Source organism: Neovison vison, chromosome 11 (genome assembly GCF_020171115.1).
Source record: "Neovison vison isolate M4711 chromosome 11, ASM_NN_V1, whole genome shotgun sequence".
In the NCBI taxonomy this organism is placed as follows: Eukaryota; Metazoa; Chordata; class Mammalia; order Carnivora; family Mustelidae; genus Neogale; species Neogale vison.
Window position 1 is genome coordinate 133,450,479 of NC_058101.1, and position 576,716 is coordinate 134,027,194.

Consider the following 576,716-nt stretch of genomic DNA (forward strand, 5'->3'; position numbering starts at 1 on the left):
CAGAGGAAATCTCCAGGCAACTGCAGTCAGACATTACCCAGGAAGCTGCAGGTAGGACAGCATTACATAAAAGCTCAAACTTGCTTCAAAACCTGGCCTATTGAAGTATACAATTCATATTTTTTTTTTATTTACAAGGAACTTACACACATTTAAGAAACTTATCTCTATGTTGATTCCCAATCCAGTTATTTGTGCTCTTACAGAAAACTCTGTATTAGGTGGTTGTTGGTTGTTTTGTTATTTTGTTACTTAAAATGTTAAAATCTACTTTCATTAAAAAAATGAGAATGACAAAAAAAATGAGAATGACATCTGTATATAGGATGAAAGTTTAACAGAAAGGTAGTGGACTTGAAGTGCTGAATTAGGAATGAAAAAAGTGTTCAATGTCTCCTTTAAAAAAAAGCATAATGATATAGATATAAGTGATGGTTTAGTAACAACCATGAATGTAATAATATAAAGATGCCAGTGTTTTGGGATCAAAGACTGACAACAGACTAACTCTAAGAAATCAGCTATTTTAGTTCATTAAAGTATTTTTCACAGCTGCTATGATGTGTCTAGCACTGATTCCAAATTTATCCAGTAATTCACTAGGTTTCCCACATTGAGGCACTTCTGACACTGCCAGCTGATGAACCAGGATGTCAGGCTCTCTAGAGACAGCTGTACATACAGCTTCTCCAATGCCACCTTCCCGGTAGTGATCCTCCACTGTGATAACCTGGCCACCTGTAGCTTTTGCATTGGAGATGATGTTGGCAGCATCCAGGGGTTTAATGGTAAATGGGTCAATGACACGGATAGAGATACCTTGTTGAGAAAGACTGTCAGCAGCTGCTAAGGCTTCATGCAGAGTGACTCCAGCTCCAATAACTGTGACTTTGTCATTAACGCTCTGGCGGATGACCTTGGCCTGTCCAATCTCAAAGTTTTCTTGTGGGGTGTAAATAACTGTGGTTTCTGGTTGGCTGGTCCGAATGAAGCACATCCCTTTGGTATTGGCAGCCAGATAAACAGCATACTCTGTCGAGATAGCATCACTTGGATAGAAAACAGTACAATTGGGAATGCTTCGGAACATGGCTAGATCTTCCAGGGCCATCTGGGAGGGCCCATCTTCACCAGTGGATACCCCACAGTGGGAACCAATAAAATTTATATTGGTTTGAGATATGGCTCCCATTCGTATCTGATCAAATGCTCGGGTCAAAAAGGCAGCAAAGGTACTGACAAAAGCAATGGTTCGACCACGGGTGGCACAGCCTAGTGCCACACTCACCATGTTTTGTTCAGCGATAAAACACTCAATAAAACGCTCAGGGTGTTCTTCACTGAATATCTCGGAAAAGGTGGAGATTTTTGTGTCACCAGCCAAGACAATAACTCTTTCATTTGCGTGGCCCAGTTTCGCCAATGCCAAACCGCATGCTTTCCTAGTAGCTACCCTGTCTCCAGCCACATAATCAGGCAGACAGGTCATTTTCACATTCCTGACATTGACTGGAGGTGAGTCTTCCACGGGAGGTTTCGGCGTGAGATTCCTGTTGGTCTGTATCTGACTCTCAATTAGTTTGATGATCGCATCTACTCTCTCTTTTGGCACGGGCTTTCCATGCCAATCTTCTGCATTCTCGATAATCGGAATACCTCGGCCCTTGAAGGTCTTCGCTACTATGGCCGTGGGCTTGCTCTTCACCTGAGCTGCTCGCCAGAACGCTTGGCATAACGCCCCCACATCATGACCATCCACTAAGTACGTATTCCACCCAAAGGCTTCACAGCGATTCTGATAGACGTCTGTGCAGTGCTCAAGGGGCGTGACTCCACTTTGTCCCAAGCGGTTCACGTCGAAGACTGCCACCAGATTGTCCAAACTGTAGTGAGAAGCGAAGGCCAGAGCCTCCCAGACGGAGCCTTCCGAGGACTCGCCATCCCCCAGGAGGCAGAACACCCGGTAGCTGGCCTTGTCGAAGTACTTGCCAGTGTACGCCATGCCGCACGCGGCGCCTAATCCTTGCCCCAGGGATCCCGTCGCCACATCCACAAACGACAGCCTGGGGGTTGGATGTCCCTCCAAGTCACAGTGGATTTTCCTCAAGCTCAGCAAGTCCGATTCGCCGATGGTGCCCAACTCCGCCCAAGCCGCGTAGAGGATTGGGGCCGCATGGCCCTTGGAGAGGATGAATCGGTCGTTGTCGGGGTGCTCCGGGTCTGTGCGTTTATACTTCATGGTGTGGAAGAAGAGCACCGCCATGATCTCCGCGGCGCTGCAGCACGAAGTGGGGTGGCCGGAGCTGGACGCGCACGTGGCCCTGATGGAGTGGATCCGCAGGCGGTTGGCCACGTCCTGCAACACCTGCACGGTGCTCCCGTCGGGCTTGGAGTCGTCTGCCATGACTGCGCTCCCCTGCTTTCCTCAGAGCAAAAGCTGCCGCTGCACCCTTCACCGTTCTGTCGTGCGACCACCGCGCCCTGGTCCCTTCGCCTTCAGGAAACGAGCTCTTCCAACGGCCACTGCGCCTCGAGAGGCTTCGTTGTGTCCCTCGGGACCCAGCGCGACACCCGGGGGTCACGGTCCGCCTCCGCTCCTTCACGCACTGCCGTGTCCTTCCACACCCAATAGAATGGATTTTTTTTTTTAGATTAATTTTGTCACTTGCCTGTTTAACATTATTAAAAATAATTAAATTTCTTTACACCTTTCCTCATGTTGTAAGTTCAAAAGCGGTCTTTCTTACTTCCATGTGCTAGAGGAGGCTATTTGTGAGGTTGTGGTTTTCTTTTAAAGCATTCAGCATATATCCAAGAGTACAAACAAAATCTTTGCTGAGCGTTAGTAGAAATGATCCAAAGTCGCTTTCAATCTAACCAATATGGCAACACTAACGCTAACAAAGACTTTCTCAGAGCGACTGAGAATTCTAGCTCTGGCTCACAGGTGGAAGCACAATGCCTTATTTGACCAAAACTTGCAGGAAGAACAAATGTAAAACTACTCAATGTTAGAGTATCTATTACTGCAATTTTCCCAGTAGACCCTAAAATACTGTAACTCACTATGAGTAATTTTTAATACAAAGCTAATTTACCTACACTCGTTATAAAACTTAATTTGTGACATTGAACTCTCCTAGCAGTTAAGGGTCATTGCATGACATCGGAAAAATAAAAAAATCAACAGCATATTCCTTTTCATGTTGCGAAGGTCAACATCTTGATTCTTGAGCAATGGTACTTAATATTGACTTGACATCGAAATCACGACATAGAGAACCACAATGAAAGCAAAATTATGCTTGGGTTCCACCCTAAAATGAGTAGTTTGAATTTATGGGAGTAGAGTCTGGGAAGCTGTATATTTCCAATGCGCCTGTTGAGTCTAATATTTAGTTGAAGTTAAGAAATTGCAGATAGACTTAAGGCTGGTTGTTCTTTTTATTTTATTTTATTTTATTTTATTTAAGATTTTATTTATTTATTTGACAGAGAGACAGCAAGAGAGGGAATACAAGTAGGAGGAGTAGGAGAGGAAGAAGCAGGCCTCCAGCTGAGCAATGAGTCCCATGCGGGGCTGGATCCCATGACCTTGGGATCATAACGGAGCTGAAGGCAGATGCCTAACAACTGAGCCACTCAGGTGCCCCAAGACTGGTGGTTCTTAATATTGGCTGTAGTTTAGAATCATCTGGGGATTTTTAAAATCCCATGTCCACGCTGCATTTCAAACAAATTAAATTAGAATTTCTCAGTGATGGGTACAGGTATCACTAATTTTAAAAGCTTCCTAAACCATTTTGATGTTCAGTCAGGCTATACACAACTAACTCAGTGTGGTCTTGCTACTTTTCATATTCTCTTACATTCTATCTCAGAAAAACATTCTAAATATTATTTGTTACTTGAACTAATTCTACCATTCTAATTTTTAAGGATACATAGTAGAGTAAACCATCATGGTATGATAGGGTCATCTTGGATTCATTGCTCCTCATGCTCGTTGCAAATTAATGTTTGTTTATCTTTTTTAGACAAATAAAGGAAGAGAAAATAAAAACATTTGATTAGGACTGAGAGTAAATATGGGAATTGGAGAAAAAAGTATTCACAGCATCATGTTAGCATGCTGCTAGGGCCGGACAGGAAAACAGTTATAACAAAAACAAAGGTAGCTCGCCATTATTTTGCCTGAGGAGAGCTCTAATAAATCCAAATAATTGGTAAATAACATATCATAAAAATGATCTATGAAGCAGTGTTCACATGAAAAAAGCATGGGAAATTTAGGAACTTCTTAACATTTCAAGTTACCCAGTTTTTCCATTCATTTAAAGTATTGCACAACTGTTTCCCAAAGTATTAAACAGAAAGTTATTAACACAAGTATAGGTCAATTTTGTTAAGAAAAGAATGTCATCTTGGAGATTTAATACCCTAAATAGGGAATTTCCCTTTGTCATTCAATGAGATTGTGTGGGTTTTTTATACTACAAAGAAAATAATATTTTATGAATTACTTGTAAAACATTTAAAAATGTTCTGTGATTTTTTAAGAGGAAGTTTAGACAGTTATATATAAATTATTAATACTTTCTTTAAGCATGTAATCCTTTAAAATATATTTTAATATAGACAGTTGAAAATAACCATGTAAACAGGAAGTATACAAAATTCGGTTATGCAAAATCACCCAATGTGGCTATGAATACAATTAAGTCAAATAAATCAAAGAAATGATACCATGTTCTATTTTCTCCATTTAGAAGAGGCTATTACTGACAAAAGTCCTGCCAAAAAAATTTAAAACAACATGTTAAAAATTTAGTTGTCTTGGAAAAAGTTTATCACTCATTTTAGAGGTCATTTTGGAAGTTTTCTGCAAAATAGGAAGAAACTATGTATTTATTTTGGCTTATTAAACTGATAAGAACATATTCATGCGAAGTAGGGATTGGCAAACTCAAGTGCCTAATGTGGTAGGAGGTACCATAAATAGGAGATGAATGTCGGATATAAAATAAGAGGATAAGAGTGGTTTATGACAAACTGGAGAATACAAGCCTACTTAAAGACACTGAAAATTGAAAAAAATTGTGAACACTTTTTGGACAAAAAAAACCCCACAGAAACCAAAAAAACCTATCTTGAGTCTGCTGGGTTTGACCCCTGATTTAAAGTCTGTTAAAAATAAATTAAATGTATTGTTTTGTCTTTGTTTAAATTTTCCACTATAACCTTTTTTTCATGGTATTTGTAATAGTGTGTATTCATAAACCTTTTTTTTTTCAAGTATTTGTAGTAGTGTGTATTTCAAATGAAAATAAAACCTAGCAGGATCACTTGTACAAAGAGCTGTGGAGGGAAAATGTAAATAGCAGGAACTGCTATTCTAGTCTGATTTCTACTGGACTGCAGTAGAGAAAATGAAACATACATACAGATTACTGATTACTTAGGAGGTCTACACTGATTTGTGAAAATATATATTTGTGCTACGTGAGAGTGAGTTATTATTTAGAGGTTAGAAACATTGAAGTTTCACTTACATCCTACCTGTACTGTTAAATTTTGTTAAAGTGGAATTACGTAAAGACACACTTCCTGACTTCATCTTTTTTCTTTCATTCTTTGAATTTGGTTAATTTAGTAGGTTGACTATGGAGCAAGTGAGGGTAAGATTCTTATGTTAAGGCAGGAAGATTCTTGGTGCTCTACTTACTTGAATTATTGCTTTGAAAATTATGACAGATACTATTATTGTCTGTGATACTTTTCCCATAATTTCCCATAGTTTAATGAGTTCTTTTATTTTGGGGAGAAAGGAGGCAGGCAGTAACATCTTTAGGAAAGTAAATACGAAGTACTTCTTAGATGAATAAATTCTGGGACTATATCAACTGTGTTTTGGAACACCTGGGTGGCTCAGTTGGTTAAGCGTCTGCCTTTGGCTCCATTTATGATCCCAGGGTCCTGGGACCAAGTTCTGCATTGGACTCCTTTCTCAACCTGGAGCTTGCTTCTCCCTCTGCCTGCTGCTCTCCCTGCTTGTACTCTTGCTCTCTTTCCTGCAAATAAATAAATAAAATCTTAAAAACAAAACAAAACAAAAAACACTGTGTTTTATACTGAAAGTTGCTAAGAAAGTATATTTTAAAAGCTTTCACCAAACAGAGAAATATAACTAGGTGCAGTGAAAGATGTGTTAACTAACCTTACTGTGCTAATCATTTCACATTATATACAGTGTATTAAATTATTACATCGTATACCTTAAACTTACACAGTTTTGTCAATTATATCTCAGAAATGTGCTTCTTGGCTAAGCCTATTATCTCTTAATCTGGTTTCACTGATTTTTTTTTTTGTTCTGCTTTTTGAAATAGCTAGTAATTTCATAGTAGTAGTAAATGGTGGACATTATTTTGCAGTGCTAGATTTTACTTTGTTAAAGTCTTTTAAAGAGTGTTGGATTTTGTTCTATCAGATAGCTTGGTGATCTTAAGAATTTTAAGTTTATTAAGGCAGACAGACATAAAGTAGGCTTCACTCTGATGTTAGTTTAGCTCACACAAAAGCATAGCTTCTCTGAGGTTTCTCCACTGAAGGCCCTGCTTGTCAACATGGATTCTCCATTCTTGCTGGTCAAGACTCAGATATGTCGCAGCCCTACGTGAGCTCGGGAAATGTTTTTATTACTCCCAATTTTCACTTGCCTGGCCTTGTAGAAGTCCACCTTATACAAGGACACCCCTTTGAAGATGTCTGGAGGATGCTTGCTTTGGCAGCAAATATACAGAAATTGACGATTTCTGGAGGTCTTTCTCCAGGCAATTTCCATCTTGTAAGCATTCTCCCTCCAAAATTCTAGCCAATTCAGCACTCTGGAGCTCCAGCCTCTCTTCCCTTACCTCACAAGTCTGTCTTACCCTGCGTAAGATAGTCTTCCCTGTAACGCTGTCTGGAAAGTGCCTCTCGGAAGATGATATGGCTCACCTCATTTGTGTTTCTTCTTCTGGATTTAAAGTCTTGTACTGTCTGTTTTCTAACATGTGAAGACTTATATAGTTTGCTGTGTATAATTTGTCTAGTTTTCTAGTTTTTTATAGCTAGAGGGTCTCATTCCAGTTACTCTGTCGTCACTTCAAATGGTATTTGAAAGTGTTTTGAATGTTAATAGCTTATATGGGGCAGATACTCTCCATTCTCTATTGTCTTTCACATAGTGATACTACCACTCTGACCCCAAAGACTTTGGAGTTTGGGATTCCTATCTGTACCAGTTATTAAACCATTTTGGTGTCATTTAAAAAATATGTCCCCCAAAGCTCAGTCTCATAAAATTTCCTTTGTTAAGAACTGTTAAAAAAAAAAAATCATTTTGTTACAGTCACTTGAATTTTCCAGAGAAACTTAGAACTGCTGTTAGACACACAAAACAGTTTCCATTTGAATGGTTTTAAATTAAACTCTCTAGAACACATCAACTATATCTACCTTTCTTCTTATAAAGGGTACATGAAGCATTAACCTTTTCTTTGATGACTAATGGTCATCATTATAAACACTGGCTATTATACTTTATTGAAATTCAGTCATATAAATCAAAATAACTATTGAGAATGATGTCTGAGGAAGGTTATTTCAGTGTCTTTGTTTAGAATAAATGTTCAATTTTTATTACTGTATTGTAGTATATTTTTCAAGTTATATGGCTATGGTAACAAAATAACCATACAAAAAAACTAAGTAGCTCCAGGAAGATTTAAGTTCATTTCTCCTACGTATAAATGTTCAGAAGATGGTGGAAGGTCACCCTTGTCAGGCAGCTCTGCGCAATGGGCCTTACAGAGTCCCATGTTCTTTCTTTCTCTCTAACCAATCATTCCTTCACATATTGCCTCATCTGCAAAGTGGAAGGTGGAGATTGTCTTGTCCACTTCCTCTCCCCATAGGAAAGAACAAACAAGCAAACAAAGAGAGAAGAAAGGTACTCAATTTCTTTTACAGGGAGTGATCAGAAATTATAAGTTTCACTTCTCATATTCCATTGGTGCAAACTTACTTGTTAGATACACCCAACATTAAGGAATATTGGGAAAAGTAGCTTTATAGCTATTGCTCTGTCAAAACTTAGGGTAGGGGGTTATAATACTAAGACAAAAAGGAAGAACCGATATTGGTAGATAATTCAAAATGTCCACCATATATTAATATTTAACTTTGGCTGTACTATATACACAATCTTGTAATAATGTTTATTTACATTGTTTTCAAGTTCAAAATAGTTCATCTTCAAAATAGTGCTTTCTATGCTTAAGAACCAAAACAGATTTTGTTCACTAAAAAGTACCAATTTATTTATCTCTTTATCGCATACCTGATAGATAATAGGCTTATGTAATCTCCGTAGGTGAATCAAAGATGGTTCTTGTCCTCCAGATACTGGACTTAAGAGAAGACAGGAAGGCACACACATACTTACAGTAGATGCTTATGGGTGCCAAGTGTAAAACCAGGGCAAAGGAATTCTCTCAGCTAGAGACCAGGAAAGGTGTCACCAGAGAAGTAATCCTTGGCCTATACTTTGTAGAATGGGTAGAATTTTGGTTAGCGTAAAGAAGAGAGTAAGTGAACAAAGTTATGAAAGCAGAAAAGAGAATTTATAATCAGACAGGAAGAAAAAATTCATGCTGAGAAACAGTGAGGGGGAAGGCAAGAAGCCTGCTTTTGAAAAGACCCTGAAGCAGAGCCCAGTGGACTATTTCTCAGTCTTCTTTTGTTCTCTTGCTTTTGGGTCATGGCTGGTACAATAGAAAGATTTTCATCATCTGGATGTCTTGGCCATTGCAGTACTTTAGAAAATTGCTTTGATAGGTTAGGAAAGATAGAATTGTAGAAAAAAATAAATGTAAGGAAGATGCAGCTATTGCAACACTACACAAGTCAGTTGATAGAGGACTTAAGTAGGGAGTTCTTTGTATTGTTAGCTCCATAAAATATACATATGGTCCTGAACATTACATTTAATGCAAGCAAATGGAATTATTTGACAAGACTGAGAACAAGAAGTGGAGAAAGCAGTGGATCTGCTTTGGCAAGTGTTTCATGAGTCTACTGAAGCAGAACAGCTTAAACAAAAAAATTACAGTCTTACAGTTCTGGAGGCTAGAAGTCCAAAATCAATGTGTGAGTCGGGTTGATTCCCCTGGGGGCAGTGAGGAAAGGATCTACTCCAGGCTTCTCTCCTTGGCTTGTAGATCGATGGTTGTCTCCTCCCTGTGGCTCTTCATATCCTGTTCCTTCTATACATGTCTGTGTCCAAATTTCTCCTTTTTATAAAGATACTTATTATATTGGACTAGGGCCCACCTTAATGATCTTGTTTTGACATGATTACTTCTGAAAAGACTATCTACAAATAAGATCACACTCTGAGGTAGGAGTTAGCACTCCAACATATCTTTTGGTGGGGGCACAATTCAACCCATACTGCTTTGTAACAGCATAATTCCCATATTCTCACGGCATCCTCCCTGTGTGCATGTCATATGCAAATTAATCTTTTTGTCAGGGATGAGTCATATTGAACGAGGGGCCCACCCTTCTCTGGTAGTGACCTCATCTTACCTAATTTCATCTGCAATGGCTCTATTTCCCAATGCGGTCACATTCTGAGGTACCAGGGGTTAGGACTCTCACACTTGCAGCCTAGACTTAATGACTAGCCCTTTTATTTCATTTGCATTAACACAATTCTAATGACACCACAATCTTTGATCACTTTAAGCATGCAATTCAGCTGTTTTCAATCATCAAAATTTACAAAATACACTCTTTTCAAAATTCAAACACTAGAATGGAGTAAAATTTTATTTTCTGAGCAACTTCAACCTCAATCTTTGTTTTTAAAGATTTTATTTATTTATTTGAGAGAGAATGAGAGAAAGAGAGAACACAAAAAGGGAAGGGTCAGAGGGAGAAACAGACTCCCTGCTGAGCAGAGAGCCTGATGCTGGACTCGATCCAAGGACTCCAGGAACATGACCTGAGCTGAAGGCAGTCCCTTAACCAACTGAGCCACCCAGGCACCCCTCCAACCTTAATCTTAATCTCATTAACTACCAGCAATTTATTGTGTATCCTTCTGGATATTTTCTATGCATGAATAACAATATACACACATTTTTCCACATAGGTTACACATAGACTGAAATCATTCTTTAAAACAGCAGCAAATAATTGTTCACAGATATGCACAGGAGATGATAATAGCACACAGAGAGCTTTATTTGGCAGCAGCTTTGAGAGATTTGCATTGGGAGAGGAGTCCTTCAGCTCATGACATCTTCTAAAGACAATGGTGAAGGTCACTACCCAAAGTAAGAAGAGGGGAATTAAAGAGAGGTTTTGGAGAGGGAGCTGTGTGTCTGGGAGATGTCAATCACCAGCTTGTGGGGAGACTCTAAGAACTCTGAAAGGCAAAAGTAGCTTGGGGTCTTTATAGCCCCAGAGTTCATCTTACTTATAGTCAACTGATTTCCGGTGATATTTGGATAAGCCAAGCAAGGGGGCTCTAAATGGTTAAAAAAAAAAAAAAAATCTCCTTTTCTGAACTGTGTTTCAAAGAATCGGATGCATAAAAGTTTGAGTTTGGCCCCACCTGGCTTTTGCGTTACCAGGTCCCAGCCTGCTATGAAGGTGAAACAAAAAAGGCCCATATACAGGGGCCGTCTTTAAATCATTTACATAACAACTCCCTATTGAAAGACATTTTGTAATCTCTCCCCAGAAAACATTGTTACAAACAGGTCAAGAGAAAAATTATATCATGTATAACAAAAGGCTAATTTTACTAATATAATCAGTATTTCTAAATATAAGTAGGTTAAAATGATAAAGTAGCGCAGGCTACTCCAAAACCAACCCCCGAAACAATCGAAAAACAGGAAGGGATTGGCGGCTGGAAGTAGAATCACAACTGTGAGAATCCCGAGGAGGATGGGAACTCGCAAATGATGGGGTGGGAGGCAGGCAAAGAACACAACAGTCGCCTGGGAGGAGGAATCTGTGGCAGCTGGAGGAGGATCTGGAGAGGGTGTAATTTTAGCTCCTGTCTCTCTTACTTCACCTTAGTAACGTGGAACATCAGTGGCCTTCCAGTATCGTGAGGCACTAGCAGAGAAGATAGAGCCCAGCTAAAGTAAGGTGCTGATGAGAACAGGTACTGGAATGTTGGTCGATTCCCTTGGACTTTTGTGCTTCTTCGCCACAAAGGTTCTGCTGTCCCTGGAGCTCTCTCCTCTGAGACTTGAGCCTCTTGTCTTCAAGTTTTCCCAAGAGGTCACAAGTTGAGAGTATTACTTTCAGCACTTCTCCAATACAAATTCTAGGACAAGAGAGCTGATTCCATCAGCGAAATGTGATGTCACAGGTTCAAGAAAGACACACCAAAGGAGTACAACTGCTTGAAAAAAATGTTAAAAAAATAATAATAATTAAATTGAACAACACATGCCACATAAAGTGCACTTATTGGAATGGATGAACCAATTTTTTAAAAAATATTATTTATTTATTTGACAGAGAGGAGTACAAGCAGGAAGAGCAAGCAGGCAGAGGGAGAGGGAGAAATGGACTCCTCGCTAAGCAGGGAGCCTGAGGCAGGGCTCCATCTCAGGCCCCTGTGATCATGACCTGAGCCAAAGGCAGAGGCTTAATGACTGAGCCACCTAGGCACCTGAAACCAATAATTTTAAATGAGCACAATTTCCTCAATGGGTTGAGAAAGATATGGTAACAAAGCAAAAGGTAAGAAATTACTTTAAAAACAAAATATATATGTATGTGTGTATATGATAAATATATAAGACATATGTTAAAAATAAAAGTTGAAATGAAAAGGACAATAGATGGAACATATAGCAGGATGATTATATCAAAGGATAAAGTAGTAAGTTGGAAGGTCAAAATAGGAACTCACCCAGGGACAGCAGAAATTAATAAAGAGATAGAAAATATAAAAGAAGGGCTAAACGGTCTGGAGAATAAAATTATCAATCCAGATAATACAAATTCCAAAAGGAAATTGAAAGAAACATGGAGTACCAATATATATAAGGAAATACCAATACCTTGAGACACTATAGTGAAACTGAAGAACAAAGGCAACAGACATCATTAGAAAATTCCATAAAGAAAAGTAATCCACTCACAAAGGAACAAAAATTATACCAACATGAGACTTCCTATTAGTAATACTGGATTCAAAAGACAATGCAATAATATATTTGCACTTAAAAAAGTTTTAATACCTTTTGCAGTGAAAGTATAGCTTACAGACAAAAGTATGCATAAAACATAATATAGTACATAAAGAAAAATTATAATGCAAACACCAAGATATCCACCACTGAGGTTATGAAACATCACTAGCCATTTATGAAAGTATCCATGAAAAATGTAGTGCAGCTCATTTGAACTTTTTATAAATGGAATTTTACTGTAGCCAACATTTTGTCTATATTTTTTACACCATGATTAGAAATTTATCCGTGTTTAACCATAGCTATAGTTTGCTCATTTCACTGCTCTATGGAATCTTCCACAGATTATTTTTCTATTTTGTTAAGGGACAACCAGATTTTTTCCTAATTTGGACTATTATGAGAAATACTGCTATAAATACTTTGTTTATAAATCCTGAGAAGCATGTGCCAGAATTCCTAAAGTATGTGTTTGGGAATGACAATGCTGGGTTAGAGCATTTCAGTGTTTTAGAGATTGTCAAAGTGGTTTTCCAAAATCCAAACAAAAGCTTTCTCTTGAGGTCAGGAATACGACAATCATGCCCACTATCACCACTAATAAATGCACATTTTTATCATATTAAGGAAGTGCTTGTTCTATCCCTGTTTGTATGTATTTATAAAATCTAAAAAAACTGAGCCTATAATTTTAATGTGGGAAGATATTTGAGTATCATTTTTAAAAATGATGATGGGACTATGAAGAGTTTTCTATTCCTCTGCATCCATTTTGATAGGTTATATATTTTTTTTCTAAGATTTTGCCCATCTTATTTAAGTTTATTTGGTCATAATTCCCTTTATGTGTACATAATATGAAGTAATGTCAGCATGCTTTAATTATGATATTGGTTAATTGTATCTGTTCTAATTTTTTAAGTGATCCTGTAGGAATGTATCAACTTTATTGTTCTTTAAAAGGAAACAAATTTTGAACTTCTTGGTCTCAATGTATATATAATATATACATACATATATATGTATATATATACTACTTCAATAATTTCTGCTCATTATTTTATTTTAATTTCTTCTTTGAATTTCTTTTGTTGGTTTTTTTTTTTTGCCTCTTGATATGAATTAGTTCATTAAATTTCAGCCTTCCTTCTTCTCTCATATTTCCATTAAATCTCCAGTAGTTACACTAAAAAGGGTAATTACAGGAATGCCTGGGTGGCTCAGTGGGTTAAGCCTCTGCCTTCAGCTCAGGTCATGATCCCAAGGTCCTGGGATTGAGTCCCGCATTGGGCTCTCTGCTCAGTGGGGAGCCTGCTTTCCCCTCTCTCTTTGCCTGACCCCCTTCCACTTGTAATCTCTCTGTGTCAAATGAATAAATAAATAAATAAATAGCTAATTACTGCTTCAGGTGTATCCCATAAACTCGAATATGCAGTATTTTGTTATTTTTTTCAGCCCCAAGGATTTTCTAATATCCATTATGATCTCTTTTTTAACATATGATTTATTTAGAAGTATAATCCTTAATTTCTAAGTATACAGAAATTGTGTAGGAAATTGTCTAGCTACCGTCTTGTTGATTTCTAGTTGAATTGCATGGTGGTTAGAGAACACATTCTGTTAGATTTCAGGCCTTTCAAATTTGTCTAGACTTGCTTTCTGGCCCAATGTATGGTAATTTTGATAGCTATTTAACATATGTTTGAAAACATACGTGTTCTTACAAGCATTGGAAGCAGTATTCTGAACAGATCCATTAGTTCAAATTATGTTGGGGTAAGGTCTTTCAAATCATTCTTAGTATTTTATCAGCTTGTTCAATTAATTATTGAACAAAAATAATTTCCCAACAAGGCAATTTGTTTTTCTACTACTCCTTGAAATTTTATCAGGTTTTCCATTATATATTTGGGACTATGGTACTAGGTAAATACAAATTTAAAATGGAAACTTTTTACTTTTTCTCATTACGAAGTGACCTCTACTTTTTTTGATTTTGTATAACATTCATAGATTTATACCAACATTCTTTCAGTTAGTATTTGCTTAGCATATGTTTTTCCATTTTTTATTTTTTCTGTTTCCTTATATTTTAGATGTATCTCTCAAAAACAGGATGCAGCTGTATGTTTTAAATCCAGTATGAAATGTTTATTTTTTAATTGGGAACAGTTAGTACATAATTATTGTTACATGGATTTAAATCTACCACCATATTTTTGTTTTCTACTTTTCCTAATGTATTCTGTTTCTTTTTTCCCTTATTTACTTGCTTTGAGTTGTCTTTTTTTTTTTAAGATTTTATTTATTTATTTGACAGAGAGAGATAACAAATAGGCAGAGGGGCAGGCAGAGAGAGAAGAGGGAAGCAGGCTCCCTGATAAGCAGAAAGCCCGACGCAGGGCTCAATCCTAGGACTCTGGGATCGTGACCTGAGCCAAATGAAAGATCCCCCGGGGCTCCAAGCACCCCGGAATGGACCCCTTCTCAGGAGGAGACCCCCGGACCCAAAAACCAAGCCGAGTCCACTGATCAGATGCAAACAGCACGAGGTTTATTGAGTTGACACAGGTACCTGCGGGCGATCAAGTCTTAGGAAGACTCGCGCGCCAGCCCTTTGTTCAGGGCCTTTTTATGGGGTTCGGGGAAGCGAGCGCATACGTACAGAAGCAGAAACATAGTTACAAGGTTCTTATTGGCTGGTTTGAATGTAAGGCATACTCCGTGTTTGTAGATTGGCTTTGAAGGACCCCGGCGCACGAAGAGAAAGGTGGGGAGGGGGAGTGAGGAGGGGGAGTGGACCTTATTACTCAGCAGAGAAACATCCTGCCTACGTGACTAGGTCCACATACTTAGGCGACCCCCCCCTTGCCTACATGACTATGCACATAAGGTATCCTGTTTAAACAGGAGACCAGTATCACCCCCTAAAAGCCAAGCGGTTACAGAAAGGCAAGAGAGCGGTTAAACAATTAACTGGGGGAAGGGTCTAACAGGGGAAGGGCGAAGCCAAACGATTACAGAAAAGCCAAGAAGCAGTTAGTTAATCAATGGCTGGGGGGGGGTGTCTATATGCGGAGTCTTTCATTCCCCCCTTTTTTTTTTATCATGGATAGAATCTTATATCCATTCGCTCTGGTCCTGTACCAGGTCAGTTTGGGATCTGGTCTGTCGAATTAGCTGATATTGCTGTGTCACCAGTGGTTTCGCAGCCCCAATAGCGACAATAAAAGTGGGATGTCCCACTACAGTAGGTCCACTCTCTGGGTCTGTGAAACCCGGGGCATACATAGAAGGTAAGTGTTCTTAACATACTTTGTTGACTTCAGTCCCCATAGCTTCCCCAAGGATTTAACCCGAGTCGCCCCTGGGGGGGATGGTTGTGAAGGCGGCTTTTGTAGGTCAAAGTAATTTTCTACGTCCTAATTGGCTGGAGTTCCCATTGCTAGCTTGCAGATGTTAGGGTGTACTAGCTGCAGGGCTTGCAGATGGGCTTGAGGAACTGAGTTATGTGTCTTTGGAAATTGGGCTATTGATAAGGTAACTTCTTTGTTGTAAATCTCAAGGACATTTGCAAACAAAGGGAGACTCCTGCCTTACAAGACTGTGATCTCTGCAATATAAACATTTGTTCTTTTTTCAGGGCAGTCAGGGGTGCCTGTGAAATGTCATACATATTATCAAGGGGAGTGGGTGGAGAGGGGGTGCAAGGCGCCAGCCCCTGCTCCCTCTTCAGCCAGCCTCCTGAATAATTTTGACCCTTAAATCTTTAAGGTGGTTGAAGGTGGAAGGTCTTATCTTCTGTAACTTCTTCCTGCTGAATAGGGGCGTAGAGCTGTCCCTACCTACTCAGGTCAACATTGATCAGTGGAGGAATGTATAGGGGAGTTATGAAAGGCGGAGGCAGCTGAATCCAGTGCTGACAGTGAAAAAGTATCTTTGCGCATGGTAAGGATCATCTGTCGTGGTGAAGTCATTGCAGCGATGGAGTCTCGGCACCAAGTAGAGAAACAGCGAACAAAGCAACATATTAAGGCTAATAAGGCGATAAGAATGAGAAGCCCGAAAAGGAGATTTGGCCACAGAACTTCTCCAAACCATTAAGCTAACCAATTACTGAGAGAGAGAGAAGGATATTGAAGAGCATCCTATCTTTTATTAGTCCTGTGACATTTTTGTGATAGTCTGGGATGTACATACAACATTCTGTCTTGATAATTACATATATGCCACATGACATCCTCTAGTCACAAAGATGGAACAAAAATGGATGCTAAGTGATTATACCATTTAAAAAATAGATCGCATCCATCTTTGTTTTAAGTTGGGGAGATTAGCTGGAGTTGTAATGGTTTTAGTAATGCGCCTATGAATCCAGGCAAATCCTAAGGTACAGCGACCTATTCACCCTGGAGGAAGCCAGGGTCACAGGTTTGTTTCACATATCCAGTGGGTTCTGTTTGGAGCTGGCCATCTAATGCCAGGTCGCCTTGCCCAGTCAGTAGCAAACCAGTCAGTAGCCTGGAGTACTGTTACTTGGGAACACATTTCTAGTGATAGCCATCCTAGATATCGTGCGTTCTTTGCCCAAGTATCACTCGTATGATTTCTTTGTTCCCAGCATAAAACTGCCTTCTGACTGAGCCGTCCAATCGTGGGTGTAAGCCACAGATATGCATCCCAGATTTGATATACACCATCCTTAGTAAGTTAAGGAGGGTTTTGTAACTTAGGCTCATATTTGATTGGGGAGTTATGGATTGACAGCAATCCCCTTTCCTTCCAAATAGCTCCATGGGCATGTAGTACCAGGAAGGCATATTTGGAGTCAGTATAAATATTAATTCTTAGGCTTTGGCAATTGGAAAGTGCTAGTGAGCACTACAGTATACCTAGCTTTTCTTATTCTTTTTTTTTTTCCTATGAAAACTATTGTCATCAGTAAACTGTCATTCATTTGGCATATCTGTAAGTATAGCCCAATATTTAATTAGTCGGCCTTTATCATTTTTTGGTGGCCTTTGAATTCTAAGAAAAATCTGGACCTGATGTGAACTCATTAGTTAGGGGCTGTTTTAGGTTTCGCTAAAGCATCTGTTTGCAATTGCACCTCAACAGAGGTGGCCTCTAGGATAAATATGACTAAGGGATGAAACCAATAAGAAGACCTTTTAGTGGTCCAGCCTTAACAATATCCTGATTACAGAGGATCGCTGGCAAGTGAGAAAACTTGTCAAGAGATAAGGGGAGGCCCCCATGCATCATCCGATCTAATTATAAAGAAAGTGGGGTCATCCATTATTTCTGTAAGTCCATAGTTAATCCTATGGAGTGCAATAGGCTGGCCTTTAGGCAATTTCATTATCCCAGCCACAAACAAGGTGTTAGTTAAGTTATACAATTATAGGGGAATCAATCCCATTTTCCAGTTGTTTAATCATGTGCCGTGGGGTCTTGTTAATATACCCACAAGATAATAAGATTGATTAAAGAAGCTATTGTGTAACTTCTCTGAAGTTTACCTCAAATTGTTTAGCTTAGGTAAACAAACATTTAAAGACAATCAAATCTAGAATTTAACATCCATAAAGGTGTGTTACTAAAACATAATTTCTCTCTAAAATAACCCTTATTTCCAGAGATAGCCAAATCAGGACTAATTCACTTGTGAAACAAGTCCAGTTTTAACAAACTTGGCCTAATTATTTACATAAGCTCAGCAAGAACAGTGAGTGTGATCAATAGATCTTTTAGAGTCTGCTTTGCTGGAACTTTTTATAAGGAATCTCTAGGTTGAACTTTTAGTAGCCCCTCCAGGCCAGAAGCCAAGCCCTGTACTTGCCATCAGGCATGCCTGCAATACCTTTGGGCGAATTCCTCTTCCTGAGACTGCACCTACCAAGGAGTGACATTCTTTACTCACCTGGTGAGGCTGCTGGGAACTCTGCAAGCAAGGTATGAGGCCAACGGTCCCAAGGGGCTTTATGGCTCCAGGTTTCATAAAGTCAACCTTAGTTCCTTTAAACTGTCTGGTCATATCTGAGTCTTTTCAAATATGACATCCCAGTCAAAGCCTTGGTAAAATAACCAGTTTCCAATGGTGTCCTGTTACAAGGAGAACAGATTCTTACTGAAGTTATGCAAATGACTGATTGCCATGGAAGGAAGAATACTTACTGAGACCTTTTGGTTTCAGAAGGTTCAGATAGAGGGAAAAGTTGAATGCTTTGAGCATTTTTACATCTCTATAAGTTACAGATAACTAAGAGGAAGTATCCCTAGTCTGGAAGAGCAAACATTAGAGAGAACCAGCAATGTTTAAAGTAAGACAAAACATTAAGAGACACAACACTATAGTCTTTTAGTTCATTTAGTTCCATGTTACTAATTCTGGTGAATGCGGCTTTAGTTAGTTTTGGAAATTCTAACCCATTTCAGTTTTAGGATTTTCAAGTATATCGAATATCTGTATTTGTCCTCAAAGTCCTTTATATGAATCTCCTTGAAGATAAAACTCATTTTACGAGAGAATTAAAACAATTATAAATGACAAAAACTCAGAATGGATATGGTTAGAGCTGATGAGACAAGAGTTTACAATTTAGCTGACAAGGAAATCAGGTTACTTCTGTGACACATAACATTTCTGTAATTATAATATCAAGCGATGATCTTTTAAAACATTTAAAACTTTAGGAAATGTATAGAATCTCTAGAATAATTATAGCATTTTCCCAAATGTAACCCAAGGTTTATCATTGGTTTAAATCTTGTCAACAATTGCTAAAATCTTAGAAAGTTTTAAAGCACATGCCTAAATATAATTAGGGATGTTAAACACGTGATAAAACAAAACATAGAGACTGGGTTTTCTGGGCTGGCAAAGAGAAAACCATTTACATTCTCTTATCTGATCAATTAATCTAAGAAAACTTTGTCCTTTTAAACAAAGAAAATCAGCTTTTTTTTTTTTTTTTTATACCAGTGTCTTTTCCCTTTTTAATTTTATTTCTAAGTGTGCAGTCTTAAGATAGGAGTTTTCTGGGTTTTTCTCCCATCATGAATGATGTCGCAGACAAGGGAGGGGGATCTTTCCCCTGCTGTCCTGCTCGCATTCCCCACAGGAACTTAGGAGCGTTTTAGCTAAGGCCTGTCCGAATAAACCCTAGACCAGGCTACTCCGTGGAGTAGATGACCGTTCTGCCATATGACGCCCTGCGAGACTCAGGGTGCAGCCCACTCAGACTCCGTAGCCGAAGCAGTGAAGCCGTACAGACAGATTTACACAGTCAGGCACTCTTCAGATTCAAACAGGTTGGATACCCTCCCTTTTGGGTATCTCTGGCTAATGGGAGGTGATCAATCTCCCTTTTTACTCTTTACAGATTAGAGTGAATTTCTATGGTTACAGGCAATGGAGGATGGCAACCGGGTGTTTTCGCAGTCTCTCAAGGTTGGGCTGCTTTCTTAATCTCTCAAGGCCAAATGGCCCTTATACTTGGAAGTATAATCTATGTGGAGGCAGGTCAGGAGAGTATTAAATCACCTTGGAGGCTGTTTTTCTTTTTTTTAGTCTGTCCTGACCATATCTAAAATTCCTTTTCTGAAGATTTCCCTTCACAAACCTTTTACATCTTTCCTTTGCATTCAGGTTTTGTCCCAAGCCATTTTCTTTCAAACAACCATTTTATTGAGGACAAAATTACCTTCCCTAACCTTCAACAAAATGTATTCCCATTCCTTAAATCTTTTTTTTACATATCACCTACTTTTTTATAGAGTTTTCCTTATTTTTATCAGTTTTAGTTACACTAAGCAGAATTTGATGGTCTTAGAAACTCCTTAATCTCTAGTTAAGACTAAGTATTAACCAATTGCGAACTGTTAGAACAGAAATCTTAAGATGTCAAATTTATGAAACAGTTAGGTGCAAAACACGTTTACCAACAGATTTAAATACTCTTAGCTTCTTTGCAGTTGAGAAATCAAAAGCACAAACCTACATCCAGTAATTAACGACTTAGCATTTTATCCTTTAAGACCTAGATGTCCATAATTTAATTCCATTTGTCATCCAACCAAAACTTTAAACTTTCAGGTTACCAAAGACTTTGAAAGCTACTTCAGCAATTACCCATTAGAACTTAGTTTAGTCATTTCTTTGCTAACAAATTTTAATAAATAACACAAGCTTATTTGACCTTCAATAAACTTTGATAGAATAAAAGCTTCACATTTACTGCTGTAACTTCAAAGACACATCTTATCTTAATTAAACCAACAAACTTAACTTAGTTCCAATAGTGATTTACATTTCACCTGGGCCCACTCCACTTTGAATGTTTACCTGAGACATGCATGGGAAGATCTGGAGTGGGGGTGCGTTAGGTCCAGGGGCTGCTCTTCTTGCTCCTTGACAGTGAAGAGAGAAGGAGCCATGGTGCATGATTGAGAGGCTAGTCATGCAGGCTGCACGCACATTGGTACAGAAATACGATAAGGGGGAAACAGAAGAAACAAAGTGCTGCCAGGAGGCAGAGAAAAGATTCCCGGTTTTAGAGCTCATAAGCCCCAACAGAGGAGCAGATGCCATGCTTTCCCACCAGCAAGGGGGGAGGGGGGTTAAGCAGTCCAAGTCGGGCCAGAGAACACAGGGAAACTTCCCCGAAACAAAGAGAGTTTCGGCAGCTGCTTGGGAATATTCCTTATGGTCTCTGTCTCGAGTTAGACCAACCCGTTGGTTCCAGTTATAGCCATTAACATGGGAAGTGAGTGAGGGAGAAACCCCCACATCTATTAGGAGAAACTCAGAATCTCTCCAGTGACCTAAAGTGAGACTTAAGGGGGTGGTAAGTGTTTGCCCCATTTTAGAGTCAAAGAAAACACCAAGGACAATAAGTAAGACACACAAAACAGTTAACAAGAAGGACGCTGCGCGATTTCGGTACAAAACCGAAAGCAAAAACTCAAGCGGAGATCCTGGGGGTCCGGATTCCCCCTCTCCAACCAAGGCCACGTATCTCTCTGATACAGGCTGAGCTCCAAATGCCCCGCTGCACCGGGGCCCAAATGTCCCGCCCGGGAGGACTACAAATGCCTCTGGAACGTCTTCCAGGGCTGCGAGGGAGAAGTCCGAGCCCGTCAGCTCCTTCTGGCCCCCGCCAAATACAAATGGATCCGATCGAACCCCAAACCAAACGCATGCGCAAATACTCAAATGTCCCGTCCGGCGGGACTACAAACGCCTCTGGAACGTCTTCCAGGGCTGCGAGGGAGAAGTCCGAGCCCGTCAGCTCCTTCTGGCCCTCGCCAAATACAAATGGATCCGATCGAACCCCAAACCAAACGCATGCGCAAATTCACAAGTAACAGGTTCAGACGCAGCCACAGACGCAACGAACAGACACAACGAATAGAGTGCTGGCCAGCTTACCTCCTGACAGTGGGTCGGTGGTCCTTGGGTGGGGGGTCTCGTATCCCGGACGAGCCCCCAAATGAAAGATCCCCCGGGGCTCCAAGCACCCCGGAATGGACCCCTTCTCAGGAGGAGACCCCCGGACCCAAAAACCAAGCCGAGTCCACTGATCAGATGCAAACAGCACGAGGTTTATTGAGTTGACACAGGTACCTGCGGGCGATCAAGTCTTAGGAAGACTCGCGCGCCAGCCCTTTGTTCAGGGCCTTTTTATGGGGTTCGGGGAAGCGAGCGCATACGTACAGAAGCAGAAACATAGTTACAAGGTTCTTATTGGCTGGTTTGAATGTAAGGCATACTCCGTGTTTGTAGATTGGCTTTGAAGGACCCCGGCGCACGAAGAGAAAGGTGGGGAGGGGGAGTGAGGAGGGGGAGTGGACCTTATTACTCAGCAGAGAAACATCCTGCCTACGTGACTAGGTCCACATACTTAGGCGACCCCCCCTTGCCTACATGACTATGCACATAAGGTATCCTGTTTAAACAGGAGACCAGTATCACCCCCTAAAAGCCAAGCGGTTACAGAAAGGCAAGAGAGCGGTTAAACAATTAACTGGGGGAAGGGTCTAACAGGGGAAGGGCGAAGCCAAACGATTACAGAAAAGCCAAGAAGCAGTTAGTTAATCAATGGCTGGGGGGGGGTGTCTATATGCGGAGTCTTTCACAAAGGCAGAGGCTTAACCCACTGAGCCACCCAGGCGCCCCAGAGTTGTCTATTTTTTTAATCATTCCATTTATAATCTCTATTTGTTTCTGTCCTATTCAAGGTTACATATCCTATTTCTATTATTTTAGTGGTTGCTCTATAAATAGTACAAGTGTTCTTATTGCATCAATATCTAATACTAATCCTTACTTAACCCCCCCATACACACACTCATACACACACACACAAGCACAAACACACACACACACACACACACACTCACTCAATGTATTTGTTAAAGCACAGGGATTTTCTCTAAAGATGTCTCTGAACTATTCACAGTGGTTATGGGGTCATGGGGACATTGTATTGGAGGAGAAGGGGGGAAATTCATTCTGTTTACCAGAGTGGTGTAAATCACATTAAATCATGACTGAATGTTAGTCATCATTGTTATTTGTAAGCTTTCTTTTTATAACTCACTTGTGCATTTGCTACAGAGTATTTTGAGCATGATGTCTTGCTCATAGGTAATATCATTTAGAGATTGAATGTAAATGGGGGAAAATTAAGTCTTTTGTTTTCAAAACCCAAATTAAAATGAAAAAAAAAAAAAACTCAGGATATATGGTTTGTTGAGTTGTTAGCAATTTGAAATTTAGGAATGGGGTAGGAGCAGGTATAGATTTTGTGACTAGCTAAACAATTAGCAATAGCTGAAACAACCAGAGTAAGAATTGAGTGCTTATTGGATTGCAGTAATATAGTCCTCAGGAAGCTGACTGGCACTGGGCTGGACTCAGGGAATAAGGTAGCGAGGGTATAAGTTGTACCATAAGAAATTGTTAGAGCATAGCAGTGAAGTATAAATGTTTTGGATTAATTGGAGTCCTCAATAGATTAATGTCTCCATAGTATATATTGCCAGGGTGAACTTCATAGTATAGATTCACATAGAATGCATTTTCACACACTTAAAAACCACATGAAAATGTCTTGCCCCTGGATTCTTGGATCGTCTGGTCACAAATTCTTGTTTACAATTTCAACTATTTTTTTGAATGGGTATACTTATTGATGAAATATATGTACCTGCACATATCTATCCAGGCACACTGAACTTTCATCCTGCCTGTGGCTTCTTCCCATGCCTACTTCTCTCTTTTCATTCAAGTGACAAGTTCTCTCCTCACCACACTCTACTCAGACTCTCCAAACTCTTTTTTCATCTAGGCCTGGAATTTTGGATTTCCTGTTCTTCTCTGTAGTGTTCAATTTCAGCAAGAAAGTCAGTCAAGCTAGAGTTCCCAATCCTCAACATCTGGTTGACCTCGATATCTTTATCTAATCTGGTTCCTGATCCTCCACCATCTTCCTGGTGATATTTGATCACTGTGGACTGTATCCCAAAAATCTTGCTAGGTTGGTTTAGCCAGAATGCCCCCTTACTCCTGATGTCTCCTCTTAGTAATTTTCCACCCACCACCCCTCATCCTGCTCCTTGGCTATAAATTCCCACCTGCCCAAGCTGTATCCCCCATTGCAAGTCCCCTTAGCAGTGATCCTTACTGCTATAAAAGCACCCCCCCCCATAAAGTCTGCCTCACCATCCTATAACAAGCCTCTTGAATAATTCTTTTCATTATTATCCGTCTCTGCTCCACTCTCATTTTCAAGAGGATTTCAGAGACAAACACGTGTAAAACAACTTTTCTGCCTATCCCACCCTCTTTATTTTCTTCAGAGTGATTTTAGACTATTTGAAATAATAATACTAGTTTTATTTATTTACTTATTTATTTACTAACCCTCGGAGTATCCCCAAAGTCTGGCACACAGTAAACAATCAAATATTTGTTTAATGCATATAGGGTCGGTGGAATCCTAACAAGCACAGGTAAAACGCAGACTCTTACACTGTGAGAAGAAAACAAACAAAAAAACCCTGGGTTGGAAGGAAGGGGCCTTGGGTATGTAGAAGGGCCCTTAACGGGTGAGGCAACTGAGACCCAGCAGGGGAAGAGCCTTGCTCAGGGTAACGGAGGTGAGCAGAGGGTCTTTTGCCACCCTAGGACGTGGGCCATCTCCTAACAGTCTAATGGCGAGGGGGCCAGCCTCTGCGAGGCAGGAACCTCCCAAAGGAGAGCCTCGTGGAAAGATGCTGTTCAGCTGGGGGTTGTGCATCAGGGTAGATGATGCGGGAGATCCTCGCCCGGGCCTGGGACTCCACTAGCCAAGAGCGTCTAGCGTCGGTAAGCCCAGATCAAATGCCAGGCCTCAATGTGGACACGGCCAGTTTCACCCTCACGTCCCAGGCGCCCTCCCATCGTGTTTGGCAAACCCGCAGGGAGGCCGCGGGTTGGTCTCGGGCTGAAAAGTTCTCTACGGGATAAAAAGACTCGGTGTCGGTTCCGGGGGACGTTTTAGAGAGACGTACTTCCCCCGCCCCTTCCGGCCCGGTCCGCCCGGTCTTCTCCCGCAGCCACGTGTGTTTAGGCTGCGCGCGTTTTATGAGTTGTGGCGGTTGGTGGTGGTTCCGTGGTCTAGGCTGCCGGGGTCCTGCAGGGCCGTGAGGACGTCACCATGGTGGGCTTGGCTCTCTGGAGGGAAGGGGGGTTCTTGGGATACTAGAAGAGGGGACCGGACTACGTGATTCTACCGGTTCGTACCCCGGGGTGAGGGATGCAGGGTAGGCCAGCCCCGAGGTGGCTGCCTGGCCCAGCGTCTGGATCTTAAAGTTGGACTTCCGGGTTCGGAAGCGTTCCCAGAGCGCCGTGCCCCTCGGGAGGAAGCCCTCCGCTTTTCCATTTTCTTGCCCCTCACCAGTGTGAGGGCGGCGCTTTTCCATTTTCTTGCCCCTCACCAGTGTGAGGGCGGCGGGAGGAATGGGGCGGGGGGGGGGGGGAAGGTCGGCAAAACTTGGGAAAGTGTCACCTCAGTATTGGTGTGCCACCTCTTGCCCGTCTAGGCTGCTTGGGCTCAGTCTCTTTCTTGGTGGCTTATCGCCGACCTCCGCTGACGCGCTCGCTCCCCATTTCCTGCCTCCGCACCCCCGCCCCACTCCTTTCAGGGCGCTCAAACTATTCTGTTGTTTTTATTAAAAATTGACTAGATGCAAAAGAGTGGTTACTCTTACTTAACGAAGTGAAGTATAAAGATTAGTGGTGTAGGAACTCTCGTTTATCCATTACCCCGTTTAAGAAGCAAAACTTTTCAAAGATGGTTTGTTTCCTTCCTTGGATCTGTAACGTTCAGGAGCCCGCAGGTAAACAGTATCTAAATTTTGTATTTATAGTTGCCTAGTTGTTCTTTATAGCTACCGCTTAACGTTGTATTTCAAAGACGGATATTTTCTCTTGCATTTTAAAAAATTGATTAAAATTCATTATAATGATTCTTGACTAGGAAAATTTTATATTCATTTTCAACCAATTTTTAATAAAAGCAACAATGTTAAAAAGTTTATAATTTGGTAAAAAGTTATGATACTCTGGCCACTAGGTCTTTTGTCCTCTTTGTTCCTTTTTCTCTTTCTTCTTTTTGTGTGCCTGACATTTTTGCCTTTCACATCCATACGGGTTTTGTTGTTGTTGTTTTGCTTTGGATCATACGTGTTTGTGTATGTATAAATTTAGTCTTTTTCACTTATTGCACTTGTGCTATTTCCAGCCCTTTATAAGATAATTCTTTTATAGCTTTTCCATTTCAGAGTGGAACATTGAAATATTAGATAAGATTGGGGGTTGGTTGGCATTTGAATGTAGTTGTCCTTGACTATGAGAATTTCAATTTATCAGGCTGTATGGTAGGGGATTGCCTTGCCATAAGAATCAAAGGAGTGGCATAAAAATTTGTTTTAATTGGCACATTTGCCAAAAAGGCTAAAAAGGCAGCAAATGTGTTTTCAGTTTTCTGGTACATCGCTAGTGGCTCTGCTGTGCCCTTTCTTGAATTTAAGCTCAGCTTGATACTGGAGGTTTTCCAGTTTTTTCTATCAGTTACTCTAAACTACTTTCAGTACAGTTTAGAATGTGGGTTATGGAATTTCAGAAAACTAAGTTTGACAACCGTCTTTGCTAAATTTTGATCTTGCTGAAATTACTTAACTCCTCTAAGTCTCAGTTGTCCACCCATTAAAGTGGGATAATCATAGTAACTGCCTCAGAGAATTGTTGTGAAAATTAAATGTAAGCCACTCAGCCTAATGTCTGGCACCTGGTAAATGTAATTTAATTGTTGAAATTAACTTTAGAATAGTTGTAAATTTATAGTAGAGCTTGTAGTTGTCTACTTTTGTTACTTTGCTCATTTATTTTTTTCTTATTTTGAACATCTCCTGGAGCTCTACAAATTCATACCTTTTTCTTTTTTTTTTTTTTTAAAGATTTTATTTATTTATTTGACAGAGAGAAATCACAAGTAGGCAGAGAGGCAGGCAGAGAGAGAGAGGGGGAAGCAGGCTCCCTGCTGAGCAGAGAGCCCGATGCAGGACTCGATCCCAGGACTCTGAGATCATGACCTGAGCCGAAGGCAGCGGCTTAACCCACTGAGCCACCCAGGTGCCCCATACCTTTTTCTTTGATCAGAAGTTAATTCAACCAACATGAACAGTCTTTTCATACTAATTCATCCCACCCAACACTTCTTTATTCTGAAATGTGAAGTTTTTAGGGTACTAAAAAGTATTAATTTGGTATGTACTATACCACAGACACTCTGCTATATTCCTTTTTGTAGAAGCCTATGATAAAGTTTAAGCATGCTTGTTTTTCTCCAAAGTTAGGTTATAAGACATTTTTTTTTTAAGATTTTATTTATTTATTTGACAGAGAGAGATCACAAGTAGGCAGAGAGGCAGGCAGAGAGAGAGAGAGAGAGAGAGAGATGAGGAAGCAGGCTCCCTGCTGAGCAGAGAGCCCGATGTGGGACTCGATCCCAGGACCCTGAGATCATGACCTGAGCTGAAGGCAGCGGCTTAACCCACTGAGCCACCCAGGCGCCCTAGATTATAAGACATTTATAAGACATAAAAATGCCATCATCCTCCCTTGATTTATCTTTGCATATTACTGTGGGCATTAACTATTACTGACTACCTACATATTCTTTAATGACAAGATTTTTGTGCTCTTGGACTCACCTATAAATGTAAGCTGAAACAACAAATCAACTTAACTAAATTTTGGTGGTGGTTTTTTTCCCCAGCTGCATTGAGATATAATTGACTTAGAACACAGTATAAGTTTAAGGTGTACAGTGTTATGATTTGATATACATATATATTTTAAAATAACTACCACAATAAGCTTAGTTAATAGATCACATCACATAGATACCAATTTTAAGATTTACTCTTAGCACCTTTCAAGTATACAATACAGTATGGTTAGATCTCAAGAACTTTACTCATCTTATAACTGGAAGTTTGTGCCCACTGACCAACTTGAAACATTTCTCAACCCCATCCCCTGGCAACCACCAGTCTGCTTCCTGTTTCTATAAGGTTTTTTCCTGTAAGTTTTTTTTAAATAGATTCCACATATATGTAAGATCATGCCATATTTGTCTTTTTCTGTGTGACTTACCTCTCAGCGTAATGCTTTTGGGTTTCATCCATATTATTGCAAATAGTGGGATTTCCTTTTTTATGACTGGATGATAATCCACTGTGTATATGTAACACATTTTCTTCATTTGTCAAAAGACACTTTAGGTTGTTCCCATGTCTTGGCTATGATAAAAAAGGCTTCGGTGAAGAGAGGTGCAGTTATAACTTCAAAATAGTGATTTTGTTTCCTTGGTTATATACTCAGAAGTAGGATTGCTGGATCATATGGTAGTTCTATTTTTAATTTTTTGAGGAACCTCTCTGTTGTTTTCCATAGTGGCTCTATCAGTTTTCATTCCCATCAGCAGTGCACAAGTGTTCCCTTTTCTCCATATCCTCTTCACCGCTTACTATCTGTCTTTTTGATAACAACCAAGAGCTTGTTAGATTTTTGAAGGAAAGATAAAATTCAAGCCTGCATTAGAAAATTAATTAAGGTATTCTTAAGGAGAGCATTGTTTATGAACAATTAAAATTATATGAGATAATTCACACTTTTAAAGACCATTTTTAATATTTTTAATTCACAGTGGGCACTCAGCAAATGTTGACTTGGGGCATCATCCTACTTCTTTTTTGCTTCTTTCAGAGTATTATTTTCAATCTAATAAGACATGTTTTAACGATATTTAAGGAGCCACTGTTGAGAATATAAAACACAAGTAAAAATGACTTGTAAATATTAGAAGGCTCATCAGTATAGTTTAATATTAGGTACTACGTGGCAAATGCTACCAAAAGAGAAAGGTTCTAAGGTCCAGAAATGTTCTTCTTGGCTATCTTCAATGAGGAGGTAAACTTGAATTTGAAATGGTTCTTGAGAATTGGGTGTGGTTTAGAAAGAAGTATGTATTGAACCATTAAGTTCCTTCTGGAAACTCTAGCTAATGATTGTCCTGGTGTCATTTATCTGTAAAGCAGGGAAAATGCACTGGATTTCTTCGTGGTAGACTCACTGCCCAGAAAAAAGAAAAATGCAGCTTCTCTTAAATAATCCATCTCATTTTTGTATTGTCATTAGTGACTTAGTGTATCATACTTTGATATTTATTTTGGCATTTAAAATATTACACTATAGCTTTCTCAGTTACAGGGATGATTAGTTTTATACTTTTTTTTTTTTTTAAAGTATTTGTGTACCTATATGTACCCTAAGTGCCTTTGATGGAATGATTATTTTTCTAGGTTTCTAGTTGCAGTGGGTAGTCTAAATGGCATTTTTGTCTCTAGTTGACCCTGGATTCTATGATGACCTTGATGGTCTTTTAGGAAAAGTTCCTTTTTATTATTTATGATTTTAGCAGGAATATTTGAACCATATTGCCCCTGAAATACCTCTTTCTGTTTCTGTGTTTTAATAAACTATTTATGTGTTTTCTTCTGTTACTCTCAATTATGAATCCAAAGAAGTTTAGAATGAATTTTCTGAAGTGATTGCTAAAGGTTGTAGGTTACTTATACTAATACTAATTTCTAACTGGAATATTTTTGTGGTACCAGAAACTTTTCAAAGTAAGCATAGTTACTTAAAACAATACCTTACTTATTACTTACGCTTATGGAAAGAAATCCTTAGTTAACGCTTATGAAAAGAAATGCTGTTTTTGCTTTCTTTCAAAGTTAAAATATAACTATTAATCTTCTGTAGCAAATACACCTTTTTTCCTCCATGCCCAGTTTTGTTTTATGTTTACATTCTGTACTATTCTATGAGTCATCAAATGCTCTGCAAGTAAATTTGGAGAATCCCTGACAGAGATTAATTGCTTTTCAGTTAAGAGATACTTAGCTTGACTAGACTGTTTAATACATTAACATTTTATTGATGGGATTTTACTTTAATTTTCCTTGTTGAAGTGTTTCTTTTTTATTTTAATATATTGAAAAAATATGAACATGTTTTAAAATTTAACAGGTTATATTGTACATATTTCTGTTCCTTATTATATATTCATATCCTGCCTTGAGGCAACCTTTTCATGAATAATACAAGGAATTACAAACTACAGCTGAGTCAGAATATAAATTCAATTTCTTTGTTTCTTCTTTTACCAAGTCTTGGAGGTTCTTTCCTGAGACTTCTTAAGCTATGAGGACATTTTCATACTCCAATGTTATCAAAATTTTTTTTGTTCTGAAGAAAATTCTTTTTAAATCTTTAAAGGAAATATTTTTATAGGCTTGGATATATTGCTGAAACAGTGTTACACCTCTATAACTTTAACTGTTTTTTAGCAGCCTCAGAGAGCATCTCTTTTTCTTGGGGTTCTTTGACCTTTACTTGTTTTTCTTTTCTTTTCTTTTTTTTTTTTTAAGCTTTTTATTTGTTAGGATTTATGGAATAAAGATATCTTTACAAAGGGTACACTTTGCTTTATTATTTTCTTCATTTTTGTCTTCGTCAGTTCTCTCTTTCTGTGTAACAAGTTGTCCCAAAGTTTAGTGGCTTAAAACAACAGCATTAATTACCTCACAGTTGCTGTGAATCAAGAATGAGGCATATGGCTTACCTGGATCCTGTGCTCCAAGATCTCTCACAAAGTTACAGTTAAGGTATAATCTGAGGCTGTGGTTTCATCCCAAGGCACAACTGGGAAGCATGCACTTCCCAGCTCACTCATGGTTCTTTGTAAGGTTTATCTCCTAGTAGACAACTGAACTCAGGACCTCAGTTCTTCACTGCCGCAGAATAGAGGCCTGTCACATTTCTTTGTTAGATAGGCCTCTTCATGGGACAGCTTACTGCATGGCAGTTGTGTTCTATCAGAGTGACCCTAGTGAGAGAGCAAAAGAGAATAGGCAAGGTGGGAAGCCAGAGTCCTTACAAAACCTAATCACAGGATTGGAGTTCCTTCATTTGCCATATGTTATTCATTAAAAATAAATCACACTCTAGGGGAGATTATACTTAAGACATGAATATCCAGAGATGGAATTCATTCTTAGACATCTTAGAGGCAACCTACCGTGGGTTCAGAAACATTTTTATTGATTCATGTTTGCTAGGTAAACTTCATGTACAAAAAATCCTTATATACCTTTTTTTCCTGCACCCCCCACCCCACATGTGCAGAGAATAATACAAAAGAATGCATATACAGACATATCTTAGAGATATTGTGGGTATAGTTCCAGACTTCCCCAATAAAACAAGTATCACAGTAAAGCAAATCGATGACATTTTTGGTTTGCCAATGCCTTGAAAAGTTATATTTATACTATATTGTGGACTGTTAAGTGTGCAGTAGCATCTGTCTAAAAAACAGTATAAATACTTCAATTAAAAAATAGTTTATTGCTAGGGCACCTGGGTGGCTCAATGCGCTAAGCCTCTGCCTTCGGCTCAGGTCACGATCTCAGGTCCTGGGATCGAGTCCCTCAGTGGGCTCTCTGCTCAGCAGGGAGCCTGCTTCCTCCTCTCTCCCTGCCTGCGTCTCTGCCTACTTGTGATCTCTCTCTGTGTGTCAAATAAATAAAATCTTAAAAAAAAAAAAAATTCTTTAAAAAAATCGTTTATTTCTGAAAAATGCTAACCATCATCTGAGTTTACAGCAAGTTGTACTCTTCTTGCAGGTAGGGGCTTTTGCCTCAATCAGGCTGCTGACTAATGAGGGTAGAAGTTGCTGAAGATTGGGGTGGCTGTGATAATTTCTTAAAATGAGACAATAATGAGGTTTGCCACATCAGTTGACTATTCCTTTCACAAACGATTTCTTTGTAGAATGCATTGCTGTTTGGTGGCATTTTATCCATGGTAGAACTTCTTTCAGAATTGGAATCCGTCATCTCAAACCCTGCCAGTGCTTTATCAACTATGCTGATTTAATATTCTGAATCCTGTGGTATCATTTTTAACATTCTTCACAGCATCTTCATCAAAAGTAGATTCCATCTCAAGAAACCACTTTTTTTGTTCATCTGTAAGAAGCAGCTCCTTACCCATTCAAGTTTCATCATGGGATTGCAGCAAAATCAGTCATATCTTGAGGCTCTTCCAGTTCTGTTCTCTTGCTCTGTCTACCACATCTGCAGTCCCTTCCTCCTTCCTAGGAGTTTTGAAACCCTTGAAGTCATTTATGAAGGTTGGAATCAACTTCTAAACTCCTGTTCTTACTGTATTTTGGCCTCTTCCCATGAATTGTGAATGTTCTTCATGGCATCTAGAATGGTAGATCGTATTCTGAAGGTTTTCAAGAATTTATTTTGCCCAGATTCGTTTGAGGAATCACTGTATATGGCAGCTATAGCCTTATCAAAATTTTTTTAAATAAGACTCTAATGTCGTCATCTCCTTGATCCATGAGCTACAAAATGGATATTGTGTTAGCAGGCATGAAAACAACATTAATCTCATTGTTTATGTCCATTGGAGCTCTTGGGTGACCAGGTGCATTGTCAAGGAACAGTCATATTTTAAAGTGAGTCTTTTTTTCTTAGCAATAGGTCTCAACCTTGGGCTTTAGATATTCAGAAAACTGTGTTACAAAAAGATGTGCTATCAACCAGACTTTGTGGTTCCATTTATAGAGCACAGGCTAGGTAGATCTCCCATAATTCTTAAGGGCCTTAGGATTTGAGGGATGGTAATTGAACATCGGTTTCAGCTTAAATTTACCAGCTGCATTAGCGCCTAACAAGAGAATCAGTGTATTTTTTGAAGTTTTGAAGCCAGGCATTGACTCATTTCTAGGTGTGAAAGTTCTAGATGGCATCTTCCAGTAGGAGGGTATATTGTGTACATTGAAAATCTTGTTTAGTGTAGTCACCTTCATTAATTATCTTAGCTAGATTTTTCTGGATAACTTCTGTATCAGCTTCTGTATCAGCACTTGCTGCTTTACTTTGCACTTTTATGTTATGGAGACTGCCTCTTTCCTTAAACTGCATGAACCAACCTCTGTTAGCTTCAGATTTTTTTCTGTAGCTTCCTCATCTCTCTTTTCCTTCATAGAATTGAAGAGAGGTGGGCCTTGTTCTAGCTTTGGCTCAAGGGAATGTTGTGGCTGATGTGATCTACCCAGACCACTCAAAACTATGAGCAGTAAGGATATTTTCCTTTCTTATCATTCCTGTGTTCACTGGAATAGCACTTTAAGTTTCCTTCAAGAACTTTTCCTTTGCCTTCACAGCTTGGCTAACTGGCACAAGAGAAAGGCCTAACTTTTTGGCCTATCTCAGCTTTGTACTTGTCATCCTTATCAAGCTTAATAATCTCTAGGTTTTTATTTAAAGTGGGTGAAGCATGACTCTCCCTTTCACTTGGACACATAGAAGCCATTGTAGGGTTATTAATTGGTGTAAGTTATATACTGTTTTGTTTCAGGAGATCGATCTGAGGAGAGGGAGATAGATGGGAGAATGGCTGGCTGGTCAGTTGGAGTAGTAGGGATACACAAAGCATTTATTGGTGAAGTTTGCTTATATGGATACAGTTCATGGCGGCCCCAAACAATTACAAGGATAACATTAAAGATCACTTATCACAGACCTCCATAACAAATACAGTGATTATAATGAAGTTTGAAATATTGCAAGATTACTAAAATGTGACATAGGGACATTAAGTAAGCAAATGCTGATGGAAAAGTGGCATTGATAGACTTGGTTAATGCAGGGTTGCCACAAACCTTGTTTGTAAACAAAACAAGACCTTCCCCCCTCCCCCCACAATATCTGCAATGCACAGTAAAACAAAGCATGCCTATACTGTTGTATGATGGTTTCACATTATTTTTCTGTCCCTATAACCACCTTCCAGTGCCTTTCTGGAGTTCAGAGTGGCAGTTACCTTGCCTAGGTGTATCAAGAAGAAAGCAATAAATATTTATTGGCATATTTCAGTAAATATTTGTTGAAGGAATGAATACATATGTGAATGAGGAATTGGTGGTCACTTTAATTAATTCTGCCAGAAGTTTTACAGAGGAAGTGACTTCGAGTTGTATTTTATGAAAAGACAAGGAAGGAAAGGATTTTTCAGATAGCGGTAACAACCTCAGTCTTCAGAAGTTATGAAACAGCATGGTGTGTTCTGGAATTGGGGAGAACTTCAGTAAGAATGGGATGAAGGATGTTTTGAAGAATGAGTAATGCTGGAGAAGTACGTTGGGGGTAGATTGTTTTCTGCCTTAAGGACTTGGGACCTCACTGTGAGCTCGTTAGCAAGGGAGAAGGACTTCACTAAATAAATGTTGTAGGAAAATAAACTGCAACTTCCATGAATGTGAGTGAGAATCTGAAGGCCATTCTAATCATGAAAAATCATGAGGCTGAATTAAGGCAATAACAGTAGTTTTGAAGAGAAGATTCTAGAAGCCTTTTTGAGGATTAGGTATGTTAGAGACCACCAGGTGTCCCCATAGAACCTTTTTTTTCTGTAATAATGTATTTATTTTTCTGTGAATAACAATTGTATTTTACTACTCTCCCTTATATAACCCAGTGATTAAATTTTGATGAATGGTATGTAAACGGAAGACTCCAGCTTCTGAAATTTTGCTCTTAAAGGAAAGGGGTATGCCTTTTGATTTTCTTTTCTACTTCTCAGTGGTTAGAGTTTAGACTTGGATTAAGTCATCTTGAACTATATAGATATATAGGAGGTTATACCCTTAGGATAGTAGGTAGAAGGAGTCTGGATCTCAGGACTTTGTGAAGCAGAGCCTCCAGCTCCTGTGTTTTACATCAGAGAATTAAACTTGATCAGATTACACCATTATTATTCTGGGCTTCTCTTATAGGAAGCCAAATTAATTCTAAAATAAAAACAGGTCTGATAAAATACAGAATTATGTAGGAATAAAGAGTTAACTGAAATGTCGAATTCAGTGGACTAAATGAATTGTGACCTTGTTAACTGGTATAAGGTTTGAAGGGGAAAATAATTTGTTCTTTTTGGGGTGTGCTAATTTGGAGATGGCTTGTATTCTTTCTTCTATTCCTGTTTTTCTGTGAAACCAACTTTGACTTTGTTTGATTCAGTGCTCACTCTGTTCCATGTCCAACTTCTACAGTGTCAAGCTCCCATGAACATCCTATGTTCCTTCTACCTCCCCACCTTTTTAAACTATAACACAATTTTTTAAATTAACATATAATGTATTACTTGTTTCAGGGTTACAAGTCTGTGATACATCAGTCTTACACAATTCACAGCACTCACCATAGCATATACTCTCCCCAATGTCCATCACTGAGCCACCCCATCCCTCCCACCGGCCTCCAGTCCAGCAACCCTCAGTTTGTTTCCTGAGATTAAAAGTCTTATGATTTGTCTCTCTCTCTGGTTTCGTCTTGTTTCATTTTTTCTTCTCTTTCCCTATGATCCTCTGTCTTGTTTCTCAAATTCCTCGTATCAGTGAGATCCTGTGATAATTGTCTTTGACTGATTAACTTATTTCTCCTAGCATAATAGCCTCCAGTTCCATCCATGTAGAACTGTAACACAATTTTAACTCTTGTCTTCTCACTAGATGCATTCTTTTACCTACTTTGAAGATAGAAAAGTTGAAGATCTGGGTTTATTGACCCATTCTGTGCCTTTCTTTATTATATCACTGAAGAGTAGTTTCGAATATATCATTTCTGTTACGACAATGGAAACAAATGCCATTCTAATCATTTAACAGGTCTGCGTTCTCTCCTAATTCCTAGAGTAGTGTTTCTGGCTTATAGTATTTCTTATACTACTGTTTTTTAAATTTATTTCTAAAGAAATTTTTTAACAGAAATCATTTATATATCTGACTGTGTATGTCATGTGTCTTCCTAATTTTAGCCTAAAGCCCTAAGGGGAAAAATTGTAGGACGGGAAAAAAAAGTCATCCATCCATATAGTAGAAGAGCAGCTCAAATTACAAGAGAAGCCCACAAACAAGAAAAAAAGGAAAAGTAAGTATCTTTTTATCATTTGTATTGCATTGGTGTAAAGCCCGTTAACACATTTATTTTTCATCAGTATTCCCTTCTCCCCTTAAGGAATGTTAAGTATGTTCGGTGCGCTGAAGATAAAACAGTGAACAAGGATTCAGCTCTTCTAGCGCTTATCTAAAGCAGAAACATACACTTCAGTAGGTTGTGATGAACATAATGAAGAAAAAGGAAAAAGAATTATGGGTTCTATTCTATATAGAATAATCATGTGTAGCTTATATGGAGAAGTTCATATTGGAGCAGAGAGCTAAAAGATGTGAAGGCAGGACCTATGTAGATATATGTTGGACATATAGGTTAAAGTACTTAGTTGTCTATTAGATATATAGAAAGAGATACAAAATGGGAAGTTGGATATGTTGGGTCTGGTGTTCAGAGGATTGATTAGGGATGCAACCCAGATTTGGGAGTTGCCAGTTTCTAGATGGGACGGTAAGTGATGAGACTAGAGAAGATCATCTAATGAGTAAATGTAGCTAGAAAAGAGAAAGGAGCCAAGGATTGATCCCAGAGGCCTCCATCATTTAGAGGCTGGAAAAAGGATCTAACAAGTGAGACTGAGGAAGAGGAGAAAGAAGATTGTGTTTCAAAGAGAAGGTGGTGATCAAGCTATGTCATTAGCTCTTGATTAACATGAAAGCTGAGAATTGATCTAGTAATTTGATTTAGTAATTTGGAAATAATTTAGTAAAGTAGAGATCACTATATTTTTTTGTTATTTTCTTAGTTGTTGCTCTGAAAATTACAACTAAATCTTAAAACAATCTTATTTCAGATTAATTTCAAGTAAATTTCAATAGTATACCAAAGATTTTCTTCCTTGTGGCTCCATTCTCCCTCCTTTGTACTATTATTGTTAAGAAATTACATCTTTATACGTTACAGTCCCACAAACACAATTTTACAGTGATTGTTTTTATACAGTTGTCTTATGAGAATATACACAAAAATACATTTATACTGTCTTTTATGTTTACCTGTACCTTTTTTTTTTTTTTTTTAACTGGTGCCCCTTATTTCTTCATGTGGGTTCAAATTGCTATTCACTGTACTTCCATTTTAGCCTGTAGGACTCCCTTTATTATTTCTTATAAGGTAGGTCTGAAAGTCAGAGATTTGCTAAGTTTTATCTGAGAATGCCTTCATTTTGCCTTTAGTTTTGAAGGAAACTTTAGAATATAGAATTCTTGCTTCAGTCTTTCTGTTCAGCACTTTAAATATGTCATCCCTTAGCCTTCTGGCCTGTGTGGTTTCTAAGGAGAATTCAGCTGTTAATCTTACTGAATGCAGTGAGTCACTTCTGACACTGTAAAGTTGTTCTTTGTCTTTGAATAGTTTGACAGGTACGTCTAGTAGGTGTGGATCTCTGAGTTTATCCTATATGGATTTCATCCTACATGGAGCTGGTTAAGCTTCTTGTGTGTGTAGCTCAATGTTTCTCTTAAAATTGGGAAGTTTTTAGCCATTATTTTTCCAAATATCTATCTTTTCTGTCCTTTCCTTTCCTTCTGTGACTCCCATTATAGTGTTCTTAGTAGAGTCCCATGGGTCTCTGAGACTCTTCATTTACCTTTCTTTCCTTTCCACTTTTTGTTGCTCAGATTGGATAATTTCAGCTAACTTGCTGTTATGTTTATGGGTTCTTTTTTCTGCCAGCAAAAAACTGCTGTTGAATCTTTCTAGTAAATTTTTCATTCTTGTTGTTACATCTTTAAACTCCAGAATTTCTACTTGACTCATCATTGTAATTTCTTTCTCTTTATTGATACTCTCTGTTTGGTGTAACATTGGTCTCATAATTTCCTTGAAATTTTTAGATAACGTTTTCTTTAATTCTTTGTATATGTTTATTATAGCTGAATTCAAGTCCTTGTCAAATAGGTCTAACTGTCTGGGCTTCCTTAGGAGGTTTTTGTTGACTGCTATTTTTAATCCCCGAATATGGACCGCACCTTTCCTTTTTTGTTGTATGTCTCATAATTTTTGGTTGAAAACTGGACATTTTCAATATTACAGTGTGACAACTCTGTTAAGTAGACATCTCCAGCCCCTAGACCCAATTAGGTTTGCTCTTGAGTTGTTTGCTTCATGACTTTCCTAGACTGATTTTGTAAAGTCTGTTTGTTGTGTGTGGCCATTGATGTTTTTGCTCAGTTGGTGGTCAGCTAATGTTGGAACAGAGAGTCCTTTAAATGCCTTTAGGTAATAAGTCTCTTGGCCTTTGCTGAGGGGCTCTTTGAATCTGTTGAGCATGACTTTGACACACCAGGATGCAGTTTACTTAAACTTCATTTCTTGTTTGCATAGAGCCTCAAGGTTAGCCAGAGGTGAGAGAATAGGGCCTGTTCAGGTCTCTCCTTAGCATGAACATAGTCATTAATGTATATACGGCATTCTAGATTCCCAGGAGTATGTTGGGGCTTGCTTTCAAGTCCACTGTGCACATTCCATTTCCCAGTTTTCCTTTAAATTTTTTTAGTCCACCTTTTGTTAGCCCCCAGCTGGTAATATCACTGAGGCAGCTGCTATGTTAGTTAATTGCTGCTGATTATTTTCAAGAAAAAACTTGAGGATAGAGCTCTTCCTACAGAGAGCTCTGTCTGAGTCAGATTATCTAAGGACAAAGTAACTTTAAGCTTCTCAGCATGCTGCCTGTCAGGTCAAATGGTAGCAATTTTCTGGGTGTGAAGGTTTTGGGGAACTCCAAATTTGATGTCTCTAGTGGCCGATAGGAAGATGGCTTTTACAACTGCCGAGATTTGCTAGTCCATTGGTGTTCAGCACTGTTGTGGAGTTGATGAAGGGGTGATGAATCGATTAGGCACATTCACAGGTTTGTTGTTCTTATGGAGATTGGGCTGTTTTTCTTGAGAATGCTCCTCAGATTCTTGCAAGGCTTTGTTTAATTTTCATACTTCTGGAAAAGTTGATTTTGACAAATTTTGTTAGTATTCTCTGTTTTTGTGGAAAAGTGGATTTTCATAGGTCCTTACGCCATTGTGGAAGTTGGTTTGTGTTCTTGATGTGAAGAATTCATAGCAAAATTTTCTTCTTAGGAATACAAAATGTGTATATAATGCCCTTTCTTGTCTTCTTCCTGTCCCTTAATGTCCCCTTTCTGGTCAGCAGCCCACACTATAATTTGCGTATTCTCCCCTCAATCTTTGGCCTGTGAGTGTTCCCAGTAGCTGCTGGAGTGACAAAGAATTACTTAAAATGAAGTTACAAAGGCAAAAATCATCATGTTAGCTATTTTAAAATAGACTTCCATTTTAATAAATAAATGGTAGATATATTTCTCTACTAACTGATTGAAACCAGCACGTTCATTGTTATATATTAATTATATAATATATAATAATAATTATATATAATATAATATATATATAATATAATATATATATAATAATATAAAGGCATATTTAGTAAAGATTTGCTGTTCCACAATGATTTGGCTAGAAGTTTTCTGGAAGAAAATAGACAAGTTCTATGATAGTAAAATCAAACTTTCTTTCTTTTTTTTTTTTTTTTTCCCGTAAAGGTTAATTAGGATGATAGCATCACTTTAAAACAGTAATTTTCAAACTTCAAGTAATTTATGTATCATTTTCATGAATTTTGCTTTTTGTCTATTGACAAGGTCCCTGCTTTTGCAGTTTTTGATTACTGTCTTTACTAGTATTTCACAAACTAGTATTTCACAAAAGTATTAGTTGTACACGAGATATACCTGTAGGGCATCTTAAAACAGGTTGTTCTTTCCCCTAAAATTTTCCATCAGAACATCTGGGACAGTGTCAAAATTTTGCTTTCTAATGAGTTTCAGATAATGTTAATGGTATTGGCTGTTAGTTCAGGGACCACACTATGAGAACCACTGACTGTGGTATTATTTACTTAATATTCTTTTAGAATCTATTTTCCTTATGTATCTTTTTTTTTTTTTTTTTTTAAAGGAGACATTTGATCTGTATTAAAAACAAACAAATACTGTTTCCTTACCTGTATGGTCTGAGCCTGAGGCATGCTTGCTTTATCCTTGCTGAAAAGATTTGGCAAAGGTTGGAAGACTTATTAAGTAAACATTAAACTAAGTATTCTTCTTAATGTAATTAGAGATGATCAAAAGAAAAGGGGAGGGAAGTAGCTTGTTTAAAGATGATTTAATTCTGTGTCTGTGAGATCTAAAAACTCAGCTTATATATAGTGCTAGTGTTATTCATGGCAATACTTTAGGAAATACTGCTTTAGAATTTGACTAAATTCTTTGGTTCACTCTTAAGTGCTTGTGTCAGTGAGCCTACAGTCTTTGTATGTTTTCAGGATTTTATGCAGATTTACAGAATCAACATTGTGAAAGAATTATGGAAGGATAAAACTGAACAACATGGTAATTCCTGTATAACTTATTCTCAGGAGGTCCCATTTTTGGCCAAGCCTCCATTTTTATCATACAGAGTTGAAAGGTATTACTTAATTTTTTCTACTTGAGTGATGTTCTAAACAAAATTTTCTCATTTATATTAAGGGAGTCATCACTGTAACCGTTATGCTCCAGAAGCAAACACAGTTTTAGTATGTCTAGTGTATTTTATGAACAGGCTTAGATGGCTGTCATAGATATCAGTTTTTTGAGTAGCAGCATCATTGACCATGAGTCATATTTCATTTAAATGGCATAAACACAAATAGCATCTTAAAATACTGCTGATCATTCTGCACTAGAATAGTACTTCCAGCAAGACAGAAATGCTGAGTTGCATATTTTGGAGAGATGGTTGGTGACAAGATACTGAGACTCTTGGGACAGCGATGAGCAAGATGATAGAAAAGATAACCAGCAGTATTTAACTTGAACTTGAATTTAACTTGTTTTATTTACCTATTGCTGCATAAGAAATTCTATGGCATCAGAGCAGTTTGAAAGTTTTTTGGTCAAGAATTCCAGTGCCACTTAACTGCTTCTGACTCAGAGTCTCTCACAAATCTGTGTTAAAATGTTGACTGGGCGTGCATTCATCTCAGAGCTTAATAGGGAGAGGTGCTTCCTAGCTTACTTATGTGGCTTTTGGCAGACCTCAAGTCATGGCTGCCTGGTGGGCTGGAGCATCAGTTCCTTGCTATATGAGCCTCTCCTTAGGCTACTCACAATATGGTAGCTTGGTTCCAACAGAGCAGAGGCTCTGAGATAGAACAAGAGAGGATGGCCAGGACAGAAGAAGTCTTTGAAACTTAATTGCAGAATGATATCTATCGCTGTTGTGATATTTTATTTGTTATAAGTCTCTAGGTCTAGCCAGCCACACTCAAGGATCACCAGGCCATGACTATTAAGACATAAGAATCAGTGAGGGGACCATTTTAGACACTATCACCTTTTGTGAACTATCTGCCTACCAAAAATATGTGGTTTTCTAAGGAACAAAGGTAGCCAGGTAGCTTAGAGTACCCAGTTTCTATACTTTTATATAGAACTGAGGACTCTACCACTTCCTAAGGTTCCTTTTTAGGGAGAAACACAGGTAGGTGGGGAGATCAGGGAGGATATTTATGTTGTAGTCCCTTTGACTAATGGTTGGGGATACAAAAGAAGACCCGGTAGGTTAATCAAATTGCCTCTTATTGTTAGGTTCTGATTACTTAAAGATACTGCAGGAGTGAATAGCAACAGAATGAGAGCACAAACGTGTTTTTCTTCAGTATTTGAATGCTCTGACTGAGGACTATATGGAATATTGCTTTTATTCATATTAAAAGAAACTAGTATGTTTTGGAGACTAGTGCATTTCAAGGGATGTGCAATTTACAGAGAGCACATGGCTTTTTTTTTTTTTTAAGTTTATTTATTTGAGAGAGAGTGCATGTGCGCATGAGCAGGAGGAGGAGCAGGAGGAGGAACAGGAGGAGGACAGGAGAAGCAGACTCCCTGATAAGCAGGAAGCCTGTTGAGGGGCTCTATCCCATGACCCTGATATCATGACCTGAGCCAAAAATCAAGAGTCAGATGCTCAACCATCTGAGCCACCCAGGTGCCCCAGCAAATGGCCGTTGTGTGTTATTTTTGTTTTATTTTATGATTTCTTAGCATAGCAATATTTTGTTGGTATGTACTGTCACACATACAGTATGTCCTACACGGTATACTACAAAGAACTCTGGATACCAAAAGAAAATGTCTTAATATGGAAAATTGACAGAGAGAAACTAAGCATAATGGGTAAAAATCTAAGAAACTACTTTACAGAATTAATCTCAAATCGCTTTGCTTTTCTGTATCCCAACTGATAACCATTCTAGTTCAGGCCCCATTGAGTTCATTCAGGATTATTGCAACCTGACTTCTAACTAGATTCTTAATTGAAACTAGGCTTAATTGAAAGGAATGAATTTTTTCTCCCTTATTATGAGCAGTTTCTGTTTTTTGAAGTCAACTTTGAGATATAAATAACATTCAGTAAAATGGTCATATTTTCACTGTACAGATTGGACTTTTCACAATACATTAGTCTAACCAACCACGATTAGCGTATAGTGCCATTTTCATCCTTCCAAAGGATTTCCTTGTGCATCTTTTCAGTCATTGCTCACCCTTTACTCCTAGCCTCAGGCAACCCCTGATTTTCTTTTTATTTTGATAGATGGGATTTATCTTTTCTGATTTATAAAAAAAAATTTAATTAAACATAATGTATTATTAGCCTCAGGGGTACAGGTCTGTGAATCGTCAGGCTTACACACTTCATAGCACTTACCATAGCACATACCCTTCCCAATGTCCATAACCCAACCACCCTCTCCCTACCCCCCTTCCCCCAGTAACCCTCAGTTTGTTTTGTGAGATTAAGGGTCTCATAGTTTGTCTCCCTCCTGATCCCCTTTTGTTTCATTTTTTTCTTTCCTGCTCCCCAGACCCCCCACTTTGCCTCTCAAATACCTCGTATCAAGGAGATCATATGATAATTGTCTTTCTCTGATTGACTTATTTGGCTCAGCATAATAACCCTCTAGTTTCATCCATGTTGTTGCAAATGGCAAGATTTCATTTCTTTTGATGGCTGCATAGTATTCCGGCGTGTGTGTGTGTGTGTGTGTGTGTGTGAGTGAATACACCACATCTTCTTTATCCATTCATCTGTTGACGGACATCTAGGTTCTTTTCATAGTTAGGCTACCGTGGACATTGCTGCTGTAAACATTTGGGTGCACGAGCCCCTTGGGATCATTACATTTGTATCTTTAGGGTAAATACCCAGTAGTTCGATTGCTGGGTCATAGGGTAGCTCTATTTTCAACTTTTTGAGGACCCTCCATGCTGTTTTCCAGAGTGGCTACACCAGCTTGCATTCCCACCAGTCAGCGTAAGAGGGTTCCCCCTTTTCCGCATCCTTGCTGGCATCTCTCGTTTCCTGACTTGTTAATTTGTTAATTTTAGCCATTCTGACTGGTGGGAGGTGGTATCTCATTGTGGTTTTGATTTGCATTTTCCTGATGCTGAGTGATGTGGAGCACTTTTTCATGTGTCTTTTGACCATCTGGATGTCTTCTTTGCAGAAATATCTGTTCATGTCCTCTGCCCATTTCCTGATTGGATTAATTTGTTCTTTGGGTGTTGGGTTTGGTAAGTTCATTACAAATTTTGGAGACTAGCCCTTTATCTGATATTTCATTTCTGAATCTCTTCCCATTCTGTCAGTTGTCATTTGGTTTTATTGACTGCTTCCTTCGCTGTGCAAAAGCTTTTGATCTTGATGAAGTCCCAGTAGTTCATTTTTACCCTTGCTTCCCTTGCCTTTGGTGATGTTTCTGGGAAGAAGTTGCTGCAGCTGAAGTCGAAGAGGTTGCTGCCTGAGTTCTCCTCAAGGATTTTGATGGATTCCTTTCTCACATTGAGGTCTTTCATCCATTTTGAATCTATTTTTGTGTGTGGTGTAAGGAAATGGTCCAGTTTCATTTTTCTGCATGTGGCTGTCCAATTTTCCCAATACCATTTGTTGAAGAGACTGTCTTTTTCCATTGGACATTCTTTCCTGCTTTGTCAAAGATTTGTTGACCATAGAGTTGAGGGTCTATTTCTGGGCTCTCTATTCTGTTCCATTGATCTATGTGTCTGTTTTTGTGCCAGTACCATACTGTCCTGATGATGACAACTTTGTAATAGAGCTCAAAGTCTGGAATTGTGATGCCACCAACTTTGGCTTTCTTTTTTAACATCACTCTGGCTATGTAAGGTCTTTTCTGGTTCCATATAAATTTTAGGATTATTTGTTCCATTTCTTTGAAAAAATTGATGGTATTTTGATAGGGATTACATTAAACGTGTAGATTGCTTTAGGTAGCATAGACATTTTCACAATATTTGTTCTTCCGATCCGTGAGCATGGAACATTGTTCCATTTCTTTGTGTCTTCCTCAGTTTCTTTCATGAGTACTTTATAGTTTTCTGAGTACAGATTCTTTGCCTCTTTGATTAGGTTTATTCCTAAGTATCTTGTGGTTTTGGGTGCAATTGTAAGTGGGACTGACTCCTTAATTTCTCTTTCTTCTGTCTTGTTGATGGTGTATAGAAATGCAACTGATTTCTATGCATTGATTTTATACTGACACTTTACTGAATTCCTATACAAGTTCTGGCAGATTTGGAGTAGAGTCTTTGGGTTTTCCATGTAAAGTATCATATCATCTGCAAAGAGTGAGAGTTTGACTTCTTCTTGTCCAATTTGGATGCCTTTAGTTTCTTTTTGTTGTCTGATTGCTGAGGCTAGGACTTCCACTATTATGTTGAAAAGCAGTGGTGATAATGGACATCCCTGCTGTGTTCCTGACCTTAGTGGAAAAGCTCTTAGTTTTTCTCCATTGAGAATGTTATTCGCTGTGGGTTTTTTTCATAGATGGCTTTGATGTTATTGATGTATGTACCCTCTATTGCTACACATTGAAGAGTTTTGATCAAGAAAGGATGCTGTACTTTGTCAAATGCTTTTTCAGCATCTACAGAGAGTATCATATGGTTCTTGTTCTTTCTTTTATTAATATATTGTATCACATTGATTTGCGGATGTTGAACCAACCTTGCAAACCTGGAATAAATCCCACTTGGTCGTGGTGAATAATCCTTTTAATGTACTGTTGCATTGGCTAGTATTTTGGTGAGAATTTTCACATCTTGTGTTCATCAAGAATATTGGTCTGTAATTCTCTTTTGATGGGGTCTTTGTCTGGTTTTGGGATCAAGGTCATGGGGGCCTCATAAAATGAGTTTGGAGGTTTTCCTGCCATTTCTGTTTTTTGGAAAAGTTTCAGGAGACTAGGTATTAATTCTTCTTTAAATGTTTGGTAGAACTCCCCTCGGAAGCCATCTGTCCCTGGGCTTTTGTTTATTGGGAGATTTTTGATGACTATTTCAATCCCCTTACTGGTTATGAGTCTGTTCAGGTTTTCTTTTTCTTCCTGGTTCAGTTTTGGTAGTTTATAGATCTCTAGGAATGCATCTATTTCTTCCAGATTGTCAAATTTGCTAGCATATTGTTGCTCATAATATGGTCTATAATTGTTTGTATTTTTTTCGTGTTGGTTGTGATCTCCCCTCTTTCATTCATGATTTTATTTATTTGGGTCCTTTCTCTTTTCTTTTTGGTAAGTGTGGCCAGGGGTTTATCAGTCTTATTAATTCTTTAAAAGAATCAGCTCCTAGTTTCATTGATTTGTTCTACTGTTTGTTTTTTGGTATTTTTGGTTTCTATTTCATTAATTTCTGCTCTGATATTTATTATTTCTCTTCTTCTACTGGGTTTAGGCTTTCTTTGCTGTTCTTCAGCTCCTTTAGATGTAGGGTTAGGTTGTGTATTTGAGACCGTTCTTGTTTCTTGAAAAAGGCTTGTATCACTATATATTTTCCTCTCAGGACTGCCTTTGCTGTGTCCCCCAGATTTTGAACAGTTGCGTTTTCATTATTGTTTGTTTCTGTGAATTTTTTTCAATTCTTCTTTAATTTCCTGGTTGATCCATTCATTCTTTAGTAGGATGCTCTTTAGCCTCCATGTGTTTGAGTTCTTTCCAACTTTCTTCCTGTGATTGAGTTCAAGCTTCAGAGCATTGTGGTCTGAAAATATGCGGGAAATGATCCCAGTCTTTTGGTACTGGTTGAGACCTGATTTGTGACCCAGGATGTGATCTATTCTGGAGAATGTTCCATGTGCACTAGAGAATAATGTGTATTCTGTTGCTTTGGGATGGAATGCTTTGAATATATCTGTGATGTCCATCGGTTCAGTGTGTCATATAAAGCCTTTATTTCCTTGTTGATCTTTTGCTTGGATGATCTATTTCAGTAAGGGAGGTGTTAAAGTCCCTTACCATTATTTTATAATTGTTGATGTGTTTCTTTGATTTTGTTATTAATTCATTTATATGGTAGGCTGCTCCCATGTTAGGGGCATAGATACTTAAAATTGTTCGATGTTCTTGTTGGACAGACCCTTTGAGTATGATATAGTGTCCTTCCTCATCTCTTATGATAGTCTTTGGCTTAAGATCTAATTGATCTGATAAAAAGATTGCCACCCCAGCTTTCTTTTGATGTCCATTAGCATAGTAAATTGTTTTCCACCACCTTACTTTAAATCTGGAGTTGTCTTTGAGTCTAAAATGAGTTTCTTATAGACAGCATATTGATGGGTTTTGTTTCTTTATCCATTCTGATACCCTGTGTCTTTTGATTTGGGCATTTAGCCCATTTACATTCAGGGTAATTATTGAAAGATATGAATTTAGTGCCATTGTATTGCCTGTAAGGTGATTGTTTCTGTATATTGTCTCTGTTCCTTTCGGATCTACTACTTTAAGGCTCTCTCTTTGCTTAGAAGACCCCTTTCAATATTCCTGTAGGGCTGGTTTGGTGTGTACAAATTCTTTTACTTTTTGTTTGTCCCGTAAGCTTTTGATCTCTCCTCCTATTTTCAGTGATAGCTTAGCTGGATATAGTATTCTTGGCTGCATGTTTTTCTCATCTCGTGTTCTGAATATATCATGCTAGTTCTTTCTGGCCTGCTAGGTCTCTGTGGAATAGTATGCTGCCAATAATATTTTTACCATTGTATGTTACAGACTTCTTGTCCCAGGCTGCCTTCAGGATTTTCTCTTTGTCACTAAGACTTATGAGTTTTACTCTTAGATGATGGGGTGTGGACCTATTTTTGTTGATTTTGAGGCAGGTTGTCTGTGCCTCCTGGATGTTGATGCTTGTTCCCTTTGCCATACTGGGGAAATTCTCTACAATAATTTGCTCCAATATACCTTCTGCCCCCCTCTCTCTTTCTTCTTCTTCTGGAATCCCAATTATTCTAATATTTTTTCATCTTATGGTATCATTTACCTCTCGAATTCTCCCCTTGTGGTCCAGTAGTTGTTTGTCTCTCTTTTGCTCAGCTACTTTATTCTCCATTATTTGGTCTTTTATATCACCAGTTCTCTCTTCTGCCTCATTTATCCTAGCAGTAAGAGCCTCCATTTTTGATTGCATCTTATTAACAGCTTTTTTAATTTCAACTTGGTTAGATTTTAGTTCTTTTATTTCTCCAGAAAGGGCTTTTATTTCTCCAGACAGGGTTCTCTAATATCTTCCATGCCTTTTTTGAGCCCAGCTAGCACCTTGAGAATCGTCATTCTGAACTGTAGATCTGACATTTTACCAATGTCCGTATTGATGAGGTCCCTAGCCTTTGATACTGCCTCTTGTTCTTTTTTTTTTTTTGTGGTGAGTTTTTCCGCCTTGTTATTTTATCCAGATTAAGAATATATGAACAAGAGAACAAAAAAGAATGGCAAAGACCCCAGAAAAATGTACATTAAGCAAATCAGAAGAGACCCTAAATTCGGGGCGAGAAAAAAGGAGGTAAAAAGAAGTTTAAGAAATAATACATGTTTTAGACTGGTGAATAGAACAGAGTTACCCATTTGATTTTGGGTGTATTTTGGTCTCCTGGAAGAAACTACCTTCCAAAATTTTAAAGAAAGAAAAGCTTAGATATATACTAAAATAGGGTAAACACGATGAAGGGATGAAATATGACTGTAAGGATGAAAATTTTAGAAAAATTCTAAAAAAAGAATTGATTAAGCTAAGTTGATTGGAAAAAGAAAGTGGAGGGAATTTGCTCAGGCTGGAGACGAGAACAAAGCCCTGTGCTAGATTTAGGGTATATTTTGATCTATTAGAAGAAATTGTATCCCAAAAATTTTTTAGACGAAAACACCCTATATGTATTCAAAAAATAAAGTTAGAGACAATGAAGGATAAAATATGACTATAATAATGAAGATTTAAAAAGTTTTTTTTTTTTTTTAAGGATGGTAGTGTTCAACTAGTTAATAAAACGTGGAAAGAGGAAAAGTAAAAATAATTAAAATAAGAAAAAAATTTTAAAAATTATCTAACTGCAAGACTAAAGAATCATGGGGAGAAAGCCATGAACTCCATGCTTTGCTTTCCCCTCCTCTGGAATTCCGCTGTTCTCCTTGATCAGTAAGCTTGGTCTTGGCTGGATGTTCTTGCTGATCTTCTGGGGGAGGGGCCTGTTACAGTGATTCTCAAACATCTTTGCCCAAGGCCGAAATCTCTGGCCTGGAAGAGTGGAGAGGTGGGGCCCCCTACTCAGTGCATCCTTGAAGAAAAGCACTCAATCACTCCTGTCTTCCTGGCTTCCAGCCCCACTCCAAGCTCACCCAACCTGTGACCGAGCTTCTCTCTTTCTGACACATAGCCCCATTTGGAATCTCCAAACCTAGCAGATTCCTGCCTCCAGAGAAGGAAGGTGGGTTTCCCCAGATCTGCCAGTTGTGGGGTCCCTGCTCAAAGAGTAGTGGCCTGATTGTGCCAGGGATCATAGTTTAAGGTAACCCAAACTGATAGCTCACTCCTTAGCTCTGACTCTGTAGCCAGCTTTCCTGCTCTGATACCTACGAACTCTGCTACACTCAGCCCTGATCTTCTGTGACCCTGCGGTACCTGAGACTGTATTGTCTCCCAAAGGGCTCCATCCCCGCTTCGCCTCTGGAGTGATGTCCCTCAGTGGAGCATACTTTTAAATATTCAAATTTTGTGCTCTATTGCTCCACCACTTGCCCGGGAGCTGACCCCTCCTCCACAGTCTTTCTTCCCTTTGCTTCAGATTGACTTCTCCACATGTTCTACCTTTTTAGAAAGTGGTCAATTTTCTGTTTCTAGAATTGCCGCTCTTATCTTTGATCTCCTGTTGGGTTTGTAGGGTTATGAATTGTTTTTCCTAATGTTTTATATAAATGAAGTGATTATATGTAATTTTTTGTGCCAACTTCTTAGCATAATGTTTATGAAATTTACACATATTCATATATTTCACGTATTAGTTGTCTTTCTTATTACTGAGTATTCAATTGTATGGATCTGCACTTTGTTTATTCATTTACCTATGATGTTCATTTGGATTATTTATAGTACTGGGCTGTTACTGGGGTCTGCAAACTAAGAGTCCAACCCCGGTTTTTATTAGAAAGTTTTAGTGGAAAGCAGCTAGCTGTGCCCATTCCTTTTGTATTGTGTGTTGGTGCTTTTAGGCTACGATGGCAGAAATCAGTAGTTGTGATAGAGACTGACCACATTTCTCTGGCCATTTAAGAAGAAATTTATCAGCCTCTGCTATTACGAATAAAGCTGCCATGAATGTTCATGTACAGTATTTGGACACTTGTTTTCATTTTTCAGTTCCTAGAACTGGAATTGCTGGGTCATATGGTGATTGTATGTTAAAACACATAAGAAAATTACGTTTATATGAAATTAAGTTTATAAGAATTGCTGGTCATATGATAGGTGTCATGTTTAAGTATGTAAAAAATTGCTTTATCCAAAGTGATAGTATCATTTAATATTTTCACCACCAGTGTATGAGAGTTATTTTCTCTCCATATCCTCTCAAACTTGCTGTATTATCAGTTTTTAAATTCTAGTGGTTGTATGATAGTATCTTAGTTTGATTTAATCTTTACATTTTGATAACTAATGATATTCAAGTATCTTTATATGCACTTACTAATTATTTCTATGTCTTTGATATGGTGAAAAATCTGTTAAAATCTTTTGCCCATTTTGGTATTAGGTAGTCTTTTTAAGTTGTAAGAAGTGTTTGTATAATCTGAATGCAAGTCTTCTGTTAGTTATTTGTATTGTGAATATCTTTCCCCATTCTGTACCTGAAATTTTTTATTAAAAAGGGCTTCATTTTATTTCTCCAGTTTTCTAGTTGGTTAAAGTGGGAGGGTAAATCTTGTCTGCTTTGTTAGTCAGGGACAGTAGATTTTCTTGTTCATTGCTGTATCTAGTGAGTAGCATAAAGTGCAGCAAAAACCAGCTGTCCAAAGTTGTCTTCTGAATTACTATTTAGAATGCCAATAATGGGAATCATGTATTACCTAGACTGTTTTCTGAGAATAAATGAGTTCTTTTTCCTTATTATCATTCTTTCAATTATGAAAAGTAAACATGCTGTTTTATTCCTGTTGAAGTTTAAAAGGTGATACTAGGGCATTTTGGTCTTGGTAGTTGCCCTCCATCTTCTAGAAGGTATTCATTACTCTTTTGTGCATAACTAATACCCACCTGAACATTCATAATCCAATCAAACTTTTTTGTGTTTTCAAAACTGATTTGTTCTATAGGTGTCTTTTAGTCTTTAGTCACTGAAAACCCAAAGAAAAGTTTATAGTAACATTTTGTTCCAGTTACTTAGAAGAAAAGCATGGTGTTCAGTGTTTCTGCACTAACAAAATTAATTTCATATGTAGAAAAGAGTGATCCTTGAATTAAAGTTTTGTGGGCAGTTTTTGTTTTGTTTTGTTTTTGATAGATTTAAAAATTATTTTTGGAAATTTTCTAACACATGCACCTTTTCTTTTAAGATTGAAGAATGAAAAGGCGTTGCGTCTCAATCTTATTGGTAAGCAGATTTACTCATTTGACACTCTGACTAAATTATAGTGAAGTTCTGTTCTGTGCCTATTTTTCTTTTGATTCTTTTAGGGAATTTTCTTTACTAAACTTAATTAAAACAAAGTAAAATCAATCATTAACTCTTAGAATCAATCATTAACTCTTAAAGTCAATCATTAACTCTTAATTAAAACAAAAATCAATCATTAACTCTTGTTAATAATATCTAGCTGTTTTTCAGAAACTAGTTTATATTGACCTACCTACATCTGTCTGTCTTTCTATCTATTTATCTATCTCTGAAGTTTAATTCTAGCTCCCTAACCTTTAGAATTAGGAAGGATTATGGCCTAAGTATTTTGGAACCAGAAATTTAGTGATGTGGATACATGCATCCTCAGTCTGTATCTCAGTGTCACAATTATTTTTGGGGGGTGGGAGGAGCAGGATTGTTAGTAAATTTTTACTTACAAGCCTGATTTCAAAATAGGGACTCTTAGGGGGTGCCTGGGTGGCTCAGTCCATTAAGCATTCGCCTTCAGCTCAAGTCCTGATCTTCAGGGTCCTGGGATTAAGCTCCATGTCAGGCTTTCTGCTCAGCGGGAAGGGGAAGTCTGCTTCTCCCTCTCCCTGGGTGCGTTCTCTCTTGCTCATTCGCTCTCAAATAAATAAATAAAATCTCTTAAAAAAAAAAAAAAAAGTGACTCTTAGGCTTTGTTTTTTTGTTTGTTTGTTTTGTTTAGTCTTCAGCTTTTCTTGAGCACTGATCTCTTATGCTTTCGCAGATAATAGAATAGTATTTCTAAGTAGGTCATCCATATCTAAGGTAGGGCCATTTCTTGATCTGTAATATTTGAGAAATCTAGCTGAAAGTGACCCTGATGGTCAGATTTACTCTTTGCACAGTATCTGACAGATCTTGCATCATTAACATATTTACTAATTTGAAGCCCTGGACAGGCCACTTAACCTTTCTTATGTGTGAATAGGAATAATAATGTTATAATCCTTGTAGGATTATAAAGCTCTTAATATATAGCCTGCTTTTTAAATACTTAGAACTTCATGTTCTGTTAAGTTTTCTTTCTTTCTTCCTTTCTTTCTTTCTTTCTTTCTACACATCCTTATTGGATAACAAATATATACTAAAAGGCATCTCTCCCACCCCTGACTCCCAAATTAAAATGTGACACTTTGCTTTCTGACAGACTGGTTTAATTAGATTTGAGCCCACATAAGCCTTTATATTTAACATTGACATAAATTTTGATGCTATTTTAAACACATTGATGTTGGAAAGTACAATGAATACTCATTGCTTAAGTGACGATTTATGGTGTTAACCTATCTTTGTACTTGGTATTATAGGTGAAAAACTGCAGTGGTTTCAAAGTCATCTTGATCCCCAAAAAGTAGGATATTCAAAGAAAGATGCTTGTGAATTAATTGAAAGGTAAACACTGGGCCCTTTATGAGCAAAGGGTCAGAAAGGGGAATTCTCCAACCTGGTTCTTCAAGCGACAGATTGTTGTTCTGGATTTATAGAGGAGTAAATGGGCTTTGTTATCAAAAAGGTTTTATAGTCACATCCTGGTTTAGCCACTCTAGTAGGTTTATAACATTTCTGAGCCTCAGAGTGTTACTTAACCCAGTTTCTTAGGATCAGGAAAGGCTTCTTATGGAAATATTACCTAAAATGACTTCTGAAGAGTAAAGGTTAGCAGATTGAGGTGAAGAGCCTTTAGGCAGAGAGAACAGCTTCAGAGTTGAGAGTGACATATTTAGTGATCTGCCAGACGTTAAATATCATCAAAATAATAGGTTCAAGGAGGGCATTGTGACAAGTATAGTTCACCAAGGACCTCAAGTATCACTGTAAGAGTTTGGACCTTTTCAAAGGACATTGGGAGCCATAGGCTTTTTATAGTAGGTTCCTGAGATGATCATATTTAAACCTTAGAAATGTCACAGTAGCGAGAATGGTGATGGCCTGAGGGTACATGGCTTTGACCAGGACACATTTTGGAGGCTGATGGAGCAATCTGGGCCAGAGATGATGCTGGCATATGCATGTTTTTTAGCAGTATGGTGAAAAGAAATGAAGATTCCAGAAATATTAAGAAGATAGAAAGTCTAAATCATTAGTGAAAACTTATGTATGGCATAAAAGGGAGAAAGTGGAATCAAGGAGGACATGAACGTTGTTCACTTGGGCGGATGGGGAGATGGTTGTACTATTTCCTGACGTAGAGAGCCAAAGAGATGGAACAGGTTTGGGGGAGGGGGGGGCAGTGGTAGGCACAAGCACTTTTGAGGGGTTAAGCTTCCATGGGACATCCAAATGGAGAGTTCCAGGAGGTGGTTGAATATGAGGATCTGGAATTCAGGAGATATTGAATAGCAGGCAGTGATCTGGTTGCTGAAATTTTGGACACAGGTTATCCAGGGACAGTCTGAAGTCTGAGGACATGAAGAACTTAGAAGTATACAAAAATTTCAAGGATAGGTGAAGGCTGGGGTTTGTTTTAAATGAAGTAATATAAGCCAAATGTATAGACCTGTAACTCAAATTGCATTCTTATTTCTCAGGTATTTAAATCGATTCAGCAGTGAACTAGAACAGATTGAATTACATAACAGCATCAAAGACAGGCAGGGAAGGAGGCACTATTCCCGGGAGATAGTCATCAAGCAGACAATGGAGCGTGAGCGACAACAGTATGAAGGATATGGCCTTGGTGTGTTCTCTGTGATTTTCTTTTATTCTTTCTAAATTCATAGCCATATTTGTAATTCTTTTCAAAGGTTTAATTTTATTTATTCTATTTAGTTTAGATTGAATTTCTTTTTGATTTCCTTTCTTTTGTGAGTATGTCAAATTTATTAATTTCTTTTTTCTCTTACATTCTCAGAACTGTCACTTGTGAAAATGACGTCATATCTTTCTACCTTGACAATAAAATTTTCATCTCCCTCTGGCACATTCCTGATTTGCTTTATTGTGGAGTTACCACTTGCCCATCTCTAACTACAGCTATGTTTCTTTAGAGTAGGTGCTCTGCCCTTCTTATCGTTCTAATTTTTTTTTTTAAGTTTATTTATTTATTTGACAGACAGAGATCACAAGTAGGCAGAGAGGCAGGCAGAGAGAGAGGGAAGCAGGTTCCCTGCTGAGCAGAGAGCCCAATGTGGGGCTCGATCCCAGGACTCTGGGATCATGACCTGAACTGAAGGCAGAGGCTTTAACCCACTGAGCCACCCAGGGGCCCCTCTTTCTGATTTTTGAAGGACCAAGCTATCCTTGTTGTAGTCATTCTTGAAGAACTAGGAATCGAACATTGATTCTTAGCACTGAAGCATTTCTTACCATTCTTAAAGATAAGTAGGTTGTTAGTTTGCCAACATTATCTTAAGAAAAAGCACTTAGGGTAGTTAAGACTTGCAAAACCCACAAACATGTGAGGACTCAGAGGCAACATGGCCTGCAAATGGTATTTGATTGGCTTGTTAATTGTCAGTCTAGGAAAATCTAGCAATTTCACATGAAACATGTAGATTTCTGGCTTTAAAAAAAAAATCAAATGGTCTGGTAACATAATCTGCTTCAGTGGAGTAACAGCTTTCCCTTTTAGACTTCATCATATATTCTCAAGTTTGCCATGACCCTGAACATTACTTCATTCACATTCCATTTCAGGTCCATGTTACAGCATTTGTAGTATGTGGATTTGCTTGATAAGTACAGTACAAATGAAATATTTAGTAGCAAATTAGGTTTTTAAATTCTGATGTTAACAACACTGAAGTATAGGACCGTAAAGGAAATATCCTGTAAGTAACTATTGTGTTGGTCCCAGCCTGTTGATAGCGATTCTGTCAGCTAGAAATGCCTGAGGCATTCACCTGGGCCATTAATATATGTGTTGAGTCCCCGTAGGTATTTCCCCAACCAGAGCCACTTTTCTGGCTAGCGCAGCCCTTGTGGTGGTTATGATTGCAGGATGTGCCTAATAACAACCATCAGGGGAATTTGAAGAAAACAAAAACAAAACAAAACCCAAGCTTCTTTACTCAAAAGGCCTGGAGGGTCCATAGCCTGCCTGGGGCCACACAGGGAAGTTGAGGGTGGAGAGGAAGAGTGTGTGTGGACCTGGGGCTCTACCTTTATCAGAGTGTGAAGGTAAAGTGCCTAGGGTTTCACAGGTTCATTCTTTATTGGTAAATTAAAAACATAACTGGGAGTTAGAGCATGAGAAGGGAAAAGTGGGGTCACTTGAGTGGCGATTTACTAGGTTACTAGGACTTTCTAAAAGGGGACTTTAATGGGTCAGGGTGGCCTGGTTTCTTATCTAATTTTGCTGGTAGTGTGTTACATAGCTGGCAATATTTTTATTTAAGAAGGGTGTCTTTGATACGAATGTCTAGACCATCTGAAGCTTGGTGTCAGCCACTTACACTATAGTAGTAACACTAGAAACTCTGAAATAGTTGGCAGTTTCTCTTCATCATTTCTAAGAAGTGAACTTCTTCACTGAAAAAAATAATGGAAAAGAGCTGTAGTATTAGGTAGATGTGATTTACACCCTTAGAGCTTACTGTATAACAGGACAAGTTATTTAACCCTCCCCGCTCCACCAGGTTTTGTTTTCTTCAATTTAAAAATTGAAATAAATAAATAAATAGTATACCTACATCCCCAGTTGTTTAAAAGTTACATGAGGTTTCATTTATCAAAGTGCCTGACACAACCTAACACGGGAAGTTTGGGGAAAGCTTGAAGCACTACTGTCTCTGTCCCTTTCACTGGGTAGTTACCTTGTAAGAACATAAAATTTGTTTATGTTCATAGCTCTCCCATCTCCTCCTGTTGTGTTTTCTCTGGAACATCGCCCAACAAGTAGTGGTCACTGATGACCTCTACATTGCTAAGGCGAACAGTTGCTATACTGGGCATTGATTCTCGGTCAGCTTTTCTATGGCATTTGATACAGATAATGACTTCATTTTCTTTTCTTTTTTTTTTTTTTAAAGATTTTATTTATTTATTTGACAGATCACAAGTAGGCAGAGAGTCAGGCAGAGAGGGGGGGGAAGCAGGCTCCCTGCTGAGCAGAGAACCCGATATGGGGCTTGATCCCAGGACCCTGGGATCATGACCTGAGCCAAAGGCAGAGGCTTTAACCCACCGAGCCACCCAGGCACACTGATGACTCCATTTTCTTATCACACTTTTCATTTGGTAAAGAATACCCAGCCCTTCCCTAGTTTTCTTTCTAGTTCATTTTCTTTAGTTGACTCCTCATCTTCACAAACTAAGTATTGGCCAAGGTCCCCATCCTTGGACTACTTCTTATTTTCTACATGTACCAATTCCTAGTTCATTTCACTCAGTCTGTGGTTTTAAATGCCACTTAAATGGTGAGAACTTTGAAATCTGTATCTGTCGACCCTAACGTGTCTCTAGAAATCCAGACTTACATTATCAAACTGGGGTTTATCAAAATCTATACTTGAATGTCTTCTAGGCATCTCAGACCTGACATTTCCCCAAGCAAAGTCCAGCTTTTCTCCTAAAACTTGCTCCCACACCATCTGTATGTCATACAGCAGTGTCACCATCTGCGCCGTTTCTTAGGCTAGAAACTTGTAGACTTTCACACTCTATCCAGCTCATCGATAAAATGTATTTTGCATCTGATAACTTAAACTGCTACCACTACCACCTCCCTAATCCAAGCCACCATTGTTTGATCTGTACATTGTAACGGCCTCCCAGTTGGTCTCTGTGCTACTGCTCTTTCCTCCTAGAGTGTTCACTACGTGGCAGGCAGATGAATTAACAGAACATGGTCAAGGTCGAGCAGGTACTTACTGGTGATTGAGCTGGCCAGCACAGAAACTCCAATCCAGCGTTCTTCAGCTGTGTCACAGTGTTTCTTTCAGAATCAGGGAGTGTGTCTGGTCAAAGAAAGGGTTGTGATCTCTGACAATTAACATAGGCCTCTTAACATAGGCAAATTGTTACTGAATTCTGCAGGTTTAGAGAAAACTGGATTCTGACACCTCCCCTTCCTCACCCCATTGTGGTAGAACTACTTCTGACTCATTTTATTAGGATTTTTTTTTTAATGGTGTTTCATTTACACCTTTTAAACATTGGACCCCCTCATACTCATATTTTCTGAAACTGTTGGCATAATCACCATATAGCTGTGTTAAGCCTTTTTATTTTATCTTTTTCATTCGTTGATTCTATGCCGCCTCCTGACGGCACAAGGGAGAAGAATGAGGCACAAACAAGTCAGCTGCAAGAGAATGGGAGCAGGGGGTGACAGTAGAAAAGACTGTCGCCCCAAACAACTCCTCAGTCTCATATTTATTAGAAAGTTGCTAACAACCAACAAAGAAGGCAGAGTAGATTACACATAGTAGTTGGTATGAGTCTTGCAGATACGTAAGAAGAAAGGCAAAATGTGTCTGGTCACGTAGTACATGACCTATAGTGAGCAAGCCCAAACTAAAGGATTGTCTGACTGACTGCTGATACTTTCTAGGCAAGGGGAAATAACGGAAAAATGAAGCAGGCGGCATTGCATCCCAAGCGATCTGGGCGTCCCCAGCTGCTCGGCCTCAAGGACGTCTATCGTCCTCTCCCCCAGAGGCCTGTTGCCAGTACATATTTTTCTTAAGGTTAGATCTAAGCATGCTTGGTAACTAGTATTTCTCATAGGTTATATTTTAAGCAAGTTGTTCTGAGGGATGGTTACAATTCTGGATTTTAATTACTATTTTACTGCATTGGCCATATTCTTTGCAGCAATGTTCCAGTTCTTTATACATGCCTTTTGTGTTTTACTGATAACTATGATCATGCATGTTGTTTTATGGTAAACTTCATAATCATGGTGAGGAACTGTTAAATACCCTTTTTTTTTTTTATTAAAGATGGTTTAAGTTTTATTGAGTTGCTTTGAGCATCTACTGATTATAGTTAAAATTTTCACGTTTTGAAAAATGTGATTTTTAAAAATAGTAAAGAATACTTCTCAGATAAACTCTGCCTTGCCAAAGTGAAGTATATGCTTGAAAAAAAAATTGTACTTTTCAGATGCCTGGGTGGCTCAATTAATTAAGCGACTGCCTTCGGCTCGGGTCATGATCCTGGAGTCCCGGGATCGAGTCCCAAATCGGGCTCCCAGCTCCTTGGGGAGTCTGCTTCTCCCTCTGACCTGCTTCCCTCTCATGTTCTCTCTCACTCACTCTCTCTCTCTCAAATAAATAAACTCTTTTTTAAAAGAAAATGTACTTTTCACCAAGAAAATATATTTAAAAATCTAGCATATTATTTCATGGGATTGATCATTAGAAATTGCCAGGTGCCTTTCATAGATCAAAAGGACAGGGTTTATCTCAGTAATAGGTTTATTTTATTTTACCGATTCTGTGCTAGAATTTATTATTTAATAGCATTTCTCTTAAATCACCTCTTAAACTAAGCCCTTTATACTTGTAAAACTTACTTTTCATATAGCATTATAGCAGTGCTTTGAGATTTTGTTTTGGCTTTGGATTTTCTTGCTCTCTGTCACTTATTCATTGTATCTGAGATAATAAATAAGGAAACTATAAAATGTTATGATTTAAAGAACACTGCTTAATGGATATGAATTATTTTCTTCCCCAGAGATTCCAGACATTATAAATGCTGGTAATCTGAGAACTTTTAGGTAAGTCTGTTTCTCTATAATTCCTTGTGGCTGCATGTGAAATACATGAGACATAAATTTTCTAACCTTTTGAACTTTGACATTAGAGCTAAAAAAAAAATCAGTGGTTTATTTTAACCTGAACTTCTCTTTTATCAAAGTAATAATTTTCCTAATTGTGTTTATTTGAAACACCTGATGTACACTAAAATGATAGTGACATGGTGCTTTTAAATACCTTAATATAATACTTAAAAGAACTTGGTCACACTCTTCCTCCCCAGTTTGTATTTTTTAAAAAGATTAACAGCAACAGGCTCAGTGGCTCAGAGTTCTATACCTAGACTGTTCATAGCACCCTCTTTTAGAAAATATGGTTCCTGGGAATTGATACCAGAGAAAAGCTTAAGTTGTCAAGAACTAGTTAGTTCAGAGGTGGAAAGATGATTTCTTTTGGAACAATAACATGTTTTTGGTTACTGAAACTTCGACTTCCTGCCAATTGTGAAAAGAAAAATAATTTCTGACTGCACTTTGGAGATTTGCGGGTATGATACAGTTACTGCTTTTGAGGTTCTTGATACTGTATGGCCCTCTGGAGTGTTCAGGTTGGGGAGAATAAATAATAGCATAGAGCCTCCTTGTCAATTCTGCCCAATACTCTTATATTAAATTGGAAGTTTGGAATATGTAGGAATCTCTGTGCAGTTATTGCTATTGTAGGTTAATGAGAAGATGCAATATGTGTGAACAAAGCAAGCCTTACTTCTTGAGACTTTTTTTTTCCTAAAGCATATATTGTTTGTTTGTAGGGCATTTGAATCTGTAATGAATTTATAAGCTTTGTTCTGCTGCTTTCAGAGTTTTAAATATTGACTGCTTCATCATCTTGCACCCCAGTCACCCTCTCTAAATACTGTCTCTTTTATTTATTTAGGGAATGGGATTTCGATCTGAAGAAATTGCCAAACATTAAAATGAGAAAAATTTGTGCTAATGATGCGGTCCCCAAGAAGTGCAAGAAGAAAACTGTTACAGCTGTAGATACAGATTTAGGGGAACTGGAACTAAAAGATGAATCAAGTGATTCAGATGAGGAGATGACAGCAGTGGCCTAATTGTCCTTTGTTTGAAGTAAAAGTAAATAATATGAGAGCCTCAAGTTATATTTGACCTGATTATGTTAAGTAACTGTAGGTACAAGAATTCACTATGTAGCTTCTTTGATCATGAGAATCCCATTTGCAGTTTCAAAAACAGTGTTATGATTATCAGTTAGAAATAATTGTTGCTTTTCATTCACATTAAGTTGCTTAAATAGATACAGTGAGATAAAAGCACAATCTTAGAACCATTTAATCAAATTTCATGGGCAGGGGGAGTGATACGAATAATGACAAAAATGTTTTCATCTTTTCCCTCATGTTTACCTTGGCTCCCCTGATCTCACATTCTGGGGCTTCTACAGCAGCATGTTTGCTGAAAGGGTCCTGTGGATACTTCTTGAGCAATGACGGTAGCAAAATTAACTTTGAGTAATAGTGTTTCACTAATCTTCCTCTTGAACATCACACCAATTTTCTTTCCTAGTAAAATAAAGAAAATAATAGATTGTATTTTTGGGAAATAGACCAGGGAATGTGATATATATTTCCTTGTATTTCCTTGTATACAATATACATATTGTATTTTTAGGAAATATACAAGGAAAAAGATAATTTTTATTATCTTTAAGCCAGTGTTAAACGATAAAGTAAAAAAATGGTGACTATTTTCATGATGTTGGCCTCCCACACTTAATCTGTTATCTTTTGATAAAGGGGATAAATAATTTCAAGTTAACTGGATTACTTTCTGTTTTCTCATGAAAGATGATGGATTTTAATTGTGGAAACAACTAATGATTAGAGAATCAATTATTGCAATTGTGTTATTTATTTGTGTTACTTATTCTTCTAAAAGGCTAAATGACATAATTTGGTATTTAAAGTATCATGAAAGACATGGATGTGTTAGAGTGTTCTTCATAGAACTTGTTAAATGCAGTTATCTTTTAGGCTGTTTTCTAAAGGATACAATGTAAATGTATTTGCATATTTTCAAGAAAATAAATATCAATCCTGAAAGAAGTTAACTAGATATCAATTAAGACTTATTAATAATTTATTTATAATGTTAATAGTTTTTTATTGTTGAAAATTAAAGATAAAATTTATTTTCATAATTTTACTTCTTAAAGTTCTGATTATTTCATTTTCAGTGTTTTAACTGATGCTGATTTGCTTTTCTTTAGTACTCTCAATAGAAGTATGGTTTAATGGTTACAGAAGTTTCTGTCTCTTTAGTCAGTGGAATGTGTCCTTTTTTTGTTTCAAAATGGCTATAAAAACTGAGTTTTAAATTACAGTAAGGAGAATAGGAACTGTTTTATCCTGTCTGATATTTAAAAAGGCACACTGTTAGAAAACTAACTTCTGAATATGGCAGATCATCCTCCCCCTCAGACATTTGTCCCTGGTTTTCCCTATGCCATAAAGCAAAAGAGACAACAAAACACACTGCTTGGAACCTGAGTAGGTAGATACTTGTTGAATGAATGACTTGACTTTACCATTTAGGATAATGTAGTTCATAATCATATTTTATTATATATCATTGTATATAATAATAATGTGGCAGTAACAGCCATTTTACTCCTGGCTGGACCAGAGTAGCCTAAGAGAATAATGCTTTTAAGTGGTATCCTTAATCATTTTCTGTAGAACATGTTTTTTCTGTAGTGATGGCTTTTGCTGCCTTATATAGATTGTTTTCCAGTCAGTAGTATGTTTTTGTAAGATAGCTTCTATAGGCCATGGGCATGGAACAGAGTAAAAGCAGCTCACTTTCCTGGCAGTTCTGTGTAAATTGGGGGCTGGTAAAGTTTTTTTTGAGAAGAGCCAAGATAGTAAATATTCTAGTCACCGCAGCCCAGATGAAATTTCTGTTGCGTATTTGTGTGTGTTTTACTACCCATTACAGATGTAAAGGTCGTTCTTGGTTCATGGCCATACACAGAGTGGGCCGCAGGCTGGACGTGGCCTGCTTGCCATAGTTTGCCGACCAGCCGAGCTCCATGCGTGTGGGTTAAGCTCAGAGCAGGTAACTCTGGGGTTGATAGTCTCTTTCCTAATATCTCAGTCACTTTTTTGCCTCACCGCCATAGGCATCTCTTTAGGACTCTGTTCACCTTAAAAAGAAGCTTTTTCTACTCCTGTATCCCTTGCGCCACCTACCAGAACGGGAGATAGAAAGGTGTCCTCTTTGACTACCCTTTCTCAGTTCTTTTAAGTTCTATCATTGTCTCCCTTTCCTTATTATCTTACCTCCCAGAGGAACCTTCTGCCCATTCCTCGACTTTAGCTCTTGGCTTAGTTTTCTTCTCTTCTATTTCAATCCTGTCACTGATTCCAGAAGCCTTATGGGTAACAAATCTAACACTGTGAGCTTTACCTTTCCGTGTCTTTTTCTCTGTCACATCAGAGGCCTCTCTGTGGTCACATCCAGATCCTTATCAGCTCCTGAAACTCCTATAAACTTGATGGGCCCTTCTGTTCTGGGTTCACTATCTCCCATCACCCTCCATTGCTGAAGTTCCACACTTTGACCTCATTCTTTCATTGTGCACCACTGATCTCCTGTTTTCAGCTTGTTTTGTTGAGGTTCTGATTTAATAGTTGCCTCCCTGCATCCTGCCCTGGGCTACATTGTATTCCTCTTTCAAAACTCCAACTGAATAACGCTCAGTTATCTGTCTTCTTCATACCTGTTGTTTCCAAGCAGCTCAGTTTGGCTGGAGAACATCAGACAGGTTTTTCTGTTCCTGTTTGCACGTCGCAAGTGGATTCTCAGTACGGATGAGCAATTTTACTGTTTCTGTAGTAAGTACCCTTTACAACTTTAAGATAATTCTTTCACTACCTTTTCCCATATGTTGTAGCTCAACTTTAATATTTACCTCTTCAACATTCAGCTCTTTATATACATCATTGAGAAAATACAAACTATCATTTTCTTTTGATTTCAGGGGTGTAGCAACTTTTCTCCTTTTAAAGGCAAATACTCCTACTTGGTTTTGGATCTTACTCCTTATGTCTCCTCAGGAACATTGAATCTCTCCCAAGTTCTTCACCTAATTTCTCAAGCCAGAAAACTGCCTGTAAATCATCCTTGATTCTTCTCTTTCTTTTTTACAAACCCTCCTCAATCTAATTTAGTTAATATTTCTGGTTCTGTTTCCAAAAAGAGAATCACATCAGCCCCTGTCCGGCCACCTCCCTGTCTTGGCCTGTGCTGTGTGCATTTGCTTCCTCACTGGCCCTCATGCCACCATCCTTGCACCTTTTAATCCATTCTTCAGAGCTGCTTGTGAATTTCTGGAAATGTAACACTAAAGTATGCTACTCCTTTGTTCATACTGTTACAGTATCATTCTGTCACTTTCTTCATGGTTTGTTTATTTGATGGGTATAACTGTTTCTAACCGCCCTTTTTGTGAGGTTTTAATTAGTGCAGGTTTAAGTTCGCTTCAAAATTGAGAAGGTGAAGAGATTCCACACCCTGCTCCTGCAAGCGTACAGCTTCACACATCATTGACATTTCCCCATGCAGAAGGGCAGATTCGTTAAAATTGCTGAACTTACCTTGATATCTGTCACACTTCAAATAAAATTCACGTTCCCTACCGTGGCAAAGAAACCTGAAATGATTTGATTCCTGACTGCTTCTCCAACCTCAGCTGGTTTCCACTTGCCCGTGTAGTGCACTTGAGATCACAGATCTTTGTCTGTTCCTAGAATTGCCGAGCTGGTTTCTACCGTGGAACAGCTCTGCTGACACCTGATGACCTTGTTTTTTATCTACTTTGGCCAAGTGTGATTCAGGCTGACCTGAGCTTTAGAATGAGTGCCCTGTGATCTTCCTGGAACTCAAGGGTATGGGGCGTGCAGGAGCTTCCATGGGCCGCTTCATGTTTGTCTCCCTATCTTTCAAGGAGGATGTGAGACAGTTTGTCATTGCCTCTGGATTTTAATGAATTATGAGACTTTCCACTGTGAGTCCCTTTAGGGAGTGGCTGCAGGCCACAGAGTTGCTTAGCTGCAATAGGGAATCAGCAGCTCAGCACCAGGATGTCCCACTCCTTATGTCACATTATTGTATCTTTTATCTATCCTGCCGCCTTTTTGTGTCTTCCCTTGGGACAAGACTTATGGCAATTTGCCTTTCCTTTGCTCTCTCTGTAAGTAATAAACTGTCAGACTCTAGCAAGGGCTTGCTGTTTCTTCAGTAGCTGAACCTTGCCACTTGCCATTAAAGACTGGTTACTGTTGACTCTGCCTGCCTTGTCCTTTCCCTGAGTTAAAGTATTCCCTTCTTAATGCATCTCTTTATTCCTTTCTATATCAGGGTTGGTCAGCCTATGTTGGCTTTAATGTAATAGTAATGTGTTCACACCCTGCTTAAAAACACAGACTATTATAAAATCTTAAGAACCCAAGTTTTTTTGAATGTTGCACATACATATCTGCAGAAATGCTGGTAAATTAGGCAAAGAGTATAGAAACCACAACAAAAGTTTAGGTCACTTGTTTAATATACAAAGTCTTTCACAGATAATTATTTTTCTTAATTTGTCTTAGTACACATTATTCACAAAACAGTAAATTGTTAATGCAAGAGAATTAGGTAAAACCAAAAAAGTACAAATGCTCAATCTCAAAAATTGCACACAGTTAAAATAATTTTTCCTTGTTTGTTTTAATGCAATTTCCAATTTCAAAATGGGCTTTTTTCAGATTTGGAGGAAACACTGCAGCCCAAAATAACAGTACTTCCTTTGAGCTGTATTGATATGTAAAATAGCACCTTTGGGCTGACTTAAGGAAAGAAAAAAGGTTTTTCATCTTTCTTAATTAAAGTCCTATACAATTATTACATAACAACTACAATAATGATAATAAGTGTAAAGAGCTCTACTTTGTTCCAAAATATTGATTGCCAAGGTAGGGAAAGGTAAACTGTCAGGAATCTTTCCCACCACACCCCCTTGACAATGAGAGTATCTTAATAATGTCATTGCTCTAATGAGCTAATTTTCCAGCCAAACCGATGTTTTAGGGGTACCTAAGGACTTTTTGCACAACAAGATAAATGCGGCTGTCTGGGACAGTAATCACGTAATAGCAGTTCAGAGTGAGATTTAATCCTGGGGCATTTTGAGAGACTCCTTCAGTATATACCTATCTTCAGTTTCTCCATTGCTGTATCCCATGTAGATTGGATCATTTTTGCTTTAATTTTTTTTTTAATTTTTCATTTTTGTTTTGCTTGTGTTAAGCTTAATTGCCTTTTGGACTTCATTAAAAAAATACTGGGATTTCACTTCTTTTCAGTTCGATCTTTGATACAATGAAAAAGTGAGAGTTCTTTTAAAAATTAACAGCATAAATGTCTGTGGTTTATGGTATTGATACTATCAGATGCATGACTATAAAAAGCCAGGGTTTTTAACAGAATTGCGTTGTTCATTCTTTGATTTCAGTCCTTTGATTCACTTCCATTTTACTTCTTACGTGAGCAGGTAAACATGCTTCAAAAAAATATTGTCCTTCTAGAGTGTAGTTTTTGGGTATGTCCAGTCCACAAAGTATTGTCACAAAGCCAAATCCTTTCATTGAAAGGGCAGTTGCCACACAGAATAGAAAAGGAAATCAATACTGGGTTTTAAATGCACATCGTTATTCCCGATTGTTTGAACCATAAACAACTATTGCAGGAAAACTTGTTAAAAGATTTAAATTCAGGAGTTCAGGGCTTATAAAATTCAGAAGAATAGCAGAATAAAAAGCTGACTTAACCTCTTAGGGAGCTATGTTATTTTCTCATTACAAGAAGGTCAAAGCCTGTACATGTTAATATTGAGAATTTAGGTATGGTATTAAAATACCATATCATATTTTAGGGTTAAGACAGTAATGCTTATCTTTACTTTTCATTCTAGAAATGTTTTCTTAATGTTAGTGCAGCCGTTAATAAACAAGCCTTCTTTAGCCAATCATCTTCCACTGAAAAATGAGCTATGCACTTACCTATCTTGCTTAGGTCTTAGAATTTAAACAGTATTTTTGGTGGTAATTAAGGTCAATAATTCTTTTCCTTCCAGAGCAAACAAAAGGGAAATCAAGATTTCATTGCTTGCTGGTGACAGATTACCCCTCCTTTCCTCTTCCCCCCAGAATATTGTAAACAACACACTTCTGTTGTTAAGCTCTGGGAAACATGGATTAGTAAAAAAAAGCTTAGGAAAATAAACAAAAATCGTACGTATCAAGGTTAATCTATTGGGTAAGGTGCCATGGTTAAATCACTCAAAGTTTAGTTATTCATGAGTATTTATCTTAAACTTTTAAAATGGAAATTTAAGAAGTTAATACAAAGTTTAGTTTGTTTAAGGTTCAAAGATATTTTATTATTACAAGATGTCCTTCTTATTTGTGCAGAAATTATTATGGTTCTCTTTAGTTACTTCAGCTTTGTTTTCCATGTGCATTTAGTCCATACCCTCCACAACAAGTTTTAAGAAAGATGAGTTTTAAACCTTTTGTTTCCTGACTGGCCAAAACCCTTAATGTTTTTCTCATGTACACATGTAAAATCACACACACACACACACACACACAGTTGACATTGTTTACCTTTTCTTTATTTCTAGGAATTGGGACTATTTGGACTCAGTGTCAGCCACTACTAATATTCATATCTTTCTCCTCATTAAAAGGTTATTTTCTTCTCCCTTTTTCTATGATAATCCGTGAGGAACAAGCACACTGATAATTACAAAGTGCATCAATGTGATACCCGGGTTTGTGCAATGCGATACCCATGCTTTGGTTCTTATGGCCATCGTGACTGCCTTTTCACAATAATAAATACGACAGCTAACAAAAATAAGTCACCTTTTTAAATGTGAGACATCTTTCTTTGATGGGTCACAAACTTTATAATCATTAATCTAGCTCACTACAATATCATTCACACTTCAGTTTTACATGAATATGCAAAGAACACAATAATCAACTGAACTGCCAAAGCTAAACAACTCAGTTTATTACTTATCACAGAATCTGTTGAATATCTTTACTTCCCAGCTGAGCAAGGGAAATACTGTCAGCTTTTTAAAATAGTCCAAATGCTTAGTCAAAACTACTCATCTATCAAATTGATACCACATGTGGATTTAAAAAAAAAAAAACCCTCCACATTCGACTTAACAAAAATATTTTTTGCTTCCTTATCTTATGTGCTTCATAGTAGCAAACAAGTTAATTTCAGAACTTTGCCACAGGTAGATCATTATATCTTTCTATACTTTCATTTTTTCACCCTCTAGAGAAATGGTAAGTTCAGCTCTCTAACCAACCAGGTTATTTCATTTGGTACATTTAGTGCTTTTAATTAATTAAAATTTTAATTAATTAATTTAGTGCTTTTAAAACTATAACATTTGTGAGCCTTTGAATAAAAGAATGAATTGAGCTGCTGTTTTGAAATATTCAACTGTTAAATGAAGCAGAGGCTGTGCTTCTAATTTTAGGGCTGTGCTAAACAATATGATTAATTCAAATTAAGATATACCATAAAGATAAAATAAATACTGGATTTTGAATTTTGGTTTATGAAAAAGGATGTGAAATATCTTAATTTTTACTATTCATGACATTGAAATAATTTGATATAAAGTGTTAAGTGAAATATAAAAATTAATTTCACTTACTTATTTTTACTTTTTCTAATGGTGCTACTGGATCATTTTAAATATATGCATGTGGCCTGCATTTGTGGGCTCACATTTCATTTCTGTTGGACAACACTGTTTTATGGGGACCAGATAAAATGCAGGACCTGACAGTTGATTTCAGCTTCTGTGGGTATTTAACAGCACTAATTACACCCCAAAACTGCAAATCTTCTATTCATGATTTGAACGTAATTCTAAGTATTAATACCTTCAAATGTGTATTGCATCTATTTTAAAAACATGCATCTGTTAAAACAACTGGACTCCACTATAGCCATAAAAATCTGTTAGCTGTCAAAGTATGAATATCAAAATATGCATCCTCCAAGTTTGCTTCAGATATGACTTAAGGACAATGCAGACAAATTCAAGCTTAAAACCAAGTATGTTTCTTATTTCCAGATGAGATAGTTAACATTACTAGGCCTTAGAAGAAATACACATTGCAATTCAAGTCTGTATTCTTAAACTTGATCCTGCTCCTATGAAGACGTGGGTCCATTTAGGCTTTCGTCACTGCCTAAGAGCATTCCTTGCTCCATTGGTTCTTAATTGTCTTAGAAATCACTCTCTAACAAACTTCATATTTCCGTATCACACTTTGGACTGCTTCATGGGATCCTGGTCATTTGGTGGTCTTTTGGTCCCCTTTTTGAGCCAAGTAAGGAAAAATGAGTCAGTTGGAGAAAGAAGATAAAGAGAGTGAATACTTCAGGATCACTTCTGTCATGTGTAGTGGCGAAGGGCTAGAAAGATATTCTTCAGTGAAGAAACTCCCCACTGGTCCTGTCACACTGGTATAACCTCCGGGGGGCTGCCCTCTGCAGATGGCAGTGAATTGGTACCCGTTTGTGATACAGGCACTACCACGGCATCCTTGATGTCCGTGTTTACGTTACATGAGAAGTTCTTCTCCTGCTTTTTGGCAGTGTCTGGGCAATTTTGCACAAAGATCACTCGGTTGTAAGCCTTCAGCCTGCGCCATAACTGAACGTAGACTTTACACTGTACATACATGAAGACAAGACCTCCCGTGAAGCCGATAGCCACCACAACGAGTTTTGTCCAAAATGGCCATTCAAGGACACCTTTGAAGTAAAAAAGAGAGAATGTTATCACCAAGTCATTATCAATGGGTTTGTTAATTGTTTTCTATGACTCCTTCAAAAGACCATGCCTGCCTGCTAACTTTTGTGGATAAGGGATGTATTGTTAACAGGCAGTAAAAATTATAACCCAACTTGCTTAATTGCTGTAAACCCTTAAACATACTGTTAAAATTGTACATGAAAAAAAAAAAAAGGAAAAGAATTGTGCATGAAGAAACTGTACCTATTACTATAATGAACTTTTTTTTTTTTTTTTTGGTAGCATCAAGTACCTACCATGGTTATCAGATGATATTGGACTTTTGATACATATTTTGACATTTATTCCTTAGAGCTAAATCTTTAAGGAAAGAGAGTGAACATACTAAGTGAAAGAAAGAGTTTAAAATCCTTTTAAGAAGGTAAAGTAATAGGTACTTCTGTAGGATTGTACATACAGATGCCCCTCCCCACCCTCATTCCCTTTAAAATTAAAAGGAAAGAAGCTGCCACATCTCACCAGAGAGAGAAGGAATTAATAAAGACATGCATAAAATGTAGTACTTTAGTCATTTTTGTTTCATAAGTCTTTTTGTCACTAAGAACCACCACTTTTTCGGATATCAATGTTTTTTTTTTTAATTTTACCATCATAACTAGAAATTGGCTCTCACAATTTTTAAAACTTGCACAGGAGTTTCTTAACTCTACAATATTTAGGCCACATATAGCTAGGAATGTTAAATACACGATTGTCAAGAGTCCATCTCTTGCCAACATCAAGATGGTGTGGAGGGTTGCTGTCTCCATTCCTGTGAAAGGCTCGGTTCAGTATGTTGGACCGGGAAGTGTTGGTTAGAAATCCCAATTTTTCAAAGTCTTATGATTCTACTTTGGGTTTTATTTACTTTTCCTTACAACAATGAATAGAGCTCTAGGAAATGTCCCACCTATATTTTGTAACAGCTGTATTTGCTTTAAGCTTCTGTAAGAAAAGAGATACTAGGGCTTGTTTAGCTCCTTCCTCAGTTCCACTTATGCAAGAACGATCATCTGACATACAGACTCAGGGTAGACTCGCGATTCCCAAGGGTCGTGGTTGTCAGATCACTGGTTCTTCCTCAGGGGACATGAGGTAATGTCTGGAGATATTGGTTATTGTTACACCTTGTGTTGGGCTAGGGTGCTACCGACTTCTAGCAAATAGATGCCAGAGATGCTGTGTAAACATCCTGCGGTATGTAGGACAGCACTCCCCAACAAAGAATTACCCAGTCCAAAATGTCAATAGTGCTGAGGTTGAGAATTCTTGGGGAAGATAGTCACTTAAGTTTCTTTATTAGGAAATTTTCAGGGAGGATTCAATATGCAAATTAGTTATCTTAGAGTTCTCCAAATTTAGAAGGATTTTTGTTCTTGGCTACTCTCTTGATCAGTAGTTTCTATGTATTTGGAATTTATTAACCACAGGCAAGCTGGAGAAAACATGTACTTTATCTCCCATTTTGGGGGGAGATGTATCCATGCATTACGGCTAACTTTCCCCCCGTCTGCTAAATCACACTACTGGCTGTTCTCAGTAAGTGCCTGGAGGTTTTCCATTTCTGTGGCTTTGTCCATGATATTTCTTCCCTGTGGTTTTGCTTCCTTGTTTCTGCAGATCTACCAGTCCCACAAAACCCAGCTCAGCAACATTTTCCAGCTGGAAATAAATTTTAGCACTTTTCCAGTTTCAAGTTAGTTCTTCTACCTATGGCATGAGTTAACTTTCTAATCAGTTATTTTTGCTTTGCTACCCCATAATCTTGAGAAGCACGGAATTTATGTCCAGTTGGTCTTTGTTTTCCACAGTGCCTCGCTCAGTAGCTATTTCAAGGCTGAAAGAAAGCTTTTGAAGTTCCAAGTTGGATTGCTTTGCCTCAGTCTTTTCAATATAACTGGAGGTGCCAGCCTTTCTTCACTTGTCCACGAAGCTATGTTTCATGGGTGTTATGATCTGAAGACTCGACCTTGCCTTACCTCTCCTTCCTGAAATCGTGACGAGAATCCAGAATATCCCTGAGAATCTGGGCCAGGAGTAACTAGCCATTTTCTCTGTCATTTCTGGAAGACAGTCTGGTTCTTCAGTCTGATCCTTCCACTTTCTTTCACAACGTTCTCTGAGTCGATTTCTTCTCCCCTAGTCATTCTTCCTTCATATGTTTGGGAAGTCAAAGCCCTCCATATATTCCCACATATATATTCTAAACAAAGTTTAGAGTATGGAGTATGTCCCCACCCCACATCCAGAAGTTATTTGGGTGCAAAGCCCTTTTCACATGACCATCTTCTCTCAGAGACAGTCTGATCTTTCTCTTTGCCTCTGACTAAGTGGGCAAGATTTTTGTTCTCTATAAAGATATTATTGAGCAGGTATAAGATTTTACCTTGGAAAACTCACTATAAGGATGCCATGAGAAGAGATGCTAACACATGGGGCTAAGTGGATTTCTGAGAATGTTTCCATTGGTAAGGTATGTTTACTTCCTTATTATTGAGAATCAGCAAACTGTCTTCATACTCAACCTTGTTGGACTAGTTCTATGCTGTCTTCTGTACAGAAGAAGGAATGTACACAATAAGGAAGGGTGGTAGGAAAGAGAAGGCACAAAATCTTGTTCCTTGTGGATCCTTTGTGTAAAGAAGGAGTTCTTTGTCCTCACTGATACATATTGGAAGTTGGAACCTGAACTTGGAAATGCCAAGAGCACAGAGGTGTTTATACTGGCCCAGGTTGGAAGAGGAATTTGGAAAATCCAACTTGAAGCCATTCTCCCATCTGTTCATTTCTCTGAAACCCAAGGACTGTATGTACTTCTTTCTTTGTGCTTGGGATCTTTCTTCAGGAGTTTCTGTAAGTTTAGGAATTAACTATTTACATCGCTTCCTCCTAAACGTTAACGGGAAAGCACTGCTTAGAAATTCTTGGGCGGGAATTGAAGGAGCTTAGAGGAGTAGATTTTCTGCCCACAACCATTTTTCTTCCTTCCTTCTCTCCTTCCAGATTTTATTTGTCAGAGAGAGAGAGAGAGCGCGCGCGCGAGAGAGAGAGAGAGAGAGAGAGAGAATAAGCAGGGGGAGTGGCAGGCAGAGGAAGAGCGAGAAACAGACTCCCCACTGAGCAGGAAGCCCAACACAGGGCTCGATCCCAAGACTCCCAGGACGCTGAGCTGAAGGCAGGTGCTTAACCAACTGAACCACCCAGGCATCCTTGTCCACAACAATTTTCTAAGGAAATGGAAGTCTTCTCTCGTCCCTCAGATAAATAGATAAATTTGACTCTATTAAATAGAGTCAAATATTAGATTTGACTAATAGATCTAGTAGATCTATTAGTCAAATAGGTAATAGATAAATTCTTTAAATAGAAAGATAGAAATTCTTTAAATAGAAAGAAAGATATTCTTTAAATAGAAAGATAAATTCTTTAAATAAATTCTTTAAATTCTTTAAATAGAAATTCTTCCAGGCCTCCTTTCTCTAATTGCGTGTATGTGATGCGGTCCTGGAGGGCTGCACTATCTTCCCTAGACAATCAGCATGCTAATAGGTTTTCTGTGAAAGGCTTAAGATGGGTCTGTAGATTTGACCTGTGATATGATATTGAAGACTTCATAAAGTAGAGTTAGATGAATCAAAATGCCACATTATATCTGCCTGAATGTGCACTGCTACCAGAGCCCCAGAAACCAGCCCTCAGTTTGTAGGGAAGTTTATTTAAAGAGCAAGTAAAACTCTGTCAGGCAAAGAAAAGCAAATGCAGCTTTCAGCTCATCATAGGTTCTTGGGATTCTGAGTCTGTGAAAGATTCTTCTAGGAAGCCAGAGAGAAAAACTTGGGGATACCAGATAAAGTAACTATTTCTAGAATTTGAATAAAAAATAAAAATGAATGAAAGTGCAATTTGTAAATTGTTTTTTCACATACAAAAATTCCTTCAGATATTCCTCATTGCATTTTCCATTGGGATCGGGTGAGGAGACATGGATTGGGACTACTTAAGGGCACTTCCCCCTCAGGAACCTGAGACTATAGCTTATTTATAAACTGTCTTTTATCTAATTTACAATCACTATTTCTTCATCTTCATTCCCAGAAGCCCCCTCCTTCCTAAGAAATACCTATATCCCAAATAATTGAAACTTTTACTCAATTTCTTTGCAGGCCAAACCCCAACAGGGTATCACTTATTACAGTTAATGGCTTCCCAAAGACTTTTCCTGTGTAAAATCACCACTCATTCCTGAGGATTATGGTCTTTGTTTGTTTGTTTTAGATAGCCCAACATGGGAGTCGAACTTAACCACAATTCTGAGAGCAAGACCTGAGCCGAGTTCAAGAGTCAGATGCTCAACAGACTGAGCCACCCCAGGGGCCCCAAGCATTATGGGTTTAACGCCTAACAATCAGCCACTTCAGTCTTTACATCTTCATCCTAATTCAGATCGTTGTTTTATTTCCTTGAGGTATTGAGAGCCTGTTATCTGGTATTCTCTTTGGTCTCAGTTTGCTCATCGTTGGTAGCTTGTTCAGAAATACTCCCATTTGGCTCTTTCCTCCCTGTAACTGGGTCCTTTGGTTCCCATCCCCTCTCTCCTTGACTCTGGCTGTGGCCACACATGACTTGTTTGGGCCAGTAGGACAATAGCAAATACAACACATCAGACACTTCCCAGTTGTTCCCCTTGTGTGTGTGGTTTCCTCTCTTGCTATTCTTTTAAACACTAAGAGCCATGTAAAGAAGGCAGGACCATCAAGTCTTATGTGATGAAAAACACAGCTCAGTTATTTGTATCATCTGGCCAACAGCGTGCCCACTGCGAGACAGGTAGAGGAGGCCCTGCTGATGATACAGCAGCCAGCCCATGTGCCAGCTCTTGGCAGACACAGAGGTGAACCCTCGGAGAGCAGCCAGGCAGGCCCTGGCCAGGAGAAACATTCAGCCAGTCTGCAGAATTCAGCCTGCAATACATGCGTGTGGTTTGAAGTCAGTAAGTTTGGGGATAGTTTGTGATACGGCAGAAGATAACTGATGAGTTAAAAATGAAGGTAGTGGTAGTATTTACCTCAGCAGGCTGTCAGTGTGGATTAAATGAATAGTTCTTGACGTAGAAGGTGCTGTGTAAATGCAGGTTATTGTTGCTGAGTGATTTAAATGCTACGTATCTTTGGCTGCTCTGAGTTGTAGATCAAGAGCAAAGCTTTCCCTGGTGCCTACAACTAAGACCTTTCTGACTTGGATGGGCTTCAAGCTTTGGATGTCCCATCTGGACTCCAGGCAATGAAAATCTCCAGAACGAGGGGAGAAGAAAGTCCAGTCAGCTGCCAGACAGGCCGCGGTATTTAGTCTGCACTCCAGCTCCTCACCCTGTGGCGCTGGGCATCCTTCCCAGCTGGTAATTCCCTTCACAGAGAAAAGCTCGGAAATCTCACTGAATATCAACGAAAAGGTCCTGAAATGTTGGTCCTGAAAAAGTGGAACTGTGTGTATTATTTGTTAGGGAATATTGATGCCACACTTTCAGACTACAAGAGCAATGGTTTGTAAACTGGGATGGATCTATTTTTGACTCAAACTCATTTACTGTCTAGCTATATTGTTTCTCATAAAATATATTTCCCAGCTCTCTCCACTGGAGGAACACATGCAGGGTCACCTGTAACATCTTCTTTCTTTCTTTTCTCTTTAAGGCAAATTGGGTAAACCATTAAGCTCCCAGGTGGGTGTTTATAGTAAAGCTGCAGATGAGGCAAATTACTTCCTCATCTTTAAAACAGTGATCTCTACACTCTCCTCCATCTTTTAAATTGAGACTCTCAGAGTATTCTGCCTATCTTATGTAGCACTTCATGTAAGTGGAGACACCGGGAGTGTGCTGTGTCTAAAAAGACTTAAGCAGCAGAAGAGAACCTGTCTCATTTATCAGCTGCAGGGACAATATATATTTAGAAAATGCATCTCATCGGTAAGTTGGGGTATTTTTGGCTGGGTGTTTAGGTTATGCAGAGTTATAAAATGTGTTTGTGTAAGGGTGTGTCTGAGTGGTAGGGCTGGGTGGGGGGTGGGTTTCTCCTTTTGTCCTGGTTGCTTCTCTTTGGTTGCATAAATTATTAAAAAAAAAAAAACTGTTTCACATATTTGTAACATGTTTCTTAGTTTGTTTTAATGGTAATATTCAACATGAGTAAAGATACGAATACACAAATATATACAAATATGAATATATATAACAAAAATACATAAATATATTTAAATTATGCAAATATATATGTGCAGTGTTTGTATAAACACAGTGTTTCAGTTTATTTGACGCAAGGTCAAGTTCTTGGTGTCTTTGAAAAATGACTCAGAAAGAACCTTTGAAGGGTATTCAGTCCAACTTAGGTTTACAAATGAGAAATTTGAGTGTCAGAGTGGTTATTTCATTCAAGGTAAGTGGTCCGTGACCAAGGCAGAACTAGACCCTGGCCTTCTAACAAGGAGCTCAAGTCAGTGTTTATCATATTTGGCTTAACAGTAACAGCACATATAATTACATATAAAAAGGAATGCTTAACCAGCAGGGCTCAAAGGAACACATTGTATGAATTGCTGGGAAGTGATTTTGAAGACCTCCTCGAAGCAGATGTTAACAGTGAAAGAATATAGCGCCAGCCATAGTCGTCATCTGCTGGGGTCCGCCAGAGCTGGCAGCAGTTCTCTGAACCTCTAGCAATACTAAATGCTCCCTGAATAACGAAGCAAGGCCCTTGCCCTGGAGATAACGCAGAGGCTCACAAGTGAGTCAGTTATATGAAAAAAAAAATTATGTCAGTCCCTTGCGGTATACGCATTTAAATAGTTCTGAGGCAAGGCTAAAATCTGCACCTGCCCTAGGATTTCAATTATATGTGAAATCTAAAAAACAAAACTAAACAAACAAAAGCCAGAAATAGACTGATGAATACAGAGCACAAACTGTGGTTGCCAGAGGGGAGGGGTGGGAGGAAAGCGGGAGCAGGTGAGGGGAGGCATCGAGTCCCACTTACAAGAAGTCACGGGGATGACAAGGGCAGCAGAGGGATTACTACAGGCCAGTGATAGCTTTGTGTGGTGACAGATGGTAACTGCCCTTAACTGTGCGAGCATTTGGAAATCACAGAGTTGTCTAATCACGCTGCTGTACATGTTAAACATATTCTGTCAGCTGTACTTCCACTGAAAACTGATCTGCACCTACAATCTCTCTACCAGTATAAACGGTTGTGTTTTCCTGGTCTGTGTTTCTGTCTCCCCCCCCACCCCCACCCCCAATGCACAAATAGTATACTGGAGCATTTTTTAGAGTATGTAAAGATAAGGCAGAGGGAGGATTGCTCTCCCAAATTAGTGCTGGCGATGGGTAATCCAGGGTGTTAAAATTTTAAATACCGAGACTATGGTTTTTTGTTTTTTGTTTTTGTTTTTTTTTTAAATTTCTTTTTCATTACAGGTGATAGAAAAGTAAAAGAGCAGGGTGGTGCCTGAGTGGCTCAGTGGGTTAAAGCCTCTGCCTTTGGCTCAGGTCATGATCTCAGGGTCCTGGGATGGAGCCCTGCATGGGGCTCTCTGCTCAGCAGGGAGCCTGCTTCTCTCTCTCTCTCTGCCTGCCTCTCTGCCTACTTGTGATCTGTCTGTCGAATAAATAAATAAATTCTTTAAAAAAATTTTTTTTAAAAAAGTGAAAGAGCTGTCGGCAGCAGACTTATTTAATTTAAAAGAACAACCATTAAAAACACATGAAGAATTTTTTTTCTCTCCACTATTGTTATTACAATACAAAAAATTTTGCTGTTTTATATTCAACCTCAATTTGGGTTAAAGGAGGACAATTTGTACCTCGTCAAGTGTTTTTGAAGGTTTTCAAGGCAGATTTAAAATATTTTGGCTTTTAAATTAAGCAGTTTTTTCAAATTTTAAAAGTAAATCCAGGCTTAGCCCTCACAGTCCCGAAGTGCCAAAGGGAATTGAACATAATCTCAACTGACAGAGATGCCCACATGACCCATGAAATGTGAACTTTGGGAAGTCACGTTTTAAATACAACTTGGACATAAGGACAGATAATTCCCTTTGCAGAAGTCACTATAGTTTCCATTGGAAATTACCCGAGTTAGGAGCTGTCCTCCTGGCCAGTGGCTCTGGAGGGGTAGTCATGGACACTGCTTCCTGATAAATACCTTCCTTCTTAATTCAAAAGCCCTGAAGAGCTTTTGAAGACAAAAGTTATCTCATTTTCACTTGCTGTTAAGAAACTGAAAATAACTTTGAAAAGTGTACAATAGAAAGCTGACCCTTGACTATATATAAAGCCGGCCTTTGGTTATCATTCAAGCTCTTCTTTTGGGAAATCTGACTGAGGGCCCCGAATGACAATTCTTTGGGAGACTCTGGTCTGAGATCCTGCATCCCCTCACGACTGAGAAAGGAAAAAGCAAAAACATTTTGAAGAAAAATCCTAAAAGAAAGATAAAAGATAGGAAAGTGTGGGTCTGAGGCATTCACACTTCATCATTCCTTCTACAAAGTTGACTGGTACCCTCGGTGCAGTGTTCACCAGATGTGCTGGTGATGAGCAAGACAGACACTGCGGGGCCTGCTCTGAGCTCTTTCTATTGGTGTCAGGAGAACTACAATTAAATGAGCAACTACAGTGGTGTGTGGTAAGTTCCCTGGTAGGGCAGAGCTTCGTAGCATGTCTGAAAAAGAATGACATAAGGGATAATTAAAGCTAAATCTCTGGGGATGAGACTCAGGCTTTGTAGGGTCTAGAAACTCCTGGTAATTCAAATATGCAGTCAAAAATTGAGTCATTGGGGTGGGGCAGGTTAAGTGTAGGATGCTAGGTGAGCACATGGTTCTCAACACTTAGAGGACATCAGAATCACCTCTTCACTTCTTTTTTTTTTTTTTTTTAAGATTTTATTTGTTTGACAGAAAGAGATCACAAGTAGAGAGAGAGAGGAAGGAACAGGCTCTCTGCCTAACAGAGAGCCCAATGCAGGACTTGATCCCGGGACCCTGAGATCATGACCTGAGCTGAAGGCAGAGGCTTAACCCACTGAGCCACCCAGGCAGCCCACCTCTTCCCTTCTTAAGCACAAATGCTGGGCTCCATCCTCAGAATTTCTGATCCATAAGACTGGGGTGTGGAGAGGCCAAGAATTTCCATTTCTAACAAGTGCCCAGTGATGTGGATTCCGTGGGTCCCGAGGACCACATTTTGAGAACCACTGTGGTAGTACCAATTATTCTAGCTGAGAGAGCCGAACCAGGTGTCCCAGAAGGGTGATATTTGAGGTAAACTGCAAACACTGATGGGGGTTAGGGAGGTGTGTGAGAACACAGAAACACTGTCTGAGTGTGTGGTGGGCAGAAGATGGAGAAAAGGTTTCATTCAGAGGGAAATATTGGGCAAGGGTCCAGAAATAGATCTGCAGGGCTGACGGAATGTTCACAATAAATGGCTACAACCAGATCATGGCGGGGTGGGGTGGGGACAGTACAGTCCCACTGAAGAATGTGGGATGTGTTTTAAGAGTAATGACTAGGTATAGGGTGTAATGAGATACATAAATTTTTTGTAAATTTGCAGTGAGTACATTATTGAGCTTGGGTTAAAGATGGACAGAAATGGAGAAAGTCCAGTAAAGAAGCTGTTGCAGTTTTCAAGTAAAAGAGGAGAGTTTGCAAAAGGATGAGAGCAGTGGGAAAGGAGAGCAGGACAGATTCCAGAGGCCCATGAGGTAGAATAATAGGATCTGGTTACTGAATGAGGGTGGAAGCAGGGGAGAGGGAGATGAGGAATGAAAACCTGACTGGATTTGGTAACAGGTGTTAGTAATGTCTCTCCACAGGTGTTAGGGTGGTCAGTGGCAGTAGAAGATGATCTTGGACCCACTAAGTTTGGGGTGCTTGGAAAAGCCTTATTTATTTAAAAAAAATTAAGATTTTATTTATTTTTTTGACAGAGAGAGACAGCAAGAGAGGGAACACAAGCAGGGGAAGTGGGAGAGGTAGAATAGGCTTCCCAAAGAGCAGAGAGCCCGATCCTAGACCCTGGGATCAGGACCTGAGTCAAAGACAGATGCTTAATGACTGAGCCACCCACGTATCGCTTGGAATACCTTTAAATGGAGAGGTTCAGGAGGTAGATGCATGATCTGGATGGAGTTCAGTATGAGCTGGAGATAAATGTGTGGCTTGGTTGCCAGCATGGAAATGGCAACGGAAGGCGTGGGTATCCAAGGGGACTAGAGAATGAGCAGGTAGAATGAGATAAATGGAAGGAAGATTGGGTTCATGGGTTTCTTGGGTTCTGGAGACTCTGATGGCTGAAACTGAGATAGTCCTGTTCACTGCAGGATGAATGATCCTACTCTGTCTCAGAGGTAGGGTTGAGTAATGTGAGAGAGAGAGGTTCGGAACTGTCTACATATGAAGGATTCGTGATTGCTCCTTGTTATGTCTAGGACAGGAGCCTTTAATCTTCCTCCCCTGCATGTGGCTAGAAGAGACCACGAGGAGCTCTGCAGGCTGGTACCGCCAGACCCCATCAGGGTGACCGCTGGGGGAAGGCAAGGCTACCCCGGGGCCGATTTAGGATTCTCAAACACTGAACTCTAAACCAGACCTCTAAAGATAGAAAGCCTCTGGCTGCCAGATCTGCCTTTGCCCTTGAGGAAAACACTTGAGGCCTAAGATCTACTCTGGGTGAGCTCGAGGTGGGGACGGTGGTGGGGCGCCTCTTTGTTTTCCCATACATACAGGACTGCTGTGTGTACGGCACACTTTCTGTTACTTAGTCTGGGGCCGTACCTGTAACTATAGGGACTTGGGTTAAATAAAAAGGGGAAGGGGGCCCTATCCTCAGGAAACTTATTAATAGGGATTTAACAGACATTTTTTAATCCAGTATGTCAGGAATAATGTAGAACGTAGTTATAAACGTTCTAAAATTGTAGATGTCAATGTAATAGTCAACTGAAAAACAACAAAACCTCCCGCACCTGTTTTCTAGCTTTTATTCTCATTCAGGAGAGAGCGAGAACTGCAGGTCCGTCACCCACCTCCCCACCCCTCCCGCCCACACTCACACTTAAACTACGAAAACCACGTCCCCGCGCATCCAACCAAACAGATCCTCACAGTCCCTTCATCCCGCGGGGCTTCTGCAGCGCCCCGGAGAGCGCTTGCCGCTGCTCACTGCTGCCACCATGCGGGCAAGCGTAAGCATGGAACGTCCGTCCCTTCCGTTACTGAATCCAGACAAAGAAATGCAGAATAACAACTTTCCCTATTGATATTCTTTTCCCTCTTTCATTCCCTCACTTCCTCTCCCCTTTTTCTTGTCTTTTTCTTTCTTTCGGTTTTTCTTTTCTTTTCTTTCTTTCTTTCTTTTTTTTTTTTTTTTGAGGGAGGCACACTTTAGAACACTATAAACTTACAGTATTAGCATCTGAACAATTTCTCTTTTTAAATTCACCAGTGGCCTAATATTGTGGGATTTTTTTTTCAGGGTGAACGGTGGGGGTGGTTCAGGTAATTTTCCTCACTTTTTTTACCAGCTTTGATTTAGGCCACACACAGAAGCGGATAGAGCCTGATGAGAAATGAGCTGAGTACCAAAAGTAAAGATAAACCACCTCTTTTCCCCTCTATTTCAAAGAACCTATCCATTTCAGATGTTGGAATCTGTCTTAAGGATTTTTAAATGTCTTTCTTTGCCGATTTGACATCATCCTTCACAATTTAACTCAGCATGGCTTAAATTTCAAACAATAGTGTTAATCTACTCAATCAAATTATATGGTACTAATTAATAAACTACAACACATTCTCTACCAGAGTATCACCTTACTCATGTTTTAAAAGAAGCAACAACTATGGTGAATTAAATAAAATGAAAAAAAAAAAAAAACCCTTCCACTTTCACAACTGTCTTTTTTTTTCTTTCTTTTTTTTTTTTTAAAGATTTTTATTTATTTATTTGATAGACAGAGATCACAAGCAGGCAGAGAGACAGGCAGAGAGAGACAGGGGAATGCAGGCTCCCCGCTGAGCGGAGAGCCCGATGCGGGGCTCGATCCCAGGACCCTGAGACCATGACCTGAGCCGAAGGCAGAGGCTTAACCCACTGAGCCACCCAGGTGCCCCTCAACTGTTAGTCTTTTCACATCAGGCAGAACAGGATCCTTAGCTCCTGGAAAGCCTGAAGTGATGGATGGTTTCTCTATATTTGTCCCTACTGATTTATTGGACTTGATAAATCTTGTATCTCAGCTGGGGAACCCTGGATATCTGATCCAAGTATTTATAACATAATTGGAGAAGACAATTGCTGGTACTGTTTTTTGCTGGTGTATCACACTTGAAGACCTAACAGGGAAATAGGATCCCCGCCCACCTCTGGTGTCACCAGAGAATCCAAGAGGAGAAAAAGGAAATGAGACGTGCTCTTACCATTATCGTTGCCTTGCTTGATTTCCTCTGCCGTCCGATCTATTAATACATACAAAGACCAAACCACACAGGTGATCGCAATTACGTGGAATGTGACTGAGCAGAATATTTTCCTCCTTTCGCTCGTGGTCATCTGTAGTTTCTCCCACTGTAATCATAAATGAATCACACAACACTGAGTTTCTTTTTTCTTTTTTTTTTTTTTAAATTTTATTTATTTATTTGACAGATCACAAGTAGGCAGAGAGACAGGCAGAGAGAGGGGGGGAAGCAGGCTCCCTGCTGAGAAGAGACCACCCCCCCCCATGTGGGGCTCAATCCCAGGACCCTGGGATCATGACCAGAGCTGAAAGCAGAGGCTTTAACCCACTGAGCCACCCAGGTGCCCCAACACTGAGTTTCTAGCTAGGGAATTTTGCTCTCCATTTATATCCCAGACATACACCACGAATAGAGGAAAAACATAAAATATCCACAATTTCACACAACATGACAACATTCAAATAAGTCTTATGTGGCAAAGATATGGAATCATAACCCCTGGAGTTATATATAACTTAAATATATATTAAAATGAAAACAAATATCTTCCTGTTCTCCGAACAAATTAAATCAAGTAATTTCTGTTTCACTAGCCTGTAGTCTCCTTATTTGTGACACAGATGAGGTAGTTTTACAGTTGGACAATTTTTAGAAAACATTTCCTTTCAGGTTTCTGTATATCACCTCCTTGTGGTACTAGATTATAAGTAGTAATAAATAGACTCTTCCTGGATGAATACTTAACTGAATACAGTGTTGCCTTCTTGAACATATACATTAACAAGTGTTTGAATGGCTGAATAATATCTATGAGAGAAAGTTACCATTTGCTAACAGCCCTTGTTCTAGAGAACACATTTTATCATCTAGGTAATGGGAGAAAAATCATCCTTTGAAGCATAGTCTGCTGCTACTATTACTCTCAAAATCACTGTCCCTTAGTCAAACACTCCTCAGAAAGTAGAGGGCTGCTCCCTCCAGGGACAGAAGAGGGCCACAATTTCTTTTTTTTAAGATTTTATTTATTTGACAGAGAGAGAGATCACAAGTAGGCAGAGAGGCAGGCAGAAAGAGAGATGGGGAAGCAGACTCCCTGCCCAGCAGAGAGCCCGTTGTGGGGCTCGATCCCAGGACCCTGAAATCATGACCTGAGCTGAAGGCAGAGAGGCTTTAACCCACTGAGCCACACAGGCACCCTGAGGGCCACAATTTTTACATTGTCAAGTTCAGGTTTATGAAGGAATGTGTCCATTATTTACTTTGGAGAAACACACTCTCAAAATCTGAATGCCTTGACACCTACTGTATCATTTCATTTCTGTGTTAGGAATTGTGTCTTTAGTTTTCTTTGCACTATTTCTTTCTTTTTTTTTATTACCATATAATGTATTATTTGTTTCAGGGGTACAGGTCTGTGATTCATCAGGCTTACACAATTCACAGCACTCACCATATAGCACATACCCTCCCTGATGTCGATAACCCAGCCACCTCATCCCTCCCCTACAACCCCCCAACAACCCTCAGTTTGTTTCCTGAGATTATGAGTCTCTTATGGTTTGTCTCCGTCTCTGGTTTCATCTTGTTCCATTTTTCCCTTCCTTCTCGTATGATCCTTTGTCTTGTTTCTCAAATTCTGAGATCATATGATAATTGCCTTTCTCTGATTAACTTATTTCACTTAGCATAATACCCTCTAGTTCCATCCATGCTGTTGCAAATGGCAAGATTTCAGGTTTTGTTTTGTTTTTTTGATGGCTTTTTGTACTAATTCTAAAGAAAAATCAAATCCCTGTGATCTTATTGGAGGTGAACTGATGGGTCAAACTTTTAAGAAATCATCATATTTTCCATTCTTATTATGCTCTCACTAAAGCAAAAGCTTTAGAACTTCAGAGGACCCTATTCCTTTACCAGGGCTCCCACATATAATTCCATGCCCAACTCAGCCAAAGGCAAGAGGGCATATGTTACTGCTCTGTAAGTCCTGGCCGTGTCACCCACTTGGAGACATGAGTGAAATTGCTTAACTTCTTTGGGCCAGTTTCCTCATCTCCACAAGTGGCAGATTGTGGCATAGGTTGTGATGGAGAGGTTTGGGAGGAGGATACATTCTTCCCTTTTTCCTTTCCCAACAGACTCATTCTGTGAGGGTTGGCATCTTGCCCAGCTAGAAGCTGCTTTTCAACCTTCCCCAGCAGAAGTGGGCAATGACTGGTTCCCACCAATGAGATGAGATGGCTATCTACTGGGGTATCGAGTTTTTGTCTTCCAGACACAGGAGCTGCCCCTTCTTCCTACTTTGTTACCTGGAATTCATAATTAATGATGGGAGTCCCAACAGCCACCTTGCAACCTCAAGGAAAAGTCGTGAGAACTGGGGAGACCTCAGTCCAATAAGCCATGTTTCATTTCTAGATGCCCACTTATATGGGAGGAAAATAAAGCTCTGCCTGATTGAGCCATTGCTTTTTAGGACTCAGCTAGAAGAAATGCAATTCACAATAAATGCAATTTATTGTGTCAAATGCAATTCCTGATAAAAGAATTAAATGAATACTTCCTAACTTCCCTTCCAGTCTGACAATTAAGATCCTATAATTTCATTAGTAAGAAAAGTACAGGACTTAGTGCCTGATCATCATGCTCCAGAAAGCTTGGGAAACACTTTAGAGAAATAAATGTTTCATTTCCAAACACCATCCATTCCCCTCCTGCTGGATCTTCGTCAACACGGTTTTCCTTGTAAGGGGCTCTTAGAGCGAAATAAAAAATTTACACTTCACCTTGTACTTTTTTTCCCTTAAACTATATTTTGTATATTATTCCAAATAAATAATGGAGAAATCTTGGTAATGCAGCTCTGGGAAAACCAGGTGCTTCAATCTAGGATCTGTTTTTAATTAATCAGCATTGAACTGAGAAGATTTTAGTATGTGTATTTTAGCTTTTATCCTAAGTTCGCTCCAATTTTGTGAAAGATTTATTTTTGGAATTCTTTTTTGTCACCCATCCATTGTCACGTTCATCTGAATAGCCTAATTATAAAATAGAATATTATCATTTGGCAATAGCATTTTGTGATTTAATAACTTTTGTGAATTACCTTCTAGTCAATAAAAAATGCAGGATGGTGCAGAAAAGTGGCTTTACATATTCAAATTTCCCAAATGTTCCAAGGGAATGAAAATACTTTCAGTACACAGAATATCCAGACCAAATCAACAGTCATTTGCAAAACTGGTTTGAAAAAGAACCTTAAGAATTGTGTCTTCTTTGATCTAAGGAGCGTCTTGACGGAGTGGCTGAAACACATTCTTCAAATGTAATGAGCCTCAGAGAAAGAAATATCCATGCGGCTGACAGGGCTGGACCACGCCATTTGTAAAGACTCCTTCTGCTTCCAGACACTAGACTCTCCTAAGCTGTCACTTCCTGAGCTTCCCAGTGAAGTGTAAAGGGACCATCAGACTCTCCTGCTTTCCCTTATAAATTCTTACAGGACTGCTCCGGAATTGGAGGCAGCACACAGGTAAGTGCAATGCCACAGCGCCCTCTGCCTAAAGACGACATCACTGCACGCAGTACTCAGCACAGAGCGCCAACAGCAATCCCTGTGTTTTGTAAAATGTTCAGCCATCTCCTCGTGTTTTCACGTTTGTAGCTGAAGTGTGAATACATTTTTCAAGGCTCCGCACTGAGGAATGGATCTAGAGGGCAAGGATAGAAATCTTACTTTAACAAAACTGCCGTGAAGGGGCTCTGATTTAATATTTGGGATGCTGAAATGTAAATACCACTTCACCCAAGGTTTTGTGACAGGACAGTGATAATCTGTCCTGATGCACACAGCCTTTGTGCCCCCTGTCCAGTTTTATGAAGCAGTGTGTGCCGAGGTCCACATGAGCCCAGGTGTGATGTCGACCTTTGGGATCTCTCTGAAGGGACGGACGAGAGCTTTCCCCGTGTCAGGTGGCCGGGTGGGTTAGCTCGGCAGCCGTGTCAGCCTGGCCTGGGCACTTGTTCCGGGTGCAAATTCTCATTTGGAGAGTTCTCCTAAGTCCACTTAGGAGAGGACTCTGTGTTGGCCTGGCGCACAGGCACGCAGAAAATGTTAGCACTTGTTCTGTCACAGATGACACACAGCTCTCTGTGCCTCATTTTTGCCTCCTGGCTGCAGGGCCGTGGGCCATTGTCTTTCTTCCTCAGGTTACTCAGGCTCCTGTCAAATATCCGTCCCCAAGTCCCTCAGTTTTAAGAGGACACATGTGTCGCCAGGCGTACTCAAGGAAGCTGGTGTAGCTGAGAAGCCAGCAGACCCCTTTCCTGCCCTGAGGGGCAAGGGACAGCCATGCACCACAACACACCACTCTGATTTCTTCAGCTCTTTATGCTGGCAACTGTCTTGCCTGGCCCCCATCTGTCGGCAGGTCCTCTTTAACTCGTTCAAAATGGGGGATAAGCTAAAGTGGGCCAAGCCAGTTTCACAAAATCTTAGCACCTCTGACACAGGTGATCTTGCACATTGCTGTAGGCTTTACAATCTTTAGGTCTTTGGTATTTATGTTATTGTTCTTGCCCTTTGGTTCCTTACTGAAACCCCTCAACAATAGAAAGAATTGAGCAGAGCTCTGTTATTCACTCAGAAATATATAACTAGATTTGTTCTGAGGACTTCCAAATTGGAGTACAAATTGATGCAAACATTGTTTCTGTGCAATTTTCCATTCATGCTCACTAAATCAAACTGTGCAGGTTTTCTGGTTATAATTACTTGTATTTGCATTCTGTCCTAAAATATAAAATAAAAAATACCATCCAATAAGAATGCTGTCAATCTTCGTATCAGTGGAGAATAAATGCAGTTCACTTGCACAATAGCAAGGTATAAGGGCTGGGGACTGCTTTACTCCTCCATTTCCTCTTCTTCCTTGACGTAGTTCCAACTACATTTTCTAACTTTTTAAAAAAATTTATTTTATTTTCAGTGTTCCCGAATTCATTGTTTATGCACCACACCCAGTGCTCCATGCAATACGTGCCCTCCTTAATACCCACCACCAGGCTCACCCAACCCCCACCCTTCTCCCCTCCAAAACCCTCAGTTTGTTTCTTAACAGCTTTAGCAATCAGAATTATCAGCAAGCCTATTGAATGATGGAGCAAATAGCAACCACTAGGTGGCGCCAGGTCCACATCATAAGAGTAACCAAGCCTTCTCCCTGCGGAGACTCAGGAGCTCCCAGCTCTTTCTGGTCATTTCAGCAACCCGGCATAAATGCAAAACCACACCTAACTGTCCCTCCTGGTCATAACACTTTAAAAATTCTGAACCTACTGATCATATGGTAGAGTTTTACTGTATGTGCGTGAAAATAATACCCGGGACAGCACATCTAAAGTTGATTACATTATCTGCAAGCTTTAGTAAGATGCACTCTACTGGAGGATAGCAAGTAAACCCTGCCAAAGTTCTGAAGCTTCCTTTACTGGTGAAGTTTCTAGAGGGCCCACTGGTGTGGGGCAGTGGTTCTCCCCCCCCCACCAAGATTTTATTTATTTGACAGAGCAAGAGAGCACAAGCAGGGGAAGTGAAGTGAGAGAGGGAGAAGCAGGTTCCCTGCTTCAGCAGGGAGCCGGATGAGGAGCTCCATCCCAGAACCCTGAGATCCTGACCTGAGCTGAAGGCAGAGGCTTAACTGACTGAGCCACCCAAGCACCCCTCTTTTTTTTTTTTTTTTTTTTGATGGAAGAATAGTTGACACGTTACATTAGTTCGAGGTGTACAATATAGTGAGTGATTCACAAGTCTATACATACCCTCTGCTCACCACAAGTGTAGCTACCATCTGTCACCATACACTATTATTAGGCCATTGACTATATTGTATCCTTATGCTGTACCTGCCGGTGACTTAGTCATTCCATAACTGAAAGCCCGTACATCCCACACTCCTGATCCGCCCGCCCTCCTTTCCGCAACCATCAGTCTGTTCTCTGTATGGAAGGTCTGTTTCCCAAGGCAGGGGTTCTTAAAAAGTGTTCACCGGAAGCATCAGCTTGGGTCTTGTTAGTGTTAAATTAATTGAAGAAGGAGGCCACCGGGCTCAGGTGGCTCTAATGGCACGGCAACCTGCCGAAGCCAACCCAAATCTAACCCTCTACATGCCGGAAGGCGCCGAAATGGAAACCTAAGGACAAGCAGTCACCAGCAGCCAACGAGACTATGAGCTTCCTCCAGACAGACGACTCCCTCTCCCGGCTCCTGCACCTTCTCTGTACGTCTCTCCCCTGGATCCCGTGGAGAAAGCTCTCCCAACACTTTCTGGTTCTGGCCTGCCTGACTCAAACTAGTTTTGTTCAGCTAAACTCTCAAATATTTTAATATGCCCGAGTTGATCTTTTTAACATTGGAAATGTAAAGTTTGGGGCCCGCACGGGACTTACTGAATCAGAAACTCTGAAGGCGGGGTCACGTGATTCCGATGCAAGGTGGACCTTGAGAAGCACCTGTCTCCTGACACTCGGCAGAGTTGAATGGCATCTAGGCTAGAAAGAGCACTTGCCACTCCCTGTCATAAACTAATTAGTAGCCCAGGAAAGGGAGCTCAGCAAACCAGTTTGGTTACCTGGCTGTGATACAAATATTTCAGGTTGAATAAAACAAAAAAATCAGTGAATTTGTTTGGAATAAAATAATTCGATGTTAGCTCATTAATCACTAAACGCTTTCATATTTTATTTATTTATTTAAAACTATTTCATTTTTAATTTTAATTTGCATATTAGTGTTACGGCACATGAGAACATATTAAAATCTGATTTTCTTAGTTATAATTCAAATACCGTGGGAGAGAACCAAACAACAGACTCTTCACATTTATGAGGCATAACTCCTGAGACCTTAATGAATCCTCAAGTTCACAGATATTCCTTGGTAAATCCATTTCTCTCTTAAAAATGGATTGAAAAACCCTGAAAGAAAATTGTGACCTCTTCAGGCTTTAGGTGATGTATCTTTTTAAGCACTTTATTTATTTATTTGTCAGAGAGATAGAGAGAGCGCACAAGCAGTGGGAGTGGCAGGGGCAGAGGGAGAAGCAGGCTCCCTGGTGAGCAAGGATCCTGATAGGAGACTCAATCCCAGGACCCTGGGATCATGACCGAGCCAGAGGCAGATGCCGAATCGACTGAGCCACCCAGGTGTCCCTCTTTTCGTGACATTTCTACAAACTTTATAAATGGGAAACAAGACAACCAGACTGAGATGTGGAGGGTGGATAGTTGGCTCAGCTCACTGATGAGTTAGGGTGCTCATTATCTGACACAAGTCAGAAAGCATCCACGACTCAAACTTGTCCCTCAAGAGAATTACAAATAACCATGCCCGTGGATCTCCTGGTTTTCCTACCAAGATCCCAAACTTCAAGTGCTATATCCATAAACGTCCTGTGTGACTACTCTAATCTCTTGAAATCATCCTCCCCCTCCCCTACAGTTCCCTCTTCCACTTTGGGTCCACCTCCGATACAGCTGATTTAACATCTTTCATGCATGGTTCCATGTGAAGGGGAATTCTCTATTTTTGGTTGAATGAAGCTCCTCTGTTTCTCCTGACAACAGGACAGGAGGAATGGTCTTGTACTGCAAGAGGGTTTAGGACCTATATCCCCAAAAATATGCAAGAGCAAAGAGTGAGGGGTGGGTCATGTGTCCAGATGAACCTTCCAAACCTCCAGTGAAATGCAAGTATAGGATTAACAGCTGCCATCTTGGGGATCAGGTGAGCACATGCTGATTTAGAGTTGGGGGAAACAATCATGGATACCCAGGTTGGGTAAAGATAATATAAGTAACTGGCAGTCTCTGAGAGAAATGGTTTATACATTTTTTCCACAAAGAGGAGGAACACCTGGGAATCCGAATCAATGGCTACATTTTACTACCACTCAGTTTGTCTCCCTTGGGATTTAGAGTTGCTGAATAATGGACATTACCTGAACATGGAGGGCAATAAAAATTATTCAGTTTAATAAAAAATATTCAGTTCTAGGAATCTTGTAGAAGTAGAAGTAGTTGTCAGACTTGGCTGTCTAACAGAATCCTCTGGGAGCTAATTCCCAATCTCTACACCAAGGCCTGGCTGAATCCAGCACTGAGAAATGAGCTATGCAGTTTCAAAGTTTACTATGTCTGATATTCGAGGGGCACTTGTTTAAAAAAAAAAAAAAAACAAAACAAAACGAGGGCTCTGGGTTCAAATTCTGACTCTACCGCTAAGTGCTGTATGATCTTGGGTGAGTTATTTTAATTCTGTTCTTCTATTTCCTTTCCTGTAAATCGTGATAAGAATAATACCTACTTTACAGGGTCAAGTTAAAGTGAATGAAGTACATGTAAGTGCAGATCAGTATCATGTACTTAACAAGAATTTAATAAATGTTAGTGACTATCATAACTTGGAACTTGCAGTGTCACATTCAATTAAATCTCAATTGTCTTTACCTTCTGGATTAATGCATCATGTTGATAACATAACCGAAGGATGAAGAATGGGTGAGCTGGGATTTGTTCACACAAAATTAAGGCAGTCAAAACCACCCATCCCCATCTATTTTCCAAGTACAAATAGATTTGTTTGTATTTCTGAATGATGAATCTCATAGCAGGGAAAAGCAGTCTGTTTTTGTTAACTATTTGTACAAAGAAGGGTAAGTGAATAATTTACTCTTCATAAACTAAGTAGAATCATTCAAAAGGCTGCACAATGATAGCTTCTTTTCTGTTAGGATTGAAAAAAAATACATCACACGTTGCAATATATGCCTGGTTAGTTTTCATTCTTTTTGTTTGAAAATTCAATTCAAAATGTTATGTTAAGACTTCCCCAAAAAATACTGTTCTGGAAGACGATTTTCATAAAAGGCTGAAGAGACTCAACCATTCCAGATAAATGGAAAGCATTAATGTGGGTGTGTGGATTATAATTATGTCTTTCCTGAGTAAAGGAGAAGACGAGAGCCAGCCTGATAGGAAACATCCAGAAACATGACCCTGGGTTGCTATTCTAGCTTCGTGATTGCACAACCCAGGAAATTACCTTCTTGGTAACATGAGAATTGATAAGTGAAAGAAATAGCTTATTCTCCTCAAAAGGTGATTAACTTGGGTTTCTACACACGATGGCTCTTAACATTTGCTTTTCAAAAACAAACTTTTTTTTTTTTTTTTTTTGGGGGGGGGCTGACTGATACAATAGTACTTGACTGAGAAGAGTTGGTATGACTTTACAGCATTTACAATAGTACTTGGAAACAGCCTGGTTAAGTAGAAAAGTAGAGGTGTTCTATCAGGGCAAATCCAAGTTATCACACACACAAAAAATCTAAACATCACCGAAACACCTTTGTAAAGCTCTAGAAGGTGCACTTATTTAAAGCAATAATAGTAAAAATAAACTGTATCAATATGACTGTCACATTAGTTTACAATGTGAGTAATACGTTATTAAGAATCATGCTGATGCAGACAGAAGTGTAAATTACCAGATGGGAAACTATCCAAATGCAAAGACACTAGTAGCATCAGAAGCCAGGCAAACACAGATGTTGTAAAGAAGCAGGGGAAACAGGGAGAGTCGGGGTAGGAGCAGGGGGATCCGAGTGGGAGGTGAGGAGCACGACGTGCCAGTCAGGTCAACCAGGCAAGAAGTCACATGCCCAGAGAGGCTCTGGAATGAAATTTCTGAGTCTGTTCCGAGACAGACTCTGGGGTCAGGTCCACCTGGATCAGAGCCATGGGCAGGAAGTCTCCGCTGTCTGATGTGGGGCAAGTGACCTATCTCCTTAAGCTCCAGTTTTCTCATGGGTAGAATTGGGATGATGAAATCATCTCTTATATAGGGTATTTGTTAGAATCATAGAAAAAAACATCCACACATAGTTAGCATTAGTAAACCCTCGAGTAAGCCAGGGGTCCCTAACTGGTTTATGAAACGAAGCTCCATATGCTTCTTAGGCCCATCGTAGTCTCAAAAATATTACTAGTTTTTGAATTCCTTGAAACATAACAAACTCAGTTTGCCTTCGTCCCCACAACTCTGTTTGGTTTGCAGCCCTCTTACTTGACTCATTTATATTACGGGCTTGCTGCCTGTGGGCTACTGAATTTGTGACCCTTGAAGTATTAGCATCAGTAACCAAAGATTTTTAGAGACAGAAGCCATAAGGTAAAAAAAACAGACATCCTGTGTTTTCTGAATCTTCAAGAGCTGTGGCTCTTAGGGGTGACTCAAGGAGTCTCAAGGACCACTGAGTACTAAAAGATGCTCAGAGGGAACAATCTAGAAGACCCAAGTTACTGTACTGATGTGTTGGTATGAAAACTGGTATGTGAGAATATCAATATTACAGGTATAAGTAGACTAAAAAATGTGGCCAGTAAATCCAAAGTCACTTAAATATTTCTATAAAGGATATTAGCTGTATTACATTCAAACTTATCAGAATTACAATGTTCTCTTTTCATTGAATGTATATTATATATTAAATGTATATCTACATATACAGGAATTTTATTTTATATGAAACATTTTTTTTCTTATAAACCTTTTCCTGATCTCTCACTGTTTCCTCTCAAGGAGTTCACGAGAGGTGAGGTTTCCTTTAAGTTTCGAGCAAGGTATTTGTAGTTTCAGGGGAAAAAAAAATAATTGCTGCTGTGTAAAATCGTCCACTAGAGGGTGCAATGATATCACATATGAAGATGACTTGGGCAGGGCCAAAAAAGAAAGAAAGAAAGAAAGAAACGGACAAGTTAAGTCTGTCTAGAGGGGAGAGGTGGTACTTCTCTCACACATGGGCATTGGAGTTGATATGGTAACAGTTAAAATGGCAAATTCTGAGGCTCTGTCCCAGATCCATATGGGGGGGGGGAGACTTAGGAATCTGCATTCTTTAATAATCACTCCAACTGATTTTTCTGTATGCTGAAGTTTGAGGATTACTTCTCTGAGGAAAGAAAAATTTAGGAAAACACTTTAGAGAGAAACTGTAGTTCCTAGTATCCTTTCACAAGAGTGAAAATATTTCCACCTCCCTATTATCCCCCCACCCTCAAATAACTCACCTAAATCTGGGTTGATTATTATGGTCACATAAGAAGACAAATTCCTTACAGACTTAATAGATGCACTTAAAATTTATTTAAAGTTATTCCACCAATACTCAGTTGTCTGTTTCCTCTTGAAGTTCATGGTGAAAATATCCTATCATACACCGTGGAAGAGATGGCAGTATATTACCGCTCCCAAGCACGCTGAGCTGACAGAGATCTATGGTGCTGGGTCAGTGGGGAGTGTTCATTATGGGCTGTGACTTCATACAGAAAACAAAGGGAATAACTGGAACACATTCCCTAAAAAAGCCTGGTTCTTTTCTACACTTTTAAGACCTAGCCTAGGACTCATTGAATTGCCACTGCCATCTATGAGGTTATTCCTCAGAAGAAATAAACACTCCCCCAAAATATGCATTTCTCATGTTTATTTCTTTTGTGTCTCCCTTCTTTCCTCCTCAGTGACTATCCATAGCTCACGTGGGTCTACATAGGCCACTGCTTACTCTTTGTAGCTAGGATGATCATAGCCTTGCAGTTTAGGAGAATGTACCTGTGCACGAAGCAGAACCATAGAGATAGGGAATGTTAGAAGACTTTTAAGAAGACTCAGCTTTAACCCCTCATTTTCTACATGGAGACACTGAGGCCCAGAGAACTGAGTTGATTTGCCCAGAGTAATACAGTAAGTTATATGTAGTTTATTTGTTTTCCAAGCTCTATTGAGTAGTGGATCTTTTCAATCAGGAACATCATAATGTATCAGATATTTTCTAGGTGTGAACAAGATAACCCAAATCCCTGCTTTTGTGAAGTTTACATTAGTGTCATAATTGTGGAGTTTATGTATTAGAACGGGCACTGTATGATTGTGATTTTGTGATTTCATGAATGCGTCTATCTTTCTCCCAACTGTCTTCGTGTGTGTGTGTGTGTGTGAGAGAGAGAGAGAGAATGAGAGAGAGAAAGACAATGAGAGAGAGGGAGAGGGAGTGTATGTAGTTATCTCTCTAAAATAGTCCTTAGGGTGGCAGTAAAGAAAAAGAGTTTTTTCCACAGAGTCTCGATGTACAATGTCAATTCTACTGACAGATCCTTGTCAATACTTATTCTGAGGCCCCTACTTCTATGCTGCTTTAACAGTAGGGTCACATCTGAACATTGTATATAATGTGATTGGGTTGAGTTTTTCTTGGTCATGGTGGTGTTTTACTCTCACATAAACTTTTGAAATAAATCTCATAAATAAATATATATTCTACTCCAGTTTAAATGGCAGACAATGAAGCTTTAATCTCTAACTACTGATTCCTATTTTAGATATAATGACACAAGGATAATACAAATAAAATCAGTTTTACCAGTACTTTGACATCAAGCACAATTCGTTTTTCCATACATTACCTTTAAACTTGTTTTGGCATTTTAGAGACAAAGCTTTTGCTGAGAGTTTTGTCCTAAAACTGAAGCCTTTTTATTAAATAATGGAGTTCTTTGGGGTTTCTAGGGGTATATAAATTTTCTTAAATTGATGTAAAATGTTGCATTTACTTTTTCTGGTGAGAGGTTCATACTTTTCATTGATTTCTCAGAGAGGTCTGAGACACCTTCCAGATTAAGAGCTCTTGCTTTAAACTGCTCTCTCTTTAACTGATTTAATAGTAACATATACACTTCTTACAAAATAAGGAAGCACAGTACCAGGAAGGGCGGGAAGTGCATATAATTAATCTCCACAGGCTAGAAATGAAACTTAGGGTTAGAGGATGTGACATGTTTGGAAAACCGCAACTGGCCAGTTTCCTCATTTGCAGCACTTAGAAGGGATTCCAACTCTCAAATGCTGTCTCTCAGCCTACTGGGGGTGGGAGACAATGTGAAAAGCTCATTACTGTTTACATGTGAATGTTCAACTGTGTTCCCCTATTTTGTCATATAGGAAGGCAACTGTGTCCCATCCTGCCATCCCTAAATCTCGTGTTCTTCCGTTTAAGAAGTTGCTTTCAATCAAGGAAAGCTTCTGGGTAGCCAAGCATTTTATGTCAGTTTAGAGGACACCAAAAACAAATTGTTCAGGACCTCCGGGACCCCTTGCCAAGAGATCTATTTTGAATAAGGATCCCTTATGTCTGGTTGCTCTCTGTGTGGAAGTTCTTGAGACACAAGTGATACTTGTTCACATTCTAGAACAGATTCCATTTTTTTTCCTAGAGTTTAAGAGTGAAAAGTGAATACGAGAGGAATTCTTATTCAAAAGTTCTTATTTAATAGCCTCTCATTCTCTCCCCTCGCTACCCCCAGCTATCTCTTTAGAAGTCTAATAAAAATGGGTTGGCCTTGTTTCTTTCTCCATGTCCTTCATTCCCAGTCATTAAAATTCTGATAACACACCTTTTTCCACAGCAGATTCAGTTGTCAATTTCAATAATGGCACTGAATCCCTGCAAAGGGATAGAAATCAAATAGTAAGCCAATCTAATAGTATTCTACTAATTTGTTCTCATAAAAAGCAAGAGGCGAAGGTCAGTTATCCTACATTGAAAATGGAGCAGGGATGTTGAATAATTCCTCCTTAAACATTCTCTCCCCCTTATTAAATATCCCCTTTCTATTAAAGATCATAAAATGCTTCCGACGCTTGAGCTGAGCATGACAAATGGGAAAGAGGGGAAGGTGAACTTCGGGTTATGTGAAAATTTACAGGGTTCTGTGGGATAAAGATTCATCTGAGGAAACTGCAAAGAGTCAGAGCAGGAAGAAGAGGTGAGAGGGGGGGAGGCGGGACGGGGGATGAAGAGCCTTGGGTATCGACCCAAAGCAGGGAGTTTGGAGCCCAAGATCGACACGGATTAATGGATGGGGACAAGTAGAAAATGTTCTTCCCAGATATCCTCCATGGAATTTGTTCAAAAGAAATTATGCCTGGTTGAAGTGAAAACCAAGACCACAGGAATGCAAGTGTGGGCTGATATCTTTGAGTGAGACGGCAGAGAGCTTGTCTGTCCTTCTGAGGAGATGGGGAGAAGGAGGGCTTACGTGTGTTGGGGGGTAGCTGAGAGGAAGTGGATGCCTCCGACTCCATGGCGGGATTGCTGTCCTGCTGCTGGACTCCCCAAATGGTGAACTAAGTGAATTGGGGACAAAATCCACTAAGTGACTGATCTTTGATTCACACAAACAGAGGTGGGACAGCCTGGATGGACAAAGTGTGTAGAAACAGAAAAGATGTTACAGGTGTTTGCAGAAAGCAGGTTCAAGACGTGGATGGGCATTAAGGAGGGCACGTGACGTGATGAGCACTGGGTGCTATAGGTAATTAATCAATCACTGAACACTACATCAAAAACTAATGATGTACTGTATATTGGCTAATTGAACCTAATAAAAAGATAAATAAATAAATTAAAAAAAAAAAAGATTGGATTGTCCCAGGCCATAGATATGAGGTATGGTCCAAGTTTAAGCAATCTCCAAGGAGAAAGAAAGGAGTTTAGGGTTTAAGGCTAAAGGCTTACCAGGGTTTTTAAAGGCTGTTCTCATAGCTGTATGGAGGATAAACTGGAGAGAGGGTGACTGACTAGTAGTTTCTGCTACTAGGTTTTCCCTCCAAGAGAGGGAAAGAACTGATGTCTTAACAATGGGTCTTATTATTATTATTTTTTAAAGATTTTATTCATTTGACAGAGAGAGACAAAGCAAGAGAGGGAACACAAGCAGAGGGAATGGGAGAAGGAGAAGCAGGCTTCCCATCGAGCAGGGAGCCTGACAGGGGATCCGAGGACCCTGGGATCGTGACCTGATTGAGCTGAAAACAGACGCTTAACGACTGAGCCACCCAGGCACCACAACAGTAGGTCTTCTCAAATATAGCTTCTACTTTGGAGAACACTGATACTCTCAAGTGTAAACTCCCTTAACTTCCTGTATTTAGACCAAAACCGTATTTATAACTGCATCACACCCTTTTTACTTCCTTCCCTCTTATTGAAGAGGACAAAATGTCCCTCTGCTGTCCAAATTAGTCATTCCCCATGACTCCGGACCCTTTGATTGTATCTTTTCATTTATTTTTAATTTCTCTGTCTATAATATGTAACCGCCTTCGCTTCCACATGAACACTTGCTTGCATGTTTCTCCCAGTTCTTTCTTTACAGTAGCTCATTGCTTTTATTAATTGCATGTTCATTATAGAAAATTGGTAAAACCCAGAAAAGTAAATCAAAATCACTGGTAATCTCATCTTCAATGTGTCTCTTTAATCTTTTCTTCTTTATGTGCAAGTGAAATATAGGAATATGTAAACATTCAGACCATTTTAAAATGGAAATTTAATTAATATATATTTTATTTCTTGGAAGCCCCAACAGAATGGAGGTGGACTGATGTCAGGAAAGTATGAAGGCAGGTTTCCTCTCTGCTAAGAAGAGGTCAAAGGATCGAGGGAGGAGGAAAAACATACCCAGGCTGGGAGCCTGATGACAACAGGTGTCATGTACACGCTGTTCTCACTCTCAGGGGGATCTTAGAGAATATGTCTAGAGAGGACAACTCTGGGAGACATTGCTGAGATGGAATCCATGCAGGGTCCGAGTCACCTCTCTACGACCCCCCATCTTTAACTTTAAAACCTCTGACTGTCTGCACTTGTACTCCGTCCCATCGGTGGAGCCCAGGAGGACAGGATTTTACCTCCATCCATTGCTTCACACAGTGACTACTAAAAAGGAGTGTCCCCTCCTGTGCCACAGCATTTCTCTGCATTTTCTCCCATCTGCAAAGCAGATGCAGACATTCCCTTTGTCAGGGTTCCAGAATATTTGCACATAGAGGATGGGGGGTGGTCAGCCTTGGACATCTAGTGGGGTGGTAATGGGGAGGCTTCTACCCTATAATTAGTTGGGAGAAGCAAGAATTAAACGACTGTGAGCCACCAAACCCCAACACTGTTTTGTTTACACAATTTTAAAAAGAGACTTCGAGATATAATGGAATATATGGATAATAAATGGATATATATGTATACTGCATATATTTAAAGTGTAAAATCTGGTAATTTTTGACATATATTACACATGTGGGGGACTATCACCACAGGTGATGTGAATATATGAGGATTATGAACATAAACAAAAATATGATTATAGCTGTCATTCCTCAAAGTTTCCTCTTATCCTTTTGTAATTTCTACCACCCACCTCTTCTCCTGCACCTTCTCCAGGCAACTAGTGATAGGCATTTTTGTCATTTTGTCATAGATTATATGCATTTTCTAGAGTTTTATATAAATGTAATTATAATAATATGTGATCTTTTTTGTCTGGCCTTTTTCATTCAGCTTATTATTATTTTTTTAGATTATTTATTTATTTATTTGACACAGAGAGAGAGAGACATCGAGAGAGGGTACACAAGCAGGGGTAGTGGGAAAGGGAAAGGCAGGCTTCCCCGCCAAGCAGGGAGCCTGATGTGGGGCTCAACCCCAGGACCCTGGGATCATGAACTGAGCAGAAGGCAGACGCTTAGTGACTGAGCCACCAGGTGCCCCAGCGTAACTATTTTGACATTCGCACCTATTGTATCATGTATCAATAGTCATTCCTTTTATTGCTGATAGTGTTCTATTGTATGCTACACTACAATTCGTTTATTTGTTCACTTGATGAACATCTGTGCTGTATCCAGTTTTGGGACTACTGAATGTTCAAGTCTTTGTAAAAACATACATTTTTATTTCTACCAGATGAATACCTGGGGGTGAAATTGCTAGATTATATTGTAGGTATATGTTTAATTATTTAAGATGCTGCCAGACTTCTGTCCTAAGTGGTTATATCATTTTATACTTCCGCCAGCAGTGAGTGAGGGTTCAAGTTCCTTTAGAGCCTTCCCAACTTTTGGTATGACCAGCCTGCTTAACTTCAACCATTCTAAGAGGTGTATAGTGATATCACTGGGGGTTTTAATTTGCATTTCTCTAATGACTAATGATGTTGAACATCTTTTATGTTTTCATTTGCCATCTGTGTAACTTTTTTGATGAAGTGTTTATTGAAATGTCCTGTCCATTTTAATTTGTTGGGTTGTTTGATTTTTTTACTGTTGAGATTTCAGAGTTCTTTATGTAAGTGAAACACAAGTCCCTTATCAGCTAAATTTTCCAGAAATATTTTTTCCCAAAATGTGGCTTGACATTTTATCGTCTTAACAATGACTTTGAATAATAGATGTTTTTAATTTTGACAAAGTCCATGATAGCAATTTGTTCATTTATGAATTTTTTTGTGTCATATCTAAATATCTTTGCCTAATCCAAAGGTTTGCTCCTGTGTCTTCTTCTAGAAGTGTTACTGTTTTAAGTTTCACATTTATAGGTTAAAGTTTAGTTAATTTTAAATATAGAGAGAGTTGTAGATCAGATTTTTTTTACATTTATTAAATAGGTCATCCTTTCCTTATTGAATTGCTTTTGCATCTTTGTTAAAACAATTATTTGAATATATATGTGTGGGTCTGTTTCTGGACTCTATTCTGGTCCATTGATTTGTCAGTCTTGATGAATATGACTACATATTTCTGCTGTTTTATAATATGTCTTTAAATAAGGCAGTGTTAGTCCTTCAAATATATCATTTAAAAATTTTTTTTTTTAATTTTTAGAAAGAGAGAGAGAACACATGCAGGGGAATAGCAGAAGGAGCAGCCTCCCTGCTGAATAGGGAGCCCGATGTGTGGTTAGATCCCAAGACCCTGGAATCATGACCTGAGACAAAGGCAGATGCTCAACCGACTGAGCCACCCAGGCCCCTAATTTTGTCCTTTTAAAAAGTTGATTTGGCTATCCTACTTTCTTTGCATTTCAATGTGAATTTTATATTTAGTTTGACAACTTATTTTTTAAAAGCCTGCTTGGATTATTTTTAAATTAGGATTGTGTTAAATCTATAAATCAATTTGGGGTGAGGGAGAATTGTCCCCAATACTGAGCCTCCCAATCCGTGAGTAAACTAGATCTCTCCATTTATGTTGGTCTTTAATTTCTCTCAGTAGTGTTTTGTTGGTTTCATTGTATGGTATTCTGTTTCTTTTATCAGATCTATCCCTAAGTATTTAACAATTTTAGTGCTATTGTAAATGATGTTTTTAACAATCTAATTTATTCTCTTTTATTTTTAAAAAATATTTTATTTATTTATTTGACAGAGAGATCACAAGTAGGCAGAGAGGCAGGCAGAGAGAGTGGGGGAAGCAGGCTCCCTGCTGAGCAGAGAGCCCGATGCGGGGCTCGATCCCAGGACCCTGAGATCATGACCTGAGCCGAAGGCAGAGGCTTAACCCACTGAGCCACCCAGGCACCCCTTAACAATCTAATTTAAAAGTTTGTTATTACTATATGGAAATAGAATTGATTTTTATATATTGATATTGTGCCCTGTAATCTTGCTAAATTCAGTTAGTAGTCTAAAAGGTTTTTGGAGATTCCATTTTATTTTCTACATAGATAAATAAAAATGTCACCTGTGGACAAATACAGTTTCCAATTTGAATTTTTTTCCTTGTTTTATTACCCTCGTTAGAGCCTTCAATACACTGTTGAATAAATTTTACTTTTCTTTTTCTGACTTATTTCACTTAGCTTGACACACTCTAGCTCCATACACATCATTGCAAATGGCAAGATTTCATTCTTTTTTATGGCTCAGTAATATTATATATATATATATATATATATATATATATATATATAATGGAATATTACTCTCAGGAAAAAAAAATGCCTATGATTTCCTTCATATGTGAAATTTAAGAAACAAAAAAAATGGGCAGTGGTGGGGGGGTAGCCAGAGAGAGACAAACCAAGAAATAGACTCAACTATGGAGAACAAATTGATGGTTACCAGAGGTTAGGGGGGTGGGGAGATAGTAAATGGATGGTGGGGACTGAGGAGGGCATTTGCTGTGATGAGCACCAGGTATTTTATGGAAGTGTCAGATCACTATATTGTACACTTGAAACTGATATTACACTGCATGAAACTAAGTGGAATTTAAGTTAAAGAATTTAAAAAAGTTTTCTTTTAAATTAAAAAGAGACACTACACTATTATACTTCAATGAAAAGTTTTTAAAATGAAACAATATACCATGAATGTCCCTGCATTTCATTTTTAATGGCTGCATATATGCTATCACATAGCTCAACTGAAGTCTCTGGAACCGGCTCACTATTAGAAATTTTGATTGTTTTGGGTGGAGTATCTAAATATTTCTACCTATCCCAAAGTCCTGCAGATTTTTTTCTTCTGGAAGTATTATTGTTTTAGGTTTTACATTTGTTTGTTCACTGTTATAGCTAATACTGTGCCAAGAATTCATGTAGCAAAATGTTGTGCATATCCATGATTACTTCGTGAAGGCCAATTTTTAGAAATAACGTTTGATGGAGACATTGTATGACATATTTAAGACTTCCGGTATGTGTCAAATTTGCCCTCTGGGGAAATTATCTCACTATGAGCATGTTTTAAATGCCAATTTAAGAGGATAAAATTAATATTAGTCTGTTCAAGTGTTCATATTTTGAATTGCATATAAGATGGAATTGTGTGTGTGTGTGTGTGTGTGTTTATGTGTGTGTGTGTGTTTATGGACCATTTGTATTTCTTTTTGTACTTCTTTTTCCCATATTTATTTTTTCTATTGGCTGTTTATATTTTTTACTTTATATGTTTATTTCCAGTGGAAAAACAACTTGTTCTTTGCTTCTCTGCTCCACCAAAGCTGGTGACTTGCTTACTGCTTCATGGGCAACATTTTAGAAAGCATATTCTACCTTTCTCTGAATGTCAACTCTTTTTCAACTTTTGTAAATTCTTCAACCCTCTGAAATACAGCTTTTGAAAATGTTACTCGGCTGAAATTTTTGGCTTTTGCCCAAATGAATGAGCACCTCCTAACTGTAGGTTGACTCTGAGTGTCGTCGGCGGCATCTGACACTGTCTGACTCTTCCAGCTTCCGTGAAGCCCTTGGTCTCAAGAGTGTCATCCTTAACTGGTCTTTTGGCTCTTTCTGGCAGCTGCTGTTCAGCATTCTCTGCCAGCTCCTCTTGACCACCTGCTCTACCTCTCGGTCCCCGGGGCTCCGTCATCATCCATGTTCTCATCACACCTTCTCACTCTTCACTGACTCATCTGAGTCGGAGGCTTCCACTAGCAGAGACATCCCGATGACGTCCACCCACACTTCTTCCCAGATTCAACCTCTCTCAGACTCACTCTTTTACTTGTGGCTGGTTCACAGGCATCTCAAGTTCATGTGTCCTGACTGGATTTCTTATGTTATTTCTCCAGATTTGTGCATCCGCATGTATACTCTTCCCTGGTTAATCATGAAGCCCTTCACCCAATCACTCAAGGCAGAAAGCTTCAGAGACATCACAGACTGTTTCCTACACCTTATCTCATAGCGTCAGCTCTAGTAGCTCCATAACCAAACCCTATCAAGTTCCTCCCTCTCCATCTCCTCAGTACTGCTTTACTTGAATCCATATTGTCTTCTAGCTTGCCTCTTGTGCCTGGCTCACCCACAGGGGCAATTCATTCTTCACACATCGCTGCAGAGAGATCTTTCAAAAGTACACAGATGTTAATTCATTATATAATACCCTTACATGGGAAATGCCCTTCTGGATAAAGTTGAAATTCTTTATCAAAGCATCTGATATAACCTAGCACTTGCTTTCTAAAGATTTTTTTTTTCATGTATTTGAGAGAGAGAAAGAGAGAGAGAGAGAGAGAGAGAGTGTGTGTGTGTGTGTGTGCAGGGGGAGAGGCAGAGGGAGAAAAAGAAACCTGCTGAGTCAGAAGCCCTACAGGACAGGGGCCTGGATCCCACAACCCCAAGATCACAACCCTGAACTGAAACTAAGAGGCAGAGATTCAGCCGACTGAACCTCCCAGGCCCCCCAACCTGGCACTTACTTTCTGTTTAACTTCATTTAATATCGTCTTAACAATAATATTAATACCTTTACATTGTTAATTTAATTCTCAAAACCTCTCTATGATGGACATTCAATTATTATTTCCACTGTAGATGAGGATGAGAGGTTGAGAAATTTACCAATGGTTTTCCTTTCTGGCAAAGCCAGCTATTCTCAATTTGTGTGAATTATTCATCTTGTGTGCATTTAACTGTACTGTTTTCTTGCATAGAATGTCCTCAACTATTAGTATCTCACAGTGAGATCTAGTCACCACTCATTACCAATTTCAGCTCCCTCCATACCTGGGAAACATTTCCTAACAATCCAGGCAGACGTGATCACTCTCTATTCTAAACCACAGAGGTACTGTAGGAAAATGCTTAAAACCCCTGACTTGGGCATAACATTGATTTAAAACTGAATCCCAGCTTTACTGAGTAAAATGGAAACTTTAGTTGATTTATCCTCTCAAAGCCCCAGTTTTCTCACCTGTGACATCATGATAAGAACACCTATTTCGGGTGCCTTGCTAGCTCAGTCAGTTAAGTTTCTGCCTTAGGCTTGGATCATGATCCCAGGGTCCCGGGATCGAGCCACATGCCGGACTCCCCACTCAGTGGGAAGCCTGTTTCTTCTTCTCCCTCTGCCTGCCACTCCCTCTGCTTGTGTTCTCTCTCTCTCTCTCTCTCTCTGTGTGTGTGTCAAATAAACAAATAAAATCTTAAAGAAAAAAAAAAGAACCCCTATTTCATGTTTCTTGGGGGGGTTAAATGAGGTTGGGTACAGCAAAGCACGTAGCACAATTCCTGGTACCAGTAAGCAACCAGGAAATTCTGGCTGATTATTGTGGTCATTAATGTAATGCATCTTAGGGTATAATTAATGTAAATGATGTGCACCTTTATCAAATTTACTTAATGGTAACCCAGGAGGAAAAATGTCCCTAGGGCCTCAGTAATCTGATAGTCTATGTATTTGTTAAAATATTTATATTTATATACTATAAATTATTTAATTTACCACAGTTCTCTCTCTGCTTTGGCTGCTAATCCTTTTGGAAACAAATGACTCTTCCCATCTAACTAGCATACAGGACCTATGGTTTGCATCTTCTTTATGTTTGCCTTGTGATTTTACTTCACTCACTTCTTTTTCCTACAACCTCCTTAACTGTTGGCTTTCTTTTTTGGCACGTATTTCTATAAGCAGGCTCAAATCCTTTGTGCATTGTGACGGAGTGCTAATAATTTCTGAGGGATAGAACAGAAGAGGGCTGAGCTAAGTAACCTAAAAGGCTTTGTAGATTGACGTTTGAATGCCTCATCTGTCAAATCACAATAATGGAAAGAAAATAAAGTCAATTCTTCAACATGGCTATGATAATTTGTACTATTTTATATGGATAAAATTCTTCAGTTTATTGAAATAAGAATGGCAGCTGAAAGAAGCGGAGGTATGTTTTATCTATTAAACGTGCAACATGAAAATGCTCTGAGCCATTAAAGCCCATAAAGAAACTTCATTTAAAGCCATATATTTGTGTTCTGAAACCTTTGGGAATCATGAAATGAAACACGGCTACCTTTTATGCAATAGACTTTTGAACAAAAGTGTAAGGAGCAGGAAGTCTTATAAATGTTTGAAAAACTAACCAGAAACCCAGACCAACAAGTACTGAGTGTTTAAGAATTACTTTCAACCACTGCGTAAGTTAAATGTAGCCTGTGAGTTGTATTGCCAAGATTGGGTTAAAAATGAAGTCTTTAAATTTTAAACCTCAGAAAGAATCCAATTTTCTTGTTAATAGTGAACTAGTAAAGGGAGTAAAATGATCCTTACTGTCCTTTCATTGGGATTTTCTTTTAAACCAACCAAACAGCTCAGATCTCTGGGGGGACACTTTCCCTCATGAGGTCAGTTTCTGAGTTCCTGGATGATGCTGGCTTAGCTTCTCAGAGTGTTGTGGAGTTATCCCAATCCCGTGGAAGAACTTTCAAAACTGGGCCTTGACTCAACAAGGGAGAAAATACACAACAGGTGGGTGATACTAACATCAGAAAATACTTTGTCTTTTAAGTGATTTAATTTCACAAACCATGAAAAAGCTGTTGATTGCAACCAATTTACATAGAAATTAGTCAAAATATGTCAACATTGTTAGTAGAGCTTCAAAAATCTAAATGCTTGTAGCAAAAAACCTCACATGTCCTGGAAATGCAGAGAGAGGACACAAATGCTATGAGATTATTTTAACTTTAATGCTTTAATACACACATTATCCCTCAAGTCAAATTCTTTGACTGTAATGATGTGATATCTTCTAAAAAGTAATAGCTTTGTGCATACAGGGGATGTGTTTGACCCTGTGTATTATAAAAGATGATTATGATTTAAGGTTTGCAACACTGGAAATGGTTTTCTAGTGGAGAGAAAACATGAAGTGGGTTGCCTTGACAACATGGGCTGGTTGCATCAAGAAATCCATGGCAATTCAGGACCTGGTATTTCAGGATTGCAAACCATCTACCAAATTATGTTAAAAGAAAACTAATCTACTACCTAAGGCAGTGTTACCTGACCTATGAAATACTGGTTCTCACTTTTATCATGAACCTTGTTAAAAAGCAGATGAAAAATCTAGGTGGGCAAGACATTCAGCCAGAAAAGCAGGAAAAAAGCAGCACGTGCAAGGGTTCTTTCTATTCAAGAGTCTGCCCTGTCTCCTCTAGACCACCCCGCCCCCAACAGAAGTCCAGGAGTTCCTGCGTGTTCTCTGAAAGTCTATTCTGCTAAGGAAAAAAAAAAAAAGTCTCTTGTCCTGTTTCTTTTGATTTCCGCACCGGTCTCCCACAGAGCTCCTCCAGAAGGGGGCATATAACCTGCCATATTGCATAGTCTTAAATAAAGAGCAAAATACATATAACTGCAACAAAGTTAGTTATTAGCTAATAGAAAACAAAACCTGTTAACATACGTGCCCTTTAGTCCAATTATCTTGGCAGACTGAGGAGAGATTTATCTGTAAATCATCAAGCCTCTAAGACAAAGCCTCTTTTAAAAACCTACACTATTGAACAAGCTTGTTTCCTTCCCCCCCAGCAAGCACCACTTTGTGGCACTGTTCTAATGACACAATTTGGATACTCTGCTTCTAAAAAATCAGCATAAGGTGATTTTGAAGGAGGAGTTTGGATTTTCCTTTAATAAATGAGTTTTTGTTTAGAGGTAAGCAGAGCTATGCTTTTCTTTGACTTCAACTGCAGTTTGGATTTTATTTTCAGTAGAGTCTCATTCATCTGATATTAGAGATGGGCCGTGAGTGAAGAAGACAGACTGTGTGGCTGGGCTGCTCTTTCTTTTTGTGTGTCCTGCCTCTAAGATCATGGAAGGGATTTGGGACCCAAGAGACATGTATTAGGAGCAGAGGAGCTGCCTCCGTAATAATTAAGCTGAGAAACACTAGCCCCAGCTCCCATGAGCTTGGATAGTATGAATGGGTAGACAGGGACAGCCCCAACATATGCAAGGCCAAGCACAGTGTGCCACTGAGCATGAAGGCTAAGAACAAACAAAGGTCTTGTCCAAATGGCACGTATTTTCTTTCTCCAGGGTAACAGACAGGAAACTTAACAGATAAGTCATCAGCTACATTAAAGTCCAAGGTTACTCGTGAGGCTCTGTGTCCCTGGGATGCAAAATCCAACATTCCAAACTAATGAATAAGGATGCCAAAAGATGCACAAACACATTGCTTTTTGCGTAAATCTCTAGAAGTGACAAATGTATAAGAATAGCGTCAGCCGTGGCTCACTGACTAGATTCCAGGTAGCAAGTTGGACATATTATTTGGGCAGTGTGCCAAAGACACAGTCATGGACAGCTTCTGATTCAACTGTAAACATTAGACTTTCTCAGTCAAGATCAGAGTATCAACAGATGGATGGATAACGAAGATGTGGTCCATACATACAATAGAATATTACTCAGCCATCAGAAAGGATGAACCCACCATTTGCATCAACATGGATGGAGCTGGAGGGGATTATGCTAAGTGAAATAAGTCAAGTAAAGAAAGACAATTATCATACGATCTCAGTCGGATGGGGAACATAAGGAATAGTGCAGAGGATCACAGGGGAAGCGAGGGAAAACTGAATGGAAAGAAATCAGAGAGGGAGACAAACCACGAGAGACTCTGGACTCTGGGAAACAAACTGAGGGCTGTGGAAGGGATGGCAGTGCGGGGACGGGGTAACTGGGTAATGGGTATTAAGGCGGGCACGTGTGGTGATGACCACTGGATGTTATAGGCAACTAGTGAATCATTGAACACTACATCAAAAACTAATGCTGTACCATATGTTGGCTAACTGAACAACATTGTCATCCTCATCACCATCATCATGAGAAAGAGATAAGAATATCAAAATCCAAGCAGTACGAAGCCATAACTTGCCTTCTTAAGCCAAGTCCTTTAACCTTTTAACCAGCTGACACGGTAATCTGCACACCTTCCATGCAAACACTTACAAGATCACAGGACAGCAGGAATTTTGTCCAAGAAGACAGAACTCATCTTTCTCCAATGACTTCAGTTCTCATAACAAGTGGGCCATCTGGCCTTTGATTTACTTGTGTGATCACACATAGGTCATTCTTACATGGAGGCTATTTGACTGACAGATGTGAGTCTATCTTGCGGTCACATTGAAGAAAACATCTCTTTTAGAGAAGACAGTAGACACATCTAAATAAAACCTGCATTTGGTGAAAAGCAACAAATATGACACAGAAGGAAATCTTCCATTCTGGTCCTTATTTTACACAGATGTGTATTTTTGAATAAGATGCCCAATAATCTTTGGGTCTTGTGTTTTTTTCCTTGTAAAACAAAATGTTATATTTGGTGGTTTCCAATCTTTCTTCTGTAGAGGCCAAAGATTTATTAGAGTTTCAGGAACTATCAGAGGTTAAAGGGGAATGAAGAGCAGGAAGGATTCTGGGTCTCCCTTTTATTCCTTTTCTCAGTGGTCTAATCAGAGTATTTTGGCTTTTACCTCTTTGTTATTTAGTCTTTATTTAACACTTTAAAACAAACTTTTAATTTTGGAATAATTACAGATTTATAGTTTCCCCTAATGTTCACATCTTATATTACCATGATATGTTTGTCAAACAAAGAAACCAACATTAGGTACATTAATTTTAACTCAGCTTCAGACTTTATTAGGATTTTACCAGCTTCCCCACAATTTCCTTTTAAATGTTAGTTAGATACTGTTCCCTGATTAAAGTTCCAAGACTATATTTCACAGAGTTTGGAAAATATGGAAGAGATGTAAAAGACAATCTAGTACCTACTTGAAGCTTTCTTTCTGATACTGTCAGAATGATTTAAAGTTCTGAGCTGGGAACAATTTTCTCCTTATGTGAGTAAATGCTGCAGGAAGCGTGGTTCTAACTGGCATCACCTGGGAGTTTGTGAAGGAAAAAATCTCATGCCTCACCCGAGGCCTAGTGAATCATCAAAACTTGATTCTTTTTTTTTTTTTTTTAATATTTTATTTATTTATTTGACAGGGAGAGATCACAAGTAGGTAGAGAGGTAGGCAGAGAGAGAAGGAAGCGGGCTCCCTACTGTGCAGAGAGCCTGATGCGGGACTCGATCCCAGGACCCTGAGATCATGACCTGAGCCGAAGGCAGCGGCTTAACCCACTGAGCCACCCAGGCGCCCTCAAAACTTGATTCTTATTTTCAGATTTATTTAAATAAATCTACGGGAAATGTTCATTTGAAAGAATACATAGAATTTCATTTTATGACAGCCTCCTGGTCTCCCCTGCTGCACCATTCTATACCATCATCTAGAGACAGTCATTTAAAATACACTGGGTGATGCTTCTGATGTTTACCTCCAACATTTTATGTGATATGCTTCTATTACGTAATCTATTTTATGTAATGTGCTGCTATTGACAACTCATTGATATTTGTTAATATCATTGTTGATTTAATGCTGGCCAGGGAACTCCTCCCTCACATTCATACTCCCAGGGTAACTGTATGGCTATTTTGGTTATATTACTATAAGAAATTATAGTATATCTATGTAAAATGGTATTCATTAGGAAGTCAAGTATGGGTCTAGGGGAGTGTTTTTCAAAGTGTCGTCTGGGGACCCTTTTGAGGGACCCTTTCAGGTGTCAAAGTTATTTAATAATAATTCTTTTTTTTAATAGTTTGCATTTTAAAGATTTTATGTATTTATTTGACAGAGAGAAATCACAAGTAGATGGAGAGGCAGGCAGAGAGAGAGAGGGAAGCAGGCTCCCTGCTGAGCAGAGAGCCTGATGCGGGGCTCTATCCCAGGACCCTGAGAACATGACCTGAGCCAAAGGCAGCGGCTTAACCCACTGAGCCACCCAGGCGCCCCTTTAATAATAATTCTTAAAGATTTGTGAATGGTGAGATATTCCAGAGGGTGCGTCATGTACGATCAACAGACAGAAGGCAGAAGCAGATACGGGATTTCAGTTGTCTTCTATTAGGCCAGGCGTGTAAGAGATCTGTGAAATGTAAACCAATGTAACTCTTCTCATTAAATATTTTTGTGCTTTGGAAAATATAATTTTTCATAAAAATAGATTTATCTTAACATGCAAATGTTTCTTGTTACTTTTAAATGATTTCATAAGTACATACGTGAATATTTCTAGGTTTCAGTTTCTAATATGGTAGATATTGATAGATATAACCCACATAAACCAAAGCTATTTAGTGTCTTCAATAATTAGTAAGAGTGTAAGAAAAGGCCACAAAGCTTGAGTAATCAATACATTTCTGTTGCATTTTGAAGATAATGTCCTTTCATCTCTTTGCTTAAGATGTACCTACCTTATTTTTTTATATCTTTCACTGCATCTATGCAAAGCCTTTTAATTTTATTTCTCAAGCAAATCGGATATCCTATCAAGCTGATTATTTTCCCCCCCAGGGATCTAACCCTGAGACTTCTACTTTATTGTCCATTCTGAGCTGGTCACTGTCTTGGTCTCTCTCTCTCTCTCTTTTTCTTTCTTTTTTTCTCTCCTGCTCTCCCCTTCTTCTCCCTTCCCAGGGGTGATTGTTTCCAAATAGTTTAGAAATGTTTAGTGCACAGCCTTTGCCCTGGAGGCTCCTCTGCTCCCGACCCCAGCTATGTTGCTTTCTTGTACTTCTCCAATCCTCCAGTTTTTCCTGTATCAAGCCCCTTATTTTGCTGAAACCCTCCCTTGAAAAGTTTCCTAAGAGGGCATGGGAAGTAAACTTTTAGAGTCTTTGCATTGCCTAAAAATCTTTATTCTATTCTTATGTTTTATAGGTATACCTGTTTAGTACTCAGGTTATGGTTGAATATTTCTTTAGAATATTCAAATTCTTACTGTGTAGTCTCCTAAGCATGTATCGTTGAGCAGACCGCCATAACTCTGATTACAATGGAATTCATCAGAAGCCCTTTGAAAGCTTCCAGAATTTACCATTATTTATTCTTTGTATCCTGAATTCTTATAATTTTTACCTTTAGCTAAGTCTTTATTCATTTGTGCCAGATAATCATGCCCTTCATTTTTCAGAAGCCTCCTATATTACTTCTTTGATAATTTTCTCTGCTTTGTTCTTTACTCTAAATATCTGGGAATTTTCTTTTTCTTTTCTTTTCTTTTTTTTTAAATTTTATTTGACAGACAGAGATCACAAGCAGGCAGAGAGAGAGGGGGAAGCAGGCTCCCTGCCGAGCAGAGAGCCCGATGCGGGGCTCAATCCCAGGACCCTGGGATCATGACCTGAGCCAAGGGCAGAGGCTTTAACCCAGTGAGCCACCCACATGCCCCGTATTTTTTTTTTTTTTTAATCTGGGAATTTTCTTAACTGAATTCTAGACTACTTTTATTAAGACCTTTAAAAAATTTCTTTACTGATTTTTTGCCCTTTTATTTTAGTTTCTGAAATATTTGCTCGACTTGCTTTTTCAAGTAGATCACTGAATGCTTTTTATTAGGTAATTCTAAGGTATTTCTTAAAATCTATGCTTTCATGTCTTCTAAATTGATGGGAACTTGAAATATAAATATGCAATTTAACCAATAAACTTTCTTTGTCAAGTTCTGATACGAATCCTATGGCAGTTTCCTGAAGAATCCTTAAGACATGCACTTTCTCTCCCAATGGAAATCTTTAAGTATCACTTGGGTTGTATGTTACAAGTTTTAAGCCTGACATCCTCTAATTCCCCCCCAAATCTAAATGTTTTATGAAGGAGATAAATGTTGGCCCATAAAGAGCAAGACTTGTTAATTTGTCATGACTTTGTTTGGGGTGTCTCGTTGTATGTACGTATGTATGTATGTACGTATGTATGTACGTATGTATGTATGTATAGCATGAGTTGGGGGAGGGGCAGAGGGAGAGAAAGAGAGAGGGATGATCTCACAGCCTAGATCATTATCTCTTCTGTGAGATGGCCTGGCTACAAAGGGCTGGCTGACATGATCCTTGGTCTTTCTGACTCAGAAACTCCTGAGGAAGTTCCGTGATCCAAGTCCTGATCATCAGGAAGATATTTCCAAACACCCGTAATGGGTAGACTCAGGTTAAAAGAGACCAAGCTGAGGGATTAATCTGCACACAAAATAATCATGGCCCGCATCTTCTGTCTCCCCGGGTGAGGCATACAATTGCACAAATTGGTCTAGGGATGTCCCAAGGAAGAGTGGTCTAAGGGAGACAGGGGCACTGAGTATCCTTTTACCTCTTTTATATTTTTGAATTCCAAATAAAATCGCATTAAAAAAAGAGGAGAGGTCTATCACTTTATACAACTTCAGAGACCAGTTGTCATCTCAAAAGATACTTTTAACTTGAAAATTCTGGGACCATTAAAAAATACTGAGAAGTTGAAATTAAAGTCATTTAAAATTTACATATAGAGGTAGTTAACCTGTCTTCTCATTATGTTCCAGAGACACTGCTAAATGCTTTACATGTACTATTTCATCAGGCCTCTGAACAGCCATACAAGGGGGTACATGCTTTTGTTATCTCCACTTAGCACAGGAGGAGACACAGGTATGCAGAAATTTAGTCACTTGCTACAATGACCACGATCAAGGACACATACCCTGGCAGACTGACTCCAGATCTCAAGTTCCAGATCATCACATTAGTCAGAGGAGGTAAATGAAAATAACCGGACTATTGGATAATTCTTCAAAAAAATATTTCAATGAATCTATTAAAAAATTAATTACTCTATCAGGTGTTCATATGCAAACAGCTGCCTGGTACACTGAACACAGCCCTTTAGAAGGTAAGTACAAAACAAATTTTGTTCAACTATGCCAGGCAAGGCTAATTGTTTTAACATGTTTTATGAACTCCTGAAAAGGTTTCAGGATGTTGATGTGTTTCCTGTCTTAATTCTGCTTATTTTATTAATTTGCTCAGCACATTCCCTATAAACTGGCAAACTTTTTTTTGTTTGTTTTTGTTTTTTTAGATTTATTTATTCATTTGAGAGACAGGGAGAGAGAGAGAGAGGGAGAGAGCACAAGCCGGGTGAAGGGCAGAGGAGAAGCAAACTCTTCTGAGCAGGGAGCATGATGTAGGAGTGTATCTCGGGACTCCTGGATCATGACCTAAGCCAAAGGCAGATGGCCAACCAACTGAGCCACTCAGATGCCCCTAAACTTGCAAACTTAAACCAGCATAACTCTTATCTGGATGACTATACATTAGAAATTACTGGACTACAAATTAATCAATGCTTGTACCCCTAAACTAATTCAGCGCAGGATAAATAGTTCATTGAAAATGTGCATGTTACTCTCTTGTTGGCCTTAAAGTAAATTCAATCCTAAATACTGATTGAGGAAGATTGGAAAAGTGAACTTGCTAATAACAGAGAGCTGCCAAAGAAAAAAACACTTAGTAGGAATTCACTGCTTACAAAGTACTTTCACATACATGATTTTATTCCCCCATAGAATCCTGAAAACTTGGCAAAGAAGGTATTATTGCCATCCTTCTACCTTCCATTTTTCCGATAGATCCCATTTCAGGACACAAGACTCACCGAAAGCCACAGAGCAACTTCACTGGGGGTGTGACTCCAGCTTTCCAGACACTCACTTCTATCCAGCAGAGATCATGAACTCTTGGTTTGTGGGCTGATTCTAGCCTTCAGATCTGTTTTGCTTTGCCTGAATGGTTTTCAAGTTTGAATTAGTTACTGTTATTTTTAAAAATCAGAAGAGATACATTAAATCTAGAATCTGGGCTTCATCTAACAAAGCAGTTGATTTGGCAACAGGCCATGAGAGATGAGTGGTTATGACTCTGTTTAGAAAAGGCACATCTATTCAAAAATGCCATAGTTTTCACGACACCTCATCATATCTCCAGGACTGAAGTATTTGTCATTTATCATCATAAAATCAGACTGCTTCATTTATTTATATAAACTGTTTCCTGATACAAAGTAAATTATCTGTGGGAATGAGAAGCTTTCCACAGACACTTGGTAATTTTTCTCAGCCAATGTGGACGGGGTTATCTGTGTGTGCCTTCCTAACTCTGGTTCCTGGCATTCGTGTGGTAACCTTTTCATCTTAATTTCTTTTTTGAATTGTTTCCCTGATGGAACAATGAAGTAGTTGAGAAATGAAGACTTTTTCCACCTAGAAATAATTATCTCCGGTACTATTTTTAAGTCTCTTTCAAAATATTACAACTAACTTGTTTTCAAACTTCCTGTCTTCATCTCTACCCCACAAGATTATAGCTTCCGTAAGATCCAAAAATTTCCCTTGTTCATCACTGTAATCTCAGCACCAGGGACAGTGACTGGCACTCAGGAAACACCTGGTAACTGACTGAATAAAGTTAGGAGTAGTGAATCCTAACTGAGCATTGCTGAAACCTCTCCGTGTGGTCCCTCAGACACAGCTGGCTGTTGGGATGGTCTTATATATAAAGAGCCCAGTAGGAGATTATCAGTGTCTTAAGAGATAAGTCACTACCCAGATGCTGAAAAGCACTGGCTCAAAAATTCCTTAGTGTCTTTTATTGATAAAAATACTCCGTTCAAATTTCAACTTCTGTATTAAACTAGCTTTGCATTTACAGAAACACTAGCTTTCAAGAAAATATAATTATCTTTCTTAGACTCAACTATGCTAATTTGCTTGGGCCTTCAATCAACCTGGTTTTTTTTACTGTGCCAAGGAGAAAATGGCTTACAGCCCAGCCCGCCTGCCTCTTTTCTTAGGGTCAGAAATCTTCCAAGTGTGTCTTGGGGCTGCAGAACAGCTTTGTTGTCAAGAACTGCTCGAATCTAATTTGCTTTAGCCTTTAACCACCTGCTTGCAACTCGTAAGAAAAAAATGAAGTGTGGTCTGGCCCTGACATCTAGCTTCTACTCACTTTTTGGCACCCCTCCTCCTCCTCAGCCATCCTCAAACTCTCCTCTCCTCTCTCTGCTTCTTTCCTCCTCTTTCTCTTCCTTCTCCCTCTCTTCTCTCCACGTCTTCCTTTAGTCATGCTTTTTAATGGTTTTCTTTTTAAAATATATAGTATATCGTGTTTTTCTCACCATGATCTGCTTTAAAGGGTAACAGGCAAGATGAAGAAAGCACATATGTTCCTTCTTTTAGGACTCGGACCTTGGACTTCGGTTTACTGGGCATCCTGAGCTGGGAAACTGTTTGAGTAGGCAGTTGGCCTGGAGGCTGGCCAAAGGGGAATCATGGTCTGCTGTGGGGAAAGTTAAAGAACTGTCCTGGGAGCATTCCAAAAAACGAAGCCAGCAGGAAGCTGGATCAAATGGGAGAGGCTCAAGACAAAGCAGGAGGCTCAGCAAGTAAGGGAGAAAAGGCATGAAACCCTGTTCCCCAAAGATCTCCTCCCAGGTTTATAAATATTCCACTCCCTCCTTAAACATGTCAATAAAAGACAGAGACCCAAACCCCGAGTGCAGCTCTCCCTTGAGCTCACCCACCCTCATATCTCCAAAGAATACACTCATTTGAGTAAACTTTCCTACCTGCACCACTCAACTGTTGTGTGTCTGGTCTCCCCGGGAATTCTTTCTTTCTTTCTTTCTTTCTTTCTTTTTTTTTTTTTTAAGATTTTATTTATTTATTTGAGAGAGAGAGAGACAGCAAGAGAGAGTGGCTTAGTGGGTAAATTTGCCTAATTCAGGGCGAAACATTCCTATGCAAGATAATAAAGAGCACAGTATGCTGAGGCAGTGGGTGGCATAACAATGTGGGAAACAAAAGAAGAGGAACTACTGGATGGTAGAGAAAGATAGAAAATTGGAAGGGAGCTGGTTCCTGAGAGATGAGGTCTCTATGGAGTGAAATCTTTCAGACACCTATCTTATTAAAATGTGGATAATATCACACAAGCATGTTGAGGCTTGACAGCAGGGCCAGACTCCATCATTCCAGACAGATGTCAATCAAGGTCTTCCTCATTTTCCTCCTCGTCAGTGAGAAAGGAAGCAACTTGATTTGGTTTAAAATATTTGCTTTGGAAAAACCGTGTTGATTTCTTTGTTCCTTAATTCAAAAAATTAAACCAAAAGTTTAGGAGAAAAATTTTCTTAGATTTTATGCCAAGATTTGAGGAACTGGATAAATGAATTAAGAAATAATCCCAGCTGAAAGAGAACAATCTTAAGTTGCAGGAAAATTTAAATATGGCAGTAATTTAAAACTCAATTGTTATGCCATCTTAAGAAAACCTAAAATGAAACACAAATATAACTTCTTTCTCATTAAAAAACACTCAGTCATAAGATGATGCTTTGGGGAAATCTTTATTTGTAACCGTGTGTGTGTGTGTGTGTGTGTGTATGCATATGCTTCTGCACGGTTTAACTGGAAGCTTTTATGCTTTCCATATGGATCACTGTAATACTGATTCCCTCCTCTTTTTTTTTGGTTGCGCTTTTGGAAATATCTTTTTTTATTTATATAAATTATTTTTATTGACATATAATGTATTATTTGCCTCAGGGGTACAGGTCTGTGTGATATGCTCCTTTCAACAATAGTTATGTTTCATATATCAAAATACAAAGTATATAAAAGAAGTTCCATCTCCTATGTCCCTGTCCTTGTCAAAATAAAAATGTATTTTTGCAAGGATGGAATTGTATCCTGTTAAAGACTTCAATAGCAAATCTAATGAAAATTAAGTGTTTCTTTTCATACCTAGAATAGTAACACAAGGTGACATTCTTACCAAGCAAAGTGAGGTTATATTCTTTAAGCAATAATTTTCAAAGAGAGAAACAGAACTGAAGTAATATATAATTGGATCTACTAAGGAAGTGCTGAAGAGAAATGCTCCAGCCAACAATGATTATTCAGGAATTGGTAAAATCTCTTCTGTGATGCCCTCTGACAAATCCTGTTCTATATTCCCAGTTCTCTTTACCTGTTGTGCTGGATATCCAGTTGCTAAGTAATATCTTCTTGATTTGCCTAGGTTATGTGAATCATGGATAACAAGAGGAAAGTCATTCTGCTATGTACTTGTAGTTACTGTACAAAAAGAAATCCTTTTATATGGACAGTCTCACAAGTAAAGACCAAACATAGGATGGCATGCCTTCTTTAAATTACCTTTACCATTCCCTCTGGAGTTACAGAAAATTCTCCATCCCCACACAGCCATCCACTGATTTACCATGCCTTTCAAATTTATGACAAACTATGGTAAGTAATTCAACTTTCCCCATCCCTCCTGCAGTGGATGCTGTCTGGGAGCTGGGTTTTTTCTATCTGGCTCACTACTGAACACAAGTGGCCCATAGCAGATAGTACAGTGAGTACAGTGAATGAGTGACCTGGACATGACTGGAACTTTCTCAGAACAATCATTCAGAACACAGTTTGCCACTGGTTGGAGTTCACATCTGCCTTGAGGGAGGACTGTGTTCATGGATGGAAACTTCACAAAGAAAGAAACTCTTCTGCTGCCTAGAGAAGAGTATTTCCATTTTGAACAGACTATTCTACAGTATGGATCCCAGCTGGCTACAGTCTTCTTGTTTTTGAAATTTTAAAGACTAATCAACTCCTAGTATTCTCTCAAAAGACAAAAGGATGAGGCCATATGATAAATCCTAAGTATTTATTAGAAAAAGCCCGAGACATTTATATTTTTCATCTCATAATCATTTCATGTTAGACATGCTGACATTACTCTCTACGCATATTTAATACTAATTTTAATTAAAATATCAATTGCCGTTCTGAGGACATGGTAGATACTGTTTTTAGGCAACAGGCTTGAGCAATAGAAACTTGAGCAAGGCAGAAGGGCCCACAGCGATGACTGAGCTGATGCAAATAGGCTTATGAAGCAATCCACCGTGAAACAGCCAGAGACCCTAACTGACCAGTGACAACCAGACGCAGCTCCTGAGATGACGACAAAAGAAAATCCCCTGCGTCCCCACACTCCCTCACTTGGCCCTGTAACTGCGGCCCTCGCCCCCACCTCCGTGGCGGACAGTCTCTCCTCTGCTGTCCTGCCCGCAGCTCCCCTGGGGTGGATTCAGTCTGCTTTTATCTCCTCTGTTCTGCCTATAATGGATTCTCCCACCACGTGCGCCACAGCGTCCATCCGGCCGGATGTCCCACAGGCACGAGTGTGTTACCCCAGGAAAACAAATATAAACAAAACAACCCAAAACAAAATAAAAAGATTTTAGTAGAAAAGATAATGCTCCAGTTGAATTGAAATGCTTTTGTTTTAATGATCTCTTTGCTGTTTTGTGGTGTCCTTATCTTTTCCCTTCCCGCAGCTATCCGCGGAGGAGCCCTTCGCACTCCTCCTTCTCCCTGGAAGAAGCCCTGAGAAGTCAGGGAAGTGTTGGCTGCAGACTGCACCACCGCGGGAGAGAGAAATTTGTTGTGAAAAGCTTACCTGGTTCATTAGGACAGTGTGATTTTGAAAACAAAACAATTTCTAAGAGTGTTCTTAATCACTTCAACTGCACTTGGGGCTCATGTTACCATGGAGGAGAAGATGACAGAGCCAACAGGGTGAGCCAAATGATGAGTGCGGATATTTTTGTGCAAGTATAAAGGAAATGTTATCAAGACTCATACTAGGGCAGAGATTTTCATGGCCTCCAAGCATATGTATTTCTGAAGAAATGAAACAGCAAATCTGCCCCCCCCCCCCGCCCCGCCCCGAACTGGGCTCTGATTCGAGTAAAACATCCGTATTTGCTGAGGGGCTTTTTTTTTTTTTTTTAAATCATGTTATTCCAAGTAAAACTGAGAATTAAAAAGGATGCCAAAGAGAGGCCCAGGAATTCTGGAACGATGCCAAAATATTTGTACTCACTAAAACTCTTGCCAATGATCAAAAGAGAACGTTGCAGAACTTCATCTAGACCTGGGCCTTTTATAAACCCAATTTTGTAACTCTTGATTTTTGCCCTTATTGTTTAAAGCAGAAAAGCAGTAGCTATGAGAAATGTTGAATAAGGGCTCCTGAAGGAACAGAGACCTGGCCCCAGATTCCGAGAGCAGGAGAGTGAAGACAACAAAAAACAGATGAAGGGTACAAGAAAGTGGACTCTGACTTCTCAAAATACGCCTCTTTGGCACATTGATTATTTTAACCTGGTTATTTTAAAAACAGCAGACATGGAAAAGATTTAAAAGTCCAATGAAAGTTACTGTTTTGTAAGAGACATTTATGCTTATAAGGAAAATCTCCGTTTTTAAGGGTGTCTTCCTTGCTGTACCTGGAAGAGGTGATTCTAGAACTCTTATCAGTTCAGATGACAACAACTTCAATCTACTTAAACTTACTCTTGCATACTGGTTTTCCTGGTAACCTCCCAGAGCTGCACTCTTTTCCCTAAGGTCTTCTTTTGTCTTCAGCTGAAGATGGTATCTAGGGTGATGACTTTGGCCATTTCAGTGAGTTACTTGGTTTTCCTGGTCTCTCCCACGTATAAATGTTATCAAAGTTTTGTTTGTTTTTCTGCTGTTAATCTATCTTTTATACTGATTTAATTATCAGACCAGCTGAAGGACCTAAAACGGAAGAAAGGAAAACTTTTCTGCCCCTATAAAGGGCTTTCAAAACATTCCAGGTTGGCAGATGCAGAATCAAGATGTGAAAAGTAATAAAAGAAAATCTTGATTGAAATGAAGTCAGGAGATCAGAAGAGGGTAGCTCTCACACGCTGTACTATAGTCATCAACTGCAGATCCCAACAGAAAAAAAGAACCTTGCAACTGATGCTACTATAGCTCTTTATATTTCAGCAGGACCCAGAAAGGGTTTTTCTTCTTTCTCTCCCCTCCCCCACTACCCGCAGGAGCTCAGCCAATGAGACAGTCACAAGTCCGCCAAAGAAAAGCCACTATACTTTGAACTCCAAGTTTAATCCAGTGGACTCTTCTTTATTATAACCCTCTGGACTTCCCCCTTTCATCTATAAAAGAGAATTCCTCCCTCTCCTTTGTTCTCTGGACTTGCTATGATTTTGCTGTAGATTGCTTGACCCAAACTGCAATTATCTGCTATTCCTGATTAAACCCATTTTTGCTGGTAAAATAACTGACAGTTTATTTTTAAAGTTAAAGATAAACAGCTTTCAATGCTATGGAGCCAGTTAAGGTTTTTCAACCTATAAAACAAGTGATGTATCCCTTGTGGTGTAACTAAGTACTAAGAAAATACATTGGATAAAATATCCATGTTTAAAAAGAAAGATTTTAGAAAAAAAATTTATTTCAGAAAGATTTCTTTTGGAAGATTTCCATTGGAAATGGTCTGGATAAAAACTGAGGTTTTGGTGCTTAAGGAGAGAGACTGTCAGCCACTTAAGGCAGCACGACACCATACATGGGCACAAGCTTTAGAATCGGGGAGCTCTGGGGTGTGTGATAATAAGTAAGGTTGATACTGTGTCTCCTTTTTCTCATGTGTAAAATAGGTTCCACGTGCCTACATGAAATGGGGTTGTAATGAAGATAAAAGTTAACTGATATATTCTAAATATCTGGCACAGAGTTGAAATTCAGTATGGAGCAGTTGTATTAGTAAAACAGCAAATTCTCCAGAATGGTAAGTAAATGCAGCATTTTTAATTTTCTTACATATGATGAGGTAGCATTATTCAGATGGCGTACTCAGAGGATCCTAGCTAGGAGTCTGACCTCATTCTCCATCCTATCTAATTTTAAGACTATGACCTGCAAGACCTCCAGGTTAGTGCAGAATCAATAATAACCTATGCGCTATTAGTCTGCTATGGTAACTTGCACTGGCTCTTCTGAAAGACAAATGTTATGTCAAATTAAGGGGAAAGGAAGGAATTAACATAGCATTTGTCAATTATAGTTCTTCATTTTTTAAAAAGTAGATATTTCAACTGAAACTTTGGAATTCATTATGGTGGAAGTGTATAAATACCAAAAATGATTACTCCTTTTTACTTGGCATAATAAATTCACCTAGAACTTAAATGTTATGAAGTTTCCAATATTCAACTGTTTTGATCTACAAAAATGACAAGTGCTTATGGTTTGATCTAATCATTACTAAAGCCAAGGTAATTGATTCACTGTCTCATTTAAAAATGAGACAAGGAGCAAAAGGATGCATAGAGGTGAATATTCTGTATTATGTATTTGTCAAATGGTTTGCATATGAGAAACTGTATAAAGAAATAATTTAGGGGGGAACATAAAGTTGTCGGTACCATTTGATGACCTCACAAGCTTAGCTTCATATCCAGTCACTGGTCTCTCCTAGTCAGACTCAAATCTGATGCAATCAAATGCAATTCTTCAGCTTTGGAACAGGGGAAGGTTTATGCTTCCTAGCTGATATTGCATGCATTTCCGAACTGTACTGCTTTGTGTATTTTTATCTTTTTGTCTTTCCTGGGCCCTTGGAATTATTTAGGATCCTTGGTTATTCGTGGGGCTTTTACTGAGTGTTATAAAAGTAGGTGAGCTGCTAACTTTAAGATGATGAAAACTGCTTTTTTTTCAAAGAAGTCCTTTGTTTCATTTAGATTTTAAAGATTTTTCTTCTGGAGACATTAGGATACCTTGATGAATTTACTAACTAAAGATTTTGGTGTAATAATAGTGGCAATTAGTGAAGTAAGGTTTTATGATCTCTTTAGGGATTATTAAGCCCCAAAATTCGTCAGACTATGATTTTAACTTTTCCACCTTAAGAAGCCATTTCATCTAAACAGAATCTCCTGCCTGTATTGAAGAATGGTAGACATTCAGAATCATTAGCTAAATTAACTGTTTCATGTAGTTGGTCTTTAGAATGTTATAAACTGTAATGGAATTACTGAGATGAGAGAAATTAATGGGATATACTTTGTGCATATTCTAAGCAATGCTATACCTGTCATTTGTGATTAAAATATATCAAAAGAAAACTGTTGATGAATCTTAGTGCCATCAAAATAAACCATCTAGAATAGTTTACAACTGCCTCATATCTATAGAGTTTATGTCATCTCAGAATCTGAAGTCATTTTAAATACTGCCATTTACATAGTATTATGCCAATGCCTCACCATTTTCAAGGAGAAAGTACAAGTTTGGAACACTTTTTTTAGGTTTTTAAAATCTATAGATCATAAAGGCAGGGACAGAATGCATGTTTCTCATGTACAGGACTCACATGTTAGACCAGGAGCTGAAAATTCAGAGTCTTAGTCTAGAGCGACAGATGAGTGGGAATGGCACAAGGTCTTGGGATCAGACACGGAGGGAGGGTTAGGAAATGTGGAACCCTTGAAAGCAAACAGCCTTTTAAAGGCACTAGCCTCACTCATCTCCACTTCGCTACCCCATAGATATTGTCCTAGGGGGATGTGGTTCCAGGAGAGTCAGGTTCTGTGATTTTTCAAGCACACAAATATGTGGAGTTTTACATGAAATACCCACACATCTAGATGTTGGTATCTGTTTCAAATGTTAAGCCCTGTGGGTCAAATGAAACACATCTGTGGTCTATCAGGAAGCAACCTCTGGATTAGATTCCAACATCCTCTGTAGATATAAAAATGCTATTAAAAATGATGGATGTTGAGATGTTGTCCTTCATCAATACTTATGACAAAGGACATGTTTTTTTAAAAAGAAAAGGTATATCATTAATTGATAGCCAGTAGGTGCCCACTAGACGTGTTCATTATTAAGAATATTAAAAAAGATGGATGTATTCACTGCCTTTCTCTGGTTCTCAACTAACCTATTTGAGAAAAAAATGGATTTTGTGGTAGGGTTGTAAATGATTGGGAATGGAATACCAAGAAAGGATCAAAGTTGTACATAAAGGATGATTCCACAAAATCTGAAGGTAGAATAAGAATTTTCAAGTTCCACACAGCATCATGTATTGTTTATTATGCAAAAAGGGGGGAGGGATAGATAGTATGAAGAAGAGAGAAATCTGAATATTTTATTATCCTAAATTGTTGCTTTCTAATTGAAATATTACATTTGACAAAGTTGAAATGAACATTTTATATAGCTAGAAGTTGGAAAAAAAAAAAACAACATGGTGAAATATACAGATACTCTGAAATGATTTGCAGGTCCCTGAGGGCCACGGAGAGAAATTTACAGAATCACAGAGCACAATATATTATTTAGCTACTCCAGACATCACACAGTATCTGTTCAATGGATGAAGCAAAGGGCAGAGAGTAAGGGTCCATTCTATTTCTGGCATTGATTGCTCTGGGACCTGGAGGAACAGAGCGTCACCTTTTGTCACTCAAGTTACCCCATATATTAAGAAAAGACAGTGCATAGCCAGCCAAAGGCATTCTGTATATCAGTTCTGACATCTATAAATCATTTGCAGACTTTTAAAATCAAGTCTGTGCGACAGCAAGGAATGCTTTTCTCCCTCCCCATGATTTTCAGAATTAATGAAGAATTGCAATGGCAACAGCCCATTGCATTCCTATTGGAATATTCTTGTTTGCTTTACATCTCTCCTCATCCTGGAGCTCATTGTGTTTATTTCTTTTCTTTCTTTTTTTTTTAAGATTTTATTTATTCATTTGATAGAGAGATAGAGAGAGAGCACAGTAAGCAGAGCGGCAGGCAGAGCGAGCGAGAGAAACAGGATCTCTGCTGAGCAGGGGCCCGACGCGGGGCTCGACGCGGGGCTCTATCCTAGGACCCTGGAATTATGACCTGAGCTGAAGGCAGCCACTTAACTAACTGAGCCACCCAGGCACCCCTCATTGTGTTTATTTCTAAGCAATGTTCTTTCCATCCACTTTTGCTTTACATTTAATTTAAATGAAAAAGCAGCTCTAGGTAGGATCATTATTTAAATTGCAGTATCCATACTCTCCTTTAGAAATTGAGGCATCCATATATGTGAGGATGTAACTTATCTTTTTACCTAAAAAGATAAAGTTAAAAAGGTAAAAAGATAAGTTACATCCTAAAATCCAGGGCCCTCGCTATAGGGCATGAATTACATAAAGTTCATTGTCTTCATTTGTATCCTTCACAAATTACCCTTTGCTCGCTTTGAGTGTGATGCTACCTATATTTGACCCATATTCTAACCTTCATTCTTTAGCAAAATAAAAGTGAGGAATTTGAAGATCAAGTTTGTAGATAAGAAAACTTACCTTTCTCTTCCAGCTTGATGCACAATATGGAAAATAATACTTTTTCTATCTACTCTAATTATACATGAACTATCACACCAAATTCCCAAATAAAGGCAAATGCAAAAAAGAGTTCACACCTTTTGGAAGAAAACATTCTTTTCTATTACCTAAAGCTTGATTTTCAGGAAATTAGATCAGTTGATATTGTTTACTGTAATCTATTATCCTACCTTCCAGGGAATCGACTGCAGTAAATACAATGTTCTCACAGTTCCATCAATTCAATTACATCAAAGTACAAGTATATTTATTTCATATGTGTGCATGCATATATATATATATACACATATATATATATATAAAATGATGCAAACACAAACATCATACACATACACTCACACACACGCGCGTGTTCTTTTTTTGATTTTGAAGAATGACCTAAAAATCAGAGGCCCTAGAACATAAAACAGAGACGAAGGATTATTTGCAAACATTTGGCTGTTTCATATATTGAGGCCAGCACAAAGCATGTACTCTTCATGGATATTAGCATGTTACCAAATTCTACTGGGGAAAGAAATGGATTTTTAAAACATGCCTGCAGTTGCCAGTGCTCCCTTTCAAACCATTTCCTGCACATACCATACCTTCCGGAGGGGTTTGAGCTTAGTCTCCATTATGAAGTCATACTTGCAGAGCTCACAGCAGCGCGTGTCTGAGCTCTTGATCCACTGGTGGAGGCAGGACTGGTGGACAAAGCGTAGGGTGCCTGTGCAGCGGCAGGGTGTGATGAGGGGGCTCTCTTCATCCCCTTCGCAGTGACAGATCCTGGGGAAGGACACAGCAGTCAGGATGAGATCTCCCAGAGGACCTTTCTCACCTATGGATTTCCTCCCTGGCTCATACCAGAGGGCATTAGAAATTGCAACCTAAGAATTAGAAAGCATGTACATTTCACTCCAGCGGGATCCAGAACCCAATGGAGGTTCAATCACTTGCTACTTACGTTCATGTGATTAGCCATTGGATACTTAGTATCTCAAAAATGTTTTATCATTTTGTTTCTATACTAATGCGATTTTAATAGCACAACTATTGATCCATCTCCCCAGCTTAATCTGTTTCCTAGGTCAGTGTCTGTAAGCATAAGCTTGATTTCATATATAAAAGTTGTGATTTATAGGCATTGTAAGGGATGTTTGAATCTGATAACTTTATTGTTTTAGTGTGATGACAGTTTTATAGAAGCACGGTATATAATTTAGTACCTATGCTATCCTACCAATGTGGAAGAATTATGAAAAATTTTAACATGTTACCAAAGAATAAAGTAAATATTGAAAATTTCAGGTTGAAAATACTGTATTTTCCTAGGTAGACACACACATACTTGGTCACAATGAATTGCCTAAATTGTCAATAATCATCATTGTTTAAAGTTACAGAAAAAAACTACATAAAATTGTTTCAGTATAGTAAATTCTATTGTTTTAAAGTTTTAATTGTTACATCTCCCAAGGAATTCAGAGTTCAACTACTTTACTGAATTACTAAAAATTAAGATGTCATAGATTCACAGTCTGTGAAATCTTCATTATTCTGATCTACAAATTTTAAGAATTTGCTTTCCTCATTAGATGAGATAAGCTTTTCATGTCTCAAGATCACGAATTCAAATCTTAGCACTTCAATAATTCTTGTGATTTACCCAGCTGTTAGAAGTTGTTAATAAATTTGATTGGAAATATTTTTTAAATATATTTAGAAAATATGAATGGCATATTTCAAAAAAAATCTGTAAAAACTACTTTTTTGAGTTGAGTTGTAGCAGCAGTCTTAAAGAATGTTTGAATTGCTGCTCTTTCCTTTTAGGTCTATATGCCCTATTCTCTAGAAGCTTGAGTTTTAATGAGTGGGTTTTTAAAGCATATTTATCTATCTTAGCTGTCTCCTCAGGGGAAATGAAATGCTCTAATTGTTACTGAAGTAAGACACAGGAATTGAAACCAACCTTTAGCCCTTCCCTAACCTCAAAATAAAGAAGTATGACACAGTACGTCAGTATTTTGAATCTCTTTTTCTTAAGTAAAAATAAAAAAAATAAAAAAGGAGCACTGACTTCTAAAGTCCTTAGGGTGGGTGTGATGAGATGAAGTTCAAAATCAGAGTCCTCCTCCTCCCCTTCCCCCCACTCCCACTAATACAGGAAGTAGTGGTGTTACATTAGCACCACATATAAAAGGCGTGGTGGGGAAACACTAAAAACTTCCTGAATTCTATTCTTCATATTCTACTCTATTTGTATTCCAGTATGAAAGTCTGGAATATCTCCTCTTGCCACAGGTATAGGTCCTAGGAATCCGGGCTTAGTGAACTTTTAATCACAATTGTTGCCGATAGAGTACTGGTCTCATGATAGATAGGTGTTCAGTAGATGTTTGTTGAGTAAAAGAACCATTTCATGAACAAACTATAGCTTTCTATAAGAGCAACCAGTGAAAACAAATCTGGGTTTCTATAGCACTTCATTTGGTTGTAATATTTATTTTTGGAGCCTTTCAAATAAATAAAATCTTTGAAACCTAATGAATTACACAGCGTAAGAGGTTGATATTTCTTATGTCTTTGAATCTCTCAAGTCTCTGCCTCTACACAAAGATACTCCTTCAGATCAGGAGTCAGCAAACTGTGGCCTAATTCTTACTGTGGCATGTGTTTGTAATTAACATTTTATTGAAACACACCCATGCAGATTTGTTTATGTATTGTTTAGAGCTGTGTTTGCACTGTAACTGCAGAATTAAGAGTTGATGCAAAGACCGTATGGTCACAGGGACTAACATATTTACTACCTGCTTCTTTATAGGAAACATTTGCTTGCTGTTGCCTTAAATATGGTGATTCTGGGGTGCCTGGGTGGCTGAGTTAGTTAAGTGTCTGACTCTTGTTTCAGGGTCATGATCTCAGGGTCATGAGGTCGGCCCCACCTCTGGCTCCGCCCATAAAGGGGAGTCTCTTTGTGATTCTTCCTCTTCCTCTGTCCCTTTTTCCCAGCCACTCCCCTGGAGTATGAGTACACCCTCTCTCTCTCTTTCAAATAAATAAAAAAGTCTTTTTAAAAAACATCAATTCTGAATTAAAGACAATATATGACTATTACCAATGATAATAAAACAAGGTTTATAAAATTCAACTTTGGCAAGTAACAAAAGTTGAAGTAAAGCTTACATAGAGAAGCGCACAATAAAAACAAAAGTCCTTCCCCGCCTGGCATTGAAACCTGCTGATCCATGAAGACTCTGCAGGGAGAGTGGCGACATTTCTCATTTGAAAAAGAAAAAAGTTGCAATTAATGCCATCTGATAATTTATTACTAAAAAAAGATCACATCAAATGCTGCACAGCTGCCAAGATGATTCCGAGGCTCTGATTTTTTTTTTTTAACTGACATGAATAAAGTAATTTATTCATAAGCCGATTTAAACAAAGACCTTGCTGATTACTGGGTTCAACCTGACCTGAGCAGTTTACTGATTGTAGTCCAACTTCCTATGTCTCACAGATTCATTTTAAAAAAAATTTCTGCTGAAACTGTTACCTGAAGCACCACCAGCAATTTCATTTCTTCATAAAATTAAGGTTGTTTCCCACAGGGAAAATCAAAAGCTTGATTCGTTTTCATTCCCGTTTCACAAGATTTATTTTTACATGATTTTAGCATTTTGTATTTTTTCTAAATTATCCAACTCGAGTTGGACCCCAAGAGTCTTTTTCAAATCATGCTGAGATTGTTCTAAATGAGCTTAAGAGCTAAATATCAACTTCAAATTTCTACCGGAAATAAAAAATAATGTGATGGTGCCATTATGAAAAGAATTAAAGAATTCCTAAGCTGATATATTTCACACTAACCAAAATTGCCAAATTATAAGTGAAAACACAGTAGTAAAAGCATACACTTGTTTTCTCCAACAGAATAATTGTGTAGAGAAAATGACTTTAATAATAAAATTGCATTGTAAAATATTTGTAATTTTAATGCATTTTTACATTAAGGGAAATTGAGGCTTGGGAACTGAGTGATTCTATAAAATTATTGGTGATTGACTTCAGTGTCTATCATATACTGACAAGAACAAGCTGAAATCACAAACTTTATTAGCATTTTGCTCTTTTAACTGGCTATTTATAGTCTAATCAGTGTATTAGTGGTGAAAGAGACTTTCACCACTTATGACTTGAATAAACTTCTACTTCCATATACCTTCTAGCTTTCTGTGAAAAGCAGACCGCAAAATAGTATTAGGCAAATTAAATTCTGGAAATTGTGTGTGTGTGTGTGTGTGTGTGTGTGTACATAAAATCCCTCCCTTAATGTTTGAGTTTTAAGAGAAATAGATTTTTGTTTGGTTTTGTTTGGTCTAATGTATCTTAAAATGATCTGCACTGCTCCCCATCCCCTCCATTGTCAAGGCTTCTTGGTTCTGGTAGAATTTTTTTTTTTTTACATAAGTTTTCTTTTTTTAATAATTTATCATTAAAAAGGAATCCTTTTGAGGGTCATAGTGATTATGTACTTTTGGGATTTTTTTTTTCATTCATTTATTCATTCATTCACATTTTCTTCATCTTTGCTACATGCAAAGAAAATCAGACAATAGCATCAGAGTGTAAGGTGAATCTAGAAGGAGACAACAGAATCTGGAAGCAGATATCCCATTTGTACAACTATTACAATCATCCAGATATTAAGAATCTGAAACAATATTGTAACACTGTGTAGAGTGGCAACAAAGCCCATTTACAGTATGTAACACCCAAAGGCAGTCATCCCTATAATTTTCAGATAGGCTCTTAACTCCATACCCCTCTCCAACTAAATAATCTTAAAGCACAATAATTATGGATACAGCTATGTTTGTAATGGCTTAATCTGGATATTAATCTTACCTCCAAACTAATTCTCATGCTGCAGAGTTTGGCATTCATTGTTAGAATTCACTTTCTTCAGCTAAAAATGATTAGAATCCATGTGGGTGGAAACCATATTGAAAGGTATTAAACATCGGATGAGAAGTTGATGCTCAAGTAAATGAATGAACAGATATAATTTCTCTTTCTTTTTGAGAAATAATAACATAGCAGTAAAAGAATAGCAGATTAGAGGCACTTTTATTTTTAATTTTCATTTCATTTATTTTAAACAGGGAAAAGGGGGACTTGTTCATACGCAGAGCTGAAGATGCCACAGAGAGAGAGAATGCTTCATGTTTGAATGAAGATTCTTGAGAAATCAAGAAAGTATGGGGAAAGGAGCTATAGCAGAGGAGTGTCTTTGGACAGGTGGAAAAATACATGGGAGGTAAACAGACACTTTTTTTCCTGTGAGCAAGATGTAGAGGGAAAAGTGTAAGAGAAGGAGATAGAAGAATTGCAGTTGCTGGATCTGGGGAGGGGCTTCCTGTCTCGTGGGATACAGGAGACCATGTGTCTGCTCCACAGAAGGCAGGAAGGCGTGGGGTTAAAGTATTAGAGAGGCTGTCAGTAATTAGCAAAAGGCACTTTGAGAATGTGATGGGAAATTATCCAAGCATGAATATTAAAACCATGGAGAGGCAGTGAGGTCCTTGGTGAGATTAGACAGCACAAATTTACAGTGGACACTGTTAACACTGCTAGGAGTCAGCGGCTTTTAGCGCTCAGAGAGCAAGTCTACAGCTGGTAGCACAATCCAAGTCGTCTTGATATCACTAAGTCAGAAATGGGAAGGACAAAGGCTCGAAGGATTCTGATGCATCAGCGAACACAGTGTGAAAATACTTGGTCATAAGGTCTAGACTCTGAGCCGGGAAGCGAGTAAAGCCATCTTGTGGTTAATGTATCATGGGGAGAGGATGGGTTTGAGAGATGGGAAATTGCAACAATCATGAAGAGTTGATGTTGAAAGTGGGAGGAAATGGGACAAATGTTGTCTATGTGTAGTGTAGTCATATCCCTCATGGATGAATTCATATCCTTTTTGTGGTCCTTTTTCCCCCACTGTCACAGGAAGAAATTTTAAAAATATGAAATTATTTGGTGTTTGAGACCCACGAAGAAACCAAATCCTGACTCACATGCTTGCTTCTGGCTCCAGAAAACAGGAGAGGTTCTCAGTTTACTCATGTGTGAAAGAGGTTAAAAATAACCTCTTAGGGTGTCATGCAGATTAAAGGTGATGAAAGAGTGCAGTACCTGGCACATTATAGGCAAATATTTGTTAATTTTGTCATAGAATGATGGGTCACTACTGCTAGTACTACTACTAATTTTGTTCACCTATGCCACGGCTTTTGCTGTATTGGGACTAATTGTTTTTAATGACTACTTTGGTAGTAGGTTAGAGCCAATGCTTGTAAGGCCAAGGTCATGAATTCTGACTCCATAAAGGGCAGTTAGCTACTGACACATTTGAATCCCTACATCAGTCAAGTCACAGACATGTCTCAAGGAAACCTAGGTACAGGAGTACATTTAGATCTGTATATTGGGTGGCCTCAGATAAGTTTTCGGATAGTTGGTTTTCTCATCTTTGAAATGTTACATGGCTATTGTAAGTCTCAAATAGGATCAAATAGGATATATGAGAAAATATTACACAATGTAAGTACTATCCCAGAGGTATTATTACCAGTATATATGTGATCAATAAAATCAACAAAAATTGCTGCTAGTTAATAAATGCAATGTATTGCATGTTTTTATAAAAGCAACTCAATTTTTCGTGTCTGCACTTCAGTTTGTAGGACTCTCATTTTTCACCTCAGAGAACAGTGATGTAAGAAAGGGAGATCTACCTCACTAATGAGATTATTTTTTTCCTAAGCTACAAAACCCTTCTAAGATTCAGGTCTGAAAACCTTTTCTTTATTTTTCCTGATTTTTTTTTTTTTTTTTTTTTTTTTTTTTTTTTTTTGTATTGTTGGCTAACCCCTCCTTCTTGAAACTTTTCCCTTTTGGCTTCTGTGACCACTAGCCCTAAAGTTGAGAAAAGTGTCATTAGAAGAATATATAAGAAGATTGTAGGGATAAAACAGTGATTAGTTATGGAGAACAGACCAAAGATGTTAGGATTCTGGAGACTGGGAAGGTAATAAATGATAGGTAAGATGGGAATATGACATGATTTGGTAGGTGAGATATCGTGGTGAGAGATGACAAGGAAATAATATAGAATTCAACAGATCTAAATTCATGGCTCTCTTCCATGAATTCAGAATTATAAGTCAAAGGGATACCTTTTAAAATATGAGTTTAGGATGTTAGCTAGACTTATTGTGATCATTTCACAATATATATAGATATCAAATCATTGTTGTACACTTGAAGTAATATAGTTAATATGTCAATTATAAAAGTAAAAAATAAAACATGAGTGCAGTAATTTTGAGACAAATACAGAGAACTAGTGACTATTATATTTCACATTTTGGAGGGGGAAAAAAAAAGCAAGAAAGGGGAAATTACATGATACCTGTCTTTAGATATATGAAAAACTTTTGTGTGAAATGGTAGCTAGTCTTTTCTGTCCCACAACTAGATCCAATGAGTAGAAGTTAAAGGAAACAAATTTCCCTAAAACACACACACACACACACACACACACACACACCCTCAGAGCTTTCAGAAGATGGAATGAGTTACCCCAAGACAGTGCAAACTTCTCACCATTGAAAGTACTCAGATATAAGTAGGGTATTTATATGACAGACATAGTGTAAAAGGAGCTCATGCAACAGTAATTAAATAACATGACCTCAAATTTCTTTTTTAATGTTGCAATTCTTTTATTTTTTTCTTTCCCACAGACTGATTTCTACTGGATCCTTCCTGCTACTATTTCTTTGTCAGCATTTCCTCTCTGCTTTTCTTGGGAGTTTTGTACTTCAACTTCCAGCATCACTCCTAGACTTGTGGTTTCAAAACACTTCTTATCTCCAAAACCAACCTCTGCCTTTCTGATAGCAAGAAACTTCAGCTAGTTCTCTAACTCCATTAAGGGGGTATCCCACTGAATGCTTCCTACATCTCACCATTTCTTAAACTAGCTTTTCTTCCCAAAAATGTCAGATAATAAGTATCCCATTCTAAGCTTGCCTTTATCGTGGAGCCTTCCATATACTTTAGACTCAGTTTTCCATATCTTCTTTCTTTTCTTCCTTACTACCATCTCCTAGTAGTTTTGGATAGTCAAAAGGTACATCAGCTGTCTTTAAGACTTTGCTCTTCTCAAATCATTCTCAAAACATAGTTATTCAGATCTTTTTCTAAAATACTGTCACTCTTCAAGAACTCTATCATCAATCAAATAGAATCCAAATGACCTTGCCTGCTTTTCGTATTGCCTTCCATAATTTGTATTTACCTTACCTGTCCTGCTATATTTCCTACTAATTCCTAACATAGAGGCATAGTACTATGATTAGCTACATGTACATGCAGTACATGGTTAGCATAATTATTACCCTGATTAGCTGTGGGTTTTGCCATAGATCAGTTCCCTCCATGCCAAGATCTTGATTTCTATAGGCCTAGTGGCTATATAAAGAGTCCTGGATGTACTGTCTATTAAGCCTCATTGATTCAGAAATGTCATCATGTGCTACACATGTCATGATGTGAAGAATGTTGGGGAACACTGGTGTGGTTGTTAAAAATACTATCAGCATTGGAATCATGGTTCTGCCTATCTATGTCTGTCAAATTACTTAATCTCTTGTGTTTTCAAGTTCTTAATCAATAAAGTAGGAAAATAGCAGTGTCTACAGTTCATAGGATTATTTGTTAAGATTAAATTAAGTGATCAATAAATGTTAAATGGTACTTTTTCAATCAATGTTGACATGGTTGTTTCCTTAGTCCATTGCATTCTGGGAATTTACTCAAATATGATCTTGTACCTGTGATTTCCTTCCTCGCTTGATAATACCTCATCTAAATTTAAGCTATTCTAAGACTCATACCCTTACAGGAACAGCCTCTAGATCTTCTTTCCCTCTAATGTTCCCTCCATTTCTTGAGGTTTCATTGCTCGTAAATCCTCTACTACACAGATCTGGTCTTTGTTTTTTAATTATTTCATCTATGCAAGCTCTGGTATTATGACCTAGCTAAATTCTTGTTTATTAATTTTGGAGGGCAAGATTTTCTTTGTATAGCACAATGCTAAGAGTAATTTAAATGAGAATACTGTTAAAAAAGTCAGGGTAAAGATGATTAATTACTGGACCAGAAATGGACTGGGAATGCTATTTAAACAAGTTTGAAGAAGAGATCAAAAGAGATAGCTTGGTGAGATGATTTGGCAATTCTCAGAACTTGTTACTCAGTACCAGTGTTTTGTTTATGTTTCGGGAAAATTCACTTATAATGAAAATGAGAAGTGTATGATCCTTACATATACTATGCACTCTTTAATTTGCATTTGAGGAACTAAACTGAGGGGAACCAATTTTATATCCCATCTGAACATGACAGGAAGTCAAGCAAGTAGAAAGGAGAAGTAACTCTTAATATGCAGAAAAGATGGACAGTATTTAATATTATTCTTACTAACAAATGTTTCAACCAACTCTTACTGATATGGAATCAGCATACATTTTTGGAATTAAAAAAAAAACCTTATAAGTCATATTTCTAAAATTCTCTTTACACAGATGAAGCAATAAGCTACCTACCATTCAGCTTGAGATGAAGACTATCTTGAAAACTCTAATTAAAAATAGTTGTGACATAAGAATAAAAATAGTCTATGGATGGCTAATACAATTTTTATAATCACAAGATTGGTCATTCTGAATCTGCCAGACAATCTTCTTGACATCTACAGATGAGTGGCAGTTCTTCACACACAAGTGATTTTTTAAAGTGTTTTGTATTCTGAAAAGAATATTTTCAACTCAGAAAAACTTGGTACATAACATGACTTCCTGAGTTCAATTTCACACCCTAATTTGTCATCACTGACTCGTTCAAAACCTCAGACCATCTTCACAGAGCTGTAGGGAATGATCAACAACAAAGACAGTGACATAGCAATGTCCCCAGCTCCTGACTTGATCCTGGAGCTGATACAAAGTTGTGGCTTATCAGCCACATCTTCTTCCAACCAGATATCACACTGATGGAAGAGAGTGGAGAAAGATAATGGTCACCTTGCTGCACCTATAATGGAAGCAGGGAGGCCAGTTCTTATTTGAGTTTATAGGTATTTTAGTTGTGTGAGCGGCAATGGATTGGGAAGTTTCCACCTGAATTTCTTTTCCTATGGCTGTCATCACCTCTGGTAATTGTTCGATCCTCTTGATAACAGGAGTTTAAACCCTGATTGGATTTAAGGATTCTCAACAGGGACTCATAGCCTAGGGATTTAGTCTCATAGTAGGGTAGGTCCTCTTAGAAGACTTTCTGCAAAGTTTCCATGGGTTCTTGGAATACATCACATTTCTTCCCCATGTGCTAGCAAGTATACTCCCAAGAGTCCCAGCCCCAAGTGTATCCAACAACAGAGTAGATTTTTGTCAGTAGTCTCAGAATAACCTCAAACCGTACAAATCCTCTAAGTCAGGAGAGACCTAAAGATGTATTCTGACATTTGGAAAAATTCTTCCCCTGTTAACCACCCTTTGCTGCCCTGTCCTTACTCTGTTGGTGAGCTCAGAGTACAATTTACTTCTGGGTAAAGGAACTGATTTCCCCCAGTAGTATTTATCTTTCCAGATCCTATCTTATAATTTTGGTGACATACAGATGAATAAATAGATAATAAATGTTGAATGAAGATAGCTATGTAACAATTTTCTCTACATTCTCACACATGTCACAGTCATTTTATGTCAGCTTTGCGGTCTTTTTGGGTTGTTTGTAAAATTGATAAAATTAAACTAAAGATACTTCTATACAGGTATTCTTAAAGTTATCAGCTTCATGCATTGACTGATGGGACAGGGGAAAAAAAAGGGCATACAATAATATTATTTGCTTTCTGTGTAGGTATAACCAAAGAAATCTATTTGGTCACAGACAGAGTAGGGCTTTTGTACATACATCATAACAGAACTAACAGAAAAATCATCATTACTTTTTAGTCTTTTTATTTTCTGCATGTGGCAGAGATTCTTAATTCACATTGATTTTAGGATAGGATAGCACTCTCTTGTGATTGCTAAGTCTCTGAAACTTCATAACCTCTCTCTCAACCATGACTTCCTTCCATTTGTTGTCCACTCATTAATCTTATCTGGCTGAGTCTTACATAAAGGAATTCTCAAGCTGCCATGGATAATTGCCAGAGCAGGTAATTTATTTACAGATAAGCGAGAATGCATTGAATGAATTAGAAATATGCTTCTGCTTATGAATTTTTATAAACAGGCAAGGGAGTGTGTTGGCACAATACTGTTGTTGCTTTTTAGCAGCTCCACTTTGAATGAAGAATGAATCAGGCTTTATTCATTTATTCACTTATTCATTCATGTCTTCATTTATTAATCATTATCTCAACAAATAGTTCCTTGTGTATGCACTATGTGTGAGGTTATTCAAGGTGCTGTGACAAAGATGAATGTCTCAGTCTTTACAGACTCTATTCTTTGACAGGATACACATTGGATAATGGCACAAATAGCTAGAATCCAAGTTAAAATGTGAGGTGTGGCATGTCAAGTGCTGTTGTATGTGAGAGAGGGAAAAATCATGTACAGATTAGGGGAGAGGGATGTGGTCAGAGTCTAATGGAAGATGGAGCATATGAGGTAGAATTGCAGTTTGGGTAGAATTTTGGCAGATGAAGATGGTAGTTGTTAGGCGACTCCAGACACAGGAGATATTTCCGGTGAAAGCTTAGAAGTAGAATTGAACAGGTAATGGAGTGAAAGATGTGACCAAGTTTGAAAGGAACATGAGAAGGATTGTAGTGAGATGTCATGCTGAAAAATAAAATAAGATTATGGAGACCCTAATGTACATTTCCTTCATCTATTGCCAACATCAACACCTACATATATATGTGCGCACACACATGCACATACACACACATAGAAAGCTTTAAGTGTATTCAGTTGGAGTGGGAAACCACTGCAAAAGTTGAGTAAGAAAATAAGATTATTAGTAAGGTTAATCTGGCTGTGTTATCTCAGAGATCTGAGAGAAAAAGAAGGGACTATTATAACAGTCAAAATCAATAGTAGTAAGAACGAGAACCAGAGAAATAGTTGGGAGAATGGAGAAAGAGAACAAGAGATATTATACAAGTAAAGCTGGTGAAACTTCATCAGTTTGGGTAAAGGAAGCGGGGATGACCTGTGGAACAATGGGAGTAAAAGACAGACTTACTGGCTTTAGAGTTTTAATTAAATCTTCTCGGGACAGACATTTAAGATTTATCGATCTACAAGTCCTCTGAGCATTTGTTTGTCATTGCGTGTACTGTTTAGAAACCATCATGTTTGTGATTTAATTTTTAGTGTAGTTACATTGTATGGGAAAGTCGTTTTGAAAAACAGAAAGAAGTAGTTTCACACTTTCTCATACATACTACTCTCTTGCATGTGAGATATTTCAATACATAATCGTATTTGAAGGATATCTTTCCAAATAGCACTAGAATTACTAATAACACATAATTATTTCAAATAGCAATTATATTTGCAATAGAGTTTTCTACCTAGTAGTAGAATGGCAAATATATCACTAATGATGTGGTTTATTACATCCTTTTTCTAATTCATATTTTCCTGGTGTGTAGTACGTCCAGAATGATTCTCCTACCACTTCATTGTTCCAACCATCTGTTTTTCGATCCTAGAACAGAAAGCATGATTTTGTGGACCCAAATTAAATTGCCTTATAAAAATAAAATCATAACAACCTTTATTCATTCAGAATCTTGACAGAATTTCCACTTAGACAAAAACAATTTTTTTGCTAAAAGTTATGTGTATGAACTCTATACCTTGTCATGAACAGAAATAACTGAAAACATATCCTACTAAAAATTATATGCATAAAAAGATTAGAAGGAAATGTATCAAAATCTAAATAATGATTATCTAGCCAGGTAATTAAGTTTAAATTAGAATAGTTTTCTCTATTTTCAATTTTCTTTACAATAGTCACAACTACTATAACAGCACTGAAAGAAATATTAAAATAAACCAAAAATATAAAGATCTAAGAATCATTTTCCAATTCTACTTTACTTGCTTTTTCTCATTCTCTAGTAAGTTAACAAATTCATGAATGCTTGATAGACATATATTTGAACAATTTTGAAAAGTGTTTTGTCTTATAAGTAAATGTCAATTGCTTTCTTGTTCCCTTCCTGTCCAGCTTCAGGAGCAGCACTCTCCCCCATTTTGTCTTAGAAAAAGCTTAAAAATCTCATTATTTTTTATTTTTTTCATTTTTTAAGTTTTTAAATTTTAGTGCTAGTGTAGTTAATATACACTGTTATATTAGTCTCAGTTGTATAATATAGCGATTCAACAATTCTATACATTACTCAGTGCTCATCACAGTAAGTCTGCTCTTAATCCCCTTTACCTATTTTACCCATTCCCACACCCAACCTCCCGTCTGGTAACCATCAGTTACTTCTCTATAGTTAGGAATCTGGTTCTTGGTTTGTCTCTTTCTAGGAGCAGCCCTTGTAACATTTTGGTTATGTAGTAACCAAAGGATTCCCCTTACTGTCATTTATTTTTTAACAGAAATACAAACTTGCAGGTGTTAACTCTGTCAGTGAACATCTGCAATCTGTACCCTATATACTTATTCATTGGAAGGACAGAAAGTATTAAGAAGTCTCTGTCTCCCACCTCTGCCCCGTATGTCTATACCAACACTGCAGATAACTGGTATTATTTAAATTCTAAGTGTACAAAACTTGATACTTCATACAACTACAGGATATATCTATGATCTATGCAAGGATGTGTATTCAAACATTCCATTTTGGTGTGTGATAATTCTGCTTCAGTTCCTTAGAACTGAAAGAAGTTTCTCCTACTGCATCATCAGCATTTTCACCTGCCTGGGTGTGGCTGTGTTCACCTGTGGATGTGTTTCAACTTTCTCAGTGTTCATCACTGTCCATTGGGTCTTTCTCAGTGCCTGGCCTTCATTTTGTATTCCTGAAATTTCATCACCTTTTGATCTCTTTTTTTTTTTTTTTGAGCAGAGTTTTTCACTATGAAATATTCTAACTGATAAATTGGTATCATTTTCCTCCACACTCAATACAAATGAATTTCATTAATTATGTACACCAGATGCAGTACTTTTGCATCTCCCTCCCCTCTTTGCCTTTTCAAAGATTTATTTATTTGAAAGTGAGAGGGAGCAAGAAAAAGCACATGCAAGAGGGAAAAGCAGCCCTCCCCCCACCGAACTGGTAGCCTGACATGCTGCTCAATGCCAGGACACTGGGATCATGACCTGAGTCGAAGGCAGGTGCTTAAGTGACTGAGCCACCCAGGCTCCTTCCCCTCTTTGCCTTTTCAAATGTCTCTGAAGCTGCTGTCATTTGAAGACAAAAACAATTTTAAAAAAGTGTGGAATGTATACCTTCAACATGGAGTTTGATGAAAGGTAAAGTAGAACTTTTCTCATGCACAAAATACAAAAGTGAAAAATGCAAATGCAAAAAAGCAAGTGCAAAAGTAAAACCTCAAGTATGGTGTTGCACTAAACATGATGTGAGAGAAATAAAATAGAGTAGATCGCTGTACTAACTCTCAGTTTTTTAGTGTTTGATGATTTATAGCTGATACATAACATAAAACAACAGTAATATTATTCTGCTTTCTTGATATTGATGGAAATTGGATCTTTTTTGATGCATGCTGCATGAAAGAAGATAAAATTCTGGGCTTAATATTTAAAAACCTCTTGATTGTTACTGCAAGGAAGGTTGCTTTTTATTTTCAAATTATATTTGAATTTTCAAATAGCATCTTAATGTGGTGCTTCTCTAAAGAAGTACATAGTGAAGGGGAGGCCTGTGTGGCTCACTCAGTTACGTGTCTGACTCTTGGTTTCAGCTCAGGTCATGATCTCAGGGTTTTGATATCAAGCCCCAGGTGGGGCTCCATGCTGGGTGTGGAGCCTGCTTAAGATTCTCTTTCTCCCCCCCCCCTGCACCTCCCCCACCTCTAAAAAAAGTACATGGTGAATTCAATCTGATAATATCTTCAGTTTCATTTCATAAAAATAGCATTTTACTTGAGTGTAATCACAACAGCTTTGACAGTCATAGGAGACTACGTATCTGCTACATATAGTCACAAATATACATATATGTTATAAACGTAAGTGTAGCTATTTCATATCATAATGAACATTCACATTATATTAGTGAGCCACAGAATTTGCTGATTTCTGTACTTGATTCCTCAATGACATTGACAAAAAAGTAAAGAAACGAAATAGTTCCAAATGGAGCCAAAGAAGTCCATCTCCATTACTCAGCATATCATTACGATAAATATATTCAAAGTTAATCTGCATGCAAACTCATCACTGGCAAAGGTGTGAAGAGGCCTCAAAACCTAAACACATTTGTGAGCCTTATTTTTTCACAGAGTAGAATTTGGGCAGAGATGACTTCCCACAGGATGCTGAAGGATGCGGCTGTGAGATCAAGTGAGGAATTGACACAAATGGTCTTTTAACTGGGTAGCATCAACCTATGGTTATACTTGGCCACATTAGTTCAGTGTTTCAGAAGGTGTGTGAAGGTGGTGAGAAAGAAGAAACATGTACTTTTTAATTTCTTCTTTCTATCCTTCTTGAGGCTCTTAAGAAAATTCCAGATCATTTTACCCCAAATTTTTATCTTCTACATACATACCTTGTATGTAGGTCATGCAAAATGATAAAAAATAGGAAGTCATGACTTTGATGATACACCTTTGTATTTCTTAGTCAATAGGCTCTTGTAAAAGCACATTTTATTTAAGACTAAAATGAAAATGTAACAGAACAAAATAAAACCAAGCATGATATAAGTTTAAAAAATCATCCTTGCAAGAATGTTCAAGTTATTGTATGTCATGGGAAATTAGGCAGTTACACAAGAATGAATTGATCTTGAGCTATTTATCAAGAAGAAGTGCAGGCTGCCAGTGGATACGGGTAATTTGCTTCTGTGACATTTCTTTTCCCAAATACTGAGTGTCTTAGAGTTTTGGAGTTGGAGAAGCCATCCTTTTAAGCACTTAACATAGCTCTCTAGTTTTATAATAGGACATTGACCTTGTCCTCTGTCAACCCTCAGTTGTTAAAGGAAAGGGACCTCTGTGAAGCATACTCATAACATGCTGGGACCCAGGGACATCATCTGCTATACTGAAATGTTCTCATTACAATGACTCATGAAAGAAATTTTGCTTAGTCATGCCTCATTACTAACAGAAGTTGTGTTTCATCTGAAACCCATTTCAGGTTTCATGTGAAACTTGTTCCTGGTTTCACATGAAACACGTTCCTTTGCTTTGGCCACTGTGCCTATGACAAGTTTGTAGGAATTCTCTACATAAGCATTTCTGCAGATTTAGTATTTTTCTACCCTTATTTTCATGTGTCTTAATTTTTCTCAATTTCCTAATTTATCCTTCTGGAGTGTGTGTGTGTGTGTGTGTATGCATACATGTGTGTAAATATGTATACACACATATATGTTTACATACACATATACCCACCTGTATCAATATATATACAGTATGTCAGTCATTGAAGACAGGAAATAGAAAATTATCAAACACAAACATATATCATCTCCTCTATTTGCTTTGTGTTTTGCTGTCCCTGATGTACCTACTTGCATCAGGCTCTGTTTTCTTATACTCCCAGACTCCCTATACTTATTCATTGCAACATGAACACCCTGCCCTGTTTTCTCATCTGATGCTTCCACATCAGTAGTTCTCAGACTTCAGTGTGCATCAGATTCTCACAGAGGTCCAGTTAAACTAGATAGCTGGGACTTACTCCCAGATTTTTTGATTCAACAGGTCTGGGTTGGGGTCTAATAATTTGCATTTTAGCAAGTTCCCATGTGATTCTGATGCTCTTGGTACAGGGATGATACTTTGAGAACCATGGATTTCATGGTTTGTTTGTTTGCTTCTTCTATAGTGTCATCTGAAAGTGAATTGCAGCTTGATGAGACATTTGAGGGTTGATCAAAATGAAAGTTATAAAAAGCATCTCATCTTCTATTTCCACCAATAAACATCAACTTTGAGAACCATTTTCCCTTATGGTTTTAAGAGCTGAAAGGAAAGAATCTGTACTAGCTGTTTACCCCCAGGCTCCATTCTAGTGTTTCCAGGTTGTAGAAGTACTTCCAAGTGGACCTCCTGCCCAGAGTGTGGTTATTGCAATATATGTATCTTCTGAGCATCTATTTGTTCACCCGAGGTTGGACTAAACAATCAGTGATTCTCAGCCCTGGCTGCTCATGAAAATAACCTGAGAGGCTTTTAAAAATGTACTATATTGAGTCATCCTTTCCAGGGGGATCTGGATGGGGTCATGGTGGGAATATCTTTTTTTTTTCTTTTTAAATTTACAAGGTGGGTCTAATATGCAGCCCAGATTGAGAATCACTGGGTGAAGTGATCTCTCTGGTCTTTCCTAGTTTGAGCTGGTAAATTTTGAGGCTTTCAAATGCTGATTGGAATCAAGACTCCTCTAATGCATGGGCCATTCTTTGTCTACAACTTCTATTTCATTCTAGTTATTTATTTTTCTTCTTTCATTCCACCTTTCTTTTTTCTAGTGTTACTATCATAGAGTGTGGCAAAACATTTTAATTTGATTATGCCCTCTGAGAGTTCTGAGCTAGCTCAGATCAAAATACTTTTAAAATAAAGACATCAGAATTTATTAAGGTGAGGCTCTGAGGGGCCAGATAAGAAGAACAGGGTACACGTTAAGCAGGAAATAGCAAGGTTTCATGATCACCTGTTAGATAACCATGAAATAAAGAAGAAGGTTTGCAGTATAATGTCTAAAGTAAAAGCCATCTCCAAGATGTATCCAAACACAGGCACTCCTGTGTTATGGCATCTTCAGTTCTGTATAAACCTGGGAGTGAGTGAAGGGGAGCTAATAGACTCTCCAGTCCTCCTTGTATCTGACAGAGGAGCCAAGTAGAATATCAGGCTGAGTTTAAGGCTGTCAGAGAACAAAAGAGAACTCAGCCAGGCTGTTCCAGTGGCATTTTAATTTCTGAACCCAGTTAGACACTGTTGTTTAAATTTGCTTATGTCTGAGGACACCTGCAGAAGATTTGAAATGAATGTGTAACCATGCTGCACTGGTTATAATGAAGATGAGAACCTAAACATGGTAATTAGAAAAGGAGGCAATGTTCATGCTATAAATAAATTCTCATATATAAATCATGATTTGGTAGCAACAAGCACTGTACCCAGTATTCACAGTTTATATACAGTGTTCATTTTCTGTTTGCATATATATGTTTAAAAATGAATTTGTATGAGAGAAGACACTGAGTGTTCTTTCTTTCTTTTCTTTTTTTTGGAGGCAGAGAAGAAATTGCCCAGTGCCAAACAGATACAAGTTTATGAAAGAAAGCAAACAGTTCAAAGTCACTATAATCCTGAATGCATATTGTTCTTAAATTAAGAAATAGATGAATCCTACCTAATTGGTATTTTTTTCTTATTCAGTATTTTACACTTTGGTATAATTGGTATTTAACAAATTAGAAATTAACAAACAAAAGATAAATGTAGTACAATTTAACCAACTTTTAATATGTGAATAGTGACTTATCTGTCTGAAGGAGCGCCATATTTCTATTTTTGCCTTAAGTTTCCTGAGGTTGGAAAATGTCTTCTTAATCTTCAAATTTACTTGAAGATGGTTTTATAGGTAGAGAAATGCCCATTTTTTTTTTTTCTTCTCTAAAAGCACAACTTTTAAAATAATTGGCCTACAGAATATATGCTATTTCCAAAAATCAAAGTCACCTATTTAACCAAATTAGAATAGTATTAATCAACTACTTGATATAGCATAATAAATATATAATATTATATATTTATATATAATTTATATAATTATATAATAATTATTATATAATTATTATATATTTAATATAAGATATGTCATTATACATAATATAATAATATATATTATATATAGTAATACTGGAGGATATAGTATTATATATATTAATATATAATATTAATATATATAATATTATATAATAGTATATAATATTATATAATAGTATTAATCAACTACTTATAATTTACTAGTCAAGGCTATTAGTATTATTGATGACATTGTCATTCCACTCCCAGACAGATGTACTCCCAAACTGAGAACAATCAGGACAAAAAACATTGCTAAGAACAAGGCATGTCTTTGAAGGATATATTTTTAAGAAAAGATATAAAATGCCATTTCTGTAAGCCTTTCAAGTTATTTTTCTCCTAAATTTCATGTGCATGTATAAATATCAGCACCTTAATTCATCGATTTTGTTCATTCAAAATATTAACTACTTGGATAAATGCTGAAAGACTATGTGAAATAACATGGTGCACTCATAGCATTAGAATGTGGTGCTAATTAAGTTTTTCTTTGTTGGAGAGCCCTTTGCTCCTTAGAATAAAGTAGCATAGTGTATATCTGAATTTTTGCTGAGGATTGCAATAAACATAATTATTCATTCAAAGAAAGAAATTAGTTTTACAATGTTATCTTACTAGTAATGCATACATTTGCAATACACAGTCATTTTTCTCAATTTTGATCACATATATAAGGAGAGAGCAATTTTACCTTTCCCAAGTTGGACCCCTCCCAGTAGAGAGAAATCAAGAGTTGAAAGTGAGACCTTGAGACTCTATGTTGAGTAATTCCAATGAACTGACCCGTGACAGGTTACTAATGGTGTTCACATCTGCATTTCCTACCAATTCAGCTGTTATTAAAATGAACAGGAGGAAGATTATTATTAACTCCTATAAGACTCAGAAAAATAAAGACAAAGCCTATGGAAAGTAATAAATTTATGAACTTTCTTAAGAGTCTGTTACCTCCTGGAAATAAATGATTCTCATTAGGTCACTTAGGAGACCTTTCTGACCTGAATACTGAAAACTGTCAACAGCTGATCTTTTACTCATAGAATGGACTTTGACAATAGAATGCCAGTCTCATCTTTGTACAGAAAAAGTAACAGAAAGAATAGGATACATTTACAAAATTTAAAAAATCTGTTACTGAGTGACTATAAATCTAGGACTAAGAAGGAGAAAATACAAGGACTCAGGCTGATTCAATATTAGAAAGAATGTTTTCACAATTAAGAGATTCTAAAAGGAAAGGGGTTGTCCCAAGAAATAGTATGTTCAAGGAAGAGAGAGATGATAATGTGTGCTGATATTCCAAGGGTCTTCAAAGATCAGACTGGAGAGCGACCTAGATGATCCATGAATCTATGAACCCACTTTTCCCAATGCTATAACAATTATCTGAAAAGTTAAGATAAAAAAGTAGGTTTTTTCTTTAAATAAATAGGGAGAGCACAACTACTAACTGAAATGTTATTTTACTTTAAAAATCATATTTGTAAAGTATATTTATCTCAGTTTTTAAATTTCAAATTTATCTGGAGATACATGGGGAAACACAGATCAAGTTGTGCTAAATGTGAAATCTAGATGTTTCATGACATCACTCCCGTAGGTCCAAGTGCAATTTTCTTCTTTGGTTGCATCTGAATGATGTACTGTAGAGGAAAGGTAGATTTCCTGCCATCTGTGGCCATATGAACTCATAGTTATGGGCCTCAACAGGACTTCCAACAATGCTTTTCTATCTTGCTATGCTTATCACTGCCACACTAAGCAAAAATATAACCCAGTTAAATTTGAATTTCAGATAAGTAATGAGTACTTTTTTAGTATGTGTATGTCCCATTAGAAAATTATTTGCTGTTATCTGAAATTCAGATTGCACTGTTGTATGACCCTGCAACCAACCCCCTTGCTCTATAAGGTCATCAAAAAGAAATAGTAGCTGTATCTGTACATAAAATATCTGTATCTGTATATATCATATCTGCTTATATAGTCTGTAGATCTACATTTGTCCCTGCATCTGTGATTTCCTCTTTTACTTCTATTGCAAAGAAAATCATACTTATTTTCCTTGCCATGGCAATCCTTTTACTTTGGTCTTTGGGTCCCATCCTTTCCTATTCCCTGTGGGACCTTAAGAAACAAACATTCTGATCAGTTTTCTTCATCGTCAACTACTCTCTCTCTCTGAGCTCAAAGATTCTCCAAATTAAAAACATCTGAATTCATCTCTTCCTCTATTTGTGACATTCTCTTTCCCCTTTATATAGTCCTGGGTTTTCATTTGTCTCTTTGGGCATTGTCTTCCTTCTCTCTGCTGGCTTTTTTTCTTCTTTCAGGACCATTAAATATTGCTATTTCCCAGGGTTCTTCATACCCTCATCTGCTCAGTTCATAGATTTTCCATTGGAGATTTTGACACTCACCACCTATTTGCTCAAGACTTCCTAATCTTCATGTAAACTTGCAAAAGCCTCTTCTGAACTCTTCTGGATGTCTCTCTGTGGATAATTGTCTTGTGCCTCAAACTGTTATTTATAAAACTGAACTCATCTCCTTTTAAATCTGTCTTTCAAGCAGTGTGTTCTCTCAATAGTAAAGGATCCTATAATCTACCATTTCCTAAATCGGAAACTTGAGATCAGATATCTATGTAAGTTATCATTGAATCCTGTTTGATTTGTTTGATTTACTTTCATAATACTTTAAAAATACATCTACTTTTTTAAAACTATTTTTTAAAAGATTTATGTATTTATTTGAGAAAGCAAAAGAGTTTGTGTATGTCCACAAGCCAGGGGAGGGGCAGTGGGAGGGAATCTCCAAGCAGACTCCCCGCTGTTGGGGGGTCAGTGCTCAGGACTTGATCCCATGACCCATGAAATCATGACCCAAGCTGAAACCAAGAGTCAGAAGCTTAACAGAGCAAGCTGCCCAGGTGCCCCTCCATCGACTCTTTTTACTCTCCAGCCACCATCAGCTCTTTGCTGGGACACAGCTGTCTCTCTCTCTCTCTTTTTAAAGATTTTATTTATTTGAGAGACAGAGAACACGAGAGAGTGGGGTGAGGGGCAAAAGTAGAAGCAGACTCCCCAGTGAGCAGGGAGCCTGATATGGGGCTCAATGTGGGGACTCCAGCATCATGATCTGAGCCAAAGGCAGATGCCTGACTGCCTGAGCCACTCAGGTGCCCCACAGCAGTGTCTCTCTAACTGGTTTCCTTTCCCTTCAGTCTTTCCCTCTCCAGTCTGTTTTTCAAAAGCAGCTTGAGTGGTCTTCCAGAACACTAAGCTAACAGCGTCATTCTTTTTCCTTAAAAGTCTATAAAAATTTACCCTTGTCATTAAAATACTGTCCAAACTCCTACCTATTGTTGATAAAGAATTCCATGGTTAACTACCATTCCCCTCCTCCAACTTGATACAAGGCCAGAGTGACATCATTTTATGCCTGATCTCACTCATCTCTGTGGTTTAATATATGCCATATCTTTTTCCTGGAACAGATTACCCCTTCTCTCTGCTTAACTTATTCTCCTTTGGATTTCTTCCTGATTATTAGTTTCCCAGGGAAACTTGTTTTGTTCTATTAGATGCAATATGTTCCTTTAGCTTCATTCATGTTTTTTTTTTAAATTTGTTCATTGTTTACATTTGCCTCTTTAATTATTTGTTTTACCAAATATATATACCATTATATACAATTATAAGTTAATGAGGGATGGGACCATTACCATATTTTCCATTGTATTTCCAACCCCTAGAACACTTGATACAGATTAAAATTCCCCCAAAATAGTTGTTCACTGTGATCTAAATCAATCTTACAATTGCACCATTTGTCAAAAACATCAAAACTACTCAGAAAATAGTTTTCTATTAGGAAAATTTTAAGTTTTAAAATATTCTCTTTCCATTTTCCCACACCTGGTATAAAGTTATTGCAACTTGTAAGAATTAAACAAATAAAAAAATAGATGATTTTTACCATTTTCTCATTTTCCTCAAAAAACTTAAAATGAGAATATGCATAATGAAGGCTTTAGCAAAACAATATAAAGTGTAACTTCAAACTCACCATCCAACCCAAGCTAGACTAGATCATTATCAGGAATTATTTTTGGGGTCTTCCTTTTTTAAATAAGCCATTGATGGAATTAAATATACTTTATTTGTTTTGCCATGTACCACTCAGTTTGCATTGTTCCCATGGCTTTTGTATCTCCTCTTTTGGCATCCTCTAATTTTGAAGCCATTTCAAGAATTCTTTTGGGGCAATTGCTACATGCTAGAATTATTCCGAGTACTGTAGAGAGCCCAAAAGAGGAAAAGACACAATTCCTACTTCAAGGAGCTTAGTCTGTAGGAAACAGAACTAACACACATGAAGACGTTAGAAAATAGGTGAATTCTAAGTAAATCAACTACAAGAGGTTATGGGAATCTGAAGAAAGGAAAGATCACTTTGGACCACGATAATTTGGGCAAGCTTTATGGAAAGGATAAAAATGAGATGAGTGTTTAAGTCTGTCTAAATGTGGGCATTTGGAGTGGAAGAGAAAGACACTGGGAAGGGGGAGAGCCACCTGGATGGTAGTTCAGTGTTGCTCTTTTGTTTATTTTTTCCTGCTTAGAATTCTTCTCCCACCTTTTCTGGTACTGATGCTATTATTTTTGTTACTGAAATGTCTTTTCTCCAATTCAAAAGGTCCTGGAGGGGTTGCCAATAGTCACATTTTAAATCCAACCTTCCCATCTAAGGGCATAGTCTGGGCATAATGCCCAAGGCCCCTGGTGACCGTGATCAGCCCAAGAATGTGACCTAGGGCAGGCTAATTCTATTCCATCCCTGGGAGTGAATGTGTAACTGCTTGAAGAGAACATTTCTCTTTTCTGTTAAGTCATGTCTGGTAAAATGTAAACCTAAAGCTATTTCTGCCCACACTGTCTCTTCCCTCTGCTGTACAGAGGAAGTTTGCCTGCAGCTGAAGAAAACGAGAACACACAGAGAAAGAGAACCACATTGTTTGAATCTCTGCAGCCTCTGAAGCCATCTGTATACCTGGATTTCCTATGTCTGTGGCTAATACATCCCTTTCTTGTTTAAGCTCATTTGAATTGGTTTCAGTCAATTTTAACCTGGTAGAAGAGTCCTGACCAAAAGAGGTAGTAGGCTGATGGGTGGATGTGGAGAAAGAACAGAAGTGTAAATAAAGAAGGATCAAACTGGGACATTAGCAATGAGGAAGAGGGCACAAACCAAAAGCAATATCTGGAGGGGAAAATGACGGGGTTTGGTTAGAGACTGGGTATAACCAATGCAGGAGGAAAATAGTCAAAAACTAGAAATTCCAGGTATTTGTGAACTCACTGATAAAAATGGGGGTAGTTGCAATGAGGAAGTGGGTTTGAAGAGACACAATAGGCAAACCATGACATCTGAGTTCCTGCTAAAGTTGGGGCTTTGTCAGTCTATGGTTTTAGTAAGATGACCAGCACTTACTGGTACAACAGCGTAAACTACAAGAAGGTAACCTAACTTTGCTTTGTGTCAGCCTTCAATAGAATATGACAAAGAACTATAATTATACTTCCCAAATTCATCTTTTCTTATTTATTTACTCATTTGTTTATTTTAGAGAGGGGGGGGGCAGTAGGAGAGGGGGAGGGGGTCTTAAGCAGACTTCACGTAGAGTGCAGAGCCCAACGTGGGGCACCATCTCACTACTCTGAGATCATGACCTGAGCCGAAATCAAGAATCGATGCTCAACTGACTGCGCCACTGAGGCGCCCCCAAACTCATCCTTGCAATTACTTGTTCTCTCTTCCCACTTAAGGCCAAGGAGAAATGTAGCATAGAGCAATGATTCTAAAAATGTGGACCCTTGGATCAGCAACACCTGTATCATTTGGGAACATTTTAGAAATGCAAATTCATGGACTCAACCCCAGAGAAGGAATCCGAAACTCTGGGGTGGGTCTAAAAATCTGTATTTTTTTAAAAGAGATTTTATTTATTTATTTATTTACATACTTACTTATCTATTTATTTATTTGAGAGTGAGAGAGAGAGAGAGAGCACACAAACTGGGGGAACAGCAGAGGTAGAGGGACAAGCAGACTCCCTGCTGAGCAGGGAGCCCGATGTGGGGCTTGATCCCAGAACCCTGGGATCATGACCTGAGCTGAAAGCAGATGCCCAACTGACTGAGCCACCCAGGCACCGCCAACAATCTACATTTTAACAAGTCTTGTGGTCTCTGCTAATGTCCACTAAAGTCTGAGCACGGCTGGTGTACAGTGTGCTTTGTATGCTGGTTCCGTACCAGATGAAGTAATCTACTTCTTAGTGCTATCATTTTACATTGTAAGAATAATTCCCTTGGAAAAACTCATTTTCCCTAATCTACTCATTCAAAAAGTGTATGTTGAATATATTCTAACTGTCAGGCACTGGTCCAGGAACGGTGGACACTGGAATAAATCTGAAACAGTTCATCACAAAAATGCCCACATATTAGCAATTAAAATAATGCTATGGAAATGATTCCCAGGAGATTTGAGTGTTGAGTGTCATGAAGGTATCCCTAAAGAAATTACATTTCAAGCAAAAAAGCATGACTAGGAGTTATTCTGGTGAAGGGCAGAGAGAGTAATGTGAAGGCATTCTAGGCCCTGAAAGGGATAGGCCTAGGCACTTTCAGGGAACTGAAGACAGACCAGTATGAACAGGTCTTCATTAATGGTGGGTGTTGAAGCTGGAGAGGTAGATCTGATAGACGGATCATGCATGGATTTGTAAATCATATTAAAGATTTTGAAGTTACCACTGAGGGCTATTAAGAAGCCACTGAAAAGCCTCAAACATGGGCTAATCCATATTTTAAACCCCCTTTTTTTCAAATGAAAAAGGCAAAGCCTTTCCCACCACACGCTATAGGTGTTAACAGCATGACTTAAATTCCCTGTAAGCTCTAATTGGCTAATAGAGAAACTTTCTCTGAATAAGGCTTTGATGAGGGTGGGAAGAGCATAGCGTGCCCTTGCAGGGACCGAATGCCAGGAACAGAAAAGGAGGAAGGGTCTGGGAGCTTCTTCTGCTTTGTGGTTCTGGCCGAGGCTGGTTCTGCCCGTGCATGTCTGAGGCAGCCGGAGTGCAAGTTCTTAGGCAATTGCCGCCTCTCTCCCTTGCACAGGGGACACTGGTGCTCAGACTGTGTCCATCTGGAGGCCTTTTTCCTATAAATGATTTCATTCAGAGATTTCACTCACATCCCAGGCATCACAATCACCTGACTGAGAATGATTCCCCCGTTTATATGTGCTCCCTGGCCTTCAGGAGATTTTCGTTATTAGCATCCTCATACTATTGCCCTGTGCTAATATGTCATGTTAATAACAACTGCAAATATGCAGTTGTTTCGTGGCAAACTGTGTATAGTTCAGGAATGCTTGAACAATTCTACAGAATTGTGACTGTGACTGCTCTCCTACCTCTCAGGGACCTGTCTCAGTGTGCTGGACAGCTGACCCCGCAATGTCACTGCAACCACAAACAGCCTGTCTATAATGGAACTCATCATGTCCTTCCCAAACCATCTCCCTCTGGCCTCTTCTGCCTTTGTCAGTAGCAGCAGCATTTCCTGTCTCCCAAGTTTCAAGGTTTGGAGTCACCCTGACTCCTTTGTCTTATGCTCTCACCAATTCCAAGCACCAGGATTGTTTCCCATCCCTGGGTGGAATGAGAGCATGCCATGTGTTCCTCCCTTTCATTACCCTTTATCATTCTAATCCTACTTACCACAAAGCAGGATACATTCTCCCTTGTTGCAACTTGTTCTCCTAAATCTAGATCTCTTTCCCAATACACCCCCAGACACACTGTGACTGTGACTGTATATGTTATTCTTCATTAGGTCTGTTTTATTGCACAAAGGCTAGTCTATATTATTTTTTGTAGTGAAATATTTTTTTAAAGAAATATTATGTAGAACCTCATTAAATACAGAGATAATCATGCAACTTCTCTGGCTGAAGGTGGGCGAAGAAGAACACAATCCCCTTGATCTGTTCTCAGTTTCTGAGGTGGCCTCTTCGGTACTCAAAGGCCCACTGAGGCAGTAGGAAAACAAACATGTAAAGGACACAGTCAAACTCTTTGGGAAGATATGTATGCTTTCTTTACAAGGTCTTTCATTTTTTTTTTTTTTTAGTTGATATCTATGTAAACTCTCCAACCTAGTCATATAAGGTCACACCAAAATTCTTCACTGCAGAGTGTCACTCCCTCATCTCTGTCTGGGCTCATGGTGTTTGCCCTGCTCTGGATGCCTGCAATGTCCGGCGTGCAGCTCTGCCAATCTAATTCTAATTTTCTTTGTCTCAATCCCACCTTTTAACAGGGTTTCCAGATTGTTCCAGCTCTCAGAAGTTTTTCTGTCTTCAAATTTCTTCAGTATTCCTTTTTTTTTTTTTAATTCACTCTGTACTATCTTGAATTTGTGTCTTTTCAGGTGTGTGTTCAATTTCTCCTACTAGATAACAGGCCACTTAAGGGAATAATCACCTCCTTTGTTGCTTTTTGCTCTCAGTGTCCAGTATAATACGCAGTCCCTGTATTTGCTTAGTGGGTATATTTTGATGATAACCTGCAGCAAGAAATAATAAGTATGGGCCCATCGATCACACTTCCATTAATAGAAGTCTAAGTTAAATATCCTGTCTTTGAAAATGTTCCTCCAGAGCAGTGCTTTTAAGTTAGGAGGATCAGCCACTATGACTTTAATTGCAAGCATTACTTTTTACTCCAATTACCATTAAGCCTACAACTAGCTTCTTTCATTAAATTATGCTGGAAATAGATTCGGGGAATGACAACAGATGGCTGTATGTGGGGAGTTCTTGGTTTAGACTGGAAATACTGTTTTATCCCATACCCCAATATTTTAGACAAGTCATACTTAAATCATATTCCAAAGATTACAAGAAACTTACATTAATATATAAATCCAATGGTGTCACTTCTTTGTGATGTCTGAGCATGTTGGACATGGCTCTCTTCTCTTCTCCCCTCTCAAACCACCACCCACTCCCCGCAACCATCACACCCAGGCCACAGTGGCTCACTTTCAGTTCCCTGGATTCCTAAACTCCTTCCCTTCTCCTGGTTTGGTGTAGTAGCCCCTTCTGCCTCAATGGTTCTCCCGTTTCTTTCCTTGATCAATTCTTGTCATTCTTTGAGCCTCAGTCAGCTTGTCACCTCTTTAAGAGAGTTCTCTGATCTCTCAGATTAGGTGAGGCTTCCTTTTTATGTGCTTTCATATTCCTCATCACGACCGTAATTATGTATCAACCGTGAAATAGTTTCTTTTGTTTCTCTGTTCCCCCTTAGACTGTAAACTCTAATCTCAGGCACTATAATATTTCCAATGCCAAGAACTGATGCATAACAGGTGCTTGAATGAACAAATCAATGAGCATTTTAAGAAAATCTTATAAAACTTTCTGAGAAACAAACTATTATTATTTACATCCAGACCTCAAATTTCCTTGTCCAGTCTTAAATAGACATGGGCAGCATTCTTGGGGTCACGTTATTGGCAGGGGTCGCATACATGTGTTATAAAGTAACTTTAACTGTCATAAAACAAGCCCAAACAACCAAGCATGATGTGACAAAACTTCACTTAACCAACTTAAATGACTAGGGGATAACATGAACGTGTAAAACTAGATGTTTTGTTTAAAATCATCTGACTTATGCACACTAGCATGGGTATTCCTATAGTTCTTATTCATTTAAGTTATTTTGAATATGTATATGGTTAAAAGAGCAAGAAAGGAGTCTCAGAGCTATGAAATATCTACATGTTGAAACATTTTAGTACATGATTATCACTAAAGTTAATGTGTTCTCCTTCCCTGAAGGCTCCGGCCACCCCACTGATACGTCCATGACCTGTTTCTGTGGCCTTTCAGTCTTGAATTACCCCGCTGAGTCAGACAATTGGAGAACAAATTTGCACCAACTGTAGAGATTTTTCTGATTAAAAAAAATCTGACCTTAAAAAACCCAACCGTTAAATATCTTTCTATCAGGATGCTAACAGTTTACTGAATTTGCATTAAAGGATCTAAGGTTTCATACACTCTCACTCATATTTCTTCCACTGGTCTTAACTTTTTTTTTTTTTTAAGATCTTATTTATTTATTTTTTCGACAGAGAGAAATCACAAGTAGGCAGAGAGGCAGGCAGAGAGAGAGGGAGAGAGAGAGAGAGAGAAGCAGGCTACCTGCCGAGCAAAGAGCCCAATGCGAGGCTCGATCCCATGACCCTGAGATCATGACCTGAGCTGAAGGCAGCAGCTTAACCTACTGAGCCACCCAGGCGCCCCCCCACTGGTCTTATCTTAACTAGAATGGGTACCAGATCCAACTGATTTGTCAGTCCATTTACCAAGATAAATCACTGTCCTATTAAGGGAAGGGTAAAGGGGAAATCTAATTCTATTCTGGAACAGCTTCCAAACCCATGGATGCTTCCCTATTATTTCTTCTCATTCCCACACCCGCCTTTTCTTGTTTTATCACCTTAGATCCAACCAGACAAATAACAGCATGAATACATGTTAGGTTGTGAGGGGCGAGGTTAAACACACCCCTAACTCACAGCGGGAAGAAATGCATGTGGCTGGCATCACGTCTTTCTCTATAGTGACTGACCTGCATATTTTTAAATTATCAGACTGGTCATGGTAGGTGGCAGAAGGCTTCTGCTTAGAGTTATTCACCCGGAATCCGGCAGTGTCCACATACTTGCCGTCTTCTGCTACTGCCAATATATCAGTGCTGGAATCTGCTTCTGAAGATCTTTTCTGGATTGTTTCATGTTGCCCAAGACGGGGCAAGAGCCACAGATCCCTGTGGTGGTATCTTCCTTTAATCTCCCTGTGCTCTCTTGAGGACCTCTTAATCTCAAAGGATCCCCGTGGGTGAGAAAGACTGCATTCTTGGTACCTTGTGCCTTTTCCTCTGCAGAGATTTAAAGAGCAACCCTCACAGTCATTCAGCTCTTTTTGCTTTTTACCTGTGGTTTCCACATCTACCAGATCCATTCCATGAGGAGCAGAAGGCCCAGCTGCGTTTCCACATGGCTTATTGCCATTTCTCCTTCTTCTTCGTGAGAGTCGGAATTTAACTTGGGCTCTTCTTTTCGCCTGAATCCAGTGAGTCTCATCTGTGGAAGATGAATCTGAAGAAGTAGCATAAAGCTCGCTCCATCTGGCACTTGTGATTTGGAGGGGAAAATCATTTCTTCTTCCTTTTGTTTGTTCTTCTGCAGCCTCGTATCTCTCAGAGGCCCTCCTCCTCCTCCTAGGCCTCTGTTTTACTGATTTCTTACCAGACTCCTTCCTAGCAGGGCTCAGCACCACGACAGGGGTGCATTGCTCAAACGCATCTTCTGACATGTCATGCAAGATGGCAGATCTAGACAAAGCAGCAGGCAAAGGATGGGAGATGGGAATGGAGAGGAGAGCCACAGGAAAACAGAGAGAGAGAATGATGAAAATGACAGCACGACCAGACGTTGGTAAATAAAGATCAAATGAAGAAAAGGCACTAAAGGGGAAAAATTAAGCCAGTATAAATTGTCCATGGACAATGTAAGGCAGAAACAAGGGCCACACAGTTTTGAAACATAAAAGAAGACTACAGAACATTGGTTTAAACGAGATTAAATAGGATCATTTGCTGAGCACTTACCTGCAGATGTCCTGAGTGGATGGACAGACAGACAATCTTGACTGGCTCCTGGGAGCTGTCCCTGTTGTTGGGCTGCTTGCCTGGAGAAACAAGTTAGATAATTTGGCATCTTGGTTAAGGTAATACATGGTCGAGATCTTGCTTTTTTTCCACATATTTAAAAAATTACAACAAACGTGGCTGCCGGTCATGTTGCTCACAACGCAGCTCACAACGTATAGGAAGTCAGAGGGTTCGTTTTGCAAAAGTAAAACTTATTTGAGGAACTTGGAACAGCTGAGATGCTCTGCCACTTTGCTGTTGCTTCATTTATGAGAGAGGAAGATGATTCCACAAGTTTCTGTTCTATTTACTGTAAACATTTGAGTGGAATGCTTCCATTTGCCTTGGAAACAGGGGTAACATCTGAATATTCTATAATAAAAAGGACATAAAGGCTATTACGGGATAAGGATGATAAAAATCTGGGAAGTCTAAATAGTCAAATAGCCATTAGACTGCTAGATACTGCCTGGGAATAAAGTGAAGTCACATCAAGGACCTTTCACATATATGAGATAATATATGTGAAAAAATTTTGTAATATGAATATATATATGTATATATATATATTTTAAAGATTTTATTTATTTGACAGACAGAAATCACAAGTAAGCAGAGAGGCAGGCCGGGGGTGGGGGGAAGCAGGCTCCCTATTGAGCAAAGAGCCTGATGCAGGGCTTGATCCCAGAACCCTGGGATCATGACCCGAGCTGAAAGCAGAGGCTTTAACCCACTGAGCCACCCAGGCCCCCCACATTTTGTAATATTTAGAAGCCTATGGTTATTACTATTATTATTTCATCACAGAAACGAATAAAATCCATCCATCACAACATTATTGACCTATCATATCTTTTAACCCTGTGACTGTATGGAGGCTGAGAAAAACAGAGCTTGAAATAATTCAGATTGTTAGCACAAAGCTGAGCACATTTCACCAAACTCCTGCCTTTGAAATGCATCTTCTTCACTGAATTTGACTTCTTTAACCTGTTATATTTAATACAGATGATGCTGATAAATCAAAGGCTAGAATGTGCGGAGAATTGGCTACTTGCCAGGCATCTTGCTGTGGCTTTGTCAACAATCTCCTAAATCCTTACAATAATCTCACCAGGGGGAAACTGTAACAACTAACAGTTTTGAATGAATAGGATGTGCCAATCACTGTCGGTGAATTTTCATTTGTCCACTCATTAATACACATGAGAAGCGAGTGTGTTGATTGCTGTGATTATTTCCATGTCAGCGATAAGGAAGCTGGGAAGTCAGTGCTGCTTCTCATGAGTAGGTGCTGGAACAGAGGTTTGGGATGAGGAATCTCGTCCTTTCATTTGTTCTCTTACCCACCTGGGAATATACTTCTGCTTTACACAGGAGGAAACTAAGGTGGTCCCTCACCAAGGACCAAGGCTTCTAGAAGATGGAAAAGGCTAGAAAATGGGATCCCCTCTAGACCCTTCAGAAGGAACGCAGCCTGGCTGACACCTCGATTTTGGTTCAGTGAGACCCATGTTTGATTTTGACCTCCAAAGCCATAAGATAATAAAGTGCTGTTTTAATTCAACAAGTTTATGGCAATTTGTCAAAGAGTCATAGGAAACTCTTATAGGAGATGAGACTTGAGCCAATCTAAAAGGCAAGTAGGAGTTATTATAGAAGGATTAAAAAATATTCTAGGCAGAGGACACGGGGGCCAAGGGGGAAGTATGGTGTTCTCAGCATGTTCCCACAGATTGATTTACATCGCACATTTCTGACTTGTAATTTTCAGAGGCTTCCCTATCAATCCATGAAGACTGCATTTTTAATATTTGTATGTCATCTTTGAACACCAGTCCATGTTTGATTATATCCTTCAATATTTCTATCAAAACTCAGTTTTTCAATTTTTTAAATCCAGATTAACTTCATTTCTGCATCCACTGAACAGGTATATAGACAATTTTTGTAAAAAAAAAAAGTATTTATGTACTCTATGCAGTAAACAGTAAGTTTTATTAGATTGCACACCACTTATCCCACACACAACCATTGATGTTAGTAGTGAGTTCTGCACGCAGCAGTCGCTGAATAAAGTGAAATTTACTACACGTTCTCTTTAGAAAAAAAAAAAAAGTAGTGAAGCCTAAAAGTGACCTCAGATCACTGATGATATAAAAGTGAACCAAAATACGTTGAGCATCATAATGGCTATCTAAGGCTACTTAATGACATGCTGAAGACCATTCTATGAAGGTGTACAAGGAAAGGAAGATGAAACAGACATAATCATAATAAAAACTGTCATCATCTCACAGGTCTGAGCAAATGTATGTTCCACAACTAGAAAGTAATTAGTCAATGAATAATAACACAGAATGTTAAAAAAACATGCAGCTTCCCTTTGGAGGGTTTTTTGGTCCACCATGAGAAGGAATCAAATAGCATTTATGTCTATAAACCTTAAGTATTTTGAAGGAAATAGAACTCATCCTTATGATGATTTCTTCAAGAATCATCAAGAATCTTCAAAAAACTCATAGCCAATATTAGTTGATATGTATTCAGTTTGGTGGTGGGGCAGATGCTGTAGTTTTGGCTATTGTGGCAGATGCTGTTAATGTCCACGCCATCCCCCAGGCTTTCTCTGAGTTCACCTGGGCACTGACTGATTCCCACCTGAGTGCTTGCACCTCTTGGGTTCAATGCCCTGGGTCTTTGGTACCATGTGTTCTCACTTGGCTACACACAGACACAACCTTAAAGTGTGGCATAAACTAAAACCTCTGGGGACAATTCTTGGACTGAAGTCAGTGGCTATAGTCCATGTCTAGATTTTCCATTCTCTCAAAGGATGGTTCAAAGTGACTTATAGTTTCTCAGAAGGTCCCAAGCTGGATTATGGCTCCATGGACCCTAGCTCACCAACACACCCCTTTATAGGCATTTCCCCCTTTCTCTCTGTCTTACTTTATCCAAGTCTGTGGTGCTTCCCTAGAAAAACTACCTGCACCCTAGTAAGACAGTGGGATCTATTTAACCACCTGATTGATGCAAAATTAACCCTAGCTTATGTCACTTTTTGATATATTTGTTTAGCAACATGAATTAAAGGTCCATTATGTAATAGATATTATGGTGATTTCTGGGAATAACGAAAAGATAGCATCCTGAAGGAGCTTCGTGGTTAGTGGAAAAGAGATTTAAATGAACAGGCAATTTTAATACAGTCTCATCTGTCCTGGTAATCTGGCATGGGAGTTCTGATGAAGGAAGGGCACCTCAGATGGCATGGAGCAGAGATTTAAAGTAAGTGTCCTACAGGAGATGATGCCAGAGCAAGAAAGAGTGAATGTGAACACAGTTTTATAATGACTGGGGGGGGGGTGTTGAGATAAGAAGTGATATAAAGTCAGTATGAAGGAGTAGACAGAGATCTTATATGTCACATTGACATTTTTGGATTGTATCCACAAATGAATAGAAAGTCATTGATAGATATTCAGTAGTAAATGGAAATGACTATATTTGGGCACTAGAAAACTCGCATTGGCAGCTGAGAACTGGAAAGTCCAAGAATGGGACTTGGAAAGAATTAGGGGAAAGAATTAATATTCAATATTTCCAGGATGCAGCTCAGATTGGGAAAAGGTATAGTTTAAACAATATAATCCCAGGGGCACCTGGGTGACTCAGTAGGTTAAGCGACTGCTTTTGGCTCAGGTAATGATCCCAGGGTCCTGGGATTGAGCCCCAAATCAGGATCCCTGTTCTGTGGGGAGCCTGCTTCTTCCTCTCCATCTGCTTAATGCTCCCCCTGCTTGCATGCTCTCTCTTTGTCAAATAAATAACATCTTAAAAAAAAGGATAAAGAATCCCAACTGGTTGTTTTATTACAAGTATGATAAAAATTATTTCAAAAATCAGTTGAAAAAAGTAACATGGGGAAATGTTTTTAATGTTCAATGAGAAAATTTTAATAAAGTAAAGTGGGATGAGGGGTTAGAGTACTTTCACCAAATATCAAAACATGGTATGGATCATCAGAAATTAGGAGAATATGTGTGTTGAAAACTATCTGTCTGTCTATCTATCTATCTATCTATCTATTAGCTTTCTATTCCTTATTTAACAAAGTTACATTTCAAATTAGTGAAAAAGGCCAGGTTATTAAATAAATAGCATGGGCAGAAATGACTAGTCATTCAGAAAAATGTAAAGACTTAAATGTAGTAAAATAAAAATAAAAATAAGAGAAGGAAACACAACTGAGTATGTTTATAATATCATGGAAGGGAATCCCTTTCTTAAGATGCCATGAAATAAAAAAATTAACAGAGGAAAAGACAGTTAAGCATGGTAATTAAAAAAATAAAAACTTCCAATTTATAAAAGAAACAGCACATATACTCACACACCAACATTACCCCAGATGAAACACAAAGCCATAAATTGTTGGGGCCAATTCCACGTTAAAACCTGTTAAACCCCTAGGGCCTGCCTGGGCCTGCTTAGCCATAGTGATTCCATGTTGCCTAGGTAGACATTTTGTTGTTCAGTAAATGCCTCAGCAGTTACTGGTGTCAGTTCCAGGTAACTGTTGCTAAAACCTGAAACAAGGCCATTTTGTTTAATAAACGCCTCAATGGTTGCTATTGGTTCCAGGTAACTGTTACTAAAACACAACACCTAAAACAAGACCAGACAGGTGGAAACATCCAATCAGCCAAAGCCACATACGTAGAGGTCTGAGGTTGTGCCCTATAAAACTAGCCTGTAAGACCGAGGGGTTGTCGCCCTCTTCGGAGGTGTCCCTGAACAGTCAGTCTGGTTCCTGATGCTTGGCATAAGAATAAAATTTTTGTTAAACCTTCATTCCATGTCAGTCTCGCTCTTTTGATAATGGACCCAACATAAATAATGCCATATTTCACAATATATATGATAACCAAATAGCTAATTTCTATAGTACTCATAGATTTTTTACAAATTAAAAAAAAATTGGTTGATCTTAGAAAAAAACAAGTGAGACACACAGATAGTTCACAGGGAGGAACTGCACATGGCTCTTGGCCATGTATAAAAAATGCTCAATCTCAATAAACAAACAAATGCAAATTTAGTTAACAATGGTTTACTTTCACTTAGTGGATAAGCACATGAAAAAGATTGATCAATACCTAGTGTAGCCAAGACTGGGGACACCAATAATTGCCATATATTGTTGAAATAACTGTAAACTGGCAGAACTTATTTGGAGGGCAATTTGATAAACTTTATTAACATATAAAACGTTTATGGTCTTCAAGTCAGAAATTCTCACAGGAATCATTTTATTGAAATATTTATTGAAACACTTTTATTAAAACTGCCCGAAGATATGTTCATCATAACAAGAGTGTTCACTATGGTTTTGTTTGTCATAGCAGTAAATTAGAAATGATCTAAATGTCTAGTTCTTACTATCGAAATACATAAGCCATTTTAAAAAATGAGATACACCACATATATGCACACACAAGCTTACACACACACATGTGTAGGATATATTTTTATGTGAAAAGTTAAGGTTCAAAACTATATATAGTATGATCTCATTTGGGTGAATAATGCTTTCACAATGAATGCTATCTTATGAATAGGACACATTTGCAGGAGTGTACATCCAACAATTAGCAGTGATTATTTTTGTGAGGTTGGATTAAGAGAACCTTTATTTTTTAGGTTATATATTTTTATAATACTTTAAATTTTAATTTTAATAAAAGGGAAAGTAATTTTTAAAATATTTATTTATTTAAGAGATAGAGAAAGAGAGTAGCAGGGAAGGGTAGAGGGAGAGGCAGAGAGAATCTCAAGCAGACTTTGTGCTGAGCGTGGAGCCCAGTGTAGGGTTTGATTTCATGAATCCAAGATCATGACCTGAGCTGAAACCAAGAGTCAGACACTCAACGACTGAGCCACTCAGGTGTCCCAAATTTTTAATCATGTTAATGATGATGTAATAAATGATAACTATTAATATTAAAAAAACAGGATTGGTATATTTTTTCCCCTACTACTTAAGTGATAAAATCTTTGCTTATTTAGTCTCTTTGAATTCCACTTTCATTCTTCAGTTACATGTACTCAACATGGTATGTACATAAAAGAATTATGATGATAACATGAAATCACTGATCAGATAGCTGCTTTGTGGAATGTACAAGAGTCCAATGACAATGTATAAGAGTCCGATGCTCTTCTTTTTATTCATTCCCAGAAAATCAAGTTTTCTCCCCACAGTGGACTTAATGGTATTCTCTCATTCAGAGAAGACACATAACAGTCTAAGTTCAGTGATTCTCAATCCTGGCTAAAAATTAGAATCACTGGAGAAGTTTTAACATAAATACCTCCAATTGGGCCTGATTCCAGAAGCTTTTGAATAATGGGCCCCAACGTACAAGACCTGACCATCAGTATTTTTTAAAGCTGTGACTCAATGTGACTTAATGTGCAGCCAAAGTTAAGAACCGCTGGCTTAGGTCAAAGAGGATACAATTCTGATTTTGTATTAGATATTTTTGTTCCTGAAACTCCAGGGATAATATTCTTGAAAGCTTGATTTTTCTTGAGAGAGAAAAGTGTTTTCTAAATGCTCAAATCTCCTATTTATCCATCTAGAAGAGATCTTGGACTTCTGAGCACAGTTTTACTACAACATATCGTGTAGGGAGATAGGAAGAATAATTACTCTCTCTTCACTACTACCTGCTGCTGAAGAACAGGAGAGGGAGAGAAGAACAAATAATGAAATTCCAGTATCTTCCCTCCTCATTTATCCACCCTGGGTTGAACATGGTTTGGGGAGAGAGGGTGGGGAAAGATAGTGTTTATAAGATTCACCAGGAGATGTTTGTGGGAAAACCAAGAGAATGATGTTTGTTCTTCCTTTCCCTGGAAAGACTGCAATGTCTTTCAGATTAGCTTTTCAGTGGACAAGGGACGTACTGTGGCTGGGTAGAGGTGACAGAGCCACCTGTGCTAGCTTTCTGTTCTTCCATACTGGGGTAGCGTGAAGAAATCCAGATGTCTTCTTGTGCTTTGGCAAGTGTGTAAAAGATAACTACGATTACTAGCCTGTGGAAGTAAGCTAGGGGTCAACAAGAGTACAAATCAATGTGACTTTGTAACAGAAGGCCACAGAAAAGACTACCAGGCAAAAGGCCTGGCAATGACAGTGAAAACTCAAATGGGTTGAAAGGTTAGAGCCCTTCTTGACTGCAACAAAGATCCAGTCACCAAGTCTTGGTGCCTTAGCAATAAGTTTGGTAAAAACCTGCAGTATAGAACTCTAAAGAGAGGTCCATGCCCTAGTGCATTCTGAAAATTGAAGGAATAATGGTAAGAAACTATGAAAGACTGGATGTGATGCAGTTTTAACCAGGAGAAATTGAGATCTTTTTGGAAAAAAAAAATCAAACATTTTCCATATCGGCCATCAAGCTAACTCAATAGGAAGAGACAGGGAATGAGATTACTTTTAGAAAGTCGTATGTTTTTTCCCCTTTATTGTGCAAAATTTACCACACTTCATCCTGGGGGCCATGTGGGATCCCTAAGAAACTGTGTAGCAAATATCTGTAGCATTGGCTGATTATAAAATCTAGATGGAGAAGAAAGCAATCTTGAGGTTGAATCTATAATCTTGTGGATTAGAAATGGTGCACTAAGAAAGATGCAGGCCAGACAAAAAGAAAAGCGTCATGACAAGTTGTCTTGATGCTCCTTTGGGTACACCAGATTTGGGGAGAAACTGAAAATCTTTTCAAAAGAGGAGAGTCAAGTCTACCTTTGGCAATTCACACTGTTCAGGATGAGGCTTCGGGAAAGGCAAGATGGAGATAGAGATAGAGAGGTCTAAAGGAGAAGCTAATGGTGCAGAATCTAGCTTGCCTTGAAAGGCCCTATTAGGCCAGCAAGTAGAGCCCAAGCTCTGGCCTCTTCAGAGGCCAAGCTATGCAAGCCTACATGTCCCGTTGGAATAGACAGATAAAAACAGAGATGGAACACTGATTGTCAGCAAAGAGGGCATAGGAGGGGATTTGTTCTGAACTATCAGCTCAAGTCACTTCCTCCTTTTTAAAAGCCATCCATTCCTATTGCTATAGATCAGCTCCAAGATAAGCTTGGCAGCAGTCAGGACTGAACCACTGGGAGCAGGAGACAATAAGGTTGATTCTGAGAAGAAGGAACATCTCTTGGGGGAGTAAACAGACACTATTCTGTGAAGGAGTTGAGAACTCATCATGGTACTCACTCTATCTCATAAAAGGTATACATCCTGGGAGATAGATAGAGAAGCAGATTCAGGCAGTTGCCTTTGGTACCCCATGTCACATCTCAGTCCACTTCTGAAAACTGCAGCCCTAGTGAACAATTCCTTTGTGAGTGCCAACTGACCTCCTGGTGAGAATGTCCCATCTCAACTGAATGCAACCTTGTTTCTACCATCAACTCCTAAAACCATGGAAGCCAACTTGGCTCTGCATAAATCAGAATGCAAGGGAAATAATACCTCTAGAGACAAACTTAAAAAAAAAAATGGGGTCAGAAGTTTCTGGAAAAATGATGCATACTCTCTGTCAGATACAAAATTCTGAAAGACACTTCGGATATCTCTCAGGAATCCCATTAGAATCAGAACTGACTTCAAAATGCACCCTTAAATTGACTTTTTACTCACTCTTGTCTCATGTTTCCTCATTCCTCATTTATGATTCCTGGGATGAGTTCTGAAATACACCACCTGCACTATAAGTCTTGTCAGCAGTACTGCTTGGAGGGGAACCCAGACTGAGATACAGCAGGTTGTAGAAATAGTACCATAATGCAGACCCACAAGATAGAAGTTAGGAGCTGGGTCACTCATGGTCAAACATCATAGGGGATCCTTTTCTGGTACTAAGTGGGTAGTGACAATGCCTAGTGAGCTGTAGCATCACAGTTAATGGGTTGGCTGAGGTACAGGTGACAGGGAAGCAAGCAGGAGCTCTGGAATTTGGATGGTAAGGGCCACTGGTAATTATGAGGCTATGCAGTTACCTAGCTTTGTTAACTTCTGGAAACTTCCAGGAAAGAGAAAGGCAGGTTCAGTTTGGCCAAGTACCAATGACCGTACTTTGTGAAGGCATGTGTCCAGGGACAGCCCAAAGGATAGAGTTGTTACCCCTAGGTAGCTCTTTGCCAAAAGGTAGCAGAAGCTGGATGGAACACCATACTGACTGGTGTTCCATCCTTGGACACATTCTTTACATTTCTCAAGGAGGTCCTGATGGAATAAAGCCCTGTTGCCACTTCAGGGCTGTGACCTCTTTACTATACCCTTCAGTCGGCTTTCCCTTTTTTCCCTGTCACTTTCCTTCTGCCTCACTCCTGTTGTCTAGTGGACACTTCCCAAACAAGCTACTGGTACTAGTCCTTGTGCAGGCCCTGCACCCATGGGAACTTAAACTCAGACACCGGAGGTTTAGGGTTGGCTCTATCAGCAGATAAACTGGTTGACGGCTGTCCCTGCATGTGCTGGGCTAGACTGTCTCCTATGCTCCTGAGCTGTCTCATGCTCAATCTGCAAGAAGATCAAGTTCCAGTCCTGGCCCTTCCCTCACCCTGTTGCAGTTAATTGTCTAGATAGTGGAAGAGATTCTCACAGCTTTTGCTGCCTCTCATTTTTCTATGTTTTTATCTGTATATCTACAGGGCTTCCTGCGGTGTAATTCCAGGCAAGGCTTCAATGGTTCCTGACTACCTAAATACAGAGAGGCCAGTTTGTGATTTGGGAGCCTTTGTGTTTTGACCCCCATTTACTTTTCTGGTATTTACCTTAGGCTTAACTCCTCGTAATTCTTGGATTCCACCAAACCTTGCTTATGTGTTTTTCAACATTATCATATCCATATTTATCATATTACCAAATATGTCCCATACTTTGCAAGAGAGAGCACAAGTAGGGGGAGCAGCAGACAGGCTCTGTGCAGCAGGGAGCCTGATGCGGGACTCATTCGGTCCCAGGACCCTGGGATCATGACCTGAGCTGAAGGCAGATGCTTAACTAACTGAGCCACCCAGGGTCCCTGTCCCCTACTTTTTTTTTTTTAAATGTTAAGTTAGCCATCATACAGTATATCATTAGTTATGTGTCCTGACAGTATATCCTTAGTCCTCTATTTTTAGTCCTATATTTTTATTTCTATGCCATTCTCTATAGAGAAAATAGCAAAAGCAAAGTCATGGAGTTTTCTGCTAGGACTGCCTCATTTTCTCAGCTTTATGAATAGCCACTCTCCTTTGAACTCCAACAGCCCTTCTAACTTCTCTTACGGTTTCACCCATGCTCTAAGTATTTATCATCTGTGTTCCCATCTAACCATTTCCAAACTGTCACAGTGTTCTACAGGTAATCTTTTTTGCTTCTTTTCCAGATTGAGAAAAGAGGACACGTCTTACTCATTTTGGAAATCTTCATAGTGCCTTGTACATAGCAGGTAGCTAATAAAGAGTAGTGGGGTTGAATTGAGCTTGGCAACAATTGAATTGAGCTGAACGGAGCTTGGTAATAGCTGGACCAAGTTGAATTGACCTTGGTAAATCCTGTCCTGATTGCAGTAGAGATAGAGATGACAATCCTATCACGGTCAACCAGGAAGAAAGGACTCCATTCTCCTCTGTAAAAGAGGCAATTCTGCTCTCCTACAAAATAAATGAACTGAGGCCAATGTTTGATATAATTTTTGAGGCCCTTTCCTTGGACTTTGGAATTAAAAAGCATTATCAAATAGAAGATGTCTTCTGTTTTCTTTCAAAGATAGGGATTTCTACTTAGGAAGTGATATAACTATATTGCTCAGAGAAGAGCATGGCTTTCAACAATTTTAAGCTGGCAGGGTCTGCTCAAAAAGAAAACTTGGTAATTGAGGATACATATGAATTAAAATCTTTTAAATGCATGGCCCTATTCAGCAGCAATGAATTGTTTTAATTCAGAAGTTGGTACATTATGAGAGCTTGGTAATTTGTTCATCCCTTTAATAGGTGCAAGATTGAAATGTGGCTGGGGAGGAAAAATAACAATTGGCGGGATGAGCAGAATAATATGTTCTTTGAAATGAAGTATTCTTTGTAATGGATGTTTATTTCAGATGATTACATTGTACAGTGCATTTAAGTGGGAAAAACAAACAAGAGGCCAGCTGCACTAATTTTATCAAAGTTATTTATATCAGCAGTATAATTAAAGGCAGTAATTTCAAATTAGGTTTTCTGAGAATCCATTCATAGGCAACATAAGACAACTTGCCTCTGTGGCATCCAGGCCACGATTATGCTCTGGGGGCAATGTTAACTACTGCCAATTGGCCTTGGCATTTCAAAAATTAATTATTGTTTTGAAAGATGCCAAAGCTGTTGCCTCCTGCTGCTCTGCCCAGTTTAGATCCACTCCACTAGGAGATCCCAGTATATAATTTGTGGAAGCGACAAAGAATAATCAAGCATAATCATTTACAAATAACTTCTCTTATTTAGTAATACATTAATAATACCTTATGAAGAATGATTCTAGAACTTCAGAAATGCTACTGCAGAAGCTTCTTTTCTTAAAAAAAAAAAAGCCTCACTCATTTCAGCAGTAGTTTGGTGAGTAACACAGTAAAGAACTAAGAATAAAATGAAATTTTAAACTGGACCTAGGGAACATAAAGGGGCCAAAAGCTCAAAGATGCATCTATATTGTGAAAATAATAGTTAATGACTAAAAAACGTAATAAATGTAGAGAATGTATTTATGTCATCACAAGGATGGGGGAGATTTGGTTTAACCCCCATCTGACACCACTTTTTCCATTTATAACTTTCTCAGTGGGTGATCATCCAGTCCGTGTTTGGCCAGTAACAGAATTCCCCATTTCCTGAGAACATCCCTTGCTTTTCTCTAACCATATCATCTAACCCTGTCATCACAGTATCACACTGAAGTAACTTTCTCTGCAGCTTCCAGCACGAATTCTAGGTTTACACTCCAAACCCACACAGAATGTGTTTAATCTCTGAGTCTTTCTTCTACATCAGGTTCCCTTGCCACTTACCAATCCACAGATAGACTGCATGCTTGCACATTATCCTTGATCTTTTTCTGCAAGCATACTTTTGGAGCAGTGAGTTATTAATTTTATTTGAAACCTAGGATGCCAATGATAAATCTGTAAAGGAAGATTTTAGACACGGATGGGACTTCAGTGTTAGGTTGAGTAGTGTTCTACATTATTTGATATGTAATCAGTGAAAGTTCTGATTAGGATGGGGACAAGGGTCCTTAAAAAAGATTAGTCCATTTTAAATTGAAATAAAAAAATCCATTTATAATAGCACCCAAACTATAAAATACATTCAAATTCATCAATGGGACAGAATAGAGAGTCTAGAAATAGACTCATAAATATGATCAATTGATTTATGACAGTGGTGCCAAGGTAATTCAATGAGGAAAGGAACACCTTTCAAAGAAACGGTGCTGGAACAAATGAATATCTGCAGGAAAAAAGTTAATCTTAATCCTTGCCCTACAAGATAATAAAAATCACTTAAAATGATTCATTCAAAACAAAAAGCTAAAACTGTACAACCACAAGAATAGAATACAGGAGAAATACTTTGTGACCTCAAACTAAGACAAGATTTTCTACACGAGACACAAAAAGGACAGATCATAAAATAAGTTGTTGGTAATTAGACTTGATAAAAAGTTTTTAAAAATATTTTTATTTATTCATTTGACACAGAGAGAGAGAGACAGCAAGAGAGGGCATACAAGCAGGGGGAGTGGGAGAGGGAGAAGCAGGCTTCCCCCTGAGCAGGGAGCCTGATGCGGGGCTCAGTCTCAAGACCCTGGGATCATGACCTCGGCCAAAGGCAGACACTTAGTGACTAAGACACCCAAGCACCTCTATACTTGATATAAATTCAAAACTTTGTTTTAGAAAGGAAGAGAAAATGGAAGGTACATAGTGGGTAAAATAGTTGTACATATAAAGAATTCTTAAACTTTTGTAATAATAATCACCCAACAAAAAATAAGCTAATGACTCGAGCAGCCACTTTAAAAAGGATAACTTCAAACATATTTTTGAAAAGATATACCAAATCATTAGTCATCCATGAAATGAAAAATTAAGTCATATCACCACATACCCATTGGAATGGTTACAATTAAAAATACTGACAATCCTAAGAACTGGCAAAGATTGCAAAACAACTGGAAGTTTTGTACATTTCTGGAGGAAATGTAAAAAGAAAAGTCACTCAGCAATTTCACATAAAGCTAAATACACCTACCATATGACCTAGCCATTTTATGTATTTACTCAAGAGAAATGAAATCATATGTTCCACCACACCAACACTTGCATACAAATGTTTATCACAGCTTTATCAACAATAGGCCTAGACTGTAAACAGTCCAAATTTTCATCAACAGGGGAATGGATAAACAAAATGTGGTATATACCTTAGGATACTACTTAACTTTAAAAAGGAACAAACTACTAATATATGCAACATCAGTGAATCTCAAAATAATTATGATAAGTGAAAGAATCCAGGTACATTATATAGTGCAATGTCACTTATAAAATGCAGACTGATCTATAGGGACATAAAGCAGATTAGCCACTGCTGAGGGTATTGATGGAAGAATTACATAGGAAGAAACCTAAAGAATCTTTGGGGAACTGGTAGCAGTATTCTGTATTTTGGCAGAGTTTTATGTCAAAACTCAGTGAACTGAATGATTTAAGGGGGATATAGTCTATTGTTCTACATGTTTGAGTTAAAATAATCTAAATTTGGTTTAATTTGACAATATTGTGGAAAAAAATTGTGGTGGGAAAAAAAAATTACAGACTGGAAGCCACAGAAACAAAGACTATTTCTATGTTCAAGGTATGGGGTTATTAATGCCTTTTATAAAATATGAAAAAAGGGAATGCAGTTAAAGGCAGGGAAGGCCAATAGAGGGAAAGAAAAAAGAAATGAAGAGAAAGTTAAAGATAAAGAAGGAGAAAAAAGTTGGGAATGAAGAAATAACTGGAAAGAAAAAAGCCAAGAGAAGGTCAGAAAAGGAGGTAAGAAAAAGGGAAAAAAAAAGAAATAAAATAGTAGAAAAGAGAGAAGGAAGAAATAAAAGCAAAGAGATAATTGTATTCATATATTCCGTATGTTGTGGAGAGACGTCTGGGTGTCTTTAGTGTCTAAAACTTTATGATCTCTAGCTATGATTTTACAGTTTTTTTAGAAAATCAAATTTGTTAACTTAACTACTTTGTTTAGTTACTGTCCTAAACTGAAACTTCTGAAATATGAAGCAGTTTAGGGAAGCCTGGGTGGCTCAGTGGGTTAAAGCCTTTGCCTTCGGCTCAGGTCATGATCCTAGGGTCCTGGGATTGAACCCCCGCATTGGGCTCTCTGCTCAGCAGGGAGCCTGCTTCCCTTCCTCTCTCTCTCAGCCTGCCTCTCTGCCTACTTGTGATCTCTGTCTGTCAAATAAGTAAATAAAATCTTTGATATATGAAGCAGTTTAGGCATATGGTAAATAGAATAAATAGATACACTTCAAGATTCAAGTACATAATGTGAAATCAGTTGCAGGACTTAAATATGCAACAAGGCTGATTATTGGTTTGGAGAGGCTTTAAGGAATTGTGACAAAAAAGTGTTGGTTAATAAAAACAAACCAACAAACTAACAAACCAACAAACAAACCTGTCTATATATCTCCTGACCTTGCTTTAGAATGAATTTAAGGTAACTTATACAATACATATAAATACTAACAGTACGCAGATAGACACAGTACAAGATATGTACAGGATATGATTGAAGTAAATGTGAGAAACTTTTAGAAAAAAAGGCAGAGGGAAAGGTTCATGACATTGGTTTTGATAATGATTTCTAGGATATGATATGAAAAATACAGAAAAGAAAAACAAAAATAAACAGATATATCAGACTACATCAAAATTTAAAAATTTGGGCATCCAAGCATACAATCAACAGGGTGAAAAGGCCAACTCCAGAATGGGACACAATATTTGCAAACCATATTTCATTAAGAGATTAATATCTAGAATATATAAAGAACTCCTGTAACTTAACAACATCAAAAGAACAAACAACCCATTTAAAAAATGGGCAAAAAACTTATGTAGACATTTCTCCAAAGAAGATACAAAATGATTAATAAGCCCACAAGTTCAACAACACCGATCACTGGGGAAATGTAAATCAAAATCACATTGAGATAATCATACCCACTAGGTTGACTACCAAAAAAAAACCCAGAAAAAATAAACAAGCATTAGCAAGGAATTGAAGTAGTCAGAACCTTTGTGCACTGTTGGTGGTGAGAATGTAAAATAGTATAGTCATTATGGAAAATAGTATGGCAGTTCTTTAATAAGTTAAAAATAGAATTACCATATGATCCAGCAATTCTACTTCTAGGTATATACACAAAATAACTGAAATCAGTTATATATTTGAGATCTATGTTCATAGCATCATTGTCACAATAGCCAAAAGGTAGGACCAACACCTGTATCCATTGATGGATGAATAGATAAACAAAATTCAGTATTTATAGGCAATGAGTAATTATTCAGCTTTGAAAAGGAAAGAAATTTTGACACACTCTACAACATGAATGAACCCAGAGGACATTTTGGGTTCTAGTCAAATAAGCCAGTCACAAAAAGACAAATACTGTATGATCCCACTTATGTAAGATACATACAGTAATCAAATTCATACAGATAAAAAGTAGAAAAGTGGTTTTCAGGGGCTGTGGGGAAGGGGTAATGGGGAGTTGTTTAATGGGCATGGAGATTCAGTTTTACAAGATGAAAAGAGTTCTGGAGGTTGACTGTAGAATGATGAAAATATACTTTATGCTACTGAACTTATACACTTAAAATTGGTTAAGATAGCCCATTTTATGTTATGTGTATTTTAACTACAACTTGAAAATTTCAAAAAATGTAAGACAATGGGATAAGAAAGAAGAGATCAAGTAAGATGAGATACATACCTTTCCACACACTGGCTAGAGCAATACCTCAAATGTGGTTCTAAAGTGTTTAGTTCTTGATATGAAGAATCATATGATTTTACTCTTTATAAGATAGAAAAAAACAGAATCATTACAAGCACAATGTCTGGTGCTGAGATCAAAATGAAATTTCATCTCTGGATGATCATTTAAGGGAAATAGTGTTGAATATTTATGGTCAACACAATTTTTAGAATGAATATAGTCATGAGTCAAACACACACCCATGATTATTTCCAATGGCACAATGTCAAAGTATGATTCTGTGTGACAGGAAAATTTTTACTTTGACATTATGCCATCAGAAAATAATAATGAACATGTCTTTGAAATTTGTTGCTGTGTTCATTATGATCCTTCCTTTATCCCTTCCTTATTAGATCCTTCCTTTACCCCTCCCTTTTAAAATCTTCACTGCTTGTCTGCCGTGTCTTTACCATGCCATTGGGATTAACAGTGATCCTTAAACCAGAAAGTGAGGTGGGATAGATTTCTCTACAAAAGAAAAGTTTTAAAAAGGAAATTAAAAAGATCTATGAAGAAGATGGAGTAAAAGCAGACTGATAAGGAGCAGACTTTAAGAATTTTGTGGATGTGACAAAGATGAATGGGTGTTTTAATGAATGAGCACTTAGGGGATGGAGATAGGGAAAGGATGTTTAGGAGTTCTTACTGTGTATTTTTTGCCCTGATTCCAACATTCATCTCCACTTCTACCTCCAATCCATAGACCACTCCAAGAAAACTTGTATGAAAGATTTCAGAATCAGGATATCATTTTTTTAAATAACATTTTGTGTTGACAACTTAAATTGGGAGCAAGAAGGCCTATCTTTATGTAGTTTGTGTCAATGAAAAGCAACCCCACAGAAGCATAAAATTCGGAGAACTAAAAATACTCTTTGCTGTCTGGCTAAATTCAAGAACTAACTTGGGATGCCTGAGTGGCTCAGTCAGTTAAGCATCTGCTTTTGGCTGAGGTCATGATCTCAGGGTCCTGGAATTGAGTCCTGCATCAGGCTAGTCTTTCTTAGTTTCTGTTTATTTTCTTCTTTTTTTCTTATTTTTCAGTTCTTCCTGTCCAGACTGGTGCAAGTGATTAGTAGGATTAGGAAAAAAGTGGTTTGTCTATGTTGGAATTAAATATCATCCAAATTTTCCTAATTTCTTTAGCTTGATTGTCCTTGTGTACAACTGTTCAGAAGCTGCTGAACTGAAAGTCAACATCAAACACATCTTGGAACTACCAATGGAGACATTGTGTTCCTTTTATTATTTTTTTATATTAGTTTCAGAGGTAGAATTTAGTGATTCATCAGTTGCATACAATGTGTGTTTTTCTTCTTATGAAAGTCTCCTACGACCTGTCCCACAATGCTACCATGACCTCTTTTTCCACCGCTCATATTGTCCAGGCAAAATTCCTGTTAGGTCATCATGAAGAGTTAGTAATTTGACTTTATATTGGATTGATTACTCAAAAATTCAACTGAGCTTAGGTTTACAGATTTTCATAGTTGAGTATGTGGCAGTGCTAGTGATTCCATTCATGTTTGCCTTTCTCTGGACGGTAGTTTTGAGAGTTGGCTTTAGAGAAGAAGAACTTTAGGGAAAAGGGCTTTAGGGTTTTAGGGAAAAAGAACAGATGGATTCATTGTTCCTTTTTTACAACAAACACAATAAAAAGTTGGTTCTTTTTATTTTTATTTTTTAATTTTATTTATTTATTTATTTGACAGAAGAGATCACAAGTAGGCAGAGAGGCAGGCAGAGAGAGAAGAGGAAGCAGGCTCCCTGCTGAGCAGAGAGCCCGATGTGGGGCTTGATCCCAGGACCCTGGGATCATGACCTGAGCCAAAGGCAGAGGCTTGAACCCACTGAGCCACCCAGGTGCCCCAAAGTTGGTTCTTTTTAATTAACATTTAATTGCAGGAATTCTCTCTTACCTTTTAATAAGGGGTGTTGAAATTTCCTATACTGTACTGGATTACCTGGATTTATTTTCCCACTGAAGGGTACAGTTGTTTCCATTTCCTTAAATGTCACTTCAATTCTGGATGAACTATTCTCACTGGATTTATAAATTGTTGCCTTGTATTTTGTTGCTTTCATTGTGTATTTATCTTTTGGTTCAGAAGACAAGTTTGCTAGATCTCTTTGTAGAGTTCTTTCCATAGCTAGTGTTACTAGAAAATTTTTTCATATGCTCTAACACAAAGGGATGGGGTAATTAATGGAAACTTACTGGATGTACTATTTATCTCTCTGGTTTGCTCCTCCAGAACTCCAGATTTACTAAATATTATTCTAGAGAGCTAATGTATTGTGTACTGTGGGTCTGTCAAAATTATCCTCCTAAAAACACCTCACTCTATAGAAAGCTACAATAAGTATTATTTGACTACAATGAATTGAATTATTTGATATCATTATTAAGCAATGAACTGAAAGCTTGTAGATTAAGAATAAGAAAAAGAAATCCCTGTAAAGTAGGCTAAGCACTAATTTAAATACCACATTTCTGTATTTTGTTTTTTGTATTTTTTTAAAAATACAGTTTACTGCTAATAATAGGGGTTTAACGGGTAAGGAAGAGGAACTACATTTATATAAATAAAGGATTCTCAAATGTTGATTTTGAAATGGTCAATTAAAGGGGAGGAGTACTACCATTTGTCTTCTTGTAATTCCCAAGGTGTGAAGGTTATTTTATGTGTTAACTTGATTGGGTGAAGAGGTGCCCAGATTGAACATTAGTTCTGGGTGTATTTGTGAGATTTTTTTCTTGACAAGATTAGTATCTAAAACAGTAGATTGTTTTCCTCAATTTAGGTGGGCATCATCCAATCTGCTGAGGGTCAGAACAGAACCAAAAAAGTGGAGGAAGGAGAAATTCACCTGATTTTGCTTTCTTCTTGCCTGCTGGACTTGGGACATTGTTCTTTTCCTGTGCTTGGACTGGATTTTTTACCATTATCTTCCCTGGTTCTCAGAAAGCTGGACTGGAATTAGATCACTGGCTTTCCTGGATCTCTAGCTCGCAGACGGCAGATGATTGGACTTTTCAGCCTTTCTAATCTCATGAGTCAATCTCTCATATAAATCTCTTTCTATTGGTTCTGTTTTTCGGGAGAACCAAGATTAATATACTAGGATTAGTCCTGAATAATTTGCAATAATTTCAATGATTTACATTTCTTTAGACATTCCTTTTTCTTGGGGGTGGGGGCTAGAAGGGGTAAGAAAATTTTTTTTTAATTAGCTTTTGGTTTTTGTTACTGTTTTGTTATAATGAATAAAAATGCCTAGAGGGAAATAATGTGGAAGAAAATTATATATATTTTTAATAAGGATGGGATGGAGATGGTACTAAAGAAGAGAAGAATATAAGAGTAAAAATGGCTATGTTATTGTACAGTGTTCCTCCTGTGATTTCAAAATTAAAAGAAGTCTTTCTTATAATATATATTTAATAGTGCTTTCATATGTGACACTACCCATGTTTCTTTAAAATGTTCTTCATTACCAAATCCCTAACATTTAGGTAAAGGCAGTATTTCCATATGCTCTTGCAGACCATGTTTTTTAAAACATGTTTTAAACATTTCAAGTAAAATATTTTTTCTAGAAATGTCCTTCAAATTTAGGTTCTCCACAAAAACTGAAGCACATTCCAAAGCTTGTTTGATAAGTTTTGGTCTATAAGAAAGAATATTATCTAGTAAAATTTTTCTATTAACATAAACTAAAACATAGGATTTTCTTTTTTTTTTCCTTTTTCTTTTTCTTTTCCTTTTCCTTTCTTCCTTCATTCCTACCCTCCTTCCCTCCTTCCTTCCTTGATCATTTGGTGAATAAAAATGTTTCCAAAGTGTATTTGAAGAAAAACTATTTTTCTGAGTCAAAACACAGAAAATTGAGGCTAACTAAATATTTACCTTGATATAAATCTTAGTTTATAGATATGGTGCTTGATTGTTAGGCAATTAGTGAACCACATTTCAGATACTGAATGTATTAACTACTGTGCAGAATACTGCCCCAAAATTGGGAGTACTGTGTTCAGCTTATTTATATTATGAACTTTGGTGAGTCAGCAGCATTAAGGCATATCTCCTATGTCCAAACATTTGGTGCATGAAACTAGACAGGTTTTTGCCTCTTTTCTAGTCATTTGTGAAGATTTCACTTATTTTGTAACCCTTCATCTATTTCAGGGGTCATCAAATCATGGCCTATGAGGTAAATCTATCCTGTTGCCTGTTTTTGTGAATAACATTTTATTAAAATAGGCCCATGTTCATTCATATACATATTGTTTATAGCTGCTTCCACATTACATGGCAGAGTTAAGTACTTGTGATATATTAAGGGGCCCGCAAAGTTGAAAATACTCATTATTTAGTCCTTTATAGAAAAAGTTTCCTGAACTTTATTCTATGGGGAAGGTAAAAATTCATGGGGAAAAGCCCAGATGACCACCTTCAATGGTACTTAAAAAAAAAAAAAAAGTGGACAGAAAAGAAAATATGCAATCTTGTAGGGAAAATGAAAATAATAAAAGCTGAAAATTTTTATGGAGAAGAAAGGAAGGAGGCATGTAAAATAAATGTATATTAAAGCTGCAACCCTGTTTTTAAATAGCAACTCAAAGAAGAATGCATGTGAGAAGAAAAAAAATAAATGGGTTCAGGTGACTGGACAAAATAAACACGCAAACACAATTCTAACAGCTTAAGAAAATTATCTCTGTCCTTTCCTGTTATGCTCTGTAGTACCGTTACAGATAACATCTTTGGGGAAAAAACATGTAAAAATCACAGGGAGTTGGTGGCAGCCTATTTTCCCAAGGTGACTATATTTTCGCTTTCTCTCAAATCATCATGGTTGTAGAAGGCAAACAGTGCTATTTAAGTTGAATGCACAGCACAAGATCCAAGCCTCATGTGATTCATTTTTCTAGAATATGCTGAACTTAACTTCATTTCTGGTAAATTATGTACCTGGTTCAGCACATTCCTGAGAATGAGTTTTTCTTTGAGCACAATATGCTCCATTAGATTGGATATTCCATTAAAACGAATGGATTCTCTGCGCTGAAATGGGCTACTAGAGCCCTCATACAGACTTATATCATACAAGAAGATCATTTTCCTGGAGTATTTTTGGATTTTAACTACTCTAAGCTTAATTTCCTTTAAACCCACAGGGATACCTAATTCTATAATGGAAGAGAAATTTATAGGCAGAGAGTTATAAATCAAGACATATTGTACAAAAGAAAAGACATTGGGGAAAATAATTGGTGATAATCCTTGTTTTTTTTGTTTCCAAGTCTTTCAGAGAGAATGATCTGCTGAAATTTTAAAGAGATATTTTTAGGACATAAATAGCATCTGTACATCGGGGCTAAGCTTTGCTGGTCCCCACTAGCTTGCACTGCAGAGTTCATCCACAGAAGAGCCTCAGAAGTAACTTATCACCTCTTAGCCTGATGTCAGTGTTAAAATGCATAATGATAAAACAACAGCAAAACAAAACAAAACCCAGCATCTTCCCTCAAACGTGGGTGACTGAAAGTCTTCCTATGACACACTGTGGAATCTTCCTTGTTTATGCCCGGTTCTGTCATTGTGTCCTTGATACAACTGCTTCATGACTATACTCATTTCCACCTCCAGAAAACAAAGAGAGGATATCTCTCTGAAGGTAAAGGCAAAACGAAGAGCTGAAAAAGTACAAGCTTCTTGCTGATTATTAGAGACAAAGGATGCATGCCTATTCACCTGCATGAGAAGGTTGGGACAAGAACTCAACAGCCCAGGAGGCTTTCTTAATAAAGAGAAATAAATAGTTCTTGGTAGATCTCTATGTGGAAGGTCTGATTAGTGGCAGATATAGCTTAAAGTTAGCACATAGAGTAAAAAGAATGAGTAAGTGTAGGAGATATTGTAAAAGGCCATGGTGTATGATTTTTACAAAAATATTGGTTATCATTTTTTTGAGGTCACTGAGAAGCATGAAGTTAGATTAAAAAAAAACTACTGAAAGCTCTTGACAACTAAACATAAGCAAACATCAAAATATTTTAAGAATAGCTGTTAATTAATAAAAGATTAAAAAAGGGAAAACAAAGCCACTTTCTAAGTTTCATGTTTGGAAAAAATACATGTTTATATAGCAGAAAAGAGTGAAATATCCAGAAAATATGAGTCTATGTGGCCAGGGCTTTGAAGTCAAACAAACTTGCATTTGAATCATAGCTCCACCACTCACTAATTTTATGGCTCCCTGAGCCTCCTGAAAGTTAGTGAATTTCACCAAGTCTTAGTTTCTTTGTCTGTAAAATGGGGATAATAACACTGCCTGTATTGTATGTGGTGATAAGGCTTACATTAAATCAGGTGTAAAGTGTCTAGTACACCCATTATGTTTGGTCCCATCTTCTTTTTTTTTTTTTTAAGGATTTTCTTCCTTCCTTCCTTCCTTCCTTCCTTCCTTCCTTCCTTCGGAGATAAAGAGGGTGTGAGAGAGTGCGATCAGGAGGGGAGAGGAGCAGAGGAAAAGGGACAAGCAGAATACATACTAAGTGGGGCTCCATCTCCAATCCCGAGACGATGATCTGAGCTTAAATCAAGATTCAGATGCTTACCCGACTGAGACACCCAGGCATCCCATGCTCCCTTCTTTCTTAAAGAAGGTTATGGAAGTTAAATTTCAATGCAGTGTCAATTAAAATCTTAGTTTACTTATTTATTTAATCTGGAAAACAGATAATTCTGCGGTGGACAATCCATCTTCTTCACCACATTTCCCAACCTCTTGAGATTACTTTGTGCATTTATTGGTTCTGAGGTAACCTGCTTACGTCTCACCCTAGAATGTCATGAGACTTTCTTTTGTCTTTTTCTTGACTCTAATCCTAATGTCTGGAATAGTTTGGACATGGTATAGTAACAGAAGAAGCAGCAAATACTTATATGCCATGAATTAAAAAAAATTATATGCCATTATATGCCATATAAAAAGACTTATATGCCATGAATTTTAAAAAAATTGATCTTTATATCAAACACATGAAATGGATACTTCTTTGGCCCTATTTTACACAAGAGAAACTGAAGCAAAGATAAGAGATACATCCTAGTTAAAGTCACATAGGTAACAAGTGTTAGAGGTGAGCTTTGAATCCAGGAAGTCTAGTTCCAGAATGAAGGATCTAATCATGTTATATTGCCTCAATACGTATTTCTTGAATAAATGGATAAATGAACAAATGGTTTGTTTGGGGTGCCACTTAGAACCAGCCAGGTGTGGCATTTTGTAGTTAATTGTTATATATTATGTTTTTGGATTTTGGTTTGCTAGGATGTGTGTTTAAGAAACCTCCTCTTGGTACATTTTCCATATTTGTTGAATTTTCTCCCAGTACATTAAAATACAATATAATCTGAAAGTTTAATTGCTTCTAAAACAGATTTTCAAACAGTACTAGTGCTTTCACCTCCACCTTTGTCCTCACCCCCAAAGGTTATCAGTTGACCTTTTGCAAATTCCTGGTTGTGACCTAAGTGCTTTCTTCATTTTTCCTATGGCAACCTTAGATCTTTGCTTTCTTGATTCTGCTTCTTCAGTTTCTACAGATCCATCAGTTTCCCAAATACTATAAGTTTCTTAAAAATGTAATATTTATTCCTATTTTTAATAGATTTATTCTTTTTTAAAAATATTTTATTTGGGAGCTTTTTGATCACCGCTTCAATCTCGTTACTAGATATTGGTCTATTCAGGTTGTCAGTTTCTTCCTGGTTCAATTTTGGGAGTTTATAGTTTTCCAGATGAATGGAATGCATCCATTTCATCTAGGTTGCTTAGCTTATTGGCATATAACTGTTGATAATAAATTCTGATGATTGTTTCTACTTCCTTGGTGTTAGTTGTGATCTCTCCCTTTTCATTCATAATTTTATGAATTTGGGCTTTCTCTCTTTTCTTTTAGATTAGTGTGGCCAATGGTTTATCGATCTTATTGATTCTTTCAAAAAACCAGCTTCTAGTTTCATTGATACATTCTACTGTATCTCTGGTTTCTACCTCATTGATCTCATCTCTAATCTTAATTATTTCCCTTCTTATGTGTGGAGTTGGTTTGATTTGTTGTTGATTCTCCAGTTCTTTAAGGTGTAGAGACCGCTGCTGTGTTCTGGATTTTTCAATTTTTTTGAGGGGGGCTTGGATGGCTATGTATTTTCCCCTTAGGACCACCTTTGCTGTATCACATAGGTTTTGGATCGAAGTGTCTTCATTCTCATTGGTTTCCACGAATTGTTTCAGTTCTTCTTTGATCTCCTGGTTGATCCAAGCATTGTTAAGCAAGGTGGTCTTTAGCTTCCAGGTGTTTGAGTTCCTTCTGAACTTTTCCTTGTGATTGAGCTCCAGTTTCAAAGCATTGTGATCTGATTATGTGCAGGGAATAATCTCAGTCTTTTGGTATCAGTTGAGTCCTGATTTGTGACCCAGTATATGGTCTATTCTGGAGAAAGTTCCAAGTACACTTGAGAAGAATGAGTATTCTGGCAGAAGATATGGACAGACACTTCTCCAATGAAGACATACAAATGGCTATCAGACTCATGAAAAAATGTTCATCATCACTAGCCCTCAGGGAGATTCTAATTAAAACTACATTAAGATATCACCTTACACCAGTTAGAATGGCCAAATTAGCAAGATAGGAAACAACATGTGTTGGAGGGGATGTGGAGAAAGGGGAACCCTCTTACACTGTTGGTGGGAATGCAAGTTGGTGCAGCCTCTTTGGAGAACAGTGTGGAGATTCCTCAAGAAATTAAAAATAGAACTTCCCTATGACCCTGCCATTGCACTACTGGGTATTTAACCCAAAGATACAGATGTAGTGAAAGGAAGGGCCATCTGTACCCCAATGTTTATAGCAGCAATGGCCACGGTCGCCAAACTATGGGAAGAACCAAGATGCCCTTCAACGGACGAATGGATAAGGAAGATGTGGTCCATATACACATGGAGTATGATGCCTCCATCAGAAAGGATGAATACCCAACTTTTGTGGCAACATGGATGGGACTGGAAGAGATGATGCTGAGTGAAATAAGTCAAGCAGAGAGAGTCAATTATCATATGGTTTCACTTATTTGTGGAGCATAACAAATAGCATGGAGGACATGGGGAGAAAAAGAGGAGAAGGGAGTTGGGAGAAATTGAAAGGGGAGGTGAACCATGAGAGACTATGGATTCTGAAAAACAATCTGAGGGTTTTGAAGGGGCAGGGGGTGGGAGGTCGGGATACCAGGTGGTGGGTATTATAGAAGGCACAGATTGCATGGAGCACTGGGTGTGGTACAAAAATAATGAATACTGTTAGGCTGAAAATAAAAAAAATAAATTAATTAATTTAAAAAAATATATTTTTTATTTATTTGATAGAGAGGGATCACAAACAGGCAGAGAGGCAGGCAGAGGCAGAGGGGGAAGCAGGCTCCCTGCCTAGCAGAGAGCCCAACGCTGGGCTCAATCCCAGGACCCTGAGACCATGACCTGAGCCGAAGGCAGAGGCTTAAACTACTGAGGCACTCAGGTGCCCCTAGATTTATTCTTCTAAAAAATTCCTTTAGATTTATTTTAGTAACACTCTAAAGAAAAGCAGAGGTAAGTAGATGGGGTCTGCCTTACCATCTTTAATAGAAAATCTAGGTTTCATCTTTAGTTCCTTTCTTTTTACACTATCCTCTACTTCTAAGCTATCACCGAGTTCTAGTTTTTCTTCCTTAATATTTCTAATCTATCCACATTTTTCCACTAACACTTTAAAAAAATGAGTTTAATTAATTAATTAATTAATTAAATTCATTAATTCACTAATTCTTAACTAAATGACATCAGCAGCCTCCTAATTGGATTTTCTTTCAGTGATACTCCATTTTCCTGAAAACAAATCCATAGCTTTTATTTGTAACTAATGAGGCTTTATGATCTAGTCCCTGGTTATCTTTATGGCCTCTTCCTTCCTTCCCTTACAATCTATGCCTCACTTTTCTGAATGACTTCTAAACTCGTGATTAATACCTTGGAAGCTTTCTCTTCCATTGGACTTTTCAGGATGCCTCTCAAGAAGTTCCCATAAGAGTCTGCACTTACTCCTAACAGTAGTTTTCATGCCAAACTGACATGATCTTTCCTAATTAAAGTGTCTCTGTGGCTTCCTAGTATACTTAGAATAATAGTCAAACTCCTTACCTTGGCTGAAGAACATCCCACATAAGGTTAAGTCTTTGACATCATCTCCTACAACATTTCCATTAAGTCCACATGCCAACCACACACTCTTCCCTTCTGTTCCTTCAACACACTGATTTTTTTTTTTTTTTTTTTTTTGAAGAGGGACTTTGTATTTTCTCATCCTTCCTACTGTGGTGTCTTTCTTCCAACTTTTGGTGGAGTGGATTCCTTCTACTAGTTACTCAGTTTCGCTCAAGTCCCTCCTTAATGGCTGTATCTAAAACAGTCCTCTTCTCCAGCTACTCTCTGACATGTAATTTTGCTTATTTGCTCTATAGAACTTACCACAAATTTCATCTATGAGGGAAGTAACCTTGCCTATATCACTCAAAATATCTTTTATTTCTTCTAAATATTCCAAAAGTGTCTAGAAATGTTTTACTCTCCAATTAAGGTAAAGGAACTAGGTAATGCCACATCTATATATGTACTTAAAACTAGCGTTTCCTTATTTTACTTTTAATGTGTCAGTAGCTAACCTGAATTCCAAATATGTTAATTCAGCTAACATTAAGCAAATACTTATTGAGCCCCAATTATGTTTCTGGTACTGCTCTAGGTGTTAGGGATAGAACAGTAAGTAAAACAAGCCCTTTCACTTATGGAGTTCATGTATTTTGGGGAGAAGGGAAGTTGGAGAAAGAACATTAAAGTAATGAAAACAAGAAATTTTATGATCATCAGGTAAGGATAAATACTCTTAAGGTAAGTTATTCAGGTCAATGGGATGGAGGGTTGTTGGTGAGAGGGTTGCAATTAAATAGCGTGGTTAGGGAAGGCCTGATTTAAGACTGACTGAAGTAAAAAGTATATCATAGATGAAGAACAGTCTAGACAAAGGGAGCAGCAAACACTGTTACAAATGGGCATGACCCAGCTAGGAGGGCACCATGACTGGAGCAGAGCAAGTAAGAAGCAAGTGGCAAGAAAATTGGTGAGAGAACTAGCTAGGGACTAGATTATATGTATCTGGTATGCTGTAGTAAAAAAAGTGGATTTTTTTTTTCTCTTCTGAGTTTGGCAGGAACTCATTGGAGCATTCTGAGTATGGAACTGATACAATCAGATTTATATTTGGAAGTTGAACACTGTGTTTGGAGAAGATGGCTTAGGAAGGTGGAAGGGGAAATAAGGAGATTAGTTATGAGATTATTGCAGTAGTTGCTAGAGATCCAGAAGCAGCACCTAAGATGGTAATGCAGTGATAGAGGAAGCAAAAAGAGGTTGAATTTAGGGTATATGTTAAAAGTGAAGCCTAGTCATATAATCATGTGACAAATTGATGATGGGGTAGTTTGTTGGGTAGGAGAAAAAGGAGAGAAGTTAGACATCAGGATTTTGGTCCCGAGGATTAGATGAATGAAGTGAATTTATTTTTTGTGTGTGGTTTTTTTTTTTTTTGTTTGTTTGTTTGTTTGTTTTTGTTTGTTTGTTTGTTTTGTTTTTGTTTTTAAGATAAGAAGCACTCTAAGAGAGTCATTCAGACTACAAAAGATGCTTCAAGTGCAACATCTAGAAATCTTCTTGACAGGCTGCCCTGTAGGTTTAGAACCCAGTTTAGGGTCTGCTCCAATCATCAACTTATTTTTCTTTTGACTCCATAAAAATGTTTCTTATTGAATACTTGATTTCTTCTTTTTTATTAGATTTTTTAAAAATTTATTTGAAAGAGAGAGAGAGAGAAAGATCACAAGAAGGCAGAGAGACAGATGGGGGAGGTGGGGGGGAGAAGGCTTCTTGCTGAGCAGAGAGCCCGGTGTGGGACTCGATCCCAGGACCCTAGGATCATGACCTGAACTGAAGGCAGAGGCTTAACCCACTGAGATACCCAGGTGCCCTGAATACCTGATTTCTAACATCATATAGGCCTAACCATGATGGAAGCCCACCTGCCACCCACCTCCTGAAATGAGACATAATTGTTAAACTGAACTGACCTATTCTCACAATAAAGACACTGGTTCAGTGGGATACAGAAAAATCTACCAATTTAGCTTCTGGACCATGAAACTTCTTGGAAAATTTCAAAGGTAGAGAAGGAAATGTAGCAGAATATGCCTTCCCAAAAGATGCCACTTTGGCATAAAGTTAATTTTGAACTGAAGACAATTGAGTAGAAGATACAATAAAAATGCTTCCCCTGATTTCCCTTAAATCCCAGGACATAAATTTACAAAAGTATCCCTCTTTCTTCCTCTTCCACTTCCCTGCAAAGGTTAATCCCCAGAGACAACTTTGTACCCTTACCAGTGGAGAAGTCATCCATTTAAATCTGCATAACAAATCTTATTCTTGCTTACTGTGCTTTATCTGGTAACATCTTTTTTTTTTAATATTTTATTTATTTATTTGACAGACAGAGATCACAAGTAGGCAGAGAGGCATGCAGAGAGAGAGGAAAGGAAGCAGGCTCCCTGCTGGGCAGAGAGCCTGATGTAAGACTCGATCCCAGGACCCTGGGATCATGACCTGAGCCAAAGGCAGAGGCTTCAACCCACTGAGCCACCTAGGCGCCCCTGGTAGCCTCTTTATAACTTCCCTTCTTCACAGGTTTTTTTTCCTTTTGTCTTTAGCTAAAGATGGTATTTAAGCTGAAGTTCTAAGATACTGCTTTGAGTTACTCATTTTCCCTGAGTATCTCCCATGTATATGTGAGGTATACATATTAATAAACATCTGTTTGCGTTTCTCTAAAAATAAATAAGTTGAGTATAGATAAAGATGAGAGGGTAAGCATACAACCCTGGAGCACTTTGATCTTTGATCTCAGAAAGATGAAGAAGAACTACTAAAGGAGATTTTGATAAAGTAACCAGCAGGGTGGAAGAAAAGCCAGCAGAGAAGGGGCCTCGTAAATCAAATGAAAAAGAGAAAGCACTTTGAGAGAGAGAAACATGCAACTGACAAGCTATGGTAAGGGCCTGACTAGAATATGTTCAAGAAAGAGTTGTAAATGTAAATCATGAAATCAGTAGCTATAGGGAATAATATCAAACACAAACAAAAAACGGGATGGAAAAATGCCAGAGAAAGGAAAAATTTGAGGCAGATGAAATTTGTGTGAGATGTTATTCCTGCCTTTTAAGGTAGATCAGTGATATAGTCCCTCCAATTGCATAATAATTTTGGCTATGTAAATGTTGAGTGATGTATTACATTAACTTTTTGCTACTAGTATGCAAGATTCCTTTCATGTATCTCCCATTTTGGAGATCCATTTTCCTGGATCCAATGTCTTCATTTTTCTAGTTGCATTTCTTTATTTGTAAAGAATAGAGTTCGGTAGGAACTAAAGAATGGGCTATAACTTTTTGAGACTTCTATTTTGGAAAATATTTTTATTCTACCTTGCTATTTAATTGATTGCTTAGCTAAATACAGAATTATAGATTAGAAATATTTTATTTCAAAAAATTGAAGTAATTGCTCTCCCCTTTCCCTTAATCCCAGTGTTATAATGGAGGGGTTAGAAGCCATTCTGGTTCTTGATTCTTTGAAAAAAATAATTTATTTTTCTTTTTGGAATGTGTTGGATATTGTCTTTTTCTCTAGTGTTGTAAATTTTTAAAAATCTAATTTGCTGGGCACTCAGTTGGACCATTCAATCTGGAAGCCTGTCTTTCAGTTTGAGGATGTTTTCTTGAATTATTACCTTGACAATTTCAACTCATTTGTTTTCTTTATACTCTCGCACTAGAATTATTAGTATCTGGATATTGAAGTTCCTGAAATAATTCTCAAGTTTTCCATTTTCTTTGTCTTTTTGTGGTACTTTCTGGAAATTTTCCTCAACATTTTCTTCCAGACTTAAATTGCTTTTTATTTCTCCCTCATTTTAGTAATATCCAATCACTCTTTCTTATTCATGGACTCTTCCTTTTTTAAAGTTACTTTTCTTGTTTTAAAAACTCTGTATCTTATCTCTCCATGAAGTACATTATTTAAAAAAAAAATTCTTCTCCTTCTTTCATGGTCTTTGTTTTCTTAGATCTTTGGATATTTGTTCATATTTAAATCACTAAAAAAGCTGATTAGAAATTCTATGCATGTGTTTCAGGCAGGTTAACAAATGACCTTCACTCTAGGGTGCCCAAGTTAGACTCTTTTGGGGGAAAATTTTCTCAAATTAGTATCTTCAGCTATTTTTTCTCCTCCCTTAGTTTCTTAAAAAATAAATCCTGCCAACTCTTGCCTTGGAGCATATAGCTGATGCTGGCATATTGGGACCAAGAGAGGAGAGAAGAGTCATCATCATTCATGATTCAGACTCTCACATAAATCATTTTTATACCCGTAACCCCATCCTTAGCTGAGTCTGATAATCCTAAAACCAGAATGTGTGTGAATCATTTTGCATTCTGCCACAGTTGGGAAGGGACAGTCATCCAGAAACTTGGGGGCCAGAGAAGATCTGCAGGACATTCTGTCTTCACATGCACTTTTAATCTATTTTTTTTTTTTTTATTCAGCTTAAACTGAATCCCATTTTTGTAGAACAATTGCCTTTGATTTCTGGAATTCTGTACCATGAAACAGCTGTCTTCTCGCTTCTTAGCACTTTTTTTTTTTTTGCCTCTTTGTATTTAAGCTTAAACAATTTTTTGACTATAATTTTAGTGAAATTTCAAAAGAAAACATGTGTAAATGTGTATAATCCATCTTCCTGGTTTTATCAGAATTCCAGTTCTCTTTTCAGCCATGTCAGTCTTTTGTTTAATTGCTTATGGAGTTTTTAAAAATACATTTGCTATATCCTTCATGTCTAGCATTTCTAATATTTTTTCTAAATTCCCTGTATTTTTTTCATGGTGTCCTGATACCTTCTTATCTTTGGATTATTCTTTTATGCCTTTAATCATTTTTTTTCCAATTTATTTATTTTCAGAAAAACAGTATTCATTATTTTTTTCACCACACCCAGTGCTCCATGCAAGCTGTGCCCTCTATAATACCCACCACCTGGTACTCCAACCTCCCACCCCCCCGCCACTTCAAACCCCTCAGATTGTTTTTCAGAGTCCATAGTCTCTCATGGTTCATCTTCCCTTCCAATTTACACAAAAGCACATACCCTCCCCAATGTCCATAACCCTACCCCCCTTCTCCCATCCCCCCTCACCCAGCAACCCACAGTTTGTTTCGTGAGATTAAGAGTCACTTATGGTTTGTCTCCCTCCCTATCCCATCGTGTTTCATGGATTCTTCTCCTACCCACTTAAGCCCCCATGTTGCATCACCACTTCCTCATATCAGGGAGATCATATGATAGTTGTCTTTCTCCGCTTGACTTATTTCGCTAAGCATGATACGCTCTAGTTCCATCCATGTTGTCGCAAATGGCAAGATTTCGTTTCTTTTGATGGCTGCATAGTATTCCATTGTGTATATATACCACATCTTCTTGATCCATTCATCTATTGATGGACATCTAGGTTCTTTCCATAGTTTGGCTATTGTGGACATTGCTGCTATAAACATTCGGGTGCACGTGCCCCTTTGGATCACTACATTTGTATCTTTAGGGTAAATACCCAGTAGTGCAATTGCTGGGTCATAGGGCAGTTCTATTTTCAACATTTTGAGGAACCTCCATACTGTTTTCCAGAGTGGTTGCACCAGCTTGCATTCCCACCAACAGTGTAGGAGGGTTCCCCTTTCTCCGCATCCTCGCCAGCATCTGTCATTTCCTGACCTGTTGATTTTAGCCATTCTGACTGGTGTGAGGTGATATCTCATTGTGGTTTTGATTTGTATTTCCCTGATGCCGAGTGATATGGAGCACTTTTTCATGTGTCTGTTGGCCATCTGGATGTCTTCTTTGCAGAAACGTCTGTTCATGTCCTCTGCCCATTTCTTGATGGGATTATTTGTTCTTTGGGTGTTGAGTTTGTTAAGTTCTTTATAGATTTTGGACACTAGTCCTTTATCTGATATGTCGTTTGCAAATATCTTCTCCCATTCTGTCAGTTGTCTTTTGGCTTTGTTAACTGTTTCCTTTGCTGTGCAAACCATAAGATACCTAGGAATAAACCTAACCAAAGAGGCTAAGAATCTATACTCAGAAAACTATAAAGTACTCATGAAAGAAATTGAGGAAGACACAAAGAAATGGAAAAATGTTCCATGCTCCTGGATTGGAAGAATAAATATTGTGAAAATGTCTATGCTACCTAAAGCAATCTACACATTTAATGCAATTCCTATCAAAGTACCATCCATCTTTTTCAAAGAAATGGAACAAATAATTTTAAAATTTATATGGAACCAGAAAAGACCTCGAATAGCCAAAGGGATATTGAAAAACAAAGCCAAAGTTGGTGGCATCACAATTCCGGACTTCAAGCTTTATTACAAAGCTGTCATCATCAAGACAGCATGGTACTGGCACAAAAACAGACACATAGACCAATGGAACAGAATAGAGAGCCCAGAAATAGACCCTCAACTCTATGGTCAACTAATCTTCGACAAAGCAGGAAAGAATGTCCAATGGAAAAAAGACAGCCTCTTCAATAAATGGTGTTGGGAAAATTGGACAGCCACGTGCAGAAAAATGAAATTGGACCATTTCCTTACACCACACACAAAAATAGATTCAAAATGGATTAAGGACCTCAATGTGAGAAAGGAATCCATCAAAATCCTTGAGGAGAACACAGGCAGCAACCTCTTCGACCTCAGCCGCAGCAACATCTTCCTAGGAACATCGCCAAAGGCAAGGGAAGCAAGGGCAAAAATGAACTTTTGGGATTTCATCAAAAGCCTTTAATCATTTTAAACATACTATTTTAAAAAATCTCTGATTTGTTTAATTACTTCAAGTTCTTGGGGATTTAATTCTCCTATTTGTTGGTGCTTCCTTATTCTTCCTCATGTAGATTTTTCCTTGTGCCTTTTAAAAGTCTGAGCTGGAATCTCACCTTCACCAGGCTACAGTGTGTGAAAATCTGTTCATCCTTCAGTGGGGGAATATTTTTTTAGAGGTGATTATATTTATTTGCTAGGGGTTATCATTAGCTTGGAAAAAAATATTTCTTAACTTGGAGGCTCTTAGCTCATGAAGATAATACAAATTAAAACCCCTGACTGGAGTGTATTACAAATCTGTGATTAAATTTTTCAGAGGAAGTTTTTTTTTCTTTCTTTTTTTTTTATCTTGTACACAAAAATTAAGGCCAAAAAAAAGAACAAGCACGTTCCTTTTTATCTCTCTATGTGGGTGGTTGGATTTCTTTTTTTTCCCCCATGTAGATATTTTTGCTGAAACAGTAGCATCTAAAGAGGTTTTCCTTTTTTTAAGGTAGGAGGTGGGGAATGTTTAATTCTACATCCCATGCAGGCCCATTGCCTTGTCTTCTGCTCTGCGTGGGCACTGACATCAACCAAATGATCACAAGCCACCTGCTGTCAACTCAGGCCAGTTTCTCTGGTTTATAGTTTCCTCTTCCTTTCTGATTCCTGGAGACTTCTCTGCCCTTAGCCACTCACACAGCTAAGTAATGGTCAGGATATTTGTAATATTTTAATCCAGTATTTCTAAGTTTCACTATTTGGAGTTACTTCAGACCATCTTGTCTGTGACATTACTAGTCTCTAACCACCTTATTTTCATCTTTGAAAGTACCGGATTTTGTAGGTGAGAAAGTAGAGGTTTGTGAAGCTAAATGACTAATTCAAAAGCAGATAGTAAGTGGCAGAGCCAGGGTCACCTCTTTCCTCATCCAGTGTTCTCTCCAGCATGCTGTGTCCTCAGAATTCTTCTATTTCTAGAACCTTCTGATTTTAATGTACACCAATATATTCAAGCTAAGGATTCTGGACGCAATTCCAGGGCATGCACGGATGTGTATTTGTGTTGAGAGAAAGGGGTTTCCTCACACCAAGAAGCAATTCTTCAACAGCAGCTGTGTGTCCGCTAATTCTATTCAGTTTTGATATTATCAGATTTCAGAGGCCAAGGGCTCAGTCTTGCATGACTGCCCCGGCTTCAGATGCCAGTCACAAGGCCAGCTTCTCAACTGTGTTTCTGATCAGAGGTTCCCACAACCTCTTCTTTGGGTTTGATTAATTTGCTACAGGGATTCTTCAGGAAACCCACTTACTCACTAGATTTCTGGTTTATTACAAAGGATAGAAATAAACAGCATGATGAAGAGAGACATGGGATGGGGTCCTGAACAAAAGCGCTTCTGTCCTCGTGGCATCTAGGGGCCCAGCATGGTGTAATTAGAAGTTTTCTGGTTCACCAGCTGGGAAGCTCTCTGAACCCCCTTCCATCCTTTTGGTTTTTTAATGGAGCCTTCATTACATGGGCAAGAATGATTCAATCCCTAGGCATTGGTGGTTCTTCAACCTAGAGGCCCTCTCCCCTCTGTGGAAATCAGGGGGTGAGACTGAAAGTTCTAATCCTCTATTCATTGCACCTGGCAACCAGCCCCATTCTTAGGTGTCTCGAAAATCACCTCACTAATATACACTCAGATGTGGTTGAGGTTTGTTAAGATTATCAAGACACTTTGGAAATTTTAAGGGTTTTAGGAGCTCTGTGACAGACCTGGGGCTAAAGACCAAATATATATTTATTATAAATCACAGCGTAATAGAAGCTCATGCTGACACCTCTTATCTATGTTCAGAAGTAAGTATCAAGTACATAAAAATTAACAGAAGCTAAGATCCCTTAAGCTTCATATTTATCAGCCTATCTTCCACTCTGCATCTTGCATCTCCTTTAACAATCTCTCATACCGGGTTGTTCCAAACTTTGAGCCAGCCATACAGCTAAGTCAAGGCCTCAATGCACTTGCTAAAATAGGGTAACGAAAAAAAAAAAAAAAACCTGACAAAAACACCAAACAGCTGACAAATGCAATCAGCTGTGATATACGAATTTGCATTGTTTAACTGGGGATTGGACACTGAAAAATAAGTCAACAGAGTATTCTCACTACCTTATTTTTCATAGACAATGAAATTCAAAGTCATTTACAAGCTGAAGAAGTCTGACTAAAATGGTTTGTTTTATAAACCAAAAATAAGGAGTTTAAGGAGTTTAAAGCAAGGAACTTGTGTCATGTCATCTCCGTTTGTCTCTTCCTGGACAGAGATCAATATACTCCTGTGCTGAATAGTTACAGCACATACAGAGATATTACTGGGCACATATTGCTCAGGAAATTTTAATATATATATACAAAAGATCAAGTTAATTAACAGATTATGTTAAGATAGAGTAATTGACCTATATTTGTTAATGCATAGATTCTATATCGATGATTTCCAAATCTTTTCTTTAAAAAGGCAGTAAGGTTCCTTTCCCCCAATTAGTTACAAAGGACCCTTATATATAAAACAGATTAAGATAAAAGTACTCTCTTCAAGGAAGGGGAGAAGACCTTTTCACCAGCCTGCCTTGTCTGTGGAGGACCCCCAGAGAACTCAAGAGTCCTCAGAAATAGTTACAAAGCAGACAAGATTCTATATGGAGTTGATTTCCAAGTTTGAAATCATGTTTGAAATTTATAACATGATGGAATAAAGATGTATTCTGTTTGTGGGGCCAATTTATCTAGCAGTTACAGAAAGAAGAGAAATTCTAGGGACTGCAGTATTTTTAAGGACCCATGAAAATATTTTGACTTTAATTTCTTTTCAAATTAGAGTAAAATGTTATGATAACAATGAATGTATAATAAGTCCAGACTAGATTATATCTGTCCTTATACTAATATAGTCATGAAATATAATTTTATTTTATTTTATTTTTTCAAGGAGGGGGCCCATCAAGATAAAAGTGGTTTGGGCCCAGACTTCATAATCCTATGACCCCGATCCTAGCACCTTCTGCAGAATTTGAGAGAATTGATTCCACTGTAAGTCTTAGTGTACAGGAAAATTCCCATGTCACTCTCAATGTCATAATATTTAGCAATACAGAGTAAAGTAACGATACAGATACAAATTACAATGTGTTTAAATTGCTTAAAAGGTTCTGTCAAGGATATAACTGAAGGGAGATGCTGAAAATGCTGCCAAAAATAGAATAGTGGGTGAGAACTCTTAGCTGCAGCCTCTTCCTAAGAGGTTCAGATGTTCATGTGACAGAGTGACTTAAGGAACTGTCCCCCTGCCTAAAATAGAATATATCTGTTACAAAAAACTTGCAAAGATATTTAGTATTTTATTATAAATTGGCCCACAAACATATTAAACTGCTTTTTCATAACTGAAAGTTACCAGTTTTACTACTCCATTGGGCAAACTGAGACATTCTCTCTGAGGTGAGCACTTCTGATGAATGCTGAGGGGGTCCTGTGCCCAATGGGCTTGACGTGGGCAACACCCCCAGGCCCCCCAGGCAAACACTCATGTTTGTGCTGCATGCAAACCTGCTCACTAAAAGTTCACATAGTAAGTTAAAATGTCTTATTTTACTTAATTTACTGTGCAGCACTGTATACACATCATCATTACAAATATTGGGAACAAATATCAGTATACCAACAAAGGACCCCATCAGTCTCTGCATCCATCTAGTTGTACAGCAAAGAATGGAATGAAGCAGAGTACCTGAACCCTTTGTCTTTTGTAAGCCATAAAATAAGTCACTTGATGGTGTCATTTTCTTTGATAAAGCTTTGGCCATTATAACACACAGCTTTATTATATTTTGTCTATAGCATGAGCTTCATCCTGTAGTTGATTTTGAAGAAATATTTGAGCATTAAAACAAGCGTTTTCCATTTTATTGCTCCTAACCAATTCTTCCTCTTTTTAGTTGCAACACACACACACACACACACACAATAAAACACTCTCACAATTTGTGTCAGTGCTGTGTAAAGGTTGAAGCAAGAGAGATTATTTTATGAATTTATTATCAGAAATTTGCCAAACAAGTACACATTTAGAGTCAGTCCATTTGCATCGCCATAAATATAAAGCACTCATATTAAAAGTGAGAGTCTGTTCTTCCTGAGCTGACTGCTGTGCTTACTCTCAATAAATGGATTGAGCACTTGTGGTGGTCTTCGTTGCCAAGTTACGTGTTTTTAGGGAGCGGTAGAATCAGATGAGAAATGTTGTGTCACAAGATAAAATTTTCTTTTTTTGCTTGTTTTCATAGACTTAAAAGTTCTGCTTTATACTTCCTGTTTCTAACCACTGTTATTTGTTCCCATTTTAAGATATAATTTAAAAACAGCTTAATGTTCTACTTTTAAAATCACTAAACAGAAATAACACAAGTGCCACAAAACCCTGAATTTTTGATATTCTTGTGTTATATACCCAGACTCCATGGACTCTAAGCTTCCTGAGAGAAGGGACCAGTTTTACTTTGTATCCATACACTGCCTTGTTTAATTAATTTTTGGTGATTCAAATGGGAGAAGATTCATAAACAAAAAAATTGTTTAATACCTCTTTTTTAAAACCAGTGGTTTGTTAGGTGCAAAATACTAAAAAACAAAACAAAACAAAAAAAACGAAACCCCAAAACCAAACCAAGCAAAAACCCAAAACAGCCCAGCAGTATGAATACCTAACAGACATTCTGACAAAACAGAGTAAGGTTCCTGAACTCAGGGGGTGGGCGCGGTCGGGGGGGGCAGGCAAGTTGAAGCTCTGCTGTGGAGTCACATGATCATAAACTACTCACACATTCTTGGCAGGAGCTGCAGGGGCTGCTATCACTGGATTCACCAATAAGAGAGTATTACACTTTTCAGTCATTAACTACCTATGACTCTCCTTCTAACACTGCAGGCTTGAACAAAAAACAAAAAACAAACAAACAAAAAATACTTTATAAACTAGAAGGTGTTGAAATAGTGTTCTACTGATTGGGTTATAAAATATTTTATTGACAACAAAATGTATGTATTTATTTTCATTAATCTTCTAGTAAGATTGGAAATATGTGAGAAGCCCCTTAAATAATAGAGAATTGCTGAGAATATCTCTATTAGTTTTAGGATATTTTATATGATTATACAACTGCATGATGTCCATTATTTTAAAGCTTTAAAAGTTGTTGGAAAAGCCATTTTTTACAGCCCTGCCTTTTTAAAAGCTTATTTTGGAAAGGCTTATGTTAGAGTGAATGTATACACAATTCTCATCACAACCTGTCCAATATTTTTTGTTAAAAATAATGGTGGCACTTCAGTGATTAAGCTATACTATTTATTTGACATACTGTATGACCAACTGATAATATAGTCATATCACTCAGTGTGGTTAAACAATTATAATTTGAAGAAAGTTTACTATTGTGTTTAGGGTATATTTCAAACAGATCCAGATTTCACAACTTCACCACCAAGATGGCAATGAATTAGTGAATTACATTCAGTAGAAGTGTTGACGTCCTAATCTCAATGAGATTGGCCAGGGAGCTATGTGCTGGTAATAAACAGAATAAGTACCCACCCTCAGGAATGGCCAGGGTCTCACAAGTGAAGAAGATAGGCAAACAATTGATGTATATGCTGTGTGGCTTTTGTTTTTTGTTTTTGTTCTTGAGAAGGGGAGTGCAGGGGAGAGGGAGAGAGACAATCTTAAGCAGGCTCCATGCTCAGTATGGATCCCAAGGCAGGGCTTGATCTCATAACCCTGAGGTCATGACCTAAGCTGAAGTCATGAGTACCACACTTAGTGGACTGAGCCACCCAGGGAGCCCCCATGTTGTTTGGCATAGGATCATGTGTATTATGTAGAATAGCACAGAGGAATGATTAATTCCAAGAAGGAAGAGAAAGAGACAGAAGTAGAATGGACAAGGAGAAGTTAGAGCATATAACAAGTGAGGTGGTCTTTAGGGAGACAAAGACCTTACCAGATACCTATGGAAGGAAGCCACATTGGATGAGGGTAACCCAGAAATTCTTTCAGGTTTCTATATATCTTAGAGAAACCAAGAAAATAAGCCAATGGACACAGTTCTCAAGATCTCCTTCTTCACTTACTTCAAGGTGTGAGACTTTTGGAGGTATTTTGGAAGGCAGAGGAGGAAAAGAAGTCATTATTCTTTAGAGGCTTTTGCAGCTAACTGTGTGGGCAGACCTGAGATTTACAGTGGCTTTCTGATGAGCTCTTGAGATCCACCCATTTCACTTCTGTAGACCCTGGTAGTTCGTGGAAGCTTCTGAGAACTTCCTGAGAATTGCAGCATCTTATAGAAAACTTTTGAGAAGTCCTTCTTTAGTGTGTTCAGCTGAGTGCAATAATTTTCAGTGGTAGTATCTCAGTTCTTCAGACCCTCAGATCCTCTAGGGTTGGTATAAGCCTCCAGTGCTCATATGAAAAGCTCTATATTTGGAACAATTACAATAACTGCTCTTTTCTTGACTGAACCCTAACTTGGCTCTCATTCTATTGTCTTGTTTCTTTATATGCCTCGTTATCTTTCATTGGACACTGTATTCACAAGAGTACTTAGACATAATTTAAGGAAAAGTGAGAATTTTCATCCCAGAAACCTAGTATCACTAGTTATCCAGAATTTCATTTATTTTGTTCCAGGCATTAAAATGATTTTAAATGAGCTACAGGTCATGTGAGGCATATCTATTTGCTGCTTACACTTAATCCTTGGGTTTAGTCTTGAAGGGCCACCAAAGCAGGGTATGTTTACCAGGTCCCTGATTGTGACAGTTCCTATTTTGGCTTCTCACATTCTGAGCTGCTTGGTCACTCCTGAATTTGGTAAATACCTATCAGGAAAGGTGGCCCCAAATGATAAGCTCCCTTTCTCATGATTTTTATCTTCTGTGGGTCTTTGCTATTTTGTCCTTATCGCATTAATTCTCCAACATCTTCAAGAAGAATTTGTATAATTTTTCAGCTTTTCTAATTGTCTTTGGTGGCAGCAATTACCCAAATTAACTTGTTAATGTGAGATTTAAAGTATATTTCTGCAAATATCATTCATTAAACACAAATCTTTTATAATGCATAATAATAAATTTCAGTGGAATTAAGGATATTCACATAAACAATTATAAAAGAAATGGGAAAAATTATAATCTTCATATAAGGACTTTTCTAAGTCAGACATAAAAACCAGAAGCCAGAAAGAACAGAGAGGGATCCTACTATATACAATTTAATATTTCTGTATGTTAAAAAATAAAAGAGAAGTCATAGATTGTTTGATATACAAAAGAGAAAATTATTTATATTTATCGCCTTTTACTCTCTCCATTGCACTTGTATTTTAAAATTTCTTACTTCCCTTATATTTTCTTTTGGTTCAGTTTATTTTCTCTATTGCTTCACTTTCATGCTTTATGGCTTTTAAGACTCTTGTTACTTATTGAAGATGTAGAATACTTTCCTAAAAAGATCATTTACTAAGTCAGCAAACGTTTATTGAATACCCACTATCACTTACACAAATGTCTTAGGAGGTGGGGAGACAATGGTTAACAGGAAAGATAAATGTTCTTATTCTATTAGTCAATCACTGTATGGGTTTTCTTTTGCTTCTGAATCTTCAGGTGTTTCTGTTCTGTTGTCCTGTGGTACCTGGTAATTATAACTTTCATTTCTGTTTATTAAGAGGAGAACTAAGCAGACCTACCTAGTGTATGCCAATAGGAAGACCATGAGATTATCTCTGACTTCATCCCTACTGGTTCACTTCCTTGCTGTTAAATCTTCACCTTCCATTTAACTGGATAGATTATGGAGGATGCAACTCCTTGTCCAGTTTTCTGATTTAGCAGTGGATTTAGCATACGGGAACATTCCTAGAGATACTACCTGGTCTCATAAATGGATGAGATAGGTGAAAAAACAAAACTGCTACTTACTGTTAAAAAGACTCCTGTGTCTAATGTCTTCCTATGGCTATAGCCACTTTTTTGTAAATCTCTCTTTCTGTTTCTTGGGGAATGCAATAACCAACAAGATATACAAAAGTTGATGGGTCCCTGGGTGGCCCAATTGGTTAAGGATCCAAATCTTGGTTTTGGCTCTCTCCCTAAAATAAATAAGTATGTTAAAAAAAAAAAAAAAGATTTAATTGAGTATTCAGGCTCCTTCAAAAAGTATAGCATTCATGGTAGAAGGATAGTTGTCAAGATTTTGCTTTAGTAGAGACCATATTTTGAATTAGCGCTCTGGTGAGACAGAGTCTAAGATTTATCTTACTTTCAGACTCTATCGCTTCTCGGCCTTTTGGCTAAGATCAAGTGCAGACTCTATTCTGGTAGTTTTTTTTGTATGTCTTTGACTTCACTTGCAAGTGGTGTTGGGGTGAGCCCCATTAGAGGCTAACTAGATGCCATTTCCCCCTTAGGGCTAATTTTTTAGTTCAGTTTCCAATGCTACATTTTCTCAAATGTATTTTACTGGTATTTATAAGCAGAAGCATTGGTATTTAAATATACACATATTAGATTTACTAAACTCTGAATAGTATATAATCAAGTAGGTCATGACATAATTTTATTCTTTAGACAATTACATATTTATGCAGTATCCTTGTGGCAATTTAACTTGAAATAAGAAAGGTGTGAATTTTTCTAAAAATAAAAATGAGAAAACAAGTATTTTTCTAAGGATCATCAACATATTTTTTATGTTTTTTTATTACTTTCTATCTTTTTAAAACATTTCCTTCCTGTATTTCAAAAGTAATTAAAGTTTATTGTTCAAAGAAAAGAAGAAAATAAAACTTGCTTCTTTTTTACCACATAGCATTATCAGGGTTGTATATACATTTGCTTTGTTTCCTGTCCATTGTTATTCATACAAAGAGGACTAAGTGCAGGTTCAGGGGTCTCCTCTTCTTTCAGATCTGTCACTCACTAATGTATGACCTTGAGCGAGTATCTTAACCTCTCAATGCCTTTTTGCTTCATCTGTAAAAATGGGGATAATAATATCCACTTTATAGGAGCAGGAATTGAGATAAAACATGGAAAGCTCTTTAAAGTTTCCTGCAACACAAAAAAGGCTTTAAAAATGAAGCTGTTGTTATTTGCAATTTCCTTGTTAAAAACGAGTTAAATATTATGTTTGTAAGACTTTTTATTTTACTTGATAACATCAAATAAGTATATAAAATGTTGTCCTATAATATAATTTCAATGGCTGCATAATACATAGTTTTTTTGATGGGTTTTAAACTTTTTGTTATTATATACTTCATTAGTTTCCTATGGCTGCTTTAACACATCACCACCAATTTAGTGACTGAAAATAACTAAATTTATTATCTTACATGTCCGAAGGTCAGAGTCTAAAATCAAGATGTTGGTAAGGTTTTTGTCTTCTGAAGGTTCCAGGGCAGAATATCATCTTATTTAAATGTAAGCAAAAGCCTAATTGAATGATTGTTACTCAATCAAAGGTATTGTATTAATTTACATTCTAAGGTTTTTATGACTGTTAGATTTTATTTTAATGCTCAGTGGAATTTCTAAACTTCTTTATTATCTTCACACTTGGATTTGATTGTTCTTTTTCTTATTTGCTTAGTCAGTGTTCAGTAACAAAAATAGGAATTTCCTAAGTTTTTTATATTTAAGTAAAATTCCAACAGAATAAAAACATCTTATTAAATAAGACTTCCTCTCTTAGAAATTATAAAATATCTATTCCATGAAATGTAGGTGGCAAAAATAAGTGGCTGAAATATCTAAGAAAAGGAAATAAAGCTATGATTTCCTAGAGAGATCTATAAGCAACATATAAAAGGCACAAGTGTTTCATTTTTTTTAAAGTATTTGCCATATGCCACAGACTTTGATATACTATATATTACTTTTGTAATCTGTCATGAGTATAGTTTATGAATTTGAATGGGAAAATCAATATTGACCATATCAAAGCAATGGGAGGGGAAAAATCATACACACGCACACACACACAAACCAAAAAAAATCTACTTCCATCATGATAGTAAGCTAGCCTGGGTTCCTAGCCACTTCTTCAAAATCAAACTTAGAAAAACCAAAGAAGAGAGAAGGAAATATGAATTACAGGAGTTACCTAAATAACAGAGTCCAACTTGATTCACTGCTAGGAGGCTGCCCAAGGTCTTGAACTGCAAGTATGAGAAGTGGTGAGAGGAAGTTCTAGGGGATCTTTCAAGTTTTTTTTTTTTTTTTCTTCCCACTTCTCTCCTCATTGTCTTCAGATGACTATCAGGGCCCTAACCACAGAGTAACACAAACAAACAAACAAAAAATGAGAGTAATGAGGTGAAGAGCTGATGAAACAAGGGGAGCTGGACAAGTGCCCTCACACCTTGGAGCTCCTCTAGTCTTTTCTTTTCTAAATCTCTGGGGCAGTTAGATTACAGATCTTCCTCAATTTATGAGGGATTATATCTAATAAAATAAAATTTAAGGGGCAAAAATATCATATTAGTATACAAGGATGTTATAAACTAGAAAAGAAAAAATAGAAAAAGAGGGTATGACATTCTAAACATATGTGCACCTGTAATATAGATTCAGAACACATAAATCAAAACTTTTCATGAATAAGCAGATAAATTAACAATTATCATTTGAACTAAAAAAAAATAGAATAGATCAACGAGACTTTGAGTTGGTTCTTAGAAAAGATCAACAGAATTGGTAAACCTTTAGCATGACTCACTGAAGGGGAGGGAGAGAGAGAGGACTCAAACAAAATCAGAAATGAAAGAGGAAAAGATGAAAAACTGACACCACAGAAATACGAAGGATTATATGAGAATATCATGAAAAATTTTATGTCTAAGTGGACTACCTAGAAGAAATGGATGAATTCTTAGAAATGCATAATCTCTCAAAGCTAAGTCACTATATTGTACACCTGAAATGAATATAACACTGCATGTTAACTGCAGTATATTTAAAACCAAATAAATACATAAATAATAAATAAAATTTTAAAATAGCTGAGGAGAGTCAAGATGGCAGAGAAGTAGCAGGCTAAGACTACTTCAGCTAGCAGGAGATCAGGCTAGATAGCTTATCTAAAGATTGCAAACACCTACAAATCCAATGGGAGATCGAAGAGAAGAAGAACAGCAACTCTAGAAACAGAAAATCAACCACTTTCTGAAAGGTAGGACTGGCGGAGAAGTGAATCCAAAGCCACGGGAAAACAGACCCTGGGGGGTGGGGCCAGCTCCTGGCTAGCAGCAGAGCAATGAAGCACAAAATCAGGACTTTTAAAAGTCTGTTCCGCTGAGGGACATCACTCCAGAGGCTAAACCAGAGTGAAGCCCACGCGGGATCAGCGTGACCTCAGGTCCCGCAGGGTCACAGAAGGATGGGGGGTGTCTGAGTGTCACAGAGCTTACAGGTATTAGAATGGGGAAGCTGGCTACAGAGACAGAGCCGAGGAGTGAGCTCTCAGCTCAGGGTTACCTTGAACCGGTCGCAGGCTCGGTGAGCTCAGAGCACAGCCAGAGGCCAGGGAGAACGGAGTATTTGGGCACTGTTCTCTGAGGGCACACTGAGGAGTGGGGCCCTGGGCTCTCTGCTCCTCTGGGCCGGAGACCAGAAAGCCGCCATTTTCATTCCCGTCCTCCGGAACTCTACAGAAAGCGCTCAGGGAACAAAACCTCCCAAAAGCAAACCTGAGTGGATTACTCAGCCGGCCCCTGGTAAGGGTGGTGCAATTCTGCCTGGAGCAAAGACACTTGAGAATCCCTAACACAGGCCCCTCCCCTAGAAGATCAACAAGAAATCCAGCCAGGACCAAGTTCACCTACCAAGGAGTGCAGTTTCAATACCACGGAGAGCAGCAGAATTCCAGAGGAGGAGAAAGCAAAGCACAGAACTCATGGCTTTCTCCCCATGATTCTTTAGTCTTGCAGTTGATTTAATTTTTTTATTTTTCAATTTTTTTCTCTTCTTCTGCTAAATTTTTTTTAACTTTTACCCTTTCCTTTTTTAACGTTTTTTTAACTAGTTTATCTAATATATACATATTTTTTCTTTTTTATACTTTTTCTTTATTCGTTTTCTTTTTTTAATTGTTTCTTTTCTTTCTTTCTTTCTTTTTTTTTTCTTTCTGAACCTCTTTTTATCCCCTTTCTCGCCCCTCAAAATTTGGGATCTCTTCTGATTTGGTTAAAGCATATTTTCCTGGGGTTGTTGCCACCCTTTAAGTATTTTACTTGCTCCTTCATATACTCTTATCTGGACAAAATAACAAGGCGGACAAATTCACCAAAAAAAAAAAAAAAAAAAAAAAAAGAACAAGAGGCAGTACCGAAGGCTAGAGACCTAATTAATACAGACATTGGTAATATGACAGATCTAGATTTCAGAATGATGATTCTCAAGGTTCTAGCCGGGCTCGAAAAAGGCATCGAAGATATTAGAGAAACCCTCTCGGGAGATATAAAAGCCCTTTCTGGAGAAATAAAAGAACTAAAATCTAACCAAGTTGAAACCAAAAAAGATATTAATGAGGTGCAAACAAAAATGAAGGCTCTCACTGCTAGGATAAATGAGGCAGAAGAAAGAATTAGCGATATAGAAGACCAAATGACAGAGAAGCTGAGCAAAAGAGGGACAAACAGCTACTGGACCACGAGGGGAGAATTCAAGAGATAAGTGACACCATAAGATGAAACAACATTAGAAAAATTAAGATTCCAGAAGAAGAAGAAAGAGAGAGGGGAACAGAAGGTATACTGAAGAGAATTATTGGAGAGAATTTACCCAATATAGCAAAGGGAACAAGTATCAAAATTCAGGAGGTGCAGAGAACACCCCTCAAAATCAATAAGAATAGGTCCACACCCCATCAACTAATAGTAAAATTTACAAATCTTAGTGACAAAGAGAAAATCCTGAAAGCAGCCCAGGAAAAGAAGTCTGTAACATACAATGATAAAAATATTAGAATGGCAGCGGACTTATCCACAGAGACCTGGCAGGACAGAAAGAGCTGGCATGATATATTCAGAGCACTAAAGGAGAAAAACATGCAGCCAAGAATACTATATCCAGCTAGGCTATCATTGAAAACAGAAGGAGAGATTAAAAGCTTCCAGGACAAACAAAAACTGAAAGAATTTGCAAACACCAAATCAGCGCTACAGGAAATATTGAAAGGAGTCCTCTAAGCAAAGAGAGAGTCTAAAAGTAGTAGATCAGAAAGGAACAGAGACAATATACAGTAACAGTCACCTTACAGGCAATACAATGGCACTAAATTCATATCTCTCAGTAGTTACCCTGAATGTTAATGGGCTAAAGCCCCAATCAAAAGACACAGGGTATCAGAATGGATAAAAAAACAAAACCCATCTATATGTTGCCTACAAGAAACTCATTTTAAACCCCAAGACACCTCCAGATTTAAAGTGAGGGGATGGGAAAGAAGTTACCATGCTAATGGACAGCAGAAGAAAGCAGGAGTGGCAATCCTTATGTCAGATCAATTAGATTTTAAGCCAAAGGCTATAATAAGAGATGAGGAAGGACACTATATCATACTCAAAGGATCTGTCCAACAAGAAGATCTAACAATTTTAAATATCTATGCCCCCAACGTGGGAGCAGCCAACTATATAAACCAATTAATAACAAAATCAAAGAAACACATCAACTATAATACAATAATAGTAGGGGACTTTAACACTCCCCTCACTGAAATGATCTTGGACATATCATGCAAGCAAAAGATCAACAAGGAAATAAAGGCCTTAAATGACACACTGGAGCAGATGGACATCACAGATATATTCAGAACATTCCATCCCAAAGCAACAGAATACACATTCTTCTCTAGTGCACATGGAACATTCTCCAGAATAGATCACATCCTTGGTCCTAAATCAGGTCTCAACCGGTATCAAAAGATTGGGATCATTCCCTGCATATTTTTAGACCACAATGCTTTGAAGCTAGAACTCAATCACAAGAGGAAATTTGGAAAGAGCCCAAATACATGGAGACTAAACAGCATCCTTCTAAAGAATGAATGGGTAAACCAGGAAATTAAAGAAGAATTGAAAAAAAATCATGAAAACAAATGATAATGAATACAATGGTTCAAAATCTGTGGGACACAACAAAGGCAGTCCTGAGAGGAAAATATATAGTGGTACAAGCCTTTTTCAAGAAACAAGAAAGGTCTCAGGTACACAACGTAACCCTACACCTAAAGGAGCTGGAGAAAGAACAAGAAAAAAACCCTAAACCCAGCAGGAGAAGAGAAATCATAAAGATCAGAGCAGAAATCAATGAAATAGAAACCAAAATAATAATAATAATAATAGAACAAATCAACAAAACTAAGAGCTGGTTCTTTGAAAGAATTAATAAGATTGATAAACCCATTGCCAGACTTATCAAAAAGAAAAGAGAAAGGACCCAAATAAAATCATGAATGAAAGAGGAGAGATCACAACTAATACCAAAGAAATACAGACAATTATAAGAACATACTATGCGCAACTCTACGCAAACAAATTTGACAATCTGGAAGAAATGGATGCATTCCTACAGATATATAAACTACCACAACTGAACCAGGAAGAAATAGAAACCCTGAATAGACCCATAACCAGTAAGGAGATTGAAACAGTCATCAAAAATCTCCAAACAAACAAAAGCCCAGGGCCAGATGGCTTCCTGGGAGAATTCTACCAAACATTTAAAGAAGAACTAATTCCTATTCTCCTGAAACTGTTCCAAAAAATAGAAATGGAAGGAAAACTTCCAAACTCATTTTATGAGGCCAGCATCACCTTGAGCCCCAAACCAGACAAGGATCCCATCAAAAAAGAGAACTACAGACCAATATCCTTGATGAACACAGATGGGAAAATTCTCACCAAAAAAATAGCCAATAGGATTCGATAATACATTAAAAGGATTATTCACCACGACCAAGTGGGATTTATTTTAGGCCTGCAAGGTTGTTTCAACATCCACAAATCAATCAACGTGATACAACACATTAATAAAAGAAAGAACAAGAACCATATGATACTCTCAATAAATGCTTAAAAAGCATTTGACAAAGTACAGCATCCCTTCCTGATCAAAACCCTTCAAAGTGTAGGGATAGAGGGCACATACCTCAATATTATCAAAGCCGTCTATGAAAATCCCACCGAAAATATCATTCTCAATGCAGAAAAACTGAAAGCTTTTCTGCTAAGGTCAGGAACATGGCAGGGATGTCCATTATCACCACTGCTATTCAACATAGTACTAGAAGTCCTAGCCTCAGCAATCAGACAACAAAAGGAAATTAAAGGCATCCAAATCGGCAAAGTAGAAGTCAAACTATCACTCTTCGCAGAAGATATGATACTATATGTGGAAAACCCAAAAGACTCCACTCCAAAACTTCTAGAACTTGTACAGGAATTCAGTAAAGTGTCAGGATATAAAATCAATGCAAGGAAATCAGTTACATTTCTCTACACCAACAACAAGACAGAAGAAAGAGAAATTAAGGAGTCAATCCCATTTTCAATTGCACCCAAAACCATAAGATACCTAGGAATAAACCTAGCCAAAGAGGCAAAGAATCTATATGCAGAAAACTATAAAGTACTCATGAAAGAAATTGAGGAAGACACAAAGAAACGGAAAAATGTTCCATGCTCCTGGATTGGAAGAATAAATATTGTGAAAATGTCTATGCTACCTAAAGCAATCTACATATTTAATGCAATTCCTATCAAAGTACCATTAATCTTTTTGAAAGAAATGGAACAAACCATCCTAAAATTTATATGGAACCAGAAAAGACCTTGAATAGCCAAAGAAATATTGAAAAAGAAAGCCAAAGTTTGTGGCATCGCAATTCCGGACTTCAAGCTCTATTACAAAGCTGTCATCATCGAGACAGCATGTTACTGGCACAAAAACAGACACATAGATCAATGGAACAGAATAGAGAGCCCAGAAATAGACCCTCAACTCTATGGTCAACTGATCTTTGACAAAGCAGGAAGGAATGCCCAGTGGAAAAAAGACAGCCTCTTCAATAAATGGTGTTGGGAAAATTGGACAGCCACATGCAGAAAAATGAAATTGGACCATTTCCTTACACCACACACGAAAATAGACTCAAAATGGATGAAGGACCTCAATGTGAGAAAGGAATCCATCAAAATCCTTGAGGAGAACACAGGCAGCAACCTCTTCGACCTCAGCCATAGCAACATCTTCCTAGGAACATCGCCAAAGGCAAAGGAAGCAAGGGCAAAAATGAACTATTGGGATTTAATCAAGATCAAAAGCTTTTGCACAGCAAAAGAAATAGTTAACAAAACCAAAAGATAACTGACAGAATGGGAGAAGATATTTGCAAACGACATATCAGATAAAGGGCTAGTTTCCTAAATCTATAAAGAACTTAACAAACTCAACACCCAAAGAACAAATAATCCAATCAAGAAATGGGCAGAAGACATGAACAGACATTTCTGCAAAGAAGACATCCAGATGGCCAACAGACACATGAAAAAGTGCTTCACATCACTTGGCATCAGGGAAATACAAATCAAAAGCACAATGAGATATCACCTCACACCAGTCAGAATGGCTAAAATCAACAAGTCAGGAAATGACAGATGCTGGCGAGGATGTGGAGAAAGGGGAACCCTCCTACACTGTTGGTGGGAATGCAAGCTGGTGCAACCAATCTGGAAAACAGCATGGAGGTTCCTCAAAATGTTGAAAATAGAACTACCCTATGACCCAGCAATTGCACTACTGGGTATTTACCCTAAGGATACAAACATAGTGATCTGAAGGGGCACATGTACCCGAATGTTTATAGCAGCAATGTCTACAATAGCCAAACTATGGAAAGAACCTAGATGTCCAGCAAGAGATGAATGGATAAAGAAGATGTGCTTTATATACACAATGGAATACTATGCAGCCATCAAAGGAAATGAAATCTTGCCATTTGCGATGATGTGGATTGAATAGAGGGTATCATGCTTAGTGAAATAAGTCAGTCGGAGAAAGACAACTATCATATGATCTCCCTGATATGAGGAAGTGGAGATGTAACATGGGGGGTTAAGGGGGTAGGAGAAAAATGAATGAAGCAAGATGAGATTGGGAGGGAGACAAACCATAAGAGACTCTTAATGTCACCAAACAAACTGAGGGTTGTGGGGGGAGTGGGGGAGGGAGAGGGTGGTGGGGTTATAGACATTGGGGAGGATGAGTGCTGTGAAGTGTGTTTGGTGATTTGCAGACCTGTACCCCTGGGGTTAATAATACATTATATGTTAAAAAATATGTTAATTTGATTATATAATTTTCTTACCATAATCCTTCTGCAGCTTCCCATTATTCTTAGAAAAAAAAATCCAGAAGTTTCTCCAGGTCTCTAGATAACTTGGTTTATGATTTTTTCCCATCTCATTTCATTCTTTTCTCCATATTATTTAATACATTTTTACCAAACTAGCCTTCTACTGGTACTCAGAAAATGCCAATCTCCATCTTGCCTCAGATTTTGGAGTTTACCATTTGTTCCCTGCTACAGTAATTTTCATTTATGGTAGTGCCTTTGTATCATTCAGATCTCTTCTTACAGTAGCTCTTTCTTAAAAAGGTCTTATCTATTCATGTTACATTGAAAACAAGTAACTAAACAAACAAAAAATAGTCCCCACCCCCAGTTTTCTATGCCAACTCTATTTCTTAAGCCCCTGCCACCACAGCATAACACCATCTTGTTTACTTCTTTGTCTACTGTTGATCCCTCCCTTTAGTGTAACAACTCTATCAAGACTACGACTTTTTATTCACTACATATTCCCACCCAGCAAGTTGCCTGCCACACACTGTGCGCTGCTATGTTACTGAATAAGGAAGCAAGTGGAGAGGAAAAAACATGGCCTTTGGAATCCCAGATTTCTACCTTGCCTAGTTGTATAACTTTGAAACTCTTCTGGCTTCAGTTTTCTCAACTGCAGAAAGTGTGGTTTTTAACAAGCAGGCTAGGTTGTGGGGATGAACTCATTTCTGAGTTAATTCATGTGAAAAGCGCCTAGAATGGTGCCTACTATTTAACAGGTAAACTGGTGATGGTAACGAAGAAGACTGGGTTTTTGAACCCTTTTTGCTTAGCTCAACTGCCCTTGATGCAGAATTATTAGTACAATTACAAGCTAAAACTGCCACGGTAGAATTTCTTGGTTCTCTGCCCTTCCTTATTTCTTATAGTAAAACATGAGTGTTACATTCAGGTCAGAAAACCACTTGAACTTCGTTTTGATTATTATGACAATGTTATCAGGCCTGCCAGATTAAAGCAATCACCATCTCTGTATTGTTTCTACACTCGGGCAAAGTGGATGGTATGCATTATGATTAAATAACGCAGAACCTGCTCTGCCACTTGCATAGAATTAATTTTGGTATAGCTTCCATTTCATTAAGGAAACACTTTAAAACAGGTCAAGTGTAACCAAGACTAAATTGAAAATGCATTATTCTATTTTGGTAGGCCCTCCAAGCTGATACATATTTAATGCAATTTTATAAGGAAGTTCAAATGTCAGGCAGACTCCTTTAAGGAAACAAATGTCTTAAGTCTCACACTAGGTAATTTTAGAATAAACACTCAGTATATCTCTTCTACTATCCTGGAGCATTTCCTGCACAGAGAATAAGCTGTTTGTGTGACTTATGTGGAACACAGCTGACAGCAGTACATTGAATACTGTTCTCTTTATTGTCTGTGTCTCTTTGGGGCTTACTTTATGCTTTTAGGACTACCTTAGATTTTTCTACATCTTCTTTCATGGTATTGGATTTTTGGAATTATGGAAATCTAATGAAATTTGGTCCATGCCTTGTTTATCCACATATTAGTAGTCTTATTTATCAGCTTGTTCAGTCAGCGAGATAACCACAGTGACTTTTAACTTTTCCGTAGGCGTGAAAGCAGCTCCTTTTAGATAAAACCACTTTTTGCAGTAAATACCACTTAAGAAATGAACATTTTATTTCTACAGCTCTGCTGATTTCTCAAAACCTATCACATGGACTAAAGAGTCATGTACACAGGGCATTAACATTTGGCAGTGTGGTGTGGCATCTGGGCAGAGGAATTCAGTCGTACGGTAGACTCTTGAGTGAGGCCGTAGATCATTAAGTGTGGTTGTCTGGTTCTCATAATACTCAAATCAATTGAAAAATGAGAGAGTTGAAATTCTTTTCCTTCCTGCCAGAGTGCTTTGGGAGAATGTGAAATGAAAATTTCTGTGCTTTATGTTTCAACTTGTGTCATGCGTTGCAAAAGATCATTGGATTTACTAGGAATACTTTCCCAGATTTAAAGACACCCTAAATTGATCATTTTCCAGGAAAGAAAAATCTCTGAGTATATACTGATATGTCTATTTTTTTTTCTTATAGCCAGATCGTTCTGCCTAGAGCCTACTGCCATTCAGAAAACCCCAGACTACCACAATCCCATATTCTCCCATACCTGTGTCCTATTTAGCAGTGAACGGCAGTACATGTCCCACACATTCATCTTGGTGATGAAGATGGAAACCTAGGCTCCCTCTTCATCTAGCCCCCAAACTCCAGAGTCTTCAAATCTTATATATTTGGCCTTTTAAGGGATAGCTCAGTGTGATGCATAAACAATGAATCTTGGAACACTGAGGGGTGAGGAAGAGTAGCTCAAATTTTTCTCCACTTCTTTCTCTCTCTCTCTCTCTTTTTAAAGATTTACTTATTTACTTATTTGTGAGAGCTAGAGAGAAAGAACAATCAGGGGAGCAGCATTGTGGGAGGGAGAAGCAGACTCCCTGCTCAGCAGGGAGCCTGATGTAGAGCTCAATCCTAGGACCCCAGGATCATGACATGAGCTGAGGGCAGATGCTTAACCAACTGAGCCACCCAGGTGCTGCATCACCAGTCCTTAAACTCCCATGTTTCACTTGGCCATTCCCCCCCCCCTTTTTTTTTAAAGGTTTTATTCATTTTAAGATTTTATTTATTTGATAGAGAAATCACAAGTAGGGAGAGAGGCAGGCGGAGTGGGGGGAAAGCAGGCTCCCTGCTGAGCAGAGATCCTGATGCAGGGCTTGATCCTAGGACCCTGAGATCTTGACCTGAGCTGAAGGCAAAGGCTTAACCCACTAAGTCCACCCAGGTACCCCCTGCCATTCCCTTCTTCCCTTTTTAATTGATCTTTTGCTCTTATCTTTTTCTAAATTGATCAGTTTATCAACCTTATTTCTATTTCCTTTTTAATATGTTATTTTATCTAAATTCAATTAGTTAACATACAGAGTATCATTAGTTTCAGATCCTCGTTTTTTTTTTTTTTTTTTTTTTTGGTAGAGCTCTATTTCTTAAGTTAATCCAAAGCTCTGCATGATCTTATTTTACCAGTTCCATCCTTGTCATTCCTTCAAGTGTAACCATTGGATTCAATCTAGTAGCAACTCCCAAACATGTCTTGCATGCTCTTTTGCTTCCCTACAGTTTTGCACTCAATGTTCCTACCTTCCTTTTTAATTTAACTCTTACGTTACATTTTAAAACTGAGCTTGGGCTCAAACTACCCAGAAAGGCTTTTGAGATCCATATCCTCATTTGAGTTCCTCTTCCTTGTGAAGCTATAAAATCCTTCTGGTATCTTTATCGTAAAACTCAGGATCCTCTTTCTGTAGTTGAAGATAAGCAGTGCCGGCATGTTTGTCAGACTTGATGATCTTTTCGTGGTATTGACTGTCCTACACTCTCTGAGGGGCAGCGCTCTCTAGAACACTACGCCTTCTGTCAACAGTCTCCTTTTTGGTGCCCCCCCCCACCCTTCCGCTCACTCAGCATTCACGGTTGCTCCTACCTCTTTTGCCACTTCTTGTGTTCTTCCAGGGCTCCTTGCCATCCTTCCTCTGTGTAACGAGGAGTGTTTCTGGCACCTCTATCTTTAGACTTCTGATCTTTTTTTTCATACTTTTACTCCTCATGAATATGGTTTCTTACATTTAGAGACAACACCTCTGCATGATAAATCCTGAATCTCTATTCTCAATCCAGACCATACTCCAAGATGCTCCATTATCACTTAAAATTCCTTAATATTTATCAAAGTTGTCATTATGTAATTGCATGATTTTATGATTGCCCGAATAACTTACTACACTGTAAATTTTGTGGTTCTCCATTATTTTGCTGGGCCTGGCACTATGTCATTCATATATATATATATATATATATATATTCCTTAGCAGTGAAAATACACCTTATTCCAAACTCTATATGTATGTATGTACATATATATACAAAATTGTATATGTATTTCATGTATACATATATATGAAATAAATAATTACTGATGAATAGATGAATAATAACCAGATATTATTGGGACCATGTTAAATGGGACTATTTTTGTTTCTGAACTACACTTTAGAAATGTAAAGAGTATTCCCATATTTGTATTTTATTTTTAAAATTTAATTCCAGTATAGTTAACATAGTTTTTTTTTAATTTCTTATTTTATTTCAGCAGACTCCCCATATTTTAAAGGGCTGCGTGTCTGTGTAGGGCTTGGTAAGAGATGGTTCCTGGAAACTAGTTTTGTGACATTTCTAGACCACCAAGAATCTTAAGGTTATGTAAAGAAGGAAAGACTGAGAGGAAAGAAGTGCTATGTAGTGTGGTTGGAAGAATGCTTTCATTGATCTCAAGCTGAATGAAAAGAGAATTAGGAAAACCTGGAGAAGAATTCTCCGACTGGCAGGTGCAGTTGTGTGCAGATTGTACACTGCCCTCTAGCGGTGTCATTCTTATTACAGACGTCAGAGTTCCATATAGTAAAATGATTCTTAATCAAGTGGCAGTAATATTTTGTTCTAAGAAAATCAGTATATATTATGATACTTTTATGATAGACGGAAATATAATATCGTGGGTAAGTAGTACCTTTTTTTACTTTGCACAAAGGTGACATAGGGACTGGTGGTCGGCCTGAGTTTGATATTTATTGTCCAGATTTTGGAAGCTCTAAAGATTACGGTCTGTTTCACCAACAAAAATTTAAAGAGATTAACTGAATCTGGGCGCTACTTCAGAGTGGGGAAGGAAACTAGTTGGAATAAGAGGTATTTTCATGGCTAAAGAGCAAGAATTCATGTTTGTTTTGGGCCGTAAGTATCTTAAAAGAAATCAGGTCTTCTAGCTAGGACAAAGTGAACTTAATGGAGTCTGTGTGTACAGCTTATGACGGCCTAGTAACAAATCATCCCTAAATGTAGTAGTTTAAAATTTAGTTTAAAAATGTAGTTGAAATTTGTTTAGCTCACAAATCTGCAATCTTGACAGTGATCAAGAAGAAAACTCTCTCTGTTTCACTTGGTGAAAACTGGGGAGGCTTAAAGCCTGGGGGCAGAATCACATGGAGGCTCATTCACTCACTCCTCTGCCACCAGCATTGGGAAGACTCCAACCACTGGAAGCCAGAACAGCTGAGGCTCCTTAGGCTTCTCTATCGCTGTGTGAACCCTCTATGTGTACTTTCTAGCGTGGTAGCTTCAGGACAGCCAGTATTCTTACATCATCATGTCAGGGCTCTTAATAAGTGTGTCATGAGAGAGAAATGACTAAGCAGATGCGTATGACCTAGCCTTAAAAGACACATAGTATCACTTCTGCCATGTTTAACAGGGTGAAGGAATGATGAAGGTACACCTAATTTTAAGAGGAGGGAACATAGATCCTTCTTCTTCAGAGGAATGTGAATGTCACATTGTAGAAAGAGCATGTGGCATGGGATATTTATCAGTGTATTCAGTAAAATGAGCTTTAGGCAATGTCGGGGAGAATTCGAGTTTGGGAAGTCTCCCAAAAAAACCTGCTACAGAAGTGCCTCAAAGGAAAGGCAGCATTTGGGTACCTATCACATCAAGGACTTTAATGTCAGATTATGAAAACACCCCCATTTGTTCTTTTAACAGCCTGGAATTTCTCAATAAGATTCATCTTCTTTTTTTTTTAAATCCCTTATTTCCAGTTTTGCTAAATGTAACTCATTTCTTTACGTTAAATATTAATCATGATCAATACTACTTTGCCATTTTCACTAACTTCTCCAGGTATTCAACAGTGCATATCCAGTTTACTATAATATCTCTGAACGTTACTATATGCTCCTCCAATCTACCCCACATATTGATATGACTCTTTCAGTTTTTCCTAGCATCTTATGAAAATTTTCAAATATATATCAAAGCAAAGGATTATGCAGTAACACAAGTATGTCAATACCCAGATTTCTAACATATTGCTAATTCTATGTTTTCATATATCATCCATGCACAAATCTTATTTTTGTGATTCATATCAAAGTAAGTTGCATAGAGAAGTACACTTCATTCCTAAATAATTCAGAATGCATATCATTAACCAGCATTCAGTATTTGTGTTCAAAACTTTTCTAAGGTTAGATTATGCATACGTTTTAAATACAACATGTGACAGGCTTCTAATTCATTTTTTTAAATGCCATTTTTAGTATGTCTTTCCCCTTCCCAAGAAACCTCAATGGCTTTCTACTGTCTACCAAAAGAAGGCACCTCAAATCTTTTCTTAATATGACCAAATCAATTATCCAATTATTTTTTAAATCATTTCCCTTTCTTCCATAGGGTGAGTTTTACATAGTCTGTGATGGCCATTCACACTTCTGTGTGTGTCACACTGAAGACAATTTGGAGATGACAGTGGGGGTAGTCTGGCACATTAGATTTTGGATAAGTAACTTTTTGAGTATAACACCTAGGTTTAAAAATCCAGGTGCTGCCCCTAACTTGTTTTGAGAGTTAGGGTAAATTGCTTAATCTAAGATTTAAGATCAGAAAATCTTTAAATCGTAAACCTATCTAAAAAGGTTCCCCTCTGGGTTAGTGATAATAGATGTGTAGGACCAATTAGGATGCTTGACACATCGTAGGTACTTAAAAAAGGACACCTAGCAAATGCTCACTAATCCTGATTAATATTAATAAGACATACTAAAGGTTCCCCTCAGGAAGCTTAAAGCCCAATCTTGCATTGTACTAATAAAAAATAATTTTCAATATAAAATAATTTTCTACCTCAGATATAATATTATTTATTTATTTAATTAGCCAACATGTAGTATATCATTAGTTTCAGATGTAATGTTCAATAATTCATCATTATGTTAAAAAACATAATTTTACTATGTATCAAGTAGTAAGCAAAGCTTCTCTTCAGACAGAAAGACTTGTGTATAGAGTACATGTTGTTCTATTCCCCATTTGGATTCACATATGGGTGAATGAACATGTAGGGAATAAAGCAGGTGGAGAGATGGATGGATGGGGCACATTTCTGTTAATATTTTTCTTAAAATTTCCTTCAAGTACCCTGAGTATATATACTAACTAAACTATCTCTGTCATAAGGTCTGACTTTCTAAATACTACATCTCCTGGGTTAAATGTTGACCTCAGTGCTTACCACACAGATTTTCAATAAATTTGAGCTGTATTGTCATTGTATTTGTCTATTTAGGAGACAAAAGCAAGTCAAAGACTCAGGTGACATAATAAAAATGCTCTTTTATATAGTGTATGGTCATATAAATCTGTCATTAAAATTCACTGTAAAAAAACTATGCGTATTTTTTTTCAAATGAATTATTTGCAGAACCATTCAATAATTACTATTTTTACTACTTTCAGCCATCTACTTCTCTTCTCAGAACAGATGTTTTCACAAAACCAAATTCTTCCATTAGAAGTCTTTCCCAACCATGTAAAATTTATTCTTCAGCACACAGACTAGAGACCTGCAAATTTGTTAGCTTTCTGGTGTATATGTTTTGTCTAGTTTTTAGGATGGGCAGGCACAACAAGTAATCTTAGTATTCTGTTTATCTTACTTCAAACAAAATCATCTTGACATAGTAGAAATGCCAAGCTGAGGAATCAAATAGCACTTTACATGGGACAGTAATCATTTGGTTACCTAATAGCTTCTCAGGTTCAGTGTATGTTATAAGAGGTAAGAACCTATGCTTTTTTCACCTATCACAAAAAAAGAACAAAAGATACGTTTGCTGTGTACATAACTAAAATACCTAGTTTATTGTAGTTTTCCTTCTGGCGGACTGAAGGCCTACGGTGAACCAAAGAGTAATTAATTGTTTACTTTCATTTTTATTTATTTATTTATTTATTTATTTTTAAAGATTTTTTTTTATTTATTTGACAGAGAGAGATTACAAGGAGGCAGAGAAGCAGGCAGAGAGAGAGGAAGGGAAGCAGGATCCCCGCTGAGCAGAGAGTCCGATGCAGGGCTCGATCCCAGGACCCTGGAATCATGACCTGAGCCGAAGGCAGAGGCTTTAACCCACTGAGCCACCGAGGTGCCCCTCTACTTTCATTTTTAAAGGTAAAAATAAAAAAGTTACTATGTCTGAGAGTGTCGGTCTGTTGTGAGGGGAAGTATGATGTTTATGAGTTTATGGATATAAAGCTCCTGTCATTCATCTTTTCTTTAGTGGCAGCAAGAAAAATGTTTTCTTATAACTTTTCCCTTTCCTTACTTCAATACAAAGATGAGATGAAATGATGCAAGTGGTTATTGAATTTCATCTTAAACTGGTGCTATTTATATGTCACTATTCCTTCATAAAATTTTGATTGTAAATTTCAATGAAATGTGAATCAAATGAGGGAAAACATTACGTATCTCTGCAGTAATTAGTGGGATAGAGGTTTGACAATTACCCAGCTAATCTGATCAACAAAGACTGCCAAATTGGATAGTTTAAGTCTCAAAGTAGATTTATTTGGCCTAGTCAATCCAAATTGACTATGCACATTAATTACATTAACAGCACAGCTGCCAACATTCAATTCACTGTAGGATACATGGAAAGAGCTCAAAAATAGGGGATGATGAAGGACACTGAAAGGAAACAAATGGTAGCAAGTAACCAATTAAAATGGTGCTGGGAGAAGCAAAAAGAAACCCTAGGATTTAACTGTAACCGAACAAAAGAGAAAAAGAGCCAAGGCCATTAAAAAAAATTAAAAAGACAACTACTATCTAATAATACAAGAGATAACAGAAAAGGAGAGAAGCAATGAGAGATGTTGGTGTAATCCTATGGAAAACACACCACCTTTTGTGTAAGTAGGTTAAAGATGATCAAAAACTCTTGACTTCTTTGGTTTTCAATGATTTAAACAATTTTCTCTTATTTACTTGTAGTATTTGAACTACAGTATCTCCAATTTATTCACTGATCAAACTTTAGAATTGCTGGTACTAAATGTAGCTGGCACTAAATGTAGGAATGGGGAAACCTATACAGTTAAATTATTTCCTAAAATAAAATCATAGGTGAAAAATTCAAGGGTGCAACCATCAAACTACCATGTTAGATAATGTAAATTTAAAGAAATTTTGTATAGCTTATTGACGTTATAGATACTCAAAGAAACACCAATTTGGCTTCAGATAAATTTTTCTTGTATTAAATATTTAGTTGAGGAAATCCAGAGGGAAGAAGTTATGACTGCTTAGAGTATCAATAGACAGCATTCATTTCTCTTACTTATACCATCTTCTATCCCCAGCCCCCAATTTTCCACATTTCATGCTTAGTTAGACTTTAAATGTATGCTTTTATTTCTAATCTTTAATGTATCTCTAATCATCAGAGATTCATTACACTGAAATATATGAGTATCTGTAAAAATTAGAATTAAATTAAATGCAATCATCTTCATTTAAGACAAAAGTTTTTCATTGGAAAAGAAACTACCACTACAAAGTTGCTTTTTGTTCTGCTCACAGTTGATCAGTGGTGGGAGATGATTCTCATCCCAGCACCACAAAACCACACTTTATTTATTTCCATTCAGAATTATTATGGGAACCAAATACTGGCACACCTTTGTTTTATGATCTGGTCTGGAAAAACAAGTTCCCACATTACTACAGTATCACAGTCACAACAATTAAAGCTGTATCATTAATTCCTGGGGCTCATTCATGATCAATGGCTCCTAATCTTCAATATTTCTTGTTATGAAAATATTTCCTTAAGTCAAGCAAAGACGACCTGCCAGGAATCTGGATTTAAGAACTTGCAAATTGACATTTTAGGTAGTATTGCATCTGGTCCAGACTGGGATTACTTTTCTAGGTGTTTTGAAAACATCCAAGTAACATTCACTTATTCCTTTTCAGAGAGGACTTTAGCATCTTTTCTACAGCAGCAGTGTCTGATCAAATGCTCGGTGAGGATGGAAACATTCTATGTTGTACAATATGGCAAGCACTAACCATTTGTAACTATTGATCACTTGAATGTGGCCAGTGAAACTGTAGAGATTATTTTTAAATTTTATATAATTGCAAATAAGTTCAGTGTAGATAGGTAGAGAGCCGAGAAGAGAGTGAAGGAGTGAGGCACTTGCCTTGGGCTCATAATGTAAGAGAGCACCAAGAAATTCAGTAAGCAAGAGAAAAAACATTGAAAGCAAACTTTAAAAAAAAAAATAGTGCAAAAGACCTATGATGAACAAATATGAAAAGTTTCAATAAATACAAAACCAGTATTGTGGATTATTTCTTTTGCCTCTGGCTGCACATGGCCTAACATAGCACTGATCCTGTTTTTATTTAAAGTGTTGTTATTTTATTTATCATGGAGTTTTTGCAGGATATTTGATTCCTAAAGTATTGCATTCAAGTTTATCTTGATGCAGAGTTTTTTGGTACTCCTTTAAATTTTGTGTCTGTGCCTCATGCTTCACTTACTTCACCCTCATCCCAGTCCTACATGTGAGACAAGCCTAAACTGGAAGGCAACTGATGCAATCGAGCTGCTAACAAGTGGCTGGATGGTCTTCTCCATAAATGCTACTAATTCGGGGGACTGTACATCAGTCTCTGCTTCTGTCAAGTGAAGTATTCATTCAGTGGTAGAGTGCTTATTCACCCTGGGTAAGGAAGAGACCATGGTATAGTTGTTCACGCACAGCCTCCTTCTCTGACAACATGGCTCCTCTATTAGTGGGTCTTGGCTCAGGAATGGGAGAGGGCGGGGTCGGGGGCATGGCAGCGGAGAGACTCAGGACACAGACTGGCTGAAATCCACTTGGAAGAGATCCTTTCGACATGATTATTTAGTGCCTCTTCTGCAATAGATGCACCTTATTAAAGTGTGGTTTTAAACAATGCTCATGTGAGGAGGACACATGACATGATGAGCACAGGGTGTTAAACACAACTAAGGAATCATCGAAACGACACCGAAAACCCGAAAACAAATGGTGTACCATATGTTGGCTACATGAATTTAAATTAAAAAAAATAGGAAAAATTTCTCATGTGTTATATATATAGTGTCAAAGGCTACCACTTGACTTAGAAAAAAATCTCTGAAGAGCAAGACAGCTGGTGAATGCTATGAAAACATTCAAGAAGCTGGGGGAGGGTGGCTAGTATTGAGCATTTGCATGGGCTCCATTGTATCTACCATAAACACTCAGATGTTCTATCTATTTTGTGTGTACTGGTAACATGTTTACGCACTAGCCTGTCCAAGGATCTCTGCTATATATCCATCCATACATTCCATGTTAAGAGCATACGTTCTAAAGCTAACAACAACAACAACAACAACAATAACAACAACAGCAAAAAACAGTCTCTATTCATTCATTTGACATGTATTTACTGAGTGTATTCTACTTACTAGTCACTTTTCTAGGTGCTGAGGAAGCAGCATTGAATAAAGAAACAAAGTTCTTATTCTCTTTGGGCTTAAATTAGACAAATAGGAAAATATAAAAATTAAAGATTACAATAAAATCCTTAAAAATATAGCAGGAAAGGAGATATGTCCTCACTGACAAGATGGCGTCTAAGTAGATTATATAAAACAATGCAGGCAGCTGCTCATGCAGCTCTCCAAGGAATGAGCACTTTGAGCCGTAGGAGCGTGGAGGGCGAATGCCCCACAGCAAAACCTTTTGTTTGAGGAACAGCATCAGGTCAGTGTGTCTGGAGCTCAGTGACTCCAGTGGGAGAACGATAAGAAATACAATTAGAGAGATAGTCAGGGCTCCGTTAGGGCTCCTTGGCCAATGTAAGGATTTATGTTTTTACTCTGAGTGATATAGGAAACCACTGGAGGGTTTAAACAGTAGCAAGACACTATCTGATTTATAATCGCAAAGAATCATTTTGGCTGTTGTGGGAAAAATAGGCTTGAAAGGATATACGGGTGATTGTTTCTATCATGTCACCCTTTAATTTCTCAGGCTGTTCCCTGAAATAGAAACCTGTAGGTCAGGCAAATGACAGTAGACAATGGCAAATGCAACCAGGCAGGAGCTCTAATTGCAGCTACTGTGCCTTGTGTACTGTCATCATTAGAGCGGATCAGCACAGTGTGGTGTGGAGGTCTGTCATGTACTATGAAGCTCCTGGTCTAATGATGTGTTCTTTTTAATATTCATCACAAAGGAATCAAGGCTGGATCAAAGGCAGCTTGTGTTCACCTGATAGGGACATCAGTATACATTCCTGGCCCTGTCCCAGGGATTTGTCACAAGATCAACTGACAGTGGTCAAACATAAGATTAGTTTACTGTATGCTGGTATCATGTTAATCAGCTCTAATGAGCAGTTAAGGCCAATAATCTGAATGCCTTATTTGGACATGTGTGTTCTAGAGCACAGGAGAAAAATCCTACGAGCATACAGGAGAAGGCTTAATCAGTGAAAATTGTAGGGGTTCCGCTGTGTTGTGCATGTCAATACATTCCCTTCAGAGTGAAGGACAAATTTTGCAAGAAAGATCCAGTGTGCTTGGTAGGAGTGCTTGGGTTTTAGAGATGGCAAAGATCGCACTTTGCAATAATGCTTAAATCCTTTATCAGATGACTCAGAAGGCTACCAATGTTGAGATGGGTAAAGAATGAGAGAAGTTTCTGCAACAGTTTTGTCTTTAGTGTAAGTAACCTCGAAGCCAGAATCATAATAAGTAGTAAATCCTATAATATTAGAGGTACCATGGTAAATAAAAATATAGTGCGGGTTCTCCATCAAGCCCTGAATGGAAAATTGCCGTGAAAACCTTAGTGTTCTAGATCAAGGCCATCTCATTGCAGCAGAGTTCTCTTCATGGAAAGTAGCTCCTGGAATTTTACTTGGCTCTAGAAAGACCAAAGGCCTTACCTCCATGGCCATCAGCTGACCATGTGACTGGAGCTCTCCCTCATGAACTTGATAACACAAGTTATACTGTCTGGTAAGCAGAGCCACCACTCATTGAACAATTGGCCCTTGTCCGATATGAGGAGGGAGGGTTACTGCTACATGATGAAGAAGCAAGACATATTTTATTATTATTTTTTAAATTTTTTAATTTTTTATTAACATATAATGTATTATTAGCTCTAGGGGTACAGGTCTGTGAATCACCAGGTTTACACATTTTGCAGCACTCACCACAGCACATACCTTCCCCAATGTCCATAACCAAACCACCCTCTCCCTGCTCTCCCCCCACCCTGCCCCGCAACCCTCAGTTGCTTTTGTGAGATTAAGTCTCTTATGGTTTCTCTCTCTCCCAATCCTATCTTGTTTCATTTTTAACTTCCCTACCCCCCAAACTCCCCACTTTGCCTCTCAACTTCCTCATCTCAGGGAGATCATACGTTAATTGTCTTTCTCTGATTGACTTATTTTGCTAAGCATAATACCCTCTAGTTCTATCCACGTTGTCGCAAATGGCAAGATTTCATTTCTTTTGATGGCTGCATAGTATTTCATTGTGTATATATACTACCTCTTCTTTATCCATTCATCTGTTGATGGACATCTAGGTTCTTTCCATTGCTTGGCTATTGTGGACATTGCTGCTATAAATATTTGGGTGCACGTGTCCCTTTGGATCACTACATTTGTATCTTTAGGGTAAATACCCAGTAGTGTGATGAAGCAAGGCATATTTTAAAAGTTGGGGGATCCACTGCAGCATTTTTTTACTCATCCATGCCCTGGATTAACTTCAAGTGGTTGATTACAGCAACCACATCCCATTAAAAGCACAGCAATCAAGACTGAAGGTCAGAGACACTTCCCCAGCAAGCCACCTGGCCTGAGAGAACAGATCATTAAGAAGGAGGGATATTTGGAATGAGTGGTAGGAGAAGATGGTGGATTAGCTATGACTTTGGCAACTCCAAAGCAAGAGCCCGTTCTACTAATCCATGCCTTCCATTTTTTCCCTCAGAAATTATGACCAATCATGATCTATAAGTATCCGTGACAGGATGGAATGAGTTTATATGGATCTGAGCAGTGCAGCTGATGGGCCACAGCAGATACTCTCAGCATTCCATCAGAACCCAGCCTGGCCTCTTTCAGCTTATGGGCAGTTTTGTGCCTGATGTCTTGAAACTGTGATTCTCTCTTTGGAGAAATGCCCTCGGCTTCTTAGACAGTTATACCTGCATGTAATGGAGTCAAAATGCCTGGAAGATACCCTCTCTCAAGGAGTCCTTGAGCTAGTGAATTGGTAGTATTGGAAGATGAAAGTCCTGTTTTCTTGCCTCAGGTGGGAACAGCTTTCAGTTCATTTTATACTGCAAGGTTTCCTTGCAGGATCAGGGGAACTTTTCTTGACTTCCTCTTCTTCCCTGTCCTGCTTCTCCCACTCCTCTGATAGCTGCTCCTAAGTTTCTAGGGTTTCTCCATAGTAAAATATTTAAAAAATAAAATTTCATTTTAGAATATATTTCTTAGCAATCTGACCTAAGACAGATTCCTATTACACACTGACATGAAAGTTTAAGTAGGATATTTGGATCTGGAATTCACAGCAGACATCTGGGCAAGAAATATCTATTTGAGAGTTGTTGGCATATTGATTCTATATAGTCACAAGATTAAATGAGATGACCTAAGGAGTCAATGTATACAAAGGAAAAGCTTCAGGATATAAGGTTTCAGGTTTTCTTAATCTTCCACCATTCTTTTTACCAATTCAACTAAATTTATACTCATTTACTTAGGTTTGGTCTCGGGACAGACCTTGACTCAGGCTCTATGACAGTTCTCAAGTTAGTTTACCTCATTTCCAGTTGTTTCCCAAGTATACATCCCATTTTATCTATCAAACTTACCCACCAAAGGTATGTAGTCTGAGGGCATGACTGATTTACAGGCCCCCTGTATAAACAAACCAAAATGGCTATCTAAATAAGTGAGAACATTAAACACCTGTTCAGAGAGGCAAATGTATGGCTCAGGTTCAGCTGAAAGAATTCTCAATACATTTTCCATTTAGGGAATACTTTCACCTTAACCTTGGTGGAAAATACATTGAAATTTTAGAAAGGCAAATCTGGCAAAATATGGAGAGATAAAGATTTACAAAAGCAAAATCAAAGCATGTATTTGATTAAAAGAAAAGATCTATTTAAAATGCCATGACTTATATAATGACTTGTACACAATATATCCATAAAAAATATTTTTTGAATAAATTGAATTGACCCTGCCATGGATCTTCATTTACTGTAGAATAAACTAGGGTCCATGAACAAGAGAGGAGGAAGACTTAGGGATATTATTTTATATACTACATAACCATCTTTACCTAACATTCTCTATGATATTTCTAGGAAAAGACCAACAGAACAATTTCAATGAACCTTTCTCAAGTAAATGAAGTCTAGAGGATATAACAGGAAGTGATAGAAACTAACTGAAATATTTTGTTAATGTGGTGGCATTTGAGTTTCTCTTCATAAGTAGATTAGATTTTGTGAGCTGCTTCCCACATAGACCAAAAAGCCTCAGAGTGTTTTATTTAAAAGAAAATTCTAGATGTTGATTTGAATTGAAAGTATAAGGCTTTCTTTCCTTTTGACAGTTTGCTTTTGAATGATTTTTCTTGTGAAATATGTAATGTGCTGTTGCTAGTTGAATATAATGATTCCTCACCCTAGAAGAAATAAAAGAAAGGCCAAATTTGGCTAATTTTACATCTTGAGGAACCTATTTGGGCGCTGTGGGTGTGTTAAAAAGCAGCAACCAGCATTAATATCAAAAACAGCTTTTCAAAAAAACAAACAAAAGAAGTAAGTGTGGAAAAATTAATGCTGCTTTGTTCACACTGAAGATATTTTGACAATCTCACATACATTGCTTTAAACCTATACAGCTTCTCTGTAGCTTTTGACTCAGCTTTAACATATCTAATGCACACAAATCCTATTAGAATAAGAAAAAAAAGTCATAGGTCTGTCTTATATGTCCTAAAACAAACTAGAAAGATAAACTAAGAAAAAATTCTGGAATGGCCAGAAAACTGGAAATATAACATGCAAGGTATAATTACAATTAAATAACACAGGATAAAAAGATTCAGAGATAAAAAACCACGAGAACATTTTTAATGTTCATTAACAATTCAATATTTGTTATTTAACCCATCCTTGGATATTTCATATTCACAACTGCGGGATCATGTTTATACAATCCTGAAGAGCAAAAATCATGATGTTCAGTTTCATTCATATTTACTAAAAAAATCCTTGAGGATCTTGATGGGTTCTAAATCCATCCGTGTGTTATCAAGACAGCTGACACTTGCATGTTGTGACTAGAATATATCCTATTATTCAAAGTTCCATCTCAAAGGCCTCTAAAATGAGTTAAGTATCTTTCTCTTCATAATCCATGTTTTCCAGCTTCCACTTTTTGTGCTTTATATCCTTTTAAACAAATCAAGTCACACCCATTCTTTGAAGCCCTGTTTATATAACATTCTTCTAAGAAACCATCTCTGGATGCATCCTGTCTTCACCAAAGGGAAGTGATCATTCTCTCAACTGCCATAGCCTTCTGTCTACACTAATGTGGAAGGTAATGGTTCCCATGGCCACACCCAGTTTCAGTGATTTTTCTAGGAAGTTCATAGGACTAAGTTTATGGTCATAATCACGGCTACAATTTATTACAGTGAAAGGTTACAAAACAAAATTAGGAAAAGGAAAAGCCACATGGGATGAAGTCCAGAGGACTTAAAGAGACAAAGCATCCCGATTCTGCTTTGATTTTTTTTTCCTCCACCACTTTAAAAGTTAAGGATTTAAATATTGCTAGATTTTACCATTTCACACTCGGTAGGTTACATGGTCCTAATGAAAATTTTGTCACTTAATAATTCATGAAAAAGTAGTGAGGACTCAACGTGTTTAGCATTTGTGACTGTCATTCTGAGAATGAATAAAAGGAAAGTCATATTAGCTTAAAAAATAAACATGCACACAGCAATCTTTTTATCTCCATGGGTGTCTGGTAGTTGACTTTTTTGCTATTGTGCAACTAGATTATTTAAAAAGAGAGCTTTTCATTTCCCTCTGAATATAATGCATTTTTGTCATTAATTGTCTCCCACACAGGGATGCAATTAATACATATCAGAGCCTGGAAGAACTCACAGAATGGAAACTACACTCCTGACTTCTTTATTTCTCAAAGAAGTTAAAAAACTAAAAGTTATTAACAATCTGCCTTGTGCCAACCTCAAACATCAGCTTGGAAATGCAATATCACTGTACCTCTGGATCACGAGACAGTATCTGGCATGACAAAGGAATTGTGGGTATGTTTACAAGTGTCCAGGTCGGCATTAACATTCAAGTCTAGAAAGACGACAATGTTCTTCAGTTGCAGGCAAGGTTCTCCATGACACAACTAAGATGACAGACATTTTCAAGGAATTGTTTTAATTTACACCTACTTATGGAAGCTTCCAAGGGACTGATACCATCACCCTCGTGTCACAGCGGAGGCAACTCTATCTCAGGGAGGTTAAGTGACGGTCTCATGGTCACATAAGTAGTGACAGCACAGCAACAGACACTCAGATCCTCCTTCTCTAGAATTAGTCCTAGACCACATTGGCTCTCGAATATCCACAAAAGCACTTGAATTTGAATGTAATTATAAATGTTCAGTCCCATGTGCTGAGATGTGATTCTCTGTGGGTCTCTTGTATCTCTCTTCTGCACGTCTTGTCAGCAGATTCGTTGCCTGCTTTAGTCCTGGACTGTCTTTTTAAGGATGCTTTTATAAGGCATAGCATTGTAACAAAGAAATGTTGTCTCACAGAGCAATGGACAGGCATACTTCCTATCTGCTGAAAATAGAAGAGTTTCCTAAGTGTAGGGTTGCACTCCTATAACCAATCCACTGTGTTTGGAGGAGTCACCCGGCCATCCTGGCATCGTCTCCCAAGAACCAGCCTCAGGAAACCAGCTAAAGAAGATGCTGAAGCTCTGGCTATTGCTATTTATCCATGAATAATGAAGTTCTTTGTTTCTGAAAACAAAACAAAACAAAACACTTCCCTAACCTTGAAGTGGGTCTGTGTTCTACAGCGTCTGTAGTTGCCAACTATTTGGGGGGTTCTCTTGAAAAAAAATAATATAAAGTTACAAAATATATAAAATTAAGCTCAGGGCTGTGGGGGGGGTGCTGGCAAGTGAATGGCCCCACAGAACAAGTTCTAGTCATGGGAAATCCATCTTTGAATTACATTTTTGGAAGTCCATAGTTTTCTGATTCGACAAATGGCTCTAAGTGATTTCTCATTCCCTGAACACAGTCTGAACATTGCATTGTGTCTCATTTTAGAGAATAGCTTTTGATTTTTGATTTCCAGGCACTATAATAATCGAGTTATCTCTGCCATGCCATAATCTTTTTGACACTCTGGTGTTTTGCTTAAATTTATAGATGGTCTATGGAGTAGTTTGTTTTCTTCATCCATTGACTCTATAAAACAAATATGACTAAACTAATGTCTTAAGTTATTTCTAAAACTGGTCCTGGTTAATATGAGCATAGATGAGTCCAAAATTGTAGAAAAACTGAATTTATGGAAATTGTACCATGAGTGTTGATACAGTATCAAGTTGGGAATGTGACAGCTCCGTGATGTTTGAAGTAAGAGAAAAAAAAAAAAACATACTTTGCATGACATTCTAAAAGTAACAAATTATCTTTTGCATATATCACTGAAAAGGAAAAATGACGACTTATTTTGTTGTGTGAAATTGTGTCCTCGTATCACAGCAAAAGCTCAAAATAGTTAAAACTATTAACAAGTCATATTTGTGTACTGCTCACAGATAACAATTATAGGTTAAACATTGTAAAATATTTACTTGAACTCATAAGATACAGAAATCAATAAACAATTAAGTAATATAGTTTACCTACTTTTGAAATATTACTTGATCGACTTGCCGATCGCCCCGGGGATTTGTCATTCTGAAAAATGAAATTAGAGACACTGATTCAGAATATAAGAACAGTCTTTACTGTAGAGAAAAGAAAGCACAGCACAGGTCAACATCTAAATGCTAGCGTATTGTTCTGATTGATAGAAATACAAACTGCTTTTCAGAGTCCATAGTCTCTCATGGTTCACCTCCCCTTCCAATTTACCCAAAAGCACATACCCTCCCCAATGTCCATAACCCTAAAATCTGAGGGGTTTGAAGTGGCGGGGGGGTGGGAGGTTGGGGTACCAGGTGGTGGGTATTATAGAGGGCATAGCTTGCATGGAGCACTGGGTGTGGTGAAAAAATAATGAATACTGTTTTTCTGAAAATAAATAAATTGGAAAAAAAATAAAATTTAAAACTTCAAAATAAATTAAAAAAATGTATTGCCTTAGTTCTTGACTCTTAAAGGATTTCCAGCGCAGTAGAAAAGAAGCATGAGAAAACTTTTGAATAGATACATTTTTTAAAAAGCCTTATAATTTTAAGATAGAGAGAGACCTCAAAGAGTAGAACCCCCTCTTTTGAAGCCCAAAGACCTTCTTTTCCCAGCAATGGCAGCCTCATGCCCAAGCCGGGGCCAGCCTGAGGCCTTCTTTCTCATCCCTTCTGGCTGTTCTTTCTACTCCACCAGTTATCTGTTAGTGGATAACTGACCGACACATCAAAATGTATGTGTATCATACACTTTACATGTACCAAGAGATCACAGTACACCTTTCTTGTGTAGAGAAAATGTTGGAAGAACTGTTCCAGAAACCAAAAGTTTGTGAAGACTCTGAATTAATACTTCAGGATTCCTTTTTTTTGCAAGCTGATAGTTCATTTATTCTTACTGATAAATAATATTTCTTTTTTTTTAAATTAACATACAATGTATTATTTGTTTCAGGGGTACCCTAAAGATACAAACATAGTGATCTGAAGGGGCATATGCAGCTGAATATTTATAGCAGCAATGTCCACAATAGCCAAACTACAGAAAGAGCCCAGATGTCCCGCAACAGATGAATGGATAAAGAAGATGTGGTATATAAACGCTTTAGGATTCTTTTTAAAAACTTTCTGTACTAGAGCATCTGGACTCAGCGCCAAAGTGGACCTGTGGAGACAATCACGGAGCATCTTGACATAGGTCTTTTTTGAGAGTTAAGCCGTTCTAACAACCTGCGGGTCTGAAACTGCCCCGTGATGACTGCTCCAGACTGTGCCAGAAACACAGCGATGACAGGAGGTGGCAAACGTTATTGTGGAGAAATAGGAGATGCATTTACTGCAGGCTGTCACCATGTCATGCACAGGCTTGCAGATATTCCAGCTGAAGAGTATTTTTTCCTTTACATGCAACATCCATCTCACATAACCACTGACGTCACTGTGCAGCGTGGTATTACAGACCAAGATGAGTCACAACGATGCGATTAGTTACACCTCATAACAGGCCCATGATCCCGCTGGAGATTAATGTCTATGCTGCCTGCAGACATTTTTCCTTGATTAGCTTCCTCTGGTGTTGGAGAGAGGTACTTTTTTCCTGACATCTCAACTCCTCTTCTAGAGACTAGAAAACAAAACCAATCCATCTTCCCTTCTGAGTGAAATTTGGGATTTTGACACACTATTGTGTGAACAGAGGTAAATAAGTCACATAATATAATAGACTGGGGGGGGGGATTTTGTTATAGTGGTTGTTTTGTTATGTCTTCTGTATTTCCAAGGTATTCGAAAACACAGTTAAGGTATAGAACTGAAAGGTATTTCAGCAAGGACCCAGGAGCACTACAGAAATTTAATATGGCATCAGATTACTTAATTTTTCAAACCAAATAGCACTTTGTTTTGAGATAAAAACAAGGAGGATCAGGTTCGCTTCACAGTTGTGAATGAGTTCGACACGAAGTTATAGTAAGCAGCTATTTCCGACGCTCTTCACCAGCAACACCCACACTAAGGGGGAGGAAGCATTTTCTTGACTATGTAGTACTTCAAGATATCTTTTAACCTGAAACCCACTGGTTCTATTTTCTCCTACTAAAAGACTAGGCACTGCAAGAAAGAAAGGAGCTTAGGCGAAGGTTACTTTTTTTTTTTTTTCTTTGCCCTGGCTAAGTTCACTTTTGTTTCTATTCCAGTTACCGTATGGGACAGAGGGTGCACCCCACTGCTGTGTTGGCAGCATCGGAGAGGGAAAGCCTGACTCACAGCTTGCCCCATGGTAATGCACTGGCTCTGGCAAGAGTGTACTGTTTGAGAACCCAGAAGATTCCTCACTGTTTCCTCACCATAACATGGGAAGAAAATATCTTGGAGACTGTTGTTAGACTCAAATGAGCTGTGCATGAACACATTTTATAGCTTACAAGGTTATAATATTTCCATTACCATTCACAGATAGACGAAACACCCAAAAATCTCCCTCAAAATCACAATAATTGTCACAGGTTACGAGAGTCATAATTTAAACATAAAGAGCCCAGTTTCTCTGTCCCGCAATTCTGCTTCAATTGTGGATTAGATTATGACATAAAATTTAAGAATGAAAAACCAAACTTTTCTCTACCTAAGGGGATTAAGGAAGTTTGTCTGCCCTGCTTTTGAAGCAAAGCATCAGAAACACTTCTACTCTTGGAAAACTTCCAAGGCAATCTGTCTAATTTGCTGCTAATTAATCGGGTGGCTTGTCCCATTACTATTGCAATGACATATTCTTCTTTGTAGATTAGTCAAATATGGTTGTCATACCTCGTTATGATCAGCTTAAATTCTCTACCTTACGTTGAATAGAAGTTGTCTTAGAATCTAACATAAGTTAGTGGTACCCAAGGTGTAGTGTCCTTTTAGGTCACTGAGAGTTGGAACCCGCAAGAGTTTCAGACAGGTCTGCATGACAAGCATGGGATCATCAAGCAGATTGATTGATGCAGACTGATCTTAGCAGATTCATTTTAGCAGATCATTCACAGTATGCAGAAGGACAGACTTCTAATTTTATAAGTGCTTTTTAGAATTTTTAAGAGATTTCTGATTTTTATTTGATAGAAATATATCTGATACTGTTAGCTTTGTTTTGACATTATTATTCATACAATAACAATTGTTTTTAGAATTTGATCTTAGAAAACATGGTTGGATTTTTATTACCAGAAAGGAAAAATGATTACCGAATGAGAACATCATTACTAAATTGGTTTAAGATATTTTTAAATGTTATAATCCAAGGAAAATAACATAGCTCCTTTAAAAGACAATACTCTGTGTTAAAGAATAAGCAATATGGCTGGTCATGTATGTATCTATACATGACCACTCTGTATATTAGATCATTGATCAGAAAAGGGCAGTAAGGAAACCTGAAAGAGGTTTTTTATAGACCTGAAGGAAAATAACTAAATATTCCTGAGTGAAGAAACCAGAGTAAGATCCACACATTTCACTGATACAATGTTATTCTCTATTTATTTCCCTTGGTCCCCCTCACCTCCAGCCCTTCCTCCTGTCCAGGCTAAAACTCAAGAATATTTGAAAGAAGAAAAAGAAATGAGGCAGTTTTGAAGGTCATCTGAAGAAATTCTATGTAGAGAATGGGACTATTTTTGCTAAGGTAATTAAGTGTGTAATAGAAGAAAAGCCTTTGAAAACAATGGGGCTTATAAACAAACAAAATGCAGAGAAGTTAAATACTGCAATAAAAACTTGATTAATAGATACATATAAAACTCATGTCCACTAAATGAAAAATGTTGTTTATAATGTCTATGAAACATTTAAAATTGATTTACCCTCAAATAATACCTTAACAAAAAACTTCAATAGGGATTTAATAGGGCACTTCTTTTGATATTGAGACAATAAAATTAGAAATAAAAACTTGAAATGTGACTAATAAATCTTAATCACTACTAATTAACATACTTTTAGATAATGCTTGGTTCAATGAAATGAAAACTCTCTGAAAAATTATAGCCAGAAAGTCTTGAAGTAAGACTTATAGTAAGTCTTATAGTAAGACCTATAAGGAACACAGCAAAAGCTATATCCAGAAAAAAATTTATAGTCATAAATGCTTTAATTATTAAAGAAAACAGTAATGAAACCCAATAAAAGAATGTAGTAAAAAATAATAAATTATAAAAACTAAAACTCATTAAAGAGATATAAATAAGAAGAATAAAGAAATATTTTCTTGTAACAGGTCCTTGAAGATAATTGCAAAATAGATGAATTTCTAGGAAGACTTTTTAAGGAAAAGAAAAAACAGGAATAAATGAGAAAGGATAAATAACCAAAGAGACAGAAAAAATTAGAAAAATCACAAAAAGTGTTACATATAATAATGTTGCAACAAATCTGAAAACCTAGAAAAAAATGAATCATATTCTAGCAAAGTAGAAGTTGTCAGAATTTATTCAAGAAGAGGAAAACTTGAATAGATATGATAATTAACAAAGAGAAGATTAGATAGATAGATAAATAGAAGTCTATATGCCCTTGAAAGGATAAGGGCATGATGATTTCAAAAGTGAGTTTTACCTTACTTTTAAAGAACACATAATTCAATTTTCTTTACATTATTCTTGACTATAGAAACAAAGTTCACTAATTCACATTATTAATCTTGCAGAAAGGAAATTTCATATGTGTTAAGACAGTACCTAAAAAGAAAGAAAGAGGGAAAAGAAAATTATGCTTTAATCTTATTTGGGACCACAGATGCAAAATTCCTTTAAACATAATAGCATATATCTAAATAGTAGCATGTAACTTTGACACACTAGCAGTGTATCTAAAAAATGCACAAGGAATAGAATAAATAGGATTTATTCGAGATATTTTCTTACCAGAAAATCTGGCAGCATTAAGTTAGGTTAACACATTGAAAGAGACAAACATTGTGATTGTATATGCTGAAAAGATATTTGACAAATTTCTGTAGTATTACTACTATGTAAGCTCTAAGTAAAATAAGAATTGGAGGAGATCCCTTAAAGTGATAAAGACAATATTTTAAAATCAATGTCCCATTTTTTTCTAGATGGTAAAATATATGAACTACGTTAAAGAAGTTCTGTTATGGATGCTTACTCTTGCTACTATTATTCAAGCATCTTTGAATTTCTAACAAATATAAGAACAGTAAAAATAAAAATTGGTAGTAGAATATATTGAAAAGAAAGAACAAAACAATCTTCCCTTACTGATATTGTAGAAATTCCAAGTGTACCTGGTTAAACAAGAAAACTACTATTATTAATGAGACTTAAAAAAATTAGTTAACATATAGTGCACTATTGGTTTCTGGAGTAGAAATCAGTGATTTATCACTTACATGGTGCTCATCACAATGAGTGTCCTCTTTAGTACAATGGCTAGATACAGGGTAATTATACCATGACTGTCAACTAAATTTCCTAAAACTGATCATCCCTTCTTCTGTATGAACAGAATGGTAACTGGGTATATGCCTTCCAGTCACACTGTATCTCCCATGGTTTCTTTCAGTTAAGGGTTGCCTATAACTAAATACCCTCCAGTGAGATGTGAACAGAGCTCACAATTTTAGTTTCCTGTCTGTTCCATAAATATAAAATTTCCTTCATGCTCTTTTTCTATTCCTCAGTGCAAAGACAGTGACTATCAGAGCAAGTCAGGAAACCACATATTAAAGATAGAAGAGCTGAATTCTCCTGAGTCCTTGAATGGCCATATGGTGAAGACCCCTCTTCCAATTTGGAACATATACTCTAAACTCTCATGAAAGCGAAGTAAACTTGTATTTCTTTGGAGCGATCATGTTTTTTGGATTTTTTTTTTTTTTTTTACTGTGACAGTTTAGTCTATCCTCTTGGAAATACTGTAAGATCAATAGCTTTTTCCCTTCTAGCAATAAATATCCAGAAGAAGTGAGTTGGGGGAGATCAGAGGGGGAGACAAACCATGAAAGACTGTGGACTCTGAGAAACAAACTGAGGGTTTTGGGGGTGGGGGGTTGAGCCTGGTGGTGGGTATTATGGAGGTCACAGATTGCATGGAGCACTGAATGTGCTGCATAAACAATGAACTTTGGAACACTGAAAAAAATAAATTTTTAAAAACATCCCGAAATGTGATAATAAAAAGAAAAACCATAAAATAGTTAAGAATAAATTTAACGTGAAATAAGTCAAGCAGAGAGAGTCAATTATCATATGGTTTCACTTATTTGTGGAGCATAACAAATAGCATGGAGGACAAGGGGCGTTAGAGAGGAGTAGGGAATTTGGGTAATTGGGAAGGGGAGGTGAACCATGAGAGACTATGGACTCTGAAAAACAGTCTGAGGGGTTTGAAGGGGCGGGGGTGTGGGAGGTTGGGGTACCAGGTGGTGGGTATTATAGAGGGCACGGCTTGCATGGAGCACTGGGTGTGGTGAAAAAATAATGAATACTGTTTTTCTGAAAATAAATAAATTGGAATAAATAAATAAATAAATTAATTTAAAAAAATTAATTAAAAAAAAGAATAAATTTAACAGAGAAGTCATAAAATCTTACTAAAAATATAAATTATAGAATCTTATTGAGGAGATCATGATCTGAGCAAACGAAAGCACCGCTTTTTGATGGGGGGATAATTAATTTCTTCCTTTGTGAAGCAGAAAGGAGATAGATAAAATTATCTTAAGGAAAATATATAGGAAAAGAAATGGCTGAAAATAACCAAGAAAATAATGAAAAAAAGGAGATCTCCTTATGTTAGGCATTGCCCATATTAAAAGTCACTGTGATTAAATCAATAGGGCATTGGCATGAGAATTAACCAAAAGGTCAGTAAAATCCAGAATAGAAAATCCAGAAAAAGATAAAATAATTTCACATATAATAAAATTGGCATTTTAAGTCATATTGAAAGGAAAGTTGACAAAATAAATGCTTCAGACAACTGACTGTCTATATGAAAGAAAAGAAATCAAACCCATACTAAATGGAATATACAGTCATATACTTCAGATGGAAAACAGTCTTAAATATAAAAAATTTTTAAAAATTTGAAATAAGTCTAAATTGTAAATTCAATGTGTGTGTGTGTGGGGGAAGTCTACATAACTAATATGAGAACCAGAAGCTGTAAGTGATATTTCATTATATTTAGTTATCTCTGGAAAATATACAAAAATTAAAGTGAATAAACAAACAATGAAATTATAAAAAAGCACAACACAGAAGACTGAGTTCAATCTCTGTAATGTGCAAAGAGGGTTTTTGTCTAGTCACAAAAAAGACAACAGAAGAAATCCAATAGAAAAATATAGAGTGAAAAGTAAGGATAGGAATTCACAAAAAAAGGATTACAGATGGTTAATATACATATGATAAGATGCTTAAAATCACAAACTTCAGAAAAATGCTAATTAAAGTAAAACAAGGCATTGCTTTACACCCACAATGTTGGAAAGATTGAAAAGGGTGATAGCCCTCTGTTGCTGGTGGGGATAAGAAGAACAAGGGCTCTCAAAAATTGCTGGTAGAAGTGTGAATTTTTGCAGTACCATCAAAACATCTGGCAACATCTGTTAAAAAATTAAAAATATCACGTTGTGCAATGATCTCCCTCCTTGGAATCTATCCCAGAGAAATAAAAGCACTGGTTCAAAAGAAAATGTGAATAAGGACACTTAATACAACTCTGTTCTTAACAAAAAAAAAAAAAAAAAAAAAAAAAAAAAATCTTGTTAGTAAAGTGGTGCCAGTTGTGAAGTTGGTGTTCTCAAAACTGTAAGCCCATTGCCTGAAAATGTACTCTGATGATGGGGCTCTGCAACCCACATTTGTGTTTCATCACTGAACTTCCCCTGAAGCTCTGCTAGCAGGGGGCCCATAAGGCTGGGAAAGGAAAATGGGATTTGCTCCATCTCACTTGCTTTTTGTTGGCTGCTTCTCTGCTCCTTGAGTGAATCATCCTAGAAATGCTTCTTCCCATGGTACCTGTAGGTTCCTCCCATAGCAGTAGCTGAGTACAGTGGGCAGTTTTTCTGCCTCAGAAACAAGACTCGAAAGTTCATAGACACCAGCACCAGCCAACTGGCCTCTTCCTCAGAAGTATGAGTTTCTATACCATGGGTCCCTTTTTTCAAGCTTGAAAAAATTCCCATTTCTTTTCTTTGTTCACCCAGACAAGGCCACAAATCTTTACAGAAGTCTGATTTCTCTCTCCTGACTAGATCCTCACTAATGGAGTAAACAATGCTCACCAAGAGAGAAATGATGACATGAATTATCATAAAGCTCCACTTTGGAATATTATACAATTATGAAATAAAATGAATCTGTTCTTCGCCATTTGACCAAAGGGGCTTCCACAAGATAAGATTGAATGCGAAAAGTAAAATTAGAAGTGGTATGATTATTTGAAAACATAGAAAGACAGAGCTTCTCTAAGTGTCAATGTGTGCACATAATCATGTGTAGACATGTATTTGCGTTGTGAGTATATGAGCATAAAAAAAGTTGCAGAAGGATACTCATGAGTGTGTTAACATGAGTTTCTTGAGGGGAGAGTGGAGGGCAGAAGAAGAGTCCAGTGAAAGAGGAGCAAGGAAATAAGGAGAAAAAAGAGTCCTTATTGAAAAAGAGAAAAAGAGCATGTTGGATACCTGTTTATGTAAAATTATAGATGGATGGGATGTGCACACAGAAATTATAACGCAAATGTGGAGTTAGAGCTTTATGTATCGGTAGGTGATACTATCCATGATATATTATTAAGGTGAAAAGAAAAGTTGAAGAATAATGTGTAGAGGGCAATTTCATTTCTTTAATATCAAGTATACAGAACCTCTAGGTATACTTATGGATATATTTATGTATCTACATATGTATTTTTGACTGAGCAAAAATATGCTCATCCAATATTGGCTCTTACCACGCCATCTATTCACAGCGCTTACCTTCAGTCTCTTAGCATGGTAGAACTGCAGGGAGCAGAGGGGCCTATGGGGATATTCTGGCTTTTTCTATTAACATCTTTGGGTGGTATAGTTTTACTTGTTTTTCATCTTTTTAAAATAAAACATCAAATTAAGAAAATCAAATAAATAAAAATGGCAAAATTAGTCTTACTCATCAAAAATTATATATCATAAAGGGATAAAGGTGTGTGTGTGATCAAAAGAGCTGCAAGGAACATGATGTTTATCTCCCCAAAGGCAGTACAGTATATGGAACATAAAGGCACCAAATTATTGAGTCAAGCAGGGCTAGTGGAAAGAAAAAAAAAAAAAGAATTTGTGATTGTGACATTTGGATTAGAGCTTCATTTCTAACCATGTAACCATAAGGAAATCATCCACCTTCTCTGGCCTTGGCTTGCCTGAATTTGCAAAATGGGCACAAGAACACATGAACGGTTACTTTTTCAAAATAGTAGTAGAAGCAAATACAATACACTTTGAAAAAGCATGTTCGAAATATAATGTAAGTTACTATGTAAGTATAATAGTACTAGTAAGATTATGAAGCTTGGGTTGCTGGAGTTAAAGGAAGACTATGAAAAGGACATTTATTTGTCAGCAGTCACATTTATTATTAAATTTTGCTCTATATAGAATTTACTGAAAAACAAACATATTTTCTTATGTTTGTTAAAAACAAATATGTTCCAAAATACCTTAACTTTCTTCAAAACAAATACAGTCCCAAATACCAAATTTAATGGAAAAACTAATCTTGCTAATAATTATGTTATTATGCCTTAATCTATTCAGATAGCCCAAATAATTGTATTGGCTAGTAAATAAAGAATATAAAAATGAGGTGATGAAAATCGCCCTTCCCTCTCTAAAAAAGTTGTGCAAAAATACCCTCTTAACGTGCACACTTCTAAAAGAAAGACCCTCTACTGATGACTGACATGACATTCTGCGCAGGTCAGCAATTGTAATTCCTAGCACGAGAACAAAAGGAGACACATGTTTTTAAAAAAGTTTGTACACTCAGGATTGAATATGTTTCAAACAGAATCTTATTTGGATGGGCAGAAAAATTATATAGTAAAATATATATATATATAGTAAAATAATCATTAGCTAAATTGCCAGAGTACCAGAGGAAAGTCCCTGAGGATTTAATTTATACAACTTGAAGGTTATGAAGAGATAGGAGTGGCCCTAGATGGCTGCTAAAATGTAGAAGGTGATGTGCTCACTTCAGTGGCTCCTTTGAAAAGGTGATTCCGGCTGTTCGATTGTTTGTTTGTTTGTTTTCACAGTATATAGAGTAAGGTCAGTATAAGCATTTAGTGTACAACATTTGAACCCTTCTAAGAGTGAAATATAAGCAGTTTTATTTGTTCCCACAGTTCTTTTCTGTATGACTATGTTCACATTAAAAACAGGAAGCTCACCACACCTCTAGCATTCTAAGAATGTATGCGTAACTTAAAAAATTTCTTGTATTTTTTATTGACACATGTATAAAATTCCTTTTATATGCTTTCCTTTCACATGCTTTCTATCACAATACTCAATATTGTTAAAAAAATCTACCATCATTTCATTTTATTTCATATATATATATGATATATGGGATATATGGGATATATATATAGATATATATATCCCATTCCTTATTAATTAACTGGTTGTTTTTCTTATAAATGCTAAATATTTCCCCCAATTTTTGGCCGTTTTCTGTCTTGGAATCTCAATGTTTAAGTAATAAAGACTTTGTATGTTCATTTCAGTTCCAAATGTTCTATTTGTAGGTGTGCTAGACATCTATTTGTCCCTTGAGATCCATGTCCCACTCTTCATACAGGTCTTGCTCAGGAGGCATACCTGGAAGGATCTCATCATGGACCCTTTGCTCTCTGACTTCTGATTTCATTCCACCATTGAGGACCCCCAGTAGGAGATTATAGAAATGGAAGACAATGGGACAGAGTAACTACCCCCTTTTTGAAACTTCACCAGGGGCGGGCTCTATCCCTTAGCTGGAGCTCTCAGCAGTTGCCCGCTCCACAAGACCCACTGTGTCTCTGCATTCTGAACAATGTTCCTTCTCTCTGCCTTTTCAAGCCCTGGATGGTTAATAATCCCTACTGTCTCTAGCCAGGTCGTTGAACTATCCCTTCTGTCTTCTACATGATCTACTCACACCCATTGCAAATAGCCTACTAATTCCTCCAAAATCATCCAATTCAGAAGGGATATCTGTTTCTTTCCGTACTTCGATGGATATAGGTCATTTTTAGTATTCTTTGTATGGCCATACATTATTAATTTTTATCAAATTAAGATCTAAGAGGGTTGCTCGCGAGGTATGGTCATATTTTATCCACCACAGTCTGCAGCTACTAGAAAATCTATCAAGAGGTTTTCAAACTATATTTTGTGTTAGAGTTATATTATTTCCTCCCAAGGGTTTAATCTAAGATTGGAGGCATGTTTATAAGACAGTCCACATACAAAAGACCAATCATTTAAAATCTGCTGCATGGTGGGATGTTTTCATTAGTATATTTCATCTTCCATTCTGTTAAAGGCCCTTTAACAACCATATATTTCTTAAGACACCATCAGAGAAAATTCAGGCTAGGTTCCTTTTTTTTTTTTTTTTTTCTAAATTCTGGAAAAGGATTTAAAAATTCTAAAATCTTCATGGCACACACACAAACACACACATACACATTTACGCAAATGTCTGTTTAGGCAAGTTTCTGATCCATGTAAAGACTGGTAATTCTTCCTTCTGTACTTGTGGGAGAACCTCCCATGTGATGTGCTTCCAGTCTGTTCCATTCCTGTGCCAGACTTCTATTCTTGTCTCCATTCTATTATTCAACTTTTTCTCCCTCCTTCCTTCTGTCAGTAATATATAAAGAAGTGTGATGAAACTTTATCCTTGGGTATGCAAATTTTTGTTCTATAAAATAACAGAAGACACATGAGATTTTCCTAGTTGGATTAATAGGTACAATGTGTTAGATATGGATCAGAATATAGTACAGGAAAGGTGATATTGTCCAAATTTCAGGCCTTTCCCTCACTGTCATTTATTTCTGGCCCACTTTTGACAATTTCTCATCGTATGATAAATTGGCCAAGCAGGGAATCTGGAGTTACAAATTTTTTTTTTTTTTTTTTAAGATTTCAGTTTTTTGACAGAGAGAGAAAGAGAGAGAGAGAAAGAAAGAGCATGTGACTGCACACAGGAGCAGGGTGGGAGGAGGCAGGGCAGAGGGAGAAGCAGACTCCGCATTGAACAGGGAGCCTGATGCCCTGCTCAATGCCAGGACCCTGAGACTATGACCTGAACAATGGCAGCCACTTAACTGACCAAGACACCCAGGTACCCCTGGAATTACAAATTCTTTTTTTTTTTTTAAAGATTTTATTTATTTATTTGAGAGAGAGGAGGTGAGAGAGAGCATGAGCGAGGAGAAGGTCAGAGGAAGAAGCAGACTCCCCATGAAGCTGGGAGCCCGATGCGGGACTCAATCCCGGGACTCCAGGATCATGACCTGAGTCGAAAGCAGTCGTCCAACCAACTGAGCCACCCAGGCGTCCCAAGGAATTACAAATTCTTAAGGCAATATTTCATGGAACTCTTTTCAGAACAAAGCCTATAAGTCAATCTTAGTTAGCATAAATGCAAATCTCATGGATGCAGGAAAACAGCTGGGCTGGATTGTTTCTAGATTATTATAATAGCTTTAACATAACTTTTCCCCTTTTATCTTCCTTTGTCTCTCTCCATTGCTATAGAGTAATCCTCCTTAAGCTATTTTTTAAAACAAACAAACAAAAATAACTGAACTCACGCTTAAGACAATTATTTCAGGATTCTTGTCCATTATTATCAGGGCAATGATTAGACAAATGATAGAGGGTAGGAAAACAGGTGACCTCACAAAAGGACATAGTAAAATCAAATTAATTTTTCCACATCTGCACACTCTTGGATCCAGGGGTAAATGATTAATAATGGCACTGGAAAGTTATTATTTAATATGATATTATAGCTAATAAATGGTAAATTTGTGAGAATGATTGAGCACAAATCCCAACTACACCATTTAAGGTACATCTTGGGCAAGACACTTATTAGCTTGCAATTTCTATTGATGTACCTGTAGAATGTTGATAATATGATAGTCCTCTAAAGGTTGTTGTGAGAATTAAATTAGAAAGTGGGGATGAACTGTTAGCATGGAATATAATGGGCTAACAAAATTGTATCATAGTTACACATTTTATATAAGATTTTAATCTTATTTATATATAGCCTGTATTGCATTACCTGAGAGGCATAATCTGCTACAAATGAAAGTCCTGAATTCATTTCTGGAAACGTTAGAAAATTAAGTTTCAGAAATATGTTATGAAACATCTTTTCAAAAAATTAAAACTGCCCCATCAAAACTCACCTACGAATAGTGATAAAAGTATGAGACTGTCTCACCCAAAAGGGTAAGGCCAATGTGGAACAGGAGCTCTGCTTCTGGCTCTCATCTGCATGACACTCAAAACTAAGTCTCAGTGGGCTTTGGCCACTTCTAGAAAAGTCTGAATAAGTTGGCCATTTTGTAAAGGACAATTATAAAGGAAATGTGTATACCATAAAGAAATGGGAAGAAATTATTTCTGACTACCAAAAACCATCAAATAGTAAACACATCAACATCATCATCATCATCATCTTCATCAATAAGCATAATAATGAACTTGCAGTCAGATGTACTTGGTTTAAATTCTACATCACTTCACACTCACTAGCTATGTGACTTTGGGCCACTTCTCAGTGTCTCATGCTATTCTTTCATTGAGTTTTTAATGATTAGCAATATTATAAGTAGCAGACTGAGTAAGATTTTTGTCATGTGTTTCAATAAAGAATGCTAAAAATGGCTCTGTAATGAATAGCCACTGGATTTCCATGAACTCCCTGATTCTCTACCACACACACGGAAGTCATCCCAAATAAACATACAGTATAAGTAAAGACTGGCTTGCTATACAAACTTGACTTTTATAAAGCTCCCCTAGCCCCCAGTTCTAACTATGTTACTGTCTTCAAACTTTAGTCACATAAAAATTCTGGAGACTCACTGTATATAAATAGCAATTACTAATGAAATTGATCTGGGAATTAATGTATATTATGTATGCTATGTATACATAATATTATATATAATGTATAATATATATAATATACAATATATATGTATAATATACTATGTATATTATGTATATTATGTATTTATGTATATTATTCTACTATCATTACTTGATGAAGTGTTTCTCAAAGGAAGGACTATATTTCAGTTGCATTTTTATTCTTTTTAAAATCTTTTTAAATCAAATCTAATAACACGGCTTGCATGGAGCACTGGGTGTGGTGAAAAAATAATGAATAATGTTTTTCTGAAAATAAATAAATTGGAAAAAAAAATCTAATACCTGCCTGGAACATCATAGATGTTTAATAAATTAATAAAAACTATAAACAATTCTGTTTGTTTTAGAAAGATAAGATCATGAGTATTCTTGAGAATAACAGACAATAAGTATGTGATGGTAATTTATATGATAGTTCATTGATGAATATTAAAACATGCCTTTATTTTAAAAACTAAAAAAATTAAAATCCATACCTGTTTTTAAAATGTAGCTGAATTATAAAGACACAAATGGAAAGCAGCACTGTACTAATTTTGGTCATAATATATTATGTTTTGAATTTCATGTACTATATTATCAGCTCCATGTGATAATGCTGTTTGTGAATATTTAGTAGCACAACTGGATTAATCAGAAGCAATTGCACTTTGACCTAAAATGATGTGCTGAAATTTTTAGAAGAGATAGAAAGAACAGCGGTTTGATAGCCACTAAAAGTGCTACCTGGAACTCTAATATTGTAAACTAATACTGCCCCAACCTTAGCTTGCTCTACTCCAGCAAAGTTATTAGCTTTCATATATTTAAGCTTCTTTAGGTTTATTAAGTGTTTATATAATTTCAACCACCCAGATGCAAAAATCTGAAGGGGCTAAACGTTAATTCCTGGTAGAAATCACTGAAATCCAAGACATGCAAAAATGTGTACAGAATGAACACAAATTAATGATTACTTAATAAAGACATTTGAATTTTTCATAATAGAAATGATCTCTAGGGATAAAATATAATAAAATAAGGGCTGGCATATCTGCTGAAAATTCTCTACTTCAATATCAGAAGTTCAAAGAGCATTAGACCTTTGACCACAAGCAGATTCAAAACAATTAATGAATTTTCAAGCACACTGTATGGGATGAATACAAATCAACACTTCCTAGATCTTCATGTACTTTAAGATAGTCCAGGGAACAATTTAGTTTATAAAATGTTTGGAAAATAGAAATACATAAATTTTAAAAAGAGCACAAGAAGATAGATAGGGGCTATCATCAAAATATTGGCGGTTCAAAATAAAACAACGCTAGTAAATTATTATTTATCACCAGAAAGATTCATGTGCTTATGTAATCAATTTTCTTAAAAGAACAAAACTGGAATTTTATGATGGTCCTTTACTTGGTGGCAGGTTCTAGGAGGCCTATAAATCTGGTAGATGTGATTCAGCTTATGTAAAAAAAACAAAAACAAGCATTAAATGAATATAATTATTTGGCTTTATTCCTAGTTTTTAAACTTGTTTCAGAGTACAAGATGTACAATTTATTTGTACAGAGTAACTTGTAAATTGCCTTTGTGGTAATAGGAAAGAGTGATTTCACAGCCTTCTAGATGATAATATTGATTGTTCTAAGATGTTAGAATTAAATTAAAGTCAACTTAAATATCAGACAACCTGTAAAACCATAAAAATCCATTATTTCTATATAAATGCAAGCAGAATCTTAATTTATAAAAACATATTTAGAATCTGTCATGTTCAGGGATTATGACTATGCTCCCTTTGTCTATGGACCCAAAGGACATACTGTTCTCTTTGTTGTGCAGTGGTGTTGACTTGCTTGCCCTAAGTCAGTTCCGTGTCCAACACTGGTTCCTTGGGGACCAGTGGGTAAATCCTCTGCAACAGCTGGCAGGGTTAGAGGCCAGCTATGTGCAAGAGAGCATCACCTAAAAACCAAAAAGTGCCTGGAACTGCCAAAGTTTGAGTTGGTTGCCAAGCAGCAACCCTGGATCTAGAAACTATTAGAAATGTAGAAGGGTTCTCCCCATGACTATTCTAAATATGCAAATAAGCAAATCTTCTCTTAGAGGTAAATCGCCACATAAGAATAAATGTTTTAAGTTAATAAGACATGTTACTATATAATATCTTGGGGAAAAGATGGTCCTAAGTGGCATAACATTATTATTACTGACTTAGTTGTTTTAGTGAGAAGTTTATATTTCAAGTATGTAAAAATGTGTGATAAAAACAGAGGCAGCAAGGGCTCTTAGGTGGCTCTGCCTTCAGCTCAGGTCATGATCCCAGGGTGCTGGCATCCAGTCCTGTATTGGGCTCCCTGCTCAGCAGGAAGCCTGCTTCTCCCTCTGCCTCTCACCCCACTCATGCTCTCTCTCTCAAAGAAATGAATAAAATCTTTAAAAAAATACATAGTGGCACCAAAGAAGAAAACATAAAGTTTGGTAAGATAAACAGTGAGAATTTAAATGAGAGCAGATAATGCATTTTCCATTCAATAAGTGCTTTAGAAAATTAATTTAAAAATAAATCCTCCATGTTTTCACAGTCTGTGATTGTGAGGCAGTATAGAACAACATGTAAGGGCACAGAATCTCAATCAGAAATCCCAAAGCTGGAGTCCTGGTTCCATCACTTGCTGTCCAGCTGTACAATCTTTGAAACTTATTTTCCTTCTCTGTGCCTGTTTCTGAAATTGTAAAATAAAAATAATATTGATACTTATCATTAAGTATCTTTATTATAAGAATGAGATGAGATAATTTAAATAAATATACTAGCCTATATCCAGTTAATACCATTTTTATTTTTATTAAATTATCATGATTAGAGTGACATCATTTTACTTTTTATGGCTCTCACTGATCTCTAATGTGAAATTAAAACAAAAGATAAGAAATATGAGCAATCATGTGTCTTTAGATTTTAAGATATCCTGCATTTTATTCCATAAAATTATATACTTTATCAATTCAGTATTTTAAAAGTAATGCTATATGGAGAAATATATTAGCATAAGCAGTCAGAGTATTATTAAAAACCAGATCTAAGAAGTACCTTTTGAGCTTTCTATTTTTACAGATGAATGAATGAAGTGATTCACTCAGGGCTCTCATTAACTTGTGACAATGCAGTTTCTGCCATAAGTTCAGCATTTATTCAACTGAATGTATTCAATATTCATTATTTCATTCAGTTATTCATTTGATCAGCAGTTCCTTATTGACATTAATAATATTAATGACACCCGGCTCTATCTCTCTGCTGCTTGTTGACAATCAATGTAGGGAATAAAATGCAAACTTAAAGGACATAAAAAATAATCAAAATTTGTAATACATATAAATTTCATTGATGTTAAAGAATGTTTAATTAGTGATCAGAGGGGTTATCAAACTAAACTTCATAGAGGTAGCAGATAATGGTAAGAGTTTAAAGCCAAGAAGGACTGTATACCATATAAGCTTCATATAGAAAATAGAGTGTACCAAGTAAAATAATATCTATGCTTCAACTAGTTATAACCATCTTGCTACTTTGCAACAGTAAAGGCTCTATTTTTGGACCTTGGCACACGACTTCCCTTTACATGAAACTCCACTGGGTGAGCCATGGGGAACACAATATGGTCATTAGCCCTGTCATGTAGGCTGTCCACGTGCATAGAGCTGTATAGCAGAACCCATATATGTTCATGAACTTAGTTCACAAGCATTTGTCACAACCCCATCTTCCCCCAAATTAGTACACTGGTTTTTATTTCAGGTACAGACAATTTAAAAACTGATTGTTATCAAGTATTTGCCCCCACATCAGCCCAAGGAAGCTGAGGATCAACACAATGAAAAGCCAGCCTCGTTACACCTGTCATTAGAAACAGTGTGCCCTTTTAGTAATCTCAATACTTTTGTAACTGTTCTGTTTCTTTCTTCCACATCCAAAGAGTACAACCTGTGACTCCTAATTGTGGTTCAATGAGTTCTTGCATCACACGTCAATAAAAGTAAGTATATATATATTTTTTATTGCATCTCCCTGTCTGAATGTTACCCCCATCTCCATTAATCATTTTAAGTCTTTGTCGTTAATTCTTTTTTTTTTTTTCCAGATTTCTTTGGGGGTCCCAGGAATGACCTCTTAACTTTTTTCTTTTCTTTATCTATACTTCCTTATTGGATGAGTTCTTCTAGTTCTGTGGGTTTAAGGATAACCAATATGATGAAGGTTTCTGAATTCATAATTCCTTGTCTGATCTCTCTTCTGAATCTCAGAAGATTCACCTGTCCAACTTCCCTCTTGCCATATCCAGCTGTCTACTTAGTATCTCTACATAGATATATAATAGACAACTCAAATTTACTTTTCTAAAGGTAAGTCATCCCTGGAATAGTGAGGGATAAGAGCAACTCAGCCTGGGGCCTGCCCTAGCTAACTGCATTGGAAAGAAGCCTATCCCAATATTTCATAGAGCCCTGGACATTTGAGTAAAAGAATGCATTTTAAAACAGAGTTTTAATTATGTCCAGAAAAAGAGTAAGGTAAATGTCTCTGTGGCCCAGCACACCATTCCATATACACCATCCATCTTCCTCACTGCAACTAGAATTAGTCATTAAAAAGGATACCAGGCCACTCAGCATTAAGAATCCTGTGAGCAGGGGCGCCTGGGTAGCTCAGTGGGTTGAGCCGCTGCCTTGGCTTGGGTTGTGGTCTCAGGGTCCTGGGATTGAGTCCCGCATCGGGCTCTCTGCTCAGCGGGGAGCCTGCTTCCCTCTCTCTCTCTGCCTGCCTCTCCATCTACTTGTGATTTCTCTCTGTCAAATAAATACATAAAAAAAAAATCTTAAAAGAATCCTGTGAGCATTCCTCACTGCAAGTCTTTGATTCAATATTGATAATAAGAAAACAACCAACTCAAAAAATGTGTGAGGATTTGAATACTCTTCACCAAAGAAGCATACAGATGATAAAGAAGCAGACAAAAGATGTTCAATATTTGTAGCCCATTATTAGGAAAATGAAAATTAAAATAACAGTGATATACCACTACACACCAAGTAGAGTGGCTAAAATTTAAAAACAAAACACAAAATAATGGACCGTTACAAGTGTTAGCAGAATATGGACAGTTGGAAGCTCTCATGAACTGTTTGGGGAATGTATAAATGTTCAAATACTTTGGAAAATGACTTTGTGGTTTCTTGAAAAGTTTGATGTACATCTAATATATGTCTCAGTCATTCTGCTCTTAGATATTTTATCTAAGAGAAACGAAAGCATATAAATACTTGTACACAAATTTCCAAAGGAGTTTTATTTATAATAGCAAAAACCCTGGAGATAATCTAAATGTTTATTAACAGGTGAAGAAATAAGCAAGTGAAGAAGTAAACTAATAGTTATGGAATTTTTATGCGATAGAATATTACTCAGCAATACAAAGTATTGTACTACTGATGCATACAACAATAGGGATGATCTTTAAAATAATCAAGCTTAGTAAAGAAGCTGAACCAGAAAAGAGTATATACATTTTATATTATTCCAATTCTAGGATGGAATGTCCACATCTAGAACAGTCAGACCAATCTAGAGTGATAGACGGCAGATCAGTACTTAGCGGGACCTGAGGGTGCTGGGCAGAGGCCAGATGGAGGAATTACATAGGGATACAAGGAAATCTTTTAGGGAAAGGTTATGTTCATTATATTAATTGCAGTAATGGTTTTAATATGTTTTTACATATATCAGAATTTACCAAATTGTATATTTTAAACATTTGTAATTTAGTTTGTCAATTATGCCTCAATACTTTTGTAAAATTATATTAAATCAGATGCTATCACTCTTCTGCTCAAAGACTTCTATTGCCTTCCCAGAATTTTTAGAATAAAATTTAAAGTACCTGAAATGAGATAAAAATTTCTACATAATCTGGCCCCTGGCGAGGGTTTCGCCTGCTTTTTATAGTCATTCTTTCCACTGTTAAGTCTATCTTGCCCTCATAATGGTCCTGAATATGGCAAATATGATTCCCATCAGGACCATCTGCTATTTCCAACTGCACACATCTTCCTTATTCACAGGAATACTCAAAAATTTTGCTTCCTTGCTTTTTAAAATTCTCTAATCAAAGGCCACCTCCTCAGAGAAGTCTTCCCCGACCACACTATTTATAGCAGCCCCCACACACTCATCATGTTTCATTCTTGATCCCATTACCCCAACTCATTTATCTCCCTGGATACTATAACTACCTGGTATTATATGAATTTGCTTATTTATTTATTGTCCATTTTCCCCATTAGAATGTGACAGCTATGGCAAAGGAGAACCCAATGTTTTGCTCAGTATTATGGCTCCATCACCTGCAATAGGGTCTAACATATTCTGCACCCAATAAAGAAACACTGACACAGTGAAAGAGGGAATGTTAAACCCTTCTCTGTACACTATTGCACTGGAATAGCTTTCCTGCCTTATTTAAAAAATTTCCTTCATTTTTAAAAATTCTTGTGATATGCTGCAGTTCTGTAAGTACTAAGACTAAAGTTTTAGAAAAACTGTAGATACTGCTCCCCACCTAGCTTTCCCCAGAGTGCAAAGGATCATGCTGAAATGAGTAGTGCAGCCTAAAATACATAGAATGTTATGGTCCCTAAAGGATATATAGTAAAAAAAAGAAATAGGATATTTTATTATTATTATTTTTTAAAGATTTTATCTATTTATTTGACAGACAGAGACCACAAGTATGCAGAGAGGCAGAGAGAGTGGGGGAAGCAGGTTCCCTGCTGAGCAGAGAGCCCGATGCTGGGCTTGATCCCAGGACCCTGAGATCATGACCTGATCCGAAGGCAGAGGCTTAACCCACTGAGCCACCCAGGTGCCCCAAAACAGGATATTTTAACCAACTTAGCCACCCAGGCGTCCCTAAAACAGGATATTTTAAAGAACCTAAGAGTTAGAAAAAAATCAATAGTAAATGACACTGAATTACATTATATACATATATGTGTATATATAATACAAAATGCCAAAGTACTCAACTAGAAGGATTTTATTCTACTATAGTCAACAAATAGTTTTTGTACATGTAGGAACAAGAAATTGTTTTCCATTACAAATAAAGCCTTACATAAAATATCATTTACTTTGTTCATACCTTTTTAACCCTCCCCGTTTTTTTACGTTTTCCCTCTTAGTACACAAAAGTAAAAGGCCTGATAAATTTAAGACATACCTAACACACTTAGTTGCATAGAACATATTAAAAAAAAAATACATACACACACACACACACACACACACATAAAATGGATGTGAAAGTAGAGAAACGAGTCTAGGTCTGTCTAAACTGTTTTAAACCATATCCCTGTAGCTCAGGCACAAAGGCAGAGCCATTTGTGTGCATGGAGAAGAGAGCATTCATTTGTTGGGCTTCAAAAGCAGAGTCCTGGTGTCTAAGTGTCCTTTAACTAGATGACTCCTGTGGTTATGCCCATTCTTTTGAGTCCTTTCCCAGCACTCTCAGCTTTCAATTGCCACTGGAAGCAGTTTAGGCTTCTTGGTGTGTTGGGTGTGCACGTGTTGAAGAAGACATAGTAGGGTTGTATGCTTATCCGAACTCAGCAAGCGGCCCTGTAGAACTGGTGTTAACAAAGTGGTTCAGTTCTGACTTGTGTTTCTTCAGAAAAGGCTGGAGGAGATCTACGTCGGCTTCCATATTGGTTTTAATTGGTAGACCCGATAGAAAAATGCCAAAGATGTATGTTAATCCTATTGCAGACCCCTGAGGCAAATGTGAGTCTTCCTCAGTTTCTCGGGTAGAAGTTTCCACCAGAGAACCAAAGCCTTCTTTGGGGCCAGTTAAAGTACTTGACAGAACAAAGCTTGGTTCTGTTTCACTCGTGCCTTGGTTAGATCCCAAAATATATTTAGCATCAGAGAGCTTTTGCATATTTTTGTAAGGATATTTTCATCATCTGTTATTGCCTCTTAGATAATATGACACATGAGAGTTTTTTTGTAACAAAATTTTTATGTAACAAAAACTGCTTCAAATTGAGAAGTAATGTATTATCAGACACCTGGTACTTTCATATTAGATACCAAAACATGCCCCAAATGTCTTTATGTACCTAATAAGGGGCTATTTTTCTTATTGAAAATGGTGTTTAAAGAGTGCTTTATGTCAGGTGATTAGCACTCTCCCAAACTGCGGTTCTCACAAATGCAAAGCAGAACAGAATTTCATTCTTTCGTTTGGGATTTAGCCTGAGAAAAATATTTCCCTGCCATAAAGACAAAAACCACAGCTGGATGGATGGAAAAAAAAAAAAAACTCATGAAATTTTAAAACCTGAAATGTATTTTAGATTACAAATTACTTCAGACATCATAAATATTCTTAATTCTCAGACCCATTAACTAATCTCTACCTCCTTTCTTAGCCCCTTTCTAATGGGAAGTGTCAGTTGCTAAATGTGGAGGAAAAAAGAAAAAGAATTCTTTAAGTCTATGGCTGAAATTTCAGAAAACTTGTTTCTTTTTCTTTTTTTTTCAATTTATTTATTTTCAGAAAAACAGTATTCATTATTTTTTCACCACACCCAGTGCTCCATGCAAGCCGTGCCCTCTATAATACCCACCACCTGGTACCCCAACCTCCCACCCCCCCGCCACTTCAAACCCCTCAGATTGTTTTTCAGAGTTCATAGTCTCTCATGGTTCACCTCCCCTTCCAATTTACCCCAACTCCCTTCTCGTCTCTAACACCCCTTGTCCTCCATGCTATTTGTTATGCTCCACAAATAAGTGAAACCATATGATAATTGACTCTCTCTGCTTGACTTATTTCACTCAGCATAATCTCTTCCAATCCCGTCCATGTTGCTACAAAAGTTGGGTATTCATCCTTTCTGATGGAGGCATAATACTCCATAGTGTATATGGACCACATCTTCCTTATCCATTCGTCCATTGAAGGGCATCTTGGTTCTTTCCATAGTTTGTTTCTTTTTCTTAAACTTGCTTCAGGTTTTTAATATTTGCTTTATGGAAGAAAATATCATTCTGTTATATAAATCCAACACTCGATACTCTATTCTACATAGAATTTAATAGCATTTTGATTTTTTCATTTCTTTCCTCTTGAAATGTTTACATGTTAAATATTTGTTCATGTCTCAACTACCTTATACCCCTTACAGCACACTGAATGATAAATAGAGTTCATCCACTTGCTCTGTGTGATACATCACAGAGACGCCTTGTTGAGTCACCACTGCTGAATAAGAGAACGACTAAAGAAATGGACACTACGGACCAGTTCACTGCACAAGCAATTATTCACACATTATGGAGGCTGATGACTATATATAAAAGATTCAGTATGATGAAAGGGACATCATCCCTACTCCTGACATTTCCGCCAGGCAGAATGGCAGTACTGTATGTGTGATACGAATGATAGAATGGTCAGTTCAAAAAGCACCACATGCTTAATCAAAACATTAACCTAAAAATCCATGGACTCAGAAATCTGCCCCTCCTTTTAAAAGCCTTGAAGAACACTATTCAGTACTTAACAACTAAAATAGTGTAAGAGATAATCATATACAATTTCCTACGATGGCGCTCGTAATAAATTCTGAGGAGGAAATAGTTTTCTCTTAGAACAAGTATTGTGTTATACATAATCATTTAAACTTCTTTTATGTGCTAATTTTCAGAGATAATTTTTACTTCACACTTTCATATTAAGATTAAAGTACATTTTCTTTAAAATATGGCAACAATCATTATTTCAGGACTTCACAAAGTCTTGTGTAAAAAGCCTATTGTTCTCATTATGCATCTTAGGGTGGAATCTAATTCCCTTTGATGTACCATTCTGCACATAGGTCAGTCACAATATCTGAATGATGGCAAAAGATACAATAAATTGTGATTCTTCTTCTTCTTCTTCTGGTTGCAATTACATTTTGCCGTTTACTTACCATTATGTAAATTAACTGATCATTACAGGCATGCTTCATGATTGAACTAGCCTTGATTCACAATCAGTTAAAATGAGAGACTTTTTGCTCATTATATACCAGCTGAGTAAGCTTAACCACTGTAGCCTTTGATCAAGACAGATGGCATTGTAGAAACTAACCACCTGTGTCCACCCCTGCCTGCTGCCCCCAGGTTACTATGCTCTCACCCTACTTCCTTCAGTGCAGAGTGCATTATATGGTTTGGTTCCAGTACAGGTCCTGTTTCACTGATTGTGGATCAGAGACAAGGATGGTTTATTACTCAGAGCACCTGCAGTAGTCAGAGTATGGGTATCTGTGCTTGTTCTCCATGACCCAGTTCACACTGGGTAATAGCGTGGGAGCCAGCTGATGTGCTTATACTGAGTGGACTGGTCACTGGAGAGAAATCCTGAGCTATGGGAACCCAAATCAATTGTAATGCACACCTGCTTCATGCTGTAGAGGGAGACACTACCTTTCTCTTCCAAAGCTCTTCATTATATAAACCTCTATGGAAGATGTTAAAGAGCACAGTGCCTCTGCAAGCAAGATAGGCAGAAATGCAAGAGATTCATACAGAATTGTATTCTAACATTAATTCCACTTGATGTAATGCATGCAGTTGTCCTCCCTGAGCATGTAAATAGTAGAAGGAAGAAATTCTAAAGCAGGTGGTTCATAAAGAGCTATGCATCTTGCTACACAAGAGCTACCAAAGGACACGTAGTGGCAATCAGAGAAAAAGATTTCCATGTCACCTACTGTAGAGATAAGCCTTCTAACAAATAACATTTGTCAGTGTAGACAGTTCCTGTCTTCCTCGTAGACCCTTCAGATTGTCCTTTTGTGAACTATCTTCTCTTTGGTTCTTTCTGGCCATGGTGTTCTTTTATCAACTACTCTACATAACGGAGGGTATGGTGTAGAACACACTGCCCAGGACTCAGAACACTGGATTCTAAACTCAATTCTTCAATATACTAGTTATGTGATCTTGAGTAAGTCATCCAAAATCACTCAGTCATCATTTTCTTCTCTGAGAAATGAGAAGGTCAAATTTCCAACACTGTTTTGTTCCCCAATTACTTTTTACTTGTGGTTCCACGGTTTAATTCCTCAGGTTTGTTATTGATGTGTGTCTGCATGTATGCATGAGGGAGTAGAGAATGACAAAGAAGGAGAGGGGAGACTGGCAGGTTAATTTGCCTTTAATGTTGTCCTTAATTTGACCCCTAAGGAAAACCCAAATCCCCATTTATTTATTGAGTACTAATTACTCAATATATTGTAAAAAATTGTCAAATAGAAAATTTTCAAGAAAAGGTCTATTCTGGCCAGTCATGGCCATACTACATATATTAGCTTGATCATGCTATTTAGTCTTCAAAATAACCCTGGCAGATTGGTGTACTTCCTGTCACCTCTATGGTACAGAGAGGATTTGTACTGAAGGCAGACATGGGTTCAGATCTTGATTCTTCTGCTTGGTAACACAATGATCTTAGATAAGTTCCTTTTTTTTAAATCTTTGCTTTCTCATTTAAAGAAGCTGAATAATAATCTGTATTATAAAGCTCTTCTGAGAATTACAGAAGGTTTAATGGAAACTAGTACATACTTGATATAAATAAAATGTAAACATTTTTTACCTCTCTTTAAAAAAATTAGGAAACTTAATATCAGAGTGTTTAAGTGACTTGCCCACGATCACACAGCTGACAATTTGTGTCAGTTTCCCTCCAAAGTCACAGATGTTTCCTGATAGACATGTGTCTCACAGGAAGGCTGGGATGAAGAGTATGATAAATGCATGCTTTCTTTAAGCATCCCTCATCTCTCAAGCCAAGCACCTCAGGGAACACAAGGCAATGTGGGCTGTGTTAGAATATTATTTCTAATTATATTAAATTTTTTAAATGTTTTCTTATGGTAAATTTATATTACATAAAATTTATCATTCTAACAATTTATAAGAGTACAATTCAGTGGCACTTTCATAATGTTGTATATTTATTTTCTATTTCATCCTTTCAATTTTCTATTTTTGTATATACTTATAATCTACATAATAAGTTAATATAGCAGTATAAGCATTTTAAATTATTTGTCAAAATATAGGCACACTGAGGATGTGCTTACAAATCTTTTATGACGGGTGCATGACTGAAAATCGTGATCCTCTACCAAGTCCACCAAATGAGCTGAGTTCTGCGACTACACTCTTACCTCCTCTCATTCCTCTTCCTTAGGCTTGCCATGAGTACTGTGAGTTAAACAAACATGACAGTCAATTAACAGTCCTAAGAGGGATTAACCTTCTGTAGCTGAAGGATTAGGAGTTGTCACTTTACAAGGGAAGGGCTGAGACAAAGAAAATAAGTGCTGCAATTTCAAGTACAGGTTAGCTGCCCCAATCCTTTCCTTCCATGGAAACTATTCTAGTTCTTTCCAATGGGGAAAGAAGGGAAATCATTGAGCTATAGAAAGGAGAATCTGTGCACTAATTACAGGTCCTTCTGCTTGTAGGAGTTGTATGGTTTAGTAAACAGTTCACTTACATTATCCCATTCCATCTTAAAGATTTTATTTATTTATCAGAGAGAGAGAGGGAGAGAGAGCGAGCACAGGCAGACAGAATGGCAGGCAGAGGCAGAGGGGGAAGCAGTCTCCCCGCAGAGCAAGGAGCCCGATGCGGGACTCGATCCCAGGACCCCGGGACCACCACCTGAGCTGAAGGCAGCTGCTCAACCAACTGAGCCACCCAGGCGTCCCTATTCCATTCCATCTTGAAAAAAATTATTTATTTGTTTTTTAGAGATTTATTTTAGGGAGAGAGAGAGAAAGTCCATGAGCAAGCGTAGCGGCAGAGGGAGAGAGAGAAGGGAAGCCGACTCCTTTGAACAGGGAGCCTAACCCAGGGCTGGATCTCATGCCCCTGAGGCCATGACCTGAGCTGAAGCTAAGATTCAGATGCTTAACCAACTGAGCCACCCAGATGCCCCTCAAAAATTTCTATTTTAAAAATGAGTTCACTGAAGCCAAGAAGGATAAATAATTTGCTAATCTCTATACAGTAAATGAGGACTAGAGGAAGGACTGAAATTGCAGTGTTACATTGTTTTTCTGCCTGCAAGCTAGTTATCTACCCTCTACACAACAGCTGCATCTACATAAGATGCTTGACAGACTCATGGGGGACAAGGTGGTCAGAGCCTGATCTTCCCTGTGGCAAGAAGGCAAGTATTGTAATGATTCTTGAACTTCATTCAGAATCAGAATCAATTGGAGATTTTCATGAAAAATACAAATTTCCAGGACTGTAATGCTAAATATTTTGAATCCATAGATCTAAGGTTGTAGCTAGAAAATCTGTATTTCAAAACATGCCCCAAGTGATTTTGTTAGGAGGCAGCTGTGTGGCTGGCTTTTAGATAAAGAGTACATGGATGGGACAAAGTGCTATTTTAAAGCTGATAATAGTTTCTATTACATATTGGCTGGAATTAGACCCTTCAAATGATTGAAACTAGAAATTTGGCCTTTGAAAAATCAAAATATTTTCTGAATTTTAACGTGGAGATTGATGAGCTTTTTAAATAAAGCTAAGACAAAAAACGTATATACTCATTGTAAATGAATAATCTTTGGATTAATAGAAATTTGCATCTTTTATATTTTTTGTTATTCTATTAAATCATATAAATTAAATATGTCTCTAGTTCAGAATGAGTCCTCAAATAGTATTATGTTTTGTCTAAATATAGTTCCTTACTTGGACTCCAATGACCCAATTTTTTAGGTTCAAAACTTTAGACTTTGAGGCATGTGTTGTTTCTTCTAATGACTAATGACTATCTTTTGATCTTTAGAGAAAACCAGACCACTCCATAGATATAGGAATGAGGTCTGGGCTGGGAGCGAGATTTCCTCTGATGGAAAGAGATGCCATTTCCAACCACTGGGCTGGAGCAGGAAGGGCTGGGCCTTGTTCTGGGGTTGAGAAGAACCCTCTTCACAGATAGTGTTAAAGAGAGAGTTGCATTTTGGATCCTGAGAAGAGAGAACAATGTCAAAGACAATTCTAATTAATGGGACAGAAATTGCCCTTAAAACATGGTAGTAGGCTAGGAGCAATGGAGAGAGATGGCCTCACCTCTGGGAACATTTTTGGCTAATGGGCTCTAGGAAAAATAGATAATCTTCAGTTTAAAGTTATGTATCTTTTTTTTTCTTCCTTGATAACATCAATTGCCAAGATCTGAGTAAAAAATATGACAGCCTTACATTTTCTTTGCTTTGCAGAAATAGTAGAAGGATACATTTCTTCCTTTGTATGGAAGCAGACTGATGAGAACTTCAGTCTGATCCTGAGCCAGCAAGTAATCTTCACTCTAATGTCTTTCTAGTCACCATGCTCCACTACCTCATTCATTACCCTACTGACATTTCCAATAACATCTTTGGGACTGTTAATGTAGGCATTAGCTCCATGGGGATCCCTTATGAGAAATTCTCATTTACTCCATTATCCCGGAGAGCAATTGCACTGTACTGAGAGAAACAGATGGGAATAGTTTGGATTGGATAGCTCAGCTAGTAAAAATTCAGGACTAATAAAGTCAAGGTCAGAAGATTGTTCTCTATGGTAATCAGGGAGCAATTAACTTAGAAAGAGAAATAATTTTCCAAAAGCAGTGATTAAAGCTACATCCTAGCCAATGACCGCTGTCATCGTGAAGCCCAGGTGAGAGAATAAGGATGCTTAATCTGTCCATCAACGGACTCATTAGTCCAAAATGACATACTAATGCCTGTGGGTGCCTCTGACAAGTCTAGACAGGAAAGAACAATTAAAGGCAAGAAAAGAAAAAGGAGAAATAATAGAAGAGCATTCAAGGATTACGTGTGTTTCTGAGAGAGCAAAACTATAATTTATAAGACGAGTAGGATGGTGACCAACTGCACACATTTCATACCTGCAGGGAGAATACTTTAGGAATTCTGCAATGCAAATACTTTATTATGATGACCTGCTTTTACTCAAAATGGAGCAGAGAAACCACTCAAAAATTACATCCAGTTGATGGATGTGACACCTTCACGTATAGGCCAGCTGGCATGGTTATAGGTTCAGCTCCAGTTAAAAGGAATTTCTTTAGGACATGGACTCTGGAGCAGTATTCAGAAGAGATAATTTAAATATATGAACTAAAAATAAAATTCTCTCTGTGTGCATGTGTATAATTATTACAGGTTTTGAATGAAGAACTAAAGGGAAAGAAAATTATTTGAACCAATGTTTAGATTATTAGTGCAGAGCCAGAGGGACTGAATCAACCACTTGACCTGTACGGGAAAATGTGAGCTATTTCTGGAAGATAAATCAGAAGGGTAAGACCCTTTCTGCACTTAAAAATGGCTTATTTACATATCTCTAGTTCATCTATTTTTAGTAGTACTTCCTTTGAGAAGATTTCAGTGGGAAGACCAGGGTGCTATGGGTGATAAATACTATTTTCATTTAGTTTTGTCCCATTGATCTTTTTCTTTTACAAACCATTTGCACTCATGACACACACATACTTGGGTGGTTAAACATATATGACTTAAGCAGACATTACATCAAAATTATTCTGGTGCTTTAACCCAAAGAGGAAAGGTATACTGTAGGAAATAAACATCCTGTTATGTTTACCTATTGCTATTTTAAGTGTAGTTTTAAAGCATGTTCATGCAGAGCTTATCTTCTCTTAACTGCAGAAAAATAAAGCAATAGCCTTTAAACAGTAATTTGACTCATTCTAGAAGGACTATTGAGCAGAGAGAACAGAGGCGGAGGACAATCTTGAATCCAGAAGGAAACAAATGGACTCTGGAATGCTGTCTAATGTTGTGAATTCAGCAGAGATTCAAAACAAAGATTATGAAATTATCTGATGTGGCTTCAAAGTAACCAGAACTATTTCAGTGCTTTTACTTATTTCCCTGGCTCTCACATGCTAGCCACAGAGAACAGATGAGAAGACACTTGTTGATCAAAATTTCCAACAATCTACAGACTCTTTTAAGACTAAGCCAAATGAACAGGGCCAGGCAAATAAAATGGGGTTTAAGAGAAATGTGATACTGAGGCTCTTATCACTGTGGTTGATTATGGTAATGTTAATGTATAAAGAAAGTGGATACAGATTATCACACCTAATTTGCTTCTCTGTTTAAATAGATTTAATTACAATAACAACAGAAAGATGACACACCATCTTTCATAAAGAAATGCTAAACAATTTGCTGAAACTGGTAATCTCTCTTAGACTTTGAAAAATTATAGCAAAGTAAGTACCCAGAAGCTAGTGCTGAAATACACAGTTTGTATCACAACTAAACTCTCAATTGTGTAAGAACACAATTGAGCTTTGGTTGAGTCTGTGCAATAGGTCACCTTAGTTGTAGTGACAAGTATATCAAATAGAAATGTTCCATAAAATATCAATTTAGCTTTAGAAACTGACTCCTATTTTCAAATAAAATTCTATTCTATGAGCAGGTGTTGGAGCAGTTTTCAAAGTGACTGTACTTAACTCATTCTCAAAAAGAACTGACTGACTCATTATTATGGCATTTTTGTTTTGGTGGTTGTTAGGAAAAGAAGATGCCAAAAATCCATTGGGTAAACTTTTCATGGCATCTTCTTTGTATTATCATAACAAAGTATTTTTTTTTCCTAGAGAACAATAGGAAATAGACAGCATCTTACTTTGTTCAGGGTGATGTTTCTCATATTTCAGGTGCAGTTATCATGACACTTCATATACCCCATGAATGACATGGAAAGAAACATATCTTTTTGTTGGCAAATGTGTGAGAGGCCAAATGAGTAAGATATAAAAGTACCTAGAAAATACCTAACAAATGAGAAAGTAATATTTATAGAACATTTCCTCCCTTGATTGTTCATTGCTTATATTACAATTGAAAGCCAAGTAACAAATTGGTCCATTATACTTTTTTGCTCTAAAGTAAGAAATAATTATCCTTTTATGTTTGTGCATATATACTGCCATATTTCACTAAGGATTATGACAACTTATCAAAATATATGAAAGACAATAAAATTGAAATAAAATTGAACCAGAAAATATGTTTATAGACTGAATAAAACTAGAGACAAAGAGAACATAATAAATTATGAAAAACAGAATTATGTTCCTATACTTTTTTCCCTCACTAATTAGTGTATAGCAGAAAATTAGGTTCTGACCTTCCAAGTGACCAAAGCAAATAAATAAATAAATAAATAAACAAATAAATAAATAAATAAAACCAGTTCCAAATTTTGAATACCAATTAAAAAATACATAGCAATTTTAGAATCTCAGAAATGACACTATTTTTTGGTAATACTGAGGTTCAAAAAATTTTGCATGGCTTATTTTTCAAGGGACATAGTAATGTAGTGGGTAATGTGCTCATTCACATGCAAAAACACAGTGGGGAATGAAATTCTGGGAAGATGCCAAGAATCTGTCTTCCACCTACACAACAATTACTCTGGCAGAATCTGTCTGACAACTATTTTGGAATTCTAGAGTCTATTGAAGGCTTACAATTTCCAGGGAAAGGCTTGAAAGGTAAATTTTGGTCAATTTCAACTCTTATTGCAGTAGCAGCAAGGCAGCCCCCACATCCAGCTGTGTGGCAGTTGACTATGGATGTATTTTGGGAACAGTCTGTAGGAGCCAGGATAAGCAAAAAGAACCCTGTCCTCCTAATACTATCAACACAGTAAAAAGGCAACTCAGAATGGGAGGAAATATTTGTAAATTACAAATCTGACAAAGGATTTATACCTGGAATATGTAGAGAAGTCCTAAACTCAACAACAAAAAATCTGATTCAAAAATGGGCTGAATGCAAGCTGGTGCAACCACTCTGGAAAACAGTGTGGAGGTTCCTCAAAAAACTTAAAATAGAGCTACCCTATGACCTAGCGATTGCACTACTGGGTATATATCCTAAAGATACAAACATGGTGCTCTGAAGGGGCACATGCACCCGAATGTTTATAGCAGCAATGTCCTCAATAGCCAAACTATGGAAAGAACCTAGATGTCCATCAACAGATGAGTGGATAAAGAAGATGTGTTATATATACACAATGGAATACTATGCAGCCATCGAAAGAAATGAAATCTTGCCATTTGTGACGACGTGGATGGAACTAGAGGGTATCATGCTTAGCAAAATAAGTCACTCGGAGAAAGACAACTATCATATGATCTGCCTGACATGAGGAAGAGGAGATGCAACATGGGGGGTTAAGAGGGTAGGAGAAGAATAAATGAAACAAGATGGGATTGGGAGGGAGACAAACCATAATTGACTCTTAATCTCACAAAACAAACTGAGGGTTGCTGGGGGGAGGGAGTTGGGGAGAAGGGGGGTGGGGTTATGGACATTGGGGAGTATATGTGCTATGGTGAGTGCTGTGAAGTGTGTAAACCTGGTGATTCACAGACCGTACCCCTGGGGATAAAAATATATGTTTATAAAAAATTAAAAAAAAATGGGCCAAGGACTTGAACAAACATTTCTCCAAAGAAGTTATACAAATGGCCAAAAAGCACATGAAAGGATGTTTAAAATTACTAACCAATAGGTAAATGAAAACCAAAACTACCATGAGATATCAATTCAACCATGAGATAGCCACCAGTCAGGATGGTTACTATCAAAACACCAGAAAAATTAGTGTTGACAAGGATGTGGAGAAATAGGAACACTGTGCAATATTGATGAGAATGAAAAATTGTACAGCATCTGTGTAAAACAGTATGGCAATTCCTCAAAAATATTAAAAGTAGAATTATTGTAAGATCCACTAATTTCACTTCTGGGTATACACTAATAATAGGAAGTAGGTCTTGAATATGTATTTGTATACCCATTTTCATAACAGCATTATTCATAATAGTTAAAATGTAAAAGCAATCTGAGCATCCACTGGTGGATGAATGAATAACAAAAATGGTATGTACCACAACAGAATACTATTGAGCCTTAAAAAGGAAGGAAATTCTGTCATATGCTACAACATGGATGAACCCTAAAGACATTATGATACGTGAAATAAGCCAAAATAAGCAAAAAGACAAATGCTGTGTGATTCTACCTCAGAGTATTTAAAATCACAGAGACAGAAAGTAGAAGGAGTTCTCAGTGACTGGGCGCTTAAGGGATGGGTTGTTATTGTTTAATGGGAATAAGTTTTAGTTTTACAAGATGAAAAATGTTCTGGAGATGGATGGTGGTAATGGTAGCACAACACCTCAAATCTAATACAATTGAACTGTATACTTAAAAATGGTTAAGATGGTAAATTTTGTGTTACATAAATTTTCCCAAGATAAAAATATTGGAAAAAAAGGTCACAAATACAATATCTCAATGAGGCCATGATACCAGGACAGACATTGTGAACGCACTCTGTTGGTAAGTGGACATGCTGACTCCTGACATGCAGCTCTTAAAAAACTTGGTACTGACCCTTCTCATCCCCTAACCCTTTCTGCTCAAACACTAAGAATGTCTAATCAAAACCGACATTCTCCAGTTGCTCCTCCCAGCAACATATCATGAGAAAACACCCAGGAGCTAGTCATGTGAAAGCAAGTTAGCATCCTGCATGGATGACATTGCCTCTTCTCCTCTAAGGAGTGGAAGAATTTCTTCTCATCGTAGAGAAGCTGAGTTGATAGGAAGCTGGAAATGTTGAGCCCTGCACTCTCTAATTCCTGTAAATCAACTTTATTTATTTTTTTAAAGATTTTTAATTTATTTGACAGACAGATCACAAGTAGGCAGAGAGGCAGGCAGATAGAGAGAGGAGGAGGAGGCAGGCTCCCTGCTGAGCAGAGAGCCCAATGTGAGGCTTGATCCCAGGACCCTGGGATCATGACCTGAGCCGAAGGCGGAGGCTTCAACCGCTGAGCCACCCAGGTGCCCCAATCAACTTTATTTTTTATAGCAACTGGAGATTCACAGAAAAATTTAGCAGAATTTATATATACTATTTATACATACAGAATATATAATTTTAGTATTATTTTATATAATTTATAATTTTATCGTAATATTATATAAATATAATTTACGTTTACATATACTTCTTGATTCCACACATGCACAGCTCCTTTAGCATCAACATCCCACACCAGAGTGGTACCTTTCCTAAAATGGATGAACCTTCATTGACACAGCATAATTACTCAAAGCCCATAGTGATGCGGGGCTTGATCCCCAGGACCCTGGCATCATGACCTGAGCCAAAGGCAGAGGCTTTAACCCACTGAGCCACCCAGGTGCCCCAGCTTATTTCTTTTTAGCACTGAATAATATCTCATTGTCTGGATATGCCACAGTTTATTTACTTAGTTGCTTACTGAAGGACATTTTAGCTGCTTTAACATTTTGGCAATCATAAATAAAGCTGGCATAACCATCTTTGTGCAGGATTTTGTGTGGACATAAGCTTTCAACTCATTTGTGTAAATACCAAGGAGTGCGATTGTTGGATAGTACCATAAGAGTATGCTTACTTTTGTAAAAAAAAAAAAAAAAAAAAAAAAAAAAAAAGCCAAACTCTCTTCCAAAACAGCCATAACAGTTTGTACCCCCATCAGCAATGAAGAGAATCCCTGTTGCTCACACTCACTTTCTGCTCTCCATTTTTTGCTATCTCCAATTCCAGCAAAGTCCCTTCACCTCATGAGCCTTCGTCCTCATCTTTGTACATCAGCAGTAGGAGAGTTTGGTAGACTGAGGTTTTTTACTCAGAGATCGAAAACTAAATAAGGGCACAGATCAAGAGAGATTAAGGATACCATTAAAAATGGTTTTGGACTATGAGCATATTTTAAAAGCTGGGTGAACTTGATTAACACTTTCCAGTATCACACCTTGCTAAAGTAAAGGAAACAAAATTCAGTCTGTCAATAATGCAATCTAATAGGAGAGACTCATATAATCTGCAACATTAAAGGATTAAACTGTTGGTATCATGAGGAAATGGAAAAATTTCATCTCCTTTCAGGGGACTATAAAGAAAATTTCTTTCATGAAGCATAGCACTTAGAAGAGAGGAAAAATACTTTCCACAGAGAATTTGTAACCATAGGTAGCCTGAATTCACATTACATGGCTGGACCAAAATACCTCAAGCTGAGAATTTATTTTAAAGTGATCTCAAGCTGGTAGTGCCCTGAGGTACTGGCAGAAGCAAATATAAATTTTCTCTGATGGAACCTACTTTTAAAACAATTCCCACAGGTAAAGTTCCGGGATATATGAGCTCACAGTCAAAACTCAAAATGCACAAGAAAACAAGGTATCACATATGAAAGCCAACAAATTAACTGAAAGTGAATTTGACATACAAAGGCTTCAAACTGTGAAAGTGTGGGACAAGCAATATGTTCAAAATGTTTAATAAAATAAATTAGATAATTCAATAAGAGTCAATAAGACAATTCTATTAAAATTATTAATAAGAATCTAAGATGAACCAAATTAAACTGCTAAAACAAAAATGATTTAATAATCACTTTTTATTTTGCTAAATTTATTCCTGAGTACTTTATATTTTTATGTCATTATAAATATTAATTTTTTATTTTATTTTAAAATTATTTTTGTGAATAAATAGTTTGGTTTTTTGGTTTTTTGTTTTGTTTTGTTTTTGTTTTGTTTTGGTAATTTGACCTTGTAATTGACTTTTCTAGCTGTACTTACTCATTTCCCTATTCTGTTTTAGGATTCCTTAGGATTTTCTATGCAAACAACCAGGTCATCTGCAAATAAAATCCGTTTTGCTTCCTGCTTTCTGATTTTTATAACGTTTATATTTCTTTTGCTTGCCTTCTTGCTCTGGCAAGGACCTCTAGTAAAATGTTGAGTAGAAGTGATGAGGACATTCATCTTTGACTTTTTCACATCTTAGGGAGTTCTGCCTTCTCAATTATGTATAATGTTAGTTGTAAGTATTTGTAGATGGTTTTTATTATTGGGGGAAATCTCTTCTCTATTCCTAGTTTGCTGAGAGTCTTTATTATGAATAGTTATTAAATTCTGTCAACTGTACCTTTCTGAGCCTACTGAGTTAGGATATGATGTGGTTATACAGCTTCTTGGGGACTGTTTTGTGAAACCAGTCAAGCTGGAGCACTTAACAATGACTAACTCAATATTACATCCAAATATTAGTTTTCCATCCCTCCCTATCTCATGCATTTTCCCCCTCACTCTTGTTTCTTGTGAATGAATTGTCTTGGACTATTCTGTTGCCTAGAGATGCCAGGCTAAAGCACTTTGTAACTACTAAAGACACTGAATCAATAGCTAAAAATATTTTACAAAGAGATTACAAGACCCAGGTGGCTTCACCATTGAGTTCTCCCAAATTTTAGGGAATAAATAATTTCGAGCATGCACAAAGTCCTCCAAAGGATAACAAAAGATGATTCAGTCTCATTTTATGAAATTAGCATAACTCTGATAACCAAACTAAAATATTTAAGAGAAATAAGTTAAATGACAGTCCACTTCATGAACATAGATGCAAAATTCTAAACAAATACTAAAAATACATAAACATAGATGCAAAATTCTAAAATACTGGAAATACTAGAAATCCATAGATATGGAAAACTAGAAATCCATAGATATGGAAATCCAAATCCATAGATATGGAAAAATATGAATAAAAAACCTGACACATCTGTAGTTTTTTTGGTATGTTAGAGTATATTAAATTTAGAAAAATAATTTATATATTTCAAGACCTTAATAAAAATTTAAGGATAAAAGTAACATATTTATCCTAAAAGATGTAGAAAACATTGATACACCTCAGCATCAATTCAACATAAAAATTCTTTGAAAAGTAGGAACTAATGGAACTTCCTCTAATATAAAAATAGTCACAAAAAACCTAGAACATATTTCTAATATACTAAATGCATAATGCTAAAAGTATTTTTTTTCAAGATTAAAAACAAAACATGGATGTCAGCTGCCACCACTTGTATATAATACTGTTGGCGTCTAAGCCATGCAATAGGCATAACAAGAGAAATTAAAAAGCACAACAGAGGAGAGGAAGAAAATTAAGCAGCCATTTCTTTTTTTATTTTTTTTTAAGATTTTATTTATTTATTTGTCAGAGAGAGAGGGAGAGAGAGCGAGCACAGGCAGACAGAGAGGCAGGCAGAGGCAGAGGGAGAAGCAGGCTCCTTGCCGAGCAAGGAGCCCGATGTGGGACTCGATCCCAGGACGCTGAGATCATGACCTGAGCCGAAGGCAGCTGCCCAACCAACCGAGCCACCCAGGCGTCCCAGCAGCCATTTCTTTTTAGAGGATGTAAACTTATACAGAAAAATTCAAAATTATTTACAAAGGATTATTAGAATTAACTAAGAAAGATTTAGAAAAATATTTCTAGATACAAAATCAACATACAGTAATAAAATGTAAATTTAATATGTACTACCAAAAAATCATAGTCCATGATGTAAGAGTAGATTTCATATCAGGTGAGCAAGTGCTTTATGAGAAAATTATAAAATTTTATTAAAAGATAATAAAATACTTAAAAGAGTAGAGAAATACACTTGATCTTAATGACTGAAAGATCCATTATTTAGGGATATTATCTCTCAAGTCTATATATAGATTTAATGTAACTTTGTCCTCAGTTGCTTCATCTTCAAATATTTTGGAGAGCATCATAAATGCTATGTAGGTCTTAAACATTATTATTATAAGAGGGAGCAAAAAACAAATCAAATGGGATACAATGTTTACAGAACATATAATATACACAATATTAATATACAGAATATTCATAGAACACCTAAAATTTTTCTTTCCATGTATTCTTTAAGTATGTACACACATACACAAATATATATACATATACATATATATGAATGTACATCTATATGTATACATTTGCATACACATGTATATGCATACATATATGTATATACGTGTATGCATATATTTATATAATGCATGTGTGTATGTATATATGTTCATATACATATATGTACACATACATATGCATATACATATGTCTATATGTATATGTGTATGTGTGTATGTGTATACATACATGTACATATGCACATATGTATACATATATGTATATACATACACATATGTATGCACACACATGTATCCATACATATATGCATGCATATACATGCATGTGCATATGTGTACATGTGTGTATGCACATGTATCTATGTGTATATATACATGTATATGTATATATGTGTATATATACATATATTAATATATATATATATACATATATTTTTGCAGCTACTGATTTAATAAACAACAAAATAAGATAGAATGACTCCTTTAAACTAAAACAGTCTCTCAGATTTCTTCTTATGTAAGGATATTATGTTTTCAAATTTTTTTAATTCAACATTTTAATTATTTAGTGTTCAGGGAAGTGCATTTTCACTGAGCTTGCTAATTACTATTTTCTTTTCCGGTTTGAATCACCATGGTTCCATTTTCATGAAGGGTCATAGGCTACAGAAGAAGAAAGGATGTTGTTACAAATACACTCCACAGACCTGAGGATGGAGGATGGGGAAGCCCTAGTAGGTTCTAACCCTTGAACTTGAGACTTACTAGTTCATATCTACAATCCATGGCTGGGAGACACACAAAGAGGAGCTGCAAAAGTACTTCCATTAAGAAGGTCTCTGAGATCTTGAAGTAACACTGTTTCCCTACTGAAAAGACAGAGTGTAACAAAGACAATGAATGAGTGAGAAGGTCTCTCTTTCCTCCATTATAGTTATGATGCAACCAGACAAGGCAATGTTGTTATGACTGATATTTGCTGGTTTGGGAATATGAGCAATATTACTCTTTGCATGGATATCTGTGTTATTGTGGTAATGCCAGCACTAACAGCGATGGCAGTAGAATGGCAGGTATTGCTTAAGGGACACGGAGTAGAGGGTTATTTGTAAGCAAGTGAACAAAAATTCCAAGGACTATCAGAAATAACTGGATGTTTTGGTTAAGACTATTTTGGTTATGAGGGACAGAAAGCCCAGTCTGATTTGCCTGACTCATAACTGGATGGTCCAGATGTTGAACTGCTTTCAAAGTTCAGAGTTGTCATTAGGAACAGGTTGCTCATCCTTTTGTTGAGCTCTGTTCTCCTCCATGCCTGGTTCCATTCTTAGACTCCAAAGAGCTATAATAGTTCTAGATAGCCCCAGCCTTGCATTCTTCTTGGCTCAAGTCCAACAGAAAGAAAGCTTTCCTCTATCTTTATATACTCAACTAAATCTCCACCCAACTGTTTAGGTCTGTGTTGTGGGCACCACTCCTACAGCCAGGGCTGGAGCCTCTTTCAGATGACATGAACCATGGGTGAAATCCAAGTTTATCTAGCAGTAAACTCTGTGGCTACACTACAAGATAACAGGAAAAAAAGTTGGGAGGGAAGCCAACAAATATTTACCCTATAGGATGAAATCTGTACATCTAGACAAGCTGGATTTTTGAGATAAGATAATATACCAGTGAACAAACCGATCATTACTGATAATATGACACTATTGATAGTGAAAGGCTGACAATGTCTGGATTCCTCAGATTACTGGCTGCAATCTGGAAATGATCTTTTGGGAAAATTAGGTCAATTCTTTTCATGCCATCCACTTCTAACACCTTGAACTCACAAGGGCCCAACTCTGAAACTTCACATTTAGAATTGTATTTCTTTGGTTAAAACCTATTGAAGACTTTCTGCCTACATAAAATGTAAAATGTCATATCCCACTTATACAGAAAAAAGAACATGTTTTTCAGTAGCATTGATATTAGAAGGAAAATAGAAGTGGGTAAAGAAGCAGAAAGGGAAAGCAAGATCTCAAGGATAAACTCTGAAATTCTGCCTCCATTCTCATGATCCCCTTTATTTTTACACAAGTGGTTTTCAAGCAGGGTGATTTCTCTCTCTTGGGGTGGAGATTGGGAGGATTTGGTCATGTTTGGAGAAATTTTTGTTTTTTCTGAGTAGAGGTGTGGTGGTAGGGTTATTGGCATCTAGCAGGTGGAGGCCAGGGATGTAAAATATCCTACAATGCAAAGGAAAGCTCCTCACGACAAAGAGTTATTCTGCCCAATATGTCAATAGTATTGCTGTTGAGGAACCCTAATTTACACTTACAACCAACTTTCCAGATCAATAAATGACACTGAGATTGCTGTTCTCCACTGGCTAGTTGATAGCAGTTAGGAAGTTATCTATTACAGTTAATGAGGTTTTTGTCTTTCTTTCAAATATGCTGCATGATGGGCTAGTGCCCTGTGTGACTTATATTTCTAACAGCAGGTACAGATTGCTGCATTAGCCTACCTGAGAAGTTAGGGTTGGCAGACACAAGCTTAAGCAGACATCACATGACAATACTGGGCCTCTTGTTTTTCTCTGTCAGTTTAATTTTCAGACTTAACACCAGCAGTGAACACAACTGTCTTGCTGTGTCTGACACTATCATTTTGGGTAGATCACATAGAAAGAAATAAAAATTGAAGCACAAAGCAAAGATCCAATTTTCTTCCTAAAAGAAAGACTCAAGGTACAATAATTTGTTTGGCTGATTCATGCACCTTGGACTATTGGTCATCTGAAAAGGAAATAAAATCCCCAAAATAAGCAAGGAAGCAATACTGTATTTCTAGTATAAAGAGGGGGCTAGTAAAGAATCTAAACCATTGAGGGGGATTGAGATTGAGTAAGAAAGCTCAGTAATGTCACTGAGTGAGATATTTTCTGGAAGTCAGAAAACTACTTTAAGGTGTACACAGCCTTTGTCTTCCCAGGGGTGTTAGAAATGATACATTATCAACTTGATTCAAATTACTAGGCCTTACCTTCTATCCTGAGATCTATTGATGGCAACCTTACCCACTCAAAAGAACAGTTAAGAGAAATGTTATTATTACATAATCTGATCTTTATTTTAAAGTTTTATTTAATTTTATTTTTTCAGTGTTCCAAAATCACTGTTTATGCATCACACCCAGTGCTCCATGCAATACATGCCCTCCTTAATACCCACCACCAGCCTCACACAACCCCCCACCCACTCCCCTCCAAACTTTCAGTTTGTTTCTCAGAGTCCACTGTCTCTCATGGTTTGCCTACCCTTCCAATTTCCCCCAACTCACTTCTCCTCTCCATCTCCCAATGTCTTCAGTGTTATTCCTTATGCTTCACAAGTAAGTGAACCCATATGATAATTAATTTTCTCTGCTCGACTTATTTCACTCAGCATAATCCCCTCCAGTCCTGTCCACGTTGATACAATAGTTGGGTATTCATCCTTTCTGATGCAGGCATAATACTCCATTGTATATATGGACCATATCTTTTTTTATCCATTTGTCTGTTGAAGGGCATCTTGGCTGTTTCCACAGTTTGGCGACTGTGGAACATTGTGTATGAACATTGTGGTACAGATGACCCTTCTTTTCACAACATCTGTTATCTTTGGGGTACACATCCCAATTGCAGTCATAGGGTAGCTCCATTTTTAATTTCTTAAGGAATTTCCACACTGTTTTCCAAAGTGGCTGCACCAACTTGCATTCCCACCAACCCTTTTCTCCAACACTTGTTGTTTACTGTCTTGTTGATTTTGACCATTCTCAATGTGGTATCTCAATGTGATTTTGATTTGAATCTCCCTGATAGCTAATGATGATGAACATTTCTTCATGTGTCTGTTAGCCATTTGTATGTCTTCTTTGGAGAAGTGTCTGTTCATGTCTTCTGCCCATTTTTTGACTTTTTTTTTTTTTTTTTTTGAGTGTTGAGTTTAAGGAGTTCTTTATAGATCTTGAATATCAGCCCTTTGTCTGTACTGTCATTTGTGAAAATCTTCTCCCATTCTGTGGGTTGCCTCTTTGGTTTGTTGATTGTTTCCTTTGCTGTGCAGAAACTTGATCTTGATGAAGTCCCGAAAGTTCATTTTTGCTTTTGTTTCCTTTGCCTTTGGGAACATGTCTTGAAAGAAGTTGCTGCTGCCAATGTCGAAGAGGTTACTGCCTATGCTCTCCTCTAAGATTTTGATAGATTCCTGCCTCACATTGAGGTCTTTTATCCATTTTGAGTTTATCTTTGTGTATGGTGTAAGAGAATGGTTGAGTTTCATTCTTCTATACATGGTGTCCAGTTTTCCCAGCACCATTTATTGAAGAGACTGTCTTTTTTCCACTGTATTTTTTTCCTGCCTTGTTGAAGATTATTTGACCAGAGTTGAGGGTCCATATTTGGGCTCTCTACCCTGCTCTACTGGTCTATATGTCTGTTTTTGTGCCAGTAACATGCTATCTTGGTGATCACAGATTTGTAGTAAAGCTTGAAATCAGGCAATGTGATGCCCCCAGTTTTATTTTTCTTTTTCAATACTCCCTTAGCCCTTCAGGGTCTCTTCTGATTCCATACAAGTTTTAAGATTGTTTGTTCCAGCTCTTTGAAAAATGCCGGTGGAATTTTGATCGGGATGGCATTGAAAGTATTGATTGCTCTAGGCAGTATAGACATTTTAACAATGTTTATTCTTCTGATCCATTGAACATGGAATGCTTTTTCATCTTTTTGTGTCTTCTTCAATTTCTTTCATGAGTGTTCTGTAGTTACTCAACTACAGGTCCTTTACCTTTTTGGTTAGGTTTATTCCCAGGTATCTTATAGTTCTTGGTACTATAGTAAATGAATCAATTCTCTAATTTTCCTTTCCATATTTTTCAATGCTAGTGTATTAGAAAGCAACTGACTTCTGTACATTGATTTTGTATCCTGCCACATTCCTGAATTGCTGTATGAGTTCTAGTAGTTTGGGGATGGAGTCTTTTGGATTTTCCATATAAAGTATCATGTCATCTGTGAAGAGAGAAAATTTGACTTCTTCTTTACCAGTTTGAATACCTTTTATTTCTTTTTATTGTCTGATTGTTGTTTCTAGGACTTCTAGTACTATGTTGAACAACAGTGCTGAGAGTGAACATCCTTGTGTTTCTGGTCTCAAAGGGAAGGCTGTCAGCTTTTCCCCATGAGAATGATATTAGCTGTGGGTTTTTCATAGATAGATCTTGGCTATGTATGTAGCAATTGCCTTAGTGACCCAGAAGCTTTTTAATTTAAGTCTACTTGTGACTCCTTCAAAGTGACTCAAATACTACTTAACAGATGAAATAAAACTGAGATTACAAAAACACTGGCATATAATTAATATTTAGACCATCACAATAACCCATAAAAAAGATTGAACACTGACACACAGAGCAGAGAAATGCTTTGTCCAAAGTCATAGAGCTAGTAAAGCTAAAGCCAGAATCTAACCCGATTGTCTAATTGCTATTCCCAGGCTTTTTCTACACCAATGTAGTCTTCCTCTCATAGAGAGAGAAACAGCACAAAAGTATGTCAATTTAAAAAAAAAATGAAAAAGAAAAAAATGTAATTTGGAACCTAACTTTCATCTTTTCAGAATGACAATGTGAAATTTGAATAAAATGCTTACATTCAAGTATCTAATATAAGCTTACAGCTTACATTCAAATTCCTAAGAAAATTTATTTATGATTCTGGTATTCTATGTCTGAAGAAAAAGTTAACAGAAATATATTAAATGAAAGAAAACCAGTGTGCAGAAAGAAAAAAAAAGGAAATAATTTTCTAATAGCTTTTAAATTCCTTTAATCAGAGACTTGCAGATCAGTGGCCATAAAGCATGGAGAGGAAATGTGATGCCATCTTTGTTATGTTGGAGCCTTATATGGATTTAAGAATCATAGTTATGCTGAAAATAGAACTCAATGGTTACTGTAATATTTTTTCCATAAACTCAACTCTTCCTACAATCTAAATCTTTGTTAAACCAGTAATGTTTGCAAACTTAAGTCTTGGGAGAAAAATCATTGCATAAACTGGCAAACTTGCAAACACATTATCAATATACTTTCTGAACTAGAGAGATCACATGTGTATAAATCTCAGTCCCCACAGATGCTTCTCCCAGTTAAAGATATTTATTTCTTTGGTGTCTCTCCTATATAATAGTCACTGGGTCTACATGAGAAGAGACTTGAATCACCATGAAGCTATGGGTAGAACCAGGGACTTCACATATATCTTGAACTATGTTAGTATACAGTTACTGCCAAAGAATTTCTGAATAAACTGGAGAGTAATGTAGACATAATAAGCATTAGCAATGTTGACCGGGCTAAATTCAGCTTGTCATTTGGATCTTTTGCCAATTTCTATCTTGAGTCCATAAAAATGATGTCACATTTTACATCCTAAGAATGCAGTTTAGAGCATTCTGAGGAAGGTATTATCTAAGGAGGCAAGTGCTATTTTGTCTATTGTTAAGCTCAGGAGAAGCAAAACATTAAAAGGAGAAACTGGGAGTTCTTTGAAAAAAATAGAAGTCGTTTATTCACAGTAGAAGACTTTGAGTCCAGCCTGTTAAAAAGGTTAAAACGATATTTCAGAACACTCACTCCTGCCCTGAGATTTATTTATTTTGCTCATGACTTAATTTTTTTTCCACTCAGTTACAGCAAAAGAGGCAGGATGAGATTCTAGAGAAAGAGATGGTAAAATACAAATTATTAAGACTAAAAGAGTTTTACTCATTTTTCTTATGGAAATTTTTTTCTCCTCTGATTTTCTTTTCTTTTCCCATCGGTTTTCTCTTCTAGATCATTTTTATGCAAGGAAAAATAATTTCAGGGCCATATTTCCTGGACCAACCACCTGACTGGGAGATGGGAAGTCCTGGAAGGATGGGGTCTATCATTGCTGATGTCTTGATGATGCCAAAAAGTTACACTTAGACAGGATAGGCTGGACTGGGCCAGCGTGTGGAGATAGCAGTGTTAATTTTCAGTCTGGGCTCTGAGGGGCTCAGGGAGCTGCACATAGGAGAAGGGGACAATGTGTGTGGGTTCCAGGCTCCCCCCATCAAGTTCAAGTTTGACTAAAGGTATTCTACCATCATCTTTAAGTACTTGGCTTCCACATGAGATATTTTTAATTGAAAAAGGAACTTAAGCACTAATTACAATTGGAAATTAGTCATTTCTATGATGAATAAACTGAGGTTCAGAAAGTTTATGTGGTCACCTAGGGAGGTGGAATAATTCCCAATTTCCTATAATAGATAAATTTTTACACTTGAAGGACAGAGGCCTAAGTTGTAATTTCAATTCACTCAGAGAACAGTTTATACCTAGGTTAATGAGATGCTAAGACTTCTATGAGTTAGGACAGAATGAATGCTTTCCACCTTGATATCTTAAAAGTTATACCAAATAATCTGAGCTTGCTTCTGACCTGCTAAAATGCTTGCCCCATGGTCTTTCACAACCTGAAACTTTTCAAAGAGAGATACCTCTTGTTTTTCCTTTGATACTGGACATATCACAGTAACTTAATAACTGCTAACAATAGAAATTATATTTTACACATTTTCACTTATAAATTTTGGAATAAGCAAAAAAGTGGTTTTTAACTATTAGGAAAGGTTTCTTTTAACTATTAGAAAAGGTTCTTATTACTAGTGTTTATAATTACTAAAGTCCTAATTTACTAGATTACTAGTTAGTTGTAGCTTGAAAGGTATGGAAGCAAGCATTAAATCAAACAAGCTGTATAAATGAAAGCTTTTTCATCCTTTCCATATAATTTTAAACTATCTTTTATGTTTCATTTTTATTCATTTAATTTTTTTCTACTTAAGTACAAATTATTCATGACTGATCTTTTTCAAAGTGTAAATGTTTTGAAGATAGAAGGCTTATCTATTTTTCTTAAAGCATCAAATATTACTTGTAATTATTTAATGGTAATGAGAATAAAAAAGCAGTTTTAGGGTAAACTCTTTTTTCCCTTTAATGTATGGAAGCCTAATGTTAGAAGACATATGACTTTTTGGAAGTTAATTATATATATACATAATTATTTTATTATGCAAATATTTCCTTTAAGTTAATCTCTTAAAAAGTACATGATAATATGTCTTAGCAATATTCAATACTGGTTTATAAAATTTTTCTTCATTTGGTCAATAAATGATTAAAAGCATTTTAAGGTTAATGATCTCATGATGTGATCAATCATTCCAAGCTACAATCTGCCACCAGGGCTTCTCATTCTGCTGAAAGCAAATGATTTCTTGATAATGATCAGAAGGAGCACATCTGTATGCTGGTTGAAAAGTTAATTAAAATGTGATTCCATCTGGTAGTCCAGTTGGGAATGTCACTATTCGATTTAATCTACAATGAGCTGAAATGAACTCCGCATAATCAAAAGATATAATGCAGAGGGGGCCATGGAGATGTAAGTTAGGCAGTGCTGCACATGTTAATTTAAATCTTTTTCTTCTCTTTAATTTTTTTTTCTTTTATAAAAGTTAGAAACCTGGGAAAACAAAATTTCCTTATGATTTTCTCAATATGGGTACATTTCCCTTTATATCAATTTTGTCTAAATGCACATTAATTCCCATTTTAATTTTTAGCAGAACTGAGATAGCTGATGTGAGTACAGATATTCTCTTGAAGCTGCTGACTTCAACTGCTTGTTTTCTCCTGATACATGTATTAGGTTCTTATTGCTGTTGTAAAAAACTATCACTAACTTGGTGTCTTAACACAAATTTAATGTCTTGTAGTTCTGAAGGTCAGAATGTCCAGAATGGGTCTCACTGGTTAAAATCCAGCTATAATTAAGACTGTCTTCTTTCTGGAGGCTCTAGAACAGAATCTTTCCTTGCCTACTCAAGTTTCTAGAGGCTGCCCACATCCCTTGACCCCTAGTCCCCTTCCCTCTCTCAAGGCAGCAATGGGTGATCAACTCTTTCTCAAGATGCTATCTCTGGTTCTGGTTCTTCTGTTTCTCTCTTTACATTAGAGGACCTTTTTGGTTACCATGAGCTCATCCAGATTATACAGGATAATCTCTTTGTCTTAAAATCAGCTGATAAGCAACCTCAATTTCATCTGTGCCTTTAATTACTTCTTGCTATTGTAATGCCACATATTCAACAACTTCAACATATTCAACAATCCCACAACAAGTTCTGTGGATTAGGATGTGAACATCTTTGGGAGGCCATTATTCTATCTTCCACACATCATAACTAATTTATTCTAATCCTTATTCTTGAGTAGAAAATGATGCCTATATCTTCTTTTGAAGTAACAAGAAATTTTTATTCCTTTGGGTTTGGCTGATGTTTATCAGATTGAATGTATGCTGACAAGCTGACGAGTGTTTCTACTTACAGGTTTACCCAAGGGATGAAGAACTGGAAAACCATCCAAACAAACAAACAAACAAAAAACCCTTACATTAAAAGATTGTTCCCTTTGGGTGTTATTGCAATGTAGAATTGAGCACATATAAAATTCTATTCCCTTGCATGGGATACCAGAAATCTTTTTAAAAATTAATTCAGAAATTTAGTGTGGGTCTTATTTCTATGGCATAGCCAAATTTTAAGCTACTAATTCAATTATTGTGGGTTGGTTAATATTCCATCTTATATATTTTCTTTCTTTTAGAAAGTAGAAGTGATTTATCTTTCATCAGTTAAAGATAGTTCAGCTAAACTTAAATAGGTAGGAAGTTGGAATTTCCTTGTCGAGGTTGCAGTTTCACAATTATTAACTCAACCCTAAATTTCAGATTCCACAGAAAATATCTAAGGAAGTATACATATTTCTGCAAATAAAAATACACTCAATGAGATAACCATGAAGAATTACTATTAGGGTAGTGGCAATGCAAGTGTGAAATCATTTACATTTAGGAGACATTCATTTTAAAACTAGAAAATTATAAGACGATCTAATGCTAATAAGAAGTTTAGTTTCTCAGTCAGATTTTAATTATATATGAACAGAACCACTAGGATATATATTGATATATGAAATGGTTTGTTATATGGATTTGACATTGCACAATTGTGGAAACTGGGTAGGTACTTTCTGCTGTCTTTGTATCTGACGCTAGAGCTTAAAGCTACTGGGCAGGAAGTGGAGAAGGGAAGGTAGGTGTGAAGTAGGGGAGACCAAGGATAAGCCACAAGCATGAGTTAGAGCCCATGAACACAGATCAGAACCCATGTGCCTCTGACCTTGAAGATACTAGTGTCTGGTGGAAGCAGAGGCTCTTTGTCATCAAGCCCAGGAGTTAGAGAAGTTAAAGGAGGATCCAGGGGAAGAAGAATAATTTATAGGTCCAGGTGTGGCCTTACTTCAGTGAGATAAGCCAGAAGACATTCATGTCTGAATTATGGAATAGCTGATGCTTCCCTCTGTCCTCCATGAGCTCCACAGTATCCCTTGTTGCCTGTCTTAACTGGTCATGCCCAAGAAGGGAATTTTGGGAAATGTTATTCAGCTTAGCCAAACTGGCACATCACAAAGCCACCTACATAGCCTGGGAAAATTTATGATCTAATAAAATATTTAGCTCTAGTAATTCTTCAACCATCAAGGATAACACATAAATTTTCTCTTCCCCTTTTCCTTCTCTACACTCAGTTTGGGGACTGAATTTGTTTGTTTACTGAAATACTTTTTCTTTGGGATAAAAATCACTAACTGATATCACAAACCTTTAGATCTTTCACTTTCTTTTCTCAGTATACTGTCATGTCATTGGTATTTTCAAGCCAAGTAATAATTTGCTCTGTTTCAGCAATGAGAAATGAGGGAATAGGACAGGAATTAAAACACCTCTTTTCGGAGAAATGCAGTACTTTTAAATAGCTAAATGAAATAGAAATTTGAGGTTATAATCAGTATTTTTCCAGGTTTTCTTTAAAATTCTCTTTTCACTTGAAGTTTTTTCTTCCACAAAAGGTTTTTTTTACTTTGTATTATTCAGATATTTTCATTTATTATTTTATCCCGCACATGTGTCTGCCCTGGACAATTAATACACAGGTATTTCATGAAGCTAGTTTTCATAAAATTGTGTTCTAACAATTGGCAAAGTATTAAGTGCAGCATGGTTTGAAGAAATTAGCAAAAGTAACTACGAATGTGTTATATATAATCAAGAGAAGAATTTCAACAGTTACTTGGGTCATGTATAGAGAAAAAAATACTTTTTAAAAAATTGGGTATTTAAGGCAAAATTGTATTATTTGGGCTATTTTATCTTCAAAATTGTTTTTATTCTCCAAATACCCTTCAGTGCACAGAAAATTGAAATGAAATAGATATATTTAAAAATCAATCTGAATGTAAGAATGAAGATTTTTATATTCCAGAAATTTTTTGAAATAATTGTACCCTTCCATTATCACTTTTTAAAATTATGTTATGTTAGTCTACTTCTTTGACCACTGTAAACATATATTATAATGACTTTAAATTTTCCTAGTGGCACACTTACTTTAATTAATAACCTAAAATCTAAATAATGTTTCCAATACATATTTATTGTACATACGAAATTTTGGTGTATCTTCTATATATATTTTATCTAGAGGGTTAATATGTGATTGTGTATCTTATTTTGACATTATGTATTGACTGATTTGGAGTTAAGTTTCTTACTATATATTTTCCTGATGTTCATTATGAATATGATAATAAGAGTAGGGCCATAGTGAAAACATAAATGGCCATTCGATAAGCTTATTCTAGTCTTCTTCATTATAAAGCAATCATGTGTCTTCCTACTGCATATAACTAGGCTCTAATTATATTGAAATATTCAGGGAACAACATAAACCACAGAGGCAAAATGCAAATGATATGCTCTTGGTATTGGGATCATAAAATGTACTCATAGCATTCTGAGCATAATTTTAACATTTATTGTTTATACGTGTAGTAAAAGAGAAAGCTTAGATGAAAAGACTTTATGGTTCCTATTTCTCTCTAAATCAATCAGAATGCAGTTCTTTTCTGCACTGTAGATCTTTAGAGTTCATTCTACACTTAATGAAGTCTGAGGACAGAGATCAAGGGAGGCCCTAGGAATGCCTCTGGGGAGATAAATGAGTTCATGACCTGTAGTCTGTTCTTACTTCCCTACTTGTTCTGATATTGTTTTTGCTAATTGAGCAGGAGTACTTTTATTTTCAAAGTTGGGCATTGTTTTCTTGCCAGGGATGAATTAACCCTTCCCTGACTTAATGTTAATTAATTTTATTTGCTAAGGCTTGCCCAAACTGAGTTTCTCTAGAACAATAATTTTCAATCTCTAGACTGTAAAAGTTCCTGGAATTCCATGAGAAATGATTTGTCATATGTACATACTCAGTTTTCTGGGGAGAAGAATCTAGACCTTTATGATTGTCACTGAGGACTGTCACCAACAGAATTTTAAAAATCACTGCTTCAGAGGTTTTCTGAATGACTTTCCCCATAGCCATCTATTGTATGCTTAAAATTTTTCAGTAAGGGAGAGAAATATTTCAGTACACTCTGTCATTTATGTCATTTAACTGTCATACCTTGTTTGGGGACATTTTGTATTAGATAGTAAGGAAGGTTTCCATAAAGAACGCTGAGAGTTCTCCTTTTTAATTAGAATCATACTGTCATGCTGGCAGTGAATTATTTAGTCCCAAACATCATTCACTCTTTTCTAATATGTATTAAGTAAGCAAATAAATTAGATTGACAAGAACAACACATTAAGATTATTTGTAAAAGTTTTCTGATGATATAGCCAGACTTTTCTGAAATTTCTCATTTTAAATTTTTTGTTAAGAATTAAACACCATCCCCAAACTATGCCAATATAGTATATTAAGATTAAAAAAAAAAAGTAAGTCCTACTCCTCCACCCCAAGGTCTAGACCCATTCATTTCCTCTGTGTGTGTGTGTTTGTGTGTGTGTGTGAGATGTGTGCACTGTGCCTGAGTCGGCTCACTGAGCCATACATTCATTGAGACAGTTACTGGTTGCTTCTGAAGTCTAGGTATTGTTCCATCTCTTTAGACAGAATTTTGTACTTTGGTAATTTTTGAGTTGTAAGAATGATTGAAAAAGAAGAACCTAGTACAACATCTAGATTTCCTGCTTTGATAACTGGAAGACAGAAGTGCAACTTAGTAAGATGAATAATATAGGAGGAAGAATACATTAAGGGATAGAAAGCACATGCAGAAACACTTAAAATATTTTTAGTGGCTGAAATACTTATTTTATTGTGTAAAAAGTTGAGGCAATCTATCATAGATGAAAAACCTCTGATGTTGCTATCCTTGCTACTTCTTTGAGGGAAGAGTGGCATACAAGTCCATAGCAGGACATAATAGAACTTCATAGCTGGCCATATTTTTTTAATTTGAGAAAATATTCCTTGTAATGAAAATTATTCATCCACTGGGATTAGAGAAATTCCTGAGAGATACCATTCTTTGAATATTATATGCCCACAAGGTCTCAAGATCCCTTGTGACATCTATAGTGACCATACATATGTATCAACAGTAAACCCAAGAGGGATTATAAGGTTATGTAATTTCTAGTGATTAAACATAAAGGTGGGTGAGCCAGTGAATATTATTAGTTTCAACCATTTCCCACTTTGTCTGTTGCAGGTTGTCACCACAATACCATAACCTGGGACCAACAGTATCCTGGAGTTGCCTTGTACTGGAGTTCCTGAGAGCAAATTGTTAAATCTTCACTAATATTGTGACTAGTTGTTAATCCCAGGCATTACGACAAAGTTAAATTCTATAAAGTCACAATTAGATTATATTAAAACAAAATTTAAAAAACACTCAAACTTATCACTTCTAAATTATTTTACTATATTTTACTCTTTCCTGGTTTCTTGAGGATATTTACAACTCTTGTGTCTGTATGTGGAAATACTACATAATAGTGTGTTACTGCATCTTTTCCTGACTCTGCATTTAACGGGGTCACAGTGATAGCTAAGTATGAGTCATGGTGAGAGTATATCACTGAAATTGGCAAATGTTACAAGTCAAGTTTTATTTTTCAGTGGACTGTAAAATTTAAGGTTGCAAAGAAAAATGTTAATAATGAGGAATTAAATTTAAAAGCATATTTTTCTATAGCCATTATAGTATAGGTAACATAAAAATTTGAGGAGATATTCTTCTAGTATTTTAAGACTATTATCTAATTTACCAAAGAAAGTATTCATCACTGACCACTGGTGAACCAGTGATGTTTCAACATCCACTTTTGATGTTTCCCTCTCATTTTACTGTCAAATAAAACAAAAACATCAACCAACATTCTTGTCAGAGCAACTCTCATCTGTCAATTGCAGCCATATGTTGGCTACAGATACAACATAACACAAGAATTAAGTAAAGCAGTCTGGAAAATGAATGTACTGTATGAAACCTACAATAGATTCTTACAGTATCTATTATTTATATTTGTATATTTTATTATTTGTAAATTGTGTGCTACAGGTTCTAGAATCAGTGAAGTTTATAATGAATGTGTATATGAATATGTACGCAATTTTTTTCATTGAGTACCTGTTAAGCACCACTGTCTCAGACATGGAACCAATGGCTTTCCCACTTTCAAGGTATCCAAGTAGTAATGTGTTGGCACTACCTGGCTACATCCTGAATTCATAAGTATTTGTGGAATCTTCCCTAATTCTGTAATCTAATCTTAAACTGATGTATTGGAAGAAAATGAGATGGGCAACTAAAATTAAGAAAATAAGTGGAGGAAGCAAGATGGCAGAGGCATAGGAAACTGAAATATCATTAGGTCCCTGGAGTTCAGCTAGATAGTTACCAAATCATTATGAACACCTACAAACTCAACAGGAGGTAGGAGAGAAGAGGAGCAGCAATTCTAGAAACAGAAAATTGACTATTTTCTGGAACATAGGATGTACAGAGAAATGAATCCGAAGTGACAGGAAGATAGACTGCAGGGGAGGGCCAGCTCCAGGCAAGTGGTAGAGCAGCAAAGCACAAACTCTGAACTTTTAGAAGTCTGCTTCACTGAAAAATGTCGTTCCAGAGGCTAAGCAAGGGGGATGCCCTCACAGGGGCAGTGTGGTCTTAGGACCCACGGGGTCGCAGAAACACTGGGTGTGTTTCAGTGTGGCAGAGATGCCAGAAACACTGGGTGTGTTTCAGTGTGGCACTGTTTTTGTTTTTGTTTTTTGGCAGAGATGCCAAACAAAATCAGAGCAGGGAAGTCAGCTACAGAGATGGAGCCGAGAAGTGAGCTCTCAGCTTGGGGTTACCTTAAAGCATGAACCAAGGCACACTCAGGCCACTGCTCTTCCAGCAGGAACTCTACAAGTAGCAGATCCAAAGAGATCCCCTCCTTCTTCCTCAGGGAAGAGTGGTGAAGGAGTACACTACAGGAATCTGCTGGGTTTGGAGACACCAAATGGGGCCATTCACCAGATATAGAAATGCTCGGTCACTGGCTGGGTGACCTCGGAATGCTGCCAGAGACCAGGGAGACAAGAGGGATTGACAGCTTTTCTCTCAGATCGCACTGAGGAGAGGGTCCCTTAGTTCTCAGCTCCTCTGGACCAGAGATTGGGAGGCTGCCATTCTCATTCCCATCCTCCAAAGCTATATGGAAAGTGTTCAGGGAACAAAAGCTACCGAGAGTGAACCCAAGCAGGTTACTTAGCTTGTCTCCTGACAAGGGTGATGCAGTTCTGTCTTGGGCAAAAACATTTGAGAATCACTGCAACAGGCCACTTCCCAGAAGATCAGCAAGAACACCCAGTCAAGACCAAGTTCACCAATCAACAAGAACTGTGGAACTCCAGAGCTAGGGAAATGGAGCACGTAGAATTCATGGCTTTTCCCCCATGATCTTTAATCTTGCAAAGTTAATTTTTTTAATTTTCTTTTTTTCTTATTTTTTAAAAATTTTTGTCTTTCCTCTTTTAACATTTTTAACTATTTTATTTTAACAATATCTTTAACATTTTTCTAAAAAAATTCATTGTTATAATCATATTTTATCCCTTCATTGTATTTAACCTTATTTTTTGTATACATATAGGTTTTTTTTTTTCTTTAAAATATTGGGATACAATTTCTTCCAATAGGTCAAAATATACTCTAAATCTGGAACATGGCTTTGTTCTAGTCTCCAGCCTGATCACATTCTCTCCTCTATTTTTTTCTTACTTTTTTTCCCAACCAATGTATCTTATTAATCCCTTTTTTAGAATCTTAGTTAATGTTCATCTTTACAGTCATATTCCATCCCTTCATCATGTTTACTCTTATTTTTGTATAAGGTTTTTTTTCCAATTTATTTATTTTCAGAAAAACAGTATTCATTATTTTTTCACCACACCCAGTGCTCCATGCAAGCCATGCCCTCTATAATACCCACCACCTGGTACCCCAACCTCCCACCCCCCCCGCCACTTCAAACCCCTCAGACTGGTTTTCAGAGTCCATAGTCTCTCATGGTTCACCTCCCCTTCCCATTTACCCAAATTCCCTACTCCTCTCTAATGCCCCTTGTCCTCCATGCTATTTGTTATGCTCCACAAATAAGTGAAACCATATGATAATTGACTCTCTCTGCTTGACTTATTTCACTCAGCATAATCTCTTCCAGTCCCGTCCATGTTGCTACAAAAGTTGGGTATTCATCCTTTCTGATGGAGGCATAATACTCCATAGTGTATATGGACCACATCTTCCTTATCCATTCATCCGTTGAAGGGCATCTTGGTTCTTTCCATAGTTTGGCGACCATGGCCATTGCTGCTATAAACATTGGGGTACAGATGGCCCTTCTTTTCACGACATCTGTGTCTAAGTTTTTTTTTTTTATTTAATATATTGGGAGGTAGTTTCTTCTAAGAGACCAGAATACACCTAAAATCAAGAGGGTGGCTCTGATCTATTCTCCAGTTCCATTCATACATATATACATATATTTCTCTCCTTTCTTCTCCCCCTGGTTTCAGGTCTCTTCTGATTTCATCAGCGTATATTTTTCTGTGGTCTTTGCCACATTTTAGTATTTTACTCTCTCATTCATATATTCTTATTTGGATAAAATGAAAAGACAGAAAAACTCACCACAAAAAAAAAACCAAAAAACAAAAACAAAAACAAGAGGCAGTACCAATGGCTAGGTACCTAATCAATATGGATATTGATACTATGTCAGAACTAGAGTTCAGAATGACAATTATCAAGGTGCCAACTGGGCTTGAAAAAGGCGTGGAAGATACTAGAGAATCCCTTTCTGGAGAAATAATATCCCTTTCTGGAGAAATAAAAGAACTAAAATCCAACCAAGTTGAAATTAAAAAAAAAAAAGCTATTAATGAGGTGCAATAAAAATGGAGGCTCTTTTGATGGCTGCATAGTATTCCATTGTGTATATATACCACATCTTCTTGATCCATTCATCTGTTGATGGACATCTATTTTCTTTCCATAGTTTGGCTATTGTGGACATTGTTGCTATAAACATTCGGGTGCACGTGCCCCTTTGGATCACTATGTTTGTATCTTTAGGGTAAATTCCCAGTAGTGCAATTGCTGGGTCATAGGGCAGTTCTATTTTCAACATTTTGAGGAACCTCCATGCTGTTTTCCAGAGTGTTTGCACCAGCTTGCATTCCCACCAACAGTGTAGGAGGGTTCCCCTTTCTCCGTGGGGTACCAAGTGGTGGGTATAATAGAGGGCACAGCTTGCATGGAGCACTGAGTGTGGTGAAAAAATAATGAATAATGTTTTTCTGAAAATAAATAAATTGGAAAAAAATGGAGGCTCTTACTGCTAGGATAAATGAGGAAAAGAGAAAATTAGTGATATAGAAGACCAAATGATGGAGAACAAAGAAGCTGAGAAAAAGAGAGACACAACTACTGGACCATATTGGAGTGAATTATAATAGCAAATTTCCCTAACATGGCAAAGGGAACAAGCATAAAAATCCAGGAGACACGAGATTGGGAAAATTTTCATGAAGGACTTGTTCCACTATATCTTCTAGACTTCTTTCTTTCTCCTCCCCTTCAGGGATTCCAATAATTCTGATGTTGGAACACTTCATGGCATCATTTATTTCCCTGATTCTGTTTTCGTGGTTTCTAAGCTGTTTGTTCCAGGCTTCCTCCTAATCATTTCTCTCTATCTGTTTGTCTTCCAGATCACTAATTCTATCTTCTGTCTCAGTTACCCTAGCTTTGAGAGAGTTTAGATTAGATTGGAACTCATTGAGAGCATTGTGATCCTCCTCCCTGGTAGCTTTAAGCTCCGCCCTAACATTGTGAACATCCTGTCTGGTCGCTTTCAATTCGGCCCTAATCAATCTGTTTGGTCATCCATGGCTTTCTCCAATCTAGCTATTTCCTGGATAATTGTTAGCCTGAATTCTCTTTCCGACATATTGTCTATGTTGATAGCCGTTAGCTCTATTGCAGAAGGTCCATCCTCTGTATTTTTCTTCTGTTGGGCATTTCTCCTCCAGTCACTTTGGTGGGAGATGACTGAAATGATGTAGCTGGATGTATCAACTCTGGTGCAGTCAAGGTGTACCCTGGAACACTTCTGAGCAATCAGGATTCCCCACCCAAACGAGAGACAAAAGAAAAGAAAAAAAAAGAAAAAAAAAAGAAAATAAGAAGAAAAAGAGAAAGAAAAAAAAGAAAAAAGAGAGAGAGAGAGAGAGAGACAGGAAAGAAAGGGAAGATGAAAAAGAAGTTTCAGCCAAGATGGGCCCCAAGGTAAGATTTATGAAGTGGACAAAAAAAAGAGATAAAAAGACTGATACAAGTATATGGCAAAAGAAAAAAAAAAATATATATATGCAAATAAAGAAAGAACCTCATCAAAAAGAACCACAAGTGTAAAATTTATATGCTATCAGGACAAACACAAAAAAACACAGAAACACTGGTGGAAGAAGATGGGAGAGTTCTTATAAATTCTCAGTGTGTGCGAGGAAGGTTGTTTTGATTCTTCTTGGATGTATCTTGATATCTTTGTTAAAGGACTCAACTTTCCTAAGATAAAGGGGATTAAAAATTGGTTTACCTAAAGGGGCAGTATTGATTGGGGAAAGGGGATTACTTTGAAGTTTAACTCTATATGAATATTAGAGGATAAAAATAAAAAGGAATAAACTAGACTAAACTAAACTAAAATTTTAAAAAAGGAATTCAAAAAATAAAAATGCGAAAGAAAAACATAGGTGTATGTATCAAAAAGTTCAGGTTAGAAAGGTATTATGGAATTTGATGTACTGTACAGCTTGCTTTGATGGTAAATAGGTTAAAAAATTACCTATGTGTAAAAAAAAATATATATGAACCGGAATAGTGGAAACGAGTGAATAATACAAGTTTTCCTATGAAGTAGTGGTTGTTCTCTTGTAGTCCTTTTTTTTTTTTTCTTTCTTGGTTTGTTTTCTAGGGGAGGGGCCTGCCACTTGGGTTGTCAGAACACTCATGAAAGAAATTGAAGAAGACACAAATAGATGGAAGACCATTCCATGCTCTTGGATCGGAAGAATAAACATTGTTAAAATGTCTATACTGCCTAGAGTAATCTATACTTTTAATGCCATTCTGATCAAAATTCCACCGGCATTCTTCAAAGAGCTGGAGCAAATAATCCTAAAATTTGTATGGAATCAGAAGAGACCCCGAATCACTAAGGAAATGTTGAAAAACAAAAATAAAGCTGGTGGCATCACGTTACCTGATTTCAAGCTTTATTACAAAGCTGTGATCACCAAGACAGCATGGTACTGGCATAAAAACAGACACATAGACCAGCGGAACAGAGTAGAGAGCCCAGATATGGACCCTCAACTCTATGGTCAATTAATCTTCGACAAAACAGGAAAAAATGTACAGTGGAAAAAAGACAGTCTCTTCAATAAATGGTGCTGGGAAAACTGGACAGCTATATGTAGAAGAATGAAACTCGACCATTCTCTTACACCGTACACAAAGATCAACTCAAAATGGATAAAAGACCTCAACGTGAGACAGGAATCCATCAGAATCCTAGAGGAGAACATAGGCAGTAATCTCTTTGATATCAACCACAGCGACTTCTTTCAAGATATGTCTCCAAAGGCAAAGGAAGCAAAAGTGAAAATAAACTTCTGGGACTTCATCAAAATCAAAAGCTTCTGCACAGCAAAGGAAACAGTCAAAAAACAAAGAGGCAACCCATGGAATGGGAGAAGATATTTGCAAATGACAGTACAGACAAAAGGTTGATATCCAGGATCTATAATGAACTCCTCAAACTCAACACACACGAAACAGGCAAACACATCAAAAAATGGGCAGAAGATATGAACAGACACTTCTCCAATCAAGACATACAGATGGCTATCAGACACATGAAAAAATGTTCATCATCATTAGCCCTCAGGGAGATTCAAATTAAAACCACATTGAGATATCACCTTACACCAGTTAGAATGGCCAAAATTAACAAAACAGGAAACAACATGTTGGAGAGGATGTGGAGAAAGGGGAACCCTCTTACACTGTTGGTGGGAATGCAAGTTGGTGCAGCCTCTTTGGAGAACAGTGTGGAGATTCCTCAAGAAATTAAAATAGAGCTTCCCTATGACCCTGCAATCGCACTCCTGGTTATTTACCCCAAAGACACAGATGTCGTGAAAAGAAGGGCCATCTGTACCCCAATGTTTATAGCAGCAATGGCCATGGTCGCCAAACTGTGGAAAGAACCAAGATGCCCTTCAATGGATGAATGGATAAGGAAGATGTGGTCCATATACACTATGGAGTATGATGCCTCCATCAGAAAGGATGAATACCAAACTTTTGTAGCAACATGGACGGGACTGGAAGAGATTATGCTGAGTGAAATAAGTCAAGCAGAGAGAGTCAATTATCATATGGTTTCACTTATTTGTGGAGCATAACAAATAGCATGGAGGACAAGGGGCATTAGAGAGGAGTAGGGAATTTGGGTAAATGGGAAGGGGAGGTGAACCATGAGAGACTATGGACTCTGAAAACCAGTCTGAGGGGTTTGAAGTGGCGGGGGGGGTGCGAGGTTGGGGTACCAGATGGTGGGTGTTATAGAGGGCATGGCTTGCATGGAGCACTGGGTGTGGTGAAAAAATAATGAATACTGTTTTTCTGAAAATAAATAAATTGAAAAAAAATCCAGGAGACACAAAGAACCCTTCTCAAAAAATAAATATAGGTCCACATTATCTTTAGTAAACTAATAGTGAAACTTATGAGTCTCAGTGACAAAGAGAAAAATCCTGAAAGCAGCTCATGACAATAAGTCTGTAACATACAATGGTAGAAATATTAGATTGGAAGCAGACCTATAGCAGAGACCTGGCAGGCCAAAGGACTGGGATGATATATTCGAGCACTAAATTAGAAAAATATGCAGCCAAGAATACTATATCTAGCTAGGCTGTCTCTGAAAATAGAAGCAGCGATAAAAAGCTTCCAGGACAAACAAAATTAAAAGATTTTGGAAACACCAAACCAGCCCTACAGAAAATATTGAAAGGTGTCCTCTATGTGAAGAGAGAGCCTAAAAGTGATGTATACCAAAAAGCAACAGAGACAATATACAGTAACAGTCACCTTACAGGCAATACAGTGCACTAAATTCATATCTTTCAATACTTACCCTCAAAGTAAATGAGCTAAATGCCCCAATCAAAAGACACAGTGTACCAGAATAAATTAAAAAAAAAAAAAGACCCATAGATATACTCTCTACAAGAAACTCATTTCAGATCCACAGATACCCCCAAAATTAAAGTGAGGGGGTGGAAAACAAATTACCATGCTAAGGTACATCAAAACAAACAAACAAACAAACAAACAAACACCTGGGGTGGCAATCCTTATATCAGATAAGTTAGATTTTAAGCCAATGACTGTAATAAGAAATGAGGAAGGACACTGTATCATACTCAAAATGTCTGTCCAACAAGAATATCTAACAATTTTAGATATCTATGCCCCAACATGGGAGCAGCCAATTACATAAACCAATTAATAACAAAATCAAAGAAGCACATTGACAATAATACAATAATAGTAGGGGACTTTAACACACCCCTCACTGAAATAGATCATCCAAGCAAAAGATCAACAAGGAAATAAAGGCTTTAAATGACACATTGGACCAGATGGACATCACAGATATATTCATAACATTCCATCCCAAGGCAACAGAATACACATTCTTCTCTAGTGAACATGGGATGTTCTCCAGAATAGATCACATTTTGGATCACCAGTTAGGTCTCACCTGGTACCTAAAGAATGGGATCATTCCCTGCATGTTTTCAGAATACAATACTCTGAATTTAGAATTCAATCACAAGAGGAAAGTTGAAAAGAACTCAAATACATGGAGACTAATGAGCATCCTGCTGAAGAATGAATGGGTCCATAGGAAATTAAAGAAGAATTCAAAAAATTCATGGAAGCAAATGTAATTGAAAACAGAGCTGTTCAAAATCACTGATTCCTATAAAATTTGCAAAAAATAGGAAAGTATTTCTTCTTATGAGATGTAGCTGAGGACAGTGAGTTGTGCAGGGATAATTTTCATTCACTGTTGCACACCTAGACAGAATAGACAGAATAGAACTGGACTTCCAGTGGACCTGCCATTAAAGACAGCCACTACATCTTGAAATAAACTTTTCTTTTCAATATAATTGCTGAGTGTGTTTTGAAGCATTATTTCACTGTCCTAGGTAAGAAAAAAAAAAAAAGAATGGACTGAAGTGGTAATAGCACATGGCATTGGAGAAGGGAGGTCCGAACTGTATTTCAGGAAAGGATTTTTTTCTCTCTCTGTGTTCAGAATCCTGAATGCCAGTTTTAATATTGCTTTTTCCCTCAATTTATGCTGTGAGTTTCTTTTTATGATTATCAATGAGTTCTCAGATGAGGATGCAATCATAATAAGAGTCAAACTCCATCAATTTCCTGAGAAGTTATAAAACAATAAAATACTCTTAAATGGTATCTCACAGAAGATGATACTTTTATACTGGAGATGAAGAGACTCCTATATTCATCTAAGCATTCCTCCCAATAGTTCTATTCTCACTTGGAAAAAAGAAAGGAAAAATGCATAAAGAAAATGTTATCCAGAGAAAACAAATGCAACTTTGGAGAAAATTGAAGATCCAGAAGTCTTGTAATGTTTATGTAAACCAGAAAAGAGAATGCTTATCTGTCCCAATTCTTTTCCTATATTTATGCCTTACCTATATATTTTTAAAGGTCAGAGACATTAACATATAATATTAAAAAATAAAATAAAAATGTCTGATTATGGTTTCTTAAGAAATATTTTTATTCAGATACACAATCTAAGTGCAGGTCCAATATATTTACTTTCACATTCTAAAATGAACCTCCAAGGGAAGGGACTGGGTCTAAAGTTAAACAACTCAAGGGAGGAGTCAAGATGGTGGAGAAGTTGCAGGCTGAGGCTACATCAGGTAGCAGGAGATCAGCTAGATAGCTTTTTAAACCATTGCAAACACCTACAAATCCAAAGGGAGATTGAAGACAAGAAGAACAGCAATTCTAGAAACAGAAAATCGACCACTTTCTGAAAGGTGGGACTGACAGAGAAGTGAATCCAAAGCGATGGGAAGATAGACCGTGGGGGGAGAGGCAGGCTCCCGGCAAGCAGCGGAGCAACGGAGCACAAAATCAGGACTTTTAAAAGTCTGCTTTTAAGAGGCTAAGCCAGGGTGAAGTACATGTGGGGTCAGCATGGCCCCAGGTCCCTCAGCGGTCATGGAAGGATCGGGGGTGTCTGAGTGTCGCAGAACTTGCAGGTATTAGAGCAGGGAAGCCAGCTGCACAGACAGAGCTAAGAAGTGAGCTCTCAGCTCAGGGTGACCTTGAACTGGTCACAGGTTGAGTGAGCTCGGAGTGTGGCCAGAGGCCAGGAAGATGGGAGTGATTGGGCTCTTTTCTCTGAGGGTGCACTGAGGAGTGGGGTCTCCAGCTCTTGGCTCGCCTGGGCTGGAGACTGGGAGGCTGCCATTTTCATTCCCATCCTCCGGAACTCTACGAAAAGCGTTCAGGGGACAAACGCTCTTGAAAGCGAACCCAAACAGATTACTTAGCCCAGCACCTGGTAAGGGCGGTGCAATTCCACTCCAGCAAAGACACATGAGAATCACTACAACAGGCCCCTCCCCCAGAAGATCAACAAGAAATCCAGCCAAGACCAAGTTCACCTACCAAGGAGAGCAGCAAAATTCCAGAGGAGGGGAAAGCAAAGCATGGAACTCATGGCTTTCTCCCCATGATTCTTTAGTCTTGTGGTTAATTTAATTATTTTTAAATTTTATTTATTTTTTTCTTATGCTAAATTTTTTTTAACTTTTACCCTTTTCTTTTTTAACATTTTTAAACTAGTTTATCTAATATATATATATATATATTTTTTTTCTTTTTTTATATTTTTTTCTTTATTTGTTTACTTTTTTAAAATATTTTTTACTGAACTACTTTTTATCCCCTTTCTCCCTCACATGATTTGGGGTCTCTACTGATTTGGTTAAAGCACATTTTCCTGGGGTCTTTGCCACCCTTTTAGTATTTTATTTGCTCCTTCATATACTGTTATTTGGACAAAATGACAAGGCAGAAAAACTGACCACAAAAAAAAGAACAAGAGGCAGTACGAACACTAGGGACCTAATCAATACAGACATTGGTAATAGGTCAGAATTAGAGTTCAGAATGACAATTCTCAAGGTTCTAGCTGGGCTCGAAAAAGGCATGGAAGATATTAGAGAAACCCTCTCAGGAGATATAAAAGCCCTTTCTGGAGAAATAAAAGAACTAAAATCTAACCAAGTTGAAATTTTAAAAAAGCTATTCATGAGGTGCAATAAAAAATGGAGGCTCTTACTGCTAGGATAAATGAGGCAGAAGAAAGACCTAGTGATATAGAAGACCAAATGACAGAGAATAAAGAAACTGAGCAAAAGAGGGACAAATAGCTACTGGACCACAAGGGGAGAATTCGAGAGATAAGTGACACCATAAGATGAAACAACATTAGAATAATTGAGATTCCAGAAGAAGAAGAAAGAGAGAGGGGAGCAGAAGGTATATTGGAGAGAATTATTGGAAAGAATTTCCCTAATATGGCAAAGGGAACAAACATCAAAATCCAGGAGGTGCAGAGAACACCCCTCAAAATCAACAAAAATAGGTCCACAACCCATCACCAACTATTAAAATTTACAAGTCTTAGTGACAAAGAGAAAATCCTGAAAGCAGCCTGGGAAAAGAAGTCTGTAATATACAATGGTAAAAATATTAGATTGGCAGCGGACTTATCCACAGAGACCTGGCAGGACAGAAAGGACTGGCATGATATATTCACAACACTAAACAAGAAAAACATGCAGCCAATAATACTATATTCAGCTAGGCTATCATTAAAAATAGAAGGAGAGATTAAAAGCTTCCAGGACAGACAAAAACTGAAAGAATTTGCAAACACCAAATCAGCTCTACAGGAAATATTGAAAGGGGTCCTCTAAGCAAACAAAGAGCCTAAAAGTAGTAGATCAGAAAGGAACAGAGACAATATACAGTAACAGTCACCTTACAGGCAATACAGTGGCACTAAATTCATATCTCTCAATAGTTACCCTGAATGTTAATGGGCTAAATGCCCCAATCAAAAGACACAGGGTATCAGAATGGATAAAAAAACAAAACCCATCTATATGTTGCCTACAAGAAACTCATTTTAAGCCTGAAGACACCTCCAGATTTAAAGTGAGGGGATGGAAAAGAAGTTACCATGCTAATGGACATCAGAAGAAAGCAGGAGTGGCAATCCTTATGTCAGATCAATTAGATTTTAAGCCAAAGGCTATAATAAGAGATGAGGAGGGACACTATATCATACTCAAAGGGTCTGTCCAACAAGAAGATCTAACAATTTTAAATATCTATGCCCCTAACATGGGAGCAGCCAACTATATAAACCAATTAATAATAAAATCAAAGAAACACATCAACAATAATACAATAATAGTAGGGGACTTTAACACTCCCCTCACTGAAATGATCTTGGACATATCATCCAAGCAAAAGATCACCAAGGAAATAAAGGCCTTAAATGACACACTGGACCAGTTGTACAGCACAGATATATTCAGAACATTTCATCCCAAAACAACAGAATACACATTCTTCTCTAGTTCACATTGAACATTCTCCAGAATAGATCACATCCTCGGTCCTAAATCAGGTCTCAACCAGTATCAAAAGATTGGGATCATTCCCTGCATATTTTCAGACCACAGTGCTCTGAAGCTAGAACTCAATCACAAGAGGAAATTTGGAAAGAACGCAAATATATGGAGCCTAAAGAGCATCCTTCTAAAGAATGAATGGGTCAACCAGGAAATTAAAGAATTGAAAAAATTCATGGAAACAAATGATAATGAAAACACAACAGTTCAAAATCTGTAAGACACAACAAAGGCAGTCCTGAGAGGAAAATACTTAGTGGTACAAGCCTTTCTCAAGAAACAAGAAAGGTCTCAAATACACAACCTAATCGTACACCTAAAGGAGCTGGAGAAAGAACAGTGAGGAAAGCCTAAACCCAGCAGAAGAGAAATAATAAAGACCAGAGCATAAATAAATGAAATAGTAACAAAAAAAAAATAGAACAAATCAATGAAACTAGGAGATGGTTCTTTGAAAGAATTAATAAGATTGATAAACCGCTGGCCAGACTTATCAAAAAGAAAAGAGAAAGGACCCAAATAAATAAAATCATGAATGAAAGAGGAGAGAGCACAACTAACAACAAAGAAATACAGAAAATTCTAAGAACATACTATGAGCAACTCTACGCCAACAAATTTGACAATCTGGAAGAAATGGATGCATTCTTAGAGATATAAACTACCACAACTGAACCAGGAAGACATAGAAAACCTGAACAGACCCATAACCAGTAAGGAGATTGAAACAGTCATCAAAAAATCTCCAAACAAACAAAAGCCCAGGACCAGATGGCTTCCCAGGGGAATTCTACCAAACATTTAAAGAAGAACTAATTCCTATTCTGAAACTGTTCCAAAAAATAGAAATGGAAGGAAAAGTTCCAAACTCATTTTATGAGGCCAGCATCACCTTGATCCCAAAACCAGACAAAGATCCCATCAAAAAAGAGAGCTATAGACCAATATCCTTGATGAACACAGATGCGAAAATTCTCACCAAAATACAAGCCAATAGGATTCAACAGTACATTAAAAGGATTATTCACCATGGCCAAGTGGGATTTATTCCAGGGCTGCAAGATTGGTTCAACATCTGCAATCAATTAATGTGATACAACACATTAATAAAAGAAAGAATAAGAACCATATGATACTCTCAATAGATGCTGAAAAAGCATTTGACAAAGTACAGCCTCCCTTCCTGATCAAAACACTTCAAAGTGTAGGGATAGAGGGCACATACTTCAATATTATCAAAGCCATCTATGAAAAACACACCAGAAATATAATTCTCAATGCAGAAAAACTGAAAGCTTTTCCACTAAGGTCAGAACACGGCAGGGATGTCCATTATCACCACTGCTATTCAACATAGTACTAGAAGTCCTAGGCTCAGCAATCAGACAACAAAAAGAAATTAAAGGCATCCAAATCAGCAAAGAAGAAGTCAAACTGTCACTCTTCGTAGAAGATATGATACTATATGTGGAAAACCCAAAAGACTCCACTCCAAAACTTCTAGAACTTGTACAGGAATTCAGTAAAGTGTCGGGATATAAAACCAATGCACAGAAATCAGTTGCATTTCTCTACACCAACAACAAGGCAGAAGAAAGAGAAATTAAGGAGTCAATCCCATTTACAATTGCACCCAAAACCATAAGATACCTAGGAATAAACCTAACCAAAGGGGCTAAGAATCTATACTTAGAAAACTATAAAGTACTCATGAAAGAAACTGAGGAAGATACAAAGAAATGGAAAAATGTTCCATGCTCCTGGATTGGAAGAACAAATATTTGAAAATATCTATGCTATCTAAAGCAATCTACATATTTAATGCAATTCCCATCAAAATCCCACCGATTTCTTTCAAAGAAAGGAAACAAATAATCCTAAAATTTATATGGAACTAGAAAAGATCTCGAATAGCCAAAGGAATATTCAAAAAGAAAGCCAAAGTTGGTGGCATCACAATTCCAGACTTCAAGCTCTATTACAAAGCTGTCATCATCAAGACAGCATGGTACTGGCACAAAAACAGACACACAGATCAATGGAACAGAATAGAGAGCCCAGAAATAGACCCTCAACTCTATGGTCAACTGATCTTTGACAAAGCAGGAAGGAATGTCCAATGGAAAAAAGACAGTCTCTTCAACAAATGGTGCTGGGAAAATTGGACGGCCACATGCAGAAAAATGAAATTTGACTATTTCCTTATACCACACACGAAAATAGACTCAAAATGGATGAAGGACCTCAATGTGAGAAAGGGATCCATCAAAATCCTTGAGGAGAACACAGGCAACAACTTCTTCAACCTCAGCTGCAGCAACTTCTTCCTAGGAACATTGCCAAAGGCAAGGGAAGCAAGGGCAAAATGAACTATTGGGATTTTATCAAGATCAAAAGCTTTTGCACAGCAGAGGAAACAGTTAACAAAACCAAAAGACAACTGACAGAATGGGAGAAGATATTTGCAAACGACATATCAGATAAAGGGCTAGTGTCCAAAATCTATAAAGAACTTAGGAAACTCAACACCCAAAGAACAAATAATCCAATCAAGAAATGGGCAGAGGACATGAACAGACATTTCTTCAAAGAAGACATCCAGATGGCCAACAGACCCATGAAAAAGTGCTACACATCACTCATCATCAGGGAAATACAAATCAAAAGCACAATGAGATATCACCTCACACCAGTCAGAATGGCTAAAATTAACAAGTCAGGAAATGACAGATTCTGGCGAGGATGTGGAGAAAGGAGAACCCTCCAACACTGTTGGTGGGAATTCAAGGTGGTACACCACTCTGGAAAACAGCATGGAGGTTCCTCAAAAAGTTGAAAATAGAACTACCCTATGACTCAGCAATCACACTACTGGGTATTTACCCTAAAGATACAAACGTAGTGATCCGAAAGGGCACGTGCACCCAGATGTTTATAGCACTAATGTCTACAATAGCCAAACTATGGAAAGAACCTAGATGTCCATCAACAGATGAGTGGATAAAGAAGAAGTGGTATATATACACAATGGAATACTATGCAGCCATCAAAAGAAATGAAATCTTGCCATTTGCGAAGAAGTGGATGGACCTAGAGGGTATCACGTTTAGTGAAATAAGTCAATCAGATAAAGAGAACTATCACATGATCTCCCTGATATGATGAAGTGGAGATGCAACATGGGGGGTTTGGGGGGTAGGAGAAGAATAAATGAAACAAGATGGGATTGGGAGGGAGACAAACCGTAAGAGAGTCTTAATCTCACAAAACAAACTGAAGGTTGCTGGGGAGGGGTGGGGTCAGGAGAAGGGGGTGGGGTTATGGATATTGGGGAGGGTATGTGTTATGGTGAGTGCTGTGAAGTGTGTAAACCTGGCGATTCACAGACCTTTACCCCTGGGGATAAAAATACATTATATGTTTGTAAAAAAGAATAATAAGTTAAAAAATTAAAAAAAAAACCAACAACCTCAATCTGACCAGGTGAGACGTAATTAAAGAGAAAATGGTGTAAGATTAAAACCTGTACTCTTTTAAAATAGTTCTTACATACTACAATGTTGCTGTGCTTTTTAGCAGCTGGGCATTATTTTCAGGTCCATTACCAATGTACATTGGTGTCAGAATAGTTTCTCTATGGATACTGTTCCATCAAGAACCCTCCTGGAGAAGGAGTGGAGGGGATTGTTCTTCTCTGTGAATGGCAACAACAACATACTCAAACAAGGCTAGAAAAAGAAACAAAACAAAAGAGTGTCCCAAAATTTTTTGCTTGGCTCGTTTTAGTGAAGATGAGACAAATGATGGTTTTCCAAACCCCTTTTCTTGACATCAGGAGATTAAGAAGAAATAAATGTATAGATTTCTAAGCACACATTTTTGCCCACCAATCACTGACCTTAATTCTAAGAGACTGGATTCATATTCACTAGACTCTGATGTCACTTCTGACTTTTCTACATCCCTATTTTCCAACACTGATGAAGGAACTAGTTTACCTGTGCCCATATCATATGTCCTTGAAGAAGCTGTCTTCTTAGGTCAGTTTATTTCCACCCTGTAGCTATCCATCACATTCCACTGTTGGTCAACCTACCACACTGTTGCCCGGGCTACAGATGAAAATGCCTCTCCCACAAATAAGAGAGGAAACAGTTTCCTTACAGGTTAATGTGGTCAATCCTCAGTCAATCACAAAAACCACTACGTGAAACAAATTACATATATAGTAACAGGAAATTTCATTAAAGAGGCAGTTAAACATTTGCTTCATTTTTCAGAGCTAGTGGATTATCTTTTGATAATAAAAAGAAATCCTTTGGTATTACAGAATCTACTTCCAAACCATAATTTTATGAAACATTAGAATTTTATTTTGGGGGCTCTGCAATAAGACGGTTGCAACTTCTACTTATATCTAAAAAACAGAACAAAACACAAAAACAAGCAGTTTCTCTCTGTGATTTTCCTAGTATTATGTAACTTAAGTCAAGAGGCATATTTTTATTATTTATAGTAAAAATAATAATCCCTATATGCCAGGGCATTACAACACATATTTTTTTCATTATCTTATTTAATCTTCATGAAAATCTTCAAAATATATGCTGTTGTGTGTTTTGGGGATAGGGAGGCAGAGATGCGGGAAAGTTAAATATCTTGCCCAAGGGTGCACAGCCTGTCACTGTTGGAAATCTGCCTAAGTCTATAGTTTCTTTCTTAGAAATCCCACTCATTCCCATTAGGGTAAAAAAAGCAATCTGGAGAAGAGGAAAGTTCTTTTTGTATAACCTGTGAATATCTGATTCATTACATTCTGCCTACTTTTCAACTGAGAGTACACACTGTACTGTTTTCAGCTCCGAGAATGTCAGTTTTGACCCAGTAGTGACACCAAATGTTATGCTGGTCTTATTTCTGCTCTTTATGCTCTGATCTACGCTTATCTGAATGAATGATTTACCTGTTCCCTCAGTTGACATAAAATCTGCTTTTATTTATTTTATTTCATTTTGTCCTACTGTAACTTGAAAACCTTTTTTAAAGGAAACACTAAAATAATTTTAAGCAACTTATAAATTCCACTACCTATGACTGTAGCTGTACTTTTCCATCATTCCCACTTACCAAGTAGGAAATGGAATTTTTTTTCCCTGTGGTTTAAATATTTTGCTTGAGACTCTCTATAAAAGAATAGCCAGATTTACCCAGAAAGAGTGCATCTATTAAAAAAGTGAAAAACCTCTCAAACTTCTTTATCAATAAAAACTTAAAAACAAGCTATTCTATTTATTTAAAGACGTAAGGGGAAAAATTAAAAATGTAATTTTAAGACTCAATTTTAGTGGAAGATTCTCTAAAGCATCTAAGAGCTTATGCAATCTCTGATGATACTGACATGAAGCACTCGGGATTACAATTTTTCTTAATTTCACTAAATTAAAAATTAAAAATTTACATCCTTTGCTTTCAATTTAAGATCTTGGTTGGAAATTTTCACTGACTCTTAAATCACAACAAGCCTTCAGTCTCTCAAACCTGCCTCTCTGCAAACAGAACAGGATAGATTTTTAAAAAATATCATTTTTTATCATTTTAAAGTTATAGAACCTTTTTTTCCTCTTTATAATACTCTAAATCTTACCAATAAGCATGATATAAGTATCTGAGTTTCATTAACTGATTTCCAGAAGCCCCAATCTTTTCTTCACACAAGAAAAAAGAAAAGAAATCTCACTTGGGTTCCTCACTGTTGAAACATGGAAGCCCCTGACTTATCCAATTTTCTTCTATTACTAGATTATAAGACAGGAAATCCTTAGAGAAATGACAGGTAATATATGGAATAAAACTTAATTTGGTTATGTTAGAAAATATCTTAAAACTCTTTCAGCTACCTCATATTCTCAGACTGAAAAGAAAATCAGACAGGTGGGTAAAAAGGCATAAACCTTAAGCCATAAGACATAAAAGCCCTAATGATCTAATGTAAAACATGGTGACCCCAGTTGATAATACTATACTGTTTTACTGAAATTTGCTAAGAGAGTAGAACTTAAATGTTCTCTATCTCTCAAACACACACATACACACAAACACACATATAAAAAATAAATAAGGTGATAAATGTGTTAATTAACTGGATTGGGGGGACAATGTTTATGTATACCAAATCAAAACGATGTTATAAATCAATTATACTTCAATAAAGTTGAAATAAAAAGTAGAAGAACTAGGAAGAAAATCAGAATTGTTATTAAAGAGTGCTGATCTCCCCTTCTACTGAAAAGTTTGTACTTTTGTTACTTTTTTCTGAAAAACAGTATAGTTTCCTCAAAAGGTAAAAACAGAACCACCCTACAACCAAGCAATTGCACTCTAAGGTATTTATCCAAAGGATACAAACATAGTGATTCAAAGGGCACATGCCTCCCCCCAACCACGTTTATAGCAGCAATGTCCACAATTAGCCAAATTATGTAAAGAGCCCAAATGTCCATCAACAGATGAATGGATAAAGAAGTTGTGGAGTGCACACACACACACACACACACACACACACACAGGAATATTACTCAGCATTCAAAAAGAATGAAATTTTGCCATTTGCAACTTTGTGGATGGAACTAGAGGGGATTATGCTAAGCTAAATAAATCAAAAGAGAAAGACAAATACCATATGATTTCATTCATATATGGAATTTAAGAAACAAGACAGATAAATATACAGGAGGGAAGGGAAAAACAAAATAAGATGAAAATTGAGAGGGAGGCAAACTATAAGAGATTCTAAACTCTAGGAAATGAACCAAGGGTTGCTTGAGAGGAGATAGGTGGGGAGATGGGCAAACTGGATGATGGGCATTAAGGAGGGCACTTGATGTAATGATCACTGGGAATTATGATGAATCACTAAATTCTACCCCTGAAACTAATAATACAGTATATGTTAACTAAATTGAATTTAAATAAAAAATTAAAATTGAAATTGAAATTAAAAAAAGAACACTATGAACACAGCTTCAATGAGTTATGCACAGAGATACTTCAAACTGGCTTAAGTACATGTTATGAATAAATAATAATTAAAATTACTTAGAAATATGGATAGTTTTATTCCAGTTTTGGGGGGGAAACAAAACAAGAAATATGCTAGCCACCAATAATTCAGTTGCCCTAAATCCAAAAAGTCAGAAAAAAGCAGTTTGAAATATTTTATTAACATAATGCTTCAGCAATCTGCCCCTTTTCTTGGAAAATACATAGGTAATTGTGTTTTGCAAGAGCCTGAATAAATTTCAAAGACTGAATGAGTCATGCACAATACAGTGTTTACTGGAACTCTATTGACTGTAACCTTTGCACTTTGTAGTGAGTTTCTGAAAATTCACCTCTCTATAAAATCAAATTAAGCCTCATTTCTTTGGTTTGAAACTGACAGATACATAGCAAAGTACATAGTAAAGTAAAAACTTCAAGTCAATAACCATTCTGCCTACAGAAATAGGATTAAATTTCCCAAGCTTTCTCTTGGGAGCAATTAACTCTTCAGCTGATATTAAATCATTATATCCTAAATATCTGGATACCTTGGTGGCTACAATAATGCTGAAAATATTTAGTGCTAATGTGTATCTGAAATTGCATATCATTTGAAGAATGATAATGCAGATAATGATATCCAGATAATAATAAAGCTTGTTTTTACTCAGCATAGACCATTGCAGAGATAGTTCTTTTGTTGTGCTTTTTAAAAAGCAGACAAAAAATATTTTAACAAGTGACTTCTAGCTATGATATAAATTTACAAGTTAAATATATATATTTAAGAATTAATTTGAATGAACAAATAAACTTCTAAGCTAACCATGCCTGTAATTTCTACTCTTAATATTAAGGAAAACAAATAGGCAACAGATTAGGATAAATAAAATAATAATGTAATAGATATTATAAATTGAATGCTTTTCTTGGGCTTGTCTCTGTGTTAAGCATTTTACATGCTTGATTGTACTCAATCTTCACAAGAAATCTGAGAGTTGCTTCATCCCCTCTTACAAATGAGGAAACGAAATTTAGAGAATTTAAGTTATTTGCCAAAGTGGTGCCACATAGTTAGAGTGAAACCTATGTCTGTCTTGTTCTAAAGACCATGTTCTTACACCACTCTTTGTTTTCCCAAATAAAAGCAAAGTGGCAGACGAGAATGAATGAGCAGTGTTCAGATCAACTTTAACAGAACTACCACGTCACTGTCAGTAAATAATTTCTTCTAGAATGGCCTCTGGATTTGAGATATTATCAGAGGCTTGGATATACTTGATTTTTAAATAAATAACTGCACCATAACTGCCTAGAATGGCTCATACCACACAAACTAGATTACCAACTACTAAAGATGAGTGGCCAAGGAATCAATGTGTACATATTTAAAATCCTGCTTTAAGAGATTTTTTAACTTACATCAAGGCTTAAAATACTCAGATGGAAAATGAAGGATTATGTCTATTAAGAATGGCAAAATGGCTAATAGAAGTTATACACAGACACACAGGCACACCCTGGCTTAGTTGTAAGACTTCCTTAAGAATAAACTTCAGCATAAGATAGATGCCTCAAAAAAGGCAGTATTATTGGTAGGTAATGTAGAAGCTCGGTTGTCAGAGTAAATTTTCCCTCACTGAAAATACATACACACACTCACATAATAGTGATGGGCATTTACACAGACCCTGGCTAAATTTCAAAATCAGATTTTTATTATCTGTCTTATTTGTGTAGAGAAAAGGGCGATGTGCTGTTCAGCAGAGATAATTGCCAGAAGCAAAGAACCAATAAACTTGATGGGGGGAAAAATGGAGAGAGGTTGGAAAGAAAGGGTACCTCATTGTTCATGACAAATTTAGAGGATAAAAAAGTTAAATCCTTTTTTCAATAGCTTTTATCAGATAGTTATAGTCTCTTTGAAAAGTAGAACTACTCATTTTTATAAAGGTTTGAGTAATAACCACGATATCACAAATTGAATAGCAAATTACTGTGACGTTTAAAACTGAATTAAGAAGTGAAGTTTGAAAAAAAAAAGTTGAACTTGGAAATAAAATAGTGTTTACCTAGATATTTTAGTTAAGCAAGTTAAGTAATGTTATAATTTTCATATCATATTTGCATGGATATACATTTACTGTATTTTTTATATAAAAAAAGGTGACAGAGTCCTGTAATAATCTATGCATTTTCAGGTATCTGTTTTCTAGCTAAAGTCCAATTATCCATCTTTGAACTTTAGAGCAGACGTTCCCATCCACGGGAGATTTTGGTTGCCCAAGTGGTTTTCGGTAATACCTGAATACATTTTTTGTTGTTACAACTCTGCAGGAAGGTGCTACTGGCATCTAGGAAGTAGAGACCATGGATATTATTAAACATTCTACAATCCACAATACACCCTCCCACAAAAAAGAATTTTCTGGTCTCAAATGTCAATAGTGTTGAGGTTGCAAAACCCTACTTTTGAGTAACATAAGATTCATCCGAGAAAGCTTATTAAAAATACATTTTCTTGGGCACTATTTCCAGCAGTTCTGGTGTCAAGGGTAGAGACAGAATTCAGGAATCATGTTATTTTCTTCAGATTACATTCCCACACTCCACCTCAGTTTCTGTTTTGAGACACACCAAACTGAGTACTCTGCTACTTCTATCAAGTCAAGTCAGTACCATTATCCAACTTTTAAAAATGGTACCATTTCACTAGGACTAGTCATGCAACTACAAATTCTAGCTGAAGTTCTTGAGTTGTATTTATAAACAGAGCTTTAGATCAGGAACAGAGGCATCACCTGGCAATTTGTTAGAATCTCAAGCCCTAGCCCAGAGCTACAGACTCACAATCTGCATTTTCATAACTCTGGCTTTTGTGAAGCTTTAAATTAAACAATCTAAAGTATTTAAATATAGTGTCTAGCATATTCAATCACATTATAAGTGGCGGTAGTGATGTTGGCGATAATGATGACAGGATGAAAGCTACAGCAAGGAGAGGCTGAAAACTAGAAAAAAAAATTACTGAAAAAAGATTCCTAAAAAGAGATAAGAACAGATATAGAGTGTATTAGTTTTCTATTTCTGTGTAACAAATTGTTACAAGCCTAGTAGCTTGAAATACCCATTATTATCCCAGTCCTATAAGAACGACGGGGTTTGGTCCTCAGGCTAAATCACAAGGCCGAAACCAAGGTATCAGCCTGGTTTGCCTGGAAGCTCAGGAAAAATACATTCCCAAGCTCGCTCTTTTCGTCAGAGTTCAGTTTCTCATGGTTCTGGGACAGAGGTCCCTGCTACTTGAAGGCTGTCAGCAAGGGGTCATTCTCAAGCTTCCAGATGCCGCTCACTTTCCTTGCCACGTGACCCGCTCTATCTTCAAGTCAGCCATAGTTCACTGAACACTTCTCATGCTTTAAATCTGACTTCTGCCAGTGGTCAGAGAAAAGACTGCTTTAAAGGACTCATGTGATCAGGCTGGGCCACCCAGGTAACTCTCCTTACTTTTTTTTTTTTTTTAAGATTTTTATTTATTTATTTGACAGAGAGAGATCACAAGTAGGCAGAGAGGCAGGCAGAGAGAGAGGGGGAAACAGGCCCCCTGCTGAGCAGAGAGTCCGATGTGGGACTCGATCCCAGGACCCTGAGATCCTGACCTGAGCTGAAGGCAGAGGCTTAAACCACTGAGCCACCCAGGCGCCCCGGTAACTCTCCTTTCTTAACATCAACTGGCTCATAAAATAACTTCATCATGCAAGTAAAACGCATATATTTACATTCCCGGGAATGACGCGGGAGGCAGGGACTTTAGGAGGACAACTTCGAATTCTGTCTGCCGCACAGAGCCACTGACGTGATGAGCCTTAAGGGGAAGGGCAATTCCTGTGGATTCAGAAACGGCAAAGAGGGAGGACGGTGTGATGGGAAATATTTAAATTAGCTGTAGAGGAGGTCTGAAGACCTGAATTTTATTTGTCAAGGGAGTGTTTAATTTGCTAAAAGTGAACGGGAAGGTTCCGGTTTCAAAACTCGAAGGCAAGTGAACCGGTTTTAAAATGGCAGCCACAGGCCCTGGCAGAGAGGTTGAAGAGAAAGAAATGAGCCCTGTTGCCGGGCGGCGCTGAGTCCAGCAGGGGATGGGGTAAGCCTCAGAACAGCAGAGATGCTCTCTACAAGCCTGGAGCAGTCCCGCACTGGAAATTTCCTGATATCCACAGGGAGACTGCGAAAGAGCTGCCCCCCGCTGCAGAGGACCTCCCGGAACTAACCTTCTCAAAAAGGGAGCCGGGTCATGTTCAGCTCAGGCAAATGCGTGGAGGGGAAATTCTCTAACTTACTGTTTCCTTTTCACATTAAAACGAATACCAAGTACAGAGGATGGCTTATACATTAAGCTGCAAGATTTAAATAAGGGAACGATTAATTAATGAATTGTTTCAGAGATTTTTATAGGCCACAGGATGACACACCATCGTGTTTCATGGGGGCTGTGAGGGAAATGCTGCAGCCGCCTGGCTCCTAGTGAAGGCTCTCTTGAGAGATTCATGATAATGACGTTCAGACACTATAGAGAGGGGAAATGATTTTATCTTCCTTTACACTTTATTAGAGGTAAGAGATGGTGAAGTATGAGACTGACAAAATCAATGAGTGACACCTCATCTGTCATATGTTTCACAGGTTCACCAGCCTTGGGAGGTCGCTCTTCGTCCTTCACACTTCTCACCCTGGTGCGCGTGGCTTCACAGCCAAGTTAGAGGGAAAGATTTATGTCTTGCCTTTGTCACCCTCCTTAATATCAGGGACTCTACATTAATGGCGTGCTGTTTCACGTTGATTTTAGGTTAATATTTGGCTTTTGTTTACTGCATAATAATTTTATAAAATGTTAAGCAGTTTACATTATATTAATGTATTCTTTTGGTGTAATTAAAAAAAAAACTCTATGCTTGAGTTCTATTAAAAAAATCTAGGTGGATTTAAAGAATGCAAGCTAATTATGGTTTCATACACAGTAATCCCTTTTATCCCCTGTGTTTAAATCTCTGCCATGATACTCTTAAAAGTGGTTTTAAGACATTTTATGTAACATCTTGAAGAAAAGACTATCGGTTGAGAATCAGTGAGGAAAAAATAGCAAGACAAAGATTCTACATGTCTGTTTCTCTTAGGATATGTTCATGAAGGTATTTACAAAAAAAAAAAAAAATACATGAAGCTGTAAATGGTGTCTCCCAAGTCATATAAAATGGGTCAAGTCACTACTTATAAGAACTGAGATTCATACCTGATTTTTTTGCTGCTTGACTTAAATCCAATTTTTTTTTTTTTGGATTTTGCTTATGTTGGCTCAAGATAATGTATTTAAAGTACAAGGAAATGAATGATTTGGCATCTATTCAGTTTCCACAGTTACTTAGATGTGATCCTAAGAAAAACAGTATATTGGAGAAAAATAAAGCTGATTATTGACAAATGTAAATGAGATAATGTTTAGTACTTTCAATAAAGTGTTCACCATATGTTAGGCATTCTGTTAAGTCCTCATTTAATTTTCTCAATTTAAAAAGATAGTTATTATTATCATCCCCATTTTCTAAAGGAGGAAACTGAGCCTCAAAAATGTTGGACTACCTTAGCATAGTCTAGCTGAAGATTTGGAATTTGTATCTAATACCTGTTTCAACTTCCCCCCCCTAAATAAAACTCGTGTCATGTCACTTCTCCATTCAAAAACCTCAATGAATTTCTCTTTTTCAACAGCATCATTATTGCTTCCTACAAGGTGGGTGGAGGTAGCTTTTGCTCTATCTCTACCACATATTTCCCAGACTCACTCAGTTCCAGTCACTCTCAAACTCCTGCTTTTCTGCTTTCGTGTTGTTGTTCTCTTTTCCGGAGTTCTCTTCCACAGATATCAGTGTGGCTTATTTCCTTATTTCTTTCAGATTTTTCCTCAAGTGTCAGCTTCAACAGGCCTTTAATCATTCTTCCCTTACCTTGCTTTGTATTTTCCCATCATACTTATTTATGCATTTACTTACTTGTTTGTTCACTGTGTGTCTCTCCTTCCTCTCTGCGCAAGAACAGGACTTTGTTTTGTTCGGTGTGATATCCCTTATGCTTGGAACAGAACCTGTCATGTAGTAGTCATTCCAATATTGTTGAATGACTATATGAATTATTAACATTTTATGCCTCAAAAGAGAAATATGCATTATGTGACTAGGTCCTGATCATCTCAAATTCAGTTCAGGGAGACTTAAGAGGGAGTTGCCAACTTGTAGTTTTGGGAGGGCTTTATAGAGCATATAAGCTTTTCAGTGACAGATTAAAGGGCTTGATTCCCTCGTTTTTTAAAAATTATTATTTTTTTTGCTTTGTTTTTATTATGTTCAATTAGCCAACATATAGCACATCATTAGTTTATGATGTAGTGTTCAACGATTCATTAGTTGTGTCTAACACCCAATGCTCATCACAACATGTGCCCTCCTTCGCTCATTGTAATATAATACAAAGGGCAGAAGTAAGACTGATACTAGGAAAATCACTCAGGTTTGGAAGAAGTGGAATAAAGAAGATGGTGAACAAATCTTTCTGAGTTGACTAGAGAGGAAAAGAGGGAAAGAAGGAGGAAATGAGGAATGTAGGGTCACTTAGAGCAGCTTGCGATAGATGACCAAGAAGAGAAAGGGAGAAGAGTCAGCCCATGATTTAAATGCTAGCAGCACCTACAGGTGGTCTAAGTAGAAAATGCTGTGATGCCGTGGGAGGCAGATGAGAAAGTGCCCTGGCAACATGGCTAACAATTTCCTGGAAGGAGTGAAGGGTTAGGCTACATTTCTGGCAAGAAGAGTCTGCTAGATAGACCATGGACCTGAAATGGCATGGGAGGAAGAGGAGAAAAAAAGCAAACTAGCAATTTGTTTAGACCCTACTACAAGTCAGACATTTTTCTCAACCCTTGCATACATTGTCTTTGAATTACTACAAACACCCTAAGATGATATAATTACATAATTTCTATAAATAAGGAAAGTATGGTTCAAAGAACAATAAATAACTTGCACAAAGTTGCTAAGATAATAAGTTTAGAACCTGTGTTCAAATCCAGATCTGCCACCTTCTGGCATCCATTCCTTCTTATTTCCCCTCATTCAATATTTTGTTATTACTTAGGTAATTGGGACTTACCAATGTAACCTATGGTAAAAGAAGAAAATTCTAAAAATGTGCATCCAAAAAAAGCTCAAATATTCCAATAGTGTTTAGTTTTTATTCAAGTGTTTAATGCACTTTGTTTTGTGTAATACTTGATTATTTTCATATCTTCTTCCTTACTAGACTATCCATTCATAGGAGGATTTTGTCATGTATTTCCATATCTCCAAAACTTATTTGCAGAAGATATTCAGATTATTTTCTGTTAAAATTATATAAGTCAGACAATATATGGAAATATGGACAAATCTTGCCAAAGTCATCACCACTGTAGAGGGATTAGTCTTGGTCGTATGATTGAGAATATCTAAAAAAATCTGAATTTAAGGTGAATATCTTCTATTAACATGTAGCTAAATAACTAGTTCTGAGAGTATAGAACAATCTGTGGCAATGTCTCTGCCCTAAAGATCCATTGCTGTTGTGTTTTCTTCACCAACTCTTTCACTCTAACCTCTTTTGCTTGTTAATTCAAACTCTTTGTTAAGGAAGTCATTTGTAATTCATATTTAAAGAGAAAATACACAGACTTTCAATCTCTGCGATTCAAGTCAGAGGGTTTTATGATTATCTGCATCTGGGTCAAGACACTGCCTTCTCAGAAGCTTTGGTCAATGAATTATGTCTAAGTTGTATGCTAATCTCCATGATGATAAGGTTGTGCCTTCTCTGAAGATGAATGGGTATTTCAAAAGGTAGCTCTAAGTTGGAATTTACTGAGAATATAAACTCCACAAAAAGTGATTTTCTTTTGATATTGATAGACCATTTCACTCATTCTTTTTTTATGAAGAATAGATGTATCCATAAATTAAAAACATAGCATGAAGTTATATATCTATTTTCTCTCTGATCTCTGCATTACATTATTTTAAAGTCTTTTATGGCTTTTGTGAATGTTTCGGGTTATGCTTCATACTTCTATTGTAACATTAAATATTCACAGGGGAAAAATGATATGGGTTATTTACAATTGATTCTTATAAAAATTATTTTCTTAATACCATAGTAATAAATACAGAAAAACCAAGAACTTGGAATCAGCAGAGACCATCAATTTTATTTGGAATTTATCTGTTTGTTTTATTTGGCAGATTTGTATTTTCATTTTCTGAAAAATGTTCAGGTTACAACAGGTAATATTATTCAAGCAAGTGATGTTACTTTTACTTACTGCTTTCCTCCTTCATATTTTATATTGTTTTTCTGTCATTTTTACTGAGGCATAATTTATATACAATAAAATTAACCAACTTAAAATGTTCAATGTGATCAGTTTTGACAAACGTACATGGTTGAGCTACTGACTACCACAGTAATAATTCAGGAAATTTACATCAGCTCAAAAAGTTTCCTACTATCTGTTCGCAGTCACCCAATTTAGTGGGTATTGACAACCACTGAGCTGCTTTTTATCACCATAGTTTTGCCTTTTCGAGAATGTATTATCAAGAATGTATTATCAGTAGAATTATAAAGTGTGTACTCTTGTGTGTCTGGCTTCTTTCACTTAGCATAGTGTTTGTGAGGCTCATCTGTGTTGCTGCATACTTCAGTTCATACCTTTTTATTTTGGTAATCAGGATTCCACATGACTATACCATAATTTGCTTATCTGCTTACCAGTTGATGAACATTTACATTGTTTCAGAATTTGGATGTTGTAAATAAAGCTGTCACAAATATTTCAATACGTGTTTTATGGGCACACATTTTTTAAATTAACATATAATGTGTTATTTGCCCCAGGGGTACAGGTCTGTGAATTGTCAGGCTTACACACTTCACAGCACTCACCATAGCACATACCCTCCCCAATGTCCATAACCCAACCACCCTCTCCTTACCCCTCTCCCCACGGCAACCCTCAGTTTGTTTTGTGAGATTAAGACTCTCTTATGGTTTGTCTCCCTACCAATTCCATCTTGTTTCATTTTTTCCTTCCCTACCCCCCAAATCCCCCATGTTGCCTCTCAAATTCCTCACATCACAGAGATCATGATAATTGTCTTTTTCTGATTAACTGATTTCGCTCAACATAATACCCTCTAGTTGCATCCACATCATTGCAAATGGCAAGATTTCATTTCTTTTTATGGCTTCATAGTATTCTATTGTATATATATATACCACATCTTCTTTATCCACTCATTTGTTGATGGACATCTAGGTTCTTTCCATAGTTTGGCTATTGTGGACATTGCTGCTATACACGTTCAGGTGCACATGCCCCTTCGGATCAGTACATTTGTATATTTTGGGTAAATAACCAATAGTGCTACTGCTGGGTCATAGGGGAGCTCCATTTTCAACTTTTTGAGGAACCTCCATGTTGTTTTCCAGAGTGGTTGTACCAGCTTGCATTCCCACCAACAGTGTAGGAGGGTTCCCCTTTCTCTGCATCCTTGCCAGAATCTGTCATTTCCTGACTTGTTAATTTTAGCCATTCTGGCTTGTGTGAGGTGGTATCTCATGTGGTTTTGATTTGTATTTCCCTGATGCTGAATGATGTGGAGCATTTTTTCATGTGTCTGCTGGCCATCTGGTTGTCTTCTTTGCAGAAATGTCTGTTCATGTCCTCTGCCCATTTCTTGATAGGATTATTTGTTGTTTGGGTGTTGAGTTTGATAAGTTCTTTATAGATTTTGGATACTAGTCCTTTATCTGATACATCATTTGTGAATATCTTCTCTCATTCTGTCAGTTGTCTTTTGGTTTTGTTGACTGTTTCCTTTGCTGTGCAAAAGCTTTGGAACTTGATGAAGTCCCAATAGTAAATTTTTATGGGCACACATTTTTAATTCACTTGAGTAACTACCTAAGTCTAGAGTCGCTGGGTTGGAAGGTAAATACAGGTTTAACTTTATAAGAAACTACCAAACTATAGCGTCTCATGTTCACTAACCCTTGGCATTCTCGGTCTTTTAAATATTAGCCATTCTAGTGGGTATGCAACTATCTATTTGTTTAAATTTGTATTGCTCTAATGAATAATGATGCTGAGTGTCTTCTTCTCATATACATATTTACCATTTTAATATTTTCGTGGGTGAAGTGCTGCTCAAATCTTTTGTCTATGTGTGGGGACTATTCGTCCTCATACATCATCTATTTTGAATGTATGCAGTAATTTAAAAAAAAAAAGCAGTATGAATTTGGGTTTCCAAAAAGTGGCTTTTACTTGCCAGCTGCCCCTTCAGATCTTTGACCCAAGCAACAGGATCTGGTGGCTGAATTCCCAAGGCCTAGGGATTCACTCTTGAGTACATCTTTGAGAATTATAGTCTTGAATAGATAAAATATTGGGCTTTTTCACAGAGCTCTTGAACTGCACATCTTACTCTCTCCTTAAACCTAAAGTATTTGTAAAAAAACACCAGAGAGATCATTTTCTTCTCTCTTTTTTTTCTTTTTTATGCCATGTCACACCTGGGACTTAGGAGTGCTTTCCATTCAAAATTCTGTTTATTAATTTACTGAGAATACTTCAGTGGCTCATTAGTCTATCCCTAATAGTTTTGTATACTTGATATGGGCACAGTTCTGAATACAGTATGTTGATACTTTCTTATAAATTAAGTTGGAAAATAAATACTGTCCAGAAGTAAGAATAGGACAATCAAGTCAACAACCAAAAGACATTTTTTTGAGAATCTAACTCAGTGAGAAGTCTAAAAAGCCAGACTGCCAAAAAACTGATAGTTTCTTTTCAACAGTTGATCTCAGAAACCTGACTTCTTGCTACAATGAAACATTGCTAATTCTGTTAATTCAATACCTCAAACCAAAGATTATAAACGTAGGAATATTCTTAATAGTATGTATATGTAAGAACGAAGCATGGTTTAAAAAAATAAAGTAGGAATATTCTTAATAGTATGTATATGTAAGAACGAAGCATGGTTTAAAAAAAAAAACACAAAACATTTTTAGTGTAATTAAGCTACAAACCCAGCATTTACTTCATAACATTTAAACAACACTGGATCCACTCTACTAATGACAATCTTTTCAAAGGTATTATTTTTCTGAAATGTTCTGTTGGCTTCTTAAAAAGAACTGGAAAGTTGCTTTTTTTCTCTGCACCCTGAAACAATGGTTTCCCCACTTTACCAATCAGCTTTGTGGCCATTTTGCTCTGAATGGGAAAAGGTCAGACTAGAGAAAAGGTCAGACTAGAGAAAATGCCAAATTTTCTGGACATTATAGCATGCAAGTAGATCAGTCTGCTTCTCCCTGTCCGATTCCCTTTGCCAGCAGTATTTCACTCTTATTCACAAATAAAGAGACACATTATTAGATTCTAAGTACCAGTTTGCAAACAAACTTCTCTACATTTCAAATATTTAGATGTACTTAAACCAAAATTTACTCCTAATAATGGGTCCTGAAGGAATTATTGAATTATGAGCCCTGAAGGAATTATTTCAGAATCTGTCCTATGCTCATAATCTTTGTTCATACATACAGAATATAGGAGGAGTGCTCTACAATGTTTGCTTTTGTCTTCTTAGGATGCAGAAGGAAAAATAGCTACAATAGAAGATACATGAGTCATGAATTTTGTCTAGGCATCTAGAATCTGATTAACACATATTAGACACGCAAAAAGTGTCTACTTTTTTGCTGAAGAGTGTCTTAGTGTTTTGATCTTGCCTCTCCCAGGACTTACAAGTTTTTAGTGCTTAGTCCAAAAGAGGAAGAGATATTATAGAGGTTCTGAAAATTTTCCTCCACTGAAATATGACTCTCTGAAAGTTGAACCAACTATAAACTGCTAGTGTGAGCAGAATAGTGAAAAAGTTAGCTGGTCAGATTATGGAGTCAGAGGTACTGCATTGATAAAGTTTGAAATTTGCCATTGATTCCCTGGGAAAACGATTTATCCTTTTTTATACTTCATTTCTCATCATAAAAGAAAGATTTTAACATACTTAGCTTTAAATAACTGGCAAAGTTTCAGAATGGACTAATGGATGCCTATATAATTCACCTACTAGGAGGCACTCACTTCACTCTCTAAAAGATTCTTTCTGTAACAAGATCCAGTCATTGAAGAGTTGACTTGGGTATTTGGCCGTAATCTTTCTCACGCAGTGAAGAGAGTGAGTGTTCTACAGAATTTTTTTTTGTTGTTGTTCTTAAGATGTGTTTCATTATTGAAAAATTTTATCAGTGAGTTTAGGCAAAAATGGTATTTTCAATTTTGTTCAGTCAATGGGGTTGTAATCAAATCTCCATGATACAAGCATGGTCTTAGTGATACTTTTTTGTGCCTAAAACTTACTGACATTATTTTTGTCCAAAGTTTGGCAAGGAGGAACCTATGGTTTTGTAAAGTTTAAGGCAGGGGTGTCTGGGGGCTCAGTCAGTTAAGCATCTGCCTTTAGCTTAGGTAATGATCTTGGGATCCTGATATGAAGCCCTGTATCAGTAGGGGTCTTCTTCCTCTTGCTCTCTGCCTCTCTCCCTACTTGTTTTTTTCCTTTCTCAAATGAATAAATAAAATCTGTAAAAAAAATAATAAAATTGAAGGCAAGCCCCCAGAATTCCAAACGCACATCTTTAGAAAGTGAATTGCACAACCCCAAGAAAGGGAAACTTCTCTAATATGATCATGACATTAAACAAGAAAGACATTCTTAGAGCCCATCAGGGAAGGCTGTCAAACTAACTCACCAATGAAATCATTCTTTGCCAGGGCAGGAATCCTTATTATGTTGCCCACTGGGACATATTATATTTCATTTCCCCCTTTTCTTTTTTTTCTAAAGTGGAAGTTAAAAATTTATGTTATTCCTTTTAAAACTTCCATCATTAGGGGCGCTGGGGTGGCTCAGTGGGTTAAAGCCTCTGCCTTCGGCTCAGGTCGTGATCCCAGGGTCCTGGGATGGAGCCCCACATTGGATTCTCTGCTCAGCAGGGAGCCTGCTTCCTCCTCTCTCTCTGCCTGCCTCTCTGTCTACTTGTGATCTCTGTCAAATAAATAAATAAAATCTTTAAAAAAAATAAAACTTCCATCATTATAATCTGGATGTCATTACCCATATTTTCAATATTAGACACAGATTCTCTGCTCATGAGAAGACACTCTGGAGCTATATCATTTAGGAAGGCTCACGATCTAGCAGTCCTGAACTTGAAGGTGAAGGCAGTAAGAGAAAAGAATTTCCATTAGAAGGGAGTTGGCGTAAATTGGAAGGGGAGGTGAATCATGAGAGACTATGGACTCTGAAAAACAATCTGAGGGGATTGAAGTGGCGGGGGTGTGGGAGGTTGGGGTACCAGGTGGTGGGTATTATAGAGGGCACGGATTGCATGGAGCACTGGGTGTGGTGAAAAAATAATGAATACTGTTTTTCTGAAAATAAATTGAAAAAATTAAAAAAAAAAAAAAGAAAGAAAGTGAGATATTGAGGTGCCCAGGTGGCTCAGTGGGTTAAGCCTCTGCCTTCAGCTCAGGTCATGATCTCAGGGTCCTGGGACTGAGTCTTGAGTTGGGCTTCCTGCTCCGTGAGGATCCTGCTTCTCTGTCTCTCTGACTGCCTCTCTGCCTACTTGTGATCTCTGTCTGTCAAATAAATAAATAAATAAATAAAATCTTCTTTTAAAAAGTGAGATATTATGGTTTTGATTTTATAAGAATACTTACGTGAATGGAACATTTAAGAATACCATGTTTGGAAAGTGTGCATGGATATGGGGCTGTCAATGAGTGGATCATTATTTCTGATTTCTAAGCACACCTCCTTTCCTCTGATAACAGAAGTATTCCTTTTGTGGGAAAATCATTGTATGTCATTTTGGAAGGGCTCTCTGCATATTCCTACAGCAGTGTCCATGGGACCCAGGGCTGGCCAGTATGAATGCCGCCCCTCACGCTTCCCTGGCCACAGTGCTTGCTTAAGAAAATGGATGTGATTGAAGCAAGGTACATCAGGCTCCTCCTTGGTAATTTTCTGCCAGAACCCTAGGAGAACATACCCTTTTACTGCTGGGATCCATATGGTGATAGGATATGAATTTTGACTGGTATGGTATTTTGACATAAGGAAAAGTTAACTTCAAAGAAGTGAAGAGTCTTGACCTAGATTCTGTCAGGCTGGGAGCCAGATATAACTTTGGACTTTTCTGCATGTGAGAACTACTTAAGGGGTGAGAGAGGGAGCTTTTAGCATGATTCATCTTGAATCACTTGGAGTTCTGTCAGTTGGAACCAAAGGCATTATGACTAATATGATGGGGAGGGCAGGTGAGATAAGAAAACCAGTGACCAAGGAGTTCAGGTGAAAAGTGGGATTGAAGTTGGCAAGTGATCCATGTCTGTTAAATCAGTAGGGAAGGGAAATACTAAGTAGGAGTTGTGTTGAGTATAATTAATTATCACAGGTCCTCTTACAAATGTTCAAGTTTTTCTACAGTAGGAGTAAATGAGAAAAAAATACAAAGAAGAAGAGATAATAGAAAAAAGAAAACATTTCCTGTAACAGGGCCAAAGACAAAATTACTCCAAATTTGGAGTAGTTTTATATGATTCATACCTACTTATGGTGGAACCAAGCCAAAGACTGCCTTTTCAGAGGCAAGATATTCATATTATCATTAATCTGAGGAAACTCTGTGGCATTTCAGAATGTTTTCTTCAGTTCTTACACAGGCAAAATGAGATAAAGTCAGTTCTTTGTTCCTACTAACATCTGATACATCTTTTCCTCTGAACTCATTATATGATGTTCACCTTAATATTAAACCACAGAATGCAATAGGTACCCTCATATGATACTATGATTTCTTGGTGTGTGTATTCAAATTATCTAGAAATATTTATTAAACATTTAGGGAAAGCACCCTTCCATTGTTTCCAGAAGAATACTACTATTTTTGACCCAGTTAAGGGAGAAAAAAAATTTTTTTTTCTTCTAAATTAGGACAGAATAGCATATTATGACAATCCTTGAAAAAAAATGGAAATTGGGTAGGGAAAAAACACACACACACACACACACACAAGCACGCTGATTCAAAGCTTGGATAAACCCACTGGGATGAGGTAGGTGTGGAGGGTATACTGACCAATAAGCAATGGAAAAAGTCCTAAGGCATGATGACAATGTCCAGAAACATAACAATAGGAAGCATATAGCGACCAAGAGAGAGTCAGTATTGGGAAGGTCCTACAAGCAGTCATTGGCAAACAGGTGTGTATTCACAGGGATGAAGAGTATGAGTGCAATGTTGTGAAGGCAGGAAAGCACTTAATGGCATCAGGGAGCAATAGCAGAAATATGATGACCAAGATTTAGGATTCCAGTTTCCAACAGGCCTGCAAGGGATGTGCAGCATTTGAGTCAGATTGGAACTGAGCTGCCAGTTAACTATCAATATAAGAAACTTGGATGAGGAGGAAAATGATAGAATAGAGATCTGGATTATTAAAATAATAGCATAAGTCAAAACCAGGGACAAAAGACAAGAGAAATTATAGTGGCCATTCCAATTTAGAGATAAAGAAAGATCAGAAACATGATGACTTAAATTCCCAAAGCAATAAATGATGTTAACAAAACACAACTAATGTCTATCAATTATCTGCTAGGTGCCTTGTGCCATGTTGTTATATAGTTAATATTTCATTTTCAAAATTAGCCTAGGATGGAATTTAGGACACGCTACCCCCAAACAAAACACTTTGGCATATTAAATACTTTAAGCTGAAGGAATTTAAGAATCAGCATGTGCAGGAAGGACACTCTAATTTTTTTTTTTCATGAGGATTATAAAACCCCTATGGGGAGAGGTGCCTTCCCTATACCTGGGGGGAAATAAGGAGCTTCTTTATCTCCAAGCCACCTATAAGAATCTGAACAAATTGTTGTTGCCCCAGCTACTACACTTAGCTCATACCCTCTTTTTCATCCTATCACATTTCTCCCAACTTTCCACTCTTCATCAGACCTCACATAAAATTCAGTTTAACCACTTCCTTCAAGTCTGCATTTCCTCTCATGCCACGTAAAACTTGTATTAAATAACTTTTAATGTTTTTTCTTTCTTTCCTTTTTTAAAAGGTTTTATTTATTTATTTGACAGAGAGGGACAGCAAGAGAGGGAACACAAGCAGGGGGAATGGGAGAGGGAGAAACAGGCTCCCTACTGGGCAAGGAGCCCAATGCAGGACTTAATCCCAGGACCCTAAGATCATACCTGAGCTGAAGGCAGATGTTTAATGACTGAGCCACCCAAGCACCCATCGTGGTTTTTCTTATTGACTTGTCAATTGTTATGGGGGCCCCAGCTGACAACGTAAAAGGGTAAAGGAAAATTATTATTACCCCATCACAGGTAATAAAATTGAAGCTTAGAGTAAAGAAACCTTCAAGATCACAAAACTAGGCAATGGCAAACTTTCTGACCACCAGAATTCTAAATTTTAGACAGCAGAACCAATTACATCTACTTAAACAGGGAGAGATTTAAAATAAGATACCGTATAGGTCACAGGATTCTTGGGACAGAAAAAAATCATAGCTTTAGGCCACATTTATAAGATAGCTTCTAGAACCATGAGATAATTTCAGGAAAAGTGAAGTGCAGACTTGCCTGAACCAAGACCATATTACTTAGGCTGAGATGAGAACCACGTCCCCCTGCTGTATGCAGAAAACACATTGTCTCTACTTCCACCTCCATCTGCTATATCTCCCAGTTAGCTCACAGTCACTTCTGAAGCAAAAGTCTCAGGGGACACATCTAAGGGATACAATCAAGGGTGGACCAAGGATGAGACAAGGGAGGCATCTAGGGTGTAAAACTGAAAGGGGCAAGGCAAGATGGCAGAGGAAAAGGAGACCTAAGTTTTGTTGGGTTCCAGGAATTCAGCTAGATAGTTATCAAACGATTCTGAACACCTACAAACTAAACAGAAGATCAAAGAGAAGAAGAGCAGCTATTTCATGAACAAAAAATTGACCACTTTATGGAAGTTAGGACATACGGAGAAGTGAATCCGAGGTGACATATGGGAACATAGGCCATAGGAGGAGGGGCCAACCCCAGCAAGTAATAGAGCAGCAGAGCACAAAATTAGAACTTTTAGAAGTCTGCTCCACTGAGGAACATTGCTCCAGAGGCTAAGCAGTGGGGTGGAGTTGGGGGGGGGGCATTGTGCATGTGGAACACTTGCAGGAAAAATTTGGTCTCAGAACCCACAGGGTAACAAAAAGACCATGGTGCCTGAGTGTGGCAGAGCTCCCCAGTATTGGAGGGGGAACCTGGCTGCAGAGACAGAGGTGAGGAGTGGACTCTCAGCCTGGGGTTACCTTAAACCATGAGCCCCGGCACAGCTGGGTCACTGCTTTTCAAGCAGGGATCCCATAAGCGGAAGATCCAGGTAGACTCATCTTCCTCTCCTGGCAGGAAGGGTGCAAGAACATGCTGCAGGAATTATCTGGGTTTGGAGACTCCAAATGGGGCCATTCACCAGGTATAGAAATGCTCGGACACAGACCAGGTGAACTTGGAGTGTGGCCAGAGAACAGGGAGATGGAAGGGATTGACTGCTTTTTTCTGAGGGTGCACTGAGGAGTGGGGCCCTGAGCTCTTGGCTCCTCCAGGCAGAATATTGGGAGGCCACCACTTTCCGTCCCGTCCTCCAGAACTCTACAGAAAGCATTCAGGGAACAAAAGCTACTGAGAGCTAACCTGAGCAGACTACTTAGAATGGCCCCTGGAAAGGGCAGTGCAATTCCACCTCGGGCAAAGACATTTGAGACTCACTACAACAGGGCCCTCCCCGAGAAGATCAGCAAGAACATGAAGCCAAGACCAAGTTCACTGCTGATCATGAGAACTGCAGAACTCCAGAGCTAGGGGAATGCAGCATGTAAAATTCATGGCTTTTTTCCCCATGATTCTTTTGTCTTTCAAAGTTAAATTTTTAAATTTTATTTTTTTCTTATTCAATTTTTAAAATTTTTTCCTCTTTCCTATTTTTAACCTTTCTTAGTTATTTTATCTTATTAATACCTTTTAAAAATCTTTTAAAAATTTTCATTGTTACAGTCATATTCTATCTCTTCATTGTATTAAACCTTATTTTTTGTGTGCATATAGGTTTTTCTTTCTTTACAATTTTGGGATACAGTTTTTTCTAACAGATCAAAATATACCCTAAATCTAGCACATAGCTTTGTTCTAGTCTCCAGCCCAATCATATTTTCTTTTTTTTTTCAACCAACTTCTTATCAATTCCTTTTTAAAAATATTTTTAAATTTTCATCTTTATAGTCATATTCCATCCCTCCATTGTATTTACCCTTATTTTTGTATATAGATATAAGGTTTTTTTTCTTTAAAATTTTGGAAGGCAGTTACTTCTAACAGACCAAAATACAAACAAAATCAAGAATGTGTCTCTGTTCTATTCACCAGTTTAATATATACATATCTCTATGTATTATATATATATATATATATATACAGAGAGAGAGAGAGATATCTATATCCATATATATATATTTTTCCCCCTTTTTTCACTCCCCAATTTCAGGTCTCTTTTGGTTTGTTTATATTTTTCTGGGGTCATTGTTACCCTTTTGCTATTTTGTTATCTTCTTCATCTATTCTTCTCTGGATAAAAGACAAGGTGGAGAAACTTACCACAAAAAAAAAAAAAAAAAAAAAAAAAAGAACAAGATGCAGTATCAATGGCTAGGGACCTAGCCAATATGGACATTAGTAAGATGTCAGAAATACAGTTCATAATGATGATTATAAAGATGCTATCTGGGCTTAAAAAATAGAAGATAACTAGAGAATCCCTTTCTGGAGAAATAAAAGAACTAAAATCTAACCAAGTTAAAATAAAAAAAGTAATTAATGAGGTGCAATAAAAATGAAGGCTCTTACTGCTAAGATAATGAGGCAAAAGAGAGAATTAGTGATATAGAAGACCAAATGATGTTGAATAAAGAAGCTGAGCAAAAGAGAGACATTGGACTATGAGGGGAGAATTCAAGAGATAAGTGATATCATAAGACAACAATATTAGAATAATTGGGATCTCAGAGGAAAAAGAAAGAGAGAAAGGAGCAGAAGATATATTGTAGTGAATTATAATAAAAAATTTCCCTAATATGGCAAAGGGAACAAGCATCAAAATCCAGGAGACACAGAGAACCCCCCACAAAATCAATAAAAATAGGTCCACACCCCGTCATCTAATAGTAAAACTTACAAGTCTCAGTGACAAAGAGAAAATCCTGAAAGTGCCTTGGGACAAGAAGTCCATAAAATACAATGGTAGAAATATTAGATTGCCATTACACTTATCCACAGAGACCCGGCAGGCCAGAAAAGACTGGCATGATATACTGAGGGCACTAAATGAGAAAAATTTGCAGCCAAGAATACTACATCCAGCTAGGCTGTCATTGGAAATAGAAGCAGAGATAAAAAGCTTCCAGGACAAAAAAAATTAAAAGAATTTGCAAACACCAAACCAGCCCTACAAGAAATATTGAAGGGTCCTCTAAGCGAAGAGAGAGCCTAAAAGTAATATAGACCAAAAAGGAACAGAGACAATATACAGTAACAGTCTCCTTACAGGCAATACAAAGGTACTAAATTCATATATTTCAATAGTTAGCATGAATGTCAATGGGTTAAATGCTCGAATCAAAAGATACACGTTATCACAATGGATAAAAAAACAAGATCCATTGATATGCTGTCTACAAGAAATGCATTTTAGACCAAAAAAACACCTCCAGATTTGAAGTGAGGGGGTGGAAAACAATTTGCCATACTAATAGACATCAAAAGAAAGCTGGAGTGGAAATCCTTATATCAGATCAATTAGATTGTAAGCCAGAGACTATAATAAGAAATGAGGATGGACACTATATCAGACTTAAAGAGTCTGCCCAATAAGAAGATCTAATAATTTTAAATATCTTTGTCCATAATATGGGAGCAGCCAACTATAGAAGCCAATTAATAACAAAATCAAAGAACGTATCAACAGCAGTACAATAATAGTAGGGGACTTTAACACTCACCTCAAAGAAATGAAAAGATCATCTAAGGAAAAGATCAACAAGGAAGTAAAGGCTTTAAATGACGCAGTGGACCAGATGGACATCACAGATATATTCAGAACATTCCATCCCAAGGCAACAGAATGCATTCTTCTCTAGTGCACATGGAGCATTCTCCAAAATAGATCACATTCTGGGTCACCAATCAGGTCTCACCTCGTACCAAAAGACTGGGATTATTCCCTGCATATTTTCAGACCACAATGTTTTGAAACTAGAACTCAACCACAAGAGGAAAGATGGAAAGATCTCAAATACATGAAGACTGAAGAGCATCTTAATAAAGAATGAAAGGGTCAATAGGAAATTAAAAAAGAGTTAAAAAAATTTATAGAAGCAAATGAAAATGAAAACACAACTGTTCAAAATCTTTGGGACATAGCGAAAGTTGTTCTGAGAGGAAAGTATGTAGCAAAACAACACTTTCTCAAGAAACAAGAAAGATCTCAAATACACAACCTAACCCTACACCTAAAGGAGCTGGAGAAAGAACAGCAAGGAAAACCTAAACCCAGCAGGATAAGAGAAATCATAAAGATTAGAGCAGAAATCAATGAAACAGAAACCAAAAAACAGTAGAATAAAATCAACGAAAATAGGAGCTGGTTCTTTGAAAGAATTAATATGACTGATAAACCCCTGGCCAGACTTATCAAAAAGAGAAAGGCCCTAAATTAATAAAATCATGAATGAAAGAGGAGAGATCACAAACAACACCAAAAAAAAAAAATACAAACAACTATAAGAACATATAATGAGCAACTATACACCAGTAAATTTGATAATCTGGAAGAAATGGATGGATTCCTAGAGAAGTATAAACTACCAAAACTGAACCAGGAAGGAATAGAAAACCTGAACAGAACCATCATCAGTAAGGAGATTGAAACAGTCATCAAAATCTCCAAACAAATAAAAGCCCAGGGCCAGATGGCTTCCCAGGGGAATTCTACCAAATATTTAAAGAAGGACTAATTCCTATTCTCCTGAAACTGTTCCAAAATTAGAAGTGGAAGGAAAACTACCAAACTCATCTTATGAGGTCATCATTACCTTGATCCCAACACTAGACAAAGACCCCATCAAAAAGGAGAATTACAGACCAATATCCTTGATGAACACGGATGCAAAAATTCTCACCAAAATACTAGCCAGTAAGATCCAGCAGTACATTGAGAGGATTATTCACCAAGACCTTGTGTGATTTATCCCTGGCATGCAAGGTTGGTTCAACAACTGCAAATCAATCAATGTGATATAATACATTAATAAAAGAGAGAATAAGAACCATATGATACTCTCAATAGATGCTAAAAAAGCATTTGACAATGTATAGCATCCTTTCTTGATAAAACTCTTCAAACCTCTTCAAAGGGATAGAGAGTACATATCTCAATATCATCAAAGCTGTCTATGAAAAACTCACAGAGAATATCACTCTTAATGGGCAAAAACTGAGAGCTTTTCCCCTCAGGTCAGGAACAGAGCAGGACTATCCATTATCACCACTGCTATTCAACATAGTATTAGAAGTCCTAGCCTCAGCAATCAGACAACAAAAACAAATAAAAGGCATCTGAATTGCAAAGAAGGAGTCAAATTCTCACTCTTTGCAGATAATGCAATACTTTATGTGGATAACCCTTTGCAGATGATATGATACTTTATGTGGATAACCCAAAAGACTCCATTCCAAAACTGCTAGAACTCATACAGGAATTCATCAAATCAATGCACAGAAATCAGTTGCATGTCTATACACCAACAACAAGATAAAAAAAAAGAGCAGTTAAGGAGCCAAACCCTCTTATGATTGTACCCCAAATCATAAGATACCTGGGAATAAACTTAATCAAAGAGGCAAAGAATCTGTACTCAGAAAACTACAGAGTACTCATGAAAGCAATTGAGGAAGACACAAAGAAATGGAAAAACGTTCTATGCTCATGGATTTGAAGGAAACTATTGTGAAAATGTCTATGCTACCTAGAGCAATCTACACATTTGATGCAATTCCCATCAAAATACCATCAACTTTTTTCAAAGAAATGGAACAAATAATCCTAAAATTTACATGGAACCAGAAAAGACCCCCAATAGCCAGAGAAATGTTGAAAAAGAAAGCCAAAGTTGGTGACATCACAGTTCCAGACTTCAAGCTCTATTGCAAAGCTGTAATCATCAAGACAGGATGGTATTGGCTCAAAAACAGACACATAGATCAATGGAACAGAATAGAGAGTCCAGAAATAGACCCTCAACTCCATGATAAACTAATCTTCAATAAAGCAGGAAAGAATGTCCAAATGGAATAAAGACAGTCTCTTCAAAGAAATGGTGTAGGGAAAATTGGACAGCCACATGTAGAAGAATGAAATTGGACAATTCCCTCACACCACACACAACAATAGACTCAAAATGGATGAAAGACCCAATGTGAGACAGAAGTCCATCAAAATCCTTGAGAAGTACATAGGCAGCAACCTCTTTCACCTCAGCTTCAGCAAATTCTTCCTAGAAACATCAACAAAGGTAAGTGAAGCAATGGAAAAAATGAACTATTGGGACTTCAAGACCAAAAGCTTTTGTGCAGGAAAGGAAACAATCAACAAAACCAAAAGACAACCAACAGAATGGGGGAAGATACATTTGGAAGTGGCATATCAGATAAAGTGCTAATATCCAAAATCTATAAAGAACTTATTAAATTCAACACCCAAAGAACAAATAATCTAATCAAGAAATGTGCAGAGGACATGAACAGACATTTCTGCAAAGAAGACATCCAGATGGCCAACAGACACATGAAAAAGTGCTCCACATCACTCGGCATCAGGGAAGTACAATCAAAAACCACAATGAGATACCACCTCACACCAGTCAGAATGAAGAAAATTTACCAGTTAGGAAGTGACAGATGTTGGCGAGGATGAGGAGAAAGGGGAACCCTCCTACACTGTTGGTGGGAATGCCAGCTGGTATGCCACTCTGGAAAACAGCATGGAGTTTCCTCAAAAAGTTGAAAATAGAGCTACCCTATGACTCAGCAATTGCACTACTGGGTATTTACCCAAAGATACAAATTTAGTAGTCCGAAGGGGCACGTGTACCTCAATGTTTAGCAACAATGTCCACAATAGCCAAACTATGGAAAGAGACTAGATGTCCATCAACAGATGAATGATTAAGAATACTATGCAGCCATTAAAAAAAACAACAAAACAAAACAAAAGAAAACAAACCCACAAAAGCTTGACATTTGCAATGATGTGGATGGAACTAGATAGTGTTAGGCTAAGTGAAATAAGTCAATCAGAGAAAGAGGATTATCAGATGATCTCTCTGATATGAAGAACTTAAGAGGCAGGGCAGGAGGGTTCTGGTGGGAAGGGAGGGATAAATGTAACAAGATGGGAGAGGGAAAGGAGACAAACCATAACAAACTCTTAATCTCAGGAATCAAAATGAGGGTTGCTAGATAGGAGGAAGGTGGGAGGGAAGGGGAAGCTTGGTGATGGGACATTGGGGAGGGTATGTGTTATGGTAAGTGCTGTGAATTGTTTAAGACTGATGATTCACAGACCTGAACCCCTGAAACAAATAATAAATTATGTTAATTTTTTAAAAAATTGTAAAAATAATAATAAAATAATAAATTTAAAAAAAATCTGAAGGGGGCATTTGCTCTCAGAGTCATGCATAGGTAGGGCAACCACCTGAGAGTGAGTATGTCCTTAAATTTTGTCTCTTGGGGGCTTTCCTTTATTTAATGCAAGCTCTGACCCTGAATCATTAGTCTTCACCCCAGTTACAAAATTTAAAAATTTTTCCACTGTATATTTTTTCCTGTTTTGTCAAAGATTAATTGACCATAGAGTTGAGGGTCCATATCAGGGCTCTCTACTCTGTTCCACTGGTCTATGTGTCTGTTTTTATGCCAGTACCATGCTGTCTTGGTGATCACAGCTTTGTAATAAAGCTTGAAATCAGGTAAGGTGATGCCGCCAGCTTTATTTTTGTTTTTCAACATTTCCTTAGCGATTCGGGGTCTCTTCTGATTCCATACAAATTTTAGGATTATTTGCTCCAGCTCTTTGAAGAATGCCGGTGGAATTTTGATCGGAATGGCATTAAAAGTATAGATTGCTCTAGGCAGTATAGACATTTTAACAATGTTTATTCTTCCAATCCAAGAGCATGGAATGGTCTTCCATCTTTTTGTGTCTTCTTCAATTTCTTTCATGAGTGTTCTATAGTTCCTCAAGTATAGATCCTTTACCTCTTTAGTTAGGTTTATTCCCAGGTATCTTATGGTTCTTGGTGCTATAGTAAATGGAATCGATTCTCTAATTTCCCTTTCTGTATTTTCATTGTTAGTGTATAAGAAAGCCACTGATTTCTGCACATTGACTTTGTATCCTGCCACGCTGCTGAATTGCTGTATGAGTTCTAGTAGTTTGGGGGTGGAGTCTTTTGGGTTTTCCATATAAAGAATCATGTCATCTGCGAAGAGAGAGAGTTTGACTTCTTCATTACCAATTTGGATACCTTTTATTTCTCTCTGTTGTCTGATTGCTGTTGCTAGGACTTCTAATACTATGTTGAACAAGAGTGGTGAAAGTGGGCATCCTTGTCTTGTTCCTGATCTCAACGGGAAGGCTGCAAGCTTTTTCCCATTGAGGATGATATTTGCTGTGGGTCTTTCATAGATAGATTTTTTTCAATTTTTAAAATATATTTAACAGAGAGGGAGAGCAAAGCAGGCAGAATGGCAGGAAGAGGTAGGGGGGCAAACAGGCTCCCCACTGAGAAGAGAGCCTGATTTGGGGCTCAATCCCAGAACCCGAGATCATGAACTGAGCAGAAGGCAGATACTTAACTGACTGAACCACCCAGGCAGCCCTGCTCTGTTCTATCTTAAGTGACAAAAGAGCATAGTAAAAATTTCATTTTGGTAAATAGGGTAATATGAGGTAATCTATATCCATAAGAAGACTAAACTGCTGTGACTCTTTCATTTAGAGTACTGTTTGAGACTTTTAGGTGGCAGCTGAAATGATCTGATGGATGGATGAATATTATGCCTGGAGGAATCCGAAATTCATTGAATGTTTTTGGAGGCCTGGGAGAAAATTGTCATTGACCACCAGGACAACTCTGCCAGGTCATATATTGAAAACTCAGCAGGCAGGCCAGTTCCTACTGTGCCATTGACATGTGATCTTCAATAATTTGCTTACTATGGCTTTCCATTCCTGGAAAAATAACTAGGAGGCATGCTGTTTCACAGGGACTGCTGAAGTCAATAATTATTAAATAGTTGCATATGCTTAGCAAATAAAAATATGATATGTAATTAATAAATATATTTCCTTAATGGTTAAGTTTTAAGTTGGGTTTTTCTTTCCTAAATAGCAACTTTGATGGAAACCCTGTGATTCCCACAAGTATATATTCTACTTGAGATATTCTTGATTCATAGTTCTAACAAGTACTAGCTGTGAAATTCAATCCCACACGCAAAGAAAGGTTTCTGTCTGATTTGTAGGCCTCTGAACCTCACTCTTGTAAAACACTGCCTGGGCTCTCAATCAACATCGTTTTGCACTAGAGAAGATAGTGACTGAAGAATGAAAAAATGTTTTCACAGCCACATTATGACAAGAGAATTCCTAGAGAAATAATTAGTCCAAAGAAACTCTAAAATAGTTCCATTTGAATTGCACTGAGTTTGTAGGTCTAGTGTTGCTAGGAATCAGAATCACTGATTTCAGAACTTAATGTGATTACAAATTAAGTATTCTAACTTGTGGCTTTCCATTATCACATAGAAAAAAATGATATAAATGGTATTTGTTTCCTCGACTAATTTAATTTACACCATGAAATTTTTCCTACAATTTCTCATACAGATGTCTACAATTTACTCGTCCATTTCTCTAGCTTGTTCTGATTTAAATGTTGCAGACATTTTATCTAAAGGAGCTGGTATTTCACACTCTGATCCTCAAACATAGTTAAGGTGCCTCTCTGAATAAAGGTATTGTCAAATCGCTCTAAAATTTTGTTCCTAAGGGTGCCTGGGTGGCTCAGTCAATTAAGTGTCTGACTCTTGATTTCAGCTCAGATCATGACCTTAAACTCATGAGATGGAGGCCTCTGTTTGTCTCTGACCTGAGTGTGGAGCCTTCTTAAAATTCTCTCTCTCCCTCTGCTCCTCTCCCCTTATGTGTTCTCTTTCTCTCTCTCAAAAAAAAAAAAAAAAAAAAAAGTGTGCTCCTATTATTCTCATTTAGTCACAACCAAAATAAAATTAAGGCAATGGCTTTCTTTTCTCATTCTCAAAAAAAAAATTACTCATTTCTCATTCTCAAAAATAAAATGAAACACAATGTGAGAATACATGAAAGAAGAATAGTCCATTGTTGTTAGTGGCTGTTAAAGAATAGAAGTGAGATTCTGCTTTTTTTACACTGGGTTGTATAGAGGCAAATAATAGTTAATATATTCCCACAATATCTTTCAAATGATTACAATGTTACAATGTTACTAAAAGTAACAGTAAAAGTAATAGGTTTACCTCCAATTTAATCACTGTGAGAGAAAGGAAAGCCACCATGGTAGAATAGTGGTCCCCTAAAGATGTCTGTACCCAAATCTCGTACCCAAATACCCAAATTGGGGGATTGGGTACATACAAGCCAAAAAGAACTTTGCATATGTGATTCATTCAAGGATTCTGTGGTGGTGAGATTATTCTGGATTATTTTGATGGGCCAATATAATCGAAAGAGTCCTCATAGGAGAGAGAAAAGAGGGTCAGTGAAGGAGATGTGATTATGGAAGCAAGGTGAAAGAGAGAGAGGGAAAGAGAGAGGCTGAGGGAAGAGACTGATTTGCAAATGCTATGCTGTTGGCTTTGAAGATGGAAGAAGGTGCTGAGAGCCAAGGAATGGAGGCAATGCTCAGGAGCTCGAAAACACACACAAAAATGGAGGTGTTTTGCAAGGGATGGCTGCAAGGGGCAGTTATTTACTCACAATAAACTTAACTGAAGGTTATAAATGGGTTTTGAGTTCTAGCTCTGCATTTTGCTAGCTCTATAACAAGAGAAAAATTATTTTATCCCTGTAAATCTCACAGAACTAAATGAGATAATGCATTTAAATCTCCCATCAAAAACAAAACAAAACAAAACAAAAAACTTCTATAAAATAAGTGTTTGGCAAATCATAACACTATTACTATTATTATTTATTTTTCCGATGAGCCATATAAATAACTCAATGTCTCAGATACCCATTTCACTTTTTTAGGGTATTTTTAAGCAAAGACCAACTTGTTAACACATATTAGAAACATTATAGACATATTTTTTAGCATTTACGTTCATAAGGCACCTCCCTCAAATTTCAGATAATGATAAAAATTCTATGTAGTTTCTTAAGGTTTATCATTAGCTGATGTTGAAGTTTAATTCTTGTTAAAATTGTAGATTAAATCCACACCTTAGTTAATTTAAAAAATTTATTAATACAATGTGAGAATGTATTTCTTATAGTTGATACTGAAACTACAGAAACATAATAATGGCTTCTGAAATGCATTTTGGCATATGTGTGTTAATGCATACAAAACAGAATAAAAACCTTTATGTTAATTATGAGTATTCATAATTTTTCCTCTTGGCCCAATTTGAAAGGAGCAAAGATATTTCCTTTCTGAGTCAATTTCTGGGCCTGACTTTTTTGAGAATTTTGATTAGTGGATAAATATCAGAGAAATAGTAGGGGGGGGGAAGCAACCAGAGATCTTAATTTGATCTACCTAATAAATATAACAACAACAACAAAAAAGAATACAGGTGGTGAGGGCTGGCAAAAAGAGAAAAAAATTCAGGAGGGCTTGCATGTGGAAGATCATTTTGCCATGGAAGTAAAAGTAAATTATGAAGAGTGGCTCTGGGCTATTTGAGATCAGAAGGAATGGGAAAAGGAAGATCTTGAGAAATGGTGATAGAGTTTTATATTAAATCTCCACCCCTCTGCCTTGAGATAGTCAAATAAAATTTATTATTTTTATTTCTGGTTGTTATTCTTCGAATGAGACATGGGTGAAGACCGAACCAGGTGGAGCCTGGAGATTCAGGTCACAAAATGCATATTTCACCCTTAATGTACATCCATTCAGAAACCTTCTCATTTTAGTCTATCATAAACTGAGATTACAGTAGCTTCTTGTGGTCTGGACATTCATGGACCCTGGTAATATTAAAAAATATGAGAAAGACATATATAGTAATTAATTGTTCACTGTATTTAATAAGGAAATTTAAAAAAGAAGCATTCAGTTTAATAGTGCTGTATTTTCCTATGGTCTTAATCTTTCCAGAAAAGTGAGGTAATCCCTTATTGTTGTTCATGAAATCACATGCCCTTAGTCCTGAAAAGACAGATGGTAATTACTTTTTAAAATTACTCATTGACGTGGGCAGAAACTAACCACTTGATAGAATAAAGATGCTGAAATTATAAAAAACAAAAACAAAAACAAAACAAAAAACACATGTCTTCCATCTAATGTGGCTATTAATAGGGAGGATTTCCATCAGGTCTCAGAAGGCAGAATATTTCATATGTCTATGCAAATTTCACTTAAACGCTAATTATGTTTCTTCAGGTATACAAAGATCTGAAATATAATTCACCTGCACTTCAGAGTAAAATTAGACTCAGTTTATCTAGAAACTAACAGATTGAAAGAAGAGTTCTTAGAAAATGGACCAAGGGAAAGGAAGAGACTGGACCTTGCAAGGGCAGTGTTGAGCATAAATTGTTCATCTTCCAGCACCACCAATGGCCCCAAACAAAATCAAAAGAGCTGTAATCCAGGGGTGTGGTGGGTAGTATCGTCTCAGACAGCAACGGAATGAGAAGTAAGGGAAGAAGAGTGGTGTTGAGCAATGGCGTTAAGTGTTGGAACAACTTCTAGAGCTTCTGGATGACCTGGCTGAAGGGGCTGTCAGCGAGCAAGGAATGTGATCAAAGGGCCAGTATTTCTGTCAGGAAGCGTCTCTCATTAACACTTCTTACATTAACAATGAATTGTTTTCAGTTCCTTTAATATACTTTTGTAAAAGGGGTTGAGAAAATTAATCATGTATTGACTTTTGGTTTAGCACGGGAGGCCACTGAAATAAGGAGTTCTGACTAAGAGTGTAAAAACCACAGCCCTTAAGAGTTCCAAAGGCATAATACAGAAAATAATATGGTAGGAGCACATTTACTCCCTACCCGAAAAGGCTATCTGAATGTATTTTCTTCTTCCAGTTGAAAATAAACTACTTCTGATTTAGAGACTTATGACAGGCATGTGGAAATATAGCCATTGACATACATTTTATATGCTACTATTATATTTATTCCATTGCAGATAGGTTTCTATTATAATATGTCTCATATAAAAACCAAATCCACATGCAGCATTATTGAAATCCAAAAGAACATCACAGTGAAATTATTTTGAGTGCTACAGTTTCATTTAAAGGTAATTATGTACAAGACTCATAATATCTTAGTGTTTTTTGTGCTCTGAAAATTATACATATTCATATGAACTTTTCAGAATAACCTGCCAATCAAAATGTTTTTATGCTCAAATATGACATCATACCAGTTCAAAACACCACCTCTGATTGACAAGGGTGGGTATTACAGGACTGCAGTGTGAGAGCTAAGGCTCTGGCTCCTGGAGGTTGTTTCCCTCCTCATTACCCCACAGATCTATTCACCTAATCAGCTCTCCCTGGCTCCTGGGAACCAATGTAATTTTTCCAACTTAATCTAGCATCTTCAATTTGTTTCTTTCCTTTGGTTTCTTTCTGATTCCCTATAAGCAAATCAGGTCTCCAGTGTCTTCACAATTACTCTTCACTCCCCCCTGCTGCACTTCTCCGTGTCAGCCCTCCCACACTTCTGGGCATTTGGCTTTAAGAGTCCATGAGTGCATCAGAGCTTCCTCTCTGCCTTTATGTCCCCATCACTTAAGTAGAAATTTTCCTGCTTCCAAATATCAATGTCCCTCAACTGTCCAGACAGTAACTGTTTCTGATACTTTTTTTGTTATTTGGAGAGAAAAAGAAATAATGTGGTGCTTAAATTGTGATGTCACCTTTTTCTTGATATACAAATACTTCTTTTCACTTGCTGCTTCATAAAGACAGGATTGGTAAAAAGAATTTTCGGTTTCATTCCTGCTTTTACCAACGCTTTGCAGTTAACAACGTATCATCTCAACAAAGAACATTTAAACATCTCCTAAAGTCTATTAGGAAGGAATCTTCTCTTTGCATTTGTCTTTATATTTCTTATTTGAAGAAAGAAAAATGTTCTACAGTGAAATGGATAGAAATGATACTCAATTTTTAAGAAACAGAATATTTAGATTCTACTAAGAATTGAATTATTAGCTTAATTTTAATTCAGTGACTTAAAAATACAATTCATTTTTGTTACTTTGCTCTTCTCATCAACATATTCAAAATATAATTCAACACAGATATCTTCTAATGTTCAACAAATCATAATCTAATATTTGCAATGCATATTTCACATTCTATATCTGTAAAATTATATTAAAATATAGATACACATTTTTTCATAGTGCATAGCTAAATCCCCATCATATGTATAACTAAATCCCAACTACTTAATTGGTATCATCTTCTAATGCACACGGCATGCGATTAAAGCATTTGAAAAAACATTTTAACTGAGGAGTAGAACATAATCAGTCAATCCTGATTTAGGTGCAATTTTCTATATGTGGAATTTAGAATTAAACACTAAGAACCACAACACTTAAAAAATGTATATTGCAAGGTACTTACTGGTATTTCACAAGGTGGTTGTTATCAGTAATAGGGGACAAATAGACAAGGAACCCAGCCAGAAAGCATGGAGGAAGTGTGGGGTCCTGAAGAAAGCACGGGCCCAGGAATGAGAGAACTGAGCTCTGATAGTCCCTGATTGTACTGCTTCGTAACTTCTGACCTTAAGCAAAGCAAGGTACTGGCATTTCTCTATGTATCCTCCTCTCTAAACGGAGACCTCCTTCCCAGAGTTCTTGGAGGACAAACGCAGTGATGTAGATAAACAATTCAATGCAATGTCTGACATATAGCAGATGTTAAGTAAATTGCATACTCCTTTTGTATGCACACCTACTTGCTTTTTTTTTTTTTTCAATTAAAAGGAAGTAAAAAAAAAATGTTATCCCTAAATGAAAAGTAGAACTAAACAGGCAAAAATGTCATCTCAATCTAGAGATGTAAGTTGCCATGGCAATGCAAATATCATGCTACTATTCTCTCTTGTTAGATAGCAAAAGGAATATATTCCACAGACTGAAAACAGCATTTAGAAAAGTCTCAAGTGTTACTAGCATTTCTGAGTTTATAAAATCACTTGCTGGAGACCAGATCAGCACAAGGCCTGTAATTCTCTCTAACCAGCTGGAGGAAAAGATGTCAATACCAAGGGAGGAATTTCTCAACCTCTACGAATTTTCTCTTGCTTCTTTCTCGAAACACTACTCAAGATATTTCCTGGCTTTGGAGATAAATTTGATTTTAGCCATAGAGTGAAGGGACAGTGGTCATACTACTGAGTTCAACATTATATCTTCTCTCTCAGTAATTGCTGACATAAATGTGTCAATTATTGCAGACTAGTGGAAATTTCTTGTGTGAGGGAGTTGCTGAAGGAAAACCCTTTGTACTTCACTTTAAGAGCTACCAGAGGAACAGCTGTCGTGCAGAGTACTGGTGATTCAAAGTGACATCAGTGGATGAGATGTGTATTTCCTCTCTCTTCCCCCCACTTTTTTTTAGATTACTGAAAATACATATTCCCTACACATTATACGTATTTTCAGCTTTATAATCATAATTACTCTCTGCCTCACTGTCAGGTTTGAGCTTCTAAAACACTGCTATTTCTGCAAAGAATTCCTGGACCAAGTCAATCAGTTTCAACTATACTCTCACAACAAAAGGTGGAGTTTACAAATTCCTAAACATCAAATGAATAACCGGTTATCAAAAGGATAACCAAAATAGAGATATAATAGGATGGTAATTCTACAAAAATTCACAAACACATTCACAAACATGCACACATAAACTGGAAGCATAATGACATTTGCAGTGCTTAAACTGGATAGTAAAATTCATGGTGATCTTTATTGGTTTCTGTATATTTTCTGTATTTTCCAAATTTTCTAAATTACACCAGGATTGCATTTAAAATATATTTTATTTTTAAAAGTGAATAATAATTAGTAAACATACCATATATATAATAGTAAAATATCTTAGTTTTTACTTAGCCCTGCAGAGCCATAAGCTTCTAAATTTATACTTTTTTAGTTTTAAAAAAAAAACTGTGAAATAGAGCACATGACATGAAATGTCTATAAACTAATTTGGGGGTTGAAAAAATAACAGAACAGTTTTAAGTCTACCACCAAAATTAAGCAATAGAACATTCTTTCAAACTGTAAATTCTGCCCTTCATCTTGCTCTTTTTCCAAACTGTCTTGACTATTCTTCATCTATTTTCTTTCCACATATATTTGGGGCTCATTTTACCAATCTCTGTTGGAATTGAATTATATCTGCCAACCAAATTAATAAAAATCTCAGCTTGTGAAATTGACTTTTTTCTATCCAATCACATTGACTTATATCTTTTTTCAGTGTTTTTCAATAAAAGTTTGCTGCATAGATGCTGCACACTTTGGTTGGATTAATTTCCACATATGTTCATAACATTTTCTAACTAATTTTTACCAGTATAAAGATGCAATCTGTTAAAATGATCAGATTATGTTGTTTATACCTTTTGTAGCTTTATTAGTTTTTTTCCTTGATCTATCATTTACTGACAGAAATATGTTACAATATTTTTCCATTATGATGGGGCTTTATCAATTATTCCATGTAATTCTGTCAAGTTTTGAAGGATATCAATGTATATAAATTTGTAATTATCATATTTCCTAGGAAATTGAAACTATTATCAGTATGTAGTTGGGGTTTATCTCAAGCTATAAATTTTGATTTAAAGTTCAATTTTTCCAATATTACTATTGCCACATCAGCTCTTTTTGTTTGTTTGTTTTTGGGGTTTTTTTTGGCCAGGAGCAGGGGAACAGTAAAGGGATAATATTAGCTTTACAAACCTCTTTCATCGTTCGTTTTTTGACTACTCTGTGTCTTTAAGTTATAGGTGTATCTCTTAAAATAACACATTACTATATTTATTTTTTCTTTTTTAAATTATTAATTTATTTATTAGGGAGCAAGAGAAAGTGCCATGGGAGGGGCAAAGGTAGAGGGAGATAGAGAGTCTCAGACAGACTCCATGCTGAGCAAGAAGCCCAACATGGGTTCAATCTCAGGGTCCTGAGATCATTACCTGAGTTGAAATCCAAGTCAAACACTTTATCAACTGAGCCACCCAAGTATATACTTTATTTATTTAACTTAATTTAATTTTTAAAAATTTTATTATATTAGTCACTATACAGTAAAGCATTAGTTTTTAATGTAGTGTCCCATGATTCATTGTGTGCATATAATACCCAGTGCTCCATGCAATATGTACCCTCCTTAATACCCATCACCAGGCTCACCCATCTCCCCACCCTCATTCCCTCTGAAACCTTCAGTTGGTTTCCCTTAGTCCATAGTCTCTCATGGTTCATCTCCCCCTCTAATTCCCCCCCCTTTATTTTTCCCTTCATAGTCCTACAATCTTTTCCTTTAACTGGTGAGAATATTTAATTTATATCTATCATGATTTTTTGTATTTATTCCCATCATTTTTCTGGGTGTGTTTTGGATTACGCCTCTTGTTCTATTATTTTCCCCTCCCTAGTTTGGTAGTTGTAGACTTTACTCTTACCTTTTTAGTAGTTTTATAGCTTTAAAAGTTCCTACTTAATAAAACATAAAATATAGCAATTTATTTATCTTCCTCCTGAATAACAAATGGCCTGAGACTGCATTAAGTCTGATAAAATCTCATAGTTTTTATACTAGGTTTGTCTAATATGTTGGGTTTCTCTCTTCTTAACATCATAAGTTAGGAATTGATATTATTATTTTAATATTTACTCACCTTTCTTATATCTCAGATCTATTTACGATTATTTTTCAATTGTCGGAGGCATATATTAGAATTTCTTTTCATAATGGTCTGTTGATAATAAACTCTTTCTTTCTCTTTTTTCTCTATTTAATCCTTATTCTCAAAATGTATTTCATATTTGCTGAATTGTAGATATGTATTTTTCCTGATATATCAAGTATATTTTTCTACTGCTCAAAGGTTTCCATTCTTGCTATCAAGAAGTCTGCAGTCTTTTATAAGAAATTTATCTCTTTTCTGTGGATGCTCTTTTTTTTTTCAATTTATTTATTTTCAGAAAAACAGTATTCATTATTTTTTCACCACACCCAATGCTCCATGCAAGCCATGCCCTCTATAATACCCACCACCAGGTACCCCAACCTCCCACCCCCCCGCCACTTCAAACCCCTCAGATTGTTTTTCAGAGTCCATAGTCTCTCATGGTTCACCTCCCCTTCCAATTTACCCAAATTCCCTACTCCTCTCTAACGCCCCTTGTCCTCCATGCTATTTGTTATGCTCCACAAATAAGTGAAACCATATGATAATTGACTCTCTCTGCTTGACTTATTTCACTCAGCATAATCTCTTCCAGTCCGGTCCATGTTGCTACAAAAGTTGGGTATTCATCCTTTCTGATGGAGGCATCATACTCCATAGTGTATATGGACCACATCTTCCTTATCCATTCATCCGTTGAAGGGCATCTTGGTTCTTTCCATAGTTTGGTGACTGTGGCCATTGCTGCTATAAACATTGGGGTACAGATGGCCCTTCTTTTCACGACATCTGTGTCTTTGGGGTAAATACCCAGGAGTGCAATTGCAGGGTCATAGGGAAGCTCTATTTTTAATTTCTTGAGGAATCTCCACACTGTTCTCCAAAGAGGCTGCACCAACTTGCATTCCCACCAACAGTGAAAGAGGGTTCCCCTTTCTCCACATCCTCTCCAACACATGTTGTTTCCTGTTTTGTTAATTTTGGCCATTCTAACTGGTGTAAGGTGATATCTCAATGTGGTTTTAATTTGAATCTCCCTGAGGGTTAATGATGATGAGCATTTTTTCATGTGTCTGATAGCCATCTGTATGTCTTGATTGGAGAAGTGTCTGTTCATATCTTCTGCCCATTTTTTGATGTGTCTGTTTCATGTGGGTTGAGTTTGAGGAGTTCATTATAGATCCTGGATATCAACCTTTTGTCTGTACTGTCATTTGCAAATATCTTCTCCCATTCCGTGGGTTGCCTCTTTGTTTTTTTGACTGTTTCCTTTGCTGTGCAGAAGCTTTTGATTTTGATGAAGTCCCAGAAGTTTATTTTCACTTTTGTTTCCTTGGCCTTTGGAGACGTATCTTGAAAGAAGTTGCTGTGGCTGATATCAAAGAGATTTCTGCCTATGTTCTCCTCTAATATTCTGATGGATTCCTGTCTCATGTTGAGGTCTTTTATCCATTTTGAGTTGATCTTTGTGTACGGTGTAAGAGAATGGTCGAGTTTCATTCTTCTACATATAGCTGTCCAGTTTTCCCAGCACCATTTATTGAAGAGACTGTCTTTTTTCCACTGTATATTTTTTCCTGTTTTGTCGAAGATTAATTGACCATAGAGTTGAGGGTCCATATCAGGGCTCTCTACTCTGTTCCACTGGTCTATGTGTCTGTTTTTATGACAGTACCATGCTGTCTTGGTGATCACAGCTTTGTAATAAAGCTTGAAAACAGGTAAGGTGATGCCGCCAGCTTTATTTTTGTTTTTCAACATTTCCTTAGCGATTCGGGGTCTCTTCTGATTCCATACAGATTTTAGGATTATTTGCTCCAGCTCTTTGAAGAATGCCAGTGGAATTTTGATCGGAATGGCATTAAAAGTATAGATTGCTCTAGGCAGTATAGACATTTTAACAATGTTTATTCTTCCGATCCAAGAGCATGGAATGGTCTTCCATCTATTTGTGTCTTCTTCAATTTCTTTCATGAGTGTTCTGTAGTTCCTCAAGTACAGATCCTTTACCTCTTTAGTTAGGTTTATTCCCAGGTATCTTATGGTTCTTGGTGCTATAGTAAATGGAATCAATTCTCTAATTTCCCTTTCTGTATTTTCATTGTTAGTGTATAAGAAAGCCACTGATTTCTGCACATTGACTTTGTATCCTGCCACGTTGCTGAATTGCTGTATGAGTTCTAGTAGTTTGGGGGTGGAGTCTTTTGGGTTTTCCATATAAAGAATCATGTCATCTGCGAAGAGAAAGAGTTTGACTTCTTCATTGCAATTTGGATACCTTTTATTTCTCTCTGTTGTCTGATTGCTGTTGCTAGGACTTCTAATACTATGTTGAACAAGAGTGGTGAAAGTGGGCATCCTTGTCTTGTTCCTGATCTCAATGGGAAGGCTTCAAGCTTTTTCCCATTGAGGATGATATTTGCTGTGGGTCTTTCATAGATAGATTTGATGAGGTTCAGGAATGTTCCCTCTATCCCTATACTTTGGAGCGTTTTAATCAGGAACGGATGTTGGATTTTGTCAAATGCTTTTTCTGCATCAGTTGAGAGGACCATGTGGTTCTTCTCTCTTCTCATATTAATTTGTTGTATCACATTGATTGATTTGCGAATGTTGAACCATCCTTGTAGCCCAGGGATGAATCCCACCTGATCATGGGGAATAATCTTTTTAATGTGCTGTTGGATCCTGTTGGCTAGGATCTTGTTGAGAATCTTAGCATCCATATTCATCAGTGATATTGGTCTGAAATTCTCCTTTTTGGTAGGGTCCTTGCCTGGTTTGGGGATCAGGGTAATGTTGGCTTCATAGAAAGAGTCTGGAAGTTTTCCTTCTGCTTCAATTTTTTGAAACAGCTTCAGGAGAATAGGTGTTATTTCTTCTTGGAAGGTTTGGTAGAATTTCCCAGGGAATCCGTCAGGTCCTGGGCTCTTGTTTTTTGGGAGATTTTTGATCACTGCTTCAATCTCGTTATTAGATATCGGTCTATTCAGGTTGTCGATTTCTTCCTGGTTCAATTTTGGTAGTTTATATTTTTCCAGGAATGCATCCATTTCATCTAGGTTGCTAAGCTTATTGGCATATAACTGTTCGTAATAACTTCTGATGATTGTTTCTACTTCCTTGGTGTTAGTTGTGATCTCTCCCTTTTCATTCATAATTTTATGAATTTGGGATTTCTCTCTTTTCTTTTGGATTAGTGTAGCCAGTGGCTTATCGATCTTATTGATTCTTTCAAAAAACCAGCTTCTAGTTTCATTGATACGTTCTACTGTATCTCTGGTTTCTCCCTCATTGATCTCAGCTCTAATCTTGATGATTTCCCTTCTTATGTGTGGAGTTGGTTTGATTTGTTGTTGATCCTCCAGTTCTTTAAGGTGTAGAGACAGCTGGTGTGTTCTGGATTTTTCAATTTTTTTGAGCAAGGCTTGGATGGCTATATATTTTCCCCTTAGGACCGCCTTTGCTGTATCCCATAGGTTTTGGACCGAAGTGTCTTCATTCTCATTGGTTTCCATGAATTGTTTCAGTTCTTCTTTGATCTCCTGGTTGATCCAAGCATTCTTAAGCAAGGTGGTCTTTAGCTTCCAGGTGTTTGAGTTCCTTCTGAACTTTTCCTTGTGATTGAGCTCCAGTTTCAAAGCATTGTGATCTGAGAATATGCAGGGAATAATCTCAGTCTTTTGGTATCCTGATTTGTTGAGTCCTGATTTGTGACCCAGTATGTGCTCTATTCTGGAGAAGGTTCCGTGTGCATTTGAGAAGAATGAGTATTCTGCTGTTTTAGGGTGGAATGTTCTGTATATATCTATGAGGTCCATCTGGTCCAATGTGTCATTCAATGCTCTTGTTTCTTTATTGATTTTCTGCTTCAATGATCTGTCTAATTCTGAAAGAGGCGTGTTAAGATCTCCTACGATTAGTGTATTCATATCAATATGACTCTTTATCTTGATTAACAGTTTTCTTAAGTAATTGGCTGCTCCCATATTGGGAGCATAGATATTTATAATTGTTAGATCATCTTGGTGGATAGTCCCTTTAAGGATTATGTAGTTTCCTTCTGTATCTCTGACTACAGTCTTTAGTTTGAAGTCTAATTTATCTGATATGAGAATCGCTACCCCAGCCTTCTTTTGAGTCCCATTGGCATGAAAGATGCTTCTCCACCCCTTCACTTTCAGACTGCGTGTATCTTTAGGTTCAAAATGGGTCTCTTGTAGACAGCATATGGATGGGTCCTGTCGTTTTATCCAATCTGCAACCCTGTGCCGTTTTATGGGTGCATTTAGGCCATTCACATTGAGAGTGATTATTGATAGATACATTTTTATTGACATCGAGTTACCTTTGAAGTCTTTCTTTCTGTAGATTGTCTCTATATTTCTGTTCAATGTTATTCTTGGGATTTTTCCTCTTTTATAGATGCTCTTTTAAGGTCTTTGGTATTACTCTGCCTCACTATGATATAGAGTGTGTGTATGTGTGTATGAGTACGTGCGTGTGTGTGTGTGTGTGTGTGTGTGTGTGTTTATTCTATTTGAGATTATTTGATCTGGCTTCCTGGCCTTGGATTAGCAATAAAAAGTCTCAAAAAATGGGGTTAGAGGAAACATAACTTGACATAATAAACCACATATGAAAAGCCCATAGGTAACACCATCCTCAATGGTGAAAAGACAAGAATGTTTACTCTCATCACTTTTATTCAACATAGTACTAGAAACCCAAGCCACAACAATCAGACAAGAAAAAGAAATAAGGAGCATCCATAATGATAAGGAAGAAGTAAATTTTTTTCTATTCACAGACAACATGATACTATTGTACATAGAAAATTCTATAGATTCCACCAAAAAACTACTAGAAGTATTAATGAATTCAGTAAAGTGGCAGACTACAAAATCAATACCCAGAAATTAATAGTATTTATATACATTAACCATGAAGACACATAAACAGAAAATTAAAATAAAAATATTTACAATTTCACCAAAATCAATAAAATGCCTAAGAATAAACTTAACCAAAGAGGTGAAAGAGCTATACTCTAAAAACTATAAAACATGGATGAAAGAAATTGAAAATGATACAATGGAAAGATAGTCCATGTAACCGTCCCTCAGAACAATGTACTGCTTAAAATATAACCTATGAGAAATTATACTAGTTACCGAGCATGTTTAGATGTAGCCTTAAGGAAAGCAACAGGCCTCTGGGGGAAAGGACAATAGATGTCCTTGAAGCCGAGGAGCTGGGGATGCCCAGCTCACTCAGGGTGCAACATGGTTTGCTTCATTTTTCCATTATCTCCCCTTGCCCAGAGAGCATCAGCAGTCAGTCAGACAATCCTTTAGTTTGGGCTTGCTCACTATGGGTCATGTACTACATGACCAGACATATTTTGCCTTTCTTCTTACGTATTTATAAGACTCATGGTCAATGTGTAATCTACTCTGGCTTCTTTTTTAATTTTTACTCACTTTCTAATAAATATGAGACCGAGGAGTTGTTTGGGGTGACAGTCTTTTCTACTATTGCCCCCCCCATTCTCTTGCAGCTGACTTGTTTGTGCCTCATTGTTCTCTTGAGCACTGTCAGGAGGTAGCATTTCCATGCTCATAGACTGAAAGAATTAATATTGTCAAAATGTCTCAAATATTACCGAAAGCAATATACAGATTCAAGGCAATCCTGATCAACATACTAATGGCATTTTTCACAAAAGTAGAACAAATAATACTAACATTTGTATAGAACCATGGAAGACTTTGAATAGCCAAATCCATTTTTGAAAATAAATAAATAAATAAAGCTGGAGGTATCGCAGTCCCAAATTTTAAGATATGCTACAAAGTTGTAGTAATCAAAATAGTACGATAGTGGCACAAAAGCAAGTATGTACACCAACAGAACAGGATGGAAATCCCAGAAATGAACCCACATATTTATGGTCAATTAATCTGTCACAAAGAAGTCAGAAATATACAATGGAGAAAAGACAGTCTTTTCAATAGACGGTGCTGGAAAAGCTGGACAGCTACATGCAAAAGAATGAAACAAAACCATTTTCTAACATCATTTACAAAAATAAATTCAAAATGGATTGAGGACATAAATGTGAGACAAAACCATACAAATCTTAGAAGAAAACACAGGCAGTAATTTTTCTGACATCAGCCATAGCAGCATTTTTCTAAATATGTCTCCTAAGGCAAAAGAAAGAATTACTGAACTATAGTATTAAGTCAAGGACCCAAAATGAAATGCAGAGAAAAATGAATGTAAATTATAAAAGAGCTATTCAAAACTGGGAATAATGTAACAATACCTAAGATATATATCTGTCTTCAGTTATAATAAACTACTGGGATTACATCAAAATAAAAACCTTTTGCACAGCAAAGGAAACAAAACAAAAAGGCAATCTACTAAATGGGAGAAGATACTTGTGAATGAGCCAATAACATATTAATGTCCAAAATAAAGAACTCATACAGCTCCACACTAAAAAAATAAACATTCTGATTAAAAAGTTGGGCAGAGGACCTGAATAGGCATTTCTCAAAAGAAGATATACAGATGGTCAACAGACAACATGAAAGTATGCTTTCATCATCAGGGTAGTGCAAATCAAAACTATGATGAGATATCAACTCACACCTATTAGAATAGCTAAAATCGAGAAGAAAGAAACAAGTATTGGAAAGGATGTAGAGAAATAGAGAAAAAGAAACACACATGCATTGTTGATGGGTATGTAAATTGATACAGTCACTGTGGAAAACAGTATGGAGGTTTGTAAAAAAAATTAAAAATAGAAATACCATATGTTCAATAATTGCCCTATTGGGCATAACTGATGGTTACCAGAGTGGGGATAAGTAGGAGGGATTGGGAAAAGTAAGTGATGGGGAGAGAGAGATACAGGCCTCCAGATATGGAATGAGTTAAGTTGCAGGAATAAAAAGCAGAGCATAAGGAATACAGTCAATGATATTGTAATAGCTATGCAAAGGGACAGATGACAGCTAAACTTGTGGGGAACATAGCATAACATATAAACGTGTCGAATCATTAAGTCATACATCTGACACTAATGTAACATTGTGTGTTAACTATACTCAAACAAAAAAATTCTTAAAGTTGCCAAATTTATTTCTTCAAATATTGCCACATCCCCTTTATCTCTAACCCCTTATCTCCTTCCAGAACTCACAATACATATATATGTTAGATATTGTTACATTATTCCCAGTTTTGATTATCTTTTATAATTTACATTCATTTTTCTTTGTGCTTTATTTTGAGTCCTTGGCTTAATAATCCATCAGTAAATTATTGAACTATGCTTAATCTGTTTCTTAACTTGTCTACTTAGTTTTTAACGTAAATTATACAATTCTTTTATTTCTAGAATTTCATTTGATTTCTAAGTCTTGTGATCTTTTTAAAAAAATTCCTCCTTATCCATAATTCATTTCTTTTTACTTTTTTTAGCATAACAAATAGTTATTTAATATTCTGTGCCTGATAATTCTAACATCTTAATTTTATGGGTCTCATTTTTCTGTCTCCTGTCATTTCTTGCTTCATTCATACAAGAGCTGTTTGTTTGTACTTGTACATAATTTCAAATTCTAAGCTCACGTTTCTTGGAACATTAAGTTAGAAGTTCTAAGAGGCCTCAGTTGAAGGTGTATTCTTCAAAAGTAGCTAATGTACTTGTACTTAAGAAGCACTATCAACATGATACCACATTAAATTTGATTCTCAGTTTGATGAGTTTTTTTGACTACTAAACTAACTGAGATGTGGGTTAAAGTTGTTATAGCTACCAGTTCTCAGGTCAGACTTACTCTCCTTGGACTCAGTGCCAGATTCTAATAAAGCAAGATCATTCTCAGGTCATACTTAGACCGAATACTTTGGGAAGGAGAAGTAATTGTTGAGTGGCATTTTCTAGCATGAAGGGAAGGAGAAAACAAGAATGGGTAAGTAGAGATAAAAGGAAGAGAAATAACATAACACAGTGAAGTGGATTACTGTTTATTTTAAATGAGGAGAGAGACAGATGCCCACAGAGAGAGAGAGAAAGAGAGAGAATTTTAGAAGAATATGAAGAGAGAACAGGAAACAATAAAAAGTTCTGAAAGGTCAGAAAATCTCTAGGAGCAGCAGTAACGGTTAGGTATTGAACAGCATGGGGAAAATGAAGGAAAATTACTTATATACAACATCTAGTATGTATTAGGCATTATCTACATACCAAATCAACTTTAGGTTACTTAATCTTCTCAGTGATATTTGTAATAGCCAAGTAGGTATTATTGTCTTTACCAAAGACTTCTATATGATTTTTATACATCTAAAGCTGCACTACCCAATACAATAACAACTAACCACATGACATTTAAATGTATTAAAAAAATTAAATAGTTTCCTGTTTGTACTAGCCATACTGCACACGATCAATAGCTACATGTGGCCAGTGGATACTTTTTTGGTAGTACAGACAGAACCTTTCCATCATTACAGAAGTTCTGTGGGATTGCACTCATTTAGGTGTTCCTTCAAACAGATTCTTGATAATTTCTGATGAGTGTCACAAAGCAGTTTCTCTGGATATTCCTCAATTTCTAAGTTTTATTGGTGGAAAGAATCCACACTTTCTAGCATGCTTACAAAAATGTGTACCCTTCTAAAAGTGAATATAATGTCTGAGAATATTTGAAAAGACACAAATAATTTTAAAAAATTCAATTTTTTTCTAAATCAGGCAAGTAAGAACTAGCACAAGAAAAGGTGATTAACCTTAACTGAAACCTAGTAATAAAAAACAAATGAATCACACCTACAAATAAATATTTGATGCTTCTTAACATAATTATAGGAAAAGAAATTTCTTTAAAACATGTAATGTCTTTACAGAGCTTAAAAATAAGGCATTAACCATTATTTAATTCTTTAATGATGAAGAATTCAACTATAAAGTATAATAATCTTAATTTAAATTTGCATTATTTTAGTACTATATTTTAAATTGTTATTGATAATTGTAAACCATTATGCTCTCTTGTTTTTTTGGCACATATAATGTCTTTTCCTGTTGCTCTATTTTATTAAAACAGCAAATATATAATTCCCAAGGATCTTTTCTTTTTGTATTATATCTTAAATATAAATTAATAAGCATTAAGAGTCACTTCTTTCCCACCTCCTCTCAACAGTCTTATACAGAGATTCTAGTGACAATAAAAAGATAGATAAATCTAATTCTAGGCTTTATTTTATGGTAAATGATTTTTGGCTTCCTTTTCATGCATTTAAGTAAGAGACAACAAAGTATCTTCAGGTGTTGAGAATTTAAATAATTTTTATGACATTATTTTCTTTTTTATGACATTATTTTCTTTTTAAACTGATTTTTCAAAACTGAAGTCTTCAGATTTTACACAACATCAAAAACCTTTGTACAAGGAAATTGCAAACCTTTTTGTAGATGTTCTATCATCTACCATCTATCTTTCCCCTGATATTCTAGCAGGGGAAAGACACTGGATGGGATGTTGCCAACCTCTCTAAACTCCAGGGAACAAGGCCAGCTTTCACATCAGTGAATAAACAGGTAATATCTGAGAAGTTCAAAGTGTCTCTGAAATCAATTATTTTTCTCTTGCATCCTGTAGACTATCTCTGGACTGGAGCTGGAGTTATCCTGGGAAAGGACACCACATGCTAAAATGGCTCCTGTCTCTAACTGGAACTCACAGAAGACTCACAGAAGACAGTTTTTCCCACAGGCAATTCTTAAAGATTTTATAATATCATCACTACATCATTGTGAATTAGAGAGCAAACAAAGACTGTGTTCTGTTTTTAAAGAAAGCCAAACAAACAAAAATTCTGTACATTTTAGTTAATCTTTTACACAGAATTTACAATGGAGAAGTCCTAAATTTTCTGTTTTTAGTCACAGACAATCCACGGATTTTTGATCTTGGAAGGATTTCAAATGGACTCTTAAGAATCATCCAAAAGCTAGTATAAGGACAGACTATAATATTCCATGGACCTAGCTCCTGAACAAAATGTCCTTGAACATCTACATACAAGTTTCCTGAAATTCTGTAAGTAAACTCTGATTTTTGTTCTGTTTACAACATGTTATATTTAAATATCTTGAATTGTGCCACAGAAATAACTTGACTAACTTAAAAGTAATTTGTTTTTACTTTATCTTTTACTAAGGTATAACAAACTTGATGACATGTACTAATCTTAAGTATAAAGCACAATTAAATTTTACATGTGTATATACCCATGCCTGTACCCAGATCAAAATACACAACATTTTCAACACCCTGTGTTCACTCTTTGCTCTTCCCAGTCAATTCTTCTTTGCAAAACGTAACTACTGGTTAGACTTCTATTACATTCCATTAATTTTGTTTGTTCTTTAACTTCATGCAAATAGAATAATAAAGAATATACTTTTTGTGCCTGGCTTCTTTTACTAAACATTAGGTTTTAAGACTCATCCATGCTGTTGCATGTATATGTTCTTTATTTTTTCTTTTAATTGCTATGGAAGTATTCAGCATATAGTTTATAAGTTGCACTATTTTTATGGGAGTATTTTAAGAGTATTCCTTTTTTATTTTCTTTTCTCTATTATTATTTTTAATTTATTTTATTTTTTATTTTTTATTTTTAAAGATTTTATTTATTTACTTGACAGACAGAGATCACAAGTAGGCAGAGAGGCAGGTTGAGAGAGGGTGGAGGATGTAGGCTCCCTGCTGAGGAGAGAGCCCGATGTGGGGCTCGATCCCAGAACCCTGGGATTGTGACCTGAGCCAAAGGCAGAGGCTTTAACCCACTGAGCCATCCAGATGCCCCTATTATTATTTTTAAAGATCTTATTTATTCATTTTAGAGAGAGAGAAATCACAGATTATGGGGAGGCACAGGGGAAGAAGGATAAGCAGACTCTCCACTGAGCAGGGAGCCCAACACAGGTCTCCATCTCAGGACGCTAAGATCATGACCTGAGTGGAGGGCAGATGCTTAACCCACTGAGCCACCCAGGGTCCCCAAGAGTATTTCTTTTTATTTGAAACTGGAAAGCAAAAATAATTTTGAACGTACATTAGTTATTTCAATTCTTGAGAGGAAACCACTGACCACAATTGCACTTGATTTTCCTGGAGCCTATACTCTAACTTTGTACATATTACTATCAGGATTTTATTTTATTTGTAAAAAGCAAGATACATTTAAAAAAAAATCTAGTTCTTTTATCTGATGTGAATGATACACTGAATTAGTTAAGGCTATCTAGGTGCTTTGTTCGAATCATAGCAAATGCAATGTTACAGAATGTCATTATCTTGACTATCATTATCTTGACTATCCTAACACTGATTTAGAACTTCTCTTTCACATAGCAAAAATGGCTTCTTGTGTTACATTCAAGTAATAAAAGAAGCACTCAATTTACTACCTGATCACCTCATTAAGCTTCATTTTATTTATTGTGTTTCCTGTAACTCACTAGACACTTAAGTGTGTTGAATTCTTGCTAAAATACCGCAGTTGGAATTTCTGGAAGGAGTGGTCTTCATACTTCACTGAGATGTTAAGTTATTTTTGAATATTTAAAAAAATATATTTTCTTAAGGTAAAAAATGTGCTTGAAAAGGATACTCATTCCCTCTACTGAATTTATAGGTGTCTCTAAATTTGCATTTTAATTAGATCCAGTGAGTAATAAATATCTTAGCCTTTGAAATCACCAGTCTCCTTCATGTGATACATTGTATACAGCTCAAGGACGGTGTCCACTTGAAACTGTTACATTTTTAGTAAATGGTGGTAGGTATTTTTACATGAAGCTTAAGTCAGTTATTGTTCTCCCTACTGTAATGTTTTATTGCTGTTGTGGTTTGTATCTTTCTTTCCATTTCAATTAGTTGTGAGTCAGAGGGGGCATAAAAGTAATTTCAGTCTTTAATCCTAATTACAAAGTCAAGAATATATTTTAGCAAAATATTTCTATATAGTTACATTCTTTCATAAATATAAGAGAGCAATTGTCTTGGAAGAATTTTTTGAAATCACTTTTAGACCAAGGGTTGAATTTCTGAGTTTTGTAGCTGGGACAAGAGCTGATTCATAAAACATGCACCATGGCAGGTATGCTTTTATTCATTTCCAATATGTCCTTCCTCTTCTAGCCATGTTAGTGCTTAAAGTGCACCCCTGATTGAGAAAAAATAATCGTTTAGAAGCAGCTCTTGAGTCAAACTGAGATCATTGTAAAATGATATGTTTAAAGAACTGTCATTACAGCACTGCATGGCACTACTCATAGACACCTTGACTCGCTAATAAAACTATTCCCACAGGTCCTGCAAATTTCCAACTTCAAGCAGCCAACATCCAGAGTCATGGTTCACTTAAAAATAAGAATGGAAATATCTGAAAATAAGTACATCAAAAATACATCTGTTTTTGAGTGCAGTCAATTCTTTAAAACACTGGCTAAGTGTCATGCTCAGACCAGTGCATCAGCATTACCTTGGGAAATTGACAGGAATGCAGATTCTCAGGTTCCATCCCAGACCTACTCAGTTAGACTGAAGGGTCAGGGAGCAAGCAGTCTGTTTTAACAAGCTCTCTGGGGGGTTCTGATACAAACTTAAGTTTGGAAACCACAGTCCAACAGAAGTATTGAATGAAAAGAACACAAAAATATCTAGAAGAAAAATCAGTGTCAATAATTAAACTTTTAAGTAAATTAACAAGAAACACCAGACTAAATCACATAATTAAAACTTTACTGTTTTGCATTCTCTTGTGAGAAAATAAGAGGTTTTATCTCCCAGAGGTCTACAACTATAAGGAAATAACATTCCATGCAAAGTTGAATGAGTCTTTCAGAATAGAAATTCAAAGTTTGTATTAATGTATATTAGCTGGTGCATTAAAACAATAAAGGTAGGGAGTCAAGATGGCGGAGAAGTAGCAGCCTGAGACTAACTACTTCAGCTAGCAGGTGATCAGCTAGATAGCTTATCTAAAGATTGCAAACACCTACAAATCCAATGACAGATCGAACAGAAGAAGAAGAGCAATTCTACAAACAGAAAATCAACCACTTTCTGAAAGTTTACCTAATATATATTCTTTTTTATACTTTTTTTATTCATTTTCTTTTTTTTAATTGCTTCTTTTTTTTTTCTTTTTTTTTCTGAACCTCTTTTTATCCCCTTTCTCCACCCCCCCACGATTTGGGGTCTCTTCTGATTTGGTTAAAGGATTTTTCCTGGGGTTGTCGCCACCCTTTGGGTATTTTGCTTGCTCCTTCATATACTCTTATCTGGACAAAATGACAAGGCGGAAAAATTCACCACAAAAAAAAAAAAAAAAAAAAAAAAAAAAAAAACAACAACAAGAGGCAGTACCGAAGGCTAGGGACATAATCAATACAGACATTGGTAATATGTCAGATCTAGAGTTCAGAATGACAATTCTCAAGGTTCTAGCCGGGCTCAAAAAAAGCATGGAAGATATTAGAGAAACCCTCTCGGGAGATATAAAAGCCCTTTCTGGAGAAATAAAAGAACTGAAATCTAACCAAGTTGAAATCAAAAAAGCTATTATTGGGTGCAATAAAAAATGGAGGCTCTCACTGCTAGGATAAATGAGGCAGAAGAAAGAATTAGCGATATAGAAGACCAAATGATAGATAATAAAGAAGCTGAGCAAAAATGGGACAAACAGCTACTGGACCATGAGGGGAAAATTCGAGAGATAAGTGACACCATAAGACGAAACAACGTTAGAATAAGTGGGATTCCAGAAGAAGAAGAAAGAGAGAGGGGAGCAGAAGGTATACTGGAGAGAATTATTGGAGAGAATTTACCCTATATGGCAAAGGGAACAAGCATCAAAATCCAGGAGGTGCTGAGAATCCCCCTCAAAATCAATAAGAATAGATCTACACCCCGTCACCTAATAGTAAAATTTACAAGTCTTAGTGACAAAGAGAAAATCCTGAAACAGGCTGGGAAAAGAAGTCTGTAACATACAATGGTAAAAATATTAGATTGGCAGCAGACTTATCCACAGAGACCTGGCAGGCCAGAAAGAGCTGGCATGATATATTCAGAGCACTAAAGGAGAAAAACATGCAGCCAAGAATACTATATCCAGATAGGCTATCATTGAAAATAGAAGGAGAGATTAAAAGCTTCCAGGACAAACAAAAACTGAAAGAATTTGCAAACACCAAACCAGCTCTACAGGAAATATTAAAGGGGTCCTCTAAGCAAAGAGAGAGCCTAAAAGTAGTAGATCAGAAAGGAACAGGAAAATATACAGTAACAGTCACCTTACAGGCAATACAATGGCACTAAATCCACATCTCTCAATACTTACCCTCAATGTTAATGGGCTAAATGCCCCAATCAAAAGACACAGGGTTTCAAAACGGATAAAAAAACAAAACCCATCTATATGTTGCCTACAAGAAACTCATTTTAAACCCGAAGACACCTCCAGATTTAAAGTGAGGGGGTGGAAAAGAAGTTACCATGCTAATGGACATCAGAAGAAAGCAGGAGTGGCAATCCTTATATCAGATCAATTAGATTTTAAGCCAAAGGCTATAATAAGAGATGAGGAAGGACACTATATCATACTCAAAGGATCTGTCCAACAAGAAGATCTAACAATTTTAAATATCTATGCTGCCAACGTAGGAGCAGCTAACTATATAAACCAATTAATAACAAAATCAAAGAAACACATCAACAATAATACAATAATAGTAGGGCACTTTAACACCCCCCTCACTGAAATGACAGATCATGCAAGCAAAACATCAACAAGGAAATAAAGGCCTTAAATGACACACTAGACCAAATGGACATCACACATATATTCAGAACATTTCATCCCAAAGCAACAGAATACACATTCTTCTCTAGTGCACATGGAACATTGTCCAGAATAGATCACATCCTCGGTCGTAAGTCAGGTCTTAGCAGGTATCAAAAGATTGGGATCCTTCCCTGCATATTTTCATACCACAATGCTCTGAAGCTGGAACTCAATCACAAGAGGAAATTTGGAAAGAATCCAAATACATGGAGACTAAACAGCATCCTTCTAAAGAATGAATGGGTCAACCAGGAAAATAAAGAAGAATTGAAAAAAACATGAAAACAAATGATAATGAAAACACATGGTTCAAAATCTGTGGGACACAGCAAAGGCAGTCCTGAGAGGAAAATATATAGCGATACAAGCTGTTCTCAAGAAACAAGAAAAGTCTCAGGTATACAACCTAACCCTACACCTAAAGGAGCTGGAGAAAGAACAAGAAAGAAACCCTAAACCCAGCAGGAGAAGAGAAATCATAAAGATCAGAGCAGAAATCAATGAAATAGAAACTAAAAAAAAAAAAAAAAAGAACAAATCAACGAAACTAGGAGCTGGTTCTTTGAAAGAATTAATAACATTGATAACCCCCTGGCCAGACTTATCAAAAAGAAAATAGAAAGGACCCAAATAAATAAAATCATGAATGAAAGAGGAGAGATCACAACTAACACCAAAGAAATACAAACAATTATAGGAACATACTATGAGCAACTCTATGCCAACAAATTTGACAGTCTGGAAGAAATGGATGCATTCCTAGAGATATAAACTACCGCAACTGAACCAGGAAGACATAGAAAACCTGAACAGACCCATAACCAGTAAGGAGATAGAAACAGTCATCAAAAATCTCCAAACAAACAAAAGCCCAGGACCAGATGGCTTCCTGGGAGAATTCTACCAATCATTTAAGAAGAACTAAATCCTATTCTCCTGAATCTGTTCCAAAAAATAGAAATGGAAGGAAAACTTCCAAACTCTTTTTATGAGGCCAGCATCACCTTGATCCCAAAACCAGACAAGGATCCCATCAAAAAAGAGAACTACAGACCAATATCCCCAATGAACACAGATGCAAGAATTCTCACCAAAATACTAGCCAGTAGGATTCAACAGTACATTAAAAGGATCATTCACCACACCAAATGGGATTTATTCCAGGGCTGCAAGGTTGGTTCACCATCTGCAAATCAATCAGTGTGATACAACACATCAATAAAAGAAAGAATAAGAACCATATGATACTCTCAATAGATGCTGAAAAAGCATTTGACAAAGTACAGCCTCCCTTCCTAATAAAAACACTTGAAAGTGTAGGGATAGAGGGCACATACCTCAATATTACCAAAGCCATCTATGAAAAACACACCGCAAATATCATTCTCAATGGAGAAAAACTGAAAGCTTTTCCGCTAAGGTCAGAACACAGCAGGGATGTCCATTATCACCACTGCTATTCAACATAGTACTAGAAGTCCTAGCCTCAGCAATCAGACAACAAAAGTAAATTAAAGGCATCCAAATCAGCAAAGAAGAAGTCAAACTATCACTCTTCATAGATGATATGATACTATATGTGGAAAACCCAAAAGACTCCACTGCAAAACTGCTAAAACTTGTACAGGAATTCAGTAAAGTGTCAGGATATAAAATCAATGCAAGGAAATCAGTTGCATTTCTCTACACCAATAACAAGACAGAAGAAAGAGAAATTAAGGAGTCAATCCCATTTTCAATTGCACCCAAAACCATAAGATACCTAGGAATAAACCTAGCCAAAGAGGCAAAGAATCTATATGCAGAAAACTATAAAGTACTCATGAAAGAAATTGAGGAAGACACAAAGAAATGGAAAAATGTTCCATGCTCCTGGATTGGAAGAATAAATATTGTGAAAATGTCTATGCTACTAAGGCAATCTACACATTTAATGCAATTCCTATCAAAGTACCATCTATCTTTTTCAAAGAAATGGAACAAATAATCCTAAAATTTATATGGAACCAGAAAAGACCTTGAATAGCCAAAGGAATATTGAAAAAGAAAGCCACAGTTTGTGGCATCGCAATTCCGGACTTCAAGCTCTATTACAAAGCTGTCATCATCGAGACAGCATGTTACTGGCACAAAAACAGACACATAGATCAATGGAACAGAATAGAGAGCCCAGAAATAGACCCTCAACTCTATGGTCAACTGATCTTTGACAAAGCAGGAAGGAATGCCCAGTGGAAAAAAGACAGCCTCTCCAATAAATGGTGTTGGGAAAATTGGACAGCCACATGCAGAAAAATGAAATTGGACCATTTCCTTACACCACACACGAAAATAGTCTCCAAATGGATGAAGGACCTCAATGTGAGAAAGGAATCCATCAAAATCCTTGAGGAGAACGCAGGCAGCAACCTCTTCCACCTCAGTCGTAGCAACATCTTCCTAGGAACATCACCAAAGGCAAGGGAAGCAAGTGCAAAAATGAACTATTGGGATTTAATCAAGATCAAAAGCTTTTGCACAGCAAAGTAAATAGTTAACAAAACCAAAAGACAACTGACAGAATGGGAGAAGATATTTGCAAACGAGATATCAGATAAAGGGCTAGTGTCCAAAATCTATAAAGAACTTAGGAAACTCAACACCCAAAGAACAAATAATCCAATCAAGAAATGGGCAGAAAACATGAACAGACATTTCTGCAAAGAAGACATCCAGATGGCCAATAGACACATGAAAAAGTGCTCCATATTACTTGGCTTCAGGGAAATACAAATCAAAACCACAATGAAATATCACCTCACACCAGTCAGAATAGCTAAAATTAACAAGTCAGGAAATGACAGATGCTGGCGAGGATGCAGAGAAAGGGGAACCCTCCTACACTGTTGGTGGGAATGCAAGCTGGTGAAACCACTCTAGAAAAGAACATGGAGGTTCCTCAAAATGTTGAAAATAGAACTACCCTATGACCCAGCAATAGCACTACTGGGTATTTACCCTAAAGATACAATTGTAGTGATCCGAAGGGGCCTGTGCACCCGAATGTTTATAGCAGCAATGTCTACAATAGCAAACTATGGAAAGAACCTAGATGTCCATCAACAGATGAATGGATCAAGAAGATGTGGTATATATACACAATGGAATACTATGCAGCCATCAAAGGAAATGAAATCTTGCCATTTGCGATGACGTGGATGGAATTAGAGGGTATCATGCTTAGCGAAATAAGTCAATCGGAGAAAGACAACTATCATATGATCTCCCTGATATGAGGAAGTGGAGATGCAACATGGGGGGTTAAGAGGGTAGGAGAAGAATAAATGAAACAAAATGGGATTGGGAGGGAGACAAACCATAAGTGACTCTTAATCTCACAAAACAAACTGAAGGTTGCTGGGGGGAGGGGGGTGGGGAGAAGGGGGGTGGGGTTATGGATATTGGGGAGGGTATGTGCTATGGTGAGTGCTGTGAAGTGTGTAAACCTGGCGATTCACAGACCTGTACCCATGGGGATAAAAAATAAATGTTTACTTAAAAAAAAACAAAACAAAAAACGATAAAAGTAACATTGTGCCTCACCATTTTTCTTCAAGTTTTCCCTTTTAGTCTGCTTCCTGTACTGTCTTCATTGTCAGCTGTACACCCAATTCTCACTGCCTCTTATTCGCTTGAATTTCAAATTTCTTATTTTAAAAGCACAATACTTTCTTGGGCACCTAGGTGGCTCAGTTGGTTAAGCAGCTGACTTTGGATTTCGGCTCAGGTCATTATCTCAGGGTCACCTTTGGATTATGCTTAGACACACTGGCTACTGGCTACCTACATTATCCATTAAGGCAAGATGGGATTCTGTAAACATCATACAGTATATGCATAGACATATACATTTCCTTAAGATTCAGCCAATTTGTCACAAATAAAAACTAAAAATATAGTTTCTAAAAGACACAAATTCAATCATTCTTAAACTCAAAAGCAAAGCCATTGCAAGATGTACTATGGCACTTTTGAGCCCCAATTAAATTTAGCTTGTCTTACTGCACAACAGTGGCTGCATGAAAAAAAAAATCAAGTGTTCAGTATAAAATCTCAGTTAGATTTTCCTAAATGAATAGTCAACCCATGATGACATTGAATTCTAGAGTTAAGTCTTTAGGCCCCAAATTTTCTTTATGTTGATGAGGACGCAGGTTTGAAATCATGGGAGCATCATGCTCCATTAAGAAGTCAAGCATGACTAAATTCTCTGCCGCCACATTGGTTCCTGTATAGTCATGGAGTAATGCTGATCAGGGGGTGGGTTTAATGGTCATGGTACTAACACAAGCCAGGCTCACCTGCAGCAGCCTCTCCATCTGTATCTTCCTCTTACCTGGAGTCAAAATTCCTAACCCCACTTTTTTCGAGGACTCATTGAGGATTCTTTGTCTACCAACCTCTTAAATATTGTGTTCTCAGTGGGTTAAGCCTCTGCCTTCGGCTCAGGTCGTGATCTCAGGGTCCTGGGATTGAGCCCCATGTCGGGCTCTCTGCTCAGCGGGGAGCCTGCTTCCCCCTCTCTCTGTGCCTGCCTCTCTGCCTACCTGTGATCTCTCTCTCTCTATGTCAAATAAATCTTTAAAAAAAAAAATATTGTGTTCTCCAGGGATCCTCCTAGTTCTAGTTTCATTTTATTCACTTTCTCAAGAAAAATACCTTCCTTCCAAACCGGGAAACACATGTCTTTGGGGGAGATGTCTGGATTTTCTGTTTATCCCTGTACTGGTTTATCAGGGGGCTTTGCCCTTATTAAGGGCAAACCTGTAGCAAGAGAGGACAGGTTTAATTCAGTAGTCACATACTAAAACCCCAGTTGTTAGGCAATAGGAATGTTATTTTCTCCAATCAACTTTACAAGCAAAATGCTAATGTGTTAATAGCCATCTGTCTGATGTCCTTTTTTCCCACTCAGTTGGTGCCACATTCTGTATGAGTGAGAAGAGTGGGAAGGATAAGAGCATATTTTGCAAACTCTGCAAACTTCAAATAGGGACACAAATTCTAACAGAACAAAGGAAGTCTCATTTCCACCTGAGAGTCCCACCCTCTTCCTGTCCATCCAACACCTTCTCCCTTCTTGTTAGCTGCAGCACTCGCCTTTTGGATAACTACTCCCTTCCTTGTCCAGCGATGTGGCTCAAGTGGGGATGGCTAATCTTAGAACTTTGACCTAGGGAAGACATGTGACCCATTATGTGACAACTTTCTTAAGTAAATCTTAGCAGGGAGGGACTTACTCTCTGGTGGCAAAGCTGTGAGGCTATACAGAAATGGTCACCATATCTCCACTGCAAAAAGAAAATGAAACTAATGTGCAAAGAAGAGAGATGGTAGAAGTATCCTGGCATCTGGTCCCACCTACTCTTCTCCTTAGGTACTATGTTTCCTTCCCAATTTTATAGACCAATAAACATGCCCATATTGGTCCAAAACAGAAGAACCACTCAAAATAAAATTTAAAAAATCCTGCTTATAAAACAGTCTTCAACCAACTAAATTTCAGGTGAATTAAGGAGATAAATGTAAAAAAGATACCATAATACTTCTTTTCCAGAAGAAAGCAAAAAGGTTGATATCTAACAAATAACAAGGTAAAAAAATTTTCTAAGCTTAAAAATGGAAGGTATATGAAAATGTTAGATAAAATAGAAAAACACAAACAATAAGAACTTCAGTTTGTCAAAAACCCTTGAAAATGTAATTGAATGAGAGAAAGAGCACAATATATGCTACCATTTTCACAAATTGCTATGTCAAATGCTTATGTAAATTGATAATAGATAGTAATAATGTTCTCAGGAGTAAAATGGGTCAAATACATAAAGAGAAAATTCACAGAGAAAACATAAATGGCTAATAAACATTTTGAAGATGTATCACTAATAAAAAGAAATGCAAGATAAATTGTAGCTTTGGGCAAAATGTTATATGCTCTGTGTGTGTATATATGATAATGTATATATTTACACATACTTACACGTGAAATAGGTATTTGTAAACACTTTATGAATATGTAAACTGATATTCTGGAATCAATTTAATACTTTTTCCAAGCAACTTTTATAATTTTCATTTCATTTTTATCTTATAAATATTGTTTAATAAATACATATTATTTAGCTATTGAAATTACTTTATTGTCTTAAAAGACTTATTTATTTATTTATTTATTTAGGGTAGGGGAAGGGGCAAAGGGAGAGAAAATCCCACGCAGATTGCATGCTGAGCTCAGGGCTCTGAGGTGGGGGTCGATATCACGAACCTGAGATCAGACATGAGCTGAAATCAAGAGCTGGACACTTAACTGACTGTGTCACCAAAGCACCCTGCTACTGAAATAATTTTAATGAAGAATTTATAGAAAAGCTATGAAAATTGTTCTGTTTAAATGTAAAGAATAAAATTATGGTATTTCATATACAGAATTATTTCAACTATGTTAAAAGTAGATACAGAACAGGGATGCCTGGGTGGCACAGTCAGTTAGGCATTGGGATCTTGGTTTCTGCTCAGGTCATGATCTCAGGCTTGTGAGACTGAGCCCTGAGTGCGGCTCTGTACTGAGCTGAGAGTCTGCGTGAGACTCTCCCTCTCCCTCTACCCAACCCCTATGTTCTCTCTCTTAAATAAATAAATAAATAAATCTTTAAAAAAAATAGATATAGAACAAATAATGGAAATAAATATATCCAAAATTTAATGGCATTTGACTCTGGATAATGAAATCATAGATAATCTTTATTTGCTTCTTTATGCTTTCCTGTATTTTCACCAAGTATTTATTCTTATTATAAATTGTCACATGCATAGCTTTACCACTTTTCTAAAAATATTTTTAAAACTTTTGCTTATGAATTACAGAATTGACCCTGAAGTGACTAGTCACAGACTCTATGGGTAATCATAGCAAAAATCAGGCTTTTCCCTGGATTGTCTCCCCTCAGTCCTACACATATTTCCTGCACTGCAAACTTCCTGTTGTGCTATTCTGTGACACAGTATTTTGAGAGAGAGAAAAAATTACTTATATGCACATACTAAGGGACATTAGTTTATTTAAAACTAGGCAATGTAATTGTAACAAAAACCACAGCTAACCAAAGCCCAATAATAACTCCTGGTCACATACAATAAAATGTCTATTTCACTAATCATGTGCTGCCTGAACGCCCCTTCTCCATGGTAACTACCTGGCTCTTCTAGATAAGCTTTTCTGATTCAAGTACACAATTGGCAGTCCCGGCCCTGCTTGATTGACCTACTTTAGCGGAAGTCCTGCAGACCGAATTGGAAATGCTACAGCTGACAGGAAATTTCAATCTGAAGTATCAATTAAAATATCTTTAATGTATGTTTTGGAAATTTAATATTGGTCAACAAAAATGTTTTTCAGAGTCAGCAATAGCACAGGCAAAATAAGTATAAGCAAGTCACAGGATCTCGCAATGGGAGTGTGAGAGGAAGGGCACGTGGAAATACTTTTAAAACTACTTTTGTGTTTAAAGAAGTCAATGAGATATATTGCTTGGGCAGAGGTTAGATTAGACTGTCTCATCCATTTCACAGAGGTGGGAGTTCAAACCCAGCACCATCTCTGTCACCTCATCCCCGGCACATCAAGCCCTCTTTCTCCTCTTTTCCTACTTGTATCTCTGATTCCCAGCCTTCACTCCACCTTCTGCCTCTTAACTCTATCTAATCTCTAGCCTATAAATAATAATGAACACATGATTTTGAATTTAAATTTTTAAAATAATTTGTTGTTGTTAGGCCAATTCATAAATATTCTCTGGAAAACTTACAAAAAAGTCATGATTTGTGTAAGATGAGCATAGCTATGGATTATACAAAGAGGCTTACTACTAACAAGAAAATATATTTTTAAAAAATTTTAGTCATTTATTTATTTTAGAGAGAGAAAGTGTGTGCTAGCAAGGCAGTGGGGGAAGGGGCAGAGGGAGAGGGAAAGAATCTCAGTCTGACTTCCCATTTATTTATTTATTTATTTATGAGAAAGAGGGAATAAGAAAATCTTCACCAGTGTTCATCTTTATACAGTAATAGGTTCAAGTAAAACCCAGCTGGGACCTCAATGACTAATCTACTCTGTTGTGATATTTGCATTTTATAATGACATCTGTAATATTTCACTCTTCTATTTATTTCAAAATAGCACTTTAGTCATAAATACCATTTCTGCCTATCACATTATAAGAGAAAATTTCCACAAGAACTGAAAATGTTAAATTGCTATTGGTTCACTCTTCTTATTATGAAGTTCTCCATGATTTCAGAGTAAGACAGAAAAAAAGGTCACATTTTATATTGAAAGCCAAAGCTCCATGAAGTGAATAGTATCTGCTGAGGATATTAGTATGAGCAGAAGATACCATTTATTTTTCTTTTGTTTACTTTTATATAACATATATATGTGCATGTATACATGTTATATAAAAGCTGGATACATACACATATATGATATACACATGATCAGCATTTGATCAAAATGAAGAATATTTTTGAACAAAAATATAACTGTAAAGTGTTAAGGATCTATTTGTATTATATAAATAGTAAAGTTATAAAAAGAAGTAACACTGTAGATTTTCATCAAGTTCAGTAACTTCTACAAAACCTCACTTTTTTTCTTTCATTGGATTTTCTCTGTAAGGTTTTTTGTAAATGGAACCAATGAAAACTCTAAGCAAAAACCATCAGATTGGTAGTCACCTCCAGTTTGAATGCCTGATCACCAAGATATAACAGGGAAAGACAGGTACAAGGGACCTGGCAATCAAAAACTAACCCTTTTAGAGTTAACCTTTAGAACTGCCCTCCCAAAGAGACTGTTAATATCACAAAAAAAAACTGAGGGTTGCTGGGGGGAGGGGGTCAGGAAAGGGTGGTGGGGTTATGGACATTGGGGAGGGTATGTGCTATGGTGAGTGCTGTGAAGTGTATAAACCTGGCGATTCACAGACCTGTACCCCTGGGGCTAATAATACATTATATGTTTATAAAAAAATAAAAATTTAAGATAATAAAAAAAAGAGAAAAAAAAAAAAAGAACTGTCCTCCCAAGTCTGTACTCCATCCTTGAAGTAGACAAATCAGGCTGCTGAGGTTATAAAAAATAGAGGAAAATAGGAAGTTAATAGGAGGGAAAGTTTAGTGTGTGGGTTTGAGGATGCCTCTCCTCTGGGCTGACTGAAGATCTTTAGCAATGTTAATCTCTGAAGGAGAATGGTGCTTTCCGTAGTCTGTAATTCAACAGTATTTTTACATATTTTTATTTTTTAAAATATTTTATTTACGTATTTGTCAGAGAAATAGAGAGAGGGTTGGGGGGAGCACAAGCAGGGGGAGCAGCAGGCAGAGTGAGAAGCAGGCTCCCTGCTGAGTAAGGAGACTGATGTAGGATCCTGGCACCCTGGGATCATGACTTGAGCTGAAGGTAGATGCTTAACCAACCAAGTCATCCAGGTGTCCTTTCAACAGTTTTTTTTTTAAATTTTTATTTATTTTTAAATTTCTTTTCAGTGTTCCAGAATTCATTGTTTATGCACAACGCTCAGTGCTCCGTGCAATACATGCCCTCCATAATACCCACCACCAGGCTCACCCAACCTCCCACTCCCCTTCCCTCCAAAACCCTCAGTTTATTTCTCAGAGTCCACAGTCTCTCATGGTTCATCTCCCCCTTCAACAGTATTTTTAAAAAGTATTATTCATAAATAAATTTGAAAGTGCCTAACAATATTTTGAAAATTTCCATGATTTTTTTTTTGCCTTCAATGTTCTTTTACAAAATAGCAATTTCAAATTTATATGCAAAAATAATCAGTTTCTGTGTAGAAATATACAGATATATGGGTGCCTGGGTAACTCAGTTGGTTAAGCTTGAGCATCTAAATCTTGATTTTGACTCAGGTTATGATTTCAGGGTCGTGAGATGGAGCCCCACATCAAGTTCCATGCTGGGCGTGGATCCTGCTTTAGATACTTTGCCTCCCTTTCCCTCTGCCCCTCTCCCCACGCTATCTATCCTAAATAAATAAATAAATAACAGTTATACAAGATGACTGTCAGATCCACTGCAAAACATGTGGTTTATAGATAATAAGATACAGTGCACTTACAGATTTTTTAAGAGTATAGAGTTCATATTAATTGTTTTTGGCAGAAAACAAAAAGAAAACCAAAAATGGAATGAAAAGACACGGGAAACTTTTGCAGTTTCCTTATCTCATTTAGTCTCTTTTGCACTTCCCTTATGTCATAGTCTCTACAATCCAGTGATTTGAGATATTTAATGCCATTTCATAGATGAGGAAGCTGTGAGGCATAGGTTCCCAGGAACTCCTTAAACGCTTTTGGAACTAAGTGAGCTTTGGAACTCAGAATTTCACTATTTATTTTATTGTAGAAGTTAACATGATATGCAAATTCTAAATTTTATAACATCACAAATAGGGTATCAGATGGTATCAGATGATACATAACATAGACTCTTCACACTAAGTGGGAGAAGTAAAGAAGATAAGTAGTTCAGGTCAGCGCAGGATGGGTATTCTAGGCAAATGAACTATTAAAACACTGGGATTGCAGAGGTTTATGGATTTGGAATTGTGGACTCAGTGCATGCTGGAAGCTACATGACTAGTTATCCATGGATTTGAATCTTGAACACTGGCAAGCAGATTTCTAAGCTTAGGCAGCTGCCACTGCACCCTTTTCAGTGATTTCAAAGAAGAGGAATCCATGGACAGGAGTGCTTGTGTGGCCCTCGCCGCACCTGTCACAGAGTTAACTGGGGGAGGACCTGGGATTCCAATGTATATTTGTCTGACCCCAAAATACTGACTCTACTCTCAGATTCTTATGTCAGTTTCTTTGAATGTTGCCTCAATTCTGTTAAACTACTATATTATCCTGGTTGGTCATCTATAAATAAGCATCATTATTCAAAAGATGATTCTGCCCTCACATTTCCTTAGGACAATGCATAGTGCACATTACTGCTAACCCAACCAGAATGCTAGACTAGAATATTATTTAGATAGGATTTCTAGAAAGCTTCTTGTAGTCAATTATATTTTGAAAAAAGAGATTGAAGAATATAACACTTTATGTTAACTATACTGGTATTAACATTAAAAAAACTTAATTAAAAAGAGATTGCAAAAACTGAAATTGCATTACATCCACTCATATTTTAATATACAGATTAGTTTCATTCACTTAATTTTGTTATATACAAGATTTGGATTACTTCATTAAGCAGTTTCAGACAAAATAAACCTATAAAATGACTAAATTAATTGCAATCACCACACATCTCAGAAGCCAGTCAGTAACATAATTGAAAAAAATTATTCCAATAGGACTATAAAGCTATTTGCCATGACTACTTGTTATTTAGGGGAAAGAAATTTTGCAGCATGATATAATAGACATTGAGATGAACTAAAAGTCAGAAAATTTAGGATCCATCTGGGTCAAACACTTATATATTGTGTGACTTTGGGCAAATCATTTATTTTCTATTTTCAGTTCTCTTTTCTGTAACAAACAAACAAACAGACAAACAAAACAAAACAAAAAACAACCACTAAAGGATTTTGAGATGTTGACATTATGTAAACAAACTAAAATAATTTTAAAATTCTACAACAGCATAAAATGTCAGTATCTCTTCTTAGAATTTCATTATCCTAAGGAATATAATGTTTGTCTAAGTTTGAAAATTTGAAGTTTTTTTTCTACCAGTTTTTAAAATTGGAATAAGTGTATCCATGTGAAAAAAAAACAGTCCACATCATTTTTTAAAAGTTAAGATAGAGGGGTGCCTGGGTGGCTCGGTGGGTTAAAGCCTCTGCCTTTGGCTCAGGTCATGATCCCAGGGTCCTGGGATCGAGCCCTGCATCGGGCTCTCTGCTCAGTGGGGAGCCTGCTTCCCCACCCCCTGCCTGCCTCTCTGCCTACTTGTGATCTCTGTCTGTCAAATAAATAAATAAAATCTTAAAAAAAAAAAAAAGTTAAGATAGAATGAAAAGGCCACAGTTGCTAACCAGATATACTCTTGAATAAAGAAAATGTATTTGGCTTTGTCCAGAAAGCATAGTAGTAATGACAACAATATTATGATAAAATTTAAATTGACATCCTACTTTAAATCTGACATGAATACATTTTAATACTTTTGCTTCAAAACAATAAGAAAATCTTTGTATATTTTACTTTTATCATTACATGTTCTCATGAGTTTTCCATTTAAATCAAGACTTTAAGAACAATCAGTGATCCAACTGATAATGAATGTACATACATGTTTACAAATAAGGTGGTCTCAGTCTTTATTTCTTTAACACCTAAGTAACCATATTACAATTTTTTTAAATTTTATTTTATTTTTTCAGTGTTCCAAGATTCATTGTTTATGCACCACACCCAGTGCTCCATGCAATACGTGCCCTCCATAATACCCAACCACCAGGCTCACCCAAGCCCCACCCTTCTCCACTCCAAAACCCTGTTTGTTTCTCAGAGTCCACAGTCTCTTATTGTTTGTATTACAATTTTGAAGAAATTTCTTCTGTGACAGAGCTAGAAGACTGTTGAGTAAAACTATGTGCAGCATGTATTTACTGATGAGAATGGAAGAAATTTAACAGAGCATTTATTATGGGTAATGCACAGTACTGGTGGAACAATCCATATGATTGCATTAAATCTTCACAACACTCTTTATGGCTATTATTAGCCCTACTATATAGAGGAGAAGAGAAAGGAAATACCTTAGTAATGATTACATAGCTGTCTAATGGGAGAGCTGAGATTCCAACCATTGGATTCTAGCCCCCATGACCCAGTTTCTTTGCATCATGCCCATAGTTGATCTTTTTGTGCTTTTATCATTCCATTCAGTAAGACCTTTTTCTTCAAAGATCTCAAAATACTTAGGGCTACCAAAATCTTCCAAGAATTTTAATTATTTTTTATGCCTGGTCTATGTAAATTATATAAGATACCAGAAGATTGCAAGAGACTTTCTAGAAAAGTACCCAGTCATTTCCTTCTTGAAAAATTGTGAGAACTCTCTGCTTAATAATTAATGCAAAAATGTGAGGAAATGAGCCAACCAAATGACAATAAACATAGCATACATATTTTTCAAGCATCTTAACTCCCTCCATTTCCCCTTTTTGTGGCTGAAAAAAGTAAATACTATCCGCAAGTAATATGTTCAAGGGAAATGCACATGTATTTACCAAGAACAAAGTAGTAAACATTGTCTCTACGGGTTCCCAGAAATTACTTATTTCACTGCAACCATATTGCACTCAGAGTTGCTTCATTTCTACTAAATGAACAATAAAATGGTGCTTCTAAAAAGAGTGTCTGGAGCTTAAGCAATAACCCTGTAAAACTAAAGGGACGTCAGTGGGACCAGATGTTGTAATTACATCTAAACTGCTGCAAAGGCATTGAAAAATTGGCTGAGAAAAGGGAGTAGAACCTGAGGCTGATCAATGAGCAGGAGATTACTTTTTATAGAGTCCTGTATGCTTTTTGGCACACTATTACCATGAATTATTCTGATTTTCAAAAAGCATAGAGACCACATCAGATGAACGAAACACCTTAGTGAGATTTTTAAAAATATCGTAAGGTTCAACTAAAACTCTTTATTTTCATACATTTCCCCTTCTTGATTGTATACCTTAACAAACGTTCCTTAATGAGTCTATAAATAAAAGCTTCTAATTAGTTAGTACTACTTTATAATTAAGGAATTTTAATACAATCTTTACAAAAAATATTTATTGGATACTTACGATGCATCAGGCTGTGTTTAAAAAGGCATAAATATGTTTAATTCTGACAATAGCCCTTTTGAGATGAGTGGTGTTATTATCTCTGTTTGCAGATGAGAACACCGAATCACAGGAAGGATAAATGACTTGGCCCAAGTCAAATGGCTAGTAAGTAGCAGGGCTGGGATTTTGTGTCTGGTTTGCAAGCCCATGGTCAATGACTATACTGCAAAACCTCAAGGAGAGGATGCCAAGCAGCTCCCATGTGTCAGGTACTTTCTCACACTAGCTACAGAATTTCATATAAGCCTCCCAGCCACCCCCCCAGCAGCCATGACGATCTCTACTTCACAAAGAAGAAACTGAGGGTCAGAGGGTCAGGAGAACTAAGGAACTTGGTGAAAGCCCACAGCTACTAAGTGGCAGAGCGGGACTCAGGTCTTTCTGACCTCAAATCTACTCACTGGTCACTGTACTGTGCTTTGCTTCCATCCATTACTTTCTCAGCAGTTTTGGTTAACTAATAGTGCTGGACTATTTTGGAATGTATTAGAAATAGTCATAAGAAGAAAACCAATGCTAGACATGTCTTCAACAATCACAACTCACTCAAAATTATCACAAAACCATGTCTCTCTGTTCATACCACTGTTACTTTGTGACCTTTCAATTCTGGTTATTCTCCTAACCATAGCGTTTTTCGTTTTTATATACATAGATACATATGCTTATATATCTTATCAAGTATACTTATCTTATATATCTCTATCTAAGTATGTATCTCTATCTATCTATCTCACATATTTCAGAGAGCACATTATCTTTCCTTGATGTCAAATGGTTCCTACCTTGTATCTCGTTACTCATTAGTAGGAGCTTCTTTCAAATAATTATAGACCACACTTCATCATCTGTTGCACTCAAAAACATGTTTACTGGACAGCGCCTACATAATATGGACCTTCACTTGAATTAAAAATAAAACATACCCATCAATCAGGTCTTGGTGACATTTCTGTCAAGTGTTATATATACTTTTTGGAAACAACTGGGAAAAGTACCTATAATAAAACTATTGCTTAGCTCTCTTAGTTTGTTATAGGTTGTTTCATTTACCAATATTTCACTTGTTTCTTATTCCATTGTTTTGTTTTAATCTGCTTCCTCCTGGGGAAAGATAATAAAATTTTCTACTTGTTAATCCTGTGGGATTTTGCACAATATCCCTTTGTGCATGTTTCATGAATCCTAACAGATATAAGGGATGCATGTCATAATATTTGTTTTTCTAATCAAAGTGAATTAATATCTATTTTTGGTTAGAAAAACATTTTCTGACACCTCTTGATAAGAAGGGAACATTTTAAATCAAGTATATTTTTTTCCAGATTTCTCTGGCCTTCTTTGTCCCTAACCCAGTCATCAATCCCCTCCTCTCTTCCCAAATCCTTCCATGTTACCCTCTGGATATATCAATGCAAGACCTGCAAAGCCCTCATGTTTTCTCCATTAACTGAATTCTGGTTTGCCTCTGAAGATACCAGTTTTGCAGCTTTGGCTATTTTCTCACCATCTCATGAACCTTATGGTCAAGAACAGAAATTGGCATTCTTCTTGTTCCCCACTAGAGCTCCCTTACACCTAAATTCTCTTTTTAAAGCATAAACTGTGTGTTGGCTGACCGAACATAATAATTAAAACACAATTAAAAAACCCCACAAAGCATAAACTATCACACTGACCAACTTCTCACTGTTAACATCTGCAGACATCCTGTTCACTTCTCCCCTTGAGGACTCTGGGACTCAAGGGACTTCTCCTCTTGAGGACTCTGGCACCGACTCATAGTCTTTTTTAGGTCCAGAGGCTGATATTTATGTCTATGACAGTATTCATCTTAATGATCCATTATCACCATGGCCTCCTCTGTCTTTTTTTTTTTTTTAAAGTCTCAAAAACATATTTTTCCCCCATGTCTTAGTTTTTTTTTTTTTTTCCCAATTTATTTATTTTCAGAAAAACAGTATTCATTATTTTTTCACCACACCCAGTGCTCCATGCAAGCTGTGCCCTCTATAATACCCACCACCTGGTACCCCAACCTCCCACCCCCCCGCCACTTCAAACCCCTCATGCTCTTCTCTTTATCCCCAAAACTCTTCTCTCCTTTTCCACTTCAGCCATCCACCCCAGAGTCACAGCTTGGATTTGCTATCATCTCTCATGAATGCACTTCCACATCCAACCTTATCATTCAACCCTGCCCAAGACAACCATCTTTAAATCACTGTTGGACAGGCCATTCCTTTGCTTCTCTATGTTCTTCACTTTCCCACTTATCACACTGATAATACACAGTGGTGTTTTTTTTTTGAATTTTAATAACATACATTCAGGTGTCCCTGACTCACTGTTTTTTTGTTTGTTTTCATTGCACTTGGATGGTAGAACTACAGGTCTGAATGAAACAATGCACATCTGAGTTCTCTATGGCTTCCCCAGAGCAGCAGAAGTGCTGCTTAAGAATTCACAGTAGGTCAAATTCATTCCATCATAAATTAATGATTACCAAACTCAAAAATGCCCTGAAATACCTTCTATGAACCTTACTGTGTCTCTCTGAAAACTTTCTTTCCAGTCTGCTACAACCATTTGAAAACTTCTGATAACCTTTTACCTCTTCAAATTCCTCATATTTAGAATCTCACCTCCTACTTTATAAAGAAACAACAACTCTCAGACAGAAGTTTCTTCATCTTCCCAAACCAGCCCCCTCCCTGATATTCATGACTCCAATCTTACAAAATGCAACCCGCAAATGCACCTATACTTTGTCATTTTTTTTATTATAACAGAGAATCTGTATTTTATTTTGCATACTCAAGGTCATTCCCTCTACTGGTGCATTCATTCCTACCATCTTCTGGAAATCATAAATTAAATGATTTATTTGTTGACTTTTATATTCAGCCTCTTCCTCTCACCTAAAATCTTCCCATCATCTTTTAAACATGAACCAGTCCATGTGATCATAAAAAGAAAATTTATCTTTTTCCTTTTTTTTTTTTAAACATAGAACTGGCCCTTTGTTCTCCTCCAGCTAAGGCTCTCTCTCCTTCACAAACTTCCCAAACGACTATCTGTACCCACTGTCTCCACTTTCTTACCTCTCAGTCTCCAGGTCAGGCTAATCTGGCTTCATTCCTAACATCCACTGAAATAGCTCTCGGGAAGGTCTTGTTGATATTTGCATCATCAAAGACAACAAGCACTTTTTATTCTTCCCTCTTACCAGCATTCTATAATGCCAATCTCAGCTGTCTTTTTTTAATTATTATTTAATTTTATTTTTTTTCAGTGTTCCAAGATTCATTGTTTATGCACCACACCCAGTGCTCCATGCAATACTTGCCCTCCTTAATACCCACCACCAGGCTCACCCAGTCCCCCAACCCCCTTCCTTCCAAAAACCTCAGTTTGTTTTGGTTGTCTTTTTGAAGCACTCTCATTTAAAAATTCCATGTCACAACCCTCACCAATTGTTATAACCAGCTGCTCCTTCTCTGCCTCCCTTTACATGACCACACTTTGCTACCCAGCAATTAAAATTTAAAATTTCCCAGACTCTACTCTAGGCCATCCATTTTTCTCATTTTATCCCTTCTCACTGGGAAAATCATTCATGCTCACAGATTCAATGACATACCAATATATATATATCTCTAACTCAAAGTACTCTTTGGTGACAAATCTTTTATTCAAAGTCTACTGACATCTTATTTTAGATATTCAAAAGGCTCTCAAATTCATAATAACTAACAGAATTTTACTATCTTCCCTGCAGTCTACCTGAACCCACTCCATTCTGGTGTTTTCTAATAATAGGAGCACATCCATCACATTCTGCTGGCTGGAAGGCTTGGGTGGTGCTGCGTCTTTCTCAATCTCTCATTCCACATTTAACCCATTACTGAATCCTGTAAAGCTGACTCTATAGATTTCATACACATCCACTTCCTTCTACCCCCAAATACTACCTCCCATTAATTCCAGTGTGCTTTCATCATCTCTTCCCTGGGACATCAAAATAGCCTCCCAGGTGGTCTATCCACATCTATTCTTGTCCCACAGCATTTTCTCCATGCAGGCAGCACTTTCTAAAATATAAGTATAATGTAATCATGGCACCTAACTGCTTTAAATGTTTCAGGCTCTTAGGATAAAAGAAAGCTCATCAACCTAGCCTATGCTGTCCAATATGGTCCTGCCCCATCTCTCCAGCATCATCTTGTAAGGCCCTTGCCCAGCTCTTTCTGCTCTAATCTCACTGGCCATCTAGGTCTTTACATACACCATAACCTTTGTTATCATAGGTGATTACAGGTGGTTTCCTCAGCCTGGAGCATGCTTCCCACCCTTCTTGGTTCAGTTAACTCTTAACCTTCAGGTCCCACACAAGTATTTTTTCTTCCAGAGTGTCCTCCTTTCTAATTGTATGCACTTTTACACAATTACCAGTCCTCTCCAGTATCCATCACAATTTCACTTTCATATTTTGTATGTGTTTGGTTATTTAATTAATGGTTATTCCTCCATCTGAACCATGACGTCAAGAATCATGTATGGGCAATGTCTAGTATAGGGTTGACAATAGTAGGAATTCAATACGTATTTGTAGAATAATATTAAATATAAGTATAAATAATATCAGTCATCCAGACTGGTAAATTAAAGCCCTGGCAATATGATGCAAATCAAACAGTAGTACTATGGGACACAAATCCAAAAGTTCAAGAAGATAAACTAAAAATTCATAATGAAAACTTTTTTAGCAGAATTAGAAAATGACTGCCTTGATTAGTTTTTAGGTTCTCTTTTTTTTATTTCTCTTCCAATTTAATTGAGAAATGACTAACAAATAAAGAAAAAGCTGTCTTTTGTCTACAAAAGACATTGGATCATGTGATTTTTCTTTTATAACAAAGAAGATTTATTCTTTCTCTGTTGAGTTTCCATTCTAAAAGTCACCTGCCTTGTCATTATCTCTACTCTCTGCAACATGCATACACAAGTGGGAAAATGCAAAAGTAATGATTAAAAACAGCACTGCCATCTATTTATTTGCCAATTATTCAAACAGTAAGGCAAATAAAGAAGAGTGCTAGCTTTTAAGTCAGTTGTTTGAGGTGCAGAGGTCATAGACTGAATTGAGACTATGATAAAACTTGTGACTCCTTCCTCCAGAAAGTACACTTCACATAGAATTTTAAACACAAGATGATTTGTAGTGTGCTGAATTCCATTCATGGATCTGGGTGGAGAAAACCTGGTATAAACTGTGACTGTAACCATTCATAGTCCTTTCCTCCCCTTCATCTGCTGTTAAATCCATTGTGTTGTGAACACATCTGGTCTCACTTTATTTTCTTTAGTCTTATGCCACCCTGGTTATAAAATAAGACTTTTAGGCCAGCAAGGAGTAGGAGAAGGGATGAAGAATTTCCTTCACATTTCCGTATTAACTTAGCCCCCAGAAGTATTCTGGTGTCTGAAGTTTCTGCCATAAAAAAATTACAATGTTAATTGCTTTACCACCTGCATTGTATAGAATATCTCACAGCTACCCAGAAAGGGAGGTATTATTGCTGTCATGTTACAGATGAAGAAACTGAGTATCAGAAACTTTAAAATAAGTTGGCCTGGATCGGGTATTGATAAATGGTATAACCAGAATCTACACTTGAGTCTAATGGATTCTAAACACCCTGATCTGATTACTGTTTGAATTTTATCAAATAAAAGACAAAAGGAATGCATTTGGGTAGTAGAAATTTAAGAGAGCTATTAATTTTTGAATTTACAGCAAAACATTTTCCCAGGCAAATGCAGGTTATCATCAAATGTAAACCGTAATTGTTGTTTTGAAAACCATATCATTGGTCATTAGTCTTAGATGATTAACTAAGTCAATAATTTTCCATTATGATTCGACTATTTTATCATTATCACTGCAAGAGCATAAACATTTACAAAGTAGAATGATCAGAAGAGATAATTAAAGTATATTGAAATAGTATAACTGAGAGAAAACTAATGATAAGGATGATTTAAAAAAAAATGATTAAGTAATGTCAAGACTCCAGGAAAGTCATATTTCAATTTTCTAAATTTAAATGAAATATAATCAATGTACTTTGAACTAAAAATACATTTGGAATTGAGTGATTTTAAAAATTTAGAAATAGAAATTGAGAAAACATTAATGTAGTCCTTTTTTAATAAAAATTTAAAGTTAATAAAATCCTTTTTCTATTCATACATGTTTTAGTTGAATTATAATTGACATACATTATATTAGCTTCAGGTGTATAATGTAAGGATTCACTATTTTTATATATTACAAAAGGATCACCTTGATATTCTAGTTACCCTCTGCCATTATACCAGGTTAGTACAATACTAATGATTATATTCTCTATACTGTACATTACATTCCCATGACTTCTTTATTTTATAACTGGAAATTCATACCTCTCAATCCCCTTCATCAAGTTCATCAATTCTCCCCACTGCCATTTCCTCTGGCAATCACTAGTTTGTTTTCTGTATGCATGACTGTTTGTTTTGTTTCTTAGATTTCACATATAAATATTAAGTAGTATGATATCTGTCTTTCTCTGCCTTTCCCTTGTGGTTTTATATTGATAATGTATTTCTTTAACATATATATGACTATATATATACTCATATATATATATGAATTCACACATATATAAAATATGTAAATAAAAGTATAAATATGTAATAAATGTGTGTATATAATTAAGGTCCTATGCCTAATTTTTTAATTTATTTTATTTATTATTTTATTTTGGGAGATGGAGAGAGAATGAGAGAGAGCGAGAGGCAGAGGGAGAGAGAGAATCCTAAGCAAGCTCCATGCCCAGCATGAAGCCCCGTGCGGGGTTCGATCTCACAACCCTAAGAACATGACTTAACTTAGGTTGAAGTCAAGAGTCAGATGCTTAACCTATGAGCCACCAAGGCACCCCCATGCCTAATTTTTTAAAATTAAGTCTCCACATAGGTCTTTCTTAGAGAAAATAATTATTTTTTCTATTCAGGACAGTCTTCCCTGTGAGCTATGAGATGTTGTATTCTCTTTTTATGTTTCTTTACTCTTCTTTGCTCAGGAACTCCCACTGACAACTTTTCTGCTATATTGATCTAGCACTTTCTCTTTTCCAGTCATCCCATCAGATCATTATGTGGAGTTGGTATTGAGTTATAAATATGTTCATAGTAGGAACTAAAGGTTGTGTGATTCATACAATGAACATTTGTCCTAAATTAGGTGTCAAGAGGCTGAAGCTTGTTGTATGAGAAAAAGTAACAATTGACCCCATATATTTTTAGTACCATATGCTCTCAGCACCTATATATTTGGATGTACATTTCTTTCCCTACTCTTTAGAAACACTGAGCATTATTTTGCTGACTCTCACTTGTTGGGGGTGGGGAGGGCAGCTGTTAATCTAACCTGGAGGTTTTACCTCTCAAAGAGGTCCTGTGATATTTATTTATTTATTTATTTATTAAAGATTTTATTTATTTATTTGACAGATAGAGATCACAAGTAGGCAGAGAGGCAGGCAGAGAGAGAGAGAGAGGAGGAAGCAGGCTCCCTGCCGAGCAGAGAGCCCGATGCAAGACTCGATCCCAGGACCCTGAGATCATGACCTGAGCTGAAGGCAGCGGCTTAACCCACTGAGCCACCCAGGCGCCCCTCCTGTGATATTTATTTGTATAACACCATCTTATATAGGATTTTACCATTAATGAATTATCTTTGAACACAATCCATCCTTTCTCAGCTTATAAACTATTCAGTTCTAAAATCTGGAATGAAAATGAATGTTTACATAGAACTTCATATTTACACTATAATTGATCATTCAAATTAATTATTCCTCACAAAAATATTTTCCCTTAAGGTTTGGTCACTGATTTTGGAATTTCAGTGAAGGGGTAATATAGATCAGATCCTGGTGATCCATCTTTCGTCTTATTGTATGAATGGAGGCTAATTATACATGGCTATCCAAATACTGAATGTACTTCCTTATACCCCTCCAGTGGAGATCACGGGGGTCCACTGGCTGTCATAAAACATATGAGTGAACACTTTTGTAAAACTATCCTCAGTGAGCGAGGATAGGAGGTAATTTGTTTTGGCCTTTGGTCTTGGGTTTGTCATGAAACTTCTATAGACATCAAATACTGATAAATAGCAATAAGGCTTTATGAGATATTAAAAATAACTGATGAAGTATTTTATTATCTAGCTAATTTATTTATTATTGTACCTTGTTTAATTTCTCTAGCTTCTTGTCTAGTAATGTAACAAAGTTGTAGTGCACTTTGTAATTTTTAGTGCAATCTGGCAGTGGCAATTTACTTGCACATTATCAATCCAACAGTTACAAACATATCTTTGAAGGGTAATAGCGTCTAAGAAGCATCAGTGAAGACATTTTTTCTTTCTTAGGTTTAGGAAAGAGGCAACATAAGAAAAATAATCACAACCAATTATATAAAAATTTCACTTTTGAAATTTTACTTTTTGATTGCCCTTCTTGATGGAAAATTTAAAAATATTTTATAAAGTGACTCCTCAGATTTATAGTAAAAACAAGCATCCTGAGCTTGTACATAAACATATATTTAATTGTACTACAGACTATTCAAGTGGTATTTAGGGATTTAAAAGTATTTATTGAGATATTAAAAATGTTGTATTAGGCACTAGGGTATAATATTTAGCAAAACCAACATGCACCATGTTTCACAGAGTTCATAGAGGAAACAGACAAATATAAACAAAAAAGTGTGTTGATTAAATAATTAGAAAACAAAATAAGTGCTATGAGGAAGCAACAGGTGTTGGACAGAATAACAAAGGACTTACCTTCAAAGGCTAGAAGGCTGCTATGAGGATATAATATTTATACTTAGCTCCATACATCCATGAATAATTCAGGAAGCAGCCAGGAATTGTATGGAGTTATTCCAAACAGAGATAACAACACAATCAAAGGAGGAACAACAGATAAACAATAAAAAAAAAAACTGGGTAAAATTTATGAGCTCCTTACAGTTATCTCTGCAGGATTAATGACTACAAAATAATTTTTCCAGTCTAAGATTCCATAAACTTGTGTTTCTTGTGCATATAGAAAACACAAACATTTTCATTTTCAGAGTCAAAAAGGGAATCAGTAATAAAAACATTTTTTATTTTTTTGCTGCCCTTCCCAGTGGAAACTAAAAGTGTTGATACTAGATTCATTCTTATACCAGCTCTGAGAGGTAGATAGTAACGAACATCTCCTTACATTCACTCCGCTTAGGCTGAGTATAAGATATATACTCATATAGAGCTATTTGCCTATGAACCTCTTCTGGGAGTATTGATGCTTTGTGGAGCTTCAATTGTCTGGCAATAACCAGAGTTTTGAGCAATATATTGACTTTTTCTCCACTGGATTAGTAAAGTCTTGGGAGAGAGAAGCAGCCATTTTGGGGATCAAAAGCTAGCTGAAGATTACAACACATGACATTTTTGTAGGGGATTATTCTAATCAGTTACATTACAAAAAATATGAAGCAAGGTCAAATAATGTCTTTATAATAGCTGCATTGAATTTGTACTCTAAATGACATGATTTATAAATCCACTGAATAAATAAGTTGGTTAAAATACTGATTAGTGAATTATTTCTGACTTTGAATTCAATGTTTCCTTTAAGACTGTAAGTTCCTTTAAGGCATGAGTCTTCACAAAATCAGCGTGCCTCTCAGCTTAGTCCAATGCTTGTCATATGGTTAGCATTCAGTAAGACCTGGCTAAACAGAGAACTCCTTTCTATTGTTATAGTCAATGAAGTTAATCATGGATATTCTTCAGGGATGCTTTGTAAGTTACAGGTAATAGTGTTAATTCTATGTTTCTATACATAAATTGAACCCATTTTGCAATTTTGCAAAATTGAAACTGAATGGACCATACAATTAGACATGTTACCAATGAAAATAAGACCTTTCTCCGCTTCTTTATTATGTTATAATAAAATACATGTACCATACAGTACATCATTAGTTTTTGGTGTAATGCTCCATGATTCATTATTTGTGTATTAACACTGAGTGCTCCATGCAATCCATGCCCTCCTTAATACCCACCACCAGGCTTACCCATGCCCCAACTCTCCTCCCCTCTAAAACCCTCAGTTTGTTTCTTGGAGTCCACAGTCTCTCATCGTTCATCTCCCTCTCCAATTTCCCCCCTTCATTTTTTCCTTCCTTCTCCTAATTTCCTCCATGCTCCTCTTTATGTTCCCCAAATAAGTGAAACCATATGATAATTGACTTTCTCTGCTTGACTTGTTTCACTGAGCATAATCTCCTCCAGTCCATCCATGTTGATGCAAAAGTTGGGTATTCATCCTTTCTGATGGCTGAATGATAACCCATTGTATATATGAACCACATCTTCTTTATCCATTCATCTATTGAAGGGCATCTAGGCTCTCTCCATAATTTAGCTATGGAATGAGACATTGCTGCTATGAACATTGGGGTGCACATGGCCCTTCTTTTCACTCCATCTGTATCTTTGGGGTAAATATCCAGTAGTGCAAAGAACTTTCTCTTGATTGGAGGCTTATATCAATACAAATCAAAGCACAACTCTAAACGAAAATCAGGCTCTGGTGTAAATGTGCTTATTGGAATGCATGCCACGGGTGCTGAGTCAGAGGATCACAGATAAGACACAGCTATGTGTGCTCTACCCCCAGCAAACAGCCACACCCACACACATGCACACCCAGACAGACTCCTCTGGTGATCCTGATATCCATAATTGACAACTTTTGCTTTTGGTTTACTTTTTAAGTGTTCCTGTTTCTTTAATACTTGCTCTTAACTTTATAGAAGCATCTTGAATGATACTAGGAGAGTGAAATTAAGCATGAGAAATAATTGAGTCTTATATTCACCTCTTTTTTCTACTTCCTTTTACTTTTATAGCATTCTTATTTTTCTCATTTTTCAATAAAATCTAATGCTTCAACCATTACAGAATTTTGTTCTGTGATTATTTTTCTTACATAAATGATTTTTCATGATTTTTAAGTAATGCAGCTGAATGGAGGCACATTTCAAGGGATTAAAATGTGTATTTTTAAGCAACTAAAGTAAAAACATTTTTATTGATGTGCAAGTAAAACTGATGTCAAGAAAGAGAGATAGGGCGCCTGGGTGGCTCAGTGGGTTAAGCTGCTGCCTTCCGCTCAGGTCATGATCTCAGGGTCCTGGGATCGAGGCCCGCATCGGGCTCTCTGCTCAGCAGGGAGCCTGCTTCCTCCTCTCTCTCTGCCTGCCTCTCTGCCTGCTTGTGATCTCTCTCTGTCAAATAAATAAATAAAATCTTTAAAAAAAAAAAAAAAGAAAGAGAGATAATGGGGTATTTACATTAAAATGAGGAACAGTAAGTATTCAGTTTTATACACACAAGTAAAAGACAACTCCCAAGGAAAAAATTGGTTAGTAAAATAATTTGCTGTGAATAACAAAATTCCATTTTAATTTCTCCCTTAGCCTTGAACAGTGGATATTCTGGTTATGTGAATCTGTGTTATATATTAGGAAAAAAAAAGGTAAAAAAAACAGTGCTCTGGGTTCTAGATTCTATTTAAAGACAAATTCATCACAGACATTTATAATTTTTACATCTTGAATTTTTGTTAAACGAAAGCAGGAAACGGTCTTTATAGGTTCTAGACAGGGAGCACACAGCTACTTGAGTGTCTGATTGAAGAACAAAAGCATGGGCTTCTCATGCTTAGGTCATTCTCTTCAAATGAACTGCTAAGGTCATTCTCTTCATGCTAAGGTCACAGGTTTAGGAAGGATGCACAAGGAACAGAATGGGGGAAGGGACATCTAGCCAGCCAGGCTGAGCAGCTAAATCCACTCTGAGTGTGGAGTGTGGAGTGTGGGGTCCTTTCATACCCCAAATAAAGGAAGAATAAAGAGCATGCAAAAAGGAAGATACATTTTTTATCTGCATTTCTTATCATTCGATGCATTTTTCCTCACTCAGTGCCTATCTGTGGTGGATTTCCAAAGAACTTATTTTACTCAGAGATGCTCAAAACAGTTTGTAAAACACCATCATATTTTGAAAATAAATGATACGAATTTTTCCATCTTACTCTGCAATATAGGGTCAGAGAAGACCAAAGGACCTGTTTTAGCTAATATAAAAACCCAAATTCAAGGTGTTTGAATATCATCTCATAAAACCTACAATAGAAAATTTGTGTCACTAGCATATTTGTAACTTTCCTTTTTGACTTACATATTTCCATACTAACAAATTTAAATCACCCACAGGGCAAGAAACTTCAATATTAAGAAACTGCAAATCTCCTTACTGCTTTTTCTGGAACATACAGTGGCCCTACCCTGGATGTTTAGGGAGTGCATACAGACCCAGAGTAAGAGTAAAGAAAAATGGTGATTGTTCTTCTCCCTGGACTGTATGATGATCACACACACACACCAACATCAAAAACCCAAACTTCCATCTTTGGCAAACACTCTTCCTGCCAGCATTACTTTTGGAAATGCAAACTTATATTATGAATTTAAAATTCTCCTTACAAGTTTGTACTGAAGTGAATGTGAACAGCTATGTTTGTGTATAAATTAATTAGATAAACAATTGGACCACAGGCCCCAGTACACACAGAAGATAACCTTCTCACCTTTTCCAGCAAACAGGTTAATAACTTGGCTTTGCCTGACTTCCTAATTTTCTGAAAGTAAAATTTCAAACAGCAGATAGATTGTATCTGGTCAATCCAGTTTCTGGTTTAGGTTCTAAAATACAGTGTGTATAGCCTGGAGCAATGGCAAAATGTCAGGATTTTGTGGATAAATTCAAATTATAAACATTTTAATTAGAGCCTCCAAAAGTTTAAGTCAAAATATTTGAGAATTCCAGGAATGGGGTTCATTTTATAGTTGGTTCCAGTTTCTTACCAGTTTTACTGTTTGGAAGATAACTGCAGAGTAGATCTAACAATGCCTGATAAACTCAAAAGTTTTCATAGATTATCTAAGAATATTTCTTCTTTTTTTTCTGCTTATCATTAATAGATATATTTTTATCACTGAAATCAGCAAATTGATGTGTCAACTGGGCCTAAAGATATTGAACTATACCTGAAACAAAAAAAGTCCAGAAGAGAGAGGAAGGGAACAGAGGAGCAGCACAGAAGCCAGAGCAAGTAGGATGCTGAAGACCCTGGACTGCTCACCCAACCTCCACCCCTCCATCCTTCTAGATTTATAAAGCTAAACTGCTCTTCCCAGATTCCCTTGCAGCTAGGGTTATCATGCAAATTAGGTCCATTGATTACATACTGTCTTGAGATATAAGAAAGTTTAAATGTGGTCTTCTTTCTGGTGGTTGTGTGCCACTTGTTGCCTTCTTTCAGTCAAGGTTGTGAAAATGTTAAGGTTCCCCAGTAGCAGTAAAGCATCTGCTATTCATTTTGTAGATGCAGAGAGACAGTTGTGATAGTGGGTGGGGGGTTCCTGCTCCAGCATGGTCTAGGACAAACAGTGATCTCAGACTTAGCAGTCTCCTTGGTAAGCCAAGAGTATAGTTCTAGAAGTATTTCCAAGAAGCTCAGCTGAAAAATTCTTCGGTCTTCCAACCACTTAATTCCCATCTTAGTTGACCTCCCAAAGTAGTTCTGTTTCCTGTACTGAACCCTGACTGATAAATGGAATAAAATCCAGATACTTCTCAACAGAATTTTCTTGTCTTAGAACCTAGGGATTTTTCTAGGCACAACACTGAAAGGAGCTGCTAGATTAGAGCCAAGTCTCAAGTCCAAAGTCAGTTATTTACTAAATCCAAATCCAAACAGAAGTAAAGGAAAATAAAATGCTAAATGGATTGCTCAAAGGTTTCAGGGGAAAAGGAAGCACAAAAGCTCATCCATGAAGACAGTGGAAGATAATAGAAAATAAGCCGGAGGAGGAGAATCTGTGAACTGGCATTCAGCAGTTCTGCGGTCTTTACTTATATTATATTATATTATATTAATTTATTTATTTATACATTTTTTGCAGTTTATGTGGCAATTATTTGGTGTGGCAGAGTTTGAACCATCTAAGGATTTTATGTTAGTAAATATAGAGGCTAAGCATGAGGGTCCTCATTCACACATCATACTATTAAGCTTGGAGTGTGTTATAGACAATACTGAGCCATTGATGGTTTTAGAACACTGGGTTCCTTTTATGCTTTGGAAAGACAACTTTCAAGCAAAGTTCAAAACAGATTAGAAACAGTATGACCTGGGAGCAGAAAGACAAATGACAAGACCAACGAAATATTACAGGGCATACATGAAAATACAAACTGAGGAAAGGACAAATTCAAAAGGTGTATGTGAGGTAGATTTATCAAGACAGTGACTAAGGGATAAGAGGTACATGACAGGAAAAACTGTACTTTCTAATTTGGGCAAATGGTTAAATGTAATGCCCTTCATAAAGATATAGAATGGTACAGGGGTGCCTGGGTGGCTCAGTGGGTTAAAGCCTCTGCCTTTGGCTCAGGTCATGATCCTGGCGTCCTGGGATCGAGTCCCACATCAGGCTCTCTGCTCAGCAGGGAGCCTGCTTCCCTCTCTCTCTGCCTGCCTCTCTGCCTACTTGTGGTCTCTGTCTGTCAAATAAATAAATAGAATCTTAAAAAAAAAAAGATTTAGAATGGTACAGAATTCATTGAAATAAAGAATTTAGGACTCAGCAAGGTAAATAGTCAGGATTATATGACTTCAGCGCTACTTTTGTCCTTGATGAGCTGGGTGACTTTGAATCAATCCCTTAATCTTCAAACTCTCTTGTGTGTATAATGGAGGTAATAATATCTGTCCTACACAATATATGTAGCTTAGTTGAGAATAAAATGAGCTAATGTGACCGTGACATAAAAAATGAAGTTGTTTTCTGATTGTTACTATAACTCATTTGGCAAAATTAGAAAGGCCTGGTAAAAACTCCCCAAACTTGAAAAATTTAATTTAATTTGCTTCATCTAGTTCGGCTAAAAGTTTGTTCCAAAATGTTACGTATTATTTTTACCTCAGACCGGTGATCTGGGCTACTTTTATATTAAAAAATAATAACGTGCTATGGAACGTGTTATTTTATTAAAAAAAAAACAACAACTGAATAAAGTGTATATAATTCAAAGATTTCTATGGAAATGGAGACAATTACTGTGGAAAATTGTGTTTCAGTTTATTGTGCACACCTTTGTATAACATTACTCAAAACTTCCCTGAACCAGTTAGAAGGAAAACACAGTGAACTGTAATTTCATCATCAGGTCCATGTCCTCAGTGAGCAATGGGAACCACCAGGAGACCTGTCTTCATTTTTCAACCATTCTGACAAGCAAAAGGCAATGAACGTAAGCCATTTTATGTATTGTCTTGTTACAGTAAAAAAAGAAGTTGCAACATGTTTTTGCATATCACATATGTTCTTCACCAAGAACACAACAAAAGAATTGTACTCGTAAATCAGTACCTGAGTTAATTTCATGTTTGACACAGAAATAAGAGCATGTGAAAGGCAATCTTGTTTTATGCACATAAAAGTTGTATCTTCAAGAGAATAGAAATAGGAATTGGACAAAAACCTGTCAAAGTAACTACTAACTGAGCAATTATATGGAATGTTCTCTGTTCTTCCAGTTAAGCATCTGAGATACTCTTGATTTTGGCTCAGGTCATGATCTCAGAGAGAATGAGCCTTCGTACAGTGGCACCATGCTGGGCATGGAGCCTGCTTAAGGTTCTCTCTCTCCCTGTCCTTCGGTCCCTTCCAACCATGTAAGCATCCTCTCTCTGTCTTTCAAAAAAAAAAAGGAAATCAAGAAAAAAAAAAAACAAAACAAAAATAAAACATCATGTTAAGTAAAAGAAGTGAGTCATAAAAGGCCATATAGTGTATAATTTCATTTTTACAAGATATCCCTAATAGACAAATCCTTAGAGACAAAAGTAGATTAGTAGTTGCCCAAGTCTGGGAGGTGAGAGGGAGGGCTGGTGAGTAACTGCTGATGGATAAAAATTTCTTTGGGGATGCTGAAAGTGTTCTAAAGTTAGATTACACTGATGGTTGCACAACTCTCTATATATTTAAAAATATAATAGTAATTGATTGATTATCCTCTTAGATATTAATAATTATCAACTACATTTCTTGGGAAAGGGGTAAGGTCATTTAATACATTCTCTTGTGTTGGGTTAATTTGTTTTAACTATTTAGCACAATATTATCCAGGAAAATGTCTGTTCAACATATGTGGCAAATCCCTTAGGTTAAAAGAAACCTTTCAGTTGATGGACTGTTAAATTATTTTTATATCACCTTAGTAATTGTCAACTGTAATTATTAAGTGGAATAATTCATAAGTACAGCTTTGTGACTCCACATTTGGAAACCAGCAACTCAAATGCAGATATGGGAACTAAGACACCTGGTTTCTATGTGTTCAATGCAGCCTACAGGAATAAAATTTAATTTAACGATCCAGTAATTCTTTAAAGATAAAAAATGAAATGGCTTTCACACTGCAGTTACCAACTTGTCAACTTTCACAGATACATCATCACACCAACCAAATTTTATTATACATACAGTGATGAGAATGCAAACAAAAATTAGTTGTCCTGTTTTCATGGGTTGAGTAATTTCACCTATGGAGATGAGACAAACCATCACTATTCAGTGTGCATAACATTGCTGATGTTGTTATTACCTCTTCAATGTAGAATAAACTTAAAAATTAGTGCAGTTATGTGCACTGTGTTTTATTAGAGCCCAAAATAGAACCACATTATTCATTGTATTTTCTGAAATGTTTAGGATTAGGTCCATCGCCACTGGTTTGATTAATACTTTGTATTACAGAGAAATGCTTAATAGTTAAAAATGTTTAAGAAAGCGTATTTTTTAATATAACGTTTTACAATTTATTTGTCAATACTACAGCTTAGATTTATTAACATTAAAATGTATTTTATTCCCTGGGGCTAAAAATATATTATATGTTAATAAAAAATTTAAAAAATATATAGAAAACATATTCTTTTACCTAGCCTTTATGCAATGTGCTTGCTAATCTTTATATTACTATAATACATTGATTTTGTTACACACAAGGAAAAGAAGGGCAAAGATTAAAAACAAGTCTGCTTCTCTGTAAAAAAATTTTGATTTTATTCTACCTTCTTTTTTTTTTCCCAAATTATTTATTTTCAGAAAAACAGTATTCATTATTTTTTCACCACACCCAGTGCTCCATGCAAGCCGTGCCCTCTGTAATACCCACCACCTGGTACCCCAACCTCCCACCCCCCCGCTACTTCAAACCCCTCAGACTGTTTTTCAGAGTCCATAGTCTCTCATGGTTCACCTCCCCTTCCAATTTACCCAAATTCCCTACTCCTCTCTAACGCCCCTTGTCCTCCATGCTATTTGTTATGCTCCACAAATAAGTGAAACCATATGATAATTGACTCTCTCTGCTTAACTTATTTCACTCAGCATAATCTCTTCCAATCCCGTCCATATTGCTACAAAAGTTGGGTATTCATCCTTTCTGATGGAGGCATCATACTCCATAGTGTATATGGACCACATCTTCCTTATCCATTCATCCGTTGAAGGGCATCTTGGTTCTTTCCATAGTTTGGCGACTGTGGCCATTGCTGCTATAAACATTGGGGTACAGATGGCCCTTCTTTTCATGACATCTGTATCTTTGGGGTAAATACCCAGGAGTGCAATTGCAGGGTCGTAGGGAAGCTCTATTTTTAATTTCTTGAGGAATCTCCACATTGTTCTCCAAAGAGGCTGCACCAACTTGCATTTCCACCAACAGTGGAAGAGGGTTCCCCTTTCTCCACATCCTCTCCAACACATGTTGTTTCCTGTTTTGTTAATTTTGGCCATTCTAACTGGTGTAAGGTGATATCTCAATGTGGTTTTAATTTGAATCTCCCTGAGGGCTAATGATAATGAGCATTTTTTCATGTGTCTGATAGCCATCTGTATGTCTTGATTGGAGAAGTGTCTGTTCATATCTTCTGCCCATTTTTTGATGTGTTTGTCTGTTTCGTGTGGGTTGAGTTTGAGGAGTTCATTATAGATCCTGGATATCAACCTTTTGTCTGTACTGTCATTTGCAAATATCTTCTCCCATTCCGTGGGTTGCCTCTTTGTTTTTTTGACTGTTTCCTTTGCTGTGCAGAAGCTTTTGATTTTGATGAAGTCCCAGAAGTTTATTTTCGCTTTTGTTTCCTTTGCCTTTGGAGACGTATCTTGAAAGAAGTTGCTGTGGCTGATATCGAAGAGATTACTGCCTATGTTCTCCTCTAAGATTCTGATAGATTCCTGTCTCACGTTGAGATCTTTTATCCATTTTGAGTTGATCTTTGTGTATGGTGTAAGAGAATGGTCGAGTTTCATTCTTCTACATATAGCTGTCCAGTTTTCCCAGCACCATTTATTGAAGAGACTGTCTTTTTTCTACTGTATATTTTTTCCTGTTTTGTCGAAGATTAATTGACCATAGAGTTGAGGGTCCATATCAGGGCTCTCTACTCTGTTCCACTGGTCTATGTGTCTGTTTTTATGCCAGTACCATGCTGTCTTGGTGATCACAGCTTTGTAATAAAGCTTGAAATCAGGTAAGGTGATGCCGCCAGCTGTATTTTTGTTTTTCAACATTTCCTTAGCGATTCGGGGTCTCTTCTGATTCCATACAAATTTTAGGATTATTTGCTCCAGCTCTTTGAAGAATGCCGGTGGAATTTTGATCGGAATGGCATTAAAAGTATAGATTGCTCTAGGCAGTATAGACATTTTAACAATGTTTATTCTTCAGATCCAAGAGCATGGAATGGTCTTCCATCTTTTTGTGTCTTCTTCAATTTCTTTCATGAGTGTTCTATAGTTCCTCAAGTATAGATCCTTTACCTCTTTAGTTAGGTTTATTCCAAGGTATCTTATGGTTCTTGGTGCTATAGTAAATGGAATCGATTCTCTAATTTCCCTTTCTGTATTTTCATTGTTAGTGTATAGAAAGCCACTGATTCTACCTTCTAATTTAAAAGAGAGAAAATGATGTTTTCTTATTAGATTAAAATTTTCTCTCTCAAATCATCTACTTTTCTTTATAATATGTAGTATATAATGTATTCAATGAAATGTGCAACTAATTCATATTTAAATGTAAATCTCAATTAAACTTATTTCTAATAAAGTGTTTTTATCTTTCCCTGGGAATATTCTTTGCAGCATAGAAAAGTATATTAGAGGGGCACCTGGGTGGCTTAGTCGATTAAGTGTTTGAGTTTGGCTCAAGTCATGATCTCAGGGTCCTGGGATAAAGCCCTGCTTCAGGCTCCTGGGTCAGGATGGAGTCTGCCTATCCCTCTACCATGCCCTCTGCCCCTCCCCTCACTTGTGTTCTTCTTGTTTCTCTCTCAAATAAATAAATGAAACCTTAGAAAGAAAAGAAAAGTATATTTGAGCATCGGTGCTCAAATAAGACTTAGTAGCAGGGTAAACTTGGCAAATTATCTCTGTCCTCTGCAAAATGGGGATTTCGTTCATTTCATGCAGTCCTAGAGTGAGGATTAAATGAGTTGTTAACATGTCAGGGGTTCAGAATAGTGCCTGGTACATACCATGTGTCCAACAAACATTAACTGTTACAGTCTTATTTTTCCACTCTTTGTTTTTCCAAGTGAGCAAATCCATATACATTTACATGTACATGTTTCCTCCCCAAAAGAATATGTTTTGACACACAGCTCCTCCGCACTGTTCACTGGGAAGGCTCATTGGAACCTACCTTCAAATGGCCACTAAATTACTAGAAGTACTCCCACAGCCTATGATATAAGACTACTGTTGCATATTAAGGTTGAATAAATTATACAAAATATGTAGTTTAATTCCACAACCTATGGAAAGTACAATCTTTAGTATTAGTTAAAGTGGATATCTCTCAGTTCCTGAAGATGATTCTACTTACTTATTACACCAAATAGATGATATGTCTTTAAAAGTAAACAGAACACAGAAGTTTAATTTCTCTATGATAAAAGTTTACATAGAGTCCTAGAATGTCCCTTTTTCCTCTCTCCTTTCCATCATCCCCTTTATATCACCGACTCTTAGGGGTTTTTTGGGGAACACTCTAACCTCCACAGATGGGTTAGGTACCCATCTAAGGGCTTCTCTAATACCTGTTGTGTATGTCCTATTTACTCTTGACCTATTCATTTAATTGTTTTCTTCAATAGGTTCTTGAGGTTAAGCACCATGTCTTTTTTCCCCTCCAGTAATATTTATTGCATAGTATACTGCTTGGTACATAGCTGACTCTCAATAGAGACTAGTTAAATGAATAACTGAAGAGACCTTCTAAACCAAGTGAATAGTTCTGAACCACTAATTTCCTCAGTGAATCATTTTCCTTTGTTTTGTTCCCAATAACAGACAGCTTTGGAGCCCCAAACTACAGCTCAACAATTCACAACCTTGATACCAACGAATTCATTCATTAGGTAGTGCAGTGGATTAATGGTGGATTAGAGGAGAAATTACTTGGGGCGCTGGGTGGCTCAGGCAGTTGAGCACCCAACTCTTGATTTCATCTCAGGTCATGATCTCAGGTCATGATCTCAGGGTCTTGAAATCAAACCCTGTGTCCTTGGGCGCAACATTCAGCATGGAGTCTGCTTGGAATTCTCTCCATCTCCCTCTGCCCCTCCCCCAGCTTACACACTCTTTCTCTCTCCTAATAAATAAATAAAATCTTCCTAAAAAAAAGAGAAGTTGTTCTAGGATAAGAATTCTCATGTTAGGTCAGGTAACTTCCTGCCAAATATTTATATGAATAAAATATTCTCTACAAAGTGCACAAAAGACTGGAAACATGTAGAACCTCAGAATCCTGCTCTGTCACTCTTCCTATCTTTCTCAACCTTAATTTCTCTGTGTAATAAGAACAGCAAAACCTACCTTCAGAGTTACCATGAAGTTTTAGATACATCTAAACTCTTGAGCATAGAAAAGGCTTTTAAAACTACTATATTATTAATTATTGTGTTTTGAGATAAAAATCTACCTAAGACCTCTATCTTACTTGTCTTTTGAATAAGACTGAATAAGACTGCTGCACAGAAATAGTCTGGATTCCTCAGTCCTACTCTGACACGTTCCATTTATTTCCAGGTGCGATTTTTATTCAGGCAAAAACAAGCTGACTTGACAAATATCAAGTCAATTTATCCTCCCTACCCCTATCTAGAAAGCACAACACTCCCACAAGAGCAAGGGCAGAGAAGAAATCTTTTCCATCTGCATCATTTGTGAGTGGAGAAAAGCATTTTGCCACAATTCCACATATACACAAGAGGCCTTTCCTATTGGGGTGTACACAACTCTACTCACTAGTCATCATAAGGAAATGAAAATATTTGAAAATCAATGTGTTCTAAATACTATACCGATCATAGAATTCAATGACTATTGAAGATTCAACTTCTTTCTGAGGAGCTCACAATTTAATTTATATCTAAATTAAACAGACAGACGTGACACATTTTGATAACAAGCAGCTGTGAACATGATCTCATGATTTACTCCTTAGAGGAAAAGATCTCTTCATATAAGGAGCATTTTTAGATCAATTATTACTATTGTGAATAATCATGTTTTGACACTGTTCAGTAACTATACAATTAAAGTTAATACATCACTTTAAGCTGCACAGTGAATGTAATTTTTCTTCCTAGTGTGATGTTTGAAGCACCAATCTCCCCCTTTGCATTCTTCAATTCAATCTGTTTCCATAACAACCACTGGGATATATTTTTAATGATTTTACTTTCTTACAAAAATCAAAGCTCTTGAAAGGCATAATGTCTTTCATTTAATTTCCCTCATTTGCATTTTATAGTTATTCTAATAAAATTTTAGATTTCATTCACTATTGCCTTTGGCAGTATTTAGTAAAGGCTTTGTAATAGCAATTAAAAACAATAACTGATAAATGATCAAATAAGAAAGAATTAAAAGGGAAACGAAAATGAGGTTAAAAAAACTTTACAAATTCTATCTTCCCTGATGTAATCTATTTTCAGAATGCATAAAGACCACTGCATAATGGAGAGGTAATGTTTGTGGGACAATACCAGTCCATTTTCCATAGACAGATGCATGATTTCCTTCTGTCTGATAAAATTAAAAGTGAATGATGGGCACAGTTGGGAAGAAACTGAGAACAATGATTCTGGCAAATATTAATTGTAAGTGTGATATTTTAATTAAGGACAAATTTACATTTTACTGCCTATGTGTTGAACAAAATACCTCCAATACTAAAATTCTTACTGAAGGCAGAATATTATTTCAGTAGAATATACTTTTTACAATCATGATTTTAGTTTCCAAAGCTTGAACTTATGTATTTTGGTCATAGAACTATCTCAGAATTGTTTGATCTTTAAGATGGGTTCTTCCATATCTCTAGGAATATGGCATTCCTAATAAAAAGAAGGGATTTAATATATGAGATTTTACACTTAATAGAGCTTTATAAACAAACAAAACTCACTTTCATTTAGTTAATGCTCTGTGCTCAAGCTGTTTATCCATTCCACAAATTTAATTAAGTTCCTCTTATGTTTCAAACACCTGGGATATAAAGTTAAATAAGACAGATCTTCCCTTTTTCATCTTACATTCAGGTGAAGAGAAACAGAAAATAAACCAACACACATTTATATTTATATAAATATTTTCAGATAAAGATGAGTCTGAGAAAAAAAGCAACACAGAATTGGCATAGAGTGAATGTGTGTGGCATAACTGGGTGCAATATCAGCAGCAACGCTAATCAGCGTTGTTAGGATAGACACACCAAGTCCTGAATTAAGAAACTATCCTTGGAGATATCTAGAAAAAAAAAATTGGGGGTATATAATCTAGATCACATATATGGCCCTCATACGCATTTCCATAACATAATAAACATCACCACCATAATTACTAATTTATGAAGCAGATTACCTTCCTCCTCAGTTTGATATGCTAGTATCTGTGCTGACATCAATGATTAACTTGAATCAAGTTTTATAGTCAATAATCAAAAGGATGTAATTCTTCACTCCAATTTGGTGATTAAATATTGTATATTAGATTCATTACAACATACTCTAATCACTTTAACCAACTCCACTGCTGAATGTTATGTATAGAAGGCATTTTGTTGATTTTAACACAAAGGACTTCAACCTACTAGACTTGGATGTGGGGGTTAGGCATAGCAAATAATATCCACTCCACCTCATTTTTATGTTTTGGCTTAGAATAAGGAAAAAAAATGTTATATTCATCTCTCTATAGCAAAAGCTCTACCTGACTTATTACCTTTATTTTCATCAAATTTTGCTCTTTTGTGATATTATTGCTTATTTAAATTGTGAGATCATTGTAATTATCACCAATTATTATTATCAACACTTATTATTAACCAATCATAATTAATATTATTATCATTAATTATTATTATCAATAATTATTATGAATAATACAAATTATATGCATTTATTTATTTTCTATTTGATATCCAGGGGATGTCAGTATTCACCAAATGATAAAGAATGGAATTCTAAATGAAAAAGTCTTAAGTTCAGGTCCTGATTTTTTCTATATTACACAAATATCCAAGTGGGCTAGTTTAATATAAAACCAAGGAAATAATAGTAGAGCCTCTGAGCAATAAGAATAACAAAAAATGTGATAATGATATGATTCTTCAATTAAAACATACATTCTATTTACATGTTCTTAAAAGTAAAAATAAAAGTGCTTCATTTTCATTTCTGATTTTTCATAAACTTAATAGGTATGGAAATTTAACCTTCAACAAAACTGTCCTATTTTGGAAATAAAAGATTATGACACAATGAAACATGAATCTTTTTAACTGCATGTTTTATTAATAAATACTTACTGGATTGTGCAAGGATTTACCTTGTCCAGGAGCTGCAAATTTTCTTCTTTAAATGGGTATTTTTAATTAATTAATTATATTTATTTTTAAAATTTAAATTCAATTAGCCAAAATACAGTACATCATTAGTTTTTGATAGAGTGTTCAAAAATTCATTAGTTGCATAGGTCTTATTTTTAGAGAGCTTTATAGCAAACTGGAAAAATCTTAAGATTTAAAATCAGACAAAAATCAGACTTACTATTTCTGAGACAAATTATTTAACCTTTCTGAGTTAGGATATTTTCTCTTGAATAATGTAAACAATAGTATCAATTTCTCATAATGGGTGTAGTATATAAATAATCGAGAAATTAGAAGATCTGTGGCCTTATGATTTGAAGTGAATTACCCAAAACTCTTAAGAACATCTCCATATCATTACCTATTTGAATAATTAAATTTGTATTGTGTTCATCTCAGTATGGTTGTAAGCTATAATGAAACAATGGACATAAAGACTGCTTTGAAAATTACACAGCTTTATAAATATATCACACACACATGTATAAATCCTTGAAAGCTTTCTTATCTAGTCTTCCCTCTTCAGTCTATTCTAGAGTTGCAAGTACCTCATCCTGGAAAATGTACATACAAGGTTGAAAAATGTGCCCTGAGTTGACAAACACATGGTTGGAAGTGGCAAATCACCTTATCAAATACATCAAGTGACACTTTGTTCTTTTTCTCTACTTAATGATAATCTACTTACAGCCTCAAAGACTCATCACTGATTACAGAAAAGTAATTTTCTCTGGAGTCATTGCTGACTACCTAAAAAATGACACTTTTGATCTCCTTATTTTGTCTTCCATTGATATTTTCAACTCATAAAATTCTTCCCCTTTTTATTTCTGATTATTATGATCTCCATTACTCTCATTTTAAATTTAATATTGAAACTGATTTGATTCAGGATATTGCTTAAGGGTACAGTCAGTATAGGGCACTTTGCTTTTATTTTTAACATGTAAACTGTGTTACATTAAATTTAAAAGAGGGACACCTGGGTGGCTCAGTTGGTTAAACCGCTGCCTTCGGCTCAGGTCATGATCCTAAGGTCCTGGGATCGAGTCCCACATCAGGCTCCTTGCTCAGCAGGGAGCCTGCTTCTCTCTCTGCCTCTGCCTGCCTCTCTGCCTGCTTGTGTGTATTCTCTCTCTCTCTCTATCTCTGGAAAATAAATAAAATCTTCTAAAAAAAATTTAAAAGAGAAATTTCTTCCCTAGTTGTCATAGAAGAGCTCTCCCACCCGTATGGTGCAGCTGTGAATGTAGTTTCTTAATAAGCATAATCTCTCAAACCTCAAATTCAGTTTAAAACATTTACACTAAATTAATATTTTCTGAATTTAAAAAGCAGGTAATCTCAAATGCTTTATAGATTTAAAAACAAAACAAAACAACATAACAACAACAAAAAACCTATTCTGGGGCAACTGGGTGGCAAAGTTGTTTAAGCATCTGCCTTCGGTTCAGGTCATGATCTCTGGATCTTGGGATGGAGTCCCCTGTAGGTTTACTGCCTAGCAGAGAGTGTGCTTCTCCCTCTTTCTCTCCCTTTGTCCCTCCTCCTAGCTCCTGCACTTTCTCTCTCTCTCTTTCTCTCTCATAAATAAATAAAATCTAAAAAAACACAGTTCTTTTCAAATATGTCAGTTATTGATGGCATAGTGGTGAAAATGGCTGTAAAAATGGCCATACTTATAGGTCACTAAGTGCAGAGCAGAGAATAATCTAACAGTCACATAAAACCATAAGATTATAAAGAGAAGGCCCTATTTGTCTTTATGCCACACTCTCCTGTATTATTCTCTCATTCACAATCTTTGTGTTTAGTTAAATGCATACAATTCAAATAGTGTCTATTCTCCCCCAACTTGAGGAGACATGACAGAGTGGCCCTCCAGATTTAGACTGTTTGGATTGCTGGAATCCCAGCCTCATCAACATTACCTGGGTCACTTTGGGCAGGTTTTTAAATTTCTCTATGCCTCAGTTTCTGTATCTAACTTATCCAGTTTCCTTTCCAAAATAGGGATAATGGTTATACCTACTTCACTGGACTCTTGTGGATATTAAAAATGAGAGTATGTGTTAAATATTTAGAAAACTCCCAGCACTTTCTAATCAGCCATCTCCCTTCTCCTTCTCCTCCTCATCACCACCATCATCTTTAGATGGGATATGATCTGTACCAGAAAGCCTCAAATGCTCAGGATGACAGCAGAAGAGTAATAATAAAATATGTGTATACAAAATGGAAATATAGGACAAAACTGTTACCTCTCAAAGGAATGCATTTGTGGTGGAAGCTTGTAGAGTGCTCTCAATTTCCTTATTTCAGTCATACAAGACCATATTTCCCATCCTTCTGACAGATACACTGGAATATGTCATTGATTTCCAGCCAAGGGCATCAAATGATATGCATCACTTCCAGACTTAACCAGATATCTCCATGATCACCCACTCATTCTTTTCCATATGTTATCTGATACACTCAGATGTCCTTTGTTTAAGACAGTAGTCCCAAGAGATGGAAGGAGTAGGGATCCTGCCATTCATTGTTGGAGAGTCAAATGACCTTTATCAGAGTGAGTCATGAGCAACAGCAAAGCTCAATTATGCTAAGCCATTGAAATTTCTGATTTGTTAAATTTCATTGATTTGTTAAAGCTTCTCTTCTTAATTTTTTATACTGATTACTAATTACTAAGATAATAGTACTCAACTCTAAATCAGGTCTTGCATAATCTACTTCAAGACATTGGAGATAGGGGCCTTCAAATCAGATTGCTCCTTTGACATTCACCTCTTGGTCAGCTTCTGCCAATACTAGTGCTAATGGAAACTAGACAACAGGGAGAGAAAAAGGATTTGTTTCTTCTTACTTATCCTGTTTCTGCTAGTGTCATCCCAGCAATGATTTTGTAAGTAAGTAGTGGAAAGTGGGTCCAAGTTTCTTATTGCACCATTTTATTGCACCATCTAACTACTCTTGTTTTTTTGTTAGATTTTTATTTATTATTCATTTGACAGACAGAGATCACAAGTGGGCAGAGAGGCAGGTAGAGAGAGAGGAAGGGAAGCTGAGTAGAGAGCACGATGCGGGTCTTGATCTCAGGACCCCGGGATCATAACGTAAGCTGAAGGCAGAGGTTTAACCCAGTGAGCCACTCAGGTGCCCCCATCTAACTATTCTTATTGCACCATCTTCTTTTCCTTCCACTTGAATATTTAAGGATTGAGAAGAGCCTCTCCTTTAGATTCCAGGTCCTCAGTGTCCCTTCCCTGAAATCAAGTCTCCTACATCAGCTGAGAAGCCTCCTTTCTCAAAGTCTAAGGTGCAACCTGAGGGGCTTCTCTTTCAGCCTTTTAGGTTCAAATAACTCCTTCCTCCTCCCAGTGTTCTCTCTCTGGATGATTGCTACTTCTTTTTTTTTTTTTTTCTTGGAAAAATATAATTTAATTTTTTTCCAATTTATTTATTTTCAGAAAAACATTATTCATTATTTTTTCACCACACCCAGTGCTCCATGCAAGCCGTGCCCTCTAGAATACCCACCACCTGGTACCCCAACCTCCCACCCCCCCGCCACTTCAAACCCCTCAGACTGTTTTTCAGAGTCCATAGTCTCTCATGGTTCACCTCCCCTTCCATTGGAAGGGGAGGTGATTGCTACTTCTTGCAGTTACTAAGCACATACACTTTTTCAGTCCTTCAAGAGCTGATTAAATAAATATTCATATTACATTCTGTGCTAGAATTACTATTTCCTGTTTACCATCTTGTACCCCAACTTTTGTAACAACCTAAATATAGAAATTGGTAGCCAAAGCCTGTGCTACCATCACAAAAATCTAAAGTGTATGGTGTTTGCTGAGTGGTTGGGCAGTGGGTGGCAAAGAAACCAATTTCAAAAGTAGAAAGCCATCTATTTGATGTCCTAGCAAAACTCTTGGCAAAACTACAGTCTGAATTAACTTGAGAGGCAGGCAGTAGGCCTGCTGGGCTGGAAACACTCAAAATAGATGGAAAAACAAAATTTAGTAATGTATATTATCAATTATTGGCCACATTCAGCAAAATGTTAAAAGAAGCTCAGGAACTAGTATAAAAGCAGATCTGAGTGGGAACAGAAAGACTATAGAAGTTTAAGGTTTATTGGACAAAATGTCTGGCTTCTTCTCAACCCCAAATGATGGGATGTGACTTTAACGCCAAGTGTTGAGTAACAAAGATACAGTAAAAATGTACATTTGTATAAAGTGACTCAAGGCATTTATGAGATTTAGAGCTGACACTGAGCAAAACTTTTCAGTTAAACAAAGTATCTCTTTACAAAGATTGGGTTAAGGCTGTGGTCCTCCAGAGTAATTTTCAAGATTATCATCTTAAGAAAGAGGCATGAGAGAAGAGAAAGTCAAGGGCTTCCCAGAAAGAACTTTCTTAAGCACATGGACTATGAGGAAGCAAATCAATCAGAATCCTATGAAGATTTCTGAAAATTGTAGTACTCAAAGACCATGATCCCAAAAATACAAACCTTGAAATATTTAAGACTTAAAACAACTCTTTGTCCCACAATTTTTGCAAAATAGGAAAAAAATATTTTAAGGGTATACAACCCCCATTAGGCACTTTAAATTTTGACAAGGAGAATAAAAGAAAATGAACTTTCCAGAGAGATATTGAGAGGCCAGAGAGAACCACTAACAAAGATCTCTCCAGGGAGCAGGGACAGAGCCTATTCAAAGATCCTTCCTGTTTAGTAGGATTTCACCTCTGATTTCCATGTGTATCTGATTCTTTTTCCAAGCATGAATATTTTTGTGGTTTCCCTTGTCCTACTCCTCTCCTATATATTGGGTATATATGGATGTTAAGAGCTGGTTGCAAAATGCAGATAATCTATTCATAGGTGATTTTCTATCACCATCATTTGATGAGGACCATAAATAACCAGTGCTCATAGACTTGAACTGAATCCAGTGATGGAAATACTTTTGTTATTTCTCTTGAAACATAATAATCCTTTTTCATGAGGGAGTGGAAACATTACCTAAATATTTGGCAGCCAGAAGGGAGGTCTACAGCAGAGAGGGACTGGGTGCTCTCTAATTCCATATGCTCTTCTTGGTTATATTGGTTACTAACATTTACCAGCCTCCCTTGCAGTTCAGATGGGGCCATGCAACTAAGTTTTGTCAACAGAAGGATATGCACACATTCAAGGCTGCTTCATATATCACATGTACAATGGCTCCCACAGTCTTTTCCTTTCCCTCAGGGACCTAAGAAGTCATGTCCTTAAGAAGGCAGCATTAAAAGATGAAAAGAGTATGTATCTTTGAGTCATCATTTGACAGTGAAGGAGAACTGATTAAGACACTAGGCTATGATATAAGAAAGACATATTTCATTTTTCCTATGTTGAGAAACAGATGTTGAAATTATGTTTCAATGACTAGAGGCTATCCACCTAGTATGGCATTGGATTCTAAAATATCAATTACTAGATTTATTAGATTGGTAACTTGATGAGTTTTCCTAAAAGTATCTGATGAGAAGAAAATGTCATCAAGAAAGTGAGGCAACACGGTGTAGTAAAATAAAACCTTACCTTGAGAAACCTGGCTTCTAGCAATCTTTTTATCATTTACTAGTTAAGTGACATGGGGAAAGTCAATTAATTTCTCTGGGCCATAGTTCACATCTGGAAAATTAAGCTAATATTAGGTTACCCAATTATAGGAGAAAGCCAGGCCAAATGTTTACTCAAGAATTTTTATGGTTTTGATCTAGTTCTATGAAATAGAAATTAAGCACTAAAGTCATCCTAATAAAAGCACGGAAGTATTTCTTTTTATCTTAAAATTTTTACCCTTTTTATGATACCTGACAAAGTCCAGCTTTATATATAAACATTGAGTAACACATTTTTTAAATGGTGTTAACTCATGTCATGCAATTTTATTGAAAATAATAATTTACAAAAGATCATGTTAGAGTGAGATAAAGCAATGCATATGATAATTCCAAAAAATTTATTCATCAGAACTTTGACTATTTCATGACATTACACACATTTCTTCATACCATCAGCCCTCTCTTCACAATCTAAGATGATGGAATTTAAGGAAGATCTCACTTCTATCTTGTCAATTGAATGCCCACTCCTTCAGGTGGTTTCTCTTGATATTCACTCAATACTGTTTACTTGAGATCATTATTTCTATTTAAAATAGTGGAACTTAGCAAATAATTCTAGAGTAAAAATTAAACCTAAAATCATTGCTTATATCTAATTATATGTTCATCAACTAATAAATCAAGCTAATGAAAACACTTGTGTTCATATAAAATGGCAAAACAATAATTAAAATATATCTAACATGTCAATTTAAAACTTACTGAATGGAATTTTTCTTCTTTAAATCAAAATGAAGAATGTTGTAGCCAAATCTAAACAAAATGCATAAAACCCCTTTTGCTAATGAGTTCTCTCTTCCTAATCACTGGGAAACAATGGCTAGCTGCAGCTGGCTATTTAAATTAAGCAGAAAACAAAAGATGGAAGAGTGTATTATTGATTTGGTCTTCAAATTATTTTTGTCATTACTTAATTCACAAATTTGTATAAAATTATAATTTTGATACTCTTTTCAGAGATTTTTAGAATATATATATAGGAAAACACAGAAGTCTTGATTCTGATTTTTCATTAATTCTGGATAACTCTACTCATTTTTCTCCACTGATTTCATTACACAAATGTAGATCACAAGATATGAACTTTAAGTAACTCTTTAAGGTCACTAATATAATGGAGGGGCAAGGCTCAAAGAAATACAAAGAAAAAGAAACTGTTGTTTTATCTGAATTAAGCTCTAATAGTATATGACATTAGAAATGTTTATTAATATAAATTATCTATATGAACAATATAATGCAAATGTAAATATTACTGTAAACAAGAATAATGTTTACATAAAAGTTATCCCTTTCCACATTTCTTAGCATTCCATTTACATACAAACCATTTTGAAGAAAAATAACTTTTCACTCACCAATGTGGAGGTTTGTGAGGCATCAGCCAAATCCCCTGAGATCTCAGGCGTTCGCGTGTTGTTTGGAATCCTGTGAGGGTTACGGGCTATCGCTTCACACCAGCCCAGCATTTTCTCCTTCCTCTTATCCCTTTTCAATTTCTGAAATTCTGAAAATAATTTACATTCCCTGAAACAGGTCACTTATTTTGGTTGTCTGTTTTTGGAAAATGTACATAATTGAAATTAAATAAGCAATTTAATGACATACCAATGGAGACATTTTAATTTAGTCAGAAGTTATGGGGAAGAAAAGAATATGCTGATTTTTAATACCATAGTAGGAAATGAGAACAGTACATATCTATTCAAAGAGCCTAACATCTTTTATACATCAATCTGTGACACTTCTAGACTGTTGGAATTCCTTGAATCAGGTTCTAAGTGTTATTTTCAAGAATCACGTTATAACATGAATTCTTACCTTGGGAGCTAAAAACAATTCTATTTTCTGATATATCTACATATTCCAATGACATATAAAATTAAGCAGAGCTTTTCAGATGAATGCTCTACAGATGCAAAATAAATTGAACACCAGTCAGTGATAAAGATTATTCATTCTGGCAGAGGCATGATTATCTCCCTCATAAAGTTCTGCCATCTGAAGAAGGAGAAATTTTAATGCAAGCATGGTAAGGGTAATATATGACGTACATCACCCCATCACCAGTACATTTTATTCATTTAAAAATTTTCCCTACTACATCCTGAGTAAAAGTATTCTACAACTCTTCCTAGCTTTCCAGAATTTTCCATTGGGGAAGTTTTTGTTTTTGTTTTTCATCTCTGAAAAAGTATTATCAACAATGACTTTTTAGTGTAATGGAGAAAACATTGTTTCCCTTGTAAACTTTTACAGCCTACTTTTCCACTCCACCACCCTCAGTAATTAGAAATAGTTTATTGCAGGTCTTTAGTTAAATGCATTACACTGTCAATTAAATATCAAAAATAATGTGGAGTAATTATTTTTCACAGCATCCAAAGCAATTAGCAATCTGGTGGTTTATAACATTTCAGTGATTCAAAATAGCACATTTCATAGCACTAAGAAAAGTAACATAAAGAAAGGTTGCACTAACAGATTGATGAGTTATTACTCTAAATGACAAAATACTTAAGTTAAATGGATCTGAATAATGTAAATAGGGAAATTATAAAAAAACACACACACACACACAAAACTTAGGGTGGGCAGTTCAAGATGGCAGCATAGGAAGACTCTAAACTTACCTCCTCCCAAGGACACACCAAATCTACAGTTACATATAGAAAATTCTCTCTGAAAAAACAAATGTGAAAACGAGCTGAAACAGCTCCTCCACAACAAGGGATAAAAGGGATACACTGAGATGAGTAGGAGATGCAGAGACATGGTCTTGCCAAAAACCCTGCCCCCAATGTGGACACCCACAAGTGGAAGGGATCTCACAAATAAAAAGCATATTCCTGAGAAGCAAAGGTCACAAGCCCCATATCAGGGACTCCAACACTTAGGACTTGCACCAGAGATACAAACCCCCACAGTCTGGTTTGAAAACCAAAGTCTTATATCCAGGAGACCCAAAGGGCCATAGGAAACTGAGATTTCTAACTTAAAGTGTTTGCACAGTTTCATTTGCCCTGTGACCCAACACGAAAGCAATAGTTTGAAAAATGGTTAACAATATATGAAGAAGATTCACTGCCTATTCTTAAAGCATCTCTGGAGGGTCAGAGGCCTATTGGAACTCTCTCCAGAAACAAAGGTGTTGGTGGGTGTAATTTTTGCACTCTCCCTCTACCTTGTCATCACTGACTGCACTGACCCTCAACCCTGACTTGCTAAAACCAGCAGGTGGGCATGCCCCAGCCTGGTGCTTCCTCATAGCCCTGCCCTGCTAAAACTCAAAGGGCAGACTCCCTTATTCCCCATTAAAGGCAACTGGTGCAGGTAGTCCTTTCAGAACCTGTCACTTGAACACCTGGTTCTGGTGGCCATGGAAGCTTACATTTCTGGTCTCCATGGAACTGAAACAATCAAAGACAGTTCCATGAGGGCTCTAACCCCAAGGCACTGAAATACCTGCCATCTTTCTGTGACCACTTCTTTAAGACAGAGAGAGATAGCCATTTTGTCTAATACACAGAAATAGAGAGAGCCAAGCAAAGTGAGGAAACAGAAGAATAAGTTCCAAATGAAAGAAGAAAATAAAACCACAGAAAAAAAGTTAATGAAATGGGGATAAGTAATTTCCTTAAAAAAAAACTTCAAAGTAATGGTCATAAACATACTTATCAATCTCAGAAGAAGAATGATGAAAGGAATAAGAAATCCAACAAAGAGATAAATATATACATATATATGCACCAAGCAGAGGATACAGACCTGAAGAATAAAATAACTGAACTGAAAAATAACACGAGAGTGGTTCAACAGCAGACCACCTGATGCAGAAGAAAAGATCAGTGACCTGGAAGACAAAGGCAATAGAACTCACCCAAACACAGCACTAAAAGAACAAAAAAGTTCAAAAAGTGAGAACAGCTTAAAGAGTCTATACCAAGTGTCTTAAAAAGGTTAAGAAGAACGAGATCTGCATTATGGGGCTTATAGAAACAATTAAAAACTACCTTGAGATGAATGAAAGTAAAAACTCAACATACCAAAATCTGTGTTGTAGCACAAGTAGTTCTAAGGGAAGTTCAGCCTACCTCAAGAAACAAGAAAATTCTCAAATAAACCATCTAACTTTACACCTGAATGAGTAATAAAAAGAGGAACAAATTATGCCCAAAGTTAGTAGAATTAAGGAAATAAAGACTAGAGCAGAAATAAATGAAATAAAGACTAAAAAGACAACAGAAAAGATCAATGAAACCAAGAGCTGGTTATCAACAAAACTTATAAACTTCAGCTAGATTAACTAAGAAAAAAAGAGAGAGTCATATAAATAAAATCAGAGATGAAAGAGAAGTTACAGCTGATCCTGAAGAAATACAAAGGATCATGAGACTACTATGAAAAATTATATGCCAACAAATTGGATAACATAGAAGACAGACATAGTCCCAGAAACATAGAATCTTCTAAGGCAAAATCACAAAGAAATAGAAAATCTGAATAGAATAATTGCCAGCAAGGAGATTAAATCAAAAACTTCTCCTCAAACAAAAGTCCAGGACCAGATGGCCTCACTGGTGAATTCTACCAAACATTCAAAGATTTAGTACCTATTCTTCTCAAACTCTCAAAAAAATCAGGGAGGAGGGAATCCTTCTAAACTCATTTCACAAGGCCAGCATTACCCTACTACCAAAATTAGAGAAAGACACCACACACACACACACACAGAGAGAGAGAGAGAGAGAGAGAGAGAGTAAACAGATATCCCTGATGAGCACAGATGTAAAATTTCTTAACACAATATTAACAAATCAAATTCAACAATATATTAATAAGCTCATACACCAAGATCAAGTAAGATTTATCCAGGGATGCAAGGATGGTTCAACATCTACAAATCAATCAATATACTACACCACATTAACAAAACGAAGGATGAAAGTCACATATGATCATCTCAATAGATGCAGAAACAACATTTGAGAAAAATTCAATATCCATGTCTGATAAAAAAATCAACAAAACATGTATAGAGAAAATATACATCAACATTATAAAGGCTATATATAACAAGCCAAAACTAACATCATACTCAGAAGTGAAAAGATTTTAGCTTTTCTTCTATGATCAGGAACATCACAAGGATACCCACTCCTACCACTTTTATTCAACATACTATTAAAAATCCTAATCAGAGCAATTAGGCAAGACAAATAAAATAAATCCAAATCAGAAATAAAGAAGTAAAATTGTCACTATTTGTAGGTGGGATGATTTTATACAGAAAACCCTTAAGACTGAAACAAAAGTCTTAGAACTAATAACAAAATTTGGCAAAGTTGAAACATATAAAATCAATATACAAAAATCTGTGGTTTTATCCTCTTACAACAAACTAGCAAAAAAGAAAAATTAAGGTAACTATCCCATTTACAACTGCATCAAAAAGAATGCAATATGATCTAGGAATAAATTTAACCAAGGAGGTAAAAGACCTGTACACTGAAAATATGAGACACTGATGAAAGAAACTGAAGAAAACATAAATAAATGGAAAGATATTCAATGCTCATGATTTGGAAGAATTAAGACTGTTAAAAATGTCTTTGTTACCCAAAGAAATCTATAGATTCAATGCAGCCTTTATCAAAATTTCCATGGCATTTTTAATAGAAATTGAATAAACAATAATAAAATGTGTATGGAACAACAATATATTCCAAATAGCCAAAGCAATCTTGAGAAAGAAGAACAAAGCTAGAGGCAACATGTTCCTTGCTTTCAAAATTTATTACAAAGCTACAGTAATTGAACAGCCTGGTATGGCATAAAAACAGATACAGAAATCAATGGAACAGAATATAGAGCCCAGAAATAAGCCAATGCATATATGCTCAATTAACTTATGACAAATGGGACAAGAATATACAATGGAGAAAGGATAATGTGTACAATAAATGGTGATGGGAAAACTGATAGCCACACATAAAGAATGAAATGGGACCAATATCTTATACCATACACAAAAATTAACTCAAAATAGATTAAAGGATTGAATGTAAGATCTGAAACCATAGAACTCTTAGAAGAAAACATGGGCAGTAAGCTCAAGGCATCACTTTTGGTGATATATTTTTGAATCTGACTTCAAAGGTAATGGTAACAAAAGCAAAAATAAACAATCAGGACCACATCAAAATGAAAAGCTGCACCATGAAGGAAATCATCACCAAAACAAATAAAAAGGCACCCCACTGAATGGAAGAAGATATTTGCAAATCATATACATAATCAGGGGTTGATATCCAAAATACATAAAGAATTCATATAACACAACAACAGCAACAACAACATTATTAAAACATAAGCCAAGGATCTGAATAGACCCTTATCCCAAGAAGACATAAAAGTAGCCAACAGCTACATGAAAACATGTTCAACATCATTAATCATCAGGGAAAATTAAATCAAAACTACAATGAGATAGCACCTCCCACCTGTCAGAATGGCTATTAGCAAAAAGACAAGAAATAACAAGTGTTGGTAAGGATGTGGAGAAATGGGAACCCTTGGGCACTGCTGGTAGGAATGTAAACTGGTGCAGCCACCATGAAAACAGAACGGCAGCTCCTCAAAAAGTTAAAAGAGAATGACAACATGATCTAACAATTATACTTCTAAGTATTTATCTTAAGAAAATGAAAACACTAATTTAAGATATATGCATCTCTATGTTCACTGAAGCATTATTCACATTAGTTAAGATATGGAAACAACCAAAGTGTCCATCAGTGGGTGAATAGATAAAGAAGACTATATATATCTATATATGCTTATAGATACATATACATATGTACACACAGAATACTACTCAGACAAAAAAAAAAGTGAAAGTTTGCCATTTGTGTCAACATCGATGGACCATGAAGCTATTACTCTAAATGAAATAAGTCAAAGACAAATACCATGTGAATTCACTTATATATGAACCCAAAAAACAAACAAATTTTCAAAACAAAACTCATAAATGCAGAGAAAAGACTGGTGGATGCTGGAGGGGAGGTGAGTTGAGGGGTGTATAAAAAGAAGTCAGGAGGTACAACTTTCCAATCATAAAATAAATAAGTCATGGAGATGTAATGTATAGTGTGGTAAATGTAATTAATAATATTATTTGCATACTATGTAACTTTATATGGTGACAAGGGAAAGCAAACATGATCATTTCACATTATTATTTTTTTTATTTTTTTCAGCGTAACAGTATTCATTGTATTTACACCACACCCAGGGCTCCATGCAATCCGTGCCCTCTCTAATACCCACCACCTTGTTCCCCCAACCTCCCACCCCCTGCCCCTTCAAAACCCTCAGATTGTTTTTCAGAGTCCATAGTCTCTCATGGTTCACCTCCCCTTCCAATTTCCCTCATCTCCCTTCTCCTCTCCCTCTCCCCTTGTCATTTCACATTATATGCAAATATCAAGTCATTCTGTTATATACCTGAAACAAATATAATATGGTATGTCAATTATACCTCAATTAAAAAAGCCTTTCATGGAGGGGGGGACAATGGCGGGGTACTAGGAAGAGGCGTCTTTTCAGCTGGTACCCCAAAGTGAGCTGATTACCTACCAAAGAACTCTGATCACCCATGAAATCAGCCTGAGATCAGAATTATACACGTCTGGATCTCTACAGGGGCAGAAGACGCCAGTGAGCAGGTAAAGCGGAATGCGAACAGCGGCTGATATCAGAAGATAAACAAAAGGGGGAGGGAGCCACCAGAGGCGACCGGTGCGAAAGTAATACCCCGATTCGAGCGAGAGTGCCCTGCGTCTGGGGACCAGCATTAACTTGGAGACTGGTTGAAAGCACTCCAAAAGAGCAAAGGATCGCGGGGGCAAAGTGTGGGAATCGGGGCGGCTAGGGACAGGGGCTTAAGTCCCCCGGTCCCAGACGGCCTCCCCGGCGCGGAGGCAGAGAGAGTGCGGCGGTGAAACCGGCTCCTGGTCCCTAAGCCGCCAGCGCGCCCCATACGCTGGGGTTCCGGCTCCTGTGAGCGGATGGGAACAGCGCCGGTCTGCAGAACGCGCACTAGCCCTACCACAAAGCTTGAGATGCGCGCGCACGTCCCTCCAGCTCTCCTGGGTTTCTAAGGCCCGGAGGGCGCTTCTTGACCCGGGCCATTGTTTCAAAGTCTAAGCAGCGCGCGAGCAAAACTCTTCCCCGGACAGAGGCGCGCAAAAGCCCAGCCTGCGGCTTACGGACCAGCGCCCCGTTCTCAGTGCCCCAGACGCGCACCCGACCCACAGCCGCCTCTGAAAAGAGGTGCGCGCAAGCCAGGCACTGCCAGCCCCGGCCGGCGGCAAAATCTCAGTGTGCGATCGCTGCTTGGAACCTCTCTGGCGGTCAGGAGCTCCCAGACAGCCGCCATGCCTTGGCTTTGGGGACGAGCAAAAGATCCTGCGCCCCCAGGGTCTTTAACTTGGAACCTGCACTGCCAGCGTCCAAGGGGGAATTTATTCAGCTTCTGCACCCAGACTGAGGCTTCTCTCTGAGACGGAGATCAGGAAGTGTTCCAGGGTGCACCTTGACTGCACCAGAGTTGATACATCCAGCTACATCTGTTCAGTCTTCTCCCACCAAAATGACTAGGAGGAGGAATGCCCAACAGAAGAAAAATACAGAGGATGGACCTTCCGCAATAGAGCTAACGGCTATCAACATAGACAATATGTCGGAAAGAGAATTCAGGCTAACAATTATCCAGGCAATAGCTAGGTTGGAGAAAGCCATGGATGACCAAACAGATTGATTAGGGCTTAACTGAAAGCGACCAGACAGGATGTTCACAATGTTAGGGCGGAGCTTAAAGCTACCAGGGAGGAGGTCCACAATGCTCTCAATGAGTTCCAATCCAATCTAAACTCTCTCAAAGCTAGGGTAACTGAGACAGAAGATAGAATTAGTGATCTGGAAGACAAACAGATAGAGAGAAAGGATCAGGAGGAAGCCTGGAACAAACAATTAGATCCCACGAAAGCAGAATTAGGGAAATAAGTGATGCCATGAAGCGTTCCAACGTCAGAATTATTGGAATTCCTGAAGGGGAGGAGAACGAAAGAAGTCTAGAAGATGTCGTGGAACAAGTCCTTCATGAAAACTTTCCGAATCTCGCGAATGAAACCAGCGTTCATGTACTAGAGGCTGAACGGTCTCCACCCAAGATTATACACTCCAAAAAAACATCACGACACCTGATAGTCAAATTGAGAAATTATAATTGTAGGTATAATCTCATGAAAGCTGCCAGGGCAAAGAGGCTCCTTACTTACAGAGGGAAGCCCATCAGAATAACGTCAGACCTGTCCACAGAGACCTGGCAAGCCAGAAGAGTCTGGCAAGATATATTCAGGGCACTAAATGAGAAGAACATGCAGCCAAGAATACTTTATCCAGCAAGACAGACATTCAAAATGGATGGAGAGATAAAGAGTTTCCAAGACCGGCAAGACTTAAAAGACTATGCAACCACGAAGCCGATACTGCAGGAAATATTAAGGGGGGTTCTATAAAAGAGGAAAAATCCCAAGAATAGCATTGAAGAAATATAGAGACAGTCTACAGAAAGAAAGACTTCAAAGGTAACTCGATGTCAATAAAAACGTATCTATCAATAATCACTCTCAATGTGAATGGCCTAAATGCACCCATAAAACGGCACAGGGTTGCAGATTGGATAAAACGACAGGACCCATCCATATGCTGTCTACAAGAGACCCATTTTGAACCTAAAGATACACGCAGACTGAAAGTGAAGGGGTGGAGAAGCATCTTTCATGCCAATGGGACTCAAAAGAAGGCTGGGGTAGCGATTCTCATATCAGATAAATTAGACTTCAAACTAAAGACTGTAGTCAGAGATACAGAAGGACACTACATAATCCTTAAAGGGACTATCCACCAAGATGATCTAACAATTGTAAATATCTATGCTCCCAATATGGGAGCAGCCAATTACTTAAGAAAACTGTTATCAAGATAAAGAGTCATATTGATATGAATACACTAATCGTAGGTGATCTTAACACGCCTCTTTCAGAATTAGACAGATCATCGAAGCAGAAAATCAATAAAGAAACAAGAGCATTGAACGACACATTAGACCAGATGGACCTCATAGATATATACAGAACATTCCACCCTAAAACAGCAGAATACTCATTCTTCTCAAGTGCACACGGAACCTTCTCCAGAATAGACCACATACTGGGTCACAAATCAGGACTCAGCCGATACCAAAAGACTGAGATTATTCCCTGCATATTCTCAGATCACAATGCTTTGAAACTGGAGCCCAATCATAAGGAAAAGTTCAGAAGGAACTCAAACACCTGGACGCTAAAGACCACCTTGCTTAAGAATGCTTGGATCAACCAGGAGATCAAAGAAGAACTGAAACAATTCATGGAAACCAATGAGAATGAAGACACTTCGGTCCAAAACCTATGGGATACAGCAAAGGCGGTCCTAAGGGGAAAATATATAGCCATCCAAGCCTTGCTCAAAAAAATTGAAAAATCCAGAACACACCAGCTGTCTCTACACCTTAAAGAACTGGAGGATCAACAACAAATCAAACCAACTCCACACATAAGAAGGGAAATCGTCAAGATTAGAGCTGAGATCAATGAGGGAGAAAACAGAGATACAGTAGAACGTATCAATGAAACTAGAAGCTGGTTTTTTGAAAGAATCAATAAGATCGATAAACCACTGGCTACACTAATCCAAAAGAAAAGAGAGAAATCCCAAATTCATAAAATTATGAATGAAAAGGGAGAGATCACAACTAACACCAAGGAAGTAGAAACAATCATCAGAAGTTATTACGAACAGTTATATGCCAATAAGCTTAGCAACCTAGATGAAATGGATGCATTCCTGGAAAAATATAAACTACCAAAATTGAACCAGGAAGAAATCGACAACCTGAATAGACCGATATCTAATAACGAGATTGAAGCAGTGATCAAAAATCTCCCAAAAAACAAGAGCCCAGGACCTGACGGATTCCCTGGGGAATTCTACCAAACCTTCCAAGAAGAAATAACACCTATTCTCCTGAAGCTGTTTCAAAAAATTGAAGCAGAAGGAAAACTTCCAGACTCTTTCTATGAAGCCAGCATTACCCTGATCCCCAAACCAGGCAAGGACCCTACCAAAAAGGAGAATTTCAGACCAATATCACTGATGAATATGGATGCTAAGATTCTCAACAAGATCCTAGCCAACAGGATCCAACAGCACATTAAAAAGATTATCCACCATGATCAGGTGGGATTCATCCCTGGGCTACAAGGATGGTTCAACACTCGTAAATCAATCAATGTGATACAACAAATTAATATGAGAAGAGAGAAGAACCACATGGTCCTCTCAATTGATGCAGAAAAAGCATTTGACAAAATCCAACATCCGTTCCTGATTAAAACGCTCCAAAGTATAGGGATAGAGGGAACATTCCTGAACCTCATCAAATCTATCTATGAAAGACCCACAGCAAATATCATCCTCAATGGGAAAAAGCTTGCAGCCTTCCCATTGAGATCAGGAACACGACAAGGATGCCCACTTTCACCACTCTTGTTCAACATAGTATTAGAAGTCCTAGCAACAGCAATCAGACAACAGAGAGAAATAAAAAGTATCCAAATTGGTAATGAAGAAGTCAAACTCTCTCTCTTCGCAGATGACATGATTCTTTATATGGAAAACCCAAAAGACTCCACCCCCAAACTACTAGAACTCATACAGCAATTCAGCAGCGTGGTAGGATACAAAGTCAATGTGCAGAAATCAGTGGCTTTCTTATACACTAACAATGAAAATACAGAAAGGGAAATTAGAGAATCGATTCCATTTACTATAGCACCAAGAACCATAAGATACCTTGGAATAAACCTAACTAAAGAGGTAAAGGATCTATACTTGAGGAACTATAGAACACTCATGAAAGAAATTGAAGAAGACACAAAAAGATGGAAGACCATTCCATGCTCTTGGATCTGAAGAATAAACATTGTTAAAATGTCTATACTGCCTAGAGCAATCTATACTTTTAATGCCATTCCGATCAAAATTCCACCGGCATTCTTCAAAGAGCTGGAGCAAATAATCCTAAAATTTGTATGGAATCAGAAGAAACCCCGAATCGCTAAGGAAATGTTGAAAAACAAAAATAAAGCTGGCGGCATCACCTTACCTGATTTCAAGCTTTATTACAAAGCTGTGATCACTAAGACAGCATGGTACTGGCATAAAAACAGACACATAGACCAGTGGAACAGAGTAGAGAGCCCTGATATGGACCCTCAACTCTATGGTCAATTAATCTTCGACAAAACAGGAAAAAATATACAGTGGAAAAAAGACAGTCTCTTCAATAAATGGTGCTGGGAAAACTGGACAGCTATATGTAGAAGAATGAAACTCGACCATTCTCTTACACCATACACAAAGATCAACTCAAAATGGATAAAAGATCTCAACGTGAGACAGGAATCTATCAGAATCTTAGAGGAGAACATAGGCAGTAATCTCTTCGATATCAGCCACAGCAACTTCTTTCAAGATACGTCTCCAAAGGCAAAGGAAACAAAAGCGAAAATAAACTTCTGGGACTTCATCAAAATCAAAAGCTTCTGCACAGCAAAGGAAACAGTCAAAAAAACAAAGAGGCAACCCACGGAATGGGAGAAGATATTTGCAAATGACAGTACAGACAAAAGGTTGATATCCAGGATCTATAATTAACTCCTCAAACTCAACCCACACGAAACAGACAAACACATCAAAAAATGGGCAGAAGATATGAACAGACACTTCTCCAATCAAGACATACAGATGGCTATCAGACACATGAAAAAATGCTCATCATCATTAGCCCTCAGGGAGATTCAAATTAAAACCACATTGAGATATCACCTTACACCAGTTAGAATGGCCAAAATTAACATAACAGGAAACAACATGTGTTGGAGAGGATGTGGAGAAAGGGGAACCCTCTTCCACTCTTGGTGGGAATGCAAGTTGGTGCAGCCTCTTTGGAGAACAGTGTGGAGATTCCTCAAGATATTAAAAATAGAGCTTCCCTACGACCCTGCAATTGCACTCCTGGGTATTTACCCCAAAGATACAGATGTTGTGAAAAGAAGGGCCATCTGTACCCCAATGTTTATAGCAGCAATGGCCACAGTCGCCAAACTATGGAAAGAACCAAGATGCCCTTCAACGGATGAATGGATAAGGAAGATGTGGTCCATATACACTATGGAGTATTATGCCTCCATCAGAAAGGACGAATATCCAACTTTTGTAACAACATGGACGGGACTGGAAGAGATTATGCTGAGTGAAATCAGTCAAGCAGAGAGAGTCAATTATCATATGGTTTCACTCATTTGTGGAGCATAACCAATAGCATGGAGGACAAGGGGCGTTAGAGAGGAGTAGGGAATTTGGGTAAATTGGAAGGGGAGGTGAACTATGAGAGACTATGGACTCTGAAAAACAGTCTGAGGGGTGTGAAGTGGCTGGGGGGTGCGAGGTTGGGGTACCAGGTGGTGGGTATTATAGAGGGCACAGCTTGCATGGAGCACTGGGTGTGGTGAAAAAATAATGAATACTGTTTTTCTGAAAATAAATAAATTGGGGAAAAAAAAAAAGCCTTTCATATAAATCAAGCTTAAGATATTCAATGGAATGGCTTTCTTAATAAGACTATCAATCTGAGTGAATCACTCATTTGAGGTACAGGGAAATGGTCAATGGAGCTTGAAAACAGTTACTTGAATGAGCAACAAATTATTAATGTTCAACCATTCAACTGCTTGAGATTTTATTGAAAATTCTTATCTGTGTTACACAAAATCTGCATATCTGACTAATTCACACTCCACAGAAAGTAAATATTTCCACATTCCCAGTACACAGTATCTTGGTTACTCATCAGCTTTTAATTACATTTCTTGAAGTGTGCTAAGAGTAAATGAAAATGAGTATATTTATTCAAAGGCAAGGAGTGAAATGATACATAATGACCAAAACAGTTTAATCAAGTATAAACAAATGTTCTACTTGTAAGTCATTTGCCATTTAAAAAAAAAAATTAACTCTATAATTAAATATCACTTCAGTACTTATAATAAAATGCTGAATTCATGCATGAATAAAAAGTATAACAAAGTGGCCCAAAATTATGATTATCATCAGTACCCATACTGGGATACATTTTTAAAGGCAACCAACTTCTTACTTCCCGTTCAGTTTTGAAATTAAATAAAACAGTTTAATCTAATTTGCAGCTCGCTTTTGTGGTGGCAGTGGTGTTCGTAGCTATGTTCCTCCTTATTCAGCCAACATAAACCCTTAAGTATTTATTGAACTCCTCCTCTATTGTAGGTGCTGAAGTAGGCATGGAAGATCTACACTTTCATTTTTTGTTTGAGTTGCATTCAGTGCAACTTTCCAGAGAATTTTAATTTCTAAAGTAACTAGGATCTGACTCACATTTTTTAGATTTTGAACTTATTTGCTTGATTCCAAAATGACAGCCTGTTCTTCTTTGTCTTTCATTGTCCTCTGTGAGGTTGGCCTGTGCAAATTATCTTCTTGAACTGTTTTGCTGAACCTGTTATCAACAAATCATCATGCCAAGAATTATTAAATTTTGGCTCTATTTATTGAAGTATTCTAATAAAATGTCAACTGTATTCCAGTTTTCTTTTGCATACAACAATTATCTCAATTCTAGAATGACCAGGTAGGCTAAATAATTCAACAAATTAAAACACATATTGTTTTGACCTAAATAATATGTTGATAATCATCATAGAATATTCATCATAGACACTGTACTCTCTGTTGTGAGAAAAAAAGAAAAAAAAAGCTGATACATGGTTAGGACCCAGAAGATGACAAAGGTTACAATTAAATTTGAACATACTCATAAAAATATTTACAAAGAAAGCTTTACAATCTAAGAGTCTCATGCTCTACCGACTGAGCTAGCCAGGCGCCCTAAAAGCTTTACAATCTATACAATACAACTCTATACAATGATAAGAGCAATCCAACTCCAGAGCTTCACTTTAGCTTTTCATTACATGAATTAAGAATATATGAAAATATAAAAAAGGCCCCTGATGGCTCTATTACTATGTCTGAACACTGACATAATATTGTAAGAGAGAAATTTTGCCCAGTGACTCACTTTATATAATAAACTTCTACTGACTTTACCAGCTACTTTAGAATCAAAGAATTGTATCTGGAAGAAAACAAAGTTTAATGGCCTCAAAAAAAGCAGCATGGCTACAGGCAAGCTGAACGGGAGAGAGATAGGGAAGCAGTGGAGAGATCTGTTGCCTCATCTCATATTTTCCCATGAGTAAGAGACGGTGATAGTTTCTCAAAACTGTATCTCCTTTTCTGTTTATACAAAACCCTCGGACTTTAGGTCTCATTTTAGAGACATCTTTTTTTGCATCATTGATGATGATGTAGAAATTCAGAAATAGTTTAGATGATTTGAGATAACTGAAGGATTAATATTGGTGACTCCTGAGCTTCTGTAGACCAACATTCTTCCTACACAGGTCTGGAGTACATATCATATTCTTAGGTGTAAGAATGTACTATCATTCAGAAGGATAGGCAAATTATGAACATTTATAATTAACCCTAAAGCACTTTAAACTGTAAGTATCATTAGTAATATATCAGAATAGGAAAGTGGTCATTAAGCATTCATATTAATTGCTACCTAACCATTAAACCAAGCTAATGTGAGGCACAGCAATGAACAACTTATATAATGATCACAGGAAATTGAGATTTAACTAAGCTTAATTTTAATATGCTACTTCAAGCAGATATTTAATTTAATAAATAGGAGCACAGTCCATTCTCTGTGAACTAAATTGACACAAATTAAAATTAGGAAGAAAAAAATGCAAGGCAATTGGGTATATCTCATGGAGAATAATTTACTTTTAACTCAGGAGACATTTACTGAATACTTCCTTGTGCCAGACACCGTATTCAGAACTATCGGTACAGGGATGAAAGAGATCCAGAGCATAGGGCTGGTAGGGGAAAATAACTAATAAATGAACTTTTGATAACAGTGCCATGAGTACTATGAAAACTTTGAGAAAAGACACGTGCTGTAGCATCAACTGAACAAAAAGGTTAATTTTAGATGAATTTCTAAGGAAAAGAAAATTATGAGCAATTTACATGAAAATTAAAACTATTACTATTCCAAAGGTTTCTGCACTACTAGCTGTGCTGTGGACTCTAGGAGGCTCATTCATGTCATAATCCCTATAAATGGTGCTGTGCTTCGAGGGATGCTTTTCTCATAAAACACCATGTGAGGAGTGCTCCTGGAGTTGTGCAGTCTGGCAGAGAGAAAGCCTTGCTTATTTCTCCCAGTGAAACTTATTACACAAATCTTATTGTACCCTAAACCTAATGTAATTTAATCTTCCCAGCACAAAAATGCAGCCACCTGCCTTTACCTTGCTTCTCTACCTTCTCAACTATTTCCTTTCTAAAATTTGCCAGACATATCATACCCAGCATAGTTAAGGGCTTAGCCAAATGCTCCCTCCCTTCCCCATGCACATATAACTGAAACAGCTGGCCCCATCTCATACAGACAATCACCTTCAATCTTGACTTAAGAATAGTCATTATCTGAGAATTTGAAAGGATTTCTCAATAGAAAATTTTAGAGATTTTTCTGTATATTTCTTTAGCTAAGTGTTATTAAGAAATATAAATCTTGGGGCCCCTGGGTGGCTCAGTCAGTTAAACACCCAACTATTTACTCAGGTCATGATCTCAGGGTCATGAGATCAAGCCCCGTGTTGGGTCCATGCTCAGTGTGGAGTCTATTTGAGATTCTCTCTCTCCCTCTGCTCTTCTTCCTGCTTGTGTTCTCTCTTTCTAAAATATATATATAAAATCTTTTACACTTGATCTTAGCCAAAAGGCCAAGAAGCGATTATATATAAAATCTTTTAAAAATATATAAATCTCAACTTTTGAACCCCCCAGAATAATAAAGTCAATCCCCATTATGAAAGCAATAACTCACAAATAAGGGAAGGAAGGGACAGTTGGGAATATGCTTCCCTTCCTCATTGAACTGCAATATCTCTGACAATATTTCTTAGAGGGTGTGTGTGTGTGTGTGTGTGTTTCAAGAGTACTCCTTAGATACTCAGAAAACTATACCATACATGTCTAAGACCACACAAACTGAAACCCTGGATCCTTGTATGGATGTTCTGAAGTGTCCACATACAACTATGGTTGTTTTTGAAGGCTTGGAGTGCTAAAGACTACCATAGACTATCTACTGAGGATGAGTTTGGGAAGTATTTAGACGAGATAGTCTTTGGACAAGATAACTCTATTTGTTAAGCTTACTGCTATGAAAGTGTTAGAGTAGGCAGTTAATTAGGTTCTAACAGAATAACAAGGCCAGCAATGAGGAAGTCATGGCCAGCTATCAGGAAAGTCACAGGTTTGTCCTGGCAGCACTCCACAAGTAGCTGGATCAAACTGGACAGGACCAAGCTGACGGGTGGTATGGCAAGAATCCCCTCACCAAATGAGGAAGAAGAAGCAGGAGATCCTGATTCCCTGCCCCAAGTAATGAATATTTCACTCCCTTGTCAACAACTTCCCACAAAAGATGAAAACTGGGCTTCCTGGGTGGCTCAGTTGGTTAAGCATCTGCCTTTAGCTCAGGTCATGATCCCAGGGTCCTGGGATAGAGTCCTGCATCGAGTTCCCTGCTCAGTGGGGAATCTGTTTCTCCCTCTCCTTCTGACTGCTGCCCCCCCTGCTTGTGTCTCTCTCTCTCTGTCTGTCAAATAAATAAATAAAATCTCTTTAAAAAAACCCAAAATATAAAACCCAAACCCCAAGAGTGCAGCTCTCTCTCGATCTTCCCTGCTGTTACATCTAGAGAGTGTACTTTCATTTTAATAAACTTTCCCACTCATGTCACTCATCCACTGTATCACATGTCTGTCCTTGAATTCTTTTTTGTGACAAGACCAAGAACCTTCAGCAACACTTTTGGGATGGGCTGGGTCAAGGCCCCACGGCCTGGGAGTCTCCTCAGTTCACTCAGGAACAAAATGAAGATGTATCCTGAGGACATTCTGTTTTCTATGAGTTGGATCTGAAGTTCCGCAAATGGAGAGAAGTTGTAGGGTGTGTAACTCTAAGAGAGAGCATGAACGGGGGTAGGGCCAGAGAAAGAGAGAGAAGCAGACTCCCTGAAGAGCAGGGGATCCAAATGGGACTTGATCCCTGGACTCTGGGATTATGACTTGAGCCAAAGTCAGATTCTTAACTTACTGAGCCACCCAGGTGTAGGAAATACATTTAGTATATAATTTTCTTTTTAACAATTCCCCCCTCTCTCTTATAACTTACTTTTAGAGGCAGCAACCTTTCTAGGAAGTCTTTAACTTACTCTAACCTTGTGAGGAGGCCTGGTGGTGAGTAAATAAATGGCACAATGAAAGGAAGTAGGGTTCTCATTGCCTCCTCTGTCTGGTAAGGCAGTGCAAAGAGAAGTTTTCTAGTCTAGATTCTGACCTAGAGTTTAAAATCATCACTCCCATCCTTATGAAAAGATAAAACTGAACAAACTGAAAATCAATTAGTTTTCTTGGAACTCAGAGAATGAGATTGTAGAACAAACGTCTACCCAAAATATGGAGAGACAGGTGAATACAGAGAATCATGGCCAGTTTCAGAATATATGAAGAGAAGCTTCTGAAACCATAAACTGGTGGTGCTGTACAGGAGTTCTAATGTATTATTGGAGGCACAATGTGGACTCTCTTGAGAATAAGAACTTCCGGAAGGCTGCCTGCTTAATGAAGAACCCCACACTTTGTTGAGTTTTACTACCAGGAAACTTTCCTAGATTTCATGATAAATAGCTAAAAAAGATCCATTGTGGCAGTGGCAGGGAAAAGGGAAGAGAAGCCATCCTTAAATACCCTAGAGGATTCCTATATTGAAGACCTGCTCAGGGAACATACCTTAGCAGAATCATATTAACCAACCTGAAGGAAGGGCATTTCCCCCACTCCAAGCCTTTATAACCTTTCTGATTTACCTAAGGTGAGGAGGAAAACTAAGAAACACATGTGAAGGCCACAACCCAGGAATATAGGCCATTAAAATATTTAGATTTAATTATAAAATTATAGCACACTTCTCACCTACTATGCTTTACCATCATACCAACCGAGCTTCAGGATAATAACCACAAATTACAGATGAAAAAACTGGATGCAAGCTCTCTTTGAGGAAGAGTAGTTAGGGTGGCTCAAAGTCAACAGGACAAACACATAGATGCTAGAAGCATCTGTAGCATCTGATGGCGATAGCTATAACAAATGTTAAATACAGCTTAATTTCTAGCCAGGATAACAGAAATGCACATTAAATATGTATTTACTTTGGTTTCCATTGCCTGATACACCATATGTGGCTTTAAACAAACAAACAAAAAAATTTGAAAGCATATTCAAAGCAAGAAAGAAACAGTCTGAAGACACATAAAAAGCATCAGAAGCAGAGTCAGATGCGACACAGATATTGGAATTATCAGATAGGGAATTTACAATACCTATAATTAATATATTAAGGGTTGTAATTGAAAAAAGTAGAAAACCTGTAAGAACAGATGGATAGCATAGACAGAGAGATGAGAACTCTAAGAAAGAACCAAATGGAAATGCTAGAAATCAAAACACTGCAACAGAGATGAAGAACACTTTGATGGGTTTATTAGTAGACTGAACATGTCTAAGGAAAGTATCATTAAACTTTCAGATAGAACAATAGAAACTTCTAACTCAAATGCAAAGAGAAAAAATGAAAAAAAAAGAAGGAATAAAAGAGCAGAATATCCAAGAACTATGAGACTATTTCAAAATATGGAACATGTGCATAATTGGAATACCAGAAAGGAAAAAAAAGGGATAATAAAGTGGAAAGAATATTTACAAGATACAAGGTTAATATACAAAAATCAATCACTTTCCTATATACCTGTATGCCTATATATCATCAATGAACAATTGAAATTTTAAATTAAGAAAGAAATACCATTTACAATAATAAATATTTAGGTATAAATCTAACAAAATAGCTATAGGACCTATATGGAAAACTACAATATTTGATTTTAAAAATCAGAGAAAATCTAAATTAATACAGACATATTCTGGAAGACTCAATATTGTTAAGACCTGAGCACGATTCCATCAAAATCCCAGCAAACTATTTTGTAGATATTGACAAACTACTCTGAAGTCTGTATAGAAAGGCAAAGTACATAAAATAGCCAACACAATAGTGAAGAACAAAGCTGAAAGACTCGGCTACCAGTTTCAAAATTTACCAACAACTTACACTAATCAAGTCAGTGTGATATTGGCAAAAGCAAAAAGCAGATAAAACATGAAACATAATAGAGAATCCAAAAACAGACTCACAATTATAGACAATTCATCTTTGAAAAAGAGCAAAGGTAATTCAATGAAGAAAAGAGAAATCTTTTTAATTAATGATTCTGGGAAATTGAACATCCACATGTAAAAAGCAAAATCTAGACACAAAACCTTTTGTCTTTCACAAAAACTAACTCAAAATCACAGACCAAATTTAAATGCAAAACTAGAAAACTTCTGGAAGAAAACAAAGGAGAAAATGTGGGTAACTTTGGGCTCATTGATAAAGTCTCAGATACAACACTAAAATCATGATCTGTGAAAGAAAAAGTGATGTTAGAATTTGTTAAAATTATAAATTTCTATCTATGAGAGACTCTTAAGAAACGTCAGGCCATAGACTGGGAGAAAATATTTTAAAACTGCGTATCAGATAAAGAACTTTTATCCAAAATATACAAAGAGCTCTTAAAACTCAACAATAAGAAAACAACCAAGTTAAAAAAAAAAAAAAAACGACAATCTGAACAGACACCTCCCCAAGAGGATACACAGATGGCAAATAAGCATATGAAAGATTCTCACCATCATATGTCATTAGGGAATTGCAATGAGATACCACTATACATCTGTTAGAATGGCTCAACCCCAACAAACTGAAAACATCAAATGCTAGCAAAATACAAAGCAACAAGAACTCTTGTACATTGCTAGTGGGAATGGAAAACACAATAGCCAATTAGAAGACAATTTGGTAGTTTCTTACCAAGGTAAAACATAGTCTACCATATACCCCATTTATTCAAGTGATTTAAGAACTTATGTTTCTAGTAAAACCTGTACATAAATATTTATAGTAGCTTTAGTCATAATTGCCAAAAACTGAGAGCAGCCAATATATATTGGCTCAATATATATTGTTCACCTCAGTAGGTGAACAAATTGTGATACAACCTTAAAATGGTATTTTATTCAGAAATAAAAGGAATGAGCTATTAAGTGATTTTAAAAAGGCATGGGTATATTGCTGTATTAAAGAAACATTCTGGAAAGAGCAATACCATATCAATAGTAAAATGACCCACTGTAGGGCAGTGAAATTATTCTGTATGATACTATAATGGTGGATACATTAGACTAGACACTTGTGAACATCTCCAAAACTTCATAGCACAAAGCATGAGCCTTGAAATGTATGCATATTAGGCTACATCATTTAAGAGGTTCAGGGATTCCAAGACAGAAGTGAAAAATACAATCCAAGTATATTACAAATGAAGGAAACTATCACCCTGAAGAGTGTGACAGAAAATGTGCTGCCCTAAGTAACTTCAGAAATGAGTAAGGTCTGTAAGATTGAACCAAAAAATATTATACATAGACACTGTGCTCTAGTTCATAAAACTGGTACCCATGGAGGTACAGATTCCCAAATATGATATAGACATATACATATACTGGAGTTGTACAACTGAATAAGTGGTTGGCATGTAATAAGGGCCAGGTTTCTCAGTATTGGAGTAGAAAGTTACAGATAAGCAAGGGAAGAAGACACAAGCCCTGTGGCATTAGAGATGAAGATATCTGTATAACTCGGGTTGGACACATCATTATGAACTCATGTTTAGAATATATACATAGGGCTACATATAGAAATATTTATAAGTATGTGTATATACATGTGTTAGTATATATACAGACATCTCCTTGCTCTGTCAGTTAAGAAGTCCTAGAAGCAATTACAATCCAGTAGCACTGAATTAGTGCCCAGATTTTTGTTTCTAATGCTATTTTTCAAATAATAGCATAAAAGGAACCAGGACTGCTTGGATAAATGGTTGATTCCAGGGTTGGGACAGGAAATACACAAGATGAGCCTAGAGCAACTTGTAGGATCAGAAAGTAAGGAAATGTTGAGAAACGAAACAAAACCAAACAAACCAAACACAGTTACAAGTGTATGCCAAAGAAACACAGGAGTCAAAGCCGGAACTATTTGAAGGGAAAATGAAGTGGTATAAGATTGTAACCTAAAGCACAAGATAAATATCCATGAGTTCATGCTGATAACAATAAATGATCAAATAAAGAAATAAATGGAAAAAATTAGACAAATCTCTCGGGCAGAATTCCAAATAAGTTATACAGACAGACTACCCTCACAGGCTAAGGAGGAACATTAACCCCCACACTTTATTACAGACTGTACATAATAACTTCTTTTCAAAGACCCCGATATGGGAAGATGGAAAATAAGAGTAACTTTGTAGTGGATAAACCTGAAAAACCACCTCTTAGGAAGGCCAGTATCAATAGTGAGAAGTCATGTTGATAGTACATGTCCTTTTAAGGTATAATGAAAATGGCACTTTACCTCTAGGGTCTTCTTCTTCAGAACCCATAACCCCAGTTCAACAATGAGAAAAATTATTGGAAAAATCTCATTTGAGAAACAGTCTACATAAAACCTTATCAATAATCCTCAAAGCTGTCAAGATGCTCAAACAAGGCAAGTCTGAGAAGCTGTCATGGCCAAGAGGAAACTCAGGAGACGTGAAGATTAAATGTAATGTATCCTGAATGTGATGCTGAAAGAATGGCATTTAGTAAAAATGAAGAAGTCTTAAAAGAGTACAGACTTTAGTTAATTTTAATGTATTAGTATTGGTTCATTAATTGTAACAAATGTACCATACTAATTCAAGATAATAATGGGGGAAACTGGCTAAAGAGTATATGGAAAGTCTGTATTATGTTCATAATTTTTCTGTAAACCTAAAACTATTATAAAACTTTTTAAAGAAAACCCTTATTTTAAAACATGATATGTGTATTCTACTTTTCAGTTCTGTGAAAACTTTTGTACTTTATTTCAATATGTAGTTCTAATCAATAGCCAGTAGAAAAGTGCACAAATCCAATGACTAATGGTTTAATTACTACCAACAAATTGTTCTAAATTACATGGTTCAGGCACTTATTACAGAAAAAAGGTTATAGATGAAGTTGGAAATTTTGACTGGAGTTATTTTTACCTTTGTAGGAAAAATAAATAAATAACTATAGGATACTGGCAGAAGAATGTGCATGACTTGTTTAGGATTAAAAGGTGAATGGATTTCAAAACTAAAAGGAGACGTCAGCTCACTCCAGTTAGAATGGCTAAAATTAATGACACAGGAAGCAACAGGTGTTGGCAAGGATGTAGAGAAAAGAGAACCTTTTATGCTGTTGATGAGAATGCAAACTGGTGCGGCCACTCTGGAAAACAGTATGAAGTTTCCTCAAAAAGTTAAAAGTAGAACTACCCTACAATCCACTAACCATACTAGTAGATATTTAACCAAAGATTACAAAAATACTGATTTGAAGGGATATATGTACCCTGATGTTTATAGCAACATTACCAACAGTAGCCAAATGGAAGAGCCCAAGTATCCATCAACTGATGAATGGATAAAGAAGTGATGTGTCTATATACAACAGAATATTACTCAGCCATAATAAGAATGAAGTCCTGGCATTTGCAATGACATGGATATAGCTAGAGTGTATTATGCTAAGTGAAATAAGTCAGTCAGAGAAAGGTAAATGCTATATGATTTCACACATTTGTGGAATTTAGAAAAACAAAACAGATGAATATAGGGGAATAAAAAAAAAGAGAGAGGCAAACCAGAAAATAGACCCTTAACAATAATTAACAAACTGAGGGTTACTGGGTAGGAAGATGGGCTAAATGGGTAATGGGTATTAAGGAGGGTACTTGTTGGGGTGAGCACTGGGTGTTGTATGGAAGTGATCACTAAATTTTACACCAGGAACTAACATTATACTATATGTTAACTAACTAAAATTTAAATAAAAACTTGAAAAAGGAAAAAAGTTACTAAAGAGATTACTAAAAGTTCCAAACAAAATAATCACCACTGGGCTGAATATAGGCTAATTTCTACCCCCATTTCTTTAGGAATGAGAGAATTTAGTGACAGAGTGAAATTCACAGGATTTTATGCAATACTTTCGAAGAATACATTTTGCTCTGTGCACCAGACATGTCCATTTCCTTAAGAATTCTGTTTACCAAGAACATGGAAGTGTGAGTGTGAGTGTGTAAAAAGGAAAAAAATCAGGAAACATGATTTCTTGAGTAGCTTTAAAAACGTACTTAAAGATGTTTGAATAAAATACAGATTTTCAACTTCTTCCAGTGTGAAACATCTTTTTCTTATAAAATTTTAGTAAGCCATTGACTTAAAAGCAAGTATATTTTGAATATAGATTTATTGAGAAAATGCATCATCATCTGGATTTAAGTTCTGTTTGTAATAACTTTGTAATCCAGTCTTATATCTTGAAAGTCATTGAAATGCCTGGCAGTTTTGCTTAAAATTTTTTAAAAGATTTTGTTTATTTGGGGCACCTGGGTAGCTCAGTGGGTTAAAGCCTCTGCCTTCGGCTCAGGTGATGGTCCCAGGGTCCTGGGATCGAGCCCCACATTGGGCTCTCTGCTTGGCAGGGAGCCTCCTTCCCCCTCCCTCTCTCTGCCTGCCTCTCTACCTACTTGTGATTTCTGTCTGTCAAATAAATAAACAAAATCTTAAAAAGAAAGATTTTGTTTATTTATTTGAGAGAGAGAGAGAGGGAGAGAGAGAAGAACAAGAGAGAGAGAGAGAAAGCATGAGTAGGGAAGAGGGAGGGGAAGCAGGCTCCCCACTGAGCAGGTAGCCCAGTGTGGGGCTGGATCCCAGGACCTTGAGGTCATGACCTGAGCTAAAGGCAGATGCTTAACCAACTGAATTACCCAGGAAACCTTTAAAATTTTCAAATAAATAGTTTTACTATCCACAGTGACCCTCAGGTGATATCCTGACTGGTGTGTCACTGTGGACAGTGACCCTGAAAATATGGCCTTGAGGAAGGTTCCTTTCTAACTATTGTTCTTTGAGCTGATTTCAAGATGATATGTCACTCTTTACTCAGGAAAATCTTCCGAAAGATGCCTTTATAACAGACAAATGTGACAAAACATTTCATATTTAATATTTCAAAAACATTTTATTGCCCCATTTAAAAGCAAAACAGCTGGGTTATTTTATTATTTAATAATTTAATTATTTAATATAAATGTAAACTTCTGCATAGTTAGCATATAAAAATATATACAAATGTAAATATAGACTTGCCTAAATTTCTAGGCTTATTTTGGGGACTTCCATCATTTATATGAATGTAGGTTTTTTCCTGTGAGATAAAAGATTTTATATATAACTTTCTTTCTGTTTTGTTCATGTTAAGGGACTGTAGATCTGTATTCTGACCATTCCCTGTACTACCAGCTGAAATTTCTACTAAATATCTTATAATCAAAAAGAGATTTTATTTTTTTGACACTTTAACTCCTCTAAAAAAGTTGTTTAACTCTTTGTATTGGCCTCTAGGAAACTAGAAATCAATTAAAAGTATAATTTGATAACTTCTAAAGCTTCTAGTATATATTTTACATTTTTAATGTACCCTAAGAATTTAATGATTGAATATCATCAACCATTGGTGTTCACCCTTTTTGCCTATTTTTTTTTTTAAAGATGTATTTACTTATTTTAGAGACATCACATGCAGGCAAAGGGACAGAAGGAGAGGGAGAGAGTATCCTCGAGCAGACTCCCCACTGAGTGCAGAGACTAACACAGGGCTCAATCCCAGGATCCTGAGATCATGAGTTGAGCCAAAATCAAGAGTTAGTCACTTAACCGTTAAGCCACCCAGGCACCCTTTCTTTGCCTATTTTAAAACCTGATTTTCCAAAATAGATTTTGCAAACTTCTTTTTCAAGTCATGAAGTTTACATTCAGATAAATATATTTCTTATCTGCAAGTATATGTCCCAAATCAGTAAACTCTTATTACTGATTCATAATGAATCTCTCTTTTCCGTCTTCTCCTAGTCTTCAATTGTGATACTTATATGAAATGAAAGAAAAAAAGAAACAGTGCCAACATTTTATTGTCTAAACTTGCCATCCTGATGTCTTCAGGTTTTTAGAGAGCTATAATATTACGATAAATATAAGTTTTTTAAACAAAATTTCGTAATACTGAACATACAGAAAACTATTTGTGGACTTCCATATACAAGGCTAACTGAACATACAATATTACCTATAACACAGTAAAAGGTAGTTTTTTTATATTCAAATTATTGCGTATGACCTAATCAAAATTACATTTCAATGTCAAAAATATGATGAATATGCTGTTGAAACTTAACATTCTTTTATCATGGACACTTGACCTAAAAATGCCAATAGATATCAACTGCCAAGAATTTCTTTTTATAGTACAATTATTTTCCACAAATTATTCTTTGCCAGTCCATGAAATTACTTTGTCCAAATTCTAAAAACATGGATATAACTATTCAGGAATATCCAAATTTTGAGTATCACATTTTAACTGATTATAAAGCAAGACCCAAAATGCAAAGCAATAAAATGTATATTAACTTTCTTTTTTTAGGTATATTAACTTTCAATAAATTACTTTTTAATTATTTTTACAAGAAATTGACTCTTCTGATAAGTCACCTTGCAGTCTCTTCTCACTCACAGACAGTATTCATCTGTCTGTGATGTCCCTGCCCTGCTCTCATACTTTTTTCAGGCTGTCTATACTAGACTACCTCAACAATAACCTTAGAATATTTTGCCTGGATACTTACCTGCTTCTCTGTCTATGTGAAACTGATAGTTTCTCTACTCCACATCAGAGTGCCTTCTGCATTGCATTCTTATTATCTGTCCATTGTCTGCCTTTCCACCCACATTAATAAGCGAGCATAAGGAATAACACGGAGGACATGGGGAGATGGAGAGGAGAAGTGAGTTGGGGGAAACTGGAGGGGGAGACGAACCATGAGAGACTGTGGATTCTGAGAAACAAACTAAGGGTTTTGGAGGGGAGGAGGGTGGGAGGTTGGGTGAACCTGGAGGTGGGTATTGCATGGCGTACCGGGTGTGGAGCATAAACAATGAATTCTGGAACACCGAAAAGAAACAAAATAAATAAATAAAAAATTTTTAAAGAAGAGTACTCTAAGAAAAGGATAAGGGTGTTTTCAGATGAGGCTTTTATATCTCCAGGACCAAAACCAGGTCATAGCACTCAGCAGACATTCAATAATCTTCAATGAATATTGAAATAGAAAGAAGAAATGCAGAAAGTCAAAATAAAGAAGAAACCTTCGATATACTAGTAAAAAGCAAACACTTATGAACCAATAATGAACACTCTTAACATTGTCTACACACAAAATGTATGAGTACTTTTTAAAAATGCATGTTAAAATTAAAATCTGGTTTTAGAGAAAGTCATTTATTGAGGATATCACAGAAACTGCAAACCATTTTAATGACAAATAAGATGTGGCATCAAACCAGTGAATATAAGATATATTATGGAAAACTATTTGTTGACGTTAAAAGAGAAAAAATAAAAGTTAATTTGAATACAGATCTACTGTCACTGTCTAATTTCACCACAAAGGAGAAAAGGATATACATATGTATACATAAACAAATGTGTAATTTGGAACTGATTCCTTAAGAGCTAAGTCTGGATTTGTGAATAGTAACTTTTAAAACAGCATCTGTGAAGATCCATCTGAAGACAAGTTTGACATTTAAAATGTATTCTGTTTCATTGTGGAAAAAAAACGAACTGCTGATAAAAGAAAAAAAAGGAAACTTTGTTTTTTGACACAGTAAAATAAAAAGGGACGTTGGTAGACTTTATATTCCTTTAAAGGTTGTCTGTATGATGAAAATCAACCCCGGAGGATATTTTTTCCAGAAAGGATGAACAGAGTCATGTGAAACAGACAGAAAGCTCTAATATGACACTATGCCCTGCTGCGATATTCCTGACTACACAGTTTTCAGTAACATTTAATAAATTCTTTACAATATACCAAACAGCTTTTTAAAATTTAATTCATAATGCATAAGAAGTGTCTGAAGCTTTAAACAACAGCCCAGAAGGAGCAAGGTTACTGCAGGCAAAGAAAAAAAGACTTTTAGAGATGCAGAAGAAAACCAGGAAGGCATGGTGTAGTTCAGGAATGACATGAGTGAGTTCAGTATACTGAGATGTCATGCTTTATTCCCCCAAACATATTCCAGAACCATGATAACTTGAAAGATTTTTGCAAGCTTAACTAGGGCCTCTGATCTACAACTATAAATAGCAGGCTATTCTTTAGGGAATTTGTTATAAAGATGCTTAATGACCTTTGGTCATGGTAAATCTCAGTAACAAGAACAATCCAATAGATTTGCTCAGTTGATGAGCAAACCGACTCAATTTTGCACATTGAGGAGGTTGCAGGAATGAAGCCCTGACCTGAGAGACTACAATTCTAGAGCAGGTGTAAAACCTGCCTCAGGACCATTAATCTCTTGCTTTCTTTGACCCCAGAATTCACCATCAAATAAAAACACAAATTACATATTGCACGTTGCTACTACTGAAAATTCTCTCTACATGGTTTCTATCAGACAAGGGGGATAGAAAAATATCCTGAAATAAAAAAACATTTTCAAACACTTCATCTATTAAAGAATATTACTAACGTCTACTTTTTAAGATTAAGAAAACTAAACCTATTAAATAATATTAAACCAATGACTACTCTATATTACACAAAATTATGTAGCTATATTTATGAATCACTTCATGATTTAGGTAAGTTAATATAATACCCTGTCCAGATTCTATACTGTTAAAAATCAGAACTCTCTTGTCATTAATATATATTGTCCATGCCCTGATGTACCCCAAAATCTCAAGCTGATATCTTACTTAGTCAACTGTAAGCAGGTTGGAAGAATAATATTGGAGATTGGCATCTTATCAAATAGTGACCTCTCCTAAGATTGTCTTTGCATACGAAAGAAATGTAAAATCTAAGAAATTTACATACTTAAACACTGGTCTTTTTCTAGGAATTTGGTTACTGAGTCAAAGGTCCAACACATAACCACACTGAACATTGTTTAACAGTTGATTTTCTGGTGAAACAGGATTTCCACATAGTTCAAGTACAATAATATAAGAAAAAATAATGACTGATAATAGAAAGAATTAGTTTTCAATCTTCCTTATAGAGTTTTTCTAAATTCCTGTTTTATACTTAAAGTGTTTATTTGCTCCAAATGACTATTTTCACTCAGATGTGTCAGAAGCATTTACTACTGGAAAACCTTAATCATTTGAACCAATGCCATTTCTGCTACTCTTGCCATTGTTCAACTGTATTTAGGTACAGACAAAATAGAGCAGAGCTGTGGAACTTCTGCTCAATACTCAAGGTTTTTGTTTTGTTTGGTTTTGCTGCTGGTATACTATGAATGGTGTTTTTCACACTGACGTATGGAAATATTTAAAATTAATTAACTTACATGACAAAAAATCTGAAATGCACATTTTTCCCCTGATTGCTGTTCCATATACTCAACATGATAGTGAAGCAAAATGTGATGAATTAAAAGATACTCAGTCTAGAGATTTTTTTTTTCCAATTTATTTATTTTCAGAAAAACAGTATTCATTATTTTTTCACCACACCCAGTGCTCCATGCAAGCCGTGCCCTCTCTAATACCCACCACCTGGTACCCCCAACCTCCCACCCCCCCACCACTTCAAACCCCTCAGACTGTTTTTCAGAGTCCATAGTCTCTCATGGTTCACCTCCCCTTCCAATTCACCCAAATTCCCTACTCCTCTCTAATGCCCCTTGTCCTCCATGCTATTTGTTATGCTCCACAAATAAGTGAAACCATATGATAATTGACTCTCTCTGCTTGACTTATTTCACTCAGCATAATCTCTTCCAGTCCCGTCCATGATGCTACAAAAGTTGGGTATTCAGAGATGTTTTTTCTCCCATACCAGCTCTGAGAAATATTAAGATAGCTTGAAACCAAAGAAAACGATCATAAAACATAAATCATGGGTTTTTATATTTGAGAAACAAAGTACCTTTTTTTTTTCCTTAGGTACTATGGTAAGATTCTCATTCACAATCATATTTGAGAAGTTGGTACAAATCAGTATTGTTATTTACATAGTCTGGCACAATTAGAGGTGTTTCATGAAAGATCTAATTGGAGGAAAATCAAATTGTTTGGGTAGAATATAATAGAGCAACTAATATTTGACAGGTTTTATGTCTATCTATCCTAATATAAAAACTACTTATTAAGTACCTTCTTGCTCACAGTGCTATTTGGGGATCATGCAGAGAACTTTAATACAAGTCTTTGCCATCTGGAGGACTTCGTAGTAGAAGGGACAGAAAACTGAAAGGCAGAATATATGGGTGAATTGGCATGAAGGACATGAACATTTTAAAATAAACTTATCAAGGTGATATGAGGCCAACATCACCTTGATCCCAAAACCAGACAAGGATCCCATCAAAAAAGAGAGCTATAGACCAATATCCTTGATGAACACAGATGCAAAAATTCTCACCAAAATACTAGCCAATAGGATTCAACAGTACATTAAAAGGATTATTCACCACGACCAAGTGGGATTTATCCCAGGGCTGCAAGGTTGGTTCAACATGCGCAAATCAGTCAATGTGATACAACACATCAATAAAAGAAAGAACAAGAACCATATGATACTCTCAATAGATGCTGAAAAAGCATTTGACAAAGTACAGCATCCCTTCCTGATCAAAACTCTTCAAAGTGTAGGGATAGAGGGCACATACCTCAATATCATCAAAGCCATCTATGAAAAACCCACCACGAATATCATTCTCAATGGAGAAAAACTGAAAGCTTTTCCACTAAGGTCAGGAACACGGCAGGGATGTCCATTATCACCACTGCTATTCAACATAGTACTAGAAGTCCTAGCCTCAGCAATCAGACAACAAAAGGAAATTAAAGGCATCCAAATCGGCAAAGAAGAAGTCAAATTATCACTCTTCGCAGATGATATGATACTCTATGTGGAAAACCCAAAAGACTCCACTCCAAAACTGCTAGAACTTGTACAGGAATTCAGTAAAGTGTCAGGATATAAGATCAATGCACAGAAATCAGTTGCATTTCTCTACACCAACAACAAGACAGAAGAAAGAGAAATTAAGGAGTCAATCCCATTTACAATTGCACCCCAAACCATAAGATACCTAGGAATAAACCTAACCAAAGAGGCTAAGAATCTATACTCAGAAAACTATAAAGTACTCATGAAAGAAATTGAGGAAGACACAAAGAAATGGAAAAATGTTCCATGCTCCTGGATTGGAAGAATAAATATTGTGAAAATGTCTATGCTACCTAAAGCAATCTACACATTTAATGCAATTCCTATCAAAGTACCATCCATCTTTTTCAAAGAAATGGAACAAATAATTTTAAAATTTATATGGAACCAGAAAAGACCTCGAATAGCCAAAGGGATATTGAAAAACAAAGCCAAAGTTGGTGGCATCACAATTCCGGACTTCAAGCTTTATTACAAAGCTGTCATCATCAAGACAGCATGGTACTGGCACAAAAACAGACACATAGACCAATGGAACAGAATAGAGAGTCCAGAAATAGACCCTCAACTCTATGGTCAACTAATCTTCGACAAAGCAGGAAAGAATGTCCAATGGAAAAAAGACAGCCTCTTCAATAAATGGTGTTGGGAAAATTGGACAGCCACGTGCAGAAAAATGAAATTGGACCATTTCCTTACACCACACACAAAAATAGATTCAAAATGGATTAAGGACCTCAATGTGAGAAAGGAATCCATCAAAATCCTTGAGGAGAACACAGGCAGCAACCTCTTCGACCTCAGCCGCAGCAACATCTTCCTAGGAACATCACCAAAGGCAAGGGAAGCAAAGGCAAAAATGAACTTTTGGAATTTCATCAAAATCAAAAGCTTTTGCACAGCAAAGGAAACAGTTAATAAAACCAAAGGACAACTGACAGAATGGGAGAAGATATTTGCAAACGACATATCAGATAAAGGACTAGTGTCCAAAATCTATAAAGAACTTAACAAACTCAACACCCAAAGAACAAATAATCCAGTCAAGAAATGGGCAGAGGACACGAACAGACATTTCTGCAAAGAAGACATCCAGATGGCCAACAGACACATGAAAAAGTGCTCCATATCACTCGGCATCAGGGAAATACAAATCAAAACCACAATGAGATATCACCTCACACCAGTCAGAATGGCTAAAATCAACAAGTCAGGAAATGACAGATGCTGGCGAGGATGCGGAGAAAGGGGAACCCTCCTACACTGTTGGTGGGAATGCAAGCTGGTGCAACCGCTATGGAAAACAGCATGGAGGTTCCTCAAAATGTTGAAAATAGAACTGCCCTATGACCCAGCAATTGCACTACTGGGAATTTACTCTAAAGATACAAACGTAGTGATCCAAAGGGGCACGTGCACCCGAATGTTTATAGCAGCAATGTCCACAATAGCCAAACTATGGAAAGAACCTAGATGTCCATCAACAGATGAATGGATCAAGAAGATGTGGTATATATACACAATGGAATACTATGCAGCCATCAAAAGAAACAAAATCTTGCCATTTGCGACAACATGGATGGAACTAGAGCATATCATGCTTAGCGAAATAAGTCAAGCGGAGAAAGACAAATATCATATGATCTCCCTGATATGAGGGAGTGGTGATGCAACATGGGGGCTTAAGTGGGTAGGAGAAGAATCCATGAAACAAGATGGGATAGGGAGGGAGACAAACCATAAGTGACTCTTAATCTCACGAAACAAACTGTGGGTTGCTGGGGGGAGGGGGGTTGGGAGAAGGGGGGTAGGGTTATGGACATTGGGGAGGGTATGTGCTTTTGGGTAAATTGGAAGGGGAGATGAACCATGAGAGACTATGGACTCTGAAAAACAATCTGAGGGGTTTGAAGTGGCGGGGGGGGGTGGGAGGTTGGGGTACCAGGTGATGGCTATTATAGAGGGCACAGCTTGCATGGAGCACTGGGTGTGGTGAAAAAATAATGAATACTGTTTTTCTGAAAATAAACAAATTGGAAAAAAAAATAAAACATTTAAAAAAAATAAATAAAATAAAATAAAATAAAATAAACTTATCACACTGGTTTATTATCTTAAAGTATATGCATGTGACTCTATAAAACAGACATAGAAGATAATGGTTACAGGATATGCATTTGATGTCTTTATTTACATTATATGAAAATTTTATACTTCTTAATTATGTAGTACTAGAAAAAGTTTGTTTTATGCAGTTTATTAAAATTACTAGTTTCATGACCTATAATGTCAAAATAATTGAGTTTATTAGGCAAGGAAGGATTTTTTTACTGGAGTTTGTTATTACTTAATTTAGTCAAGAAGCCGCTTAAAGGAAAAAATTAAGATAAGTAATACAATGAAATTAAACACTTGATGGAAGTGGATGTTTTACTAGACACAGTGGAACTAAATTCTAAATATGTCAGTGCCATTAATTCTAATTGAAAATAACCTCAGGAATCTTACATTGTTGTGATCAAACTTTTTCTCATATGTAAAATGAATGTTTTCTGGAGCTGTCTAAGCAAGTGTGTCACCTTGAATGACACACCTAGTTGAATGCCTACCTAAAAGGAAGACAGAGACAACACCTGATTAGAATGCAATGCCAAAGAACACTTAATTTTTCATTTAAAACTACACAAGTAAACTCTTAAAAACTGGTAAATCCGTACCCATTAAAAGCAGACTCTTTGGAAAGATGAACTCAACAGAAACTACAGAGTAGAATGGCCATTGCCTGGGAGTGGGGGAAATGCAGACACTTTGGTCAAATTTACACATTTTCAGCTATAAGATGAGAAGCTAATATACACATGATGACTATAGTTAATCATTCTGTATTGTCCACTTGAAATTTGCGGAAAGTGAATCTTAAGTCTTCTCAGCACACACACACACACACACACACACACACACGTAACCATTTGAGGTGATGAATGTGTTAACCAACTTGATTGAGGGAATTATTTTATAATTCATATGTATAACAAATCATTACATCACACACTTTAAAAATACAATTTTATCTGTCAATTGTACTCAATAAAGTTACAAAACAACCAACAAAAATTATTAAAATAAACTTTCAAGATAGTCCATGCCAGAATATCAGAAAATATGTATATATAGTCATATGTTGTGGTATTTCTCAGCATTTATTTCAAAATAATAAGGTCATACTAGGATGATAGAATTCACTAGAAATTGGGAAAATGATCGACTTCTTAAGGTTTTTCTCCAGCTAATGGATGATAGTATCTCTCCTTCTATCAGATTGATAAAATTGAAGCCTAAGTAAGGTCTGTCTTTATGCTTTTTATCTAGCAAGTTCACAACTCTCTCTAATGGTAGTAGGGGTTAGGTTGTGGGGCGAGGATACCAAGTTTAAGTGTTCAAGATGAACAGTTTCTTAGAAACTATACTGCTTCTGATTTATGTGTCAATCCAGATTCCTTTAGCTCCTGGGACTTGGCCCCTTGCTCACATCACAGCCCTTTGGCCTCTGTGGCTATTGCTTCATTTCCTAATACCTCTCGTTATCTCAGACTCATTTCAAGAGACAGGCTTTTGTTAGGGCTGGGCTTCGGCCTGGCATCTATCAGGCTCCTCACAGTGGATGCTGCCGCTGCTCTGACAGCCTGTGTTACTTGATGGTAATTCATGGGAGCTCTGTCTTCCCCAGCATCTGCCTTTAGTGGCCTGGTCACACAATTCGGAAGTATGCAATTTAACGCCCCCATGGAAAAAACTAAGATCGATGAGAGACATAAAATAGAAAAAAGGACACAATATTCCTTGACTTCCCTCCCTGCTCATGGATTGTTCTGGGGCACAGTGGTTCTATGTGTTCTCTCTGGACACATCTCTGTGCAAGTTAACTGGTCAAGTCTTCTAGTGAAGCTATGGGACGAGAGATAATGCAATTATCTTTTAAATGCTTTTCACCTGTGCTACTCTGGAAATGTATGCCTAAAGGAGCATTAACACGGAAGCCTTGCCTCAGCCTCTTTTTTCTAGACTACCTGGACTATGACAGTAACTGAAACCTGAATATTGGTTCAACATTTATTTTTAAAGAATTTAGAAGAATTAAATTTAATGTAACAAACATCCTCTTCTATATGCCAGACACTGGAAGGCTATAAACATAAATGAAATACAGACTGATTTCTTACATAGATATTAGTCTGGCAAAAGATACAGATATAGACATTATATCAATAATTGCCAAAAAGTGACATTCAAAGTATTTAAAACCAGTATGGTACGGATGATACCCATTGCAGCAGATATTACCCTTTTGGTTGTTGGATTACTAGAGATACTAAGGCAGCTATGTAGTAAGAGTATACTCAGAAGGCTAAGATCTGAGCTATGTCCCAACTGGACTAGAAGTATATACTATTTGAAGAGCTGGTACAGTAGTTCTGGTGTGTAGCATAAGCTCTGCACACCAAATACTCTAAGTCCCAAAGATACATGAATAAAGGGATATCCAAGTGGCTGACATTTTTCATTAGTGGGCCACAAAGACAGAGTATTTTATTGTAGTCCTACCCACATCTGATGTTTTCATGCATATGCTAGATATGGACTGCTGTTGAGAAAATATTCAGGAGAAACCTGGTATTTAACAAAGCACTGGAGTTGATATTCCTTAAGGTCCTAGCTTATTCTGATGCATTTTAAATTTTAAATCCCTGGGAGTGGGCCCTTAAGATTACTTTACAAAAAGTTTATAAAGGACAGATTTTTAGACAAATAGAAGCACTGGATTACTGAAATTCTCATAAAACTTCGGTACTTTAGGGGCACCTGGGTGGTTCAGTGGGTTAAAGCCTCTGCCTTCCGCTCAGGTCATGATCCCAGGGTCCTGGGATCGAGCCCTGCACCGGGCTCTCTGTTCAGCAGGGAGCCTGCTTTCCCCTCTCTTTCTGCCTGCCTTTCTACCTACTTGTGATAGCTCTGTCTGTCAAATAAATAAATGAATCTTAAAAAAAAAAAAAGTCGGTACTTTATATACTTGCCTTTGGGATATTTGAAGGAAAGCTTTCTGTCTTTTCTTCCCGAAGTGAATCCAAATGTGCCAAGTAAAAAACAAAACAGAACACATTTCACACACACTCTGTGTGACCTACTCTTCAACCATAGAGATAACGAAATAGTTTTTAAGTGCAATAAAATCTGTGAGTCTCACTGCAGATTTTGACTTTGGTGTCTATATAATATCTCTATAACTCACCTCCTTCTGTAACTCTAGTCAGTGCAGGACAATTCATATTGGTGGAATGAGCTCATTTTTATTTGATTTAACTTAATGCACATGTTGAATTTGATTTTGAATACCTGGACTTCTTTTTAAGGCAACAGTGACACTTTTTTCTGATTTTTTTTTTCTTCAGTTAGAATTTAGTTAAATGTGTTCAGGTAGCTTTGTGGCATACAAAAGTAACTCACTGGGAGGGCCACAGCTTTGAGTTTCTTAGAACTCTAACGCCAAAGTCACTAATGGGAAAAAGCAACACAGCAAGACTCAGCAACAAAATATACTAAATCTCAAATCTGTCACAGCTTCTTCCAAAGTAACTTTAAATTGGTGATGATTAAAATCACAATATGAAAGAAAATGCAGTCCTTTCTTCACAACCCCCATCCCCACTGCAATGAGAAATACTCACAAATTCCACTGCACTACCTTTCCTATTTGGTGACAGAATGGAAACTGGGCTCATGAACTTTGTCTTTTGCTTTGAATAAAATGTTGAAATCTTTATTTGTCCTTTTATTGCAGGTGCTAATGTGTGTGGAAACTGAACTCAGCTTTTCCATGTTTAAACCAAGCTACAAAATCTTTACAGAAGTGAGCTAATTAGGATTTTGTAAACTCTTAAGACTTATGCAAAAACTACTAACGGGTCAGGTTAATTCCACTCACTTGGGGAATATTGCTTGGGAGACAGAAGAATGATGACCTGATTCTGACTGGTAATACTAAGGAGAGGCAATTTAGCACACCTGGAAGGCTGATTAATAAACTGATATTTGGAAAAGGGAAGCAAGTATATTTCAGGCAAAGAGAATGACAGAGGAGAGAAGACAGAACTATAAAGAAACATTCATAGGGTAGATTAAGTAAAATATTAGGACTGGAATTTACAAAAAAAAACAAAAAACAAAAACAAAAATAAAATTTGAGATTATTCGACACAATCTCCTCATTTTAAAGGTGAAGGAATGCCCAGAAACTGCCTTTAACAAACTCTAGACAGCAAAAAAAATGACACTTAAATACACACTTTAAAATGTAGCCCTATACTCTTTCCCAAAATCCAAACCCAACAGCCAACTGCAAGTATATCTACTACCTTAATGTCCTTCCTTTAGGAATGGCAGATTACTATGTCTAAAATGGAACTTCTCTTCAAAAATTGTTTTGTCACCTAAAGCTTCCACTTTTGCTAAGACTTCTCATCCCCTCAGGTTCCGAATTTGGAAAAGTAGATGTCATTTGTGATTATTGTCCTCCCCAAAACTCTAGTAGGTCACCAGATTACAAAGGTTGACTTAAGAAAAAAAAAAAAAAGAATGTATCTCACATCCAGTATCTTCACACTATCTCCTGTTACCACTTAATTCAGATTCTCCAACTCTCATTTGGATTAGTAAAACAGCTTCCATGGGGTACCTGGGTGACCCAGTTGGTTAGGTGTCTGACTCTTGATTTTGGCTCAAGTCATAATCTCAGGATCCTGGAATCTAGTCCAATGTCAGGCTCCCAGCTCAGCGGGGAGTTGACATATCTCCCTCTCCCTCTGCTTGCTCTCTCTCTTTCAAACAAATAAATAAACCTTAAAAAAAAATCAGCTTCCTAGCTACTCTCCCCATTCAGTGTGGTGTGTGAGATGCCAGCAGGACCTCCATATAAAAATCCTCAGCTAACAATTTGAAGAATGACTGTGAAATAAGGTTGAGATCAGGGTTAGGGTTATAGATTTTGTAGCTATTGGTAGAGAGGTAGTACTAGAAATCACGGAAATACATGGTATTGTCCCCTCCCCCCCAAAAAAAGGAAGACGGAAAAGAACAGATGAGGGTAGAAATACAAAGTAATATCTTTTGCTTTTTTACAGTCTACTGATGAATATTTTTGAAATTCTTGCATGTGGATGCAAAATATTTTTTCATCAATTTGCTAGTTAAATCAGAAAATCAACTAGCTAGACTTTCCAAATAATTAAAAGAAGAAATATTGGCAGTTGAGAGGAATATGTGGAGCAAAACGCTAAGCTAATAATGTTTGATGATGAATTAATCAGCCACAATAAAATAACTATGGATTCAATCATAAATTAAATTGTGCTAAACCATTCTCTAATTAGTACCAATTCTTTGAAGATTTGGGAAGCAAAAAGTCACCCCAAAATATATTTTAAAAACTCTACAGATTTCTGAATCATAGCTATTATCCATATTTAACTATATGAAGACCATATTAAGAACTGTACTATATAAACGATAATGACAGCCTTATATTATAAGCTCCTTTTATCTGTCATCACTTGTGATCTCAAAATCAGTTATTTTCATTGCTATAGGAATGTTCTTGATTAGATGTCTCCATGTTAGAGGAATCAGTGATTTGATCTCAATATGTTCACCATTTATCTTGCTCTTTGTACATGTCTGGGATTTAGTCCTCTTCTTTCACCCAAAACATTTCTCAGCCCTCCTCAGAATCAACAGGACAGTGTTTAAAAGTTACCATTACCTCATTCACACCCCAGACATTTTTATTCAATCAGTTTGTACTTGGATCTGGGTGCCACTATTTTTTTCTATTGGACACACAGGGTTGAGAATCACTGATGTGCACTCTCTCTCTTGCTGTCTGGAAAAGAGAATCTGTATATTCTCGGACTGTCTTGCCACTCCAGCCTCTTAAGTTTCCTTACGTATAGGTTAATATAGCCCATCCCCATTCAACATCTCAACCTACTATGCCCCCAAACAAACTCTTGCTTGCTTCTCCCCAATTCACTATTCACCTTCTTACATGCTATCTAAAAAATAGGAGTTTTATTTACATTGCTACCTCCTTTGATGTCCCGCTCATATTCCTGGTCTTCTACAGCATAATCTTCAAAGAGCAGTCAGAGTTAACTTTTTTTTTTTAAAGATTTTATTTATTTATTTGAGAGAGAGAGACAGTGAGAGAGAGCATGAGCGAGGAGAAGGTCAGAGAGCGAAGCAGACTCCCCATGAAGCTGGGAGCCTGATGCGGGACTCGATCCTGGGACTCCAGGATCACGCCCTGAGCCGAAGGCAGTCGTCCAACCAACTGAGCCACCCAGGCGTCCCCAGAGTTAACTTTTAAAAGGATAAATTGTATGTCTGCTTAAATCCTTCCAGTGATTTGGTTGCCCAAGAATGAAGCCAAATCTCTTCCCATGGTCTTCATATATGTACATGCAAGCATGTGTGCGCACATGTGTGTGCATATATGCATAGGCATGCAAGTGGAGGAGATGGATATGTATGTACTCTCAGCTGTGGATTTGTGGGAAGATTTTCAAGCTATCTGGTGAGGTTCTTTGCATGTTTCTTACTTTTCTCTTCTAGTCACTTTGTCAAGGAGCAAAGCATGCTGCTCCCTTTGCTTGCTTTATTTCTCTTTGACCTCATTTGACAAGCACCTGTAGGAATTCTGCTAAATGCCCTGCAGTCACATACACTTTTGGCAGATACTTTACAAGTACAAGTTTGCTTCTTTATTCTGGTGAGCATTAAAGAAGGGGCAGTGAGTAGTAGCAGATGTAGGCAACAAACTGGGAGATATTGGTTTAAAATATATATGTGTGTGTGTGTGTGTGTGTGTGTGTGTGTGTGTGTGTGTGTGTATTTCCTCACTCATATGAATCTGTAATTGTTATGGTTTTGATCTGTACTCAGTAAGCAAACTGAACCTGTGTCCTGCTAGTCAACCAAGAACATACTGCTTCTGGGTTGCCTGGGTTTTAAGGAATTGGAAATCTCTTCGGACTTCATCCTGTGCTGCCTTTCAGCTTTTCTAACACAGGTTCTGGGATGCTCACAGCCCCCTTTGTATTCAATCCCATCTCATCCTTTTGTTCTGAGGGAGTTTAGGAAGAACTGAGGGTGTGACCTTGAATCCAGCAGCATGAATACTCATTAAATTATTAAATTATTGGGGCACCTGGGTGGCTCAGTGGGTTAAGGCTCTGCCTTCAGCTCAGGTCATGATCTCAGGGTCCTGGGATCGAGTTCTGCATCAGGCTCTCTACTTAGCAGGGAGCCTACTTCCTCCTCTTTCTCTGCCTGCCTCTCTGACTACTTGTGATCTCTGCCTGTCCAAAAAAAAAAAAATTAAATCTTTTAAAAAATTATTAAATTTTGAGTCCATCCCTCTCTTGGGTGCTAAGAAAAACTGTAGAAGGTTCTCTACAAACTAAACATAACTGAAGGATTCTTTTCCTAAGCCACAAAATAAACTGTCTTCAGTAGTTTGTGATTCATGTAGAATTAAAATATACAACATAGGTACCATTATCTGTGCACTATCTGAAGTCAACAGTTTGCACTAACACTGCAGGGTAAGTTTCTTCTTGGTGCTACCTGGATGACCCTCTTCCACCCATGAAATGTTCAGAACTGGACCTGGATAGAAATGTGAGAGTCTTCACTTGTGTTGCACTGTGTAATAAATATAGAGACATCCAAAATATCTGTCCTCTGAGAAATGACAAGTAACAAAGGACAACCTGCTCCCACTGTAAAACAGTATTAAGCATTCAATTATTAACAGTAAAGAAATTCAGATATTCACCAAGAAAGAATTTTAGAAGGGAAACTCATTTTTCAAGTGGTCTTAAAAAGAGCTATTATGAAGAAAAAGCTTTCTTAAAATTTTGTGTAACTTAAGCACATGGTAATAGAGTCCTGGAAATTGTCTGTGGGCAAGATATTCCTTCTGTAGTTTCTCTATCAGGTATGCAGGATTTAGGCTTCAGACATGGGATAACTGAGGCAAGGAGATGTTATCCTTAGGTATAGGCATGCTCAGAACACCAGCATAGTTATGTCAAGTGGCACCACTATGCCCATATATACCAGAAAAATTTATGCAGCATATATATATATATATATATACCCATATATATACCAGAAAAACTATACCAGAGAAATTTATGCAGCATTTACATAAATATACCTTTCATGAAAGAGTTATAGTTATAAAAAAGAAGTAGAAATAATCTGAACATCCTTCATGGGATACAATTAAATCCATTTTACATTACAAACAAAGAAGGAAGGTGATGTCCATGATGTATTATAAAGTGAAAAAAGCGAGTGTCAGTTGTACACATGCATGCATTTATGTGTGTTACATACACAGGCACACATCTAGAAAGTTTTATATCAAACTGTTACTAACTGAAGGGGTAGACTATGGAAGGGGACTTCCACGAAAGGAACCTCATGCTCTACTTTATATGCTACATATTGTTTGAATCTTGCAAGAAGCATATGTAATTTTAATTAAAAAATCTATTCGTTAATGGAGTTGTAGGTATTTGTGTGTGTGTTTCTTAAAATCAAAAGTTGATCATAAATGACAGTGAATATAGTATGGGGACTATTTGGAAATTCTGCTTGTCTTTAGGTTCCAATTCCAAGTGCTTGAAGTAATGAATAAACAAGGCATTTACAACAGTTGCCCAGGGTGGATAATTAAAATTTTGCAATATTAAACAATTTATAATATTGTTAAATGTTATAGTATATATTAGTAGTATATACTATATATTATATATACTATAAATACATCAATAAATATATAAATACTATACACATGTACTACATATAAATATATACATATACCATACTATATACATATATATACATGTGTGTGTATATACAGATATATACACACACACAATGACTTATAACATGAAAACTGATGCTGATCAATATATTAGCAACAGGTGGACATAAATTGAGAATACTTTTATTTTTATAAAATTATTTAATAAAGTATAAGAAATTTTTCAGAAAATGAATTTAAATTAAACATTTCACATTTATGGGTAGGGTAATGGGTTAAACAGGTGATGGGGATTAAGCACTTGTTGTGATGAGCATTGAATGATGCATGGAAGGGCTAAATCACTATATCGTACACCTGAAACTAATTACAATGTTAACTAATTGGAATTTAAATAAAAACTGAAACTTCTCCTTTAAAATAATTTTGCTTTTAAATTTTGGTGTCTATTAAATATAATTTATAATTTGCTTTTTAATGATAATAAATAACTAAATATTTAGAAAAACAGTTCTTAACTAATATTAAAATAATTTAAACTTTTTATATGGTATATTTACATCAATGGACATTGGTATAATTGCATTTTCTATATTTTGAATACAGTTACACTTTACTCTTTCAATCCTTTATTATTTTGCCTACAATCCAAATTATATTAAAAATATTGATTGTAACATCATACTCATTTTGTTGAAATAAAAGCAAGAAAATAACTTTTCTTGAACAAATATAAAATATGAATTTGGAAGGTTTTATTGCATTTTTCCACCAAACGTTGTTCCATTAATGAGGCATACATGGACTTTAGCAACAATAATTAAAGTAATGTATCTGTGAATTTTTATCAATTTGTAATTGTGTAAAAACAGAACTTTATCCTTTCTAAAAGAAATGTATTTCATAAAGTTATACTTTCCAATGTAGGAGGACAGAACATATTTATTAAAATGCATTAACTTGACTTAAAACTGTTAAATATTCAACATATATCCTGAGTTTCCACTTGAACTCCTGTTCCACAAGTCCTGTCCTACCCATGTGAGTGCACCACCATCACTCCACACTGATAAAATCACCTGAGGAAGAGCAGAGTATGTTTACTGCAGAACGAATTCAAAATAAATAGAGATTTAAAAAATGCTTGAGGAGGCTGACACACCAACATCATCATGGGCAACAGCACGGAGCAGACACAGGGGAGCTGGAAATCATCACAGCTTCACACCTCATGATCCCACCATATCCAAGCACACATTTAAACTCATAGAATGTTTCCAATTCACTCTGTGAAGAGTGAGGAATAAACCCATTCAACAAACATAGACTTGCCAACCACCAAGTGGGCTGAAGAATAAATTTGACATGTGTTCTGCCATCCACTTGTCTCATCTACAAAATCAATGAATATGGGAAAGGGGGAAGAGAAGTAATTAAACTAAAGACTGTCAGTCTGGTTGGGATCAGATGGGAGAAGAGATGAGGAATAGCTCAAATACAGGAAATACTACAAATGCACCTATGAACTTTACTTGGGCACATAACACCAACAATAACAGTCAAACACATGTGGAAGGGCACTACTTACTAAATCTGTCAACAGCATGAACTCTACCTCTTATACATGAGGACACATGGTAGACTCTTTCCTAACTGTCATTCCTTCAAAGGAAAACCATGAAAATGAAATATCTTGATTATGAGCCTACCCCAGTGAAAACATCATAAATACAAACTTCTTTGTCACTTCATGAAGAAAGCTACATAAATAGTGAATTGTGGGTACTGTCTGCAGTATCAGATCCTATTTACTGATTTATTTTTCGCTTTCTATGGGGCTAGAGACTTACTTTTTATTTTAATTTGTAGAAATATAGTACTTCATAGAGAAGAGATAAAAGAAGAAATTTTTGGATATCTGGTTTTGAAGCTGCTTTTTAAAAAGTCTGCAATTATGGGAAGCATTTATCATTGAAATAAATATAAGATTGCGTCTCTGGGACTTGGTGGAAATAATTAAACCAGTGAATTCACTTAACCTCTTTTTGCCAAAGGAAAGATGACACAGTAATGCTAACCTACACTACTAAGGGCTGTCATCAAGTCCCCAGACAGCCTGCTAGCTCATAGGTCCCAGGGAAGAGGGAATCTTAGAAGCTATTTAATCTTGACTCTTCCTTCAGACAGAAACCTGCTGTTGCAGTCAGCTAATAGGCTGCAATATTATTAAAGGGATTATTATTATACAAGTAAATTTCCCTAAACTTAGGTTTCATCATTTTACAAAAATTATCTGAATTATTGTCTTCTTTTGTTGTGAATATTTATGATTATTCATATGAACATATGAATATACATAATATGGTACATGTAGTATATATATTATATATATATGGTTATATAATTCATACTTATGAATTATTGTCTTATTTGCTGTCCCTTGGGACTTCTCACATAGCCTGCTGAAGAACACTGTTAGCTCACTTTTTATAGATTTTCTTTTTCCTCTCACTATTATGATATTAGATGTCCAATGTTGACACCACATTAAAATATTAAAAAATAATTTCATAAATACATTTTCACATTCCAGAGAGGATGAAGATGAATCAGTGCCTGGGAGCCAGCTGTGCAGAAGAGAAGCCCACAGCGCTTTTACCTCACGCTGTCACTTACTTCTGAGTGTCTTGGAATCAAAGGAGCTGCTCCCTTTGCTATCCCTTTCTCTTCCCTACACAGCTCCCCACCGTTGGAAATAAACAAAAATACCTAATTACTGGAAAGCAAATTCAATAAAGGAGGCACAGTCAATCACATATCATTCAAACAAACTAGATGCCCAGAGATGTGGGTTTCTCTGGTTTGAATTTAGTTATGTTATATCCACGAGATTCCACCCTCACACCTGGAACCTGGCCACCTTTCTCTCTGATTTGTTGATATAACATGAGAATTTGAGGCCTGGTGGGTCCCATCTACTGCTTTCCACCAAATGATCCATTTTCCTACTTTTCAGGATGTACCACAGCATACGTATTTTACCTAATCACCTCTGGAATGCATTTGATACTTACACTGGAATATGGATAGATAGGTCTGACCTTATAGGAATTCTGAATATCTTAAATTTAATAGAAGTCGACAGAAAAACATATTCAAAGTGCTTTAGAAAATATCTAGCTGGAACTGGGTGCTAACCATACCCCAGATAATATAACCAAAGGTAGAAAATCAGTTAAGCATTGCGCTCTATCTTTTTAAATATTAAGTCTTGTTTTTGAAGTGAGATTAGAAAAGGAAGCAGATGTAAATATCCTTTTCTATCTTCTATCATAGAGTATGACAATGATATTACACTCCATTCCACTTATAAATAAATTCCATTTAGTTGATTTATTATTGATCCTTATTTAAGAACAGATAATTATATACAGAGGTGTTTTTTCGATTTTCCATATGTAGATAGGAAATCTCATAATCTCCCATCATTAAGCATTCTTAACCATATTCTTTATTGTCTCTCAACTTGCTGAAAGTTTCCAGTAAGTAATCCAACTCTTAATTAAGGAGTCTTAGGATATGCTATGAAAAAAATGTTCAGGTAATGATCTCTGTGGTAACTGAATATTGAGGGCCAATACTAGAGATTTTAGAAACATATGATTAGGATATTTTTTCCCTGAGGCTTACATATAGAATTGCCAGACAAACACAAGATGCCTAGTTAAACCTGAATTTCAAATAACAATGAATATTTTTTAGTATAATCATTCACTGAATTTTGCACAGGACATACTTGTTCTAAAAAGTATTTGTTTCTTGTATTAATATTTAACTGGGTGTCCGTATTTTTACTTGCTAAAGCTAGCAAACCTATTTATAGAGCACGGCTGGTAAATAGTCTGTATACCATCTTCCAGTCTCTTTGCCTGCCCCAGTCTCCCCAATCTAGGGACATTTAATAAATCTATCACAAAATAACAAATTGATGTTCACAAATCTTTGTTGGTGGATGAAAGTGTAACCGTGTCTTTGAATCACATATAGTGTGATTACTGACCATTTCCCCTAGCAATTATTATAGTGGGATAAAGAAATAGTTCCTAATCTATTCAGTGATGGAGAAATCCCTGATTTGTTAGGTTTTATAAATATTACCTGAAAACTGGTTTCTGAATAAGGGAACTGGCTGATTGTCATATGTGCCCAAGTCATTTAGTGGAGCAGCCCAGGCAACTGAGACTTTGTAGAATGGTCCAGCTTTAATTGTCACTGGGGAGACTCTCATAGCAGCAATTCATCCTCTCACATCTGGGCGCCAAACTGCTCCTTAAAGTATTTCCACAGAAAGAAAGGGGAACAGAGACTTATATTAAGTAAACCTAATAATTATAAAATAAAAATGTCTCTGGTATCACATGAATATAGACTGTTTCCTTTTCTGTCTTAAAATATATTTTATTTTATGAGCATACTTGGCCATTCCTTCATTTTTCTAAATATTCTAAATAAATACATTTTTAAATAGACTGTTGCTAGCTTCTCTTCCCTCTGAGAAGGGAACAAAAAAGTACTTTTTTGTACCAAGAGATCTTGTGTACAAAAGAAATAAAATAATAAAGTAATAAAAATACAAAAAATACAAAAGAAATAAAATAGCACTAGTACTGGCAGCACCTGTACCCCATTTCCCTTGTCTCTCATGTTTACTGATAGTCCCCCGTTCCAAGATCTCTTGGTACCTGGGAAGTTCACAGGTGTTGCTGGGGTCACCAGGACTTTGAAACATAATTAGCACAGAGATGATCGTTTTCAAATTAGCCTGAACACATTTAATGAGATCTCTTATCTTTTGATCTAAATTGCAACCCTTAAACTTGCTTCTCAAACTTACATAAACATAGTCACATACCAGGAGTTAGCCCAAGCCAGAAGATAGACATGACATATATTTTAGAAAATGACTGTCACTTTCAAAACAGTGACTGTCACTCTAAAGAAAATCCCCCAGTCTCCAGGAATGTGAATTACTTTCCTATGCAGCTGGTGACATTTGGGAATAAATCTGGAAAAGTACTTACTGCATTTATGTCAGTTGGGGGTCCACAGAAGAATAAGCAAATGAAGCAGTGTGTGGGACTTGGGAGGGAAATATATATATTTACATATCTGTAAATATAAAGAAAACTAAGCTTTACTCTGCACTACTATGCAGTGACTGGCATCAGCACCCTCAGTCTATTACACACATTCTGCAAGTTTCTTGGAGGGAAAAGGTTAATGTACCTAGTGAGGAGGAATGGGGAGTGCATCCCTCACTCATTTATTTTCAGCATATTTCAACCTCCCTTGGTTTAGACATACCTGTTCAGTGAATTTTAAGATTATTTAATCTAGTCTAGTCAAGTAACCTTCATCATTGGAGAAAGTGGCGTATAGCTGCCTTAAATAAGAAACCAGAAAATTGAACATAACAAAGTAAAACTAGTCAAAAATTATTGCAAAAAGGGACACCAAACTTTTCATCAGGCACATTACAGATACAAAATACTGATGATTTAAGCGGATCCTAAATGGAGTCATGAATAACAATAAAAGTTTTAAGATTACTATTTGAAAGATGTTTCATGTCCTCTATTATCAGGGGTGTGTGCTAGCTCTGTGATTTGGACTTTGCAATATTAGGTAAGTATTTATATAATACTTATCTTAATAGATAACACTTAAAAATATAATAAATCTTAAGATACTTTTTTTTCAGTTCTCATTTATTTAAATTTCTGTTTTTATGTGTATTTTATAGTCCTACACAATACAATGATCCAGGATATAGCTTATTGTATATAGCTTATTAATAAACACAGCAAAATAAAGTAAATTGAGGAATGTGAACTAATATTTTTAAATAATACATTATTTCCATAAAAAAAATGTTTTAGAGACTCCTGGTTTAAATTATTGTGGGCCAGTTTGTAAGGAAAATATATATGAAGGAGGCATTACAAAAGATCTTCCAAATTCTGTGTTTAAGTAAGTTCAATGTAGTGAACAGAGAAGAGAATGTGGCTCAAGATTCTTTTGTTCATATAAGGAAAAAAATGCAGAAAATGTAAATATAATTGAAGGATAAAAGATCTTTTGTGATTGGAGGGAAACTACATAGGATTTCTCACTTCCAAAGTACAAGGATATCTCAATTTCCATGGTCAGAAATTAGGAAAGATGGGGCTTTGGGCAGGAAAAAAATCTAAAAGATCCTTGATGCTGACAAGTTCAAAGCCCAGAACATTGGATATGTGGTACAAGGAACCCTCCTTTAAGATGAAGAGGAATTTTTTGAGAACTAGGATGAAAAAGTCAAGGGTTACCTAAACTTTTACCCTGAATCCTCTTCTCCCTATGCCCTAAATTCTCATGCTTAAAAGATTTTCATTTTGACATCTTCAAATACTAAAATTTGCAACCCAGAGCTCTCCCTTGAGTTCTGGATCCCTATTTCCAATGGTCATTCCAATGCATTTCTACCTTGCTTCATTGTTTATTCAATATATATTTGTTAAAGATTCTTCTGTAGGTCTGTCTTTAGCAAGACAATATGCCGATTACTTGCAGTTTGAGTATTCTGGTCTGCATGAGAGTCATTCCTCGCTGCTAATTAATAAATTGTAGTCTACTTTTATATATCTGTTTAATTAGGTTAGAGTCTACTCCTAAAAGTGAATCACATGATGGTGTGCAGGCCAAGTCATTTACTAACTCTTAAGGCCAAAGATCAGACAAAAAATTGGAAAGTTATCAAGACAAAGCCGTCTGAAGTTTTCTTGGTAGACAGCCTGAGATCTTCTTCTTGGAAGTATAACATCCCTTCAATATCCTGGCAATGTTGTATGCAGCAAGCACTATTTTGTTGTTGCTCTTTAATTTTTGTTCCACAGGCCCGATACTGTGCTAGATGCTGAGGACACAAAATAGTACAATACAAACCCCAGTGAAACTAGAGGCACATATCTAAGTAAATCAACATATACAATAAATTACATCAATTATGATAGTATGGTATCAAATAAGTGTAATTTAACCTCTGATTAAATTGATCAGAGGTTAAAGTTGATACCGTTTCAATAACAAGTTAATGCTAAATGAGTAATTATGGGATGACATGTGTGAGATAATAGGAAAAAATGTGTGTGTGTGTGTGTGTGTGTGTGTGTGTGTGTGTCTCCCCAGTTCTTGGCTCAAAGTCCTAAAAACCTTATAAATTCCTAAGTGATAAGAATACCAGGAATATCTCTTGTTTGAATATTTGCTCTTTGACTCAGTCCCTACATAGGGTTCCTAAAACTCTTATAAATTCCTGACTGATAAAAGCACTAGGGGCATTTTTTTTTTTCTAATAATGCATCTCAGGGTGGGCTCCTAGGTTGCTCCTGGATGATGGTTGGTCATTAGAAAGACCAAGCCATGCTTAGAAGCTTGGAATTTTCAGTTCCACTCCTCATCTTCCAGTGAGAGAAGAGGGCCTGGAAATGGAAAATGATCATGCTTATATGAGAAAGATGGTACAGATTCAAAGAGTTTCCAAGTTGATGAACACATACACATACACATAATGGGAAGGTGACAAACCCCAACTCCACAGGGATAGAAACTCCTGTGCATAAAATCCTCCTAGACCTTATCCAGTTCATCTCTTTATCTGGCTGGCTATCCATTTGTATCCCATATCATATCCATTTATAAACTGATAACGGTAAGGTTTTCCCTGAGTTCTCTGTGCTACTCTAGCAAATTAACTAAACCCAAGGAGAGGGTTCATAAGAATCTCTGAATGATAGCCAAATTGGACAGATGTTACACAGAAAGGGGACTTACTACTTGTGATTGGCATCTGAAGTATGATGGGGGCAGTCCTGTGGGACTGAGTCCTTATCCTGTGGGATTTGACACCATTTTGATGTAAAAGGTATTAGAATTGAATTAAATTATAAAATACCCAGCTGGTGTTGCAGAGAATTGCAGGGAAGACCTCTCACATACTGGGTGTCAGAAATGTGATGTCATAGTTGTGTGAGAATAAAAGAAAGACATAGACAGACTGTAGGTTTTTGAAATACAACATGTTAGGGAGAAGGAAAAGAATGCAGGAAACAGAGATCTGGAGTAAAATGCCAATTCTAGGGATACAAGTTGTCATGATAATATACAATACATTAAAATAATGGGTGGGGTGCTTGGGTGGCTCAGTTGGATAAGCCTCTCACTCTTGATTTGGGCTCAGGTCATGACCTCAGGGTCCTGAGATTGAACCCTGCGTTAGACTTCCTGCTCAGTGTGAAGTCCATTTGGGATTCTCTCTCTCCCACTCCCCTGGCCCCTCCCCGAACTCATACTCTTTCCCTTGCTAAAGTAAATAAATGAAGTCTTTAAAATTAATAATAATAATCATAATGAATAACATTAAAGAATCTTAACCATGTGCCAGACCCTGTTCTAAGTGCTTCATAAACATGAAACCATTTAATCCTTTAACAAACCTATGAGGGCTCTTTCATGCTTAGTAGCCATAGAAGCCAGACCCCAAGTTGGCACCCAATGCTTTTGACTCCTTACTGTCACTTTCCTGTTCTTGAGAATGGACTGGATTTAGTGAATACAGCAGAAGTGATGATATGTCACTTCTGAGGTTAGGTATTAACATTGTAAAAGACACTGAAGTTTCCATTTTCGAAGCACTCTCACTCGTTGTCTCTGTCTGTCTGTCTGTCTGTCTCTCAGATTATTCACTTTGAGGGAGCCTGGTGTCCTGAAGACACCTATGTGGAGACTGGAGGTGCCCAGGAGGTAATTTGGAGGCCTTCAGGCATTAGCCAACGAGGGACTGAGGACTCCAGCCAATAACCATGTGCTCTGTACAGGGAGAAAATGAATTTTACATCTGCTAAGTGTACTTCTCACTGTTTCTGAAGTTCTTATGACTACTGCAGCTTCTTGAAGAGATAAGAAGGTAGATTTTTGGAGCCAAAGCAGGTTCTTGACCAGCTATAAATCTCAAATTGCAGTTTTAGACCAAAGCCCTTTTGTGGGCACCTGTATCCAATCTGGCCAGTGGACTTCAAGCAAGGAAGAATAAGGCCCATAGAGGGCTTACCTAGAGCTTCCTGGGTCTCCTGCCCATGGACGCTGAAGTCATCTTCACCCCTCTGCTAACAAACAGTGCTATGGTGAGCACTCTTTTCCACAGGTGCAAACAGAGAGGAGGGTAGATCCACAGAGTTGAATGCCAGGTCAAAGAGGCTGCACATGCAAGGTGTAATGGGTGTGGCCAGCTGATTTTCTCTGGTGTGGGATCAGTTCACACTCTCACCAGAAACAAGAAGCCTTAGAATTTGGCCCTTCTCTCTGTATCATGATGCTCTCAAACTATTTGTTCCTTACCAATCTAGTAAATAAGAAATGGCATTCCCTATAGGGTTATTGTCCATTTGTCCTATTATCAGTGAAGTATCATCTTTTCATATGTTTAGTATCCATTTGTTAATAGCCCTCAACTAATTTCCTATTGGTTGTTAGTCTCTTTTAAATGATTTGTAGGCATTCTTAATTTATTTTAGCATTTTTTCATTATGCCAATCTTTAAGTCAATTTTAGGCATTTTTTTTTGCTATAAATAATAAGAACTGTGTTCTTAGTTTAAAAAAATCCTATGAGGGGTGCCTTGGTGGCTCAGTGGGTTAAAGCTTCTGTTTTTGGCTCAGGTCATGGTCCCAGGGTCCTGGGATTGAGCCCCGCATCAGGCTCTCTGCTCCGCAGGAAGCCTGTTTTCTCCTCTCTCTCTCTGCCTGCCTCTCTGCTTACTTGTGATCTCTGTCAAATAAATAAATAAAGTCTTAAAAAAAATCCTAAGAAGAAGATATTCTTTTCATCTCTTTTTAGGGATGAAGAAACTGAGGTACAGAAAGATTAAATACATCGTTCAGATATCATCTTAGAACCAGGACCTGAAACCAGGTAGTGGGAATCCAGAGGCTTCACCTCTAATAAAGAGGCTATAAAATATAGTAATTTCTTAAGTGTTCTTACTAAATTATAAATGTAATTAGGGATGGAACTGTGTCATATTCTCTGATATAGACTCATCACCATGTAGTCCAGTCAAACATTTTCCAACAAATATATGTCACATGGTAGAATAAAAAAGGTATGGATAATAGATAAAAGATTGACCAAAGGGATCCTGATCAAATTTCTCAAAATTTTGTCCCAAGTCACCTGAGTATCTCCTGAGTGGCATTTGGTGATCACTCAGGTGCAATAAGAATCGTGTTCTGATCCTGATTCCCTTTCTAATATATTTTATAGATGAGAAAACATAACTTCTGAGACAGTGACTCTGACCACTGTATCACTCTCTTATTCTACCTTCTGCATATACCCTTATAACAAATCTTTCTGGTAGGTGATTATTGCCAAACCACTATCTACAGATCAAAAAACCTTTTTTCTCTATAATAAATACCATACACTATTTTTGTTTTATTTCAAATGTAGGAATGCATGCAGCAACTTCTGATGCTTTTGTGCCAGAATTAATAAGTAACAAGAATTTTCTAGGTTTATGCCACAAAATATTCAGAGTATTTTAACCTTTTAAAATGGGCTCTCCCTCCCTGATTTTATTATTTGTGTTTGGTGTTGAGAAGCAATAAAATGCTGAAAATAAAAGTAAAGATTTTAGAGCCAGAATGACAAAGAACAAACCCTGACCCTCAATCTCCATTAACTGTGTGACTTTGGGTAAATGATTTGACCTACATATGCCTCAGTTTCCTCACCTGCAAAATGGAGTGATACTGATATCTACTTCATTGTGTCATTAAAGGGATTAAATTGGTCAATTTATATAAAGCCCTTACAACTGTGTCTGGCAAATAGCATGATTTAAGCATTAATATAATGTTCATTTTTAAAACCTAATTTATTCCTTTCTTCATTCCACAAATATGTACTGGGGATCTACTATATACTGGACATGCTTCTGGCAATGAGAATGTAGCAGTGAATGAAAAAGGAAGTATTCTTGGCCTTAAGAAGCCTACATTCTACTGGGAAGACCCAGACATTAAACAGTTAAGCAAGTCAATATAAGTATGTCATATAGTAGTAAGTATTGTGGGGGGTCAATCATTTATTTCCTATAAAATAGGAAAGGCAGCTAGGAAATGGGAGTATTATTTAATATAGGATAGGGAGTAGATATCTGCAGGAAACTAAAAAGGGTGAAATATAGCTTTAAGAGGAAGATTATTTTTCTGCAGCGTGTATATCAGGTTTCACTCAGGAAAACAGAAGGCATTCTTTATATTCTAAGCATGCAGTGTTTCCATACAGGACGTTAGAAACTTATGTAAGCTTTGGAAGGGCTGAGGAGGGAAGATAAGGAGTATGTTGCCAGAGATCTCAGCCAGCAATACCGAACATCACCTTACAAGTTTAAGTTCTTAAGAGTTTAAACCATTGTGAATTTCCAGAACCTCCAGAAGCTCTCTTGGTAGACTCTAATCCAGAGCTATCTAGGGTAAGACTAAAATAAAATAAAATAAAATAGAATAAAAGTGATGCTGAGGTGTCCAAAGAATAAGACAGTAAAGATGTAGAGATAAAAACAAACATTCCTGCACACAGAAGGAACAGCAAATGCAAAAGAGAACATGTCTGATAATGTTCGGGGAAGAGTGAGAAAATGTGGCTGGAGTAGAGGGAGAATCTGAGCATGGAAAGAAATAGGGCTTTAAAGGTAGTGGGGAATGAGCCAAGGTTCAAATTTAACCTGATTTGAAAAGATTGCTCTAGATGTTGGCTGTGATGAGACTCCAGGCAAGGGCAAATTCATTAAGGCCAATGAAGTGACTCTTCCAGTAATTTTGTAGAAAGTTTATGATGGTTGGGGCAGAGGTGGTAACTATGAAGAAAAGTAGCCAGATTCAGGATTTGTTTTTAATGGCTTGGATGTGGTTTGGGGGAAGCAATAGGAAGAAGGGTGGAAAGTGAATAGAGAATGACCCTGAGGTTTTGGACTAGAACAACTGGGAAAGTAAAGTGGTCACTTAATGAGAGGGGGGCAATATAAAATGTTAGGTTTTGGGGAAGAGGAGATTAGAAACTTAGTTTTATTTAAATTTGCAATGTTTATTAAAGAGCAAGTACAGTGTCAAGTAGAGAGTTAGCTACTTCTCTCTGGGTATGGACTTCAGGGGAGAGATCTGGGATGCAGGTACAAATTTAGCATGTAGCTATGTGTTTTAAAGCCAAGAGATGAAGGAAATCATTTAGGGAGTAAGAGAAAATAGAAAAGAGGTTCAAGGATTCAGTCCCAGAGTAGTACAAAATTGATAAAAGGGGTGACAGTGCAGAATTAGTAAAGAAATCAGGGAAAAGAAGTGGCTAATAAAGTTAAATAGGAGGAAAACCATGGGAATGTGGGGTGTCCTGGAAGTCAACTGAAGGGAACATTAAAAAAGGAGGAGAAAGTAACCACCTGGGTCAAATGCTCTGTCAAAAGACAACTGACAACTGGCTATTAAATTAGGAAGGAGAAAGGGTGCCAGCCTGGCTCAGTCAGTAGAGCATGTGACTCTTACTCTCATAATTGTGGGTTCAAGCCCCACCTTGGACACAGAAGTTACTTTAAAAACAAAACAAAAGAAAACAGCAAAACTACAAAGTAAAGAAAACAGTTTACCTTTAAAAAATAATCAAGCCCACTTGTTTGAGTGGGCTCAATAGGGAAAGGGAAGGCATTAAGTGAAAACAGAAGGCATGGACAATTTCTTTGAGTATTTTTGCTGTAAATGGAAATAGAAAAATAGAGTATAGCTAAAATTCATGGTTATGAGATTTTCTGTTAAGACGGGTGTATTGACAGCATGCTTGCATGCTGATGGGAATGATTATTTCTGAAAGAATTTCTTCAGTGAGTTTGAGTAAGATGAAGGAAATTGGATCTAACACACAGCTGCAGCATTGCCTTAGTTAAGAGTGTGACATTTAAACCTCAACAAAAGGAGAGAATTGTCAAGTATATAGGCACAGATCAATACATGGGCAGATGATAGTGGAAAGGCTTGTGGAGGTTGTCTTTTGATTGCTTCTATTCTGGTAAAATATGAAGGCAAAGGCATCAGTTGAAAGGAAGAATAGGAGAGGCCTCAGGGTCTCAGGAAAGAGGTAAAGGTATGAAATGGCTGATCAGGTTAGTGAGAGAGTGAATGAGCTGGATAAATAGGACTTTCTAGGAGCTCTGTGGGTCTGCTTATGGTTAAGTGGCCAGGAAGGTAAAGGGAGATGTGGGAGGCTTGCATGTTTCCCTCTAGCTACATTCAGGGCACAAGTAAGTGTCCAGTGCAGGCAAAGGATTAGATTTAAACAGCTTGGAGGGCAAGCAAAATGAATGGCATAAAGAACGGATTATAATGATGGATTATGGAATCGGAGTTGCGTAGAGAGGCTAATGAGAAGGTCACTGGGTTAAAGACAGTGAAAAGTTGTAAGATCAATGGATTCAATCAAGGCCTACGGGCAGATACCTAACAATTGTTGGAGACAGGACGCTAAAGAATATGAGCTAGAAGTATAAGCAGAGTGGTGAGGGAGGGGTTATACACCAAAGTGAGATTAAGGTTTGGGTAGAGTTATTATTAATGGCAAGGTCTAAGCTGCACTGTATAAGATGGTAACTATAGCCACATGTGGTTATTTAAATCATTCAAAATTCAATAAAATTAGAATTAACTTCCCTAGTCACACTAATGGCATTTCAGTACTTAATAGCTACATGTGGCTACTGGCTTCCTGTCTTACTGTGTTCAGGCTCCCAGAATAAGAGAATACCATAGACTGGGAGGCTTATAAACAACAGAAATTTATTTCTCACAGTCCTGAAGGCTGTGAAGTCTGAGATCAAGGCACCAACAGGTTCTGTGCAAGCCAGGACTTGCTTTCTGGTTCAAAGATGACCATCTCTTCTCTGTATCCTCACGCAGCAGAGGGCATAAGATAGTTCTCTAAAGTCACATTTATAAGGACACTAATGTCATTCATGAAGGCTCTACCCTCATGATCTAATCACCTCCCAAAGACCCCACCTCCAAATACCATCACACTGGGGATTAGGTTTCAATATACGAATTTTGGGGGGACACAAACATTCAGTCTATAGCACTATTATACTGGACAGCATTAGTACAGAACATCTTCATTGCTGCAGAAAGTTCTATTAAACAGAACTCATCTAAGGTAGTGCCATAGGAAAGGATGTTTTATTTAGGATGGAGAGAAGAATATTGGAGAAGACAAGGACAAAGAAATTATATAAAATAATTGAAAGGGTCAATTATTACAGAAACAATTTTTAAGAAATATATCAATTTTGAACATAAGTGACAGCAATCTGAAGATCATTATCTAGGAGCTAACATTTTCAAAGAATAAGGAGGCTTGATCAATGCCCCACAGACTGTAACAAAGAGAGGTATTCAACAGTACAGTCTGATAGAATGAGCTTTGACATTAGTGTTTTCTACAGGAGAGGGAAGTACAGTGAACTGAAAGGAATTAGGGATTATATCACATAAAATAAAGAGGAATGAAGAATGGTTTATCAACAATTCCATTACCTGTGAAACCAACTCCCTGCACTAAACTCCCTCCATGTAAGTACTCAGAACTCCATTTAAATACTTACACTTTCCTGATGAGACAGATACACATTTTTATTTCTACATTTATTACTTATTTAATTTTTTTGCTGCACTTGTGGTTGACATGCTGTATGCTATAATAGGTTTTATTTTCAGAATAATTATGTATTTGGGGATTTATAATATTTAAATTCTGGAAATATTATTAACCCCAGATAAGCCAGCTCTCTGTTGTTACTAGAAAAATATCTGCTAGACTTCAAAATTGATTCTTTTTAGTTCCTAGTACAATACCAGTAACAAACTCATGTAATAAATGCATTTATGTTCAGAAAATTGTGTCAGGCAAGGTTGAAATAGATTACTGTTGTTTATACTTATTTTATTTTTCCGATTTCACACTACTTAGTATATTAACCTATATCTCAAACACCAGACACAATCTAAAGCAAGCTCCAAAGCTCAGGGGATACCATCTGAAGAGAGAAAATGTCACCAAATTTTTGTCAGGTCACAGTTTTGAGAGCTCCGTTATTTGTTTAAGTAGTAATTATTTTTATGCTTTATCTTGGAAGCATACCAATAATAATTAAATCTTCACTCTGAGAAGGTAAATGTCTTTCTCATTTCTTACTTAGGTCCCGTGGAGATAAATGACTTTACTCCTCATACGTTAAATAATTTCAATGCCTAAATTTTTAAGAAGAAAATCCAGATGAGAAGGTGTTAACTAAAGAACACGATACCAAGATTCCTATCTTAATAATTTGTATGTTCTATTTAAATTATTTGTACATTGTTCCTGCTTTGTGTTTTGTTTTCTCATTTTTAAAGATGAACATAGATTTCCAGTGGATATAGATTTGCAGCATCTATTATCCAAAATACGTTGCACAAAGGAGTACTTTTGCTTACAGAACTTTATGAACTCAAAAAAAAATTATGAACTCTCTCAACTCACAAAAATAAAAGAAAAAGGGCTAAAAAAGCTGTCATCATTGCACATGACAAGCAGGGGCTTTTTAGTGCATCCCTATCGTACACTGCACTGCTCCCTAAGGATCTGGATCTCTCTCCCCCTGACTTGTTCACTACTGTGAATTAGTGGAAAATTGATTCCTTTTATCATCTGAGGGCTAATCCAAACACAGCCAAAGCAGGTTACTGCAGAAAGCACAACAACAAATTGCCCTGCACTTTTGTTTTCCCTCTCCCAATATATATATTACTTGATAATCATCCTCCTAAAGATGATGAATAATATGCATGATGGCCTCTTCTTTTATTAGCAAGTAATTTTGGTACCAGATTGTATCCTGCTTTGTATTTCACAATCATCAAATGATACTATCTGGTATTAACCGCTCCCATTTCTTTTCATATTTTTTAAAAAGATTTATTTGAGAGAGAGAGAGAGAGAGAGAGAGAGAGAGAGAGCATGAGGCAGGGGAAGAGGGAGAAGGAGAGAAAGTCTCAAATAGATTCCACTCACAAAGCACAGAGTCCAATGTGGGACCCAATCTCAGGATCAGAGCTTAGGACCTGAGATGAAACCAAGAGTCAGTCACTTAACTGACCATACCACCCAGGTGCCCCTAACTTCTCCCTTTTCAGTGAAACATATAGTAAAAGCTCTCTACAGATCAAAACCAAAAAACCCTCAGGCCAATAATATTTTAACTATTTAAACATGTAGAAAAATAAAAATGTCAAATGGCCATACCTACTTATTTTCACATTTTAAGTTAACAAATAGGGGGAAAAAAGGATGAACACTGTCTTAACGAGTTCTCTCCCAAACTAGAAACCTTTTAAATGAAAAATCTAGAGCAGTAATTTAAAATACATCCTCATTATATCTTATCTCCTTCACTAATTCTCTCATTCATTTGTACCAAAATCGTTAGAGGGACATGTAGTACACAGGACATACATGAGTGGAACTGCTCTGTTGAAAATGGGAGCAGACCCTTCCAGCTTGCTCACAACCAACCAGATGGTCCACTGATGCTCTATATAGCTTGGTTTAAAAAAATACTCTTTAAGAATATGGCCAAGATTCCTTAGGACAAGACTTATATTTATTACATTTTTAATCTTACTATGCTTTGGGAGAGGGTGATGGGAAGGATGGCAGTTGGCTGCATTCACTGGAAGAAACTATGGGATAAATGCATGTTGACTTTCACTACTGAGAATAACAAAATCTGTAGTTTTATTGCTTTATAGTTATGATTATGTCCATGCAATAAACATGTTTGAACTCTCAAAAAAAATACGCCCTGAGAAATTTGCTGTTTGAGTTATGAAGATACAACCTGCTATAGTTGTCATGTCATTTGTCATGTAGAAAATATGTGTCATAAAGAATACAAGTATAAAGAAAAAAGCATTGTATTAAGTGAGTTTTTTTTTTATGATTGTATTTATTTGAGAGAGAGAGAGAGAGAGTGAGCATGGGCAGAAGGGAGGGACAAATAGACACCCCACTGAGCAGGGAGCCCAAGGTGGGGCTCTGTACCAGTCATGAGATCATGACCTGAGCCCAAGGCAGATACTTAACTGATTGAGTCACCCAGGCACCCGTTAGTAATTAAAAAAACAACAACAACAAAAACTAATTAATTGTATATTTATTTGTTTTGTTCATTTTGAGGAAAGAAAAAGATGGTAGAAGAAAAGCAATTTAAGAGAACATTATGTCAGAAATGGTAAAGGGTCTTGAGATTTTACTCTACTTGCAAGATAATTAGGTGGCCCCCAGAGTTTCATGGATGTTGGCATAAGACATGAGATTCCAGGGTCAGAGGCAGAGGGTTTTCTTCCTTACAGCAACAGCCATAGCCATAGGATTAAAATTTGTACCAATTCCTTGAAACCAAATTTCCCCAAGTTAATGCAAAGAGGGCCTGATGATAATCTGCAAGCTCAATGGACTGCATTACAGGAGAGGAAATCTGAGTTTGAGAGCCTAGGTTTTTTATAAGGATGGTGACCTTGTCTGAACTTTCTCCTAAAGGAAACATTATCCTCATTATATGGGATGGTAAACAACCTGCCTTTGCTCTCAATGGAGACACTATTTCTTCTTCCAAGGCCTTCTGATACACAAACGTCTTTAAAAAGATAGTTTGGAACAAAATCAGGCAGTACCTCTGTTTACAAGATATGCCGAAATACAAGACGCCCATGGAGAACTGTCTTCTAACACATTAAGAATACAAATGGGAAGGGGAGCTGGGTAAATAATTATTAGAAATTTATATAATATTGTCTCCATCTTTTGAATAGGTAATTACTATTTCTAAAATTTATATGAGAAAACCTTAAAAAGCTGTAACTGAGCCTTTGACACATAGTTGAAGCTTAAGTATCTTTTGAATAAATGTATGAATTAATAGTAATGGTTTTCTTTTAAGTCAAGATGAAGGTACATTTAGTAGCATCCCTAAAACATTCACTGAAGCCTCATTAGGGCATGTAGGAGTGAACCAGAAAGCTACCATATGTCAGGCATCCAGGAACCAACATCGTCAAAGTGCTCCCAGGCAACATGAATAATTCAGCCAGAAAAGGAATCGATTACCTACTCAAAATTTGATCTCTGGTCAGACAGCATAGGAACACTCATGACGTTCCTCAAAAACTTGTGTTAATGCTAACTTTTAACACTTCAATTAAATTGTTTCATCCATTTCCCATTTTTCTTGCATAATCCCAGAAAATAAAGCAGTACAAGATGGTCATCCAGAATTAGAAGGCCACTGAATCTCAGGTACAAAATAACATTATTCCCTCTTAGGGACAGTGGGCTAACATCTGTCATTCTTCAGGACTTGGCTAACTGTACAAAGAAACCTTCTTTCAAGGCTGGATTGGTTTGGCAATTTTCCTTTATGTTTATTATAGCATCCTGATTGTAGCATTTGGCACTTTATATTACAGCTATCTATATATTTTGTCTAAATCTCCACATAAATATTTAAGCAAATTTAAAGCAAGAATTGAACCATAATCTTGGCTTCACACTAAACATGCTCAGTGCAAAGCTATATAGATTTATAGAATCAAAGATTAACTAATGAAGAGATATGTTTCATTTTCAACCTCTGTAAGAATGGAGATAGGCACACTTTGAAGTTACTTTCAAACCATCTTGCTGAAAGATAAGAAATGCACTCTTTCACACATATGCATATGTATATTTTACCTACAAACAACCATGTGGAACTATGCACTTGTAAAGGCCAGAAAATTTGCAGCACAAGAGTCCAGAGTAGTTGAAGTGATTAAGATGTCTATGTATGCAATTATGGTAACAATTGCTTGGAATCATGTAGCTTCATTATTACCCTTACCACTTTATCTCTTTCAAAATGCCAATTAAACCTTCCTCTAAATAGGAATAAATCATTTCAGGACAAGCTGCTTTCCTGAGATAGCTACACCTCCTGAGTGCTTGATGAACTGGCTCAAAAGGCAATGCCTGGCAGATGAGAAGTACCATGTTTGGTATGGAAAGGCAACTATCTCAACATAAACATAACAATTGTAATCTGAAACAAAAGTGAAGCTAAATATATTTTTCTGTAGGGAATTGTTCATGTAGTTAGCCACTGTCCTTCCAAAGTCCGAGGTGCACAGTGTAGGTGGGAGGCAGGAAGGGCAGATAACATATCTGAGGGTTTCCATCACTAAGCCTTCTATTCCCCACATGGGAAAGTCTCCTGTTTGATGCTATGAAAAAAAGTTCTACCCTGAAGAAGGTTGCATATGAAGAGTTAGGGTAGTCAATTTTTGCTTTTGATCTTCTGAGTTAGCTGATTTATAAGTAGATGCTTTAACTGCATACACTGCCAGTGGGTATGCTTGGAGAATGCCCAAGTTACCATTGAGATGCCCCTTGTTTCCCTTAGGACTGACCCCTGACTTTCTCATTTGCCCTCAATGCTCAGTCATGCAACAGGCATAACCCCCACTACCTAGGAATAAGCACATATGAAATCGGGCAATAAAAGTGCCCAGCAAAAGTGGTTCAACTTTGCTATGAGTAGCCACTGTTGGACACTGAAATTGCTATTTTGTGAAATAAAAATGATTTTCTAAAACCAAAAATATATTTATATATATTTCTAAAAATATTTCTAAAACCATAAAATATAGTGTGTTAACACTTCCCTCTGTTTGCACTTTTATATTTTTCTTTGATTGTGTCTTCTTGCTTTCTGTTAAATTTATGTTAAATATATATTGTGTTGAAAAAGAATCAAGAATAATTTCCTGTTCTATTCAAGTTACTGTTTATTAGCATGCAGGTTATTATAACAACAGTAATAGTGATGATAAAACCAAGAAGAACAGAAACTACAGGATTCAGCTGGGATCTGATTGTTTTGTTTGTTCTATAGCACAGTCTAGTAGTAGGGAAGGCTGAACTCTTCTTCCAGCACAGTAGTAATCAGTCAAGCAATTTGGATTAATCATTTTTCCCCCTGTGCTTCAGTTTTCTGGTCTGTAAATGATAACAAAGCATCCCATACTAACTGCCTTTAGGGATTTCTGAGAATCTAAGAATGTCAGTTACCTTCTTGGAATTCCTTCATCAAGCAATATTTTTCTTGGTTTTCCTCAAACTGTTCTTCTATGGCACGCCTTTCAAAATTCTTGTATTTACCTGGATGTGTAAAATAGTCTTAATGTTGATCTCTTCCTACCTTCTCCTCTGCTGCCATCTGTTTTAGCCACATTTGGCATATCAGTCTTCCTGACTCCTATCCTGGCACTACTCTGATTGAAAATAATTAATTTTTTCAAGTGCCTGAAAAAGATAACTGAACAGAATGAGAGATTACTATCTTATATGTACAATGATGACTCTTCTCCCCTTCAGCCCTTTGTACCACACAACTGGGGAGTGGGAGCCATCCATGCTCCTCATAGCTGTTTCAATATAATTATCCTACCCTTCTGCCTAACACTCCTCAGTTTTCAAATGCATGTCACCAAATCACACTATTCACATTAATTCAATTGCAGCCAGTTCACCCTTGGTCCAACCCCATACCCCACACTTCATTTCTTGAATATTTGAGCTCTTATCTCATTGCTCACTCTCTCTACTATTCTTAAATAAATCTTGCCAATTTAAATATCCACATACATAACCATTCAAACACAATAGCTTTAAAGTCCTTTAATCTCATCCCTTAACCCCATCATGATGAATCTCTGCTCAATACTATATGGTACGTACTATATGTACCTTGTCATTTCCAGAACCTACATTATATCCTTAATCTCAAGGTCAGACATCTTACTCTTTAACTAGTACTTCATATCTTTCTAGCTTGAAATCTCTGACTCCAATAATTCTCTAATCTCATTGGGATATATAATTTACTGAACCTACCCTCTTTTTCTGTCCCTTACCTAACTTATGCTCTTACCTCTATCCTTACAAAACTTCAATTCCGAAGTCCATTGTTATACTCACTTGTACCCACTCATTCTTACATTTTTTGTATTCTCATGACTTTTCATACCTGGAAAAATTCCAACATTGGTTAATTCTATCTTGATGCCTACTTAGTACCTGACTATCTGAAGATGCTAGTAAAAACAAAACCAAAAGCAACTGTGCTAATTGGTCTCTACTTCAATTAAGACTACTTACTTCAAGTGGACCCCGCAATTACACTGCATCTGTAACAGGTCCTCCTTCCTTACACTTCTAGCACATCCTCCCCATCCTTGTGCTCAGATTATGACTTGGCTCTATGGCTCTAAGAAAATACAGAAACTTCGTGATATTCCCATCACCCCATCTATCCAACAAATTGCAGCTGTGCCCATATATCTATCTTCCTGCTTTTCCTATGGATACATTTTCCCTGATCCTATGTAAGCCCATGCCCTCTGGTGCTCTGCTTAAGCACCACTCATCTGCTCATTTTTCTTAAGATTTTATCTATTTGAGAGAGAGAGAGAGAGAGAGAGAGCTGTGTGCACACACATGTGAGCAAGTGAAGGAGCAAAAGGAGAGGGAGAGTATCTGAAGCAGACTCCACAGTCAGCACAGAGCCTGATTCAGGGAGCAATCCCATGACCAGATCATGAGCTGAGCCAAAAACAAGTGTCTGACACTTAACTGACTGAGCTACCCAACTGTCCCTACCCAACTCCTCTTATTGAAACATCATTCCAACAATTTTCTACTTCTTGCTACATCATCACTGTTTTTCTAACTACTTCACTCTTTCCATTAATGTACAAATGGATTTTAATTTCTTCATATTAAATAAACAAACTACTTTATCCTATAGCAGCTGCTCCATTCTTTTGATTCCTACACATCAAAAAGTTGTCCATATTTCCTTATATTACATCATCTTCCCTGATTTCATTACGCAATTGCAACTAGACCTTTACTTCTAACATTTGGTTACTTCTCCTATCAAGATCATAATACCTCCACATAGTTAAGTTTAATGGTTGGTTGTCAGTTTTCACTTTCTAAGCAGCATTTTATATGATTGATTACTCTGTTTTTGAAACAATTTTTACTTGGCTTCAAAAATGTAGTACTCTCCTCATTTTCCTTCTACATCTTTGTCCCCTATGTCCATCCTCTTTGCCAATTCTAATTCATTTCCCTTTCTAAACATATGAATACTCCAAAGCTGTATTCTCAGATCCCTCTTCTTTATCTGTGCTCAGTTTGGGGCTGATATCAACAGTCTCATTGCTTCAAACACTATTAAAACATGGATGACTCTTAAATGTCCATATCCTGACTCTTTCCTGACCTTCAGATTCATACGTGCCCCCTGAATTCTTGATATCTCCATTGGGATATCTAGTATATAGTGCAAACATAATATATTTGGAAATAAGACTTCCCATCTCACCTGCCACACACACACACACACACACACACACACCCCTTCTTCTCCAAGTTTTCCCTTACTTACTAAATAGCAACATGGTGCATTTTGCTATTCAAAGTATGCTATTTTTCAAATTCACCAGGCATGCTGCAAGTAAGGGCTTTTGCAATAATCTTCCTCAGCCTTGATGTTGGTTTCTCCAGTGTCAACATAGCTTATTCTTTTCATGTTCTTTGTCTTTTCTCAAATGTCACCTTTTCAGTGAGACCTCCATTGATCCCCTTCCCCAGAAATCCTTATCTTGCTGTTCTGATTTGTTTTTATCCAATAGGTAAGTCTTTGATACTAATTTTTATTATCTTTCTACCCCACTAGAATATGAACTCCATGGAGTTTTGTTCTCTGCAAAACCTCATGCTCAGAATAATGACTGGTACATAGCAGACTCTGAAGATACATTTGTTGAATGAATGAATCCTGACTGCTACCTAATTAAGTTTAAGAATTTATTAATTTATTGGTTTTTTAACTTTTTATTTTTTATTATGTTATGTTAATCACCATACACTACATTATTAGTTTTTGATGTACTGTTCTATGATTCATTGTTTGCATATGCATGCAGTGCTCCATGCAATACATGCCCTCCTTAATAACCATCCAAAAAAAAAAAAAGGATTTATTTAGAGAGAACTGGCAAGCAAACATATTATATTTCTATGTTCAGGATTTATTTATTTTAAAAAAACTTCTTTTTCAATGTTTCCATATAGAGACCTTTCTGAATGAGCAATTGCTCTTGCTTCTGTAACCTCTATCCCAGGATACGCAATGCCCACATACAGGCTCAGGCTTAAAAAACAACACTTAAGGAACTGCCCTGTAGTTTGCTCCTAGAAATAAGTTTAATAAGGTAAACAACAAAGAGAAGATGAAAGATCTTTTTAATCTCATCTAATTACTATTGATCTAAATGTATTCCATAAACATCTTTTTGATATAGTGATTGCCATCTATTGTTATAAAAAGGTAACCAAAGACTGCTATGTTATAGAAAATCAACATTGCAGCTGATAGAATGGGTGAAAAGTCTCAGTTAAGATATTCTGCCTTTAGTTCAGTTTGGCTTAACATATGTTAGAATGCTTACTTGTGCTCAGTATTGTAATAGGCACTAAGGGAATACAGAATTGCTGGTTCTCAGAAAACTTTCAATGGAAAGGTTAGGCATATCATAAACATGTGTATCAAGGGATCAACAATGAATTAAATATCAATGCACTGATTTAATCACTAACACTTATTTTTAAAATGGTTCCAAGATGATAAAAACAAAACTGTTTGAGCAATGCAGATATTTATCGCAGGTTGGGGTTTGCCTACAATAAAATAAACTAGACAGCATTTTGCTAACTATTAGTTCACCACACAATTTTATGCCAAATTGGTAAGAACCTCCTTATTCATACTTGTTGGTAGTAAGTAATGCACACTGGGGCATCAACATAGAGTAATAAATAGGTGACCTGCATTCAAATTGGCTTTGGCAATGATAAACTAGCTGGGTAAATTTTTTAAGTACATTTGCCACACAAAATCTTACTTTTCATAATCAACTGATCTTTGACAAAAAAGCAAAGACAATACAATGGAGCAAAGGTAGTCTTTTCAACAAATGGCATTGGAACAACTGGACATCCACATGCAAAAAAATGAATCTAGACACAAACCTTAAACCCTTTACAAAAATAAACTCAAAATTGATCACAGGCTTATGTGTAAAATGCAAAACTATAAAACTCCTAGATGATAACATAAGAGAAAGCCCATGAATGACCTTGGATATGGCAATGACATTTTAAATACAACACCAAAGACACTATCTACAAAAGAAAGAATAAGTGGAAGTTCATTAAAATTAAAAACTTCTGTTCTCTGAAAGACAATGTCAAGAAAATGACAAGACAAGACAAAGACTGGGAGGAAATACTTACAAAAGATATATGTGCTGAAGGACTACTACCTAAATATACAAAAAACTCATAATACTCAACAATATGAAAACAAACAACCTTATTAAAACATGGGTCAAAGACCTTACAGACATTTCACCAAAGAAGATACACATATGGTTAAAAAAAAAAAGCATACAGAAAAGACTGTTCCACATCATATGTCATCAAGGAAATGCAAATTAAAACAACAAGATACTGCTATATACTTAGTAGAATGCCCAAATCTGAAACACTGACAACACCAAATGCTGGCAAGGATGCAGAGCAATAAGAACCCTTATTCATTATTTCTCAAAATGCAAAATGGTACAGCCACTTTGGACGACCAATTGGTGATTTCTTACAATATTAAGCATACTCTTGGGGTACCTGGGTGGCTCAGTGGTTTAGGCCTTTGCCTTCAGCTCAGGTCATAATCTCAGTGTCCTGGGATCGAGCCCTGCATCAGGCTCTCTGATCAGCGGGGAGCCTGCTTCTCCCTCTCTCTCTACCTGCCTCTCTGTCTACTTGTGATTTCTCTCTCTGTCAAATAAATAAATAAAATATTTAAAAAAAAATATTAAGCATACTCTTACTATATAAAACAACTATCATGCTTTGTATTTACCCAAAGGAACTTAAAATTATGTACACACAGGAACCTGCACACACAGATGTTTTAGATGCTTTTACTCACAATTACCAAAACTTGAAAGCAACAAGATGTCCTTCAGTAGGTGAATGGATAAACTTTGGTGTATTCAGACAATGGGCTATTATTCAGTGCCAAACAGGAAGGAACTATCAAGTCATGAGATGACAGGGAAGAAACATAAGAGCATATTATTGAGTGCAAGAGGCCAGTTTGGAAAGTCTACATATCTTATGATTACAAGTGTATGACCTTCTAGTAGAGGTAAAACTATGATGACAGTAACAAGATGAACAGTTGGCAGGGACTGGAGATTGGAGGGAGAAATAAAAAGAAGGAGCACAGAGGGTTTTTTAGGGTAGTGAAAATACTCTACATAATACTGTAATGATGGATATATGTCATTACTCACCTCCATAGGATGTACAAAACCAAGAGCAAACCCTAATGTAAACTATGGAATCTAGGTGATGATGTGTTGATACAGGTTCATCAGTGGTAACTAAGATGTTTTCTCTGATGGGGAATTCTGGTAATGGGGGAGGCTATGCATGTGCTGGGCAGAGGGTATATGGAAAGTCTCTGTACCTTCCCCTCAACTTTGCTGTGAACTTTAAACCACTCTTAAAAAATAAAGTCTTAGCAAAAAAAAAAAAAAAAAAAAAAAAAGCAAAAAACAAAAAACTTTTCTCTTCTGTAAACCGATGATTATACTATCTTACAAGGTTGTGGTAAAGATTTAACATAAGGTAAATAAATACATTGCCTACAATACAGAGGATTTCAGTGATCGTTATAATTAGTAGAAGTAGAGCTAGTGTATGTCCTGTTCTTGGTGTAGTACAGCACACTAACCTGATGGCAAACTTTCCATTCAGCCTATTTTATGAATGTCGGTGTCTTTATTAATATTTGGTCACCTGTTTTGTACTGAGTCCTTTTTGTTTGCCTCTGGCTCTCATTAGATTTACTGCCCCCAGGGGTAAGACCAGGCTTCTCTCTTTTTTTGCAGCTCCACAGAGCACCCAAGGCAGCATACTTACTCCACACAGAGAGTTTTAATAAGTTTTCAACCCTGGAGATATTTTTTCAGAGTTAAAATTGTTATAGAAAGGCACAGACTGACAAATGGTTGCAAAGGCATGGGCAGTAAAGATTTAAAGTGGGAATGGTATTTTTCTTCCCTGTAGAGCAACTGCTGATATTCAGAGGTTTTGCAAAATTTATGGGACTAACCAAAGCATCTATAATCTCTCCCTTTATCCCATGTACTGAAGGGCTCATTTCAGGAACTCCAGAATAAACAACAGTGTGAGTACAGCTCTGCGTCAAGTGCTTGACTGCTGTTGTCTTTATGTCTAAAAGCTCTAGCTCTTTAAAATTAATATAAAATAAATTCCATTTTTACATGTGGAAAATGGAATTATATCATATCACTTAAGTGAGAAATTCTGCTGTAAAACTGCTGGATGAGCAGAAAAATATTGCCAATAGGGAACAAACTCTGCACATTAGTATTTTTCATATCCCCAAATACCTCCTCAAAGAAGGGTAATGACAAGTCTGTGGGAATGGATGAGAACACATGTCAAAAGCACGGTTAGGGATACTGGACAATGCTCTAAAACAAGATCTTACTGATAAAAACATCAAAGCAGACCAACATGGCTAATACCATGCATACCTTTAGACCCCACGGGGATCTCTCAATTAGCTCTAGCAGCTCTAATATGTGAGCATTACCATCAGAGAGGGAGAATTAAAAAAAATCTACTTAAATATTAAGAAGGCAATACACATCCTTTCAAGTGATTTGATACCATAATTAGAGGCAGTTGATCACACGGATCAAGCGAATGTTATTGCTGGCTCACAGAGTACCTTAAGTGGTGCTGGAATGGTGAATATATCAAACTGCAGACATGAAGTATTTTGTACTTACTGATTGTTGGCCCTTCTCTTAATGAGAAAATCGTAGAGACACAATTTTCATCATAATGTAATTTGCATACATTTGTTGAAACCACCTATTGCATCTTTAATGCCTTTTTCATGCCTAAACAATGAGCCTTAGGTAGGAAATTCTCTGTGTATACTGTTCTAGAAAAGCCCAAACTGTCAGATTCCAGATTTCTGGACTGGGAGAGTAACTGTAGTTTCCATTTTTCTAGTAAAAGGAAATAATCATTATTGACTCTCTTTGTTTCTAGAATGGGTCCTTTTGCCAATCACAATAAGCATATTATTAACCTCTGCAAATAGATGCTCTTTCCAGCCTTTGCACATCATTTGTGCTGATTCCCTGCTGTACGTAACAGTTACATTCTCCAAACTACTGTCAATTCCACCATACTGCTACTTCAGGGCTCCAGCAAGGGCTATACCATGGTGTGGGCTGTTGCTCCTCTTCTCCAATACTTGTCCCCTTTCCATCTTCTCAGAGGTATGTCATATTCTTAAACCCATTACTTTCAAAATTATACTTCCCAAAGCACCTCTCTCCCTCTCATATCCTACAGATCCTGCAGATCAATAACCTCCATTTCTAAAATGATATTTAATAACTAGTAGGTCTTCAAAATGGAAGAACCAGAAGACTCTGATTATTGGCATTCTAATTTCTGGAACTGCCAACTGTTAGTTAATTGCAGGTTAACTTGAAGTTGTTCTGCAAGTCTTTTTGGGTGGGGTTCTACAATTCAAAGCAGTTCTACAAGATTTCAAGGTTAAGTTCTAAATAGGTAATATCTATAGAAATTTGACTTCAACTTATTTTGTTCAAATAATTTTAGAAGAGAAAACATTTTTAGTCAAATCGAAAACAGTTAAGGTATTATAAGCCTGCCATATATTAAATAATAATATCTCAGATGATCTATATTTGTACTTTTTGAATAGAAGAGATTTAAGTGCAATCATTTCAATCACTACACATATTTTATTCAAAGTAATAAGATATACTTATATATCTTATATAAAAGACATACAAAGTAAAAAGATACATTTAAAGTTTATATAGAATAAAAACTCTGTTATTCTACTATTTGAATATTCTCTATAAACTTTGTGTTTATTACTACTTGGAGATTTTAGGTTTAAAAAATCCAATCCATTAATTTAAAATAATGATAAAATTTTCACTTTCACCACTCTTGTTCAACATAGTATTAGAAGTCCTAGCAACAGCAATCAGACAACAGAGAGAAATAAAAGGTATCCAAATTGGTAATGAAGAAGTCAAACTCTTTCTCTTCGCAGATGACATGATTCTTTATATGGAAAACCCAAAAGACTCCACCCCCAAACTACTAGAACTCATACAGCAATTCAGCAACGTGGCAGGATACAAAGTCAATGTGCAGAAATCAGTGGCTTTCTTATACACTAACAATGAAAATACAGAAAGGGAAATTAGAGAATCGATTCCATTTACTATAGCACCAAGAACCATAAGATACCTTGGAATAAACCTAACTAAAGAGGTAAAGGATCTGTACTTGAGGAACTATAGAACACTCATGAAAGAAATTGAAGAAGACACAAAAAGATGGAAGACCATTCCATGCTCTTGGATCGGAAGAATAAACATTGTTAAAATGTCTATACTGCCTAGAGCAATCTATACTTTTAATGCCATTCCGATCAAAATTCCACCGGCATTCTTCAAAGAGCTGGAGCAAATAATCCTAAAATTTGTATGGAATCAGAAGAGACCCCGAATCGCTAAGGAAATGTTGAAAAACAAAAATAAAGCTGGCGGCATCACCTTACCTGATTTCAAGCTTTATTACAAAGCTGTGATCACCAAGACAGCATGGTACTGGCATAAAAACAGACACATAGACCAGTGGAACAGAGTAGAGAGCCCTGATATGGACCCTCAACTCTATGGTCAATTAATCTTCGACAAAACAGGAAAAAATATACAGTGGAAAAAAGACAGTCTCTTCAATAAATGGTGCTGGGAAAACTGGACAGCTATATGTAGAAGAATGAAACTCGACCATTCTCTTACACCGTACACAAAGATCAACTCAAAATGGATAGAAGACCTCAACGTGAGACAGGAACCCATCAGAATCTTAGAGGAGAACATAGGCAGAAATCTCTTTGATATCAGCCACAGCAACTTCTTTCAAGATACGTCTCCAAAGGCAAAGGAAACAAAAGCGAAAATAAAGTTCTGGGACTTCATCAAAATCAAAAGCTTCTGCACAGCAAAGGAAACAGTCAAAAAAACAAAGAGGCAACCCACGGAATGGGAGAAGATATTTGCAAATGACAGTACAGACAAAAGGTTGATATCCAGGATCTATAATTAACTCCTCAAACTCAACCCACACGAAACAGACAAACACATCAAAAAATGGGCAGAAGATATGAACAGACACTTCTCCAATCAAGACATACAAATGGCTATCAGACACATGAAAAAATGCTCATCATCATTAGCCCTCAGGGAGATTCAAATTAAAACCACATTGAGATATCACCTTACACCAGTTAGAATGGCCAAAATTAACATAACAGGAAACAACATGTGTTGGAGAGGATGTGGAGAAAGGGGAACCCTCTTTCACTGTTGGTGGGAATGCAAGTTGGTGCAGCCTCTTTGGAGAACAGTGTGGAGATTCCTCAAGAAATTAAAAATAGAGCTTCCCTATGACCCTGCAATTGCACTCCTGGGTATTTACCCCAAAGATACAGATGTCGTGAAAAGAAGGGCCATCTGTACCCCAATGTTTATAGCAGCAATGGCCATAGTCGCCAAACTATGGAAAGAACCAAGATGCCCTTCAACGGATGAATGGATAAGGAAGATGTGGTCCATATACACTATGGAGTATTATGCCTCCATCAGAAAGGATGAATACCCAACTTTTGTAGCAACATGGACGGGACTGGAAGAGATTATGCTGAGCGAAATAAGTCAAGCAGAGAGAGTCAATTATCATATGGTTTCACTTATTTGTGGAGCATAACAAATAGCATGGAGGACAAGGGGCGTTAGAGAGGAGTAGGGAATTTGGGTGAATTGGAAGGGGAGGTGAACCATGAGAGACTATGGACTGTGAAAAACAGTCTGAGAGGTTTGAAGTGGCGGGGGGGGGTGGGAGGTTGGAGTACCAGGTGGTGGGTATTATAGAGGGCACGGCTTGCATGGAGCACTGGGTGTGGTGAAAAAATAATGAATACTGTTTTTCTGAAAATAAATAAATTGGGAAATTAAAAAAAAAAAACCTGTAGATTGAGATCTGGGCTTGTCAGAGAATAGCTGCAAAGCACTGGATGGTCATCTGTCTGACACCCACTGCGCACTCCCCACTGCCATTAAGTTTCCCTGAGTAAAACTGTTTAAAAAAATTTTTTTTTCAACTACAGCAGCAAACTAAATAATTGTATGTTTATCTCCTTTTATTTATATAAGTTAGATATGTCTGAAATTATCACCAACTAAACCATCTTTAATTCCTATATTAAACAAATATCTTGAGATATGCTGCATCAGAGTTTTCAAAGCTAAACTAAAACTTTGAGAAGCAGGGCCAGAAATAAGTAAACCTCAATGTCTTAAGCTGAAAAGGTCTCAGAACTCATCTACTCACCAAGGCTCCCTTTGCTTTCTTCAATGCTGCTGACACTGAAACCAGAACTTGTACTATTTGCAAAGAACAGACAACAGCTTACTTTGTGAAAATCTCTGCTGTTGTGAACTAAACAGTCCTACCCTCCATTCCAGGTAGAGCAACAGTTAATACATATCCTAGATATTTTTAAATTTAAAAAAAAATGTGTGTGTGTATATGCACTTTTTAACTAATTTTGAATCTACCAGTGCTGGTTCTTTTGCCATGTAACAAATACATGGTTATGCAGTGGATAAGTACATGATTCCTAAACTGTATTTTGCATTGCTTAAGGAAAGCAAATAACTAAAACCTGCTCTGCTACAAAAGCAAAAATACTGTTACTATTATGCCTCACAATAGTTTTTTTTCTAGATTTTAAGAGGTATTATTTAATAAAAAATTTTATGTTTCATGTTTTAGAACAAATATTTAAATTATGTTGGGATATGATCCAACATCAGCCTTAGGATGATACTTAACAGAATTACAATCATCCATTAAAGGGGGTAGGTATCTCTAATACTTCAGATGAAGAAACTGGGGCATAAAGATCCATCATATACTTTAATTTTGAGCCAAGAAAGTGAAGCAAATTAAAAAATAATTCTAAATGAAAACCTATTATAATTTTCAATCTCATTCAACAAATATCTATTAAATGACCAATATGGGCACTCACTAACATAACTAATGATTTATTTGAACAAACTACTAAATCTAAAACAAAAAATATGCTCTTTTAGTGACTCTTCTCTAAACCTTTTCTCTAAAGCTTAATGACTTAAACTTCTGAAGTAGAATATTGAGCTAACTTCAATCTCAGGTTTATTTTGCATATATTTTTAAGGATATAAATTGGAATTATATCACAGGAAAAAAAAAGGAAAGTAACTATTTTAAGAAAAATATGTCTGCTAAATGTTGGGATAGAGAGAGTTCTCCTATGTAAATGATGTCCAATCCAAATCCCTGAAGACATTATCACAGATTTAGGCAACCTGATTTCTTTCTGAGCATCTTCTAATGCTAATTGTGATGTGTATAAAGGCTAAGATGATGATCAGACTCAAGATAATCCTTTAGGTCTGAATATCCCCATTTACCAATGTCTTCTCCTCAATCTCATTTCTGGAAATGCAACCTTAAAATAGCATGACTGAATGAATATCCTATAGATAGAATATCCTATTCTAGTCATATAGTCAGTTTAACTAGTTACCACCAGAAAACTCTATTACAGTATCTTCCAACTTATATGGAAAGTTCAAAAATGTTTTTTACTCTTTCCCTGTTAACATATATAGCTTAATAATTCATATGCCTTTCAGACAGACAAAAATGCATGTTAAGATGCTAAATCTCTAAGTAAAGCTTAAAATTTAAATGATAGATATACAAAGCAATGCCACTATATTTTATTTCTGAACCACTAGAACTATGGATAGCTTGTTTAGTACAAAAGTGTTAATGGTTAAATAGTTACAGCTTCATTCCATCTCCCCAGGGAGGAATTTCTTGTTGACCACTGGCTGTTACTTATCCCTTCCCATCAACTTCTATTCACAGAGAATAGAGCATCTCCCCTGGGTCTTCATGTGCAACTGGGTAGAAAAACAGGGTATTAAGTGAGAATCTGAGAAGGATCCAGGCTCATTAGGATTTACCTGGGAGAGTCAGAACATTGCCCAAGTTGAAGGGAAACAAAAGAATAGAATGAAAATGAATGGATCTAAAAGATAGAATAGAAGCCTTGTTACATATCTGGCTAGAATCCAAATAATATGTTCCTTCCTTTATAAGCAATATAGCAGGTTTGTATCTTGTTTGTACCTGAACTATGGACGGGAAGTTTAACTTTGAATTGATGACTCACTTGATCCTGTCAATGTCCTAGTCAGGAAAATCAGTATTTGACAAAAACTATTTAAGGAACACATTACCTCTTGTTCTTTAGAGATCAAGTGTCTAAAACTTGACTCTGATATCAGATACAATGCATACATACCAAATTACCAACATACTTTCTGTCAGCATTAATGTACAACATACTTACTGTCAGCATTAATGTAATCATTTGATTTTTTTCTTTGAAAATTAATAAACAAAATATTTTTATGAAGAATATTCTCTGCACCTTTCACAAATTAATTCTTAAAATATTATCATGCCAGGTGGTGGGTATTATGGAGGGCACAGATTGCATGGACCACTGGGTGTGGTGCATAAACAATGAATTCTGTTATGCTGAAAAGAAATTAAAAAAAAAAGATATTATCATGGGGTGCCTGAATGGCTCAGTTGGTTAAGCATCTGCTTTAACCTCAGGTCATGATCTTAGGGTCCTGGGATAAAAATTCAGGTTGGGCTCCCTGCTCAGCATGGAGTCTGCTTCTCCTTCTCCCTCTGCCCCTCACCCATGCTCATGCTCTCTCTCCCTCACCTGCTTTCTTGCTCCCTCAGATTCATAAATAAATAGTCACTCTTAAAAAAATTATTACTTATGGTCTTTGACTCTTTTTTTTTGGATCCAACTGATAAATTTCTTTATAAAGTTTAATGCCAGAAATAGTACTATTCCAATAACTGATATACTGTATGTTATCAGATAATAAGAATTGCATAGCAGTCCTTTTCCATATTTTCCTTGGAAGCACAGAGCTAAATTGTATGCTTAATCATATACACCATATATTTTACATATTTATATTTCCTATTCTGTATGATTTTTAAATTCTGTATTTGTACTGTAAGATCTTTATACCTTTCTCAAAAGAAAGTGCAAATGAATGTAATTTTTTTATGTGTCAGTAAAAGCTTGTTTTTTTGTGTGTGTTTGTATCATTCTATTTAGTTTCTTTTTAAGAAAAAATAAGGAGTATATAGGAGACAAATGAGTTGTGAGAGTAGTAATGGGTTACAGTATAAAATTTAGTAATGTTTTGAAAGAAAACATATAGGTTAGGAGATGTTGTCTACCTTATTTGTCTGTCAACGTTCCCATCTAAACAAAATACCTAGATCATAAAAGAATAAAACATTTCATTCTAAATCAGTCAAATATATATTTGTATAGAGTTTTGAGATCCGAACATTCTGCAATAACCATAACTTCTAGATTGCATTTTCAATCAAATAAGATAATAATGGTATATGAGAGTTAAAATGTTTAGATGAATTGACAGGCTGGAATGAACTGGAACTGTAATTTTGTATTTGATCTGGTCAGTCTGCCCTATCCTGTTTGATTCATTTCTCCTATTTAGACACTAAATCAAACTAAACCATGTCAGTTACTATGAAAGTCTGACTCCTAGGCAATTTCTCCAAGGCTTATTAATTCAGGATAATGCATGTGGAAACTCAAGCAAGAGTTCCTAGCACCTGGCTCACCTATTATATTCCAACACCAAAAGTAGTAATAAAACAAGGAATTGGAGATGAGTGTTGCGATATATTTGGTGCATCCATTTAAAGCTTAACTGGCCACACATAACACCCTTCATTCTCAAGACATTTATCCAAATGTTCCAACAAGCTGATCCCTATATATGGTAAGCATACAAGAGAACATGCAGTCCTGATGGTTCATCGCACAGGATTAATATAGCAATACAGCTTGATAATCAAGATTAAGATCAAAACTCAGTCTGCATGCTACCCACACAAAGGATTTTAATCAGCAGCTAATATCAAAACATGTTATCATCTTCTGCATATATCTAAATGAAATTTTACCTTGCCATAGATAAAAGGTGCCAGTCAACAATATTAGTGATGTATCTTAACATTCAAAATGTTTGTTGCATGCATTACTTGAAGGTACTCTTTGACACCATCAGAGAAAGAGAGAGAGAGAGAGATAAAAGATAGAAAAGATAGAAGATAGAAAATATATTTAGATAGAAAATATATTACTAAACATAAATTTACTAAAAATATATTTCTATCTAAAAGATAGAAAATATATTTACTAATCCATATTTTCAGGCCTAGAAACTTGTAAGTTGGGAGTGACCTGTGTCAACATAGATCATTCTTGACTTCAGTCCCCTTATGAAAAGACCAGCTAGCAACTACTGGTACACAAGGCACGATTGTGAAATCCCCAGTATGCTTGATACTGAAGCATACTTCTGCACCACAGAGACTGAGAAGGACTACATTAGAAAGGTAAGAGAAGTAGTTACATTGAACTGCATAACCTCTTCCTCAGGCTGGCACAGTGCTACACCAAGAGGAAACACCTAGCCCTATGGTATCTTCAATAAGGAAAAAAGAGCCCAAGGCGAACATCCAACTTCCCCAGCATTGCAGATGTTCCCAGGAAGTACACCTGGGTCTTGCCTCATAGGGAACACTGAGGATATCTGGGGGGCTTGACCACTGAGGATCAGTTAGAAACAGAGAAGAGGATACAGGGATGAGAGCAACCAATGATCAGATATTGATAACCTGCTTACTTCCTCAAAAGCCACACCTAAGCAGAGATCACCACCAGTGGTTCTGCCCATCTGCTTAGTGAATCCAATGGCTCCCTCTGGCCAAGGAGCTCAGTAGGCAGTTCTGTCTGAGTCTTTATTTTATACCTTTCATCTCACAGGATTAAGGGACTATACCGGCCATGGAGACTGCTCTATGGTCCCACCTGGGCAAGGAAGCAACTTCACAGCCCTGTATGCATCAAAATCCCTACACCTAAGCCTGCAGTCCTGCCTGATGAGGAAGCTTGTAAGGAAAAACATGGGCAGCTATGTAGCCCATACCCCAGCCATGCTTGCAGCAGCACTTAAGCAGAAATCACAGCAAGCAGCTCTGCCCATCTGGAGAGCTGAGCCAGTGCCCCTGACTAGAGCTTGATAGGCAGTTCTGCCTTATTTAAGTCTCCAAACCATAGGCTTACTGGTTGGCTATGGAGCCTGCTCTAACACTCTGCTGGCTATGGAAGCAAACTCACAGCCCTGTGCAATTACTGCCAGTCCCACATGACCAGAGAATCCAGGCAGCCTCAGTGTCCACCCTGCAGGTGTGCTATGGGCAAAGAATTGAGCCAGGAGCCCTGTCTACCTGTTAAGTATAGATTCTGGTTCCCTAAAAAGATCAAGTTTAAATAGTGACCTTGTGCACCCTCAATATCCAGTCTACATTACAACTCAGCCATGGAGCCTGGCCTACACCCCTGCCCTGCAGCAGAATCCAGCCAATAGTCTCATCTAATTGCTGAACACAACATGAAACCTTTCCCAGGCAGGTACCCAGCCAGTGACTGCATCCAACTGTGGAGCATAGTATGTGGCCTCAACTGACAAGGAGCTCTTTATAGTGACCCTATCCAACTGCAAAGACATACCACAGATTACAATAAAGGAGTGAAAACATATAACAAAGAGGAATGAAGTCACAAAGATAGCTAGGGAGGAAGCAAGGAACCAAGAACTAAAAAACAGAAAAATTAACAATATGACAATTTTAAGTCTTTACCTACAAATGATTACTTTAAATGTAAATGGACTAAGTTTTCTAATCAAAAGACACAGAATGGCTGAACGAGTAAAGAAAAGATCCTATGATATGCTGCCTATAAGAGACTCACTTTAATTTTAAGAATTGAGGGAAACTGAGAGTAAGTAGATGGAAAAATATATATCTAGCACATGGAAACCAAAGAAAGCAGGGGTCAACCATACATACGTCAAAGAAAATAGACTTTAAACTTAAAATAATCCAAAGAGATTAAAAAAATGTCATTATATAGTGATAAAGGGATCCACCAAGAAGATATAACAATTGTAAACATTTACATACCGAACATCAGAGCAACTAAATATATAAAACAAATACTAACAAAACTAAAAGGACAAATAAACAGTAATACAATAATAGTTGAGTACTTTAATATTCCACTTTGACCAAAGACTTGATAAGGAAACAGCAGACTTAAACAACACTGGAGACCAAATGGACCTAACAGATAGAGAAAATACCATTCAATAGCAGCTGAATACATATTCCTCTCATGTATACATGAAATATTTTTGGATATATCATAAGTCAGGCAACAAAACAAGTCTCAACAAATTCAAGTGGATAGAAATTATATCAAGTAACTTTCCTGATCACAATGGAATGAAACTAGAAGTAAGTAGCAGGAATAAGGGTGAAAAATTCACAAATTAATAGAAATTAAACAACACACTCCTGAACAACCACAGAGTCAAAGAAGAAATCAAAAGGGAAATTTTAAAAATCTTGAAACAAATGGAAATGGAGATAAAACATACCAAAACTTAGGGGATAGCACAGAAGTACTTAGCATTGTAAGAGGCTACTATGACTGTATGCCAACAAATTAGACAACCTAGAATAGATGGAAAAAATTTCTAGAAGCATAAAGCCTACCAAGACTGAATCATGAAGAAAAAAAGAAATCTGAACCAACATATAACAAACAAGTCAGCAAATTGAATCAATAATCAAAAGCTTTCAACAAAGAAAATCCCAGGACCAAATTGTTTCACTAGTGAATTATACAAACACTTAAAGAATTAATACCAATCCTTCTCAAACTCTTCCAAAAACTAGAAAGGAGGGATCATTGCCCAACTCATTTTATGCTAAAATTACCTTGATACAAAAGCTAAATAAGGACACTACAAGAAGAAAATTGTAGTCCAATATCCCTGATGAATAGAAATGCAAATAATCTCAACAAAATACTAGCAAACTGAATTCAACAAAGTATTAAAATAATCATAGACAAGTGAAACATACAGTGATGTATGTATATTGATCAATGTGATCAATAAGTGTGATACATCACAGTAATAGATTAAAAGATAAAATCACATGATCATCTTCAAGGGTGCCTGAATGGCTCAGTCATTTAAGCATCTGGACAGTTTTTGATTTTGGCTCAGGTCATGATCTCAGGGTCCTGAGATCAAGCCCCTTGTTGGGCTCTGCAGTGATGGGGGAGCCTGTTTCAGGATTCTCTCTCTCCCTCTGCCCCTATCCCTACTAACACTCTTTCTCTCTAAAATAAATAAATATATATATATATATATATATATATATATATATATATTTTTTTAAATATCATATAATTATCTTGGAATTAAAAAAAAAAAACAAAGAATCAACATGGGGGCTTAAGTGGGTAGGAGAAGAATCAATGAAACAAGATAGGATTGGGAGGGAGACAAACCATAAGTGACTCTTAATCTCACAAAACAAACTGAGGGTTGCTGGGGGGAGCGGGGTTGGGAGAAGGGGGGTGGGGTTATGGACATTGGGGAGGGTATGTGCTAGGGGGAGTGCTGTGAAGTGTGTAAACCTGGCGATTCACAGACCTGTATCCCTGGGGATAAAAATATACGTTTATAAAAAAATTAAAAAATTAAAAAAAAAAAGAAAAAGAAAAGACAAACAAACAAAAAACAGACTATTCAATACAGGGAACAAATTGTTGGTTACCAGAGGGGCGGTGAGTGGGAGCTGGGTGAAAGAGTGCAGGGGATTAAGAGTACATTTATCATGATGAACATTGCAATGTAGAAAATTATTGAATCATTATGTTGTAAACTGGAAACTAATGGAATCCTGGAATTAAAATAAAATTTTAATAATATCACATGATCACCTCACTAGATACAGAAAAAGCATTTGACAAAATTCAACATTTTATGTAAAATTCTCAAAAAATTGAGAATAGCAGCAATATACCTCAACATTATAAAGGCCGCATATAACAAACCCACAGCTAACATTGTACACAATGGTAAATAGAAAAAAGGTTTAACCCTTAGGTCAAGAACAGGACAAGGGTGCCCACTCTCACTACTCTTATTCAACACAGTACTTTAAGTCCTAGATAGAAGAGCAAGGGAAAAGAAATAAATAAAAGGCATCCCAATCAGGAGAAAAGAAAAAAAAAAGTAAAGTTGTCTCTTTTTGCTGATACCATGATATTACATATAGAGGATCTTAAGAATTCCACCAAAAAGTTGTTAGAACTAATAAATAAACAGCAAAGTTGCATGATATAGAAGTACACAAGTTAGTTGTGATTCTACAGAATTATAAATTATCTGAAAAATAAATAATGAAAAATATCCCATTTATAATAACATCGAAAGTAAGTAAATACTTAGGAATAAATTTAACCAAGGAGGTGGAAGATCTGTACACTGATAACTATAAGGCACTGAAAAAGAAATTGAAGACACAAAGAAAATGGAAAGATATTCTATGCTCATGGACTGAAGAACTGATATTATTAAAATGCCCATACTTCCCAGAGTAACCTATAGGCTCAATGGCATCCCTAATGAGATTTCAATGGAATGTTTTATAGAAATAGAAATAAAAGACCATCCCAAAATTCATATGGAACCTCAAAGAACCTGAATAGTCAAAATAATCCTGAGAAAGAACAGAGCTGGATGCATAACCATTGCTGACTTCAAATTATATTTCAAAGTTAAAGTAATATAAAAAGTATGGTACTGGCATAAAAATAGAAACATAGGCCAAAATAACTGAATGGAGAGCCCAGAAGAAAACCCTTCCATATACAGTTAATTAATATTTGACAAGGGAGTCAAGAATACTCAGTGGAGAAAAGATAGCCTTCAATAAATGGTACTGGAAAAACCAGATATTTATATATAAAACAATGAAATTAGAACCCTTTCTTACGCCACTCACAAAAATTAACTCAAATGGGTTAAAGACCTTAATGTAAGACATGATTCCATAAATCTCTGGCAAGAATCATAGGGAAATTTTCCTTAAAATTCATCTTGGCAATGATTTTATAAATATGACACCAAAAGCACAAGCAATGAAATAAAAAAAAAATACTACATCAAATTTTAAAGCTTCTGCACAACAAAGGAGACCATTAACAAAATGAAAAGAAAACCTACAAAAAGGAAGAACATATTTGCAAACCACATATCTGATAAGGGCTTAAATCCAAAAAATTCATACAACTCAATAACAAAAAAACCCCAAATAGTCTAATTACAAAAGTGGCAAAAGATCTGAAATGACATGTTTCCAAGAAAGACATACAAATGGCCAACAGGTACATTAAAAGAGTTCAAGAACACTAATTGCCAGGGAAATGCAAACATCAAACCCACAGTGAGATCTCACCTCACACCTTTTAGAATGGCTATTACCAAAACACAAGATAATAAGTTCTGGCAAAGATGTAGATAAAAATGATTTCCTTGTGCACTGGTGATAGAAATGCAAATTGGTGCAGTGACCATGGAAAACATTATGGAGGTTCCTCAAAATATTAAAAATAGAACTACCTCATGATCCAGCTGTTCTACTTGTAGGTATATATCCTTAGGAAATGAAATCACCATCTCAAAGAATCACGTGCACTCCCATATTCAGTGCAGCATTATTTACAATAACCAATATATAGAAACAACTTATGCCTCCTCAAGTGGATGAATGAATACACAATGGAATATTATTCAGGCATAAAAAAGAAGTCAACCTTGCCATTTGTGACACCATGGATGAACCCTGAAGGCATATGGCTATGTGAAATACATCAAAAGGCATTAGGCTAAGTGAAATACATCAAAGACAAATAGTGTATGGAATCACTTATATGTGGAATGTAAAGAAAAATATACCAACAGGAATCGTGACCAACAATTGAGATTGTTGGTTTTGGGTTGGAGGGTGGGGAGTAGAGAAATGGATGAAGGTGGCCAAAGGGTACAAACTTCCAGTTATAAGTTTAATAATTTCTGGGGATGTAATGTACAGCGTGATTATAGTCAATAATATGATATTGTGTATTTGAAAGTTGTGGAGAGCAGATTTTTGAAGTTCTCAACAACAAACAATGTAATTATGTGATGTGATGGCTGTATTGTCTAACCTTATTGTGCTAATCATTTTGCAATATATACATATATCAAAACATTATGTTGTGGATCTTATACAATTGTATATGTCAGTTGTATCTCAAAGCTGAAAAAGAAGAAAAAGAGAAACTTACAAGCTGAATATGAAGAATGTATTAGACACTAAAATATACTTTCATGGAAAACATACCAATAAAATTCCAAGTTCATTAAATGTCAAGTGGAGTAAAAGGGCTGTGATCACATATATATATATTCTGTAGGTAGAAAATTTTGTGCTGGATTTTGAAGGAGGTTAAACATGTAAATTAAATAATGGAATTATGGGAAGATGGTACTTCTAAATCACAAGGGTCAAAACTAAGAAGTGCTATAAAGGAGAAGTCAATGAATTTCATTTAGCCAGAATGGAGATCATAACCAAAAAGGGAGACTTATATGCATCTGACGAATTAGAGGATTAATGGTGAGCCATAATGTCTGGGCCAAGGAACACAAAAAGTGATCAAAGAGTAATCCTGTGTGCATTTTACTACAATCACACTAAATACTAGAAATTAAGATTAGACCACTGATGTGAAATGTGTGGATTCCAGCCAAGTGTATTTAACACAATGATTGTCTAGTGCAAGTATTCCTAGAATTCATAACTGATCAATACTTTTAAACTTTGAATGTACTTCCCAGTTGTCTTATTCAATAATATAATACATCATCAATGAAGAAAATTAGAAAAAATAAAAGAGAAGAAAAAAATGCAAACCTCACAACCCAGTGATAACTACTAAGCAAGATTCATATGCTTACAAATTTTACACATTATATATTTATATGTATCACATATTTTTATATTTATTTATATATCATATATGTGTTTATATATAATTTAATTTTATACATTTGCACTCACAATTTATGGGCATTTATTGATTTCATTAAAATTCATATTAAACCTCTTTTTAAATGGCTGTGCAATAGTTCATCATAGGACTGGATCACAACTGATGTAATATATTGCCAAAGGTTGACTTTTTTCTAATCAAAAGTAATCCATGCTGGCATCTTCCTATCTCATATTTGCATTTACATCCTGTAAGTGGAACTAATGGATTTAAAGGCTATATATATATATAATAGAAAAAAGATTTATTAACACAGGCTAAGTAAAGAATTATCAGTCTATAGGGAAAATAGGGAACAAAACCGTATCAGTAAAGTTTATCTCATTCTTCCAGAATACAACATTAAGAAAAGAAAGTCAATAACACACTTCATTATTTCTTTTTTAACATTTCTTTTTTTAATATTATAATTTCCCCCAGTAATATAGTTTCTTGCAGCACTCCTAGACTTAAAAATTACTTTTAGTAAGAGTTAACTAATACACTGTAGTATTTTTCTTTAAGGAGCCCATTTTGGATTAACTTAATTTAAATTGCTAAATAATGTAATTAAATATGTTCAGGTAGTTATGATGGAAAACTACCAGCAGTAACAAGAACAGTAAGCATTTGAGTTTGAGATGATAATAAACTCTTGCAGCGCTTCAGGATTCTGATTTCAGAGGCTTAACATTATCTTTCATCTACACAAACACAAGTATTTCTGTCATTGCAAGCCCATAGTTGTATCCTACTGTGGTAAATATAAATGACACTTAAAATCATGTTTAATCCACACTCATACTATAATTACCATGAAACACTACAAAATATTTTCAAGGGAGAGAGAAAGAGCTTTATATCTGTAATTGAAAATGTTTGGCCTCTATAAGGGAGTGAGTTCAACAGCATGGTGGGAGGGGCAAGCTTTATAACAATAATAAATTTCATTTTTCTTTTATTAAGCAACATTTAATCAGAAGCTGTATTCAGATTTGTGAGCTAAAAATAAAGGCTTATCTTCCATAATCTAATATGTTATACTACTGATTAAACTCTGAATACATTTTGAAGAATTAAAGATCTTTAATTTTATAAAAAGTAAAATGAGGTAACCTGTATTAAATTACTTCAGAGATTTAAGTTGTTGCTTATCATGTACTGGAAAACAATAAAGTCATTTGGATACATATAGAGAGTTAGCTTGTATTAGAAATTAATAAAACTGAGACATTTTAATGAATAAGTATCTTTACTTATCCAAACAATGAGAAAAAATTTCACCACTTACTCTGTTAAACTGATTTTAAAAATTATCAACATATTTTTCTCATTAGGGTGTACTGGAATAAAATGATCTGATTGCATCTTTTTAAAAAAAATTTTTTTATTAACCTACAGTGCATTATTTGCCCCAGGGGTACAGGTCTGTGAATCATCAGGCTTACACATTTCACAGCACTCACTATAGCACATACCCTCCCCAATGTCCATAACCCAGTCACTCTGTCTCTACCACCCACCGCCATCCCTCAGCAACCCTCAGTTTATTTCGTGAAATTAAGAGTCCCTTATGGTTTGTCTCCCTCCCAACCCCATCTTGTTTTATTTTTTCCTTCCCTACCCCACACAAGCCCCTGCTCTTCCTCTAAAATTCCTCATATCAGAAAGATCATATGATAATTGTCTTTCTCTGACTGACTTAATTCGCTCAGCACAATATCCTCTAGTTCTATCTACCTCGTTGTTAACGGCAAGATTTTGTTTCTTTTGATGGCTGCATAGTATTCCATTGTAGATATATACCACATCTTCTTTACCCATTCATCTGTTAGTGGACATCTAGGTTCTTTCCATAGTTTGGCTGTTGTGGACACTGCTTCTATAAACATTTGGGTGCATGTGTCCCTTTGGATCACTACATTTGTTATCTGATTGTATCTTAATTAGAACATTGGTCCTTAGCCTAGATTAAGAGACACTGTCATTTTCTAAGCATAGCAAAACATTTTACATCTAAGGATGAAATCCTCAGCCTTAAAAAATGAATTCATTAGTTTATTTCTGAATTAATCCATCAAAATTTTCTATGAATAACTAAATTATATATAGCCAGTTATATAATTTAGCATTTAAAAAAGGCAAACTGTTTTCCAGAGTGGCTGCACCAGCTTGCATTCCCACCAACAGTGTAGGAGGGTTCCCCTTTCTCCGCATCCTCACCAGCATCTGTCATTTCCTGACTTGTTGATTTTAGCCATTCTGACTGGTGTCTTAAAAAAGGCAAACTAATGGCAAAAACAAAAGTATTTCATATGATCCTATTCTAGGTCCAGGTAAGTAAATATTTTTACGAAGAATCATATAGTAAATATTTTAGGGTTTGTGGGCATACAATCTCTTTTTAAAATTTTTATTATTTAAAGTCAATTAGCCAACATACGATATATCATACAATCTCTTTTATAATAAACCAACTTTGTTGTTTTAGCAAAAGCAGCCATAAATGTTACATAAACAATGGATTCCAATACAACTACTTGCAAAATTAGGCACAGGGCCAGATTTGGCACAAAGGCCACATTGTGCCATACTCAGGTCCGTCGCAGCAAATGAACTAAATCCTGAGAGCACATCATTGTCAGTGGCTTCAACATTTTCTCAATGGTATGTTCTTTTCCCTCTGTTATGTTTTATTCCCATGATATACATATAATATCTCAAATATTACAAATTTTACAAAATTTCCCAAATAGTAATCTTTAAAATTGCCCCATGAAAAGTCTCCCTTAAAAGCGATGGTTTGAGTAATTAACAATAAATATGGTAGGTTTTTATTTCACATGCTCAAGACTTCTGGTTTTGCAATAAGATACCAGTCTTTAATAGAAGATTAAATACAAAATAATATGAAAAAATAATACTAGTAGCATATATTTAAAAGGTAGTTTATTCAGCATTAATATTGAGAGAAAAGTCATTTCTCCTTGTTTTATGTTTCTATGCAGAGAATTTTTTTTTTTAAGCAATCTCTACACACAGCATGGGACTCAAATTCATGTCACATGGTCTACTGACTGACCAAGCCAGGCAGCCTAAACAATCTTTTTTTTCTTTTTTAAAAGTAATCTCCACTCCCAAGGTGGGGCTTAAACTCAAGACCCCAAGATCAAGAGTTGTTCATGCAAAGAATTTTTAGAGACATGAGATCTGTCCATCTTCTCACCACTTATCTTCAGAGGATGAAAATCAATGAGAATCTGGTGGCTTTGGGAGAAATAAGTGCACACATATGGTTTAGTACCTTCTGGGACTGATCTCTTTCTTAGAACACAGAAGTACACTTTCTGTTCTCTCTGCTCTGCAATAATAAGCTTAGTAGGACATGCTTCCTCATCAGGGGTGGGAGATGGGTGGGAAGTCAGTGTTCCTGAAGATAAAAGGTCCAGGAAGCCTACTTTGTCCACACATCTAAGCCAAGTCATCTAATGATTCATCTCCCATCAGTAATTATAGCACTTGGACATCCCATATATTGTATCAGTCATGAATGTGTTTGGCTACAAATGGGGGGGGGAGTGTGTTATGGACTGAATTGTATTGTGCCAAAACTCATTATGTCGAAGTCCTAACCCCTAGTACTTCAGAATGTGACTGTATTAGGAGATAGGGCCTTTAAAAAGGTCACTAAGATGAAGTGAGGTCATGAGGGTGGGCCCTAATCCAATATGACTGACTTCCTTGTAATAGAGAAAATTTGGACACACATAAGCACAGTGGAAAGATGGTGTGAAAACAGACAGAAGATGGCCATCTACAAGCCAAAGGGAGAGTCCTCAGAAGAAATCATCCCTGCAAACACCTTAACATCAGACTTCTAGTCTCCAGAATTGTGAGAAAATATGTATTTGTTGTTAAAACCACTCAGTCTGTGGTACTTTGTGAAGCCAGCTCTAGCAAACTAATAGAGTAGCCAAAGATAGATATTTCTTCTCTTAGGAAAAAATTCTTAGTCTAGAGCTGGCATCTTCAGGAATGCAGATTCTTTCCATGTTTCAGATCCAGACATGACATCTGCACTCCAGCCAAGAGGAAGAAAAAAAAAATGGAAGAGAAACTTGGGCTTCCTTATTATGAGAACATTTCTGCTTACAAACCATTGGCAGAACCTAGATAGACTGTCATTCCTAGTTGCTAAGAGGAAAATGGACAAGGTAGTCAATATTCTAGGAAATCATGTGACTAGTTAAAAACTTCAGGTTCTCTTACTTAAGGAGAAAAGAACAAATACTGACACACAAGGAACTGTCTTTCATTTGTGTCTGAACCAAGGAAAAGAAGAATAAAGTGTTACATCATTACACCCTAAAGAGCCAATAACTTTTTTTTAAAAGGTTTTATTTATTTATTTGAGAGAGAAAAAGACACAAAGAGAGAGAGGGCATGAGCAGGGTGAGGGGCACAGGGGGAAGCAGACTCCCCACTGAGCAGGGAGTCTGATGTGGGGCTCGATTCCAGGATCATGACTTGAGCTGAAGGCAGATGCATAACCGACTTAGCCACCCAGGTGCCCAAAGAGCCAGCAACTTTTAAATGTAGATTTATCCAGAGTACTATATGGAAAGAAGAAACATTTGGGATTGTCTTCAAAGACAGACATGAGTAGAAAAAGACATTCACATATAAGAATCTTTAAAATCCACATAAATTGGCTTCTGATTGGATTTAAGCATGGCTAATTTGATTGTTTTGACCATTTTCCCAGTTATTAGCATTTTTTAGTTTCAACTCAATTACGTGGTGATCCATATTGACTATTAAGATAGCTAACATTTATTCTTTTTGTCTGCTTTAGTGGAATAAACAAAACAGAACAAAACAATCATATGGTCTGTCAGTAGAACAATAGCATCTTCAAAATTGTCTAGTGGCCCTAACCCTGGTCTAAATTCATGAAAACCAAAATGTAATACTTCAGGAATAAGAAAAAATTATTTAGGAAGTTCTAAGGATATGTCATTTGAAATAAAGCATGTAAAAGTGCTTGACAATTATAAAGAACTATGCAAATTAAAATATAAATAACTATAAAACAAGTCACTCATAACTTAAAATAAGTCACAGAGATACTTTTTCTAGATAAATGATACTTCATCAAAGTTAAAATAATTTGCAATCAAATCTAAGTTTTCTTTGTGGAACATAGTCTGTTAATAACAGTATCTGAATATATTTTTGAGATAGAGATTAAAGCCTTGGAATTTTTTAAATTTCAAAGTTATAATAAAAGATGGAAGATATTTTATTTTCCTTAACTAGTCAAACATTTACAGTGTGAAAAGTAACTTCATGTTTTCTGTGTTCTGTATGAAAAATACACACATGCATAATGATGTTCGATATTAGCTAGAGAGCTTGATGTTAACTTCTCTATTTTTGATGATTATAAGGGTTTTGATTAATTTTTTGTATCCCCAAAGAGGTATGTGTTGCTGCCTTAATTTGGGATAAAAATAAACTACACTAACCTTTATTCAGAGTATACCCTTTTCTGGGACCCTATGGTATAAATGTTAAGTCTTTTTCAATGCTGTACTCTAATATTTGGAACTTTCTTCCTTTATCAAGGAAACCTCCTATTTTCCTTAAAAATTAGTCTCAAAATGCCACTCTGTCTATGGACTCTTTGTTTCTCATGGGCAAGGTGCCCAAAGAGTCAGCAACTTTTAAATGTAGATTTATCCAGAGTACTATATGGACCCTCGTCCACAATATGCACTAAAATCTAGGGTATTTAACCTGTGAAAATTGATAGTCAATGTCTAATATGCTTTTGATAAAGATGAAAGTAATCAAGGAGGAATGAGCATTACTGTATAATGGCCACACTTGTATTAGACACATGAAGCTGTCACAACACCAGCTCTACTGGTATCTGGACCCTGGTGCTCCAGTGTCCTTCCTCTTGACATTTCTTACCATCACTTATTGTAACTGTCATCACAGTCTAACTGCACAAACCCAGCATATCCTAGGCATCAATAAATGTTAATTGATTGAACTCTTGCATTTAATTCCCCCAATTATATGTTTCTTTAACATTTGCACAGCTAATGATGGCAGGCTGTTAAAGCAGACAAGATTATTATCTGCAAGTGGCAGCACAGAGATCTCCCTTCTTTGATTTTTTTTGTGTAGTCATAGATATAAACAATATTTTATAGCTATTATTCCAGTTTTACATAATTTACATAGCATGTAGAAGAATTTTCATTCACTTTCTATTTAGGAGGGAAAAAACATTAAAACTTATTAAAAAGTCAATTTAAAAGTGACTTTTTGGGGAACTTGGGTTTGCTCAGTCAGTTAAGGCTCATGTCATAATCTCAGGGTCCTAAGATTGAGTCCCACCTTGGGCTCCCTGCTCAGCATGGAGTCTGCTTGAGATTCACTCAAGCTCTCATGCTCTCTCTCTATCTAAAATAAATAATCTTCTTGAAAATAACAAATAAATAAAAGTGACTTTTAATAGGATCCTTCAGCATCATCTAAAATGTTAACTACAGATTAGTGTTCCTTTGTTTTATAGACATTGTGATCAAATTCTTAGTAAAATATCATTTCATGAAAGTAACAATCTTTTTTTTAATTTTTTTGCCTATTATAAGCTAAGAGTTTATAAGCTCTCTGGGAAATTAGCTGTTTAAAAAATGTTTTCAGTAAACATGTGAGAAAAAAGAATACCTGTACATAGTCATAAAACTTAAATCCTCTTCCTAAAGACTATTAAATACATACATATATAATAAAACTGTCAGTTATATGAGAAAATATTTACAAAATTATATTTGTTAGGGTATAGAATATAAAACATGGCTACTTTGCCATTTCGGAGGGGGGTAATAACCAGAAAGTGAAAAGAACAGAGTATATGGTTTTAAGATGATTAAAATTAAATTCAGAAAAAAAAATGAGCTTTGTACCTAATTAGGAATACATTTCAAACACATGCCAAATATTTATTTAAAAAATCACCCATATATTGTCATTAAGAATGCCTGAAAATATTCCCTAAAACAGAAATTATACAAATGTAATATCTTTAGCAACATAATAAAAATAGAAACTTCCATGGGGCATCTGGGTGGCTCAGTCAATTAAATGACCAACTCTTTATTTTGGCTCAGGTTATGATCTTGGGGTTGTGAAATCAAGCCCTTTATTGGGCTTCTTGCTCAGCAGGGAGTCAGCTTGAGATTCTCTCTCTCTCTTTCGCTCTGTCCCTTTCCCTCACTCTCTTTCTCTCTTCCCACCTCCCTAAAATAAGTAAATAAATCTTAGGGGGAAAAAAATAGAAATTTACAATGCATTTAGAAGATTTTTTTAAGAAAATATGTTTGGCTGAAGAGAAAGCAAAATTTTAAAAGGCAGTTGTTGTTGTTTTTTTAATTATGATATCCAAAAAAATTAAAAGAAGTAAGGAAAGTGGTCAGACTGTATTTAGAGGCAAATTTATCTTTTCAAAAGTTTTTATTTTTAAACATGCAAGAATGAATATAAATAGTTTCAAAAACCAGGAACCAGTCTAAAGGAGCTATGGGAAAAGAAAGACTAAAGATAGAAAGCAAGCTATAAAGAGAAATGATGCTTTATTTTTAGAAAAAAACAATTAAAACAAATAAAATTGATAAATCAGAAAGCTGGGTTTGTTTTTTGTTTGTTGTTTTGTTTTGTTTTGAATAAGGGAATTAAATATAAACCATTTGGCAAATACAGTAAAAACACCAAATATTCTTAATTACTTTATAAATACAATCAATCTAAATAGCAGTGGTGTTTATTTTGGCGAGAGACTAAGTTTCTAAAGTTTATATGGAAAATCAGCAGGTAAGAATATCTAAGATTTTGGGGTAGAATCAAGAAACAATAAGCAAAGCTCCTAGATAACATAAATCAAACAGATCTTGGTTGTAGACCTGTCTCAGACTCCAGTTTGCCTTCACTGCTTCTGTCACTTTTGTCTCAAGTAAGCAATTACCATTGCTTAGGGAATGACTGTACACTAGGTAGCAAGTCTTTCAGCTACTACTGCATAATGTCTGTGCTGAAAAGTTAGAGCTGGTGTGTTTTAGGAAGAGCATGGCTGGGGCAAAGTGGGTCAGGAAAGCACCAAAATAAGGCTGGAATGATAGGCAGGGGCATTACAAAACAAGATGAGGTCTTTGTCTATTTTATTCTCAGAGTAAAGGAATGTATTAAGGGAAGGAGGATGTTTAAACAGGTACATGCTTGGTTTTATTTAAAGAACAGAAAGTAGACGCACTTAGGTGGCTCCATTGGTTAAATGTCAGAGCATCGATTTTGGCTGAGGTCGTGATCTCAGGGTATGAGACTGAGCCCCAGGGAGAACCTGCATTAGGGTCAGGCTCTGGGATCAGCATTGTCTCCTTGGCATTCTCTCTCTTCCTCTGCCTCCGCCCCTCCCCCTGCTTGCATGTGATTGTGTGCTCCCTCTCAAAAAAAAAAAAAAAAAATAATAAAATCTTAAAAAAAAAAACCCACAACAGAGAGTACATTTTTCTCTTATGTTAAGATTAAAGTAAGAGAGGGCAAGATTGGTAGAGGGATAGAGAGGAAAAAAATGAAATTAAGAAAATTTGTATGTAGTTTTGACCAAAAAAAAAGGGGGGGGGAGTAAGGGATGCTTCCTTGATATGATGTGAAGAAAATGGAACTTTATCACTGCATTCCAAAAACCAATACCCTCAATTTAACTCTAAGAAAAATATCAGGAAATATTTCAATAAAGGAGAATTCTACCTCAAAACTGTCAAGGTCATCTAAAACAAGGAAAGCCTGAAAACCACAACAACTAAGAGAAACCTAAGGAAATGACAACTAAATGTAATGTGGTAACTTGAATGAGATCCTGGAACATTAGATTAAAAAGTAACAAACTATGGACTTCAGTTACTAATAATGTATCAATAAAGGCTCATTAATTATAATAAGTACACCATGTTAATGTACATGTAATATAATGTAATGTATATGTATATTTTAATTATATACATATACATATGTATACATATACATAACAATGTATATGATTTTAATAACAGGAGAAACTATTGTGGGGGTTATATGTACTATCTTCTCAATTTTTCTATAAATATAAAACTGTTTTAAAAGTTTATTAATAAAAAATGCAGAGGTTATTAAACCACAGTTGTTAAAACTAGGGATTGTTTCTAGAACAGTTATGGGACTGCTAAATAGTTAGCTGGTAGTTAGTGCTGCCCTAGCCCTGAGAGACCTTTACTTAATTTCCTACTGGTCAATGATTTGATCCAAAATCCTGCTTTAAAAACCTGGGCATAAAATATTTCATTCTAGTACCTCATGGGTGGTGTATGAAGTATGGAAATTAGTTCTTCTACCACTGAACTCTGTAAGTAGCTGATTTGAATCTGTTGTAAATTGCCTCTCAGAAAGGCCATGGAGCTCAGAGCTCAGCTTCTGACTGAAAGCCAGGGCCAGGCAAGATTATACACATCTCTGGAAAATATATATACAGGTACATGTAGCTATGAGCTAAACCACAGTCTTTCAAAAATGAACCCCCATAAAATTCTCCAGGCCCTACTGCATTTTGTCTCAGAGCCAGTGACCTACTTTACCATGCCAGAGATACCGAGTAAGGAAAATTGTCACCAGAATTGGGAGTTATCCTAATCTAGCACAATAGAAGTCATTTAAGAACCATAACAGGCCAGAATCTAAGATAATACAGGCAGCAGGTGCACAGGTGTGTGAAGTCATGAGGGCAGAGTACAGGTAACAGGAATGAAGAGAAAAGGCAGTTCTGAAGATATGGCTCCAAATGGCCAGAAGTATGCTGTTTCCATGGTAGTCCCACAAGTCACAGAAATTATTTTATTAGGTCCAGATACTATGAAGTGTGTTAAATTCTCTACAGCACTATCAGACAAGTCATGCTACAGATAATTTCCAGCATTATTCCTTTTCATAGACTGTATTTTACAAAAATATGTTTGGTTCATAGTAAAATGGATCAGAAAGTACAGATTCCCCTATCCTCCCTGCCCCAACATGCATACACTCTCTCTGCTACTGTCCAAGTCCCCCACCAGAATGGTACCTTCATTATGTCTGATGAACCTACATTGACACAAGATTGTCACCCAAAGTCCACACTGACATTAGTGCTCACTCTTGGTGTTGTACATTCTATATTTCAACTAATGTATAATGACATGTGCTCACCATTACAATATCATATAAAATAGTTTCACTGCCTTAAAAATTCTCTGTGCTTCACTAATTCCTCCATTCCATCCTTTCCTGGTAATCCCTGCAACCAGCAATCCTTTTGTTTGTCTCTACAGTTTTGCCTTTACCAGAATGTCCTTCTGTTGAAATCATACATATGTAGCCTTCTCAGATTTGCTTCTTTCACTTAGTCATATGCATTTGAAGTTTTTCCATGTCTTTTCATGGCTTGATAGTAATTTTTTTTAAGCACATAATACTATCCCATTGTCTGAATGCAGAATAGTCTACTCATCTATTCACCTAGTTAAGGACATCCTGGTTGCTTCCAAGCTTTGGCAATTATGAATGAAGCTGCTATAAATAGACAATTTTGTGTGTACATGTTTTCATCTCCTTGGCATAAAGACCAAGGAGCACAATTGATGGGTCATAGGCTAAGAGTGTGTTTGGTTTTATAAGAAACTGATGAACTGTTTCCCAAAGTAGCTGCACCATTTTGCCACAGTGTACCAGCCCCACAGTGGTGAACGGGAGTCCCTGATGTTCTACATTCCCCTCAGTATTTGATATTGTCAGTGTTGGTACGGTCAGGATTTTAGCCACTTTTATAGGTGTTCAATGATAATTCTGTTGTTTTAATTTGCAATTTATGATGTCAAAAATCTTTTCACATAATTACTTGCCATCTATGTATTTTATTTGGTGAGGTATCTTTTCTTTGGCCCATTTTAAAACCAGGTCATTCATTTTCTTATTGTAGAGTTTTAAAGTTCTTTGTATATTTTAGATACAAGAGTTTTGTCAGGTATGCAGATATTCTAAAACAATACAAGGTTATGTGAAGAGATACATGAAGACTTGTAATGAACTAGAAGAGTGTCAGAAAACAGGGCAGGTGAGACAGTTGTGGAAATCTAGCATGTCTGATTTGTGGGAGGTGGTATGACAGTAAATATTAAGTGCAGGGAAAACAGTGTATCTTCAAAACAGACAACTTTTCTTCATAATTATGATGATTTTGTCCATTAAAATGTTTATAACATTTCCCTCTTTCTAGCAATAAAAAAAGTTTATACCTAATTTTATTTTCTATTTGTTTGTTTATTGTATGTTTATTTTTTGTAATGTGTGGATTGAGAATTGATTATAAATCAGTAGTGAAGAACAAAAGATAAGCTCTGTGAGAAAAATAAAATACTTTCTGTCTCAATCTATATATTTTTTCCATAAATGTGGAATTTATGTAATTCAGTCTTAATAAATATTATTTTTTCCTGCAGCATGAATCTGTGAGAAATTTTGTTTCTGACATGTTTGTCTCTTGTTCTATTTTTCCCTATAGGTAGATATGCTGTTGCAAGCCCATAAGCATTTCTAAAGCAAAAGGCTGTTTCTTTTTTACTTAAGAAATTATGTTGACACACGATCCATGAGATCATACTGATTTCTCAAAATCATTAGCAGGAATCTAGAGTATTACCATTGACTCACACATGCTATTAAGATTTGGATTTCATTTGAACAGTAAATGTCAGAACATTTTTCATTTGCTTAAAATCTTTTGTGAAGCTAATACAGGAAGATGTTAGAGCTGGCCAGAGTTTGTGAGACAGGAGGAAAAGTCCTTCAAGAAAAGTGAGGGTGGGGCGCCTGGGGGGATCAGGGAACCTGCTTTCTCCTCTCTCTCTGCCTGCCTCTCTGCCTACCTGTGATCTCTGTCAAATAAATAAATAAAATCTAAGAAAAAAAAAAGAAAGGTGAGAGTAACAACACAATAGGAAAGTGGATGTGAAAAAATAATTCATAAACAGGAAGTAAAATATGAAATATCTAAAATATTTTACTAAAAATTACAAATTAACCAAAAGATCAATATTCTACCTACACAACTGTGAAGGCTATAAAAATGACAACATCTTGAACTGGAAAGTTTATATGTAAGTTTCTTTCTCTATATTTTACTTTATCTTACCCACTTTTGTGCAATGAATAGAAATTATTTATAACAGAGATAAACAGGTTGATTTTTTTCAATCTTAAAGAGATACATTTTAAAGGACTTCCTTTTTTTCCAATCATTACCCCCAACTATATAGCTCAGTCTAATGAACTGTATATAATAGGAACATAAATTCCATTATATCAATGTATTTATTTTCAAAAGAGCTTACTAAATTGTTTTAATAACTGAAAATATCCAGGGATATTTTAATAAGTCCCTTGAGCTAGAAAATTGATTTTGGCACTATGTCTTAAGGCCTTCTCCATTTTAATGGCATTTAATAGGAAATGTATGATATTAGATCTAGCAATATGCAGAAAAATGTATGTATCACTAAGAAAAAGGGAACAACCTGATTTTAATCCAATTAATTTTAATTTTAATACTCTACTCAATAAAGTGTGATCTTGGTAAGTAATTAAATTTTCATAAGTGCATATCTGCCTTCAAAATGAGAATAATGACTAATAATTCACAAGCTTCTTAGATTCTTAGAAGGATTAAATTAAAATGAGATAATCACATATGTAGGATCTGGCACAGAGAAGGAATTCAAAGGTCAGAACTATATTGTTGTTCCCAGATCAGTTAGGAAATGATAGATGTTATAATTAGAAATGGTGTGAGGTCAAGATCTGTTTTCTTGCACCACCATTAACACCCTGGTCCAGCTAAAAACATGGACTTAAGGCTGTTCGTGTCTAAGTATTACCAGGATACATCTTTGTTCACCTTCTTGCAAAAATTAGTTGTATCAAAACTGTCTGGGCTGGTCAGGGATAAACTCTCCTGGTTGGTCAAGGATATGCTAGGCTTGATATTGTTGAACATTGACACAGCTTCCTTGATATTCTTCCTATTGGTTTTACCCTTTACTTTCACTTCTAATGATTCTTATGTCATAGCCTTTTATAAGCCTACCATACTTTGCCTTACTCACTCTATACTTTGTAGATTCTGTAGGAATGGTAGGGTGGTCCTACAGAGTTTGTCAGTTCTCTGAAGGCAGATGCCAGTTTTATGTTTTGTGGCTCCTGTGTCCCACATTATGTTCTCAGTATGATCCATGACCTCAACTTCTGAGCTCACCAGCACTGCCTGGGGTCCTGGAGACAAAAGATGGGCTGACTGAGATAGAAGGGTCAGGAGCTTGGACACATTATGCCATAGCTTCAAATTTGAAATATGTTGAGTGAAAAGAGTTACTGAACCTTCTTGCAAGAATAAATCTTAAGAATATCTACGCCTCTGTGTTTTAGGGTTAAATTTCCAGGACTAAAAAGATTCTTAAGGAGTGCCATCTAAACAATGTAATACTTTATAAACAGAAGCTCATAAAAAGTAAAAAGGATTTAACCAAAAGATACCCAACTGGCTATATTTAGAAAATAATTTAAAAGAGAAAAACTGTAAAGTTTTAATAATGTCCAAATTTTAAAAACATACAATTTGAAAATTTATCATGTTCAAATCTTGGATTATATCAAAGCACTCTTCTCCAACAGAACTGATAGCAAATGTCTTTGTTTCTAAGGAGGGCAATATCTAGTTTCAAATAGTGAGTATGAAATACAAATGAGAAAAAAAAAAAAGCCTGATAAATATGTTCTTAAATGGCATCTGATACAATGAATTGTCACAGAATCTAGTTACCCTGTAGATGTTTGGAAATTAAGAAGACATACATTCAGTTAGAGTAGCTTAAGTATAATCTAACCTAAAGAGAAAACTAAAGAACTGCTCAAGGCATCAGATTTAAGACATTTACGAGCCTATGTTAGGTTGATTTAAATCATCATCTTAAAGAAAGTGTGTAGATCTGAAAATGTATAATCAGTTTGTATTTTTGTGTGGTGGAATCTAAGAAAAAGAAGAACCATCATGGATGCTGGCATTCTTAAATAATTTGACTGTTACTAGAACCATCGCATAATGACTCAGAATTGTAAGAGCACAAAGCAAGACAATGTAACTACCTTTCATTAGATAAGAAATAGTAAGAACATACTTCAGGGATTCTCCTCAGTGGTTCTGTTTTGTTTGTTTGTTTGTTCATTTTTAGATTATAGCTGTGTTGAATAAAAAAAGATACAAAGGTGATATAATGATAAAAAAAATTATGATTTATCAGAATTCCTTAATTCTCAGAAAAACTAAGATTAAATTTTTGGAGGAAAAAGTGACGTGTTTCTTTTATTCTTTAAAATATACTTTGTTTTTTAAGATTTTATTTATTTATTTGACAGAGTGAGATCACAGTAGGCAGAGAGGCAGACAGAGAGAGAGAGGGAAGCAGGCTCCCTGCTGAGCAGAACCCGATGCGGGACTCAATCCCAGGATCCCTGAGATCATGACCTGAGCCGAAGGCAGCGGCTTAACCCACTGAGCCACCCAGGCGTCCCTAAATATACTTTTAATATACTTTTCTGTTGGTTAAAAGTTCTCAGGGGAACCCTCTTACACTGTTGGTGGGAATGCAAGTTGGTGCAGCCTCTTTGGAGAACAGTGTGGAGATTCCTCAAGAAATTAAAAATAGAGCTTCCCTATGACCCTGCAATTGCACTCCTGGGTATTTACCCCAAAGATACAGATGTCGTGAAAAGAAGAGCCATCTGTATCCCAATGTTTATAGCAGCAATGGCCACAGTCGCCAAACTATGGAAAGAACCAAGATGCCCTTCAACGGATGAATGGATAAGGAAGATGTGGTCCATATACACTATGGAGTATTATGCCTCCATCAGAAAGGATGAATACCCAACTTTTGTAGCAACATGGACGGGACTGGAAGAGATTATGCTGAGTGAAATAAGTCAAGCAGAGAGAGTCAATTATCATATGGTTTCACTTATTTGTGGAGCATAACAAATAGCATGGAGGACAAGGGGTGTTCGAGAGGAGTAGAGAATTTGGGTAAATTGGAAGGGGAGGTGAACCATGAGAGACTATGGACTCTGAAAAACGATCTGAGGGGTTTGAAGTGGCGGGGGGGTGGGAGGTTGGGGTACCAGGTGGTGGGTATTATAGAGGGCACGGCTTGCATGGAGCACTGGGTGTGGTGAAAAAATAATGAATAATGTTTTTCTGAAAATAAATAAATTGAAAAAAAAAAAAGTTCTCAGGTATCTTGAGCACTTAAGTACTTTGATATTTCCCACACCATTAAAATAGAACAAAACAAAAAAAAACACAGGCTTGTTGTTTTGTGTTTCTTTCTTTCTTTCTTTCTTTTTTCATTTTAGACCAACTTTATGTATTTAACAAAAAATACGTTTCCTTTGGCTATTATATATTGAATCACTGACCTGCTATACTATATCAAATCATCTCTGACATTCAGGCTTCCCAAAACACGTTACAGAAAGACTATTGAACAAATTCAATTCATCCATCTGTTACTCACATAAAACTATGGCAATTTGCAATTCTGTGAGCAATTCATGACTTGGATGCTGAATTGGTGGTGTTTGATTTCATAACATTTGAATTTCAAATGTGTCTCTCTAACATATTTGCATAACTACATTTGATAGATATTTCAGCTAAATAAAGCAAGGTCACAAAGAGTAATTAACTCTTTCTTTTAATGCCAAATGACACATGTCAATAGATATTCTTCATTGGGCAACTCCTTTGTTTCCATTTTATTACTGTAGAGTTGTTTCTTTTAATAGACGCATAATAAATGTATTTTCTTTCAACAATTTTTTCTGGGGCAGTTATTAAGAAAAAACACTCACCAATAAAGTTAAGTTCAGCTCAATCAAGTAAATCATAAGAAAATTATATTCTAAGAAGAGCAATTGAAATAGAAGAACCTTTGCCAAAGATCAAAGAATTCCTTAGGTAAACAAAAGCTCTTACAGGGTTTGAAGACCTTCTGAGAAAAGGTGTAAATTATGTATTTGAAGAACACACTAATGGTAACCCAGGGCTGCTTAACTGCACAAGATGATTATACTTCATATAATAACCTTTTGGAAATAAATTTTGGAAGATCAATTAAGCTCACTTCCATTTGCTTTCTTGAACTGACATTTTTTTTTTCTCAAATCAACAACATATATATTCTTTATTCCTTTTTAAGTGCACCACTATGAAACCATTTTTAAAATGAATCATTTAAAAAACATTCAAGATGGGATTGGAAGGGAGACAAACCATAAGTGACTTTTTTTTTTTTTTTAGAGCTCAAAGAGTGGGAAATCCATTTATTAAAAGGGGAAACCCTTACTTCCCTCCAATTAGATAAATCCCCAACTATAACTCCCACAGGTTTTTTTTGCTGTTGTTGTTTGTTTTTGTTTTTGTTTTATTACAGCTATCAATTTATTTATTTTCAGAAAAACAGTATTCATTATTTTTTCACCACACCCAGTGCTCCATGCAATCCGTGCCCTCTATAATACCCACCACCTGGTACCCCAACCTCCCTCTTAATCTCACAAAACAAACTGAGGGTTGCTGAGGGAAGGGGGGTTGGGGAAGGGGGGTAGGGTTATGGACATTGGGGAGGGTATGTGCTATGGTGAGTGCTGTGAAGTGTGTAAACCTGGTGATTCACAGACCTGTACCTCTGGGGATAAAAATATATTATATGTTTATAAAAAAATAAAAAATTAAAAAACATTCTAAAGCTGTATCTCACCAACTTCCTTTTCAGCTCCCTATAGGTATTCTTAATTTCCCTCTACATGCTTTTTGTTTCTCATGTTTACAGCAAGATAAAACTACATTTTGCTTTCATAATTAAAAATTCTATATGGAAAATACTTAGTAGTTTTTTTTCAATTTATTTATTTTCAGAAAAACATTCTCATTATTTTTTCACCACACCCAGTGCTCCATGCAAGCCGTGCCCTCTATAATACCCACCACCTGGTACTCCAACCTCCGACCCCCCCGCCACTTCAAACCCCTCAGATTGTTTTTCAGAGTCCATAGTCTCTCATGGTTCACCTCCCCTTCCAATTTACCCAAATTCTCTACTCCTCTCGAACACCCCTTGTCCTCCATGCTATTTGTTATGCTCCACAAATAAGTGAAACCATATGATAATTGACTCTCTCTGCTTGACTTATTTCACTCAGCATAATCTCTTCCAGTCCCGTCCATGTTGCTACAAAAGTTGGGTATTCATCCTTTCTGATGGAGGCATAATACTCCATAGTGTATATGGACCACATCTTCCTTATCCATTCATCCGTTGAAGGGCATCTTGGTTCTTTCCATAGTTTGGCGACTGTGGCCATTGCTGCTATAAACATTGGGATACAGATGGCTCTTCTTTTCACGACATCTGTATCTTTGGGGTAAATACCCAGGAGTGCAATTGCAGGGTCATAGGGAAGCTCTATTTTTAATTTCTTGAGGAATCTCCACACTGTTCTCCAAAGAGGCTGCACCAACTTGCATTCCCACCAACAGTGTAAGAGGGTTCCCCTTTCTCCACATCCTCTCCAACACATGTTGTTTCCTGTTTTGTTAATTTTGGCCATTCTAACTGGTGTAAGGTGATATCTCAATGTGGTTTTAATTTGAATCTCCACCTATTCTCCTGAAGCTGTTTCAAAAAATTGAAGCAGAAGGAAAACTTCTAGACTCTTTCTATGAAGCCAGCCAAGATCCTAGCCAACAGGATCCAACAGCACATTAAAAACATTATCCACCATGATCAGGTGGGATTCATCCCTGGGCTACAAGGATGGTTCAACATTCGCAAATCAATCAATGTGATACAACAAATTAATATGAGAAGAGAGAAGAACCACATGGTCCTCTCAATTGATGCAGAAAAAGCATTTGACAAAATCCAGCATCCGTTCCTGATTAAAACGCTTCAAAGTATAGGGATAGAGGGAACATTCCTGAACCTCATCAAATCCATCTATGAAAGACCCACAGCAAATATCATCCTCAATGGGAAAAAGCTTGCAGCCTTCCCATTGAGATCAGGAACACGACAAGGATGCCCACTTTCACCACTCTTGTTCAACATAGTATTAGAAGGCCTAGCAACAGCAATCAGACAACAGAGAGAAATAAAAGGTATCCAAATTGGTAATGAAGAAGTCAAACCTCTCTCTTCGCAGATGACATGATTCTTTATATGGAAAACCCAAAAGACTCCACCCCCAAACTACTAGAACTCATACAGCAATTCAGCAACGTGGCAGGATACAAAGTCAATGTGCAGAAATCAGTGGCTTTCTTATACACTAACAATGAAAATACAGAAAGGGAAATTAGAGAATCGATTCCATTTACTATAGCACCAAGAACCATAAGATACCTGGGAATAAACCTAACTAAAGAGGTAAAGGATCTGTACTTGAGGAACTATAGAACACTCATGAAAGAAATTGAAGAAGACACAAAAAGATGGAAGACCATTCCATGCTCTTGGATCGGAAGAATAAACATTGTTAAAATGTCTATACTGCCTAGAGCAATCTATACTTTTAATGCCATTCCGATCAAAATTCCACCGGCATTCTTCAAAGAGCTGGAGCAAATAATCCTAAAATTTGTATGGAATCAGAAGAGACCCCGAATCGCTAAGGAAATGTTGAAAAACAAAAATAAAGCTGGCGGCATCACCTTACCTGATTTCAAGCTTTATTACAAAGCTGTGATCACCAAGACAGCATGCTACTGGCATAAAAACAGACACATAGACCAGTGGAACAGAGTAGAGAGCCCAGATATGGACCCTCAACTCTATGGTCAATTAATCTTTGACAAAACAGGAAAAAATATACAGTGGAAAAAAGACAGTCTCTTCAATAAATGGTGCTGGGAAAACTGGACAGCTATATGTAGAAGAATGAAACTCGACCATTCTCTTGCTTAGTAGTTTTTTTTTAAGAATTCAAATTTTTTATTTCTCCAAGCTGAACATTCCAGTTTTTATTACAAATTCATTATTGTACTTAGAATAAGAGAGAAGGACACTATCTTACAGGCTGCCTCACCCTAATGAATCTAGGTTCAATATGCTAAAAGCCAAAAGATAAACTTGTTTAACTTTGTGTTAAACTATTCAAATATGATAGTATATGTCTTATATTTCTAAGCTAACATAATCTTATTTTTATATAGGCATTTACATTGTTGTAATATCAAGCTTTTATAACTATAAAGGTGATGTGTTGAAACTGTAGACATTTCTTCAAAAAAATAAAATTTGAATCACCCATGTACTATAATGCAGACATAAATACTATCAATATCTTGGAAGTCCCCCTCCAATCTTTTCACAATAGATTAGACAAGTTTAGAGAGATGGATAAATAGACTAGTTTGGAAGTGAATATATATTTATTTTATTTTAGAAAATTGGAGTATGTTGCTTATAGAGTTTTATATTTTTATATATATTATATTTAATCTTGTCAATAAATATTTTAGAATATTTAATATTTAAAAAATATATTTTAGTGTCAAAATGTACTATTTTTTTAAATTAAAAATAATTTTATTAAAATTAAAGAGAAGATAATTTTTTTAAAAAAATTCATTTAAATCAAGCTTTCATTAATTCATTCAACAAATGTTTGTTGAACATCTATTATGAGCAAGGAATTGTACTCAATACACAGAGTATAGATTTACACAGCATCTCCAGACCTACAGTCCAGGAGATTATGTGCCATATTAAAGAAGCTGCAAGACTGTACTTAAATGTTATAAAGGAATAGCATGTTTCATAATTTCAGAGGAGGAGGAAATTAACATTTTCTTTTAGAGAGTAATGGGAGAAGGTATCAATATATTTGAGTAAAACCTTCAAGGCTGGTTGGACTTTGGACATGTGAAGATGAGAACAAGCATTACAAGTGAAGAGACAGCAAGAGTTATGGAAAAGAAGCAGGATATGCATATAAAACACGAACAAAATAGATAGAACAAAATACAAAATGTAGTATAATGCACTCAGATTTGTGTGCATGTAAGTCTTATAAAACAAGGAACAATAACAGAAAAGAACATATTAACAAGGTTAAAGGCTTTGTCAGTGGTGGGACTATGAGTTATTTTCCCCTCTTACTTTCTTTTGAGGTTCTATTATTTTGTTTTATTAAATAAAGCACATAGAGTGCCAAGAAGTTCACTTACAATTTTATAAACATAAATTCATTTGCTCATTTGGACACTGTGGGGTGGGTGTAACTATTTCACATGTAGAAACTGAAGCATAGAGAGGATAAGAAACCTGATCAAGGGGACATGACTAGCAGTACCAGAGCTAGATGTCAGATTTGAATATTTTCACTCTGAAGTCCAAGCTCTTAAGCACTGTGCTCACGCTGCCTGTCTCCCCCCATTTATAATTAATTCATAATACAATAAACTTGAGGAAGGAATTGTACTCAACAAATGTTAGTACTCAAACAAATTTATTGAGGAAAAATAAATTTAATGGGACTATGATACATATTTACACAAAGTTTATTGCCAGAGATACCTCCTTACCTCCATGAGCCAATTTAGTTTTGATTCAGCACTATTGAGTACAGGTATAAAATAATATGACAATGACTTGTAGTCATAAGCAAAACTCCATAGACTCCTAGGTCCCAAAGAGTTTTCTAAGGTCTTAAAGGTACAAACTACTTCTCCTGTTCTTATTCTCCAATGGGTTTGAATTTGGTCTCCCCAAGCAGGACTGCTATCACTAATAAACTTCTTAAAGACCTCATCATGGGAAGCGACTGCATTTGACCAATGACTGGCAGCTTTGAAATTTGTTTTTCTATTTACCTGATAATATTTTCTGTCAGACTAACTCCATTCAAAGGAGAGAAGGGAAAGAGTATTTCAAAAACAAAATAAGGTTTTGTTCATACATGAAGTCATTCCAACCAAAAGTACAAATATGCAGCATTTGTTGGGGACGAAGGGGCCTATGGAATGACACATTCCTCAAACATCTCAGATAACTCAATAACAATGTACCAGGTAGCTCCAAGTGGGAATAATTTTTAGTTAACACCTTTATCTTTAATAACTGTGAAGAGATAATTATTTGACATGGAAATAATTCTTCTAAATCAACCCATTACTACATCATTTTTTGTATTCAAAATATGTATTCAAAACAAATATAAGACAGTTAAAACTATAAAGCTATAAAAACTATAAGATGCTTAAAAAATACAAGAAGTCAGGTGAGATAGATCCAGAATTTTGTTCAAAAGAAGTACTTAACCATGAAAATATGCATCTGTTACCAATTTAAAGAAGCTTAGAGACTGAATTTTTAAAAAAGAAACATTTAATAATTTTCATATGAAAATAGAGGATAAATACTTGGGTAGAATATAAGAAAACAGACAAACTTGAATTTAAGTGTGACCGACATTTACTAAACTGAATCTCTCAGAATAACTACTTACTTTGGGGAATACAGTTTAATTATTCTTTAAAAACATACATTTTTTTTTTGCTAATTAACATGGGAACAGAAAATCTGACATTAATAAATGCATACTAGCAAAGGGGAAAAATAAAATTTCCATCATAAAAAAGAAAGCTAATGATTAAAATTTACAAATACTTTCCCCAAGTTTCCACTACCCCAAGAAGCATTGGTTTTAGGGGCACCTGGTTGGCTCTGTCAGTTAAGCACCTGACTTTGGCTCAGATCATGATCTTGCAGTCCTGGGACTGATCCCTCCATGGGGCTCCACACTCAGTGGGGAATCTGTTTCCCCGCTCTCCCTTTGCACCTCTCTCTGCTCCTGTGTGGTCTTTCTCTCTCTAATAAATAAATAAAATCTTAAAAAAAAAGAAGTATCTAGTTTTAAAGTATTACATTTTTTAAGCTACTTTCAAGTTCAGTATGTAAATACCAAGTCATATGAAATATCATTTAAACTTTTTAATTGAAGTATCACATATATAAAGTAAAAATTTTTTTTTATTGTACACTTAATAAATTAGCATAACTATGTAATTATCCCTTAGATCAAGACATCGAACATCCAGTTAACATCCCTTATAGAGATGAACATTATTCTGACTTCAAATAACTCTAGGTTAGTTTTATCTGTTTTTGAACTACATATAAATGGAATCGAATCGTACATTATGCATGTTTTAGTGTCTGGCTTCCTTCATTTAATATTTTGGGAGATTCATCCACAATTTTGCAAATAGCTATAGTTTTGTTTTGCTTTGTTTTATTCTCTACATTGTATGAATATAACATATTTATCTATCAATTGTTAATGGATACTTTGGTTACTTCCAGTTAGGGACCATGACAAATAAAGTTGCTTAGAGTATTCTTGTACTTTTCTTCAGTTGACATATGTACACTTCTCTGTTGGGCACGTACATAGAAATGAAATTCCTGGGAAAGATAGGATGCATATGTTCAGTTTTAGTAATTCTGTCTAACCATTTTTCAAAATGGTTTAATCAATTTATACCCTCAGCACACTGCATGGGAATCTCAGTTGCTCTGCATCCTCACAAAATACCTAGAATTGTCAGTATTTAACATTTCTTAAAGATTTTATGCAAACTGGCATATGTAGTAGTAGCAGAATCTCACTTGGGATTTATTTTGCATTTTTCTGATACTAAGACATTTATATATATATATATATTTTTAAAGATTTTATTTATTTATTTGACAGAGAGAAATCACAAGTAGACGGAGAGGCAGGCAGGGAGAGATAGAGGGAAGCAGGCTCCCCACTGAGCAGAGAGCCCGATGCGGGGCTTGATCCCAGGACCCTGAGATCATGACCTGAGCTGAAGGCAGCGGCTTAACCCACTGAGCCACCCAGGAGCTATTTTAAGGAGACTTAAAAGAGGAAAAGTTTATCACTTACAAACTAAAATTTGGGCAGGTATTGGGATAAAGAACTTTTTTTTTTTTTTTGAAGATTTACTTGTTTACCTATTTGAGAGAGAGTGCACATGCATGAGAGAGACAAAGCGAGACTGAACATGAGCCGGAGACAGGAAGTGGAAGAGAGAGAAGCAGCCTCCCTCCTGATCAGGGAGTCTGATGCAGGGCTGGATCCCAAGATGCCAGGGTCATGACCAGAGCCACCAGGATTACAACCTGAGGGGATAGCAGCCACAGACCCTTAACTGACTGAGCCACCAAGGCAACCTAGGATAAACTTCTGATAATACATGCAAATATCTCCCAAGGGAGTAGACTAACTTTATTTTATCCAGAATGTTCTAGCAAATTAGAATGGACAAATTTCTAGAATAAAATGTGTATTGCAGAGAACAGCTATATATTACTAAAAACAATTGATGAAAAATCCAGTTTGGAGTAATCAAAGCTAATTTTAAGCTATCCAATGTTATACTGCCAATAATCCCCAGGGTTTTCCAATATTATTTCCAATTTCTTTTACTAAGATAAACTTAAGTGTTGGTCTTCCTCTTCCTTTTTTATGAGACATCACACTTTGAATGTAAAATGAGACAACACAACTTGATGTGATTAGCGTTCCCTTCTTAGACTCTGTCAGTTCCAACTGCCAGTTGGATTTCATGTTTCACATGACTCCAGATAAGACAGGCCTAACAAGATTCATAATTCAGGCCTTGTAGCTAAGAGAAATTTCAGTTTTAAATAAATTGCTAGGACGCTCCTTGTAAAGAACTGGCCAAAGTAGTTACATGCACTGAAACTAAAGTTTAGTGTGGAAATCTGCATATCATATTCAGCAATTCTTTCATGTGAGAAAAATTTTTTTAAAAAGAGGGAAGAGGTTGTTCTATACTAATGAATCCATGCAAATTTTAGATTGTAGAACTGCCTCCTTTTTATCTTCAAAGTGAAATCTAAAAAATTTGTATATATTATTTCATGATTCTAATACTTCATTTTAAATAATCCTAACAAGTTCAAACAATAAATTTTCCACTACTAAAACAAAACTGCTTTATTGATTAGTATGCAAAGTAATTTTAGAATAGACTATTTACAAAGATGAAACTAATAATAAACAAGTTATCTTCAAAAAAGAAAGATGGAAGAACTTCCATAGATTCCTGTTCAATTAAAAACGTGCCCTGGAGTTGATATGTATCCATTTTATAAGAATTCAAAGACAGAATATTAGATCAAGCTGATTTTTTCAGATTAGCATTCTGTCTGAATATAGACTATGTGCACCCATGCAACCAAGGACTCATGAGCAAAGAGCTTTTGTACAAGATTTTAAAATGTTTCTGCCAAGTGAAATATGAGGGAAAAAAGTACATTTTTCCCCTCCCAAGTTCTCCTCCTTTTTAGGATTCTGAATTAAGCATTTGATGTTTGAATGGCATATGTACAGTTTACTCAAGCCCTTGAAAAGTCTCTAATGTGATTCTTTTATGTAATTCTCTATAATAGAGAAAGTTGAAGCAAATTGCCTTTATCCACTTCATCCATTCATTCTTTTTTCATTAATTTACTCTTCCCCTCTGTGAATATTTACTTTTATCTATATGCCAATCATTCTGCAGGGTTCAAAGTATAAAAAAAGACACCAGCACCGTGCCTTCGCCTCAAGCTAATATCCCAATAGCTAGGGCAGAAACAAAAACATAAAATAAAGCAGCAGGACAAGTGCTGGAAGAGAGGCAGTGTGGAAATGAATAGGGAAGAAGAGCTAGTGGTAAGGGCAGAGGAATATTCTTACCATTTATGTGAACTCTGCAATTTTTATAATTCTCGGGTAGTTGGTATTATAACTCAACTTTTACAGTGAGAAAAATAAGACAGAAATAATTTAATTGGCTTTGGATAATATAAATTGCATTATCATAACTCCAGAAAGGTAAGTTTCTATATTCTTTTTGACTGAAGACTCTGGATAGAAATGACATTTTAATTCTGTTTCTAGTAGTCTTTGAACAAACACATTAAATCTTGACTTAAGTTATATATTAATATTATAGAGTGGTTATAAAAAAGTACTATGAAAAGTAACAAAATCAAGAAAAACTGCATATAAGGAGAGTGATAAAATCTACTGTAAGCACCTCAACTTTTCATTTCCTTTCACTGGGCTTCTTCTAATTAATATATTCTATACCTTAAGAGTTGTCCTCTAGATACCAGTGGGGCAAAGTAAAAAATAAGAGAGACTATGCCTTTATTTAAGTAACTTTGTAAACTTTAAGTAGGGAAATCACAAAATTTATGGTCTAAAATGAAACACTGGGGCACCTTGGTGGCTCAGTGGGTTAAGCCTCTGCCTTCGGCTCAGGTCATGATCTCAGGCTACTGGGATCGAGGCCTACATTGGGCTCTCTGCTCAGTGGAGAGCCTGCTTCCCCCTCCGTCTCTGCCTGCCTACTGTGATCTCTCGCTCTGTCAAATAAATAAATAAAATCTTAAAAAAAAAATAAAATAACTAAAATAAAAGAAATGAAACACTTCTGAAATTGAGAAAAGGCTCTCATAAACATTTGACCAGCACATCAAACATAACTGGGATTATTCTGAACATGTTGGGATGTATGGTCAGCAAGTGTTATGAGCTGAACTCTCTCTCCCAAAATGCATATATTGAAGTTCTGACCCATCAATAGCTCAGAATTTGATTGTATGTAGATATGGGGTCTTTAAAGGTATAATTAATTTGAAATGTTGAAATGTTATGGGTGGGCTGTAATCCAGTATGACTGTTGTCCATACAAAAAGAAAAATTAGGACACAGACACAAAGGAATGGCGATGTGAAGGTGCAGTGAGGTGGCTGCCTACAAACCAAATAGAGAGCTCTCTGCCTACTGAATCAGAATATCTGAGTTTAGGGTCCAGGTATCCTAGGATTCATTTTTTTTTTTAAATTTTTTTTTTAAAGATTTTATTTATTTATCAGAGAGAGAGAGGGAGAGAGTGAGCACAGGCAGACAGAGTGGCAGGCAGAGGCAGAGGCAGAGGGAGAAGCAGGCTCCCCGCCGAGCAAGAAACCCGATGTGGGACTCGATCCCAGGACACTGGGATCATGACCTGAGCCGAAGGCAGCTGCCCAACCAACTGAGCCACCCAGGTGTCCCATCCTAGGATTCATTTTAGTCATATTGTCTATGATCACATAGTCCAAAACAAAAAAAAATCTCTCTGCTCCGTAACAGGAAAGCTGTCATAATTCTGAAAAAGAACAATCCAAATATTTTCTAAGAGTTTGAATCAAATTTGAATTATAATTGTCTTTTGTATCTAGTTACATTGATCATTTTTCCTGACGTTATTGAGATTAATTGACATATAATACTGTGTATAATATACTGTGTAAAGTGCACAATATATTGATTTGATACACTTATATGCTCCAAAATGATTAGCATCATATCATTAGTTAACATCTCCATCATGTCACATAAATCCATACTCATCTTGACACTTAAAATTATGGCAAATAATTTATGAAGCTAGGATACTGGGTACAATTCTCTGTATCAGCACCTCCTTGCTACATATATTCACAAAAGTTAGTTAACCCCTCTGAATCTTACAGCTATGAAATGGAGATAATAACAATGCCTATCTCACAGTATTATTGTTAAAGTTAAATGAATTATAATATACAAAGTACTTAAAGTAGTGCCTGTACAGAGAAAAAATTCTGTGAATGTTAATCGTAGTTTTTATCTATAGTCACATATACATTTAAATTATCAAATACATGTATCTTTCCTATTGCAATAATTTTGGGGTTAAAGTAATCAAATCAAGTTAATAATTCTTTTTCAAGAAAGCTCTCCCTGTTGATCTTTGGCAACTGTATCTTTTTCTCTCCCTTAGAACCCTTCTCAAAATTCATATCATTTCTGGAACATTCTAAAACTACTCAGATTTACATCACTATTGTGGTGGTAAAACATTTAAGTAGATCTGGGCAAACTGTATGATAGGATCATAGATTATAAAATCAAAGATTTTTGGAGCTGTAATAAATGGTGGAAATAGTCATCTTCTCCCCAGGTTAAGTGATTTGCTCATGGTTACATACATTTTTCATGGACCCAAGACTACATCCCAAGTGTTCTGATTCCCAGTACACTAGTCTTTATTTTTGCTGTGATCATATAACCTATTGTTCAACTAGAACACTTTTGAGAGTCAAAGGAGGCACTATTAAAACACACTGGGAAAAAAAAAAAAACACATAAATTGGGATTGTCCCAGGGAAACTAGAATTATTGCAATGGATTGAATGTGCTTGCCTATAGTTTATATGTTGAAATCCTACTCTCCAGTGTGATGGTATTAGGATGTGGGGAATTTGGGAGGTGATTAGGTTATGAAGATGAACATGAATGAACGGGATTAGTGCCTTTATAAGAAGACATGAAAGATCTTGCTTCCTCTCTCTGATTTTGTCATGTGAGGACACAACAATTGACAGTCAGCAGTGACCAAGGAAGATGACCTCATCAGAGGTCTCAATCCTGCTGGTCTCATTGATCTCAGACTTCCATCCTCCAGAGAGTGAGCAATAGACTCCTGTTGTTTATAAGGTAGTCTACAGTACTTTGTTACAACATCCTGAACTAGGGTAATTATGGTATATCACAAACAGTTTAACAAATAAAATAGAAATGGCAACAGGTATTTTAATATAAAAAATCTGACACAAGGAATTTGTTAAATGGTGTTGGAGAACTGTTAAAGCAAATGAGAACAAAAGCAAAAAGTTAGATAATTACTGAAGGAACCTTAGAAGTTCTGGAAAGTACTGGGATTTAAACCCTTTTGAATAAAGGTACTAGCTACCTGCTGCTAATGCCTCAAAAGTTCAAAGGAGGTTTGCAGCAGAGTTAGGAGTCAGATTGTTGAGAAGGGTATGAGGTCTACATAATGATACTACCTCAGGAGTTTCAAAGAAGGCCTTGCACCCTTAAGGACAGTGTGATATCTTACATGACAATTTTATATGTGAACTTGACTGGGCTATGGTACCTAGATATTAGGTAAAATATTACTCTGGATGTTTCTGGGAAATACTTGTCTATCCTATGCCTGCCTCACCACTATATTTTGAAAGCACATAACTCATCTGGTCACAGGTTCATGGCTGGAGAAGAATTTTGCCTCAAGGATACAGTATACCTCCAGCCTCATTCACATCTGATTTAGATGACATTTAAGTGAGATATTGAGCTTTAGACTTCAGAATTGATACCGGAATGAGTTAAGACTGGGGGTTGATTCACTCAGGGAATTTTCAAGATGATGGTAGAGTAGGAGGACCCTAGGCTTATCTCATTTCACAAAAACAACTAAATAACTATCAGAGAGATCATCCTAAATACCAAGAAATTGACCTGAAGATTGACAGAACAATTTTCACAACTAAAGGGAAAGAAGAGGTCACATATAAGAATATAGGAAGTGTGGAGACACAGTTTAGGAGAGAAAATAAGTAAAGGTGCTGCAAAGGGGAGGAAGCAATAGTTGCCAAGAAGGATGAGAAAAAGGAGAACACAGGGGAATGCACAAGGAACATGTTTCCCCAAAGCCATTAACTTGGAAAACAAGGGCTGAATTTTGTGAGTTCGTACAATCAGTGGGGCTTAATGCCTAGACTTTTAAAGGTTAGCAGGTTTGGAAGGGATAGAGTCTTTAGGGCAGTGTGCTGCTTCCAGAGAGAAGGCAGGCAAAAAACCTGGAGGCAGATAGCATGGAAATAGTGATCTAAAAAACATCTGGGGCTCAGATTGGGAGATTATTTATTTATTCTTCTTGGATTGCATCCCTGAGAGTTAGCATTCACAGAGTTGCATCTCCAGAAACAAAGGAGCTGGCTGGTACCATTTCACTCACCCCAGCAAAAACACAAAGCCACTTGAGGGAAGCAGCACAGCATAGACAGTGGCTGTCTAACCTGCTTACACCAAGCTACCCACCGTGCTCTGGAATGACTGCCCTTTTACTCAAGGTTTCCATAATCCCAGCGTGGCAAGTCCTCTCCTGGAAGACCTGCACAAACCCCTGCCTACATCACATCTCCTAATCAGACAGTTATGCAGGACCTTAGTTCTGGTGGAGTTGGTGTCAGGTCTCATTTCATAAGCAGATCAGAGCACGTCTAGCTAAAACTTGCTACATTCAGGCCAGGGACCAAACACTGCCCAGAGCAGGCAAGGAGAGCACTTGCAGACAACTGGCTGAAGGACAAAGTAGCCAAAATACAACAGCAGAGCCCAAGCAGACACACCAGAGACACTCCCTGGAGCAGCAGGCTCTGTGCATTACATGCCTTACTCTTTATAAGGCTATTACTTTCAGGAACAGGACACATAATTGGCTTCTCTAACATACAGAGGAAAGCATAGACTTAGAAAAAATGTCAAAATGGAAGGAATTATTCCTAAATGAGAAAATAAGGCCACAGCCAGAGCTCTAAGCAAAAGAGATATACAAAACATGCCTGATGGAGAAAGCAATAATCAGAAGGATCCTCACTGGGCTTGAGAGAAAAAAGAAGACAGCAGTGATACCCTTACCACAGAGATAAAAAAGAATCAATCAAATATTAAGAGTGCAATAAAGGAGGTTGGAAAAAGGCTTGGTGCAGGCTGGAAGAAGCACAGGAATGAATTTGTGACCTAGAAGATGAAATAATTCAAAATAAGCTGAACAAAAGAGAGAAAAAAGAATTACAGAACATGAGAACAGACAGGGAACTCAGTGACTCCATCAAATATAATATCATTTGTATTATAGGAGTCCCAGAAGAAGGGAGAGGAAAGGGGGGAGAAAATGTATTTAAAGAATTGCAAGTAGAAAACTTCTGTAATCTGAGGAAGTAAACAGACATCCAGATCCAGAAGGCACAGAGAATCCCCATCAAAAACAAAAAAATCAAGACAACACCAGACATTATAATTAAATTTGTGAAATACAGTGATAAAGAAAATATTTTTTTAAAGCAGCAAAACAAAAAGAGGGCTTAACTTATAAGGGAAAACCCACAAGGCTAGCTGGAGATTTCTCAACAGAAATTTGGCAAGCCAGAAGAGAGAGGCATGATACAGTCAGAGGGCTTCATGGGAAAAATATGTAGCAAAGAATACTCTACCCAGAGAGGCTATCAGAATAGAAGGAGAAAGAAAGAGTATCCCACAGAAACAAAAACTAAAGGAGTTCATGACCACTAAATTAGCCCTGCAAGAAATATTAAAGGTGACTCTTTGAGGTCAAAGGAGAGACCAAAAGTAACAAAGACAAGAGAGTATCAGAGAAAATCTCCAGAAACAATGACAAAACAAGTAACAAATGGCAATAAATATATATCTATCAATAATTATTTGAATGTAAATGGAATAAATATTCAAATCAAAAGACATAGGGTATCAGAATGGATAAAAAATAAGATCCATCCACATGCTGCCTATAAGAGACTCATTTTAGACTTAAAGACAACTGTAGATTGAAAGTGAGGGAATGAAGAACCATTATCATGCTAATGGACATCAAAAGAAAGCTGGAGTAACCATATCTTACCAGACAAACCAGACTTTAAAACAAAGACTACAAAAGAAAACAAACAAGGACATTATATAATCATAAAGGGTACAACCAGCACAAAGACATAACAATTGTAAATATGCACCCACAGGGGAACACCCAAACATATAAAACAATTAATAACAAACAAAAAAGAGCCAATTGATAATAACATGATAATAACAGGGTACTTTAACACCCTACTTACATCAATGGATAGATTATTTAAACAAAAGATAAACAAGGAAATAATGGCTGTAAATGACACTGGACCAGATGGACTTAAAACATATATTCAGAACATTCCATTCTAAAATAGAGTATACATTCTTTTTAAATGCATATGGAACATTCTCCAGGATGGATCACATTTTAGGTCAGAACATAGGCCGCCACAAATACAAAAGGGCTGAAATTATACCATGCATCTTTTGTGACCACAATGCTATGAAACTAGAAGCCAACCACAGAAAAAAATGAAAAAGACCCACAAATACATGGAGGTTACAACATGCTACTATACAATGAATGGGTCAACCAAGAGATCAAAGAAGAAATAAAAAGTTATATGGAAACAAATGAAAATAAAAACACAAAGGTTCAAAACTTGGGGATGAAGCAAAAGCAGTCCTAAGAGGGAAGTATGTAGTAATACACACCTACCTCAATAAGCAAGAAAAATATCAAATAAAAACCTAACCTTACACCTAAAGGAACCTGAAAAAGAGCAACAAATGAAGGCTAAATCCAACAGGAGAAAGGAAATAATAATGATTAGAGCAGAAATAAGTGATATAGAAACAAACAAAAATAAAACAGATCAAAACTAGAACCAGATCAATGAAACCAGGAGTGGTTCTCCATAAAAATTAATAAAATTGATAAGCTTCTAGTCAGATTTATCACAAAAAAAGGGAAATGATCCAAGTAAATAAAATCATAAATGAGAGAGTAGAATTAACAACAAATACCACAGAAATACTAGCAAGCATGAAATAATATTATGAAAAATATATGCCAACAAATTGGACAACCTAGAAAAACTAGAAAAATTTCTTGATACATGAAAACTACCAAAACTGAAACAGGAAGAAATAGAAAATTTGAGCAGATCCAAAACCAGCAAAGAAATTGAATCAGTAATCTAAAAACTCCCAACAAACAAAAGTCCAGTGCCACGTGGCTTCACAAGCCAATTCTACCAAACATTTAAAGAAGAGTTAATACCTATTCTTCTCAAACTATTCCAAAAAGTAGAAAAGGAAATTTCCAAATTTATTTTATGAGGCCAGCATTACCCTGATGCCAAGACCAGATAAAGACTCTACTGAAAAAGACAACTACAGACCAATATCGCTGATGAACATGGATACAAAAATTCTTGACAAGATACTAGTAAACGAAATCTAAAAATACATTTTAAAATATCATTCACACAATAAAATGAGATTGATTCATTGGTTACAAGGGTGGTTTAACATTCTCAAATCAATTGACATGATATAACACATTAACAAAAGGAAAGGTGAGAACCCTATGACCCTTTCAATAATTGCGTGAAAAACATTTGACAATGTACAACATCCATTCATGATAAAAACTCTCAACAAAGTAGGTTTAGAGGGAACATACTTTGACATCATAAAGGCCATACATGAAAACCCACTACTAACAGCTTCTTCAATCAGGAAAAAGACAGGACGTCCACTCTAATCTTTATTATTTAACATAGTACTAGAAGTCCTAGCCACAACAATCAGACAACAAAAAGAAATAAAAGGCATATGAATCATAAAGAAGTCAAATTTCACTTTCTGCAGATGACATGATACTCTATATAGAAAACCCAAAAAAACTCCATCAAAAAAACTGCTAGAACTAATAAATTCAGTAAAGTTTTAGGATACAAAATCAATGTGTGGAATTTTTTTGCACTTCTATACACCAATAATGAAGCACAAGAAATAGAAATTAAGGAATTGACCACTTTTACAATTGCACCAAAACCAATAAGATACCTAAGAATAAACCTAACCAAAGAGGTGGAAGTCCTATACTCTGAAGAGTATAAAACACTAATGAAGGAAACTGAAGATGACATAAAGAAATGGAAAGATATTCCATGCTCATGGATTGGAAGAGAAAATATAGTTAAAATGTCTATACTATCCAAAGCAATCCCTATAAAAATACCAACAGCATTTTTCACAGAGCTAGAACAAATAATCCTAAAATTTGAATGAACCACAAAAGACCACAAATAGCCAAAGCAATCTTGAAAAAGAAAATCAAAGCTAGAGGCATCACAATTCTGGACTTAAAGTTATATTACAAAGCTGTAGTGATTAAAACAGTATGGTACTGGCAAAAAAAAAAAAAAAAAAGTACATATACTGATCCATAGAACAGAACAGAAAACCCAGAAATGAACCCATAACTATATGGTCAATCTTTAATAAAGCAGGAAAGACTATCCAATAAGAAAAAGACAGTCTCTTTAACAAATGGTGTTGGGAACACTGGACAGCAACACGCAAAAGAATGAAGCTGGAGCACTTCCTTATGACAAACACAAAAATAAATTTAAAACAGATGAAAGATCTACATATGAGACCTGGAACCACAGAAACTAGAAAAGAGCACAGGTAGTAACCTGTTTGACATAGTCCACAGGAATTTCCTTCTAGATGTGTCTCCCAAGGTAAGGGAAACAAAGCAAAAATAAACTGATGGGACTTTATCAAAATAAAAAGTTTGCGTACAGTGAAGGAAACAATCAATAAAACTAAAAGGTAACCTAAGGAATGGGAGATAATATTTGCAAATGATATATCTGATAAAGGGTTGGTATCCAAAATATATAAAGAACTTATAAAACTCACACCCAAAAACCAAGTAAACAGCAATTTAAACAATAGGGAGAAGACATGAACCGACATTTTTCTAGAGAAAACACACAGGTGGCCAATAGGCACATGAGAAGATGCTCAATATCACTGATCATCAGGGAAATAAATACAAATCAAAACTATAAGATGTTATCACCTCACACATGTCAGAATGGCTTAAATCAGCAACACAAGAAACAACAGGTGTTCGTAAAGACGTGGAGAAAAAGGAGCCCACCTGCACTGTTGGTGGGAATGAAAACTGGTGCAGCCATTCTGGAAAACAGTATGGAGGTTCCCCAAGACATTAAAAATAGAACTACCCAATGATTCAGGAATTGCATCACTAGGTATTTACCCAAAGAATAATTAAAAGGGATACATGCACCCTAATGTTTATAGAAACATTATCTATAACTGCCAAATTATGGAAACAGCCCAAGTGTCCATAAGTGGACAAAGATGAGGTGGGATATGATATGAGGAAGTTGAGATGCAATATGGGGGTTTGGGGGTTGGAAAAGAATAAATGAAATGAGATGGAATTGGGAGGGAGAAAAATCATAACAGACTCTTAATCTTACAAAACAAACTGAGGGTTGCCAGGGGTAGGGGATTAGGGAGAGGGTGGTGGGGTTATGGACATTGGGGAAGATATGTACTATGGTGAGTGCTGTGAAGTGTGTAAACCTGGCGATTCACAGACCTGTACCCCTGGGGATTAAAATATATGTGCATAAAAAAAAAAAACTTAAAAAAAAAAGAAAGAAAGGAAGGAAGGAAGGAAGGAAGAAAGAAGGAAGTGGTGGGATATATATATATATATATATATATATATATATATTATATGAATATCAATCATAAAAAGAATGAAATCTTAACATTTGGAATGACATGGATGGAGCTAGACAGTATAATGCTAAGTGAAATAAGTCAATCAGAGAAAGACAAATGCCATATGATTTCACTCATATATGGAATTTAAGAAACAAAACAAATAAGCAAAGGGGTGGAAAGGGAGAGAGGTAAATCAAGAAACACTCTTAACTATAGAGAACAAACTAGTAGTTGCCAGACAGGAAGTGGGTAGGAGAGGGGGATGGGGAAAATAGGTGATGGGGATTAAAGAGTGCACTTGTGATGAGCACTGGGTGCTGTATGGAAGTGTCAAATCACTATATTGCACACCTGAAACTAATATCATATTGTATGTTAATTAACTGGAATTTAAATAGAAACTTTTCTAAAAATTTTAAAAGACTGGAATTTGTTCATGTGGAATGAATGTATTTTGCATGAAATAAAAGACATGAATTTGGAGGGCACAGGGAATACTATGGACTAAATTGTGTCCCCTCAACCCTGGCAATTAATATGTTGAAGTTCTAACCCCCAATGTAACTTTATCTGCAAATAGCGTTTAGGAGATACTTAAGGTTAAATGAGGTCATAAGGTTGGGATTGGTAGCCTTATAGGAAGAGGAACAGGAAGAGATCTTTTCTGACATGTGAAGACACAGACAGAAGGTGGCTATTTGAAAGCCAGGAAGAGAGCTCTCACCACAAAATGAAACAGCCAGAATTTTGATCTTATACGTCTAGCCTTCTAAAACTGTAAGAAAATAAATTTCTGTTGTTTAAGCCACCAAGTGTAGGATTCTTTTGTCATAGCACCCAAGCTGACTAAGATGCTTTGTTTTTGGATGAGATTAACATTTAAAGTGGTAGACTTTGAGCAAAGCAGATTTATAGGATTCAATCAACTGAAGGTCTTAACAGAACAAAGACTAACCTTCTCTGAGAAGAAACAATTTGTCCAGTGGACTTGCTTTTGGACTTAAACTGCAATTCTTCCTTGAGTCTCCATACTGTCAGTCTACTGTGTCAGGTTTTGAATTTGCCAAGTTCCATACCTACATAAGCAACTCCTTAAAATAAATCTCTCTCTGAATAGATGCACATCCTATAGGTTCTATTCCTCTGCAGAAGCCTAATTAATACAGCTGTTAAAGTTAGGACAGCAAGAACTCAGAGAGTAGTGTTAGGAACTTGGTCTAAATACTGACAGGAATAAGATTTTTCTTCCTATCTTTCTACTTTCCTCTGGTTTTTCTGACTGGATGAACTCACAGGAATCAGCCGACAAAGGAGGAAGGTGGTTTTCAGAATATCAGGCTCAGCATCTCCAGAGTATGTAAGAGTGAGTTTAGAGCACAATCCCTGCCATCAAAACACTACCAATTTTATGTTTCTATGTAACAAGTTGCAAATAAATTTCTATAAATGAACTATCACCTTCTCCCTAGAGAGAGATGTACAAAACCCAAACTATCATATACTCTGACAACAGTTTATACCTCTGTAGCGAAGTTCATTACTCCTCCATTTCAGTCACAGTCCCCCTGAATATTCTGTAACCTGGGACTAAATTTTGAAACAAGCCACTATCACCAAGCCTTAATTAAAATAATCAAGGAAATGAGGTGGGAGGAAAAGGTAGAAATCACTAAAGACATACAAACAAACACATATGAACATGTATATATACTCAAGTACACACATATATAATAAAATATGCACATTGATGAAGCTCTCATTTTGTAACTGGTCACAAAGCTGTAATTGTTGTTTTTCTTAACCTTCTTTATTCAGCTATCAACTCCACACTCCCTTTGTCTCTGGCAGCATCTGTGGTAGCCCAAATTTTTATTTTTAAAAAATCTGAATCCTCAGTGGTCCTATATAGGGGTTGCTATAATTTTTCACTAACTTTTGCCACTGGGCCTAGAGGCATCACAGATAATCTTCTGGGCTCACTGATGTATTCTTCTAGCTTCGATTACTAGTAGTGACCCAATTACTCCTCTGTATCAAGATTAATCATGCCAGTCAGTGCTATAATGTACTTATTGGTTCACTAAAAGGAGAAGCACAAAATGGTCAGGTGGCAGTCTCAACTTCTACTTCATTGAAATCATTGTGCCCCTAGTGAAAGCATTTTTCTCTCAGGAAGTAAGATATTCAAACCAATAGAGTCCAAGCTATGGCAAGATATATAAAAATTCTCAAAAGTGTTAGTAAGTGAAATAGTGAGTGATGTCACTCCATCTTCCATCCTTGATTTCTGGATGCATATATTCTAACTATAGAAAAAAATGACATGATATATAGGTCCCAGACTCATAATATATTCCCTACCTTATAAGATAAAATCTCACTTTTTAAAAGTTTATAATCTCTAAACTGCATTGTGATTAAGTTTTTGATGGACCATTCTATCATTCTATCAGGCCACTTACTTTACGCTGTTGGAGTGCATAAATAAGACCAGATAATTCCATGGGCACAAGCCCCTTAGCACACTTCTTTTGGTGTGAAATGAGTACTTTGGTCATAGGCATGTCCTAGGAATAAAACAAAAATAAGTAAGATCACAGATGTTGATACTAGGAAAAGTATTTGGGGCAGAGAAGGCAAATGTACATCCAGAATTTGAGTTCTGTTCCAGTGAGGGCAAGTTACTATCTCTTCCCTCTTGGAGGTGTCCAATGCAGTCACTAAACAATAAGGAGGCTGGCTGGTTGCCCTTGAGAAAGGTGCCATGTTGGACTCCTTGTATTGCTTTTTGTTGTTAAAAGGGTTAGGTATTCAGCAGTGGCAGTAGTCAGATACAAACTCTTCTAGCTTCAACAGTGAAAAGAAGGACAAACTCAATCTTAGCTATGGTTGTCAAGAATGGCTTTACGAAGGTGCTAGGATTGAAATGGGCACTGAATGGAATTAAGTTAAGGGAAAGAAAGGATGTGTTCAAGAAACCATGATAGTGAAAGCACATGCACAACAACAATTAAATGGGGGGTAAACATGACGGATGCCACACCAAGTAGGAAACACAGCTATCTGTTTAGAATTGGTGATATATGATAAATAGCAGTAAAGAATAAATGCTTGGATTTTGGATGGCCCTCTCTGCTTTCAAATTATGGCCTGCTACTTAGTACCTGTGTGACCTTCATGGGTACTTCTCAATCCACACAAACCAACAAAGCATACTATTGCTACAAATTCTGCCCAACCACTGATTTTTGGAGACATTTCTCTGTTTTCTGGTTTGTTCCTAAGGAACAGTATATCGATGCACCTCAGTTTTCTTATTTGTGAAAGAAGATGTAATTGTATCTATGTCACAGAGCTGTTTCAGTGATTAAAAGGTCTGGTGTATGTAAAGCACTTAGAATAGTTCTTGGCATTTGGAAAATGCTACAGAAATGTTTTTAAATTAAATTTATGTTTGGATTTTTAAAAGCATTAACTTATGGCAGAAATAGTTCATATAAATAAGATAAAGTAAAGCCTGTTTATTTCATTCCATATTATGTTTCTTAAGCCAAAGAACTTTCTTCTGTGTTTACTTTTTGGCCAAAGTCAAATGTGCAACATATGAAATTTAGTGTGAACGGGTAGTTAAATTAGGAACTTTATAAAAGCTCTTGTATTTCTTGTCATGAACAGTAAAATAGCATGCTAAAGTATTTATTTTCTATTGCTTTCTATTATATATATCATAAATTTCAGCCTGATATTTTGAAATATCTGTGAAGCTGCAATGTTCCATATCATCACTGCCCTGGAAAAGTGATCAAATCCACCATGGCCAATTTGGAAGCCATTCTTAAAATGCTGTAGTACAAAATAGTGAAGCAAAGAAATTAGTCATGGGTTTCAACAATCCCCTTCATATCCAGCTCTTCTAGAAACATGCCTTTCTGGATAAGGCAGTGTTTCTCTAACCATAAAGACATACATCAAGATGATAAGGTGACTGTCCTATAAACCTCTTGGGGAGCTTCTTGACATTATGTTACCTCTATGACAAGCCAGTGTTCCTGAGAACATGAGCTGAAAGAATAGGTGAATTATTATCTGAGCAGATAATATTATCTGAGCAGAGCGATTCATAAAGGTTCATTTCCCTCACAAGTAACTACAATGATTGTGGAATATATTGTGATGGGAAAATTGAAGGGGAATCTATCCTCATCAACAGTCATACAAACAAGACATTTTTCTCCTTTATTTTTTCCTTCCCACAAGGATTAATAAGGGTTCATTACCTCCCCAGATCTATTTTGGACAGCTCTTTTGATTGAAAATTCACACTTATAATGAATTAAAATTATTTCCTCAACTTAGCTTTCTCCTTGTTTTCCTTCATTTATATTCCTTTATATTCTACACCATCCACCATTATCATTACCCCTTTCCAATGTGGAACTGAATTTATTATTTGGTGGAGAGTTCTAAAAAAAAAAAACCAAAACAAAACCCAAGAAAATTAATGTACTTGTTCCTCCAGAATTCCATGTAGAAAATCGCTTATAATACATTATAATTATCATAATAATATTAATTACTATTTTCTTAGAGTAGCTTCAGTATAATCGGTAAAGGGTTATTTTGTAAGCAATCCAAAGTAACTCTGGCTAACTCAAGGACAAAAATAAGGAACTTATTGGAATACTGCTACATAGGTCACAGAATCAAAGCCAAACTATAATACTTCAGTCTCAAGCAGAGCAAGAGTCAAGGAAGCACTGAGCTTGAGGGCAATTTCTTCAGGCAGTTTCCACTTTTAATCAGCCTCAGCTATTTCTTTTCTATTTTTTTACTCAAAGTCTAGGGAAAATGCACCCAATTGGTTGAGCTGAGTTCAGGTGCTTACTTCCAGGCCAAGTGACAGCAGAGGACCTGACCACAAAAGGAGAATAGTAGTTTTCCAAAGCAAAAAGAATGTTCTGTTCTCAAGAAGAAAGGGACTCAGATTCTAGACAAATAAAAGTCAGAGGTCCATTAATGGAGGTACTGCCATTTGTGTTCTGCAAGTTAAGCACTTACAGTTACACGTGTTTGGTTTGGTTCTAGAGCCTTCTGAGAATTTGACCTTGGGCCACATATGGGCACAATCATAGCTTTACACAATGTTAAATCTTGTATCATCTTATGAGTTTTTCTTTTTTTTAAATTTTTTTTCCAATGCTCCAGAATTCATTGTTTATGCACCACACCCAGTGTTTTATGATTCATCTGTTACCATCCACACAAAATGCCTACCCCAATCCTACACTACAATCTGCCACTTACTGGTTTCAGTAAGTGAAGGAGGATTCACCTAGCTAGGGTGCATAGCATCTGTAGACTGTCTCCAGATGTCACCTCCTTTACAGAAGTTTCTGCTTCAGCTATAGAAAGCTGCCCTGCTTGATACCATGCTTCTTTGGGACTTGACAGTCTATGTTCAGTGACTAAGTAGACAAGGTAGAGGAATAAAGGCACAAGGATTATAGCCAGTCAAAGGGCATTCTGATTTGCAGTATTTTCTTCTGAGTTTCAGCCTGGTCAGCCAAAGCTGTGCTGGGTTTGCACTGTAGTTCAAGTTCTTCCTCAACTCAATTGTCCTTCCTCTTTCTTTTTCCTCAGGTGTTCATGTCTAGGAAATATCTCAAACCCCAAATTCATCTTAACAACTGCTCCAGAAAACCTAACTTGCAATACTTGGGAATTGAGGCAATACCCCTAATATAACTTGTTCATAGTCCTATTAACTAGAGGCATAGATATAATGAGGACACATTACCACTTGACTAGAAATGCAATGTTACTTCTAATTTTCCATTCTGCCTTATGTCCCCAGACATCTATGACAATTTGGCTGACTCCAGTCTTATAGGATTAGTGTCAATTTAAAGTGGTTAGATGCAGTTATAAGATGAGAAACATAAAGTTGCTTGCATCAACTATTAATATTCATGGGACTAGAATGCCTGGGTGGTTCAGTCAGTTGAGTGTGTAACTCTTGATTTCGACTCAGGTTGTGGCTCAGGGTTGTGAGATTGAATCTTACCTCTGGTGCGGAGCATGCATAAGATTCTCTTTCCCTCTCTCTTTGCCCCTCCCCCCTCACTTATGCTCTTTCAATCTCACTCTTAAAAAAAAAAAAAAAAATCGATAGGACTCCAAACACAGGTTGCTAGCTCACCCTTCCATCTCCATCCCCATGAGCTAATTTATTTATGGTACAGCTCTAAATGAATAGGTAAAATACAAAATGATATTGTCTTACATGCATAAGCAACACTCACAAAAGCTGAGTCTCGGATATATGGCATGCCCCTCTGATTTCTACATTAGCTTTTATTCCTAAAGATCCAAGAAAATAAATATCTCATATGTTATCTCTACCTTTACAAAAGCCTTCGGTTTTCTCCTAATTTTCTCCAAACTCCTGGTTGTAGACCAAACTTTTTTCTTGAGTTTTATGTCATGAAAACTTATGAATTATTTTAGATCACTAACTGGGGAGTAGTTGCTGCAAGAAAAAAAATAAGGTAACTAAAATTTTCTGCTATCATATAAAATAAGATATTTTATAATAAGCAAAACATCTATGATTGTCAATCTGTTTGGGTTCATAATGTTTGGTAGGTGCAAGTAGGATAATTTTCAAACAGTATCAAAAATCACCACAAATATTATTTCTAAATTAGCTTGTCTAATAATTAAGTTACAAAAAAAAAATCCCCTACGTCTCAATTATTGAACTAAGTCCTGGCAACACCACAATGGCAGATCTTTACATTAGCTGCAAATTTCATTAGCTCTTTAAAGTAACTTATTATTAGCAACTCAATATTTTGCATATGAACTTAATTGAAAATTGCACTTCCCTGTGAGGAGCTAATTCATTTACTGAGTCATCTTGACATTCCAAAGGATAAAATAGAAAAAAGACTAAATTCACAGGTATATCATGAAAAATTATTCAAATATTCTGCTTCTTATTTTAAGGAAGAGTCTTTTATCTAGAAAAGGTTTCTGTCTGCCTTAGAGAGTCTGGGGATGGTTTGGTCTTTATAAAAGAGTCTGAACAGAGTCATCTTTCTAATGCTGAGTGGACAGTTTAGTGTCTCACAGCTTCCCTACTCTTAGGTCTCTGTTATAGAAAACATGAAACCCAACTCCTTATCTGGTATTCTTAGTACACCTAGGGCAAAAGAAAACAACTAATTTCATATAGCATCAAATTAATGTTATATCCCTTATACTAAAACATTAATTTTAAAGTTTATTTTTTATAAAAATATCCATAAAAAATGAATTCAAGTAATTCATTCGATAAAATTCAATAACTGACTACCAGACATTGTTCTGAGTAGCTGGTATATCAGTGAAAAGAAAGTAGACAGAAATCTCCCTCATTGCCCCTCAACACCCCAAGGCATATATGGGTGGGGAGACTGTATATTGTCATGATGTCATTTGTCATGGGTACATTGTCATGGCCAATAGTGTCATTTTTGCCTATCCAATGCACCTGTATGGCTCAATTTAAAATATCCTCTAGAAGTTTCCTGACTCTTCTAACCCAAGACAATTGTTCTCATCTCCCAATTTCTACTTACATTTAGTTTACATGAGTATATGTAGATTGGTATATATTACATAGATTGATATTAAATAGATTGATGGAACAGATCATGTTTACATTCATTTTGTGTTCCCCAAAAAGCTTTAGATTATGCTAAGCACAAGTGGACAATCAATGTCGATTAATTTATTTTTATGTAATCTTGCTAACTGTATCTGATTGTGGCCAGGTCACAGTAGCATCTTGATAGTTCCTCTCAGTAATTAAAAAATAATTAAATTTTTCATGATCTATTTTCCACAGGATATATCTGCATTATTAATAAAAATGTCCATTGAATATCACTACAATGTTTTGTTGATATGTTACCTCTATATGCCATTAGAAAATCTACCAAATTCTACAAAGATAAAGAAATTCCAGATTTGCATTTAAATATGTGGCACATATTTATAGAATTTTTAAAATGTAAGCATTTGTCTTTTATACAAATTTGTGGGATATGAAGAAAACTAGCATATTCATTGAACAATGAATATTGAACATTTTTGCATCAGCATGTGCACAAAAAATGTGCACAAAAAATTCACAAATGAGGAACAATACATCAGAGAATTTTGCTTCATGAAAATGCTCAACCTAAGTTCACTTGGAGGAAAGTATTTCACTCTATATGGTAAGAACTTACTAACAATATGGTCTAAAAATTCCAGATTTAAGAAATTTTCTGTGTCTGTCACTCTTTCCCATGTACTTAGAGTAGAAGATGTAGCACATAATGAGATATGGTCATAATACCCTCATAATCATGATAGCCAGAATAATGTCCCCCTACAGATGTCTGAATCCCTGAAATCTATAAATGTGTTAATTTATATGGCAAAGGAAGTTCTGAAAATATGGTTAAGTGAAAGATTTTGAGATGGAGGGATTATTTTAGATTATCCAGGCAGACCCAGTATAATCACAGGGCCCTCATAAGGAAGACACAAGAGGGTCAGTGTCAGAGAAGGAGATGGGACAACAGAGGCAAAGTCCAGGGTTATGTGCTTCTAAAAGCAGCTCCTAGAAACCAATAAAGCCAAGGAAATGGGTTCTCTCCTTCAGTCTCCTGAAGGAACACGCCTTTTATACCAATTTTAGATTTCTCACATCCAGTACCAGGGAAGTAATAAATGGTGATATACTGAGCCACTAAATTTGTAACTTTGTATAGTACAAACAGGAAATTAGTAGAGTTGCTTATATTGTCTAGTATACCTGCCTTTTAGGTAACTTAGTTTCCTTTTGTGTATGTTGAATTGCCTTTAGTTATAATTACTTATTTTATTTTTCCTATTTCATTTCCAGGGGCTAAAAACTGCTTTGTACTTATTATATCTTCTTAGGAGACAGAGTTCTTTATATTTCTCTTTATATTTCTCTTTATGACCTCTTTATATTTCTGTCGACTATTATCAAAATGTAAAGGTATATAACAATATTCCCCAATGTGGACTTCTCTGCTTTTAACCCCAGCTTCCATTACTCCCTCTTGATTATATACTTTGCCTTATCTTTCTACTTTCATTTCTTTGTCATGTTGTGTCTTCCACTACAGCACATTACAAATCTACATAAAAAAACAATACCTAACCATAAAATTAAAATCATAAAACATACAATAGCTTCCTAAACTAAATATTCAATGTCTTAAAATGGCATTACATGGTACACCTTATGTTTTAATGGCTCATTAACAATGTTACTGTCAAATCAGACACTATCATTAGCTACATTTTTTTTATATTAAGTAGCAAATTCTTAGCAGTTAAGCTAATTGTAGCTGTCCTAATATAGTACTAGAAAGTGCATTTATTTTCATTAGAAAGAACAGTCTTCTAAGAACTTAATAATGTCTAGTATTTTAGGAGTTCATAGAGCAAAAATTTAACTCCTTACCTGTAAGAAATTTACAACCAAGTTAGGAAAACAACCCAAGTTAGTGAAACAATCCAAGTAAGTTAAAAGTATATAATTGATTGCCAATTATTTCAGTAAAAAGGATAGGCATAAAAAAATCAAAGACTGATCAAGTTGAACTTGTTCTTAAGAAAGGCTTTATGTAGACAGGACATGAGTTGGACTTAAAATTATGTACAGAGAATGCAGTTAAGGTGTAGAAGAGGAGAGAAGACACAAGAGATAGAATAAACAACAAAAGCAAAGACACAGGAGAAAACCTAAGTGCAGTGCTGTGACGGTTGTATAATATGGAAGAAGAGTGGAAAAAAAGAATAAACAAGAAGGGAAGTCCACATTTAATGGAGCAGTCAGCAGTACCTTGGAAATACCATGGAAACTTGAACAAGGAAGTGAGATTATAAAAGCAGTAAAAAATGATTAGCATAATGGATTGAGGAGTGTGAGAGTCAAGAATTTACTTGACTCTCTTACAGGAGAGTAAATGGGAGCAAGGTTATAATCCTGGAGCCATCTGACCAATTCAAGGGCTTCATATAATGTGATATATGAGGTTCCTATAGTCCATGATCTGAAGCGTGACTATTATAAATGATTCCTTAGGATGACAAAAAAAATACTAATGTATAGGACTATTTGTATTATATGAATATGTTTATTAACAGTGCATTTTCAAGGAATTGATCTAAAGAAACCTATTTCTTCTTGATGATAGAACCTTACCGTGATGTCAGCTCCACAGAACACTGTACAAGGGAGGCAAGGAGCCAAGTGACTTGTAATTAATTTAGAGACTACTACAGTTATTACAAAAGCACAAGATATCAAGTCTTGGACAGACTTAAATTTCCAAAAAAAAAAAAAAAAAAAAAAAAAAAACAACGAAAGCACATAAAAATATTACTTCACTGACTTTGAGGGAATTCTGAAAAATGAGTTAAATTCAACTGAAACATTTGATGAATAGGTCAAATTGATCTTAACAGAGGCAAAAAAAAAAAAAGGAAAAGGAGATTAAAAAGATTAAAGGAGATTAATAAAAGATTATTACTGGGGCACCTGGGGGCTCAGTGGGTTAAGCCTCTGCCTTCAGCTCAGGTCACGGTCTCAGGGTCCTGGGATCGAGCCCCATATCAGGCTCTCTGTTCAGCAGGGAGCCTGCTTCCCCCTCTCCCTCTGCTTGCCTCTCTGTCTACTTGTGATCTTTCTCTCTCTGTCAAATAAATAAATAAAATCTTAAAAAAAAAAAAAGATTATTACTTCTGGAAACAGTTAGTTGTATTTGCCCTTGTCCCTAAACAGTCTGTAATTTTGTCTTTAAATCTACTTATCACCATCCCTACTCTTCCTCTGCTGCCTTTAAATTAACCCTTGGGGGGCGCCTGGGTGGCTCAGTGGGTTAAAGCCTCTGCCTTCGGCTCAGGTCATGATCCCAGGGTCGTGGGATCGAGTCCCGCGTCAGACTCTCTGCTCGGCGGAGAGTCTGCTTCCTCCTCCCTCTCTCTCTGCCTGCCTCTCTGCCTACTTGTGATCTCTGTCTGTCAAATAAATAAAATAAAATCTTAAAAAAAAATAAATTAACCCTTGGCCTGAACTTTTACCTACAAGCAGACTGTTATCTAGATGCAAAGAACCATGAACACAGGTGTAAGCCCGTGCTAAGGTAAGGGATAGCAGAATTTGAAAAAAAAATGTCTGTTTAAGCAAACAGGATTCTTTCTTGTGGAGAATACATAGGCTGAAACTAAAACCAGAGCTAACACCAAGAAGAAAAGAAAAGTCTTGGCAAATGAGAGAGAAAAACTGTAATGAATGAAGGTAGTCCTGAAATGAATCTTCAGGGAGCAAGGACTGAAATCCAGAAACTAAGGAAGAGAGTGCAAGAGAAAAAGCAGAAAGATAAAGCAGAAAGGGGCAGAGAAAATTGTCAAAAACATGTACTGCAGTTCAGAGCTTGCCTTGTGTGTCTTGCCTGGGTAGGTTATGTGGATAAATCATCAGTTCAAAGATGTAGGAACATCTTAGATCAGCCCAAAGTATCAGGAAAGAAGGGTTAGACTTAAGGATGTACCTCTCCAAATATATGCTATTTCAACAAGCTATAGCTAAAGGTACCTTACAACGATAATTTCATAAACCGACAATCCCCAACTTACTATTTCAAAATATGCTACTGTGAATTAAAGTCAACACTTCTATAAAGTATTTCCCACTTCCTCATTCTTCATTCCATCACATAATTTAACATTTATAACAGAAGATTTCCTAAATCTAGGAAAATAGTCATTAGTAGCAACAAAAACTCCATTGATCTCTTATCTCTTTAAGACTCCATGAAAATTGCTTACTTTTCACTAAATAAACATTAGGACATGAGAAGCCTACATTTGAGTGTGCTCTTCCACATATAAAGCCATATTTTCCATCTCCCGAAGCATTGAACACCTTTTAATATGATAGATTTCATTTGTGAGAGATTCTTTCACATATTCTTTTATTCTTTCTTTATCCTATATAATCATGCACATTGCAGAAAATGTCAACCCAAAGACATATGAAATGCGTTACTGTATAACTTTTTCATATAATTTTTGTAACACTTACTCTAGACTCTAGTGTAAATGTTCTGTGCTAACTTTTTCATTGTCTTAACCTTAGCTCTTTTGGCTATGAGGGATTCCAGCACAAAGAAAATTAAAATGCTTAAAAACTAAACACACATTAAATATGAGACTGAGTTACTGAGAGGAAAACGTGAGTTGTGTTTCTCAACATGTTCACTATACAACAAAAAGAGAGTCTGTGTAAGGTGCATAGCTGCATTAATAAAATGCACTCTCCTTGTAGTAATTATTATTTATCTCAAATACTATGACCAGTATAATTTACATATCATCTAAATAGCTATGGGCTGTGTCTACTTTGAGAAAGTTCAAAAGACAATGCGTGTGAAAGACACAATCTCTATCAGTTGCCTCCTTGTCTTTCATTATAGCACAATGCCAAGTACAACTGATGGAAATTAGAAGATCCTTCTGAAATTTTTCTAGGGGACACAGAATTGCCAGAATAGCAGCAAAGTGTTTACTTTTTGAAAATCTGGGCCAAGAACAGATAAGTTAGTAAAAAGAAGAATGTAAACCAGTCCATTTTCATCAGGCTATAAAGACTAGAAATTACAAAGGGGACGAGGAAGATAAATGAAAAAGAATGGCATGAAAGACGTCATGTCCACTGGGAGTTTGAAAGTGGTCTTCCATCTGCCCATTTTTCAGCTTCTATGTTCTCATTATCTTTGCACCCCTACATTTGGACAGTCTTCCTCTTCTGACCATTTGTTGGAATTCCACCTCAAGTTTCTAAACAAACATTTCATTTTCTGACACTCTTCTTTATCTCTCTAAATATATATATATGTATATATATATATTTACATTTTTATATATATTTATATTTTAGTATATAGTATGCATTCCCATTGGGTGAGCCCTTGTGGCCAGTGTGGTTATTGTGGAAATATCTCTGGGTTTTGCGTCAGTCTTGGATTAATTCTGCCACTGACTTGTTGTATGGCCTCAAAATATTACTTAAGCCTCAGTTTTTCCTCATGTGTCAAGAGGTAATAACACTATGCATTTTATCAGGGTATGATGAAGCAATAAGATGAAATATATAAAATGCTGAACACAGTGTCTAGTTCACAGTAAATTCACAATGGTTTTTAGTACTCTGTACTTCTCTCTCTTTCAGTTTCTGGTTTTCTTTTCAAATCAAGAAAAACATCATGGCATTGTTATGGATTACTATGAGGAAGTCATCAGTTTCCTATTAAACCTATAGCCAACAGTGAGCTACTGTCAATATACATACATATACCCAATGTCTTGTACCAGAAGGCAGCAAACTCAGCCTAGAGATCAAATTCAACCCCCAGTTGTCTGTATACTCCATGAGCTAAAAATAGCTTTTACATTTTTAAGTGGTTTTAAAAAATCAAAAGAAGAATAAAATCATATGAAATTGAAATTTTGGTGTTCATGAATAAAATTTTATCAGGATATGTTTATGCTCACTTGATTATATATTGGTCATGGCTACATTTATGTCACAGTTGCAAAACTGAGTATCTAAGACTGAGATGGTATGAGTCACAAAACCAAGAAATACTTACTATCTAGCCCTTTACAGGAAAAATTTGCTGACCCTTGTCTTAGATTAATAACAACAGAGAACAGAATCAGAATTATTCATGAGCAAGCTCATCCCATATATTTTTTTAAGATTTTATTTATTTATTTGAGAGAGAGATAGTGAGAGAGAGCATGAGCAAGGAGAAGGTCAGAGGGAGAAGCAGACTCCCCATGGAGCTGGGAGCCCGATGCGGCACTCTATCCCAGGATCAGGACCTGAGCTGAAGGCAGTCATCCAACCAACTGAGCCACCCAGGTGCCCCGCTAGTCCCATATTTTGATGCTAATTTCTTAAAGGCAAAAATCGATGTAGTTCTAACAATAATTTGTATATAATAAGCCATAAATAGACACTTTAACATATATACAGAAATAACTAAAAGACATAGGTCCTTTGAAAGGTAAATCATTCCTCACTTTCTTTAATTAAAATTTCACTTAAAATACAATAGGGAATTTTAGTTCTTGCAGAAATTGCATAAATTATTAAGATATAATTAAATTCTCAAGAAATGAAGAATTTGTAAAAGAATTTTTGAAAAATCAAGTTTGAACTTAACATAAGCCCAAATATTTAGGTAATAGATTAAAGAATTCAGCATTTAAACTTCCATAACAAAAACTTTCTAAAAAGAGTGATACAATAAATCTCAATTCACTCATTAAAATTATATAACCAGAAGAGTGAAATATAATGAGGTGACATTTAGAGATGCTTAAAAACAATTTGCCCATTTGTCCCTTTCATACTCTTCAGTAAAAATAAAATGCATATTTAAAAAGATTGATGATTATATGTAACATTCTTTCTTTTCAAGAAGAATTAAAGCATGCATATTGTTTTGACAGGTTTTCTTCTAAAAATAAACTATAGCCAAGATTTTATTTATGACTATTAGATACTACTTCATATAAATTTAAAAATCTAATAAAATACATATTAAAGTAGTGCTTCTAAAACTTGATTGTGCATGTAAATCACGGAGGAATCCTGTTACAAATGCATGTATGGATTCAGTAGCTCGAAGGTGATGCTGATTATGTCTCAAAGAGCAAGGTCAAACTAACATTGTTTTCTAACACGCGGACAAAAAAAGAGCGTGGTCTTGCTTGAACGTTGGTAATTTGGCCCTGTACCTTGTATAAATTCAGAATAAAATTCCTTTCCTTGGTACTTGACTTGCAGATTTCAACAAACTATTAACATATTTGAGATTTTAAAACGTTAATCCTTTTATTTTTTCTTTTGAAATTTTTATTTAAATTCTAGTTAGTTAACACACAGTGCAATATTAAATGTTAATCCTTTTATAAAAGCAACACCTTTTTCCACATTCAGAAAACCAGTTACAGATTTTAGCAATATTCTTTATGTTCCTCTATCGTCCTTAGTTTTATCCATATCCATTATAATTTTATTGAGATATAATAGACATATAACATTACTTTTAGATATATAACATAATGATCTAATATTTTTATGTATATTGAAATGATCACCACAATAAATCTTGTCAACATCTATCACCACATATACTTACACATCTTTTCCTAGTGATAAGAATTTTTAAGTTTACTCTCTTAGCAACTTCCAAACACAGTGACTATAGTTAATAATACTGTATTGTGAAACACTGTTATGTTATTTATTTTACAACTGGAAGTTTGTATCTTTTGTGTTTGTTTGTTTGTTTTAATTATGTTAGTCACCATACAGTACATCATTAGTTTTTGATGTAGTGTCCCATGTTCATCATCATTAGCCACCAAGAAAATTCAAATCAAAAGCACATTGAGGGGCGCCTAGATGGCTCAGTTGGTTAAGCAGCTGCCTTCGGCTCAGGTCATAATCCCAGCGTCCTGGGATTGAGTCCCACATCAGGCCCCTTGCTCGGCAGGGAGCCTGCTTCTCCCTCTGCCTCTACCTGCCTCTCTGTCTGCCTGTGCTCACTCTCTCTCCCTCTCTCTGACAAATAAATAAATAAAATCTTAAAAAAAAAAATCTGAGGGGTTTGAAGTGGCGGGGGGGTGGGAGGTTGGGGTACCAGGTGGTGGGTAGTGTAGAGGGCAAGGCTTGCATGGAGCACTGGGTGTGGTGAAAAAATAATGAATAATGTTTTTCTGAAAATAAATAAACTGAAAAAAAAAAGCACATTGAGATTAAGAGAATAAGAGTCTTTTACGACTTAATCTCAGGAAACAAACTGAGGGTTGCTGGGCATGGGGAGGGAGGGATAGGGTGACTGGATTATGGACACTGGGGTGGGTATGTGCTATGGTGAGTGGTATGAGTTGTATAATACTAATGATTCACAGACCTGTACCCCTGAAGCAAATAACACATTATATGTTTATTAAAAAAAAAATATAGAATTGCTAAACACACACACACACACACATTGAAATATCACTTTACACCAGTCAGAATGGCAAAAATTATACCTACGATTATAATTCCTCAATTTGACTATCAGGTGTCGTGATGTTTTTTTGGAATGTATAATCTTGGGTGGAGACCGTTCAGCCTCTAGTACATGAACGCTGGTTTCATTCACGAGATTGGGAAAATTTTCATGAAGGACTTGTTCCACTATATCTTCTAGACTTCTTTCTTTGTCCTCCCCTTCAGGGATTCCAATAATTCTGACCTTGGAATGCTTCATGGCATCATTTATTTCCCTGATTCTGCTTTCGTGGGATCTCAGCTTTTTGTTCCAGGCTTCCTCCTGATCCTTTCTCTCTATCTGTTTGTCTTCCAGATCACTAATTCTATCTTCTGTCTCAGTTACCCTAGCTTTGAGAGAGTTTAGATTAGATTGGAACTCATTGAGAGCATTGTGGACCTCCTCCCTGGTAGCTTTAAGCTCCGCCCTAACATTGTGAATATCCTGTCTGGTCGCTTTCAGTTCGGCCCTAATCAATTCTGTTTGGTCATCCATGGCTTTCTCCAAACTAGCTATTGCCTGGATAATTGTTAGCCTGAATTCTCTTTCCGACATATTGTCTATGTTGATAGCCGTTAGCTCTGTGCAGAAGGTCCATCCTCTGTATTTTTCTTCAGTTGGGCATTCCTCCTCCTAGTCATTTTGGTGGGAGAAGACTGAACAGATGTAGCTGGATGTATCAACTCTGGTGCAGTCAAGGTGCACCCTTAGAACACTTCTGAGCAATCAGGATTCCCCAACCAAACGAGAGACAAAAGAAAAGAAAAAGAAAAAGAAAAAAAAAAGAAAAGAAAAAAAAAAGAGAGAGAGAGAGAGAGACAGGAAAGAAAGGGAAGATGAAAAAGAAGGTTCAGCCCAGATGGGCCCCAAGGTAAGATTTATGAAGTAGACAAACAAAAGGGGCGCCTGGGTGGCTCAGTGGGTTAAGCCGCTGCCTTCGGCTCGGGTCATGGTCTCAGGGTCCTGGGATCGAGTCCCGCATCGGGCTATCTGCTCAGCAGGGAGCCTGCTTCCCTCTCTCTCTCTGCCTGCCTCTCCGACTACTTGTGATTTCTCTCTGTCAAATAAATAAATACAATCTTTAAAAAAAAAAAAACAAAAAAACCAAAAAGAGATAAAAAGACTGATACAAGTATATGGCAAGAGAAAAAAAATATATATATATGCAAATAAAGAAAGAAACCTCGTCAAAAAGAACCACAAGTGCAAAATTTTTATGCTATCAGGACAAACACAAAAAACACAGAAACACTGGTGGAAGAAGATGGGAGAGTTCTTATAAATTCTCAGTGTGTGCAAGGAAGGTTGTTTTGATTCTTCCTGGATGTATCTTGATATCTTTGTTAAAGGACTCAACTTTCCTAAGATAAAGGGGATTAAAAATTGGTTTACCTATAGGGGTAGTATTGATTGGGGAAAGGGGATTACTTTGAAGTTTAACTCTATATGAATATTAGAGGATAAAAATAAAAAGGAATAAACTAGACTAAACTAAACTAAAATTTAAAAAAAGGAATTCAAAAAATAAAAATGCAAAAGAAAAACATAGGTGTATGTATCAAAAAGTTCAGGTTAGAAAGGTATTATGGAATTTGATGTACTGTACAGCTCGCTGTGATGGTAAGTAGGTTAAAAAAATTACCTATGTGTAAAAAAAAAAAAAAAAAATGAACCGGAATAGTGGGAATGAGTGAACAATACAAGTTTTCCTATGAAGTAGTGGTTGTTCTCTTGTAGTCCTTTTTTTTTCTTTCTTGGTTTGTTTTCTGGGGGAGGGGCCTGCCACTTGGGTTGTCAGTCAATGATGTTTCCTGAGTTAAGTTCTCCCGCCCCTCTCAAGGGGGTGGGCTCTGAGGAAACTGGTTTTTTTCAGGCTTTTGTTCTCCGGTGGTTTTTATGCTTGTTCACTTTTTTTTTTCCTCTCACCTTGACCGCCTTTGATGGTTTTTGTAGTATTAGAGGAAATCAAACCGCACCCCGATCTCCCTCTCAGAGAGAAGCCTCAGTCTGGGTGCAAAAATTGACAAGGCAAGAAATAACAAGTGTTGGGGAGTTTTTGGAGAAAGGGGAATCCTCTTACACTGGTGTAAGTTTGTTATCTTTTGACCTCTGTTTCACCCACCCCCATCCCTCACCTCTGGCAACCACAAATCTGTTATCTCTGAGTTTCAGGCTTTGGTTGTTTTGGGTTTTTGGTTTGTTTTAGATTCTGCATATAAGTGAGATCACATGGTATTTGTCTTTCTGTGTCTGACATTTTGCTTAGCACAATGCCTTCAAGATCTTCAAGATGTTGTCTCAGAGGGCAAGATTTCCTTCTTTTTTATGGCTGAATACTCCATTTTTTTATTCATTTATTCATTGATGGTCACTTAGGTTGCTTCTGTGTGTAGGCTATTGTAAACAATGCTGCAATGAATATGGGAATGCATATGTCTTTTTCAAGTTCGTGTTTCATTTCCTTTAGATAAATACCCAGACGTGGGACTGCTGGACTGTATGCTAGTTCTGTTTTTAATTTTTTGAGGGATCTCCACTGTTTTCCATAGTGACTGCACCAATTTACATTCCCACCAACAGTGCACAATTCCTGTTTCTCCACATTCATGCCAACACTGGTTATTTTTTGATAGTAGCCATTCAAGAAGTGACCAGCTGAGAGTCCATTATAGTTTTTATCTGAATTTCTCTGATGGTTAGTGATAGTATGCACCTCTTCTTATACTTGTTAATCACCCATATGTGTTCTCTGGAAAATAGATCCTCTGCCCAGATTTTAATTGGGTTGTTTTTGGTTTGGTTTTGGTTTTTGCTATTGGATTGTATGAGTTTTTGTAAATTTTGAATATTAACCCCTTATCAGATATATGAATTATAAATAATTTTCTCCTATTTGGTAGGATGCTTTTTCATTTTTTTGATAGCTTCCTTTTCCTGTTCTTAAGCTTTTTAATTCGATGGAGTCCCACTTGTTTATTTTTGGCTTTGTTTCCTTTGTTTTTGGTATCTCATTATGTTTCTTATTTGTAGGAAAATGTGGGAATTTAGACAATGAAGATTAGACATAAGTATCTTTTCATTGTTTATTACTAAAATTTACTAATGGAGAGAGATAACTTCTAAAAATGTTTATGAATGATAGCGTGAGTCCTAAAATCTTTCCTAATGCTTATTAAACATTAAAAAAAAATGAGTCTTTGAGAAAAACACAGTGTTCTGACTAAAAATCTGGTAGATGGGAATAACTTCCCAGAATAATCTAATGATATTATGAGAATGTCTGTCATATAATATAAGGCCATGTTTTAGTAGCTCCTCTTTAAACAAACAGACAAACAAAATCAGTGGCTGTCACTGTCTTTGAAATGCAGCCCCACTTTTCAGCAGAACATACAAGTCCTTCAGGATCTGACTTCCCCTGGCCATCATATTTTTTAATCACTCAATCACTCATTTCACATGCAAGTCTTGTCGGTAACTGTGCTGTCCTTTTAACTTCTGTGCCTTTGCATATGCTGTTCCCTGTCTCAAACATGTCTATTTACCTGTTAAGCCTCATTCTTTTTCAAGACCTAATGTTTCCAGTAGGAGTCAGGTATTTTCCATTGTATCCTCCCTATTTCTCTGTAAGGAATCATTAAACTCACTGCTGAATTAATCAATGAAGGAAGCTAGCACTGTTGTCAGAATGTTGCAGTTTGAATGAACAGATTAGACAGTAGGTCTTTTTAGCTCATTCATAAATTAGCACGAAGAATTTCATGTTGGTTCATTGTTCCCTTAAGAAAAAAATAAAGATGATAACCAGGAGAACATTTCTATAAAGGCAACAAAATAAAAAATATTTCAGTAAAATAGATCCTCATTTTAAATAAATAGTATAATTTATGTGTTGAGATAACTGGTAAGTGATTTAGGTAAAAATGAACAAGTAGATCTGGAATGGCAAAATGACTTTCTATAGTACATATCTAAGTAAGCATTTAAATAAAATGCCCATAATTCAATCTGAAATAATACCTATAGAGCTGTGTCTTCATGAAAGGACTTCAAAACTATACAAATGATGATGGTTATATATTTAGCCAAAAGAAGCTAAGTGCTCAGTTAAAAAAAAAAAAAAAGTCCCTGCTACTACCCATCTCATTTAACCTAGAATATTTACCTATGTTACACCTGTATTACTAGAAAACTCAGAAAATGATTCCTACTTTTCTTCCAAATATATAAACTTCATGTAACTTCTATTACTTAAATAACCATTTTCAACTGTTAAAGAATTATATTAAGGTAAATAATAGAATTTCTGCATATTCTCACACATTTTAAAATTTGAATTTACCAACAGAAACTTCAGTTACAGCTGAGAATACTTTTTATTTGGAAAAAATTACAACTGTGTAATTAAACTATGGTACTAAATTCTAAAATATTTATTAAACTCTACAATCATCAAGGTAATGTGACCAATTTCTGAAATTCAGTGTACACATGTAGTATCTAATGAGAAATTAGTCTCAGCAGTGGTTTTAGTTCTTATGGTTAAGCTCATGCAACCAAAACAAAACTAGCATAAAATTGAGTAGAGGACAGTGTCTTTCCCAGGAAACCACCAATTTCAAACTTACACTGATGAAAATTCCTAACCAAAATGCTTTATTTTGCTGTCAAGTCAAGAACTTTTCTAGCTTTTTTTGTTGGGATACATTATATTGTGTTATAGGAAAAAAGTTATGAAGGACAAAAAGAAGATACCAAATTGATTGAGCAACTACTTAAATATATGCCTAAAATAGTGCTAGGTACTTCTACATATAAACTAATCTCTTGCTTTCCTTTATACCAAAACTTGCTATTTTCAATTGTTCCCAATTAAAGAAATAGTTCTTACTTATCATTAAATAGCTCGGGTAACTTAAAAAATTAATTTATTTTTAATTATTTATATCTTTACTTTCAACTTCCATCCTGTAGGTAGATCCACATTGGAAATGGTGAATCTGACCAGCTATCTGTTCATCTGTATTATCTCTTTTCCCAGACACCTGCAGTAGCTTCCTTACAGGTTCTCTGCTCAATTCATGTTTCTTTACAGTTTATTCTCCATGCTGCATTCAGAGAGCTTTATTTTTTTTAAGATTTTTATTTTTTTGAGAGAGAGCATGTCTGCAAGAGATCAGGAGTAGGAACAGAAGCAGAGGAAGAAGCATACTCCCTGATGAGCAGAGAGCCTGATGGGTGGCTCAATTCCTGAGATCATGACCTGAGCTGAAGGCAGATGCTTAATGGACTGAGTCACCCAAGTGTCCCATCTGAGAACCTTTGAAAAGGCCAGATAATTTCTAATCAAATTATATACAAATCAATCTTAAAATAGCTTGAGAGACTCTGCATGTCTTGACCCTGAATACTTCTTAACTCTATCTTATCCCCCATGTGCTTCAATTGTGTTTGCTAGAACATTCCATAACATTACTGTCACAGGGCCTTTGCAAAGAAGGCTCTTCCAGATAGCTGCATGCCTAACTCCCTAATTTCTTTCAGGTATTCAAATTTGACCTTTCCTGACAGATCTAACCTGAGCACTTTATTTAAAATAGCAACCTTTCCTTTCCCAATTGCCTCCCAATCACTTTATTTCCTTTTCTGTTTTTGTTTTCATTTTTGTTTTTTCAATTGTGCATACCACCTCTCTTACTACATAATTGTATGTCTGGTATTGGTTTCTCCACACCAAAAATTTTAAACTATGACTTTGTTAAGGAACCTTTTAGAGATACTAAAGTAAGGAACTTGTTATTTGACCACTGTATATCCAGTGTCCAGAAGCCTCTCATATAGTAGTCAGTAAGCATATAATAGATACTTGCTAGTTTTATAAATTAATGAATGAATATGTTCTATTTTTATCAAAGTATAATTTTTTTGCCAATTTATTTATTTTCAGAAAAACAGTATTCATTATTTTTTCACCACACCCAGTGCTCCATGCAAGCCATGCCCTCTATAATACCCACCACCTGGTACCCGAACCTCAAACCCCCCCGCCACTTCAAACCCCTCAGACTGTTTTTCAGAGTCCATAGTCTCTCATGGTTCACCTTCCAATTTACCCAAATTCTATACTCCTCTCGAACGCCCCTTGTCCTCCATGCTATTTGTTATGCTCCACAAATAAGTGAAACCATATGATAATTGACTCTCTCTGCTTGACTTATTTCACTCAGCATAATCTCTTCCAGTCCCGTCCATGTTGCTACAAAAGTTGGGTATTCGTCCTTTCTGATGGAGGCATCATACTCCATAGTGTATATGGACCACATCTTCCTTATCCATTCATCCGTTGAAGGGCATCTTGGTTCTTTCCATAGTTTGGCGACTGTGGCCATTGCTGCTATAAACATTGGGGTACAGATGGCCCTTCTTTTCACGACATCTGTATCTTTGGGGTAAATACCCAGGAGTGCAATTGCAGGGTCGTAGGGAAGCTCTATTTTTAATTTCTTGAGGAATCTCCACACTGTTCTCCAAAGAGGCCGCACCAACTTGCATTCCCACCAACAGTGGAAGAGGGTTCCCCTTTCTCCACATCCTCTCCAACACATGTTGTTTCCTGTTTTGTTAATTTTGGCCATTCTAACTGGTGTAAGGTGATATCTCAATGTGGTTTTAATTTGAATCTCCCTGAGGGCTAATGATGATGAACATTTTTTCATGTGTCTGATAGCCATTTGTATGTCTTGATTGGAGAAGTGTCTGTTCATTTTTTGATGTGTTTGTCTGTTTCGTGTGGGTTGAGTTTGAGGAGTTCATTATAGATCCTGGATATCAACCTTTTGTCTGTACTGTCATTTGCAAATATCTTCTCCCATTCCGTGGGTTGCCTCTTGGTTTTTTTTTGACTGTTTCCTTTGCTGTGCAGAAGCTTTTGATTTTGATGAAGTCCCAGAACTTTATTTTCGCTTTTGTATCCTTTGCCTTTGGAGACGTATCTTGAAAGAAGTTGCTGTGGTTGATATCAAAGAGATTACTGCCTATGTTCTCCTCTAAGATTCTGCAGGATTCCTGTCTCACATTGAGGTCTTTTATCCATTTTGAGTTGATCTATGTGTACGGTGTAAGAGAATGGTCGAGTTTCATTCTTCTACATATAGCTGTCCAGTTTTCCCAGAACCAATATTGAAGAGACTGTCTTTTTTTCACTGTATATTTTTTCCTGTTTTGTCGAAGATTAATTGACCATGGAGTTGAGGATCCATATCAGGGCTCTCTACTCTGTTCCACTGGTCTATGTGTCTGTTTTTATGCCAGTACCATGCTGTCTTGGTGATCACAGCTTTGTAATAAAGCTTGAAATCAGGTAAGGTGATGCCGCCAGCTTTATTTTTGTTTTCCAACATTTCCTTAGCGATTCGGGGTCTCTTCTGATTCCATACAAATTTTAGGATTATTTGCTCCAGCTCTTTGAAGAATGCCGGTGGAATTTTGATCGGAATGGCATTAAAAGTATAGATTGCTCTAGGCAGTATAGACATTTTAACAATGTTTATTCTTCAGATCCAAGAGCATGGAATGGTCTTCCATCTATTTGTGTCTTCTTCAATTTCTTTCATGAGTGTTCTGTAGTTCCTCAAGTACAGATCATTTACCTCTTTAGTTAGGTTTATTCCCAGGTATCTTATGGTTCTTGGTGCTATAGTAAATGGAATCGATTCTCTAATTTCCCTTTCTATATTTTCATTGTTAGTGTATAAGAAAGCCACTGATTTCTGCACATTGACTTTGTATCCTGCCACGTTGCTGAATTGCTGTATGAGTTCTAGTAGTTTGGGGGTGGAGTCTTTTGGGTTTTCCATATAAAGAATCATGTCATCTGCGAAGAGAGAGAGTTTGACTTCTTCATTACCAATTTGGATACCTTTTATTTCTCTCTGTTGTCTGATTGCTGTTGCTAGGCCTTCTAATACTATGTTGAACAAGAGTGGTGAAAGTGGGCATCCTTGTCGTGTTCCTGATCTCAATGGGAAGGCTGCAAGCTTTTTCCCATTGAGGATGATATTTGCTGTGGGTCTTTCATAGATGGATTGATGAGGTTCAGGAATGTTCCCTCTATCCCTATACTTTGAAGCATTTTAATCAGGAACGGATGTTGGATTTTGTCAAATGCTTTTTCTGCATCAATTGAGAGGACCATGTGGTTCTTCTCTCTTCTCATATTAATTTGTTGTATCACATTGATTGATTTGCGAATGTTGAACCATCCTTGTAGCCCAGGGATGAATCCCACCTGATCATGGTGGATAATCTTTTTAATGTGCTGTTGGATCCTGTTGGCTAGGATCTTGTTGAGAATCTTAGCATCCATATTCATCAGTGATATTGGTCTGAAATTCTCCTTTTTGGTAGGGTCCTTGCCTGGTTTGGGGATCAGGGTAATGCTGGCTTCATAGAAAGAGTCTGGAAGTTTTTCTTCTGCTTCAATTTTTTGAAACAGCTTCAGGAGAATAGGTGTTATTTCTTCTTTGAAGGTTTGGTAGAATTCCCCAGGGAATCCATCAGGTCCTGGGCTCTTGTTTTTTGGGAGGTTTTTGATCACTGATTCAATCTCATTTTAGATATCGGTCTATTCAGGTTGTCAATTTCTTCCTGGTTCAATTTTGGTAGTTTATATTTTTCCAGGAATGCATCCATTTCATCTAGGATGCTAAGCTTATTGGCATATAACTGTTCGTAATAACTTCTGATGATTGTATCTACTTCCTTGGCGTTAGTGTGATCTCTCCCTTTTCATTCATAATTTTATGAATTTGGGACTTCTCTCTTTTTTTCGGATTAGTGTAGCCAGTGGCTTATCGATCTTATTGATTCTTTCAAAAAACCAGCTTCTAGTTTCATTGATATGTTCTACTGTATCTCTGTTTTCTCCCTCATTGATCTCAGCTCTAATCTTGATGATTTCCCTTCTTATGTGTGGAGTTGGTTTGATTTGTTGTTGATCCTCCAGTTCTTTAAGGTGTAGAGACAGCTGGTGTGTTCTGGATTTTTCAATTTTTTTGAGCAAGGCTTGGATGGCTATATATTTTCCCCTTAGGACCACCTTTGCTGTATCCCATAGGTTTTGGACCGAAGTGTCTTCATTCTCATTGGTTTCCATGAATTGTTTCAGTTCTTCTTTGATCTCCTGGTTGATCCAAGCATTCTTAAGCAAGGTGGTCTTTAGCTTCCAGGTGTTTGAGTTCCTTCTGAACTTTTCCTTATGATTGGGCTCCAGTTTCAAAGCATTGTGATCTGAGAATATGCAGGGAATAATCTCGGTCTTTTGGTATTGGTTGAGTCCTGATTTGTGACCCAGTATGTGCTCTATTCTGGAGAAGGTTCCGTGTGCACTTGAGAAGAATGAGTATTCTGCTGTTTTAGGGTGGAATGCTCTGTATATATCTATGAGGTCCATCTGGTCCAATGTGTCATTCAATGCTCTTGTTTCTTTATTGATTTTCTGCTTCGATGATCTGTCTAATTCTGAAAGAGGCGTGTTAAGATCACCTACGATTAGTGTATTCATATCAATATGACTCTTTATCTTGATTAACAGTTTTCTTAAGTAATTGGCTGCTCCCATATTGGGAGCATAGATATTTACAATTGTTAGATCATCTTGGTGGATAGTCCCTTTAAGGATTATGTAGTGTCCTTCTGTATCTCTGACTACAGTCTTTAGTTTGAAGTCTAATTTATCTGATATGAGAATCGCTACCCCAGCCTTCTTTTGAGTCCCATTGGCATGAAAGAGGCTTCTCCACCCCTTCACTTTCAGTCTGCGTGTATCTTTAGGTTCAAAATGGGTCTCTTGTAGACAGCATATGGATGGGTCCTGTCGTTTTATCCAATCTGCAACCCTGTGCCATTTTATGGGTGCATTTAGGCCATTCACATTGAGAGTGATTATTGATAGATACGTTTTTATTGACATCAAGTTATCTTTGAAGTCTTTCTTTCTGTAGACTGTCTCTATATTTCTGTTCAATGCTATTCTTGGGATTTTTCCTCTTTTATAGAACCCCCCTTAATATTTCCTGCAGTATCGGCTTCGTGGTTGCATAGTCTTTTAAGCCTTGCCGGTCTTGGAAACTCTTTATCTCTCCATCCATTTTGAATGTCAGTCTTGCTGGATAAAGTATTCTTGGCTGCATGTTCTTCTCATTTAGTGCCCTGAATATATCTTGCCAGCCTCTTCTGGCTTGCCAGGTCTCTGTGGACAGGTCTGACGTTATTCTGATGGGCTTCCCTCTGTAAGTAAGGAGCCTCTTTGCCCTGGTGGCTTTCAAGAGATTATACCTACAATTATAATTTCTCAATTTGACTATCAGGTGTCGTGATGTTTTTTTGGAGTGTATAATCTTGGGTGGAGACCGTTCAGCCTCTAGTACATGAACGCTGGTTTCATTCGCGAGATTCGGAAAATTTTCATGAAGGACTTGTTCCACGATATCTTCTAGACTTCTTTGGAATAAATTCCAATAATTCTGACCTTGGAATGCTTCATGGCATCATTTATTTCCCTGATTCTGCTTTCGTGGGATCTAAGCTGTTTGTTCCAGGCTTCCTCCTGATCCTTTCTCTCTATCTTTTTGTCTTCCAGATCACGAATTCTGTCTTCTGTCTCAGTTACCCTAGCTTTGAAAGAGTTTAGATTAGATTGGAACTCATTGAGAGCATTGTGAACCTCCTCCCTGGTAGCTTTGAGCTGCGCCCTAACATTGTGAACATCCTGTCTGGTCGCTTTCAGTTCGGCCCTAATCAATTCTGTTTGGTCATCCATGGCTTTCTCCAAACTAGCTATTGCCTGGATAATTGTTAGCCTGAATTCTCTTTCCGACATATTGTCTATGTTGATAGCCTTTAGCTCTGTTGCAGAAGGTCCATCCTCTGTATTTTTCTTCTGTTGGGCATTCCTCCTCCTAGTCATTTTGGTGGGAGAAGACTGAACAGATGTAGCTGGATGTATCAACTCTGGTGCAGTCAAGGTGCACCCTGGAACACTTCCTGATCTCCGTCTCAGAGAGAAGCCTCAGTCTGGGTGCAGAAGCTGAATAAATTCCCCCTTGGACACTGGCAGTGCAGGTTCCAAGTTGCAGACCCTGGGGGCGCAGGATCTTTTGCTCGTCCCCAAAGCCAAGGCAGTGGCTGCTGTCTGGGAGCTCCTGACCGCCAGAGAGGTTCCAAGCAGAGATCGCACACTGAGATTTTGCCGCTGGCCCGGGCTGGGAGTGCCCGGCTTGCGCGCACCTCTTTTCAGAGGCGGCTGTGGGTCGGGCGCGCGTCTGGGGCACTGAAAACGGGGCGCTGGTCCGTAAGCCACAGGCTGGGCTTTTGCGCGCCTCTGTCCGGGGAAGAGTTTCGCGCGCGCGCGGCTTAGACTTTGAAACAATGGCGCAGGTCAAGAAGCGCCCCCGGGCCTTAGTAACCCAGGAGAGCTCGATGGACGTGGGCGCGCATCTCAAGCTTTGTGGTAGGGCTAGCGCGCATTCTGCAGACTGGCGCAGCTCCCATCCCCTCACAGGAGCCGGAATCCACGCGCTCTGGGGCGCGCTGGCGGCATAGGGACCAGGAGCTGGTTTCTCCGCCGCACTCTCTCTGCCTCCGCGCCGGGGAGGCCGTCTGGGACCGGGGACTTAAGCCCCTGTCCCTAGCCGCCCCGATTCCCACAATTTGCCCCCGCAATCCTTTGCTCTTTTGGAGTGCTTTCAACCAGTCTCCAAGTTAATGCTGGGCCCCAGATGCAGGGCACTCTCGCTGGTATTGGGGTATTACTTTTCCACCGGTCGCCTCTGGTGGCTCCCTCCCCCTTTTGTTTATCTTCTGATATCAGTCCGCCGTTCCCATTCCGCTTTACCTGCTCACTGGCTTCTTCTGCCCCTGTAGAGATCCAGACGTGTATAATTCTGATCTCAGGCTGATTTCACGGGTGATTGGAGTTCTTTGGTAGGTAATCAGCTCACTTTGGGGTACCAGCTTAAAAGACGCCTCTTCCTAGTACCCCGCCATCTTGTCCCCCCTCAAAGTATAATTTTTTAAAAGTTTTTTATTTTATTTAATTTATTTGACAGAGATCACAAGTAGGCAGAGAGGCAGTCAGAGAGAGAGAGAGAGAGAGAGGAAGCATGCTCCCTGCTGAGCAGAGAGCCCAATGTAGGGCTCAATGTGGGGCTCTATCCCAGGACCCTGGGATCACGACCTGAGCTGAAGGCAGAGGCTTTAACCCACTAAGACACCCAGGTGCCCCACTGAAGTATAATTAATATATGGTGTTAAATACTAGTTTCTGGTGTACAATATAATGAGTCACCATTTCTATACATTGCTCAGTGCTCATCACAATAAGTCTACTCTTACTCTCCTTCACCTTTTTCACCCATCCCCACCTCCCCTCTAGCAACAATTAATTTGTTCTCTGTATTTAAAGTCTATTTTTTAAAATTTTTTGTCTTTTTTTTTCTTTAATTTCACATATAAGTGAAATCATATGGTATTTGTTTTCCTCTGTCTGAATTTTTCACTCAGAATTATACCCTCTAGATCCATCCACATTGTTGCAAATTGCAAGATCTTATTCTTTTTGTGGCTGAGTAATATTCCATTTTGTATGTATGTATATATATATATATATATAGTGTATATATAAATATACATGCACAAATGAATAAAGATGTGACATATATAGATGTGATATAAATAGATGTGATATATATGCGTGTGTGTGCGTGCATGTGTGTGTGTGTGTATATATACACATATATATCACAACATAAAAAAAGTTAAACTTTGTTAGGAAAAGAGCAATATTTAGTCAATTTTAAGAATAATTTCTTCATTCTGTTTTCTTGCTTTATATTATTTATATTGCCTTAGTGGACTAAACTGGTCATTTAAAGTCTACCATAATCTACAATCAGCTGAAATTATTATTTAAAAAAAGAGAGCTCATTCTTGATAATGTTCTGTTTCATTTTACCAGGCACAAAATCTCGCAGTAGTGTCAAAGTATTTAGGATGACTTGTTTTAACCAATAGAAAATAGTGAAAGTGACATCTTGGGAGTTCTGTGTGTGAGCTTTAAAAGGATTTACACCTTCTATTTTCACAAAAAGGAACCCATCTGCCATGTAAAGAATTCTATGCCATCTTATCACTGGATAATTAGAAACATGTGAAAGAAAGGACACATGGAAAAAACAAAACAAAACAAAACAAAACTGTGAGTTCCCTAGCCAATGCACCAAGTCCCCAGACATGTGAGTGAGGTCATCTTGAAATCTCCTCCCCTAGCTGATCTTCCCTACTTAATACCAGAATGCAGGGAAGAGCTGTTCCTGCCAAACTATACACAAAAACCAGATCCTCAGAACTGTGAGCAAATAACATCATGATTATTTGAAGCCAGAAAAATTTGGAGTAGGTTCATTCAAACAGCTAAATTAGTCTTCTCAGTCTGCCAAATACCAACGACTGGGTGGCTTAAACAAGAGAAATTTATTTTCTTACAGATCTGGAGGCTAAAAGTCCAAGATTATGGTGCTATTAGTGCTAATTTCTGATGAGACCTCTCTTTCTGGCTTGTGGATAGCTACCTTCTGACTATATTCTCACAAGGCCCTCAATTTATGTGTGCAGAGAGAGCTGTCTGGAGTTTCTTCCTCTTCTCATAAGGACATCAACCCTACTGGATTCAGACTCACCCTTATAACTTTATTTAATTTTAATTATCTCACTACAAGCCCAATCTCCAAATACAGTCACATTGGAGTTTAGGGTTACAACTTATTAATCTGGGGGGACACAATTCAGTCCATAAGCAGGAACAGAAAACTTACACATTAATCTGTAGAATTATTATTAAGTAGTTACCCAATCCTATATTGACTTTCTATATAATAAATGTACCCTTGCTCTCTACTCAGCATTAACAATCTTAGGGCAGACTAACGTAAGTGATTCTGCTATTTCTTATATTTAAAATGAGCACTACTGTTTTCATTTAAGACGTTAAAAGTCAAATATTTCTACTATTGTTAATATGTGAGACTAGCTGAGTACCATTAATCTTTGAATCTCTCACTCATTTAAATGGATGCAGGAAAATAATAAAGAGGGGCACCTGGCTGGCTTAGTCAGTGAGGCATGAAACTCTTGATTTCAGGCTTGAGTTCAAGCCCCATGCTGGGAGTGAAGATTACTTACAAAAAAGGGGGAAAATTAGAAGAAAATAACTAAAGAAATTTATATGGCATCACTTGCATTCACTTAAAACTTACCATATAAAAAACCTTATCATACAGCCAATAATATTTTAATAGAAATGTATGGTGACAGATGGTCGCTACACTTGAGATGAGTACAGCTTAATGTATGTACAGAGAAGTTGAACCACTATGTGTACACCTGAAACTAATGTAACATTGTGTGTCAAAAACACTAAAAAAAAAAAAAGTCTTGTCATGTGCTATTTCCCACAATCAGTCTCTTATACTTTCACTTTTACCATTAGCTGGAGCACCATCATATGATCAAAGGGACAGTCAACTGCCATAGTTGAGAGACTTGCTTATTATCCTTTTTTAGGAAATACCTATTCTATTCTCTGATCTAAAAAAATTATGTAACTTTTCTTTAATTCCTTTTTCCTGAAGTTAAAAAATAAGATTAAAAATATTTTCTTTGATATAGTGAGGCTAAAGGTACTAATGCACTGAGAGTAATTGAAATAATTGTCATTAGCAGACTTGGAACTCTGTGTGAAATGCTGTAAGTAACAGGACATATTATCATTTTTAGAAGAGAACACTCATTGTTTCACTCTGCTCTAGTGATTTTCATTTGTTTCATTCATTTTACTGTCATGACCCCGTTTTCTCAGGGCAAGGTGGAAAGTTCTAATTTTTCCTTTTTATTTTAAAATTAAGAAAGATTTGCCAATTAAATGTTTAAAATGTAACATAGATATATGTGGAATTAGAGCACTTTTAAAATTTAACACTAAATATAACTTGTTAGTATCCATGTTAAAGTTTATTTCTAAAAATGATTCTCTAATATTTTTCTCAAAAAATCCATTGTCTTAGGATTGGGGGGAAAAACCTCATAGACTTATCTTTCAATGGGGAAATGCTGCAATTAAAACAACTAATGGACTTATCCTTAGTCCAGGGGATCTTAGAAACTTAAGGTCAGGGGGCGTCTGGGTGACTGTTGGTTAAGAATCTGACTCTTGCATATTATAAGAATACTTTTTTTTTTTTTCAGTGTTCCAAGATTCATTGTTTATGCACCACACTGAGTGCTCCAGGCAATACATGCCCTCCTTAATACCCATCACCAGACTCCCCCACTCCCCCACCCACCTCCCCTTTGAAACCTTCATCTTCTTTTTCAGAGTCCACAGTCTAAGAATACGTTAATTGTAGGGGATCTTAACACACCATTCTCAGCAATAGACAGATCGAAAAATCAACAAAGAAATAAAAGCTTTGAATGCCACATTGGATTAGATGGATGTAATAGATATATACAGAACATTCCACCTTAAAACAACAGAATACTCATTCTTCTCAAGTGCATATGGAACTCCCTCCTGAATAGACCATATACTGGGTCACAAATCAGGTCACAAAACCAATACCAAAAGACTGAGATTATTCTCAGACCACAATGCTTTGAAGCTGGAACTCAATCACAAGAATAAGTCTGGAAGGAATTCAAACACTTGGAAGCTAAAGACCATACTGCTCAAAAATGTTTGGATCAATCAGGAAATCAAAGAAGAACTTAAACAATTCATGGAAACCAATGAGAATGAAGACACATCATCCAAAAACTATGGGATATGGCAAAGGTGATACTAAGAGGGAAATACATAGCCATCCAAGCCTCACCCAAAAAAATTGAAAAATCCCAAATACACAAACTCCCTTTACACCTTAGAGAACTGGAGAATCAACAACAAATTAAGTCAACCCCATGCACAAGAAGGGAAATAATTAAGATTAGAACAGAGATCTGTGAGTTAGAAATTGGAGATACAGTAGAACAAATCAACAAAACTAGAAGCTGGTTCTTTGAAAGAATTAAGAAGATCGATTAACCACAGGCCAAACTAATCCAAAAGAAAAGAGAAAGGACCCAAATTTTTAAAAATGTTATGAATGAAGGGGGAAAAATCACAACTAATAACAAGGAAATAGAAACAATCATCAGAAATTATTATCAATAGCTATATGCCAATAAATTAAGCAACCTAGAAGAAATGGATGTATTCCTGGAAACCTATAAGCTTTCAAGACAGAAACATGAAGAAATTGACAACGTGAATAGACCAATATCTAGAAACGAGATTGAAGAAGTGATCAATAACCTCCTAAAAACAGGAATCCAGGACCTAAGGGATTCCCTGGGGAATTTGACCAAACATTCAAAGAAGAAATTATACCTATACTCCTGAAGCTGTTTCAAAAAATAGAAGAAAAACTTCCAGACTGTTTCTGTGAAACCAGCATTACCTTCATCCCCAAACCAGGCAAAGACCCCATAGAAAAGAAGAATTTCAGACCAATATCCTTGATGAATATGGATGCCAAGATTCTCAACTAGATCCTAGCTAATAAGATCCAACAGCACATTAAAGAGATTATCTACTATGACCAGGTGGGATTTATACCTGGGATGCAAGGGTGGTTCAGCATTCGCAAATTAATCAGTGTGATAGAATAAATCAATAAGAGAAGAGAGAAGAACCTCATGGTCCTTTCAACTGATACAGTAAAACATCTGACAAAATACAGCATGATTTCCTGATTAAACCTCTTCCAAGTATAGGGAGAGAAGGAACATTCCTCAACTTCATAAAATCCATCTATGAAAAACCCAAGCAAATATCATTCTCAATGTGGAAAAGCTGAGAGCCTTTCCACTGAGATCAGGAACATGACAAGTAGGCCCACTCTTGCCACTGTTCAACATAGTACTAGAAGTCATACCAACAGCAATCAGACAGTAAAAAGAAATAAAAGATATTCAAACTGGCAAAGAAGAAGTCAAACTTTCTCTCTTCACAGATGACATGATACTTCATGTGGAAAAACCAAAAGATTCCACCCCCAAATAACTAGAACTCATACAGCAATTCATTAATGTGGCAGGACATAAAATCAATGCACAGAAATCAGTTGCTTTCTTATACACAAACAATGAAACTGTAGACTGGGCAAGTAGAGAATTGATTCCATTTACAATAGCACCAAAATCTGTAAGAGACCTTGGAAAAAAACTAAACAAAGAGGTAAATGATCTATATTCAAGAAACTACAGAACACTCATGAAAGAAATCAAAGAAGACACAAAAAGATGGAAAAACATTCCATGCTCACGGATTAAAAGAATAACCATTGTTAAAATATCTATGCTGCCCAGAGCAATCTATACTTTTAATGCCATCCCAGTCAAAATACCAGCAGCATTTTTCAAAGTGCTGGAACAAACAATCCTAAAATTTGTATTGAACCAGAAAAGACCCCAAATCTCTAAGGAAATGTTAAAAAAGAAAAACAAAGCTGGGGCATCATGTTGCCTGATTTCAAGCTTTACTACAAAGTTGTGATCCCCGACAGCATGGTACTATCATAAAAGCAGACACATAGACCAATGGAACAGAGTAGAGAGCCCAGATATGGATCCTCAACTTATGGTCAAATATCTTCAACAAAGCAGCAAAAAATATCCAGTGGGAAAAAGACAGTCTCTCCAATAAATGGTGCTGGGAAAATTGGACACCTAGGTATAGAAGAATGAAACTCAACCATTCTCTTACATCATACACAAAGATAAACTCAAAATGGATGAAAGACCTCAATATGAGACAGGAATCCATCAAAATCCTAAAGGAGAACATAGGCAGTAACCTCTTCTACATTGCCCACAGCAACTTCTTTCAAGACATGTCTCCAAAAGCAAGGGAAACAAAAGAAAAAATGAACTTTTGGGACTTCAACAAGATAAAAAGCTTCTGAACAGCAAAGAAAACAGTCAACAAAACAAAGAGGCAACCAGAATGGAGAAGATATTTACAAATGACACTGTAGACAAAGAGTTGGTATCCAGGATCTATAAAGAACTTCTCAAACTCAATACCCAAAAAACAGATAGTCAGGTCAAAAAAAAAAAAAAAACAAAACCAGACACTTCTTCAATGAAGACATACAAATAGCTAACAGACACATGAAAAAATGTTCATCATCATTAGCCATCAGGGAAATTAAAATTAAAACCAGATTGAGATACCACCTTACTTACACCAGTTAGAATGGCAAAGATTAACAAGGCAAGAAACAACAAATGTTGGAGAGGATGAGGAGAAATGGGAACCTTCTTACACTGTTGGTGGCAATGCAAGTTGGTGCAGCCACTTTGGAAAACAGTGTGGAGGTCCCTCAAAAAATTAAAAATAGAGCTTCCCTATTACCCGGCAATTGCACTAGTGGGTATGTATCCCAAAGATACAGATGTACTGAAAGAAGGGCCATATGTACCCCAATATTCATAGCAGCAATGTCCACAATAGCCAAACTATGGAAAGAGCCAAGATGCCCTTCAACAGACAAATGAATAAAGAAAACGTGGACCATATATACAATGGAATATCACTCAACCATCAGAAAGGATGAATACCAAGTTTTGCATCAACGTGGATGAGACTGGAGGAGACTATGCTGAGTGAAATAAGTCAAGCAGAGAGAGTCAATTATCATATGGTTTCGCCTACTTGTGGAACATAAAGAATAACATGGAGGACATTAGGAGAACGAAAGGAAAAGTGAATGGGGGGAAATTGGAGAGGGAGATGAACCATGAGAGACTGTGGACTTCAAGTATCAAACTGAGGGTTTTAGAGGGGAGGGGGTAGAAAAATGAGTGAATCTGGTGGTGGGTATTAAGGAGGGCACGTATTGCATGGAGCACTGGGTATTGTACATAAACAAAGAATCTTGGAACACTGCATCAAAAACTAATGTTGTGTTGTGACTAACATAACAAACAAACAAAAAAAATCTGACTCTTGATTTTGGCTCAGGTCAGAATCTCCAGATCCAATACTGAGCCCCATGTTGGGCTCTGCTCTCAGTGAGGAGTTTGCTTCCCTCTCCCTATCACTTTGGCCCTCCCCCCACTTGTGTACACTCTTTCTCTCTCAAAAAAAAAAAAAAAAAATATATATATATATATATATATATATATATATTTAAAAAAGAGAGAGAGAAACTCAAGGTGCAAGGTGAAGTAATTTGGGACCAGGAATACTTTCCATTCAGTTAAAGAGACAAAGATTTTCATTCAATTACCAAATAATTATTGCATATTTTCATTATGCCAGGTCCTTGCTGGGTGCTGGCAAGCCATGAGTCAGGGGCGCCAGGAAGGGAGTTGTGGCTGACAACTTACAGAGAGTGGTCTAGGAAAACTTCAAGGTGGAGGTTGCTAGAAGAGAAAGCAAAATGTCTTCTGTGGAAATATACAAGTCCACATCCCCTAATTAACTGATAAAGAGTATAATCGAAAACTATGTCATGATTGTGACCTAAGTTTGAAAGACAAGTACTTTATTGTATACATATTATGTACTGTAAGTGCAGAGAAAAATGTTCTGCTTAGGCATTCAAGTTTAAAAAGTATAAAAGAAGAATTGCCTAAGCATAAAATATAAACAAGTATTTCCATTGTCCTTAACTTTAAAACTTTAGATACTCAGTAATATATTAAAGGAAAGATAATTTGGGCATTTTAGCAAAAAAAGTTTCATAAGGATTTTAGTATAAATTCAAATCTTCTAAAAATCCTTTATTTTTAGAAAATAAGCAATTTTAAAAGGTAATTTTTAATTCTTTAGAGATCAGAATTTGATTTTGCTTCTATGATAAAACTTCAATGGCTTTCATACAAGGATATGACATCTGGCTTGACCTCATGAGATAAGTACTCTGAGCAATAGAATCTGTATATTCAAAAAAATCTAAGAAATTGCACATTTATTCCCACTCAACAAGATTTCCTAAAGGGCACTACATTTCTCTACAGAGTCTTGTATTTCAGATATCTGGGTCAGAATAGAACCATTAGGTTTTTAAGGAATAATAACTTTAATGGGACTAAAGTTCCCCCAAAAAACTATAATGAACTTATAAGGTATTATTAACTTTAAAAATAATTTAAATCCACAAATGCATTGGTTATATATGATCACTTTGAGATTGTGATATGGCCTGGGGTATTTGTGTGCTCTGATTTTGGAGATAAAATTAAAGCAAGGAAGTTTCACCAATATAAGAAATATATTTTTCTAGGAGGTTGCTCGTATCTTGATAACCTGAAGAAAAATTTGTTTTTTGTCTTTTCTTTTTCAACAGCCTGACAGCCCATACTGGTAACCAATTGAAATCACAAAGCCACAGGGATAGAAAACTGACAATATTTACTCTAGACACATGTTACTTTTCTCCTTGGTTAATTACAATTTATGGAGGGAAGTTTTGTGGATCATAAAAGGTGAAGCTATGTGAAAAAAAATACCCCAGAGATCATCTAGGCCATACCCGCCTGGCATTTTCCAGAGATTGTCAGTGACTTGTGGTAGACTCCAAAACATGGCCCTCCAACAAACCATGCCTCCAACTAGTTATCACTGTGGGTATCTTCCCCTTGAATCAGGACTTGATCTGTGATTGCTTTGACCAATAGAACAGGGTGGAACTGATGGTATGACAATTCCAGCTCTTTTAGAGCACTTGGAATTCCACTCGCTTTCTCAGAAGCCAGCTGCAAGGTAAGGGGAGCAACTCTCTGTGACCATGATGCTGTGAGAAACCCAGTTCATATGGAGACACCTGGAGACACCAGGGACAGAGAGAAAGAGGCCAAGACTAGTGAGGGAAGTGGTGTTCAGTGACATCCAGCTGAGTTGAACTTCTGGAGAACTCCACCACAGATGCACCAGACTGTAGGTAAGAACCTCCCAGGTGAGTCCAGTAAACCTTCAAAATTCTAAGAGATAATAAATTATTGTTGTAGGCCACCAAGTTCTGGATGGTTGGTTCTCAGCAATAAATAAGCAGAAGGCTTGCCTAGAAACCCAGAGCTGGAACAAAACATCCCACATCTCCTAAATTCCATTCCTGATTCCTTTCACAATCACCTGCATCTGTGATTATTGCTACTTTCTCTGAACACCTATAGTATTTATTATTACAAATATTCATTTGACATTAAGCAAATACTGCTTTGGATTTGTTAGCTATCTATTTATGCCTTCTTTATCACTAATGAAAGCAGAAAGTAACTGCCTCTAACTTCAGAACTAACAAACCCATGACTTCTATATGCAGCAATTTTTTAGAGATCATGATGATGTAAGTTCTATAAATTTTAAGTTAAAATACATTGAGTGTGAATAATTAGTTACATACGGTGAGGGTTAGGTTGTAACAGAGGCTCCACCAAGACAGCCTGTGAAAACAGATTACTGGACTTTATCCCCCAGACTTTTCTGATTCAGAAGGCCTGAAATATGGTGCAAGAATTTGCATTTCTAACTGAGTATTGTATGTAAGCCAAGAACCGCTGAAATTTTACCCCTGAAGCATTTGTAAAAGTTGAAGTATTGAGGTTATTGATCTGAAAATATTGTTGAAAATAAGTAAACATCTTCAAAATACATTAAAAAAATTCTGCATTTCTAACAAGTTCCCAAATGACACTGATACTGCAGGCCTAGAGCACATTTTGAGAACCTCCAAGTTAAGATAATCTCAAAACCCTCTTTTCTAGGACTGTTAGTCCAGAAAACCATAAATCAGGTGAAAATAAGTCTATCTGCTATGTTTCTCACCCTTGGTTTCTGTCCTTCTCTCCCGTATAACTCTCTGGGCCAAGCCATGAAGTTCATCTCTGCCTTCCTAGAGCCACTCAATGTCAAGTCCCTCATCGCTGTGGTTTCCTCCAAAAACAAAACATGCCAAAATTTTCCAGTGCCTCCTACTTTGGATTCAGAAGCATTGCCTTAAATAAACAGCTCTTAGCTGACCCTGGGTTGACATTATACTGGTATAACTCTTCTATCAGCAGTGCCCAACACACAGTGCTTCACATCTATGGTTAGTACCAAACTGTTTTTAGGTAAAATTAAATAAAAATCCAATCTAAAATGCGAATTACTGATAGTTTTTCCATGGTGCTACTTGGCAAGGATTCTATAAAAGTTTAAGGATTGTCTGTGAACTGAAATGAAACACCAAACTGAATGAAACAAAAGAAATGTTAGATTTTCAGGTGTTTTGAAAAGCACAGGTGATGACAGATATTTAATAAGCACTTCTGCTAAATGGAACCAGGAAAAATGATGACTAGGATATAGTCAGAGCACCCAGCTACTTAAGAGACTGGTGAAAGGCAAATGGGAAAGATGAGATTTTGTTTTAAACTGTGGAGATTCTGAGCACTCCATTCAAACATGGTAAAGATTGCTCTTGTTAGAGAGTGAGAAATCTATGCATAGGCTCGCCACAGTGCAAGAACACTATTATAAGTACTTTATAACAACTCATTGAATCTTCGTGAATACCCTATGTTGCAGGGGCTATTTTTTAGAATCCACATTTCATAGATCAGGAAACTATGGCCACACTCCCTCTGACTAGGCTGCATTGCTCTTGAAGACAAGGAGATAATAAAATTCTAAAATAGTTCCAAATGTCTGCATTAAGAACCCAGACCCACCTCCTTCTTGGCTCCACTTCTACTGTGACATTTTTATCAGAATCAGTGACATGTCCACCTCTAAAATAGCACTGAATTTATATTATCTGCACTATTAGCCTGAAAAGATCTTAACACTTAAACCAAGTCAATCAATGTCAATTATCCCCAAATGGACAGACTCAGGCACCTGAAAAGCCACATAATTAGAGCAATAACAATAAGTATGCTTTGTTACTACAGTTGCATAGATAAAACAGATTGTGGCAGCCTTACCTAATAGGTCGTATATTTGATATCTGAGAAGGGTTGCAGTATCCCTTTGTGGGAAAGGATATTTTTATTTGTGTTTCTCATAATTTTGAGTGTAATCTCCATTATACTAAAGACTGAAAGATATAAGACACGGTAAACACAAAAATTATAAAATTTAAGCATTTGGCATTTGAGGCTGTGTGTTATTACTAAAAGCTAATGTTATATATGTAGCTCTTGCAAAGTCATATTGATTTTGTTCCAAAGAGTTGAGATTATTAATATTTCAAAAGTTAAATTTATATCTAATTATACTAAAACGCTATATTACACTAAGGCAAAAATATAGAATCATACCATTTATAAATTGATGCTTCCAATATAATTTCACAATGTGTTATATCTTTATAAACATAGTTATTTTGCATACAAGGAAGATATTATTTCATCTTAATTAGGTTATTTAAATTCTCAAACATTAAGGAAAACAACTTTAGGGTATACAGCTTGATTTTCATAGCCATAAGCTGTTATCTTTTTACCTTAATAAATAGAACAAAAACTGAACATCCAATTTCCCAGTGTTTAAGCTAACGACCAGAGCAATTCTTACATCAATAAACATTTAATGAACATCTATGTGACATGCATTGGACTAGAAGTTCAGCATTTAAAAATGAATAGGAGCTGGGCTCCTGGGAGGCTCAGTTAGTTAGGGTGTGCCTTCAGCTTGGGTCATGATCCTAGGGTCTTGGGATGGAGTCCTGTGTGTCTGGTTCCCTGCTCAGTGGGGAGTCAATTTCTTTCTCTACCCTTCCCCTGCTCGTGCTCTCTCTCTATCTCACTCTCTCTCAAATAAATAAATATTTAAAAATCTTAAAAAAATGAATATGAACTCAAAAACTGCAAGGGTGATAGTGACAAATAATGCCTGGCACATAATAGCTACTCAAACAACATTTCTTGAAGAACCAAGAGATAAATTAATGGAAGGTAATATTTTAGAGCTCTTTCTACATTGTCAAGCACTATTCTAAATACTTCCATGTAGTAAAACAATTAATTTTCCTAATAGTTCTACTGTTTTCACAATTTTCCAGATAAGGAAACTGGACCTTAACAAGGAAGCATAGCTTCCATACTAAGCCAGGCTTGGTAAAGCCAGGCTCTACTTTAGAGCTTCAGTAAGAGAGTCAGACTTGTATGCTATAGTCCACCAAAAACTAGTGTAACAACGAGACCACTGACATACAAAAAAGTGCTTTAAGCAAAAAGGAGAGGATTTTTCTGATTCTATGGAATGGAAAATATTTTACAACTCAGTTCCCTTTTGTGTTTGGTCTAACAATTCAACCACTAAAGAACAGGTAAAAACATCTGGTAGAGGGGGAAAATACTGGTATAGTTGTATAATCAGGCAGTGATGAGCAAACCGGTAAGTCTACAGCAATAGGAGAGTGAAAAGACACTAACAAGACCTGGAAGGAGAAATGTTTTTTGGAATCAGGTCACTAGGGCACCTGGTGTACCATGTCAAGGAAACTGGACTTACTAATAAGGAAGTGGGGAGTAATCGAAGTCACTTAAGCCAAACAGTGATATTGTCAAATTATCTTTTATTTAGTTAACCTGTTGACAAAGTCAAGCACATTCCTTGATAAAGATCAGGCAAGAGCAATAAGCAGTGAGAGGGAAGGAAAGGGGAAATAAAAGATCAGTGGTCAATACTTGATCTCACTGTGCTACTGCATTCCTCACGATCTATTTATTTTCAACTTCGAAGATATGTTTTAAGAAAGGCACATCACTCTAGCCATATGCATAACTAGCCCAATCTAAACATTACAAGAGCAGTGTTTCTATCCAAAGGCATCAGTGTCTTTTCTGCTCTATCTGCCTTATCACCCAGTGAATTTCCCCACGTCCCCACTCCTTCCTTCAGCTAGCACAGCAAAAAACATCTGAAGGCTGATGGCAATTGTATTAGTCAGGGTTCTTCAGAGAAGCAGAACTGAAATAAGGTGTGTGTGTGTGTGTGTGTGTGTGTGTGTGTGAGAGAGAGAGAGAGAGAGAGAGAGAGAAAGAGAGAGAATTTCAAAGGCAGACTACTGGAGAATTTTGTCTTGCTCAGAGTCCAATCTTTTTGTTCTATTCAGGCCTTCAAATGATTGGCTAAGGCCTATCCACATTATGAATAGCAATCAGTTCACTGATTTAAATGTTAATCCCATTCAAAAACATCCTCTAATTCTTCAAAGGGGAACATGCACCCCAATGTTTATAGAAGCACTGTCAACAATAGCCAAACTATGGAAAGAACTCAAATGTCCACTGACTGGTGAATAAAGATGTGGCATCTATATATACAATGGGATGTTACTCAGCCATCAAAAAGAATGAAATCTTGCCATTTGCAATAAGGCAGATGGAACTAGAGTATATTATGCTAAGCTAAATAAATCAGTCAGAGAAAAACAAATGCCATATGATTTCACTCATATGTGGAAATTAAGAAACAATACAGATGAACATAGGGGAAGAGAAGAAAAAAAACAAGATAAAAACAGAAATGGAGGTAAACCATAAGACACTCTAAACTACAGAGAACAAACTGAGAGTTGCTGGAGGGGATGTGGTTGGATGACGGCGCTAAGAAGGGCACCTGTGATGAGCACTGGGTGTTATATGTGAGTGATGAATCACTAGATTCTCCTGAAACTAATACTACATTATATGTTATTTAACATGAGTTTAAATAAAATCTTGGAATAAAAAAATCTCCAATTTGGCACATAAAAATTAACCATCACAGTGGTCATTCCTAGATAGGTCTTTGAGTAAGTTTCTACTTGATAGGATACCCATTAAACATTTATAAGAGCCTCCCCTGCATGGTTGGAAATATCTTTCAGTCCTGGGACAAGTATTTGCTGCTAGAAATATTCATTTGCTGCAAGTATTTCCCTAGTCATAGCAACAAGTTGAAGACTTCTTGTATCCATCTCCATGACAATTCTCTGTTTGCAAATAGTTTGCTCCTTGAACCCTATTCACTGTATCCTATGTACCTTGTATACTCAGAAAAATGAAAGTCTTATTTTGTTTTTGTTGTGGTTTTTTTTTGGGGGGGAGACTTTTAATTCAGCATTTGAAAACACATTTTACTACTTGTTACAAAGACAATGATTACAATTATGTACTATGTTTTAATCTAAAGTACAGAAAAATTTCAATCATTTGCATGCATTGCTGTTATTAAATAATATTTATAGCATTTAACACATACAAAGAACATTAATCAAAAACACCATTACACCTTGCCAGCATTTGCTTTCCTATGGTTTTGGGCTTCTCTCCCAGTTGGGCACACTATACTATTTGCACTTAAGAGAAGCACAGGATTATAGATGCAGACTACCCAAATCCTAATACTTGGCAATCATTTCCTCTCTTACTCAGCACCACTTCTCTTCCATCTGCCCCACTTCAAACAAACAGCTCTGAATTAAAAGCACCCTTGGAGAATAAAATGCAACAAAAAAAGTCCACTCCCTGGCTCAGAAACTGTTTACCCAATTCTCTGTGTCTAGCCACAGTGCATCAATTAGAAGGGCTAAGTTTAACTCTTTCCCCGACCTGTGTAAAGCAAGGAGAAAAGTGGTGATGTAGGAGTGCTTGATCTATAGGACTTGAGGTTCTAGAAACAGCCTGGATTTCAGAGCTCACAGAGGGGAAGCAGCCCTTGTTAGGCACTGCAGCTAGCCACAGACAGATGGTTGAGATTTGTTTTTAGCAGAGACCCCAATGGGGCCCTGGGGCCAGTACTCTCTGGATTGGCCATCTACTTCTCTGAGAACTTTGACAAAAAGAGGGTAGGAAGCTATTCCTCGGAGAAGAATATAGCTAATTCACTCCCACAGAAACAGATCACATTTGCTCTCTTTATGTGCACAGCTCTTAAACTATTTGCATTTTCATATCTTGTGCTAAGCTCAATATCGAAGAGTATCATTTCAAGTAAGAAAATGTAAGAATAGCATCATGAAATTCAGTATGTTTCCTGTAGCATTTTCTATGAGTTAAAGTAAATTTTGTGCTGGAGTGAGGATGCTTTAAAATGTGTTCAACGAGATCTCTGTCAGTATGGCAATAGATTTCAGGGAAGAAATAATACTTCCCAGGGAATTGATTCTTGACAATAAAGTTGGTACATGACAAGGCAACAGGAATATTTATTTTAACAGTCTCCTGCCTTTATAGAAAAATAAATTAGATTTAATGTAAAAGTAAAAATGACTTTCCTCAGATTGTAAGTTTATCCTTTCATTATTTATCTTTAGTGTTCAAAGTGGCATATGCTCTAGTCCATCTGGATGGGCAACAGATCAAAACAAGCGACATGAAATAGAAATATATGCTATATGCAACATGTTTCTGTGATCCAATTTTTCTTAAATTTGATAGAGTGTAGCTTATTAATCAATACATTTATCATTCAACAAAAATATGTAGATTAGAGTGCAAATATGGAGTGGTAGAGGAAATGATGCTATTCAATATAATGAAATTATTCAGTTCATAACACATGTTTGGGTTTAGAATTAAAGAGAAGGGCAACAAACAGTCTCAAAATGATCTGAAATATGCAACCACTATTTAAATAAACAGGACTTATATTCAGAGAAACATATGTTTCATTTATTAAATCCCTTCATCGGAGTGACACTTGGCAAGAAGATAGGATGATAATAATTAGGACAGACAAGAGCTAGGTAGACCTCACACATTCCAAGGGCCTGCAAGAGACAGAGTTCCAATACAGGCACAAGGACTTAATTACTCTGATGGCAAGCTACTTTTCCAGATTCTGTTTGTGACATCTTTTCAGAGTGTTAGGCACATGGTAGGTGTTTTAAAAATACTTGTTTGGGATAAGCCTTCTAGTTTAAAATTTTATAGTATGCTTGCACCTTTATTTTTACTGTCTTGAAAATAATCAGATTGACAACAGGGACCCAGAAGTTCTCCAGGTCTAAACCATCATAATCTATGTGGAGAACCTCTCATTTGGCTGTTTACTCATGGGTCCAAGGTCCACCCGAGTACTACACAGAATCATCCATCACCTCTTTTGTAAAAGATTAAACATGATCTGGCTAAGCTTCAAAACAGAGCAAAATAGACTCTAAAGGAAAAGGAACTTGACTTTCTCTCCATTTCGAAGTTTAATGTTTTCTAAGATTTCCTTCAAATCTTCTCCACATGTTGGAATAGTTCAGAGAACAGGGAGCTCTCCTCCTACTTCAAGAAGACTCCTTTTTATTTTCAGACCGAAAAAGCCAGTTCTTAATATTAATACATTCTTATGTACACTGAAAAATTCTACCCCCTACAAGACTAACCTCAGTAATCTGAGCTCACTAGTCACAGTTGGTTGAGTGCCTCTTCCAACACATGATGGAAAATAAACTCTGAGAGCACCAGGAATTCATCTATGTGAATAACACTTTATTCCTAACTGCTGGAATGCTAGCAGATAGTTAATACTCAATAACTTTTAATTGAATAGATGAATGAATGAACAAGTGAATGAATGGAGCCTCAAGCTCTTTCAAGTGTTTGAGAAAACAATGATATTTAAGTTGAAGAGAAATGAATTATAGTGTAAAGAACAATGAATGAGAGTCATGGAAGCCTGGATTCGAGTTTTAGCTCTGCACCTCAAAATCTGTAACACCTTGGGGGCATACACTGATACAAATATTTGAGGGTCTTTTTTTCTTTATCTGAAAAAGAGTTTGGTTACTTTTAATTTAAGTTCCTGTCAGACTCACATTCAGTGTCCTTTTCATTCTAGGCTACGCACTCCAGTGTTCCATAGAACATATTTAATCCCTTTCCCCTAGCCCAACTGTTCTAATATTTGCACAAATTGTGATTTTATACTCAATAGTTATTCTATAAGACACACCTCCATATGCTCTGAAGACATACTTTTTTTTTTTTTTAATAGAGAAATTGCTTCAAGCCTCTTCACCTACCTGGGTTTTTCTTGGAATACTTTAGTTTTCAATAGTGCTCTTAAAACACAAAAATTGAAACTAAACACAACACCTCTGGCAAGTTATGAACACTACAGACTAGAGTGAGACTATAATCTCACTAGTTATAAATATGATTTCTTCATCCCATGTCCCTTGTGAGGTTGCATGGTGCCAACATGCTCTGGCACTGCGACTATAACCAGTGAGAGAAAAAAACACTTCTCGCTTATGTGCCTTATTTTCAAGTACAAGTAGAAGGACTAGGTAATTTCAGACTGTGATCCATATTAATGAAGCAAATAAAACCAAGTGGTGGAATAGAAAGTGGATCAGGCAGCTATGGTACTAGTTAAATTCAGACATATAGATAGAGTCAGTCACATAAAGAACTATGGGGAAAGTGATACAGGTAAATGGAAAAAGTAAATTCCAATCCTTAAGGCAGAAATGAGCTTGTGTGCCCAAAACAGAAGAAAATCCCATGGTCACTAGCCATAGGAAACTTAAAGAACAGTTAAATTACATATAACTTAATTGTAGTGTTTTACAGATGGTCTAGTTCAAGCTTATCATGTTAGATTTGCCTGTCAGGTTAGCCCTGTTAGTGAAGATCCATAGAAGCAAAGCTAGCAGAGAGAGTCCCTCTCCATAAGATACTATAATGGTAGTGAAACTAAGAACATTTGCAGACGTCAGAAGAGAACAGGTATTTGAGGCTGGCACACTAGGGAAGCAAGACTAACAGTTCTTAAGCATGGAGGTTAAACCAGGGTAGAGTTGAGAAACTAAGCCCAAAGAAAAGAAATAAAGCCAGGGAATGATTGAATGGGCCAAGACTTAAAACAGTCTTTGCCCACATATTTTTAAAAAATGTGTTCTCTATTGTAAGATAAATTGGACAGCACCTATATTTAAAGGTCTAGGAGCCAAATGAGAAGACTCAGTCTCTTGAGACATCATCCAATATTGTTGAGCCTATAATATTATATTTCTAATACATTACATATTTAAGTATGTATGCCTTTTATTATGTCATTTAAATATTATAAAAAGACTAAAATATGAGTCAAGGGAAAGAGTCTTGTAAAAACGATTTTATAGTTTGCATTTGAAATTGTTCATTTTTAAAAATTAATGTATGTTCTATTTTAAGTATTAGATTTATTTAGAAGGTTTATTTGTATGAAAAAAGTCTTCAATCTATGTTTTAAGAGCTCCTATTAGGTATAGAAATCTAAATGGAAGAATCAGAATTAGTCACTATCAATGTAATTGTTATGGTTATAAAGTTAATTTAGCAGCTGAAATTAACCAATCTAGCAAAGATGACTTCTATATGTAAATGTGGTATTAAAATAGATTGTCATGTCCTTTAAAAATAAAGTGTGGCAAGCATAAAAACTCCATTTAACCTCTTCAGAGACTATCAAAACAAGCTATACAAATTTATCAAGTGTAAAGTCAGGCTCTAGAACAAAAAAACTTATCATACATTTTAAAGAAATAGGTAAGAGTTTCTGTGGATGTGTAACAACTACCACAAAATTTAAAAGAATAACCATTTATTTAGCTCATGATTTGGCCATGGGTTAGGAGACTAGTCTTTGTTCTTACATCTCCAGTCAGGTAGGGGTATGAGTCTTTGACAACCTTACTCACATGTCTATTAACTGGCTATCTATTGCTGAGGGCAACAGAGGTAACTGATCTATGTATCTATAATCATCTAAAAGTGCTCTAGTTTTAACCACTTTGAAAGAAACGCCAGAGGGCAAGTATTTTTCCAGGTTCAACTTTGTTTTTCCTACTCCCCTACTAACCAAAGGGAGTCACATAGCCAAGTCCAGAAACAGCATAAAGAGGTACTACCAGAAAAAAAAAAAAAAAGGCCTTGAATATAGGAAGACAAAAATAGAGGCCATTACTGTAATTAGTCTACCATAGCCACATAGAGTAACCTAGAGTAAAAAATATTCACATTAACAAATGACAAGGGTCTAGTGCAAGAAATAACAAATAAGAGCACTGAGAAAGACAATGAGAACTAGATTTTATGCTGCAGTAAGACAGATTATGTCCCTTTTGTTCACTACTGTATCCTTAACACCCTGGCCAGTGTTTGGCTCTTGTTGGCACTACTATATGTATATAGAATAAAGAACAATTTTAAGTGGAAGTGAATTTTCCTCTTTAAGGTCTAGCATGCTAAAACACACCTTCTATACTGCACATTGGGAAAAAAACAAGGTAATAGAGTGGCTTTAAATATGGCCTCTGGAGTCATATCGCCTGGACTTACATCCTAGCTTTGTTTCTTATTAAGTGTGTGTTTTTGGAAAAATACTACATCTTTCTGCTCCCAAATTTCCTGAACTATAAAATGAAGATAATGACAGTAACCATTTGTGGTGGTTTATCCTTTTTTTTTTTTTTTTAAGATTTATGTATTTATTGTGTGTGGGGGGCAGTGAGGACCAGAGGCAGAGAATCTTCAAGTAGACTCCCCACTGAGTGCAGAGTACAGCTTGGGGCTCAAACCCAGGACCCATGAAATCATGACCTGAGCTGAAACCAAGAATCGGTGCTCAACCAGTCACCTCAGTTTGTGGTGGTTTAAAACATGATTCCTAAGTTATTTGACATGGTCACAGGGTCTATGATATTCCTCTTGAATAGAACGGGCTTATAACTATTTCAAACCACAGACTCTAGTGAAAATAATGAATGTTGCATGACTTCTAAGACTTGACTATAAAAGGGGATGCACCTTCTGCCTTGACTGTTAGAATACTTGAAATGGAGGCTCTGAACCTCCATTTGAGAAATTTGACTATGTTGACAACACCATGATGTGAAGAAGGTAAGTGACAAAATATGTCCATGTGCAGATGCTCTAGTTGGCACTCTTAATCTTGGAGTCATCTTAATGCATGTATCAGAGGCGCAAGTGAACAAACCATTAGATGATTCCAGCTTCCAAGTGCTGTTATTCTACAAACCTTTGGATCTTTCCAGCAGAGGTTCCAGGCACCATGTAGCAGGGAACCATACCATGCTGCTATGCTTCATCCCTGCTATTATTGCCTGAATTTCCAACCCACAGAATCCATGAGGATAGCAGTGTTTGTTTTAAGCTAATAAGTTCTGGGGTAATTTGTTACAGAGCAATAGTAACCATAACAGAATCATGGTGCTTGAAAGATAGGTGCTGTCATAAAAACCCTAAATATGTGCCTTGGGTTTGGAAACAGGTATCCAGCAGAAGTTTAGAGGACCCTGAGATGGTTAATTTTATGTGTCAACTTGATTGGCCCATAGGTACACAAACATTTGGCCAAACATTATTCTGGGTCTGTGAAGATGTTTCCAAATGAAATTAATATTTAAATTATTAGATCCAGTAAAGCAGATGGCCCTACCTAAGATGGGTGTCCTTAATCCAATCTATTAGAGACATGAATAGAACAAAAAGGCTGAGTAAGAACAAACTATTTCTGCCTGACTGGTTGAACTGGGACATACATATTTCCTCCAGAATTGAACTAAAATAACTGTTTTGGTGGGGGCAGGGGGAAGGTTCTCAAGCTTGTTGGCCTTCAGACAGAAATTTCCACCACAGGCTTTGTGGATTTCCAGGTTGCCAAATTGAGATCTTGCTAATTCATAACCTTTGTATCATGTGAGTTAGTTCCTTATAATAATTATCTTTATATCTTTTATATCTTATATCTTTTATATATTTATATCTTTAAATCTCTATACAACTCTATCTTTCTATCTATCTATCTATCTATCTATTTAATCTCCCACTGCTTCTGTTTCTCCAAAGAACCCTGATTAATACAGACCTTGAAAAGTTTATTTGTGAGAGCTTGGAAAAGCTCAATGAGGCTGTTGATAAAGAATGAGGAATTTGGGAAGAAATTATTATTGGAGGTTGACAGAAAGGGGGACCATTGTTACTGGCATAAAGTTTGGCAACACTCTCCCTCATGATGGGAAAAGTAGCTAAGGAGATTTACAAGCTGGAAAGATACAAGAGTAGGAAAAAACTGAAAGAAAACTTCTGATTTTAAGCAAAATTTAGAGGAAATATGAAGGAAATATGAAAAACTCTCTATTTAAAAATAGAACTATTTCCCCATCCCCATCACCCAGAGAGGAGTCTCAAATTAGAAAAATGCTTCAGGGAAAATACCAAATCCTGATTCCTCTCAAATAAACATCTTAGGGTTAAGATGAAGTCAAGGGAATGACTATAAAAAACATTTGGTAAGAACTTAGAAAGACTGTAAATTGTACCTTATAAGTCCTTTGAAGAGACAAAAGCCATCTAAGGATCTTAAGAGTATCCCTGGTAAATTCCTTTTGTTAAATAATAGGTATTCTGAGAATTTTAAGGTCTTGTCTCCATCAGCCTCATATGAAGCTAACAGAGTTAAGTTTATCTTAAAAAGAATTGTGGGTATGACTTATATCTAATTAAGTGGATTATAGATCAAAACACAGGAAACCCACAAAATGTTTAAGGAAATTTGTCAGTTTCAACTGAAAGAAACAGAGAGAGTCCAAAAAACAAACAAAAAGAAAAAAAAAAAAGTTTTCTGGACCTGCACCTTTCATGAGCAAGAAGCAAGCTTGAGAGGGCTTCTCATTTGAAGTACAGATCAAATTTTATGGAAAAAAGAGAACAAAATAAAAGTAATAACCAAGAGCTACAGAGAAGAACTAAGAGTCTCTAAAAACTGTTTTAAGTAAATGGGAATAAACATTAGTCAAAGAACTCACAACAAATATACTGCTGGATTTCAGAATTGTTATGGACCAGTGATTGCTATGTGTCTCATATTTCCCTCCTTTTTAAATAGGAGTGTCTATGGAGGTTACTCAGCCATTGTATGTTAAGTCTGTATAGAGTATATTAAAAATATGTATGCAGATAACTTACTTGTTTAAATTCTTAAGATTGAAAACAACCATACTAGATGAACTGTATCCAAGAAGCCAACTGGAAAGTTTACATAGAAAGATCATTGACTTGAAGCCAAACTTCAGAGGGCTTTGGGGAAAAAAATAACTATATTTTGCACCTTGCAATGCAAGGGAAGGAATATGAGTAATCGTGGCTACAGGTGAACTGTGGTGATTTGAAAATATGAACCCAAAATTGTCTGACACTACCTCCATCAAAATATGGGTCCTATGCATTATAACACAGAGATTATCTCAAACAAAGTCAAGGATATAACCTTAAGCAAGAGAAAATCAACTTGTGACATGTAAGGGAACCCCCACAGGACTATCAGCAGAGTTTTCAGGAGAAATTCTGCAGACCAGAAGTGAGTGGTACAACATGCTGAAAGAAAAAAAAAATTCAACCAAGACTATTCTACCCAGCTAACCTATCATTCAGAATTGAAGGAGCAATAAAATTTCCAGAGAAGCAAGAACTAAAAGAGTTTACCACCACTAATACAGCTTCACAAGAAATCTTAAAGGGACTTCCTTAATCAGAAAAAAAGGGCACTAAGTAGTAATGAGAAATCCTATGAAAGTATAAATTTCAGTAGGGAAGGCAAATATACAGTAGAGGTAGTGGGTTAATCACTTTGAAGTTAGTGGAAAGATTATAAAGTGAAAGTAGTAAAGATAACATTAACTACAACAATTAGTTAAGGGATACACAAGATAAAAATATGTAAAATTTGACATCAAAAACAAACTTGGAGCACCTGGGTGGCTCAGTGGGTTAAAGCCCCTGCCTTCGGCTCAGGTGATGATCTCAGGGTTCTGGGATAGAGCCCTACATTGGGCTCTCTGCTCAGTGGGGAGCCTGATTCCTCCTCTCTCTCTGCCTGCCTCTCTGCCTACTTGTTATCTCTGTCAAATAAATAAATAAAATATTTTTTTAAAAAACATAAACTTTGGGGGGGAGGGTTACAACTGTAGGATTTTAGACTGTGTTCAAACGTAAGTTGATATCAACTTAAAACAGACTGTTATAAATACAAGTTGCTATATGTAAGCCTCATTGTAGCCACAAAACAAAAACCTATAATAGATACAGAAAAGATAATAACAAAGGAATCTAAATATATGACTATAAATCACAAAGGAAGAGAGCAAGGGAAGAATGAAACAGAGGAACTACTGAATAGCCAGAAAACAATTCACAAAATGGCAGTAAGTAAATATTTATCAATAATTACTTTAAATATAAATGGACTAAATTTTCTAATAAAGTATATAGAGTGGCTGAATGAATTAAAAATAAATTTCATCTGTATACTGCCTTATAAGCGACTCACTTCAGACATAAGGCATATACAAAGTGAAAGTGAAAGTACGGAAAAAGACATCCTACACAAATGAAAACAAAAGAAATGTGGTGCAGCTATACTTTCGTATCGGACAAAATAGACTTCAAAACAAAGACCAATAAAAGACAAAGAAGGTCATATGTAATGATAAAGGAGTTAATCCAACAAGAAAATGTAACATTTGTAAATATGTATGTGCCTACCCTAGACACACCATAATATAGAGAACAAATATCCAAAGAGGGAAATAGATAGCAATGCATTAAAAGTAGGAGACCTTAATACCCTACTTACATCAATGGACAGATTATCCAGACAGAAAATAATCAAGAAAACATCAGCATTAATTAACATGTTAGAACAGATGAACTTAACGACACATTCCATCCGAAAGTAACAGAGTACACATTTCTCTCAAGTTCATATGGAAAATTCACCAGGATAAATCAGATAATAAGCCACAAAACAAGTCCTACCAAATAATAAAAATGAGTATCAAGCATCTTTACCCAGCACAGTGGTATAGAACTAGACATCAATTACAGGAGAGAAAACTAGAAATTTTTCAAATATGTGGAAATGAAAAATATTTTACCTAACACCAAAGGGTCCAAAGAAAAAAGAAAAAATGAATTCAAAAAATATCTTGAGAAAAGTGGAAATGGAACTACAACACACCAAAACATGGGAGGCAACAAAAGAGTTTTAAGAAAATAGTTCATAGCAAGAAATGCCTACCTCAAGAAACAAGAAAAATCTCAAATATACAACCTAACTTTACACCTCAAGGAACTAGAAAAAGAAGAAAGCTCAAATTTAGAAGAAAGGAAAAAACAAAGATTATAGCAGAAATAAATAGAGACTAAGATGACAATAGAAAAAAATCAGCGAAACCAAGAACTAGAAGAAAACTCACAGGTAAAGCTCCTTGACTTGGATTTTTTGGAAATCACACTTTTGGAATGCACAAGCAACAAAATAAAAGATACATAAGTGGGTCTACGTCAAATTAAAAAAGTTCTCGGGGGACGCCTGGGTGGCTCAGTTGGTTGGACGACTGCCTCCGGCTCAGGGCGTGATCCTGGAGTCCCGGGATCGAGTCCCACATCAGGCTCCCAGCTCCATGGGGAGTCTGCTTCGCTCTCTGACCTTCTCCTCGCTCATGCTCTCTCTCACTGTCTCTCTCTCTCAAATAAATAAATAAAAAATCTTTAAAAAAAAAAATTAAAAAAGTTCTCACACAGGGGCACCTGGGTAGCTTAGTTGGTTAAGCAACTAACTTTGGTTCAGGTTATGAGCTCAGGGTCCTGGGATCCAGCCCCTCCCTGTTCTTCCTGCTCAACAGGAAGTCTTCTCCTTCTGCCTCAGCCACTCCTCCCTGCTTTTGCTTTCTCTCTTTCTCTCTCTCACTCAAATAAATAAATAAATAAACTCTTTAAAAGAAATAAAAAATAAAAAGTTTCCTCATAGCAGAGGATACATCAACAAAATGAAAAGGCAACCTACCTAATGGAAGAAAATATTCACAATTCAAATACCTGATAAGGGGTTAATATCTAAAATAGATAAAGAATTCATACAACACAATAGTAAAAATAAATAACAGTAATAATTGAATTTAAAAATGGGCAGAAAAAATAAAGAAAATTTAAAATAAATAAAAATGGGCAGAATATTTGAATAGACATTTTTCCAGATAACAAATATAGAAGCCAAACAGGTATATGAAAAGATGCTCAACATTACTAATCATCAGGGGAATGCAAATCAAAACTATAATGAAGTATGACCTCACACAAGTCAAAATGGCTACTATCAAAAAAAGAAGAAATAAGAAGTGTTCAATAGGCTACAGAGAAAAGGAAGTCACTGTGCTTTGCTGGTGGAAATGTAAACTGGTGCAGCCATAATGGAAAACAGTACGAATGCTTTCCATATCAAGTTTTTTTTTAAAGATTTTATTTATTTATTTGACAGACAGAGACCACAAGTAGGCAGAGAGGCAGGGAGGGGGCGGGGTGGGGGAAGCAGGCTCCCTGTTGAGCAGAGAGCCTGATGTGGGGCTCAATCCCAGGACCCTGAGATTATGACCTAAGCTGAAAGCAGAGGCTTTAACCCACTGAGCCACCCAGGCGCCCCATATCAAATTTTTTGATGTCAAAAAATTAGCAACATAACTACCATATGATCTGGGATTACCACTTCTGGGTATTTATCTGAAGAAACAAAAACACTACCTCAGGGGCACCTGGGTGGCTCAGTGGGCTAAGCCGCTGCCTTCAGCTCAGGTCATGATCTCGGGGTTCTGGGATCGAGTCCTACATCGGGCTCTCTGCTCAGCAGGGAGCCTGCTTCCTCTTCTCTCTCTCTCTGCCTGCCTCTCCATCTACTTGTGATTTCTCTCTGTCAAATAAATAAATAAATTCTTTAAAAAAAAAAAACTTTAAAAACACTACCTCAAAAAGATATATACACCACACGTTCATTTCAGCCTTATTTACAATAGATAAGATATGGGAACAACTTAAGTGTCTATCAACAGACAGATGGATTAAAAAAATGCATACACACACACACAAAGGAATATTATTTAGCCATAGAAAAGAATGAAATCTTGCCATATAAAATAATGTGGCTGGGCTTTGTGGGCATTATATTAAGTGATATAAGTCAAATAGAGAAAGAAAAATATTGTATGGTTCCACTTATATATGATATATATGTGTGTGTGTGTGTGTGTGTACAAACACATAAAATAAGCACATAGATACAGAGAAGATTGGTGGTTTCTAGAGTCAGGTAGTGGTATGGACAAATGGGTGAAGGGAGTCAAAAGGCACAAACTTGCAGTAAGTCAATCAATCCATCAATCATGGGGACGCTATGTATGGCATGAAAACTATAGTTAATATTACTATATTGTATGTTTAAAAGTTGCTAAGGCTTTAGCACTAGATGTGCAAGCAGCAGCCATAGTGGCGGAGGTGGTCACAGCAGCTGCAGAAGAATTGGTGGATATTACTATGGAAGCTTCCACCATCACAATGGATATAGAGGAAATTATAATTCTCAGGGGGTTGACTGTTGGGGCAACTGAATCTTCTTTGCAACAAAATCACCCTTTCAAACAAACTAATATGGAAACCACATGTAACTTGTAACCAGATTATATCTTATAGCTTCAAGACCTTGCAGTACATTACTAGCTATGATTCTCCTGGAAATTCAAGGGAGCTTCAAAGTTACAAGAAGAAAGAACAATCAACAGCCTTATTCAGAAATTGCATTTGAAGACTTAATTGCTGTAGTTTGGATTAACTCCCCTCCTGCTTAGTCTCACCCCAAGCTGCATTTATAATTTTGTGACTGAGGATCATTTGCTTGTTAATGTACTGTGACTTTAGACAACTTATTATTCTGATTTCCTGTTGATTCAGTAATGCTTAAGATATCAACTGTTTTGAAAACCTAAATTTACTGAACTTGCGCTAAAATCAAACCTTGGCATATAGGTGTGATACAACTACAGGAATCACCCATTCATCTGTAGATATTAATTAAAAAAAAAAAAACCTAGGCAGTACCTGTTTTAGGACTTTTGGATACTTACAAACTGGGGAGAAAAACATGTTAAGGCAGAATTAGAATTAGTTTCTAATACGGTAAACTGGACTAAGTTCAAGTCCTGACTTGCTCATGTACCTATCCAAGTATCTTGGATAGGTACTTGGAATCTTGTGGTTTTTACATATAAGCCATTCCAATCATGATGAGGTGGCATGTGTGAATTCATTCACATATTTTTTCAAAGCATTCTTCAAAGTTAATGTAAATAAATACAGCAACTCCTCTTTTAATGTTTAGCTTATTAATTTTAAGCTAAGCAAATGTGGGCATACTGTTACAGGAAACATTTAAAGTTTTGAAAACAGAAGTGTTTGAAGGAGATATCATCTGATTTGATTCTTTTAATGCCTGCCATAAATAAAATTGAAATGGTAGGACAGCTGACCATGGCAGTGACCAGTTTTTTGGGGGCCTGGCTGATTTTGGTCTTCAAAGCATGCTAGTGTTAATCTTTTTGGTCAAGAGGATATAAGCGGGAAGGATTATACAGCAGGTTTTTTGTTTTTGTTTAAGATTTTATTTATTTATTTGACAGACAGATATGACAAGTAGACAGAGAGGCAGGCAGAGAGAGATGAGGAAGCAGGTTCCCTGCTGAGCAGAGAGCCCGAAGCGGGGCTCGATCCCAAGACCCTGAGATCATAACCTGAGCCTAAGGCAGAGGCTTTAACCCACTGAGCCACCCAGGTGCCCCTATAGCAGGTTTTAATGTAATGCAGATTCACATTACTCTCTTGAAGCTGTGATGAAATGTTAAAATGGCTTACACACACAGACTTCGTAGATGTGAATAACAAGCTGAAATCCTTGAGCTCACACAGGTTGGAGATATGTACTAAAGTATATAAGATGATATTTCTAGATAGTGCAGTTTTAGTTTATTGTAGTTGCACAGGTTTCCATTATATTTATAGTCTCTTTAAGGTAAAATAAATTTGGCCAAAGATGATTGTCCACCACTAAAAATGCCTCTGCCATTTGGAACTCTGTGCTGTTTTGTTGGCCAAAATGTAGTGATCTTTAAAAGCTAAGCAGACAAAAATTTTCCATAAAGTGCAATACATTTTCAAACATATTATGTGCTGTTCTAAAAACAATTAAGTATGTACACTTGACAGTATGGAGGTCATTTGTTACGATGTTATTTTAATTCATTCAGAGAATTTTATATATATATGGCTTGTGTAGGTGTCCTGAAACTTCCAATCTCTTCCTTTGGTGATTTTTGAACCAGCTTGTAGAGAACTAGATTCTAAAATCTTAGTTGGGACTACAGAGTGACAGTTGATAAGAAAACTATTTGCCCACGACAGATTTTAGATACTTTTTACTGCTACTTTGTGTAAGATTTATTGAACATTTTGACAAATATTTATTTTTAGAAGTCTAAAAGTGAATTCTTTAAAAGTTTAAGGAAACTCAATGAAAAGAGAGTACAAAAATACTGGTACTTAAATGTTGAATGCTACCATATGTGAAATCTATTCCAGGGTACGGTGTGCTTTTTATATTAAGTTCTATTAAACAATTGAGTCAAATTAAGCAGACCTGGCACTGGTGATGTGGCTAGCCGTAATTTTCTTTCAAAATTTAAAACAAAATTAGCAACTTGAAATTATAGCATACCTAGGTTTTGATATATTTGTCTTAAAATATTAATGAAACACTTCTGAACACTGTTTTGAAGTTTCTCACATTCTGTGAGTTTTGTTTAGTTATGTGCTTTGTTCTGTTTGTTTTTAGTCACTATCTGGCCTATTTGTAATCCTCAAATATGTGGTTATCTTTAAGTATTGCCATAATTAGTGACTTTAACATTCAGTTTTATCATCCATCAATATTTTCAGTAAATAGAATGGATTTAAACTTGCTGAATGTAGAGACTGAACTTCAAGTCACTGTAAGTTAGTAATTGCTTATTGTATTAGTTTTAGATGTTAGCACTGCATGTGCTGTGTTTATTAGGATTTTACGAAAATAAAAAGTTGAACGTACCCCAAAATAAATAAATAAATAGAAGTAAAAGTTCCTAAGAAAGCACATCTTAAAAGTTCCCATCACAATAATAAACAATATTTTGTAACTGTATATGGTGACCAATGGTAACTTATTATGGAGATCATTTCATAATATAAATAACTAGTAAATCATTATGTTGTACACCTGCAACTAACATAATGCTGTATGTCAATGAAACTGCAATTTTTAAAATAAAGGTGGGATCTATATCCATTGCCCTTGCATCTGGGTAAAAGTGACTAAATGGCTGCCTAAAGTGATGCTGGATTGTTTCTATAGCTGGGTCACAAAAATCAATGCAGCTTCTGATTTGGTTGTTGGAAAAGTCACACTCAGAGCCTGTGTCTCCATGTAAGAAGTCTCACTACCCTGAAGTACTGTGCTGAGAGGATGCAATGACACATGAAGAAGTCATGTATAATTTATTTGGTAGGCAATCCTAGTCTTCTGATCCTCCCAATTCAGGTGCCTAACATCTGAATGAATGAGCTTTCAGAAAATCCCAGTCCCTAGTACTGAAGCCACCTCAGAGTCATACATTTGGAGTCACAGCCACAATCAATAAAGCATCTTACTTCATACTGTCAGATTGCTGACCCACAGAATCCACAAACATTATAAAATGTTGCTTTAATCCATTAAGTTTGGGGCAACTCATTATGCAGAATAAAGCAACTAAAATATGACCTCATAGAGAAGCTGTGAGTTATCACGAAAAGTACATAAAACAATTCCTACTGAACATGTAGTATATGTTCATTAATTAGTAATAGATTAATGATGATGATTATAAACATATAATTTTTTTTTTTGTGTGTGTGTGTGTGTGTATAGCACTGATATCCCCAAAGAGTACCACAAGGGGTGGGGGGGACTTTCAACAGAACATTTTATGTAAAATTAAACCAGGCCAGTACCTTTAAGTTCAACAGCTATAACAAAGAGTCATCGTTGTATAGTTGAAGAGCATTTAAAAGCTATTCAGCATGATGTTATTTTGTTAAGTGTTACTATGATTTAGAAAAAAAAAATACTATTTTTTTCTACTGTAAACTTTCAAAAACTTTCCCATTCAATATTATTGGTTATTTTAGTTCTTCCTAGCATGGCCTGTTCTTTATACCACCTAAAGTAGTGGTAAAACAAAAGGCAATTAAGAACATTACCACAATAAAAATGAAGTACAAAGAACTATCAAAATAACATTTATCTATAGTATTCAGATTTAAAACCCCATGAAATATTGAAAAATATTAGCATAAGTAAAGAACACTTGGCGATATGTATATGGAATAGAATTGAAATTGCTCTACAAATTCTTGACTATAGAGAATTCAGCAGCTATGAGACAGGTTAAGACAGCAACAAAAGCCACAGGTTTCACTTATCTAAAGCAGATATGGTCTTGTACAAGCAAAGGTCAGAGTGTTGGCAAATTTCAAATAGCAATGAATTAGCTTTTTATTTTTTTAATCACTATCATTATAAAAGGCTCCTTTTATGATGCTATGTGACCTTAAATATTTCCTCATCACCTCATCATAAATGGAAAGTATTAATTAATGAGTCGTGTTCACTATAAGTAATAAAATATGTTGATGAGAAATATAGTGAATATAGGGAATTGATTTCCTTAGCACTTTTATTTATCAGGCACGTAATGGTGCTTATTTTGTTCAAATGAATCTTTTTTGCATTAGAAACGTTAACTCATTTTAATTCTCATAACTGTATAAGGAAGTCCTCATATTTGTTACTACTTTACACATAAGGAAACTCAAGCACAGATGTTAATTAATCTCACCCAAGATCCCACAGCTATGTGGCAAAGCTCAGATTTGAACCCAACATGCTTTTAACCACCACACTCTGTTGCCTCTAAGCACAGGCAGAATCAGGTAACAAGTAAAAGATTCCTTCTAATTCTAAGGCACGAGTTTCCGTTATACTCCCATTGGACACCAGACAAAATTCCTGAGTTAGCTGGTAACACCAACAATCAAAGGTGAATCCTTTGCTGTGTTAATTAGTTAACTGGATGCAGAAATCACTTCCTTCAAAACTTGTAGAAGTAGTTTCAGATTAAAATAAAACATATTGCTAGAATTTGAATTTCTAAGGCTTTGTAAAATTTCACAGATCTCTATATTTTATAATCTCATAAAAATTATCTTTGAAAAATATGGAAAGTAAAACTGTGTCATAGACCTAAGTATGTAACTTTCATACCCTAAGCATTCACAGCCATTATACTGCTATATGGAACTTGTTTAGGAGTAAATCTGTTTAGGTTTACAGGTAGGAATAATTGCTATCCATAAAGAATTTGATAATTTGTGAAAACATACACTTCTTCCTCACCTAACAAATACCTTTTTATTCTGTATCTCACACATGAGCTTCATTTTCTGTGCCCTGCAGCATCGCGTGTCCAATGGTTTACCGGTGCCAGTTATTTTTTTCCCTAAGAAACTCTCTTTCTGATACTGACATCAAAAGAACAAATCCTAAAGAATTCAAAGTGTTCCTTTGTATCAGAGAATGTGTACTGTATTCTTTGGCAGTGGTTGATCCTCTGCAATTGTTTTCTTCACCTTCCTTATCCAGATTTGCAAGGTTTGATGAATAGAATGATCAATGGGAAAAGTGAGAGGCTGAAAGCACAAGTCAGACACCCAGCAGTCAAAACACTGTCCTTTTCTTCATTCTCTTTGTCACTCTTTTAAGAGCAAAGTCTTATCACCAGTTCTATCGTCATGTCACACCTATTTCAATTATTTAACAGAGTTACAGAGACAGGAAAGAGAATGAGTACCGAATAGATGTCATTTCTCATCTTCACCTGGAGGTTATGAAGGCTGCTCCAAGTGGCCCTGGGTGGCATTCCCAGGCATGAGCTGGGGAAAAACAATACTCAGACTACTATCCCCTGACCCCACACCCTCTTCAGCAATACTTCAAATGAAGGGATTCTAAATCCACGCTGGCATTGTCAGTGCTGCAAAAAGTTGAGTTAAAGGTTGGCTAATCAGCAAGCTCTAAAAATCCTGCCTAATTAAATACATGTGGCTTTACCTGCTCCTCCATTACCCCAAGACTTCCACATCAAGATTTTTGATCAACAATCTTTGAAACACAATGATCACACTGAGTCTTATTAAATAGCGGTGAATTCATGATACACTTTTTTAAATGCACACCAGGGAGGAGTTTTAAGTCCTTTAAGTTAAGTCCTTGATTTAAGTTAAATCAAAGAAACAAAGAGCAGAATCAAATCTGTAAATATAGAGAACAAACTGATGGTTGCCAGAGGTGGGGGGATGGGCAATGGGGGGGAGACATGGATATGCAAAGTGGGTGAAGGGGAGTGGGAGATAAGGGCTTCCAGGATGATGAGCATACCATAATGTATAGAGATGTTGAATCACTATCATGTACACCTGAAACTAATGTAACATTGTGCATCAACTATACTCAAATTTAAAATTTTTTTAAATAACCAAAACATTTAAAAAATTAAAATACTGTCCAAGGTGTATCCACAATTACTGTTTTAATTGTCAATAAAAATGTGTTATTCAGTCTTACTTATTAATGCAATTACTCACAACACCTGTTTTAAACAAGAAAAACTAATGTGCATTATGGTAATTTCATTGCTGAAAGCAAATAATAATATGGAAAATTCCTAGCTTCATTATATAAAACTATTTCAATACTATTAGTATACTCAGTGCAATTCACTATAAGCACATGGGACTCTAATATTCAACTGAGACTGAGAAGTTGGAAAGTACTCTTCTGAAGAAAAGAAAAGAGAACTAGACTTTCTACCCTCTGGCATTCTCTGTAAAGTGTTTCACATCTGCTAAAGGTGTATTTCATTTGGTTAATACAGAGTATTCTGGATAAATGTGCACAGTTTACTCATAAACTAATGTTTGTGATTACTTTACTTGGATCTCAGCTATTTCCAAGCTCAGAAGTCAGTTGCTACTCAAGTCACAACACAGAAAACTAACTAGCTTCAGCAAAGAATCGTTTAGCATCCTGTTATTATGTTGTGATATAACACTGAACAAAAAAAAAAAAATAGTTTAAACAATAAAGGAATTGAATCACTTCTTTGGAAGGTGGTTTGGTTTTAAATAGGGGTTGGTTTCAAGCAAAGACTCAACCAATAGCTCATCCATATATCACTCAGAACCTAGCTTTTCTTTCTTTCTATGCCCTATTTCCAGGTCACCTTCCCATCAGGACTATCTATGGTCAGACTTGAAGCTCCAACATTTTCCCCTCACAACATCTAAATCTAGAACTCACACTCTCACACAAAAAGAAGAGACTAAGTCTATTCCAGGGGTTTTCAGTAACAATAAAGCTTCCTAAAGGAAGCTCTAAAGGATCTATGTGTGCCACTGATGACATAGTGACTGGTTTAAGGCAGTCAAGACCCATCCTGAATCACGTGGCTGAGAAAGGACAGGGTTGGTTCTCTAAGCAGTTACCAGAAGGAAGAATGAATGATGCATAGCAAGACAACAGGTACCCATTATGGGTGAGTCCTCACTTACTCAGTCCTATCCGGCCTGAGCCAAATACACCTTTGAATACAATCATGGCCTTTATGTGCCCAGAGGAGAGCATGACTAGATGATTATGTTAAAGGAATAACAGAAGAAAACAAGATAATCTTATTGTTTAAACAGGAACTAGTAAAGTACTTTTTCTCCAGGGGACAAGCTCAAGAGGCAAGTGACTCACTCAAATTGAAAAGGTTTTGGTGAAGTTGGACTCTATTTCATGTATGCTAAATCTCAGTAAAATGTCCTCCCTACTAAAGTATTCTTACCATTATTATTTAATTTTACCTTATTTTCTCAATTTTGAGAAAATGAACTCCAGTTTTATTCTATAAATGGGACCCATTTTATATCTCTATTCTGACCTTATGAGTCATGGGCAGATAACTATAATACCAAAAACCCAAAGTCCCCCATTCAGAGGTTAGCAGCTTTGGGGATTATATTAACTGTTTTAATCGTTGGGATTGTAATTTTATGCCTCAAAAAGCAAATAATCAAATGCAGTAATAATAAAAAAGACACTAGACAAGTAGTCAGAAGGCCTGTATTTTTGTCCCAACTTTACCACTAACTAGTCATCTGACATCGGCAAGCTATTTATTGTCAATGAATTTCCTTTTAGGATTAAGAATTTTTTAAGAGACTCTATGATCCTAGGATACTTTGGTTCTAAAAATTTTGCTTAAGGAATGTGAAAGGGTATGGCACCTTAATTACAAAGAAACACATAAAGTGTAAATTTAGATTAGAGATATCAAATTAGTCTTTGGCTCTGAGATTAACTATACTATTTAACTTTTATGATTTTCTACTAAAAATAGAATTAACAAATCTATCCACCATGTAAATAATAATTTATCCACTCTGTTCAAAATGAAGAATATATATCAGAAAGCCATATTGTTTTCAATTCACTCAAATTGCCAGGTACCAGCTACTTTAAGTAAGGAAAGTTAGCCCAGTGGGCTGTTGCGGGATAGGCAAATAGGAGATCTTGAAAGTGACATCCTAGGAAAAGGAAAGAGAGATAAATATTCTTTAAGAAAGAAAATCGAAGTAGAACACTATCATAAAATGATGAAAGTAGTAAAGAAAAATGTACATATAATCAACGGTGTTTTTGTTTTTGTGTTTTCCCTCTCAAACCTCCTAAGGCATGGTTGTCATGCATGGTCAATTTGTGAGTGAGAAAAGGTTAGAAGAAAAGCATGCATAGCCCTCTTTTCTCCTCTTATGAAACTCCTGTCATCTGAGACACAGACTCTGCGCTGATGGAGTGTATGGCAGCAAGCAGTGCAGGTGGTAGGAACACCCTTGGTATGATCTCTGGTTTATTTCTACATTGGAAATACAGCAGACCTTAGAGACATTTTCTTATAAATCCTAGAGAATTATTTAAAAAAAAATACATGCTAGTTGACCAAATATGGGAATTCACATAATCATCATAATTTCCAGTTACAGAGTATGAAATTAAGTTACCTCTAGAGGTCTGAGAATTTGATTACCCTTGTAAGAGACAGATGTCATATAAGCCCAAATCCCTAAAGTGAATTAATTGCAGCCTAATAAGTAGTGTTAATGTATCTAAAAAAGAAGCAAAAAGTGATTAATAGAAGCAAAGTGGCCCTCTTACAAAAGTAAGCAAATGAGATTTAAAGAAGCTAAACTGGTCAGTCTCTGTACTCAACTAGAGAAGGAGAGAACTGGAGAGATCTGGAGTTATGAATCTCTTGAGAGAGGGACCTTCCTCCATGGCTTTCTCAGTCAAGGTTGTGGCTTTCTAAAGATGTAGATGAACTAACCCCACTCCAAACCATTTAATTTCCCTCACTGACTCCATACTATGAAGATAAATCTGTTTGCTAATTTGTTTTCCAGAACTTTCTTGGATCTTGCATATATATATATATATATATATATACACATATAAAATAAAAATAAAAATATAAATATATATATATAATATATACACACACACACACATATCTCAAATATTTGACCAACTGCGTTATACATAAATCTTCTATTACTTTGATTCATCTATCACTTCATAAGCGATTGATCATCTCGGGTTGTGCTAATAATAAAATCTCATCTCCAGAATCCAAGGGTGAGGCATTGCCATTTAAATGTCCAAACAACCTCCAGAGCAGATATCTCTGGAAGATATATAAGTTTACATCCTTACCATAAACATTAATACTGACTATATCCAAAATGGATGTAATACATTATTATGTATTTATATGTAATACTGATTTAATCCCCAACTTGTATTTCTAGGGTTATTGACCAAACAAGTAATTATATTTCTAGGGTTATTTCTAGGGTTATTGACCAAACAGATAATTACAATGTTATGCCACATGAAATATATCAAAATGTATGTTATTATAAAGCTTAGAGTTAGATTTATTATTTTTAAAATCTTAATCTGTGAATTATTTCTTATAGTTTAAACTTTCTGTACTATAATAGCTAAGAAATAGCTTATACATTTTCCTTTTTTTCTTTATATGCCTTAAAACAACAATAACAAAAAAATGAGATGTTAAGTTAATAAATTTGTATATTCAAGGGACTCTAAATTTCTAATAGAACATATTAAATTGGTTCAAATTTGAACTAGCAAATTCTTAATTCTGAAATTAGATCATTTATCCTATATATGTATGTATTATTTTGATAACTTTAAGATAAACAAAATATATTAAGGAAACTTCAAAGGAGGATCTGTCTCATTTGTTGGACAGGAAATGTTCATTTTGTGTGCAAGATGTTTTCCCTTTCTTTAGAGAGAATCAACACTTGAATTGCAGAAAGCATTGTCCTAAATAGATTCTTCTTGCTTTCCAACACACAGGGTATATTCTGTGCAATTTATCCACCTTAAATGCAATTTGTAATTTTTGAACTATTTATTTAGTTCATTAAAACAAGCAATGTAATGGCCTATAAGATTTAACAGCATGTTTCAAACATAGTCATAAAGAGGAGAAACTCTTAATTCTGTCCTATAGAAAACCAAGATATATTTGAAACCATAAAAGTGCTTCCCTTTCTGCTACTCAGAATTGTCTCTTTTCAAAATAATACGTAGGCTTGGAGTTTCCTCTTTTTCTCATAACTTTATTTCCCTTTAAGAATGCCCACTGACTGGGGAACCTGGGTGGCTCAGTGGGTTAAAGACTCTGTCTTCAGCTCAGGTCGTGAACCCAGGGTCCTGGGATCAAGCCCCGCATTGGGCTCTCAGCTCAGCAGGGAGCCTGCTTCCTCCTCTCTCTCTGCCTGCCTCTCTGCCTACTTGTGATCTCTGTCAAATAAATAAATAAATAAAATCTTTTTAAAAAAAGAATACCCACTGACTCACACTGTGACTCCAATAAAATATGTTTGCCCCCAAAAGCAATATAGCTGTTCATAAGTGGGTACTTCTTTAAAAGTTTTGTCAGGGTGTCTGAATTGTGTCTGAACATCAATATCTGGATAGAGATTGCAGGTATTTTTGAGGTTGAAAAATTTCATTATTATTTCTAACATGTTAAAAACCAAATTTGTTTGTTTTGTTTTCTTTTCCATAAGTCATGTAAGTCATCCCACTTTTCTCTGATTCATAGCCAAGCAGACACGAGCAGTAGAAGATTTCTGGTGGTGACAGAATGTGATGGACAAGGGGGGGTAGGAGTTGGTCGGGGTGGGGTACAGGGAACACGTGGGATTAAATCATTGTATTCATTGTCAAATATCACTCAGAGACTGATCATTCCAGATATGAATCAAAATTGCCACCTCAGATTTTCACATGAACTTTCCTTCAGAATTATCTTAAATTCTACCAAGAACCTAGATTATGGTAATACGTAACTTTTCTTGCTTTTAGCATTTCCATGTCTATTTTCACCATGATCAGAGCCACTTACTCTGCACTCTACACCAATAAATTTAAGAAACAGCTTTCTGAGATTATAATAATCCCATAACCAGATCAAAGAAAAGAAACATTTCATAGAGAATATTTCCAATTAATACAAAGCTAATAAGCTTACTCACTTTACAAACATGCTTTCATTCTCAGAAACTCCAGAAATATCCAATGTGCCTGTGACAGGAGAATTAATGAAGGAAGAGTACCTCTCATGCTGAATTAGACAAATCTCTTGAAGTTTGGTACAAATTCTAGCCACATCAAGATCTCACTGCTCTTCAGTGACATTTTCAAAATCAGTTCAAACAAAGCAGAAAAGGGGGATAAGTGTCTTTTCTCATTTGAAGGAGTATTTGAGTTTATTAGTCTCTTCCTCTAAGGCACTTCTTTATAACTTCACTTCCATCTGCTTTGTTTGTTTTGCCTTGTTTGTTTTGGTTTCCTTCTGTCCCTAGCACCTATTCTTGAGAAAAAGAAAGATTAACATATAGAACTGGAGGTGGGGAAAGACTATTTTCTACAAAATGACTAAGACTGAGTTCTGGACAATAGTCATATTAAAGAAACCAGAGGATTACAGTTTCTGGCATCCTATCTCAAGGTCCTTTTTAGGGGAACACAACAACAATTATAATATTTTCACCTAAATCCTTGAGTCTGCTCAAAGTCTTTCTTAAAAAGCTCTGAAATAAGTTCTCTGCATGAGCTCTTTCAAGCAGTTTGTTAGAACAACAGCAGCTAAATTTCACTGCAAATAAGGCCCAAGTGTGAAAATTGGATAATCTATTTCTCTAGCCCATGTAAGTTTCAAATAATGATTTTTTGGTGAAGAAAAAAAAATACAAATGAAACAGATATCAAACAAAATAATATACATGTACACATTCAGAATGAATACAGAGAGCAATAGATCCTATGAGACAGAGACATGTCACCCTAATTCATGCTATGTGTTTGGTGACACAGCTGGCATATACGTGACTCCTCCAACACTTTGTCAAGAAAGTTATTTTCAAACATTCTAGGTTCATGGTCAGCGAGCAAACTTAGCAAACATCAACAGCCCCAGGGTCTGCAAACGTACTACAGCAATACCCACAGGCACCCGGGACAGCTGGGTTCTGCTATGAGCCACCAAAGTTCAAAGTGACTCCCTAGATGTTTAGAAAAAGAGTCAGAAGTTTCTATCTGTCAAGCGGCAAGTGTCTGTATGGATCTGGTTCCTTTCTTCACTCAGAAAACAGTGGTTACATTTAATATGTTCCTGCGAGTTAGAAATGATTCTCCTCCAGTCTACTATTAGACATGAGAGCGCAAGCCAGCCTTCGCCACGCCTGTGGCGCCAAGAGCAGCACTGGCTACAGCTGCCTTGGCTGTCCTGTTTTATCAAAGCAAACCTCCTCTTACCTCGACTTCCTTGTTCTTCTCTTTGTTTCTGCCCACTGAACTTCTCCCATTGCTGGCAGTCTCCCGTGCTGGGATTACGGAAATCTGGTGGAGGGGCATACTGGCAGGGTTGCACGGTGCCAGTCCCTGATTGGATGCCTTATCTCTTCACTCGCCCTGAGTAGCCCACCTGCACAATTGTTCATATCCTTGCTTTGCCAAGCTCAGTTCTAAACAAAAAGGGGGAAAAATAGTGTTTGAGACACTGTGCAGCAGAAGCCAGGGTCTCTGGCCAAAATGTCAAACACACTGAAAGGGAGTTTAAAAGAAACGCAGGAGCAAATAATCTGGGGAGTGTTGCGTTCTCAAAAGGACGATTTACTGCAAGTCATAACTGCACTGCTTTGTCACCGAAGCACCCCCCCCTCCCCTAAGAGCATTGTGGGAGACAATTCAATTTCTATGGTACCTAATAACTGTCATGGAAACCAAGGAAACCTAGGTCTCACAGGCCCTTATTAGCAACTGCTTCCTTTAATGGCACAGACTCCCACATTTGCAGCGGCTGCCACTTCTGCTTTTGTTTCTCCTCTGAGTCCCCAGGAGTCCACTAAGCACCCAGAGACATTGCATCCTGCTGACTAGGTAAATAAGCAGAAGGCTGAAAAGCTTAGTGTCCTATTTGGAGTCAAATCTCTTCCTTAAAAGCACGGCTAGCTGGCTATGTCCTTCATGCATCCCCCATAATCTACTTAGGTCAAGGGATCTGCCTTGAGGTGAAGAGCATTGAACAGGTTGTTTAAAAATAAGAAGGGAGAGAGAAAGAGAGACAGGGACTGGGAATAAGTGTAAATGTCTTTTTGTGCCTGGTTGTAAAAGACAGTTAACTGTTCCCTGCACCTTCCTTAGTAAGACACCAGCAACAGGAGTGAGAAGGCATGACCGTTCTGAGGCAGACATCATTATACCACCCACTGCAGCTTTACTCCAACTCCTGCGCCCCTGAAAAAGTCCTCTATTTGTTAGGATCACTAGTTGCCTCCATTTGCTTTGCCAGGAAGGAAACAGACTCTGCTAAGGCTGCAACTATGCTCTTAACAGCTAATACAATTTGGAGAAAATGGTTGATCAAAATTTCTGCCCTTCCAATAAAAAAGAAAAAAATTCAATCTTTCAGTAGAGTGAATTCTCAAATACTTGAACTTATTAAAAATCACTCTCCTCTGTGATCATTTACTCTTTGTTAAGGTGTTCAGTGATCTGTCTTTAAAAGAACAGAGTTTTAGATACAGGCACTTCATATTTTCCAGGTATGGCAAATAGATCAGATCTCTTTTTGTGTTTTGTTTCTTTACCCTGACGGAAGCAAAATCCAAAAAAATCTGTTGTTTTTACACACCCTTACACATCTAATTTGCCCCGAATCACACAGGAGATCTTCAAAGTTGTTTCCAGCTGCAATGCATCTCTAACTTTGTATTCCAGAACAATAATGTCATTTCTATTTGATGTTTGTATTTCTTTAAACTCAGAATAAAGATAAACAGTAAAAAAGGTAGGTACTCTCCTTGGCAATACAGCCAACAGTACTCACTATAAAGATTGCTAAAAAAAAAAAAAAAAAAAAATTTAATTTAAACATTTGCTGAAATAAATACTTCAATGTACTTTCAACTTTGGGCTAACTGTGAGTTTCCTCTCCTATGCTCTGGCAGTGGTCTCTGCCTCTACCACCCACCAGGCTCATCTGGGGTGACTTGGTAACACATAGAAACCTAAGACTCACTTTACTACAGATTTGGGTTTGGTAGGGCTATGGCAGAAAGCTGAGGTGGGCATCTCTTAAAAAAATCAAAGATGGGGGTGCCTGGGTGGCTCAGTGGGTTAAATCCTCTGCCTTAGGCTCAGGTCATGATTCCAGGCCTCTGGGATTAAGCCCCACATCGGGCTCTCTGCTCCCCCCTCTCTCTGCCTGCCTCCTCTGCCTACTTGTGATCTCCGTCTGTCAAATAAATAAATAAAATCTTTAAAAAAATGTATCAAAGATGATCCTGATACAAACTAATTTTAAGATCCACTGCACTATATCGATACAATAGCTTAAGAACAATAAGCTAATCAAAGTTTGTCTTGTGACAAATCTCTGCTTTAAAATAGTAAAAAACAAGTGAGTTAGGTAGCCCTAACCTTGACATTTGCTCATCATCACTCTCAGTTTACAGAGCATATTTGTTAAATACCGAAGCTTTAATGAGGGGACTGAAAGCCAAACTCCTCCAAAAATGCCATGTCCAAAGTTAAATTGATAATGCTTAAAGACTGCTATAGCTTAAGGATCACATCTATGACCTATAATTATGAGGTGAGTATTTCCTTGCTCTAAAAATAATCATTAATCCCTCTGTC

The 576,716-nt window shown here is 36.8% G+C and overlaps 3 protein-coding genes, 1 long non-coding RNA gene and 1 pseudogene across 8 annotated transcripts; 2 read left to right on the plus strand and 3 right to left on the minus strand.

Moving 5' to 3' along the window:
• Positions 1-526: 526 nt before the first annotated feature.
• Positions 527-2,407, minus strand: TKTL2 (transketolase like 2). 2 transcript variants are annotated; one of them, XM_044226244.1, is made up of 2 exons: positions 2,180-2,407; positions 527-2,065 (listed from the first exon to the last, which is right to left on the minus strand). In XM_044226244.1, the coding sequence occupies exons 1-2, from the start codon at positions 2,402-2,404 to the stop codon at positions 527-529; spliced, it is 1,764 nt and encodes a 587-aa protein (XP_044082179.1). In that variant the 5' UTR covers positions 2,405-2,407. The 2 variants fall into 2 exon arrangements, with proteins under 2 accessions (XP_044082179.1, XP_044082177.1); XM_044226242.1 differs by having other exon boundaries at positions 527-2,404.
• Positions 2,408-24,861: 22,454 nt separating this feature from the next.
• Positions 24,862-60,737, plus strand: TMA16 (translation machinery associated 16 homolog). Its single transcript, XM_044224787.1, has 7 exons — positions 24,862-24,976; positions 35,776-35,888; positions 50,862-50,899; positions 52,261-52,345; positions 53,482-53,630; positions 58,577-58,619; positions 59,536-60,737. The coding sequence occupies exons 1-7, from the start codon at positions 24,974-24,976 to the stop codon at positions 59,714-59,716; spliced, it is 612 nt and encodes a 203-aa protein (XP_044080722.1). The 5' UTR covers positions 24,862-24,973; the 3' UTR covers positions 59,717-60,737.
• Positions 51,943-390,016, minus strand: MARCHF1 (membrane associated ring-CH-type finger 1). Of its 3 annotated transcripts, XM_044224786.1 has the most exons (7): positions 389,865-390,016; positions 223,552-223,602; positions 153,804-153,883; positions 152,763-153,527; positions 123,524-123,704; positions 81,043-81,190; positions 64,213-68,522 (listed from the first exon to the last, which is right to left on the minus strand). In XM_044224786.1, exons 1-7 carry the CDS (start codon positions 389,973-389,975, stop codon positions 68,224-68,226), a joined length of 1,635 nt encoding a protein of 544 aa, XP_044080721.1. In that variant the 5' UTR covers positions 389,976-390,016; the 3' UTR covers positions 64,213-68,223. The 3 variants fall into 3 exon arrangements, 2 of the variants coding, with proteins under 2 accessions (XP_044080721.1, XP_044080720.1); XR_006380939.1 differs by lacking the exons at positions 153,804-153,883; positions 223,552-223,602; positions 389,865-390,016 and adding an exon at positions 51,943-51,953 and having other exon boundaries at positions 65,722-65,725; positions 67,643-68,522; positions 152,763-153,555; XM_044224785.1 differs by lacking the exon at positions 152,763-153,527.
• On the plus strand, positions 104,055-164,646 carry LOC122889543. Of its 2 annotated transcripts, none has more exons than XR_006380940.1 (5): positions 104,055-104,220; positions 117,042-117,282; positions 119,199-119,329; positions 128,084-128,238; positions 164,291-164,646. It is a non-coding gene; the product is annotated as an uncharacterized LOC122889543 (long non-coding RNA). The 2 variants fall into 2 exon arrangements; XR_006380941.1 differs by lacking the exon at positions 164,291-164,646 and adding an exon at positions 128,925-131,747.
• Positions 390,017-405,516: 15,500 nt separating the features above from the next.
• On the minus strand, positions 405,517-405,590 carry LOC122890591 (annotated as a pseudogene).
• Between the last annotated feature and the right edge of the window lie 171,126 nt (positions 405,591-576,716).

What these genes read in the sequence shown, in the direction of transcription:
- MARCHF1 (XM_044224786.1), bottom strand. Translation starts at nt 389,975, where the DNA reads ATGCTGGGCTGGTGTGAAGCGATAGCCCGTAACCCTCACAGGATTCCA. An exon ending in TCCACTCAGGACATCTGCAG is followed by an intron (nt 153,528 to 153,803) that starts GTAAGTGCTCAG and finishes TGCTTTGTCTAG; the next exon opens with ATCTGCCATCTTGCATGACA. An exon ending in AGCTCAAACCCCTCCGGAAG is followed by an intron (nt 81,191 to 123,523) that starts GTATGGTATGTG and finishes TTATGATTACAG; the next exon opens with TGGGAGAAACTACAGATGAC.
- TMA16 (XM_044224787.1), top strand. An exon ending in AAACAAGAAAAAAAGGAAAA is followed by an intron (nt 35,889 to 50,861) that starts GTAAGTATCTTT and finishes TTTTCTTTTAAG; the next exon opens with ATTGAAGAATGAAAAGGCGT. An exon ending in GGTAATCTGAGAACTTTTAG is followed by an intron (nt 58,620 to 59,535) that starts GTAAGTCTGTTT and finishes TTATTTATTTAG; the next exon opens with GGAATGGGATTTCGATCTGA.
- TKTL2 (XM_044226242.1), bottom strand. Translation starts at nt 2,404, where the DNA reads ATGGCAGACGACTCCAAGCCCGACGGGAGCACCGTGCAGGTGTTGCAG.